The 518476-nt window shown below is 41.8% G+C and overlaps 37 protein-coding genes and 4 long non-coding RNA genes across 110 annotated transcripts; 21 read left to right on the top strand and 20 right to left on the bottom strand.

Moving 5' to 3' along the window:
* Window positions 1–64894: 64894 nt before the first annotated feature.
* Window positions 64895–149927, top strand: LOC120835070 (receptor-type tyrosine-protein phosphatase gamma). Of its 2 annotated transcripts, XM_040203599.2 has the most exons (30): window positions 64895–65630; window positions 84525–84629; window positions 109814–109993; window positions 114842–114990; window positions 120212–120307; window positions 122165–122231; window positions 124403–124560; window positions 125758–125950; window positions 129832–130016; window positions 133041–133149; window positions 133229–133278; window positions 133379–134123; window positions 134831–134969; window positions 136500–136538; window positions 137491–137582; window positions 139052–139143; window positions 140470–140566; window positions 140683–140765; window positions 141084–141218; window positions 141323–141457; window positions 141954–142126; window positions 142273–142408; window positions 143438–143584; window positions 143997–144090; window positions 144571–144647; window positions 144853–144981; window positions 145129–145275; window positions 145392–145534; window positions 146291–146426; window positions 147089–149927. In XM_040203599.2, exons 1-30 carry the CDS (start codon window positions 65546–65548, stop codon window positions 147233–147235), a joined length of 4263 nt encoding a protein of 1420 aa, XP_040059533.2. In that variant the 5' UTR covers window positions 64895–65545; the 3' UTR covers window positions 147236–149927. The 2 variants fall into 2 exon arrangements, with proteins under 2 accessions (XP_040059533.2, XP_040059534.2); XM_040203600.2 differs by lacking the exon at window positions 136500–136538.
* A 1389-nt stretch (window positions 149928–151316) lies between these two features.
* On the bottom strand, window positions 151317–203440 carry cadpsb (Ca2+-dependent activator protein for secretion b). Of its 27 annotated transcripts, none has more exons than XM_078091993.1 (32): window positions 202784–203427; window positions 190988–191101; window positions 189363–189695; window positions 182494–182574; window positions 182000–182233; window positions 180697–180818; window positions 177915–178026; window positions 177086–177225; window positions 176665–176731; window positions 176341–176449; window positions 176028–176240; window positions 173053–173064; window positions 170018–170154; window positions 169730–169917; window positions 169144–169302; window positions 168817–168918; window positions 168639–168702; window positions 168373–168496; window positions 167045–167113; window positions 163803–163909; window positions 162616–162645; window positions 160315–160471; window positions 160069–160210; window positions 159174–159335; window positions 157829–157984; window positions 157601–157748; window positions 157406–157480; window positions 157215–157298; window positions 156790–156822; window positions 156531–156638; window positions 152701–152805; window positions 151317–152613 (listed from the first exon to the last, which is right to left on the bottom strand). In XM_078091993.1, the coding sequence occupies exons 1-32, from the start codon at window positions 203120–203122 to the stop codon at window positions 152437–152439; spliced, it is 4203 nt and encodes a 1400-aa protein (XP_077948119.1). In that variant the 5' UTR covers window positions 203123–203427; the 3' UTR covers window positions 151317–152436. The 27 variants fall into 27 exon arrangements, with proteins under 27 accessions (XP_077948119.1, XP_077948122.1, XP_077948127.1 ...); XM_078091996.1 differs by lacking the exon at window positions 167045–167113 and adding an exon at window positions 166203–166235; XM_078092001.1 differs by lacking the exon at window positions 159174–159335.
* A 7051-nt stretch (window positions 203441–210491) lies between these two features.
* Window positions 210492–214436, top strand: synprb (synaptoporin b). The gene is made up of 5 exons (XM_040203619.2): window positions 210492–210608; window positions 211112–211236; window positions 212560–212758; window positions 212869–213060; window positions 213145–214436. The coding sequence occupies exons 1-5, from the start codon at window positions 210585–210587 to the stop codon at window positions 213499–213501; spliced, it is 897 nt and encodes a 298-aa protein (XP_040059553.2). The 5' UTR covers window positions 210492–210584; the 3' UTR covers window positions 213502–214436.
* Window positions 214437–216806: 2370 nt separating this feature from the next.
* On the bottom strand, window positions 216807–219081 carry LOC120835073 (green-sensitive opsin). The gene is made up of 5 exons (XM_040203617.2): window positions 218508–219081; window positions 218238–218406; window positions 217854–218019; window positions 217514–217753; window positions 216807–217408 (listed from the first exon to the last, which is right to left on the bottom strand). The coding sequence occupies exons 1-5, from the start codon at window positions 218890–218892 to the stop codon at window positions 217310–217312; spliced, it is 1059 nt and encodes a 352-aa protein (XP_040059551.2). The 5' UTR covers window positions 218893–219081; the 3' UTR covers window positions 216807–217309.
* Window positions 219082–223759: 4678 nt separating this feature from the next.
* LOC120835729 (green-sensitive opsin-like) lies at window positions 223760–225975 on the top strand. The gene is made up of 5 exons (XM_078091992.1): window positions 223760–224220; window positions 224322–224490; window positions 224743–224908; window positions 225009–225248; window positions 225356–225975. The coding sequence occupies exons 1-5, from the start codon at window positions 223836–223838 to the stop codon at window positions 225452–225454; spliced, it is 1059 nt and encodes a 352-aa protein (XP_077948118.1). The 5' UTR covers window positions 223760–223835; the 3' UTR covers window positions 225455–225975.
* A 14520-nt stretch (window positions 225976–240495) lies between these two features.
* On the top strand, window positions 240496–252352 carry LOC120834905 (sodium- and chloride-dependent GABA transporter 2). The gene is made up of 15 exons (XM_040203283.2): window positions 240496–240677; window positions 243554–243753; window positions 244917–245051; window positions 245853–245993; window positions 246561–246648; window positions 246737–246869; window positions 247502–247636; window positions 248046–248149; window positions 248420–248544; window positions 248681–248793; window positions 249121–249258; window positions 249337–249439; window positions 249527–249627; window positions 250577–250747; window positions 250840–252352. The coding sequence occupies exons 2-15, from the start codon at window positions 243558–243560 to the stop codon at window positions 250948–250950; spliced, it is 1794 nt and encodes a 597-aa protein (XP_040059217.2). The 5' UTR covers window positions 240496–240677; window positions 243554–243557; the 3' UTR covers window positions 250951–252352.
* A 684-nt stretch (window positions 252353–253036) lies between these two features.
* On the bottom strand, window positions 253037–263404 carry fkbp5 (FKBP prolyl isomerase 5). 2 transcript variants are annotated; one of them, XM_040203284.2, is made up of 11 exons: window positions 262790–263404; window positions 259379–259511; window positions 259110–259254; window positions 258587–258729; window positions 258111–258225; window positions 257839–257995; window positions 257476–257566; window positions 257207–257290; window positions 256927–257112; window positions 256605–256844; window positions 253037–255647 (listed from the first exon to the last, which is right to left on the bottom strand). In XM_040203284.2, the coding sequence occupies exons 2-11, from the start codon at window positions 259481–259483 to the stop codon at window positions 255546–255548; spliced, it is 1368 nt and encodes a 455-aa protein (XP_040059218.2). In that variant the 5' UTR covers window positions 259484–259511; window positions 262790–263404; the 3' UTR covers window positions 253037–255545. The 2 variants fall into 2 exon arrangements, with proteins under 2 accessions (XP_040059218.2, XP_040059219.2); XM_040203285.2 differs by having other exon boundaries at window positions 255540–255647; window positions 256565–256844; window positions 262790–263342.
* Window positions 263405–270713: 7309 nt separating this feature from the next.
* srsf3a (serine and arginine rich splicing factor 3a) lies at window positions 270714–276241 on the top strand. Of its 5 annotated transcripts, none has more exons than XM_040203282.2 (8): window positions 270714–270853; window positions 271112–271250; window positions 271976–272026; window positions 273014–273218; window positions 273311–273448; window positions 275368–275391; window positions 275474–275554; window positions 275647–276241. In XM_040203282.2, exons 3-8 carry the CDS (start codon window positions 272023–272025, stop codon window positions 275672–275674), a joined length of 480 nt encoding a protein of 159 aa, XP_040059216.1. In that variant the 5' UTR covers window positions 270714–270853; window positions 271112–271250; window positions 271976–272022; the 3' UTR covers window positions 275675–276241. The 5 variants fall into 5 exon arrangements, with proteins under 5 accessions (XP_040059216.1, XP_040059214.1, XP_077948117.1 ...); XM_040203280.2 differs by having other exon boundaries at window positions 270719–270853; window positions 275471–275554; XM_078091991.1 differs by lacking the exons at window positions 270714–270853; window positions 271112–271250 and having other exon boundaries at window positions 271972–272026; window positions 275471–275554.
* A 180-nt stretch (window positions 276242–276421) lies between these two features.
* Window positions 276422–290933, top strand: rab44 (RAB44, member RAS oncogene family). The gene is made up of 10 exons (XM_040203277.2): window positions 276422–276489; window positions 276690–285981; window positions 286557–286630; window positions 287149–287219; window positions 287315–287443; window positions 287530–287611; window positions 288365–288479; window positions 289055–289153; window positions 289257–289333; window positions 289447–290933. Exons 2-10 carry the CDS (start codon window positions 276712–276714, stop codon window positions 289532–289534), a joined length of 10005 nt encoding a protein of 3334 aa, XP_040059211.2. The 5' UTR covers window positions 276422–276489; window positions 276690–276711; the 3' UTR covers window positions 289535–290933.
* A 444-nt stretch (window positions 290934–291377) lies between these two features.
* trub2 (TruB pseudouridine (psi) synthase family member 2) lies at window positions 291378–294325 on the bottom strand. Its single transcript, XM_040203271.2, has 8 exons — window positions 294047–294325; window positions 293738–293872; window positions 293144–293218; window positions 292997–293058; window positions 292832–292913; window positions 292422–292494; window positions 292103–292239; window positions 291378–292008 (listed from the first exon to the last, which is right to left on the bottom strand). The coding sequence occupies exons 1-8, from the start codon at window positions 294162–294164 to the stop codon at window positions 291692–291694; spliced, it is 999 nt and encodes a 332-aa protein (XP_040059205.1). The 5' UTR covers window positions 294165–294325; the 3' UTR covers window positions 291378–291691.
* Window positions 293775–297189, top strand: hdhd3 (haloacid dehalogenase-like hydrolase domain containing 3). 4 transcript variants are annotated; one of them, XM_040203275.2, is made up of 3 exons: window positions 293775–293928; window positions 295644–295978; window positions 296166–297189. In XM_040203275.2, exons 2-3 carry the CDS (start codon window positions 295649–295651, stop codon window positions 296559–296561), a joined length of 726 nt encoding a protein of 241 aa, XP_040059209.1. In that variant the 5' UTR covers window positions 293775–293928; window positions 295644–295648; the 3' UTR covers window positions 296562–297189. The 4 variants fall into 4 exon arrangements, with proteins under 4 accessions (XP_040059209.1, XP_040059210.1, XP_040059207.1 ...); XM_040203276.2 differs by lacking the exon at window positions 293775–293928 and adding an exon at window positions 294258–294376; XM_040203273.2 differs by lacking the exon at window positions 293775–293928 and adding an exon at window positions 294377–294554.
* Window positions 297190–298675: 1486 nt separating this feature from the next.
* tgfa (transforming growth factor, alpha) lies at window positions 298676–304441 on the bottom strand. Of its 7 annotated transcripts, none has more exons than XM_040203268.2 (8): window positions 304088–304428; window positions 303461–303490; window positions 303180–303359; window positions 302775–302918; window positions 301478–301592; window positions 300884–301033; window positions 300603–300697; window positions 298676–300290 (listed from the first exon to the last, which is right to left on the bottom strand). In XM_040203268.2, exons 1-8 carry the CDS (start codon window positions 304128–304130, stop codon window positions 300283–300285), a joined length of 765 nt encoding a protein of 254 aa, XP_040059202.1. In that variant the 5' UTR covers window positions 304131–304428; the 3' UTR covers window positions 298676–300282. The 7 variants fall into 7 exon arrangements, with proteins under 7 accessions (XP_040059202.1, XP_040059204.1, XP_077948115.1 ...); XM_040203270.2 differs by having other exon boundaries at window positions 303201–303359; XM_078091989.1 differs by having other exon boundaries at window positions 300920–301033; window positions 304088–304403.
* Window positions 304442–306079: 1638 nt separating this feature from the next.
* Window positions 306080–313036, top strand: LOC120835760 (solute carrier family 2, facilitated glucose transporter member 11). The gene is made up of 12 exons (XM_040204960.2): window positions 306080–306383; window positions 307265–307363; window positions 307865–308025; window positions 308300–308424; window positions 308534–308663; window positions 308765–308913; window positions 309347–309534; window positions 310028–310138; window positions 310867–310968; window positions 311164–311239; window positions 311385–311512; window positions 312165–313036. The coding sequence occupies exons 1-12, from the start codon at window positions 306360–306362 to the stop codon at window positions 312381–312383; spliced, it is 1512 nt and encodes a 503-aa protein (XP_040060894.2). The 5' UTR covers window positions 306080–306359; the 3' UTR covers window positions 312384–313036.
* Window positions 313037–314127: 1091 nt separating this feature from the next.
* On the top strand, window positions 314128–318757 carry LOC120835761 (solute carrier family 2, facilitated glucose transporter member 11-like). Its single transcript, XM_040204961.2, has 12 exons — window positions 314128–314260; window positions 314697–314795; window positions 315293–315453; window positions 315808–315932; window positions 316028–316157; window positions 316397–316545; window positions 316850–317037; window positions 317174–317284; window positions 317618–317719; window positions 317807–317882; window positions 317981–318108; window positions 318211–318757. Exons 1-12 carry the CDS (start codon window positions 314246–314248, stop codon window positions 318403–318405), a joined length of 1479 nt encoding a protein of 492 aa, XP_040060895.1. The 5' UTR covers window positions 314128–314245; the 3' UTR covers window positions 318406–318757.
* Window positions 318758–319019: 262 nt separating this feature from the next.
* Window positions 319020–329624, bottom strand: patz1 (POZ/BTB and AT hook containing zinc finger 1). 4 transcript variants are annotated; one of them, XM_040204953.2, is made up of 6 exons: window positions 327162–329624; window positions 326488–326551; window positions 326214–326385; window positions 324903–325061; window positions 322565–322768; window positions 319020–322242 (listed from the first exon to the last, which is right to left on the bottom strand). In XM_040204953.2, exons 1-6 carry the CDS (start codon window positions 328403–328405, stop codon window positions 321779–321781), a joined length of 2307 nt encoding a protein of 768 aa, XP_040060887.2. In that variant the 5' UTR covers window positions 328406–329624; the 3' UTR covers window positions 319020–321778. The 4 variants fall into 4 exon arrangements, with proteins under 4 accessions (XP_040060887.2, XP_040060889.2, XP_077948113.1 ...); XM_040204955.2 differs by lacking the exon at window positions 322565–322768; XM_078091987.1 differs by lacking the exon at window positions 324903–325061.
* A 138-nt stretch (window positions 329625–329762) lies between these two features.
* Window positions 329763–341093, bottom strand: eif4enif1 (eukaryotic translation initiation factor 4E nuclear import factor 1). 7 transcript variants are annotated; one of them, XM_040204947.2, is made up of 19 exons: window positions 340570–341093; window positions 339879–340031; window positions 339466–339539; window positions 338653–338780; window positions 338264–338538; window positions 337630–337828; window positions 337308–337471; window positions 336514–336673; window positions 335527–335703; window positions 334633–334904; window positions 333917–333991; window positions 333159–333345; window positions 332637–332725; window positions 332278–332402; window positions 331896–331977; window positions 331641–331761; window positions 331234–331548; window positions 330951–331118; window positions 329763–330758 (listed from the first exon to the last, which is right to left on the bottom strand). In XM_040204947.2, exons 2-19 carry the CDS (start codon window positions 339978–339980, stop codon window positions 330571–330573), a joined length of 2901 nt encoding a protein of 966 aa, XP_040060881.1. In that variant the 5' UTR covers window positions 339981–340031; window positions 340570–341093; the 3' UTR covers window positions 329763–330570. The 7 variants fall into 7 exon arrangements, with proteins under 7 accessions (XP_040060881.1, XP_040060885.1, XP_040060884.1 ...); XM_040204951.2 differs by having other exon boundaries at window positions 336514–336652; XM_040204950.2 differs by having other exon boundaries at window positions 337308–337468.
* A 132-nt stretch (window positions 341094–341225) lies between these two features.
* sfi1 (SFI1 centrin binding protein) lies at window positions 341226–348998 on the top strand. 2 transcript variants are annotated; one of them, XM_040204946.2, is made up of 31 exons: window positions 341226–341872; window positions 341956–342027; window positions 342158–342268; window positions 342339–342433; window positions 342528–342645; window positions 342738–342840; window positions 342957–343113; window positions 343232–343393; window positions 343499–343569; window positions 343654–343746; window positions 343824–343921; window positions 344078–344144; window positions 344263–344393; window positions 344497–344578; window positions 344675–344853; window positions 344943–345018; window positions 345180–345275; window positions 345349–345425; window positions 345501–345603; window positions 345688–345784; window positions 345962–346122; window positions 346199–346273; window positions 346614–346688; window positions 346796–346972; window positions 347055–347260; window positions 347355–347426; window positions 347509–347761; window positions 347844–347928; window positions 348012–348105; window positions 348183–348282; window positions 348745–348998. In XM_040204946.2, the coding sequence occupies exons 1-31, from the start codon at window positions 341709–341711 to the stop codon at window positions 348904–348906; spliced, it is 3612 nt and encodes a 1203-aa protein (XP_040060880.2). In that variant the 5' UTR covers window positions 341226–341708; the 3' UTR covers window positions 348907–348998. The 2 variants fall into 2 exon arrangements, with proteins under 2 accessions (XP_040060880.2, XP_040060879.2); XM_040204945.2 differs by having other exon boundaries at window positions 341260–341872; window positions 343496–343569.
* Window positions 348999–349227: 229 nt separating this feature from the next.
* Window positions 349228–360358, top strand: sxph (saxiphilin). 3 transcript variants are annotated; one of them, XR_005714617.2, is made up of 17 exons: window positions 349228–349436; window positions 354663–354826; window positions 355203–355302; window positions 355394–355570; window positions 355697–355859; window positions 355947–356011; window positions 356557–356714; window positions 356823–357009; window positions 357090–357238; window positions 357337–357427; window positions 358021–358068; window positions 358174–358356; window positions 358732–358879; window positions 359038–359120; window positions 359186–359392; window positions 359709–359882; window positions 359978–360358. XR_005714617.2 is itself a non-coding variant. In XM_040204958.2 (17 exons), exons 1-17 carry the CDS (start codon window positions 349382–349384, stop codon window positions 360019–360021), a joined length of 2187 nt encoding a protein of 728 aa, XP_040060892.2. In that variant the 5' UTR covers window positions 349228–349381; the 3' UTR covers window positions 360022–360358. The 3 variants fall into 3 exon arrangements, 1 of the variants encoding a protein (XP_040060892.2); XR_005714616.2 differs by having other exon boundaries at window positions 359696–359882; XM_040204958.2 differs by having other exon boundaries at window positions 359208–359392; window positions 359696–359882.
* A 1485-nt stretch (window positions 360359–361843) lies between these two features.
* LOC144388924 (uncharacterized) lies at window positions 361844–365230 on the bottom strand. Its single transcript, XR_013453181.1, has 5 exons — window positions 365110–365230; window positions 363870–363901; window positions 363393–363731; window positions 362108–362139; window positions 361844–361993 (listed from the first exon to the last, which is right to left on the bottom strand). It is a non-coding gene; the product is annotated as an uncharacterized LOC144388924 (long non-coding RNA).
* Window positions 365231–372525: 7295 nt separating this feature from the next.
* sirt4 (sirtuin 4) lies at window positions 372526–375310 on the top strand. 2 transcript variants are annotated; one of them, XM_040203458.2, is made up of 4 exons: window positions 372526–372687; window positions 373360–373844; window positions 373941–374235; window positions 374348–375310. In XM_040203458.2, exons 2-4 carry the CDS (start codon window positions 373360–373362, stop codon window positions 374498–374500), a joined length of 933 nt encoding a protein of 310 aa, XP_040059392.1. In that variant the 5' UTR covers window positions 372526–372687; the 3' UTR covers window positions 374501–375310. The 2 variants fall into 2 exon arrangements, with proteins under 2 accessions (XP_040059392.1, XP_040059391.1); XM_040203457.2 differs by having other exon boundaries at window positions 372559–372687; window positions 373917–374235.
* Window positions 375311–376182, bottom strand: c17h1orf74 (chromosome 17 C1orf74 homolog). The gene has a single exon (XM_078091983.1). The coding sequence runs from the start codon at window positions 376180–376182 to the stop codon at window positions 375391–375393; it is 792 nt and encodes a 263-aa protein (XP_077948109.1). The 3' UTR covers window positions 375311–375390.
* Window positions 375311–377519, bottom strand: tomm6 (translocase of outer mitochondrial membrane 6 homolog (yeast)). The gene is made up of 3 exons (XM_040203451.2): window positions 377385–377519; window positions 376581–376715; window positions 375311–376437 (listed from the first exon to the last, which is right to left on the bottom strand). Exons 1-2 carry the CDS (start codon window positions 377480–377482, stop codon window positions 376619–376621), a joined length of 195 nt encoding a protein of 64 aa, XP_040059385.2. The 5' UTR covers window positions 377483–377519; the 3' UTR covers window positions 375311–376437; window positions 376581–376618.
* Window positions 377520–377564: 45 nt separating this feature from the next.
* Window positions 377565–379206, top strand: uqcc2 (ubiquinol-cytochrome c reductase complex assembly factor 2). The gene is made up of 4 exons (XM_040203456.2): window positions 377565–377776; window positions 378373–378447; window positions 378873–378939; window positions 379024–379206. Exons 1-4 carry the CDS (start codon window positions 377639–377641, stop codon window positions 379128–379130), a joined length of 387 nt encoding a protein of 128 aa, XP_040059390.1. The 5' UTR covers window positions 377565–377638; the 3' UTR covers window positions 379131–379206.
* Window positions 379207–379748: 542 nt separating this feature from the next.
* On the bottom strand, window positions 379749–381865 carry tspo (translocator protein). Of its 2 annotated transcripts, none has more exons than XM_040203454.2 (5): window positions 381144–381865; window positions 380973–381019; window positions 380380–380555; window positions 380120–380258; window positions 379749–380006 (listed from the first exon to the last, which is right to left on the bottom strand). In XM_040203454.2, the coding sequence occupies exons 3-5, from the start codon at window positions 380550–380552 to the stop codon at window positions 379833–379835; spliced, it is 486 nt and encodes a 161-aa protein (XP_040059388.1). In that variant the 5' UTR covers window positions 380553–380555; window positions 380973–381019; window positions 381144–381865; the 3' UTR covers window positions 379749–379832. The 2 variants fall into 2 exon arrangements, with proteins under 2 accessions (XP_040059388.1, XP_040059389.1); XM_040203455.2 differs by having other exon boundaries at window positions 380973–381005; window positions 381144–381581.
* A 1419-nt stretch (window positions 381866–383284) lies between these two features.
* On the top strand, window positions 383285–396349 carry frs3 (fibroblast growth factor receptor substrate 3). Of its 3 annotated transcripts, none has more exons than XM_078091978.1 (7): window positions 383285–383695; window positions 385061–385195; window positions 385317–385405; window positions 385528–385714; window positions 387268–387429; window positions 389054–389175; window positions 389259–391955. In XM_078091978.1, exons 3-7 carry the CDS (start codon window positions 385340–385342, stop codon window positions 390585–390587), a joined length of 1866 nt encoding a protein of 621 aa, XP_077948104.1. In that variant the 5' UTR covers window positions 383285–383695; window positions 385061–385195; window positions 385317–385339; the 3' UTR covers window positions 390588–391955. The 3 variants fall into 3 exon arrangements, with proteins under 3 accessions (XP_077948104.1, XP_040059375.1, XP_040059374.1); XM_040203441.2 differs by having other exon boundaries at window positions 383295–383695; window positions 385061–385186; window positions 389259–396349; XM_040203440.2 differs by lacking the exon at window positions 383285–383695 and having other exon boundaries at window positions 385048–385186.
* On the bottom strand, window positions 396346–398137 carry LOC144388922 (uncharacterized). Its single transcript, XR_013453179.1, has 3 exons — window positions 397998–398137; window positions 396992–397159; window positions 396346–396680 (listed from the first exon to the last, which is right to left on the bottom strand). It is a non-coding gene; the product is annotated as an uncharacterized LOC144388922 (long non-coding RNA).
* On the top strand, window positions 398003–411782 carry LOC120834997 (sodium- and chloride-dependent GABA transporter 2). Of its 5 annotated transcripts, none has more exons than XR_013453178.1 (15): window positions 398003–398280; window positions 398556–398740; window positions 399321–399455; window positions 400460–400600; window positions 400932–401013; window positions 401896–402028; window positions 402518–402652; window positions 402786–402889; window positions 403462–403586; window positions 404201–404313; window positions 404425–404562; window positions 404749–404851; window positions 406769–406869; window positions 408842–409035; window positions 410329–411782. XR_013453178.1 is itself a non-coding variant. In XM_040203445.2 (15 exons), exons 1-15 carry the CDS (start codon window positions 398273–398275, stop codon window positions 410485–410487), a joined length of 1833 nt encoding a protein of 610 aa, XP_040059379.1. In that variant the 5' UTR covers window positions 398003–398272; the 3' UTR covers window positions 410488–411782. The 5 variants fall into 5 exon arrangements, 4 of the variants coding, with proteins under 4 accessions (XP_040059379.1, XP_077948105.1, XP_077948106.1 ...); XM_040203445.2 differs by having other exon boundaries at window positions 408865–409035; XM_040203446.2 differs by lacking the exon at window positions 398003–398280 and adding an exon at window positions 398366–398382 and having other exon boundaries at window positions 408865–409035.
* Window positions 411783–412371: 589 nt separating this feature from the next.
* Window positions 412372–425588, top strand: slc6a11a (solute carrier family 6 member 11a). Of its 2 annotated transcripts, XM_078091981.1 has the most exons (15): window positions 412516–412644; window positions 414166–414229; window positions 416553–416687; window positions 416777–416917; window positions 417090–417177; window positions 418449–418581; window positions 421417–421551; window positions 421632–421735; window positions 421868–421992; window positions 422248–422360; window positions 422484–422621; window positions 422885–422987; window positions 423158–423258; window positions 423509–423679; window positions 423843–425588. In XM_078091981.1, exons 3-15 carry the CDS (start codon window positions 416624–416626, stop codon window positions 423957–423959), a joined length of 1533 nt encoding a protein of 510 aa, XP_077948107.1. In that variant the 5' UTR covers window positions 412516–412644; window positions 414166–414229; window positions 416553–416623; the 3' UTR covers window positions 423960–425588. The 2 variants fall into 2 exon arrangements, with proteins under 2 accessions (XP_040059382.2, XP_077948107.1); XM_040203448.2 differs by lacking the exon at window positions 414166–414229 and having other exon boundaries at window positions 412372–412644.
* LOC144388923 (uncharacterized) lies at window positions 418293–418934 on the bottom strand. The gene is made up of 2 exons (XR_013453180.1): window positions 418658–418934; window positions 418293–418553 (listed from the first exon to the last, which is right to left on the bottom strand). It is a non-coding gene; the product is annotated as an uncharacterized LOC144388923 (long non-coding RNA).
* Window positions 425589–425804: 216 nt separating the features above from the next.
* Window positions 425805–428208, bottom strand: ppil1 (peptidylprolyl isomerase (cyclophilin)-like 1). The gene is made up of 4 exons (XM_040203453.2): window positions 427827–428208; window positions 427476–427630; window positions 426630–426698; window positions 425805–426212 (listed from the first exon to the last, which is right to left on the bottom strand). The coding sequence occupies exons 1-4, from the start codon at window positions 427880–427882 to the stop codon at window positions 425992–425994; spliced, it is 501 nt and encodes a 166-aa protein (XP_040059387.1). The 5' UTR covers window positions 427883–428208; the 3' UTR covers window positions 425805–425991.
* Window positions 428209–428234: 26 nt separating this feature from the next.
* Window positions 428235–434046, top strand: eno1b (enolase 1b, (alpha)). The gene is made up of 12 exons (XM_078091982.1): window positions 428235–428416; window positions 429153–429247; window positions 429358–429453; window positions 430001–430059; window positions 430150–430219; window positions 431005–431138; window positions 431255–431477; window positions 432148–432345; window positions 432886–433087; window positions 433171–433279; window positions 433391–433444; window positions 433720–434046. The coding sequence occupies exons 2-12, from the start codon at window positions 429163–429165 to the stop codon at window positions 433792–433794; spliced, it is 1305 nt and encodes a 434-aa protein (XP_077948108.1). The 5' UTR covers window positions 428235–428416; window positions 429153–429162; the 3' UTR covers window positions 433795–434046.
* A 642-nt stretch (window positions 434047–434688) lies between these two features.
* Window positions 434689–443453, top strand: rereb (arginine-glutamic acid dipeptide (RE) repeats b). Of its 5 annotated transcripts, none has more exons than XM_078091977.1 (17): window positions 434689–435068; window positions 435869–435917; window positions 436305–436429; window positions 436738–436837; window positions 436930–437028; window positions 437423–437503; window positions 437628–437778; window positions 437876–437962; window positions 438111–438259; window positions 438747–438902; window positions 439091–439201; window positions 439431–440560; window positions 440737–440941; window positions 441024–441726; window positions 441831–441971; window positions 442054–442228; window positions 442433–443453. In XM_078091977.1, the coding sequence occupies exons 1-17, from the start codon at window positions 435043–435045 to the stop codon at window positions 442464–442466; spliced, it is 3522 nt and encodes a 1173-aa protein (XP_077948103.1). In that variant the 5' UTR covers window positions 434689–435042; the 3' UTR covers window positions 442467–443453. The 5 variants fall into 5 exon arrangements, with proteins under 5 accessions (XP_077948103.1, XP_077948101.1, XP_040059372.2 ...); XM_078091975.1 differs by having other exon boundaries at window positions 438744–438902; XM_040203438.2 differs by having other exon boundaries at window positions 438111–438304.
* A 2165-nt stretch (window positions 443454–445618) lies between these two features.
* perm1b (PPARGC1 and ESRR induced regulator, muscle 1b) lies at window positions 445619–450914 on the bottom strand. The gene is made up of 4 exons (XM_040205048.2): window positions 450720–450914; window positions 447338–450111; window positions 447140–447256; window positions 445619–446751 (listed from the first exon to the last, which is right to left on the bottom strand). The coding sequence occupies exons 2-4, from the start codon at window positions 450099–450101 to the stop codon at window positions 446675–446677; spliced, it is 2958 nt and encodes a 985-aa protein (XP_040060982.2). The 5' UTR covers window positions 450102–450111; window positions 450720–450914; the 3' UTR covers window positions 445619–446674.
* A 309-nt stretch (window positions 450915–451223) lies between these two features.
* c17h1orf159 (chromosome 17 C1orf159 homolog) lies at window positions 451224–455907 on the bottom strand. Its single transcript, XM_040205087.2, has 9 exons — window positions 455638–455907; window positions 454627–454706; window positions 454455–454539; window positions 454170–454265; window positions 454021–454077; window positions 453587–453721; window positions 453357–453382; window positions 453232–453256; window positions 451224–452910 (listed from the first exon to the last, which is right to left on the bottom strand). Exons 2-9 carry the CDS (start codon window positions 454696–454698, stop codon window positions 452828–452830), a joined length of 579 nt encoding a protein of 192 aa, XP_040061021.1. The 5' UTR covers window positions 454699–454706; window positions 455638–455907; the 3' UTR covers window positions 451224–452827.
* A 773-nt stretch (window positions 455908–456680) lies between these two features.
* On the top strand, window positions 456681–459991 carry ccdc36 (coiled-coil domain containing 36). Of its 2 annotated transcripts, none has more exons than XM_040205076.2 (8): window positions 456681–456923; window positions 457150–457205; window positions 457463–457601; window positions 457934–458064; window positions 458175–458223; window positions 458318–458402; window positions 458673–458788; window positions 458892–459991. In XM_040205076.2, exons 2-8 carry the CDS (start codon window positions 457153–457155, stop codon window positions 459630–459632), a joined length of 1314 nt encoding a protein of 437 aa, XP_040061010.2. In that variant the 5' UTR covers window positions 456681–456923; window positions 457150–457152; the 3' UTR covers window positions 459633–459991. The 2 variants fall into 2 exon arrangements, with proteins under 2 accessions (XP_040061010.2, XP_040061009.2); XM_040205075.2 differs by having other exon boundaries at window positions 456684–456923; window positions 457445–457601.
* Window positions 459988–463776, bottom strand: kbtbd12 (kelch repeat and BTB (POZ) domain containing 12). Of its 2 annotated transcripts, none has more exons than XM_040205067.2 (6): window positions 463401–463776; window positions 461973–463142; window positions 461621–461891; window positions 461269–461419; window positions 460916–461113; window positions 459988–460812 (listed from the first exon to the last, which is right to left on the bottom strand). In XM_040205067.2, exons 2-6 carry the CDS (start codon window positions 463043–463045, stop codon window positions 460643–460645), a joined length of 1863 nt encoding a protein of 620 aa, XP_040061001.2. In that variant the 5' UTR covers window positions 463046–463142; window positions 463401–463776; the 3' UTR covers window positions 459988–460642. The 2 variants fall into 2 exon arrangements, with proteins under 2 accessions (XP_040061001.2, XP_040061002.2); XM_040205068.2 differs by having other exon boundaries at window positions 461621–461885; window positions 463401–463768.
* Window positions 463777–464305: 529 nt separating this feature from the next.
* On the top strand, window positions 464306–472870 carry slc26a6l1 (solute carrier family 26 member 6, like 1). The gene is made up of 19 exons (XM_040205093.2): window positions 464306–464580; window positions 464726–464865; window positions 465034–465144; window positions 465234–465409; window positions 465500–465664; window positions 466515–466667; window positions 466964–467046; window positions 467144–467291; window positions 467382–467495; window positions 468205–468282; window positions 468457–468552; window positions 468696–468802; window positions 468991–469060; window positions 469142–469234; window positions 469641–469751; window positions 470011–470439; window positions 470871–470925; window positions 471018–471163; window positions 471256–472870. The coding sequence occupies exons 1-19, from the start codon at window positions 464441–464443 to the stop codon at window positions 471280–471282; spliced, it is 2442 nt and encodes an 813-aa protein (XP_040061027.2). The 5' UTR covers window positions 464306–464440; the 3' UTR covers window positions 471283–472870.
* Window positions 471523–476752, bottom strand: p4htmb (prolyl 4-hydroxylase, transmembrane b). Its single transcript, XM_040205069.2, has 9 exons — window positions 475890–476752; window positions 475741–475822; window positions 474684–474874; window positions 474492–474588; window positions 474083–474245; window positions 473790–473975; window positions 473520–473610; window positions 473086–473209; window positions 471523–472529 (listed from the first exon to the last, which is right to left on the bottom strand). The coding sequence occupies exons 1-9, from the start codon at window positions 476265–476267 to the stop codon at window positions 472312–472314; spliced, it is 1530 nt and encodes a 509-aa protein (XP_040061003.2). The 5' UTR covers window positions 476268–476752; the 3' UTR covers window positions 471523–472311.
* Window positions 476753–478236: 1484 nt separating this feature from the next.
* On the bottom strand, window positions 478237–489554 carry LOC120835801 (myosin heavy chain, fast skeletal muscle). Its single transcript, XM_040205043.2, has 40 exons — window positions 489287–489554; window positions 488842–489052; window positions 488370–488513; window positions 488121–488277; window positions 488013–488040; window positions 487805–487919; window positions 487632–487724; window positions 487469–487532; window positions 487262–487360; window positions 486978–487081; window positions 486668–486806; window positions 486452–486570; window positions 486150–486299; window positions 485896–486066; window positions 485502–485808; window positions 485293–485363; window positions 485062–485149; window positions 484862–484979; window positions 484658–484781; window positions 484430–484566; window positions 484049–484304; window positions 483718–483960; window positions 483453–483629; window positions 483215–483360; window positions 482920–483010; window positions 482408–482797; window positions 482197–482323; window positions 481915–482033; window positions 481633–481829; window positions 481369–481552; window positions 481120–481285; window positions 480828–480952; window positions 480435–480743; window positions 480134–480337; window positions 479917–480042; window positions 479141–479311; window positions 478945–479049; window positions 478727–478822; window positions 478510–478641; window positions 478237–478364 (listed from the first exon to the last, which is right to left on the bottom strand). Exons 2-40 carry the CDS (start codon window positions 489043–489045, stop codon window positions 478347–478349), a joined length of 5814 nt encoding a protein of 1937 aa, XP_040060977.1. The 5' UTR covers window positions 489046–489052; window positions 489287–489554; the 3' UTR covers window positions 478237–478346.
* Window positions 489555–503176: 13622 nt separating this feature from the next.
* LOC144388921 (uncharacterized) lies at window positions 503177–513624 on the bottom strand. Of its 2 annotated transcripts, none has more exons than XR_013453177.1 (2): window positions 513534–513624; window positions 503177–503943 (listed from the first exon to the last, which is right to left on the bottom strand). It is a non-coding gene; the product is annotated as an uncharacterized LOC144388921 (long non-coding RNA). The 2 variants fall into 2 exon arrangements; XR_013453176.1 differs by lacking the exon at window positions 513534–513624 and adding an exon at window positions 512591–512720.
* LOC120835800 (myosin heavy chain, fast skeletal muscle) lies at window positions 503886–514335 on the top strand. Its single transcript, XM_040205042.2, has 39 exons — window positions 503886–504089; window positions 504333–504476; window positions 504557–504713; window positions 504902–504929; window positions 505036–505144; window positions 505253–505345; window positions 505431–505494; window positions 505572–505670; window positions 505765–505868; window positions 505980–506118; window positions 506214–506332; window positions 506418–506567; window positions 506655–506825; window positions 506911–507217; window positions 507318–507391; window positions 507477–507564; window positions 507686–507803; window positions 507884–508007; window positions 508087–508223; window positions 508302–508557; window positions 508654–508896; window positions 508987–509163; window positions 509466–509611; window positions 509709–509799; window positions 509885–510274; window positions 510357–510483; window positions 510822–510940; window positions 511032–511228; window positions 511402–511585; window positions 511669–511834; window positions 511940–512064; window positions 512212–512520; window positions 512613–512816; window positions 512897–513022; window positions 513171–513341; window positions 513432–513536; window positions 513628–513723; window positions 513835–513966; window positions 514206–514335. Exons 1-39 carry the CDS (start codon window positions 503886–503888, stop codon window positions 514224–514226), a joined length of 5814 nt encoding a protein of 1937 aa, XP_040060976.1. The 3' UTR covers window positions 514227–514335.
* Window positions 514336–518476: the final 4141 nt, after the last annotated feature.

Genomic DNA, 518476 nt, shown 5'->3' with positions numbered 1-518476 from the left:
AACTTCTTTTTCTGAGAAGCCATTTCTTAAACATGACAATAGGCCCTATGAACCAATTTGTGAGTAAAGGAACATTTCTGACTATTTCTACTGCCATTTCCTTGACATTATATTATCTAGAAAATGTAAACCAGTCACCAGAAGAGATACATCTTTGATAAATCGCAACTTTGCTTTATGCATGTGTCATTGAAATCAGATAGATACTTTAAATATTCAATAAATAAATCTAATGCCATAAGAAGGCTGCTGTTATAAGAACAATACAAACATCCAGGCTCCCCCACGCGACTCAAAGGTACTGTAGAAGTAAAGTTAAATAAAACACAAAGGGAGAGATGAGACAATTTATATGGCGAACCTAATGTGGGTTCTGACCCAGAGTTTGGGGAAAACAAAACAAAGTACCCAGCTGGAATTAAATGAGCGGTCGGCTGTTTGGCCCGGCGCTAATGGAAAGCTGTGCTACTCATAAATCTTTTGGATTACGCTGGTTGTGTCAGCTTGAGATTTAGAACCCAGTTCAAATGTAGACTCGAGTGTGTGACTGATTTAAATGTGACGGTAAAGGACATGTGTTGATTCACAAGGAGATGCTTCGTGGTACAATTCCTGAACACGTCTCCAGAACATTGACTTTGTTGTTGTATAAAACGAGGGGGAGAGCTGCGAGAACTTCTGGCACGAAAACAAACTGAAAAATCGTTCCATAATCTAAATAATTATCATTGTTCATTAGTCTCGTTTTTAAAGTGCAGATGGGGTCATTCAGTTGAGTGAAACGAAATCAGTCCTCCACGCTGCTCTTTGTGAATTGTTAAAATCCCCCCTGTTCCTAACAAAAGTGAAACTCAGAAAATTTTAATAAACCTTTCAGTATTTGATGAATCCCCTCCAGGTCAAAACACCTATTCAACATTCCCACTGGAGTTTACTTCACAACGAAGGAGGAAACTGACGGTTTTCAAGCCAAGAGGGAACGAGTGTTCCATGCTAAAACATTTTGGTTGGGGGGGTTTACTTTATTTCAGGGTTTTCTTTCTTCAAGCTGTAATCCAACACCGTGGTCCAACAGGAAAAATAACAGACTTGACAGTTATATGCTAGAGAATACGTATCAAATCTTTCTCTTTTCAGCAGCAGACACAGCAACAGTATAGGTGGACACCACAGGCTACTCGAGTCACAGCTCCAGACAGGAACTATTCTGGGGTCCAAAACCATCACGTCTTTGTTTATTATTTCACAGACACCAATTAAATAATTTCTAAATGTAGTATTTGTTATAACATCTCAACAAAAAAAGCAACTGTTTATTTTTAAAACATCACCCGTGTGTCTCTTCCCTCTCACTGTATTGGCCAAGCATTTTTTTTATATGCTGATGGTGGTGCTGTTGCCATATGTAATAATAGGTCATTGTTAAGCACTGCAGCCTATTCGGAAAAAGACATCAATTGGGGGTTTGATCAAGTCAAACGTGAATTGCATCCTCTCTCCCAGAGGAAAACAATTCTGTTCGGTCTAAAGATATACATTTTAATTGGTCCCCACAACAACTGTTTTGAGAAAATGTGAAATTATCATCTCTGCGGCAATAACACTATTCAACGAGTTGCGCTTAAATCTCAGTACATGAATGCATATCTGCAAGCTTAGAAATGGCCCAGCATCTCTAATGATTCTGTCACTGGGGATCCCAGTACGGCCGGGCAGGCCAGTGCTCTCTCTTCACAAGTGCAATGTGCTTATGCTAATGAGCCATACATCTGAATGACCTTCAACAGCCAGGAATTTTATAAAGACGTCTGGGGATCATGTCATATGACCTAAATCATTTTCTTGTCACTGACGGGGGATGTGGATATTATGTGAGTGCGCTTTTAAAAGCTGTAAGAGGCCAATTAACGTGCTTCTATCTCCATAATCTTTTGTAATGCAAAAAAACACGGCCGAGAACGAGGTGCATTAGCTCTTCACGGTGGCATAAGTTGGATGCTTGAAATGGAAATTAACAAGGGTGAGGATCAACCAGGGTCAAAAAAATTATTCCAGACGGGGGATAGAGAGAAGGACAACGCACTAATGATGGTAAATATTAGATGAGCTGCAAACGAGTGTCGCTCGTTAGTGAGGAATCAACAATGGAGGATCAGAAGTAGCAGAGGGCGGCACAGACCCTGGAGATGTGGGTCCAGGTGGAGGCGTCGTGATGCTGACATCGCCGTGGTGGATCTGAGATGCACTGAGGGCCCGAGGCTCCACATTCATATTCCTCCCGCTCGCCCTTTTGGACTCGCCAGCATTCGGAGCTCGCTCTCGTGGTCCGCTGCCCAACGTGCAACTCGCGATCGCCGAAATCAACGGGCTTCAGTTGCTCGTTGTCTTCCGCCTTCAACGCGATTAGCTGAGAATAAAAAATAAAAAAAAGGAACTAGTTAACAGCTACACATACAGACTGGGTAAACAGTGGGGTCCATCCCACTGACACACAGAGAGACTCCTGTCCCGGTGTTTATTCATAATAGACCAGCGTATTTCCATGTAAAAACACAACTATTGTTGTTATCTGTTGAAAGAGTCGCAGGCAGAGCTAAAGCCCGTGCCGGCTGGTCTTAGTTTTGACTGTCTTCAACAGTGGATCTACCGGTTTCGGGAGAAGCAACTATATGCTAACCTGACTTTTTCAAGGCTACCAGGCGGTGCCCCGGTATTGAATCAATGGCGGCAGTCAATAAGCCGGGGCTGCAGGGAGGGAAACAAACTCCATGTCATATTTATCTGAGCTCCTTTCAGTCAAAGCCCTCACTGCACGCTGCCGGCTGGAGTTGGCACAAATCAGCAGTCAAGAGCTGCCGCGATGAAGGATGCTGGGACATGTCTCAGCAGTGAGTTGTGTAAATGCAGAAAGCAACAGCCAAGTGACAGATCTCACTTCAGGCCCCGTGTGATCTTTCCAGTTGACTATCCTGTGATCCCGGATCTTTTCAACTGGTGCGGCGGCCAACCTCGATTTGCAACAGACTTGAATAGTCTGATCCTCCGCAGCGCGGCATCGCGAGCTCTCCCAACAAGTCCTCCCAGACTCTCTGTCTCTCCGTCACCCAAATAAACATATAGAGCCACGGCACTCCGGATTGCGGGGCCGTCACAGACATAAGCTCTACCCTGCGCTGCGTTGCGTCATCCAATTTGACTTCTCCTGAAAGCGATACACTCGCTGCTCACATCCACAACCTGGTTCAACACCTCTGATCTACGGCAGGCAGGCTCGACTTCCTGTCTGCCGGGTGTCACACCGGGTGAGAGGCGGCGCGTGGGTGCGATCCCGCCTGCTTCCGCTCTCGCGCTGGATGAAGACTGCAAACCGGCAGTCGATGGACTTCGAGCTTTACATTTGAAGCTGTGGGAGGAGATCTGGGAGTTGCTGGGTTGAACGTGTTGTAGGCGTTATGCTGAAAGAAAACACAGGGACAAATATGTTCATTGTAAATTATTCGAATGTCATAAGAAGAAAGGGAGAGTTTTTTAATGTTCTGGCCTTTAGCTTGACGTGCGCTGAAAGAAATAAGCTAACGAGATGGCAAACAGTCATTGGGATTGACCAGGTGTTGGTGGTTTAGCTTTAAATTAACCTCACATTTAAAAAGGGTAATGGCTTTCTCTTTAGGTCTGCTAATCTCTCCCATCTTAAGAAGCAAAGTTTACACTCAGCGATGCGGTTCACAATGTGTCGCTTACCAATCGGGTTACGTAACACACTCCAAATGCAGACGCGGCACACGGCTCCTTTCAACATTAAAGGAAAATCAGAGTGTTGAATATCAAACATTCACCCCTAGAAACCCTGAAAGAGACGTGATTCTGAAAAGTTTACTGAGGACGGCAGCTGGATCCACAAAAGTAACAATAGATTCTGTGACCCAGTTTCACAGCAACAAAACGTCCACGGAAACTTTTTTCCAAAGAAGTAAGCACCGAAGTCCCTGTCTGTCACCGAAAACACGTTGACCAAATGTTTCTATGAAGGCCGCAATAAACTAAGTGGAGTCAACGCCTACACCAACACAGACTAGCGGTTTAGAAGCTGGGCAATAAGCCACAGTGGGGAGAATTGTTGTGCAGATACGTTTTGAAACTGGGTCATAGTTGGGATCCATTTGAACTATTCAATCAAAGCTGACTACAGCTGCCATTGTCCACGTGGGAAGCTGCAAACCTTTCCGCTACCGACAAGGAGTGAATGTCTCATGTTCAAAACATAGTTTTTTCATTAACACTAATATTATCCGATTTCCTGCACACCTGCATTCTGTAAATTCATATTATAAGCATGAATTTCTCAACAATTGGACAGTTTGAAGCTTTCCAAAGAACTGCACTCTCAAATCTTTATCATTTTCATTAGTACAAGTGAATTGTCAATTACCTATGTATATTATTGCATTGAGTTTTATCGGTGTGAGCGTGTGGGTTTGCAGTGTTTATGTGTGTGTGGGCGTGTTTGCGGCAGCCTCGTGTTTGGATTGCACGTTGCAATGCTGTATACATTTTAAAATGACGAGACAAGACGTTTCTGCGGGTTCATTGCTTTGTTTTGGCTTTAATATTTCTCTATGATTGAGAACAAACGTTAGCTCAAAAGAATTGCATGAAACTGATGCAACACCTTGAAAGACGATATTGTTTCAAGTTGAGTGATGAGCAGCATTCCCATAAATCAAGAAAAATTAAAATCGGGCCAACTTGTGTCCGATGGTAAAACACAGTGTGATTATTTGCTACAGTCGGGATGTCAGCATACGGTGGCTTAAATATCCTAAAGCGTCCACCTGTCATGTTTTTACATAAGTATGTTTTATTTTGAAGTTGAGTTCTTTGGTTGTTTGACTTTGTCTTGTGATTTTCCTTTCTTTCATTCTGAGGATCATCTGTGTTTTATTAATCTCTTGTGTTTGCTTTCCAGCTGCCCTTCTTCTGCGTCTTGTTGTCTGATGAGTTTCTTGTGGAATAGCGGTCCTGTCTCCTCCTCAAAAGCACCTTTTATATCGGTGTCACTACTCAGCACCGACTGTCGCCCGTCTAGTCGAGGATTCAAGCCCAAACATTCCGATTGGACGGGCTGCCTGCCTCTCTTCCCACCGGCATGTATTCTCCTTGTGCACATTCTTGGGGACAATTGTTCATAATTATATATTACGTTTTTAATGATCATTTTGGGGTGGTGGTTTCGGAGGGACACAAGGACACGGGTGTCACTGTTGCTGATTTCTTACAAGATTTAGCAGCTTTTGGATCCTGTGCTGCCAGCTGCTTTCATTGGAAATCATTGGAAACAATGTCCCAGTATTCTGGAGTCCCCCCCCCCCCCCCCACCGAGAACCCTCGGCATCCCGCTCCACCGCTGGTTTTAAGCCCCCGGCACGCTATGAGAAATATCACACCATCTGGATTTCAGTCTTTTAACTGAACCCTTGTTAGATAATAGCGGCGGTACACCGCTTCTCCCGTCGGCCCCACAAAACTTTGATGAATGTTTCATGACCTGACAGGATAGATGATGCTAAAAAAAAAAAATGTAAAGACTAACTTCAGTGCGAGCCGCTAATCATGTGGTAAATTAGTCTCAGCAACAAGAATCCTACTGTTTATTTATTTAAAGACCAGAGTTTTGATGGATCGTAACTTCAATGAGCTGCTTTCTGACGTCTCAACACATGAATCGATATTAGCGTTCACCTCGACAATCCTTAAGACAAAACTGGCACGTAATTCCTCAGTCCGTCCGAAACGTTTGCAGCACGTGTGAAGGTCCACACAGAGACTCTCTGTGCTTATTAGCACAGTTATTGATATCACGGATATCAACAATTCTCGTGCCTTATTTACTGATGTTGAGAAGTTATAATAATCCCTCAACACAAACAGCCGCCAACTTTCTATTTCTTAGTTATAATACAAAACTTGTTTTCCAGCATTCAATGCCATCAATACGAAACATCTGGAGGACGTAGTGAAGCATCTTAAGTCGTCCACCTGCTGTTTTGACATCCTGTCATTGTAAATGGCTAAATATTTTGATGAGTAGTGTATACTTTTAAAAAGGTTACGGTTATGTGGTAATTATGATCTTTGTGAATACATTTGTGCCCACACACACACACACACACTCTGAAGCACAGTAATTTCCATAATAACTCACTGAAAAGGCACAACCAGAATACAGTAATTTCAAACCCTCTCTATGCATCACATCCTTCATTTTCTAGATTGCCGCACGAAGCCTTTTTTTCATCAGCCAATAGGCAACCTGTTAATAAGCAGTCAGATGATGCTGATCTCCCTGTTTAGAAAGCCCTTAAAAATCTAACTGTTATCATGACTATAACAGTCAAGGATATTTAATATCTTGAAAATCTTTTCAATAACAGCATTGGTGCGACCCACCACAATACATGAACATTACGAATCTAAATATCATCCCTCATTGTTCTCCTGCTCTAACTGGGTGTCAGTCACTGCACAACGCCGTTGATTTTCAGGCTGCGTGCATGTTTCATTCTACCATTCTACTATAACTGCACTGTTATTGTATATCCATTTCTTACTGTTCATATTGCACAACTATTTCTTACTGTACATATCTATTTATTCACTTATTACACTACATATGCACATACTCTGCACTTTTTTGCTACTTTGCACTTCTGGTTGGATGTTAAACTGCATTTTGTTGCCTCAGTACTTGTACCCTGTGCAATGACAATAAAGTTGAATCTAATCTAATCTAATCGTGGCAGACGGAGTAAAGTATAGCAATAAATTAGCGGCGCACCAAGAAGTCTTTGCTTCAAACATACGTAGTGTATAAGCTCTGCGGCAAAACACAGTAAAGACTTACAATGAGCTGAAATTCCCTAAACAAGTTTCTGGTTTTCACGTGCGAAGGTAAAGGGTAATACAATACCAATGGCGAGATCATTATTCTGCTTTAGACAGCACGTAGTCCACATACTATTTTAATGATCAAAGCCCAGGGAATTTTATTCTATGGTGAGTAAGCTTCTTTTAGAAGTTTTTTGATGTTTTTTTGATGGATCATTATTCGCGTAGTGTTAGAAAAGGCAATGTGACAACCCCCCCCCCCCCCCCCCCCCAGAAGCAGCTGAGTGATTTTTGGCGCCGCTGTTTAAAAGCTAATAGCACAGTACTTTTGGCTAAGTAATATCAAACAGGGGATAGAAAAATTACTTGTGCATGTTGAACAGAGGTGAATATAAAAGTAATTCAAAATCTAACAGAGAATATCCACTCTGGGTAAGCTTTGTTTAATACAAACAAACTGGATGTGTAGTCCCTATAGTTTACAAAACCATAAAATAAAAATGTAATTTTATCCAAACAGACTCTCTTACGTAGTGTGTTTCCTACCAGGTCACCATGTGAATGGGAAACGTGCAGTAAAGAACATTTACTGTTAACATTTCCCCCGTTGACTCTTAGAAACATAATGAATTAGTTGCATGTTGTTAATTTGTTTCCATATCCACATTATACTGGAATGCAGTCTCTTAATGTTATTAGGGAATAACATCAAACAGATTTGAGACACCTGCATCTATATCCACTTTCTTCAGTTTTTGTGTTTTTTAGGGTGGATTTCTTCAAGTTGATGCCTGTGATACATTTATTTCATACTATAGAAATTGTATTAAATATAAACTAATCAGCTGCGCAAAAATAATTAGCTCCTTAAGTTTGAACTTAGACTTATTACAATTTGTTAAATAAGTAAAAGTAATTACCATTTCTTTGAAGTGATCTTTATATTTTTAGCAAACGGTTCAATTTCCCTGCTCAGCATAAAGAAAACTAATACTCATAATTACAAGTCTCAGAGCCATCAATGAATGATCTGATGACAAATAACCCCCTCGACCCTTTTAAGTCAGTCAAAGTAATCTGCACCTCAAATACACTGCAACTTATCCAAAGTGAAATCAAACTGTGACAGATATTGTAATGAACCAACTCTTTTCTCATGAATTGACATCAAATTAGATCAGAATTGAGTCCTAAATTTAACAATGTCTGCATGTGTGTCTTTACTGTTGGTGTATTTAAGGCAAACGGTCATTCATGTCAGAGCAACACACACAAAAGTGTAGACTTTCATTGTGCAGCTTGCGTGACTCTCAGACGTACCTCATCTCTTTCACTGCCGATAAAGTCATCCTCAAGCTGCGCCTCACACCGCCTCCCATTGCTGTTCTGGACCTGATCATCTCCGATCTCCATCTTCTCCTGCTCACCCCGGCCGTGCCCTCGTCTGGGTGAGTGTGGCTGGGATGAGAAAGCGAACGCCTCCCCTTGCAGTGTGAGCGGGGGTCTCGGGCCCCTCATTACTCTCCCAGCTGCTGCAGTGCCGCAGGTCACTGGAGAAACCTGGACGGATCGAGCAGGGGGGAGAGACTCCGCTGCTGTGGGAGCAGCTCAACTGAACTTTCCCCGGCAAGAGCGCAGCTTTACAAATCTACAATTTTTAAACGGAACAATGGACCAAAAAAACAGGAGTAAAACTCTCTATGTGAAACGTACATTGCAAAATAAAGAGGCTTTGAATGTACAAATGGTGTAATATATCAATAAGCCTTTCCCAATACACACGAATGTCTTAATAATGATATAATATACTAACAGGGCGCAATGATTATTCTTCTAATATTTTAGATGATGATTATATGCGAACACAAATTCATAACAATTTAACAAAATGCTAAATTGTGATGAATTCCATTGCTCGCGAAAAGAACATTTTCCCACTTTTTTAGCCCAGCTATGCTGACACCTTAATGATAATATAACAATGCAAACAGCATAATCTGAGGAAGTCATGAGATTTTGAAAGCAAAATCTCTACCTGACATATTTACCAAGAAAAATACTGCTTTAATTTTGCTCTTTTCTTCTGGTTTTTAACTTTTGTTAACTCAGAAGAAAAAAAAAACGTCCCAGAGGAGTGTTATAACATTGGCCAATCTGGTCTTGAATATGTCGATAAATATTCTTAAGCCTTAATTGAAAGATGCTTCCATTCATGTGTACGGGCAAGACAAACTGGATCCTGAACTTTCACGATAGGCCCGAGATCAAAGAACCAAAGAGGCACCTCTCTCTGAATGAGTGAGCAGATCTGAACCTCTCAACTGGATAATCACTTTCTCTAATTGCCCAGCGTGGGGCAAATCCTGAGCTCAGGAGACGTCCCTCTGACTTTTATTTAATGTGCCACATTACTGTTAATGAACTAACTAGGTTGTGTCCGTGGGTACGGCCGCAGCAAAGGAGCTTGTTGCTGTGGAGAAACGTCGATAAATGAGCTTTCAGAGCACGTGCACTAATTTTGTGAAGACGATGCTGGTGTGCGTGTGTGTGTGTGTGTGTGTGTGTGCGAGTGTTTTTTTTCTGGTGGTGGTGCTGGTGGGATTTCATGGGTAGGAGCAGGAGAACAGACTCCAGCAAAAAATGCTACAAATAGCCTTGACGTGGGCTATGCAAAATTAAAAAAGGGGAACAAAAGCGATGGTGTACGCAGCCTAGAGGCTCACTGAAATGCATGCAATATGTTGAACGTAATCTATAAAGTAGGGATGTATTTTTCTCAAGCATAAAGGAACTTCCTGGAAAAAATCCAAACATGCAAAGCAGACAATCAAATATACATATTATTCTCTTTTCCTCCGTCCTTCGCTGTCTCTCTGGACCGTTTGTAGCCACCACGCAGCCTGACGGTGCACGCGTCTTCCTGCTGCTGCTTCCTGCTGTCACGCTCGCCGTCTATTCGGGCAGGTTCTGTTGGGGTCAGAGGTTGGTCAGAGGCTCTTTTCTTTGGGCCACCAGAGCACAGCATCTGTAGTGGCATTTCAACAGAATTAAACCCCTTTACAAAAGCTAACCATTGGTGTGTTGACCAAAAACAATATTCTGTATTCCAGCACGGAAAAATAACCAAATACATAATTCAGTGCCCACTTTTACCTGACAATACTGGACTCCCTCTTCCAGCGCTGGAGACCCGCAGCTTCTCAGATCCCTGCTTATCAAACACTGTGTCCTATGGGGGGAGGATGGGGCTGTAGAGAGCGAAGGCTTCCTGCGTGCAGTCCTTTCAACATTGAAAAGAAAAAAGATTTATAACACAAAACAGTCAAACAACAATGTTATTATGGTTTGCCAGAAGCATATCTGTGAACTGATTATGCACTGTGAAAATCCCTATTAATGAAGGCATTTCAGTAACTGAGCTTCTTACATTCATTCGGTGCAGGAAGAATACATTATCCTCAGCTGAATTAAGGAATTTTAATCAGCGTTTTTTGCATTCAGTCATGCTCAAAGGATGTTGTATTACCAACTCTAAAATATGTTATTAGATGCTGAGCAGAACATGCTTTGGCAGATATGGGCTCTTGTTTTGTTAGTTCATTTGAAATGCTTTTACCAATTTACAAGAATACTAATAAAGAACAGCTGTTTTTTTCTGGCTCCAAGTTCTCTTAACAAAATCGGTACATTGGGGAAATATATCGATATCAATATAATAGTGTTACTGTGATATGAGACTAGATGGTTTTGGGATTTGAACCTGGTAATATGGCATCACGGTAAAGCTATTTACCAGCCTGTTTCATTATTTGCATTCACCTAAATTACATCCACAATAGTAACTATAGTTTGACAAAAGTGGTATTGTGTAAAGGTCAAACAACTTCACGAACCAAAATATTGAAATTGTCGATTTTCTTTGTTGGCAGTTGAGAAAAAGTGGTGTTCAACTCAAAACAATACACAGGGACATTATGAAGGAACAATTGTTTCTGTAAGGGGGATAATAGTATATCAATGATTGCGAGCATAGAAACGTATTATTATGTTCTAAACTGTGATATTTGTTCCCTGCTATCAGTCAATAAGTATATACACTGGTTCACCAACTCACTCCCTGTGCGTCTTATGAGCATTACACAAGCCAGCCTGTCATCTCCCTTATCTGTGCATTTGCTGGTTATTTACCTATGATCAGCCGTGCTTTTGAACAGAAAAGAAGTAACCCTCTGCCTTATTAGATACCTGATTTAGCTCTGCAGCGTGCTTCTGGACCCACATTACAACTGAAGATTTAACCATTTATTCTGTTCTTTCTTCCTTTCCGTTATCTGCTTTGGAAAACCAAGGGCAGCAACTGATTGCTGTATTGAGATTGAAATGAAAATGGCAGCTGTGGGTTTTAACGTCCAATCAGAGAAAGAATCAGTTGTGTATGGGCTTTATGAAGAAACGTTCACTGACTCACCATTAAGCTCTGTGGGTCATTAATACGCAAAGATCAAGACAAGATCCAACGATATAATTGAACATCCAATGATCTCCGGTGTTTTTAAACACAGGGCGGCTAAAGACAAGGGAAGGAAAGCAGTTCACTTAAAGACCTGCCCTACGCTTAATTCACCGGATGTCTGATTCATATTTTCTTGGCAACTATTATTTTGTAAATTACCTCTTAAATATTTTTTTGGGCGTGTTTGGTATCTTCCTAAGTTTTAGTACGCAGATTTGCGTGTCATAAAGGTATGAGGCTCAATTTGCATCGAATGCTATTATTTCTTCCAATTTAGTATTAATGTATATTACATACATAGTAATGTATAATACAATTAATGCACTGGTAAAATGTGATTTAATCTTCTAATAATCAAAGAGGACATGAATAGGTGGAGGAAGCATGCAGACTAGATAAAACAATATTATGAAGACAGATTCAACTGTACCCTGAATAGGAATGTAGGAAGGTTCTTCTTCTCGTGATACATTCTCACTCATCTCGACGATGCTCTTTCTTCCTGCAGCACCTTTTTGGTTCATTCTTTTGGACGGGGATTTCTGTGAGGAACAGCACAAGAAGCAGAAAAATAAGTTCTATTTCATACTTATGGTAATGTACGACATATAAAGGATGTACAGTAGGTTTTTGTGAGATTCAAGAGATTTGAATCCACATTTGGGAAATATCCACCCTGTCTGAGGCTGAGCCGCTTCTTCTCCCGGTTTGAGTGGTAGGCCCTGAAAGCGTGCAGCCTGAAGCTGTGTGTCAAACCTCAAGGGAGCCCAGAACGTGGATACGACGTTGATGAGGCAGCGGCAGAGTGATCAGGAACTGCAAAGAATATCCAGTTACTGACCGTTGTTGTTTATCAGTCCATTTTCTTACATCTTGCGTATTCTGAGTAAACAACCATTCTGAGACCTTAAATTAGACCGACGCTCCCTGGCAAGTAGTAGGGCTGCAGATTTTAAGCAAATTCTGGTATCAAGTAATGTAAACGATGAAGAAGCCAAAGCAACTTCCAGACGATACGTTTCACATTTACGAAAGCCACATGTAGCTGAAAAATACACATTTAAAACCGGTTCAATGTGAAGGAACGTGAACAGCAGTTTAAAGCTCTTTAAGAAGCTGCTTCCACAGTAGCTACAAAGCCCTCTCAGCTTTTTCTCTTTGCTTTTTTTTACTGTGAATAGAACATTGAAAAAAACGTGCCTTTTAGATTTTATGTTAGAACAGTTAACAGTTGAGGTTTATTGGCTTTCTATAAATCACACTGACTGAGTTTTCCTCAACCATTAACAACCGCAGCGTCTGATAACGTGCTGCGGAGGGGCTCATGACGAAGGGGCCGACACCTGTTTAGGACTACCTCAGCTGACTCACACTTTTCCGTGTCATTCTGTGTCATCAGAGCCGAGAGCAGGCGCTTTCGTGCCACAGAACACACGCTCGTCCGGATGATGAAGACACAGCTGAGTTGCAGGTACTGAAGAATGGAGAGAATGAAGTCACGCTGCTCCGACGCAGCAGACTCGACACGGAGGCGCAGGAGTGAGTAGAGTTCATCTGCAGCCGCCCATGTAAAGAATGTTGTAAGAATAAGGAATAAAATGACATCTAACAGCTGATCGACCAGCAAACATTTTAAGCAGTGATTTTGATCACAACGAAATGAATTGACCTTGAAAGTGAGTGTCTTTGGTGTTTGTTGCTGCATTACTGCATCGGCTGTGGCTTACCTTTAATAGTTTCTGACAGATTGGGTACTAAAGCAACAATATTCACCAAGCAACTTCGTCACAGTTAAATGGGATGCCTACTTTAATAGCAATCGTTCTAATTATGATTAAGAATGTTATGCTAATAATGCAGATGCTAATTATGAAAAGCTATTGCTTGTGTGTGGTTACAGCTCACTTCTGTGGGCATTGCCGGTTGATTCAACATGACTTAGACAGCTGTCAGAACAAATAAATAAGCGCTGATAAAAAAGGCCACCGAGGCGGCGGAACAGGATTACTGGTGCATGTCGTCTCATATGAGGAGATAATTGCAGCTCTCCGACTACAGGTGAGGTGCAAATTAACACAAAAATGAGGACCACAGGAATTTCATGCTAGGGACACAAATGGATTATTATCACAATCTCTTAGTGGAAAACAATTTCCCTATGTGCAACGATTTCTGCAGCATGATGCTTCTCTACGTAGAGTAACCGTTTCACTGGTGGATATTAGCATGGAAAAAATCCTCCAAAATGTAGTGGAGAAGCATAAAATGGAAATCCTAATACTGTGTGATTTGCTATTACCCACCACAGTCAGAGCTCAACAGTCCAGGCATCGTGTTTGCTTTCAGCGGATTCTCCGTGTTGAACACCTGAGTGACATGCTTTACATGTTGGGGAGGATGGCAACTGCGAGGTGTCAAGTCCATAATAACTATTCCACTGAGAAACATCTCTAGATAGAAAGAGAAACATCTCATATTTAGCCCGTGGAACAAAAAGAAACACATCAGCATGACATATCACCCAGCAACGTTAACACTTTGATCGACAGAAAAATACAAGTGACGGGCCGCCTCGCAGTGTAGGTGTGCATCGACTAGCAAGCGCCAAGCGCAGCAATCGGCTCCACTGATCCGTTTCAGGAGTTAAACAGAAACCACCACTGATCTCTCAGCCAACCGCCACAGAAAAGAGCCAACGGGTTCTCACTCTACACACACACACACACACACACACACACACACACACACACACACACACATTATTATTAAGACAGAACAAATACACTTCAACGGAAGGCCGCTGTCTGATGATACTTCCGTGTTTAGTTACTATACCTTTTGATTGACCCCCCTTGCAGAGGGGACTTGAACTCAGTTTTGACTTGAATGATTACCGTCGTTTGACACTCCTCTGGCCTCCGTGTTCATGGTGAAGATTCTGCGACCACTTTACAGGTGGAAGAAAATGCGATGGCATCCAGTGTCAAGGAACTCTTGAAGAGTTCACCGCTGAAGGACTCAAGGTGGATGCAGAAATTGGACCACTGAGACCACAGAAACAGTTAAGGGGGTCTCCTAGTGATGCAGTTCAATACCTTTTAGCCCACAGCAGATGGTAAGGGTAAAAGTACCGAAGGGGTATGTCATGGATGAGTTGGAAACTCACAACACTGCGTTTTAATCCTACAAAAGGAATCCTTGCATGCAAAAGTGTGGCGGACAACTCTTTACGCACCGCTGATAAGTGAAGTCTTCTCTTCAGGTGCTCTAAATCGGTTATGCTGCAAACAACAAAACAACAGGACATAAATTATTACCAGCGTCAATAGCGTCGTGAAGGCGTTGTGAGCAGAGCGAGCCACAAGCTTTATTACTCTGTGAGATAAGCTTTTAACGGGCCTTTCACTTTTGGTGGTGCTGGGAAGTCTGCTGTCATGACACTCTAATGGAAAAAAGCAACCCCAGCAATATTTATTTTAAAGTGAATTAGTGTGTGAGTAAAAAAGTAGGTGACTTCAAAGTGGGAATGTGTTGTTTTATTAATTCTCAAAGTGTGATTCTTCTGTCCATAAATAACATCTGCACATTACAGGCTACAATGTATTATTCCTTTCAATATAGATTGTAGATTTCATTGCAGCTGGTGGGATAAAAGCCATCTTTTTATCAAGTAGTTTTGTGTCTAGCAGTATTTTATTATTACAGGAGAAATAACTATAAATAAGAGTGATAATCTTTTCAGGCGCAGGGGTGTTAACATACTATTTTTTTGTGGTGTGAAGAAAATTCACCAATTGCATTACGTTACACTACCTTTATGTTATGTTATAATTATAATGTAAGAACGTGTTAACTCCATTAAAGGTAACTGTGGTTACCATATTGAGCCAGAATAACTGTAATAAAAGTCCTTTATTAACAACATCATTCACGATTAATTCAGACACTTCTAAAAAGTATATTAAAGATTGCTCTTGCTCTACTTGCACAAGCTCAACGGAAAAATCCTTGAACTGGGGAATATTTACTTGACGGACCAGAAAACGTTGAAGAAGTCCGACTACAAAAGAAAAAGATGTGAATTTATATATATATTGAAATGTTAATTGAAACACAAGCTAAGCTCCAACATAAAACTAAGCTATACGATGGTACCGTAACTTTCATGGGACTATTTATTGGTCAAATTGTTTCATATGCTTTATGGTCCAACGTGTTCAATACAAAAGAAATGTGTGAATTAGATACTGGAATGAATAAATGCTGGCAAAATGTATGATTTGACTATGGAATTCAAACCTGACCAGCTTGACATTATCAAACTTTATTTCATCGCATATCCTTTCGCAGAATTGTGTTTATTCTATTAAGTTCCAGCTGTTTTGCCGATGTAGCAAGCATTTCCTCTCGTAACTCCGCTCTCTCCAATCTCATCACCGGACTCCTCAAGGGAAGAAGCAATAGACTCTCATGCCAGACAAGAGCTTGATAGGGTTTGTTTTGTTAAAAATGTTGCTAAAAAGAATATAAAATGAACAGTAAAAAATAAACCTGGTATACAGATTGTCTACAGAATGCAAAACCCCATTATTGTGTCATTGTCGCCTGCTTTGTTTACCCGGGCAGCAGGGCTATTATGAGATCAAAAAGATGTATTTTTAATTAGCTACAGAGGGAGACCACATCCGTAAGTACGACGGTATGGCTTTCCATTTATTAACAATTTCTGCATGTATCTGACTTCAAACACGTGGCGTTCTCGGTTATTTATGGATATAAAACAAAAGACACCACATTAAAAAAAGGATCTGTCCTGTCACACCTTTGAATACTGTGAGTCTTATTGTTCTTGAACAAGCGGCACTGCAACGTTTAGTATCACTGTCACCATTTGCATTTTTTTGTCTGCGTTCAGGCTTATTGTGGGGATACTAAAAAAGCTGAGCCTTTCTGTCCCTAAAAAATGTTCACAATAAATTATAGGAATGCTGTATAGAAGAAAAGAAGCAGGGTGACACATCTTCAATCGCATCCACGAATTGTCCATCCTTGTCTTAAACCTTAGCAAGTTGTGACATTCAATAGATCTTTAAGAAACGTTCAGAACTGTTGAACTAAAAGAATATTTTCTTTACGATATCACCGTGTCCAGATGGGGTTTATCTCCATCTACCATGGATGTGTTGGTTGGTCCGTCTCTCCTTGCACAGGTTTCACATTCCCCGGGTTGTAAATCCAGGAGCTACTTTGTAAGATCTTGCCTTGTGAATGTTCTCTAGGTTCATTCTTTCCTCACATTGATAAACATGTCATTTTTGACACGGGGAATTGTATTTCAGGACAATCAACTCACTCGTATGAACCTCTGCGTAGAACTAAACCTATGTCGCAAGTATCTTGGCCATGATTAATAAGCACTCGGTGAACTTTAGAGCATTTCTTTCAAACTAATAATCACTGCAGAGTTTCCCCCCAGTTTTACTGCTTTATTATGACACTTAATACATAATTATGCAATATAGAAACAGCATCCACTGAGCATGATACAGGGAAAGTTTCATAATTAACTTTTTTTTTCTCTGCAGGAATGGCTTGACACTGATTGGGACAGACAGCATCATTAAAATAAAGCCTGCCATGCAGTGAACACTGACAAACCCAGTATGGAGAAATCAGTTAATAAATCTGAGCCTGTTAGCGTACCTAATCATGACTAATTATTTACTTATTATTTTGAAAAGGATCTATTAATTTTAATCAGTCAAAACACATCAATTAGTGTCGACAATGTTAGTGTTGATGTACCATAGAGTTACAGCAACACAAGCTGTTTCGGTCATTGTTATTGACCAAATTTATGTACCTGACAATGCCAAAACATATTTTTCACAATAAAACTATGAATTAAATTACGGGGTTCAGATTGAAAATCAGTGTTACCTTGACCGATCATACTTACAAAGTTTTTGATTACATCTTTCCTCAAGAGCTTGTTTTGTGGAAATGGGGAAGCAGGGAGTAACCCTCACAGATTAGTAAATGCAGCTCAGAGCATGTACAGCTGCTGACTAAACACATTTTTATTGATCCAACCTGTGTTTCCCTCCCTAATTCTCATGATCACTGAAGCATAAGCTGAATTATTTCAAAGTAAAACATTGATTCACAAAGTGAGGAGGACTTGTTTTCATCATGGATGTACATGCGGACATAATAGGTTTAACCTGCACTTTTTAATCCCCTTATGGCTTCAAATTGAAATGCAGACTGTGTGCATCTATCCTGATGTCAGGTATGGTGAGCTTGTGTTGCTTAATGTTTTTGTACCTTTGTGTGGTGGCAGAACACAATGAAGGAAAAGAAAATGTGTGCTTCTCTTGAGTAGGATAAAAATGCTGGTCTTAATTGTCAGTGACTTATTGCCAATACTTGATTAAGTTATATCATTTTGCACAAACTGCATCAATAGGAGCTGAATGGAGAACTCATCTTCTGGCCCAATAAACTGTATCACCATAAAGGCCTATTATTGTTTTATTTTCTGAAGAAATATTCACTCCAGTCTTTGTTTTTTTCAACGAGGTTGTATGAAACCCGTCCACTGTGGTAAGTAGTGGTTCAATATGTCCATCTAGCAACTCCTTTGCAAAATCATCACATTTGGGACACATTTTACAGCCATAGTGTAAATTGATATGATTTGACATCAACATTGCATCTCGTATTAAACAAGATTGTGGAATGTGCTGCGTAATAGGTACATAGTGACTACAAGGTCTGTTTTGTGACTATGATGTGTTTGTGTTTGCTGTGAAAAAGTTCTTAACATTTATTCACAGAAGCTGAATTGTAACAGATAAACTGATATTGTACTTCCTCACTTTTTCTTTTATCAGTAAAATGCATTCCAAAGAATTTTAAAATGAATTTTCAATTTCACTATAAGAGACATTCCTCTGCAGGTGATGAATGTTCTGAAGTAACCCATCCAATGGATACTCCAAAGGGATTCAATTAATACATCAGTCCCACTTTAAGATTATGGAATCATATATCAATATAGAGGCTTCAACTCACAACACAGAATCAGTCTTACGTCAAATTCCTTCAAATGGTTCATATTTTATCTTTTTTCATTTCTTAGGATAAAAATGTACTCTGATATTATCAAGGATCACCCTTGAAGAGGGCACCGGCACCCGAGAGTGAGGTGGAAACTGATGATGAGCAAGGCAATGTCATTCAGTGAAATTAGCTTGAGGCAAACGGCAAAGTCAGTAAAGTATCTGACACAGGGGAGTGTGTTGATTAATTTCTCAAAGTATGGGGTTTACCAATTTCATTCCTTTTCAGCTCTGAAAGAATGGGTCACCTCTATGACAAGCACACATGGCTACGGACGGAAGGGCTGCTTTCTGTGTTGAGGGTGCTGAATTTGGATGATCGCACCTTGTCGTGAGAGAGCTTTATTTGCTCTAACTGCAGGGTAGCAGATAAAGAGAATACACATTGGAGTAGCTCTAAAGTACAACCCTTTCTGTGTTTCATCTTCACCACAACTGTGCCCTGAGACAAGGCTTTTGGAGCAGCAGTGCTTGATGAGTGTGTCTGTGAAATGTCGACACTAAGCTGGTGATCTTTGAATTGGATTGGACCACGAGGCAGTGATGAAAATACATTGCTTTTGTCACTGTGAAGATAACTGGATAGCTCCACACCACGTTAGCTCCAAAAAGGAAATGATGAAATATGAACTGTGTGCCGCATTAAGTCACCCATGCTCAACTAACCCCCCTGTCTAATATTATTTCTTACCTAGGAGGATGAAAAGATTGAAGCACAAGCTGCACGGTTACACACGCGCAAGACCTCAATTTCGACAGGGGCCAGGCCTGCAGTCTGTTGTTGTACTACATTGTAGCTGGCTAATTTGCTTTTCTAAAGTCCTGCAAGCACAAAATCTCCATCACAGGTATATTTTGCTACTTTGCCACTCACATCAGAAATAGGAAGAAGTATTAATACTACTTTCTCTAGCGTTGATTCCAACGCAAGATGTCACGGGTGAGTTTGTAGGACCTGGATTGGATTCACTTCCTGCCCTGTTGTGTTATCCCCTGTGAGTGTTTCCACCTGTGTCCAATCGCCTGCACCTTCCCAGTGTATTTAAACCATGTGTGTCGCTTGTCTCTTATCGGTTCAGTCACGGCGAGGGGAGGGGGGGGCAGATGGGTGACGGAAGCAATATGCAGACTTGAGCACAAAAATGACTTTACCAGTTACCCAAAATCAAACAAAAATGCCTAGGGGCAAAACAGGGATCAGTAACAAGTGCAAACAAAACCTCACCGACACATACAGACTACTCATGAAACACATTCAATGAGCCGACAAGAGCCAAGAGACACACGTGGTTTATATGCACTGGGAAGGTGATTAACAGTCAGTGCCACATAGAAGTGCTGTACGTATTCTAGAATCTGGAAACCTGAAAGAATGTTATAAACGTATCAACAAATCTAACCCTTTAAGAACGTTCAGAAATACCTACAAAACAGCACATTAAGGCCACAAGACCCATTGTTCAAGAGACACCATTGAAAAAAGCCATGCTCTGATTTGGTATTTAAAATTTCTGACATTTGGAGATTTTTGCAGAAATGGTATTTTCCCCATTTGGGTATCCATTTGCTCGCCATCCAAATGGGTCTGCAGTTTGTTGTCGTGTTCTTCCAACAGGTTTTTATTAGACTTTTCGCCTTGTAAAAATCTAGTATAGCTTTGCAGCGTTATACTCGATGACAAACTAGTATGATATAGTCCCAATGGATGCCGTTTGCTGTCTAGTTTGACTTTCGCACTATGGTTGTAAAAATGATCCCGTGGATCTCATTAATGTGTTGTCAATGATAGTCGGTGCTTTTTCAGTGAATAAAGTGCTCCACGGAAACCCATCCAAGCAGGGAACACAGAGTTGGACTGAAAAGGATGTAGCGTGTCTTAGATCATTTAGGTGTCCAAAAAACGGGGAGAGCGCTGGATGATTTTTATGGCAATTACAGCAACATCCCCCCTCACATGACCAGAGCTGGCATGACCGAACTTGTTCTTTGGCAAAGCCACTGGCGCCTTCTCATTCAGGTTCTATTAATGCTTTGGCAAGGCGTGTGAATAGTGAGTCAGATAAAAGGGAGGTTTACAGGCTTTTTTAATTCTCACTCATCATGGTTTCCTCTTTGAACACAGTAAATTAATGTTAGAGGTCCGGCTCCAGTGAGCTGTGCGAGAGGAATACCACTGAGCTACTACACAGTGGCCAATGGTTGAAGGCAGAGGGGCGAAAGCTCCCAGATGCAAACATGTGTTAATTGTGCACAGTTTGAACACGATTCAAATGCAGCGCGTAACACGTACGTCTGTATGATTGATAGCACTTTTAAACACAATTTTCTTCTGAATTCTCAGTACAGCGCACAACTTATTTTGATTTAATGCTTATTGTTTCTGATATTTACGTGTCGCATGACGACAAGCGCGCTGGCTTCACAACTCCAGTGGTGGAGTTGATCATTAAAAATGATTTGTCTCTTTCCCAGTTTGTGTTGTTCTTGTGTCCACCGTAACACATCGTCTCTGTTCTCCAGCACTTACTTCCAGCTCCCAAAGCCAGATACACTTTAGGTACACTTGACCGACAGGAACTAATTGGCGAATGACAAATTGAAGAGGCAACTTCACGTCTAGGTGCTGTGGTCTGTGAGTGATTTGAAAAAATAAAACGATGAGCTGTTTACCTTAATGATGTCATTGATATGAATGCAGTCAAGTCTGTAAGAAAGCCGTAACTGCACGGAGGCTCTGTGCTCATTTAATGGGAGATAATCTGCTGCTGCACAGTCAAGACTATTCAAACCTCTTTTGAAAAAGTCACAACTTTGTAAATGCGTGTGTATTCATTTGTGTATAATGTGTGTGTGAGTTGGAGAGAGAGGGAGACAGACCAACCGAATTGGCTTTTTTTCTGTGGTACTTGGCACAGCTTGGGTGTGAGCTCAGTGGTGTGTTTGTTTAACCCTGCTATGGGACAGCTGCACATCTCTGGCCATGACCAGAAAACACCCACACTACCTGCCAGTGAATACTCATTTTGAACGGATCGCAACGTTCCCTTCGCCGTGTCCTTGTATTTAGTTTCAATTTGTGTGTGGAAAAAAGGTCTCCTTTTCATTGAGACCCAGCGGTGTTGGTCTTGTGTACTTGATCGCTCACATATGCCAGCTTGTGCACGCGTGTGTTTACGCCGCCCTTAAGGTAGGCTTGGCAGTGTGACAATTTTGTGGTTGTTAGTGGCTTTCTGCAGGTTGAGATAGCTCATCAGTGAGGGGTGGGGGATGGGGAGGGATTATTAATTTTCATTGCAACCAATTTGGTTCTTGGTTTTCTTTGTTGTTATTGTATAAAAACAATGACAATATTAAAGCTGCAAGCAGCGATGAATGGGCCTCCGTCTCCTCTTGCATGTCGGAGGGCAGCAGTCAGCCGGACACGCCATCAAAAAGACCAATAAAAAAGTCCAAAATATAGAATGGTGGGTTTCAAACACGAGTCGTGACTTTGTAAACGGAACACCTTACCACTAAGCTACTAGCCTTGCCATGTTAAATCTGACAAAACCTCACTAAAATATGTAGAATCACCTCCATTCAGTCAAGAACGAGAGCTAATCTCATAGTATCACTTGTGAATTACACGCCTTTCTAATTGACTAGAGGTCTGGCAGATATATTTTGCAAACTGAACACACTGAATGTGTCTCTGCAGGACAAAGTTACAAAAACGTGTTTTTCACAAAATTGAAAATGGCGTAAAATCTAGGTAGGGCGTATTTGCACACCATGATTGACTTTTTTGTACAGTATAGGAGCGCCTGTGTGCAAAATTTCAAGAACGTTGAAACTAGGCAAACATCTCCACAGAGGGAGCACTTCCAGGGGGCGCTAGAGAGCCATTTCTTCATACCCAAATGCACGACCTCATAAACATTTAAAAAAATGTCGTACGTTCCGTCGGCTCGGGCCCTAATAAATACTTTTTCTGAAAATGTAACATTTGAGGTTAAGTCATTTTATGCACAGGTGTATCCTTTTAGGAGAATATCCTGTCTACAGAAAAAGCACACGTAGAATAATATTAGAATAACAATAATGCCGTGATATGTAGCTCCAACATTGTTAAAGATTTAGCGGATTCAGAATTAATCTTGCAACCTGCATGCGTGCAGGTTTCAAGCAATGTTTCATGCCAGATTTTGCCCCTTGTCCTTTTTGTCCTCTTGTCTGCAATTGTAATGCAGCAGATACGGTGAGCTTGAACAAAAAGAAAGGCTTGCAGAGTCCTCTTGAACCATTTGTGCTGCATAATTTACCTCTCTGCTGCCCATTCTTAATATATGTTGCAAATATTGCTAGTTTCTCCAGAATATAAATGGCTTCCTCCTTGTTTCATTGGTCTCTTCACAAAAGGAGTCCTTCTCACTTTTAAGGAAATCAAATTACGTTTGATTGAAATAATGTCCACAGCTGTATTTAGGAAGGTTACGGTTTTGCGGTTTATTTATGGCACTGATTTGTTGTTTTGTCAGTTTATTGAAAACAATACAGCACAACATGAAAGTATTGATGAAGTAAATAACTTAAAGAGGAAGGAAATCAGGGACTTGTGCCTGCAATAAGATGAAAGGAAATGATCCCTGTCAAGTGGAGCGTGGCTGCTTCTTCACTTTTAATGAGTAACTGCCAAAATGCTCAAAGAACCTTTGATTTTAACCCTTTAACAAGAATGATGTGTTCATGACCCTCTGAGTCAGCAGATGTAAATGACATGTTAATCAAAATGAACGTATTCTCATTAGTGGTGTAAACTAAAACATGTTTAATTTGGCTCACGTTATTCTGTAACCCCCATTGGTCATCTTAATTGAATTTGCTGCGGAGTATGAGGCATTTGCTAAAGTAAGCTATATCTTGAACACATGCCTGCACATAATAATGTCCGGTTCACTGGGGATTTTATTCACCTTTAATGTTTATATCGCCAGAAGCTGAGACTGTGTAATGTGATATAGATATTCCTAAGTGGTATGAATATGTGTAAGTAAAGAATAATCAATGAAGCACAGCGCAGTGAGGTGTGCTGGTTGTTTCACACAATATCAACACAGAGAATTTTTGGCCGTGACAAATGTGCGAGAAAAGTGTAAATACTCATTTCTGTAGAACAACTTGAACTGATGAAACGTGCGTCTGCATGTGTCACTGGTTATGAATCTAAGTTGGTCAACCACTCCATTTTTCACTAGTGGGTAGAAACGCTTCAAACCAGACTAACCCACGGCAAGCAATTCTTTTTTTTTCACTGTTCTGTTTTCAATTGTTTATGCATGAATACAAAAAAATGTCTTAACATTTTTGCCAACAACTGCTAGACTTTGGAATTTCTTGAACCGTATCATTTCATTTTCTTGGTTGATAAGTGTTAGATTAGTGGTGTATATTTTCATTGGAGACACGAGAATCTCCAAATCCCGCCCCGGGACATTGCTACCGTTGTGTGATTGACAGCGCAGTTTAATGTTTAATGTGGTTTTTTTTTTTCAGTAATCCGTTTGTTAGACTTGAGAGAATTGCATCTTGCCGACCTTCCCAGACCATCTGGCTGGAAAATAAGACTTACAAGCCAGGTATTCTGAGTGAAAGGAGAGGAGATATTTATATGCAGAGTGCATTTCACCAAGGACTCGATATAAATATATATGTAAAGAAAAGTGGGCTTTGTTAACGAGAGTTAGTTCAGGATACAATGGTTCTATTGTCTTAATGTTGTGGAGCTCAGCGCGAGGTGTAATATGTAATATTAAAGGGCTGGTTGGCATAACTAAATTAACACGTTTTGTTCCCTACCTCAAACACACACACACACACACACACACACGGAGTGAAATACAGACGTTTGTGTCATTTATTGGGTTTTTGTATTGAAACGTTTCGATGAATTACATTCTGTTGGTCTAATTTCTTTGCTTTGATACTCTTTTTGATACTCTGATGTTCAGCACAACGAAACGTTTCCTTCTTTTGAATCTCTGGTTAAATGTGCTGTGTTGCTCTGTAGAACTTTCAGTTCATGGTATTTTCATTTTGGCTTTCTCAGTCAAACGCTGAGTCAGTATGTTGCCATACCAATCTCCGCCCCTTGATTTGGTGGACTAGAGGTCAACTTGCTGGCATTATCTTTATAGCTTCCATCCATCCATCCATCCATCCATCCATCCATCCATCTTCAACCGCTTATCCGGGGTCGGGTCGCGGGGGCAACAGCTCCAGCAGGGGACCCCAAACTTCCCTTTCCCGGGCCACATCTACCAGCTCTGACTGGGGGATCCCAAGGCGTTCCCAGGCCAGTGCAGAGATATAATCTCTCCACCTAGTCCTGGGTCTTCCCCGGGGCCTCTTCCCAGCTGGCCGTGCCTGAAACACCTACCTAGGGAGGCGCCCAGGGGGCATCCTCACCAGATGCCCAAACCATCTCAACTGGCTCCTTTTGACGCAAAGGAGCAGCGGCTCTACTCCGAGCTCCTCGCGAATGGCTGAGCTTCTCACCCTATCCCTAAGGGAGACGCCAGCCACTCTCCTGAGGAAACCCATTTCGGCCGCTTGTACCCGTGACCTAGTTCTTTCGGTCATGACCCATCCTTCATGACCATAGGTGAGGGTAGGAACGAAGATTGACCGGTAGATCGAGAGCTTTGCCTTCCGGCTCAGCTCTCTTTTCGTCACAACGGTGCGGTAAAGCGAGTGCAATACCGCCCCCGCTGCTCCGATTCTCCGGCCAAACTCACACTCCATCTTCCCCTCACTCGTGAACAAGACCCCGAGGTACTTGAACTCCTTCACTTGGGGTAAGGACACATTCCCTACCTGGAGTAGGCAATCCATCGGTTTCCTGCTGAGAACCATGGCCTCAGATTTAGAGGTGCTAATCCTCATCCCGACCGCTTCACACTCGACTGCGAAACGCTCCAGTGAGAGTTGGAGGTCACAGACGGAAGATGCCATCAGGACCACATCATCTGCAAAAAGAAGCGATGAGATCCGCAGCCCCCCGAACTGTAGACCCTCCTCCCCCCGACTACGCCTCGATATCCTGTCCATGAAGACCACAAACAAGATTGGTGACAAGGCGCAGCCCTGGCGAAGGCCAACCCCCACCGGAAACGCCTTCGACTTACTGCCGAGCACCCGAACACAGCTCTCGCTTTGGGCGTACAAGGATTGGATGGCCCCAAGCAAGGACCCCCTCACCCCGTACTCCCGCAGCACCTCCCACAGTATCTCTCGGGGGACCCGGTCATACGCCTTCTCCAAGTCCACAAAACACATGTAGACTGGTTGAGCATACTCCCAAGCCCCCTCTATGATCCTGGAAAGAGTGAAGAGCTGGTCCGTTGTTCCACGACCAGGACGAAAACCGCATTGTTCCTCTTCAATCCTTGGTTCGAATATCGGCCGAACCCTCCTTTCCAGCACCTTAGAGTAGACTTTACCCGGGAGGCTGAGTAGTGTGATACCCCTGTAATTGGCACACACTCTCTGGTCCCCCTTTTTAAAGAGGGGTACCACCACCCCGATCTGCCACTCTTTTGGCACTGTCCCAGACTTCCACGCAATGTTGAAGAGGCGTGTCATCCAAGACAACCCCCCAACACCCATTGCTTTTAGCATCTCTGGACGGATCTCATCAATCCCCGGGGCTTTGCCACTGTGGAGTTGTTTGACTACCTCAGTGACTTCCACCAGGCTAATTGACGATGATCCCTCCTCCGCCTCCAGCTCCGCCTCCACCAAAGAGGGCGTAGTAGTTGGATTCAGGAGTTCCTCAAAGTGTTCCTTCCACCGCCCGATAACCTCCTCAGTCGCGGTCAACAGGGTCCCATCCTTACTGTACACAGCTTGGATGGTTCCCCGTTTCCCCCTCCTGAGGTGCCGGATGGTCTTCCAAAAACACTTTGGTGCCGACCGAAAGTCCTTCTCCATAGTTACCCCGAACTCCTCCCATACTCGCTGCTTTGCCTCCATCACGGCAGAGGCTGCTGCCCTTCGAGCCTGTCGGTACACTGCAACTGCCTCTGGAGTCCCACCGGATATCATAACCCGGAAGGCCTCCTTCTTCAGTCGGACGGCTTCCCTGACCACCGGTGTCCACCACGGAGTTCGAGGGTTACCGCCCCTTGATGCACCTAAGACCTTGAGGCCACAACTCACCGCCGCGGCTTCAGCAATGGAGGTTTTGAACATAGACCACTCTGGTTCAATGTCCCCTACCTCCACAGGAATGTGAGAGAAGCTCCGCCGGAGGTGTGAGTTGAAAATCTTTTGGACCGGGGCCTCCTCCAGACGTTCCCAGTTCACCCTCACTACACGCTTGGGTTTACCGGGTCTGTCCCGAGTCTTCCCCCATCCTCTGACCCAGCTCACAACCAGATGGTGATCAGTTGACAGCTCTGCCCCTCTCTTTACCCGAGTGTCCAGAACATGCGGCCTCAGATCAGACGATACGATTACAAAATCGATCATTGATCTTTGGCCTAGGGTGCTCTGGTACCACGTACACTTATGAACATCCTTATGTTCGAACATGGTGTTTGTTTTGGACAATCCGTGACTAGCACAGAAGTCCAGTAACAAACACCCGCTCGGGTTCAGATCAGGGAGGCCATTCCTCCCAATCACGCCTCTCCAGTTATCTCCATCGTCGCCCACGTGCGCATTGAAGTCTCCCAGTAGGACTATGGAGTCCCCTACAGGAGCCCCATGCAGGACTCCATTCAGGGTCTCCAAAAAGGCCGAATACTCTGAGCTGCTGTTTGGTGCATATGCACAGACAACAGTCAGAGTTTTCCCCCCCACCACCCGAAGGCGTAGGGAGGCGACCCTTTTGTCCACTGGGGTAAACTCCAATGTAGCAGCACTCAGCCGGGGACTTATGAGTATCCCCACACCCGCCTGGCGCCTCACACAATGGGCCACTCCGGAGTAGAATAGAGTCCACCCCCTATCCAGGAGTTTGGTTCCAGAGCCGAGGCTGTGCGTAGAGGTAAGCCCCACCAGATCCAACTGATAACGCTCCACCTCCCGCACAAGCTCCGGCTCCTTCCCCCCCAGAGAGGTTACGTTCCACGTCCCCAGAGCCAGCATCTGCCGCCCAGGTCTGTTCCGTCTAGACCCCCCACTGTCACTGCCACCCTTGTAGCAGCGCACCCGACCCCATCGGTTTCCTCCACAGGTGGTGAGCCCATGGGGAGTAGAGTGTTGGGCTGCCGCGTCACTCCTTCGGGCTGTGCCCGGCCGGGCTCCGCGGTAAACCCGGCCACCAGACGCTCGCTGTCGGGCCCTCCATCTGGGCCTGGCTCCAAATGGGGGCCCCGGGCTTCCTCCGGGCCGGGTAACTCCTTCCCTCTTCCGTTTTTTCATGGGGGTTTTGAACCATTCTTAGTCTGGCCCCTCGCCCCTCTAGCTTCCATTTTATTATTATAACATACAAACACATCATGAATACCCAGATATATGATAAATATGATAGACCACTTTACTGCTTTAAATCAAGATGATACAGAGGAACAGATTTCAGTTTTAAAACCAAATTCCTGCATTGGGATTATTTCCTAAACTGGAACTGTCAACAAGCAGCATCTCAAAAGACTTGACCTCAAACTGAGGTTGTTTCAGACACTTTCCTCGCTGAAAAAACTGAAAATCTAACGAGAGTCTCTGGTGTCAAGAAGCACCAGTAGAGGGGAGTTGTTGGTGTAGAAAATACAGAGCTGCACAGGAGGAACAAAAAACAATCCAACAATCCAAAGACACACGCCAGGCCCGTTATATTCCTCTGCCAAGCACCTCGATCAACATGCTAATGGTTCAATGGGTTTCTGTAGGTCAGCTAGTCATCCCAAATTGTATATTAATCAGGAGGGAAATGTAGTAAAATATACATTTTATTTTTATCATGACGGATAATACATGATAAAAAAGACAACAGGGACTTTTTGTGTTAGACGGGCGTCGGTTCGGAGCAGCAGCAGTATAAATTGGTTTGGCAAACACATTACAAACATGTGCCTGTTTCCTGGCACAAAAAATGCTTTGTTTTACTTCCAATTCCTTAACGTAACCTCCTCCCTATGTAGACATCGGCTGACTTATTTAAAACGTATTTAATACAGCAACAGGCAAATATAATCAATGAAAAATCTGCAAAATTGAAGACTTCTCAATAACTGAAAGTATTTTGGCATAATCAGAGACAGACACCATGCAATGGAGCAAACCCCCTTGAAACCTTGATGTTGTTTACATCTCAAAATCCCCCCAATAAAACAGGGCTCAGCAATGATACCACGTGGTTTTCATTATAACTGGATGCACACAGGACCAAGTAAAACTGACCGCACGCCCAATGCAAATATCTACCTAGCAAGACAGATAACAAGCTAGGGGGGGGGCTGAATTCAACTAAGTCACACTAAAATGAAACAAAAAAAATGCAATATATTTGATTAGCACATCAATGAAAACCTTGATGTGTGAGTCATTCCCGTAAAGCATTTGTGACTAATCCTTTGTCTGCCTGCGTGGCACCTTTGGCCCGAGACAGCGACCCTCCTTTCATCATTAACCTTTACCTCACTTTCAAATTACTGTATAATAGAGTACGGTAATCTTTTGCTCTGCTTAGGGGACACCTTATGCACTGCATTTAGTTCCTACAGTCTTCTGAAGATAAAAAAGTAATTTCTAATACACAGTCAGATAAGAGCCCGGAATTATTTCATTTTCTGCAGCATGGCATTTTGAACTTAAGGCTAAATCTTTACTTTACTATCTGTGTGTCTAGAGACTATTATTCCCTGCGCGGTTGCCGTTGGCCCTGTTCTTTTTGCCTTAGAAACACACCTTTGTGTTTGCCGTGGAAAACGTTTCTGAGCATCCACCTCTGCCTCGTGCAAGCATGGCTAAAATAACAAAACAACTTGCATGGTGAATAAACGCAAACTAAAAATGATTCATTCATTGTTCTTTGATATCATCGAGAAAGCGAGGGGGAGACTTCTTGCTTCATCCTCAGGTTCAAGACCGTGTGGTTGACAGTTCTCCAGCCCCTGCAGCCATAGCGGTTTTCTCAGATCTGCCTCAAAGTGACTGATCAGGCCGCAGGGCCCTCCGACGCTCCTCTTCCCGGAGCAGGTCTGCCTCTGCCGACGTCTCTTCTGGGCATGTAGAGTCCTCCTGAGCCCCAGAGCATCATCGGGTTTTTTTTACTGTATGGATGTTTTTCTTTAAGGAAAGGTAAGGTCATTCCTTTGCCTGCTGTAGACAAACAACACACTTACTGCTCATGCTCTTAAGTGATCCCGCGGGCAATTCTTCGGTGTTTAACACGGGTTTGCGAGCGTTTTAAGTGCTGGCTAAAAATCTGAGACAGCGCTAGAAATGTCTGATTGGGTGTGAATTGAAGTCCAAACGAGAAAACACTGAATCATTGACTTGGACGGACGGATATTAAACTCACCATTACAGTGGTGAGATAGAGATCTGGCTTTTCCCTTCATCCAACCTGTCAATCATGAATTACGATCTTTGGGCTCATCTGAGAATAATTGATCATTGAGATTTCATCTATGCATGAGCACCACAGAAAGAGCATCTGAATCAAATCCAGGCCGTTGATTGGTCGTTTTATTGTTTAGTTTCCTGCCTCTCGTGTCCCCGGTTTAACTTCATGTCCTGCCCTGGTGTTTCCTCCTGTGGGCGATTGTGTGTCTTTGTCCCCGATTGTTTCCTCTTCAGTCAAATCACCTGCACCGTCCCAGCGTATTTAAACCGCGCGCGTCTCTTGTCGCTTCATTGAGTTGTGGCGTTAGTTTGCGTTACAGTTGTTCCTGATAAACTATTTGTCTCCGTGTCGTCTGCTATTGGGTCCTACTTCTGCCCCTACGTCACAGGCACCGCTGCTTGCATGGATAATTTCAGTCTCCATAACCAGATCAGCAACGCAATAACAAAAAATACCAGATAATGTGCTTTTGTTATATTTTGGGCTGAAATGCAGTCGCTTCGATCAAGAGAAAGAATATCAGATGGAAGACAATGAAGCCCGCTCTTCTTTCCACTATATTCCGTTGATATTTGAGTTTGGAAAGCAATAAAACAACCATTTAAAATGAAATTGTGGACTGTATTTTGAGGTGCATTGAAATCTAACGGACAAAAAAGATAAAACATTCAAAACCGAAAACAAACCTCTTCTCCCGAGTTCCACATAAAAGGTGCAATCATCATCTTTTCCCCTGAGCTCTTTTCATCATGAAACAGTCGACAGATAAGCCGAAAATAACAATCACAAAAAAGAAATGGTAAACAACCAGAATTAAGTCTTCATTATTGATCCGATGTGAATCTACATCTACTAATGGGGAATAATAGTTAATAACAGCAGGCTATTATAATATATAATAATTATAATTATAATGACGGGACTGGATTAAAGACTATTCAACCCTTATCTTGAACTCATTCAACTCCATTGCTCTGTTATTTTTCTGCCATTTTAAAGAAAAACATTCAACAAGCCATTTACGTTCTGCATTTGATCTATTGGTAAATTTTCCGTTTTAAAAGAGATCCTCTTGATTAATTTCGACCGCTAATCCTGTTTGCGTTGCATTGGTGGATGATTGTTCCACTGAAAACCTTGATAGCACTCTCCATATGTTCAGTTAAATGATTTCCAGCATTGTGCAGTCATTTGAGTGATGGACGACCCCATATTGAATGTTGTCAATGCCTCATTACAACAAAGACACAGGCGTGCAGGGCTGTCAGTGCGGGTTGTTGGGACATGGAATCTTCCTTGAGATGTGGAGTAGAGGTCGAGACCTCTACATACATATATACATACATCATTTTATATGCTCCTACATACTTTTTAAATTGGTTTCAAGAATACTATAAAATCTGTGAGGAAACTGTGCCAGCGTCTGTTTGTTTGAATAATGACTGTGACCTGATAAGATTGAAAAATGTGCTTCTCTCCCTTTAATTTATGAAGCTTCACCCTCGGGGTAACAAATGTATTTCTCAAATGATTTGCTGAAAAAAAAACTTGTATAGTCGAACAAAAGGTAATGCATGTGCGTTTGTTTGCTACCCAACGCCACATAAATACATATACATGCATATATATATATACAGTGTGGATGCATTTGTATAGAAGTGGTTTTTCCATTTCGTAATACAATGTTTTATTGAAATAAGTCTGCATCTACTGTGGTTATTGAAGGAGATGAAGTAAGATCACCACACATCACACCGAGATCTCTCTGGAAGAAATCAAACAACTGTGTGTGCACAGTTGTTTGTGGACCCAGACTCACAGTAAGAAATGGAGATTATGAATGCTATGTAAGCACTGTTTACTCAGCTGTTAACTCACCTACTTAAAGCTGTGCGATCTGCTCATTTGAGTCACTAATCACTCCCCGGTCACACGCGATGCCTGAAACAGCTCCCTGCTGCCACATAACCCCGCTAAACAACATGCCGGGGACTCGTGCAGCCAGTGGCCGACTCCCCTACGTCCCAAATGAGCTGCAGGAGAAATCTGCCACCGCCATGTGCCCTCCCTGCAAGGCAAAGCCTGCCGGTGCGAGACGACAGTTGGTGGCGGCTAAAAAGTATTATGACTTCATTTACCTTATTTCCCGTCATGAAGGATGTATCTCGTGAATTAGGTGTGTAAAAGTTAAATCCATCTCCTAATAAATAAGCTATCGGTCTGCTGAGTGTTTCTTAGGGTTGCGTCGTAGACATCCAGGCACAGGCCGGCTTTTCTATTGTTTGCTTAGACGTTGGCAATTTGAGAGTGGTAATTTGAATTTGAGTTGAGAAACAACGTTAGAATACCACCCGGGTTACAAACAGACGCCAAAACGCTTCCAACACCACAATCTGCATATAAATGCAAAAAGAATAGCCCAGCCAGAGACGTGTGATGAAAGCGGTTTCGCCCTCAGGGCTCTGGAGACGGCGGAATCCACTAAATAAGATCAGTCAGAGATGCTGGACATCGAGGAATCTACCGTTTATAGCAACTGGTTCAACTGTTACACTTAGCAAAGAAAAGCTTTTCTCTGTTGGAGAAGATCTCACAGAACGTGACCAGCGTCAAACTCTCCGAGAGGCCCGAGTTTGTGTTTCAGTTATGAGCGTGATACGTCTCAGGTCGAAATATCACGTAGTCAAACAACCGCTGAGGAAGAGTATTGAAAACGGTAAATTTCAATCAGCCGACGTGAGTCCCGGCAACGCCAGATACGAGGGGCTGACAGATCAAGATGGTGAATCCTTTGCATGATCGGCCCGAGTTTATCTTTTTCCGGCAGCCATTGTTAGACGTCGTCGAGGTGAAAGGAGACCATATTCTGTTGTTTTGTCTCTTACGTGCCGTTTCGTCTCTAGCTGTGAAATACTTTGTGACATCTTTCGAAGTGCTAAATATAAAGACGTGTTAGATTATTATCATCCGCTAACCGCCACCTGTTGTTGCGTGTCCTGTGTACAGTAATGAGCAATTTATCAATTTCTCGTGTTATGAGCATCTGCTCCAAGGTTCAGGACGTATTGAATTCCAGCAGTAGAGGGCACAATGGTACTTTCACAGTGACAAAAGATTGACTGGTTTAATTCATTTAAAATAATTAGTGAATGCCTTTTGAGTGCGACTTCAAAACGCACAACGAAAACGATTTGATAAACTACATTTCAAAATAAAGGGCAAAGTAAATGCAGCAGTTTTTATTGAGACTTGTATTTAAAAGCTTCATTGGTGTATTTTGTCTTAATTGAATGTTGCAATCAAATTACAGAATGGATTTTTGATGGATTTTTTCCAAAACCTTGATACAAAAATAAAATGTAACATACAACAAAAGCATCCTATTAAATTATGATAAAGGCCAATAAATAGGCTTTTGATTATTTAAAGCTAACTAAAAACACCAGTGTTTTGATATATTTGGGAGCAGTTGAAATGAAATGTTTTCTTCGTCTACACAATTTAAGGAATTAATCATCATAATTGTTAGAAACTTGGCAATCACTTTGTATATGTAACAGGCGTATGTGTTATTGTCGTATTCTCGTCTGCACTGGTACAATTTAGGATTGTGTGTAACATGTTCATCTCGACCAAGATAGCAGTAGATATATTCACTGAATACTTAGTATGTCCAATGTTCATGTTGATATATAAAACATAATTGGGTTGGTGGCTTGATTTGCTTGAAAAGAAAATGAAAGAAAATGTCATTTCATTTCAGAATTCCTCAATTAACTTAATTTTTTTGTTGTTGCCATTTCAGCACAAAGGGATTTTTTCCTAAAAGTATATTGCTGAATTGATTCAATTAAAGTATTCAAACTCAATATCTCTTTCCAGTCACGTATTTAAATGACAGTGGATGAATTTTAATCAAGGATTGAGAGAATCAATCACACAAGAAAGTATTTTTCTCCCTTTCTCTTGCTTTTTCTGTGAGGCCCTTCTGCACGATCCCTGTGGACCGTCCCTGTCTAAATGTGGACCCTCTCCCTTGATTAAATGTGTCAGGTATTACTTGGTCTTCAAATCATGCCAGCTGCCTGGGGGCTTCCGGTGGGTGTAGTTTCCTGACAGCGTCTGGATTTGATCTCTGATCCCTTTTTCTTTTTTCTTTTTTTACAGACAGACATGAGTACAACATTAGCACTTATACCTTATGATTAACGCTATTACTACCCCCGCCTCACTCAACAGGCCCAAGTGTTTTATTCAGACAGTGGATGGGTGTCCCTGCTAAACATTCAGACTGAGGTTTTCCAACCAATCTAACACCTGTCACTAGGGGAGGGCAGTCTTGGACTTTGGTAAATTGGTTTGCATTTAAAAAGCCCTTTTTCAGTCTTCTCCACTCAAAGCGCCGTAAACTACACGTCCACATACATCCACTCACACATATTCATATGCCGATTGTTGGGAGCTATTTGGGGTTTGAAGACAAAAGGGACACATCAAATGCAAATTGGAGGAGTCAGATGTCACGCCGCTGGTTCTCCTCGCAGCGGCGGACCGGGCCTACCTGCTGAGCCTCGGACACCCGTGATTCCGGAATCGCATATTGGAAAACCACGGGCAACGCTCAGTCCCTTTGCCTAACCGCAGCCACGCCACGCGTACCACGCGCAGTGGTGGAGGTGAGAATTGGCATATCGATGCTCGTCAGTGAATGTCATGCGGGGTTTTGCAGAATCCTCCAATATTGATGTTTTTGTCTGGCGATAAGGTTGAGGAAAAACTGTAAACATTGCAGAGACAGCGGGAGGCCCGACAGCGCTCACTTCTGCTCCTTGCATCTTAATCAGGCCATAGATTGTCTAGTCGGAGCGTAAAAATCAAAGCGAGCACACCTGCTATTTTGGTATTAATTCTTCAGTGTGCAGGTCTGTGTTCACAAAAATCTTCATGAGTGGACGTGATCAACATTGTACCAGGAGGTCACACTGTAAACTGAGGTGGATATTTGCAGCAGGCTGTGTGTGTTATGATTTTACAGCTCATCTATTCATTAAATTAATCAGTTCTATTATCTGTATGATTGTCTAACTGTGTTTGTTGCCCCTTCTGACTTCTCTTTAGTGCTGTTGCTACAATATTATTGCTGATGAAATATAATTAATTGCAACAGCCAGTATTGTCCTTTGGCATCTTTTTGTGTATGCACAGTTTGTCTACAGCGTAGTAATAAGATTCAATTTACAAGTCCTCCGGATTCATCCAAAGACTCTTAATTAACACGAAGGTGCTTGAAAGCTTTGATGTTGAAGAGTCTTAGGATATTAAAATGTTTGCAACTAAACACGCTCCACTGGCCACAGCCAGGTAAACAGATATGACGCCTACGTTTGGTCCAATACTCTCTCAAGGAGCACAAGAGCACTGTTTGTAATCGGTAAAAAACAAGGGCAGATTAGTGTATATTCATAACTGTGGTCGCTGTCCCCAGGTGGAACCAGTCGATGGGAACTGTCACAGGCTGATTTAATTTCCATAGGCTCGTTCAAAGCCCGCACCCAGCTCTCTCTCTCTCTCTCTTCATTACATTCCCTGTGCGCATTCCCTCCATTTATAAAGACAATCCATCTGCCGCTCTAAACCGTGTTTTGTCAAGAGTTGTTAGCCACTTGGCCCGAGGGATGAGCACCGCCACCGGCTATTATTAATCTTGTTTGTTTCATGTTTCTCTACCTCTGTGCAAGAGCGGGAATGAATGCCCACTGGACCTTCTCTTCCAGACACAATCAGTGATGTAAGTAAGTGCAGATTATCATTGAGACTTGTGAAGGAGGGCCGCCTCTGAGGTCCACATGTGTCAACTTGTGAATGATTAGATATTTGAATAACTTTTGCTCTTTTAGCTTTAAATTTCTTTAAATTCTTAAAGGGTGAAAATAAAAAATCAATTCTAGCAATATAGGCTATATAGATTTTTGTGCTGTATGCCACTAGTTAATCATTTAATTACTTTTTAGGTAAGAAACAAAAAAAAAATGTCAACTGCAATTGCGTTAAAGTGTCATAGTTCGGCTTTGCAAATGTAATACCGGGGGAATGCTCCTGTAAATGGAATTGGTAGCTATTAATTAAACACCCTCAGCCAGTGGGATTTCCAGTAATGTAATGCTGACCAGTTAATAATGCCATGAAGCCAACGGCGAGGGCAGCTGACAGAGTCAGATCGCAGATAATCAAGATGTTGTCAGAGGAGGGCGCGGCGAGAGGAGAAGGACAACTGCTGATTCTGGCTCCAGCATCTTTAATCCAGCCGCAGGCACTGAGGATTTCTGAGCACTCATAATCAATACGTTCACGAACATGTTTCTCATGTAAGTGAGATCTGATCTGCAATCGATCCCACTTTGGTGACTCCGATGCCTCGCTGACCTCATATTTCTTCCATCACATTACGATCGAAACAAATGGAGCTGTATCCCCTCATGCTGCTCACAGTCCCACGGACGTCTTAGTGATCGGACTGCAAAGGAACACGATAGAAGCTGCACTGAGGAGGGAATTTCTTTCACTTTAACCACTTTGTCTTTCCCTGAACTCTGTTCCTGAAAAGACAGTACACTGAATAATACAAGAGAAATCTCTTTTAAGAATTAAGTTTGAGTGCAAATAACTCACAGCGCATTTTACTGAAGCCAGAGGGAGGAACACAATACCAAAGTTTACAAAGTGATTTAAATTTCAATGGCGCTGTGGATAGAAATTTCTTGACATACTGATTCCTATTTTATTTCAATGCGACATTTGTCAGCATAATGTCACACAGTTCAACAGCATCACAAACTAGAGCTTGTTTAAACCTTCAACCTTCAACTTTCAACAAACATTGACCATTTTAACCTTCATGAAAGTAGGATTTTATTATTGGTGGCGACATGCACAAATTATAATTATTTTATTGTCATTGTACAAAGTTGCAAAGTTGACCGTGCACTGCTTTGCCATGGACAGCAAAATGTCTTTAAGCCTCCAAAAAGAAAGGTCACTCTGAGAAAAAAGCAATTTTACATTGCAGAACACATTTATGTCTCCCTGAGGATGACAAAAAAAACGTTTGTGATCTTATGAGTTTTTATTTAACGCCGTCCCTACATTTAACATTTCGCTTTATTTTGTTCTGGTAAACATGAGGATGCTAACACATCAAGCAAAGAGGTTGGGCGAGATCAATACATATGCAAAACATTACTACGACACCACCATTGTCATTGTGAGCATGCTTAGAACGGGGATGTCAGCATCTACCTCAAAGCCTAGCCTGATAGTTCGGTCCGAAAGGTTTCCCTGCCGTTGTCCCCCTGGACTCACGTCTACACATCATCAGCCTGGAAGGTTTTATCTAGACAAATTCATGTCAGTAACTGGTCTTGTTGTCTTATTTTAGCAATGTTTATTGATATCAGGTGCTTGTGGGTGAACGGCCACAGAGCAACGGGTTCTGGCAGCTGTTTGAAGTTGCTCATTTGATTAAAAACACCTGCCAATGGGAAGTTAACTATGTTCCGTTTTTCTGATTATATTAATTAAATACATCCTCATGAATAGCCAATGACAAATGAGTTATCAACTGTGTCGGATGGGAAGTGAGTCAAACCAAATACAAGACCGTAAATCAGGTCAATTCAAGGGGCTTTGTGGCCTTATTCCAACCCAACTACACCAGTATTTACTCTGTGCTGTATGTTCATTGGGTGCCGTGTAAACCAAATGAAATCCAGTGTGAACCACACATATGCATTTAATTCTATTCTGTTTTCAACTGCTAATTGGCAAACCTTTAACTCAATATGCATGTGTATGTTTGTGTTAGAGGGAAATGGAGAGTATGCATAACATCCGGAAGTTATTCGGTTTGTTGCACAGTCTTCTGGTTCGCCAATAAAATGTAATGCTCATTTACAAACATAATTCGGTGCGAAATAAAGTTACAGACTTTACAGAAGTTATGTGAATCTTAAGTGAATAATCCTGTGTGGATAAGCAGGATTCTCCGGGACAAATCCCCTTTTCACCAAATCCTCCCATACACGGCTTTTGACTGACGTTCTTTATGGCGATTATATGAGAAAATACCAACTTGCCACCAATGTGTTTCACCCTTGGCTGCATAATCAATCCTATTTGCGGGAGGTGAGATTTGGCTTTCTGTCAAGGTGCATTCATAGCAGCAGCAGCACAGTGACAGGCAGAGAACGTCTCCTCCCCGAGCAGATAACAATCATCAGCTATCACAGCCCCTGCACCAATGTCGGAGGCAGCCTTTTTTTTTTTCAAGATGTTAGCGATTAGCATGGGCCGGCCTTGTCGCTAATGACATTTCCGTGCGCGCTCCAATGACAATGCTGCTGGGGTGCATTTGCATTCTGGCCGCAGCCGGCCGGGTCAGAGGTGGCAGGCGGCAAAGCGGCCGTGCGAGCAGTGAGTCTGACAGAAAGCCATAGGCGGCAGAACCCGTCCACTTTGCTGTAAACCACAAATGCCCCCCTCCCCGGAGTCATGGCGCAGACTCAAACGTAAGATGTGCAGGTTGCTGCTGACTCACCCGCTGCATACGGTGGACAAAGACTGACTGTGATGAATGATGAGCGAGTCAGCTGGCAGGTGCCTTCTTCCATTTGAGTTATTTCTTGTGCGGAGAGAGAAGCAGAAGAGGCCAACGTGACGGGAGAAAAGAAGAGACATAAGTGGAAGGTTTGCTACAGCAGGAGAAAAGCAGTATTATGTAGCTCGTAAAATGTACTTTTTCATGCTGTAAGTTCTCTGTAAAAAAAAAAACCAAAAAACAAGACATGAATGCGGCATGAGAGAGTCCAGCTCCGTCCAAGAGAAATAGAGCATTCCCTTTGATGTAACAACGCAATTGGAGTAAAGACAGGACAATAGACGAGGAATGACACATTTAAAGAATTCTAGCCAGCCTGTTTCTCTTGATCCTTCTGTCATATTGTGTCATAAATGTTTTCTTTAAAATACAGTTTCACTTGTCTGGAAAAAAAATGCCACTATTATAATTGCTGCACGGTCACAGTAACAGATGCTGACAGGTGAGTTGACAGATGGCTTTTTAAAGTCCGTGGAGCTCAATAAATAATGAATAATAAATAAATGATAGTAAATACTGCATCATATCAGAGATTCGATTTGACTGTTTCATCACCGCCACCGTAAGCAGAACCATTAGCACTTATTTTCAGCAACATTGAGATGGAAATGCATGCTGGCTTGGTGCCCGTCGGTCTGGCATCTAACCCCAAACAGGTGCTGTGATTCTGCCTTTTGATGTTGAATACTGAGTCAGGAAGATGATCTCTGTGGTAAAACACAGAAACTGGGAGGCTTTACTCACTCGTGTTTTAGGAATTAAAACAGAAAATCCTTTTTTCTTTTAAAACTGACCTTCAATGTGCATCTGTCTTTGTGTGTAGGTGAAAAAGTGTGTGTCTGTGTTCGTGCATGCGTGCATGTGTGTGTGTGAGAGAGAGAGTGGGTGGGGTGGGTGGGCGGATGATTGAAGGGGGGTCTGGTACTCAAAATGGTAATCACATATCTCATTGCATGTATAATGAATCACTGAGAGAGAAATGGACAATTTAAACAGCAAGTCACATTTTAGTTTTTACAGCCTATGTAGGAATACAACACGATGGCTCTTCAAACTACGTATGCTTACGTACTGTTCAGTTTTTATTTATTTGAATGAACTAAGACTATGTGCGGATAGTTATCATTTAACATCTATCATAAAGGATAATCAAAATTTGATGAAAAGACCCGGTTGAATTTGACCATTTAGATAATTCTGCAAATGACAAATCCAACCAGGAAATAATTAGTACTTTCGACATTGATCAATTCTTTGGCTAATCACACCGTCCAAGAGCTCACAAAATCCTGGTATATTATCCTCAGTGATGAAGCATCAAACAACACATTTGAGAAAAGAAAGATGAAAAGAAAGATGGAAAAGACAAATCAATTATTAAAGTAGTACCTGATCAACCGTCTCCATCTGCTGATCATTTTCTTGAAGAATCCCAACAAAACCGCTTTCTCGATCTTAGCCGACAAACAGCCAATTTGCATTCACCCACTCCTATTATATATCGCCATCTTAAAGGTCACACAGTCATACATACGGAGGGCGCCCTCGGGTCACCCCTCCAGGTTAACGCCCTGTCCGCGCCGCGGCCGTTGTTGGCGCCGTGTGTGCTGTGAAAACCGTTAGCTGCTTGGCACGAGCGCAGCGGTAGTTGCATGAAGGCGATCCATAAATCACACAGTATATTATGTAGTGTGAGTCAAATCTATGCGCATGGCCTCACTTTGTGAAGCTCAGGGTGCAGAAGAGAAGTGCTGGTGGTAAAAGGGAGTGCGGAGAAAACCCCTTTAAGATATCAGTTGCACTCAAAACCCTTTTTTGTAAATATTCTTTTTTTTGCCGAAGGCATCCCTGAGGGTAGGAATTCAAACAAGGCACGGGGATGGAGAGAGTGGTCCTATCAAACACTGTGGGCTTTGCTTTCACTTCAAAAAGTCAACAAATCCCCAGCTGATTGTGGTTACCGGGTGATTTCACTCACTGCGTAACCACTCTAGTTAAAGTGTTTTCTTCTGTTCAAACCAAAGTAGCCGTATATGTTGGATTGTGGAAGGTATCCAAAATGAAGTCCACGCATGAAGGCAATTATCATTAGAATTCATCATCCCTTCAGTGCTATCACTGGGATTTGTTCACAGGCTTTTTCTTCTTTTCTTCATTTTTGTTTGGCCTTGTCTTATCAGATATATTTAAATATTTTCTATTGTCACTTCCTATCCAATCTATTTATATTCTATTCTATCTACTCCTTCATTAAGCAGCACATGCTGTTTTACACTAAAATGTGAAAAAAACAGCTTGGTGATAAACCTGAACCAAAGATCATTATTTTGCCTCCTGTTGATAAAAGTAGCATCTAAAGCCAATAAACCCTAAAGCCAGAAAGCAAACATAAAACCCCACTGCTGTACGAGTTTGGCTGTCAGACAAACCCGCTGGTCAAATACCCTGACAATCTGCAGCTGGACTTTGTTTGGAATCAACAGGCCGCCCCACTGGTAGAGCGACCTACGCAAGCTCCAGCTCAGATCGCTCCCACAAACAGGGAACATCTCTCGCCGCCATCTCAGTTTTGCTGCCGTCTCGCCAACCAACAGAGACTCTGAGACCCTGAATAATTGGGTTGATGCCCGGTCAGTGGTCTCCACACCAAATCAAGCAACACTAAACCTCGGCAGGAATTTTCTATGGTGGACTGGGCAATAAAAACGAATTGTTTAAACGGTTGCTAATCGGTTAATGCGAGTTTTGCATGGAATACAGATCACACACAGGGACGTCCGTAAGATAACCAGAAGTCACGAAAAGCTTTCTACGGACAGTGTTTTGGGGATTTTAGCAATCTTTAATTCATTTTGATGTTAGCAGCACACAAAAATGATTTTCCAGTGTTGTGTCTAAGCAAGACGTGACTTCATCACTTCAATCTGCTGGTCAACAATGTGGTAGATTTTTGAAACTCAAATTGATTGGGCAAAAAAGTCTGGAGTCTGGAAAGAGCAACGACCAAGATAGTCAAATTATGTTCCTGCTGTTGCTCCATCAGTCCCATTGTTTATTTGTTTTCTTTTCAGATGTGGTATCCATTTGTTTCTCCTTTTTATTTCAAAGGCCTTGGGGGTTGAAAAAATGATTAAGGGACACAAATAAATAAGACTTGATGCAATAGCCTTCACACTCTACAATGTGTTTTGAAAAGGTCACTTCTCTTAAGTTTGTTTTGCAAAATATGTTTTTCTCTAGTGTTCAAAGTATTTTCCATGCTGTTTGATATTTACGCATATTTTGTATCATTCCCTTGTTACTTAACACAGTGCTCATTATTGTGAGCTGTACTCCATCAAATGGAAGGGATTCCTGCTTCATTTTTAGCGCCTGTAGCCCTCAGGCCATGCGATTGCTATAAGCCGAAGGTTTTTAATAAGTCATTTTCACAGTGAATACGTGGTTAACATATAGGCAGGATAAAGTTGTGGGTGTCAAACTTGTGGGATTTTCCTCACTGCCATTATTTTTTGTCTTAACTGTCACATATTTGTAGACATTTCAAAAGAATGAGATTAATTAATTTCTTGAGGGACATTATCTATCCATTTGATATGCAATGCTTTCTCTGTTTTCTAAATTCTCATTAAAACCTCACCAGAGGTTATAAATACAGGTACATGGTCTACAGATGGGGCTCATCACATGACATGTGCTTTAAGCCAAAAAAACAACATTTCCATTTCCACTTCCAACATAAAGATCTTTAACGTGAGAATGCACATAGCTATGAGAGTATCAAGAGGATGAAGATAGTTGGTGTGCCAAACAAGGTGCAGTAGAAAAGGACTAAATCTGAGAAGGTGAGGGAAATGTGTTTGCATCTGCAGAAAATTTAAATAATTAATTACAACAATTAAGCTACAATTAGATCGAGCAATATGATTCAAATGGAAAGTGCATTTCAGTTTGCCTTTCCTACATTTGTACAGTCTTTGTCGAGGTATTAATGCCGTTTGCACAAGAAGAAAAAAATACTTTTTGCTTTGCCTTTGTGATGTCGAAGTACTCACTTTGAGGTTTGCATGAATATGGTTTAAGGTTGATATCAAAAGCTTTAAACTCCATCTAAAGGTCATTAATGAAACTGTAAATTACCAAATGGCGTCACAATTCAAAGTACATACAAGTCAAGAGACGTATAGAAAGACATAGAATTCAAATAAAAATAAAAATGTAATCCATGTCCAAATGTATTACCCTGCTGCTCTCTTCAACTGAAAGACAAAATTATCATTTTTGCTTTGAGATGTCAACCTTTTGTTCAAATTCTCTCTTTCATCACCTCCGATGCATAAAGTTGAAAATTGTTCCATCGACAATCACGGCAAAACATGTTTTAATGAGGTATTCTGCATGGAGCTCCACAGGGGCCGCAAAAGTGATGTCGCATTTACTGTAAATGAGACTGGAAACAATTACAACCGCGACAAGTGACACTAATCCCGAGTCTCTGTCCTTTCAGATGCTCCCGACTGACCCGCAGTAACTCCTGCGTGTCATTCTCTGTCTCCTGACCGCCGCCACGTGCACACCCCCACGTGCACACCTCTTCCTACCTCCCCACCAGCCCAGTACCACATACACTGGCCCATTTCCATTCATTCCCCACTGGATTGCTTTTTGTTTATTCCAGCCGTTGTCTCTGGCTGCCTGAGGTCTGCCCGTCTGGACGCTCGCTGCCTGCTGGCCTGCTGAGGTTTGCCTCACCTTCCCTGGTTTTCCATCTTGAATTCACTTGAACTTTTTATTTTGCCGGTCTGTTCATGCTTTTAGTTCAAGTATGTATTCACAGAGCCTTCTCAAAAAGGTTAGAGGATTCAGGAAACCAAACCGCCAGATGCTAAGTGAAAATATAATGGATTAAAAACAAGCTTCAGACTAAAAGCTACTGAGTAATTTTGCCACACTTATCCTGAAAAGATGTGCCGAGTTCAATTTGTTCATGTAGTAGGCCTGTATGTACAGAGCCAATATTCATCGCTACTCATCCCACTCATGCAAGCATATGCCGACTCAACACTGCATTGATTGGTGGCTCATGGTATAACCCCTTATTAAATTTAAAAATACATTGACTGAAACGTTATATGAGCAGTAGCAGTAGCTATAGCAGTAAATGTTTGCAGCAGTGTAACAGCAGCCGTGGCTTTACCTCAGACTTGGGATAATATTTATATATTATAATTATCTAAAGAAATATGAAAAGAATCCATAATCCAAGAATAAATGCCACAGTAGGCTGCATTTGGGGATTTGGAGGTCGAGAGACATCAATAGAGAGCTATATTTGATTGTAAAGAGAGGGTTTATTGGCGTCTTTTTTTATACTTGGTAGCAAAAGACAGACACGTTGATCCACATGCAAGTCAAGCGTCATGGCTACTCAAAGTCTTCATCTTCTTGGTGGGACTATACAGTTTGAAGATAAACATTAGACAAACAGGGGGCGGGGGGGACGGGGCTCAGGGCAAATAATGCTGCAAGATTCTAAACATTAACGCATAAACATCTTGATTATCAGATGACCCGTAACACAATGTATGAAAGAGCACAAACTGTCTGTTGTCTGAGGAATACTGAGATGAAACGTTACTGCAGTTTCTCCTACGAAATCTTACATGATTCTCATGCCATTTGTTATTGAAAAGTTCTCACAACAAAAGGGTGGAGCTATGAAAACAGGGCAAATCATAAAGCATCTTTGAGTGAGGGAAGATGGGTTGATTTTAAAAATTGATTTCACTGAACGAACATTCAAGTCTTATGAAGATGGTTTGATGGCAATGAAATTAATAAATACAATAAATACAAGCGGGTCATCCTGGACTGTATTCAGGAGAAAGTCAACATATTGATCATAAGAATCCCACCAAACAAGACACCAGGAAAAAGTCCTGCTCTTCTGCTTAAACCCCTAACAGGGACTACAAAGATGAGGTCTACCGGCAATTAAGTGACAAACAAGTAAAGCTTATACATCCAGAGGAAAAATGTCAGATGTCACAGGCTTCAGTTGTAAGAATAAACATCTTGTTACTGATCTTGTTATAAAATATAAAAAGGATAAAATCCTTAAAGGTAACAATACCTACTATAGCTAATTATCATCCTCTACCAGAGCCATTATCAAACTATGTTGAACAAACTATGTATTTTTCTAAACCAATTGTATCCAGCATATATTAGGTTTTAATAAACAAGATATCACCATTAAAAGAGTTACCTAACGATTCATTCTGGTCAGATGTAATGTGGAAAGCCTCTATGCTAATATCTCTCACCAAGCAGCACCTGAGGCCATCGAGTATTACTTGATATACCGACGCACTGAGGAAATACCCAGTGAATTTGTCTGTGTTTCTGCTGCTTTAGTCCTTGAAGTGAATTACTTCTCCTTTATTGGATATTCGTCCTTCAACGGGAAGGAACATTGATGGGCTCTGCTTTTGCTCCTAAATATGCTCATTTATTTTTAACACAGTTATCTTTTTAATACTAACAGAAACCACTTTGATTCATGGAATCCGTCAATATATTTTCATACCTAGATTACATATTTGCCATTTTTCAAGAGACTTGCAATGAGCTTTGTCAATCTCCTCAATTGTATGAATCCTGACCATAAGTTCTCGGTGGAATTCGATCATAGGTGTCTATTTTCTGATACGTGGAGTGAATTATGCAACAACAGTCTCCTCACTACCTCACATCAAAAAGAAACTGACAGGAACACATTCTTCCCAGCCAGCGGGGCTCACCCCAAAGCTCGGAAATAAGGTTTACCCATGATCCGGTTTTTAATCAGCTCAGCAGCATTTCTTTCTAATGATGAATTTGTTGACAAAGCTGCGCCTTTTTGGACCGAGGCAACATTGAACAGTGTAATGACAAAGCCTACCATGTTGCTTTTTCTAAATCCCACTCTGATCGCTATCTGCTGCATCACCACCTAAACCCCTCAGGCACCTTTTCTCAAGAACACATTTCTAAAACATTGGTCTGTTTTGAACTCTATACCAGCATGAACCCTGAGGCTCAACGAACTCTTTATGTATAGAAGATGTCGTACTTTATAAGCTGGTTTGAGCCACAGACACGGCAGGCGCTAAACCGATTCCTCCGACTCCCCTGAAAAATGTGAATTATCCATACGGCAATGGGAGACTGTGCCACGATCCATGGAAAACTCCTGTTTTCTAGACATCCAAGATTTGGCAAGAGTATCCTGTTCCCGGCAGCGCAGAACATGTTCTGTATTTTATTAAAATGACGAGATGTACTGTATATAGGTCTATCGTTGGCATCTTCTTTGCGACTGTTGGCATGTGGACTGTTCTCCCCCCATAGGCACTCAGCGCTGGAAACGTTGATGTTTCTATGCTTTGAGGACACGTACTGCCGGCTGCAGCACAGGTGTGGAGGAGTAAACATAGTGTACTTAAACAACTCACTAGTGAAGGTCAAAGTCATTACTTTAGCCAACAATTAATGCTAAGGGGAAGAAAAGGATACTGGCAGGCCCACATCTTATTTCATGCATACCAATCAGACACTAATGGGAGGCCTTAAGTGCCCTTTCACTCAAGCAGAACATTACTTGTAGTGTTAAATTATTTCTCATACAGGTTGTGTTGATGCTCATATAAATTGACTGTCGGGCTCTTTAATTGAGACAAGTAGTGTCTACTATTTTTATCCGGATTGGACTTGGTTTGAAAACAGCGACCGGTCCTATTAAATTCAAAACATGCAATCAAACATAGCTCCTGGAAGTATGTACCTGCATGGAAGCCATCGCCAGGCATGTTTTCTAAGCTCCTTAAAATCATCAAACCCAAACCCCCTTATCTTGTTTGAAATGTCAATATTTAACTAAAGTAATCATTTTACTGTTTTATTTTGTATTTATCAACCATTAGAGAGAAAAAATCATCCGAAGTACTAAATGAAACGTTCTTTCTTGTAGTGCATTTTTTTTGTCAGACAGCTATAATTATCAACGTCCAAATTTACATTGATGGCCCATTATACTGCAATTACCACAACAGCATCATGCCGTAACTTAAAGTAATGATCTAAATCTGCCAGCTGCACTTACAGCTTCTCCTCTCTGACTCATTTTATCTGTGACCAGATTTTAATGCTGAAACTAACCGATAAATACTGACGTGTTTGTATGAAATGGGTTTTAAATAGGTTCCACGGATCCTTGGCATTCTTGCTGATGTCACTGTGATTATACTTGCATATGACCAGGCCCAATCTGAGAAAACCAGTCTCCTTCTGCTGCTTTAGGAAATGAACACAAGCTGTTTTCAGCTCAACACGTCTAACTCAGACACCTCGTACTGTTAGAGACTTTTGCTCCTCTCGGCAGCTTGCACAGTTTCATGAATTAGTTTCCTGCTGCCTCCACTGAATATAATTATCTACATCAAGTGTACCAAGGAAGATAGTTCTACTCCTTCATGTTACTGATTCTAAGCACCTTTACAGAAAATAATTAGTCATTTAGAGCTCGATAGGTTTTGTTAGCAACCAACTTTCCTCCATTTCCTGCTGCTGTGTTCCCAGTTGAACTCAAATAAATTGTAGCGTTGCCCTATTAGCACCCAGTGAGCCAAAGTTTCCTTTCTATCAAGGATATGTAAATACGATGTGTGTGAGACTACATACGGGACAAGTTGTGAACATATCAAGATACGTTTTTAAACAATGAAGTTTCCACAATTATTAAAGAGTCACAGAAATTCCAAAAGCAACTGTTTTTATGTGTGTGATCCCAATGTAAAGCTGTCATCTGTGGGATGATTGGCAGTGTAGAGCGGTCTAACTATCTCGGTGGATGAAAAATGCATGTTAATGCAAGGGTGCACTGGACTTTGAATGCACACAGAAAGCATCATGATTGGAAAACAACCATAGAGCGTCACGTTTGGAAGGTCAGGCTTGCATTCATTAGCTCTCAGGCACGTCTAAATGTAATCCGTACACAGTGACCATGTGCTTGTAAGGTCAATCCAACCAGCAATTCAAAAGGTCACCTAAATCCACCTTCTGGATGCTCTTTTTTTCATAAAAGTCAGTTTCTCTTTAGAATAGCATTTCCCATCCCCTTTGAGGAGTGTGTCCCATACCACTGAACTCTGTGATTGGAGTTAAGGTTTAGTAAGGTTAGGGTTAGGCAACGTAGAGTTTAATGGTTTCTGTCCGTATGCGGTTGGTTTGACGTTGACTATCGCAGAAAACAACTTCGGAGGTTAATGTTTGGGCGTGAGGGGAAACCCAAATATTGTGGGGAAACAGACTTTGACACAACACACTGCTAGCTATGGAGTGTAGCGGCCTGGACTGGATGAAAAACAGAAGAAAGCTGTGTATTTATGACTAAAACTAAGCCTCACCGACAAGAAATTTATTCAAATCTTGTCTATTAATGTTTTTTCCTGTAGACTGAACATTTCCCAGTTGGCTCCAGAGAACTATGTGTATGTCTGGACTGAAGCATGCGGGAGGTAAATGACGTGTGGGTTTCTTTCTGTATTTTTTGGGCCCAAGTGGACTGCGTATGAGGTCATTAAAGTATCCGGCTGGTCTATCTGGTGGATGCCAGTGACTGTTTAGACCGCACATCAAAAGCCATGCGTGTTGCGTATTTCGTTGGCCAAGACCTTTCATTTTAAATCCATGTATGGACCCTGAGGCTCCCAAAATTAAAATATACCAGATACCAGAAGTAGGCATAAACTAGCATTGTGAAGAGAGCATGTGCCTGTTGACCTGTAGACCTTGTCTGTCTACCCGAGGATCTGTAAGAGCCAAATAAACAAAACGAAAATGTTCAAATAAAACATAGACACAACTGCTGCATGTTTCCATGTTAAATAGGTGTGTGCATTGATTGCATTTTTTGCAAACAACAATATCAACAAAAGCAAATATGGATAAACTGTTAACAATGAGGAAAATTCTTTATTGGGATTTAGATTTAGATTATTAATTACCATTTTACTTGTAAGACTTTGGTGTGCAAATGAAAAATTGAAGTTAAAGCGTCAGAACGATTGTCACTTGGGTCGTGGAATAAGTTAGACAAAACATTATGATAAAACAGTTATTTAGAGTTTCAGCAGCAGCAGCAGATATGCACTCCTCCCCCTCCCCCGTTCCCGCAGTGCACTGCACGGCGTGGCACTAACGGCACATGGACGGCCTCGGCAGGTGTTGGTTAGACGGCGTTGCAGAATGGAGATACAGACAGCCGGGCCTGTAGTGATGCTTCAAGATTGAACCGACTAAATTATAGAGAACTGTGTCTGCAGTGAACACATTAGAGATGCAGATGATGCTGACAAAGCTAGTTAGGCTATGGTGTGTGGCGCTAAATGTGCACACTGAAGGGTCTAAATATAAGGTTACAGTTAAGTTTGTTTTTCCTCATAGCGCTCAGTATGTGATTACATTTTATATAAGCGAGTGTGAGCATCTGTGTCGGTCATTGAAACGCTTGCACAGCGATGAACTGCTGGACCGCTTGTGACAGAAATCTTTCTCAGGTGATGTATGTCGTGCCTTCCCTCCCAAAACTGGGGCCAATTAGAGGTCTCTTTCATCACATAGTTGGCATATTTAAAAATAAGTTCGTATTTGCAATTTGGAGACTTTTTCAACAATGACACAAAATATTGTGTAGTAAGTCAGTTTCAATTCAAAGCACATGTCTGCGTAGTGTATATGTATTTTTTTCTGTTCCGTTAAAGAAAATCAACAACAAAAGCTGAAACCGCATACAAACTGAATGCAAAGACTTTAATGATAATTTACACAATAGTGAATGGAGATTTGGTGTCCAATACAAAGCTGGAGAAGAACAAGGAGTGGGATTTTTAACAATAAAAGTCAACGGCCAAAATGACGCTTCATGTTGTGTACTGTTTCTTTGCCGGGACTTCAAGTAGTTTTTACTAGTTGCCTGGCAACTGGAGCTTTAAACGAAACAAAAGTTGTATGCAATTATTTCTCTTGCAATGATAGCAAATTAACGTTTACTCAAGACATCCAATATGCTATATATTGTTAATGAAAGCATTTATTCGTTCATTATTTAAAAGGCTTTATAAAGTACAAGTTTCAATTGAATACAAAACTATTCTTAACTCCAACCAAAGAGACCACAGAGTTTAGTTTGGAATAATTCTAGCGGATGTAACAATAAAAAGAATTTCTGTAGTTCATGTCATTTCTCACAATCTTAAGCATTTTCTTCATGCATGGTTCAAGTGCATGGATTATATTTCCCTAATTTTGTGTCTCATCCATAAGTGTCAAGAAACCTTTATGAAACGGTACAACCTAAATTTTTTTACTCAAACTCACATATCATGCTGAAGATATTTTTGATTTTAATGACAAGCAGCTTTTCTTACCTTCAAAGATCTTTTGAGCAAACATTTGTTGTATCCAGTTCATGGACGATAACCTTACCCCCATCTCTGTTGTTGGCTTGAACTATAAACACTGTTTACTGTTTAATGATCATGTTTCATTTTCCAGAGAGACAGCTATCTTTTTAAAAGTCCATAGAATAAGTTTCCTCGGAGGAACCTTTTATCATCAGGCCAATTCCTCGGCTCTGATGTGAGATAAAGCAATTGAGAATCACATTAATACCAAAACATGGTCGGGACGATTTATCTCAAGCAGCTAATGAGCCTGGGAATGTTTCCAGTGTGCATAACGAAATGTGGAGTGAAATACAATGCATGATTAGCATATAATAAATAAATACTCAAACAAATCCACCAGTGCTGGGATAAAGGAACAGGTAGACCGTGGCGGATCTGGAAAGATTACGGAGGATTTAGCGGGACACAACAGCACTTATGATACAAATAGGTGTCTATCGTCTATGTTAATCATCCTTTTCTTATTAAAAACACAATAAAACAGTTTATACACTAAGAATAGCTCGGAATTCACTTTAGTGGGTATTTCAAATCAAAATGTGTTCCCTGCTTCACACGCGGCCCAGTTGACGAGGTTCACGGGGAGAGCGAATGAGAAAAACAAATGAGTCATTGTACTGTATATGGGGGGTTAAAAGGTTGATAACAACTTGGGTTTTCTTTTCCTGGCTGTAATTAAGAACATCTGAATGTGTTTACGCGCTTTTACATCTCTGAAACAAACTGTGGTGGAGTATCAGCTGCAGCTCTTCACATGCTAGCTTACAGCTGTAGATGATGAGAGCAGAAGAGAAAACTCGGCCGGATGGGTGACATTTGCTCATTAAGCTGAAGCAGATCAGCTTTTGAGGTTTTAAGGAGATCAATGTGTTGATTATCCTAATAAGGATGAACTTGGTATGCTTGGGTTCTGAAACAATTTCCCAAGGATCATACTAAAATACAGAAAAAAAGGATGTCCTTGCTCATTAATCATCATCATAATTAGTGCCTCGCATCACACACTTTGAGTTGTGCAGTCACAGCATACGCTTTCATGTAGGCCTCAAATCAGCTAAATGCCCAGTAAAGTGAGAAAACACTCCCAAGATGTAATAAGATTTAGATCGGTAGCCGACTAAATTAAAGAGGAAATGGGTCTTTCAGCCGAGCATCAAAAAGATGCTGTGAAAACATCCAGAATTGCAAATGATAGTGACAGAGATAATTAAGCTGTGGGTGTTGTGTGGCTATAAAGCAGCTGGCTTAAGGGTCAAAATGTAAAGCTGCAGTTTTGCTTCTGTGGTCTTTGTACATTGTGTGATCATTTAAAGCACAGAATAACAAATTAGAGGGTTTGTGTGGTTTGGATGAACCTGCCACAGACTTTCGCAGCATAGTTCATCCTGAGCCAAAGCACGAGCAGGATTGATTCGTGGTTAATTTCTCTGCTTCACTTGTTGATTAAAAAATTGGATGTGTGATAAATTGAAAAATATTACCTTTGTGATTTATATCTCCTTGTTCCTGTTCCTCTACCTTATCGATGCGCTATTTGTATATGAAAAAGGGAGCAAGATTAACGACGCATGACAGCGATATATTAAATGATCCGAATGCAAATACACAGAATGTCTATGGCCGCTTTTTTGTAATTCAATTCAAGGGCAGAAATTAGACTTGCAAAACGTCACCCAAACACTGGGAAATTACTCCGAGATGTAGCCTTGCTGTTAGTGGCAAACAACAGAGAAATGAAACATGAACCTAAAAGATGGGACCGTCAATCTAATGGGATTCTATTGCAAATTCTGAGCATTTTAGCATTGCCAGCTCTCACCGGGAGGATAGTCAACAGTGCAATAGCTTTCAGACCCTTCAGCGCAAGCTCTCCAGATCCCACGCAAAAAGCATTATTGAATGTGAACTTTTTTTTTTACTCTTCTACAGAACAAATGACAGCTTGAAATAGAACATTGTGGATCCAGTAAAAGCTAAATAAGCCTAATGTCTCACCTAGTGATTGCTGCCACAACGGCAGAGGCAAGCATGAACCCTGCTCAATGAGGAGCGTTGAGTCTCAATGTGATCTATACATAAAGAAACAGTGACCTGTTAATGTCCATTTAACATTTCTTTACTTAACCGCATTTTTCTACATCATTCTTGGCCTTAACATTTCCTTCATCGTGTTGTGTCTTAGACAAATCATTTGGATTTTTTTTTTTTTCGCCAAATTAGTGGTGTCGATATGAGTAATATGAGGCAGAAAAATTGAGCTTGAGAAGCCAAACTCTTCCCTGGGTACATTCATTTATGCTGGGAAAGAAAGAACATGAGGGTTTGGATGACAAATTTGGCAGAGGGGGCGTTATTAGCGAGCCACTGCCAGCATTGGTTGTCACTTCTGTAAAGCCTTTTTTCAGACCCCCAAACTCACTGCAACTAGTGCAAGAAAGGGAGGAAAGGGTTAGACTTGCTTACACAATATGATTATCGTAATGGATGACGATATCATATGAACGTCTTACAACATCAGTGGACGGCTCATCGCTCTTATGTCGCATCGCACAAGAGGAAAATCCAACAAGCGTTGCATCATTGGTGCTCTCAGCTACAGCGAGGCATCCAGGGATGAGACATCTGGGGAAAAGTGTGGGCCGATAACTGAAGAAATAGACCACAAGTTGTACAGTTGTACAGTGTGAAGCATTAGGGCTGCTGACCTGCACAGCCTGCATCTTTATCTGCTTATAGACGTTTTAATTAGCCCAAATACCCTGTCAGTTGTCACTGCTGGTTATTTCTGGAGGTAATAAGATCATATTGTACGGTTCACATTGACACAAGTGTTTACGCATGGCAATGTTGGTGGCTCAAACAATTCAGTTGGTTTTGCTGAAGGCTTCCAGATTTTGTAACAAATCCTCTGTTCCAAATACAGAATACAATGACCGGTGTCCCTGAGCCTCAAAATATGAGGCTCTGGCTGCTTTTCTAGTGCCAGTTTTGAACGTAACAGGGGCGGCATGTCAGTGTTTACTAGATTGTGTGAATAAAAACTAGCAGTACATTAAAGTTACTTAAATCAGACGTCGACAGACATGGACCAACGGTCGGTATTTGACAGGTTGGTGGAACTTGTCAGGTGGTATGTGGAAGTGTTCTCTCCTCCTTTACAGACTTTAATATGTTTCCAAACACAGTTTGTTGTTGTTTTTCGCAAAGCCTTAACCAGCATTGCCCTTAACCTCCTAGTGCCACATGAGCACAAAACCATAGAGCCACGCTCGCCATGTTCATGGGAGGTTTCCCAGGTCGAAATGTATAAGCAGAAATGTATTTTAAATACCAATAGTGACACATAGGTTCAGGGATCAGCCAGACGACCATTAAGCTGTGGGATAAACACAAAATCCTCTTCTTCTCCATCCTACTTCCAGCAATGCAGTAATACTTTTCAGCTCCAATTATAGCCCACGGCATCACTGAAAGGAGCGTCGGCGCTACTTCAAAATGGATATTACAACGCATGGCTGCAGTGCGATTGCCATGACGATTCTTAGCAGGGTGTGAAATAACAAATGAAATGTAAGGCTTTTTAACGTTGACAATTTGAAGTTTTTTAGTTTCATTCTTTTCAAAAAAACCTGTCTGCCGTATTTACCACTATCTAAAACAAACCAATCCAAGGGTTTTCCTTTTTTTTGGGCTCCTTTCAGGAGTTCCTCCATTACTACGACTTTCTGTCAGCGTCGAGAGTCGAGTTTTGAATTCACTGTAAATGGTTTAAATGACGCCCCCATCCACAGATTTCACTGGGCTCATTTGACTGCAAGGAATGGAGGAAATAAAATCTCAAACGCGGTGAAGACATCAATGCCCACGATTACAAGCTTCTGCTGTACTTTAAAGCCATTTTCCATGGATTTAACGCTGGAGAAAAAGAAAGGGAGATTTCATTTAACATGCACAAAGGAAGTGTTCTCTGTCAGCTGGGATTTTACTCAACATAAGGTCAAACTACCGTACTCAAAATAATCTTATATTAAAGATATTTTGAATTGTTGCTGAATGTCATTCCAAAAGTTTGGAGTGTTTATCATTTTTTGATCTCATTTGTAAATGAAAAAGCTTTGTTCTCTCTTTGAAGAAGTAACTGATCTTGTAAGAGCTAAAGGTCCTTTTAACATTCTGAACAACGAAATAACAAGCTGATAATTCACCATTGTCTATAAAATAAGAATTATTTCCACTGAAAAGCATTAGGAATAACTCCACTTGATTCCAACTGTACAAAATTGAAATCGTTGACCGAAGCACTAAGCGGAATAACAAATGATGTTAAATTCAACCTCTCTGCTTCAGTGTTTACACAACTCTCTTAAACATCATATGAAAAGAAGAAATGAGAAAAAACAAATGGGACAATAATGTTTGTAGAATGTTGCATTTTCATTTTGCAACTCCCAGATTAAGGTGCAAATTGTTGTTACATATGCATTGGGTTTGGGGGAGGTATAGGCAGCCACTAGGGATTGCATTCATAATTTGTTATATTAGCTATAAACTTTGATCAGAGAGAATGAAGAAACACCCACGTTAAAATGGCTGAATAACAGCTTATGTGTTTGAGGATAATCGTTTCCTCAATTTGCAGTTAAGAAATACTTCAATCATATATATTCAGACTCCGGGTCTTAGGCTGTTGATTTGCATTTACTTGTTGTGTTTCTGAGAATTTTCTTCTCTAGTACGATAACATCCCTTGAGAAATTCACTGTGACAAGCTGTATGCAGAACTGTAAGTAACCCGTGGGGCAAAATGGTTCAACTTAATCTGGAAATTCTTTCTTTTAACCCATCATTCATGAACAGTGAGGGGGATTATAATGAAAGTGTAAGCAGATGTGCAGCTGGTCGGACCGAGACAGAACCTAAATTTCAGCTCTCATTGTGAATGCTTCGATTTATTAGAGTCCTGAGTACAATAAGCAGCAAACCACTTAAACATACCCCAAACCCAACTTTAACTATGGTAATATCAGTAAAATGAAAATACTATGCAAATTGTGCATATGATGGTGTACAACCTTTTCAGTCTGTCGAAAATAAATTCTATAAAGGAAAACAACACAGCGAATACCATCAGCAGATCGCCCTGATTCTAGAGGTACAAGTTATAGCGAAATAATCAACAAACCATCGCAGTAAAAAAAAGTATATAAATTTCTCCACGCAGACATAGAAATCGAAGCACAGCCGGTTGAATCGTGCTCATAGCTTGGTAAGCCTTCTTTTCAACATCAGAGCCCTGGCTACAATAAGCCCTAAACTACTAGAATACTCAAAACACAACTTTAGTGGGTGAGGTAAGAATAAGAACATATTCCATACAGATCCGTCCAGAAATGTTGGTCTTGACTAAACAAAAGTGCCATTATGATGCCTTATGCTACATTAGCACACGAGCAGAACACGCTGATTACGGTGATATACGTATCATTTCGCTCAGACGAAAACCATGGCGAACGTCCCATACAAGACCCATCTGGCCATGTAAGCGAAGGAATCATAGATGTGTCTTACCTTTGTTGTTTTTCAAAGAAATTATGGATTTAATCTGTGCTCCGTAAAAGTAAAAGCCTGTGGAAGCACAGGATCACTTGCACACCTCTTTAGGCGTATTCAAGCTATTTCCAGAGTTCTTACACTTTTCATCATGTGTTTGCCATTTTCGGGGCAGAGGCCATAAAAGAGGCGAGTGCTTAAAGGGTTAATGCGTTTTGAACCCAGTTATGGATGCTTTGAGGGGAAGTTGTGGACTAATAAATGAACAAAAACTTCACCATATGACCATGTATCTGCTGACCACCACATTAATGTGAATTCTAAATCATTTATTGAGGCTATATATAGGCCTTTGTTGGGTAAACTGGGGTCTCAAATGCCACACAAAGTTAAATGCAATGCTTGCAGGGCTGGATGGACTGTTGTTGCCAACGTCACCTGAAAATATACAATCCCTGCCATCTGAGTCACATCCCTCCGTTCATTTGTCAATATCACTTCCCAGTTTTGCTTTCAAGGGCACGCAGGCGAAAGGTTGAGTGCAGACATTGAACCTAATTATGCGAATGGTTGCGGGACACTAAAAGCTGTGGGTCATTAGCTATCATAAAGGTCTACATGCTGCTCCCTGAGTGACTCTGCGCTGAGGACAGGGAGACGTATGCGATGCATTTTTATTTCAGACTCCACAATGACTACGGAGGGAATTTGGTCGATAAAACAAAGGCTAAGGGAGCCACGGGAGAGTATTGTTTTTTCAACTGGCCTTCTATCACACGTTTGTATTGAACCTATGCTCTGTATTTAGACCTGCATCATATATTTGCAAAGCCAAAGTTCATCTCTCGACCTTATGAAAATGATTCATACTTCAGGAGAGTATTTTTCCTGAGAGCTAAGTTTACCCATGAAGTCCAAGAAAGCTGGACAAGAACATTTAAGAGAAACATGCTTCATTTATTGCGACTGAAAACTGAAGCGCTTGTGTACTGCCTTTAATCTTAAATTCTTTTGCATGTATTCAACTGGCTGATTCATATCCCCCCGGGGCGCGTTTCCTTCTCCCCCACACAATAAAACCTGATTTATTTTCGGTCTTCTCCGCGTGTTCGATAACGTAGTTTAATCTGATTCAGGCAGAATCCTGGCATCCAGGTAGCGAAAGCTTATATTTGTCTGCTCTTGTATTTGGGCCCATCTTTTTCCCCCGGACCAAAAAAAACAAAGCAAGTGCTGGATGTGAGCCACGACACAGACGAGATGCCCAGAAAATGATCTTCAGTGTGCATCGATCCTGAAGTGCTTTAGGTGGGGAGAGTGAATGTAGATTGCATGTAAACAAACACTTTAACGGCATCTGGATAGGATACGTATACGTACGGATGCGTGGCCCTGAAAGGATACCCGCTCACGGGGAAAGAAGCAAAACGATCAAATGTATCATCTGTTTAAATATCCAACTTATTTCAATTATAACCAATAGTGACCCAGCATCTATGCAGGCACTATCCAACCTGTGCACGCTACTCGCAAAGTGAACAATTTTGCGCAAAGGTCACACATATAGATTTCATTATTACAACCAGACCACCCTAGAAATGCAACAGTATGTGTGACCTTTCAAGAGACATAAAGAAGGCTTGTGAGGGTGCATTGATGGTAAAATTGATTTCTGTCCTTCCATCTCCCTGTGATATCACATCTCCTATATATAGAAATACCACAATATGCTGTAATCTCACTTGACTGCATAGTGTTATTATGTTTTTTTCACCTCTGCACAGTAGATGCCTGCAGGGTGCCTTGAATCCAGGGGACATATTGTATGGTGAGAACATTAAAATGGCTTCACAGGTGATCCTGTCACAAGCATAATCATCACGTCAAAAAAAAATCCTTTTTCACAGGCCAAAGAAATTGGGATTCAACTCAAGCGCTTAAGCCAACACAGGTGGGTTTCTGTGCTTCTTCTAATCGGTGACATACACACAGTGTGTCCTCACTGTGGGTTCAATTTTCAAATGAAAGTGTACGTTAGGGAAGAACTGTTCAGACATTTAACATTTTAGTTTCATTGAAATCAACAGGAGGAGATTTTTAAGCTGTTCCTTTGTTAGAGTGAAGAAACCTTATTAAGAGTAATATCGCTGTGTAAGCAGTTTGACCTTGGTGCTGGCTCGTGTGTGTAGAGCTAACTACTGCCAAGCACGGCTTACCGCCTGGAATATATTTGTATTTTCTCTTCTACTGGATCGGGTCAATAAATCCATGGACACATAAGAGACAAGTCCAAGGCTGTTCCATAAAGACACACAGTTGCAACGAATCCATTCTGCTATATTTCTTCTTCTGTTTTATTTGGCATGCTAAGAATAGAAGACAGCGGCACATTTCCCCATAGCAATCCTTTTCTTCATCTGCATGACTTCGATTTTGATAATTACATTGCTCAAATGGAACTCCAGGCACCTACCCAGAAGCACCATTACGGCTGCTGGTGCTTGGCGCTCTCGTGCTGCATTGAGAGTTGGGCGAGTCATTTTTCACACACAGAAAAGCAGGCTAGTAAAATATTCATTCCTCACTTTTGCATAAATTACATCTCATTATCAGCCACGCATTGAGTTGCATACTTTTACAGATATTATTAATTTTATAGCACTTTCATCTGTTTCTGTGTAATTGGCTTCAACCCCTGCACAGTTTGTCGTCTCTCGTGGGTGAGATGTCTCTAATTTGATTCGGTTTTGTGTAAAAAAAAAATGAAACATTGTAGAGATCCTAGAGATTAAACTTGTGTGTGTTGCTTAGGTCAGAATACATGTTTACTCAAATAACAACATTTTTTATTTAGTTCTTCTTCCATTTGAAACCTTTCTTATTTTTAGAGGAACATGTGACACAATTTCTCTGAATACATACACCCCCCTACAAATGTATGTCTTTACATCACATCATACAGTCTCAATTTAGAACTTCTCATAATCGAAAGTCCGCCGATTATTATTTTTTTAATATCGTGGTACTCCTGAAGGACAAGAAAAACTACAGAGAATACATTAATGAAAATAACAGCAATGAATCAGAACCTTCTGTCGTTATCAAACTGTACATGAAGACATCTTGTCAGAGGAAAAAGCCCATTAAAAAGTAAAAGCACCTGCTTTGAGATTGTTTCATTCAACCAAGGACGAAAAGGACAAAATAAAAATGATTGAGAAATGAAATATGCATCCCTGCAATGACTACTTGAAAGGTTAAAAATGTGTCCTTGTTTATCATAATACAATTCTGCATCAGGCCAACACTCGCCACCTCAGCAGGTGTATTAAGTCTTTGAATAAATTGTCTATAAGACATACAATGTAAGGCTTGTATCTGCTGTTTTATATTGGTAATTATGCAAGCTAGTGGAGACTCATTTAAATAACAGTTGTGGCAGGAACCCTGATGTTTGAGGGTGGCAGTAATGAACTGAAGTTAAAACAATCAAGCTCCAGAGAGCTTCGGGCTTACTGTGTGCGGTCATTAAGTAACACAATCGATTTTCAAAATGAAGCTGAAACACAAACGTGTGATATCACGCTCGACTCATATCACAGAATTGTTTGTACAACACAGGGGGATGTAGCTCTCTGCCACGATGCTGACAAGTTGATTCCTTTTATGGGGACGCGTTACTCTGACAGCTTATTTCGTGCAGCACTGAGTATCCATGTGTCCAAACATCTGCCACCTCCAGCAGTCTCGCTGTGCCTAAGAAGAAGTGTGCAGACGCCGGGAGGGAAATACACGCCGCAATTTCTGAATTATTGAGGAAAGTCGGAGGTATCTTGATTGTAATGACTTTGGACATATGGGGAATGTGAGGGTTGTCATTGCTCTTTTCGGTCAGAGCAAGGACATAAAAGAATCCTCCAATTTAACAAGGAGACAACCTCTAATCTATTTTGGAAACAGCAGCGATCGCAAATCAACTGAAACGAGGCTTAACGATGACACACAAACCTTTGCTAATTTGGAGGACGACCAAGACGCAGCAGCTAGAACATATTACTGTTACTGCCACCATTTGGGAAGCGCGAGAAATGGCATCTTATAAAGGCAAATTGTTTGTATTTTTAAAACACATCTGCATGTTTTCCCTCTTTGTGTCAAGAGCCAATCTGTATCTTCTTCCATTCTAGTTAGCATTCTAATTAATTAATCTGACGTCGATCCACATGCATAACTTCAAAGCTCCTTGAGCAATTCAAGAAAGGTTCAGTTATTCTCTCTTTTCTCCATCAGCTCTGCGTCGAATGATTAACGCTGATAACTTTCAAAAACCCACAGTGACTTGCAAATTAGCGGAAATGGTTGGAAGTGAAATAAAAGTTGATCCCCGAGTTGAGACTGGTGCAAATGATCTGTTGAATTAAAAAAAAGAAACATTGATGGTTAACAAGGCTTCTTACAGACGAGTTTTCCTTCACGTTGGAAGCCACACTGGGGTTGCCATGTGCAGAACAATGGTTGCTATGTGTCAACACACACTAACAAAAGTGATCTGGTGTTTCACTGCTCAATATTGTAGCTCCCCATAGAAAGGTAATACCATCGTGTTTACCTGTTACAGTGTAAGTACATAAGGACCATCTTTTTTTTGCAAGGCGATTGCTATCGGTTACCGGTGAACACAAACAGACACTATGCGAGGCCTCCATCAGTGACATCAAGTCAATTATTAAGGCCTGAATAAACTAGATTAAACGCGTTGACACTCTGACTCTATATTCTGGATTTCTCGGCTATTAAATCATCCATCCAAGTCCTTCGCTGGGATTTGTTGCCCTTCTGTGATAAATTAATCTATTATATTCTTCCGGAGCGTCGCTGACGGTCCTTGGTGGTTTGAACAACTGCGGTGATTAATCGTAACACCTCCACGAACAATTCAAGTAATAACTCTCTTCTTATCTCTCCGCGAAGGTCAGTTGTTTTTTTCCCTTTTGCTCACGTCTCCTTTATCCAAATACTGACCACCCAAATGTAAAGCTCTGTAAGTTTCTCTCATTATCTTCACATTACAGAACACGATTCTTCATCCTTCAGAATTAGGTCAACCCCAACAACATATTACAACATGGCAAAGCCGCTCGTCGTTTGCGAGTACAGTATTACTTTGACGAATGAAGGGATTTTTCACATTTAAAAGAAACAACTTGTTTTGTAATGATTGAAAAACAAATGACCAAAATGGTAAACTTGGGACTTATGAGGGTGTTATTTATCTTAACACTCATTGCCAGTGTAAGTCTTCGGATGGATGACAAGTGCAATATAATTAATAATCAATACAGGGGATAGTAGTTGTTTCTCAGGAGCTGTGTACTCTCCCTCCCACAGGAACAGCAGAGCTTCCCATCTGCTAGGAGGGACTTGTGTTGAGTATTACTGGTATTGACAACCTTCTGTTCTCGGGGGCAACTTTGTTTTGATGCACAATTTTGAAAGTTAAATTCAGACCTTGAATCCGTGAAAGGAATTGGATGAGAACATTCAATATCCGAGAACAGCAGGCTGCGACAAAAATCACATTTTACTTGGCAGCATCTGCCTATTTGCTTATTGATTGTCTTCACACCTTTCCATCAGCATAAATCATGAATACGATCCTTTTTGGCAGCTGACTTCCCACAGAACATGAATGCATTACACAGGCAGGGAGACTTTTCAAATCAATCGCTGCATTAATATTCAAAAATAAGAACTCCAACAGAAATAAAATCAGCCGCTATAGTGCTTTAATGTTTGAAACAGAATTCGTGATTTGCCATTGGTTTCACAGTTTGACTTTGACTTCACAGCCAAAGTGCCCTTTCAGACTCACCAGCCGCTTATAAACTCCTGAAAAATGCCTTCAAAAAGAAATCAGCCTCAAAAAGGACAAGCATTATTTTAATAATGTACTTCTGGTTCAAATATTACATAACCTGCATTTGTCAAATGATTTAAGTCGGCATTTGTTCACCAGTGGAGTAGAAGATCCCATTGTATAACGGTGCATCCCACTTATTTATCATTTTAGTTTCTAAGGCTTATTTTTTTATAAAACAAAAACCGGTTTAGAGTTGCAGAGGATCACTTCTGAATCCCCCTTTGCCGTTTTAGAGTGCTACCTTTTTAAGTTTTTGTCCTGCACCTGACTGACAAACACGTAACATTTAATGCAGAGTAGATTCAGTGAAGAAACACGACACATTGATGTGGGGAACTAGAAGACCGACCAACAAAGGATAAAATTAGATGTGTAGAGTAATAATGGCAAAAATAGCTTTTGATTAAATAATGTAAGAGATTGAGAATGAGATAAATTATATATGGTCATAGCCTGAATTGCATTACATAATTGATGCATGGTCTTACATTATGTACCAACTGTCAACATGTGAGATGTGTTTAAAAAAATAATACAAGTGTGATTCTCAAACCACTTAAGGGCAAACAGAAAGGAGTGCTCCATGGGGACAATGCTGGTTTCATGGCTGGATTCGCATAAATCATGCATATCGCATTTCTCGACTTTTTTAATGTGAGGCACAGTATTTTTGTTGGAGGAAGTGTTCAAAATGCCTTGAAGTGATAAATTATCGGATTGTCAGATGTCACAGCAGACGTTACATGGGCCTCATACACACAGGGTTATTTTCTGACTTTTATTTTTATTTTTCAAGGTCAAGGCAAGAAGCTCTGCTTTTAAGGTTGATGGTAAATAATGTCCGTGACTCATTTAACACCATGTTGGCTGTGGCTGTTATTGATGTACTTGCAACAGAGACAGTAAAAGCAGGACTTAATAATTGTAGTATTTTCGCTATGCATTTGACTTCCAGGTTAGATGCCATTAGTACAACTTAGTTCTGTATTAAAAATTTAACTGCTTTTTACTTCACATTTAGCTGTAACTTTTCCTCTGCGGTGCAGGTGTGAAGCCTGGGGGGGGATTGGAATGAACCAACGGGGGACCATTGGTGAGACATCCCTTAAAAATACAGTGTCAAAAATTGGGAAATGTGAACAGGCCTCGAAAATGTTTGGTGATGATTATTAAAGAAATGAATGCAAAAAGATAAATGAACCACCCACTCCATGCATGGAGGCTGTTAAGTGTTACTGTTCGGGAGAAAATTGAGTTTCAACAGCGGCTGAGATGGAGCCACAAAATTAGTTTACAAGGACAAACACTCATCTGGTGAAGAACTCCTCAAAAGCATTTGGTTTTTAATACTCTCGTGTTACGATTTGTCATGAAGAGCACGTCACTCATCTGTTTTGTTGCGTTGTTATTCGAACACCATTTATTGATTATGAAAAAGTATACATTGTGGAACATTTACATGCGCTTTATAAAAACTATACACCTTGATCATCTTGTGGCTGTTTTTCCAAACAGCTGCAAGAAAAAAGTGTCACAAAAGATCTAGTGTGCATCAGAGAGCCTTGGGAATATTAAAATATTGAATATTTCTTACATTGTGACCACAAAAGTTATCGTCTTTTTCACGAAAAAGCAGTTTTCTTAAATAGTAAACTGCTGTTTTTTTCTGTTGCAAAACAGCTGACACCTAAACCGAAGCAATTAAATGATCGTTAAAAGAGATTGAGATTGAATCTCTAATGGATTTGTTTGTTCTATCAGCTATATATCACATAGGGAACTGAGCAAAGTCGAGTCAATAATAAGACATGGTCCAATGATCTGACCCCAAAAAGTCAGGATTATTATGTAAAAATGAAAACATTAGCACATTGCACCATACTGATAAATTACATTGCGATAGATAAGAGCCATTATAATGACAATTAAAGAAAAATAAAATGTGTCCTTTATTAATCCCAATGGAAATGATTCTGTGCTTTTAACCCAGCAAAGTGCTGCTGTGAAGGCTCCCCGGAAGCAGCGATGGGTTGGGTGTCTCGCTAAGGGGCACTTCTACACTGGACATGAAGCATCCGGGATTCTGACCATCAACCGTGGGGCTTACAAGCGCATCCTCTACTCAATGCGCTTTAGTCGCCCCCCAAAAGAAAATCCTTTGAGTCTATGTGTAAAAAAACATCTCTGGAGTCTACGCCACTAATCAAAAGACTGTCCTGTCACAACGCCTGAACCAGACCAAGCCTGAAAACAAAACTGAGGAGAATTCACTAACTACTGTTTCGGGTTAATTGCACTTGATCAGTCAGAATACGGTGAGGAGCGGAGTGTCGTCAACCACACTAATGTTTTGCAGTGTGCACCGAGGAGGTAGTGCAGCCCGGAGGATCGTGCAAAGGATGCCCACGAGGCTGTGGGAGCTTTGAAAAGGTAGGCATTTTGGAGAGGAAGCAGATGGCCCACATTAAAAGCAAAGGGCCCTTGTGACTGTCGTCGATGGCCCTGCAGAGAACTGGGTAATTAAATGAGAAATTTAATCAGATTCCACAAATTAAATGTCCAGCTGGATGGCTCTGCAAAAAGACCACCGACTACACATTTACCTAAGGGAGTGTCATCGGTGGATGCATAATTCTCCAATCAGCACACACTCATACATGATGATATTCCAGGTGATGATTACTGCTAAAGTATTCCATTCACAGCTCTGCCAGCAGGAGGCAAAGGGACATCAGTGTGTGGCCGCTGGAGGGTCGTTTTAATAACGAGGCTTGGGAGGAAGCGACAAAACGCAGAGATAACAGGACGGGGGTTGGAATCAGGGGGTTTAGCCGGAGAATACCCCCCTCCACCCCCCCTGTTGAGCTAAGGTCCGTAGCGGTGTTTCGTGAAATGGCCTCGGCCGTTTTTCTGTTTGTTTTTTTCGGTCCGTCATGTTTGATGCAACGTTGAGAGAAGGAACAGCAGCGCAGCCACGTGCGGGCTTCAGTGGTTTCGAACGGTCTGACACGAGCGACCCTGCATATCTGGAGTCTGCCCACATCCGCAGCAGCATAAAACCCGAAACCAGACTCCGGGTCCATTTCGACCGCTTTTGCACTCAGTAAAAAAAAAAAAAAAATCCAAGACCCGCCTCCCCTCCCTCTCTCTCTCCCCCTCTCTCTCTCTCTCTCTCTCTCTCTCTCTCAGCCCGTCCTGTAGACGGGACCAGCAGGCTGATATCCATGCGTGCCTGACCGCTAGTCCACTTCCTGGGTGGAGGAATGGGACGTTTCCAGCGCAGCTTTTCTTCTTCTTCCTCGCATTGTGCGGTGCCCTTCGTCACGCCGACAACGCGGATAAGCCCCCAATAATGACCGCGTGTAATCGATATTATTCAACCACTTTCTTTCTTTTTTTTCTTTTCTTTCTTTCTCCGATGTAGTTAAAAAGACAGCGATTGATCGCCGATTGACCCTCCGTCACTACGGGAATGTCGCTATCTGGAAGCCCGCTACAGGCACGCCGGAGTCCAGCACATTTTCAACAGTTTTTTGCACGGCGGCAGCGTACGTATCGCGTCGTTCCTCGGGAGCTAAAAGCAGCCTCTGCTCGGACCGGAGGCCAATAAATTCGTCGTTTTAGAGAAACCAACAACCACAACAACAAAAAACAGCGACTGTGGCGAACCGCTAAGCGTTACTTTGATGCTCTGCCTCCGCGGCCGCGGTGCCAACTTCGTTTCTGGCTCGTCCGTGTGTATGTGATTGCTTTTTTTTTTTTTTTGAGAGAGAGAGAAGATTAAAATACTCCTTAACTTTGTCACCCGTTGCCCTCTCGTCGCTCTCCATGAGTAGTCTGACATGCGGAGAATACGGGAACCGAGTTACTGGTGGATTTTATCCTTGATGTTTTTAACCTTGCCCAAACACAAAGACTGTCATCCCGGTAAGTAACTCGCATCGCGGCTTAGCTTCCACTCCTGTAGCCCAACTCCACTGTGTTGACTTGTGTTGTGTCATATTTTGTTGTCAAAGCGACTTTTTAAAATAATTTAAATGTCGAATCCAGCCATTTTTTGTCTTCTTCCAGAGGCACCGTAGAGCCACTAACGGTTAACAGGGCCGAGCCGGCTCCCAACGGCCAACGGTTCCGTTTGACGCCGATGCGTTCAGGCTCCGTGACTTTGCGTGCATGGCATTGATTATCCCCCGCCTCTTAACGCCTAATTCCGGGCTTTAACAACTAACGTTTTATCCTCAAAAAACTAGCACGCCGGTGACTCATCAATCCACCCGTTCCAGGAAACTATCAATCCCGTGGGCACTTAGCACGTGTTGTGGAATTGCCTTCGAGATACTTCGACTTGTGTGCAATTAGGCGGCAATGTCTCGGAACTGTTGAACCCGCCAGTTGTGTTGCGGTTTTCGCAAAGGAGTCCTGAAGTTTTTTTTCCCCTCTCCTTGGCTTTACTGTGGCTAATGAGGAGGTTTTAGTCCACGTATCGGCGCGCTGTCATGTGCGTAGGTAGGAAATGAGGATGGATAGTTAGCGCTGTTGGCCCTCGGTAGGACGCGCATGTATGAGGGGCAATTAATGCCGCGCAGTCCTCGGACAATCGCCTTCGGTTAGTCCACCAGTTGGGGGGGGGGTGGGGGGGGGGGGGGTGAATAGTGTTCAACCGTAGTTTGTGACCCGTGCGATTCTGCGCCACGGCAGATGGAAGCGTTAGTGGTGAATGGGTGGTTGCATGTTAACAGGTGAGGGTTATCATTTGGGTGGAGGGGTAAGTAATGCACGCGCTGTGACGCACCGACGCACCTTCCACGAGGTTTTGCCAATGGCTCCAACATATGTTTTGGGTTGGGTTACCTATATTGATATTTTGAGTCTGCATCAAATAATCATTTATAATAAATTGAATAGTATGACATAATACAATACATGTATAATCCATATTATTTGTTGTTTAATGAAATATTTGTGGAAAGGTCCGTTATTTGCTAAGCAACACATTTTCCACTTCTAAAATGAATGTAGTGCACTCTTGTGGTCAAACTATGTGATGTTACTCAAATTTGGATTGCATCTCTACCCGGCAAATTTCTTACTTGTTAGCATGCAGACTAAAAGATATCTGATAAACTACTGTGGTCCGGCAATAATCCCCCGTGTAGTTTATCAGTCTGGTTGTATCATCACGCCTTTAAAAGAGCAACAAAACGGTGATAACACCTTTCTTAGTTCTTATGTTAAATTTAACCCGAACAAGGAAGGACTTGGAAGTTCATTGGATGTTTTTTATTCTAGGGCCCGAGTCGTCCCCTTACAGTAAAGTCGTGGTGATGTAACACAGGAGAATGGTTCCTCTCAGTCACACCCTCGACCCCTGACCCCATTCCCCAAGACCCCCCAAGATTTCTTCGTTTGCAGCTCTATTGGGTAGGATACTGCCTTGCAGGGCCCCAACACGTGTCATATGGCGTGTCTCCACCCGACGCGCAGCAAACCACCGGCAGGATGGTGGTGGAGGATAAATCCAATGTTACTACTTGTACACTGTCTCGTAATGCAGGCGTCTACCGGCTAGGCCGGTTGACCTAAATCTCAATCATGTGAATTTAGAGTTTACATCATAGAGAGTCTTACCAAACCCGGTGCTTGATCACATGAAAAGAGAAGATTTGTAAGGGACGGGGATTATTTTCGTCTTCCTAAATCAACGCACACGGGATTTACGGACATAGCCGTCTATAAATCTGGCATGATTTTTTTTTTTTACGACATCTGAGAGAATTCTGTGTGCAGCGTATGTGTAGAGGCAATGAATTCTAAAAAAAAAATGGTCACCCCTGTTTGTAAAAAGCAGTCTTCCATGTCTTTTTTCTCTCTCGCACAAATGTGTCTCATGTGTTCATCTCTCCGATATTTCACTCCCTACAATAAGAAAGAGCTAAACAAATCTGTAAGTGGAATATGTCACGTTTCAGTCGGTAAGGATTGTACTTGTCTGTTTGAAAGTTGTGTGGGTGGAATTGCAGCTCGGTAGTCTTTGTAAGAAGCGGAGCTGGTCATTAATTATAGACATTCCCGTGATTGCATCACTTAAGTAATGCGAAAATGATTGCATGTTCTGTGAATACGGCCATACAAAAATGGAGAAAGGCGTAAAGCCTCGTGGTACAACTCTGGAATAATTTACTGCGAGGAAGAGGACCTAAATGATCAGCATTTTTGCTGAATTGAATAAGAAAAGCAATTACTACCTTCTGACAGGCATAATGACCTGTCAAAAAGTGCGCTCTATTTTAAGAATGTCCTTTTAAGAAATAACCAAAAAAAAAAAGCCACTGTCACTGTCCACTGCGAGTACAATGTTGGTGAGCAAACACGCTGTTAATGTTATTAATGAGGTCCCGATGTGCCGCTGTGCCAGCAGGACGCCAGCTGTCCGGACAGCCCTGATGTTGGCGACGCTGCCATCATCAGCACCGCGGTCCTCCTCCTGTACATTCTCTGGATAATTGGCTGGATGAACAGTACTGAAGAAACGCCTCAAAAGCGACGGTCTCCTTGTTTGCAAAAAAACGGCGTCAGTAAAATAGGCCCCGCCTCGGTGGCGCCGGCGCGCTCTTATCTGCCGTCTCTCCACCAGCTGCGCGTGCCACCGTCTAAATGCTCCGATGGGGAAACACTGCAACTGTAATCGCTCTTCACTTGTGCAGATTATTTGCCGTTTATCCTATTTCGCTAGTGATACTCCGCTTTTTGCATTTTGCTTTCAAGTTTAATGAGCGGCTTATCAATGTGTAATTAGCCTGGATACACTTTCGGGGGGGATAAAAATGTATTTACTGTTACTAAGGAAAGCGGTAACTTGGGGGGTTGGTAATTGTGGTCCAGCTGTGTCCAGCAGCGGGTCAGCAGCTGGATTCATTTCTCTTTCCCAACGACAGCCTGGGACACGAGCTACACTTTATCCTTCAGTGTCCTCCACAAAATGATGCTCACTGGTGGGATGAAGTCGGTTTTGTTGATGCTATAACACGCTTCTTTGAGGAAAAAAAATAGGATACAAATATTAATTGAATGACATTTAAGATACCCTGGAGCTAAATTGAAACCATTTTTTTGGGAGACGGCTAAGACGGTTGAAAAAGCGAGACAAACTTTCCCCGAATAATTCAAAGTTCAAATGGATTTCCTGTGTGAATGATTTCTTTCGGGTTGAATGTTAATGTTGCAGAGTGTCCCGACTGACTTTCTGAAATATTGGTCATCATTTCTCTGGATGTAGCAGGCCGAGCGTAAGTAAACATTCTCAACCCTGTATTAGTTTCAGAATTTACCGTTCTTTCGGTCGCTTTTTCATCAGCTTTTTGCCGTTGAGGCTGCTCATTCAAAATACTTGGTCATGTATTGAGCTTTTTAAAACGAAAATACTCGCTCGGAAATTCCCACGCTAGATGTAACATTGCTGTGTCCTCTGACAACAAAGAGACATCTTAAGCACTAAGAAATCAAATCAATAGCCGTGTTTATTTTTATAGACCATATTTCCGCGACATAAAATGCTACTATAAAATGATGAAAGTGCAGAATGCCGGCAGTTAGAGGCTGTGCGGCTCCTTAAAGGTGCCCTCTACAGTTCCCCCGTAAACAAATGTGTCATATTTGCATTTAGCGTTATTTATCAAAAAGGATTATTCTAAAGGTCTAGCAGATTGTCTGAATGTGTTGACTTGATCATGACATATTCTGTCGAGCAGATAAAAAAAAAACCCAAATAGGATTCATCTGGATTCTAGCTATGATATTTTCGTCTTCCACGTGTCGGCGCTTCATCAGCACGAGGATGCGCTCAGATTGGGGAAACCGCTCGTAAACCCACGGGCTGGTGGCGCTACGAGCAGTTAGGAACTCAACAGGTTACATTGTCACCAAAGTCATTTTCAGTGATTTCCCCCTGCAAGGTGCGTGTAGAATACACACCTGCTTTCAATCCTCACCGCTCTTTAGTTGGATGTTGTTGTAATTGAATTAGAAGAGGATCAATACCTGGCGTATTGTTTCCAGGAGCCCGGAACGTAACCCGAGCAACCGCCGGAGATTAATGGCGAGGTCGTCCTGTCTGGAAACGCTGGCATTGATACCGAAGTGGAATGTTTCAGTTGATATGAGCCCAACATCACGAGAACAATGCTTTTATTTAAAGGGTAATTATAATCATTTGACATTAATTGTGATGAAGCTGTTTATTTGTATAACTTATGTTAATCAAGGCAATCAGTCATCACTTCATTACTTGGTGTGCGCGGTTGAGTTCACTCGGTCTTCAGCCAAGATACTCCGAGCTGGTCACAGTAGCATTTTAATCATTTAGAATGACTCACAGCCACTTCACACCGAATCATTTCATCTGTCCTAGCAACACGCCACAAAAAAGGCTCACGCACACACACACACACACACACAAACCAGATTAGACCGAGCTGGTTGAAACAAGGGAGGATAAATGCTTTTGGGAAAACGAGTGTACTTATATCCGGGGCTTCATGACAATAGTGATTAATGTCCAGGCAATAAGGCACAGTCGCTGAAGGATGTACTCTGCTGCACTCAAGGACTTTGCCATATCAATAAACGTCCCGTGTCCTTCGGTCGCCACGTCCTCTTTCCCCTTTAACGGCCTTGCCCGAGACGTAAAAATGGCGTCGGCTTTACTTACAGCTTGGACTGTCAGTCAACTCTGCCCCTGTGGATGCTGGACACAATGGGACCCCTCAGGCTACAACCCCCCCCTTCCCCACAGCCCCCACCCAACACCTTCCCTCCCCTTTCCTGCTCTGTGCTATTGTGGGTCACATGAGCATGTGTTCAGCTTTGTGCTCCCGAGATTGTCTTTTTTCGGAGGCGAGGAAAAGCAAATTCAAAAGTAGGCTTTCCCATCGGCGAGGCTCCTTTTCTCCGCCGTGAATTACGGCGCCGATCGCTGAAGATATGGAATTATCTCTGTGCCTGTTTTATCAAAGTCAAGGTGCTCTGCAGAACGCAAAAGCAGCCCATTGATTGAGAGTGAATTTCATTATTTAGTTATTTTGCGGAACTGTAGGAGATGGCAAAAACACATTGGTCTAACTGTTATGTACATTTAGGTCACTTTTAGTTCAAAATGTACAAGGATCAGAATTCACCAAAGTCTTTATATAAAAAAGTAGTCTTCAGAACTCTGCAAAACAAGTGTTTTGTTTAAATGCAAAACCGCAGCATGATGCTGAAGATTGAAATGACGGTTTGCTAATAAAACATTGTTGCGTAAGATCTTTAGATTTGAAGGTTTCCATTTGCAAAAGAAACCGCTGTGTTGTACATTTCCAGTGAGCAGTTCTTCACCAACATAGAGGTTTTGCATTTTTATTGTGTAAAATGTCTATTTTGACACACGTTGCTATGGTTTTATGCCTAATATCCACACGAGAGTATCAAAGTACAATCCCAAAAGGTCTCCTGATGGTGGATTTTTAAAAATCTAAATGCCAAACACAAGAGACCTTTTTAGATGTTTGTGATTCGGATCCATTCAAAGTTAATAAATATTTACTATGTTCCTTATTCTCTGAGTGTACATCTCACTCTTTGGCGGCGAAGGATCGTGATTTAAAACATCTGCTCATAAGAGTTTATCAGCAGCTCCATAAACTCCAGTTTGGCATTTCCACGTATCCATCCAAAGCATTTCTTTGACTCCTCTTTCAGATCACATGCAGCTTGTTGGGCGAGCGGACACAATATCCCATCTCACTGTTGGTTGAACCACCGTTTGAAGGCTTCGACTGTAGGAAGTGGGTAAAGGTCCACGGCTAACTGGAGGAAAGCGCTGTCGCTGCCGGCCCCCCTAATGAACTACCATTCCTACGGCTTGTTTGCCTGAGCAATGACTAAGAGGCGTCCAATCACAATAATTAGAGACGCAGTAGTAAATAAGCCATCGACTGAGGCATTGAAAAACGTCTGCTTGGGGGAATTGAAATTCCTCCTTTTTGTGGGAGCGATAATCGCGTTGCTTTGACACATCACGGTGATTCATCATGGTTTGTAGGACATATTGTTTATTTTGGGGTGGGGGGGCAGACACAAGGCGTCTCTGAACGTACGGCCGTTCACCGCCTGTCGCTCTTGATGAGGATATGATGGCTTATGAAGGGTCATCCACCGTGAGCATTTGACATAAGTGGTAAATAAAGAGGAATAGTTGCGTTTCACGCTGAGTGGATATCCACTCTCCCTCTCCAGTGCTACACCAACCTCATTAATTCCTCTTCGAAAAAGCTCCCCCCCCTCCCCCCCATCCCCCCTCCTAAGTTAACACCCCGAGAGATCCGTCCCCAGGCTCTTTTCCTTTGGGTTTTTCGATTCAGATTGATGTTCTGTTTGTTTCCCCTCACACACTGTTGTCTCCATGGGAGCTTTCTCTTATTTAGTGAGAAAGCTCTAAAACAATAACACAGGGGGGGGGTCATCGGTATTTAACAACGTTATTAAAAACGGAAGCCTTTCAGGTGCTGTTGGGCCTTTTGCGAAAGTGGTGCGCGGCGTCGTAGCGATGACGGAGGGAGCCAGTGGGGAGATTCTGGTGTTGGTTCATTTCCGAGGCTTCCACGGTGAAGATGTGCTGAGCTGGAAAGTTTTTGGAGGCAGAACAGCAGATTAGAGAGCACCCTATCGATCCTCTTGACACGCGCCCCTTTGGGGAAATGCAAATGTTTCCGTTTCTATCCAACGGGAACATCCAAACCATACCGGTAGTGGAACCCTAATTAACTAGGGATTGGAACACCGTGGCCTTTTGCATCTGACATTTTCATCTATCAAAAAAAAAAAAAAAAAAAAGACATTGTTTATTTCCTTTCCTCAAAAAAGACACCCGTCGTGTTCATTACACGGGGAGAAGACGCCGCGGTTAGCGGTTGAATTTGTCGACCGTCTGTAGAAACTAGAATTAAAACACCTTCCGGTTGATCCTGTGTAATTTTAGCCGTCGTACAAATCCCCTTTTTAGCCTTTTTTCCTTTTATCTGTCACAATCTGGTGTAAGCCGGAGGGGTGAACGCTGCTGTGTATTGTGCTGGTATCACTGCATTATATTCTCAGCGCTAAAACCGCACAGCCAAAGTGTTTACCACAGCAGAGGAGACCTGTCCCCTGGCCCCCCACTCGTCCCCGGCGGGCTCCCGGGAGCGTCTGTACGCGCTGGGAAGGTGAGACCTAGCAACCACTCCGCCTCGACAGCCTCTCTCTCTCTCTCGCTCTCTCTCGGGTCGTTGTGATGTTTAGTGTTTAGTGTAAAAGGATCACGGCACAAGTGGCATTTCAGAATGTTTAATAAAAAAAAAACCAGGACAAAACGAAAGGAGCATCGAGGACATTCAACTTAGCTCTGGCAGCACTGAGCTCTACCTTCACGTTTCTGCACACAGAGCAGCAAAAATGTGTTAAATATTCAATTTCAGTGTTATTTTAATCTTTACTAATGCATATTTATATTACTTGTTTTGTTCTTGGTTTTTTTAATATGGCTCTAGTTTGCACTTTGACCTCCGCTGCTGTAGATCCTGTGAACTTTCCCCTCCGTAGGACTAGTAAAGCATTATCTTCTCTCATCTCATCTTAAAGCCTTTGCTACCTGCTGCCCCGGTTCTGTTCGGCTCAAATGACGACGATGATGTTTAGTGGTTCCTTCCGGCCATGAACGCTATCGGTTTGGACGAACAAATAAAGAATTTGAAGGCATCAGCCTTAAACAGCCGTTTCCTGCCATGTTCCAATATTTTATAGACAAAGCAATTTATCAAGAATCTTAATTAGCTGAAATTGCTGCTCTATATTTGTCATTATAGGAGAGTTGGAAATATAAAATAAATGTCCTGTTTTAAAGGTCAAGATTCAAAGATTTACTCCAGTGAGTGCCATTTAAAGAGTGTCATTATAGCTTCATGGTCAATGTGTCATGATCACTTAAATTGCTCTCAGGTCCGACGGGCCCACCTGAACTAAAGCATAAAAATAAGAGCGGTGCAACTGGAAACATTTAGGGTCTTTGAATGCAAGCGTTTCTATAAATGTCATTGAGATGGCTTGTTGTGATAGTAAAACTAATGTAGATGGACAAATAGTAATACATTCCTTAATGTTGCCACAAGCTGTTAGGCATATCCTTGTTTTCTAGAATATAACAATCAACAACTTTATAATGAATAAATATACAATGATATTGACTAAATGTCTGACAGGGGAGGGAAGCTCAACAATGACAGCATGCTGCGTGATTAACAGACAATGCGCAGTCCGATCAATGTAATTAACTTATTGACAACAGCAAACTGACAAGAAGCAGTCACGTTTGTTTACAACAAAGGGTCCATCAGAACCGCAGCACTAAATCAGGGCACACTCGAGAGCACAGACCATTCAAACACTATTCACATCAGATTGAAAACAACATAATAGACAAATCAACCCGCTTCACCTGAAGCTCACTCTGATCGTGCTAACTCACTTAATGATGTTCCCTTAATTAATACATATATATTTAAATCCCACCAGAAGTGAATCTTTCTTTCTTTCTTTTCTTTTTTATTTCTGAAAAATACTCTACCTCACTCAACAGTTACTCATTTTGAAGTACTTTCCTCTGAATGGCACGTCGCTGTACTGCCTTTGACGAGCATGTTTTCGGGCCGTATGAATTGCCACTAAATGCTCTCCCACATTGATTTCACCACTCGGCTGTGGTGTTCCTGGCCGATTAGAATCATTACCTTAAATTGTGGCCAAGCACTGCTCAATTGAATGTTTTTTTTGTTAGCCTCCGTTGGCTCATGTGTTCATTCTGTCTCATTAGCGTTGGGTTCGTTTGGATGTAAGTTTGTAGGAGGAAATTGGGGCCACGTTGGCTGCAAATAAGCGGGATCGAGAACATTTTGTAGTCGTCTTTTGATACTCCGTCTACTGTTGATTAAATCCCACTGGGATTAAATATCACATCTTAACAGACAACCACCAAGTGTGTGGATGGGGAGGAGCACTGGGCTGAGCAGATGTTCTCATTAGTGGCCGTCTTATTGTGACGTGCCCGTAGATTTATTCCATCACAATACCTCTAAAGTCAGCCAGATGCCTATTGTGTGGAGATCAGCTATAATCTCTTGAGAGTGAAGGAAATGCCACTCAAGATCACCAATTTGGGTCCTATTTTTGAGGAAACTGCATATGAGATCAAAAAATTGCACCATTGGTAATTGGGATGGCCGTCTTTTTATTCTCTTTGATTCTGATATAGTAAGATTAATTAGTTTTAACAGTTGGAAACATAATTTATTAATAATTAATTCATTAATTTTAGTCACAAACGGTGGGAATGAGTGGAGGCCGTGAATATCTTCTGAAAAATGTTTTTTTTATTTAGTTTAACTCTAGTGTGCTATTCTTTTGGCAGTATAATTGAATTAAAACATAAAATTGGATAATAAATACATTATGGGAGTACTTTGGCTTGAGCCTCAGTGTGCAAAACATCCACTGCAAAATGAAATTTGCTTTGGCTTAAGTATTGTCAGGTGAGAAAAAGACAAAGATATTATTTATTCTCTTAATGCATGCATGGAACCAGCATGCAGAGGAAGCACTGCTGACATCCTGTTGCAACCTTAATTTAATGTCTAGGGGATCACAGGAAGTGACATAACCGTTTACTCAACCTGAAAAAACATTAAAAAAATGGGACCACAACATGAAAAGGCAAAGCCACATTAAAACATTTCAGTCTTCCATTCGTTGCATTATGCCCCAAACAGCAAAAATAGTACTATTATTTTTGTGTTGTGTTGTGCAGAATAACATGAATGTTGGACCTCACTGAGTCCAGTGTCAGCATCTCTCTTTTGCTCCCTGCTGGTTGGGAAATAAACATCTGCATGGAGTAAACACCAGTGAGGCTGCTAAAGAGGAAGCAAGTGCAGCCGTTCTCCTCGTTTTATTTATCGTTTCTAAATCCAACCTTTACGTATTGATTACAGTTCAACATCAAAAAGCATTCTGAGGGGAAGGCGGTGCGTTTGACCGCTTGTATGGCCCCGGGCACACACAAGACAGCCCGCTTGGAATAGATGCACGTAGTCATGCGGTGGTATTACGTATGGCCAACACTGAGTCATTTGGCCAGTGAGCCTTTTCCACCGGCACCAGGCGAGTGATTTTTTTATTCATTTTTTTCCCCAACTAAAGCGCACCATTACGATTCCTGGTAGATTCCTGAATGTGCGGCTTTGCTATTGTAGTATTTGAACCCCGGAAGCAACAGCAACTCTTAATTATCACGGGCGGATATCAGATCGCCGGCTCAGCGGTGCCAGTGGTCGCGCTCCACCTGTAATCGCCCGTTATCAAGCATCACTATTCATGAACACGGGTAATGCGCGAGGAGTGTAATGTATCCACCAGAGGCAGCTGATTTCATTGCAGAATCAATCGCGAGAAAGTGCATGCGGGGGCTGCACGCGCCGCGTCCTCCGGAATGACCTCATAAGCTCTTCGCACTCGAGCGATCCAATTGCCACATATTGGAAATTTAAAACCTCACTTTGCGCAATAAATTTTCTTGACGTTGTCAGAGCAGCACTGTGCGTGGCGAAAACGTCTGACTATTGTTTATCGTAGTCTGGGAAGGGAAGGAGCGGTTGCAGGTCTGGTAAAGAGGTCAGGAGCCCTGAATTTGTTTAATCTTGTTAATGCTTTTCATCAGAGCCCCTGATGCACTCAATCAGCCTGCAGCTGTTTAATGCACTTACTCTACAAGCACAATTCAGATTTACAATATCATTTGACCCTTTTTGAGGTGTAGCCATCCATTGTGGAGGTCCTACGTTAAACATACACTTCTCCACAGGAAGTCATGCAGTTTTTAATTGATAAAAGAGTCAGTCAGTTTTGGTCAAACAATAGAACAATCGTTCCGTCTTTTGAGTAGATGGAATAAACACCAGGATGCGATATATTTCTTTCTTTTTTTTTATTTCAAGGAAAAGGTTGAATACACTGGAGACTTTCATCCATGTACGTGCATGAAGTATAGTTCATTTGCCATTGTTTCTCCCGTTGCATGATGGGCAATGTCAGTTTAGGGCTGTCGCCTGAGCTCGCTGGTTCTACAAATGCACTCTGCCACGCGTGAGTATGTTTACTGTCGCCTTTTAAAAAGGGGGTGCATTGCGATTCCACTCACCAAAACATCATTGTTCCATTAATGAACTTGAAAAATGTATATTGACACAAGTAGGTCAAGAGCTGGAGACGGAGACGGCTCGCCTTGAAAGTTAAAGGTTCCACATTTTCAAACGCGTTTGCGTCAGAGATCCGTTTATGGAAAGCACAATTAAAGAAACAAACATTCTTAATCAGGAGCGTAATATACAGCAGTCAAAAAGGCTAAAGGACTCGACGTATGCATGAATGTTAAAGGAACTGATTCAACTTCAACATTGACTTCACTGCTTCCTCTGTTGTCATGACAATGATGCATTTCCTCGTAAAAGCCCGTCAAGTTTATTTATTGTATGCACTTGTTATTCAACATAAAATACATATGAATAAATCTCATATATAAATCAAGTTCAAGGGGAATCAATTGATTTTACAGTCAGACTCGTCATAAGTGTCAGCGCTGGAGCCTGTTTGATCCACCTGAATAGTCTAAGAAGGCTTTGGTTAGATGCATCAATCGGGCTGTGTCCATGTCGATGTTGTTGCACAATGTTGTTGCTCCATGGTACGAACATTAGAGCGCAGTGTCGGGCAGGTGGCACTTTGCACGTGAGCCCCGGGCATCGGCGTATGGACGAGTGTGAATGGGTGAATGACGACCTGCAGCGCTAAAGCGTTTTGAATGGTGGAAAAAGCTCCTGAAATTGATCGCGAAATTGATTTTTTTTAATTTTTTTTTCCCCAGCTCTCAACTTTCTTTGAGTTCATTAATGGAGCAAGCTGTCGTTTCGCTTTCGCCCGCGTTTGCGTCTGTAAAAAGAAGCAGAAGAAGCCATTTTTGTTGCCAAATTGTCCTCTGCATTCAACCCTTCCCCCACAGCGGGCAGCCGTCAAGGCGCCCGGAGAGCAGTTAGGGCTCGGGCGTCTTGCTCGGGGACACTTTGACGTGGGGACATGAAGCAGCCGGGGTTCGAACCGCCAACCCTGTGGTTCCCAGGTGCACACGCTCTACTCCAATGCGCCACGGTCGCCCGCAACAAAGGCAGAGTGTTAACCACGTTTCAACTCACACGTAGCAGAAGGCCTTTGTATTTGCGCGAGTCGACCAATGAGATTAACACCCCGACACTGACATTGTTCATAATACAATGTGAACATTAGCGAATAAATTGTACTTATTGCACGGACCTAGATCAAGGTCTCCAGTTTTATTCGGCCTTCCTTTTTAAAGAAAAATGAAAAACATCCTGTCATTTATTCTCTCTATGAATAAACAACATATTCTCTCTTCAAAAGAAGAACTTCTTGCCCACACGCTCCGTGTTTCTTACCTATTCTTTCTTGTAAAAGGTCTGTTTTCTCTAACATCTGTATTATTAAAGATCAGATCATATGAATACTCAACAATGAAAAAAGTCACTCAAGGGAGAGTTGGAACGCTCTTTCAGCATAATGAAAGCGTCGGCCTTCCTCCGATTCGGCTCACTCTGTCGTTAAAGTTCCGTCATCTAAAAGAAAAATGTTTTCTCACAGGGAGGAAATCCAAGGCTGTAATGCACACAATACTTGTGTGCGTTTAGTTATCTTATTTAAAAGCCGGGTGTGCGTTTCCCTTCACCATTTCTGCTCGTCTCGATATCTCACCATGAGGTTGTATTTCAAGGGTTTGGAGCACGGACCAAAAGAAACGTCCACGCTCGGCTCTGCTGAATGTGCGGTTGGCCGGTTGCAGGACCTGTCAATTAACAAATAGTCCAGACAGGCAGGCCGTGCACACTGACACACCGACCAAATGTCTATGCAAAGGCAAAAAAAAAAAAAGCTACGTCATGGAGGAAAATAGAAATTTTCATTTAAGTGTCGTTCTTCATTGAGTCACTGTAGGATCAATTTGAACTCTTCGACTAATGGGCTTAATTTCACTTAACATGGCTGCGTTCCTTTTGGCCCAAGGGCGCCGATGTCCGCTTTGCTGAAACGGCTGGTTTTGCTTTTAGCCGTGTAGGCCTAAATATCTGCATTGGGATTTGAGGTGTTGAGCATTATTTCCGAGCTTGATGTTTTCGCCCAAAGGCTCGGCTCGCTCTTGTTCCGTATCTTTGGCTGATCTTGGCAGTTCCAGTACGCGGCGACTGCGTGTGACTCAAAAGACTTCCGGGACTATCGAGCCACATCGCCCACTTCCCGAGGAACGAGACACACACGCACTCTGAAGATCACGCCCCCAACTTACCCCCTTTCTAATGTCCCCCCCCCCCCCCCCCCCCCCCCCCTGCCATTTGGAAATAGGAGAGGGCACATTTGAAATGTAGGTGTGTTTGTACACGCGTGTGAGTTCTTGACGAAAAACGGGAAGCCGAGCAGATGTTCTGGCATGGGACAGACGGTGTCCCTCAGTGTGGACGTTTGTCCTTCATATACACATGGCAGTGTGTGCGTTGGGAGTCAGCCCTCGTCTACGCTCGTGATGCCTCTGGGGGGGAAAAAGTGGGTTCACTTCCGTTTCCTTCTCATTCTGACGGATTGAAGTAAAAGTTGTTAAGACTCGCAGTTTGTCTAATTAAGCCAATTTAATGATATACGTTCTCTCTCCTGCTAATTGAAGGACAAGTTGAGAAAACGAAGGTGGCTGACGTGCCGGGTTATGCGTTCTTCTCCCTCAGTACCTTGAAGTGTGTGCGTGGCTCTATGGATGTGAAGCAGGGAATGCTGGAGGAAAATGTCAGCAATAAGACATTTTGGTGAAACATCAAGTGCAGCCTCTACAGGGGAGTTGGTTGTGTTTCTCACCTGGTGAGACAGTGAAATGTTCATCATTAAGCTTAATTAAACTGAAGCTTTCTCAGTGATGGGGACACAATAAAGTATGTAGTTGACTAGATAGAATCTATGTTCTATGTACTGCGATTTAAAAGATGAATAACAATTCATTTTCATTTTATTAAGTGATTATATATATATATATATATATATATATATATATATATATGTTATTATCCATTTATTTAATGTCGTTTTGCGTCACAATATACTCTTTTTATTCCATCACAATTTTATTCCATTGAAAGGTGATATACTCCAACATTGAACTACATCCCTGACTGACTGACTACTGCCCTTGAATGTTATTTCTGTTCATATTCTATTCAACATCACAACACCAAATTCGACACCGATCGCTCCCGCTAGGAAGACGTCAGAATCTATTGTTCCTGCGAGGCATGTTCCTTCATTACAATTAACCCCGGGGCTGTAGTTTATTTTTAGTCAATCCGAAATACACCATTCTGCTTCGGTAAATCCTACTTCAGTAAATACTCGCTCACACGCGTGCAGCTGAAAATGGTCCCCATCAAATACACTATTAACTGCTGTAAAGTATTGAGGGACGGACTAATGCCTTATTGGTTTTGGCGTTTTTATGGGGCTGTTTGACAGCTTTAGCCGTTGCACTGTGGATGGGGAAAGCTAATGGGTTCATTTGTGACTCACGCGGGCCTAATTAGTGTTCATTTGTTCTTACTGGGCCGATCAAAACACGCCTGCTCCGAACAGGAGCGCCGGGCCCGTGTGTCTCTGCTCGCCGCCTTCCTTGCCGATACATAGTGGTGTCACACACAGAGTTTCACCTTCTCACAATGACGAACTACAGTGACGCCGTCTGTTAAACAGGACTAACACCAATGGCAGGCTTCATCTGGGTGTATTGTGATACGATAAGCAGTCATTGTAAAGCCTAGTTTATGCTTCTGCTTTTTTCCGAGAGACTCAAGGACACGCAGACGCAAGAGCCCCTTGCGTGCCTTTTCACACCTCCTTGCGTGCGTCGACCCATTTTTTTCTAGGCTTGCGTCAAAAGCGACGCAAGCCTCCTGCAGCCCGCAAGGCTGCGATTGGTCTGCTAACTGCATCCTTTACGCAGCCTCACATTTCTGCTTTCGCAGCACAATACCGCCATTATTAAAACGAGGTGTGTTTACGAGAGAGCGGATCAGATTGAAGAGCTTTTGTCAGAAGAAATGCGTAATATTTTCACGTGAGAAAAATCACAGTTTAGTTTCCCCCAAAAATGTTTATTTCTATTTAAATAACACCTGACTGGAAAAACACAGCCAAGTGTAAAATAGATCCGATGAGCAATTATTGGGACGTCCAAAGGAAAGGGCAACCACATATCCTGAAACAAAAAGGCCTGGTTTTTATTTTTTCGACCTAATATCTGCTTCTATTTTAAGCTTTCATAAACCATTAGCTACCATATCACACGCTTTTACCGTGCAGGTAGTTCTCATTGTCACATGAGTCTGGAACCGAATGTTTGTCACATCTGACTCTGACACTATTTAACTGTAACTGGCTGAAGTTTGTCTTGTTCTACACAAGCAGCATAAAATATACTTCTGTAACGAATTTGGAGTTCACCGTGTTAAGCAAACATGCAAATCTCCCCAAATCACAGCGGAGACAGCAATATTCACTCATCCATAAATATTGGGAGCGTTTAGCTGCACGAGGCTTGACGAAAGTGTTTAAAACCCCTTAACAGCAGCACTTGATGTGTAAACGACATCCTAAATTCAGGATGCATTTGATAGATTTCCCCCCTCCCCAAACAATCCTCTTCGCTGTCCTTCACATAACTAATGTTAGCGTTTGTGATAAGATTGATATTTTAACTCCGGCCCCCCAATGACTAATGGAAGTTAAACGTTCCTGTGGTTGTTGTTAGGCTGCTGTTTTTCAAGGGCTCTCAGGGGTTCTTGGCTTGTTGTCGAGTGTGATATTATGGAACAAATAGCTTTTCTTCATGGTGGTGCAGATGATTTAACTGCCCTCAGGGCGATGAATAAAGGGAAATGATTTTGTATGCCTAGGCTATGTACAAGCTGTTGTTTCCCCCCATAACAGGGGGCCCGCCCCGCCCACCCTGAAATACCCCCCACCCTGATCGGCCGAACCGTTTCCCCGACTACTACACCCCCCCCCCCCCCCTGTTGAAGTTTCATAATTAGGGGAAACGCTGCAAGCTGTTGTTTTGTAGGTGTTATTGAAGCCTTTCAATGGAACGTACCTGTGGCCCGGTTTCACAAGGTCCAACATTCAAAACTCCTTTTTGGGCCACGTTCTCCGAATAGAGAATCCCATCGCCACCCCGACATAATTGCCATTCACTGGTGTTTAATGGATCTAAGCTCTGCGCGTGTTGTTTGATGCCGTGCAGCCCTCCTCCGGCTCCTTCAGGCCCAGCGCCGCCTGCGCTGCCTCTCTGGGCTCGGCTCTATCGGAGATGCTGTGGCTTTAATCCTCTGCCCACGGGGGACAGCTGACATGGATGAGAGTAAACTGTTGACACGGCGCTGTCTCCTATGCGCTCTGATCAAAGACGGCGCAGGCCTCCTGTTTCACAACCTGCCTTCAAATATGTCCGCAAGTGTCTGCCACAGAGACACCCCGCGTCTCTGTTTCACACTCTGCGCTCACCCCGGTGTTCGCTGCGCTGAATTGATGCCGTCGGATGATAAGGAAGCAGCCATTTTTTGACTTCACCCATTTTGCCTCTTTGGCCTCCCGCAAAACAATGAATTTGGAAAACGCAGTGCGAGTTGCTGACTGCGCAGTGGGGACCAGTTCTGGAGAGCGTAACGCATTGGCTCGCAAGTACAGTGAAAGGCCTGATTTAGTGTTGCATTTAATTAATGATGCAACTATTAGTAAGAGCCGAGCTCATCTGAAGTGGCTGAAGGTGTGTGTGTGTGCGTGTGTGTGTGTATTTGATGTGTGCAGATGCTCATGAACCTCAACCGACTGCCTTCAGGAGGTTGAGCTCCACGAGTCCAGGGAGTTCTGCTGTTTGTAAAGTTACTTTTAACCCCACCAGACTGCTGACAAGTGTGATGTATATATATTATTAGTTTCCATGGTTACAGTGCATAGCGTGTTCTTAATGCAGTAGGAGAAGGTCACATGTGTTGTGTAAACGGAGGGTTTAAACTGTTATGGAGAGAACCCTTAAAGGATGCACAGTCTGGATGTGTGTTGGTAGATATCGCTGTGAGTATATTATTTGTATCATGGTGCACAAATACTTCTGGTCGGTCTTTCAATTCGTGACGTACAGGAATTAACTGTTTTGTTAGTTTTATTGTTTTTTTTTTGGCTCAGGCAAATGTGTGAACCCATTTTTTTTTTATATACAACACAGTTTATCTAAATGGATTGAAAAACTGCATTGCAGCTGGTGGGAATGATTTCTGCCTCATTTTGATACTAGTCATGTCTCCTTTTGTTTTTCCGTCCGTTCCCTGTTACACAGAAACAATCTGCCGACCCAATTGTTTGCATACTTCTAGCAAAATGCCACCAATATTAGCCAATACACGTCGGTGGGTTTTCCCATGTGACAGTGGGCTTTGACCGCTCCGAGCAACACAAAAACGCTGTTGTTTTTGCGTTGAGCACATGATTGACAATGAGTTCTGCTTTAGAAATGCGTCCTCCCCTACTGGCACAGGCTGCACCCATTGTGGAGCACACTTTCCCCCGATGCGTTTGATTATTGCAAGTCTGGGACTAGCGAGTGTGTGTGTGCTCCAGGACACGTCGTGCCTGTAGCGTTCGCTGTAATTCTGTTGACGATGTTTGATTTCGTGTGGACATTTGTGCCCTGAAGACACAGGGTTTTGTCGACACTCCTGATAACTTACATTGTCTGCATTTTGCGGAATAAGAACTTAGCAGGCAAGCCATTGTGACATTATGTGAATGCTATTCCATTATTTATTCTACGGATTATCACATGTATACATCAAGTAATCAGAGTATTTTGATTTTAAAAAAAAATGCCAAAATGTACAAAAAGAGGATTTCATGGAACAACCAATTGATTTTCTTCTGGAACATCTACATTAGTATAGCTTGAATGGCATACAAATGCTCTTCTTTTGTTAAATGAACTAAGTGTGACTCGAGTTCTAAATGGTTGCTTTCTGTAGATCCCAGTTGGTTTGGAACATTACAGCCCATTATGTGTCAACTTATGTCATCTGGGTTGAAAGCAGATGATTTCTTCCTGCACATTGTCACCACTCCTTCTTCGGGTGTACACTGGTTCAGCTTGTGAGACTAGGATGTTCAGGAAACATACCTTTGGTATAATATCCAGGCCGAGATGGATCTCTAGTCAAAAGTTTTTCTTGAAGTATTCTTCAGTCACTGCAGCCACTTGGGACTGCAGACTCTCCTGGGAGGAGCTCAACAGCTGCAATTTTGGAGGCTCTTTGACTGAAAGTTTTGTCAAAGTGATGTTTAGATGTTCTTTAACTGTAATCTACAAGTTTGAGCATATAATATATATAATTCTTTCCTAATCTGTTCTATGTAAGTGTATTTACTTTCCACGTTAATATTATTGAATTTTGTTCCATAACATCATGTTTATATGTTCAATTAATCTTAATGTTTCCTTTTCTGTCACATCACGTACACTTTAAATCTGTCAAGTAAGCCGTCAGAGTATTTCTCCAGACTTAGTCGAAACTTTTCTGTGCCTGCGGAGATTCTCACATCTGTGTCTGCCTCCCACAGTTGCATCAGGTGGCCAACCTCACCATGCGGAAGAGAGGCACCACGGGACCTCGGGCGTAATGAGGGAGAGGAGGGCAGCCGGTGACCCCTATTGGTCCTATTCAGGTGAGCTCCCATTTGTGTGGTGACCAGAGACCTCAGTTGGAGGGAAAATGCATTCTTTGACTTGTTCACCTCGGCTGTGTCTCGCACATAGTTCTTCTATTTTTAAGACACGGCTTCCTTCTTTTCTTCTATTCTACTTTTCTGGGTTCCTTCTTACGGCGGGAGCCAGAAGTACTCAATTGGGATTTGTATAGTTGTGTACCTGAACCGTTTTTTTTTCAGTTCCATTAGCATCTCTATTAAACCAAATTCACCAGGGAGAGAAACACCTGACACGACATACAATAAAACAGATTCATTTTTTCTTTATCATAGCTACATTTATTATTGTATGCTGGCATACATAGTGAGTAGATTAAAATGCTTTTAAATCAATAAAACACCTTGCAATTAATTGTGAACCCACTCCTCTTCAACAACTGATGTTTGAAAATACAAACAAATCAAACAAGTTGCTTAAATCGCAATTGTGAACGACATTGATTTGTGACACTTAACCCCCAACTGCTCCCCGGCAGCCCAGTGCTCCCAATTCTGTGGGTCTATTGGTAAAAATACTAATAAAGGAATAATGATTATCAGTAATCTCATGTCATGGTTTGTGTTCTCCGGACCACCATTTATATTAAAGGAACCATATTATGCCCTTTTACCTACAAGTTTATATGGTGCTTTGTGGTCTGAATGAAATGTCTTAAATATAATTTGGTCAAAATACCACAAGGATCATTTTTAACGGCATCCTTTTCAGCTCTGCTCAAAACGTAATGCTAATGAGCAGCCAACCCCCCTCCCCCCTGTCTCCTCCACCAGCCACACTCCTCCGTGGTTCCAGCCTTGCATGGCACGCCTCCCCTGTGTCATCATGAAATGTAAAAACACAAATGATTAAAAATAAATAAATAAATTCGTCCACTGATCTTTGATAGAAATGCAATTATTGTATGATTCCAATCATCCCACTGAATTAGTCTATTTTCCTGTTCCGACACGGGGGAAAAGATGCAAAGGTAATAAAAGTCTCTGCACGTCCCCTCGGCGGCCGTCACTGTCTATCTGTCGGTTACACCTACAACCACATGGCTTTGAACCAGTCCGACCCTGAACAACAAGTTCAGCCTCTCCAACAAGATCCAGGATTTAGGGTTCAACAGGCCATTTCTGAATAATTTGCAGAAACACACAGCTTATTCCCAATTCTAGCTGGGACATTGTCTTCATATAGGAAACTAAACCAGCGACATGCCAGATACCCAAATTAACGTGTAGTATCACAATTTGTTTGTCGTATTAGGTCCCCTTTAAAGCGTATAGTTTATCCTGTTATTGCCAAAGGAATTCCATCCATCCATCTTCCAATCTCTCTGCCCTCTGCTTTATATTAGGTGGGGCGCAGCCCAATGTAAGGTAGCACACTGAGATGGTTGGAATAATACTATAATAATATTTTGTCAATGGAGTAGTTTTGTTTTCAACTGTAAAAGGCATTATTACACGAGGATGACACGTCAACTATCATTTTTTAAATTTACACTTTACCAAGATGCAATGTTTTGTAGTAAACTACTTTTGTATCCACTGACTTATATATTTAATATGCCGATACCATAGAGGACAAGAAAAGCAATAAGAAAAATGCTTCGTCTGCATTATAAATCCCTTTTTGTTTAATAGAAGTTTTTTTTTATAGGGTCCTGATTTGATTGCCAAAGCATTGCAGTGGTGGTAAAATGTGGTACATTCCGTTGGGATGGGGGAGCTGAATGCCTGATTGTACTTAGCTTTGCTTGGTTTCTCCCATAAATCATGATATATAGCCTAATTGGTATAATTGGCAGGCTATTCATAATATTAATAGTGCCCCATGCACACACACACACACACACACACACACACACACACACACACACACACACACACACACACACACACACACACAACTGTGTGTTCCGAAACACCCAACTAACTAATAGTTGCGTACATGTTTTTCTTTTTTCACTATTTAGATAAATAGATTTAGCTTAAATGTTGTTTAGATGGTATCTTTTGCCTCCACATGGAGGGACGGCTGATCCGCGGGCTCGTCCCGCAGACGCAGTGGACCCGCGTCAGGACTCTGCAAACAAAAGCCCCGAGAAGCTTCGGTTACAACGCGCACTGAGCGAGAGTGGCTTCATTCTCTCCTCAGGTAAACGTCCCAGACCGCGTCTTTACATAGCCAATGATAGTTTGCCGATACACGAATACTGAAGCTGCAAACAGAAGGAGGTCAATGAGCAAAGAATAAAACCAAAACCCGATTCGACAACTTGACCGAATGACCATTTTCGATTGTTACTCGAGGACACTGCTGACTTTTCTCACCGGAGCAGGCGGAACCGGAACTGTGCTTTTGTGGCGGGCAGCAGTTCCATGGAGCAGACATCAATGTTGTGTAGGGGTGCTACTTCACATTCTGTAATACACATTAACACAGTACAAACACAGCCCTCTGTTGGCCATTGAACAACTCCGATGGGAAGTAGAGGTTATGTGCTTTGATGGAGGCGACCTCACTGGAAGAGCTCAGCGAGGCAGGAGCTGTGAGTTCAATTATATTTACGGGATTCTAGGTCCAAAAACAGCCCGTAGCCCAGCGCTTGTTCCCTCTGCTGTCACAGTGAATTACAGCTCTGAAAATGATTATTCTGATGGAATATTTTGGCTTTTCCCTTGGTTCAAGGCAAACAAAAAATATGCAAATACTGAAAGAGAGCAAAGAGTTTATGTTTATGTTTGTTTTTTCTATAAAAGAGCATAATGACAGGGGTTGGTGTTCCGCTACTGCTGTAAAACCCTTTGGGAAACCACAGCTGGATTATATTCCATCCATTTTCATTGTACCCTTTTGTCATTGTGTATGTGCAGATTACAGCGTCACCACATTTTATTTGGGAATTTCTTTACTTTGTTATAGGATCTTTTCATTTGACAGAAAGGTATTTTTATTATGACGTAAATAGTCGGAACGGCGGGCTGATATAATACTTACATTTCATAACCCCTTTTTGGGAATATCCAGCTTTGCTTTTGTGTACATTTGTATGATTTCTCCTCAACATGCAGGTTCTGGTCATTTGGAGAAGATGGGATCTCTGAATGTATAAGATTTTAATCCAGGGGGGCTGGACAAAAACTGAACAAACATCGGTCTGGTGTGCGGGCCGACGTTATTTCAGGCCTGTGCAGAGAGCTAATTCCTACCAGGAAAGGCAGCTGGCTGATTGTACTGAGAAAAGGGGAAGCATTGAGGGAACACAGAAATGTCCATTGCTTTTGAAAGATAATTAGCGGCTAAGGCTGTGACTGGGGGGGGCGGCGAGCGTGCCGCAGCAGCTAAATGGTTATTAAGGGCATTGGCTCCTCGCTAGTGAGTGTAGCAGAGAAGCACACAGTGGGGTTGGTTTGAAGCTAGAAGGTACTGGTGCAAGCCAGTCTTCATCTCTATGAGGTAGACACACACACACACACACACACACACATAGTCTACAAATCCTATACGGTAGAATATAAGCCATTGTCGCACATACCGCCCACATCCATAGCTGTTTATCTTACAGTTTACAAACTTGTCCAGGGAAAAGCCGCTTGAAGAATGTGGAACAGGTCTTCAAGCGGCAAATCCAGTGGAGTAAAAGTTTAGAAAGTTTCTTGAATCCGTTGTTTTGTTCTATAGAAATGAGTTTGAAAAGTTTAGTTATCACATTTTCTTTTTTTTTTACAATGTAATGATATTTTAAATCTTTATGGTGAGAAAGGTTTCCCGGGTATTTTACCCATCAGCCCCATGCAACGAGGAATAAGCCTCACACGGGAGCTAGTGTCATTCCATGGTTTCGTTGCCTTCCTGTGTGCTTTGGTTATGAACTCCATCATAAGTAGCCTCAAAACCTGCACTCTAAAATTTGATTAAAAGTTATTTAAGGCGTGTGTGTGTGCATGTGCGTGAGAGCGAGAGAGGGAGAGGGAGAGAGTGAGGAATGATATCATACTCGCCACAAGACTCCCCCAGGAACAAGGCTATGCATCATTTCCCCCTTTTTATATCTCTGCAGGTTTTCACATCTTCTCCAATAGTTCCTTAGACTTTCATTATCGGTTGTTTCACGGTTTGGCCCAATATAGGCTGTAGTTTGCTTTTGAGTGCACTCCTGTTGATTTATTGTTCTAGTTTAATTACTGCACAACAGTTGGAGCACCGTAATGTGCATTTGCAGAAGCATTAGGCTTGATCCCCTTTAACCGTGTGTAGAATAAAAAAGAAAAAAGAAAAAGCAAAGCCAATAAGTAACGGCATTAGAGATGGAAAAATATAGATTAACGCCCTGAAGAGAATCTAAACTCACATTTTTTCACTGTCTTATGAAATTTCATAAAGGTCCTGAGTTAACTTGCATGTCATTCCAGACTGATATGAAGCATTCATTGCCACTAAAATATTTATGTCCTTGCTGTGCTCAGGGGGGGAGAGGAGGGTGCGGAATTATTGATGTTGGTTAGAAAAATGCTAACTGCGCTTAATTGGGGAATTAAAAATACAGTAAAGAGCACATGCCACTGCAGCTCAAATCCCTTAGATGTCATGGTAGTCTACTAGTCTACTTCCACCAATAAATAATATAGCTAACAGGCAATACACCCTCCAGTGATTTGTGTTTTCTTTATATCTGTGTATTTTTTTTACCCCGAGCTCTGTGCTTCACAGCGATAGAGCTCCTACTGCAGCAGCCATGGATGTTTGGATGGAAGCCATCCTGACAAGCTGTTGTAGCCACTGAAAGAGCCTGCGATTGTCTGATACGTGTGGATTATATTTCCCCCTCAGCCTGACTGTTTGATTCCAACTCGCTGAGGTTCCCTAAGATCATTAGCAATCTTTCCACTCATATCTCACATAATGAAGTGAATGAAGTGTCATTTTCAATCAATTGCTGTGTTGATCCAACTTAATTAGTACATTAGAGAATAGAAAACCGGATTAGGTAACTCGCTGCTCTTGCTTGCCAGGGCCATTTGTTTAGACATTTAAATAACCCTCAATTCTAAAGCCTCTAAAGTGTCTGTGACTCTTTTGGTAGAAATACGTCACTAAAATTGCACTGATGAGGTATTCCCAGTGAGATAAACTCATCCATTATTCTCCAATTTGAGTTTTTGTGTCAAAAATAAAATGCCACCACGCCTCTCAAAATTGGTTCCTTTGTTTCTACATGTTAAAAACCTACAATTCGTACAACCCAAAATTGGCTGGATCCTTGTGAAGGCAGTGCACTTTGTCTCTAGCGGCACGACACCCCCTTACAAAGACTGGAGGGAAAAGAGCAATGCCATGTTGTCATGGTGCCCGACAGAAGGAGCTCTGCCTCCTGGAGTTAATGAATCGAGAGGAGGATTGCTCCCAGTAGACATCCATGTATGAGAAGCACTTGACTTTAAAGCAAAGCTCCCTGACTATGAGGCTGTGATGGGGGGGTATGCATGGAGGATAGAGTAAGGGGCATATTTTACAGGGATACAAGGACATACTCCGCAGGGAAAAGACGATGAAAACACCAGCCGTAACTGAGGGTTTTCCTGGATGAAAAGATGGAGGTGATTTGAACAAGTGTGCCAGAGATCTTACTAAACTCTCATTAAAGACATTTGATTGATTTTTAAATTATGATCTTTCACTCCTCATTGTTTCGAAGCAATCAAATATTATACATTTACGTTTTTGCAAAATCAATCACGATGGGCAATTTTGTAAATACTTCTAATGACAGCGGAAAATTAGAGTGTGATTTAATTTACAATAGTCATTCGGTCCAATGACGACAACGTGTCCTCTGATTCTCCAAAGTGGCTCGAAGTAACACAAATTCAGAGGCGGTTGTTTCGGCAATATTTTTAGCATTACCCATTTAGAAATATACAGAAATAGGTCCTTTTGGTGAACATATTCCATCCCTCCATCACTATGCACCCCAGCCACCAGCTGTTCACATAATAATTCTGTATATCTTTGCATGGATAAGTGGTGCACCCAGTCTTGGTTGGTAAAGCCTTGGGTCGCTCACCACGTCCACTCGCTAAAATGTAGTTAAGCTTCACAGCGTCAGGTTTTCCTTTTGTGATTTGTTACTCAGTCTGTGCTTCTCGCCCAATGGACTGCAGCTCGGAGAGTTTCTGATGTGCTATTCCCTACAACATCAATAGTAAATGCTTAACAACCTAGAAGGAGACGCTCAGTAGAATTCAGATCTCGGCCAGATGTGTCTGCAAACCCCCCACCCCCCCTGCTGCATTGTGTGTTTGAATGAACCCAACCCACAATTGGCAAACCTGCGGTCTAAGCCGCAATCGCATAGGGAATGTTTTTAACTCGCACGTCTCGCACATCGGATGCGCTCTCATTTTGATCTACACAGATATCTGGAACAGCTCTGCTCCGTCTCACAGGCGCAAATGTGACTTGAAAGGTTTATTTAGGCTTCACCCGCATTCTTCCGACAAAATGCACGTCTACGTGACGTTGATTCCTTTACATAAAGGCACAGAACAGCGGTGTCTCTGGCTGCTGTGCCACGCTGATGCAGTCAGGCCGTCGGTAGTTCCGTCAGCTGGCTGACTGTTAAATGGGCAAACTGTTTATAGACATGGTTTATCCTCACTGTATCCCTGTAAACGGTAAATTGTTTCAATTCTTCAATCTAAATTATTATTTTTAATCCTTTGCCCAATTGATGAAATAATACATGGAATTATCTTAATGTTCTAACAATTTTTCAACAATTTATGAGTCAGGTAATGGAGTGAAAAGACAACTGGCTATTACGTCATACAGTGATTCAAAGAAAGAATATGTCACAGCAATCCTTTCAAATACAACGCCAGGTATTTTTTTAAGAGAAGATAATTCATTAAAATATGAGTCCGATTTTGTTTGAGTTATATCGGGATTAAAAAAAACATACCTTAAATGAATCGTCACAAAAGATAACCCACAACACGTTATGAATTATGAACCATATGAGCAATGTATGATTTGAAGGCAAACACTGACATTGTAACTCAAGTGTCAAAACACCTTTTAACTATTTAAAAACATTTTTTTATGTAAGCCTTCACACCGGTGGCGGCGGCGGCGTAGCAAACATCACTGCCACTTGAAACGTGTCGGGTGTTCAGGAAAGCAGTAACTTTATCACTTTTAATCCCTGGATTGGCACCGCCTGCTTGCTGCAAGTCCCTAGAGGCAAATGTGTGATATTAAGGTGTATAAATAAAATATACAAGTCTTGACTTCCAACCCTGACGGTATATGTTTGTGTTGCCCTTTTCCCTTCATTTGGGGAATAGAAGCTCTATTCATTTACCGTAGAATCCATCTAAACTGCTGAACTTTGTTGTGCTCATCCTGCAACAATCCTCTTCTCCGTCACGTAGCCACAGCGCTTTCTGGACTTGATTAATTTTTCCTCCACTTGGGAGAACACAAAGATTAATCTGTTTTACAAGCCTTCATTTATAGTCACAACCACTCTCTGTCATGACGGAAGCTTAACACAACATCATCTATATTCCTCCAGTCTTGTGATGCGTTGTATCAACCTGTAGTTGTACCTGGCCTCATTTTCTGAGAAAATAAGGAGGTGTAGGAACACTAATTACTAAAAATGAGTTTTGCCTGGGCCCAAGCGGACTCATTTCTCATCTTGGTTATTGCTAGCAGTTTGGATCAGCTTTTGTGTGCCAGAATTAGTCCATTTGTCTCCGTCAGGGGTGGGCCAAAGACAGATGTGCCAATATGGCTGCCGAAAGTTCTGTGATGGGGGGAAAAGGCATCTTAATTCTCCATGATGTATCATGCTGGCAGCAACCAATTTAGCCCAATTGAGCTCCAAATCGTCTTACTTCCCACTGTTTCTGCCAATCTGCTTTCTTTCTCTAGATGAGGTAAATATATTAAGGAGGGAGATACATTAGGGTTTCCTGTGCCCTGCGCTAAAACTGTATCCGTAAGGTTTTGATTGCGAGTTGATCGTAGGCCAAGAGTTCAGGATGCATAACGCCACGGCCCAAATACTCTGCAACAACAATGACTACTGCCAATTGCTGCAGTCCCCCCGTTATGGGCAGATTGATGTATTGGACCGACAAGTCTGTTGTGTAAATCTAATTAATTTAATTTCAGGTGTCACATGGCGTTGGCGTGCCTGGTGGCGGCATATTAGGGCCTAGTTGGTGGCTCAGGTCCAACATAATGGATGTGGACATGCTTGGCCTGCTGGGATTTCAATATTGAGGAAGTGTGAGATTGCCAGCCCACAGGTTTCCTCTCTAATGTGGTTATGCTGATGAGCTGGAATGAGCTAGCTAGCAGCTCAGCACATTTTTTAAACTCATAATCATGATGACTTACTTTGTAATGAGTATATACCCACCTCTCCCCGAGAGGTGAGGAGTTAACTGCAGGGGGGCCACGGCTCTTATAGTTGCATAATGGCACAAAGTTGGAGAATGTGCAGAGGTTTGCTTGATTTCTAAAAGCTGCCGGACTGACGGTCGTATATTAAAATGCTGAGAGGTGTGTTAGCATGAAATAGCATCCGCAAGACACTGAGAAATGAGTCGATAGAAGCAATTGAGGGGATTTAGTACTCCGTTGCTTCTAATTCACTGACTTTCCCAGGCCTGTTAGATTGTTTATCCTGTGCTACCATCACTGCTTTACTGAATTACACTCTTAACAATCGACTCCTGTCTGGATTCTAAATTATAAGGACACTTGCTGTGTAAACATCTAGCCATTGTTGTCCTTGCTTGGTTTGCAGAACAACTGCAACGTAGAAGAGTAATGACTGCGGAGGGGGTGAGCTGAGCTCAGAGAGGCCAATGGCTCAGTGATTCAAGCCTGATTTTCATACTGTGTTGTTTTGTTGGCTAATGGTGCCTGGGGACCGGTTGCTATTTTGTTTGTGTGTGGGTTGGGGTGGGAAACCTAATATTCTCTAAATATTAGGTCTGTAATTTGATTTATTAATCTCACTTCTTATTGAAGTAAGTTTAAAAACTCTGAAGCCAGCACGCGCATCAACAACAATCACCCGAAGCGACCTGCATCATTACTTTTCTGCAATCTCAAAGACGTTCATGTTAATCTAGAGGCAGCAGCCAGGAGGAAGAGAACTCTGGCCTGTCATTCTGTCTCTTGTAGAGTCTCATGACTCATTTAAGTGGGAACTCGTATACCTGCAAGGGGTTATAAATAATATAGATGTATCAAGAAATTATTGGGGTAGAAGCTACTCTTTGCATATTGCAAGGCAAAGGTTTAAGCTATCACACAGTTCAGAACACCATTAGTAGGTTACTGTTTCTGAAGATGAGCGGTGCGACTAGCAACTGTCGCTATGCAACAACGCAGGGTTTATAAATGGCCTGTGGTTAAACAAGGCAAGAAGTAATCCTAATGTTGGAAATATTTTGAGCGTGCTAATAGTTTTTGTGATATTCAGAAAGGGATTGACCTCCTTAACAAATAAATTCAAGACCATGTAGTCCGTTAGCCGTGCGCACGCCACAACCTCTGCTGCGTCGGCCAATGGCCGCCGTGCTAACAAGCCGCTCGTAGCTACGTCTCATTTAGGTGGAAGTCGAGGACTTTTGTTTCGTGGCGCGTGATGCGTCAGCAGGCGAAAAGCATTGTGAAGCTGCCACAATGGGCATCACCGAAGGGGAATGAAGAATAGAAATGACTTTTTTGACTTTTATTTAGTGTTTGATGTCCTTACCTAGCAGAGAGACCTCCCCAGAGGAACTTTAATTATGAAATGAATTAAACCAATCTTCCCCAGCGCTCGCCTCTCCTCTGGAGTCAATTCTCTGTTCCTCTAAGTGAGCCTCCTCCTCCCTTCTGTCCTTTTAATTTCCCCCCTCATCTATCTCTCCTAATGCTAGCCGCATCTCAATTCTGAGCAGGGGTTTTGCACGTGGATGCTCTGGGGGTAGCGGGGAGGGTGAGGCACAGCGTGGATTAAGGCTGGATTTAAAATGGCTGCTTAGCTCAACGCTCATCTCGGGATGTGGCTGTGTGCTATCTTGTGATTGGTGGCTTTATTTGCATTTTTTGGGGAGCACAAGGCAAAAAAAAAAGTTTTTCTTTCTACCGCACTAATTTCCTCCACTTTTTTTTTTGCCTGCGGGTGTCTACTGACTGACACATGTCCCCATATGGACACGCTCTCCCACTCTCAAGCTGTAGAAACACAAGCCAAGGCTGACGTGAGAAACGGCACAAATAAGCAGCAGATTTAGCTCATGGAGGCTTTTCTGTACAGCCAATTTATCAAACATACACAACGTGTTTGGTTCAGTTCAAAGCACACACCGGTGGAAAGGTAATTTGGCCCAAGTGGGTGCTTACCAATGCAAAGACGATTATGTTAAGATGGCCCTTGGCTGTCTTTTTTTCTGGGTCTCACACTCTGCCTGAAGGGGACCGCATGCGACAAAGCGGAGGACACCTATAAAATGTAATCACCAAATTCCACAGGTTGGATAACCTGTAAATCGGGAGATTATTATGATTTTCCACTTTGTTAAGTGGGTCTCCATATGCTCTTTGCTGTTTTGCTTGTCAATCTACGGTTGTTAGATTAAAAACACAATATTAGATACTAGTATTGTGTTTTAAATCCAACAAGCCTTTTAAGTACTTCTGGGGGAAAGATGTAGTAACAGCTTTAATTGTTGTCTCCCTGTCATTTAATTGTTAATTTCATATCTTTCAGTGAATCTGTGTGTGTAAGCCTGTGATTGTGCGCGTTGCTGTAATTCTGTTTGAACTAATGGAGAAAAAGAATAGCTCATAAGCCTTTGGAAGACGATAACACTGTCAGAGCCGTGCATGGGTCTCTGTATCAGTCCCAGACTGATTGTGTACATGCGATTTCCAGAGCTGATCTCCTGTTTGTGGCGAAAGAGGGAAAGTTGAGTTTGCATCCCTCCGCTATGTGATTGGCAATCTGTATCAAACTGTAACTAATATTAACAACAAAATGAGGAGCATTGCACTGTATATCTTACACTTTTATAACATGTGCAATCTAGGGGTGGTTATTGAGACATTTGCCGTATTCTCTCTCATGATACCATGCACTAGCAGGTGGGAAAAAAAATGCGGGAAAACATGTCGCCTGAGGGTGCACGCCGTGCCAGGAGATCTTTCACCTCGACCTGCTGACTAATGGCCTGCTTACTGGTGACCTCATGCTCTGGGGCATCCTGACGCCACGCCAGGCGTGAGTGAGAGGTCCCTGTGTGGCCCACAACCTCTGTCCCCCGGGAGACAGCAGCCTGCCTGTCTCCTCACGCCAGTCCTGGTTTATCTTTCGGCAGCGACCCGCGCTTCATCCATCCTCGTCCTGCCGCTGCGTAGTCCCTCAGTCAAGAAGACAAGAGCACTTTGACAGCCGGGTGCAGCTGCTCTTGCGCCACTCCCTGTCTGATGTTCAGCTGTTTTCTGCTAGAATCGTGACCCAACTGCTTTTGTAATGTTCGGGATGTGGGTTTTTTCCCCCCGATTGTTTCGCCGTGCTAGTTGCACGGCTGCAGAGACGACGTTGCCTGACTGCCTGCTGTTTGGTCTCTTTGGATCCAGTGAAATACGCGGTGCACACGTACGTGATGAATGGGCAGAGTATCCGTTTTTCTCCGAGTGCTTTTCCTAATCACTTTTTATCTGAAGCAGCAGGATCACATTTGCGGTTTTGGATGTAATGTCTCAACCTCTCATGTACGGTTTGCCGTTCAATTTGTTATACACATTCACATGCGCCTCAAGATGAATTGCACTCATTGTGGGGGTCTTTTCACTTTTCCTTCAGCCGCACAGTCATTTATGACCACGTGCAAAACTAGTGACGTTCGTGTCAGATGGAGTTGTACTTTGTGCAAAGTGGTAATCAGTAAATATTGTTATGCTAACACGCTAGACTCAGAAGAAGAATGTGGTAATCGTTATAGCTGCCTAGTATTATCTTGTTAGCATTGTCATTTGGAGCATGTTGTTGTGCTGATGCTCCGCTTCAAGTGTCAATGTGGTTAATTACAGCTTCAGGACTTTTTTGCTTTTTTTGCATCAACGTTTAGACGTGTAAAAAAAGGGCACTGTACCGAAAGACAAGAATCCGAATAAATGATTTATGAACCCCGAGAAAAAGATGAGGAGGGGCGAAAAAAGGGGTCTTAGCTATACATCCATCCTAATGAACATAACGTGAATTTTACTCCACTGTTACCAAACGTGTGCTTAAACAGACAATGAGACTATTGTCTAGAGTTTACAATTGCCGCCTACACCCAGACCGATATGATTTAATGACTCCGGCTAGTGATTTGACTAAGTGGTTGGATCGAGCCTTCTTTAATAGTCACACGTTAAAGTTCACAGCTTAGTTGAAGTTCCTAGAGCCAAAAAAAGAGTTGATTAAACTAATAGATGAGGCTGCTCAAATGGACTGCGAGGGTATTCAGCTTAGGAAGAGCTCATGGCTCAGAATGAGATGAGGTGCTCACTGAAGAGGAGCGGAACAATAGGACTAGATGGAAAGGGCGATGTGACAAATTAAAGATGGATTGTGTTGTGTTTTGGCAGTGTGTATGTGGGCGCGTGTGTGTGTGTGTTGGTGGTGCAGGTGCACACTTTGCAGCACACGGACGTGGACATTTACATATTGCGCTGTTATTCTCACACAGTACAGTACATCATCCGCTTCAGCCTCAGTGCTTCATCTCTTGTCTTGAACAACCACCGAAATACTCGCCGTTCAACTGTTCCGTCGCACAATATGGAGGGTGATTTCCATGCGATTGTTATTGCTTACGTTAAAGCGTCCATCAAGCGAGCAGCTGCAAGGCACCTCTGAGTGCCGAGGTTAGCGCCTGCGCTTCCGACAGTTAGCGGATATGAAACAGTTGCCCTTGGACATCGAGGAGTAATGTAGCGTCACTAATCAGTGTTTCACTTTGCGGCTCGACAGAGGAGAGATCTGTGTTCTGCTCGACGGAGTGCTCCCCTTTCCCTCCTGTTTACAATTAGCAAGAGGTTTCCTTGCACTGTTGCGGATTTAGATTGGTGTCAACGTGCACCGGGAGTGGCGGACCCCCGAGAGAAACGGTTACTCTTTTATGCACTGGAAAAAAAACAGCTTTTAAATTAGTGCAGTAGCAGCCATGGACTTCCAACAGTAATAGCCGTGGTTTGTTTGCTTTATTTACTCTCGTAACGCAATACCCAGTGTCCTCAAACAGACTCAAAACTTCCTAACCTAAACTAAATATACATCTTTCACCTGAAATGCAATTATAGCCGTTGAGTTCAAAAGGGATACGAGTCTCCCTAGACCTTAGAAGCTTTGCTGATGAATCGACTGCTACAGGGAAGCTAGAAATAATAAACAAAGACCATCAATATATCAGCGTTTTTATTGGGCATTATGTTTTTATGTATTTAATTAGTCCTTACCGTTGCTGGCCTTTTCAAACATCAGGAATCAGACAGTTATCCTATTGAATTTATTGTGAGGCCTTTATATTTCTTGGGATACTGATGTGACAGTTGCTGGGATGAACAACTGTAATGTCCAGACTAAAATGTAATGATTTCATAAAGAAAGGGGCACTCAGTCGAGTGCATGCAACCACTGCTGTATTGTATGGTTGAATGAATAACATCCCGTAATTGGCCGACTCCCCGTGCAGACACTAATAGCGTGTAAGGTGTCGCAAAACACACAATATTCAGACTCAAAATCAAGAGGCAATGAAATCATCGTTCAAGACATTTCGTCTTCATCATCTTCCCTCAATGAGATGTGGAACTCACTAAAGACTAGTGCATGAGGATACATCTCACGCAGCATTAAGACGTGTTAACAAAGTGTGAGTCACCTGAAAGAGGAGACGTCCTTGAGCATGCCGCGTCGACACTCGGACCTAAACGCGACAATTTGACCATTTGATTTTTGTTGCAAACATCTGCTGCCTATGTGCCCCGTGGCATTGTGACAATGCCTTGATGCACACATATGAATAGATGTTGGAACTTACCCAACAGCTAAAGAATGAGTCACCAGCTATATTCCACTTTAGTTGTAGTTCAGTGTATTTGGCCCAAATGCAATAAACTGGTTAATTTATTACAGCTATAGTTATGCGATTCAAAAAATTTGAATGAATGAATTTATGTTCCAGGCTTTGAATGCCATTTTATATGTTGAGCTTGTTTGCGGTGATGTCATCGTCATACAAATGCAAAATAATAAATGAATAATGAAGTCTAGCTGCTTAGAAAAACAAAGGTTTTTCACCAACTTTTTGGGGTCTGAATTCAGAGTTAACTATTTGATCGGATTCAATCCACCACTAAGGATCCTAGTCACGGATGTCTTAATGTTAACTCATGTCAAAGTTGCATAGTTTGCACACTTTTGCATAAACGTTGATAATTGAATCTGCTTGCATTGGCCAAAACACCGTTTAAGTGTCAAGTGAATTATTTAAATGCACACTGTAACAAGTCCAATTTATTATCAAACAGAAAATAAACATTTGAACGTAATAATTCTGCACTCACTGACAGAAAATAAAATGTGGGGCACTTAAAAGCCAGACGCATTCTTGTGTCTGTAGCCTTAAAATGTTTTTTAGCGTGCAGCAAAGGCAAACGGACAGAACTCTGTTGTACTCGTTTTTATTTGGAGAAAATGAAACTGGGAAACTACATAATCGGCGGTTTACTGTAACTGCTTGATTAATGAATAAGAAAGATAGCAGGGGACTGGGAGGAATAGTTCAACAGGGGGCAGTCACAGCAAACTGGTAGTTACCACAGTAATAGTTCCTAAACAGTCTCTTTTATTTTGTCTTTCAATGTTTTTTTGTTTTTGTATCTTCAACATTATGTAAAAACTGGCTAAAGGAAAATGGGAAAATACGCAGAATGTGCCCCATCTTTTATTTGCGCGTTTGAGCTTTTTGTTGTTTTTAAAAGGGAGTTATATACTGGTAACCAGATGACTGACATAACCTTTTTTTTTTTAGTTTTGCTAATTGTGTAGTGTGTAGTTTAGGGGATTTAGCACTGCAAAGTGTAGTCCAAAAAAATGAAACAACAAAACGAGGATTTAAACTCCCGCAGTGGGCAGTAAGCACTCGGGTCACGCCCTCTTCTGTTTCCTTCCCCGTGTGGATGTGGGACTCAACCCGATTACTCGGTGGACATTTTGTGTCTACAGCTGTTTGATCTGACAGAGCGATCCGTCCGCCTGCCGCCTCTTCTCCAATCGCCTGCCTCGCCTGTCGCCGAGCAGCAGCTGTGCGATGAGGCAGAACAGACAAACAAGAGTGATGGAGCACAAACTGCGCCCGCCTCGCCTTCCTGCAGCATGCCAAATGAGTTAGTTAGGTGTAACGTCCACTGTACTCCGGAGTGGAGGTGTTGGACTCGAGCCGGAGTCTTCGCTGCGCCTGGGGGGGGGGGGGGGGGGGGGAGTTCTCATACTGGCCGTGGGCTGCGCCTCTTTTCACACACAAGCCGAGGGGGTCAAGTCCGGTTTGGCCGTCAAATCGGGTGAAGTAGCATGTAACAACAAGCCGAGATGCATTGTTATTAAATGTACGCCGATGATTCCTGGCATGAAACAAGCCACTGGGAATAGACGTTGATAGTGTGGTGATGATTCTGAGATCCGTGCAGAAGGAACGGTTCTGTGACATGTCGGGGCGCGTTGGCTCTCGGCCACATCGAAAGGGAAACTGTTGGCGTTTTTTTTTTTTTTTTTTTTGAAACGGAGGGGAAGCTCTCCCTCATTGGGACGGAAAGTATTTCTGTCCTCCTTATTCTCCACACAAGGTCCTGGAGATTATTTTTACAGACTATGGGATGTTGTACTTACGCAGCGGCCAACACCCAAGAACAGGAAGCCACCATTTCTATGAAAGTCCACGAGATGGAAGCAGATAGCGCCGGGGGAAAACAATATTTTGGCTGGAGCTCATTCTCGTGGCCAATTAGACCACCGATGCCTGTATGATTTACCACTTCCTCCAACTGCTTCTATGTGTTTGGTGCTGCTGTGTGGAACACAATGACCCCTGATGAAAGATTCAGCTCTGGCGCCATCCTTATCAGATGCCTTCTTCTCAGAACTCAGCGAGACCACCTGAAATCAATGCTCGTATAGTTAGCCACACCAACATGAGCAGAGAGCCTGTTTATTCCTTATTTTTAGAGTTGAGGTCTTTGTTTAAAAAAAAAAAAAACCTCTGTTGATGCCGATGATTCTGGGGCTTTGATAGAACGCACTCCCCCAAAAGTCTCATAGGAGCAGCGAATATACAACTCAATATTTGTATAATATAAAATGTATCTGTGTTCACGACTGATTTGTGAGGGGCCATCCTGAATAATCAATTTAAAAATGTACAGTGTAGGACTTTAAGTCAGCGGCTATTAAGGGCCCTTTTGTCTTTAAAGCATCTACTGAGGCACATTGTGTTTGCCAAGGGATTGTTTGTCTTTTGCTCCACCCTCTCCTCTAGACACAAGCTTGAGGGGAAGCCGGTGTCTTGAATGGCCGGTGGGAAGTTATGGGTATGAGGTCACACTGTTAATTGCATAATGCAACATGGCCGGGTTTAAAAAACGCCTCAAATACCGCTATGCAAGCTTAAATCGGAACTGGCTGCGACTTCATGAAAATGTGCTCTCAGGCAGCATTATGTCGGTTTCCACTGTTTTGACTTCTCTGGCACATTGTGTTTGAAATCCAACAGCTTACTATCAGCTTTAAGTTCAGACTTTTCAGCTTGAAGGATGATTTTAGGGCTTCTGTTGTGGATGAACAGCGTCGGCTTTCTAGCTGTTTGTGTAAATAATCCATCAATTTGAGCACAGCGGCTTAGAGAATTGGTCCAAAATAAACTGACCGAAAAGTTTTTTTTTTAATGCAAAGTGCTCTTGACTGGCCAAGCCGCTTGACCTTAGACCAAATGAATTTGCATGTGACTTTGTGAGCCGACTGAAGCTGAAAACCAAATCGGAAGGAGCGAAGATTGTTGTAGTGTCATATTTTACTTCCTATCCCCTGAAATCTTTCATTTCATGTCCACTGGGTCGAGTGCAGAATGCATACCAAGTACGTGCAGCTTCCTGCTACTTTCTTTGGATGGATGTCTCCCTTTAGAGTTTCATAGTTACTGGAATTATGCTAATATATGCACTTATTAAAGGAGTTCTTTCCAAGTAGTGGAAACCATTTACCATCCTAAAAACATTCTCATTTTTCTTGACTAAATTGGGTTCCATTTTTATTAAACACTTTTTTGTTTGTTTTTTAAGCCGAAGAGAAGCCAAGCATTCTTCTTTACAACACCCAGAATGCCATGTTTTTAAAAATATATTTATCTTTTTATTCCATTTTCTGTCCTTTCTCTGTAAACTCGAAAGCTGCTCAAGCTACTCACTTCATAGTTAAAAAAAAGGCTGGGGGTTTGTCCTTGCCCCTCAGTTTGTCTCCCATCAGGGGAAGATGACGGTACTCTACAAGAACGGGGAATTAAAAGCGTAAGGCATTAAAATTGCATTAACTGTGTTGCTGTTTTTCTGTTGATTAACACACCAAACATGGTGATGTTTGTCGGGGTAATAAGGGTCAAACCCGTCCCTCTCGAGGCTAGATTCAGTTTTTTCCCGTAGAGCGGCTTGTGATCTCAGCTTTCACTGAGCCTCTTCCCACCATGAGTCCGTGTTACGGCCTCATCACACTCTAGGTTGTGATTATTACTTCTCTGGAGATTAGACATTTAACCTCCACTTCTTTTTCTCAAACATTTGGCTGCAGTCTTGCTAATTGGCCATTAGATTGCTGTGAAAGACGGAAGAAGTAGGGAAGATTTTTCATGCCAATGGTTTTTCTTTATTGCCTTTATTGCGATGAGCACTTCTTCTGGTCATTTGTGGTTAAACTGTGGATGCTTGTACCCATTTCTGATGAAATATAGATCTTCCAGACTAGTGAAGCAGATAGGCATCTATAGGCCGGTATCTATATCCACATGTCCCCTACTGACTACCGCAGGAACCAGTTGGAAGCATCATAATGTGGATTTAAATCATTTAAAATGCAAAGAACGGATCAGTAAACAAAACGTGTGTCTTATTGTGTCGGTGACCAACAACGACATCAAAACTAACCGACTCCTTGTTATATAAAAAGCAATTTGAACTTAAGTAAAAGAGGTCAGTTAGTGACCCGCAGCCTCAGCAAAAGGGGAGTGCAACTTCCAAACGGCTCCTGTGGACTTGTTTCGTTTTGATGGTTTGAGATAGCAGGGGGTTATTGGCAATCATTGATGATTCATAGCATCTTGTCTGCTATTTGTTTCGGCGTCCGCATTACACTTTGGGGGAAAGTAGTTACCTTATCTGAAGCTGCTGTCGGCTATCTCCCACAGCAGCCAGTTTTTTAATCACCTGTCACAGTAGGTGTCTGCGGTAACTCGGGGGAAGCTGATACTGTAATGGTTCTGGATACAATAATAGACATTTATAACTACTTTATTGGACTAGTATTTTTCATATTTATCAGATAGTATAGTGTGGTGAAAGGTCTACCAGTATGATGGATGCAATCTGTATTTAATTTGTTCACTGGGCAATTGTATTCGTTTTTTTAATACATAAACAATTGAGTATTTTCAGCACAATGTAAAAAGAAGTGCAGTAAGCGCAGTAGATTTGGGAGCAGCTCTGCTGTAACACTCTATTGTGTTGCACCTTTGACTGAATCAATGAGTCATACGAACAGCCCCGTTTTATTTATTTCATAGATTTACGTATTTTTCGTGTCTAATTTGAATGAATGAATCATGAGTTTTATTGTTTATGGGTGAATACATAGAATTTCAACAACTCTTATGTCAATAGTAACGGATGAATATCAATGAAAAGAAAACACACAATGCATTTCAACACAATCCTAGAACAACTTTTTCCGTCCTTTTTTAAAATAAAGTATCAAACGTACTTTTTTACCTCGTTTTATGGATTTTCATATCAGCCGCTTTCCCTATTGTTGTGACAGTACGTCTGCACTAAAGTGCACGAACACAACGGGAATGGCTCTGCCGTGCTCGCTGTTGATGGCAGAACAGACAAGGTCAAACAAATGCACCTTTAATTTGGTGTAACAGAAAACGCACTCATGCGTCACTTCGTGCCCCCGTAGTGACCACAGATGCCTTTTTTCATCCTTGCAAACTACGCTCATGCAGTACCTGTTCCATGTTGAGAAAAGGCCCAGGAAAAGAAAGCAAATGTTTTCCCGTTCCATAATATCTGTGTAAAAAAAATATGTTGTTGTTATTTTACCTTCACGGTCCACTGATAAATCTTCTTAAGCATATGGACCAGTATAGAAATGCAGTTTGCTACGATTACAAAGTTGTTCCAAAGGCACGATTGACTTTTTATAAATCTTTAATTCATCTGAAAGATTCCTCTGTTTTTGCAGTAAGACTTTGTGAGCCTCGTTCGTCTTCCTTAATAAAAATACACATTTCGGAAGTTGAACAGTAAGGTAAAGACAGCAATAAAAAAATGTAAAAAACTGTCTTTGTTTGTGCTGATTTTCAGTGACACTGTCGTAACGGGGTGTAGTTTCTGCAGCATGGCCGTCATTTACCGTCGGAAACAGGAAATGGCCCAATTTGGCGAGGGTGATTTTCCTCACTTTGATCGTAGTGGCACGCAGTCTTTTATTCTGAAAGTCCCGCATGGCACAAAAAAATTAGAGTTGGACTGAACCCCATTCAAAGTGACAGAGAATCCATGGATTTGCAAACTGTATCCATCCCCTGGTTGCTCGTTATGCTGTCTGCTTGGGAGTTTGAATGTTTATTGTGAAACGGCATCGTTCATCAGACGGGAGTCTGCTCTTTTCTTTCTTCACACAGTCCATTCAGCTTTCAGCCGAGCCGCCCCCCCCCACGGCTCCCTCATCCCTTCCCGGCCATTAGGTCACAGAGCTGCCAGGAAGCATGTAAAGAGATCTGTGGGACTCTGAGACAGCGGAACGAAGTGGTGTCGGACGACGGGACGGAGTCTGTTGGTTTGTTCAGTGCAAAAAGGAGCTCTGTTATCGGAGTTTACAGTAGACGGGTCGGCCGCCTGCCCGTGTTAGCGGCACGCCGCCGAGTTCATTCTGAATGCCCTCCACGTATCCATTTAAGGCCCCCACGCCTTGTAAAAAAAAAAAACTTTTAAATTAGTCTACACCTCCGTGGATAGATGTAGGAATATGTATCGGTGATATCCGAGTAATGGAAAAGGGTATCTTTGAGGCTCAATGCTTATGAATGACTTGCTTATCTAAGAAAAAGAGACAAAGACCTGCCGAGCCAGCGTCACGACTATAAGGAAAGCAATTTCCGTTTGGCCCAACACTTTGGTCCGGACAGAAATATCTCGGTGTCAATCAGACAAAATTGAGATAAAAAATGTATTGAAATATACGCAGCAGCAAAACGTCCATGTTTGCCATATATACTGTTAGGAGTGTTCCCCGCTCGACAGAATGGATTCAAATTCATAGGTTTCTTTTTCATACCATCAGCCATCGGGATCAGGAAACATAATTCCGCCACGGAAACAAATGTGAGCAGTCAAATGATCATGCAGGTTGTAAATAAGCGTCACCATATTGATATGACTTTATTGGCCAAATTGAGCACACGATGACGATGTTGCAATGTTGAACCGGCGAGTTGGGCTGTGCTAGTATCTTAGGACATAATGTTTAGTTCATCTTTTAGTTTCTGCTTCAAGATAAATTTAGGTGTGATCACCTGACCTCGTATTCTTCTGATTCGATGTTGCAGCGCTCCAAATTCCCAGCATTTCCTTTTTAAGTGTGGTGATTTCATTAAAAAGTAAATCTGTCGTTATCTGGCCGTCAGTTGAGTTGATTACGGACTCTGCGTGAGTTCTCCTGGCCTTTTTCCCCCCACACGCTACAAGCCCTCAGCTCATCAGCCTCCTAACCTGGACCCTTGATACCGCGGCAACGAGGCCTGTGTCTCCACCATCTGGAGCGTTAGCAGCGCGTTGAACCTAACAGCAGGTATGTTGTTGTACAACGCCGCTCCGATGCTCCTGCGAAGGGGATTTCTTAAGCCTACTCAAGGTTTTGAACTCGCGTCGCAGCGCCTGCAGCAGCGACAACTATCTGGAACCCCATTTTTCCCTGCTGCCCACGCTGTGTTTTCATACGCTGTTTTATACGGCGTTATGTCATCGGTGCCACTCACACATATGGAGTGATCGACGTGGATTTCTGCAAGTGCCACTGTGCCAATTGTGGAAGGTCTGCCAGGCGGCACGCAGCCTGGATGCTTTCTCTCAGAGGGACAAAACGGAAATGACAAGGCAATTGCCATTCTGTCAGCATTGCCATGGTAGCGCAGGCACGGCTGTTTATCCCAAGGTTAATGGGATGACGCCTGTAACTGAATGTGCCAGATTGAGAGAAACATGTGCCTGTTTTACTTAAAACAAGAGTGGCATCCCCGTCACACACGAGCGAGCGCACAAACCGGCCCCTGTTCAGACATCGCCTTTCTTAGTGCTGGCGTATTTCCGAAATGTACCTGTTGAATCATTGACAATTTTGATGTTTTGCTGTTGAGTGTTCCTGTGCTGGAAGGGATCCCAACGCATGAAAGGTCAAAGGTTTTGTTGTGTTTCAGCGGGCCGTATGCTTGCCGTGCAGCGGCTGCCGCCACATTTTTCCGCATTTCCTTCAGGTCATTTTAAGCCTATAACATTGTTCGGCGCGGTAAACGTTTTGTCTGTACGTAACGCAACACTGTGCGACTCTTTCAAGGACGCCGCGTAATGCAGAGTGAGGCCCCTTGTCCTTAATCTATATTCCCACAAGGTGAGCTGTAACATCAGTGGAACACCCTGGTCTTTGTCCATCATGAGTATATAAAACACTCAGCGTACAGCATGAACTACCTGATGGCCCATTTAAAGATTTCCATTAGAATAAGTGTGTCGCGCAGCCCAGCTTGTGTGCGAGCGCTTCACTCGCAGTCGCGTGCCGAATGTAGTCGCAAATGTGGCCCCCGATGTTTTAGATAAAATATTCTACAGTGTTATTAAACATGTACCTTTTTGAGATGTGCTCACCTCGGCCAGACGCAGTTGGAAAGGCCTAACTACGGGGATTATAGCCTGTCTGATGGTCGGCAATGAGACCGATTGATCGACTGCTGTGCAACCCGCACTTATCTGATTCTAACACTGCTCCTCCCTTTTTGCTCTTGAAAAGGCAGAATTATCTCGCTGGCTGTAAATGGGATGTAATGTGTTTTTTAATGGAAAATTAGCAAAAAGATTACACTTTTCTCGAGTTACACTTTGAATAAAAGTGGCCTGTGAAACATTTTAGTGGGTTCAGTACACTTAACTTATTACGACCCACGGTTCTGATGTAATACAATATTGACACGTTAAAGACCTTTATTCCTATCTTACCCTTGTGTTTGGGTACCAAATCTTTTCTTATAACGTCCTTTTAATGTTCTCAGTCAACACCAAACCCGTTCGAACACTACTGACCGGTGCAATTTAATGTTATTTTAAGGCACGTCAGTCACAGTTTATGAGCTCTATGTCTCTGAAAATGTTATTTTGTAACTTGTAATATTTGGAGGAGAAAGGAGGAATCCAAGACTTGTGCGTTGATATTGAACCTGAATAGTTCTGTGTTTTTTGTATTGCTGGTAGCCCACATAACGTACTTTGTCTGTGATGGGAATGGTAAATATTCAAAGCAACAGAGAGCATGGTGCTTCAAACAGCTCTGCCAAGGAGGATACATATTTTCTGAGAACACAAATGGGATGGAAGTAAGTCAGTCATAACCAATTGCATAACCTTCTCAAGTGTGTACTACATGAATATACAACCATCCCTACGCTGTCTGAGCTCAATTTTTTTTGTCCTAGAAAAATTTAGACACACACTGAAAACTAGTTCAACTGGTTGTGTTTACAAGTGAACTAATGCAGCCATCATTGATCAAAACATTTTACAGTCTGACAGATGCTGCATTTTTTATACCAATATGGAACTTTAGCAGTTTAAAAATATTGTCGGTTTGGACAATCAGGATAACTCCAACCTACTTTCACATTTCTGTCTTTCAGTTCCCTGTCACTCTTTGGCAAACACGTATACATTGATACCAATATATTGGCAAACTTCAAATCTGCCATAGATCAGCCTTGATTTGGTGCTGTAGCTTCAGACACAGACCTTCATTCCACTGCACTTCTGTGGATTAGTGCCAGAGTGAATGAATGCGTATCGATACGTTGTGGAATAGAACATGAGGAATGAAATGTATTTATTATTGAATGTTTCACATTCAACAGACACTGCAGCATGAGAACCCCACTGATGTCCTATTCCCGACCCCTTTGTTTGGGTTTTACTGATTTTGCTATCAATTTAAGGCTTTTTAGCCGTCTAGATGTCCAACTTTTTTCTCCATCTCTGCCTGTATCGATCGTGTGGTCGATTCTCAGTCAGATTGGCCTTGTCGGTTTTTGAATTACAGGGAGTCATTTGCTTTAGTGGTGATATACAAATATATTGCTTCACAAAGCTTTAACCTTTAATCAATGTATTGTTTTGTGCACTTAATTTGAGTTTAATCGAGCTTCTGACAACTTTAGGTTAGGACACTACATTCATATAGCATCTTCTTTGTATGATCGGCAAGCAGTTTTTATCTTGCCTTTTAATAATACCATTGCATTCCTAATGGGCTCTTTTAAGGATGTCAAATATTAAGAGTAGCACTGGAACAGACATATTGGTAAGACGGAAGCCAAGACTGACAACTCTAATCCTCCCGGCTTATGCAGCCATTGGTTGGAAACGCAGCTCATTCCAACATTCAATTGCAATCCAGACTTTGCGAGCCAACAATCTTGTGGGCGGCGTTCAGATGACAATTGATGTTGATTTCACTGTCACTGGACAAATCTCAGACATTTCCCAGCGCTTAACAGTGTTTAGTGCAGCCTTTGCCTAATGTAGTGACACGTTCATTGGAGAGACTAATGAAATGTTTCCTGTTTATGTGTCTTCACTGCCAGCGACGCATGTTTTAATGTTCGCTCACAGACTCACGTCCTAAAATGTTCTATTACATATATTTTCAAAATAATCCTGATTGGTGCCGATCTTTTTCCAGGGTCTCCAGCAAAGTGTCTTGAGCTGCGAGGTGTTTATACATTACAAGACGTAAAGCCGGCCTTTATCTGCTGTGTTTAAGTCAAGAGGGGTTCTCATATCTTTTGAAATGAGCCAGGAACAAAGTTGCCATGTATCTGTAAAGAAAGGGATCCTGAATATTGCGTTAACCCAGAAAAGTTCAAATCCACGCATGCTTCCTTGTTCCCCTGATCCCTCAGCTTTTGTTGTTGCGTTGGCCCATTGTACCCGAGAAGAGATCAAGGGGACCCCTGTCGGCTGTGGATTATTCCTTTGTAGAAGCCCCACTGTGGGAGATAGAGGATTAAAAGAGCAGACAGTGGATGGGGATTCTACAGGAAGTCCGTTTGCAGCTCACACTGCACATTCATTGTTAAATTGGAGTGTTTTCAATTGAATAGCCTATTTGGTGTTTTTATTTTTATATATATACATCCGAACAATAGACCCACATTAACTCTGCTCGGGTTTAGTCTGTGTATCACTGAAAAATCTGCCTCATTTTTATATCATATTATGGACAATTAACGCTGGAATTGCCTGTAGCCACACAATGAATCTTCATTGTGTTTACACGTTTTGCCGGCTGTTGGGGGGGTTTAGAGGTCATTGCAGCTGAATTAATATAAAACAATCATTGTCGTCTCTTTCTTTCAATTTCCGTTACGGGCGTATTGAAACCTTGCCGCTGCTGTAGCAGTAATCATGTCCCAGTGGTTCTAATTTTGTGTGTTTATAAGCTTGAATCTTTAGACAAAGGGGAATTCTGATGTGCATTTTTCATAAGCGTTTGCTTCTTTTATTTCTGCAGGAAGCCATGGACCTCAGAGCTGGGCTGCCTCCTACCCAGAATGCGCTGCGAGGAACCAATCACCTGTGGACATCTCCGATGAACAAGCTCCGGTTTCGGAGGAGTACCAGCAGCTTGTGCTCGACAAGTTCAACGCTGAGTCCTCCAACCAGACCACCATGAAAAACACTGGGAAGACAGGTGGGCACCACGCGAAACTCATGAAACCAGCATCGAGTGGGGAGATATCCCTGCAGTAGACGGTGGGATAAAACAAAGTCATGTCCGAGTAGTTTGCTATTCCACAATATACAAGATTACAATGGAATCAAGTCCTTTGATTTTGGACTATACAAAATTAATTGAATTCAATAAATATATATACATTTCAAAAGACGCTGTCCATCCATCACACGTTTCAATGAAGCAAACTACAGTCACACACACACACACACACACACACACACACACACACAATCGTATCATTTTGCGAGGACTCTTGTAAATCCATCAGTGTTTTATTACTGCCTGTATTGTTCTGCTCCCGCCCTCCTTTTCTCTTCCTGTCCTCTTTGTGTCAGCCTGCGTGCCTCGTTTACAGGAGCACGTTGAAGCTCACTTGATGAACTGCTCCTTCAGACCGTTGCCATTATTTATTTTTCAATCGGCTAATCCGTGGACCATTGGCGTGAAAATGGTGACCTCAATTGATCTCTTCTGCTTCTGGCGTCGTGTCTCTCTGAGGGTAGTTTCATCTTTTGCGTTTGAGCATAATGAGAGTTGTTAGCCTCCATGACAACCAAGACCACTGGGACAGCCGGGTAATGCTGCTGGGCTGCTTATTTACAAAGATGGAAATAACATGGATCGCTGTCGTTTTAGGCACACACAGTACAGAGGGAATTTTAGATGGCTAAGCGCTGTGAAAATCAGGAAAATGTAACAATATTACTACAAAATATTATTATGCATTCACTGTTTTAGAAGAGGTCAACTTGCTACTAGATTGCCTTAACTACTGTGGAAATACCATGGAATGACCGGTAGCCTTAAATGCATATTGAAAAAATACCTCTTTATTAAGTGGTAAAGAAACTATTACATTACCCAGATGAATTCAATTCAATTCCAATATTTTTTGCAAAGCCCAAACTTGCCTCAGAGGTTTTTACAATCTGCGTCAAGGCACTTCAGAATATATTCTATAGTGTTATATTTAACAACTTTAAATAGCCTTTAAAGATTAACAGTGGGATAATTCAATGATGGCTGGATGGATGGACGGATCAATGACATCACAGCTTCTTGGCTCTGTTCTATAATTAGTCAGCTGATGCTCTTCTCCACCAAAGCCCATAAACCACAGTTCAAAAATTGGATTCAGGATTTCTTTTCAGGGCTACATTTGATCGTCTTCGACACTTGAAATGTGTTCATGAACCAGCCGACATTTTCTAGTGTTAGTTATTGATCTTTGTAGCTGTCCGTCCGTCATGTCCTCGGAAGACAGTTGGAAGTTGTTAATGTGACACGTTCCCCTCAAATAGATCTCCGGCTTTTGCAGCGGTTTTTGCATCATTGCTCTACCGTTTACGCCCAGTCTTTCATTTTTGCGCTGTCCTTGATAATCTTTTGTCATTGTATTGTAGTAAAGTTGTTGACTATGGGCATTTGCAAGTGCATCCAAGCCCATTGTCGTCCCTGCGTGATTGTCACAGCGCTGCGTTCCATAGGAGGCGAGCGGAGGCTCCTTAGTGACACACTGCATCATGGCTTTTAGCATTTTCTATCATGAAAATTCAGCCGTGAAGTACGATCTCTCCTTTCAGCTGCAGTGTTTCACACATCATACACCTCTGTCCATCCATATACAGAATATTGTCATGAGACTAGCACTTCCCCAGTCATTTGTTTGCATGCATAGCTACCGCAGAGTGATTAAAGGGGACGCTTCTAGTCCCAAATGTTAGGTCTCATACGTGAAACCTTCAGTCAGATGTGCATAAGAGTATGACCATTCCAGATGTATATGTGAGCTGTAAACAACGCCCATCCCAGTGGGAACTAGCGGGCGTTTTCAACATTTCATTTCGGTTTGGATTTTGTCTGTCATAGCTGTCTTTTCCTCTTATTTTCTTTCTCTTAAAGCTTTATTTCTTTTTATTTTACGCAATTTTTCCGTCCATATTTCCATCCTTTGACCAAGTATGCATACTGTCTCGCTTCATGCTTAAGCCAATTCAAATTAGGAAGAAAACCCTGACAGTGTTTTGTGTTTTTATCCCAATGCACCAACCAGGGCCTGTTGGGGTCCAAAAGTTCACATCGTGCGCAAAGGGGCTTTAACATTCTTCATTCTATTTAAAAGTCAATGTCGTAATTAAGGACTTGAGCAAATAGATCTCAGAAGTTCATGGAGATTGATTTCGGAAGGTTCCCTTGTGCCTTGACCCGCTTTCAGTTTGAGCTGACTTGCTGCCATTCAAGCAGTATTCCTCAACAAAACATTTCTCAGTAAAATTTCAAACAACTCTCCACCAAATTCATGGAATCGTAAGGGCCCCAGAGACATTTGCATTGATCAAGGATTTACTTTCACACACACTCCCCTTCTCTCACTGGATGTGGTTCAAGGTCTTTTTGGCTTAGTTTCTAATTCCTGCTCTGCTGTTGGAGGGTTCACACAACCAGGCCAGCATTTTTAATGAAACTCCCATGATCAGCCAGCATCGCCTCGACTTTTCCTTGTGATGCACACGGGATTACACTAGTTCAACAACAGGAAAAACACTGCTGTACTAGCATTCTCGTGAAGCTGTAGGTTCAATCGTAATGATGTGATGGTCGTTCTCTGGTCCCCACTGCGTTTAGTCTCATGAAGCCCCTCCATCTAAAACGTTACCCTTCGTACCGTGGGCCGTCGGCTTAAGCAGCACCGGCATATTAATACTCCCGGCAGATTTTTTCGCGCCCCGCGAGGGGGGGGGCTCGGCTCGGCTCATCTTTCATCACACACGACTCCAGATCCCCGTTTCTCTCTCTTCCTCCCCAACCGGATCCCACACAGGATTCCTCCCGCCAGCGATCACGCTCGCCGATGGCTTTCACTCACCTCGATGTTGTCCGTTTCCCAGCGCGCCGCTCGTTCATTCGTGTCATCCGTGTGCCGACTGTCTTGTTTGCTTGTGCAGATGCGCGTCCTCGCCGTTTGCTCGGTGTGACATGATTAAAAGGGCTGTCCTTTGTTTGCAAGAGGCTGACTTTTGGTTTCAGCGGGTGGGAGGATGGTAATTCGCCTTGTCATGGGTCGTGTTTGGGATGTCACGAATAACTGAACGGCTAAAGAAGCTTCAACTCGCCTTTTCATGACACCGCTGAGTACATTCACAAATGGGAAAGCAGTCCAAATTGTTTTTGTCATGTAAAGATCTCACGCGAGAAATTTCTGTTTTAATCTCAGCCGGCGATTATGTGGCCCACTATCAATTTTGAAAATGTCGTAAAAAAATCTGATTTTGTAGTTAATTAACCTTTTTCTTTTTCAGATGGAAAACAACATTTAAATATGTTGTGTCATTCCCTCTGTGATTATGCTGATTGAAACGCACGGCTGTCATTAAATAAACAACAATTCACAGCAAAAGTTGTCATTTTTGTTGGTACTGAGGTTACTGGAGACTGAAGTATTCATCATATGTTTAAAAGGTTTTTATTTTTTATTTCTCTTCCTGGATCGTAGGCTTTTGATAAGTAGGGGAAAACTGGAATACTCACCTAATAACAATAGTGAGCCAAAAGGAAAGAGGTATATTTACACTTACACAAAATGATTTAGCTGCTAACTGTAAAAAACAATCCCTGATGAATTAAATGTCATAGAATATTGTAAGTGCCTTTGTTCATAAGCTCTTGCAGTGCATTTTTAAAGTCATATTCTGATGTGTACATTAATGGTACTCACTGTAAATACTTTTATAATGCGTTCATGGGACATTAATTGCAATAGCGAATAGTGTCACAGCATGAAAGAAATGCTGCAATAAACGCCTAATTACACCATGTCCTGTAACAAAATGTCAAACCTTTTTCAAAAAGGGGTGGTAACCTTGCACGAGAGACAATTCTAACTGCTCGCTATTCTACAGCTGAAGGAACGGCAGTACAGCCGTGCAGAACGCTAGCCGGTGGGTGGAGAAGATAACAAAGCCAGGGAATTCCATTATGTCTTCCTAGTGAACCATGCAGCAAGTTTTAGAGAAAGTGGCTTTGCCTGTAGCTGTTCACCACAGCTCCCCACGGTCAACCAATGGGACTCCGAGGCCGCTGGAAGAGGCTGATGTGCGCAATGGCATCATTGTGAATGTGCCCCCCAATGACTTTGTATCTAGCAATGATGATTCCCCCCATAAAGCATCCTACAGAAACAAATCACGTCAGCCTGTGGGTTGCCAGGTAGCTAGTTTCCCTCTCGCTGTTCTTGTATCCCTCTGAGCCAAGATCATTTGCGTAATAGTTTGAAAACAAAACCTTGTCTGTGTACAAGGCAGCTTGTGGAACATGAAGAAAGTTTGGAGTGGCAAAGGAAGCGGGGAGTCTGTTAGCATATGCATTAACCACTAGCATAAATCAGAGCGAGTCTGCCATCCATGCCAGGTTTTCAGTCCATAGCAACAATGTCGCAGGGAGAGATTATATCCGATAAACAAATTATTCACTGGCTGAAGCAGGTAGAAATTGCATTGTGTCGCAATGTTATAGAAAACCTCAAATGTTTGAGATTTATAGATAACAAAGTTCATCGTCTCTGGATATAAAGCTTCTACATTAGATATGAACGCCACCCAATGGAAATGTGTTGTTTTGAGATGTGGGAGAAAAGAACAGATGAGTTTAGATAATGAGATTGCAGTTTTGATCTTATAGATACGTAGTTATGTAGATAACGGATAAGAACGAAAACGAGCAGCCGCCGCCTCTCTGAGCTTCTGCATGACTGTACTTTGTTTGATTGGATCTTCTCCTTTTTGCTCTGCCCCTGTCTGTCTCCAGTTGCTGTCCTCCTGAAGGATGACTACTTTGTAAGAGGTGCTGGTCTGCCGGGGCGTTTTAAGGCTGAGAAGATGGAGTTCCACTGGGGCCATAGTAATGGGTCAGCAGGCTCGGAACACAGTATTAATGGCAGAAGGTTTCCCGTAGAGGTAAAGTATCATGTCACCACAAAATATTTTGACAGATGTGCTATGTGAGTCCATAATGGTTCATATTGAAGCCAAATGCAGAATTGATGCCATACATTGATGCTTTTAAAATTCATAAAGCTCATCTCCAAGAAGCACCACTGGGTTGAATCTCGTTGTTAAAGACGACACAATTCAATGCAGTCTTCCTAAATAATACTGAAAGGGGACGATTTTAAAAGTACGATAGCTAGCAGACTTTGACCATGACCTTTTTTATTGTTTTTTCCCTTAACTATGTGCAAGTACAATAGAGAATTAAATTACAGGAGAAATTCTTTAAAAAAAAACAAAAAACTAAGGAATTAAAAATTGTACAAACAATAAACTGGCTTCTATTTTTCAAAATATGCTGTTAATTTGTCAGTTGTTGATCAAAATACAATAATAACATATTTGGATTTTCTTTTACAGCATTTATAATAAAAAATAGGAAAAATGTCATCAAAGAAAGCCAAGTGAAAAGGCATTGAATAAAAGTTTGGTAGACTAGAGTTTAATTAAGATAAAGCACAAAGCAGAAGTTTGGAGGTTTCCTGCTCTAAAAGGGCTTTTTGCACAAGGTCACAACCCATTTCTCACTGTAATGTAAATGAAGGAAAGCAGAAAATAAATTAGCGACCACTCTTTGTAGCACAGATATAAAGGGTATTAAATCCAAAACCTTTCAGCATTATTTATTCTGGCTTTTGGATTAAAGCAGAAATCCTGCTATTTCTGTGTGGTGCAGATAATGAATTATTAGTGCCTTTTACAATGTCATTATCTGAAATGAATTGGCGAATGTGTGTTACTCTTACTTTCTGTGGGATTATACCATTTCTTTTTGTATCCCCCCTAGTGTCAAACGCTAATAATTAGTGTAAATATAACAGTGTGTGAAAACAGGCTGTTAGTGAGTCCTATCTCCAAACACGCAGCTAACGTCCTCCTGTGTTGGTTTCTTGGCCCTGTTGTTTGGGGCAAAGCTTTTGATGCTGAATGGCTGAGTAATTAGATTCATTTCTGCCACATCACTGTGTTCAATGTAGTGTTAAAGGGCACTGACTTGTACACAGCCGTTATGAAGCTGTTGTGCGTACGGCTCCTGTAATGGCCTGTACATGAGACAATGGGAATCTCTTTGACGACCAATTTAGGGAGCCTTTAGAAGAAAAGCTGAGCAAGAAGGAAAAGACTGGACTTCTGCCCTTTTAGATTCTTCATTCAGAAATGGACAATGTAGCTTTGTACGTTTTTGTGTGTAGGTTTTTGCCTCAGCCTCGGTGTCACGGATGGATTCCTACTCGTGTGCATAAACTATCCAGGTTAAATGATCATCGGTTAAAACCCATTGGAAATGGAGACAGAAAATATAACGTGACTGTTGGTCGCGAAGGGGCTACATCCGTTTGCTTTAGAGTGTTTTTGCTCATGCATCCGTGTATTTCCTGCTTAGGTTTAGGCAGATGAATTGACCAAAAGCTCTTCCATTTGGATGCAAATCTTCTCGTAGCATTTAATCTGTCGACACGGACCTCATACGAGTTACACACAGCACGACGGCGTTGAGGCTTTTGTAAAGGACACCATGGCAAAATGGTCAAAGGAACATCTTTAAGTGAAAACAAGCCTAATAACGTACAGCGACTCCTGGCAACATATTAGTCATATCCTCATGAGAAATGCATAGTCTTTGCTACAGGAAGTACAAAAAGTAATATTCCATCCGCAAAGACGTTTCCTGTTAACTACATGCTGAACATGTGCACCATGTATGCAGAAATAGGACTGCTAACACTTAGATTATTCTCTTTATCATTAGTTTCGACTGCATATATCAAACATGATGTATTATTTCACTCTTGAAGGGGGGAAATCAAATGATGTATGGTTGAAAGGGAACGTGGTTATGCGCGATCGAGCCTTTGGCCATTATACTCCGTCCTCTAAGATGTGCCATATTCATATGTATGCCTTGACACAGTTGGATTTATTTTGTAATATTGCGTTACATCTGACACAGCATGCGCAGGGAAATGCTGTGTTCATAAATGTTTGTGTTTAACATGTGCAGTGATCTTTCACCGCAGATGTTGGCTATTGTTTTGTTTTGTGTGTCTTTTGTTCTCCGCGAGTCGAGCAGCATGACCTTGGAGGTTGACCTCGGGGGCTTTATTTGTCTCTGCTAAACAGAGAACGTTTTCCAATCTGCTGTCTAATTATCTCTCCACTTCAAATGATTCACATTCCGCCCGGAGTTACTCGTAGCGCGGCGCATGAAGCATTTATTCTTATGGTCTCAGAATAAAACCCCACAAAAATGTTTTTACACCTCCTTAGAAGCTTGAAAAACACATATAGTTCACACACACACACACACACACACACACACACACACACACACACTCTATAGAGCGCCTCTGCCTTTTATAACATGGTCATGTAAAAAGAAAAAAAAAGAAACCGCACAGCCTTTGGCTCTCGAGCTTGACATTAATCTAACCGCCGTCTCCTCCATGAGAGTGAAGCAGAGAAATCGTTAGGTGGACCACCTGTTTCGCTCAAACAGCACGATGAAAAATGAAACAGCGGATTTCTTTTTCGGCCTCGGGACACAATAAGGAGATATTTTCTAATAATATATTAGGGTGTCGCCAAGGTCCGATTAATTATACATGGGTTACAAATCACACCTCGGGAAGGGTACACAAAGTACTGCGGCCGTATGAACTGAACGAGTGTACAGCGAGAAGAGCTCCTGGAAGCAGCGCTGCAGTTAGGAGTAATGGAGGCGGATGCGGCCACCCTGAGTGCTCAACACACATGCTAAAAGTAGAGAGCACAGAAAGGACCATAAATACAGAAAAACAATTACGGAATCGCCATCAGTGGGGTTTCGCCTTAACGCTAGGGGCCGAGGATACACTCTCTGAGAGACGGTTTTCTTCCATCTTCTTGTGTTTTGTGTACTTGCACGTGTTAATTTGCAGTGAATTAAGCTCTCAGGGTCACCGCGGCAATAAAAGGACAAAGGATTAATGTATCTTTATACCATCTGAAAGAAACAAATCCTCCACATAACACGTGGTCGTATTTCCATATGAGGGGAGACTACAATCACTCAAGGCTCTCTGCTTTGATGTTGGTTGTTCCACTGGGACCAGTTGTTTGTTTACTGGGTAGTTGTTTGCCACCATTAGTTTAAGGAAAACAGGAAAACGTGCAGTTGTGTAAACCTTATAGTGAATCATTGTGCGCTTTTTTTGCGCTGTATGTTGTTGTTTTAAATTGACACCAGGATTCTGATTATATTTCATATAATGCATAATCCACTCCCATCCTTTTCGCTTGCTCTCCTTTTCCATTTTCCGTTGCAAGTTTCCTGTCAGTATGTGAAAACATTAACATGCACTCTACAAATGTTGTGATCCGCCGTAGCGCTTAAAGTTAAAGGACACGGTTAAAAAAACAACCACATAACAGCAAACAACAGAATGCTGCTCTCTTGTAAAGTGAGAAAAGAAGAATACATTTGTGCTGCTGAGCCAAATCCAAGATCTCTCTGCACACAATCTTATTTCTTGTAGTTTGCTCTTATGTCGCTGGCTTGGGAAATCAGGTCAAACATGTCTTTGATTTTTCACCTGTTTGTGCTTAAATGGAACTTGGGAATGCAGAGCAGCTTTCCGAGCGTGTGTTTGCACTCACTTTGTGAAAGGTCTGCTCCACAGACAAAACTGGAGGGGAGTTATAAAGCTTGAATGATGTTTTTATTTGTTTTTCTGGGCTTAAGACAGCCGTCATTGTTTTTTTGTTTTTTTGTTGGTACCGACCATTTTGAGATTTTCTTTAGATATTTCTCTGTACAACAGTGTGGTGCTTTAGCGCTGACAAAACAAACATGTATGAATTATTTAGAGAGCTTTAAAAATTAGTCAGACCACCTGTTCGTCCTGCTCGAAATCCCCAAATTCTGGAGATATCTCAGGATGTGACAGAAGTTTACTCGGGGCCTCGTGCCAGAGCTCGTAAACATCCAAGGGAACAAACTGAGCGACTGATCCAGTCGCTCTAAGTGATTTCACCAACGTTTGTCTTTTCATTGGCTCCGATGAAAGCGTTCGACAGTTGAATATCGCGATTTCCACTGGGCCGTTAATAAGAGCAGGTCATGTGGTCGTGTGGTCACTGAGAAAATGAAGCCTACACAGTGGGGGGCGGGAGGGGGGGGGGCGGCTTAATTGGGTAATGTAGTTAATAACATCTGAAGGGTGATGAATAGCTGCAGCTCTTTCTTGCACAACAAATTAATTCCGTTCAAGGCTGCAGTTAAAGGAAATCTAAGCAAGCTAATTAACTTAAATGATCTGGATTGAGTCATTTTGGACCTATTTCAGGCCTTTAGTACACAATTATGGATTTATCAATATTTATACGCTTATTTATTTAGGCTTTCTGCTTTTGTTTTCTTTACAGCCAATTGTGGCAGGATTTTTCTTTTCTTTCCCTCTCGTAATTTTTTCTTTTGAAAAAATGCAAGCATACCCTTTAATTAAATCAACATGGAGGACCTTTTTTTATTGGCAATTAACTTGGTTCAGTGACATGAAAGGGTTTTTCATTTTAAAGAGGCTGGAGTCAGCGAGATGATGGACAGCTCCAATTGCTACTTTTAGAATCATTCGCTGATTTTGATCAGCACTCCCATAATATGTCTGCTTTGAAAAGAAAAGGAATGGAAATGTATTTCTTATCGGCGTATGATGGTTTTTCACTTCATATACACGCGCCGGCAAAGCTTTTTTTAGTCTTGAGGCAGACGTAATGTTGTCTGTGATTCAAGGTAATTGGAAGCAATGATTACAAGCATGCAATTCTCTTAGATCTCTCCACGGGAGAAGGGCAGATTCCTCCAGTTGCCTGTAACTTATCTATGTGAGGACATTCGCCCTGGGGAAAAAGGACACTGTATCTCTCCCAACGTCCCCCCAAGAGTGGCAGAACACAAAAAGGAATGACACAGATGATGGTAGATTTACCGGAGTAATAAATACACCCCCCTCTTTTTTTTATTTTTTTTTATCCCCCTCAACACAGCTTTTCATCAGCTCGTCAGCAGCGTGTCGGAGTGATTGATGACGGGACCGTTGGTTCTCCTGGTCCACTCCTTAAGCTGTTTATGCTCTGTTTCCCACCCCAGATGCAGATCTACCTCTACAATGCAGATGACTTTGACAGCCTCGGTGCTGCCATCAAGGAAAGACGCATCATTGCTGCCATCGCAGTTTTCTTTGAGGTAAGTGTCTCCTGTTTTTTTTTTTTTTTTTCAAGATTACACAGTCTTGACCTTCAGACCTGGTGACGAGTGCACTTGACATGTTTCATCCGTAATAGCAGCATGGCTCGAGTGCAGTGATATTGACTTAAACCCCCCCCCCCCCCCCCAATCCCCTAAGGGGGCCAGGTGGTCCACCGACCATTCTGCAATTCAATATAAAAAAGATTAATTGATTCTCAATGGGATTTATTTTTCTACTTTAAAGCCCCCGGATCCCCTGTAGGTTTACAACGCACTGCTGTACAGCCTCATTATGTCGTCTGGTTGTAAGGCTGGTTAGAGCGTACAACTTGGTTAGGTCACAAGGTACTAGTTGCATTAGTTCTAAGGAAAACTTTAGTTGTCCTGTTGAGGAAATGGCCTTTGTGTTATATATCCTTTCTCACAGGCTTATTGAATGATTTTATTTACACAAACTATCCTTACCGCCAGCAAACCCAACGAGATGGATGATTACATGTAATAAGAGCAGATGACAACAAGAAGAAAATAGGAAATCATACCAAGGAAATTAGACCCTCCTGGGGAATTATAAGGAAAATGGTTTTAATTGTATGAGGCCAATTATGAAAGGCATGAAGATGTAAATATGATTTTTGAGGCTGATAAATAGTTATTGGAATTGGTCTTTAGCACCTGTGTTGTGAGTTTACATAGTTACTTTTTTGGTTTTCCGCGGCACATTGCCGACTTCTCATTGAAATGCAAACACACTCTTGCCTGAACGTCTGCGCACATAAACTTAACGGACATGAATGGTCCCTAATTTCAGTTAACAGTAAAAACACCTCAGAGATTTATGAACCGTGAAAAAGCATTCAGCCCAGCACACGTTGCACTCCAAATTGGTACTAGCAATCTCCTTGCAATTGATGGCAGGCAATCAATGTGGGCTAAGTTTCAGCTTAAAAGCATACAGGCAAGGGTCAGCTCCCAGGAAGAGGGCGGCAGGAATGGGGACACAGGTGTTTGTAATGTAGGCTTACTCCTAGACACTGATAAACCACGCGTGTTGGTGGACCTAAATGCCTCCGCTGGATCCTGACAGACCAATTGCTTACTGCAATTAGGGCCCCGGCATATGCACAAGCCGCTGAATAGCAGTTTACAGCGGAAGACGTTTTTAAGCGGGCACGCGCACATTGGCTCAGATTTAGCAGTTCTAATCGATGAGGAGAGTTCTTGTTTTGCTCCCCAGAGGCCTATTAATGGCTTCTAAGGTGTGCATATTATCCACATTCAGCATTCACTTCCACACAATTATTCTCCTCTGAATGACCTGAATTAATGTTCAGCAAGGAAGTACTGGTCCCTGCAGCCCAATACTGTTTTGTCCATTCCTGTCTCTTAAGTAGGACATTGGAGATATTGAAGATGGCTAAACAATAATTGCTTGTCTTCACTCAGTTAAAGGAACTAGAACGAGGCCTTTATAGCGAAAGAGGGAATCACCTCTGGCGTTAGTCCTCCCCCAAGATCTGAGGTGAAAATGTAAACATCATTTCCCTCAAAGAAGTATTACATACTGATAAGCAAGGTATTTAATGATGAATGTCATGGTACTTCAATTTGGCACAACACCAAGAACAACTGTGCTTCAAAAAAAACAGACAGACAGACTTCACAATTACAAATAATTGATTTATTGCCAGAATTGACGCTAGATTTGTATTGTATCATAGAGATGTTGTCCTCATTGTGTCCACCTGATGATTTATTGTGTTGATATTGATTGTCCTTAGTTGCTACGTTGGATTATTGCTTGAGTCTCGTAATCCCTTTTGTAATCCTTTTGTCTCTGGACATTTCCTGCAGCTGGGTCAAAAAGACAATCCAGCTGTAGAGCCCATCATCCAGGGCTTGAAAGGAGTTGTGCATCATGGTAAGTAATCCATATGTATGTATGTATGTATATATGCTGTCTATTTATTTAGGTACCCACTGATATATTTTTTCTGTCAAACCCAAATCCCTTTGACATGAGAGAATACAATGAGAATCCAGTTCATGTGGGACATTTAATCCGCTTTTAATCTTTTGAAAATCAAAATGAACAATCAACTTGGTCGTGACATCGCAGATATTGTGTTCCTCGCTTGCTGTTTCTCCCTACAAACAAAGATGAATGCTTTCGCCTTCTGCTGCGTAACCATTGGTCTGAATTATTTTCAAACCCCCAAATTAGAGACTAAACACAAAAAATGAGCAGAGTTTAACTTCAAAAGGATGCCAAATTTGCAAGGTACCGCCTCTCCTTTGCTTATGCAACTGCACAATGGGAGACCTCTGAGGAGCCTCACTTACCGGGGAAGAGCTATTAATTACATCGGGGCCTCAATTAGACAGCACTCTTGTTTAATTCTGCTCAGACATGCACGTGTAGATTGTGGCCCTTAACTCCTGCAGGGGCTCGTATTCAAACGTCAAATGTTTAGGTCTTGTTTTTGCGTCCGTGACAAATGATGTAAACTTTCTGCCGCGGCGCTGCACACGTTGTCATTCATCAGCAGATGATATAACATGGCTTTATAATCCTCTACTGCATCTGGGGACTCTGTTTACCCCTGACTCGCATGGCGCGTTTTACAAGCAGGTGCTGACGGTCATAACTGTATGCGAGCGTGATCCTACACTGACAAGGACAAGTAAATAAATGGGAATGTATATAGAAGCAGGGCGTAAATGTTCACGCCGGTTTCACGGGGCTGCCGCCGGGGCTTCATTGGGCCATTTCACAATCCGATTTCCCTACTTCCTGGAGATGACTGTATGGTGTTGTGCGCTCGTTACGTTTTATGACTTCTGAGTTGAGCATTGCAGGCGGACAAAGACACACATGTGAGTATAGAACAGCTTACTCTGTAGAACCAGTAGAGAATCTTAAAAAGCGCGTGAATAGGCTCGAGATTCAGTAAATGGGTCGCTTTGTTCAATTCAATTTGTACACTCAAAATTCCATTGCGGTAATTGCAGTGAAGAAATTGGCCCATTTTCTGATTGGCATATTATCGGCTGGGAGGCCATTTCACCTGGGGTTTTAATTTCACAGAGGTATTTCAGCTCAACCGTTCTTTTGTTATAACCTTGATAAAGGCGGGTTGCCAAAACATGCCGGGTTTTACTAGGTTCTTTTGTGAATCTCCGTCAGCCTCGAACAGCGTCTGAGCCCTTCACAGATGTTCGTGCTACCACCACAGTATCCCTCATCTCCCAGATGAGAGAGGGCTCGGTGTGGGTGGGTGTGTGTGTGTGTGTGGGGGGGGGGTTTGGACTCACTTCCTGCTGGCTGCTAAATGCTCCTCGCCTCCTCTCCCGTTAGGGTGGTTGGTTTTCCGCTAGCTCGTTATCCCACAGTCATCCATCCATCAGCATCTCGGCGGCCCACGAGCGATAGGGCACGTACGCTGTCTGAAGACGGGGAGAAGAAAGGCTGTGAATACTGAATTTGACTTTGAGTACGGATGAGGCACGGGGCGAGGCATCCAGTGCCTCAGTAGTCCTATCAGTCGTATCGCCCCAAAGCCTCTGCTTTTTTTAGATAAGTTAATAAGCTGTGAGATATTGGATTTTACCTAAACGTGGCTTTATTGGGGGGTAGGAGGGGGGGGTTCAGCCAACAAGCCCACTTGCAAAACGGCCGTGCCTTGGTTCTGATCACAAAGGATAGAACAGATCCGGTAATCGTCTGGATCTGTCTTAATCCCCGTGGCCCATGCGACAGTTGTTACACGCAACAGAGCAGGAAACCACCCAGCCGGAGATCAGCTGTCAGAGCTGGCCATTTCATCTGACTCTCCTCCCTTTGCTCCTTTCTAGAGAGGACCAAAGGGAGATCTCTTGAGTAAAGAGATCTGGCCAGGGGGATAACAAGTTGTGAGGCTTTTAACTGCTGTCACCATCATTCCACTTGCAGAGGCTTCACGAAAGCGGTTAAAATGCCACGGGGACAATGAAACCACCGTTTGAAAAGCCGCTGACGAGGGTCAGGATTCTTAGCAAAGCTTTTAAGGGTGGTGAAAACGTGGTGTTTTTGATCCTACCCTCTCGACCCAGAAAAGGAGACCAACCTGCGGCCGTTCATCCTGAGGGATCTGCTGCCATCGTCACTGGGCAGTTATTACCGATACACCGGCTCTCTGACCACACCGCCCTGCATCAAGGTGGTGGAGTGGATCGTCTTCTCCAGGCCAGTGTATCTATCCCACTCACAGGTGTGTTAAGTTCACACACACACACACACACACACACACACACACACACACACACACACACACACACACACACACACACACACACACACACACACACATGCTTAGATAGTTGTATTTTCCATTTGCACACATTTCGTGGATCACTTAACTGTTCAACAGTATCGGTGCACAAACGTCTGATCTCCCTCTCCCCATCTTCTCTTATTCCTTGGTTCCTCCCCAGCGCTTCTACATATAAAACCATAACGGCTTATATAGTGGATGAGTAAGCAGGAAGCGGCTGCCAATTACTGGCATTTAAATAAAAATGAGATAACCTTCATATATATATCATGTTTTTGAGTCTGACACAGCAAGAATAAGGTCTTGAATAGGACTGCTGCCCACGGAGGCTGGTTATCACACAATTCCAGTTGTTAAAATGCAGAAATGTTCAATAATTTAAATGTCAATTCATTTAAACTATGGCAGTAAAGGTTTAACACATGGTAGCTGCAAAATCTGGTATTTTACAGGCTTCACTTATCTGCTTAAGAGCATTTTTTTAGATTTGTAACTTTGATAGTGCTATAGTAGTAGTAATATATGCCAAATCATATCCCATGCTTTTAGCTGATCCCATACACTACTGCTGCCTCCTTTATCCATACAATTCTCGGGTTGCTCCGCTGCATATCTTCCAAAGCGCTCCGTCCCGTAGAAATTTGCAGGCCTCGGTGGAATTTCTATTAACTCGCAGGAGGACAAATCTTTTGTTCAGAAATGACTTCTGCGGCAAGCGCATTGACCACCGGCACTATGTCTGTGACGCTCCATAGATAGTTTGTTATGAACCTGTAATTTATTTCTTCAAGTACGCATAGGACACATTGATTCCACGGTATCTGTAATGTGGAGTCATTACAGCACTCGGCAGGAGATCATTCCTGGCAATCAATGGCCACAAATTTGCCCCATCGGGAAGTTACAGCCCGCTAGGTAGCCAGGATGATGATTGAGGTTTGTGCCTGCTGGTGCCTGTGGTGCAAGTGTTTCTTACAAATCCTCTGCTCCAGTTGTGAACAGTCAGCTGCATTCAAGTGGCTACAAATGCAGACCTGCGTGATATATTATATTTTACACGGGGACACAATCACACACACCCATAGTAAAAAATAACTTATTCAGAGGCTATTTTCTCTGTTTCTTTCCATCTAGCTGGAGGCCTTTTACTCCATCTTTACTACAGAGCAACAGGACCACGTCAAGTCTGTCGAGTACCTGAGGAACAACTTCCGGCCGCTGCAGGACCTTAACAGCAGGAAGGTCTTTAAGTCGGCTGTAAAAGATGCTTGGCAAAAGGATTTAACTGAAGTCCTGGGAAGCCCTCACAGCACTGAGGCGTCACGAGGTAAGGCTTTGTTTCCTGCGCCGCGGTCGAACCCAAAGGTCTCCTGTAATTACAGTCGTGACTTGCTGTTGTATCATTTCTTGTAGTTTTAGAGCGGCTGAAAAACCCCACAACCTCTTAGTTAGGTTCCATATAGGCCCTCGTGTTGAGACTGTCGAACTGTTCATTTAAATAGTGTCCAACTACGTCTCCATGCTAATGCAGAAGGCTTTTAAAAATAATAAAATAGCAGCTTTTGTATTGATATGTCATTAGTTATTATCACCTTTGAGTGTTCTAAAATGCAGTCTGAGCTGCACCGAGCTGGCACTGCACATGTAAGGCTGAATCTGAGATGTCCATATGGCTGAGTTAGAATTCAATATAATAATGTATCGTCGATGGATTGGATTCGAAAACAATATACAGTATATAATTCATTTTATTGTGACATATCCTCAAGCCATTCAGGTCCATAATGCGTAAATGAAGGTTTTCACACTTCTTCCATTCTTTTCCACGATGACGGCTCGATTTAGCACCTCTGCTATTTCTCAGGTCAAAAATCTAAGGTTGGAGCCAAAGTTCAAGTTTGGAATTTCAGTAACACGGTCAGATTAAAAGATTGTCGCATCAGGATGAGGCGCCGCTCATTCTTTCTTTGTTACAACTCATCTTTATAATATAGAACACATTTATACGAAAAGCACTGACCCCATGCAGGGAATCGAGGTATTCGTTCATTGTTATTATATTGTTCCGTCTTTCTTTTGTCTGAGCATCTTGCAGCACTTACTTTAAAAGAGCAGTACAGGAACTATGCTGACACTAATGAGAAAGGCTGCAGCGCTGTAAAGCGGCGTTGTTGGTGTCTGGCTGGGGGAATTGATTGGGGAAGCTTGTGATGAAGTTTGAGCGCTCTCACAAGGCCGATCAGCAATCATCATTAATGTGTGGCACAGCAAAAATGGACCTATACAAATTAAGTTGTGAAATTGCTTTTTGTGGCATTATGTCAGCAGGCAGAATAAATGTAGGACCCGTGTCTCTGCATTTGTGTTTCTCCATTGCTTGTTTTCGTCTTTGCGGCTTGCTTGCATTTCTATTCTCGCGGTCGGTATACAGTGCCAGCTTTATGTCTAGGGGTGACTTCTGGCGACCGTGGGTGTGCGGAGAGCCCGGTCTTCCTCCAATCAGTAGATTGGCGGTTGGATTCCAGGCCCCGCCGACCCGCATGTCGACGTGTCCTTGGGCAAGACACTTGACCCCGGCATTGCTCCTGTCGCTGGCACCACGGTGTGCGAATGGTGTGAATGCTAGTTACTGATGGGCAGGTGGCACTGTGTCACGTAGCTCCTGTCATCAGTGTGGGAATGGGTGTGAATGGGTGAATGATGACATGTAATGTTAAAGCACTTTGAGTGGTCGGAAGACAATAGAAGCACAGTCCATTTACCATTTACTGCTGCCAAGGTCGTATGGGGGGGTTATTTCTCTGTGCACAGTAAAAGATGGTTATGCTTGTATATGTTGTAAGAACCAAGGCCATACCTTAACTGCATGTCCCATCACCACGGCTTTTACGTGTAGCTTCTGATGCAACACACAGGTTCGGACGATAAAAAAAAAAGAAATAATGCAAAGATATATAGGCCACTGCGTGTAAAGCTCAAAATAAGACCGATTTAGCAAAGGGTTTTAATCTACACTATTAATTACCCTGCTATCGTTTAGCTGATGAATTGTTTGGTCTATTGAATCTCCGTCGAAGTGGAAAAATGCACTGAACTTGCTGGTTTTGTTCTACTTAGTTTACAAAATCAGTGGGTGCACAATTTTAAAAGACAAAGAAAAGTGGCAAATCCTCAAATCGTGCCTGGAACGAAATGTTTGACCGGATGGCAATGACTCAAGTGTATTATGTCTCAATATTAAGATGTCCTATGTGGTAATGTTGTTATTCTGTGTTAAGATTGACATTAGCTGTAGCAACAGTCACGTATAACAAAATAAGTGCTGTAGTTGCGATGTTGCATTTAGGCCCTCAGATGACATGCATACCTCCACTTTCCTGTGAAAATCAGCGCTCCCTGTGTTCTCCATGAAATTGTTGTTTTTCCAATACACAGGCTCCTTAAAACAAATTGAACAGCTTTCTGAGGAGAGAACGTGTGGGACTGCTGTTTGTTTACAACCGTTTATTCGTCCCCTTTATGGATGAATCTGCCAGGAGAAACAATCATGCTCGGCTCTTGAGTGGTGGTGTGGACTGAGGCGAAGCCACAATGAGGCCGATTTTTGGGATGTTAGAATAAGTGTATTCACAGAAAATGAATAAGATGTTTTACTAGAGAGGCTATAGCACGATAATTACATGTGCAAGTGATGAAACATTAGGACATTTTCATTTAATCCATACTTTGTCTCGAGATTTTTAGGTGATTCTGATTACAGTGAAAGTGGCACAATTCCATTTGCATGCAAATTTTGATTCAGATTCAGATGAGCACTTGTTAATTCAGCCGGCAATCTGCCAGTTTATTAAAAGGTTTCATGGAATTAACAACTAGCTTCAATGAAGTTTATAATTAATACGGAGACACAATGATTGCTCATCAGTAAACCACATTTAAGAAAAGTTGCCCCAATTACATTAAACAAATTGGTGATTTGGCGGGTTTTTTGGCACACGTACTGTATATATTGCCAAATTTCATTTCCGTGATCGTCAAAAATATGCCTTACATCACTTTACCTTACATCTTGAGGGGACAGATGGGTATTTACAGGATGGTTAATAAAATGTTCATAATCCCCATAATGGAAACAATTAGTTGTTTTTATCGCCATCAGCAAAAAGAGTCCTATATTGCCAACAAACGTAACATTTCTAACCCAATGGAAATAACAATGGACGATGCCGACGTGGCGGTAATGATCCGGGCAGTAAAACCACCACGATGTCTTCAGCTATTATTAAACAGGCTGTTTTTCAGCTACTGTAGTTGACAGCGAACATCTGACGTGTTATAATGCATTTCACACCTGTCACACCTCATCAACACCCCGAGATATTCTTGCTTTTGTGTATTTTCTTTTGCCCTGTGTTCCTCTGTCTGATTTCCTCCCACCCTGTCACACATCATGGAGCATAATTTGCACCGTAGTGTCACTTTGTAAATGGAGAACTGTGGTGACAATTTGAATATGACAGAACCCCTTCCCGCACTTAATCAGCTGACACTGGTCCCTGATTGCTGTTGCCCTGATGTGCTGACAAGCTTGTCCAGAGTGTCCTTTACCCACACGGAAGGGTCTCCGCTGCAGATATCCAATGCCGCAGCCTACAGTGCCACCTAGAGGCTGACTTGCGTGTTCTCCTTCTCGTTATTTCACTTCTCCGCTCGATGTTGCACGGGCAGGAAGGTACAAAATGACGCATGGGCAGGAAGCTTCGGTGCGGTCTGCAGCACACGTTTGCCACTACTCCCGGCCGTTTGGTATTCCACCTGGAATCTCTCGCAGTCGTGCAGCGTGAAAATGAGACAAAGTGTCCAGCGTCCACGATCAGCCCTGACAGCACACCTGACCCCAGTCAAGCCTCCAGGAGTGTTTTTTTTTCTTTTGTGATTGAGTTACTATATTATTTTGCACCTTGTGGCTCCTCAAGTACAAATGGCTTCGAGTCCAGTGCCGACAGTAAAGATGGGCTCGATAAAAGGCAACGCGCGTTCTGTCGGCACACATCAACAAACACATGCGGTCAAGCAGTCCTCCCTACACAGCCCCTCATTTTCCCTGCATTCACGCCGTGTGAAAAAGTGCCCTTTTTATTAGTATTTTTTTTCTTTTCATGCTGCTTTTATAACATCTTACTCCCCTTCTACTTTGTGGTCTCTCAGTGTGCAGCAGCGCCCCAGTGAGCATGAAGATCAAGCCGCTGAACCAGACGGCATTGATGGTGAGCTGGGAGCGCCCTCTGGCTGTTTACCACCCACCAATCACCAGCTACATGGTCTCCTACAGCTGGGTGAGGCGTGACGTTGCCGACGAAAGGACCTTCACCAAGACCGGGGACCAAAGCATGGTGTGTATAATTGTTTCATCGGGCCGCCACTGGCAACGGGCTCCGTCGGCACGGAAGCCGCTTTTTTTTTTCGGGACTCGTCTGTCCAGATGTGGGTTTCAACCGCTCCCATTGGTTTGCAGAGCGGGTGATGTATCCGGCCAGATCACAGGGCGGCTTGATCGCTGACAGCATGTATAGGAGGTGACAGATTGTGATGAACTCTGGGCTCTGCTGTTGCTTAATATGAGGAGCCAGACAATCCCCTGTCACTCACCTGTCTGGAAATAGACGCGCAGGGCTGTCGCACACATTGACAAGTTTAACTGATATATATGTAATGGCTTGTCAAATGTGCCTGTGGGCTCGTCTCAGTTTAAGCATTTTCTGATTTCTTTTTATTTTCTTCAGTCTCTGACGTGGATCAGTATGTGCTTATAGATCATTTATATATCAGTGTATATATACGGCCTAACGTTTGTTTGCACTTCACTGGAAAATACAGAGAAAAAAACGAGCAATCTTCCTCAAGAGCCAAAGGTGTTGTCACGGCCGTGGATGATTCTATAGCACATAGAAATTCAAAAGAAAGAAAAAAATAGGTGATGAAACAGATCTAACAATTGTTTTTGTTGCATAATAAATAGTGATGGCAGTTCGGTTCGGTTAGGTCAGAGCTCTGGAATACTAAATAACTGATCTTTTCTCATTTCTTGCCCTCCAGTGTGCGTCAACTAGACGGTTTCGCTGGTGAGAAGTGGGTAATTAATGCTAATGACTCCATATTGCGCATCCCGAAAGTCTTTCATTCAATTTTTTGATTTCTCTGTGAAAATATTTGAACATTTTGAATCGCTCCATTCTGTTTGTAAGTATTGGAAGCATCTTTCTGGAGACAACCTGTCGTCTTTTAGCAACCAAAACAGGCAACTGTGCCGGCGCAGTCTTTCAGATCTCAGTTATGTTTTTGACACCAGTGATCACACAATTCTGCTTGTGTACCTTAAACATGGAGTTTAACACATCGTTCTCTCCCGTATCTCTCAAACTGAAAATGCACTGTCTCCACAGAAAATACATCCTTCCCCCAACAGGATGTCACACCTACAGGGCTTTTTCTTCTCCACACTACATATTTTCTCCCTGGTCACATATCCTTCCATTTGAGGGAATCCAACACCCAGCTGTGCATCTCTTTTAAGGCCCAGTGACCCCCAGCGGTCTTGACAGTCTGCATGACTAACTCTTTAGATATAAACAGTGCAGGGGCGAAACCCTCACCCACTGGTTGGGAGACCTAGTATCAGTTCCCTTGTGCCAGTACTACCTCCAGAATGCCTTTCAGTAAACACGGCTGGCATTGTCATGCGTGGGAACCCGGTGTGGGATCGTGCAATATTGCATCACCAGCGAATAATACTGGCTGATTGGAGGAACCAACACAAAGCAAGGGGGATGTGAAGGGATTGCTGTAAACTGTTGTACATGTTTTATCCTCCCTTCCCTCTGATGCTTAGAAACTAGCTATTACTTTAGGTCTTAACCCCTTCAACCTGAGAATTGTTTTTGCTTACCTCACTTTGAATTTTTAACCTTTACTGCGCAGGTTTGTGTATTACATTTTGATGGAAAAAAGCTGTTTAACGCGAGAGGATGCAGACACATGGAAGATGGGCCTCGGTATTATACATATATATTTGACGTTATATTTTTAAGGTGTTGAACATTTTCCTTTCACAGCCTTTCCACATTCATAGAATCTGAGCCAGAGGAGGAGCGGATTTCATTTCGTAGAAATGTTTTATCGGACACCCACATTAGTCCATGCAGTTTATATGCATCTCTTAAAGGACAATATGTTAATTTGAAAACCTCAACAGCAGGGTCTCTTTCCAGATACCGTGACCCAGTTACTCAAGCTGATCCAAAGAATTTGCTGTGAGCAGTTTCATGTCGGAACTATTTCCTCTCAACCATCGCAGAGTAGTTACCGAGGCTTTCTGAAACTATGCGCAATTAATATGCAATCAGACTTGCTGCAGACAAGAACAGCCCCACAACATTCAACCGACGCTATTCTCAGCTAGAGGTAAATCAACATGCTTTTCATTCCTTTTACTCATGCGCCCCTCTGAAGCACACGTCTCACCTGCAGCTCGTTCTGAAACCACGCTGCCACAACAACTCTTTCTGATGTTAAACATAGAAACAGATTCACTGCAATTTCAACCCGCTTCTCTCAGCGTCCTCCTTTCGCTACTGACCTTTTAACTCCATCAGCCGCGCTCCTCCTAGAGGACCTCTGGCAGAGGCGTCGTATCTCTACAGCCCGAGTATTCATTTTCTATATCCCGCGGGCTCGACGTGAGGCTCCACCGTCTCCATTATTATCCCCCGTGCTGTAGTGTATCTGTGCTGAGGAACGCAAGTCTCCAAATAGGAATATGGGACGTCTGAAGGCCTACATTTGAGCACATAAGTTCACTGGTAAAACGTGTTTGGCTACTTGACGACTTTAACAATTATTAAGTTATTTTGTTGTTTTTATGGGATATATTCATGTTCTGTTTCTGTCATTATTCTGCGCTTCGTACGTTTATGTTGCTGTACATTTATACTAGACGGCTGAGTGAAATAATGATTAGTGTCCACGAGGTGCTCAATGTGATTACGCGCCATTAATACACTCGGCCGGTTGCAGTGACGGCCTTTCTTATTTTTTCCCTATCTCTGGAAACCAATGTACTTTAAATGTTTTCAAGATATACTAGCTAGTGGCAAGAGGCAACCCTCCAACCAACCTGGGACTATATGACTAAAGCCATCTGCCAAGTGCACATCACAATTAAATTAGACAGCAAATTAGGTTTCAAACTGCATTGAAGTCGTTGGTTATTCACTGTTGACAGAACACAGTATTTTTTCATCTCGGACAATATAAATGAACAGCATCCAGAGTTGAAAATGTATTCCCATCTACCCATTTTATTGTTCTGTCTGCCGGTGGTCTTAAATTTATCCATTTGTGTATCTTTTCATTTGCAGAAGGCCGTCATCACTAACGTGTCCCCTGACGTCCTGTATCTGTTCAGAGTGCAGGCAGTGTGCCAGCATGACCTGCGCAGTGATTTCAGTCAAACTCTGCTCTTCAGAGGTACCTGCTCAAAACCCTCCAGCCACTGAGTCATTATTTATTCCCGAAGAAGAACTTATTTTATACCTTTTTTTTACAGCTAATACAACCAGAATATTTGAAGGGTCTCGTATTGTGAAGACTGGGATGGTGAGTCGACGAGAAGATGCCAGTGAAAATGTATTTTGGTATGTTAATAAGATTCACGGTTCTGTTGGATAACCACTTTCTCTCCGCCGGTCCGTGTCAGCCCACCATGTCTCCGGCGTCCTCGGCCGACATGGCTCCCATCAGCTCCGGCTCCTCCACTTGGACGTCCTCTGGCATCCACTTCTCCATTGTCTCCATGGCAACGGGAATGGGCCCCTCCTCTAGTGGCAGCCAGGCCACCGTGGCATCAGTGGTGACGAGCACCTTGCTGGCAGGCTTGGGCGTGGGCGGAGGGGTCATCTCTTCTTTGCCCAGCTCCGTTTGGCCAACGAAAGCCCCCCGAGCCACGCAGAATCCCACCCGTCCGTCCGTCACGCCCGCAAAGTCCAGCACCGAGCAGACGGCGCCGCAGGGCTCCGACACAGACACGCCGGCTGAGAACAAGCAGGCCGCAGATGAGGACGAGGAGGCGGAGAAGGAGGGGGAGCGAGAAGGAGAGCAGGAGGAGGGAGAGGATGAGAAGAAGAGAAAGAACAAGACTTCACCTGGTAATGAGGAGAAGCAGGCCAACAGCACTGTGGTCAAAGAGCCTTTAATCCCCACGCCCGCGTCCACCGCCAAAGAGAAAGGAAGAGGGAGGCCTACAGTGACAAGCACCACGGTGCCCTCGAGCACCGGTGACGATCAGTCGGTCGATGCCGAGGAGGATGCCGCTGATGTGACCGCATTCGCCACCGCGGAGCCTCGGAATAACACTGCCGAGATGCAGATTCCACAGAGCTCCACACTGTCCCCAAAGATCAGCAGCGACGGCAAGAGTGTCTGGCCTTTCTCTGTCCACACCGGTGAGCACTCCTCTCTCTCTCCCACGCAGAAATGACACAGTGTTGCCTGATGTTGCGTCCCAGACTGACGCACCTGTTTTGAATTGGCTGCACGTCTCTCTTCCTTGTAGTCAGCCTCTCTCCAAAGCAGACTCTGTAATTACTACCAAAGGTTATTGAGCCCAATGTAGCATAACAAATACATTGATTTAAGACTAAACTGGTTACCATTTCAGTCAAAGATAAAGCTCCAGGCCTCTGTGTCACTACAACACAGAGGCCTAAAGGCAGAAATAAGCCATCTGCCAAAGGGATTCTGCCTCAAGGAATCCCTCTGAGCAGCAAAGAGTTTGCTTCAGAGTATTTTGAAGATTTATTGCCAGATGTTTCATCCTTTTCTTTATCCAACGTTGGATGTTAGGAAAAATGTTTGTGTCATTTCCCATGATAGAGCAATGGGTTTGTTATCCATTGTAGGCTTATTTTTTATAAATATTAGGCTCAGAACATACTCACGTTCACATTATTATACATATACACAGATATAAGTCATAGCTTAGCAAAAAAAACATTTGACGTGGAGACAAAAAAGTAAAAAGTAACGTAAAAACATTCGCCGTCAGACTACATTCAAACGTTACAATTTAATAAAGATCCTACACATGAGGTGGTGCAATTTAGTAGAGTCCCTTTTAAACATGTATTCATGATGGATTGTTACCTTCCAGACGGGACCATCTTGTCCAACGTAACGCGAACCCCTCAGGCGGGGATGAGTCGGATGGTGTGGGTCGTCCCCTTGGTCGTGGTGTCTGCTCTCACTCTGCTCTGCCTCATAATGCTGCTGATAGTGATGGTCTACTGGAGGTGAGTTCAGCGTACCACAACTCATTCCGGACGGGACGTTGTAGGTCTTGAAGTTTGGTACAACAGTACAATCAATAAAATGCTCATGCATACAGAAATGTATGCATCTTGATGAGGCGGTTGCTGATGGCTCCCTCCGCGTGGCATGACAAACTAGCTGTCCCTAAGCCACACTGACCCCCTCGCATAAATCTTCCATTTGTGGTTAAGTGACAAGCATGCATACATTTCAGGATTTTCCAGTCGGGCTGCTCGGCATTCAGACGCCGTCTAGTTTGGATTAGTCGGTTCTATGCACATATATGCATGGGTGTGCATCAATGTCAAACAGTCTGGTAGCAAGACTGCTTTAAGGCCGTGTCGTCGTACATCAACCCCCATCACCCAACCGGGTGTCAGGAGACCTGGAGGCCCCGGCAGAGCCAGCAGGGGTCCCAGCTGGGTCATCATCTGCTGGGATGATTTCTAGGCATGCTATTGGAGCCCCAGTAATTACACAACCAGGCCATTGGCACAATGGGATTGTTAATGAGTTATAAATGTCACTATGGACCATATCCTCAGCTGGTCACATGCATATTTACTGTCTCCGGTTGGTCTGTTTCTAGTTGGCTGGCAATTATCTTTATTTACAACCTGAGATTTATTGATACTTGAAATGTGCATTTTTTTTTTCAAGTGATTCAGTCAGCGGACGCTTACTGACTGTTTTGGTATTTGAGTAGAAGAGCAGGGGCAGCTTTGAGATTAGAATTAGCCATGACAGCTGTTATTGTGACAACTGCACACTGACAGACAACGGCCGCTTCCTCTGGGGGGAAAAGACCCTGATGGAAGATGAAATCAAGCCCATTCTCACTCTCTTCACTCTTCACGCTCTGCATAGTCTCTCTTAGTGTGTTTTTCTTCTGTGTTTGGCTCACATACGTTTCGGTGATTAACAACTTAATATCACAATCCATTCCATCATAAAATGTTGTTTAAAATGTGATCAGTTCCCCATCTTTCGAATATGAATTGCCTTGTTTCATTTTTAGCTTGTGCATTTTCTAGTGGTGTGTTATGTCCACAATGGAATTAATTGCCGGGCTTACAGGGCACATCTGGAAGCCTCAAGGTGTTTGTTGAAAACCTGCAGATGTTCAACTGAGAAATGAGAAATCCCATTTCACGTTAGTGCTTCAGTGCTGATGACACCGGTGTTGAATGGGATGCATCTCTCCACTGACATTCATTCAGAAAGCCTATTCCATCCCAGCCCCCCCCCCCCCCCCCCCCCCTCCCCAAAGCGAACTGAGAGAACCAGAAAGGGGGTGTCGACTATGCTGTTTAGTTGGCCGCACCACATCTGCACCCTCCCAACTGGGAGACTGTGACGCATGCCAGAGGGGGGACTCTCCTCCCTTTTTGTTTTTCACCCTCCCCTCTTAGTCCTTCTCTCTTTCCCTCTTTATTTCCCTGTATCTTTTTAAATACACTTCAACCATTTTTCCGTTTTTCTCTCCATCTTTTGCTCTATCACTCTTGAAGAATGACAAGCATCTGCTCCCTCCTCTGCATCAAATACAGGTAGGACTTCAACTTGGAAATGGTGGCACTGGGAGGAAATGCTTTCATTAGTAGAACTCACATTGTGTGTGAATAAGGAGGGGCTGTGCAAACTCCAAACCTTAAAAATCGTTTTCGCACAATCTCACTTTTTGGGGAGCTTTCTAGAAAGTGAGGAACTAGATTTTTTTAAAATGATTATTTCTTCTATATAGATAACATCTCACTAGTCATTAAATAATTTAGTGATTTTCTTAGCTGGGTTCAAATGAGGAGGGATGTCTTCAACATGCTTTAAGGTTTTAACATAAACAATGTGCAATCATCTTTTAACTAAACTGTTAATATCCACTGTCTGTTTTAAGTTATTCTCTAAAAAGCACGTTTGTCTTCACCCTATCTGCACGTTTTTTTACAGTTTTCCGGTCTGGGAACTCTTGTTACTGTGTGAAATTGGAAAGGCAACGTGCAAGCATTTTATGTAGAAACAAGAAGAATGTCAGAAATTCCACCTGGCCTCGGTAATGAAATGTGTCAATACAGGTTTTTAATTTGATCACTGGTGCATTGCGTAGCATCTGCTGGCTTGACTTGAGTTGATTTGACTGTCCTCGAGGGGAGTGGGGGTTCTTGAATGAGGTGTGTGGTGACCTGCAGAGAATATCTGTGTTTGGATAAGGTCAGTCTAAGTAAAGAGCTGAATTTGCCGTCGCTCTGTGTGCCGCCGTGCGCTGTTTACCTTTCCCCAGTAGTTCCCTCCGACTGTTTTCACGAGCTGCTCCGCGTGCGGCCAGCTGTGTTCTGCTCACTCTGGGGTTTTCATTAGCTGATTCCCGCCGTTCCCCCGACCGTCATTCTGCAGGATCCGACTGGTAGAGGATGCTGTTGACAGACGGGCTCTGAGAACAATGTGCTAACGACTCCCTAATAGACTTGACTGAGACAGTTGTGTTCTTCTCTCTCTTCCCTGTAGGAGATTTTTCCAGACAGCTCACTTCTACGTGGAGGAAAGCAGCTCTCCACGGGTGGTGCCCAATGAGAATATACCAATCATCCCCATACCAGGTAAACCCCCATTTCTTTTCTTTTATTCACTTGACTTCGCCATCGTTATCCTCAACATATGGTGCCTGTATCATTTGCTGCCCGTGTGGCACTTGTATACTTCAGGGGTGTACTGCAGTTTCTTAGCTGGAAAAAATGGCTTAGATAGAACACATCGATAAACAGTATGTAAAAGGGAACAAGCCAGTAAGGAAGTTCAAATATACAAAAGGTGGTTTGAAAGAAACGGGTAGATCTTTAAATGAACTCTATTCTTATTAGTAGTTGTTTAATCTGAATAAAAGTTTCCAAGAGAGTCCAAAAATGTAAAAGTGGTGGTAAGTATTGAGTACAAGTACAAGTGGTATATGCTTTTTTATGAAGGGCACATCAACAAACAATAGTCTGTGTTTGCCCAGTTTCTGTCCCTTTGTGTGTGAAATGACTGTGAGCACCTCAGCAGGAATTGTGTAGCTGTCTTTTTGTTGCCTTTAATATCCCATGTGCAGCGCAGTGGCAGCTTGTCGATATCAGACTTTACGACTTTACAGCTCAGGGACATTTCAAGGCTGGGATATCACAGTTAAAGAGCTCAGTTGATGCCAGTATTGACTCCACATTCATTAGCCTTTTATTGCCCGTCTTTTTCATTCTTTCTGCCTTTCTTTAGTTTTCCCCTTTTCTTTCTGTCCGCTCTCCTCCACAGCAGCTACGGCAATTTCCTTACAGCACATATTATCTGCATGACTGACCATGACCTTGATGAAGTAAAAGATTTGAATCTGCATAGAATAATGGCTTTAAAGACTGATGACTTATCTTTATATATTTGTAGTGCAAAATGACAGAATGATTTTGCAGTTAATATCATTTATACTGCGAGAAATGTGAACATACCTCAGTCTAATGTTATAATAAATTGAGCCTAATCAGCCTTTCTATATATCTAAAGCCACTCTTCACCCCGAGACAATTAGAATGAACTGATTAGATTGATGAGTAACTCTTGACACCAATAGAGAGGAGGACATTTTGATGAATGAACACATTACTAATCCAGAATTCACCTTTCCACTGTAGCCACTGAGGCAAGTTAACAGTCCTAGCAGCCCCAGCTGCGAGGGTGTACTAGTTAAAACATTTGCCAGCACCAGCAGCAATGACAGCTGGGTCCCCTGACCTATTGACCCGTCGAGATGGTCACCAGCCTCATCAAAGATCCCTCGTGTGTGATTTGGGGCTGATTTGACTCCGATGAGACAGACGCTCCCGTCTAAAACCGCTCCGGCCACCAAATCTAGATTTGTGATTTGTATCCGTAAAAACAGCACGCCTAAGAACGAAAACGAATCACATTGGTTACTATGTATTGCAAACACATTCACGCATGTACACCCATTTTCAGAATAGATGGTGGTGGGTAACAAACCAGTGTATTACAAACCACACACACAATAATGGGCACTTTGCTCACTGTGTTTGTCCTGCAGACGACATGGACGCCATCCCCGTCAAGCAGTTCATCAAACACATCATGGAGCTGTACAAGAACAACCTGCAAGGTTTTTCTGAGGACTTTGAGGTACAATTTCAACTACTGCAATAATGATTTGTTTTGATGCATTGTTAACCTTCGTCATACAACAAATGTTGGTTTTACTTCAGAGTTTGGTTCAGCTGGCCCGTAAAAAGGGAAAGAAATGGGTGTGTTAGGGGTTTATTTCTGTTCTATAGTGTCTCAAGGAGCCGTGTCAAAATTATAATGACGCTGGTTTCATGCATTTCACCCATTATTAGCGGCGGATTGCTTTCTTGACAGTTCCCACTCTGCAGATGAATTAATAAATGAACTGTTCAATTTGCTTTCACACAAGCAAATGTCACCGCAGCCTCTGCTTGGAGGTAAACTACAAAATTAGGTGGTTTTGGTCTGGTTGTTTGTGTTCTAAAGTTCCAAATACAGCTTTCCACGCCATCATTGCTTTTAGTACCGCTGAGTGGTGAGGTTGGACGTAAGAACCAAATGGTGGTCTGCAGGTAACGTGGAAAAAAGAACCAGTGAATGTTTGGTTGGTCTGTTCTTGGCTACTGTAGAAACATGGTGATGCAACAAAAACCACAATTCTTTGTCTCTGCTACTTTAGTCATTGCTACCAGATGCCCCTAAATCCTACACGCTGGACCTGTAACAAACCCGGCCAAACAGGCAAAGTGCACATTTTAGTTTGAACTGAATCAAACAATACGTACTGATTGACTCATTTCTTTTCATCTCCCCCTCTGCTGTGAGCACTTTGTCTGTAACTGGGCCTTGTTCTGCAGAGGGGTTGAGAGGTTATTTTATGCATGTGTTATTGTGCAGGGTTACTTGCTTTTGGCCAGATGGATGTGAAAGAGACGGACAGAAAGATCAAGAGAGAGAGAGAGGTTAATTAGAGAGGCTCTATCTGCTGGTTGCTTGGATGGAAACGCATTCTCTGTATAACCAGGTTGAGAAAAAGTGAAAGGAATTTGCCCCTAGAGGATTCCATCTAATTGGGGTCATTTGATGTGAAGCCCGCGTGCATAATTTTTTCGAAATGGCTCGCAATGAAGTTGTGTTGGAAAAATGATTGTTGGATTGTACGGGTCGATGGGTGCAGTGTGGTAGTGAAGAAGAGGAGATGAAGGGCTGGACTACTCAAGGCTAGAGTTCAAGGCCCTTTGGCGGAAAGCATCTGCTCCTCTGAAGTGTCCTTGACCTGCTCGACAGTTCATCCCGAGCTCCTTCTAGAGAAATGCGATTTTTAAAAGAAGAAAAATGTCGCATTTTTTTTAGAGAACATTTGATACATATAAATCTGACATGTTTAGGGTTATTCCATTACATCTATTATCCTTGTTTGATCAAACCCATCCCTCTCCTCAGGAGGTTCAACGCTCCACAGCAGACCTGAAAATCACTGCAGAGCACTCCAATCACCCTGACAACAAGCACAAAAACAGATACATCAACATCGTGGCCTGTGAGTCAGCTATAACAACCGATTATGATGTTTATTGCTACACAATCCAATAATCTGTTCATAACATGTTTCTGTCTATTTAGTAATCCACAAAAATATATCCATTCTCTCCCTAGACGACCACAGCAGGGTGAAATTACGAGCTCTTGCGGGCAAAGATGCCAAACATTCGGATTACATCAATGCCAACTACGTGGATGTGAGTGACTGGTTTGACGCTTCGAACTTATTTTGTATTTGCATGTTCCTTTCCTGTAGCGTGTGCTAAGTGGCGATACATTTTGGCTCTTTCATTTCAAATAATTTGGGTACGAAGATCAGTCTGAGCGAACACAAATCTTGTATCTTTTTTTTAAGAATATCGATTCATGTATGAATATTTAGAGTTTCTGTCGGCTGAAGGAGAAGATGTCGTGACCTACCTGGCTCAGTAAACCAGTCCTCATAGCTATGTGAGTGGTTCTGTCATTGGTAGACTATTGATTGCATCTTAACAATGTGAAATCTCCTGTTTCAGGGCTACAACCGGCCCAGAGCGTACATAGCGGCTCAGGGCCCCCTCAAGTCCACATTCGAGGACTTCTGGAGGATGGTGTGGGAGCAGAACACAAGCATCATTGTCATGATCACAAACCTGGTGGAGAAAGGGAGAGTAGGTTCACTTCAATAACAATATTAACTGAATAAAGAATAAGAAAAACAAATCCCTTCATGTATTTGGTATCTAATGGATTGTGGTTGTTTTGTATCCTTCAGAGGAAATGTGACCAGTATTGGCCAACAGAGAACAGCGAGCAGTATGGAAACATCGTGGTGACGCCAAAAAGCACCAAAGTGCACGCCTGCTACACACTGCGGCGTTTCCTTATAAGAAACACGAAGGTTAAAAAGGTAACTCAAAGTCGCACTCTTGTTTTGTTTGAACTGGATTAGGTTGCATTAGCTGTTCATTACGTAGCAAGTTCATGTTAAAAGTCAAACTTTTAATTGACTGACTTGTGCTGGATCTCCTAGCTAGTAAATACCAAATGCTAACAATAAATAAATTGATTTCTAAATTGTTTCCTGGAAACATTAGTGATACTATCTAGTCAAAGGCAATCTTGTAAACAATGTTGCGTCACTTCCAAAAATAACATTTGTCAGGCCCAAGCACTACATAAACCTTATGCTCTACCGAAAGACATGCAGAAACATGTGTCCAGGCGTAGTTGTGAAACAACACTTTGTGTAATTAAATGTATATTGTCGGGGTTTGTAAACGCAGCTCTAACTAAGCTAAGTCAGCGTACAGAACTTATGCTGGTGCCGTGATCTTCCACGTACCTCCTGCGGTAAATGAAGAGTCTGCATTGGACACTCACACAGCTGCTCTCTCATGTTCCAGGGTCAGAAGGGGAACCCGAAGGGGAAGCTGAATGAGCGCATCGTTGTCCAGTATCACTACACGCAGTGGCCTGACATGGGAGTACCAGAGTACACCCTCCCCGTCCTCACGTTCATCAACCGCTCATCGGCGGCCCGCGCTGCGGACACGGGCCCGGTGCTGGTGCACTGCAGGTACGCCGCTTACCGCGTTACCGAGCCCCCGTGCTACGTGCGCGTTAGTTCTGAGTGCTTGGACCTCACGTGTGCTGACTTTGTACAGAGCTCCCTCTACAGGGCCCGCCATTGTGCTCATATTGCTTTGTGCTCTGCTCCCCCAGTGCAGGCGTCGGGCGCACGGGAACGTACATTGTTATTGACAGCATGCTGCAGCAGATCAAGGACAAAAGCACAGTCAGCGTTCTGGATTTTCTCAAACATATCCGCACACAACGCAACTACCTAGTTCAAACTGAGGTAAGGACCCTTAAACTACCCGTAAGGAAGCCTTCTTTTGCATTAGAAAAGTAACCTGTGAAAGGGCTTCAAGGTTCGAATAGCCATCCAACATCCAAACAATTGTTCATTGTAATCCCATAATTTAGTTTTAGAGTGTTTGTACTTCTGCAGGTTCAATTCATTAATACAACATTTGATTAACAACTGAGTGGTAATTATAGATTAAACACCATTAAAGTGTCCAAAATAATATACATTTTTGCCAATGCGTTTTACCAGCCTTAACATTGACAGCGTTTTACCAGCCTTAACATTGAAGTACACATGAAATTATCCTCAAATGATCCCTTACTTTTGGTACTTCAAGTATTGTCATCTATTGTGTATTTTGATACTTTTGATACTTTTATTTGAGTAGAACTTTAGAGTAGTTCTATACTGTGCTATTATTACATTTACTTATGTGTTTCAGTTTTTTCCACTTAACATTTTATGTCCTAATGTTACTGCTCATCACAGTTGTTGTCCAACAATCAAAAACAAACAGGCATGTTACCCACAAATTACAACATATGTTTTCTGTTTGTTTTCAGGGTGAGTTTTAATTTACATAAATAACATGTATGTACCTCTGGTTTAGAGTGCATGGATAAATTAAAACTCAAGACAAGAATTCTATTATTCACATTTGAGTGTAATGATGCATTTTAGTATTACAGCAACAAACACATTTGACCTTCTCCGTGATTTCTGTTTCACGGAAGGAACTTAGAAAACTTACCAACAGAACCTTTTATTCCCATGTAATGGGATTCACTGGACCAGACAAAATGTTTTTTATCTCCGATCGGGGTGACAACTTGCTGGAAAGGTAGAAATGACCTGCAATAAGAATCTGGATGAAATCAGATTATATCATCATCATTTTGAAAAACCTTCTTTTGCTCATCTTTCTTTTTTTTTTCTTTTTTTTATTATTTTTTTGTCATATACAGACATTATGCGCTTCGAACACCTTTAGCCTCAATGTCCTCCGTGTCCCCTCAGGAACAGTATGTCTTCATCCACGATGCTCTAATGGAGACCATCATGAGCAGAGAGACGGAGGTGCCCGCCTGGCAGCTGCATAGTTATGTCAACAGCATCCTCACGCCCAACTCGACAGGCCGCACGCTGCTGGAGAAGCAATTCAGGGTGAGTAAATCTCCTGGGAGTCTCACCGGTCGGGTTAGACGAGCTGTCACCTTCTGCACGCGGCCGCACCGCCGGCTGAAATCAAGGCTGACTTTGGATCGGGAGCTTGTTAGCGGCGTGCGCCGTGGCTTTGGGAACAGATTGAAAGCGTCTCTGATGTTGGCCGTATTAAGTCATGTTTGTCCCCCCCTGCCGTCTCATGCAAAGCTTGCTGAATGATCAGAAGAGGGATAACTAATTGCCTGCACATAATGTCACTTCCTGTCGATCCTCCCCCCGCTCATTATTAATGTGAAATACTTGATCCTGGCTGTCAAACAACATTGCATCTTGTGATTTTAAGGCACGGTGACTCTCGGGACATAAACATTCCCTTCTGTGACGGTCTGCTTTTTGCTTTCTGTCTCACCAGCTGTTGACTCAGTGCAACGCACGCTTTGTGGAGTGCTTCAGCGCCCACAAAGACTGCAACAAGGAGAAGAACCGCAATTCCTCAGTGGTTCCTTGTGAGTATCTTATCTTTTACCACAGCACAGCGGCAGTGCAGCTGAGGTTTCTGAGAACCAAGGTCGTGTTAAACATGTAAATCTGCTGGAGTCTGTGTAAACGTGTGTGAGGAGGGCTGGTGGTTACTAGTTTACAGAGAAGGTCACTGGAAAGAGTCATACAGCAACAAATTCCTTTTAAATGCATTTGCCTTCATTTTTAGAAATGTAAGAAAATAAGACACTACAGGAAAATAATACTTTTTCAGTCTGTAAATTATTAAGACAATTCCTGTTCCAAAATTAGAATCTATTTCCATAATCCTATAAGTTAATCTTTCCATGCGTTTTCTGCGCCCTGACAGGGAAAAGGACTTACTTGTTGCTATAGCAACAGCTAGGACTGGTAATGAATGTCTGCATTATCAGCCGGTGCAGCACCACAGAGGCCTGGGTTGGTGGTTTTAAGTGTTTGTTTTTCTATTTCTCTGCTCTCATCAGCGGAGCGAGCAAGGGTCGGACTCACCACTCTGCCTGGAATGAAAGGAACCGATTACATTAATGCGTCTTACGTAATGGTACAGTATTTCATCCGTGCTCCCCTTTTCTTCTTTTCTAGAACTATCTAGAATTGTTGGTATGTATAAATATAATAACATAACATTCTTCGATTAGTTTAGTCGGTCAGCTTTGACGTTCATCCATCAGTATTTTTGTTTATTAGCACGTAATATTTATGCTCCAATCTTGAAAAATATTAACCGCCCACATCCGTCACCTCAGGGTTACTTCAGGAGTAATGAGTTCATCGTGACTCAGCATCCGTTACCCCACACCACCACAGACTTCTGGAGGATGATCTGGGACCATAACGCTCAAATTATTGTCATGTTGCCCGACAACCAGGGCCTGGTAAGTTACCCTGAAAAGTAGAAAAAATAATTTGCCTATTAAATTCTAGGATGTCATGTTCAGGGAAAACTGCATAATGACAAGTGCAACAAATAATTAACCGCAGAGTCTGGTTGAAGGTACTTACTTGTCTCTTTCTCTCTGTAGGCTGAGGATGAATTTGTCTACTGGCCGAGTCGGGAGGAGTCCATGAACTGCATTGCCTTTACTGTCACCCTCATCAGTAAGGACAGGTTGTGCCTCTCCAATGAGGAGCAGATCATCATCCACGACTTCATCCTGGAGGCCACACAGGTACCTTCGATAGCGGATGCACAAAGCACAACAAGTCCGGTGCTCTTTGACGTTTCCGGTGTTGCATCGACGTGTCGTGAGTAAACGAGTGACACTTTGACTTCTCTGCGTCACAGGACGACTACGTTCTGGAGGTGAGACACTTCCAGTGTCCTAAATGGCCCAACCCCGACGCTCCTCTCAGCAGCACCTTTGAGCTCATCAGTGTCATCAAAGAGGAGGCCATGACTCGAGATGGCCCCACCATCGTGCACGATGAGTACGTTTGGGTTTGTCTTTGCCCTCTGTGACCGCAGGGAAAGTCTGCTTGTCCCAGAGACCCAGTCATTAACTAGTCCGGGACTCTGTCTGTTAGTACACATTTGATTTTTACACACACTGTGACTTGACCGTAACACTTTGCTAGTGTGTTCTAGTGTGTTCTAGGTGCTCGCTAGCTTTCACTATTGAATCTGGTAACCGAACCCTAAGACCTTTAATTACCTCAGATTTATGCACGTTTCACTGTACTTTTGCACAATTTGATGCTCAATGTGGAGTGCTCTCTATTGCATGAGGTTTGGAAGTCCTCTGGTTTATGGCGGCGCTGAGAATCTCCAGGCATCTGGCAAGATAAACTAAAGTACCAATCCAACGTCTGTTAGAAACCAGGCAGCCGTAACAATTGCAACAACTGTTCCCAGCTGATGTTTTTCCTTCAGCATGCTGTTAGTGAAAACATCACGACATACAAGGCCCTGATCATCAATCAACCTACCTACTTACTGCTGATGCTAATGCAATGGGAAGCTAATTACTAACAATCTGTGTGGAAATAGCTGCTCGCCCCACACATTTACCTTATCACACTGTGCCTCTAGTTCATCACGATAGGATACAAACACAAACTATGCACAATAAAACAGTCATTTTGGATGGGTAGACTAAGGATTTAATAGGGCTAACACTGTTTAAGAACACCCGAACAGGAATACCGTTCAGATACACACAGCTGATTTTGAACATTTCCACACAGGTACGGAGCCGTGTCAGCGGGCATGCTTTGCGCCCTCACCACACTGTCCCAGCAGCTGGAGAACGAAGGCGTTGTCGACATCTATCAGGTGGCTAAGATGATCAATCTCATGAGGCCTGGAGTCTTCACTGATATTGTAAGTTCAAGTTCATCAGATGTGAATATGTCAATTTTGTGTTTCCATCTAACAAACGGGACTTATGCCGCTTTAGGCAACACGTAAGGCTGCGTTGGTTCACTTCTCGTCACTAGAAAACCACCATCGCCAGCTTCTGTTTTTAATGGCTGACATATTAGCAAACCAGCCCGTTTTTCATCCAGGAGAAACAGAGCAATGTTACTTTTTTGAAAGTTAGTCCGATATTCTGCTCAGTTTCTCCTTTCCATCAACCTGTGATTAAAATATCTGTGCTTTAGTTTGCAAATGTTCCACTGTGTTCCCGGGCCACTAGATATCATCCTTCATGGAAAGGAGGTCGGAAAGTTTTGTTCACACCAAAACATACTGTAATGTGTATGTGAAACCACAAAAACTGAGCTAAAATAGATCCAAAATGTCTGGATCGGTTCCCCCGCAACCCCGTATGAAGGGTTTGGAGATGGATGGATGGATGGTCCAGAGAGATGCGGAGTTGGGTCCATGTTCACTGTGGCACCTTCCACATCGATCATTTCATGTTTGCTTGGAAGATGTTGATGAACGCCGATTTGAAAGAAATGTCGCCATCTGTGAGCGTTGCCCCACAGGAAGTGGTCGCCGATGTTCTCCCATCGTGTGTTCTGTGTTCTCCTGCACAGGAGCAGTACCAGTACCTTTACAAAGCCATGCTCAGCCTGGTCGGCAACAGAGAGTTCTGCCTGAGCCCCGTGCACATGGACACTAACGGGGTGGTGGTGATGGCGGACGAGTCGGACCCGGCCGAGAGCATGGAGTCGCTCGTCTGAGGAAGTTCACAGGCACTTCGTTTGTATAAAAAAAAAAAAAAAAACAGAGGCCTTTTTTGCCAGACAATTGATTCAACGAATAACCTTATTACTTTTTATACCGATAAAAGTTTTTGATATTTATGTTTTTGTCCTTTATTCCTCGTTTTTAAATGTTATCCTGCTGAGCGTTTGCACCCGTTTTAAGTTGTCGTGAGGAGGAAGCAGCTTCGTCCAGTTTGCACTATACTATCAGTGTTACTGCCTGTATCCGGTGAAGGAGACGCTTCCGTTGGACGGCGGCGTCTCGACTCAACCGAGATCTCTGGACCGCATTGAGACAAACCTGAAGCATGAAGACCAGGATGAGTTAAAGCAATCCGGCTCATTCCTCAAAGCGAAAACATCACATTCCAACGCAGCCGCCGGCACGCATCTCGTCACTTTGTCACCTCAATAAAACACAGCGTTTTGAGGCTCCGCCCCACCTGGTTGAAGCTCTTTATCACATGCTAAGATACTTTTTCCTGCTTAATATTCATGTATTGTCCAAATATTTCACTGCTGTCTTGTAAAATGTACTTTTCTTTTTTTAAACATCTAAATAATGTGAACATGAGTTATTTTTTTTTAAACAGGATTTGTATTGTTATGTTGTTTTGTTTATATATTTCTTTTTTTAGCGCTCTTGCTTTTTTGTCCAATAGCAGGGCGTATATTCATGTTCTATGAGGTCGTCATGACTCTTTCCAGCTTTTTAAACTTCAACTGTCAAAGCTCAACTGTTAACATGTGTAGTGGGTAAACGTATCGAAACTATACAATGTCTACAAAGAGTATTCACCCAACACTAAAGCGCAGTGGATGAAATTAGGATTTATTCTTCATTGCGAATCAAAACAGTAAATGACTCCAACTCAGTTTATTAAGGTGAACAGCAAAGTTTTCTCTCCTGTCACTTATTCTGGACTCAACTGAGGCCCCAGACGGCGTCTCGCCATGACGTGAATCATTATCTTTTCTACAGACATTCCTGTGTGGCTTCATATTTGGGGTCATTGGTTTGATGAAATATTATGTTTTGCAGTTTTCTCACATTACACTTTAATGTGAGAAAACCTCATGATGACAACGGTGTTTTTCACTGGTCGGACGTCTTCGTGGTCGTCACGGTCTCACTTTGCCCTTCTTCTCAAAACGCTGAGAATGTTGAGGTACATTTTTATAATTGTATTATGGATATCCAGTGCCTTGGAAGCGTTCTTATGTCCTTTCTCTGTTTAGTGCTCTTCAGTAACTCAGATTTGTTTGATTTCATGGTGCTGCTTTAGCTTGTAAATTCACTTAACTGTTTGTTCCAGATATAATTTACATGAAATCGCTTACTTAAAATTCATGACACACCGGTGATCTCCATTCAAGGAAAGGACTGAATATTTGTCCCATCGATAGTTTTTATGTTTTACTTAGTTTGAATATTTTTCTGTTGATCAGAAAATAATCCTAATTACATCCACTGTCAATCAAAGTTTGAAATCTATAGAATATTACAAAAAAATCCATGGTGGGTGAATACTTTCCATTGGGCACTGTAGTTTCTTGTTGTTGAGGGGGGCAATGGAGATGATGATGCTTTATTTGTAACCAAAGATGTGGTTGTAGTTTGCGACATGTAAGTGGTTTTGTCTTGAGATCTATTTAATCAACTAGAATTTAAAATCAAAATGGTTAACTCTTTCAGTGCTGATTCCTGGTGTCAGAGGTGTGAACTGAAGAAGAGTTTAGCATGCTTCTGTTCCTGCCTCAAGAACTCTCCTCACAGTAAATAACCAGAGTACCGGTTTCTGGATTCAGGCTGTAAAATATATATACATATATATATATATATATATATATATATTTTGGGATGTTATTCTGTCAGCACCATTTTGTGACTATTAATTACAAGCCCTTTTCAACCCCACCGAACACCCATTTCTCTTAATTGATTTATGTGTATCCTTATATTCTGTGATATAATCTCTGGTAGAAAAAGAAAAAGTAAAAAAAAAAAAAAAAAAACTTTGAACACCCACTTCTCTGACAACGGGGAGTTTGCTAAATTCAGTGAAACCCCTCCAACATTTGGAGACAAAAGTCCAGATTGCTGATCACAGCTCTGCAACAAAAAAGGGTTTTCTTTTGTATGGATTCCAACGTCTCTTCTGTTTGATATTTCTATGCTTGTGGAGTACCGTGGTTGCACAAGATTGCTTCAAAAGAATAATGATCTTCAACTTTAATGTAATCTTTGTGATCATAGAGGTTTATATTTTCATACAAAGATTTGGTTTGTATAGTGGCCCCATAAAAGATTGTACTTTTTGGGAAATTTACTATCCAAATCTTCACAGCAGAATTCCCACAGTTAAACCTGCCCCTCTGAGGTCCATACTGATATTTAATTAAGATATTTCCTGATATTTACTCATCGGTCCAGAGAACCAGTTTGTTTAGCCTCACTGCATTTCTGCCCGGTTGGTAAGTGAAGTCTATTTTGTAACTTAAATAAAAAATTAAATGGTTTTGTCCATCGTATCAAATGTTTATATGAGACTATCATAGCCGTATATTTCTATGATGTTGTCATATACCATATTATAGTGTAATAGTGTTATTTAACAGTTCAATTGTATTGCTATTCATGAAATAAAGTTTGGGTTTGGGTGCACAACATAACGTGTTTTACGTGGAACTACTATTGGACAAGATGAAAAACAAATATATTTTATTGCCCCTGTCAGTCTGTCACCAAACAAAAGTATTGCATCAATGTGAAAATGTGCGGATATCTCGTGCATACAAAATTACAGCTGCGTGGGTAGAAGTACTGCATCAGCAACAACATGCACTTAAAACACTTTTGAAGTGGTTGTTTGTATAATTTAGGGACTGAATTCAGGGAGTAATGAAATTTACCCCATAGATGAAATGGTGCAGAATGAAAGAAGGACGATGCCTTTTTTAGAAGAAACCCACTTTATGAGGTCATGTAAGTTGGAGAAGTCACTGCAAGCCAGATGATTTAAAAAATAAAGGTGGTGCAGTAAAACAACATGTTCCAACTAAGGGGTAACAAGCATTTTTATTTCAATATATAACAATTGTGAAAAAATATTCTTGTATTTCTTGTAATTTCTCAAAGAAATAGTTTTCACCTCATTAACATAATGGAATTATAGTAAAGAGCTCAACGTCTTCTAATCTATTTTTTCAATATGAAAAACTAAGCTCCACTATAACAAATGCTGTTACCATTTGTAAATAACGAATAAAGATTTACACATTGATACTTTGACATTTAATACGGCATCTTTTAATGACATTTCATTACATCAAATGGAAAATGGACATTTTTATTACATTCTGCATTCATTTTATGAATATAATATACTTTGCCTTCCTTTAAATGATGTTTTTCGTATGACTTTTAGATGAGGTTTCATATATTTCAGGTCAACACAGCTGAGTGTTGAGTTTTAATTCAGTTTTTTTGAAAATCTGTTTAATGATTTATTTTAGATAGACCACGACTTTCTTTTTACTTTTTTTCTGGCTTTCTTTTAACATACTATGATTTTTTTATAGTATGGCTTTTCATTACATTTTCTAACAACTACGTTGACACTTTTTGGGATATTCTATATCACAACTTTAAAATGGTGGGCCTGCCGAGGATGTTATGGCTAAAAATGTCACCTCACTAAAAGATCTGACCAGGTTTGATCCTACATAGTTGGGATTACATATCGTTTATGAATAAAACGACATGGTTCCTTTGAAAAACCCAAAATAGCAATTCAATGACACTATTTTTGCCGGTTAAATAAGCAAGCGATTGTTCTCGATGGAACGAAATCCTCCAAATGAGATTGTCACAGAGAATCTAAAAAAGTTTGTGTGTTCATACTTGACAAAATTGTCTGCAGGAAGACGGAATCTGAGTAGAGTAAAAGTACCCAGTGATTTTACCCCACTACCAAAAAAACACTTAAAGTAGTGTCCAGTGTGTTTCTAATTGTGTCACGAGGAGACACGCAGTTGACACAAACATGACAGCAAATGCACATGTACAGTAATTTTTATTTAGAGGCAACAGCTCTTGCATATTACAACTGTTGGCTTTCATAAGGCAAAAGCAAGAATGAATCCACCAGCTAATTCACACAGAAAACAGGAAGCGTTTAGGGAGGGTGAGAACCCACAGGCATGCAGCGATGGCTCAGAATGCAATGTACAGCATTTTATATTTATATATATATTTATATAATATATACAAAACAACAGTGAGACCCAAACAAATGCCAGACATCTCATTCTACACAGTTACAGAACAAAGACGGACCAACCTTCTTTTTTTTTTCAATAAAAAAAATAATATTTTTGCTCTTCACTCTGTAAAAGTGCAACACAAATAAAATAAAACCTGTTTCAAGGCCTTTTAATGTTGAAAAAAAAAATAGAATATCCCAAGTTATCAAAATGGACCAACGAGAATATTGCATCTCTGGAATACCAACTCGTTAAAGTTCATGAGTCCTGTCGAGCCGTGTCTAATTAGTAATTGAGATAAAGTCACGTAAGCGTTGACACATGATAAAAATGCACGTCTGAACTTACTGTTGATCTTAATAACAGTGAGAAGACAACATCAGTGACAGCCCTAAACAAATACAGAGGTTTTTTTTTTCTCAGTTTGAAGCAGTTGGCATTCACTTAAAAACAGACGAGACAAAGAAAAGGGTCCACACACGCATCATCACAACAATGTACCATTAATGAATGTAGAATACGACAAAGAAGCGCCATATAGGTTTGCATTGGACAGGGACACACCTACTAATCTCACTCAACATTGTCAAACAAATGGTTCTCCATATTGCTTAGTAACACATAGAAATGAATTTAGAAATGGATGAATCAAAGATAGTTGCTATCTTTATCATGACAGCTAAACCGCCAATCGTGGATATTTTTTAACATTTTTATTTTCGATTTTTCCTCAGTATAAGTACTATTTTAGTTTTAGTTAATATTCCCTCGATAGGCATTTCGAGCTGACAAAGAGGTCCTAGAGTGGCTATCTGAGTTGGTACATGCATCGGTAACCAGGCTAAAGTCAAAAGTGTGAAAGGAGGGTGGGGGTGAAGGGGTTGGAGTCGGACTGTCGGTGTATACGAGCTCTAGTCGTCGTCTTCGTCCTCCTCGTCGCTGTCCTTCATGGAGATGCCCTGCATGCCTCCTTCCCTCACCGAAGCAGTGGCCTCCTCGATGGTCAGCCTGTTGCGCACCGTGTCGTACATCTTGCTGTTCAGGGTGGAGTCCAGGACGCCCTGCAGGCGGAAGTCCCGGTACTTTTTCTAGAGGCGGGACGAGAGGCGCATCATTGAAACGGGGGAATTGTGGGCGTCTCCTCATCTGGACGGCTGTTGTCCTCCGGCCTTTACCTTTGTGATCCTGATGAGGATCTTCAGCTGGTAGACGTGGAGCTGCTGCTCCATGCGCTCGGTCAGCCAGGTCCCCAACAGGTTCATGGTGGCGGTGTACCATTGCTGAAACACATAAACACAACACTCTCCAGCAAAACACACACTCGCACACATACTCAAGGCACCGGAACGTAACACTAACCTTTAGGACGCTCATTAAAGGACTGCAACTAAACACATACGCTGTATGACAATGACAGTCAAGCAGACTCCAGTCATGGGTTCCTTAAATAAAACCCGCCAGCAGCTTTAACACACGCGTGAGGCCTGACGTCGTTTGTCACGTAACAAACACAACACCTGTTTGCGTGATGCCTCCATTCTCCAGGGAAGAAACTGCATGAAGTTGCTGCTCGGCCCCCCGACCTCTAGAATGTTGAATTATTGTTTTCCCGCTACTTTTGTTTTGTCAGTGAACTTAACAGGCGCTGTGGAGTTTGTGATACCGTTGGACGCGCTCGCTGTTTGTCTCAGTGTTTTTCCCAAAAGGTCAAACTATTTCTTTCTCGCTCATAGATGGAAGGAGATGGAGAAAAGATGATTTGAGGGCCTTATAAGAAATGAATGCAGACCTAGCTATACTTTTCTTTTTTCTTTTCAGAGATGTTTAAGAATTAAAATGAACAATTGGCCTAATTACAATTTGAGTGTAATAAGAAACTGTATCTAATTAGATATAATAAGTTACTGTTTAAGTAACACCGTCTACAGACACACACAAGCACACCATCAGTGTGACATCCACACACACACACACACTGTATATACAATATATATACACTCTGAACCCTCTGAATGGTTAAATCAATACTACTCACAGTACTGATACTATTGCTACTTGAAGAATATTATAAAATCAAACAAAGTCATAAAGCAATGACAGATTTATCTGCCCGAGACTCTAATTGTCCTTTAAAAATGCAAAACTAATTTTCCACAAGTCAATGTTTTATAAACACTGCAGGGCCCATCAATTATTGAAGGAAATAACTTTATAATTTATTCAAGTAGAAACAATAAGCTAAAGTTAGACACCCGACACTAATGAAAAAACTACTACTGTATCGGGAATTAAAAGTATAGTTTTGGTACGAGTTCCTTGGCAAAAGAAAGATAGAATGAGAGTGAGTAAATGGTCAGCAGGCAGCGAGCAGCGGTGCTATTTTCTTGTTCCTTTTCTCTGCATGACTTTGGCCGTCGGTTTTTCCAGACTGTTTAAGGTTTGAAGTCACAAGAGAACAGCACCCACGTCTAATAGAGACAGTTGTTACACCTCCAACCTCGAGATAAAGACGTCAACTTTAAACATGTGAGTAGGCAGGAACGCAGGAAAAAGGTTTTCTTTGGTCCGTATTAGCCGTGGCAGGTTTTTCACTGGTTTGGTTGCTGAGGTTTAGTTTGAAGTCTAGTTTTTCTTTGTTTTGTTTTTTTAGATGAAGTTCAGGTGAATGGTTGATAGGTTTGAACTTGAGGCCAGATATGCAGATGCCTGTCCACTTCACAGTCGAGTTGAGCGTGCAGTGCATGCAGACCTGGCAGGTGGTGGGTGGCAGAGTGCGTGCTAAGGGAGCCTGCTCTATGTGCAAATGAGGCAGAACTCTGAAGAAGAGGGTCATGCTAGAAGATGTACACAGGAAGATTATTTGACTCTAAAATCATGCCAACCAACATAATGTGATAAAACAACGCAATGCAACACTAGAGATAAGTGCCACTTTTTTTTTTTTTTTTTTTAAATACAGGAGGCAGCAGGAATGGTGTTAATCAGAAAAGAGGAGATTAAAAAGGATTGAAATTAATTAGTGAAAGAAAGAGAGATAAAGTAGAGCCTGTGCACCATCGAGGAGCTGGTTTCCACGTGCATGCAAATGGATGGATGGCTGGAAATGCGTTCAAATGAAAGAGAAAAACACACATCTTTGAACTGAAGGGTGGTTTAAAATATTAAAACTGAAACATTCACAGCTTGAGTAGCGAGTAGGATTTCGGTGCGCTTTGGGGCCACACGGAGGACACGAGGGGAAGAATTTCACACAAGAAAAAACTGACACACAGACGGAGACAGGGGAGCTAGTGTGGACCTCAAAGACAAAAGCAGACCCTCACTCCAAAACAGACAGAAAAAAAAAATACATATATATTTATATATATCGATCCGGCACAAGACTCGTGCTTCTGCAGCTGAACACAAAAATATAAAAACCAAAGGACAACTTCTGAGTGTCCCTCAGACATAAAGACTTCACGTCATAAAGCCGTCACCACCTGCAAAGACACGGGTCTGTACAAATAGTTTCTGAATGACATGAAACACACACATCACAGCATTATGTGTCATTTGAACCACACATGGAGGAGACATTACTGTCAATGTGTCCTGTTAGGATTATGTTTTTTGTAAGACAGTGCTCTCTTCACCCTCACAGCACACTGGTTCCCAGCCTTCCACAGCCGAATCACGCCAACCGGTGCGCCCCGTCACACGGGAGGAACGCTCCCGTTCTACTGCGAGCCGCTGCACCCGAAAAGGGTAAAACTTGGTAATATCAGCTATTTCTTTTTAACAAGATTCGTTTTCACGCAAGAGAGTGTTTATCAAATTAGCTGCCAATTATTTTTCTGTCAATCAAATATGTTTAACAGCTCTGCAGATGAAGGTTACACCTCTCCTGCCAGTTGCTCCTCAACTACAGACAGTAATGATGCAATGACATTTTTTCATTTTCTTTTGTTCATGTGGTTTTGAGTTATGACCCGTTGCTATTTATGTGTCATACAGACTTGCTCTTACTTAGATCATTTTTGTATTAATAATGAGAACAAATATGTGCTGTTTCATGTAGTATGTTACTTCAGACATAATAACATAGAATCTTTTTCTCCTCACTTCTTAGTAGTGACTTTCTTTCACATTTAATCAGAATAATTAACTAGGTATCACGCTCTGCTGCTATGTTTTCATTGCTGTTGTGCTCCTGTAAATTCAGAAGCTAAAGTTAGAAACGAGTTAGTACCAAACAAACCAGGTACAGTCAGTTTCTTGTTAAAGCGAATAGTGTGTTGACTCTATACTCAAGCCGGTGCAACAAGCTCAGATTTACATTATTTTGTGCAGCAGAATTTGTTCTATTCTTGTTTTCCTATCATTTCAATCCTCCCATGACCTTTCAGATGTATCTTAAGACCACACAGTGGGGCCTCGACCCCTAAGCTGGGAACCACTGCTGTAACAGACCAAGGGCAAATGGCATGTCAGCCTCGGAGTTTGGCACCATCACGTCACTCTGGCATCCTTCACCCAGCATGTTTAAGGTGACATTTGCATTGGGCGCTCCACTGTGGACTGAAGCCAAGAGGGCGGACTGCGTTAACTTCGGGGGCTGACATGCTTTGAGTGGAAAGTATCTGAAAGCGGAAAAATATAGAAGTTGATGTGTGTTGGTATGTGATCGCCATCAGATAGTTCTGTCCTTTCCAGAGAGCACTGCTTCATATAATCCTATTTCCAGGATGCTTTTATGGACTCTTTGTAAATAAAAGTTTTTAATAGACAAAAGCCCAAAAGCAGTGTGGCAATGCACACCAGAATGCAGAGGGCAGCCGCTAAGGTCAAGAGGGACAGAAAGTCAGAATGAAAAGAGAAAGGTCAAGAGGAGAAGAAGAGAAAAGAAAAGCCTGAAATATATTTCCTGCCCTCAAAATGGGACTCATCCCTCTCTGCACTGTTGTTTTGCCACATTTTGGAAGGCTCCTCCCTTTTCATGAGGAGGAGACGGCATCTTACTTACATCAAATAACCTTTCTATATACACCTCCTCATTGACCTTATCACGAAGTATATCCTGAGAGTGGCGCACAAAGGTCACGTAGCCATCGGCCACGTCCATCCCAGGTTTCTGTAAAACAGAAACAGAACAGCGTCGGGCCTCAGCAGAGGAATAAGCAAAATGACATTAAAAAAGAGACAGCAAAAGGAAAAGTAGGTTCTTTCAACTGTATCGAGTAAACACAACGTATCACGTGGAGGTGGGCTGTGATTGGACTTACAGGTACATCCACATATTTAGAAGCAGCTTTCACCTGAAAACAGAACAAAATTGTCAACATTAGTGCAGATACAATGTATGAGTTTCAGAAGTACTTTAACAACAGCTTACCTGGAAAGATAATTCAATTCAATTCATTTTGTAAAGCCCAAAATAATAAATTACAAATTTACCTTTACAAATCCTGTGACCCCCCCCCCCATGGAAGTCAACTACAGACTATAATTAAAAAAGATTAAAGACAGAAACCGTCTGATCTGAACCTCTGAGTGATCTTTTAATGACCGCTTTAGAACCAACAACACTCGCGTAGCGCATTTTGGTTGATATCCAAAAAGTACTGATGTTCAATAAGTAGCAGTGAATGTGACTGAATGAGCCCATTAAGGTCTAAAGAGGCAACGGGGGACCGAAGCTTCATCTCACCGTGAATGAAAGGAACGAAGAGAAGAGGGTTCCTTCGTCATATCTAGAAATCTTTGCCAACACGCTCTCCAGAATGACGACGAACTGAGAAACACGAGAAATGAAAAGCGGTATTCAGCTGCAGAACGAGGCATCCAACAAATAGTGTAATAAACAATCAATTGTTACATATAGTTGGTAAACAGTCGCACCTTTGCCACCAGGAACTGGATCATGTCTTTCACACTTTCCTCAATCAGTTCATCTATTTGGGTGTGGTACTGTTTCTGCAAAGTGAAGTTTTAACAAATATCCGTGGGACAGTGGGACTCATCATCTTTTACCTTCATATGTCAAAAGAAGGAAATGTTTTCACACTAAAGATGTTTTTTGTTGTATTTTTTCACCTCTTGGCCCATCTCCATTGCGCACAATTTAGCCGATTGGTCCTTGGCGTCAACCATCACGTTGAACATGGTGCACAATGTCGGAGAGATGCGGAAATCTGTGGACTTGCTGCTTTTTGTCAGCTTGGACTCAAATGCTATCCTGGTGCTGCAATGCAAGCACAATGTTAACACCCACTACAACATCAAATACCCACTAAATAACTCGTTCTTAACACGCAAACCCACCGCTTGACGCAGTTCTCGATCATGTTGCTGGACATGAGCTGGATGCGACTCTCGAGGTGTTTGGCGAACTCCTCCTCGGGCCAATGTAGGTCCCTGATGAACGTCTGGAGGGCTTCCAGCTTCCAGAAGAGGTCCTCTGACGTGCCGGAGCCATTACTGCCATCAACCCAAACACACACACACACACACACATGCATGTCAGAGGACAAAGGTCACCCGGTCGGAAAGAGGGGGGTGTGGGTGCAGAGGAGGATGCTGTTCCTCCGCACCTCAACAGTGTCAAACAATACTCCGACCATATACTGACTGGTTTGTCAAAAAGTATCTGCCCCAACGCAGGTGTTTGTGAACAGTCAGTGTATGGCTGAGAAGCATCGGGCCGGGTTGACTATTACAACTGGGTAACCATGCTGTAGAGTGTGATTATTGACCGGGACGTGGAGTTGACACATGCAGGTAAAGTCACTGCAGATAAAGCTGCTGATCACACCGTGTCAAGACAAAGGAGATGGCAATAGAAGAGTGAGGGAGGGCGTGTAAAAATGGTATTTATAGGCCAGGTTCTTTAACCACGAAAATAGTTCTCCAAAATGATTGTCCTTCATTCACAGGCCCTCTCTCAATATCCACGTCCCCAGGCTGGTGGGTCTCCCGGGAGAATTACTAAGCAAACCATGCAGACCTTCCACGGCGTCCCGAGTAGAGCCGGTTGGGAAATTGCTACAGGGAAGATGTGGAGTAGAGAGGCGGAGGTGATAAGGCAGAGAGAGAGAGGTCCAAACACGAGGCGCCAAGTCTCTCCTCATTATCGTCTCCAATCCGACTCATTATCTCCCCCCCCCCAAATCAGACTACTCGCAGGTGGTCAAGGTCAGGGATGAATCTACGGCCATTTACGATCTACAGTGCGCTAAGAATTACCAAAGCAAATGTCTGTAGACAACAAGTCTGGGGAGATACATATATATATATAATATATCATATATATATATCAACATTTGTGTTTGTTTGTTTTGGTCTGTATCTCCACAGCAGCAGCACATGCATGTTGAGACAAACTACAGGTGTCTTTCGTTTTAGAAAGCAGAACGCCATCTACTCTAACACTCCTCAGAGTGCCCTCGGCATGAACATGGACGTAATCATTGATTATTATCATTAGAGACAACATACAGGAATTGATTGCTTGATATCCGGTAAGATTTGTGCAGAATAAATGTGGCTGAATTTAAAAAATAAAAAAAAGGTTATGATATTTTTGAAGTATCTTTTGATTACTGAGGGCATCTTCATACCAAGGCAGTCTCTGCTTAATATTTCTAAAGCAAACTAGTTGAATACACACTCGGAGTCATATATAGCGGCCATCCATGACGGGGTTGAAAAGCTAGGCATTTGTGGAAGGTTAACTGATAGTCCTGCTACTGGCACTGGCAGATTTGGTACTTTGGGAATTTGAAGGTTGACATTTGGTAGATTCACATTGGGCAGATTACTTGTTAAACTCCTGCAGAAAAGACAGACAAAAAGAAAAAAAAAGAATCCATAACAGTGGTGTGGGAGCTGCAGAAAGCCATGTAACACTGATCATAAAAGTAACGTGAAATCTGAAATTAGGCAAAGACATACAGTTGCACATGTAAACAGGACCGACATTAATTATCAAAGACGAACGTTACACAGAAACCTTCAGTGTTAAAGAAGAGTCAGGATGAACACAGATACTGTGTTAAATGCAGCGAGAAGGAGAAGCAACTTAATAATGAAAAGAATAAATAAATGCAAACCAGGGAAAGTAATTATCTTATAAAATCTTAAATATATTATTTTCAATACAAAATGCAAAAGAAAAAACATTAATTAAATTAGAACAGCGGCATAACAGACCGAAGGCCTTTTGTTTCAGGCAACACGTCAAAGCACACATTATGAATGTTAGTTCACAAAACATAACAACAGAGACATTAGGTGTTGCCCTTTTCCCAAATGTGGCGCAAAGAAATTGGTGAGATGCATGCATTAGACGAGGACTATTTTCAGAACAAATAACCCGATACTTTCAGAGGGAAAATAGGTTATCAGCCCACTCATGGCTCATTCTTTACAAGTGAGCCTGGGTGAACATCGTAGCTGCTCTCCCAGATTACTCAGCCTCCACACAGTAAGTCTCGCGTCTGATTATAAAAGCCCTGCATCTCCAACCGTCCTACAGACTGGCTATGAAGACGGCCGCTCCTTACTTCACGGGCTCCCAGGACTCTCGCTCAAAGCCCTTGTGAATTGACTGTGCTATGGAGGACTCCATCAGATCCACATATCTAACCACCAGAGGAGCATACAGATCCTGGAGGTGTTTGTGGAACTTTCCATTGCACAGGTGATCTGCGTGGAGGAAAAAAAAAAGAGGCAGTGACAGAAGAACATCAGTTTCTTTGTTCCACAAAAAAAAAAAAAAAGAAAGTGTCTGAACGAATGTGGGAGCTTACAGTCGTTGCGGAGGAAGTCGTTGAGAAGCTGGAAGAGGGGGAAGCTGTCCCAGCTCTCGGGGGACTGGATCTCGAGGGCGGCATCCATGTCGACGGCGTAGAGGGCCAGGAAGTTCTCTGCATGCTCCACCATGAGGTCTGTCCACCATGCAAAGGCCTGGACAGAGCAGGAGGGAGGGGGAGGGAAAACAGGTGAACAAGGGGCTCCAGCTGAGAGAAGGTGTGACGCAATAAACGAGGGAAGGAGGGAACAACACACGCAACTGGAGCTCGTTGGTTCTTAAAAGCAGGTTCCTCTTGAGACATGTATTCTCTATTTAACATATACGTCAAAAACAGAAGCGCGGGAAACGCGCTTATATCTGTTCAAGCGTTACACAGGAAGAGTGAGTGCTCTCGTGTCTGTCCGTGTAACCTTCAGCAGGAAACAAGGGGAAAGAACTCCGTCAACTGCAGCTCGTTAATTAATTGCATCTTTTCTCTGCAGATTAATTACGTAGTCACCACGGTCCTCAGAGCGGTCTAACGCATAGCGGGAAATAAAATGAAACAAACAAAATATCACTTCCTAATGTGTGAGCTGGTAGGTGGAGTTTGTTTCCATTTGCTGCCAGACTTTCTCTTCTGACCCCAAAGCAAGAAAACAAAAGTGTGCGTTGCCCCAAAGTAGCAGTATTATTTTAAATATTCATTATATGACTTCATGTTGATGAATATTGAGTGGCTGTCTGCCGCCATATATACCCTCAATTTAAATCAAGCGTCCACAGGAGGGGAAGGTTACACCGGTCTGTGTAATGTGTGTGTGTTTCCAAACTGTGAGATGAACTGTTCTTATTGATTAGGATATAAAAGGTAGGATTAATCATAAGTCAGGCCGTTTATACCGTAGCAGAAGTCACAGTCGGCGTGTCCGGGCCTTGTTATATTCACGACAGCATTTATAGATATTAGGGAAGGTGCTTTTCTCATGCAAATGTGGCGCTCCATGCATTCTCTTGTTTCCACATTCACATCACTAACCCTCTGGATGTGAATGTGACTCATGCACATCTTCCAGGAGGCGCACCAAAGACTGCAGCACGCAGCCTCTCTTGAGCAGGAGTGCATCCGTTCCAATTAGTTAAGTGAGTCTGAGCTTCCTCTGACCATTTCCCAGCAGTCAGGATTCGCTCACCCTTTGACAGCAGCTGAGTACGGCAGCTGCTTTGCTGGCAGTCTTGGCTTATTTGCTTATAATTCAGACTAGCATGTTACCCAGTTCAATAAATTAAGCGTAATCTTGCTACATGCATGCATTTTTTTATTTTTTTTTACAATTTCTCTGTTATTTTCCTAGTGTTGGCTTCCCTATCACAATTGTGTGTCGAAACCTGACTTACCTACCTACTTACCTGCCCACTCCAAACATTAAAAAACAAAAAACGCTGGACAATTTTAGAACTCGAGAGACGGGCAGCAAACAGAGCTCTTCTCCATCACATTCAAGGAGAGATACTCTCATTGCGGACCGAGGGGCGATTAAGTGGGAGGGCTGTAAAATGCTCAAAGGTCACCAAGCGCAGTGGCGTCCAACCTTTGATCAAGGTTGAGGGACACGAAGGCCCCTGAAAGCTTTAGGACGGACCCGGTGTTCAGCCAGCAAGACCTTTAGTGCTGTAACAATGCAACGTGTCGAGGGAGCGATCCCGAGGGAGCGCGCTGAGACCGAGCGGGTAACGGGACGTAGCATCATCTACCGGACATGCACAAAGCATTATGGGAATTTGTCATTCAGCTTTGCTACATACCTCTTTTCCCTGCTTGGACAGTCACCAATCATATGACAGTGAGAACACAGGGAAGATGTACAGAACAATAAAGTATTTAAAGTATTGAGGCATTTCTCTTAAAAAAAGGTTTTAAACAGCAAATAGGGATGGAGGAGGAGAAGCCGGGGGGAAGTAATGCTTGAACAAGTGCGGACTGTGAAATTAATCGTTGGATGGAAGGGAAACAAATGTTCATGGTGGATCAAACTTTAAAAAGTTCACATGGAGCATACTTTGGGAAATTTACTGGTTTAGCATGCTTTGAGATAAAGGAAACCTCTTTATGGCCCGGTGAACATGCTTTATGATAACAATTATGTTGTGCAAGATACAATTGCCTTTTCATTTTTATGCCTAAAAACCCATCCATTGGTTATCTTTCTGATATAATTCTGTGTCTAGAGAGGTGCCTCCTGCCACAATGGCGCACATGCCATAAAGGGGGGTTGTGATGGGGACTGAAGAGGAAAAAAAAATTAAAATACTGTACCGATTGATCTCCAGAACTTGTGACTGCCGCCTGTCAAGCATATTCAGAGAGATACAATAAATCTGCTTTATCTGGATATTCTATGATCACATTGGATCACCTTCAGATCTGCACAACTTACACATGTTCATCATGCTTTCCCACCAGCTTATAGAAGCAAACAGAATGCGATAACTAATCTATTGTCATTAGTGGCAATTCAACTTGTACCTGAACTTTATTTTTTGCTCCGTAACATTCATTTAACTGCTTTAATTAGCGAGTTACTTTTCAATGTAAAAGTGAACAAAAATAAAACAAATGATGAACCTATAGAACATGATGCACTGGTATGGATTAAACAAGTCCTTTTCAATATGTTTTGGTTGTAAAAAAAAGATGTGATTGAACGTCCCCTCTGAACTTCTCAGGTGGTGTGAAAACATAACATTTAGTTCACAAAAGAATCTGAAGAAGTAAAAACGTGAGTTGCTTATCAACTCATTTTATTATTTACTACCTCATATCATGTTACCATATCTTTGATTTATACGTCAATAATAACAATCTAAGAACGTCATCTAGATTTACTATCCTTCATTTTCTATAAGCTTAGCTATTCCCCCTTTGATGTGTTCAACCTTTAATACTTCTGTACTACAATTGAAGTAGAATTGTTAATGCAGGACTTCTAAAGGTAAAGTGCTACATCATGAATACATAATTTAACTCTCTTTAACTTTGAGCACTTCTTCTGCCACTGGCTTCTTTGTCTTCCGATAGATCCAAAAGGAGTTTCTATTTTGAATTATTAAGGGAATGCAGAGGTTGTGACTAATGTGCATCGTTGTGTATTTCTGTGTATTCTGGACTACTTATATATAATATATTACCGTAAATGGTTGAGCAACACTGAAACATGGTTATGATCCGCAATCAGAGGAAAGACTTGAACACATGATATTATTTTCATACATAACGCTTTGATTTCACGTGGCCATGGTCTGTTGAACACCAATTAGAGCTCTCCTAAATTAAATTCATCTTTGAAAGGTTGTTTATTTCCTCTTCTTAGTTACCCATAGATGAAAGCAGCTGTATTTATAGCAGGCTGATAATAAGACTAACTCCCTTGCTGAGGGGCGCAGAGAGATAAGAGTGAGAGTATAGAGGGAAAGTGTTTTTTGAGGAGGAGGGTTCTCACTCACCTCCGCGTGGTGTTCCTGGTTCTGCTGGAGGACCTCTATGACTAACTCCGCCAGGCGAATTGTTTCCTCCAGCTTTTTGGCAGGCGTGACTAAGCGGCCTACGTTCTCTGAGACAAAAGGATGAGGATGAGGGATGAGTGGTTAGTTAAGCACATAGGAGGATTCCAGCGGGATCTTTACGACTGCTGAGAAGATTTTTTTTCCGTTTATATTTTTAACTTTAAAAGTATAAACACAGTGCTTACACTGTTATGTTTATCAACCATGCCCATGTAAAATGTGTTCTAGTTTTTGGATGCATGAAATAGATGAAACGCTATGTCTGTGAAGGATAATCAGACTTATTTTAGACGAGAATCAGGCAATAGGATAGTGGGATTGAGATGAAGGTGCAATGTGGCTTCAAAAAAACATGCATATTGTGAAGCGGTTCTGAATAAACCATCTGCATAAGGAGCTGTCGAATGGTAACAGCTAATAAATGCACACTGTAAAAAGTATTCTGTATAAAGTATTAAAAAACGGTCTAATAGCGTATAACTTTAGTCAAGCTTTATACTTCATACTATTTTATTATTATTTACAAAAAATGTAGGCCAATTGTAGGTAATTTAGAGACTTTAAGGACAATTACATAGATGTTTAAATACATTTCCAAATTTGATTGAATTTCATATTTTTTTTTATCTGCAAAATATTATACAATTACTTTGAATGATGGAAACTAAGTTGTATCTAAATACATTTTTTACAGTGTGATGGGTTTGTTATCAAGTTTGGCGCACTAAAATGACTTAAGTCACTCTTTCACTCGTCAACGCTGGTCTACAACTTGCAAAAGCTAAAAATCCCTTGCTTATCTCTTTGCTGACAGAATGCACTGAAAACAGTTGACAGTTACACGTCATGAAATGGGATTTTTCAAACATCAGAACTCTGTGGAATGATATGTGTAGAATTATAACATGGAACTGAATGGCTACGCAAATCAAAAGCACATATAAACATCGTTCTACATACAACAGTTGTGGTCTTTACGCTGCAGTTCTCACTGGGGGTCTTTTGGTGCTTTCACTATGATTTTAGTAAGAAGTATCATTTGATCAAATATTCTACTCATATGGAAAACAGGTTTTTATTTTGGGGTCCTGGCTGTAAAATCGATTTAAACAACTCAAGTTTATCATCATGGGAAATCTGAGATGTCAGGAGAGCAAAGTTAATACTCAAGGACGTTTAGTCCTCACTAATGCATGGATCCCGTGGATTTTTATTAGGGTAACCATATATTCTGTGGTCTTAATGCTTTGTGAAGGCAGCGGGGGGGGGAGTAGAAATTAAACATGTGCGTTTTGTATTGTTTTAGAAACACACGGTGGACCACTCATCATCACCGTGAACACAATGTAGCAATGTAGTACGTCTATTATGGCACTACTCAAACACCAATATACAATATGTCTCGCTATTGCTAGATATTAAAGGGCCGATTAACCAGAATTGCCAATCAACAAATTACTTTTTAACAAATCCTTGGTGGCATTTAGTCACGCAAATCTTTGTTCGATAGATTGTCTGTTGAATGAAGATGGCTGGATACACTACGGATTTAATCTGAATTGTTTTGAAAAGGGTTCATGTGAAATAATAAAGTTAAAAGGTAGTTTTAGTGTAGTTTACAATAAAAAGATAAATATTTGTAGGATTATAGACCCTGAGAGAAAGACATTTTCCCGTAAGCCTTTTTGAATATAGTTAAATTTACCCTTTAGGTATCTAAAAGGACACTTCTTTGATTCCTAAATTTGATTCAAATGTATATATATGAAGTCATTATTTATTTTTAAATGTTTATATACATAATCCCATTCAAAAAATGTGCTAATATGTGTTTCATTTATGTTAATAACACAAAAATGTAATACTTCAACATGTGGGAGGATAGTGACTTATTCTTTTCTGTAAGAGATTGTATTACTCTATAATTCAACGTAAACACATATTTTTCCCAGTAGGCTACAAACCACAAACTGTTCTGTGAACACAACATTTCGCTAAGCTGAGCTAAATGGAAAGAAAGACACACAAACTAGTCTTGAGCCACATCTGAGCTTATATAAAGTAATACAATCTCTGCGTATTTACTTTATAAAAAGATGCTTTAAACATGCCAAGACCTTTGAGAACTTAAATGAGGGTGTATATTTTAAGGGTGTTTAACATACTACATGGAGATGTGCTATGTTGGGTGCATACATGCATATGCTCTGTGACTATTGACAACACATGTGTGTGTGTGTGTGTGTGTGTGTGTGTGTGTGTGTGTGGAGGGGTGGGGTCCGTGTGCGTGTACATGTATGTGTGCACTGTGGTTAAACCACAAGCTAAACATGGGTTCACCTGGATCCTTTTGATCCTTTTGACCTTTCTCAACTTCAGGGAGAAAAAGAGAGAGAAGAGATAAAGAGGAGATGTTTAGAATGAGCACGGTTTTGGGTTATTTCCACATTACTGGGAGGGGAGGGAGCGGGGGGGGGGGGGGGGGGGGCTGTTATTCGTCACCATGTGACCCTTTCAAAGAATCTGCTGGGACGATTTCAGCTCCAGGGAGTGAGGTTTCAAGGCAACGGACGAACGTCACAAACACACAATAAAAACAGACACACTGAAATATTAGCCTGTGGAAAATTGGAAATCAAGAAAAAGTGATAAGATGTTTGTTAACAGACACACGGAGCTCAGACTGTTGTCAACAGGTACGACAAACAAACAGCTGCCGGGGTTCGTGGACGGGACACACTAAGCGGTTACATCGTCGCACTGGCCTCCCTGTCGGTAGATGCCGCTTCGCTATCTGTGGTGTCGCGGGTGAAAGAAGAGCCTACCTGTTTGGCACAGCACACCACTGACACAGACCAAATGACTGCAGGAGATCACAATGTAAGCAATGTAAAAATGCATTCAAGTCGAAGGAATCGGCATCCAACCAAAAGAAAGAAGCTTACAGACCAGACTGCTCATTCATGTCCATCACAAACAGATGGCGCTAACTGCGAAAAAAGGTCCCAGCGCGGCACCGCTCAGATCTCCTAACCGGCGCTCTCCCCACTCACTCTCACAGACAAAAAGGCACAGATAAGAAACAAGCATGGCGAGAGCAACGACTCTCCGGGAAGTGAGAGAGGCGGGGGGGGCGATGAGGTGATGGGAGAGAGTTGGGAGAGGGTGATCAAGGTACTCACGGATGGTTAAATCCATCACTTGAGACGCCAAGCAGAAGACAGGGTGCTCAAACATTTCCCTCTTTTTTCCTATAAAAAAAAAGGATCGGGGCATGCAAGAGGCTGGGGTCAGATGTGGGAAGGCATGAGGTCGGAGGCTGATGGGAGGAAGGCTGTCCAGGTGAAAACCATGTTCTGTTGGCCAGGAGGCAAAGTCAAATTTTGGTTCATTTTGAGACCCGCGCCTCACGAGGACAGCGCAGAGTAAACTCACACAGAAATGGCAAGATAGTAAGGGTTGAGTCCTTAGTATCTTTAGCAGCCTGGGGGATTTTTCTTTCAAGGCATAAACAACATCAGGTGTTCCCAGTGTAAATATGCGAAATGCACGTCGATGCATTTAACGCGCATACCGGAAGCAAAAGACACTGCGAAATGTCTCGTCAATGATGTCGTTTTAGATGCGTAATCCATGCCAGTGAAGAAAGGCCGCGTTGTTATGTCTCAAAGCACATGCAGGTGGCCGATGCTGGTTTGTTGGCGTTCAATCCCAGCATTCCTTCGGTTAGAGCCACTTATCACACAGTTCGGGAGGTCAAATAAAGGGACAACTGCGGCGACGGGCCTCCCCCCAACTGTTGGGGGAGGAGAAAAAAAAGCAGAGGGGAGAGGAGCGAGGGAGAGGAACTTGAGATAGAGGAGGAAGGAGAGCTGCTGGTATTTCAATGTGAGGCGAGTCAAATCAGAGAAGTAAGAGCAGGATGGTCGGAGAGGGCGTAGTGTGCGTCAGTTAGGTCCAACCATCGAATGTCAGAGGAAACTACACAGCTGGAGTTGCCGAGGCACACCGAGAGGTCAGCATATCAACAGATTTCAGGGCTTTGGATTTGAATGCATTTTTACTCACACACCTCTACACAAAAGGCAACTTGACCTACAGAACAGCACAGAGCTAAAGCAGGCCTGAAACAAAGGAGAGAGTTATTGGACTGTGGGACAGAAGGCCACCGACAAACTGTCACAAATCATTTGGGGATGCCGACAAATCATTTGGGATATGGACACAGAAATACCGTATTCACCATGTGTAGATACATGAGTAACAGAGACAGGTAAAGAACTCAAAGAATACACGCATGGTTCATCGGTTAATGTAATTACGATATATATTATTCTATATTCTTTTCTGTATGTTACTCACACACACTGGCTGATCATTTCATCATCTGAAAACGTAAAATGACTTGCATACCATACACTTACATTTCTAGACTTATAGCAACATCGTAGCAGTAACCCATTTACTCCAGCAGACACGTTGCGATGTCGGGTTCTGTGTTTCTGGTTACCTTCAATCGCAGCGTATTCTTTAATCCGCTCGTAGTTCAGCTGAGCAGCCTGCTCCAAACATTTGCGGATAACTCCTTTAACTTCTTCTGGTGGAACCGGGGTCGCGATGTCCTTCATCAGGACCTGCGGGCCACATCAAAGAGGAGTCATATGACCTGTTTTCGTTAAATCACAATTGTTGTTACATGTATAGGTATATATATATATATATAGGAAAAAATAATTATTTATTAATATATATATATATACATATATAATTATTTACCCTCTCCAGCAAAGATAAAGTTGCCTTCAGTGCTCCCTCTGGACGACCAAATGGGAAACAATATCTACAAAAGAAGACGTAGACAGAAAAATAGGTATAGAAATAGTTATGGAAACCGATAGGAATTACGTTTTGTGACGTTTTGGTCTTTACGTGCTTTCGCAGAGTCGGAAGTCACCTGAAATTTACTATCTGGTTTTCCAATATCACACGCAACCTCTCCTTGATGTCCTCAAAGCGCTCCTTCTCGTCCACCTTCACTGTGCTCAGCCCGTCTGGCCTATAAAATCACACCCACACACTTTAAACCACCTGTAAACCCCCGGAGAGGTTCAAGTCATGCAACCTTTCATCTGAGTCCAACAACAGACAGAACACAAAAAAAAAGAACTAAAAACCATCGGTGCAAAGCTTTGTTCTCCCAAAGAACGGTCTACAAATTGTGTGAGGTACATTTTTTTAGTTCCCTTTGTGTTACGTGTACAAACAGATGACAATGTCTCACCTTTTATCCCCTTGAAAGAGAGGTATTTTGGAATCCTTTCTCTTTCTAAACTTGAACATGCGTGCTTGTTTAGAGGCAGTGCGAGGATCTGGGCTTTGGGAGGTCTTTGGGGACAACAGAGCCTCATAGCCCAGCGGACCCCAGTAATTGCTGCCCTCTCTGACTTTAACGGACGCATGGGAGGATGAATAATATGGACAGTAAGAGACTATGGCAACAAAGGACAGAGAGACAAGAAAACAAAGAAAAATGGTAGAAAACAAGGAAATATGTAGATATATATATATATAATTGGTTATCAACTAAACATGTAACACAAAAAGCTGCAAAACGTTAACATGAAAACTAACATGCATAAAAATGGCAAAATAATATAGACGAAAGATGAAAAAAAAAGAGTTCCTCTGCTGCGGCTGACTTTTCTATTCTGCTCTGGTCCAGTCGGAAATAGCGTATCCGCCTACGCTGTATGAGCAATCAGTTTGCCTGGAGGAATATTATCTATATCATCATCTAAATGTGCTTTTCAATCCTGTTAAGCAAAGTATTACACAGAGCGTGAAAAAAAGAAGGGAGCGGCGCACACCTGTTCCCGTGGACATGGGATGCACAAAAAGCAAAGCTGTAGTGAAGAAGAGTGGGGTCAATAATAGCCCCACTTTCCGCCCGTTCCAGCAGATCACGCAGGTAACACAGATGTCTGTGACAACCTCGAACTCCGTTCCTGGCACAGTACTCATCCAAGACAAACACCTGGCCCGGGCTAAACCATCCCTACACGACACAAACACAAGGCGGGGGGGGGAGGGGAGGGATCACATTGCTGCGTGTCACCTAACAAACACTCAAACATTTGGGGATTCTTCTCACTCACCAAGCAGCAGAAGGTGTCATTGAGCCTGTGGTCCAACGTGAGCCGCTGCACCATCTCAAAAAGCGAAGCGTGGTCAAAGCTACAGGGGTTAGCGGAGATAAACTCATCCATGCCGTGTTTCTGAGCTCTGTCAGCATCTATCCAGCCAACAGAACAGGGGAAAGAACACGGTTCAGAGGAAGAGAGGATCAGTGAGGCACGTGCAAACGGCAGGTCTTTGTAACAGCACAAAAACACAACAGGGATTTTTTTTTACTAGTTCTAAGGGCAAATTATAAACACTCACAGCTTACATTGTCAACTTGCATTGGGTCAGACAGCGTAAAGAGATTTAGAGTATTGGTAGATGAGATACTATCCATCTGAAGCTACCTACAAAAGCACATGTGCTTTATATTGTATGTGCATGCATGGCGACTTAATACAGTATGTCACATTCCCTGATATTTTGCACGGGAAATAAACTTTTAAAGATCCAAAACATGTTTAAAAAGGGCCGGTTAGATAGATTTAGGTGTGTTTTTGTATTCAATAGATTCTGCCATTCGTGATTGTTGAAAGCGACTCAGGTCCTGAGAAATATTGAGATGTGTGCCAATAAAAAAAGAGTATAATACTCATAAGAGTATTACGTGCAAAAAAAAGTAGTGGGGTAAAAAATGTATTGACTTGAAATTTGCAAATTTTTCTTAAGTTATGGATCCTTGGAAGTCATAGTCTTTCAGATTTATATTGTCGTTTTCTTGCTCCACAATTTTTGCCATCAGACTTAAAAAATAAAATAAAAACCTGCTCTGTAAAATTAAATGACAAAAGAACATTAGTAGCATCAAATTATGTACAAAATGGAATGAAACTTAAAACTCATAAAACTAAGTGAAGATAAACATGATGGAATAATCTGTTCTTTATTTCTCCAAACCAGCAAAGATAAAAGCTACTAACTATACTGACCATGATTTCTTAAGCTCTGTAAATAATACCACTGTCAGACACAAAATGATATAAGTCGTGTCGTCGGAATGAGAGACGGTGTCTTGTCAATGAGCGATGGTGATTTGGGGGAAGAAGAGGCCTGATCTTGGCCGGGGAAACGTATTGAACAAAACCGTCACCCTCTAGTTCACTGAGGGGGACGAGGGTGGAATACGGCTAAACACTTTATTTTCTAAAGGAACCTAAAGAGGGTTATATCTCTGTAAATGATCTCGTTTTTTTTTACTTCAGCCTGAGAATAAAAAACCTGTGAGACGACAGTGAAATGTGGACTATGGAAAGTGATTGTTTTGAGTGAGACAGAGAAAATATAAGTCATGATGAAAATAAATAAACAGTTAACACTAGAAACACAGGGGGAAGAGACTAAATGGCAATATAGGTGAGCTCAGTGCTGGATGAGGAAACGGGTAAGACCACCTTTTGAATGGGACAATTAGACAGTGGTCGGACAATTACTGGACCGGAGTGATGAGCACAAGAGGACGATTCAGTCGGGGACCAAGTCACAAAGACAGTGAATTCATGGATCCCTGTGAAGACAGTGAGTTACATCCAACGGGTGAACAGAAGGTGCTCGGGGTTGGGCTATGACAGACGGTGAGTGGGCTTTATCACCTTTTGGTTGAATTAGATGAGAAAATGAAGTTTTAAACCCAGAGTACACTCGATGCTTCCGTAACATTACCAAAACTCACAATTATGATCACGACTTTAACCATAAATTCAATTACAAAATTTCTAAATAAATAGTTGAGTACTTTTGCATACACATGTAAATTATCACATGCTGGGCGACATTGGGAATTCCATTTAGATGTCATGCACATCTGCAGACCCGTTTTCAAATTTGAATTTTCATCCTTTTTTTTGGCATTCCTTGTTATTTCTCTACGCATTTGCAAGTTGACAATACTTGAATATGATAGAGTGTAATTATGATCTCTACAGAGGACACTACCAGGCATACCACTACCGGAGAGCTCTTATAGGGTAGCAATACATTTTAGTGCAAGTACATGGGTAAATAGCATGAAGCCGACAGAGGCAAAACTGTATCATTCTCTGGTAGATGGGGTTAAATGAATGAAAACTACGCTATTTGTACAACGGTATGGACACATGACACATGTGTTCTCCTAATCAGGCAAACAAAGGGCAGTCAAAAGAAATCAAAATGAGTTCTGTCCTACCACCGATCTAGCTTCTATTCTACAGGCCGATCTACTGTGGAAGATGGGCAAGAGAAGGGGGGGGGGGGGGGTCCGGAGTATTTAATCGTGAGAAGAGGCGGCGTTTAGCTACTCCTTGTCTTTGGCATTCAGAATACTCCGCATACATATTTGCCAACTCTCATCGAGGAAAGCACGGAGAAAAATAATGAAAGCACTTGAGCCCTCTGAAGTAAAGCGTAATCAACGCTTAAGTGTAAAATAAATTCACTCATGCAGGAATAATATTTAAAAAAATAACTGCATCACCGACTGCCATCATCATTCACACGTTATCCACACTTCTATTTTTGAATAAATATATAATCTGATATCTTCTAGGTTTGATCCAAGTGCAATCAAAGAATCACCGACTTGTTTTCAACAAATTTACATTATTGATCAAACACGTAAGCATTAAATCTTTCTCGTGACATACAAATTTTGAGCGGGCTCCTCTAAAGGTATGTCACATTTTATCGTCATATTGCTTTACTCTGAGGGATCGAGTCACCAATATGAATAAAGAGAGAAGGCAATTATGCAGTAACAACTATATTTTCAACTTTAACTAATTACTGAGTCAAATAATATGTTTTAGAATAAAATACATGCATCCTATACTGGCACGAATGGATGCTTAAACTTTGATCCTCAAGTTGAGGTCTTTAAAAACCAAAACAAAAAAGAGTCATCAACTAATATCTAAGACATGAGGCGAGACGTGAAATAAAAGGAGAAGAGGGAAAGAAGAGAGAAAGAACGTTGCATTTGTCAGATAATCGGCGGGGATTATCTGAGCTGTAACGGCTACAGGGAAGCACTTACCCTTGAGTCCAGCTAGAAGACAGCAGGGTAAGAAGGGACAAACCAGAATAACATAAAGACTAGCAACAAGGCTGGAGGAGAGCAATCACGAGAGACCCTGGCCTAGCAGCTGCATTACTCAAGAAGGGTACAGGCAAAGCATGAAGAAGAAAACACAACTCAAAGACAACAACCTATACCAACATGAGAGTTTGTGGGCGGTGGTGTGTGAGCACATGTGAGGGTATGTGAACTTGACAACAGATGTTGAGGCATATTAGAAAGAGAAAGAGGGAGACAGGCCGAGGCAGAGAGAGAGAGAGAGAGAGAGAGAATTTACATCCTCATTACTCTACTGCAGTTGTTTGTTTTCTGGATTCTGCACTTAAGGAGTGTACTTTCAGTACTTTCACTCTGTATGACAGCAGATCAAACAGAAGACTTGGTTTTAAAAAGGAACGTAGGCAAACACATACACCTGCCAAGATGCAGAAAACCCGTCGGTTTCATGTGTAAAAGATGCCGTGTCCTTTTTAAAAGAAAATAGACTATGAAGGTCCTGGAGAGGTTAAAATACTTGTTGGTATGTGTATGTTTGTTGGTTACGGCGAGATAACATATCACAATTTTAGCAGTAAATTTAAACATGCGTGCCAATGGCATCAGTCAAAGATCAGTCTAGTCGTGGTTCGTGCTCCTGGATGTCTAAAGGCCTACAGTATTTCGGTACAATAATTTAACCGGAAGGATTTGATATTAAAGCAAACTGAAGAAAAAATGTTGAAATTAACTTATTTAGCAAAATGCATAATGTTTATTGTCTGTGTGGTTAAGATTTGAAAGAGTTAGGACTCTGACAAGGAGAATTATTTTGGCTAAAAAATCTGCACTACCTACTACTGCGTTGAACTTCCTCTTATATGCTCAATGTCTATTACTCTCCTCTGGAACGATGAGTCTATCATCACGCAGCTCAGTGCATCATTTATCCACCAAGTGCTGCTCTTGTTAATCCTGACTGAGCGGGATCGTAGAAAATAACTGATGACGTCACCTTGACGTCTTCAACGTGAACCTGGAAAGGCTTGAACACTGCACGTGTACGACAGAATGTCTGCTGAACTAACTGCAGGTGTGTAGATTCAAATATCTACACACCTCCTCCACATGCCCTGAGGGTTGAACAAAAAGACGCTATCGAGTTGTGGGAAATGTAGGACCCGGTGTTGTTTTGGTCTGGGCCCCATTCTAGAGAATAGAATTACATCTCACCCTTTTTAATGTTGACCATTCTTTTTTATACTAGTGTTGGATTACCCCCTCAAGCCGTCTACGATATCATCACATGTTATTTTCATTTGTTGTTTTTTCTGTGCAATGTATCATAATGAATTAACCAACATCAAGCTCGCCCGCATTTATTCCAACACTTGCGTATGTGATGTGCGCTTTACCATTTTTCCACATGAAACTAGTTGTTTGGGAACGAAACAAACTAATCATGATTTGTGCAGATTGCTCAGAACCTTCATAGGACTCTTGTTTATCAGTCCACTGCAGCAGAGTCGAGAGGCCTCTGTCATGTCATGGTCCCAGCGCCATTCAAGACCACCGGGGGGGTGAAACATGTACGCGTGGTGTGCCACAATGTTTCAGGGGAGGGATAGGAGGTCTGTGCCATTGTGAGGAGGCTTTCAATGGCAACAGCTGGCATCAGAGGAGTCAACTAACCACAAGAACGACCACATACTGGACAAAGAAACCGATGGAGAAACAACATAGATTATGTGAAAGGATTCTGAGTAACTGGTCCAATTCATGTTTATATAGTTTTACTCCAATGATATGATGTACAGAGATTAAAATACATTTTGGGCTTTTCTTAAATAATGTATTAGTATCACTGTTATTATATTTTTCTTTGTTATAACCCTGTAGTCTGATTGTTTTAAATATTAATAAATAATGCCAATTCGTTTTTTTTTTTTAAATGAATCTGAAAAAAGTACAAATCTTGTTCTCTGCAATGAAAAACAAATAGTTATTAAACTATGGAGTCAAAAGATGCACACAAAAAGTCATGTTTTTTTCTGAATAGCAGGATCTATTATTGTGGATCGGTAAAAGTCTGTCATCGTTGCGTTTAGTGGGGTCTAAATTAGTGTCGTTATGGGTGACGATATGCTCACTTTTTGATAAGAAAATGACGGCCAACAAAGTTCAAAACCAACTAGGATATACGCAGATCGTGTGAAGAAAAACGTTGCTGACACTTAACAAAGAATACATATTTTTCCCTTCTCTGGTGAGGGGGGGGGGAGACACAAGAGACAGTTACAACAGAAGTCGGTACAGATGCCACACTACTGTAGACACTCTTACCTTCACTTTGCTACCTGACCTGGGAGCTGCTTAGAGGTGCAGTACAAGTACAGAAGTACAGTGACAGATTGGTTAAAACTTCAGACATGTTGTCTGGCTTGGCCGTCGTTCTGTGACACAGAACCATCTGAAGAAACTGTCTCGGAACCAAGACTGCCTTCGAGCCGCCGTCCGGACTGATCAGAACGCGCCTACGCTGAGGCCAGGCGGGACACTCCCTGGTTACGGCCAGTCTGAATTCAACCCCAGCAGGCTTGAATGTTTAAATCGTACGTATTAGTGACCTATTTTGGATTTTAAACACAGTTTGCGCGATAACGTATTGCTCAGGTTGGTTGTTGCTGGAGATGGAATAGCATGGAATTGCACCTTTAGCTAAACGACAGTGGTGGTAGAGGTGACAATGAGTGAAAGTCCATCAGATGCTGGAGGGATCTGTGAGAGACGGAGGCATGTGTGTGCGTGCTTGTGTGTTAGTTCTACCACCACGTTCGTGACTGCAGTGTGGAGCGCGTGGAGTGAGACATTTATGGGGTTAGACCTCTCGCCGCATTGTGGATGAAAGCCGCTCTCTCTGCTTTTTAAGTGACCGCGTTCATTTCGGTTCTACTTACAGAACTGAGAAATGGGTGCATCCATTTGGGCCGAGGCCCCCCCTTTGGAGTTGAGCTTCTGGACCTGAGTGGGCGGGACAGGTTTGTGGGACTGGCCGGTGGCCCGGTACATGGCCTGGACCCACAGGATCCGGTCCTGCTCGTCATCGCTGGCAAAGATCACAGTGTCTCCTTCCTTCACGGCGTTGAAGAAAGCCCGGCCACCGTCCAGGCCTGCGACGCCCGCGGGTAAAAGAGAACAGGTGGGTTGGCGTTAGACAGCGCGCGCTTACGTGAGCGTGCGCTGACACCGCGTGGAGGCGTGCTGTCTGACCTGGCTGGGGGTCGCTGTAGTCCACGGTGTAGCCGTCCAACTGGAGAAGCTCTTGCGGCTCTGACTTTTTCTCTCTGTAGCTGCACATGGCGAATGTGTACTGACTCACCTGCAACGCGTAGAATCAGCGATTAGTTCAACAAGCAAGAAAAGCAAACCCATTGAATGCTTCCTGGGTAATTCAAATAATAGTCTCTTTTGAGAAGGACATCTCATTAAATATACTGCCTGCATCAGAACATGATCATGTTGTGACACGGTTGTTGAAAGGTGATCTTTAAAAGCGTGAACGGAAACGACCTCGACCCTTTTACGATAACTCACCTGCACAAGCACAAAGAAACGCTTCTTCCAGCGCTTCCAAACATTCTTCCCAAAAGCCCACAGATACCTGTCAAAACACACAGTGTCGTAGAGACAAGAAATCAATGATTGATACCTGGAGTAGAAAAGGTTCATTATATATGCAATAAAAAACACATTTGGAACAGAAACGAATCATGAAGTTGGATCAAATTATTTAGACAAAAAAAATGAAATATAATTAAAATTGCCTTTGTGTTTGACATATATTTCGATAGCTCCTGATGAATATAGATCTAAACCAAACACTTGCATCCACCAGGGGGAGTAGTGCACTTCACAGTATTTTTCCATGGTACGTGACTAGAAATGAGGCCATGGAGCTGAGAGGGCTGGAGTTCTACAAGAAAAACAAGGACAACAAAAGACGCGGCTCGCTTACCCGCAGTGTTTCATATTCTGTGGTTTGTCCATGCGTATGGCCAGTTTGATCCTCAGGTCTTGGTCTGGGCAAGCCTTGGTCACGGTCATCTTGTGCAGCTCTGATTGCTTGGGGCTGTTAGGAGTTGGGTGGAGGACAACCTGCACTCGAGTGAAAACGGAAAAGCAAAGAAGTGAGACGGCATCAGTGTGAGGTGGATCTTTGATCAGTGTGTTTTGCACATACTGTCTATATGAAAGAGGTGAAAGAACAAAGCGAGTCACGGGTGGAGGAACACTCTCCCTCTCCCCCCCCCGGAGAGGACGCCTAATCTCTCTTTGCCGAGAGCTTTGAGGAAGACTTCCTTCCTGCCACGGCTGCTGCAGCGGGAGATCAAAGGGCCTCGTCGCAGCCAAGGTCACTTCCTCTGCGGGGACGTCTGAGGTGTTAACGCCCCCCAACGCAAACGCCGCCACCCGTAACCATTCATCACAGTCACCTTAAAGCATTCACGCCTCGGGGGGGGGACCGATAAAATGTTCCTGCTCTTCATTTGAGGTTCAGAGGAGCTCAGTAATTTAAATCAAACCCAAGGATTGGAAATGGGACGTTAAAAAGCGCTCAGACGCAGGCGTAACGTCAAAGAATCAAAGCGGGAAATGTTTCGCTGGCAACATAAGCAGTGGAGCTGCAAAAAAAAAATGGTAACGTAATCAATAGGTTGCGTGTGAATCACGTCCAAGTGGCAGTTTACTGACGGCTCAGTTGAACTTGTTCAGATCAGACGGTTACAAAAAACACAAATGTGTTTATTTCTGTTTGTTTTACAAGGCAGAGATGGAAAGGTTACCCTGCCCAGTTCTTTGTCCTCCAGTGCCAGCACCCCTGTGCTCTCCGTAAACAGCTTCACCTTGACGCCGGGCAGAGGGTGGGTGGTGGTGAAGTCCCCTTGGGTGCCCCACCTTAAAGACACAACAAACGACACTCCAGAGGTTGGCTTCCATGACAGCGCGGCGACACACAGCGATCCCAGACAAAGGCTTCACCTGCAGCAGCCCTCAAATAGCCTGTACTTGGCAATAAACGTGTGGAAGAGAGACTTGACTAATGAAATGCCACAATGCGGTAAACAAAAAAAAGACAAATGATTTAAATCAAAGAAATATGATCTTGGATTTCCGCAGAATGTCAAAGTCAGGGAAAAACCACAGGTGCAAGCACACCTTGCTCCTCTGTTTCACTCTCTAAACGTATTCCCGCTATTTTTATACCAGACATTTTCTGAGCTGCTCTTTTTGTATTTTTATATAACAAAACAACCTGTCTTATGAGCCAACTTTATTTCGTGGGTCTGTAACGGAGAGATGAAAAGAGACGCCACAGACGGGCTAAAATTAACTCCCGCTGTCGGGTGTGTTATATTTATTTAACTCCTTATCAGTGACGTGTCTCAGAAGCAAGAGCGTTTATTTGTAGAGCATGTTTGAAACACGGATGTGAGTTAGGTAACGAAACAGCAAACGTCGTAACAGAAGATTAGAGAGTAAAACACAAACATAATGGCTGCAATTCAATTTCACATACAACACTACATAGGAAGCGCTCATATTATCTACAGTTTAAAGGGCACGTTTACATGTATTCAAGTCTGCTTCATCTTACTTGCAAAGCAATTTCAATGTGAGTTATCGGGTAGGAAACCCACCGTCCTCAGCCAACGCTAGTGTGTGTTTACAGTCAGTACAATCATTGTTTTAAACAAGATATCTGCTGGATGTGTCCAACTAGCCTGCAGGAGCCTTACGTATGCTTTCATTTTTACACTTACGACCATACAAAAATGAAATACTGTGTGGGCAGCGTGAATGATTAAAGCAATCACGAAGGCTTTCAATGTAAATGAGCAAGTGAATATTCTTTTTAGATGCCCTCAGAAAAATGTGAACCTTGCCTTTAAGAGAAAAGCGCTAATAGTGACTAAACCTCGTCATAATCAGCTTCGCCTCCACGAGCCCGGAAGGATTACGTAGGGAAAAGGCACTTTATTGTTTGCATGTTACACAACATATAGGGGCTTTTGTTACTCCGCGCTGCCATCTGGGCTGCCAACATAATATAAATGCTTGAATGCTCTGTCTGCAGCGAGGTATCGGGGACATTGTGTCAGTTTTCCTTCCAGCCGTTTCTAACCCTTCATAATTATTACCACTTAACGTGCACAAAGACACCGTCGCTCGCCACATTTGCAGAAGAGCTGCTGTGGGGAGGTCGTTGCGAGCGGTGTTGATTCGGGATGGAAGCGTTGCGCTGCCGTGAAGGTGACCTTGTGGATCAATCAGAGGTTTATTAATAGGTGTGACAGTGCTGTGCTCTTCTCACAGCTCTCGCGCTGTATGAAACTGTTGGTGAGAAATAAAAAGGACGGACGTGCAAAACAATAACGGAATAGGGTTTTTTTGTCCAAACGTCAAGAATTAGACGTTTAATCAAATTAAAGTGTCGAATCCCAAGAGTACGTGTAAGCAAACCCTTACTGAACACTAACAATGAGTCTATGCAAACAGCCTGCAGTGGTACTTGCATTAATACATGTATGTCACACGCGCATTTCTCTGCCCTTGTTCTCCTCTAATCCCCTCTCTCATTCATGTCCCTCCATCTCTCTTGTGCTCGCTTCATAAAATGGCTCTTGAATTAGCGAGATCAGAGGAAGAATTTCTGCCGAAAATAACTCGCATTTGCATGGATGTTTCATGGACGTTTGCTCTTGCATCTTGTGCTGTGCAATGCTAGTTAATTAATGAGAAGGGGTGGATATATTTACCAACGGATGTACTTTATTTGCCTTTAGGAAACCTCGTGTTGTGACTGTGTATAAACCCGATCTACAAAAACAGAGGATAAGGTCAGAAATAATTTGGGATACATCCAAACCGCTGGGACTCCGAAACAAAAGGTAGTGAATTTACAAACTGTGCCATTTCATTTCATACTTGACATTCTGCAGGATTACACAAAACATTTTCACAACTTGGTCGGCTGAGTCAGAAATCACCCAGTCAAATGGGTTTTTGGGTTCAGCTGTGAATCACCAATGACTCAAACAGCTTTAATAAAGCAGAGACAGGAAAGCTTTTTTTCTTTCCTGTAGGTTTAGAGGGTTTGCTGCTATGGCCCACCGAGGTGCAAAATAAAATTTCAATTAAATCTATAAATCATTTGTATGCCTGAAAAGTATCTGTGTGTATTTCATTTTGATACAGATAAAAATGAATACATCTTTACAAACAGCAAGAACTCCGGACAAAATCATTTATATATTCAAAGAAATAGAGCTGCAACCAAAACCCCCCTGGGATGCTTTGGCAACGTAGGTTTGCTCTATTTTCTTCCAAGAGGTTTTCACTCAGGGCATCTGAAGCAATTCAGATCAGAGCAGCAAAAGAATGGAGCAGTGTCAACAGTGCAACATCCAGGATGTCATTGAAAAACTTGCCTGAGCTTTTATTTGGTTTTCCCACGTGCAATTAAATAACTCTAAATGTGCATACTGTGCATTCGATTTTGGAAATTGTATAGATGAAGTGGACGTGGACGTGTATGAGTGCACATGCACCCTCGGGGGTCCTTACGTTGGCTTGGATGCTTCTGCTTGGTCGGTCTGGAGTTTCTCCCCTCCCTCCACCTCCATGGTGCAGTAGACAATCCTGTTGGGAGCCAGAGACTTCAGCCCCACCACTTCCATGATCACCACCTGGGAAGCACAGACCCCTCAGTGAAGGTTGTAGACGAGCGATTCATCCCTTTGACATCTTTTTTTGACAGATATTTTAGAAGTAATAACCCTGGCACAATCACTGCTAACGCTAATAACCGGAGCACTCACTTGAATTTATACTAAAACAGCCAAAAATTACAGCCATCCTTCCTGTGCAGTTCCACACTCTTGTACTTGTACAGCTGCTTGTAAGCCAAATCTTACAATCGGTCCTTGATCAGTCAATAAATATAATACTGTGCGAAGGGTAACTTTTATATTGTATTGTCACATTAATAGTGTGACTGAAATATGAGCTGCTGTCAGAATAATGCATCCGCTTTGAATGAAAGTGTCCCCCGCATGTCTTCATGAGGCCGATATTTTATTTGACTGTGGCTTTATCAGTCCAGCAAGCTTGGTTGGTATTGTAAAAGAAGATTACTACATAACATCTGTACATTATCACAATGGTAATTCCATGGTGTTATCAAACATCCATTAGCACTGTATTACAGCTGATTCAATCGAGATTATTTACAGATTTTCCAGTTTGTTAATGACAATTTCTGGCAGGTACGGCCGACAAACACTGATACTTATTCAGACTTTTATCAAAGCACTATGGAATTAACTCACACAATAGCTAATTGCCCCAAATTGTTTTTGCATTTGAATACCGTAAAGGTCGTGCCCACTGTGAAGGAACAAATCACTGTCGCATTTTCTGCACATTATGTTCTTCCTGATTGTGAAATAGCACGTCATAATAAATTAGGTGTGATTGCGCACTCTGTGGTGACAGCTCGTCTCGGACAAGGTGACGACAAGATGAGTCACATTCTCCAGTAAGGAGCAGGTAAAGGTTTGTTCTGTGTATCTGTCAGTCTGTTCTTCACGTACCATCTGTTCAACCCCCTAAACAGGCCTGCTGCCTGTTTCTATACTTAGTCCTGAGCAGACAAGTAGTCGACGACAGCTCTGATTTATGGGATGGGGTTTAGGCGCAGCCAGCTGTAGGATTTTATTGACTTTTATTGGTATTTTAATGAAATAATGCTCTATTTAGTTTTTGTTAGGAATCCAGAAATGTAAAAGTGATTTTTAAAAAAACGAGCAAGTTTTGAAATATATCTGATTATACATTTATATCTATCCTCATTACTTATGCAGTGTACCTCCAGAGTGAAGGATAGAACCACATCAGACTTGGACAGCGTGTTCTCATCCTCCTGACCCATGTCGATGATGGAGGTATTGTGTCCCCGTTTGAGCTTCTGGAGTTTGAACTCCCCTCCCTTGGACACAGGCATGCTCTCCAGATTGGCCATCAGCTGATTCACTGAGGACTTGAGCTCCTCGATGAACATGGCCTCCATCTCTTTAGACACAAATTTGGGGAACTTACCACCCTGTTGAAGGCAGAGAAGGTTCAGCAAAACAATCACACGCGCAGCCACGTAATAAGCATTGGGAGTTTGCAAAAAGCTGAAACTATGAAGGCAAGAAAATCGTAGGTGTCAGATGATCTAATTATGAATTGTAAATTTATTGAAATCGTAAAATCGTTTACCTGTGGGTGGAAGCTCCCACTGTGGTGTTGTACCACACTAGTGACATATTAACTCTCTAACAGAGCATATTAAGGAGTCCCTTGCTGATTCTGACTCACCCTGGCTATCTGGTCTGCCATCTGAAGACGGCCATCCAGCTCCCTTCGGATCTGCGCGGCCTGCTCATCCAGATTGTCCAACTATTGATAAAATACAGCGGAGCATATCAATGAGGTCACATTACCAGCAATACAGCCAGCGGTCGGTATCAAAGGTCACCTACAACCCGACGATTGAAAGATGAGAAATCCCCAAATATGAAATGGCAAATATGTTACTCACATATATTGTTGTAAACCTGCAATAATACATGATTCACATTGAATATTGCAATTCAAATAGTGAATGAAAAGATTTCCGCTGGTCATAATGACAAATGGTATCTAGCAGGATATAAAAAGGCTAATTTGAGTTCTAGTTTGTCCTAACGGCTGCAATCACAGGAGCAAAGCAATAGAAAATCACACAAGAAATCTCTCATAGGAACCGTGCTGCCGTCACCATAGAGACCTTGAATAGTTTGTGCAGAGGTCTTTCTGAAAGTGTTTGCAATTTCTCCTTTTTTCATTTCAATCAGCACGATGAAAATCCAACTCTTTGAAACGGTAGAGCAGAGAGAAAGAAGTCGGTTGTCTTAGTTAGTAAAGGAAAGCAGTGACATTCATGTCATTCTCACATCAATAATAAGGAATCTGAGTTGTTTATTAGCTGACACAAGGAAATAGAAGAGAGCGCTGATGTATCTCTCCTGCTTTCTGCTTCAGTGTGCTTCACTTCTTCAGTTATCGTTTCAGGCAAAACGTCTCATTCTTGTCAAATGCGATAATGTGACTCACCAGTCACCATTTCCTCAACTAATTGAGGATTAGTATTTGCAGCATAGTTGTACCTGAAATGTCACAAACCTTTCCACACAGCGATGTTGTTCAAGTTTTCAGTCAAAAAATAAACTACCCCATGTGATGTTATGTTGAGGTTTACACAAAGGAGTCGTTCCAACTGTGGGAAACACGATGCAATCGTTTTCATGGAGGAATATGAAATAATATATTCAAACTAAAGCTTGTAACTTGTTTGTGACGAGACTGGCTGTACAAGTTTTACTTGACGATTTCATATCTTAAAACCAATCACTTTATATAACTGAAGATAGTTTTGTGTTGGGACTTACACACACACAGGAAGGTGAACAAGGCAAACAAAATACTAAATCTTATCAAAATGTTAAATCTTAATTTTTGTTGTTAAAACGAGGAATATTTGACAATAAGAAATCATCCTAAAGAAAGTCACCTGCCCACAAAATGTTTGGTGAATGAAGCGCAATGGATCATCAGCATCTTCTCTATAGTTCTCTACAGGTCTCCACCTGATCACCTGATCTAAACTCCTCTGGCCCCCTGCTGCTTGGGCGTGTGCCACAGCTGACCTTTTCTGTGCCTTGTGGTATTTCACCCACTCCTATTACATTAACAGGCCTCGTCTTTCAGGCTTTGCTGTATTGATTCTCTGCCCCTTGCAGCAATCCTTTTTAAGAGAGCGTGAGCTGAAGTCACAGAGCAGCCGTTAACTGGGGGACGGGGGGGGGGGGGGGGGTTGACGAAGTGAAGTAACACACAAAGCACGAATGAGAAATACAAATAACGCAGAATAACACACTAAAAAACAGTACTCATATAAAAGTGATGGGCATCATAATCCCATAACGACTACTTTTGGCTGTTAAAATTGTTGCGCTCTTAGATATTTTGATGATATGGATCCGTTTCATTCCGTAATTGATTCCGTTCACTGATGCCAACGTGATGAAACGATGTCAGCCAGACGGCATCTTGAATGCAGGACAGTCGGTGTGAACCATCGAGCCTGGTGTGTTACCAGCGCCGGCCACTGAACAGCCACCCTGCTACACAACCCAGAGTTCCTGTTTAGTAGAGCGCATAATCAGACATTGCCACCAGCTGCAGCAGAATGTCTGCACTTGCAGCGCAGTATTACTAAGTACCGCTCTGCCACACAGTGACACTTTAACGCTGGTGAGCATCCTGTGGCATGCTGAGTCTCACACGCCAGTTTATTTTTTTTCTTTTTATTGTCCTATTGAACCAGAACTGTGACTGTGATACTGATTGCATTCCGGCCCCAGCCGTGCCTGGATGTCTCCTTTAGCCCTGCCGCTGGTGATCCGTGCTGCCTGTCAAAACACTCCGGCTCTGGGCACTTCTGGACCGCGGTGCCAGCAGCATCTGACTCGCGCAATCCTGAAAGAACTGTCACTGCCATGCCTGGAAATCCGCTGTCTGACGCTGCATTTTTACGGTCTCGTCCCAAAAAAACCCCACAGGAGACGCAAATTCTCATGACTGCTGCACCTCAGCAAAACTGAATACTGCAGCGGCAGATAATCTCGGTCATTGTGACTATGTGCCGATTGCAGCTCGTCTGCAAAATGGCTAACATGAGAGGAGTGACTCTGAAGCATGTAATGTGAGGGGGAAGGGTGAGGGGCAAGTTTCTTCCATTATTCCCGTCTCTCGCCTGACAAGAGTGAAAAGCAGAGTACAGTCGTGGCTGTGGGAGGAAGTAGAGCTGGAGGTCGGTGTCTGCGTGAACCACCGTAATAGTCGTCACCCCATACTGAGCCCCGCAGCAACCCAGCCTTATCCAGCCTGCGGCTACTGAAAGGTCACTGTTGTCAATGGCCCACGGGCATGATATAAGTGAACAGGCCATCTAGCATGAAAGAAAAGCTGGCCAAAATGCACGTTTTTGCTCCGCGTTGCAGAAGCTGACGGCGACGCTGCAGCTAAACAAAGGTGACGCTGCCTCACCGTTTGCCGAGCTGACAGCAGGTTAAAGGTGATGGAGCAGAAGCAGGCGGGTAGTTAACAGCACAGCTGAAAACAGATATCCAGGTGGATGCTGAGACATTAGCAGCAGATAACGCAGCCGCCCTCGGGCGGTTTCTTGAAGAGAACAAAGGCCGGGCAGACAGAACGGAGCAGGACGGGACCTGGAGGAATTGAAGCAGCTGCTCTATATTCAGACTGCCTCTCTGTATACGTACCGCGTGATTTAAAAAACAGTGTGTACTGAGAAAGAAGTCTTGTGAGGGTGCAGCAACATACTAATTAGGAAATGTATTAGAGTCCATGCTCTGAATAATTCTCTTTCTCAACCTCTAACTTCTTAATCAACTCTGGAGAAACCTCTGCAGTCCAGTGCAGAGCTTTGGTATATTCTGTCTTTTGAACTCATTGAAAGATAAATCCACAGTTAATTTAACATTAGATTACAGTTTGCAATGTACAGGGAGTCACTTATATGGGGAAATAATATCAACAGACTCATTTCCCTTCAGTTCAACATAATATTTTTTCTGATTTTACAGCCCACAACTTCTTTTAGCCGTTTTTATTCGCACTCATCGGCTAACTTTCCAGATGATATTTGCATAAGGTATCATCTGAAAATGATTGCGGGGTACGAAAGGGCATCCTCTCTTCTTTTTTTTTCCCCATTAGAATTAACATTTTCCAGATTCCAAACCTCAGGGGTGCAGGTAAGCCTCACTCTGCTTTTCAGCACCACTGCTTTTGGGAAAGGCGGAGAGGCCAAACTAGGAAATGCTTTCATCCTCTCCCAATCCTGTGCGCAGTGAAGAGGCTCCATTACGCAATTATATCAGCTACAGGCCAAACCAGGAAGAGCTCAGGGCTCATTTCCCAACTAACAGTTGCTGACAAGATAAATTAAATTAGCGGAAAGGGAGGGGCCTGCTTCAAAGCCTGTGTGAGGGAAAGCAGGTTTGAGTGTGGTCTGTCAGTCGGGGGGGAAGCGGCACAGGACCTGATTCATAGTCCAGCGTGTGTGTGTGTGTGTGTGTGTGTGTGTGTGTGTGTGTGTGTGTGTGTGTTTTTAGGGTTAGGGTAGTGGGGGGAAGATGGGGGGTCCTCATTCTCATCTCATGTGTGTGCATAGCTTACTTTCACTACCAGGCTTCAGGAATTTAATCAGCCATTTGAAATTAGGGAATAATTTGAGTCCCCTGGTGTGAATAAACATCAATGATTAAAACATTTATCGGCTTCGGACCTGTAATAAATGCTAACGGCTGGCAGCTGCTGACAAAGTCTGAGGTCAACACAGAAAATGGTTTCTGAACATTTTCAAGCTAAATCCCGAGCATTTGCTGGTCCTCAAATTGTGAATAGATATTAAACTGCTTTTTGAAGATAAATAATCTATATATGTTATTTATTATGATACAACTATTTGTGGACATCATAGAGAAAGTTAATAAGTAATTCATAGTAATTTATAGAAAAACATCACAGTAACATAGATACTATTAAATGTCATACAACAGGAGAGAATTATTCCGTTTTCGTCAGGTAATTGCATTTAATCCTTGCAATGATTAATCAATATGTTTGCTATGAACGGGCAGCAAATGACAGTGTGAACTGAAAGTCTAGCTCTAATATGCAAAAATAACAAAATATCAAGTTCTTTGTTGCTTTTTAACTTAGTTTCATCATCCAAACCAGCAACCAAGCTGACGACAGCAGGAACAAACCAGCTAGCTGGTGAGTAAATCCACAACCGAAGCAGAAACTTCAGCATCCTGACGTTTAAAATAAAACGTTACATTGGTTAGGTGCGCTCACCAGTAGCAAACTCAAAATATTCTATCCAGCCATTCTGATGTACAGACCGAGTTACTACCACAGAGCCTCTGAGCGCCGCCTGTTGTTACGCTGCAGGATGGTTCAGCTCAAGGCCGTACCAAGTATGGCAGAAAAAAACATTATAAATGATTTATCAAAAGCATATAACTTTTGTCACATCAAGGATCACAAATCCTTGAACATAGTTCAAAAAGAACCAGTTAAAATTGTTTAAAAAGTGTTGCGGTGTTGGATGCACACTGTTCAGAGCGTGCTGTACTTTCATTAAAATGTTTCTATACCAAAGTCACTTTTTCTTAAAGGATTTGAAAGAAGCAGAATATCTTTTCATACGCTGGTTAAATGTCTTGACACTTTGTACCGAGCACATTTCTTTGACGGTTTAGTCATGCTTGGTTTCACCAAAGCTAAATAACTGCAGCCATCATGTAGTCGAATTAGACTCTGGCTCTAATCGGTCCGTCGGTCATTTCCAGGGGATGCATTTGCTTCGGCATGAGAACGGAATAGAGCAGCGATTCCTTTCTACGATTTGGATGTAACCACAAAAAAATGCAAGAAAAACGTGATTCTGATTCCCAGCCAATCCATGGAAACCTTTTTTTATCAAATCCCAGCGGCCCTGAGCCCATGCTGACTGTGCGAGGACGTCATTGTCTGCCATGCTGCTGCTGGCCCGCTAATGAGATACATTGGTCAACATCTGTACCGTCTATTCAGAACAACAGCAACCAAGAACAAGCAAGAGATGGAGAAAGAACTGAAAGAACAGCAGGAGAAGCAGCTGATGTCAAAATAGAAATGTGTATTCTCCTCTTGTTCAAGTAATATAATATGTGTTCACATGTAGGTATTTGAATTTTAAACAGACATGTTCCCCTTTCACAACTATAACCTAAATCTGTCCTATATGTCCCATTCTCACCTACTTATTTGCCCAAAATATGTATTGCAGCACAATATTAAGCTGTACTGTCACATTTCTGCAGCATACGTGTCTTTTTGATGCTGTATTGTTGAATTCTCTTTAGTAGCTCTGTGAGATCTGTTCAGCGTTACTTTATTATGTTCCGCATGCAGATTTCTGACAGGATACTAACAACTCTGCTGCCAGCACATTAGGAAAAAACTAGGTTAAGCATCTTCAAAGCCTTGGGAAGAGAACTGCAGCGTGGATTCGGAGGCCATGGTGATGTATTGCAGCCCGGCAATAAAAGCATCTAACGAATGAAAACTCTGCAGAACTCTGCCCTTATTAAACTTTGCCAACAGAGACATTTGACAAATCTAATTTATTTAACAGCACCTCACGCCGTCTGCCCAGATTTATACAGCACATTAGCAACTGTTGGAAGAAGGATGGCGCCCGGTCCAAAGAAATTCAGCATTTTAAAGCACACTGGCTTCCAAGAGGTGGGTCCTTTGGATCTAAACGAAGAGGCAGGTTTTCTTCTGCATTAAATGATGAGCGGATGTAAATATGTCAAGCCCTCCCCCAAATCCTCTCACGGCGAGAATTCTAATCAACCTCCTGTAGAAAGAATACGTTAGTGTGGCTTTTAGCGTTCCCACAGAGAGCCGTAAAGCACTAAAGACAGCGAGGGAAGGAGAGTTATGTCTGACACGAGCCCCCTGTGTCCACTATTATCCATCTGCAATCTAAAGATATCTCCCTCACAGTGAAGCACTGCTGGCCTGGAATCGGGAGATATATCTGGTGACATTTACTTTTAAAATATGTCCATTCAACTCAACAATACACTAATAACAAAGATAAACCATAGGTCATTAAATCATTAACTTGGGTCAGTTATCATTAATTTAGTCATCAAACCAAATGATACAATAAAAGGGTGATCGTTGTTGAATATTTCATATATATATTTATAAAGACAGTATATCCAAAGTATAATGATCTATATAAATGCAGCGAATGCAGACTTTAAAGTAGCTGGAGCCAACAAATCATTATTTAGTTTGATTAAACCTCATGAATAACTAATTCACAATTGAAACAGTTGAAATTGAATTTTCTATTGAACAAGTAAGTCATTAAACAAGCCATTTTCACATCTCTTAACCCATTCACTCCAGATCAAAAATATCATTAACTAGGGAAAAGATGATTTTATTGTGTTAAGAGTGAAAAGAAAGTCAACGTTACTATATCATAATATCCGCCAACCGACACATTGAAACCCTGAACCGAGACGTCTCACATGGACTCGAGATCTTACCTGACAGGCTTGATAAAGCAGCTGGTGCTCAAACTTTTTGATGCCGAGAATGTTCTGGAACATCTCGTACAGCTGGTCCTTGCTGAGGATCAGCTCGGAGGCCGCGCTGGCCGTCATGCGTTGCTGTGCCTTGCGCGGATCCTCGTCGCCGCGGTAGATGGTGTCGAACTTGGCCATCCAGGAGCTGAGCACCGTCTCTTTGCTCAGGCCGTCGATCTCCGGAAGGCTGCGGACGCGCTTCTCGATGTGCCTCTTGAACACTTCCCGGAAATCGTTGGCCGAGAAGCCTCCACTCTGGACCATCTTAGCCACGCGGTCGCTCTTCAGGAACACCTACAGGGTCAAGGGTTGCAGGTGTAAAAGCGCTACATTAAAAGAAGCACTTTTATAAAAAAAAAGAATGATTTTGTAGACCTAGAATTTCACATTCATAAAAGTTCTTCTGCTATTCTGTACCGTTCTGTCTCCCACACTGAATGTCGGTCTTTGTCAGCAAAATAAACTGTTCTTGTCAATTGGGAATAGAAAAACCAGTGGCATGTATGTAAAGCCGTGACTCAAAGCTGCATTCTGTCTCTCGCTAGCGACAGCCTAACAGGGACAGAGACAGGCGAGGCTACATTGTCACAGCATCAAGTGGAGTAAAAATCAGTGCTGATTGCTTCGTCGCTCTGACAGTCACACTTAGTTCTTCGCGTCCGTTATGGCTAAAAAGCAGTGACCACAGATCGGAAACATTTCAGTGCAGTGGCACACGACCGATACACCGGCACAGTGTGTCTCAGAGGAGACAACAGATTAATCCAATGGTTTCACATTCTCCCACCACAACATTTAGTACAACCTTTTGATAAGTATGTTAGAATACAAAGCATTGTTAAGGACTTCGTAGTGACAAACAAGACCAACGATAAATATCATTACCGTAAAACAATTGTCGCATTCAAAAATAAAATTCACAGCATTCAAAGGTATAGACTAATTGTCAGGTAAGTATTATGTTTTAAATCATATATATACTGTGTATTAAATAAATAAATCACAAAATAAACCAAATCTCTACTAACTGTCACATGCAGGTCATCCTGTAATTAACTTCCACACAGTCTATATGTGTTTTTCCTGATGGTTCATGGTCCAGATATTCATAGTGGCTGCCCTTCTTTTTTCAATCGTGGATTTGGCTTTTAACGTATTCCGCTATGGCGTTCCTACTGTATGCATGGTATTAACGACTCTTTCATTTGCAGATTGAATAGTGAGCTTGGTGAAGATAGCTGTGTCAGCCACATGCTCTGACTCATAGTCCGTGCAGTGAAAAGCTTCAGCCACCATTTTACCACTCAGGCATCTGAACGGAAGGATTTTCACATTGAATAGCACGACAACCAATAAGGGCTTTAAAAAAAGATTTTTTTAGACTGAAAGCTGGTTGTTTCTGGTTTGAAATCTGTCCAGAGGATATTGTGCACTTACGACAACATTTCTTTTAGCTCCCCCTAAAAAGCACACACAAAAGAAATGATGTGTTTTATGTCCAGCAGTTAATTTGAAAGCATCAAGTCCCTGCTTTTGGATAACAACATTTCTGTAAATGTGCTGCTGTGGTTGTGGTTTGTCGGCACCTCGTTGAAGCTCTGCACGGCGTTGATGAATGCCTCATCTGCCACAATCTGCGTATCTCCATTGAGGAAGGCCTGGAAACGATCCTTGGTCTGCTGGAGCTGCTGCTTGGTAATCTGTGGAAGCAAAGGCAAAGAGAGGTCAACTAAGCACTAGGGCCAGGGAACACAAGAAGACGTTAGTTCAAATAACCCCTTTCTGGGCGAGCGGAGCTGCCAAAAAATCCTTTTTCTCAAGAAGCGTCTTGAAGCTCCTGCTTGGGAAATTCTCCCTGGCCAAGTGTGACGCGTGATCCCACGTAGTGTTTCCTGAAACTACTTTTGCATTTACAATGTTTTTATCTGAAGGTACGCAGGTGGCAGGGAAGTGCCAAAACCAATTCATCTGTGTGCTAATGCGAAGGACCAACAGCTCCAATTCTCTAAGCTCCTCATAATAATCAAATGAGTGTGATACAGAGCATGCATTGCTGCCGCCTAAACAGAAAAACGTTCAATCTAGCGCCATATTCAGATAAAATATATTAAATTGTATCATACTTTAGTTTATACCCACAGCGCTCTCAACAATAAGGAATACCCAAGTGCCCAGGTACTCATCCGGCTGGGTAAGTGGTAAAATACGATTAAGCAGTGATTATGTTTTTTAGCAGATAATATAAGCAGCCATGGAGCTTCCCTCTGATCGCTGTTGAGAGTTGCAGTGTAGCGATACAAGCTGCTATAGCCAGAACTCACCAGCTTTAAATTCAAACAAAATGTATTGGTCAAGGTCAAAGTAGACTTTTTCGTGTTAGCAGACTAACGTGCTAAGCTAAGTTTCCCACATAAATCACTGACCTAACCATGAATAGATGATTAACAAACTCCCTCTTCGCTGTAGACTTTAAGTTGTTTGGTGCATCGAACGAGCACAAGAACCGGCCGGTAAAGTGCGTGTCTGCGTGTGTGTTCAGCCGATCGCTGCAGGCGACAGACTTTGGTGTAGGAGTGCAATGGAAAAGTAGCACTAACATGTGCGTTTGATGCAATCTCAACACCATCTGTGCATCCATCATATTATTCCATCATCAGAAATGTTCAGAAAATCTGGAGTTTATTGAAGGTGATATTTCTCTGTCAGAGTTTAAAAGGCGCACATGAATACAGAGGTAAAAACTAGACAAACATACTGGAGGTTGACAACAATGACCTTTCTTTATCTCTTTTACACTGAATATTCAATAGGAAGCCTCACAAATCACCGGAAAGTCCTACCTTTCCCGATTCACGATGAGTGGGAATGAGTGACTCTCAGGATGACACACCACTTCATGTCCAAACATAAAAGATGCACTTAACGGCACATCAACAACATCAGAGATCAATACGTGTGCTTCTGTTTCATGGTTTCAGGTTTATTCGCATTCGCAATAGCCACTGTGGATGTGCGATAGAGAAGGTGTGGACCATCGCTGCCATTTGTACACAGCACTGTGCTCAAAGAACATCCTTTAGCAAACATGTGAATATTAAAAACAGTATGCAAATAAATCAGGTCAACAGAGACTCTGAGAGCAGGAAGTCGATAAGCTCGTCCTTGGTTTCTTGTCCATTTCTAACACTGAGGGTCAAAGGATAAACACAGCACCCAGTTTTCACTTTGCATTGCCTTTAATAATGTGCAACTGGACGAATATGAGACACAGCTGAGAGTAACATTCACCTATTAGACATTCCTTGCATTTAATGATGAGAATGTGTTTCCTATTCAATTGCCGATCGAAGGGCGGTCAATTTTTTTTCTGAACGGGATTCACAGTCTGTACGGTGTACAACATCCTCTGTCCATGGACCTGCTATTCGGATAGGAAAAAACTTTAAAGTTCAAAGGGAAGAATATTCGAGAGCTCAGGAGAGAAACTGAGGATGAATTCCTCTCCCCGGCCTTCTGATTCTTTAGTAGAATGAACAATTTAAATAAAAGGAAAGAAATGGGAGAAAAATGTCTGCAAACATGCTCCGGCTTAAAGAGCCTGCATGCTGCGTGACGAGCTACAGGCACCAACAGGGAGAACGAAATGTGTAATAAAGAGACTGAGATGGTTTTTGCAGCTGCTGGGCTTTTGAAAAAAGGCACAAAAGCAGACTTGAACCAAGGTGAGCGAAATGTTTTCGGGCAAAGCGAACACTTCCACCAATAGACCAGAGGTCATTGTAGCTTTCTTCAATACAAACTCTGGTAAATAGCCACTGCATCTCAGTTTACAACGTACGACAGCAACTAGACTGTACGGCGATGACTAGATCACTGATCACTGATCTGTTTTAATGTAATTTGTTGAGGATCTGTAGTTAGAGAATAATTACTCAATACTAAATAAGCAACTATGATAATATATCAATTTATTTTGTTAATTTTTCAAGCAAAAGCGTCCAGCCTCTAAAAAATAATGATTTGATGGAATTCAATATCTTTTGGGTTTAGAGAAATAAACAAGGAATCCTTTTAAGACAGGCTGTGGGATCTATAAACTCATGCTTGGAATTCTTCCCTGGTTTCTGTGTAACAAATAAAGGGTTTTATTTTTTTGCACTCCACTTTTTGCAGTGGAAAGAATTAAAAAGATAAAATAATCACAAAATATTAAAATAAACTTCAGGATATTGGCAGTCATCCAACTCTGGCAAAACACATTTATGTTTTAACTGAAGATTTTACCAAGAGAGATCAATGCTAATAATAGTTTTGGTTCTGTTGACTCTCAGCCGATGGGACTTTGTGAGACGTCACAGCACGCGTCTGTCTCTGAGTGTGTTTCTTTGTGTGTGTGTGTGTGTGTCGCCGTGTCTTAAAGACTCGCCTTTATTTAGGGACAGAACGGGAACACTTGCGTGTCTGCATAATGTAACGGGGGGGGGACTTGGTTTCAGGTTGGGGTATGGTTACATTTAGGATGAGGATGCTGCCAGAAAATGAATGTAAGTCAATGTAATATCCCGAGAAGTCATGAAAAAGCGAAAATGTGTGTACGCGTGTTTGTGTGTGAGTGTGTGAGCGAGCTGACACTGAAGTACACAGCAGAGTTGAAATGTCACCAAAGTAAACCTCAGCCGCATAATATATTCATGAATTTCAGCTCTGCGTGCTCTTTGTTTCACTACTGATTGGAGAACTGTGTTGATTAGTAACCAAGTTGATGAATGAGAGAAAATGCCGTGTTCATCAGTATTGTCAGACTTTGCTCTTATTGATTTTTGGCTCTTATCAAGATTGCAGAGTTACATTGTGATTCATTGGCTGGCAATAAGGTGGGCAGTGACATTAATCACCTACACATATCAATAGGCATTGAATTGGCTTGATGTACAGTAACTTTATTACAGTTCAGAATGAATATTGATAAATTGATATGGCGGTGACTGATCCAACAATCAAGACAATGTTGAACAATCAACGATTTTTAGATAAAAACTATTTTAATGAGTAATTATATATTGTTCATATATATTTAAAAACAATTATAATTCCCCACATATCACTATTTAATAGACAGTGTGGAGTAAATAGATGGTACAACATAAAAGAGAAGCTTAAACTAATTATAATATTTTAAACAACTAAGGTATATTTAGCATCTTTGTGTTTATTCAGCCCATTATTAGCGTGTATCTTGTCTTTAGTAATTATTACTTATTATTAATTAATTACTAATTAATTATTACCTTAATCCAAATATTATATTTCCACTTAATTCTTTATATATCTGTACTTAAGGTTGAAATGATCCTTTTATAGAATATATATGAATAAAACAACTTTTTAACTGTTTAGTTCATTAGAAATAGACAACAACGATGCTAGTTAGCACGAGGACTATGGAAACAACTAAATCTAAAATATAATTTGTGTATGTAAAATTAGGCTTTAACATGCAACATGCGATGCATACAATGAAGACCATCAAAATGTTTAAGATACACCTGTATCTCAATCTAAAAAGGCGGGTTCACTTTACCTCCATGAGATCAAATCTACAAAGCAATGATGGAAGAATAGCATGCAAACTAAATGTCTAAGTCTGTCAGCAGAGAGCAGGCTACCAATGCTGCTGCTGTTGTTCAGCATTGTATTGTCGAATCCTCTCGGCTGGACAAAGCATATTTCAGTCATGTTGCAGATGACACCACCGGCCCATATCTGAGCAAACAGGAATACGAGAGCGAGGGATGCATGACAGCTGCACGAAATCTACCAGCAACATCAAACACACGACACCAGCATTGTGTACTAACGAGGTCCAAAAACTACAATTATACAAAGACAGATGCACAAACTATTATCTTCACCCAGACACGCTCACATAGATTTGTTCAGAAGGCAGACTCACACAGCAAATACCACTCCAACGGGCGAGTAAACAGCCAGGTGTGTGTGCGGACAGAGCCTGACACACAGCAGAGAGGCGCAACACGGGGAGCTGTGGCTCCGTACATCCAGTCTTCACACCGTTTTCGGGAAGCTGTGGCAATGCAGATACATGCAGCAGAACGTCGTGTTCACGGCCCGCTATAAGCCCCTTCTGTGACAGTCATGCAGTATCACGCCACCAACTCACAGCCACACAGCTCAGCTGGTTCGGCATTCAGTTATGGCGCCTTTAGCGTCATTTAACCGAAATGGTACCTACGACGTGTTCATTTCCATACAGACAGAATGTGATCAATGGGACCAGTTTCAGCAAGAAATTTAAAAACAATCAAATGAAACTATTATTAACTATAACTTACAGTATATACGTACGTATACACTTACTGAAATATTAATGTGGGAGTATTTTGTTTGGGATGTCTGCTTTTAGTTAGTACTTTTTTGCCATTGTAAGGTTCTTTGGGATAGAGTTTCACTCATCAGTGAAGAAGATTTTGGTATGTTGCTTTTGGTAAAATATGCATATGTGGCTCTGAAATAAGTAATACATCAATGGTTTACTTGATCGATAGAAAATGAATCTGCCACGTCTTGTTGAGCTGCTGCTTCCCTGCATAACGTGTCATTTTAAATTAAATATCTTGGAATCGTCGGACACACATTTTTATATTCTAAAATGTTCTATTTTGCGTTCATCTATTGTGTCTTTGTGTGACGGTGTTTCTGAGAAATGGTTGACAATACTGCAGAGCAGTACAAGAGTACACAAGGCATAATGTGGGTTAGTATCTCTGTGTGATGCTGGTTCATTACTCTCATCAAGATCCATTCCTTCCACCATCCCATCACAAATCACTTACTGTCTTCCTCCCTCCATCTAGTAAATCTCTCTCACTCACTCTGCTTTAAATGGATTATCTTTGTCTTTAATTATGAGTATTTTTCAACAGCAAACTGTTTAAGAAGTAGTGGAAATAGACCAAGATCATACAGCAAGGAGAGGAACAAGCGTATGTACTCAAAATATTTCAGCATTCTCACGATGCAACTCCGGTGACCGTTCCATCAGTGTGTTAAGGTGGTAGCAGCTAATTGGCTCTGCGAGCCTTAAGCGGTCTGGTCAGCTTTGTAACTCCACACCAACAGATTTATTTCATACTCAATATTTTATTCTTCAGAACTAAACAACACTAAAGTGTAATCACTTTATATTTCATCAAATTTCTCCTTCTGGAGCGAAAAAGGCATTATGCCACTTTTTTATAAGCAATAAAACTGTTGCCAGACCTTGATGTGTAATGACAAAATTATTATATTAGAATTAATAGTATTAATTAATAGAAGTATGACCTCTGTATATATTGTAAAGGAAGAGCAGAAAAAGGTATGAATGTGTTTGTTGGTTTCAGTTGTTATCTGCTCATTTACACATTATGTTTTCCTTACAGCATATGGATGATAATGCTTTTTCTTTCATTGTCAATGAGAAGAATACAGATGCCCTCCGAAACAGATAGAGGTGTTGATTACTTTTCAACAGAGAAACCTGTGACAACCCCGGATAACACAGGATAGACACTTTGAGCGAGTGTGTACGCGACACACAACCATACGCATTTAAACAAAGACACTTGACCAAAGCCGCCCGCCTTCATTCAACTTTCAAAACGAAAGAGAATATTTCTAAAAGTGTAATTATGCACATCCCCACATTGTGTTCACTGAAGAAAGAAACGGTTTCATGTGCACGGACCCTAACTCCCATGTAACAGAATCATAATAGCAATAAAAGAGAACTACCTCATTATGAGGGGGAAAAATGTCCCAAAATGTCCCAAGTGCAGCAAAAAAATATGTGATTTTAACAGAACAGGACTTTGAAAACACAGTGGACACACTGATCCACTTGAGGTTGCTCTCGCAGCCCACCGATCTCAGCACCTACTGACGCTGAGATACACATTTGTTAATGCTCCTATGTTATCATCTGGCAAGAAGTAAACCCAGCAGTTTTATTCCAACATGTCTGTAAATATCAACAGCAAGTTGAGCAACGGTTAGAACCATTAGCTGATTGATCAATTAATTGGTTGAAATGAAATTGTACTGTAACTATAAGACAATCAATTGAAGTTTTTTACGTTTTTGAAAATACAATAAAGGGGAAAATAATTGTAATGTAAAGTTTGTTTACAAAAATGAATGTTGTTAACGCCTAATTGTTTTCCAGTTGTATGGATGCTAATGTCAAATCTCCATTTTCCATGTACTGGCTCTGGATTTCTACTTTTTTTCTAAGTATGATTAATGTTAAGTATTGGGAGCATGAAGGGATTATATAGCAACAATACAAAAAGGATGACAGGAGCCCTGCAGATTAATCTGTCTCAACCCATGCATGCAGCATTAGGACATATTAATAGTCCACAACCAGACAATTCTGCTTCATGTCCACAGAGTGTGACCTTCAGGAAGCTTGGGGCTCTTTTGTATTGTACCACCAGGATTAAAGTTGAGCAAATGATAACTGTTGATGGTTATTAACATTTGCCTACCCAAGTTACGCTGCCTCTTTGGACAGCAAACAAGCTGAAATAGTCTAAAAAGACAAAGGTCGTACGATAATGAACAAGTAAAAACTGTATTCAGAGAGAGGAGAAAAAACACTTTGTGAGATGTGCTTTGAAGCTAGAACAAAAAATATATCTTTGCCCTCACATGATGCCACCATGAAACGTAGCATATTACACGTTCCTCTGGAAGCATACTGCAGTGTAAGATTTGCATTTCTGCAGCTATTTTTCTTAGTAAATGATGCCCTGTGTGCAAATATCAGGTCACGTGACTTGATTATTCAAATGCACATGGCAAATATAAGTCAAGTTTTATTTGAAATGTGATTGGTGCCTGAAAAGATTTTGGTATTGTTATAGATAAGATACTAGCCTCCCCTCTTGGTCGAATGCAGACCGAGGAGACTTTTAATTTGTGGAGCTGTGATTCGTTCCACTTGGCTGCACTGATTGTAGGTGAGGGGGTATTCTGCCCGCTGCTTTTCAGCTGTCTCCATTTTGGAATCCACTTTCATACCATTGGTGAACACTTTTAAGCTTCAATAATGGTGAACACGGTTATACAGCAGCTGCTTAATATCTGGGACTTGTATTCTTCCGTGGCAGCCATTCGCTTGTTAAATGATATAAACTCCCTTGTTGTTTCAGGCAGAACACTATTTTAAGATGTTACATAAGAAGGAAAATTAGTTTAATATCATTCATAAACTTCATACATGAACGTTTACTTCTGCTCTCTTGTTTTTTCTACATTACTGTGGGTTTCGTGGGCATAATGAGTTCAAGTAGTTTCACCTTAATTATCTGTATGTTTCCATTTCCGTTGTCCGCCTATAATCTTTCGCAAACGTCTTCTGGCTTAGTTCAAGGCCGACAGGACAAATCTGGGGCATAGACATAAGTGACATATACATTCATTTTAAAACCATACAGTACATGAGCGGGTAATTAAAACGCCTTAATGCACATATTCTAGATGGAAGATATTCTTATGTTTTTTTTTTTTATAATACTAGTTTTACTTATGCCTCTTTAAAAGATGTTGGTTTAAACTGCTTATCTCTTCCTCAGCTCTCTCTTACAGTTTCGATTCCTCATTTGTTCACATCATGAATGATATCACCATCTTCATCTGCTGAATAAATGCATGACGTTTAAATGAATATATCCATATGTGCATTTTGACACTATACTGTGATTGACTATTATCTTGTACAGTATTTCTAATCTCTGTTGTCTAAATCGATGCACTACACACCTCCACGGCCTTAAGATAACTTTGCCATTGACTCTTTTTCATATATATTCATTTTGTATATACAGTATTCTGATGTGGCACCATTTGTCCTGGTAAGACATTGTCAGTTATTCTTGCCAAATCACCAGCGTTAAATCACTGTGTCACAAGTATCACCGATTTCCACTCACTGTACTTCACATTCACATCACACAACCTGCAGCCCAATTCACCGCTCCTCTCCCTCAGGGCATCAACAGGCGCACCGTACAGTATTAAAAGGCCGAGCCAAGAGGCAAGAGTCTATTAAGGAGGCCTGCTGGCAAATGAGTTGATTGGGTCAGAACATCTTCTGAGCATCGCTCTTTCTAATTGAAAAAAATGCTGAACTAGAGGTTATTCAATTGAGAAATACTCATTCGATGTGATCTATAAAAGCACATGGCCTTGTATATATCGGAGTGAATTCTCAGCACTTTGAGTGCTGATGTTTGCTTCTGTTTAAAAGATATTAGAGCTTCCATTTATAATTCAAAACTGTATTACACAATTCCAGAGATGTTCAGTGATTATTACCAAACGTTTTGAGAGGGCAGCCGTGTACATTATGCGCACCAGTGCTAGCAAATGTTTACTTCAGCACGCTTACAGGCTAACAGTGGCATCCATGACATGTTGATGTTTAACAGGCGTGATGCTCACCATCTTAGATTAGCGCATGAGCATTCTAACATTAACAATAATTACGTACTTGTTCAGAAACCAAATTACTGGACAAACTATATTTTGGACTTCAGGATGGCCACAAAGTGATTGTATATTCATCCTGACGGGTACATGAATATCTGAATCAAATGTTCCTGCAAAAGTTGCTATGACATTTTACTCAAAATCCCAAATGTCAACCTCATGGTAGTACTAAAGGAAAAGTCACAAGAAACAGAGCTATTAGGATTCATCATCCTGGAGCGTTACAGTTGGTGCCGATCCACATAACAGATGTTTGAGACATTTCAATGGATAAGTACCTACCAACTACCGGTGGTGTCAGGTGAAGTCGGGAGTTCACCAGAAATGTATTGCAACCTATGAAATTGTTCTTGAGATACCACAGTGACAAAACGAGCAAAAGGCCGACATTGGCATCATGCCCTTGCCTTATAAATTGTGCTATATTTTCATTCCTCTGCGTACACAGTTTAGGTGGCTTATTGCCACTAAATGAAGAAGGGGTTTGCAGTCAGGACAATCAACTGTGATACTATATTTCCATGAATTAGACCAATACAAGTGCCTCAATTACCTCAATAATATATTTATAGCATGTTAAGTGAGGGGGCCCCTGATCAGTGCAGGTTTGTAGCAGGACACTTAGGCTTTCATGTCAACACTGAACAGTCAAATATATGCAAATACCTTCAACCAGCAGTTGGACAGCAATGTCAGACTGATGCATGTTGTTGTTGTTGTTGTACTGCCCTATTGTGTTACCCTTTCACAAGGTTATACCAATACGTTTTAAGGAGCAGCAGCAGTGGAGCTTGCATGCTCTGCTGCCTGGCCTGTTTGCCATCACTGCAGTTTGTGTGCCAGAACTTCCAATAGCGGATTATCATGGAGCTACTCCACATGTCTCGCTGAGGCCTTTAAGTCTTTATATTACAGGAATTGGTTGATCATATTTCTGTGGTGACTTATCTATAAAAAATGTAAATAGGCTACATATTAAATTGTGCAGGGGAACCTACAGAGAAAATATTGGACCATGTTGAGAGTATATCTTAAGTAATATTAATTAATATTATCATAAGTTTATTTTATTAAAAATATCCTCCTTACAAACAAATGATGACAATTGTACGATGTTACGACGCTGTAAATGCACACACCTGTCAGACTGTGTTCTGTGTTGTATAACATGAGTGTAATCAATGAATGTTCTTCTTCCATTGACGTTCAAATCAATCAAATAAATATATGTCACAAGAAAGTCTGTAGCCTACACTTGTTTTAATTTAATTCTGCACAAGGTGTATATATTTTCTGATGGGATTGTTTTAAACCAAAGCTAATTTTGTCCAAATCAGACTGTGACGGACCTACTTTGAGTTCCTGGTCTGACAGCAGGCATTGGATCGCTTTTCCGGATATTCCCTCACCAGCAGCCAAAGGCCTGTGGCCGCTCAGGCTACCAGGCGTGAACGCGCATTACTAAGTAATCCTAAAGATGAAATTGTACTACGAACAAACCGATGACGACTTATGCCTCCCACATGCACTTGTATGAGTCGGCAGAAAACAATTCAGACCATCTGGCTTAACTGCACGAGAAAGAGGAATTGCCAGCAGGTTAAGCAGAAGCGACAGTTTCCTTGCAAAAAACAATACATGATCAGTGATTTTAACTGAGCTAAATGAATCATGTGCAGGCCCATGCTGAATGCAACTTCTGCCCAGTGGGGAGAGCTGCATGAAACTATCACTGCGGTCTCGTTGAGCCACGTGTTTGAGCAATATAAAGGCAGGCAAGTGTTGATCTTGTGCATCTATAAAGGCATTTGTTGCCGTTATACGGCAATTGATGAAAATTACAGCTTTGGAATACAAACTGCAGATGGACCATGTTGGTGTACAAATGCACATATCAAGGAGAAGGAACTGAGGCCAATCATTTCGCCCTTCCTTTAGTAGAGTGGAGCCTTCCCATGGTGACTTTGAAAGTAAGGACATCATGACCCAAAATTGGCGTCAACGTCACTAGAGCCTCACAGCAGCAACATGAAACATGGATATAGGCCTTGTCACTTACAAGACCAAGACGTGCAGAAGAAAATAGTTTAAATATATATATATATATATATATATATATATATATATATATATATATATATATATATATATATATATATATATATATATTGTATATATAATTAACCTGTCGTGAGGTCCTCTGCAGAGGAGAAGGCCATTAAGCAAGCCTCCTCGAGAGGACCATGCCTAAAAGTCACCTTGGGAGGCCGAATTGACGGATAAGTGTTGGCGCAAACGGGTCGGAATTGGGTACCCGCCAGGAAGGCAGGTTTTTAGCCACATCACAGCTGCATACCCAGAGGAAAGAATCCGGTGTGATTGGCTAACAAGGACAATGCCATTTTATACAGCCGTCCACAATAAACACCCCTTTCAATTCATGGGCTCTGAGATTAATCTCACTTATGTGATAGTTTCTGCATGGAGCAACATGCACTGCACTCGGTCTGCAGCCCCGCTGCAGCCCGCCATGTGTGCTTTCACTATCCGGAGCTCGGAGCTCGCTTTTTATGTGTTGCTGTCGTGCACCGAGGATTTCAACATTTTGCGTCAAAAATCAAATAGTTGTTTCAACGGGACTGTGATGGATCCGTGCGCTACCGGATAGGCCGAACCCCCCCACACACACACACTTTCCCCCATATCCACCGTATCCACCGTATGTAGGTCATCAATGACAGCATCTGCGATATGCAAGGAGGCATTTCGTCACCATGTGGTTATTACACATGGTGGTTATCATTGCTTTTTGCACCGAGGAGCCTTACCTTCTGCTGTCGCCTCGCCATATCCGTGGGCTGCTTTGCGTTGAACGGGTAAGCGACGCATCGCATCACAAAAACATACAACTGCAGCTTCTTCTTACGGTCTTCCTCCTCCCTGTGCATCTTCTCCAGGTCCTCTTTCTCCTCGCTGGCGGCCGACGGGCTCGGGCTGGTCGGACGGGCGCTGCCGCGGCTGCCGCCGCTGCCGGGCGCAAGTCCCCCCGAGCTCTCGCTGGTCCTGGTCGGAGAGATGCGGGATCCGGCCTGCGGTGCCATCGCTTCTTTGCTTTCCTCCTCCACTATCCCATCCGATTCCTCCTCGCTGGACGACGGATCTAACATCCTGCTCTAGAGGGCGACGCGTCCCCGCAGATATCCCAACTTACAATGTTGGTTGGTTTTTGTTGTAAATGTATAACCACCACCCCCCCTCCCCCCAGATGATGGCTGTCTTACCCGTGCCTAGATGTCATTAAGAAGATGTGCCCAAAGTCAAGACAGGGTTGGGGCCCTGGTTGAAGGCTGCTCGCTCGCTGGGACGGGGTGTGTGAGAGGGGGGGGACGTCGGCAGCAAAAGTGGCGCTGGAAGAGGTTGGTTCTGCTTCACACTGAGCTTCCTCCGCCTGCGCCGAGCACTCGTCGACGAGTTTTATTGGCCAGTCACCGCTGCGGATGTGAGAGGGGGGAGGTGGGAGGAGGGCGGAGAGGGAGGGGCCGGGGGAGAGTAGTGTGGCCTACAGCTGAGGGGAAGGAGAGTGTCTCTCTCTCTCTCTCTCTCTCTCTCTCTCTCTCTCTCTCTCTCTCTCTCTCTCTCTCTCTCTCTCTCTCTCTCTGCCTGGCAGGCGGGGAGCTGGCCGCGGTGCTGAACGCAGAATAAGAACAGAGGGTGAAGGATGCGCGACGCGTCCTTAATCTCACGCGCTCTCTCTCTCTCTCTCTCTCTCTCTCTCTCTCTCTCTCTCTCTCTCTCTCTCTCTCTCTCTCTCTCTCTCTCTCTGCAGTGCTACACCTAAGATGGCTGCCACTGGATTTCTCCGATATTGACACTGAAATGGGGCGCATCATTTCAGTCCACGGGCGGCATTCAGATTAGTCGGTGTAAAAATGTGGCTTTTGCGCCTCCTCCCCCCCTCTCACCCCCGTGCTGCATGCATGGTGGAGGGTGGAGGAGCAAATCAACACCCTCCTCTCTGTCGAGGGCTGCTGCTCATGAAATTGATTGTTGCAGCATGTGCTGGTATCTGCAGCCACAGTATTGGCGTCTACTTAAGAGAGATTTAGGAGTCAAATAGTGTCTGGCCAAATGCAAATGTTCAGCATTTGATCTTTTAGAGCAAAAAAAAAAGCATCAAGTAAAGCCGGGAACTTGGTTGAATTATGTTATATTATACCTAAATAAGATTTAAGAAAGTGGAAGTTTAGTTTCCTGCTAACGGACCACATTTTGAAATACTAACGATTTCTCTTTCGTCCCCGTAGATTTGATAAAATTGCTCTGTTGTCACTTTACCCACCAACCTGCATTTCCCATATAGGAGAGATTCATTTGTCTCTGACTGGCAGCATGGTGACACAATCAATTTTCAGATGGAAAAGCAGAGGTGTATATAATTGATTTAATAATGTTTCAGTTTTCAGTTTCAGGTTTGCAGGGCCAAATCATCCTCCCGGGTCTCTATTGGTACATTTCACATCCCACCTTTCACCTTCGAAATGGAAATGCGTTCTTTCTCCTAGAAGTTCCCATTGAGCCCAAACACACAGCAGACTACAAAGGCAGCTTTACGTGAGCTCAGATGCGGAAATGCCATTAACTGCCACATGTTTTGTAATTTAATAAAACACAATCTAATGCCGAGGTACGCTTCAGTGCAAATAAATCCTCAACAATGAAAGTTTGAATGGTCGATTCTGACTCAGGGCTCTTCAGTGGTTACATCCAATCTCCAAGAAGACGTCGTGAACAACAAACTGTCTGGTCAAAACCATCTAAGATTTTTTGATTGAGGTCACAGGTTATTTTCCCTCCAAACTCCTCTTTTCTTACCACCAATGTCACCTCAACGACCCTCCATTGTGTTCACCTCCTCCACCACCATAGTACTTACAGTGCCGGCCCACCGATGACGACTTCACTCTGTGAACTCAGCACGAACAGAGAATGAGCCGGTCAACTTCCTCTCTGAGATTTGATTGAATCTGACAGGTAGGCTGACTAGCTGCTTAATCCAGATGTTCCTTCCGCGTCTGAGCGGCAAATTCTCTGCAAGTAAGCATGCTTTTCAAGAGCTCCTTTCCTCCAGTTTGACTCCGGGGGCTCTATTGTTTCCCTGACTTGACAGTTATTAGTCCTTCTTTAGTTTGTACTGACCCTTGTGGGTTCTCAGCATGAGGCTTACCTTTCATTACCATAGTTCTCTGCTCGTTATGTTTTTTTCAGAGGTTTCAAAGGTTCCTTATGGGTGAGACCCGTTGTCTGCGAATGCACACAATTGAGATCCCTCGAGAGGTCAAGCACCAACCTCAGCAACGCAGCTCTCCAAACCTTTTAAACATCAATAATTGACTGATTTTCTCTGCCCCGCGCAGCTACTTCAACCAGAGTGTGTAGACATCAAATGTTGATGCTCTTCAGTAGTTAAATACAATGGCAAGTGTGGAAGAAGTGCACACATTTTGGCATTCAAAAAAAGCATGTTTGTTTTAATGAGAGTAGTTCTATATGATTTTTGTACCCTCTACTAGAAACACTGTTAGGAGATTGTTTTCTCAACTGCTGACCTATTAAAGCAACATGAGAGCTGGCCCTTTAACATAAAACAACATTTTTGTTAGCAAATTAAGGGCAGTATGAAGAAGCTGTGAAAGCAACAACTGCATATTAACACATTTTAAAAGGGTAATAGATTAATCCAGCGCCAATAGTCCCAGAGAAATAGCTCTTCATCTGCTAAAGGCACAAGTATATTCTCCATCTAGAAGATATCGCTGATGAGAGTTAAACAACAAGTAAAGTCACAGAAACAATGAGATTGTGAGTCCAGTGAGAGGACAGAAGTCCACGGTATGAGTGACACCTCCAAAATAGGAATGGGCTCTGATGGTCATGAGCTGTACCATCCACTTCACTAGATATTTGACTGTGATCTGCAAATGAATCATTTGAACTTACATTCACTCTGTACAATAAATACATTATGGATTGAAGTCAAACTCTATGGAAACCCGCCTAACCTTATCATCAGTATTGTTATTTTAAAAAATACTGTTTCTAAGAAACGGAAACCACAGTACACAAAATAGAAGAAATAAATCAAACTTGACTCATTGGTTTGTGAGGCAGGTGTCGTTTGCACACTCTCATTTGGGTAATACCTGACACAGACATGCTGTCTGTATCACACAGTAACAAACCAAAGTATATTACAGCATTATGATATATTTATGACTTCATTCCCTCTGGAATTGAGGTTTATGAATCCTATCTGCCATTCTATACTATAGACTATATGTACATGTTTATTGTATTCCTTATACCTTTGTAATGAGTATGGGAGTGTTAGAGAGAATGTTTTTGCAGAAAGAGATTTATCATATGCACTTGAGCTTGTATCATTCACATCTCTATTCCTCTTCTCAGACTTAGCTTAGTGTGTGCTTTGTGTTGTCTCAACAACCCATAGGTTCAATTGCATTTTAAAAACAGTGTAGCCCACTATCACACACGCACACACACACACACACACACACACACACACACACACACACACACACACACACACACACTCACAGGCAGAAGTACAAACAGCGGCTCAGAGCTTCGCTGGAGTTAGCTGAGGAGATCTTTAAAATATTTAAATGCTGTGAGCGTTTTTTAATGTGAGATTGATGGAATAGGGTCAGCTTTTCAGCTTCAAAAGGCTTCACACCCACGAAATATATATTTGTATAGGTTTTGTATATTGATGCTCAACATCAAGTAAGGACAAGTCCATCTTTTTATAAATTATCAGTGCATACAAATCCTTTTAAATAATCAATTATTATTTCATGTTTGTTTGTTTCCAAATGCAAAAATAGATTAGATAAGTGGATCGTGGAATTTTCCATGATCCCTCTTTGTCATTAATCACAATGAATTTGAGGTGGCAATCCAAGCGGGTCCAGAAGAAAATATTGTGTCATCTTAATGTAGAAATGCATTGTGTTTTAAAGTAAACAATTTTTTTTTTGCCACGCAATATTCTTACGTTTCTTTGTCCAACAGCAACCAAACACAGATGAAAATATGGAAGATGAAACAAACTCTATGTGTTCTCTTTCACAGGTTATGTTTACACTTTAAGGTTCTTTTTTACAATTCGAGGGCACGCTTGAATGAGGACTTTGTTAAACAAACATGAATTGCATAAATTCCGGGTTAATTAGGATATAATTGGGCTCGAATCTTCGGGTGTTGTAGATTACAGCTGGACCAAAGGTGTTTCTCTGCAAGAAAATCAATCAAAAACACAAAATCAATTCAGGGAACAGCACTTTTCCAGGTGTAAGCCTCATGAAAACCACCACTTCCTCCCACAGTTTCCAGGCTGGAGAGAAGGAACGATGCCAGAAAAAGATTCATTAATAATTCAGTGAGAGGCTGAAGCCTCACCACTTTAAGATTACCGAAAGAAAAACCTAGAGCTGTTGTTGGACCAGCAAAATCTTCACATCAAGTGGGATATAAGATTTCTCCAATCATTGCATACACCATTAGAAGAGTTCATATGAATATAGATTATACATATAGGAGACACCACCGTCAATTGGATTTTGGATGCAAGAGGAAGATCAAATGCAACAAGAAAGTAAGAGGAGCTCAATACTGCAGCTGTAGAGATTTGTCTCTCAATCAACACGGCTAAGTACCGCCCTCTGTTGGCTGAATGATCAAAAAGCAGTTAAAGTCACTGGTTTTGTTCTGTTAAAATAACCAAATAATGTGAATATTGTGATATTGTGAGTCTCAAAACCAGAAACTCTACTTTCTTTCTTCTTCAAGGAGTTACTTATTACACAACAAATAACTTATTTTTTTCTCAATCACAATAAATTACTCATACTCAATATTGATGTGAGTGATTTTGAAAAAAGTTACAAGAAAAAAGTACTTATTTTGAATTGAAAAATGAATAAACTGATTGTCCTTGCCCTGCTGCTTTAAAAGAATGTAATTCAGGTGTGAAGATATCCATGTGATGCTTGTATTCTCTGTTTCCAGGGAGTTCACCTGTGGTCGTTTACAACACTCGTTCGCTCGTTACCCTTCTCTGTTGAACGTCATTCGTTGGTCATTGAATTATCGTATTTGAATATGAAACATATTGGGCTCAAAAGTTAATTGTAAGTATTGTAAGTATATCCATCCATCTTCTACACCTTGTATCTTGTACACCGTGTGTCCTTACAGGGTCACCTGGGGTCAGGGAGTCAATCCCAGCCAACCCATCAGACGGCGAGACAGGGTGCCAGTTAATCTGACGTGGAGACAGACAACCACACACTAGAATAATCATACACCTTTCAGAGACACCAATTAACCTCTCCTGCATGCTATTGCACTGTGGGAGGAGGAGAGAAGCCTCGATGGCACGGCGAGAACATGCAACCTCCAGCCAGAGAGGTGCCGATGAGAGTACTTCTACGGTACCACTCTCTCCAACCCACCACCGTCTATGCATGCAATGCGTATTTACTTGTCAAAAATTTATTCTGTGCAGTCCATTATAACAAGGAATACGATGCAATTATAGTTTGTTTTGTATGCACAATATCAAGTCATTGACAAATGGTCCCTGTACAAATCATGGCCACAACTATTTAATTTCATGCCATTTTTTCCACAGCTCCACTTGCCGCATTCCTAAAATATACATTTGTTTGGTTGTACGTGCAAAAAGGAGCAAATGTAATCCATTTCTTTCATATGAGAACTATAAAAATCAAACAATTTATGCTTTCTTTTACCAATTAGACGAAGGGGGTTTAATGACTTAATCGGTTTCCTGCCTCAACCGTATTTTCTATCTCACTTTAATGTTCTTGTCAGCCACCAGCCTGAACAAAATTGGTTTGAAAATACTCCTCATGACTTCAGTCTGTACTCCCCAGCATTAGGTATTTATCACCTTCAGAATTTATTACAATGCGCAGAGTTGAGTCTGGCATCTTGCTGGCATCCTTTCAAATGAATATAAACCAAGAAGCAGCCCCCCTTTGGCACAAACGTCATCTGGCTGTTTTTCAGAAGACTGAACACATCATCAGTCATTTTTCCATTAACATCAAAAGCCTTGCGGAGTGGATTAGTCAATCAAAGTCCCTTTTCTAAATCTTGTTTTTTAGATAATTTCTCAAGACACCCTTCTAATGACTTTTGGAAGTCATTGTTGTTTTGTTCCTGATCTAAATACCTGTTGCTATAGTAACAGTTAAAATTATTCTAACACATTTAACTCATCAAAACTGAATTACTATTATGTCTTTGTGTTTGTGTTGCATACAATATCTACTGCTTCAAGTACCGTAATCTGTGGTCTGATGAAGGAGTGATAACTGTTGGAATAGTAGGGGCAGTACGTAAGAATAGTGTGAGCAAATGGAAACAAAATGCCATCATATTACCTTTTGTCCTCCAAGGTAACGAGTGGACAAAAAAAAAAAAACGCAACACAATCATCCTTGATGCTTTCACATGATGTAGTAGAAGAAATTAAATTGACATTTGGCATAAAAGAGCTGTAGAGGAGATTTGTTTCAACAACAATTCTTAAATCAATCAATAAAATTAAATATGTAAAACATACTTGCTACCAAAAGAGGTCAGCAGAATCCTTCGTATGGCTCAAGCAGCAAAGGATCATTAGAAAAGGCAACGTAATTAACTTATCCACAATGATTCCGATTGGGAAATCTACTGTACAGTTGTTATTCTATTTATTCACATTGGGCTGCGGAGCATTACTTACTCTCTTTAAAGGTGGCGAGAAAGGTTGTTATGATAATGAGGAACATAGATGTATAGTTTGAAACCCACTCCAGTTACCATAGCAACACAGGTTTGGGGGTGGCATTAGCTTAGTGTGACCTACATCCCAAAAAATCACCTCACATTATTGTAGCTCACTTCAATAATGATATCATAGCTATAATAATATTAATATATATTATCAATCATTTTTTCCTATTGACTTTCACCCTGTTACCATTTTTAAACAAAAAAAAAAGTAAAAGAAATTGTATTTCAATATACATTTCAGATACATTGAGTTACAGGAAAAGTTACAGGGAAATAGTTAAAAAATCCTTGTTTTTCAGACCATGATTTCTTTAGATAATCAAACAGGCTTAGAAATTGTTTTATAATATTAGGAGAATGTGGATTCTAAAAGTTGATAAAGAGGCCCTCAATCCCTCTGTTTATATGAAAATGAGATAACATTTTCATTGCAGCAACAAAATGCGGCTGATGGCTGTATTATATGTACATTAGGAAAAAGACTAATGTCCTTATGGTCTTATTATTAAAAACCCCACCAAGAACCTGTTCAGACACACTCATAATTGTATTTACAGTTTATTGCAGTGTTTATGAACAAATAAAAGAGGTACAGTAAAACCTCAGACTCCTCCCTTGGGAAGAGGTCTCCAGTCGGCCCTCCCTCCTGCTGGAATAGTCACTTTCTATTTCCTCGTCAACATCAGTAGCGCTTCAACCTTGATGCCATTGTGAGGATTAGGAGATTAAATCTGTTATTTATAAATGTGTATGGTTATATTTGCTCCGGTAAGTTTCATTTCTCTATTTTGCTTATTGTGAGTTCTGCTTCTATAAACTGCATCCTACATTCGATGAATTACATTATCAAGTTTTGATGTTTTGACTTGCTGATCGGTGAATGTATGTCAGGTTAAGTGCAGCTTGTTGATGCAACATGTTTCAAACACTTACAGCTAAAGAAAGATTTACAATGGAGAACGCAGGCTAAATCCTCCATTCTTAATATGAATATTCTGCATTAGAACTATATACATAACGACTCACATCTTCCGATTTAATCAGCACTATACTGCTGTGGCCACCCTCCAGCGCACAGTAAGCAGCTCCGTTAGTTGTCTACCAACCTTTTAATTATTCAGGTTTTGTTTTCAAACTAATTTTAGATGTTAACTAACGGTCCAGTCATTTATTGATGAGTATACATTATGCATACATGTTACTGGATCAATCAAATGTATGAATTATGAACAGATCCTCATCATTTTCTCTGACCTGTTTTCTTTTCATAGATTTTTGCCATCTGCGCTTTTGCAACATGTGGAGGATACCATGGTCACCTCCAGGTTAAAGTGGACTGTGCCGACAGGAGCCAGAGTAACATGAGCATCGACATTGATTTTGGCTATCCTTTCAGGTAGTTGTGCATTCCATGTTGTATATGCTTTGGTTTCATCAGGTGCTAAAGCCTTGAATATACTAAGAAAAAAAAATGAAATGGAATATAGTCTAATATTTTATTGATATATTTAGAATTATGTAATTTCAAAATGCCAATTGACCAAGAGTGAAGATCTTACTGGACACCCATCATGATGATTTCCAACTAACCAGACCAAACCATCATCATCTTGTCAAATTCATCACTGTTAAGGCTCATCTGTTAAGGCTCCCACCAATTTAAAAACCGGAAGACAGACATCAGAGCAGAAAGCCGGCCCAATTAGGACAAAATGTTTCACTGAATAATGCAACTAAATTCTAGCTGGAGTCCTGGCCGTTGAGACTCAACTCGGGATTTTGTAACGAGGCATTGGTTCAGCACTGGCCTCTTTTTATTCGTCCCAGTTAAATTTGGACTCCTGCTGACCTGCATGTACTTGGTTTGACAAAAGTAAAGCCACAATAAGATGGTAGGAATTTAACAACAAATGTGAAGACACATTGTTTAACTGAATGTCTTTAATTAATTAATATCCTAAAGTGCGTCTGGCTATAATTACATATGGATAATGAATGAGCTCTTTGGAGTTGTGGTGCAGCGGTGCAGTTGTGTGGTCGACCAAAACCAAACTCTGGGCCTCACAGCCAATGACGACCAAGCTGAACTATTAATGAATCGTCCAATTGGAGGAAGGAGACTTATCTGACTTGACACTGGTGTCAGTGTGTTTCTTCAGTGGTAACTACTCTTATGTAAAGCAAGTCTGCCTGTAATCAAGTTAACACAGTGATTGATCCCATGTAGGTTTCATGCAGTACGACACAGTGATTGATCTCATATAGGTCACATGCAGTATGTATATGCCCCAGGCAGCATATGGCCAAGGAATTTATAATTAATTTAAACAAATTGAGATCAAACCATATTTACTGTTGCAGCAGTTCCAGCACAAACACTAAACCAAAAATGAAGAATGTGTCTGTGTGTATACATAGCCGTGGTGTATGGTAAAATGGTTAGCAAAACCCCTCCATTCAATTTTAATCAGATAACCCAATTACACAAAAGGTAAGTTGAAAATCTACTTTTTCACTGGCAGAATTAAGGTTTCTCAGATGTTCATCTATATTTTATGAGCGACAACCGTTCGTTTTTAGCAACGAAGTTTGACAGTAAAAGGAATCTCATAGTAATCAGCAGCTCAAGTGACGTTTTCCCTCCAGGCTGAAGCACCTCACAAACTAGCTTTAAAAGCAACTTGTTTTTAATCCACCAACTTTTCTTTGTGCCTTGTAGGTTGCATGAAGTGCATTTCAAGGCTCCCATGTGCGAAGCAAAAAGGGAAGAGGTCATTTTCCTGGACGGCAATTTTTCCTCATCTGCTCAGTTTTTCCTGACTGTTGGTGTTTTTGCTTTTCTGTACTCTCTGCTGGCCACCATTGTCTATGTGTTCTACCAGAAAAAGTATCTGAGGAACAACAGGGGCCCACTTGTGGTCAGTGAGTCCAACCTTCTCCAAAACATTCCCTTAATGTCCACGCCTGAATCACTGTTTGCGTTTGTATGAAACGTAACGATGATCGGTTTTCTTTGTTTCCTGAGCAGGATTTTGTAGTTTCAGTCATCTTCTCCTCTTTGTGGCTGGTGAGCAGCTGCTGTTGGGCCAAAACTCTTTCCGATATCAAGACAGCCACAAACCCAACACAGGTGCTACTTCTCATCTCGGCATGCAGAACCCAGGAGAACAAATGTACGGCCACCCAGGAGCCCCTCTGGTCACAACTTAATACATCTGCGGTAGGTTTTTACGTCAGCAAATGACACATTGAAACACGGATAAACTGGATAAAATAAGCCATTCACTCGTTGTCCCTTCTCCAGGTTTTTGGCTTCGTAAATGTCGTCCTCTGGACTGGAAATATTTGGTTTGTCTTCAAAGAGACAGGCTGGTACAAGACAGGTCAGAGATATCCAACAAGGAGTGCTTCTGGGAAACGCAGCAGTGAGATGCGACATCGGCTCTACAGCGAGAGCAGCTTTGAACAGCCGGTCGAGGGCTTTGCTCCACAACTCTACAGACAGGAAAGTTTCAATCAGCAGGTCAGCAGACAAGGTAGCTTCAACCAGGCTCAAGTAAACCTGAGCTTACCACACGCATATCTTGGCAAACCGATAATTTATGAAGGGGGGAATAAAGTGGCTTCTCAAGGCCCGATGATATTCGTCAACGAGATGTGATTTAGCCGTTAGTATCGTGCTGTAACTAGTGGTCAAGATGGGAAAATGATTTTCGTATGACCTTTATATTAAATGAAAAACACTGGTGGTGAATATTGCGAGTTTACAATGTGATGTAATATTTATATTCTAACTTTTGAAATTAAAACATTATTTTACGTTATTAAATGTTATTACACGTCATTACTTAGTGCTTTGTTTGCATTTCAAACACAGCTGTAGGCTCAAACTGCTTCACAGTCAAACTGAGTGGTCAATGTAATTATAATACAAATATATTGTTATGGTATTACTATCAAACATTAGGTCCCAGTCATTAATAGGACACAGATAATTTAACTATTTCACTTGTTTCATTACTTGCCTTTATTTTTTACCTGAATTTCAAAAACCTTTGTCTTATTTCCATTTTTTCCAATTGTATGTCTAAACCATGTGCTTGAGTTATCTATATATATATAACTCATGTTCGATTGTAACATATTATCACTTTGTCATTACTGATGGATACTGATGTGGCACTCCAGTGTATTTGTCATTGGTTTTCTTTTTTATAATACATATGTTGCATAATAAACTAAGATGCATAATGTGGTTGTGGAATATGTTGAAGTGCTTGTGTTACGCTAAGTGTCCTCTGCCTTTACTAATTCAAACTATAATGTCATACAGGAAGATTTTTCAAATGTGAACAGCATTAAGCATTTCATTTCATATTAGGTATTATATTTGGTTTGTTATTTTAATTGAAGTATGTCTGAAGTGTTGCTCTGCATGCTTTCTAGGGATTCTCAGTAACTGATATAAGTGTATCCACTGTGAAGCTGAAGCATGGTTTTTCCAACCAGGTGTCAGCCTCTTCATTCCTAGGGGAAAAGAAAGGCTGCATTAGTGACTGAAATTTAGGAAGTAATAAAAAATAAATGTGGTTAACCAAATCCAATAATGATTATTGACTTTTCTAGAGACACTGGCAAAGACGCTAGAGCATATTTCACATTGTATCAGGATTATCTCAACGGCAATGGCTAAATGGAAGAATCACTGCAGGTGTCTGCTGTATTCTTTCAAAGACAGTAACATAATACTGACTAAAGGTTGCTGCAACTATCTTACAGCCTGTAGTTTGCAACTTGGTGATGACGAAGAGTTTGGCTTGCTTACAGTACGTGCATGAATTATTCTCATCAGTAAAGTAGAGCAGTAATGCTCTTTCAATTCATGCAAAATGAGTTAAATGTTATCTATATGTAATTCCAAGCATATATATGAATATATGTATTCAATGTAGACAGATATAGATAGTATATTATATATATATATATATATATATATATATATATATATATATATATATATATTGTCTCTATACGGCTCTTAGCATGGAGACAACAAATGTAAATTACTTTAGGGAGGTTATTCAGATTTTTTTATTTTGAATGAAAAAAGAGAAGTTCTAAAGTCGGTAGGTTAACTACAAATACTTTTAATTGAATGAAACATTTTGTGGAAAATAAATTCTCAACATCAGCTTTTGTAGAAGCTGCAGTTGCTGTTTAGTAGCTTACACTGAATTTGTAAAGCAAGATGATTTCAGAAATTTGTGTCTGTAACAATCAGGTTGAATTTATTATTTTCATTCATTTTTTCAAAAAAGCTTGGACTCAATGCCTGCAGATTTAAGTCAGTATAATAAACTTAGATTTGAAAAAGGAGAAGTTCATTACATTTCACACATCCAACCGAACCTCAAGTAAACTGATACTTACTTCCATTGTGAACTATTTTATTGAAAGTTTACATTCGCAATTCCACAAAACTGATAATTGTACCTCCTTCCTCCTACGTGATTCGAAAATAGATCAATAATCAATAAAGCTTCTTAAAGGAGTTTGTCCGTTGAACAAACCAGCAGAGCTTGTGTCTTCTCTCAAGCCCCTCACAGTGAATATAAGCCGGGAAAAATATTCAGTGCATCCCCACGTTTATTATTTAAACCTCTGCAGGCAACTTCTCTTATCTGGTCTGAGCAGTTAGAACAAAGAACGATGCTTGGCTCTGTCCGCCACTGACAGCGACACTAAGCACATGCAGGTGTCCAGAGGAGGCTCTTTAAAGAAAATTACAGTGTAAGTGGCCACAGCATGACAATTAGGGTCAGGTTATCAGCAGGAAATTGAGGGCTGCACCAAGAGATAAATGGCCTATCTGAGATGGAACAAGGGTATATTTATATGTAATGAATCCCATGGGAGCTTCATTATGTTACACACTGGTGTAACATTTAACCTAGGTCATAGCAGCAGAGGATAAGGCAGCCATGGCTTTTAATTGTTTAACGAATAGAGCCCAATGTGAAGCATACTGAGGAGAAGTATCCTTCACTTCTTTGCAGAAACCTAAAGGGGGCATCATCTGCCAGTCCTATCATCTCAAAGCGTTCCAATTGAGGTTTTGGCTTGTTTAAAAGGATTTTTTTAAAACAATAAACTATTTGTCCGCTTTACGTAACACATACACCATATTTAAAAAACTTTATTTAATTTTTCACCTTCAAAATGTACGCTTACATGGTACTTGAAAGACATGCATTCTATGCATGCTAAACTGCAGAAGTGCTGCTGATGTAATATTGGTGGCCTCAACGGAATGTTCTTGTGCAGGAGTTGGCGACCTGTGGCAATAATAACATTGAAGTAAATAACAGTTATTAGTGTTGTGTGTGTTTCGAAAGATTATTATTATTCTTTCATCACTTCAATCACACCTTTGAGGCCTTTATCATATTCAAAAACATCAGAAGGGCAAAAAATTTCGATATTTTTGGGGCCGCCCCTTGAAGTGCTCCCTCTTGGGATATTTTTGCCTAGTTTCACCAATTGACTTGCTCTTGGATATGCTATACAAAAAAGTCTATCATGATATGCAAATGCGCCTAACTAGATTTTCCACCATTTTGAATTTTTCTCACGGAAGCTGGATGATATCTCCTTATTTAGCAAAGGGCTAATGGAGAAATGAAATTTGTAAGGGGTGTGTCCTATTAGTTAAATACTTATATCATCAAATGTATTTGGCCTGCCCTTCCCAAATCTCTACGATATGTTCACATTCTTGAGTTCTTGAACACACCCTGATTTTCTCAGAATATTTGAACATTAGGGGGCGCTGCAGTCATTCGCTTTTCCTTTTTTCCAATTTTGTTAATTCACACACATTTGATTCAGTGTGTGTCACAGCCACTTCAAAGTTTGACAAAACAATCCAAAAACCTTGGATGGATGGTTAAAATGAATACAAGAGTATTTTTCTTTTCATGCATGCATTTATTATCTAGTTAATTTTGTGTATTTTTTTCTTTTTATGTTATACGCAAATATGTTGCTACTGGTAGCCCAGTAAAACAATTAATTGAAATAAAATAAATAACATAAAATGTCACATTTCGGCAGGTTTAGATTGACTTGACAGTTGAGGTCTTTTGAGCGTCATCATGTCCTGCACGGTGAGTCACATTTCATTCTCTCACTGAATCACTCACTGACTCACTCAATCACTCAATCTTACGCGAACATGGACACATAAATGCTGCGCAAGAAAACCTCCACAGCAAATATATTTCATTACATTTGTTTAGTTTGTACATATTAACAAATTTAATTCCTCATTGTGTTTGGTCCAGAGTCTCTTCATCAAATCCATAACTCTATTTGGCAAAAGTTTAAGACTTTTTTCCCACTGGATGGTTTTGAAAATCTGGAAAGGATAAGTGAGAAAAATGTCCACAGATTTGAGGATGTCGTCATGATTAAGACACAGAGGACACTTCTGTCTTGCTGGCAGAGACTGAGGTCTCGTCCTCCACCATGCCGCCCATTCCAATAGTGGTCAGCATGCAGTTACGGAACTGAAAGTAAGAGCAAACAAGGCCACGTCAGAAACAACTTAGTTGTTTCAAGATTGAAAAGTTTAAAAAGCCAATACTAAAAACAAAACCATATGTTGAACCAACCTGTTTGTTCAACAGTACGTAGATAACAGGGTTATACAGAGCTGAGCTCTTTGCAAAGAAGGCGGGGATGGCTGCTGTCAGGGCTGAGAAGGGAGCTCCTTTGTTCAAGAAGATCCAACCGGCAAAACTGGCATATGGCACCCAAGCTACTAGGAAGCCAAAGACCATCAAGACGCACATGCGTGTCACTTCCCTCTCAGCTTTCTGGGTAGACTCTGATTCTTGCTGCTGGGCTGCGGCCTAAAGTGTTTAATGAAATGAATGATGAGTTCATTAGATTGGTTTGGCTACATATAGGAGTGTTTATCTGAATGTCAACAATAACATACTTTTTACTTACAGCTTTGACTGTCAGCACAAGGCTTCCATAAGTAAAGAAAATGATGAAGACGGGAGTAAAGAAGTGGACCACAAACATGTAGATGACGTATGATTCGTTGTTGAAGCCTGGAGCCAGAGTGTAGTAGTCAGGTCCACACGAGCACTGCATGCCCTCAGGAATGTACCTGTGTGAAGTTAAAGTAAAATGTGTATGCACGCATCCATGCTCTTATATTAACAGGTATTTACCCAGTGCATCTACAGGATCAAGAAAAACAGTTTGTTTTATACATATATATATATATATATATATATATATATATATATCATCTTTTGCAGGGAACTTTAAAATAGAAATTCACACTGAACTAAAACATGAGATCTAAAAGAATGTGCTTGTTACCTGGACCAGCCAAAAAGAGGGGGAGCAGCACATGCCATAGCCATGATCCAGGTGAAAAGGACTCCAGCTCCTGCATGAGTACCAGAGAACTTGAAGCTTCCCATGGGTTTGCAGACTACGATGTATCTTTCAACAGCAAGAACCACCAGGGACCAGAGAGCAACTTCACCTGTAGACAGAAAAGTCAAATGAATTCATGTGAAGCAACATGCTTTTTCAAATGCATTGAAGACACACTGAAGAATAAACTTCTTGATTCGCCTTTCTTACCTCCTAATGTGGCCATGAATCCCTCAAGAGCACACGCAAAGGCTCCGAGAATGAAGTAGCCATTGACAGCCGACGTGATGGTGATGGTGAATCCAAAGGCGCACATAATGAGCCCCGCCACAGCCAGGTTGACCAGGATGTAGTTGAGAGGTTGCCGGAGCTTCTTGTTCTGGGCTGTGACCAACAATGTCAGACCATTGATGGGAGTTCCGGTGCAGATCAGGAAGAACATGTAGAGAGCTAGAATCTTAAACATAATGGGATCGGCCAAATAATACTGCTGGTATTCAAAGGGACTTCTAACAACCCCGGTCCTGTTGGACATGGGGATGTAGAAGTTCTTGCCCTCTGTGCCATTGGGCTCGAGTCCTCCTTCCCAGGCCATCTTCTGCTAGAGCTTCAGTCAAAAGATAGTGGTGAAGTGTCCAAGGTCACTGTTGCCACGGCTTATGCGGTACTGGGTGTGGTTTTATACTTGCCCACGGTTATCCTTAAATTGGCAAAATTAGATTACAGGAGGATTGCAAGGAAATGTACAGCTCAAGCCTGATAGATAATAGACTTAAGGAAGTGCTAATTGAAGTGACGTTTCCACAATAAATATCAACTTGAGAACATAACCGGAAAATAATTACGATTTTAAAGTTAATAAATGAATACACTACGGGGATTTCCTTTTCATAACATACTGATGACAAATGAATAAACTGAAAATGTATTTATCCACCACGCAAGCTACATTGACATTCATGCAGAGAAACTTACGACAGTAAATATATCAATCATAATGCGTGTTGTGTTCAGACTTCTTTTCCTCAAATGAGTCCACCGCATGCGTTTCTCCCATCCACCAATAGGTTGTGATAAAACCTCCCTCCGTGGCAGTCCTGCAGTCACTATTGCAGGATTTATTTTTTTCAACAGAGCATGCTCAGTTGGTTGACCCCCACCTGTATTATAAGGCCTGAAGATGTCCTGTGCATCAAATTTGTTTTCAAATACCCCTCTGTATTTGTTGCAGAGGAAGGAGGGGCTCCGCTGTCTTCAGCTTGACATAAAACCCCAGAGCTGTAATGTATTTGTGTCTAAATGATTCATGTTGAATTTTTTCTTTACTGTTCTACTAGTCCAACCTTATAGTCAGATGCAAGTTTTGTCAAGGGTAACTAGTGGTGAGTTGGTCTTGTATTTTTGTAAGCACTGTTACCATTTTTCGCTCCAACAGTATTGCTGATGTTGTATGACATTGCATAATCCAATGTTATTCATACCCGCCAGAATAACCTGTTTTTGACCTACTCTGACTTAATTCTGACTTGTTTGACGTACCGTACTGTATTATGGCTATTTATTATTTATAAATAGGTTTCTTGTGTTTGACCCTCTGTAATAATTTGTGTTTTTTCTTTATTTTTACATTCTGATAACATGTTGTGGGAAACACAGTAGCACTCAAACGTTTAGACACAACAAGGATCAATGTGCGTACCTTCATACTTTCGATGTCTTCACAGTTGATCTGCAACGTATAAAAAAATAAACAAAATGAATGAGGAGGTGTGTCCAAAGTTTTGACTGATACTGTATGTGAGAACGAATGAATGAACGTTTTCTGTGTTCTCTTTTTTGCTGGCTTTAGAGTGGATTATGCCAGTCCTAGTTCTAATTTCCTGATCACAAAGCCGTCTATCCCACCTGTCTTCAGTCAGGTCTGGAGCCAATGACTCAAACATCCGCTTTGTCGAGGCCAATTACAGGTAAGAGATGGTATACTTCAGTGTAGCAAATAATCCTCAGGTATATATAGGACAGAGCTTTTTTAATTGTATTTTCTCTTATTTGTAATGTAAATGTGTTTGTGTGGTATTTCAAAAATATAAGAATTGAAAATGTGCCAATTCCCTCTTTGTCACGGTTTGGGTTAATGTCTGGTTTTATTTTGTAGTTTCTTGCCTCTGTTCTCCCCGGGTCATGTCACTTCCTGCCTTGTCCTGTCCTCCTCTGTGATTGTCTGTCATGTCATGATTGTTTCCACCTGTGTCCAATCACCGGCACCTCCCTAGTGTATTTAAGCCATGTGTGTCTGTTGTCACTTGTCGCGTCATTGACTTTTGTCACGCATGTCCCTGCCTCTCGTTCCGCCTGCCTCTCGTTCCGCCTGCCTCTCGTTCCGCCTGCCTCTCGTTCCTGCCTGCCTTTTTTCCCCCAGTTCCTGTGTGTGTTTTTTCCCATTGGCCTTTGCTTTGTTTTGCCTTTTGACTATTAAAGTCTTTTTGTGTTTGAACTCTGCATTTGAGTCCTGCCTTCCCACGCACCTCTTACACTCTTATTTTCTATTAATTATAAATGTGACGTACACAATTACATTCCACAGGCTGGTTTCTTCAAGGTCATTAAACTAAAGGAAATCAATGTTTATCTATGTAGACATCATGCTGCATCAATCTAACTTTCCCTTTCCCTGTCTGTTTTTTGGGCTGCAGAGAATCCTTCCAGTCCACATTGAACACCTGATGGTAAACACACAAGTCCTCAAGCCGAACTGGTGAAAATACACGTTTTTGATCCTGATCTTCACGGAGACTTCACTGGGTTAAGTTTCCCTTTTTAGTCAAATCTGGACTCGCAGACTCATTACTCTTGATCAACTCAGGGCAAGCAGCTAATCATGTTTATTTGTGGGTTATCCGTATGGACTCATGCTGTTTCTTCAAAATCTCAACATTGCTTTGTGAGTATACTGTAAAGGTTATTATATCAGTTCAAGCTCTGTTTTACTCAATGTTAGTTTCTAACAATAAAGAGTGTAAACCGTACAGTAGTGAGAAGGACTGTAACTACAAAATGCATTTCCGGCTGAAAATGCGTCGGAAGGGTAAAAGCTGAAATGAATTTCAGAAACTGCTCAAAATACAGAAATGAAAAAAGCTGAAATAAATTCCAAACATTGCTGAAAATATAGACATGACAAAAGCTGAACAGAATTTTAAAAAATTGCTGAAATGGTAGAAGCTGAAAGGAATTTGAAAAAAAAAATACAGAAATAACAAAAGAAGAATTTTAAAAATGTATTGTTTGTAGTAATATTAGTAGTAGTATTAGTTATAGTTGTAATTATGGTCCTAGTTGTACTAGCGGTAGAAGAAGTAATAGTAGTTTTAGTACCCAAGTAAGTGGCTTTCTGTCATCTTCATGTAATAACATTGTTAACATTGGTGTGACTGAATTAATATAAATAACTTTCAAGTACCATCTGCTCAGACTGAAATATACAACTGTACAATTGTATTTTGACTCAACAGAAAATTAGCTAATTAACACATCTTATTATGATTCATTATTTTGTCTAAATGCAACGGGTGGATAACTGGACAGACCCTCTGGACAAATATCTAGGGGCCCCTCTTGCCTTCACCTACAAAATGTCAAAAAGACAGGTTCCAACCGGAAAGAGAACCAAAAAGAAAAAACAATAAAACGATTACAAAATGTAAAAATATACTCAACAACATTAAAATATGAAACAAATAAAAGCTAACAAAGAGAACTTAAAGATGGATACATTGTTACTTTTACTTTTACTAACTACAAACATACCCAACATGACTTCAAGGAGATAGAAAATGACTACTAAGACAGTCACAATATCTACAAAATTATATAAACCATCAAAATGAACCACTTTTAGACACAACATGACTACAACGAGTTATAAACTGACCACAGAAAGATAAAACCAAAGAGATGCAAGACTACAGGTTGAACTTCCTAAGCCAATTAGTCCCCATCTCTTGCACTTTACCTCAAGATGTGGATCTGAATCCGTGGACAGTCATTTTTTGGATTTGATAGAAATGACAACCCCAAAGCAGCTCATCTTCAGTATCGCCCAGCTGAGCTGACCACGATTTAGATGAGAGGTTGTTTGAGCTTGGTTCAGTAACAATGGAAGTCCAAGTTCAGCAAACTCATAACTAAGCAGAAATGTATGATGATCTACCAGATAAAACTGGGGTAGTCAAAAAGACTTCTCACACTTGCTGTTGGAAACAAGGCTGTAGAAGTTCTGATCCTTGATACCTTTAACATCTTCAATGTGTGGATGGTCATAATTACCTTGTTTGTGGATGTGCGCAATCTCCCGCCACTTAATTAAATTAGTTATACTTACTTAATTCTTATTAACGGCAGCAAACATTTAAGCGTCCTTCAATTAATCCTGGACCCATGCCATTCGAGGCACAAGCTAAGAGCTACAGCCCACAAGCAGAAACTACATTAAACCAGCGTTGACTATATCAAATGAACAAAGGAAACTGCAGGAACAAGCAAAAATCTAAAACATTAAACTGCCCTAAACTGGATGTATGCAATGAGCAGCTCATGATAGCAGGGAATTCAAAATGTTGGATCATCAGTAACATTGACATCCGTTATGGTGAACACATAAGGTTTTTGAGTGTCGATTTTTAGGAATAGGCTCCCCAATTGTATGTTCTGGTTCATGGATAATGATGCCGTGGCTTACTGAAAATAACAAATTAGAGAAATCAGTAACTGACATTTTCTTTCCAAACTGTGACAGAAAGCTTTTGCTGCATCACAGCCAGGTCACCTGAGGTGAGAAAATTAGGTCAACCCAATTGTGAGAACGACACAAACTTTACCTCCACATGAGGACAGCCAGTTAGAATGGTGTACTACTAGCTGAACAAATACACATGTAGGCATTAAACATAAAAAATTAAAGGACTTAATAAAATGCAAAATATTCAATAGTGAGCATCTTAAAAACAGTTTAGAAAGAAAAGGCTTATTAGGCTATTAGTTGACTATTAAGGACTTTTCCCCTGGTTCAGCACGTGCAAAGATCAAGTCCATTGCCATTGCATTGTCACATCAGGATGTTTAAGATAGGATCTAATGCTTTACCTAATCATAAAAGTATATAGACATTCAATTCCAGTTTTAATTAGCTTGTTCACATCAGGTTCACGGGATGGGGATGCAAGGCTGATACGTCAAACAATGGGGGGAATTTAACTGATTTCAATTCCTATTCCTAAATAGGTATTAGAAGAATTCTCTGGGTCATCTAAGGTGCAGCATATTACTTTGTGCCAGACTTCTATCCGGTGTTAAGATTAATTACTGTCCTCTTTCAATTTGTATCCTTTAATCCCATGTTGGCAACTTAATGATAGGGTTAGTAGTGAGGTATAAAAATCAGACTCTGCTGATCTGATCGTCTACTCTGACTGTCGAGTCCACTGCCACTCTTTGGTTCTCTTGGCGAATAAGCTGAAAAGGAAGACGGACTAGCAGAAGATGGCCTGGGAAGGAGGACTCGAGCCCAATGGCACAGAGGGCAACAACTTCTACATCCCCATGTCCAACAGGACCGGGGTTGTTAGAAGTCCCTATGAATACCAGCAGTATTATTTGGCCGATCCCATTATGTTTAAGATTCTAGCTCTCTACATGTTCTTCCTGGTCTGCACCGGAACTCCCATCAATGGTCTGACATTGTTGGTCACAGCCCAGAACAAGAAGCTCCGGCAACCTCTCAACTACATCCTGGTCAACCTGGCTGTGGCGGGGCTCATTATGTGCGCCTTTGGATTCACCATCACCATCACGTCGGCTGTCAATGGCTACTTCATTCTCGGAGCCTTTGCGTGTGCTCTTGAGGGATTCATGGCCACATTAGGAGGTAAGAAAGGCGAATCAAGAAGTTTATTCTTCAGTGTGTCTTCAATGCATTTGAAAAAGCATGTTGCTTCACATGAATTCATTTGACTTTTCTGTCTACAGGTGAAGTTGCTCTCTGGTCCCTGGTGGTTCTTGCTGTTGAAAGATACATCGTAGTCTGCAAACCCATGGGAAGCTTCAAGTTCTCTGGTACTCATGCAGGAGCTGGAGTCCTTTTCACCTGGATCATGGCTATGGCATGTGCTGCTCCCCCTCTTTTTGGCTGGTCCAGGTAACAAGCACATTCTTTTAAATCTCATATTTTAGTTCATTGTAAATTTCTATTTTAAGGTTCCCTGCAAAAGATGATATATATGATGATATATATATATATATATATATATATATATATCTCTATATCTATATATATAGATATATATATAAAACAAACTGTTTTTCTTGATCCTGTAGATGCACTGGGTAAATACCTGTTAATATAAGAGCATGGATGCGTGCATACACATTTTACTTTAACTTCACACAGGTACATTCCTGAGGGCATGCAGTGCTCGTGTGGACCTGACTACTACACTCTGGCTCCAGGCTTCAACAACGAATCATTCGTCATCTACATGTTTGTGGTCCACTTCTTTACTCCCGTCTTCATCATTTTCTTTACTTATGGAAGCCTTGTGCTGACAGTCAAAGCTGTAAGTAAAATGTATGTTATTGTTGACATTCAGATAAACACTCCTATATGTAGCCAAACCAATTTATTGAACTCATCATTGATTACATTAAACACTTTAGGCCGCAGCCCAGCAGCAAGAATCAGAGTCTACCCAGAAAGCTGAGAAGGAGGTGACACGCATGTGCATCTTGATGGTCTTTGGCTTCCTAGTAGCTTGGGTGCCATATGCCAGTTTTGCCGGTTGGATCTTCTTGAACAAAGGAGCTCCCTTCTCAGCCCTGACAGCAGCCATCCCCGCCTTCTTTGCAAAGAGCTCAGCTCTGTACAACCCTGTTATCTACGTACTGTTAAACAAACAGGTTGGTTCATAATAAAATTATCTTAAATTTTTCAGTGTTTTCCTTTAAACTCATCTTATTGCAAATGCATGCTTTTTTTATTCAAACCGTTGTTGTGTCCTTTTCAGTTCCGTAACTGCATGCTGAGCACTATTGGAATGGGCGGCATGGTGGAGGACGAGACCTCAGTCTCTGCCAGCAAGACAGAAGTGTCATCTGTGTCTTAAATATAGAGACATTTTTCATACACCTGGACATTTACTTTTTCTATTGTCTCTTTGGCATGGAATAATCCTGGCGGTGGACGGAGTGCAGTTCAGAGATGTCTGGACTATTTGACCAGTGATGAACGATTCCAGCAAAAAAAAAATCTCATATTTTATTTGAAGGATGAGGAAACCTGTCGATGTGATTACAAAGTCGTGAAAAAAATGGGAAGATCTATGAACAGATGTATATGGATCCTCACTTTGACTCCCTCTGTGGTTAGAGGCATAGCTTCCTCTGATATGTTTTAGTTATTGGGCACCACTGAATCTGCATTATGATATTCTTAAAGAACAATTGGTTTGATCAACAAATTAAAATATATTTCTTACATTAGGGGGAGCACTGTATTTTAAAAATGAGCAACTGTATGAAATTCTGATACTCGAAATTTTTGTCACTTGCTGAGGATGTCATCATGAACTGGAAACATTGTAAATATATACATGTAAATTAATATAGATAAATAAATGCATGCATCAATAAGTGTTGTCATATTGAGTTAATTTCACACAACAGGCCATACAAAGTGGCTGCCAATACTGTGTTGTTGTTTTTTCATGAGACAAATAACAAAACTATTGTGTTTATTAGGATTTAGATGGGTTTCACAAAACTAAAACTCAAACTAAACTGAAAAGTGTCTTGTTAACATCACATTGAGGTGACGGGATCACGGCGGTGTGGTAAATCTAGGTAGGGTTAATCCAATTAATGAATTAATTAAATACAAAATCAAGATTTGAACACGGGATGGGTTGCAGTAGACAACAGGTGAATTTCATATTTTATGTTAAATGCAAGAAATTGAATTATCCTAAAACAGATAAAGGAACAATTGAGATTAAATGATGGTGGTCAGATTAGATTTTGGTAACAATATGGGAATTAATATAAAAAACAAAATGTGACAAGGAGCTGACAAAGTCCAATCAAGTAAAAAAAGAAATAAAAGAAAACCCAAGTGCTCAGATTTTTTTTTAAATCCATCCATCTGCAAACCGCTTATCCTGCACTGAGGGTTGCGGGGGTTTGGAGTCTATCCCAGCCAACTTCAGGCAATAGACAGGGTACAGTGTGGATTGGTCAGCAGCCAATCACAGGGCTGACACAGAGACATACAACCATTCACACACACCTACAGGCATTTTAGAGTCCACAATGAACCTCATCCCCAGAGCATGTCTTTGGACTGTGGGAGGAAGCCGGAGAACCCAGAGAGAACCCACGCAGACACGGGGAGAACATGCAGACTCCAGAAAGGCCACTGGGCGGCATTGAACCCAGGACCTTCGTGCTGTGAGGCGACAGTGCTAACCACCGTGCCGCCTATTAGCTTAATGTTGAATACTGGGTTATCGTAGTAAATTAAAATGGTAGTAATATTGCAGCTCATTCAGTGATTTGATGACAATATGGAAATTCTAACTTTAATGGCGCAAATTAAAGAATAACATCATCGCTCAGACATTGGGGGTGATAGATATTATACTATTGCTACTATAAAAAATATAAGGGTATTAATAAATAGCCTTTCTTATCAGAAAATATTATGATGCATCGTTAAATTTAATTTCGGTTTCACTGAGATCGTAGCGTAAATACAAATTAAATAGGATAACAAAAGCAGTAGAACAGATGTGAGTATGAAAATTTAACAACTATACAATCTTTGTATATATATATTCATGCAGGGTGCACCTGTACTACAGAGGTAAACTGAAATGGTTTGTTAGTGGTCTTGATTTTCTCTCGCCTGTTTCCCGACTCAGACTGGAGCTTTAAAGAAGAGCATGTGGAAGGATCAAATGCAAGAAAAACACTGCACCTCCGTATGTGACCCGAATATTATTTTTTGACAGTATATTTTATAATAAGGTGATTCTACATAAATATTTGAAAAATGTAGGAAATCTTCAATTGTCTGGTATTGTGATAATATAGTTGTATTTACATTTTAAGTATTCAAATTATGGATGGCTTTAACTAACATGTATCATTCTTGTCTTGGAGTTTAAGATGATACTGTACTGTAAATAAATAAATAAAAGTGTTATAAAATATTTTGTCAACTAAAATGTGCGTCATGTCACATTACGCTGCTGTCAAGCACCATTCTTTGCCGGTGGCTGCTCATGTCTTGCATCAATAGATATGAATTAGAACATGAGAACATGATTTTTCCATTAATTAGTATTTCTTTGATTTCTCAGATATGTAATTCACTAGATTTGTGTAATTATTGTCTGGTTATTTAAAGCCTTCACAATTTTTCAAATGATTTTCCAAAAAGTGGAATCACAACACATATGACCTTAGCTTGGATCCATTTATTAATTAATTGATGCATTTGAAGGGGTTACTTCCACGAACCAAGTTACAAGTTATTTCTGTCTGCACACACTTTAGAGATGTTTCAAGAAACATCCATGGTAATAATTGTCCCCGCTCTGATGTTTGTGACTTTGGTTCGTGGAAGTTACCTCTTCAAATGTGCATCAATTAATTAACAATGGATCCAAGCTAAGCTCACCTCTACTTGTTCACTGCCAACTTGGTTGGATTTAACTATCCTTTAATAGGATTTCTATAGATAAATAGTATACATTTAAATACAAAACAAGATCAAGAACATCCTTCAGAATTAGGAAGGCAATGTTTCTAAATGTTGAGTACAGTGTTGTATAATAGAGATATTAGGTTTTAGATAACTCACATAACATGTAATGTCTCCTTACATGTAATGACTTGACAGATGACTGATACATTACACTGTAATCTCTAAGACCTTGAGGATGGAACTGTTTGACCTGGTTTACCTAACACATGAAGGTGTTCATTTGTTTTCTCCTCTGGACCCCTTGACTCAACTTGTCTTATTCTATTTCAGGGGTCTGCAACCTTTACTATCCAACTTCACACCTAATTAAATGTGTCTGGAACCACAAAAAAAATAAATATATATATATATAAACTATTGTTACATTTATGAGATTACATCACTAGAAGAGACAAATCTTATATGTTTTGTTGCTATTTTACCTCTTATTACAATATCTAACTCTTGATGTGTGATGTATAGTCCTTCATTGAGGTCAATTAATCACAGAAGTAAGTAGGCCTCGAGTCCTCCCAATACTTCTGGGAAATACATTAAATAACTGAGATAAATTCTACATATAGCTGCATCCTAATAGCTTGAAAAGTATAGATATGTGTAGAATATTCTATGATGTGTGTATGATTATTCTGTAAGTTTGAGTGTATTAAAGAGCGTTCAGCAGTGTTAACTGTAGTTTGCTGCAGGCTACTGTTTCCTTTTCATCTGTAAGAGTACAACAAGCAAGTTGATGTCCGGTAGCATTTCTTATTAAGAATCGCTACGGTGTATTTACTTTGTTCGGTTTATTACAGCATCTGAGAAATTACTCTTTTTTTTCATCTCCAGCTAGATACTTTTTAACGAAAGCCGTGAGCTTCTTCTGGAAGTATCTTCCTGCTAATTTTTCGCAACACATTAAGCATACAGGTAAGCCAGCATCGTTGGCAGCGAAAGCAAATGAATATTGTGTTTTATGTTGATGCTGAAGACACAAAAGCCAAAATAAAAATGTGAATCTTAACATGTTAAATCATCCCGGATGATCAGGCCACACCAGCATTTGCATTGAAGAGAGATACTACGGGCAATGAGTGCTGCTAAAAACAGTTATCGTCAGCTAAAGCCACTGACAAAACCCTGTTCATTTCACAATACACCGTTAATGTAATCAACTCTTAAATAACCAGAAGCACATCCTTCTTCAGCCCCGTATTAAATTACATAAAAGTGTAGATATCATGCATCATTGTGTACATTGAGTGTTGTTAACTCAGTATGAAATAACATTTAATTACTAGTATCACAATATGGACTAACTTTTCTACAGCACTTGGCTGCTCGACATGTCTTAATTAAAATGATCCTCCGATCTGACAGGTGCTGTTTAATAAAGTTAATCAATTTAAAAGGCTTAAACACACTCAGACTACCTCATCTTGTTTGCGGGCTTGCTCAGTTATGCTGACAGTTAATCCATTTAATGAAAAGGCAAAGGGAGAGTTATCAGATAATTAGGAATAGAGCTCCTAATTGATGAAGCAAATGAGGACCAATTACCTCATTATTAGCAACGCTGTAAATGAATCAAAGACCTATTCTGAAAAGTAACTCTGGCAGTCAGTATCCATAGAAACCAAGATTCGTTTGATCGTGCGTTGGTTGGATGTTGTTTGAGCTCATAAGTCATGCTTTATATTGGACAAAAATTGTAAGGTCAAGACTTTTTTTATAATCAAGGCTTATAAAGTCTTTTACATCTGACAGGCGTTTTTGCTGTTTGATAATGGTTTAGGCTTTGAAAGGAATTCTTGTAAATAAAAGTGAGTCTCATTTAATTACATTTTTGATAATTGTTTTGGGAGAATTTGTTGATATTATTCATATTTTAGAAACAGCCACGGAGGAGGTGCATCAGTGAACATGGCCCCATTTATAAAATAGTTTAACAATTAAACTTTCTATGCAGATTTATGATACTGAAAATTACAACAAACCGGTATTTTAAGGATCAACCCGTGTCCAAAGGGACGGGAACTTTTATCAAGCAGAAATGTTCTGAATGGAAGTTGAAATAGCAGCTGTAATGTGGTAACGGTGTTATACCAAAGATATTAGCAATACTAGGTACATACATAACAAGCTTCCATTTGATCAATCTAAAATAATTATATTTTAACTGCTCATACACATATACATATATATATATATACACATATACATATATATACACACACACACATATATACATGTACACATACAATCAATCTTTTTCAGGGCAAATAGTTTTTAAACTTCAATTTGTCAGGGATGCGTGGGAAGGCAGGACTAAAACGCAGACTTTAACGCAAAACAACTTTAATAGTCAAAAAACTCGGTAAAACAAAGTAAAAGGCCAACGGGCAAAAACACACACACGAACCGGGGGGGAAAAAAGGCAGGCAGGAACGAGGAACATCCATACGGTAGACAGGGACATCCGTGACAAAAGACAATGACATGAAGTGACACAACAGACACACGGCTTAAATACACAAGGGAGGTGCAGGTGATTGGACACAGGTGGAAACTATCAGACGATCACAGGGGATGACAGAACAAGGCAGGAAGTGAAGTTACCCAGGGACACGAGTGGCAGAAACCTACAAAATAAGACAGGAAGTGAACCACACAGTGACATAATTGGCAATTTGGCATCTGTAAGTGTCCCATTAAGATATTCCTCTGAAGGCTAAATGGAATGCAGTTGTCATTAATATTTTATGTTGAACAGCGTAGCACAAGAATGATTCTTGATCATAATTAATCAGCACTCTTTTCTTTCTTACTCCCTCATTGTGTAGATTCTGAATTGTGCGGCGGTGGTTTAGTCGCGTTTTTGGCCTTACATTAGCTTTTTGTACTGCTAAATGCATTCACCATAAAAATATCTTAAAATTAAAGGATTGTCTTGCTGGTCCAAATGTGAAAGTACAAAACTGTTCATGCCACAGAACTTGTTTCCGGCAACAATTCAAAATTCAATGGAAACATTAGCTCGCTTACGGGTACCAGTGAGATGTTGTCTCCTGAATGGCCACTAAAAGATGTCAGCCCTGCAGTACTACACACCTGTGATTTTCCTATTACAGTTTCCTCTTTTAGACTGAAGACAGACTGTATGGTCGGCAGATTAGTAAATTCGACAGACGCTTCTTATCGCCAACAGATTATTGTCCAATTAAACATCAGAGGGTTTAAGACGCTAAAGCAAATGTTTCAATTTCATACATTGAAATGTTACAATCAATAAGAGCAACAGTTTGACAAGGTCAGGAAAAATATCTTTTTCAAAATCATGTAGTGATTTGAACTGGAGTTTTTAATTTGCAAATAAATCAAACTATTAGGATATTTTAACTAAATGTATCATCGTACTAACATTTGTAAATACACACCTATATGATGCACTATGACTAATTACTATACTTATTGAATTGATCAGTGAATTAAATTATCCTTCTCTACAAGGTATGGCAGCGTAAATGTATATAATATGCCGTTCAGATCCCTCTTATGTCATTTTTATATTTAGATATCTAGAGATTTAGATAAAGTTATCTTTGATACTAAGACTGAATTGTTCAATAAATATATTTATGGTTTGTTGTTTCATTTTTTTAAGTGCTGCTGGTTCGGGTTGGTTCAAAGTCATTGAAATAAATAATTTGAATCAAACATTCGTGCTGTTGACCTTTACCGTAGAAAATGTTAATAGAACCATAGTATTGCCCTGGATTGCCCTGTCACACAGCTTTCATAAGTATGTCAATAGCGGGATTTCCAGACCAAGGAGCTTGTGTTTATCTGCTTAGCATCCAAAAATTGTCACTTGCAAGCTGTTAAACCTTCGGGGTTTGGCCCTTTCTAATCTTCAATCCCAACAAATTGGATTCACACCTTGAACGTAATTCGGGAGCGTTAAGGAGGTTGTCTGAGAGTCAGGGCACACGTTAGAGGTCAATTCACTTAGCCTTCAAATGTGATTACAGCCGCCACATACCGGCTGCAGAGTTCAAGGACCTCAAACTAACCTGTAAGGTAATGACTGAAAGTGGACTGTATTCTATCATGCTCTTCTGATGACAATGAGAGTTACTTTGTTTAGAGGACTCTAAAAAGGTCCAATATTGCCCCTAACAAATGTAAGTATAATACAATGCCATCCTGGCTGCTCTGTTTTTTCAGATTTACAGTATAATTCTAAAGTTACATAGATGCAATGGTAAATATGGAGAACAACATAGATTGTGTGTCCTTGTCAGTGTCAGGCGACGTTCTCGAGGCTTTGGTAAAAGTAGCAGGTTAAAATGCTTGTTAGCCAATTACATACTACATAATATTATATTACGGAAATGGAATGATCTATTACTGGTTATTGGTTATGTGTACATAACAGCTGAACGTGACTTTATATACAGCTATATATAGATACTATATGCATATATATCTGCATGTGTATATTGAAATAGGCCTCCTGTACATTATGAATGCATATTTATTTCTCATATTAAAGTGTGAACATGTTCAGCCTTAATATTAAGTGGAATCTACTGAAAACATTTTATAACCACTGATGAAATTCATTAAAAAAAATTGAAGTAAAGGTTCATTCTTGAATTCCCTCTCTATCGAGAATCCAACAAAGCATGTGAAGAACATAATAATAAAATTCTACTACAATTATTCATACCAAGGTGTATTAAAACCTGTTTGAGCGTGGGTTAAAGGGATCAGAGCGCTGGTTCGCTTACGTGGTGCATCTGGAGCAATGGGAGCTTAGCTCTAAATGAGATTGATATAGATGCTGGAAGATACGCTGAAGCCCGAGGCAGGTGAGAAGTCTAAAGCTTAGATCAAAAGGGTGCCTGCTCGTGCGTAAACTCACAAGTGAACAACACAACAGTTAATCGGGATTAGTGCTCTGCTTTACAGCTATCCAAATACTTAGCACACTCCTGTGCAGGTTAAGTGCTAAAACCGTAACAGGAAGTGCTGCACATGACCTGACACTAAACAGGAAACTAGCTAATCCGATCCGGTGTGAAGTCAAGAAGAGGAGATGTGTGACGGATCTGCAGCGCATTGTGCAATATTAGAGGCAAACAAATAACACACAAGCAAGGAGAACATGAATTTCAACCCGGTCATGAGATTTGCCTGCAAACATTGTTTCTAAGATCTTTTTTGTGTGCAGATTCATCGGGTGTTGAAGGCTATTCTGGGGAAAAGGAAATATAAAGTGAATGCTCACCTTGTGTCCTTTTAGAGTACAGCTGAAACATTTAGTTTCAGCTTAGCATCTATTAGTCAACCTTCAGGAAACTAATAGCCAACTGTTTTGACAGCGGTTTTCATTAATCTTTAAGTAGAATATTGGTTTGGTTTGTTTGGCTTTTCTTCTTCACATACCAGTAAGTATTGAATCCTCTCTGAAAATGTGTCTTTTTCAGAATTATAAACAGCTTTATTTGCTCTCCGGTTACAAGCAAAATCCTGATAATAAGAAGGAGATAAACTTCAACAGGTGAAGTTTCATCGTGACTATAATTTTGGAACACATTTGTGCGTAAAGTTTAACATGAAGTGTCCAACTGTGTGACTGTGTTGCACTCTCTGCCACAGTCAGACTCCAGATAATCGCTGCTCTCCTAAGCGGCCTAAACACTTGCGTAGGACAAAGGACTAATGACCTCATCCACTCTTCCCTTCACATCCACAGAATTATGACCCATCAATGTGAGTCCTGTGATATCATGGTGACGCAGTCACAACACAATGATCACGATCGCAAATTAGTTTTGGAGGGCGGAGCAATCTGACTGGTCTGTTCTGCGCTGTGAGCAGATCGAAAACGGTGCAGAGGGAAAAAAAAAGAGAATATTTTTGTACAGGATTCGAATGGCTGAGGTTCTTAGCCTGTCTCGGGAGACGCCAGCCACTCTCCAGAGGAAACCCATTTCGGGCCGCTTGGTCTCGTGACCTAGTTCTTTCGGTCATGACCCCATGTGAGGGTAGGATTGGAGATTGACCAGCTCAGCTCTCTTTTCGTCACAACGGTGCGGTAAACACCGCCCCCCGCTGCTCCGATTCTCCGGCGGAACAGCACTTATAAACTAAGGCGAGGGGAAATATTTGCCAGAGCTAAAAAAAAGGTGTATTATCTTCATACTTTTTAATTTCTGATCATACTTCACGAGGATTTCACGAGGGTCACGAGGGATGATCTCAAACAGTCACCCAGTGACGCAACGGGGCCAACCACCACAGCACTGTGCCGGCCCCATGTGGGTTAATGTAAAACGACGGCCTAAAACCGTACACAGCTATTGCGGCTGATGCAAATAGAGAATTCAGACTTAAGCCTGATTTATGCTTCTGCGTTTTCAGAGCGACGCAGACGCAAGATCCCCTTGCGTGTCCCTTGCGTCGCTTTTCACACCTCCTTGCGTCCTTGCGTGTGTCAAGACATTTTTCTAGGCTTGCGTCGTAAGCGAATGAATGGAAACGAGTGCGTCGGCGCAACGACGCCGACGCAAACGCAGAAGCATGCGCCGGCCTTTAGGTGTGAGGGAAAAAAATGACTGAATCCTAGTGTGTTCATTGGCATAGCACCTCCTGGTGGTTTCTTATTTAGTGCTCAGAAACAATAATCAATAATTAAAAACGAAGGCTGTCCGTACTTTGATGATCTTGTATGTTGGATTAACAGCATTAAGAACATTTTATTTAGGAACATCATTTAAAAAAAAAAGTTATTCTTAATCCAAACCACCTTTAATTATCTAACAATGATGCTTCAGAGGACTTTATGTAATATCTGCTAATTTCTTTTGACACTCGTTTCCATTGATATATAAATTGCTGCCACAATTATAAATTGTTTTGGTTTGTAGGTGATTTATTTTAATTTGCATTTAACTAATATTTAAACGTATTTCTATCTTTTGGGTTTTATAAAGAGAGTTACAGTGATTCCTGGGAAGGAAGAAAATATCACAGTGATACATTGCGCATGTACATGAACACACTCTTACAGAAAAGGACCAGAGGTTGGATGTTATTGAAGCGGGTTGTTTTCAACAAAGACCTGCAGCGCCACCTTCAGGACCATGTACCCACTGCAGTTCACCCCTGCCAATGTGTTAAAACACATGCTGGCCAAAAACGAATATGAATATAAAATATGAATATATATATATGTACGGTATAAAGACCATAGTCTTTAACCAAATACCAAAACGGTGTCTCAGGAAGAAGGAGACCCAGCGAGCACAACTCAGCAGTTTTAAAAGATGCTTAAAATGTTTGTAATCATACAAAAATTACATTTATAGCACAGATTAGTAAATATTGTTGTATATTGAAATATGTTGTTGTCCAAAGCGTTTTCATTTTTTGTGTGAAATTGTATGACAAAAGGTTGCAAAATCGGGTAATCTGAGGACTAAATCTTTTACCTCATTTCTCTTTCAGAAAATCCCCAAACCAGTTATTTTAATTTGGGATTTTTGGTCTGAGGCTTTGATGCTTTCAGTATGCACATTGGACACCAAAGGGACTGAAGAGCCCTTATCGTCAACCTTTTGAGGATGGTGTGCAGACACTGAGCAACCCTGTGGAGACTCAATCGTATACCTACTTTGTGCGAGTCTATTAGTGATTAATTATATTAAATAGAAAAGCAGAAGTTGTCTGGAGTATTTATTCTCTGCAGGGCCAGGGATAATAAACAGCATTTGGCGGCTACATCGTGAAGCACATTTGGATTTGACAAAGGAAGAACAAGATGTTCAGGAAGCGCGTGCTCTTTATGCAGAAAGAGCACAAGGCTGAGGGCCAATGGCTGTTACAAACATTAGTTATCTAACTGCTGGAAACACACAAACACAACAAACGACCTTCGACGTTGGAACATTCATACAGACCAGTTACATTTATCTATGCTTGCAGATATGGGTGAATTTGTCTTTTGCAACAACAGAAAGATACATACAGACTTGGCCAGTGAGGCCAAACAGATTTCACAGCAAAAACACAAGCACTTAAGCATTTACGCAATATACTGAGTGGAAATGTACCATTACGCGTGTCAGTTGGCTTTGAACTGAGAAGACTGGTGAGACTGTTCAACGCGTTAATTTGATCTTCTTTTAGAGCCTTACATTGCAGTAAGTCTGACAACAAACCAATTATTTTTTAAAACGTTGAAAAACGTTTTATTACACTATGATAAGAAACCGATAGGTGTTGTGGTCTGTGGCTTCAACAGGTGCATCATTTAAGCGTAAAATTGCACATTACAATAATTCTTGTCATGTAAACTTACAGTATGAAAGTAATACATCTACAGCATCTGACGCACCATTTTAAATCTCATCCAGACGGCGCAGTCGATAGAACAGAGGTTATTTGGAAAGATCGCTGCAGTGTGCACTACAATGTGGAAAAATCTTTTCTACATAATATATTAAATGCTAAAATGCACATGTGTATTAAATGTAATGTGCGTTATGAAATACGTGATAATATATACTAAAATACTGCAGTCAATTCCCTCCATTCCTAACTGCATGTTTAAATGCAGACTCTATGTTGACACTAGATGGAGTCAATGATCTTGAAGCTTCTCTTGTGCAATCACAACCATGCATACGGAAATATTATAGTTTTAGGCGGCTTTATCATTTGCATTTATGTTATTTTTTGTTGACATTTTAGTTTAACATTTATTCAAAGCAAACATGTTTAATAATTTACAATGTTTATTGAGACATATGCAATCAACACAATGTATCATGTTTATTTCACAGATGGACAGACATACATCATCCATGTTACGTGCAGTGTTTTGTTTTGCTGTGTTGTCTGCCTGTGTGTGTGTGTGTGTGTGTGTGTGTGTGTGTGTGTGTGTGTGTGTGTGTGATTCTCTTCAGGTGTGCTGCAGCTGACCAGCTCATCAGAAAGGGGTTAAATGTTTGTGCCAAGCCAGAGAGTGACCAGAGACGTGTTGGCTGCTGTCGTGAGGAATTTGGAGACCAGAATTGTGCCAGTGACAAAGGAGCCATAATCGTCTTCCTTTTGGAGATTGTTTTCAGTTGCTTTGTGTTGAGAGTATTTCATCCATAATTAAATAACCTTTTTTGCCGTTTGTCCAGATCTCCCGGGCTTATTATTTGACATTGTTTGTGTCCTCCACCCCTAGACAATTTAGGGACGTAACAATCCAATCATTTACAACACAGCATATTGTCAGTTTATTGGTGCATATTGAAATGTTTAAGGTAAATACCAACAAAAATATAGAAAAGTCATTGCTAATCCAGTCATATTCAATCAAGGTCAAACTTTGACTGGCTCACTGTTTCTTTGTAGGAAATACATGACTATAGAGCTTAACCGTTAACACGTACGATACACAGTGTACCGTTAGCTCTAAGCTTGTGTCTTCACACACATGATATAGATATAACTTATTGAGTTAAGAGGATGTTAAAATGACTGGAACAACGATATTGAACAGAACCCTACTGAATCTTCCCACTTTTTTGTAATTGTGTCAGAGATTGAAGGTATTTAGGAACATTAAGTGTACAAAACTGTGAAATCTTCACAAAAATACAAACCATTCTTCTTCATGGTTAATTTATTGAAAGTAGGGTATGTACTTAAACAGTTATTGGGAAAACAAAGCTACACTTTAAGATTACGAGTATGTGTGAGTGTGACAAAGAATTAAGACTGGCGTTGTTGCCTCAGGTGGCAGCTGTGTTTCCTTGAACTCGAGTAACCTATTCACAGTCTCTTTGACGCAGTTTGCATAAGCTTTTTAACTTATAACCGGTACAATAATTTCTTTCACGTATCTTTTACCTACTATGCCCTGCACACTTGCAAGCTTCTCTGTCAGACATACGCAGACAGATTAAACTAAACAAGTACTTTGAGATGTAAAAACCTGCAAGGATGTCAATCTGCTTTAGACAACAGCAAATGGGAAGTAGACTTATGATCTGACTTTCCTTTTTATCGATAAGCGACTTGAAGTGGGAGGACTCCGCGACCTCGCTCAGGAGTATTTGGCCGGAGGTGTTCTGAAAAGCTGAACCTGGTGCAGAAGGTAGAGGTGGATAAAGCTCAGGCAGAGGAACCCATCGGGGGAAACAGTCTGAGAAGGATGTGGTGTGGTAGAAAGAAGGGCGCGGCTCCGGCCTTGGAGATGGTGGAGACCGGTAAGTTGGCGGAGGAACCGGTTGAAGTATAATTTTCTGAGTTTGTATTAGAGCTCCACATTGAATTGAGTTTTGAGTGACTTTCATTTCAATAAATACCATCATCATATCACACATTACATTACAGGTCATTTAGCTGACGCTTTTATCCAAAGCGACATTGCATTTATAACCCATGGCTTTGTACATTTTTGCCCGAGGAGCAATTAGGGGTTAGGTGCATGCTCAGGGACACTTCGACTTGGGACATGGAGCAGCCGGGACTCTAACCACCAACCTTGCGGTTCCCATCACACCCGCTCTACCCCTGCGTCACGATGGCCCCTAACGCACACATCTCTCCGTCTCCGAGGGGGCCAGTTACCGCGTGTGTGGTTCAGTCACATCTCTCCTCGAGATCTTTAAAAGCCAACAGACAGTGACAATCTGCTGAACATAGTGGAGCAACTATCAGCTAACGAGGCAAATATTTCCCCGCTGGTGGAGACCAGAGAGGAGGCTTCACATACTACACGCATTTGTGGTATTTCGCACAGCTATTTCTGAACTTTTTTCTGTGGTGAATGTATGATTACACTGTGCTGGAGGCCTGTGGATGTTGGCCCAAAGTGATGTGTGGGACAGAGGCTGGCACAGAGGGAGGGGGGGGTCTTCTCGGGTCACCAGCTGTGTCTTTGTGTCAATACAAAGGCGCTGTGAGAAAGTTTTTATGATCATTGTCTTATCATACTGGATGTGTTCATCTTCAAGAATTCATTTTTTGCTGCTGTTTTGCTACACTTATTTTTGTTGTGGCACCTGATTTTAATTGGCAGGGATTTCATCTGTTGTGTCATTAGATCATTTGTTTATTAGTGTGTATACCTGATGTATCTTTGGAAGAAACATCTGTTGCAGTACAGTTTTAGGCTAAATGAAGTGATTTAAGAATGGTTGAAAAAATAAGTTACAACTGTGCGAACTTTTCACTCCACCTACGAGTAACAACTCTTTTATCGAACAGAACGATACTAACGGGTACTACAAGTGAATAAATTCCACATTGTTACCAGTTCTGTTCTGTTCACAATCCTTCTCAGCAGGTTACAGGTCACAATCTCCTTTCTTAAGAACACTCATGCTAATCTCGCTGTGATTTGCCGCTGACTTTAAATTCCACATCACCCGGAATTCAATGCATTGCTCAGAAAATGGCAAACTTCCATTTAAAATTGATGTGGGGAACCTTGTTATACTGCTTGCCATCTTTACCCTTTTGGTTTTAAAGCCCTTGACATTTTTATGACCTGATTGGTTATTGTTAAGCAAAGTCATTCGTTTTCACCCTCTCTGAACCATTCGTTTCATTAAGACATTTCCCTAAAATTTTAAATGTCAGGTTAAGTTCACATTAGTGTTTCTATTTTAAAGCAGAAGTCTTTTGCTATGTTTACACTGACCAGCCACGTTAGCTGTTTTAAAGGAAATTTGAGCAAAGCGGATGTTTGAAGTCACGGTTTGCGGCTTTGGACACAAAAACATTATTAATACTTGTTTTGTTCTGCACAACTACTATGAAGTCCCCACCGACACTGTAAAAGTGCCAACGCATGAATTGAAAAGCAATTACATGGACTTCAGCCACCAAAAACCAACCACAACGGAAACAGAGTGAGACAAGTGTGACCAAATGCATTGACCTATATAAATACAAACTTTGTGTTCATTTGTGGGAGACCTAAATGTATCAAGCACTGCCTTAATCAGGACATATTCTGTAACCAAGGAACTGATCCACATTCTATTTACACTCGCACCCGGGTGCTCAGTGCACTTTAATAGTCATGTAGTATTAATGTTCAGGCGAGCAAGTATGGACGGAAATAATTCTGCAACCGATGCTGAAGTGCCGGTATGTGTGTGTGTGTGTGTCTCTGTGAGTCTGTGGTTTTTAAAACCTGCTTTTAGAATGTATTTTGGATCTGTGGATAACGTTTATTTAGATTTTTCTATCTGGAGCGTAGGTGTGGAGCATGATGACTACACATCAATGCCCACAGGGCCGCGCAGCCAGCCTGCCACCGTGCAAATCTCCTCCCCGCCTCAACTTGCTCATTCAGAAACGTGGCCCCGCCTCTCCCTCCGCCCCTCTGACGCGCTCTCTCGCCCTTGTTGTCATACAAATACAGAGCTCCCACACCGACACTCATGGGCTCCCTCATGGTCAGAGCTGAGAACAGCGCTTCTCCTCGAGAGACGGGGGGACCTTTCTTCAAAAGACAACGGATGATTCCCACCTAGGGATAACCAAAGACGAGGAGCAACTTTTCTCAGGTACTATTAACCAATCGCCTTTAACCGGCAGGTCAGAAGCAGGTTTTTCTGTCTTTATTACATTTACCCTTGTTCATACAGTCAGTGTAAACTACTTTGGAATGGTTTTTCGAACAGGAAACCAATGGAATCCTTCCAGTTCAGAGACAGCTGGGCTTTTGTGGTTGCACTTGTGCTTGCTGCCTGTAGCTGTATTATGTAGGCCAAAGGTTACCAGCTATGCTGCACACATAGCAGCTATTTCCCTTGTTTAGTGTGACACATTGCTCACAGGTTTCTCTCTGATCGTTGCCGAAAGCTCACGAGTGAAATAGAAATAGCCAGCGTTTGTCTTTTTTAAGTAGTTTGACAGCATTACACTTACAGTTAAAGTGATATTAAATCATTGAATTCCTTGCTATGATTGTGTTAAAAAGATGATATGCGCATGCATCAATAGCAATGATATATTTTTAAATAAAGTCCTAAGCGATATTGATATTAATAAAAAGCATGGAGGGTTTTTCTTTCTGGTCTTGGATGGTCAAATAATCAAAACAAATGATTTAGCACTGAGCCACTGCCTCCCTGTTGATGGTGGACTGGGATGAAAGAAGAAACGGGTCGGTCAGAAGTGACTAACAACTATTCCTCACACTGCTGCGGTTTGCTCACATGTAAAGCAGATATTATGTGAGCGGTTTTTTGAGAAGGAAAAAAAGCCTAAATTGTTGACAGCAGGGTGTCTTGGCCCACGAGTGGTTTGTTCCTTTTTCACATGGTGGTTATTAACTTTTCAGTATGGATCAGGCCTGTTCAAATCTCAGCATGCCTCTTGCCTCTCAAAGGTTTTTTGATGAACATTAGCGGTTCAATTCCGATGGGAATTTCCTACAGTCAGTCTGGTGCAATTAACCGTTATTATTATGTAACACTGTTTTGGAGCCTTGTTAGAGGTGTGGCCGAAGTGTGGTGTGCCACTTTGTTCCTGCCTGGAATGCGCCAACAACTGTTAGATTGGGGTGAAATGCTGAATCTTGTCTCCTTTCCAATATGTGAACTCTGTGTCTGACTTTTCATCTTTCTGCCAACCGCAGGCCCACATTTCAACACAAGACAAATGTCATGACAAAATACCTGCATGCAAAACGAAGATGGTGAACATTTTTCGACATTGCACGTGTTAAGAATCATGTTTACATTCCTAAAGTTGTGCGTCCTTTAACCCTTATAATTCTGAGCAGGTTTTAGTTTCCAGTGTTCCTTGTAGCACATTCAGTGGGGTTCTGACAGAGAGACAGCACTACAAACGTATACGCACAAAGTTGCCTGTGGCTTCAGTAATGAAACCCAGTGTAAGGTGGGCATCGTGTGTGTGTGTGTGTTTGCCAATGACACGTTTGATGGTTTGTAGAGATTAATCAACGACCAACGATTCCTAGAACCCAGAGATCTCTCTCCTGCACATTACAGCCCAGAACACAAAATACAAAATATATTCTTCCAAAGCATGTCAGATTTATTGAGGATTGTGGTCTTGTTTTCTGAAAAAGGCCAAAGAATAATGTATTAATGCCGTTTAAAACTACATAATCTACATAAACAACTAAATTGTTTGTTAACCAGTGTAGTTCTTGAAATTTGCACAATTTTCTAACCAAATATTAATGAAAGAGAGCCATTGTGAGCAAACGTGCTCTTGTGTGTTAAGCAGTTCTGTTCAAATAGGGTGTTGTCCTGAAGGAAAACAATGACGCCATTTATGACATGAGCTGAAAACATGACAGCTATGCATTATGCTGTCGCTCGATTGATTTCTGGGCCAGTGGCACTGTATTTTGCCGGGTTAAGACTTCATACAAAGGGGATGAATCCCTCCAGTAGGCGCATCATCATTCAGAGGGGAGTGGGGGTTAAACCCCACTAAAATGTCTTTACAAATGTGGTCATTCTTCTATTTTGTACTCTGTATTTTGAATATATCTATCCTAATTATTGAGCTGAACATTCTCATCCCAAGTCTTCACATACTGATGTTTCCTCAAAGTAAACATGTGCTTAACTGTTTGAATTTGAATAAAAACATTTTCAGGTTTACGAAATACATGACCTCGCAAACTAAATAAAACATTAACAACTTATAACTTCTGAATAACTGACATGAAATGTTTTGTTAGTTTTGCCTATCCGTCCCCTTTCTCGTACACTTACTGTCTTTTTGGTTTGCCATCACAGAATGTTTGGCGTGACAAAGCACAGCTAATTGAAGCCTTCCCAAACAGGAATGGGCATGAAGGACATTAAACCGTCCAAAAAGCACAAACACATTCCTTTTAAACATGTTGAAACCAAGCTTTTAAGGATGTAATGTAGTTTATTTTCCATACTACCAGTACTATATATATATATATATATATATATATATATATATATATATATATATATATATATTTCTTTTTTAATTGTATTTTAGTGTTTCATTTTTTCTTTTTTATTCATACAATATTTATTGTCCAGCTTGTCTTTGTCCCTATCCGCTATTCCTATTTCTGTATTAGTCATTTTAGAGGGATGAAAAGGAAATTCCTTGTATGGACTTTGACACTTTTCATTTCACATGTTTTCCAGTTCCACATCGAATCCAAGGCAGCAACACAAAAGCAACATTGATAGAAAAATTGCAAACGCATGTGATACACCAAGACTACTGGCACTGTGTAGATTACGAACATTAAAAAACAGCCATTAAATCATACCCGCGGTCATGCTCTTGTGCATATTGACATCTACACGGGGGTCTTTAGTTGATTCAGCAAAAAAAAAATGCACAAGTAATATGAATTATTTTGGAAATGTAGTTTTTCATCCTGTGAACATGTTTAATCCTCTTGTTTCAGTGTGATGCAGAAGCCTTTCGGTCCAGAGGTCAAGTTCATGCTGAATCCAGACACAACCCATCCTGCCCCTGCTGCACCCAGCACCGTGGCCAGAGGACAATGGTCCAGCAAAGTCGAGTTCCTCTTGGCTGTTGCAGGACAAATCATAGGCCTTGGAAATGTGTGGAGGTTCCCTTACCTGTGCTACAAAAACGGAGGAGGTTAGTTTCATAATGGTCAAAGAAATTAGGAACAACACTGCCACAAAAATGTTCAAAAGACAACTGCACCTGGGTCACTACTTGATTGCATCAAGAAACAACTGAACTGTTAAAAGCTGAAATTTAGGTTTTTCTAAAAAGCATGTTTGTATATATAGTATATTAAAGAGTAACAACACACCGGCTTGAGCTGCCATCGATTAGTTTCTAAATTTAACTCTAATTTTCTTTTTTAACTCTAATAGTCTAATTACACTAACCGCACTCCACCGAGACATTAAAACAACCGACTCAACTATCAGTTTGTTTAACAGAAGTCAAAAGAGCTCCTGTCGCTGCAACTTCAGACACAACAAGCGCATGACAAAAACATTTCTATCACTTTGATAACAAGTATTAAAAAAAAAGAACCGCTGCAAGTGGCTAAACCCACTTTTGTTTTGACAACACATGTCTGAGGAAACGCTCTGCAAGTAGTGAGCCTGTTAAGAAATGTCCTAACCCCAGACAACACAGGGACATTCAGCAAAATGAACTCAAAACGGGCGGCTCTGCCCAGAATGTTGAAGAAATGTAACATCCAGAAATAGAACATCAGTTCCAGAAATGTAATATCCGTTTATAAAGCTAACTCAAGAAGAGGACGTATTATGAACATTCCACTTATCTACACGATTATGTGGCTTCAACTTCATCAGGAATCATTAACAACTTCTCAATGATTCCTGTATTGAATAATTACTGATAAAAAGATCAGCATACCAATATCAACTTGTATTAGAAGTAATATGGCTCCTATACAAATAAAAAACTCATGTTGTGTAACATGTTGTGATCAGCACTGTTGCCTCACAGCAAGAAGGTCCCGGGCTCGACTCAGTGGCCTTTCTGTGTGGAGTCTGCATGTTCTCTCCCACAGTCCAAAGACATGCTCTGAGGATCAGGTTAATTGGTGACTCTAAATTGCCTGTGTGAATGTGGAATGTACAATGTGAGTTGTGTGTCTCTGTGTTGCCCCGGGATTGGCTGGCGACCAGTCCAAGGTGTACCCTGTCTATTGCCTGAAGTTGGCTGGGATAGACTCCAGCCCCCCTGTGACCCTGTGTGCAGGATAAGCGGGTTATGGATGGATGGATGTTGTGTAACTTTCTCCTTTTTTTAAGGGGTGTTCTTCATTCCTTATATCCTCTTCCTCTTTACCTGCGGCATCCCCCTGTTTCTCCTGGAGACGTCACTCGGCCAGTTCACCCAACAGGGGAGTATTACCTGCTGGAGGAAAATTTGTCCCCTTTTTGAAGGTAAAGGTGTAGAATCACTATTCTATACACTATATATTAACTTTTTCCTTTCCACATTATGAATATTAAAAAAAACATTATTCTGTATGTATAAATACTATAAAAGGTTGCTTAAGTAATGTGATATACACCCAACATGTTTATCTCCCCTGATTTGGAAATATATTCAGCTCTGTTATATTTTTCTCAAATTCTCACAAAAACATTTTTCTTAATAAGAAAGTTGTGGGATATACAACTGTACGGGTCAAGCAATGTACAGAAATTCTGCATGGTGATTGAGCAAGGTTTTTTTTTGTGCGCTCACTTTTGCCAAAACAAACTTGTGGTCTGAGAAAACTTGGGTGACACTTTGACATAATATTTTAGAAGAAAGCAGGTTTGGTGAACCTGTAAAACCCGTAAAAAACAGAAAAAAACATTGTCTACACTCTATTGGCCTGCAAGAACAGCCTTGCCAGCATCAACATTGCTGTTGGGCAGCAGTAAATCAGTGGCTAAAGCGGGTCGGTCTTTAACGACAAGACAGATGCTTGATCCCCAGGGGACAGAACGCCGAGCATCTCCACTGCTAAATACTTGAAATAAGTACCGTAGTACGACTTTATGTATCCACCTGTGAATAAAGGACACTGACATTCTTTAGACTACATTACTATAACATTTCATTAATAATTCAATGTCAATCCCCTTGTATTAGTTTCATTATTCAGCTATTTTACATTTATAACCAGATGTGATCTTAAGATTGTTATTACTTTTTCAATTAACTGCTTTTTGTCTCTATCTGATTTTTTTCAGGGATGGGTTATGGCACTATAGTGGTTGTTTTATACTCCAGCATCTACTACATCATAATACTGGCCTGGGCTTTCCTGTATCTCTTCTCCTCTTTCAACTCCGAACTTCCTTGGGCGAGTTGCAGAAACAACTGGAACACAGGTTTGTCCCAGTATGCAAGATCCCCTCCAGCAAATATAGCAAATTCCAAACATTTAACTGCTGAACATCGTTCTGCAGCGAGTGTGTGCTGAAGCTTTCTAGTCTCCATCCCAACTCGATTTAATGAAGCTTTTAGGTGAATGGAGATGAACGTCAGAATCTACAAACTAGCATAAAATTGTATTTACTGTTCTCATTTAACGTATTCCAACATACCGCCCTCGACCCCACGTACCCGGCAAGACTTACTACAAGGATGCTCCAAAAGATTCAAGATTCGTGGTGTCTAGCAATTCACGCGGACATCTTCAATTCCCCTACTTACCAACTACAATTACAGAAAAAACACTGTTTTATTCACCCTAAACGGCAGACCAAGATGCATCCGTGCGGCTCAATTGCTTTTCATTTGAGCAGTAATTGATATTGCATATCTGGAAAGGTCCCCCATTCAGTTTTCCACGTTAAATAAGTATAGAAAATAAAATTGCCAAAGGCAGAATGATATAATGTGTGAAGTTGCCCTTCAATGCGTTGTTTAGAGCATCGTGTATTCCTTTTCAACAGACACCTGTGTGGAGTTTGATCGCAGAGCTGATTATGTGAACTGGACTGCTGCTGAAAATGCAACGTCACCAGTGAGAGAGTTTTGGGAGTGAGTTTGAATAATAAATCAAAATATGACACAAGTTCTCAAAGGGTTTTCAACATGTATAAATAATGGCAAAGTAACTGATTTTCAGGAGAAGAGTTCTTAATCTCACGGGAAGCGTTCATGAGTTGGGCAGCGTTCGATGGGAGCTGGCTCTGTGTCTTCTGCTGTCCTGGATCATCTGTTACTTTTGTGTCTGGAAAGGCGTGAAGTCCACTGGGAAGGTAAGACTTCAGAAGTTCTTTATGTTGTATTCAAGCAACTCTTAAACTGTTAAATGAAATTATCCTCAACTCTATTGTGTCTGTTAATCGCTTTGCCGGAACCCATTTCCTGAAACCATGTTGTACTTGTGCAAAGTTCATGTTTGAGTCTAGATGTATGGATGTAAGCTTACATTACACTCATCTCAAACTGAATTCTTTACAATTTTCATGGATTATTTTCAGTCACGAAGGCTTTTCCTTGGATGTTGGTCCGACAGCTGATACCCCGCTTTGATCCAGATTAAAATACCTTAACCTCTACTGTCAAATTTGCGAAGATACTGATGACTTTGATGATCCTTCGACTTCTAGGATCCCCGTCTGGTTCACATTTGGGGCTTCCTATGAAATTTGGGGCACAAGTTGATGTCCCCTTCAAGATTAACTTTAATCACGTTGTTGATTCCTTAATTATTCATCTTTAATAAAAGCTCTGGGTATTTGGCTAGCAAACAGGCTCAAAATTAATATTCAAGGACATTTCTTTATATCTTATCTGGAGCTCCACAAGATGGTAAACATATCCATCCAGTCAACATAGCTATCAAAGTCCACAATTTTGCCATTAATTAACCCTCATTCTTCAAAAGGTAGTTTACTTCACTGCCACATTTCCATACCTGATGTTGGTGGTGCTGCTGGTTCGGGGAGTCACGTTGCCCGGGGCCATAAATGGGATCAAATTCTACCTCTACCCAGATCCATCCCGCCTGTCTGATCCACAGGTATGAGCACTTTTCACTACTTTTTTAAGCCGTAACAGAAATCTGTATTTGTGTGTTTGGTTTCATTGTATGAGAGCATTCAATTAAAACGTATATATGAAATACCTCAAATGACGTGCTAGAACAAACAACAGGACATATCTAAAAATAAGCTACACTTTAGTGGAAAGTTGAAGGGATGCCGGAATTGAGGAGATGAATTGGTCACCGTACAAGGGTATCAATCGCAAAGAAGACCCAAATATAAAACTCTGACTAAGTTGAGGGCCAAACAGGGTCAACAAAACCTACTCACGTGGTCTACATTCTCGAGCCTTGCAGAGTAAACCATTTTAAGAAATAAGGTGGTTCCGTCCGGATTTACTTCAGGGTTGCAACACACAGTAAATGTTTATTTAATGTCTTTCAGGTGTGGATGGACGCTGGCACACAAATATTCTATTCCTATGCTATTTGTATTGGGTGTCTTACTGCACTTGGCAGTTATAACAAGTATAACAACAACTGTTACAAGTAAGTTTGATTTGATATGTATAATGTTTGGGTTACGTAATTGAACTTAAAAAAAAAAAAAAGCCAGAACATCTTAGAATTCCCATTTTAGGCCAAAACTATTAAGTGAAGCTTATACCAAAAATAGCATATTGATTTTCAGTATGTTTCATTCACAAAGTATTTCCATTAAGTCTTACCATCAACATATAAAGCTTTCTTTGGGCATGTAAAAGTTGTATAGATCTATTTAACAAAACAGTATAAAATGTTTTTTGTTTTTGTTTTTAGGGACTGTGTGTACTTGTGCCTTCTGAACAGTGGAACCAGTTTTGTTGCAGGCTTTGCCATCTTCTCTGCACTTGGCTTTATGGCGTATGAGCAGAACACAGACATATCGAAAGTGGCAGAGTCGGGTAAGAGTATAGAAAATGTTATTGGTAAATATATCATGGAATTGATGAGCATTTTACTATTTTTAGGAGGTCAGCAACAGCACAAAGTGCATTTAACTCCATGCAATTCTGATATTTGGTATATGTGTGACTGCAGGTCCCGGCTTGGCGTTTATTGCCTATCCTCGAGCGGTCGCCATGATGCCTTTTCCGCAGGTCTGGGCAGTATTCTTCTTTGTTATGATCATCCTGCTGGGACTGGACAGTGAGGTAAGCTCTTCTGGCTCAGCCAGAAACCGAGATTCATGTCTTACTTCTTTATGCATTTTGGTCATATCTATTTGTCTGTTTGCAAATAGCCAACAAATGCTACACTCTGAGAACATTTATCACATGTGATGTGAGAAAAACATCTTGCTCATGAATCCTGTGATTTTCTTTGTCACTGTGTCTGGATTCAGATACTGGTAATAAAAGTATTGATCCAGGTATTCACTCTCTGGGTACTTACCAAATTATGATGAAAAGATCTCTGTAAAGTTGTCAGTTTGTGTGCAGCACATGTAAAGTTGTGTAACCGGGAACCCTGTGTTTCAGTTTGTAGGTCTGGAAGCCCTCGTAACATCAATTTCTGACACAAATCCTTCCTTCTTCCACGTTGGCCATCGACGTAAACTTCTTCTACTTGGTGTTGCTGTTGTCAGCTTCTTCATTGGACTTGTGATGGTTACAGATGTAAGATCATGATAAAATCTCACGTCACTTCCTTGTTCAATAACCTTGTTTGCAAGCTGACCGATGTCTCGCACGCAGGGCGGACTGTACATCTTCCAGGTGTTTGACTACTATGCCTGCAGTGGGATGACTCTCCTTCTCTTTGCCATACTGCAGTCTGTTTGTGTTGGATGGATCTACGGTGGGTTAATAAACAAAAGGAATGAGTGCGTGGTTCCTTCACTGTCGTAGCGAAATCACTCACCACAGCTTTTCCATCTACTTACAGGTGCAGACCGGTTTTATGATAACATAGAAGACATGATTGGATACAAGCCGCTACCTCTGATTAAGTATTGTATAAAATACGTCACTCCAGTAATATGCATGGTGAGTTGCAGAAAAAGTTCACTCGCTCAGTTATTATATTCCTTCCTTAGGCCCGGTGCTCAAACGCATGCTGGCCAAATCAGCTCCTTTTTGTTAAGACTCTATAATAACAGCAAATGAAGTGGAGGACTGTGTACCTGAGCTGTGCCGTCCTTTGTGACATAGAAAAGGCTTTTCAGTGCATGTTGCTGCATGTTAGTACACAGATCTCTCTGCCATCATACAGCGGTTGCAGCTGGCCGTACTGAACAAGGGGGTTGTTAAGGGAGCGTAACACCCACCGTACGGTTTCCCCTTAGGTTAACACTGTAGTGGCTATTTATCCTTCAGACTACGAGACAAACAGGAATCAAAGGGCCACGGATGCACCACATCACGTTTGGCTTTGACGCAGGCAAGAGAGAAGATTATCCGTCTGTTAACATTTATTGGCCAGAAAAACAAATTCCTGCTCTGGTAAAAAAAAAAAAACTATTGGCCCACCGCGGTGCTCCGTGGTCCTACACTTCTATAAATATATAGAAGTGTGTGTGTGTGTGTGTGTGTGTGTGTGTACGTATAGAAATATAACTGCTAGAAATAACATCCAGGTGCCCACAGCAAACTAACTAACCAAATCTACGTCTAGCTAAATAACCACAGAAAATAATATATTTAAACAGAAATGATGATGTATTTCATACAATGTAATTAAACAATACTACTAATGAATAAATAACTAAATCCTAACAGCAAACAAATAGCTGCAACAAACAATATTAACAGTGCCGACATTAAAAGAAGTTTCATTCCCAATTGACTCATATGTATTACATGGTTGATTTATTTATTGTAGCTATTAAACCCACAATTAAAACCACAATTATTGTAGCTAAGGTCGAGTATTTCTGACTCTTCATACATTGTCTCTAACCAACACTTCAACTGCTTTCTCTTTCACTATTCTCAGGGGACATTTGTTTTCTCCTTGGTCAAATTCACTCCTCTGAAGTTCAACAACACAGTGGAGTACCCGTGGTGGGGTTACGCTCTCGGCTGGTGGTTCACTCTCTCCTCTACACTCATGGTTCCTCTAGTTATGTTATACAAAGTGAGCACCACTCCCGGTACACTGCGACAGGTAAGCTGTTTGTGTCTAAATGGCTCCACACGTCTCCAACAAGCTGGGTTTTTTTTTCTTTTTTTATTAAAACCTATGTTCTCCTTTGTTAGAGGATCTCCATCTTATGCACTCCACATGAAGACCTTTCTTTGGACAAATCAGACAAGAAAGGATTGGTTTTGCTTGACATGACCTCATCTCCTGACCACATGGTGTCGTAGTGAAGACAACCAACCTTTGTGGGCACACCGATGGGCACGAGGGAAAGCCTGCCCTCAATCCAGTCCTCTTACTCAAGAAAAGGTTTTCAATCTTTTTTGGCATCTTAAAAAAAGCCAAGTCTATTCATTGCTGTCGTCCACAATCTTCATTCCTAAAATAAATGTAGCTGTCACATTTATCACAAATCATATCATACATCACAATCAAGAAAAATAATTTAAATTTAATGTTTGTACAATTCATAACAAACTGTGAATCCTCACATTGGTTACAGATAAGTAATCTTTTGATCAAGTGATTCATCTTAGTTTTTTCAGCTGTGAAACTAACACTAACCTTTATGTTTTTTAAAGAAATGGTTTTGCAAATGTTTTGTTTAACCAGGTTGGGTCACTATCTGGAGTAAAGTCAAGCTGATAAGAACACGTAGGTCAATATAATTAAAACAGGGACGTGAGAGAGTAAAGGTTCCCCAGCAACAAGGGCGGGATTCAAACCTTGGACACTGCCTGCACCTGAGCCATGTGAGCCGCCCAACTGTGCCGAGTGTTTTTTTACCTGTGCCAAGTACTGCTAAAAAACACAACCTAAACTGGGCGCTCTGCCCCCATGGATATAGGAAACAGTTCGGCATACAAGGTGGTGGTGGTGGTGGTGGTGGTGGTGGCGGGTGTTAAAAGCAAACGTTGTGGAGTTGGATTTTGGTGATGGAAGTGATGTGAGTGAGACACACGGAGCAACAAATCACAAAGGGTATATTTCCAGCAGAGTTATATTTTTTACTGTAGTCTCCACTCTAAGCTTTATTCTAGTTTTTATACAAAACGTGAAGGTTGATATTCATGTAATTTTGTATTGGTTATTGTGGCATTAGTCCTTTTTGTAGCACATAAATGCTGTAGTATGACATTTTGATAATAATTAAACAAATATATGAATGTTTATATGATTGAAAGAATGCTACAACTGGTGTACAACACGTTAAACTTCATGGTTTGAATCTTATTAATCAATGTGGCATTTTTAGATATTCACAAATGACGCCACCTGGTATTCATTTGATAAAGTATTATGTCTAACATATTTTGGTAATAAATGTTCCTGATTCCTGATTGACAGGCCTCCGTAAGGTGGAGGCTCATCAGTATTGAACATTTCTTTAACTTGATTTTATTATTCCGGCTAACAGACTGACACCTTGTACGGTGAAAAATAATCCGATAATACATCAGATTTAATCTAATAAAGATGTTGGTTTGTCATTTAGAAAGAGACTGTAATGATTAGTTACCAACAATGTGTCAATAAAGCAGTTCATATTAATTGAAATACTGTTTTATGAGTAGACTATAAAAAATGGAGGGAAATTTGGATTTCAATAAAGGAATCATAATGCATAAACTATTGTGTCTTGTACCGTCATAAACTAATGGACATTTGAATATCTACAATTATATGACTATCGAGCAAACTCCATCACCTTGAATGCTCAAGACCTTATGCCAGAATGTTTTTCAAACTGCTGTTTCCAAAGAAGAACTAAAGTCAAGAATGGTCTCATGTCAGCGCGTTATTTTCTGCCTCAATATTCTCAGAAAAAGCTCTAAACCCTCACTGTACCTGCTTAGCGGACAAACATCATGGAGCATTTAACTGTTGAATCCCCAGATACCTCCCTCAGGTATTGGTGGAGATGAAATACAGGGTTAAAACAATGGGGAAACTTTATATTAAAGATGATGTTCACCATCTTTAAAGTTGAAGGTGTGTAATCTGTTCACAACTTGTTTCTTATGCCCTCATGTGGCCAGAAAATTCACAACTGCAGGTTTGAGAAAATGAGGTAAACCAATGTTATGGATGGTCACCATGCACGATGGGCTTAACTGGAGTCTGAACATAAATTCAAACATGTTGGTTATGATGGTGCTGAAGGGTGGAGCTATCCTGATACTGACGCTTTTTACGTTGGTTTACCATAAGTATTTTTATAATGATACAGGTAGTGTCAAAAGCAAACATTAAAGATAACCAACCCCACACTGTACAAATAGTGACCAATAACTCAAGAATCAAGAATAACAATTTTCTATGCAACTCTGGATTTATTTTATGCTTTTAAAGTGCAAAAGAAATACAAAAAATATATATAAAGAAGACATGAACAAAAGTACCTTTTGTAATATTTTGTCAGAAAATATTAGTTTGGCATAAGTGCAGGTTAAATATGCTAATCAAATTTTGTTTCATAGGGTGAAGATCAATTGAATACATGTAAACATTTTATACGACAGTTTTAATTCAATCTCACATTGGCAGTGCTGCAGTTCGACCAGCTGCATTTTCCCCTGCTTCTGTGGTAGTTTTTCCCAGTTTATTCCTGTCAAGTTATCAAAAATGAATGTAGCACTATGGAAATCTTTTTGTGGTTGACAAAAAGGGATATATACCTTGTATATGCTTAAATGCAATTCATAATTGCTAGAAAAAATTACTTCATGCTCATTTCCACTGTACAAAATGTTTGAATGTTTAGCAGTACACAACATAAAGCAATCGGCCGTTTAACAACCTCGCTAATATACAACAATATATATTAACACACATATACACTGTGGATTTTTTTTTACACAAAATATTTAAGACAGCTAAGGTTTTCATTCTGAACCAACCGATGTTTATAAAACATCTTAAGATTATTGTCAAGAACGTATCGAGACATTCGATGAATAGATAACAGTGTTGGTTTGACAGTCACCAATGTGAAAAACTGTTCACACATTGAAAATACAAAAAATTAAAAATGAAATTGATGCACTGAAATAAAGAGACACCAGTCTCGGAACAGAGGCAAAAAGACCTACACAGATGTAAAATGTTGTAGGTAATCACATCATCAGAGTTGAGATCTTATGACATTTCGGAGAGATCAGACCGGCGGTTTTAAAGCTTATTGTGGATTCTGTGTCCCTCTCCCACTTGCACTCACAGGGCGCATCTGTTCTGCCAAACACAGGTGTGAATGGAGGGGATGTTATGATCAAATGCCTCCTTTTAGGAGGAGTTATCATCTTAATTATGAGGATTATTGATGATCTGTTAGTTGAAGATGTTACGTGTGTGGAGGACTGTGCCATGCTTGTTTACGCAATGAGCTGATATAGAAACAAACAATGAGTAAAATGAGAAAGTCATCAATCTCTTAAATCCACCAAAGCTCGGGAGCAGAGATATTACATTATATATATATATATATATATATATATAATATTATATATATAATAATATAAATATATATATATGCTTTTGTAGTATATATTTTATTTTGTATTTTTATTTCATTTAGGTTTTTGCAGCTGCCACTTGTAAGTTACTAGTCGATTAAATGGATGTTGGCATAACAAATGCCAACCGAGAGATTCCATGATTCCAACCAATTTAAAATGAGCTATCATGCATGTATTCATGAATAAATGGACGGTCGAAGGTCTTATCTATTATGAAACAATCCTTCATTTCTGCTCAAAACAAGGGGCTTAATTTTAAGTATTATTTTGGAAAGAAATTCTGTAAAGTAATATGCATTTAGCTGTGATTAACAATAACCAAGTAAAGTGTGATTTTGCCTGAATGCCAGAATAAAACCGTTATGATTTGGTATAATTTAGTATCTGTAGTTTGTGCTTGTTTCAAATTCTACGCTCTAATCATCAGAAACTTGATGTTTATACTGGTGATTAAAGCAATATTAGAGTTTCATGCTTGGAGGAAAAACTGATTTTAAGTTCTGGATTTGTAACAAATTTCTTTGTATGAATTCAGGCAATATATATATATATATATAATATATATATATAATATATATATATATATATAATATATAATATATATAATATATATATATATAATATATAATATATATATTATATATATATATAATATATATCTATATAAATATATATATAGATATAGATATATATATACTATATATATATAGTTATTAAATTAAAGTTTGCCTTACTTTTGTAGGAAAAGCTTAAAATACCACTGAGCTTCTGGTACTCAAAATGCCCTTCATCCAAAGTACATACCATATTGCAAAAATTCAAGTCTGATTCCCAAACACCTCGTGATGCATGCATGCAGCTGCCCGAGAAGAGGCTTAATACTAAATATAAGCCAGAGGTATGAAAACCAGCACATACAGTTTGGGAATATGAACCACACTGTGGAGGCAAATCTGAACTCTACAGTGTCGCCTAATGACAAATTAAATAGAATTGCTCTGTATTTTTAAAGAAATAAACGATTGAGGCCAGAAGAGTGCAACAATCTTAACTGAGTGATTCCGCAGTGGTAATTCCGTCCGGAGGTTTGTACTGGCAGTTACACAGACCATGTGACCAAGAGGAAATGTGGTTTGGATTGCAAACGTCCCCGCTTACTCTACTGCTTTATATGCAGGAAGGGTAACAGTGGATTTGGGGATGAAGAGGTTTGGATTAGAGGCTTTTCATACACCTTCCTTTCTGCCCCTGTTTCCTGGACTTGGAAAGGACTTGTCTTTTTTTTTCTCCCCGTTTCAATGTTTCTTTTATGACGGACAGTCCTGACTCCTCCGCCGCCGCTTGTTACCCAATTCACCGTTCATGCCGCTTCTCGCGCTCTCGTCCCGCCTCCTCTTCGTCTTTCCAATCTGTTGAGAGAAGATCAAACACACATCACAACAGCTGTTTAAAAAAAAGCCTTGTTGATAAGGAAAGATGTGAAAGTCAAACATCAAAGACTCGCCGTGTCCTACATGACAAATCAAAACTGTAAAAACTAACAAGTTGGAAGTTGGTTTAACAAAGATGTGTGTCTTTTTTACTCTTTGCAGATTATATTTCCTTTTTTAAGGAGGCGAGAAAATCCACAAATCCATAAATGAACACTAGAGGTCAGCGTAATACTGACAAAAGCACAATAATGCACAGAACGCAGATACAGTAAGTTGTCACACTTTCCTAAAGTAATTCAAACCTTCGAAACCTTCTAAAACATTAATGACCTCTATTGTTGTTATTTGGGATCCTGTTATGAATTTACATTTTTAACCTTACAGGACATCAGGCTGGTATTGGCAAATGAACCTCCATTAATTGTATTAATAACTCTTGCTCATAATGCTCAAAATGGCTGACCAACAGTTGAAAAAAATGTCAAAACTAATTACCTATTCTAGGGCAGTCACATTTTTCCAATGTAAATTTCAAGGCTCATAGTTCCTAAAAATCACACATACAACATATCTAACCTAATCTAAGTCTAAACTACTCATTGTTCTGTACTTTAAAAATAATGAATGCAGTGGGCCTTAATCTTAATATTATACCTCATTTGTTTTAATTTTGTTTTTTATTTGCAAAGCATTTGTAACATCATATTAAAAAACGGAGAAAAAAAATGATATATATATATAATTAATATTTTCCCAATTACATACTCCTGCATAAATCAACAAAAGAACTGGATTGGTAAATTAATAGAACTTGCTCTCCAAAATAAGAAGATGAATGTTGAGGTGTAACTACTTCCTTGATTTAGATAATTGCCAATCTTAAATGATCTTACGTCAAACTGCCTACTGCATTTAGCCAGTGAGCGCACGGACCTTTGTGTCCCGTTCCGCAAACTTCTGGAACATGTTGGCGTAGGTTTTCTTGTCCCGTTCATGATGTTCCTTAATCTTGGTCTGGCAGATCAAAAGCTGCCCGTGTGCCGCTCGGTTCGCGGGGTTGACTCGCAGCACTTGCTGAAAGTCTTCCATGGCCATGGGGAACTCGTTACGAAGCAGGCGGGCCTCCCCGCGGCGGTACAGGGCCTTCTCGTTGCTCTTGTCGAGCTCAATCACCTTAAACACACAAGGAGTTTTTAAACCGCGTTCACACACTAATATCAAACACAAATATCAGCAGGGCCTCGCGGCGGCTCACCTTGTTGCAGTTGTCCACGGCTTGTGAGAAGTCTTTTATCCGCAGGAAACACAGTGCTAAATTGAGGTGTGCCGTCAACAGGAATGACTGTATCCTCTTCTGCTGCTCTATCCCGAAACCACACTCCATTTCCAGCCAGGAAATGATCCGCTGGTACTGGATGACTGCCTGGTAGTACAGACCTCCCTGATACAGCAGGATGATGGCATTTCATGAACATGTTAACAGAGAAACCATCAGTTAATCTGTATGGACAAAAAGATTAGCATGAGGAGTGTACCTTAAAATACTGATTCCCTTTATGCTTAACTCCAGCAGCCAAATCTAGCTTTTCAGGCAAGTCCATTTCCCAGGTTTCTTTAGCCTTGTGGAAACAAAGTTAACGACAAGGTTGAAATAAAAGGGAGAAAATCTTTGTTTTCACTGTCTTGGTGGCAGCTGAAATTATCTTTAGAACTATGCAGCAGGACTTATTGAACTCTACTCAAAGTGTGCGTGTTTATGCTAAAAAACACACATGGTCACGGTTTATTAAAAAGCAGAACTTACCCTTTCAAAACTTTTGAGTGTTACTTCATATATAATGTCTGAGTCTGGTCCAATTTTGTACTCAGGTTTACCTTCCCTTCCAAACCCATACCTGTATAGAAAAAAAAGAAACTTAGTACAAAGATTGCACCGTCAACAGTCGACTCAAGCCATTTGACATTTACACTGTAGTGTGGGAAATCCCACTTGTGATTAAATTGAATACATGCTACTGGTGAAATGTAATACTGTAATAGTCATATAATAATCCAGACAATCACTTAAATTGCAATTATGTAAAAGGGAAACACCTTTCCACTGCTCACGTTCAGTGCTTAAAACACGTCATTTACATGTGCATATTTGAAACAATGCAGCACTTACTTTGGTTTTAAGTAAAGTGAACAGCACTCTCCTTTCTGCATCTTGTCCATGGCCCGGTCCACTCCGAGAGGAACGCCTTTATCCTCGGCCTCACCGACAATAAAGCTGACGTCCCTGCAGTCAAAGAGTCGACCACCACACCTTCCCTCCAGGTGCACTGTTGGTCCAACCACACAAATCATGACACAATTTAACCTCTGAGGCAGTACTATAAAGTGCTGGTCATTTGGTGCAATATCAGTAATTATCCGTAAAGAAAGGAATGTCTTTACCTTCAACGCGTGAGCCATCGTTGGGGTTAGTGTAACCGTCACCTTTGACCTTTATTCTTCTCACGATGCCGGAATCGTCGGTGAGAATCTCTCCTTCGAACATGAGTAGCTCCATCTGTTCAATTTTAAACGTTAATTCAATTGTTGAACGATTGCTCTGCACAAATAGAAATATAAAGTCATGGAAATTTTAAAAAAAAAGAAGAGAAGAGACATAATAATATAATGCTCTAATGTGTATATACTGTTTATAAATGCTAGGTAGGGTGAGTTACTGGAATATTGTTAAAAACTAGTGAATAATAATCCGAATACTGAGCAATTGCTTTGAAGACTTAATTTTTCCCAGAGCCGAATTATAATTGTAATTGATGTAACCGACACAGAGGAATTGTTGAGGAAGTGAATTGCATCACTCAGTGTGAAGCAAGAAACAATGCGTGGCACAAAAGGCGGCACTGACAGGTCACACCCACCTCGAACACAACTAACGAGTTGGGAGGAATTTTTTCAGGATTTCCATTAAATCCGTAGGCGTACTCTGGTTTGCACAGGAAGGAGCACACCTCGCCCATCTGCATGGACAGCACACCAATGTCCCAGGCCTTAAGCACTTGTCCTGTGAGAGGATAAAGACACATAATAACAAGGATGAGCAATAGTTTGACATTCGGCGTATTGCGGCTATTCCCTTACTTGATGAGATTTTTAAAAGAAGACTGATACAACTGTCGATGAACATGAAGCTAAAGCCAAGAGAGAGTTTGACGCACGAGGCCTCTGTTTAACTACATCTTGTTGTTTTTACTCATTTTATTTTATGGCTTCAACAAACAAGGTATAAGGTGTTAATTGGGCGGCTTTAGCGGTGCTGGTAAGTGGATGCAGGTGTTAATAACCGCACAGCAAGTAAGTGCACCTTCACAAATACAAATCTATTCCTTTAGGCAATATACAACACTAAGGAACTATATGACATTAACGCACTAAGTCGCCTACCTTTGCCCACATTGAAGCACAAGGCTTCCTTCCGATCTCGACTGCAGTCAAACTTCTCCCCGGTGAGCAGCTTTCCAGTGTAGTGGACAGTGACTCTGTCCCCAATCATCGGCCTCTCTCCGTTGAGCCCCTGATGCTTCACGACCTGCAAGCACAACGAAAGGCTTCCGGTTCATCTTTTCAACGGAGAACACGGAGATTCTCATAAAAAAGGTATGACCGTGCCCGGGGTACAAAACGTTCAAATCTACAGCAATGGCAATAAATACCTTGATAACTCCTCTGTCTTTGGTGGTTGTCACATCAATGCCCTTTGCAGCAAACACGGCCGCGGCCGACTGGCCATCCATAGTCAGATCCTGATCAGTGGTCATTTCTGCGTGTGGGCATCACACGGTCACGCTGTAAACATTATGAACACAGGCCATACGCGTTAACAACCCCGGCGCCATAAACACCGTGTCCTTATGTCTCGTGTTTTCGCCTTGGGACAAACTCGCTCGTGAAATGAGTCTCATTTGTTGACATAAAAAGTCTTAGGCTCTGACAAAAAAAAACAAGGAATCCACAATATAGGTACTGCTTGTGGAAATTTAAGGAAACGTGTACGAGGAACACGTATTATACGGACAATATGTTGACCGTTTCATTGCAAAGGCCACAGTAAGACTGATCGCAGCTGTATAGTGGACATGACTTTGCATCTCAGTTGTGATATCACTTGTCTGTACGGCACCTTGTATGATCCCCACAGATGAAGTAATGACATAAATATAAAACTGAAGGCAGCAGCGTGGTGCTCTCCTCCGTCAATGTATTTTAAGACATTTTGTGCTCTGTGTCAACCTAGAGATTACATTATATTCTACGGACACCTAAATAAAATCTGCAGCCCGGCCCTTTGTTTCAATATTTTTACTTAATTTTGCATTTAAGATTTGAACATTAATCTTCTTGTTTGAAAGTCTCATATGCGTAAACGTGGACTCGAGCATGCTTACACATTTTTCCGGCTGTCCTGGTGGAATTATCTTGACTGAGTGTCCTCAAACACTACTTGGTGATTATTATAACATAATTATTATAACATAATTATTATTATCATACGTATTAATATTATTATAACACTTCTTAGTCCGATTGACATCGGGCTAAGAAGTGTTTTTTGGATTCTCGGGACACGGAGTTCCCATTAATTTCCTTTTCTAACTTTATTATATCAAAAGTGAAACATTTCAAACCTAAATCAGCTTGAGAGGAATAAAGACAATACGGGCCTCAAATGTTTCTAAACCGATTTTTTTTTCAAAAGAGTGTACATACAAGAAAAATGTGCGTGGGTTTTCCACACTGACCAACAAGTATAAATAAAGACAGATAAAGTATACATACAAATTTCTAGCACAAAGGGATTTAGGTTGAATTGTTGGTTTTATGCTGGTGAAACCCCAGGGAAAATATATGTTAGTGAAGAACTATATAAATAAAGATATCTCTTTTACCACATCTTATTTGACTTTAACTCTAACTTTCAAGCTTCCTGCACTGGGTATCATGTAACAATCGGACCGGTTTAGGTAGTGTTATTTTTCTCTTGGCTGCTTGGGCAAGAAAATGTGTCTGAATGTAATCCGATTATAGCATAAAGACAGAAGTATGAGTTGTATGTTCGGCATGGCGTCGATCAGAAGGCCGTCTTGTGGACGTTTCCCCAGAGATGTTTTCAGATTAAAGAGGAACAGCAGTTCTCTGCATCAATCCTAGATTTTTCCGCCAGTTGTTCCTGTACTCTAATAACATCCCGGAGGCCGTCGATGAGCATGTATAAATATTAGGATATTGTGCCGTGTTGACTACGTTCTGAGCAGTTTTGATCCTGCACGTTTGAAAATGAAGCAACCATGATCTGCATTTGAAAATAAACTCATTGATAGATTTGAGCTGATTTGTCCCTTGCGAGAACTAACACATAGCAACGGTAACAGCCCAAGCCAGTGGGCACCCGTGTTATTCGACCTACTGGGTAAAACCATAAACATCTGTCTCAACGGCATCTGCTCAATTTATTCTGCTCCTTCAATTGATCGAGTGACATCGAACTCTTCAACAAAATCTCCATCTCTTATGCGGCAACACCTCATCCTATTTATTTTACATTTCATATGAGATGTAACTCGTTTCACGTGCATGTGTGTGTGTGTGTGGAGGGGGGTGGGGGGAACTGGGGGGCTGCGTGTGCGTCTGAACACAATGTTCCTTCTATTCACGGGTCCCCGCTGGCAAAGCCGGACGGTGTTCACCAATCTGAGAGCCCCTCACGTACGACCTAACTTAGGTAAAATAGGCTGATTGTAAATCATTCAAATTGATAATTCACATTAATACACAATTTAAACGTAAATAAAGCCAGCTGGGTTGTGGTGTGACGATTAAAATTATTATTAAATTCCCATAATTAACACATATTCATTTCACAGATTTCAAGATACAACTTTTTGCTTTACCTGAATAAAAGAATGTATTATGTAACATCCAACGGTCCAACCAACAGCAAATAGTTATGACACAGATAAAATGGCATGTAGGCTACATGTACCTAAACTCACTTGCGGAGGAATGCAGGAACAGAACGCATAGGGGCAGAGAGCACAGACGCACACGGCGTATCTGTACATTCTGTCTCACGCCCGTACTCTCTGCTGCTGATTCATACATACGTAAACATGCGAGCACACCCTGTGCACAACGCGGAGCCACATCCCATAGAGCCACATCCTGGGCACCACATTGTATGGCAATGGGAGATCATTTATAAACCTGACACGGAGTTATAAAAATGGAGATGACTTTTCAAGAATGCTGCTGTACAGTTGCATATTTACTTATTGTGAAATGAGATGAAATGTTTTCAGGAGGCAAAGCTAAAGAACATAATCACCCCGTGCTTAAGTGTCTTAAAGTGTATTTGTACAACAAGTGATTTATAGATCTGCCTCAAGCAGTGTGATTCATCACTGGGAAGCTGTCTCAACCCGTGTCCGTGTCAGCAGGCCAACTCTTCCTCACCCCGCCATATGCAAATCTGAAACACGTCATGTACGTTATCCAGATATTTAAAGCAGGTTATTGAGATGGCACCATTGTGTCCTGTAACGTACAATTTTGTCCCGAAGCAGAAAGGGATCAGCACTGAATGAACTACGCCTGATGTCACCCATTCTCAGGAGTGTTACAACCCTTCACTTTACGACAAGATGCCAAAAAGGGATTCTGGATGTAAACTGTCGGCACCTCCATTGGAAACCACAGCCAAGTGCCACATTACACCCCCAACACACACACACATAGACTCCTCTTATCAGCCCTTAGTTTCCAGTGTACAGTGGGATACAGCTGCAATCTCAAATGCTCCCGAATGTGTGACAAATTCAACATACACCCTAGAACAGTTTATAGTCAGACAACCTTAATTGTTTATTATTATTTTTATATGATTATTTTATTGTTTCATCAAAAGCATTTTTATGAGACCGGTTTTGATGTTTTATGCATAACAAGTGTCTCCTTCTACTCAGCCACCAGAAAACACCAGGACGCCGGTAACTTGAATGCATCAACAAATCAATGAAATCCTTGAAGCAGCAGAATAAACGGAATAATAATAACAATAAAATACTCACATTTCTTTTTTTGTGCGCTCCTGTATGTAGTTCTGTCGCAGACAGTCGATGTGTTTCTTTTCTTCTTCTTCTCGCCGCGTTCTTTACCTCCCGGTCTCAAGCCCGCCCCTCGCGTCTCACATCCAGGGTACTAAATGTCCCGTCCATGTGGTCATTATGTCACGCTGTTTATGTCCCGTGTTCCCTTCAGCCCTGTCCTCTCTCTCTCTAGTGAAGCAGCCACATGGATCCTAGACCTCAAAATGACACTGGAGAGGGAGAGAGAGGTTAAGAGACACACGAGAGAGAGAGAGAGAGAGAGAGAGGGGGGGGGGGGGGGTAGTTGTGGGAGGGCGTTTTAGTGTAAAGCGGAGGGGGGCAGGTCTTGGAAAGCAGCCACAAAGTAACACAATGTTCCGGCTTGTACTGTAGATGTATCTCCGCTGACGAGAACACCGTGTTCCAATACGCGTTGACCCTGTAACCCGTTCCGTGCCGAGCCAGGCCGAGAACAGCGTGTACCGCAGCAGACTGTCCTCTCCGCTCGGCTGACGACACTTATCGTCAACACGCTGCCGCGTAATAGCCGAGCCGCGTCAATCACCGCCGGCGAGATGTGCGGAAATACAAAATAAACGCACACACGCGCGCGCCGAGACACGTTACCGGGTCCGTAGAAAGAGACGCCTGAACCCCGCCTTGTTATTTTAGTCCACCGGGGGTGGGTGGGGGGGGGATTTTCACACCATAATACGACTTTGCTGTTTCGTTTTGTTTTACTTATTTGAAGGTAGGGATTTCGACAAATACGGGTATTTGTTGCGGTTTGTTTTTCGCCGCCCGGTGCTAATTTTGTGTCTGTTGTGATGATTTGTCAATAACCGGGGTTTGCATTAATGCGATGTTTACAGTCGTGGAACAAGTAAAATAGTTATTTGTGCAAAAGTAGCAACGGCATGACGATAAACCCGAGGGTGAATTTTAATACCAAATTAAATAAGCTAAATAAATGTAGTAGGAAACTATATTAATGATTGCAATTAAAAGTAAGGTAATCATTTTAATTTGGGGGAGAAGATGGAAAGCCAAACATTTTATAAGATAAACCTATGACCGTTCTCTAGTGTGGGGAAGATTATAATTTTTTTGCATGCTCTAATGCCGCATGTACAATCTTATTCTGCAAAGAAAAAAGCCCTACGGCTGTTTAGAAGTAGGAGGCTGTGTCCTAACTGTAACTAGCCCCGTGTTATTAATACCGCTCTCTCCTGGCTCGTGCACCTGGCCACACACAAATGAAAGCACGCACATCTCCGCGTATCTTAATCAGCTTTGCACTTTTCCATTCATTCATCGACGATCCGTTGCGGTGGCAACGAGGCCATCTGACCGCGAGTCTCTCTGGACGTGCGTGGGAGCGAGCAGCGTTTGGGAACAAGCAGGCTTACAATGTCAAATAATCACGCACCATATCACTATCGTGCCGGTAAGAGCTATTGATCGGGCAAACAGAAGGCCCTCCACAACTCTATTGAGCACTTCAACGTTTTCTAGGCGAATGATAACATTGAGAATTAGATGCCGTATTTGAAAAGCAATCTGAGTAGCTTTTTTTTAAATTTTATTCTCGTTAAAGCCAGCCGTAATAATTTGATTAATGAGTGATTTATGTGTTTATTTAGTCCCCAACGCTTACAGCTAAGGAGACCCTTCTGGGGAAGTTCCAGGAAGTTTCCTGTTAGCTGGGAAGTCCCTCTTAGTGCATGAAATCGTCATTTAAAGTGTTATGCAACGTCATTTATTGTGATGTGTAATGCTTTGTTTGAGCGAGTCAGATATTCATCTACAAAGACAATAGTACAGCTGTTTTGTAGGATGTTTTTCTCTGAAATGTATAAAGCAGCAGATCAATAGGTCTTTGTAGACGCTGTAACACATTCATTTCCCTTGCTTACTTTATTTTCAACCAAGGCGTACAATCATTAGACTTAACAGGGGAATACAATTCAAAGTAAAGCTCTCTTCTTGTAAAGGATATCAGCCCCAAGTTAAAGTATTAAGCCTGGTCCAGGTGTTTTCGCTTATGAGTATTTTTACTCACATGATCCGAGGGTCATTGACTCCAGCAGGTAAATTATCTGATCAAAACACCTTCGACCAGAGTGTTGTCCATACATCCCAGTGTAGTTAACCGTGGATATTTCTAAAAGACTAGATGTGGGTTTTGAAAAAACCTGTTCAGAGGCACAAGTTCTCAGATTTAGTATAATGCGAAACTAAATTAAATTAGATTTTGTGTTTGAATAAAGGGCATCACTTCAAAATCAGGTTGAGAAGCTCTCTGGCTTTCACTGACGCAAGACAAAGACATGGGGGGGGGGGGGGGGGGGGGTAAGGGGGCTTCCATAAAAGTCATAAAAGCAGACTTTATGACTGTGCCTGTGTGGGTTGAAGGAACTGGTATATATATGATTATGTCCGATGTTTGCCATGTACATCATGTTTTATAGCTAATACTTCTATTTTATGTTAAGCAGTTGTTTGTCTATCTTCCTTACAACTTGAATCAAGGTGCTCAGATGGTTAAACTCTACTGCAGTCAGAGGTGGTGAGGACACTGTCTGACCACGCGGCTGGCACACAGCCAGGCGGCTTTTGAAGGGAACACAGTGATCCTGTTAATAATAAAGGTGACATAACCTGAGTGTGCAAACCCAGGGGGGGGGGTGTTATCAACCGGCTGAGTAATCTTCTCAGCGATCATTTTTCGTAGATGTTATAGGTTTTCCTCATGCTAGAACATATCTTCTACATTAAAAAGATAAAAACACGACCACCCAAGCTATTAACAATAAGTAATAAAGGCCTCAGCTCAGGCGGAGGCTTGTTTGTCTTGCCAAACCCTCGACTGTCCCGTGGTCTCCTGGTTGCTTTCTTGGCACTTCATTCAGTCTCCTATGCGTAAATGGAGGTCAAAGATGAAGTCAGCTGACCTGAGCTGAACCGAACTGAATGAATAAATAGCTATTTTGATACACAACCTGAGATGTTGTCCTCCTTACTGAAAGATCATCCACCTTGTGTTTCTGTTGTGGTGAAAGCAGCAACGGGGTAGAAAACAGGACAATTAGATACGTGTATGTCTAAAGCAGCAGTTTGGAAATGTTTAGTATAAATATTAACAACACATTTACGTACTTATTGACAGTGTTCTGAGTTCAAGGGCCTGTTTGCTCTTAGAAATAGCTTAATAACCAATAAAAAGTTGCTATTTTTTTATTAAACCACTAAACATGATATTTTCTCAATGCTTGGCTTTTTACTAAGTATTGAAGTATTAAAATCTGCCTGATCAGTGTCAACAATACGTTTTTCCGAGTGTCTTGTGTAACCGGCAGCATGCGGGTGAGTTCATTCAGGGATACAGGCTGCACAGTCATCAGGAAGTGAAACAGAACAGAATGTGCTGCACTAATCTGATTGAAAAACACTGCCCTGACTACAGGCATGAAAAAACGAAAGGATGTTTCACACAAACAGCTAAAAGGAGAATCATTTGGCAGCAGGGAGATATGTACAAAGACAACTAACTGAGCTTAACTTCACTTGGTGTTTTAAAAGACAACGGGTGAGGATAAGATCAGCAAAGCAGTCGCTCTCACACAAACACGCTAAAATAAAGCTGAGCAACATAATGCTCTTTGTGTTCTGGGCATCCGTGTTATGAACATGGGAGTAATCTCCTGAGTGATCCCCTTTATCCCTGAACTTTTGCTCCCTGAAGCAGAAGTTCTTTGCTGTGTCTGCCAAGGACCTTAAATAAATTGTTCCTCGCTGCCGCTGATCAAGAAAAACAAAGTGGACTAGTGATTGTTTCAACTTGAAACTTAAATAAGTGGTTTCTTGACGGGATCTGGTCCTCACTTTAATTGCTTAGATGATCATGTTGGTGAATTTGCTGAATAGATAAAGCCGTCAGTGTTGACACAAGTTGAAGTTGCAAAACAACAGCGTCAAAATACTGTATTACGAGTAATGCTACTGTCAAATGTACCTGAAGTAAAGTATGTATGATTCAAACAGAACGGACCCGGTGGGAACATTATGATGGAGTAAGCATTGTACACTATTAAGTATTAGAAGCATTGTAACGAGGCAGAAGAAACATTGGAGAATGTAAGTAAAGTACAGGTAGACCTATCGTAAAAATATATTTGAGGGAATTCACTTCAGCAACATGGATCAGCTGGAACCGTCACAGGTGAGGAGGAATATAAACACACATTGACCTGTATTCATTTATAGATTTAATTTCTCCTTTATTTTATACCCATCACTATTGTGGAAGTTTACTATTTAGAAGCATCTGTGCTGAATATGGGGACAGCAAGATATATGGCTCCTTTTGTCAAGTTATTGTGAGGTCAAAAATAAATAGTATTATTCAGAAACTTAACCCTAATGTTTTGTTTGGAGATCTCTTTGAACAAATCAGAAAGCGTTCTCATGTTCTATCATCTCGACACATCCTGATAAGATAAGATACATTTCCAGGATTTACAGCAGCGTGGGGTGCTGACAAGAAACGTAATAAAACACAAGATCAAAACAAGTATTATAAATACGCAATTTTTACAGAGCATTGAGGTTTGTGGACCGTATTACATTACATGTCATTTAGCTGACACTTTTATCCAAAGCGACTTACAGTAAGTGCATTAGGGGTACATACTCAGAAGAATGAGGAAGTAAAGCCACTTGCCCTCGCAGCAAAACTGTGCCACAATGTTTTTATTCCTCATCAAATGATCAGTGACAAGGACGTAGTCATTTCATAGTTATCTGTCATGTCTGACATCCTCAGACAAAGAGCAATGGCTTAATTAGTCACAATTGAATTTGTAGCCCTATCAAAACACAAATAACAACATCTTATTATTACCTTGAATAAAGAGCACCTGCAGGTTAGCGGTTTTAGCAAATACCATTGAACCACAACAGAGGTTGCGCTGTTTGATTCTGGCGTTGGGTCAACTTATCGCATGTCGTTCATGCACACTCTTTCTCCCCAATTTTGACACTGACTGTCATGTACTGATGTGTATGAAATTTATATGTTCTGTCTACACAGTGGGATCAACTGAGTGGCACCGTGGCTGATTTTAAAATGTCAGGCAAGTGCAGTGACATAATGATAATCGACTGAATGAAATCAAACACACAATTGAAGTGGACATCCACTACAACAGTATGTGGATGTCCACTTCAGGCATGGATTAAAGAACGATGTCCTCCGTTGATTTATGTTCCAGTTACGTGAGAGAGATGTGAGGACTGAGCGGTTCCGGTTAAAGAAAGACCACTTCCCTTACTTAAATGTGTCTCTATACAGGAAACGTACATATAGTATTTCACCACCCAGCTGAACACACACACAAGGGGGCCTTCTGTTGAGCTTTCTCACGTTGCGCAATAACCGTCGTGTGGATTTACTCTTGTTCCCCGCGTAGTAATCACAAGATGGCGAGCAGTAACTGCATGAATACAGTTTGTTTCCTGTCAACAAGAGACATCGCCACCAAACAGTGTACTGTCCTCTTCTGACTTTTGATGGAACGAGAATTGAAATCTCAAGCAATTTAACATCCAAGCAAATTAAATAAGGACAGAAAACCAGCCCCTTGATTGTTAATAAAAAAAAGACTTTTTTAGCTGAGGGAGGAACTAGTTTTAAATACTTCTTATCAGGTAGTTTGATCTCGTGGTAACCAAAGGCCCTCACAAAGGGGCACAAGATGCATCAGGGGGCTGGTGAGATGCTTTATGTGGCGGGGAAGAAGCACGAGACTAGGATTTGCTCTAAATAAATTTGGATTGGAAATGTTTGGTTTGAAAGGTATGTTACCTTTTTGTAATAACAGTGTTTGAATTAAAAGTGTGAAGTCGATATTGAAAATCTCTTTTTGGGTTAAACTAACATCTTAAACATGACAAAGGACCCCAAGATATTTTTCTTCTTTTTCTTGTGTTTATCAATGTTCGGTGTGCATTTAATACACTTACAGTATCTCGCTATAGCTTCCAGACAAAATGACTCAAACTTTCTTTCTCTGACTGATTTATAGACTCCCGGCTGCGCGATATACCACATAATTCTATCACTTCAATAGTGGGTTGCTTATTCCACATTTTAGTCAGAACATTTTGCTATGTTGTCCCTTGAAAAAAATACTGTTTTAAATAGTTTTAGTGGAGATGATCCAGAAGTATTTTTCAGGTGATGTTGTGAACACATTACAAAGAAGACACAGTTGTGGAAATACTTTAGTTAAAAGCTAATGGGTTGGGGCTGGAACACTTTAGTGTAATAAGTGTGTCCGCTCCACTCCAGTAGGTGGCGGCATTTGCATTGACAATTGGTTTGTAATAATAGAACATCGACAGAAGAAAAAAGTCTCCACCAAACGATCAAACGCTTGAGCCTCACCACTGCAATCCGCAACGAGTATTAGCCAATCAGAGGCCGTGGAGGGCGGGCCCTGCCTTAACCGCCTCAGTAATAGTACAGCAGTTTAAATATACATCAGCACAGGAAGTATGGGGGGAAAAATGACTTAATATTAACTAATCAAGCGCAAAACTAGTGCCATTACAAGGACCCCACATTATTATGGAGATTTGAAACCAGATGTTGGTAAAAACAAGTTAAGATAAAATACTCAACCATCATTTTTTCAATGTCAGCAGACCGGCTCTGCAACTGTGTGCAGATAAGCATCGACCAAATGGTCTTGGTTTGCACACACAGCTGCTCTGCAATCATCAGGGTAAAAATGCTTCCTGTAAAAAAACATCTTGTGATGTCCAAGTAATATTTATGTATGATTTAAACAAGAACATACATGGAAAGATACAGAGTAAAGAAATTGGAACAGGCAGATAACTATCAAGTTATCTAAGCAGACAACTAAGCAATTGAGGTCTGAGTACCAAAAGAACACAGTGTACTTTTCTCTTCTTCATAAACTGGACATCAAATGTGTGAGCCCACGAGCAACTCAGTGGGAGAACATATATAGTGCAATAATGTACTGATGATAAACATTTATATACCATCAGTGCAACGCTGAAGTTTGCACTACAGCGTGCAAAACTGTACAACAACCGGACAGGATTTTTGCACAGTTTTTGAGGCTGTGATGTCACACCTACATTCCACATTTGTGGAACTGATGGAGGTGTGGAGTTAAAACCCTTCCAGAACAAAGGCTCAGCATCCCTCCCTTTCACCGCAGCCGATGGTGCAAAGCGCTTGAATTCCTAACAGAAGCCATTTCATTATTGGAGACCGACTCCAGAGGAACCCAATCCGGATTTGCTGTCAAGAACTGAAATAACAAGTTTTGCTTGTTGTGTTGTTGGACATGCTTTTGACGGGCTGAAACGGAAGTGGAAGTGTTTTTGTAAAGTCATGTATATACATATATACAATCCTGCATGCTTTTCTTGATTAAATGATCGCACATTGCATTTACATTACCACCGTGAAGTTGTTGTGCACTAATCATTTACGACTGTTTATCTGTTGGCCTGTGCAGTTTATTTTAATTACAATTGGACATTCTTCTATATTTCATTCTTTATTTAATTGTAAATTGAATGTTATATTTCCTGCACTGCTTATTTGTCTTGTTGTCCTATTGTCCAATACGCACCACCAGCCGTGTCAAGTCCAACATACTTTGTAAATAAATGTTCCTGATTCCTGTTGACACACACAGAGCTGCTCGTCCTGCTGTGTACACCAGGGATTATCTTAGTTAGCCACGTTTTCCTCACCAGCACATCCGACGGTAGCACAGAAAACCATTTTTTATTCGCTCCGTCCCCGGAACCGGAACTCGTCCCTCTTATACGGACATTTCCGGCCGATGACGTAGTCTGAGTTTCGTTAGTGCCCCGACTGCTGGTGACAACCAACCACTGTCGTCCTACTCTATTAAAGTCGACCGCTTCCCATGTATGAAATCAGCATGTGCAGTGTTGTCTCGTTTTCTTAGCGACAATTCACATTTCATATTCAAGGTATTGATGATTCCTTGCGAATAACATCCTATGCAGTCATTACATATCTGTATTTTACTTTTCGTCACGTCACTCTTCCACCCTTGAATTAGCTGACGTCCTCCTGCTTAACACAAATCTCACTAACGTACCACGTTGCCTCTGCTAAAGGCTCATCGGAACCTTCTGTACAAAGCTATTCCCAATCATTGCGTTTTCTATAGCTATAACAGTAATATGCATAAACTAGATTTGATATATTTTATCACCATTTCTCAGTTTCTCCCAAACCGGATGTGGCGTGTCGGTCTATATCTACGTGTGGGTGGTGCCTTGGACACAATGAGTTAAGCTAGCAGTTTGAAACGCACGGCGTGTCTGCTGCCAACGGTTTTATCGAGCTGCGAATATAAAAGGGGTGAGTTACGTGTCATAAATATATCGACCGACTTGAATATCTCAGCGCGGTGTCACGCATGGCTGGTTAATGTGCTAATGGCCTCAGGTGCACATAATATTGGTTTCTGTCGTGTTGGTTATGCTAAATACGCTTGCTAATGCTAACGCCTTCTGCTAACAAAGCTAGCGCTAATGTACGCGGGGGTTGGGAATCTTGGCAACATATAAATGTGGTAACTGTTTGCGTTAACAAAGTTGGATGTGAACGTATCGGGTGTGTGTGCGTTTAGTGAACGTGTTGTTTAGACAAAACATGTGTGTTGTTATCTGATTTAGTGCATGAAACGGTACTTAACAGCGGTACCTGGTGCGTTGTGACGCACAAGCTAACACATTCCAGATACTTTTTGGTTGCTAGCTAGCGTTAGCATTTGAGTAAAACGATAGAACCAATAACCAACCAATTTATTCAGCTCTTGACATCAGCTAGAGCTTTTTTTAGTATTTCTTTGCCAGGGTACAGTTCAGGTTTCAGTTGCATGTAGAACAAGTGTTTGGGTTACACGAACAGCTCATAGATACCACTTTTTATTAAACTATGTTGAGCTATCGATGTAAGGTTGGTAATTAGTCAAACACAGAGACCCAGATCAATGCACGTTCAATTCAGTTGACATTCATTTTACAAAGTTCAGCTCTGTGTTGCTCTAATTTGACATTATTTCCGATTGTCTCTCCTTTCAGACTCCTCTGCTCGTAGGACTCCCAAGAAGATATTTTAATCTGGTAAAATGAGTAAGTTCCCATTGTTACAAAAGTTCTTGGTCCAGCTCAAACTACTACAAGGTTATTTCCTCCAGGAGATTCTTTAGCTGAGGTGTAACGCCAACGTACTGGTTATAATCAATTATTTAACTCAATTGGACTGAATCAAATCTAGTAGGTGTACATTGGTATATAATTACTGCAGAATTAATAATTTACCAATCACAGATTAATGATCGGTCAAAACAGCCATCTACTCAATCGTAAATCATTTTGTCGGAAATCTAGTTTCTCCCCAACAGTATCCGACATTTCCCCTCCCCTGTAGTGTCTCACTCGAAACAAATGTAGATGTATAAGAATTTGCCGCTATCTTTACAGATCGTCCAAGATCTTACTAATGTCATGCAACTCTTCGCCGCTGTTAAATAATCCCTTAAATTTATTACATTGAATTTATATAATGCTGACGGCAATGATTTTGATCAAGGTTTGGGTTCAATAAAGGCAGCAGCAAACCGAACTCCATCTTGATTTGGGGTGGCTGAGTCTCAACAGACGGGTTTCTGTGAATTTGTTCCAGAAAAGATGAATGCTGCTCCTCCATGTTTAGTTCCGTGCCCACTAAAAAAATACTGCATTAAGTGCTGTGTCGGATCAGATTGGCCTTCTTCAATGAATTGCATTAATTCCAGTTATTTTTGAATTATTATGGTTACTATCTCTTGTGACGAATGTACTTAATTCCAAAATATGCCAAAAATCAGTCCTAATGAAAAGCATTAAAATCCCCTCAATGTTTTAGCCTAGTTAAAAAAACTAACTAAATGGAAAGACGTTATTTATATGACTCATTTGAATAAGGTAAATGTTGGCCTTGCAGATTGTTGAAGTTTTGAATTTCAATATTGTATATTATTCATCTTGCTGTTTTGAAACTGAATGCTGCAAAGTGAGTTATCGTGATGTTCGTTTTAACATGCCCCTCTTTTTTTCTTTTTCTTCCTGTTCTTTTAGGTCAAACTGACCAATTCCCCCTTGACTGCAAGGTTTATGTTGGGAATCTAGGAAACAATGGAAACAAGACGGAGTTGGAAAGTGCTTTTGGGTACTATGGTCCTTTAAGGAGCGTTTGGGTTGCCAGGAACCCTCCAGGCTTTGCTTTTGTAGAGTTTGAAGATCCCAGAGATGCCAACGATGCTGTGAAAGAACTGGATGGAAGGTAATTGTCTGCACATTTTTGTTATAGTAATCTATTAGAAGTGCATGTTTTGTTTTCCGCTCATGTGGTTACTTTTAAAAATGTATTTTTAGACACATGTGTGGCTGTCGGGTGCGTGTTGAGCTGTCCAATGGGGAGAAGCGCTCAAGGAGCCGCGGTCATCCTCCATCCTGGGGTAGACGGCCTCGCGATGACGTAAGGCGACGTAGTAGTCCTCCCGTCAGGCGCAGGTATGTCTGCCTAACCATTCTCTATTTTGACTTATTTGTTAACGGTCTTGTTTGCACAGTTTTTGTTTTCAAAGCACAAATGACAAATCCTATTTAAACTCAACACACAAAGTATTTATTTTCCTCCCATCAAAATCTTAATTGTTTTGGCAAAGCTGTTTTTATCTAACAGCCTCCCACAGTGACAAATATTGTAGCTTTAAATCTGAGACATATTAAAGCTAAGTCAACCTTTTCAGCCAAAATGAAGTAAGCGGGATTTAAAAAAGACAAACAATAAAATTAATTTATATCGTGAATAGTCTGTGGATCTGGCTGCTGATGGATTAATATCACTCTTGTGTGTTTAAAAGAATCAACCATATAATTAACCACAGTGACACTTTTTTTTTTTTAAACCCTTGTTGAATTCGACCCCTTAAATCAGCAGATGACTATTTATGATCTGCTAGAGGGATATTTTTTTCCTAGTCATTTTAAGAGGCAAAGTTTGCACTTAATATCATCCAACATTTTATAGGTAATTTGTAGAATTACATTCTGCAGCTGTACATTTTGTTTTTCTTTCTGAGTTCAGTTGCCATCTATTAATAAAACTGAACCCCGTTGCAGAGTCACCACCACGCTTCTCACCATCTGAGTCAGTCAACTAGTCTTCTTTCAGCATCATGTGACTGCTGACCAGGGAGCCACAATCAGCTTGGCTGGTGTTGTCAAATGACCAAGGCGCACCGCCAGTCGTCAGGTTCCACCAACCTTTTGGTTCCTGAGCATGCAGTTCGCGACATCCTCCTCCTCTACCTCCAACCTTAATCCAATCGACAGCGGCCCACTTCACATTATCAACCGTCAGCGTCTTTACTCCCTCTATTCTCCACACAACTACTGTACCAACGGGAACAGCCCTTGGCTTACATGCCTACCCATCCTCCCCCCCCAAAAGGCAGGGAATATCTACAACTACCCGTTCCCACCAGCCACCAAGCAGCTTCATATCGCCAACATTTGCATCATGTGGCAAATCCTCTCTGCAATTCGACTTACCTCACCATCAGTCTGGCTTCCTTGCGTCATATCTATCTTGTCCAAATGCCCCAAAATAGTAAGTTGCATTTATACTGCTCTTTGTAGTTTTTATGCTTAATCTAGCTTTCAAAGGTGCTTGACGGTTTTCGCTCAGCAGTTGAGTATTTCCGAGCAAGTTCAGTGCGAAGCTGCAAAAGTCTAAAGGTCAAAGTTGTGGTGTTCTATCTTTATTTGCAAAATGAACCACATCTGATGTTCACTATGTAATTGGGCGATAGACTGCACTTTCATGGTTCGACATTAAGCCGTCTTAGGTGACTGATTGCTTGATTTTTAATGTTTTGAAGCAATCTTTTTTTAATCTTTTTATTTTTTATTTTATTTAAATCCTCATAACTAATTTGTTCATTGTGCTTTCTTTGAACTGAAAGTAAGCACAACGTCTCTGGTCAGGTTCACTGTGTAGAGCAATTTACTTTAACCATAGCGCCTGTGTAAATAACTAACACATTATTGGATGAAGACCTCCAGTGGTTTTATAGCATCTTTGCAGGAGGCAGATTATCTAAGAACATGTTATTCCAGTTTCTTATTTAATTTGTAAAATAAAAGTAGCTGTGTCTAAGGCGAGCCTTAATGTCGACCCCTGATTTTGTTCTATATTCTGTAATCTGGCTCCACAAATGGTGCGCATTGGACAAAGTTTAATTTTAAAATGAATTGATGCAGTTCATGGATGCAGATGGTCCTTTAGCACTACGTGTGCCAGGTTTCCGCGTGTAATCCATGTCTAAGGGTCAAGAATACCAACGGTTTCATTAATACAAGGAGGGCAAAAATCATTGCTAATTTTTATTTTTGCTTCGTTTTTTTTTTTTACCAACGTACACTAGGAGGAGGAGCCGCAGTCGCAGCAGGTAAGCTTGTAACGGTTTTTATTAAAACCATGTGTTTGATGATAAATATTTCTGAAGTTATTGTTTTTGTTTTGTTCAGCAGGTCTCTCTCAAGAGACCGAGGGAGACAACGTTCTCTCTCCAGAGACAAGAAGTGCCCACGATCAATCTCAAGGTCCAGGAGGCAAGTTTGAGTATTATCATACTGCACCTGAGATGTCGGTTTTTTTTATTTTTATAAATCAGTTTTTCACTTACCAACTTTTTGTTTTACAGTCGCTCCCGGTCCAACGACAGAAAATGAAGACCTCAAACGATCATCTGTGGATCTCGCTACGTTTGGGGAAATTCTAATTTTTATAGTCCTGTTTTTCTTTTTCTTCCTGGGTTCGTCAAGTTACATATTGTGTATTGCCAGTCTGTTGGATTAACAACAAAGGACTCTAGTCTTTCTCTGCTAAAGCAAATTATATTTCCTCCTGCATGTTTTGAGATGGGATACTGGATTTAGTTTAACATTACCTTGTTTTTTTAAACTGTTGAATTAAAGCTCATGTAATGTTTTTATTTTATTTTTGTTTGCTTTTTTAAAATTCTTGATTGAGTCTCATATTACCGGTAATGGGATTCATGGTGATCCACTTGTAGAACATACGTTCTACCAGTGATATAAATCAGACTGGCAGCAAATGTTGGTAAATATTGGCACTGTAATTTGCAGACTATTCTTTAAGCCCAAAAGCTAATCCTGTGTTTTACCCATGTCACTTTTGCAAAAAAAGCATCTACTCTATTCAACTTTGCTTGACTCTCAGCTGACAATTTGTGCTGCAGATGAACAACTTGTTCAATAAATGGTTTTCCAAGGTGACTATTTTTTTTTTTTTTTAAGAATCTCATGAACCAATACAATTGCTTGAAATGTAAATGTGTAAGTTTATTTATTTTTCAGCTCAGAGTTGTGAGTGTTTTCTCCCGGTTGATAGAGCCAGTGTAACCGACACAGGAAGTTCTGTCATAGTTGCAGTAGAACACTTCCTCCCTTGTGAACTTATTTCCTAGTTGCTATTCTAACATTACGAAGCAGAGTCTTGATGTGCGAGGACGGAGGCTTGGGTGGTAAGTGCATGTGGGGTTACAGCAGTTATGTAGTGGGTGGAAAAACTTGTCTAAATGTATCTAGTAATAAACCTGAACATAAGTCGTTAGAGGTATGGTAGTAATGTTAAAAGTGAGTTTGCATGTTTTGTTAGTTTGAAGTAATATGGTGTCCATGAACTGTTATCTGATGCTGATTGGTAATAAACATGATTTCTCAGGTGTTAAAATAGACGATAAGACATGTCGTCGAAGAAAAAAAGGCTTGGTTCACGCCGCCGTGCGCCAAATCAAAATGAAACGTTTAATACCGACGTTACCGACAGTACCTCTGTAGCTCAATGCCACATTCCTGAAGAAACTGAATCATTAAATGAAACGGCTAATTCACACAAAGCACAACGTGAAACCCAACGGTCGCCTTCTCCTGATCCTTTGGGGAACACAAGGAAATTGGGCTCTAGTCAAAGGCACAGAGTGAAAAATGTTCAGGAGTCTGTGACTGATTCACACCAGAACTCTGAATCCACAGAGGAAGTAGAGCATTCAAGCAGGGGGGCCGCTCTACAGCCTGAGAGGCAGGCAGACGTGTTACTGGATTCTGCTTCTGGGGCTCAGCATGCTATTGTAACAAACCGCCCGGAGGTGGACCTGGAAAGTTTCATTTCCATAGGTGAAAACGAAACGCAAAAATCAGACATCAGTCACTCTGAGGAAGTCAAAGAAAATGTAGGTGTTGGCGTCTCTGAGTTGGCGAGTGATGTGACGTGTCAAACAGATCAGCAACTGATTGACTCATCAAGTGGCAAGAAAATACCAGAAGAAAAACTTCCCAATGTGTGTTCTGTAACAGAAGAGCAAAGAGATGACAACACAGAGATGTTCATTTCTAGCACAACGGAGATCACCACAGAAAGCATCCATACAGCAGAAAACACTGCAAATGAATGCAGTCTTCAAGGAACAATTTCATCACCTAAAGTGGAAATGCCTGCAGAGGTGGAACAAAATGAGTATTTACATTTATCTGAAGTTGCACAGGCTCATTTAGAAGACGCTGTAAACAAAGGGCATGAAAATGAGATTAAGCTAATGGGTATGCATGAGATCGCTTACTCGTCTGAAAGTGTGGTCCATGATGGCAAAAGTGACAATGATCATGTTTATGATACCCGCAAACCTCAGAGCAGCGACATAGAGAGAGATGACCCTGCGCTCAGACAGGTACTTGAGGTTGAAGGCACAGTGGAGGAACAGGATGTTGAGCCAAATGAGGGACAAGACAACTTACCTAAAGTCACAGCTGGTGATCATTCAGAGGCTGCTGTAAACAAACTGCAGCCAACAGAAAATCAAGAAAAGCCTCAAATTGATTTCTCGCCTGAGAATGTGACTCATGATGCCACAGACAAGTCTGAAATTATTTCCGGAAAGACGATGGACCAAACTGAAGTCAGTGACACATACCAATATGAGATGAAAGTGACAAATGCTCTTGATTCTCCAATCAACAGGGACAATTCAAACTCAGACAACACACAGGAAGAACATCCAAAAAAGGAAAATATTTTTGAGACGTCAGATCAGAGAAATGAGGATTATGATGTTTGTGATATCAAGAAAACACAAATCAGCGACACAGACAGAGTGGACACTTTTCACGTATTTGAGGGTGATACAAACCCCAGTGATGAGCAAACAGGTTATCAGGAGAACGAAGAACTCCTGGAGGAGAGAATATCTTCTCTACAAACCCTGCAATCAGAAATCAACGTTCCTTTTTACCCCCAACTTCAGCAAAACGCCAACAGCTTCCAATCCACTGGACACCGAAGAAAAATGGGGTTTAGCCGTAAAAGCAAACGAAGACCTCATGTCAAAGACTCTGGTGCTGAATCAGACCAGGAACCTACAGTGGATGTTGTTGGAAATACCAGAGATAATGAAACCCAAGAAGGAACAGAAATGGCTTTAGAAATAAAGACTGATGTGCAGGAAAAATCTATGGAGACGTTGCTTAAAGAAACGGACACATTTGACCTGACTCAGACTGAAGGTGTTAGTGAAGAAGTTAAAGGAAATGCACAAGATGACACACTTGTTGGCATCGCGGATCTCAATAGTTTGGGTTTACAGTCAAGTTTGACAACAGCTCATCTGGAGATTGACCAATCAAATGTCAGGGATGACCCAGATGAAGAACCTCCCAATCTGTGTTCTGTAACAGAAAAAGAAAACGAGGAAGGAGCCGAGGACACAGAACCGTTCAGGCCAGATGGAAGTTTACCAGACAAATATTTGCTGCGTGAAGATATGAAGTCTTCTTTCCCACCGGAGAAAACCACAGAAGAACTCAGCAGCAGAGAGCCTACAGAACCTGAATGTAGTGTACAACAAGACAGTTTGTCACCACAGAAAGAGGAGGTGCACACAAATGAGGGACAAGACGACAACTCTAACTTACCTAAAGTCACAGGTGATGTTAATTCCAAATTGATGGACCAAACTGAAGTCAGTGACACATACCTGTATAAGTTGGCAGTGACAAATACTGATGGTTCTCCAATCTCTCTGGAGGAGAGTGGATCGTCTTTACAAACCCTGCAATCAGAAATCAACGTTCCTTCAGACCCCCAACTTCTGCAAAAAGACTCCAGCTTCCACTCCATTGGACACCGAAGAAAAATGGGGTCTAGCCGTAAAAGCAAAGGAAGACCTCATGTCAAAGACTCTGGTGCTGAATCAGACCAGGAACCTACAGTGGATGTTGTTGGAAATACCAGAGATAATGAAACCCAAGAAGGAACAGAAATGGCTTTAGAAATAAAGACTGAAGTGCAGGAAAAATCTATGGAGACGTTGCTTAAAGAAACGGACACATTTGACCTGACTCAGACTGAAGGTGTTAGTGAAGAAGTTAAAGGAAATGCACAAGATGACACACTTGTTGGCATCGCGGATCTCAATAGTTTGGGTTTACAGTCAAGTTTGACAACAGCTCATCTGGAGATTGACCAATCAAATGTCAGGGATGACCCAGATGAAGAACCTCCCAATCTGTGTTCTGTAACAGAAAAAGAAAACGAGGAAGGAGCCGAGGACACAGAACGGTTCAGGCCAGATGGAAGTTTACCAGACAAATATTTGCTGCGTGAAGATATGGAGTCTTCTTTCTCACCGGAGAAAACCACAGAAGAACTCAGCAGCAGAGAGCCTACAGAACCTGAATGTAGTGTACAACAAGACAGTTTGTCACCACAGAAAGAGGAGGTGCACACAAATGAGGGACAAGACGACAACTCTAACTTACCTAAAGTCACAGGTGATGTTAATTCCAAATTGATGGACCAAACTGAAGTCAGTGACACATACCTGTATAAGTTGGCAGTGACAAATACTGATGGTTCTCCAATCTCTCTGGAGGAGAGTGGATCGTCTTTACAAACCCTGCAATCAGAAATCAACGTTCCTTCAGACCCCCAACTTCTGCAAAAAGACTCCAGCTTCCACTCCATTGGACACCGAAGAAAAATGGGGTCTAGCCGTAAAAGCAAAGGAAGACCTCATGTCAAAGACTCTGGTGCTGAATCAGACCAGGAACCTACAGTGGATGTTGTTGGAAATACCAGAGATAATGAAACCCAAGAAGGAACAGAAATGGCTTTAGAAATAAAGACTGAAGTGCAGGAAAAATCTATGGAGACGTTGCTTAAAGAAACGGACACATTTGACCTGACTCAGACTGAAGGTGTTAGTGAAGAAGTTAAAGGAAATGCACAAGATGACACACTTGTTGGCATCGCGGATCTCAATAGTTTGGGTTTACAGTCAAGTTTGACAACAGCTCATCTGGAGATTGACCAATCAAATGTCAGGGATGACCCAGATGAAGAACCTCCCAATCTGTGTTCTGTAACAGAAAAAGAAAACGAGGAAGGAGCCGAGGACACAGAACGGTTCAGGCCAGATGGAAGTTTATCAGACAAATATTTGCTGCGTGAAGATATGGAGTCTTCTTTCCCACCGGAGAAAACCACAGAAGAACTCAGCAGCAGAGAGCCTACAGAACCTGAATGTAGTGTACAACAAGACAGTTTGTCACCACAGAAAGAGGAGGTGCACACAAATGAGGGACAAGACGACAACTCTAACTTACCTAAAGTCACAGGTGATGTTAATTCCAAATTGATGGACCAAACTGAAGTCAGTGACACATACCTGTATAAGTTGGCAGTGACAAATACTGATGGTTCTCCAATCTCTCTGGAGGAGAGTGGATCGTCTTTACAAACCCTGCAATCAGAAATCAACGTTCCTTCAGACCCCCAACTTCTGCAAAAAGACTCCAGCTTCCACTCCATTGGACACCGAAGAAAAATGGGGTCTAGCCGTAAAAGCAAAGGAAGACCTCATGTCAAAGACTCTGGTGCTGAATCAGACCAGGAACCTACAGTGGATGTTGTTGGAAATACCAGAGATAATGAAACCCAAGAAGGAACAGAAATGGCTTTAGAAATAAAGACTGAAGTGCAGGAAAAATCTATGGAGACGTTGCTTAAAGAAACGGACACATTTGACCTGACTCAGACTGAAGGTGTTAGTGAAGAAGTTAAAGGAAATGCACAAGATGACACACTTGTTGGCATCGCGGATCTCAATAGTTTGGGTTTACAGTCAAGTTTGACAACAGCTCATCTGGAGATTGACCAATCAAATGTCAGGGATGACCCAGATGAAGAACCTCCCAATCTGTGTTCTGTAACAGAAAAAGAAAACGAGGAAGGAGCCGAGGACACAGAACGGTTCAGGCCAGATGGAAGTTTACCAGACAAATATTTGCTGCGTGAAGATATGGAGTCTTCTTTCCCACCGGAGAAAACCACAGAAGAACTCAGCAGCAGAGAGCCTACAGAACCTGAATGTAGTGTACAACAAGACAGTTTGTCACCACAGAAAGAGGAGGTGCACACAAATGAGGGACAAGACGACAACTCTAACTTACCTAAAGTCACAGGTGATGTTAATTCCAAATTGATGGACCAAACTGAAGTCAGTGACACATACCTGTATAAGTTGGCAGTGACAAATACTGATGGTTCTCCAATCTCTCTGGAGGAGAGTGGATCGTCTTTACAAACCCTGCAATCAGAAATCAACGTTCCTTCAGACCCCCAACTTCTGCAAAAAGACTCCAGCTTCCACTCCATTGGACACCGAAGAAAAATGGGGTCTAGCCGTAAAAGCAAAGGAAGACCTCATGTCAAAGACTCTGGTGCTGAATCAGACCAGGAACCTACAGTGGATGTTGTTGGAAATACCAGAGATAATGAAACCCAAGAAGGAACAGAAATGGCTTTAGAAATAAAGACTGAAGTGCAGGAAAAATCTATGGAGACGTTGCTTAAAGAAACGGACACATTTGACCTGACTCAGACTGAAGGTGTTAGTGAAGAAGTTAAAGGAAATGCACAAGATGACACACTTGTTGGCATCGCGGATCTCAATAGTTTGGGTTTACAGTCAAGTTTGACAACAGCTCATCTGGAGATTGACCAATCAAATGTCAGGGATGACCCAGATGAAGAACCTCCCAATCTGTGTTCTGTAACAGAAAAAGAAAACGAGGAAGGAGCCGAGGACACAGAACGGTTCAGGCCAGATGGAAGTTTACCAGACAAATATTTGCTGCGTGAAGATATGGAGTCTTCTTTCCCACCGGAGAAAACCACAGAAGAACTCAGCAGCAGAGAGCCTACAGAACCTGAATGTAGTGTACAACAAGACAGTTTGTCACCACAGAAAGAGGAGGTGCACACAAATGAGGGACAAGACGACAACTCTAACTTACCTAAAGTCACAGGTGATGTTAATTCCAAATTGATGGACCAAACTGAAGTCAGTGACACATACCTGTATAAGTTGGCAGTGACAAATACTGATGGTTCTCCAATCTCTCTGGAGGAGAGTGGATCGTCTTTACAAACCCTGCAATCAGAAATCAACGTTCCTTCAGACCCCCAACTTCTGCAAAAAGACTCCAGCTTCCACTCCATTGGACACCGAAGAAAAATGGGGTCTAGCCGTAAAAGCAAAGGAAGACCTCATGTCAAAGACTCTGGTGCTGAATCAGACCAGGAACCTACAGTGGATGTTGTTGGAAATACCAGAGATAATGAAACCCAAGAAGGAACAGAAATGGCTTTAGAAATAAAGACTGAAGTGCAGGAAAAATCTATGGAGACGTTGCTTAAAGAAACGGACACATTTGACCTGACTCAGACTGAAGGTGTTAGTGAAGAAGTTAAAGGAAATGCACAAGATGACACACTTGTTGGCATCGCGGATCTCAATAGTTTGGGTTTACAGTCAAGTTTGACAACAGCTCATCTGGAGATTGACCAATCAAATGTCAGGGATGACCCAGATGAAGAACCTCCCAATCTGTGTTCTGTAACAGAAAAAGAAAACGAGGAAGGAGCCGAGGACACAGAACGGTTCAGGCCAGATGGAAGTTTACCAGACAAATATTTGCTGCGTGAAGATATGGAGTCTTCTTTCCCACCGGAGAAAACCACAGAAGAACTCAGCAGCAGAGAGCCTACAGAACCTGAATGTAGTGTACAACAAGACAGTTTGTCACCACAGAAAGAGGAGGTGCACACAAATGAGGGACAAGACGACAACTCTAACTTACCTAAAGTCACAGGTGATGTTAATTCCAAATTGATGGACCAAACTGAAGTCAGTGACACATACCTGTATAAGTTGGCAGTGACAAATACTGATGGTTCTCCAATCTCTCTGGAGGAGAGTGGATCGTCTTTACAAACCCTGCAATCAGAAATCAACGTTCCTTCAGACCCCCAACTTCTGCAAAAAGACTCCAGCTTCCACTCCATTGGACACCGAAGAAAAATGGGGTCTAGCCGTAAAAGCAAAGGAAGACCTTATGTCAAAGACTCTGGTGCTGAATCAGACCAGGAACCTACAGTGGATGTTGTTGGAAATACCAGAGATAATGAAACCCAAGAAGGAACAGAAATGGCTATAGAAATAAAGACTGAAGTGCAGGAAAAATCTATGGAGACGTTGCTTAAAGAAACGGACACATTTGACCTGACTCAGACTGAAGGTGTTAGTGAAGAAGTTAAAGGAAATGCACAAGATGACGCACTTGTTGGCATCCCGGATCTCAATAGTTTGGGATTACAGTCAAGTTTGACAACAGCTCATCTGGAGATTGACCAATCAAATGTCAGGGATGACCCAGTATACCTGTATAAGTTGGCAGTGACAAATACTGATGGTTCTCCAATCTCTGTGGAGGAGAGTGGATTGTCTTTACAAACCCTGCAATCAGAAATCAACGTTCCTTCAGACCCCCAACATCTGCAAAAAGCCTCCAGCTTCCACTCCATTGGACACCGAAGAAAAATGGGGTCTAGCCGTAGAAACAAAGTAAGACCTCATGTCAAAGACTCTGGTGCTGAATCAGACCAGGAACCTACAGTGGATGTTGTTGGAAATACCAGAGATTATGAAACCCATGAAGAAACAGAAATGGCTTTAAAAAAAGATTTGGAAGTTCAAGAAAGGTCAATGGAGACGTTCCTTAAAGAAACAGATACATTTGACATGACTCAGACTGAAGGTGTAAGTGATCAAGTTAAAGGAAATGCACAAGATGACAATCGAGTTAGCATTGACTTAACTAGTTCTAGTTCAGCAGTAGATCGCCAGATAGTTGAACATTCAAATTTCAGACAGACGTCCGACAAAGAACTTCCTAAAGTGTGTTGTGTGACCGAAAAAGACAACAGAGAGTCTTCTGTTGCACTGGAGATAAGCACAGAAAGACGCCCTGAGGAACACAATGAAACTGAATGCACTGTTGAGCAAGCAGAATTTTCACCTTTAGAAGACAAGTTGTCTATAAACGAGGGACAAAAACAACCCGTCACAGGAACTTGGCATTCACACAAATCGATAAATCAGACAAAGAAAGAACACGAATCCCAAGAAACTAATGTTTCAAAGGAGATCCCTAAAGTTGAACTGTTTTCTGCTCCACCCACTTTGGACCCATGTGACTTTGGCCTCAAGCAAGCCGAGACAACTGTAGATGTGTCTGAGCAAAGTGGCACTTCCAGCCTGCAAGGGATGCAAGAACCTAATAATTCAGATGACATTGTAATTTTGCATGGAAGATCCACACAGAAGAGGAGAAAGATGGGCTCCACTCGCCAGACACAGTTCAGTGGGAAACGTCGGGAGAAGAGAGCACAAACCCAAGAAAGTGACCCAGAAGCCGACACTGGGAATCTTGACAGAATGGAAAAAGTGGAGGAGTTAACAACGATTTCAACTGCGGAGGTGTCGCAGAGTGAAAATGCCAAACTGCCACCGAGTGTCGTCTATAAAGAGCAGCAGGAAACCAATGAAGCTCGCGCGGAGGAGAAAAAGCTAATAGGCTTATTCAAAGATACTTCAAAGGCTCTCCCTCCCGAGCAATCGGCCTCTCTCAGTGAAGAAGTTGTTGATCCTGTTGAGTTTGTTGCAGCTGATGCGAAGCACCATAAGGGAAACGCAGCTGTCAGTGGGGAGCCGTCCCATTATACATCACCCACTGAGGTGCTAAACACGACAAATCCAAGGCTGTCAAGTAGTAAAGACACACCAAACTATAGTATGACAGGGGCGGCCTCTGTGACTGCGTGCGAGCCCACAAAGAGTACCCGAAATGATGAGGAAAGAGTAGAGAATGTAGACATAACGAAGGACATTGCTTTGATTTCAACAGAAGCTTGTGTTGTGGCAGATTTGGAAACAGTGAAGTCCGGGACCGAACGAGGAGCTGCAGAAGAGCACATCACTACTCAAGCAATGGAGCTGGAGCCAGACAACGCGGAGGAAGCAGCTCCCAGTAGGGATCCGGACATGGAGAACGCGGGTCCATGTTTGGATCCAAAAAACAGGAGAAGAAAAATGGGCTCCACTCGCAGGAATCTCAGAACAGGAAGCAAACAAGAAGACTCGCATCAAACGCAGGACGTGAGTGACAGAGTAACGGAGACTGTGACTAATGTTGCAGATGTAAGGATTGAAAGTTCCTCAAGCAAAAAAGATGAGCTACAAGTTGACGGAGCAGACAAAGACGGTGGCACTGAAACAACAGAGTCCAGCCACACTAGTGAGTCTCACAAACCTCCGCCCCACCGGACATTTGAAGAAAATCCTGTTTCTCAAGGCCGGATGTTGGAAACAGAGCATCAAGCTGCTCCCAGTTATCTCTCAGCAGAACCATCCACTCCTCCTAAAGATGGTTTAATAGCAGAATCAGCATTTGGTGGAAGAAGAAGGAAAATGGGATCTAACCGAAAGTCACACCAAAGCCATGAAACCCAAACTGCAAGAGTAGACAAAATGAAAGATACACAAAATGAGAGAGATGTCAGAAGTATCAGAGAAGAAAATCCCATCGAGACTGAAGAGCTGAGAGAAGAAAGTTCAAAGGTAAACAGCTACGGGCACTTTTTCTTTTGCAATCCAATCATTTTCATATATTTATGTTGTATTTTTAAGCCTTTGGGCTCAGGTGATGAAGTGAGCGATTATCAACGGACATTTTGGTTTCTTTTGTACAGTAAGTAAGTGTTGCGTTGTACTTCCCATTCACATTCATTTTCTTGCACACTGAAGTGCATGTTGCAATAAAAACAAAATGACCCAATGAACCAAAATGAGGAACATGCGGTCCTTACAAACAGTTGTACATGATGAAAAGTAGAACACAAACTCACACATCTTACTTCTTGATCTGATACAGGGTGTGTCTGAGTATTCTGCTTGCTTTTATTACCTTAACGAAAGAGAAAGGACAAATGTTTCACTAGTTGCTTTTTCAGAAATACCTTTCTTAGGTTGTATTCAGTATGAAAGTAAATGCATTTGACTTTTCTTTTCTATGAAATTGTAAACCTGTCAAATCCACATATGCTTATAATCTAAACCCCATTGATTGAAATCTGCAAAGATCAAAGCGGACTCTCCCCTTCCCTCGCCTCATTAACGAGATGTTGTCTGTTCAGGTTGACCAAAGTCACAAGAAGCAATTAGCCAACCTCAGCAGCTCAAAGGAAGGAGATGACGCGACGCCTGTCAGGTACGTTTGAGAGACGTAAACGAGTCTTGTCCGGCTCGCTGTCTGTTGGGTTACTGCAGGAGAAGCTGCTTTATTCACACCAACCAGGGCCAAATGTTAAAATGCTCACAGTATAATTCATTTGATCAGGTTTCATCTGTGAATCTGAGAGAGAGACGAATGTGATATGATTAATCTGATGGTCAATGGAACCAGCTTTAAAAATGAGATCACCATTTTGGCAAATTTCCCTCCATTAGTTGAACTTTTAACACACAGACCAATGGATAGAGCAAGATAACGTTAAACTGCTTTTTATCATTGTTTGCACAGTTGTTGGCATGTGAAGTGGAATGTGTGTTCGCAGGCTTTTGAATTAGTAAGTTAATAAGTGTGCATTTCCTAGGGTGAGAAGTGTGCTTAAAAACAAAATGTGTGGTCTGCTAGAGAATCGAACTCTTTGGAGACTCAAAACTGGGCTCAATTTGACATATTTTGTGCTGTTTAATTTGAACCACGTTTGGTTGTCTGTTCCAAAGTGAGAAGACGCCTGAACCAGTGACTGCAGCTCAACAGTATGCCGGGTTCCAAAGTCAAATGTTTTCTCTGGGTAAAGAGGATGTTCATACTTGCACATAACAGCCAGAGATAATGAGAGGGGAAGTTGAAATGAAGAAGCTGTGACCAGAGTGATCTTGTTTGCAGAAGAACGATCAGATCTGCGATCAAAGGCTTACAACGTGATGATGGTTGGAGACAGCAGTGTGGGAAAATCCTCATTCATGAAAAGAGCGCAAAGTGGAAAGTTTTCTTTAGATTTACCCGCCTCCGTTGGTAAGAGCCCAATCTTCATCCTTTCATCATATTCACCCAAATATATGCAAATATACAGAATAATGTTTCACTGGGGCCTTTTGTAGGACTGGATTACTGTATGTGGACCGTGCTCGTGGAAGGAAAACCTGTGGTGCTGCAGCTGTGGGATACAGCGGGTCAAGAGAGGTGAGTATCCTCATTCCTTTTACAGTGCATTAATTGGGCATTTTTTTTACCAATCATTGATGGTGTAATTAAAAATCACTATTAGAAAAAGCACTTGGTTCTGCAGTGAATGCATTTTCATGCTTATTGAGAGATATTTGCAATGGAACATAACAACTGGTCGAACCACATCCAGCGTGGTGTTTCGGGGTCCCTCGTTCTGTCCCTGCTGAGGTACATTCAAGTCCATCTAGCTGTCTTTACGGAAGAAAATATGAATTTGCTGGTTCCATGTGCTTCACAACTAACTAATGAAGGTGTTATCGTGACAGGCCGGTTTTCACGTGTTTAGCATTTACATAGAGGCACTTTGCCTGTCTGGTGGTTTTCTTTTTGTTACCCCATGTGAGCGCAGCATCCGAGGCTCTAAGCAGTGAGCTGGGAACAGTCACAGATGCTTTGAATATGAGATATCACCGGCAGCAATTGTCCTGAACATGTGCTGACAATGAGCTCCAAACACCGGAGAAGTCTCCCTCAGGCCAGTCTGTAATCAGCTGGTAGTATCATTTGTTATGTAAACTAATGTTAACCTACAGTCAAGAACAGGCTCCCATTCATGGACAGATGTTAGTCAGTAAAATGAAAATAAAAGGACATCTCATAAAAATGTAATGATGTGAGTACATTTAGAGGATACAGGATAAAAGTTGTCAAATCACTGGGCAGCCTGTAATCTGATGACATTTGTTTGTTGTTGTTTATCCTTCAAAGGTTTCACAGCATCACAAAACAGACCTTCCACAAGGCCCACGCATTTCTCCTGATGTACGACATCACTTGCTCTCAGAGTTTTTTTGCAGTCAGCTACTGGGAAAGATGTATTCGGGTATGTTGTCACTGTCACTTTTTTCATATTTCAAATTCAAGAATAGGTTTCCCAAAGTTCTCAAAGAGACTAGAGGTATATGCCCAAACACAAAGCAGTATTCGAAACAGTAGCACACATTTATAGTAACCAAAAGCAATATATATATACATATATATATATATATATATATATATATATATATATATATATATATATACACACACACATTTATAGTAACCAAATGCAATATATATATATATATATATATATATATATATATATATATATATATACACATTTATCGTAAGCAAAAGCAATGTATATAAATGTGTGTGTGTGTGTGTGTGTGTGTGTGTGCTACTGTTTTGAATGCAATGCAATTGACATCACACACACATCAATATTGCAATACTGCAATATTGATGTGTGTGATGTATATTGCATTCAGTCTTACCTTACAGTATGTTTTTGAAGATAAAATCAAATTAAAGCTTAAGAACGGGACTTAACGCTCTGAAACATGTCAATCTAGACTACAGAGTCCAATTGGTCTGTAGAGAGTTGTTTGAATTATTGTCCAAACAATTTTGCAGGAAGCGGCTGCAGAAGGTGTGACCATTATACTTGTTGGCAATAAAAGTGATGGTGCAGAGCGGCAGGTGAAAAGTCAAGAGGCGGATATTCTTGCTGCGGTATGGATCTGGGATATTACTTCCTTGCGCACTCATTGCTCAGAATTTGAGGCCATAATTCACTTTTACAGTCACACTAAGGAAAGCTGCTTTACTTCCACAGGAATACAAATTTGAGTTCATGGAGTGTAGCGCTGCCACAGGTGAAAATGTGGTTCAGTGTTTGGAAACCGTGGCCAGGTAATACATGATCTTTGTCTCGCGCCATATATCACACCCTTAACCTTAAGAACATTCGTTAATATTCTGCGTCGCTAATGCAACCGATTGTGCTGTTGTTTGGTTATTGGCAGGATGTTGAGTCAAAAAGATGAAACAAGAGAAGATAACATGGTCTTACGTAAAGAGCCTCAACAAAAGACAAAGTCAAGATGTTGCTGAACAAGATGGAAAGTGGAAGAAACCTGCACAGCGAACACACCGCACCGGCATTCCAGAGAACGTGCATGACAGCTAAATCTGCTACTCTAACCACTCAGTTTATTACCAGTTTTATTTTTAAATTCTCTCTCTCTCACATATATATATATAGACATTCCTCAGATATTGATTATATAATGAGTTGAATAATAATGTAAATATAAGTTCAATAAACCAAATTCAATATTCAAATTAAAACTGCTGTAAACTCTCAAATGCTGCAACAAGTGCTTTTTCGCCCCTTGTTTCCCCCCTAATAAATTCAGGGTCAGGGGGTACTCGAATGAAAGAAATATTGCAAATAAATTATTGGAAGTTCAGGAACCACAGAATAATATTCAAATGTAAGAGTAAGACATTACTGCCACAAAATATACTGAAAATTAAGCATTTACAGATGGGCTCCTCATGTTTTAATGTACTTACTGTATACCTTTGTCTGTATTTATTATACTTTATATATTAGTATTTCTTTTATTATGTCTTCTAAAAAGGGCGGCACGGTGGCGTGGTGGTTAGCACTGTTGCCTCACAGCAAGAAGGTCCTGGGTTCGATTCCGCCCAGTGGCCTTTCTGTGTGGAGTCTGCATGTTCTCCCCGTGTCTGCGTGGGTTCTCTCCGGGTTCTCCGGCTTCCTCCCACAGTCCAAAGACATGCTCTGGGGATCAGGTTAATTGGGGACTTTAAATTGCCCGTAGTTGTGTGAGTGTGAGTGTGAATGGTTGTGTGTCTCTGTGTAGCCCTGCGATTGGCTGGCGACCAATCCAGGGTGTACCCTGTCTATTGCCCGAAGTTGGCTGGGATGGACTCCAGCCCCCCTGTGTGCAGGATAAGCGGTCTGACAATGGATGGATGGATGGATGTCTTCTAAAAATTCTTGGTGTTACTTTCGTAAAACAAATATATATTATAAGTGTGTAGGTATTATGTATGTTCCTTAATATTTTGCAGTTGCTGAAGCGTAACACGCATATTTAATATAGAAAGTACAGAGCATGGCACCACATTAATATTATCAACAATCTGCCAACATGTTTTTTCAGTGTTTCCAAGTAAGTTGTGCAATAATCCTGTGAACAAAAGCATGTTTTTATCGTTAAAGCTCTTTATTGCAGTGACAATAATTACATTTTCTTTTGATATTGTATGTTTGCCATCTGTTCTTAATGAATTCCATTAGCATCACAGCAGTTATCACAGCAACCAGACAATCGTAAATAGAAATCATGCATCTATAATGAAAGACAAATGTATTAAAATAACTACCAGGCTTTAAATCTACAAGTTATTTTTTATGTTTATTTGTATTTCCTTCTAAAGTGTGTGATTTAATGCCTTCTATTAAATTGTCCTAATGCCATTCCTCATGCTCAAACCTTCAGAATGACGCCTGCATGCTCAGATAGTTTGTTTGTGTCCCGTGAAAGTGTTCCCATGGTAACAGGTCCTTCAGTGGTATGAAGAGCACGACAACAATGGTAAAACTGCAATAACTTCATAACATTCAAAAGAAGCTGTTGTGGGAAAAAAACACTAGAGCAGCACCATCAAGACACGGACCATTAGACCAAATCCCCCTTTCACCCACAGGAAGAATTGTGTGGTTAGTCATTCAAATAGTTCAGTTTTAGACTGCAACATGTAAACATTGTCACTTTGTTCACCATGAACATGTGTCGACAAGTGTCCATCTGTTTTCCAAAGAAAGTCCCATTTTCCCCATAATTTGTATCACAGGAAACCACGAACACTTCTGGGGTGATTACAGACATATCCTCAAATGACCAAACAGAACACACAAAAATGTTTGTCAAATTATTTCTTTATTTAGTAAAGAACAAACTAGATGTCATTTTAGGAATATGTTTTTTTATTGCATGCACAACATCGGGACATTGTACCTGTAACTCAGTTGAAAGTCACTTATGAGATGCAGGAAGTGTCTTTGTGCATCCAGCGGATAAAACAAAAAAAATGTAATATTGAGTTCTGTGCAATTTTATAACAGTCTCCTCTAGAAGGCAGGGTTGGCGTTCCTCCCGCCTCTCTTCCACATGACGTTCAGGCGCAGAGCACGTCTGTGACTTGCATTAACTGATCCTCACAGCGACGAGTCATTCACTGCACCTTCTCCTGCTTTGTCGCCAGTTCCATTTCATTGGCTGTTGTCGTACTCTCTTCTGGGGGTCGACATGCTGGCGTCTGGATCGGTTTATGAGAATACCTGGTATTTTTTTTTGAGGAGTGGTATTGTCTCACGGCCTGTGTGACATCAGAAGCAGTCCACTGGTGATGGATCAGAGCATCCCGCAGGGTGAAGGGTCCGTCTCTCGTCCGTCTAACTCCTTTACACACTGCAGTGCTGCGCAGCTCGAGTCCTATTTCATGCACGACTTTGCACAAATATCGCTGAGTTTCATTCAAGCACTGCACCTCTGTAACAACAGAGACGTAAATATCAGTCAGTATCCCTAAATGTTTCAAATTATTGAATGGGGTTTCCTGTGTGCTCAATTCAAGGTTATTTACCTAAAGTAAAGTTGGGGGGCTGGAAGTGAACGCAACGCAAGCCGGTCAAAATAGGCTGTGATTTCCCCTCCGGGCCCAGTAACCCGTGCACAGCCATCTCATAGGCCTCCTGTGAGCGCATGTCCACTTTGGAATACCTTTATACGAAAAGAGTCAAAGTCATCTCATATACAAATAACAACTTTTCTGAAAATAGCTTTGTGGACTGATCATGTGTGCATGCAGAAGTACAGCACAGTGCAAAACAATCAATGAAAAGGAACTTAAGTATATATACATTTTATGTTTATAGAAATGTAAAAAGATGAGGTTTATTTACATCAACAATGCCTTTTGATTGGCTCCCTCCAGCATCGCTAACACTTTGTCCAGCTTGTCCTGTGTGATGTGACCTATTGAACACAACAATATTTAAGGGTGAGAAACTGACTGAAGTAAGGTTACATTTAGTTCATCCAGTGATGAATAAATAGTGTCCTCCATTTGAAAGCTGTAAATGTAGCAAAGGCAACTATTGTATGCAACTATTAGAATGCTAGATTTAATAATGCAATCATTTAAAAAGGTGCAATAAAACGGAGCGAATGGCATCGAGACATTATTGAATATCAGTAGTGATCTAACTGAAACAATTATTTCTGATAAAGGCGTTGCTTTAGATACAATTCCGTTTGAATTTGTAACAGACTCAGCTCTTGAAACGGGTAAAAAAAAAGTAAGCTGTCATACCGTAAGTGGACCTTTCCACAACGCTGCCTTTGTGAGAGAAATCATCTGTTGCCGTCCCAAATTCGCCCTCCAATGTGTAATCCTGTAAATCTCAAATGGCATTTAACCTGTGAATATTGTGTCCTCATTGCATCCGATGTAAAACCAGCAGAAATGTTAAATTACCCTTGTGACTCGTGTTCCGTAGAGATCATTCAGAGCCTTGTTCCCATTCCCGACACCGAGAACTAAAAAAAAACATTGTGAATATTGAAAGACTTGGTTATGTAAACAAAACAGGGTCTGAAACAAAGTTAAGGTTTAAAATCATACCCAGAACACCCGAAGAGAACGCGTCCAGGCGATGTCCTACTCCAACTCGCACACGCTGGAATTCAGGTCCAGACACTAAAACATACAGAGGAAATACATTTGAATGCCTTGTATACATTCAATTCACAAAGACAGAACACGGTTTATTATAACATCTACAACAACAACAAAAAAAAATTCCAAATGTTAAACCTGAAAAACAAGAGTACTTTGAAAACACTTAGAACTACATTCAAGTTTTTTATTTATTTGAACTGATCAGGATTATTTGTGAGAAGAAGCAAACCGTTGATTCCCTTTAAAAATATTTGTATTGTAAGTAAAATTTGACTTGGCCCCTCATACTAATCCCTCAACAAGCATTCGTTATGAGCATGTGGTGTTAATAGCGTAGGCTACTTGGTGACCTTGCAGTCAATGTAACTTATTTAATAAAATAAACTACACATGAAAGTCTTTTTTTTAGTACTGCATTAACAAATATCCATCATGAGTCGTGAGAGCAGAGGGCATTACATGAGAGGCCCTGGTGTGGTGACGCGTCTGCACAACAAGCTGGTGAGCAGGTCGAACCATGTTGCAGAGAACACATACCCAGAGGGTGCTGGGCCAAGGCTGGCACAGTCGCCGCAGACAGAGTGAGTCCCTTGGGTGCTTCGGTCTCACTGACAGGGTGCGCCAAGAAGCGCACCTCCTGCGGAAGTGGGGGGCGCGGTGCGGCGTTTAAACCTACACGGAGCACGCAGAGGTGACAATAGGACACAGTGATGCACAGGGAATCCAAGGTGAGAGATCGAGGAGTCTCGTTATTAAATGTTATGCATGCAACAGTTAATGGGCAGCTAAAGGGCAGGACAATAACGCCCCAGGGGGTACAATGTTAAAGATACGCTGTGTGTTCACCTTTAAGAAGATTGGTCTCGATGCTGTCCCGAACCAGTTTCCAGTGGACTCCAGACGGTTTGTACACACAAAACAGACCCTCTAACCTCCGAAACATCCGGTTAGCCGGAGTAGCCATTACGTTAGCAATCAGGACGTTCCTTTTTCTTTAGCAACTTTAATGATAGAAGGTCAGCTCCCTTACATCTATTAAAACTATTTGACAGGAAGAGTCTGTTTTCAGCAGCTTTCGCTCCACATGCGCGGTGTCCTTTGCGCATGCGTACATCGCTGAGAGACGTCATTTATGGCAGCTCCCTTTTGAACATACCGCCGCCAGCTGCACCGGAGGTATAAACGCAATGCGGCTTCTGCTACTGCACAGCTAGCTATATTTAAAGCCACCACGGGGGAAACTGTTAGCGGACATTCGTTTTGTTGGAAAAATCGGTGTGGAATAAGCTAATTTGACTGATTTGGGGGAGGGTTGAAAAGGTAAATCAAACAAGGGGAATGGACTTCGAAAGAGGTAAACGACGACGGTGACAGCTGCCGTAAAAAGGACCAGCGAAGAAGACAGCTTAGCTAGCTGCTAAGCTAACTGTTACTATGCCCTGTGCAAAAGCTGGCAAGCAGCTAAATATCTAAACACGTAACGAATGTAAACGCAGCTAATAACATAAAATATCGTATCATGATGGTACAAAGCACACGAAGATTTTACGTAACGTAAACCAGATATATTTTTTATTCTGCTCAGAACTTGTAACCAAGACGACCGTGGCGATAGCCAGTCGGTAACGTCAAGTGTCGTAACGTTGCTTGTGTGTAATGATGAGGGTTGGCAGGGATTTGAAATGAACCTTGTTTGATCATCTGTAACGTTTAGCAGAGCACAGCGTTGTCCGCTTCACTGGGGCTTAAGTCACGAAAGCAATTATATGTAGTAGCTAGTTGCTCCTGTGTCTTGGTGGTGTTTTAGTGAATGCTCGTCTACTGTCAGACTGCTATTACTGGGACGGTGAAACAACTTAAAGGGGTTGTTCAATGACGTCTCCAGACATTTAGAGGATGTTAACACAATTTTCTCTTTTCATTTGCAAAGTCCAAATTGGCATTGGAGGATTCTGATTTTAAACAGCAGATGGCGTGTTGAGCTATTTTCAATGCATGTAATGCAGATGCATCCTATTCATTGGGTTAGAAGTGTCAATAGTGACACCAGCATTGAAGTTTCATCACGGTACCGTCCTATTATTGAGCTTACAGTTGTAATATTGTGTCTTCAATATCTCTTAAGAAAACTTTATTACACATCACCTTTTGCAGAATGGAATGCATTTGAACCTTTATCATTTTTATTGGTACTTGATATATCAAAACCAGGGCTTTTCCTATGACATAATTATAACTTTACTATGTAGAATTAATTTTTTTAACTAGGCACTATATTGTAACAGGACAATTATAGTGCAATACACTATATAGTGACTACTCAACCATTTTAGACGCATGCTGTCATCTAGGTCATATCCAAAAGAAACATCCTGTTCACTCATTTCATATCTTCTCTCAAGTTTTGCTTTGACACTAATCGGTCTCATGTCTGTGCGTCTAGGTGCGATGCGAGCTACTCTGCGCTGGGTGTTATGGGATGTGAAAGACACCCTGCTGAAGGTGCGTGCGTCTGTAGGGGAGCAGTATTGCAAGGAGGCAGAACGAGTGGGCCTGAACATCAGTCCTGTGGAGGTTGAAGCTGCTTTCCGCCAGGCATACCGACACCATTCCAGCAGATACCCAAACTACGGCGTCTCTCAGGGCCTGGATGGACGGTCTTGGTGGGTGGCCGTGGTGCGGGACACTTTCTCCCAGTGCACGGTTCAGGACCCAGCCCTGCTAAATGCGATGGCTCACAACCTTTATCAGAACTTCTGCAAGGCAGAGAACTGGGAGGTGAATTACTGACGACACGTGGCATACACATCAAATAAATGCTTATTTTTAATAGGTTAGTCATCGTGTTAAATTGTCTTTTTGCAAAGCATTTTGTTGTGCATTACTGTCTGCTCTTCATATTAATGTTTATAGTCGTGAATGAAGAAGCACAGAAAATCCCCTCATTAATGTTTCATGATTTTAGGTATTTCCAGACTCAAAGAAGACCCTGGAGACATGTTCTTCTCTAGGACTGGAGCTGGGGGTGGTATCAAACTTTGACAGCCGTCTAGAAGAGATCCTTCACGTTTGCGGCCTGCGTTCTCACTTCAAGTTTTTGATTACTTCAGAGGAAGCAGGCATAGCGAAGCCCAATCCAGCCATCTTTAAACAGGCACTGCAGAAATGCGGAGTGCTAGCTGCTAATGTAGCTCATGTTGGGGACCACTATGTGAATGATTACCTCGCCTCTAAGTCTGTGGGCATTCACGGGCTCCTTTTAGACCGATGCAACCAGCACAACACAGCGTCTGTTCCTGCAGAGCATCGGCTCCGCTCCCTGGAAGAGCTGCCGTCGCTGCTTCAGCAGCAAATGCTGTAATGCCGAAAAGTCATGGACCCTAAAAGCTACCTGAGAGGGCTGTAAACCACTTAGGATCTCTCTTTAAATACCCCTGGCTATTTTGGTCAAGAATTTTGATTTAGCACTGCATATTAAATATTCAAATATAAAATAGATTCTATACTTTTTTTTTTAAATTCACGCACACACACACACACACTGCTGCAGTATACACTCTACTGTTCTCTGCCAAAGAGGGAATAGAGGAGGGGCCTCAGCACACAGCCCTGTGGGACACCGGTGTGGAGGATGAGGGTTGAGTGGGCAGCTGCCTGAGCCAGTGACAGGTTAAAGATGTCAGTCGGGACCGCAGTCAGCTGCACAGCACAGTTCTTGAGCAGGCGTCCGGGGAAGCCATCCGGGCCAGCAGCCTTACGTGCGTTGATCCGGCTCAGTGCAGCGCACACGTCGTGGGGGAGTGTGAGAGGCTGGTGGTCTGCGGTGAGCTGAGCCTAGATGTCCACCTCCTGGTTGTCCTCGTCGAAGCGAGCGTAGAAGCTGTTCAGCTCGTCAGGGAAGGAGATTGTTACCGCTTTGTCAATAAAGTAGAAGCAATAAATATTAGAACTATTTATCTATCCTTGGTATAATAAACAATACCTGGAGCATTACGGTCTTTACCTGTCCTCTTTTCTAGTAAAAGATCTCCACAAATTATTTGTTTGGCCTCGGTCATTTGTGAGAGAGTGAGAATATGTTTAAAATCCCAGGACAAGGAAAGGTACGGTTGTCATAATTTGAGGTTTAAATTGAACAATTATTTGTTTCCAATCTGTGTTGATGTATAACACAAACATATATACATTGAAGGTTATTGGCTAATGTAAATGTTCATCCTTACTGGACTCCCAATGCGATTCCACTGTAAACAATGTTTAGTCCTCATTCTTGGTACAAAGTAAAAGAATAAAGGTCAGCTCTACCTATACAAGGCTTTAGCCACATGAGGTAGTTTATCTAAAAAAACTTTAGTCATCTGTTCAAATAAGGATAATTGAAACATGTATGAAATTAAGTCATTTCAGATGCCCTAGATGCTCAGCCTGCAGTGTAATAGCAGCTTTTCATGTGATTTGGGTGGACTGACCCTTTAAATAAAGCTCTGAGCTTTCGTCTTGATTTGTTTCAGTGCTTAGCAGCAAAGAGAACAAGGCAGGGTTGCTTAGCCCTAATGCTTTTGTAAATACTCTTATTTCAAACCATCTGGTCAGAGGCAGATACTGTGAATGTTGGGCTGAGGATCAGAAGGGACAGAACAAGAGGCAAGCAGAGGGAGAAGAACCCAAATGTTATTGCAATTCAAAGCAGAGCTGCTCCACTTATGGGAAATAAGGATTGACACGGGTCCAACTCACATGTAAAGAGAATTTCCTGACGTTAAAAACACATCCACCTAGTGTCACAAAATGTAAAGCTACTCCGTCTTTAACAAGTTCTGATTTGACGACATTCATTTTTCTTTGAATCAACTGGGAGGAAAAAGGCTATTTGTTTCCCCTTGCTCTCCTTTGTATGTTAAAGGCTATTGTGTGTCTTTAGGAAAGCGCCCAGCAGAGCTGCTTATTTCAAAGCTGGTTTAGTAGCTCAGCCGACGGCTCTAAAGAGCTCCACAGAAATCCTATTGCAGACATAATGGGATCGTAAATCAAAACGAAGCTCCTCATAAGAAGAGCGAGAGGGAAGGAGCATCATGTCATGAGGGAATATCTCATCCCAACGGCACGCAATGGGCATTTTAAACAAGATGAACAGACGCAGTCCTGCACATCCAACAAAGGCTTGAACATGAATAGGTGTAGATTCCGTTGACTCTGAAAGACAAATAAACTGAATGGCAATATGGAAGAGGGCTAAAACATTTCCTTCAGCTATAAAAGCACTCTGGAGGGATGGGGTCTTTGTTGCAGTTGTGTCCCCCGGGTTCAGAGTTGCCATTTTTGTGTCTTGAGATATTCAGTGGAAGAGAAAAATAGGAGCAGAGAGACAGAAAATCAGGGTATTTAAAGAGCGAGGAAGAGCACCAGATGTGAAAAGAAGGTCACACGATGAATCGGGAGACGGAGCAGCAGTTAATAAGCATATGAATAGAAAAGTAGGCGCACATGCACGGTCATTTTTAATTTCTTATTGGAAAACAATCACAAATAGTAAATACTTTCCAACTGTGAAAACATAAATTCTGGCAAAGTAATCGGTTAATGCATGAAAAGATCACCTTTTTGTATTGACACATATATACACATTTAACATTTCAGTGTCTTTTTTCTTTTTCTTATTTACACATAAGTGCAAAACAATAACATTTCCTGAATGTAAAAATATTCACATTCTGTAAACAAAGACAAGTATAACACCCCCTCAGAGTATTTTGGGCATATACCATCACATTCATTCTTTATTCTTTTTTGTTCCGTCTTATCTCACAAAGCGCACACACACTTTATATACCAGTCAATTTGCATTCACCTTTTTGTATTCCCTTCCCGATTATTACTACTAAGATTATTAAATATTACGCTTTAAATGAACCCTCGAAGGCGCTTTCTCTCTTTAAGGTGTATGACTTCAAAAGCTGAGGCAATGCTATAACACACCACTTGAAATTAAACGTGTTTAGTGTTCTTTAAAAGTAGAAACTGTGATATTAGGGCGTGATTCGGTGGACGTGAACAAACTGCGTGCCCCTTTCATTCAGTGCTCATTCAGGCATACTTAGAAAGTGTATTTGGCATCTCTCATTAAGTGGACACTTTTCAATTGACTACATTATACAATAAGTGCAGTTTTTTTGTATGAGCAGCTAGCAAAGCTTGCAGAGAAGTGAAACAATACAATAGGACTGTGGAATAATGTGACAGCCAGCGTGTGCGTGTGTCCAGAGAGTTATAGCTTGCAAAAGAAAACACCTCGTATGCATGGACGCGTTCAAATACAGCTCAGGAATAAAAAGTAAAAACTGACAAATATTTCAGCTTCAGTAGCAACGCTGGAGTTATCAAACCGTCAAAAATCATATTGGAACAATTATACGTTTTGTGTGTTTAACTATTGTTCGAATCCTTGGATTTTTATCCATTAGCGGTTGTCAGTCCATCTCACAATTCCTACTTCTGTTGTGTGAAGTGAGTTCCCTCAGTTTTCCCTCCCACCATCATTTCCAATAAATGTCATGTGTGATTGTAGAATTCTCATTAAAAGTGGTCAAAGTTAGTAAAAGACAAAAGATAGGAATTGGCGTCTTACGACTTAAATGAACTATTGTCCCGCAGATCAAAATAAACACTTTTCCATCCACGCAGGATGATTAATGGCCTCGGATATATTTCCTTGCACCTCCATGAACAAAGTTCGGCACGCGGAGCTCCTCCTGTGGAGGACGTGGAGGCGGCTTCCACCTCAGAGCTTCAAACTGTTGCAGTTCTGCGTGTTTCCACAGAGCGGAAGTGAACACGTCCCTACGGGGCTTTCGGTCCACAGTGCCGGTTGGTGGGGGAAAAAAAAAAGAAAAGAAAAGAAAACTGCCATCGAGCATCTAACCAGCAGGCCTACCTCTACCACAATGACGGCAATGCTTCTTCGCCGCTTGCCAGGTGCGCTTGATCTGAACGCCAGTTTACCCCTCTGGATGATTTGTAGGCCGGATGAGTAAAACTAAAACGCGCCGTGATGCAAGCGGCGCCGGTTCCGCCAATCTGTCTTCTCAAACCACTGAAAGGAAAACAACAAACAGGTTGGTTTGTTGAGGATCAAAGAGTGTTAAATAAAAGGGCTGAAATTATTGTAGATCTCCATTGTTGTCAACAAATCCCATCCGTCTTGGAGTTTCCAACATCTGATTGACAGTTGATTCCTCGAAGCTCCATTTCTTCTCCAAATTAATATAGTTAATATCTAAATTTTATAGTCAAACAATGTATTTTTGACCTGTGGTTAAGGTTCAAATGGGCTCGGCACTGAGAGAAAGAGCATGGAAGTTGCAAAGTAAATGAGAAATACGGTGAACTTTCATAAATAAAGTACCACTCTCAGAAGGATGGCCGGATGCTCCGTGCTTCTCGGCGATGTAGTAGTGATGCGCGCGGCTCCGCCTGCGGCATTCATGCGTCCACCAGCAACTGCACAAGGGAAAACTCAAAATCATAAAAACCCTGAAAGTCCTCGACATGGTCATCGCGTCGCCCCTTAGAGACACAAGTCTCACATTGCTGCATAACGCAAACAGTTTATTAGCCACAGTCCCAGAAAACATGAATTATATAATTTGTTAAAAAAATAAAGATATGCCACAAAATGCTACTCACTGTAAAAGAGTACACAACACCATGATGAAAACACACCCGATCACACACAACACCAGCACAGTGGCCACCGTCTGTTTTCTGTGATTAGTTGCTACCACAGCGAGCAGGTCTGCATGCTCACACCTCATCCCGACAAAGCCCGGGTGACACCTGCAACAATATAAAATCAGGTTATCAAAGTATTAGCAGCTAATTAGTAGAGATCCAATAACAGGCAGAATTGTTGAGGAATCCCAACACTTGTAGTTTGTTTGTAAAAATCCAATTTAATTCAATTTCACTATGTTGATGTCATGTACCTGAGAAAGAAAACCGCTTAAGTATTCTTTTTCAGATGATTGAAAATGACTAATAAAAGATCCACACATAAGCAGGGAAAATCCAAGGGGGGCAGCTTCACGTGAACTTTAATTAATGTCTAGATATGTATTATGTTTTTATCAAGTTACTATATAAAGACTTAATTCATTGCAATCATTTAAAGGTACCGAGTGGTGCCCACTGCTTATCCGCGTGTTCGCAGTATTCCCAGTTCCGACATTCTAAAGTGAACAACAACACTTGGCATTTTCATGGTAGACAGCGAGGACTCACACGCATGCAGGCGCCTCCTCTAATATCAGGAAGCGACATGTGCCGTGGAAGCAGAAGTGTCTGTGGGAGTCCGGACAGTCGTCAAAATGAGACCGAACAGCCGCCGCCACAAACTCTGTGAGGATGCAAGACGAGATGTTGCTGACATTTCAGAGATTTACAGAAGACTTTTGAATGATCATCGCTGATGTTCCCCACTGAAAGCATCTATTGATGTTTAGGTGGGTCACATGAAGGACGAATTTGTCCAAAAACAAAACATGAGACAGGTGAATATCATAATTGGTTTTATAAAAGAAAAAACATACATAAGCCCGCGGAGACCTTATACAATGGCGTGCACTAAATCCTAAAGCTGACGCCCACGCCACCAGCGTCAGGCTGAAGCCTTTTGTCATCAGCTGCATGTGGATTTCTGGTGGCTTATTTCTCTCACTGTACCTGGGAGGGACAATTAAGAGTCAAGAAAAGTCCCGGCGGGACGTTACAAAACATGTCCACCAACCCATATTATTAAGCAGATCCATCTAGCAGAAATGAAACCGGACTTTCTTTCTTTCTTTTTTAGAGCAACCATCTCAGTTTTCACTCTGACAAAACAACCAAACAAGAGTATCCGATTAAAGGGAACACCCAGAAAAAGAAAACAACCCAAAAAAACAGGACATTTCTTCCACGCAAGCTGTACAGTCAGAAAAATTCCTAAATAACGGACTCAAACAGAAGGCAGTGTTCCCCCAAGCAGTAGAAACAGATGCACAGTGTTGCAGGGTGGGGAGGAGGACAAACACGCAGACAGATAGCTGCATTACAGTCACACACACTCCATTCCAACGGTAAAGAGGCTTTTTGGATTCCAGCCTATTGTCTCCTTCTTTCAGACTCTGTGAAAGCCCTCTGTTGTCCCTGAGGCATCTGCCTACCAACCCCGATCTCTTTTCCATAGGATTTCATCCAGTGGAACGAGAGGAGCATCAAAACAGAACTCAGCTTTTAGGGCGCGTAAATGAAGGCCTTTTCAGACCAGAATTCAAGGCGCGCCGCTTATCTGACATCGCCGTGTGCCGCTCATGATCTTGAATTTAGCTCAATTCACGCCCTCACTCACGCCAAGCGAATCGATTATCGGCGAGTGCCGGGCCGGCCTCATGAGTCGGTGCACGGCAGGGCGACGGGAACCTCGACGGGGGGGGGGGCTTTGAGGACTGCGGCTGTGGAGCCGACGCTGAAGTGAGAACGGATGAGGGGCGACAGTGATTGGCGAGGGCAAACTCTCTCCTCTGTCGCTGAGACTTACTCTTGACAGGATGGACGGTGGTTGTGACTCCGCCGCCGTTTGCTGCGGAGCGGTTGGCGTTCGGAGCACCGGTGGAGTTTGCATCAATGGAAATACTGGCTTCAGTCGTTTTCAAGCTGCTCGGTCCAAATGTAAAGAGGGAACCTGTAGAGAAGGAGGGAGGGGGGACAGCTGTTAACATATGACATGGTCCTAATTTGAAAAATATAGAAATAAACAAGTCGCCGGAGGAATACAACATCAGAGTAAGCCCACCGGCCGTGGAAGCAACACTGCAGCGAGAGTGGATAAAGCTCCTCAGGGGATTTGGGAGGAGGAAATACAGGCTTATTTTTGTGCGAGACGGTTTGACAACGAGCTTGAACCATCCAGTTGCTTTTTGACACAAACTGGGCCGAGACTTACTTTTAACCGCGGGGACGTTACTTGTTTTAGTGGGCGCAACGGTTGTGGTGGTCGCGCTTCTGCTGCCGGTTGTTGCCGAGCTGCTTGCGTTTGTTGCACCAGTGGAGTTCGTATCGATGGAAACGCCGGCTTCAATAATTGTTGAATTGCTCGGCCCTGCTCCGAATGTAAAGAGGGTACCTGCAGAGTGGGAAATAAACTGCTGGTTATATATAGAAATAACAACATATCCCTGTTGGAATATCATAACAATAGTACAAAAGAGTTCACTGTAAACTCACCATCGAGTACCATAGACATACTAAAAGTACCTATAGGAATATAAAAAATAAATATTATTGTAATTGTCTTTCAAGGGGACCCAGCTATTACATACCGTGCTGGATGAACAACCTGAGGGTTACTGCCACTAGTCTGCCCCTGTGCAGCTATGATCATGCGTGATATCGATGCTTCATTGAGCAACTACACAACAATAGTAACAGGGTCAAGCATTCACTAAAAGGATGAGTCCAAAGCACTATAAATACACACAGCAGGTCCTGTGAAGACATGCAATCACAACTAGTTAGAATCCTTACAGCGCACACAGAAGACGTGTTTATTAAAAAAAACAAAAAGAAAGAAATTATGATTTCAGACAATAACAATTTATAATAAAGAAACCGATTAAAATTACACTTTAGTTTGATTAAGTGAAGAACACCACCAACCACAGTGAGGTTCACATGGAGGAGCAGTGATTGAAGAAACACATTCAGGAGTGTTATACTTGCAAATCATGGAATGATCCAGCGAATTAACAAACAAAAGATCCAAACAGGGGACAACACCGGGGAACTTTATGTTTTCAGAGCAAGACAACGCAAAATGCAAATCTGTTTTTTCCTGCAAAGTGTCCTACTCACCGCTTATGAGAAAAATTGTATCCCAGAAAATCCGAGTCATCATGACGACTTGACGCTCTGAACTAATCAGCGTTGACGTGCAGCTTCTCCGAAATGCGGCCGAGTGTTAAGAAACCACATTGCGACCATGAGCCCGGCGATCACACAGCAGACCCGGCGGCTCCGCGCGCTCACACGCATCCGATGGGCCGGCGGACAGAAGTGATTGTTGTCCAGTGTTTTTGTTGTTGTTGTTTTCGCTTTGCTTTTCTTTTCTTTGCTTTTTTGGGAGGGCCAAAAGCAAGGGAGTCTTCAGCTGGATGTCCGATGTCTGTTCAATTGAGGAAACCTGTGTAATCCTGTCAAACGCGAACCAATTATAAACAGAGAGGGGAGGGGTGAGCGGAGGGGGCGTCATCTCATTGTGACCTAAACGCGACACTTTTTATTCAATATATAAGGTGATTTATTCAGGTAGTGTGTCTTCTTGCTCCATAACTAAAAGCAAAAAATATTATAATGTACCCATAAACCTATAACTATATCAACACTTAAATTGTAACATAACAAAGTAACATAAAGTATATGATTATTGATGATTATGATTTATCTTTGTGATTGTTTTATTGTAAAGATTTCATCTTCACCTTTATTGAAACAATTTATGTTATTGTTTTAATTGTTACTATTATAGGCATTGTATGTTTTTTTTAATTAAATATGAAACGTCTTAACATGACGCACTTTGACTGTTATTTTACAGACTGAAACAGACTCGGACCCTTAATCATAAAGAGAACATGTAATATTTTTTTCTGCCCTTTTTTTTTTCAGCCTGCGTCTTACTGGCGTGTTGCTTGTGAACACTGTGGGAAGGTTGGATAGAAAAGCTGTTCACATACACGGATGCTACAGCCGCCAGGTGATTTGCAAAAGCCCCTCTTGACCTTCGAATTGACCTTTTGCAAAGCCGCGCCTCTTTCCCACCGCTACTCCTTGGAGTCACCATGGAGCGCACACCGTTACTCACTGCACTCTGTGATATACTGTCTATTTGCTGGAAACATAAATAAAAGGGATTCCAGTGTCAAACTGATTGAGCCGCGTTACAAATATAAAGATCAAGTAGAACATCATCTGTTGACTGAAACAGAAGACAATTAAAAAAATGATGGAACATAAGTGTTCCTGTAAGAACGGATTATAAACCTTAGATCGTAAGGAGATAAAATGTCTTGTCTTGAGAAGTGTTAAGAATAGTATACAATGGGCTAACATTGATTTCTACATTAAATCCATCCCTGTTGTTTCCATTAAATCGCCGGTCAGCAGCCCTATTCTACTGTTACTCATCGGCTTTAAACCAAGAAGGAACAATCTTCAAAGTATTTGGAACCAACAAGCTAACGCAGACAGAATGGGGCTTAACAAACATATTGTCATTGTATATCATATCAGAAATTGTGCCCAACAGTTCATATAATAATACACGGTGAAACTTAAAAAGTGACAGTATTGAATGCCGTAAAGATATTCCCAAATTGTCATGGTGAAGAAATAAAGATTTAAATGGAATGGTCCTCCCTCAAAGCCGGCTGGTTTGGTTGTTTAGAAACTAACGCATGAGCACCACCTGGCGAAGACATCCTCAACTCTCACGCTCAGTTACTTTTGTATTATTTGTGCACCCTGCAGAACAATAGGAGGTGCCAATGAACCATCAGGGTCCAGTGAGGGGTTTGGATTCAAATTGGAATATATGGCCTCTTGCTTCATATTGTTTGCTCTCTCTCTCTCTCTCTCTCTTTATCTAGTTTTTGTTGAAAAGCACATAATACGTCTTAAGAAAGGTGCTTCATTAATAATGTGCCAAACTGTTATTACTTCGACCTGACCTTCCGATGGACATCTTCAATTAATTGTAATTATGGAATTCAAGGATTATTTCCGTCATTGTGCACCACGTGGATGCGTAACGAAGTTCTTTTGTAAATACGTCACGAGGATGCAAATGATTGATTTCATTTGCGTCCATTTCGTCACGCAGAGTGAGTAAATCTTTGTTGGAGTCTTTGTATGAAACGTGTCAGACGTCGCCTCACACGACCGCTGATTCCGCAACTGCAGCCAATCAAAAAGCCGGCCACGCGCACGCGTGTGCCCGCGCGTGCTCGTCCCGGTGTGGAAGGAGGTCGCTAGTTAAGTGGACGGGTCGAGCTGTGTGGGTTTGCGGTCTGATATCATGTAGTCACTTTCTTTTAATTTTTTTTAAAACGACCTCCTTAAAATAACAATGTCGGCTGCCGGTGCGAATAAGGTAAATAAGCACATTCTGGAGTTTAATCAACAAGGCGTGTTTGCTGTGTAGACTAGTGGCATTATAGGGAATTCTTGTTGAAATGCTGGATTACTTGGTGCCTGTATAATTCCTAAGAAATCCTTTGTTTTTTAATTTGACAGTATTTTTCAAACGACGTTGCATTTTCAGATCAAAACAGCGTCCACCTCAGTGGTGGGTTGTTAATGAGTAAAGTTCCTCAAGTACTGTGCCTACCTTACTATACTTTTAATATATATAATAATAATAATAATATACTAATATTTTCACTCAACACTGTTTTATTCTTCCTCTGCGCCACAATTCACACACAAATGTACTCTGCACTCCCTTTTATTTATTATTGTATGTTAATACATAAAGTAATAATAGTGTGCACTGTCATAGCAATAAAGAACACATTAATGCTAACAGTAATGTCATATATAGATTTATGTATTATTTAGAAATGATTCATTCTGTATTATGAATACTTTTTGGTACTTTTAATTGAGTTCTTGATTTTAGTGCAGGACTGTTACTTGTTACTGAGTCATTTTAGATCATAATATTGGTTACTTGTATGAGTAGATCTGCTTGTTTTACCAGCGATGACCCTTAGAAAACTGTGTGCCCAATAACAGAAGACTAATTCTGCAAATTATTTGTAAGTGAAAGAATATCAGGCAATCTTTGCAGATGTCACATCATCATATGTTGCAAGTGTAATTGTTACCATGTCTCTCCTTCATCTTGCCTTATATGTTACAGGAAATCCAGATATCAAATAGAGGAAATGCTGTGATTTTAGAAAATTGATGGGCAACTTGACAAGTCAAATGTGTGCAATCTAATATGTGTCTATCTGTTTGTATAAACAGAGAATTTCTTTGAAATTGGTGCTAATGGTTGCTTCTGCAGCCTTTGGAGGAACTCTTCAATATGGCTACAACCTCGCAATAATGAATGCTCCTGCAACTGTACGTTTTGTCTCATTTCTAATATATTGTGTGTGTGTGTGTATTTTTCAAAGAAATATCACGTAGTGGTTGTATAACAATAAACACAGGTCTATAGTGTAAGATACAGTTAAAAAATAAATGTATGAAAATATTGAAAGCGTAAAATAAAATCCTCCGTTGGCACAAGCAAGAATTAACATCCTTGTGTCTATGAGTCAATCTCATTGTAACACGTACAAATTTTAGTATTCATTGAATCTAATTCTGAATGCAGCATCCTCATTGACAAGCAGCTGCACTCACAAGTAAAGAGCACAAACCTCCATCGTCAACTTACATCTTTTTCAACGGTCTTCTTCTGATCATTTGGAATATTCAGATTGAGCCTGAAAGCTTTTACACAGTCAAAGTGCAAAACACAGACAAGGGAACTGAGGTAATAAGTGCCAGCTTTGACCGTTGAGCGGTTCTCGATCTCAGTGAAACCGCAATGGTTGACCGTCTTGTCTTTTCACACAGTTTATTCAGACCTTTGTCAATGAGACATTCTTGGAGCGGTGGGACATCCAGTTGAAGGACTACCAGGTGACACTGATCTGGTCAATTATCGTCTCCATCTTCTCGTTGGGGGGCTTTGCGGGGTCCCTCATAGCGGGACCAATGACCATACGCTACGGGAGGTATTATACGACGCTGCATCATGCTGCTGTGTGCTAATGTTTTAACACATTGAAATGTTCCCACTCAGAGTGTATCATTGACCTGTTGAAATGGACGCACATATAAATAGATGCAGAGAGCGGCCATTTATTTTTCCTCTGCTACGGCTGCACATGCATGTGACCCTCGAATGAATTTTAAACCTCAAAGAAACACATATTCATTCATATTCTACATATCCTGCTTGCAAACTACATTTACTACATTTACTTGTCCTCTCATCCAAACCCAAAGGAAGAACTGCCTGTTGTTGAACAACGTTTTCCTAATGACTGGAGCACTCTTAGCTGTGACAAGTAGAGCTGCCAAGTCTTTTGAGATGATCATCATCGCACGTGTCCTGGTGGGAATAAATGCCGGTATGTCATTTGTGTCACTAAACGTTCGACGTGTTTTCACTCACATATAAGAAAAATGTTCAACAGAAAGAAAAACTTCACAGAATGCCAATGTGTGTGTTTTTTCCAGGGATCAGCATGAATGTGCAACCCATGTATTTTGGAGAAAGTGCACCAAAGGACTTACGAGGGGCCATCTCCTTGTCTTCAGCTGTTTTCACAGCATTTGGTGTTGTGTTAGGACAGGTGGTCGGACTCAGGTGTGGACACTGTCGGCCTTTTTTCATTTGTCGTACCATACATTTCTGCTGTAGACTCAATTTACATCCACAGTATAACAGCCTGGATTATTTATTTACAGAGAGATTCTGGGCAGCGAGTCGTGTTGGCAGTATCTTCTTGCTAGTAATGCCATTCCTGGCCTGGTCCAGCTCCTGACCCTGCCGTGGTTCCCCGAGAGCCCCAGATACCTGCTGATCGACAGGGGGGACAAGGAGGCTTGTATTGATGGTGGATACTGTAATATGTCGCGCCAGTGGTGGAAAGTAACTTCTGTAGGCACACTTTAAAGTAGAAAAAAGTACGATTTGTGTAGCAAAATCAGTTCTTTTACATTTCCTCCAACAAATTTCTTTGTAACCCTTTGTAACTACCATAAGTAAGTGTGTATGAAGTAATAGAAAATAGCTCCAACCTTAAAATGCTTCAAACACATTGTTGTATCTGCACTTCTAATTTGAAGAATGAGACATTTATTTAGGGCTTTTACATGTTATGTAAAGTATTTTTACATTGTCGTATGCACTTTTACTTCAGTATCTCCCCACATCTACTAAATGTTCTTTCTTTTAAATGAAATAAAACTAAAGAACAATACATCGTAGCCAGTGAGCTGGAGAGCTCAGGGCATTTAATTAAAAACAAACATTTCTTTCTTTGTCAGCTCTGCGACGGCTGCGAGGCTGTGAGGTCCAGAGCAGTGAGCTGGACGAGATGCTGCAGGAACAGGCTGAGACCAAAGGCATGAGGGCCCGTCGACCCTGGGAGCTTTTCACTGATCGCTCAGTGCGCTGGCAGCTCATCTCCGTCATGGTCATCAGCAGTGCCATGCAGCTCTGTGGTAATGACTCGGTAGGGAAAAACAATACGAATTAATACATAATCCACGAGGATCAGTGTCACGGATGCCGAGCTGCAGGATCCGATGCTCTTTCGGCCTCTGAGACGACAGAGGGTTGATTAGAAATTTGAGACGATCCATCAGTGGCTTGTGTCGTGTGTAGCTTTCTTTATATGCATGCAAATCGTATTAATAATGTAGATCGGTGATGAAGCACTTTGCTGAAATGTGCTTAGAATACTGTAACATATTGTTTTTCTTTGTATGTGAGAGTAATGGGTCTGTACTTATTTTTAGAGCTGCAACATTTTGCCTTCTCATTAAAACATTGTGACTAAATAAATAAGTTTCAAGGCTTTTACCACATGCTTGGCAGGTTGGAAGGAATGGGGCAGGGTATTAACATAGTTGATTAGATGCTGGTTCAATCCTCTTATTAACAATTCAAGCACTTTTAATGATGCTCTGCAGCAGTAATATTTTCTTTTTTACTTTTTCTTTCAGATTTACTTCTATGCATCATACATTTTCAAAGAGGCAGGAGTAGCTGATGATAGAGTCCAATACATCACAATTGGCACTGGTACATGTGAATTATCAGCGTGTATATTGTGTGTAAGTATCCATTATCAGAGGACATGTTACGTAAGCGGCTGATGTCAAAGAGACTGTTGTTTACATTCCTCTCAAGGCTTTAACAGAGACTTAGTACTAACAACAGTTCAATGTACTAGTTTATCTACAACAGATCTTATATTTGATGTAACAGTTGACATGTGATGTTACTCAAACACAACATGAACGATGTACAATAGGATGCGAGTATTCCTGAGTAGCTATAACGTAATGCTAATGCAAACTGTCTACTAAACTAGCAATAAGTATTTATTACCAGCCGACTGTTCGTACAGGCGAATTCTTAAGCGAGGCCACCATGCGACATCACTTAACTGTGTTCCAGACAGCACATTAAAACTTCACCAAGTGACACATCATCAGCTTTCAGCTCGGTTCATAATCTCTGACGTTGCACATCATTGCTCGTCCTGGCGTTTGGAGAACACCTCATACTCAATTTGACATCGTGCTTAGAATGAATAGTATGCCATTGATACTGTAAACAGCCTAAAGGATTAGTTACACGCTTTTTTTATTACAGAAACAGAATTCTGAGAAAGGGCAGTCTCCAGAGGTTACTTGGCAACCAGGACTTTAAGAGGTTCCAAGGAAGTTCCTGATTTGTATTTGTTCGGCGGCGGCTGCCGGGGCTTTGTGCACCTCGGGTGTAATGTGATCCTGTTATAGAAGAACAGAGCCTGACGTCTATAGTTTATGTATTTCAGAACCTGCTGGTGGAGCGCAAAGGTCGGCGGTTCATGCTGATGGGAGGCTACATCCTCATGACCGTCTGGGCGGTTGTCTTCACAATTGCTCTGTTGTATGAGGTATCATGAATTAATTCACTTACACAATAACCAAAATACTTAACTTTTCTGAAGATAAATCCTTCATTTATCATTGCAAGGTAACAAAGACAAATAAACTAATAATTCTGATTATTTTGTGAGATTTCTACAGTGAAGTCGAGTCTATAAAACCATGAAAGTGATCTGGTTTGTTTTCTTCTTTTCTGCAAACAGCACTATACACCCTGGATGCCGTACATAAGTATGACCTGCATCTTCACCTACATTATCAGCTTTGGTTTGGGACCAGGTAAGTTTTATTTAGGTAAAAAAAAGTCTTAAACAAAACAACATGACAAAGCATGATGCAATGATAAAAAATCAGTTCCATTTTGTTTTGAAGGACGTGACGATGAAGCCTCATCAATAGGATGTTTTTTACTGTATTTTCTCAGCTGGGGTGACTGGTGTTTTGCCGACAGAGATCTTCAATCAGACTGCTCGGCCAGCAGCCTACATGATCGCCGGCTCAATGATGTGGCTCAACCTTTTCATCATTGGGATGATCTTTCCATTTCTAGTGGTCAGTCTAACACTTCAACGTGCAACGACAATGAGCCAGCATGAATGTGCTTAAACCATTTAAAGACGAAGAGTACATTCAACTACCACGTTGATAATACAATTAGTCAAAAAACGAAAATTAGATTCAAAACATACTGGTTTGCTCCACTTGCAGGGGATTACTGGTGCATACTGCTCCAGTTGTCGTCTTGTCATGCCAGCTAATAAACAGCAAACCATGCAAAGATATCACATTTTAATGGTGCATTTATTTTACATAAAACATCTTTCAACAACTTAGCATGAGAAGGGGTCAACCAGCTAACAGGTATGTTAGAATGGAATATGAAGGACCCCTTTGAATATGAAAAGTCACCCTGCAGCACCTCCCAGAGTTCACAGTTTGAAACTGAGGAAATAAGAGACTTTTTGGCCCGATGGTCACGGCTTTATCTCTGACCCCACTGAACTGTCCTGGATATGGAATTTGAGGACTATGCTTTCAGTTCATTCATTCCAATTCTGTAAATCTGCGTATTTAAGAAAAATAGAAAACACATATGCGGGCCTGGAGTCGGTTGATATTAAAGCAAACAATCAGACATTTTGTGCAGTGATTTAAATAACTTCATACATGGGCCTCAGAGCTTTCTGTTTCCTTTCCTCTACAGAGCGAGGTGAGAGAGTACTGCTTTGTGCCTTTCGGAGCAGTCTGCCTGCTGTCGGCGTTGTTTGTCGGCTTCTTTCTGCCAGAGACCAAGGGGAAGTCGTTGTCAGCCATCACAAGTGAATTCAACAAGCTCAACTTCAAAGGCCAGGAGGAAAAGTGTGTGTCGCCAGATAAACCTCTGTATCAGCTGGGTGAAGTCAGTCTTTCCACGGCCTTGTAGACAGACTCTTCCTGTCGAAAGACACAAGGAGACACTTTCACTAAAGGCCTCAACGTGACCAGATCTGCTTGAGCGGGAAGACGTGGTGAACGGAGGTTTCACATCACAGAAAGTGGCTTGACTCTATTTTCACCCCTTTGATTTTTTTTTTCTTCGAGAGAATCGAGAGAATTTTGTCATGCACTTATTGCACTTATGTTTTGCTGCTTTTTGTCACTGATAGACATGAGACCAAATTAACTAAAACTACTGTATAATGGCAGAAGATCAGTGATATACTCCTTCTGAAAACACATCAGCAGGTCCTTGCTTTTCCCACTCATTTTGGGGTCAACGGTCAGAGGAAACGGAACAGCAGACCTTACAGTTCAATGACTTACAGAGTACTGACGTCTTTGCTGAGAGGCAGGTGGTGAACCAAATCATAGATCATGGAAAGTAATATAAATGAGCACCTTACCGAATATAAACCGCATGCATTAGTGGGAAACCCTCAATCATAAGAAAAGGTTTCATGTTGAGTATTTGTATGTTTGGCAATGCCTGAAATCTATAGTTTTTTATTGCTGGAATGAGTGCAATTTTTTGTGTTGAATACTGATGTTTTTGTTTTAATGATCTAACTCTCGGCCAATAAATGCCTTGTATGAAAACCCCCCTTCGTGTTGGATTTTTTTATGTGACCATCAAAAGGTGCCTTCTACACACTAATAATAAGTCAATAAAATTTGTCAATAGTCAATAGTGTGAAAGAAATGTATTTGTCCTTACTGTTGGTTTTGGTGAGACCACATGCTCCTCTTCCCCATCACACATCGAAATATTATATAGTCTTACATTAGGGAAAGTAATCTGACAGGGCTGCGCTAACTATGATGATGTCATAATGACTTAATAAGGGTTGTTTTCCGGCCCACAGCAGTGAAAAGATTGTCACAAATGCTCGACATCTGCTCAAGCTGCTCCAAGACCTCTCAGAGGTTAATGTAGAGAGGGATGATGCTTTGGCCATTCGAGCTCCAAACTCCTCAGTATCAGATCAGCCGAATCAGTGTCACATTTTAAAAAGTGTTTAAAAAACGTTCTGTTCAGTTGGCCATTGTAATGTATATATATATTTAAAAAAAAAAAAAAAATATATATATATATATATATATTGTTTTTTCTATCTTTATGTTTGACCACTATTGAAAATCAATGCATATTTAAGGACTTTTTCTGATGTTTAATGTATATTTTTGGTTTTATAATGCACCTTCATTGTGTGGTGAAGCACCCTTGAAAGGTGTTATAAAATAAAATGTTCATTATTTTCCCATGTTTGTCAAAGCTCCTCCAGAGCAAGGGGGGACATTATGCAACTTTCTCAACAGGATGATTTATACTTCCCTCAATGAATACGTTGATCTTCATATCTAAAATCACTGGATGTGTTTTTTCTATATATGACTGTTCTATATTTAAATATGTAATAAAGTATAAAGCAAGGTTGTATGAACTGAACACACTTTTTATTATGCTGCGAGTAATCCTCTTATCCACACAGGTGATCTGCATGTAACTGCCTTTTCCTCTCATAATCTCACATACTTATAGTCCAAAACGAATGTTTGGGGGGGGTTCAAGACTTCCTCCCAGCAATGTTTAACTTTCCTGCCCCCCTTTCTCATAATAATCACAAGACAAAACCAGACAGACCAGGTTGAATCTAGTGTAGAGTTTAGTCATCCCTTTTAAACGCGTCATGAACATTATGATTTCCCAACAACACAAATGGACAACCCTGCTGTGTAACTTCGGCACCCTTTAAATAAAGTTGTCCAGTCCTGCTTCCTCAGCATCCGAAGAGCAAGCACAAAAAAATGGAATCAAGAAAGGTAGGAAAACTTTGTTACAAGAAAAAAGGTTGTCATTACTTGTGATTCACAGTATTTTTTAAATACTAGAAAGTCAATTAGTAAGAAACACATTTCAGTAAGGTAATATATGCAGTGCTAGATGTATTATTTTTAACTTAAAAATAAAACTACAACTACACTACAAGTAAATGTCCTGCTGTAAACATTTCACTTAAGTCAAAGTACCTGTAAAAGAGATTTAAAAAATATATATTCTGATGCTGTGTTTGTTTATTTTGATTCAATTGTCATCTTACCTTATAATTCTATATAATTCTAGAGCTGTGTTTATGTCTCTGGTGGGCAGGGAAATAAAACTCATCAGAGCCACAGAATTCGACCTGAGAGGAAACATGTTTGGTTTGAAAAAGAAAAAGGTTTCTGCTGTTTATACAATGTCCACTTAACATTTCAGCTGCAGCACTGGAGGCTTTATCTGCTGTCGCTGGTGTTGGGAATTGGAGGGTCCTTCCAGTATGGGATTCAAGTTTCTGTCATCGCTTCTCCGGCAGTGGTGAGATTTCTATTAGTTGAAAGCAAAGGATGCATGTAGATATAAGTTTTGCTGTGTGAACCGAAATGCAAGCCTCTCCCTTTACACACTTTGTTTCTCTTCTTCATTATTTTTAGTGGTGTCTGCACACAGTCAGTGTAGATAAAAGTATCAGATCCTGTTTTCTTCCCCTCCAGAATGAGCCATCTGCTGAGTAGATCGTTTAACATGGTCAATATTACGTTCTATTGGGATCCTGTCAAATTGCTATTTTATTGTAACCACATAGTGCCTGAAGTGTGTTGTTTTGTTTCGCTGATAAGTGATTGTAATTTAGAAATGAGACTGTTTTGAGAACGGGGTCACAAGGCTGCAGGACAATGATGAGTTGTAAAACATTGTGTAACAGTCTTGAAGGAACAAAAGTCAGAGAGTCAGAGAACTTCCTGAAAAATGATCCATGCATGCATTTTGCACCGTGATAGATAATTTATCTGACCTCTGTGACCTTTGCGCAGCATATTCAGAGTTTTGTGAACCAGACGTGGCTGTTGAGGTACGGAAGCCCGGTGGATGACTCTACAAACCAGCTCATTTGGTCCTTCATGGTGGCTGTGCTGAGTCTTGGAGCTTGGGCCGGGGCCATTCACAGCGGCAGCCTTCCTGTCACCTACGGCAGGTGAGACACCTCACCCTATAACCCAAAAAGGCCTTTCTGGCCAAGAAACAGCCTGGCACACGACCCTCGTGGAAGTAGTTTGCTTTTAGCTCCAGAGGGGGAGGCAGGGTGTGGGAGGGTCACCTTTGGGACGGAGCCAGGTTGGCAGTTTACCTCCATTTCCAGCGTTTGTGCTACGCTAAGCTAACTTGTGGCTAGTGGCGGGGAGCGAGCGTTGTCAATCTTCTTATCTGAAGCATGGCTGGAAAGTACAAACTTGTGCATTTCCTGAATGACAGTTTCACTAGAAAGCAGATGTTGCATCAACAAGTGGTACAGAAGTGCAAATATTTGGTGTTTCTTTTCCTTTTGCAGGAAAAAAGCCCTCTTGTTCAACAATGTTGTGGCTGTCGTCGCTGCTCTCCTCATGCTCTTCAGTCGCATGGCCCAATCTTTTGAGATGATCTTGCTGGGGAGATTTCTGTATGGATACAATGTTGGTATGTTCTACAATGTGAAGTGAAAATATGTTATTTTTAAATAGTTTTTCTCAAGTTCTTATTCTAAATGGTCTTCATCTGTTTTTTCCCCACAGGTCTGGGCTTGAGTGTGCACCTCATGTACCTCGGGGAGTGCTCTCCAAAGAAACTCAGAGGTGTCATGACTCTCACAGGCTCCATCTTTGTTGGATTTGGAAAAGTCATGGGTCAAATAATTGGCATCAAGTAAGACTTGACTTTTTCTAGTATGAACTTTAGTAATTATAACAAGAAAAAGCCAAGACAAACTCATCAGAAAAATACCCCATCAAATACCTTTGTCATTTCCAACTTAAGTTCAATAACATGTCATATTTGATCTCACTAATTAGGCAGGTTGGCAGGTTGGCAGGTAACTTAGTTACTGTATAATAAGTGCAAATTTGCTCCTATATCAGATTCAATTTGTTTTCCACTCTGTTTAGGGAGCTGATGGGAACAGAAGACATGTGGCCATACCTCTTAGCAATCAGTGGTATTCCTGCAATACTGCAGTTTGTGGCTCTGCTTTTCTTCCCCGAGACACCTCGATACCTTTACATCGACAAAGGAGACTCTGAAGGTAGCAAAAAAGGTGAGAGGACACAGCAGACCTTGTATCTCCTCATCCACCCTATCATGCCATTTGAAAAGTCATTATTGCAAGTTTAGACACAATGTGTCCTTAACTTACCTTACTGTGAAAAAAAAAACCTCCGGTCTCTAATAATGGTTTCTTCTTCCGGCACTTTGTATCATAAATCTCATCAAGCTACAAATGATTTGCCCCATTCTGTTTTACGCTTCATAATTGTGTTAAGTAGCGCTTCAGGTTAAGCACAGAGGTTAAAGAACCATGAACCTTGTGTATGATACGTGTGCATTTTGCATGTAAAAAGCCTTGCAGTGGCTGTGGCAGGAGGATAACCTCAAGTTGGAGCTGGATGACATGCAGAAAGAGAGAGACAGCACACTGGGAGAGAAGGCAAAGACTGTGAGGGATGTTCTGAGCTCTCGTTGTGTGAGATGGCAGCTACTGACTCTCGTCATACCCTGTGCTGGAGTTCAACTCTGTGGCATCAACGCGGTACGTTCATCTCAGCTTTCCCCCTAATAAATTATTACTAACGTAAAATAGCAACTGAGTAATTTTTAAACACAACATATTTAATTTTCGGCGTCATATAGTTCAATGGATTAAAATATTTAACTCTGTCATCCAGCTTTATTTTTACGCCTTCGACATCTTCCGTGAGTCTGGAGTGCCGGAAGATCAGATGCATTACTTGTCCATTGGTCTCGGTGCCACAGAGCTCATCACTGTAACACTGTGTGTAAGTATCGGTTCATAGTAGCATGGAGCTGTATGATGAACTGACACGCCAGAAAGAAGAAACCAAAGCAGCGCAAAACACGAGCTAATGAGAACTGTTGTAGCCTGATCTGATTGGTGGATTTCTGGGATTTGGGGAATTTTTTCTGTGCTTTTTATTTATTTTTTATTTATTATGATTTCTTTCCAGTACTCTGGCGTACTTTTTTGGTACATAGGCTGGAAAAATTTAATTAACATTTTTAAACAATAAAACACATATAGTTAGTTATGTGTAGTCCTGCATGATAACAAATATATAATATAAATATTTTATTTGACATCTCTGTTTCAGTCCTTCCTGATAGATCGTGCTGGCAGAAAGAAGCTGATGGGCTATGGCTATTTACTGATGGGTGTCACCATGTGTGCACTTACTGTCACGCTATCCATCAAGGTATATGCACTCAAATACACCACCCTACTAAGCCCTGGAAGACAACACCACAGATATACGATTGTACATTCTTCTCTTCTCATTCAGCATCTAAATTCATGGCTCCCTTATGTGAACATCGGCCTGATCTTTTGCGTCATCTGCATTTATGGACTTGGACCTTGTGAGTTTTTGTTTGCTTGTGCCCCAAAAGGAAATTATTTCATATCCACAAATACATATATCATAATTATTATTCATATTCCTGTTTCCTTATTAAAGCTGGAGTGTCTATGGCTCTTCCTGCCGACCTCTTCCTACAAGCCTGGCGTCCTTCTGCTTACGTGATCAGTGGGACTGTCAACTGGCTTTGCATGTTCCTCGTGGCGATGTTGTTCGGCTATATTGTGGTGAGAAAAGTTGCTCTGTATCATCTTATTTAAAATATTCCATTGGTTTTGTTTCTCTTTAACCTTTGATCTAACCCTCGGTTGTTACGTGTCTCTTTGCAGAATGGACTCGGTCAGTTCTGCTTCCTGATTTTTGTGGCGTACACGTTTTTGAGTGCAGCATTTCTGATAACTTTTGTCCCTGAGACCAAAGGAAAGACCATGATCGAGATCACGGAGGACTTCAACAAACTGAATTTCAAGAACCGGGCCGTTGAGTTAGAAAGGACTGATGTTGATCTTGCAACCACATTTTAACATGTTTTTTTTATAGTTTATTTATCATTTTCCTACTGTATCTGGAAACTGTCAATTTTTTTATCTTCTTAAAACGTGGTAGAAACAGTTCTCTAGTTGTTTGCTTTAACAACTTGTGACCCGATCGAAGTTGAATGAATGAATGAATGGTAGCTTTAATACACTCCCCTGCTTTCTTAGGTGGACAATTAAACTTCAAAAAAATCCCTCTGACCAAACGTGAAACAAACCTGATCAAAAACAAGAAGGATGTAATTAGATTTATTTTGGACGGTGATAAAAAAAACAACCTGTCTTTGCACTGTGTTAGCATTTGTGTATTTCCAAATAAACGTCCCGTAAGGGAAGAGAAGCTTCTGAGGTCCTTAAGATTCTTTTCTTTAATAGAAAAAAAAGACAAAAGTAAACATTCTCTCCTCCCCGGCTCATACTTTACATCTCGTACACTTCAGATGACACTTAATCAGTCAGTTTCACTGCACACTATTGTTAGTCATTTAAACCGTACACAATACAATCACGAGCTGGGAGCTTTTTTAATTGCAATTTATTTGATTCTCATCTCTGTACAAACAACAATGGTGAGACTCAATGACAGAGTACAAAAACAAATATCTATAGAAAAGTATGCTTATATTGAAATATGTCCAAAGACGTTATAACAAAACATGTAGCTCATCAGCAATTTTGTTGAGTATGATGAGAAAATACCAAGGTAACATATTGTACATTTTCTGTGTGTTTTTTTTTTTATACAAAAGTGTCAATGCAAGTCACTCTGTACAATTCTAACCCTTTAGAAAAGAGGACCTTTTTTAATCCACTGCTGTGCACAATCAGTATTTGGAAGGCACTTTGCAACGGACCAAAAGCAGAAAGAAAACACATTGGGGCCTAAATACTCAACAAAAACAACTTTTACACTTGAGTACCAACACGAGTGAAACAAAACCAAACAAAGGAACATTACTTCCTTACGGCATCTTCCACTTGTTTTGAAATAAACAATAACAAAAATAAGCCTTATCACTTTTAAGGAGTAAATACTAGTGCAGAGTGGATCAAAAAAAGGGAATGAAAAAAAAAAAGGGAACTTGGTCAAGATGTGAGTTTTGCAGCTGGCAGTGAGAGCGCTGCCAGAGCAGAGCGACAGTGGAACCATTATTGCCCCCAACCAGTGAGGGACATTCGGCCCCCGGCTCAGCTCGCAGGCCAGAACGCCCCGTTTACACTTTCATTCAAACGGCCATAACTTAACATCCCTCGACAAAAGCAATGTATATATGTACAGGACCACCCATGACACACACTGATCATATTGGTTGGTTCATATATATATATATATATATATATATATATGTATGTATATATATTTATAGACTGCAAATGGTATGTACACTCGTTACAATCACAACATAATCATAAATAAAGGAATGTACTGAATTGAACCGCCTAAATTAAACACAAATAAACAGAGCAGGAAACACACTCACACGGTTTGATCATTGATGAGGGGAAGGAAAAAAACGATGGAGAAGATGGTAATCAAAATATGTGTGAGGTCAATAAGATACAAGATGATTACATTTTAATTTTGGAATTATTTTAGTTTGTTATAACTTTGTATTTGGGTATATACAAGACTACGGGGATGTTTGTTATCTATATTGTATTTTTTTAAATCTTTTTAACCAAAACCAAATGAATTCTAGCAGCTGGGGATTTGATCTTCACACGTTTCCTAATAAGTAACATCCTGTCCACTCATTGAAGATGCAAGAATTGTTTTGCCGTGTAAAATGTTTTCATTACGATGTGAAAAATGGAGCTGAATATCAAAGGAAGCAAATGCAGAAAAGTGGATGAGCCCCCCCGGATTGATTTGAGGAGCCACCTGATGTATTCGGTCATCCTCACAGGAATGCCTTGGTTCAACATTTTGGACAAACACATTTTATGGGATGGATAGCGATTAGTGCAAACATAAGACACGTCGTCTACCAGCACAAGCGAATCGGACAGGAGGTTTGTGAGCAATACAAGAAGTGCGGTGGATGAAGAGGAAACAACACCAGGGAAATAAATTGAGCTGCATTATTTGAGTCTTTAAAAGAAGCATTAGTAGGTCCAGAGGCTGGTGGGTCAGGGTTTGACCCCTTCATTTACCCCCCCCCCGCCCAAACCTTTGCACAACACACACAGAGGAACATATCAATTCATCATAATTTAGTAAAAAAAAGATCCAAACAAGAAAAATCACAAGTTTTTTGTTTGACAATCCTTTTTTTTTTTTTTAAGTACACAAAACTGAGGGCATGAATAAGTTAATAAAATATATAATCTACATTTTTTAAAATATATACCTTACCTTGGTCCCTGTTGAATGTACAGTTTATTTAGAACCAAACAAACAAGGCTTGCAAACATTGTCATGGGGGGGATTCTCATTCCTAACAAGCTCAAGGCAGGTTTCATCTTAGTGATAACGGTTCTTCTCTGCATAGTTCTTTTTTTGTACAGATAATCAAATCAAACAACGATTGAGAACTTTTCCCATGCAAATGAATCTAAATAAACCCCTCCAGCTTATACATCAGTTCACAACCGCTAAGCTAGATGGTGATAAAATAATAAATCATTACAAACAATGATAATAAATATCTAATGAACTTGGGGTAATTTAGTTAATCCACCAAGCACTATACCGTTATTTTCTTCACAATATAATAAAATTGTCTTTTACGGCTTTCAAGGTGCCAGATGAGTCATGAATGATGCCGTGGGCCTGTTAGGAATGCGTCTCAAAAAACCTGCTATTAAAACTGTGGACAAAACAAAATCCATCTTAAAAGAAAGCAGAGAACAACACGAGTACAGAATTCAACCCTCTTGCTGCTCTGAGTTAAAGACAGTTTCCAGCTTAAGCGAAGGATTGTGGCGCATTAAGTTCATTGAAACAGCCGAAGAAAAGAGCCGATTCACCGGGTACATCAAATACAGCGGGCGAACAGACAAGTGAATTTCTTTAAAAAAAGATGCTGTCAAGAAACATTTATGCAGCTAAGAAAGCTCAAAAGAACACACAAGCCAAAAACAAATGAAAGAATATCAAACATAACTTCAACAGATCCACAGATAAAGAGAAATTAAACCTTCATGTCGTTTCTTTAGAAAGAACATTTAAACACTGTGCACTCACTTTTGATGCTCTGAAAAAGTAGAAAAGGTAGGAATCGTCTGGCAGTCTGCGGCCAAAACATTGGAAACACATTGAGTCACGTAACAAACAGAAAAAGTCCCAAATACAGAGCGTCCTCTGTGGACGACCCAGCTTTGTCCTACAAATAAGGGGAGAGGAACTTTAGCAAGCATGTCACTTCCCTCCAAAGTCTATTCCACTTTGACCGGCCTCAGCATCCACCAGTGAAGACGCAAACGCCGACTGGACTATCTGAAAGCCAAAAGACTCGAGAAGGGACATGTTCTGTTGCGGGGAGAACGGAGACAGCTCATTTGAGCCCGACGCTGACCCCCCCTGGGCCTTCTGGGCTTTGTGGACTCTGTGCTGGTGCTTGTTGAGGTAGGACTTGGTGCGAAAGGCCTGACCGCAGGTGCCACAGGTAAACTTCTTCTCGGGATCCGCCCTGGCTTTAGATCGCTCCGGGGAGCCCAAGGCCTCAGCGGAGGCTCCGTTGCAGGCCAAGGAGGGCATCTCCAGCTCCGGCTCGTCGGGTTTCTGCGGAGACTTAAGCTCGTCCCCGTTGGACAGTTCCCCAAATGAAGGATCCGATTCGTCTGATTCCAGATGAGGACATTTCTCGCTGTTTTCCTGCCCGTCTGTGGGAAGCACCGCATGGATAGGAGAGAAGAGGGGGAGACAGGGGGCGAAACAAAGGGGGAGGTGGGAGGAAGGGTAAGCATGGATTAGGAAAAATGACTTATAAAAAAGGTTTTAAAAGTTGGTTTAAAAAAATAAAACACTCTTTAGTGAAATGTCACCAAACTACAAAAGTAGAACAAATCGTGGCAATTAATAAAAGTAAAAAGAGAAGATTTGCTAGAGCATCACACTAAACACTCATCCATCTCAGTCCCAGTGTCCACTGACCGTTCTGCGGCAATTCATGCCCCCCCCCCCCTGCTGCTGGACTATACTGACCTGCGGCAGGCCCATGGACGGGGAAGCCAGGCGCCCCGCCAGAGCGACAATCCCAGAAATACGGAGCCCCACCTGCCTTCCCCACGAGCAGCTCGGGCTGGCGGCCCGAGGCTGGAGGGCCAGGCTGGGTAAGAACTGGGTGTCCATGAAAGCGACCCCCTCCCTCAGACGAGGTGAGGCGCAGCTGGCGACTGGCGCACAGGTCTACACGACACCCGGCCAGGGAGAAAGGAAGGGGGGGGGGGGCAGACACAACAGGCCGGCGGAAACGATACGGATAGAATTACCTACATTTCATCAACAGAACTTGAAGTGCTTTTTGTAAAACAAAAGCAAAATAGAGTTCAGCCCGTTTAAATGGATCCACGCTGAGTGAGCGCCGTCGCTAAAGCTGTCAGCGAGTCAATCATCAATCAGTTAACCTCTTTTGCCTTCCGGTAAACACAGAATCCCTGAACAGACACTGAACAGTGACGCGCAACATAAATGGTTACTGAAATAATGGAGTACAACAAGTGATATTTGTCAAAATACATTCATCTTCAATATTATCAACAATCTACATACAAAATCATCCATCTCAGTGTACACCTTTCTCACAGCGGATCTCGTGACGTGTGGTGTTTAAATGTCTGTTGTGACATTAAGACAGAATATTCCGGTGAGAAAAGCCCGTACTGTGTATAATCACATATGATGTTGAAATGACACTTAATGAAGACTTGATAATAATAGTGACAGTACACACTTCAGGACGTGGCCATTTTCAAAGATGAATCAGGGGTTCAGCTTCTAAATTTATCTGATGGGTTTCATCCCTCAACAGGATCGTTAAAATTGATGATTGCAAACTCTAGTTCCAAGTTCTCAGCTCAACTAATATCAAGCAGAGTTTAGTCCACTTGTATTTACATTCCGTAAACCTTTAGCTTTACTGGACCTTGTTGTCCTGAGCAGCACATGGTCACCTGACAGATATCAGCTAGTCAGTTAGCACAGTGAAGGAAACCCTTTTAAACTACTGCAACAGGGGTCTGTTTATGTAGTGACACTCATGGGAGGATCACTAGAGAATGGCTCAACAATCAATCATAAAGGTCCACTAGTTCTCTCACAACTTCAACAATGCTATTCTGCAAAATGAACCATCTGAGGAAGATGACAATTCTTGCCAAGCAAAATAACCTGAGCTAGCAGAAGAAATGATGCTTCCCAAAAGGAGCCACATGAACAATATAACGAATATTCTGACATCTAATGAAGGAAAATCGATTGGTGGCGTCTCTCGTCTCAAACCTGCTGATAAAACACTACGGTAGCCAACATTAATTTTAACGTCCTGGATTAAAACGGAAACTGCCAACTCCTAATTCGCTCCTCAAGGCACAACTTGCCTTTTTGCCTGCCGGGCCAGAAGGTAAATATATTACCAACAAACTTTTTGATTGAAACATTATACCACAGTAGCTAATGGTTTCAATCAGCTCTCATGATAATCAATAACTTTGACACCACCACATTTTTCAAATGTTCCACATTCAGCCGTAATTTACATAATTACGGCTCCCCCCTAACGTGAATTGTGGCTCACAGTTTGATGTGCACTGTCTCTATGCAACTGGTTCTACCACATTTGCAGTAATCCTGGGCGAAGGGAGCACACGTCGGGACACTCATGCAACGCGGTGCATTGATGGAGCGGCCAAGCAGAGACGTACACCATACGATGCCATGGCCATGCTGGACAGACACACACATCAAAAAGTGACGTAGCAGCACTCCGCGTATCATACGTGGTAATGTGGAAGAGAATCGCCCACCATGCGGTCCAGGCAACTTCTTCATCTTCAATTATGTGAATGTGACGATAGGTACTTGAAATGTTCGTACCAATTTCCAGTCTCGTAATGGGCCACGTTTTGTGCAATGTAGTGTTTTAGTGACAGAGGTGCAGATAGTAGCGGTATTCTGATTCTAAAATACATAACTATCAAGGTGACTTTCTATGGTAAGATAGGCCCTGCTTGTTATATACAGCCAATTAGCAACTCTAACCTTTGACACGAGTTGAGCGACCCAAACCCTTATAGGGGGTGTGGGAAACTTCAAACTGTGGTTCTGTACCCCCCCCCCCCCGGATGAAAAGACATGGTAACGAGGAGAAAGACAACCGGCACATGAAATTGCACAGACTGTTTGAGCGCAAAGCTCGGCAGCAGCGGTGAACGCGTGCTTGCGTTTTGAACACAAACGATGCAGCAGCATGTTTCTGCAAATAGCAGCAGAGCAAACGAAAGCCAGAAACATGAGTTTGGGGTGGGGGCGGGCGGCTGCTTGCCTTCCACTGAGCACTGGCGTCCCATGTGGTAAGAGGCGCCGTTGTGCATCTGCAGCTCCCCCCTCGGCTCGGGGAAGCTGTGCATTGTGGCAGAGGGGGGGAGCGGGGAGCCGTGGTGCGTCTTTATGTGCACCTTAAGGTAGGACGCAGTGGAGAAACCTGGGACCAGAAGGACAAGACAAGAACAAGGCAGTTGTTTGACAGACTCGAGGCCTTGACTATGAGAGAGGAGAGGTCGGGGGCTTGATGATCAGTCAGTAGCCAGTTGGACGATGATGATAACTTTAGGGGGGAGTTTAATTCTCTCAGTATTGAGATATTCTTAAAATTATCACAACACTTTTATTCTTGTTCGACTCCTTGATGGTTTACTGGTGCATCAGCAGCTAAATAAGCACGCTATATTTCACCAGCCACTGATCGATTTATTTTTACCTCACCTTTTCTCCCGTCTTGAATTTAATTGACTTCTGATGTTTTTTTTAATCCACTTTCATCCATTATTATTACAAAGGTTTTGTTAATTTTTGGAGTAGTGGCCACAAGCAAAGGGTATTGCACTCTAGTGTGCATGATCTACGAGCACAAAAAGAAGAAGCCTGAAAAAGCCTTTTCAGCATGTAGCACCCAGACTCAATGTACAAAGTAGGTGCCGACCGTCACACAAATGTTTCCACATTTGGTATGTTCATGTCAGCTTGTCTACAGACACAGACTGGAAACAAATTGATAATTAAAAATATTGTGTTGCGACGTATGCAACGTATCCTCAAAGAACAGACTTTCATAGACACCATTAAAGTGTAAGGCCGTCTAAAGGTGCAACAGAAACCCCGGACAACACTTTTGGAACGGCCAGGGGTCTTTATGCTTCCTCCGGTGGCAAAAAAGAAATACTACTTTCCATTTCAGGTTCTGTCTTTCGTGCTAGGATGTATTTTATATCCTATGTATACATATTTGAATAGACAAATCGATCACGGATAAACTTAACTAGAGCTTATGGTTCGGCTTTTACTGTCATGGCACACTTATGACAGACTTCCTTCAGAGCAGTACAGAACTATGTGGAGTAAAAGCGTATTAATTGCAATAGCATGACTCCAGACAGACATGCTTTATTTCTATTGGAACACAACATCGTCAGCCCGATACAAAAAGCGGATTAGGGCTGTTATTTTTCTCCGAATGTTGACGACTTCCAGTCCAACGGAATATTAGGACAAGAGATGGCGGCGTTTCAGGCGCAGTACGAATTAGCAGGCGAACCTGTAAGAGAGTAGTGCATGCTGATGTATTTTAAATAACTACCTTTGTTACAAATGCCACAGTAGTTGTGCGTCCCTTCGCTGTGCTTCTTGAGGTGGTCCGTCATGTAGGCGGCCCGCAGAAACTTGCCACAGACCTTGCAGGGGATTTTGTCTTCATGGCATGCAAGATGTGAACGGAGGCGATCTCTTGTAGCAAACGAGGCATTGCAAATCTGAAATACAGAAACAAACCGTCTTTAAACTTTTCTCACATGTCACGAAGACGCCCTGAGATGCTGATGTATGTATGTACATATGCATGTATTTAGAGTTACCTGGCACTTGTGGGGTCTCTCTGTTGTGTGAACCTGTTTGATATGTCCATTCAGGTGGTCGGGTCTGTTGAGAAAAATAAATAAATAACCATTTGTCCTCTTAATTTGTGCAGTACGAATCTCGTCACCATAAAGGTTGCAAAAAAACGTTCACAATCTCCCGTAGCATTTAAAAATATATATTTTTTAGCAATTCCCCTGTAAGTACCTGTGACATATTTACATGCATGTATTTTACCCTCCAGAGCAGTAGATGGCGACAGTGAGTCTGCAGCCTGACAGCACGCAGCCTGGGAAACTGGTGTGAGGGGCTGAAGTCAACGGGCTCAGATGACAAGTCACTTAAGTAACAGTTCAGCAGTTTTTTTTTTCTCCATAGGTTTGTGCAGGACAACGCTTCTCTCTCTCCCACACTCTTGGCTCACAGTAGATAAAGCCTGACTAATGTACTACTTTCGGGTGCTTCGTGTGTCCGTGCATCTCAAACACTGACTGACAGCTTTCTGCACAAAAGAGCTGAACCAAACCCGCTCCCTTGTGTCGCTGTCTGTAGCTAAACGACTCCCTCTACCTGCGTCTCAGGTACACAAGTAGCTGCGCCTGTTAGAAGCAGCAGCAGCAGCAGCAGCGCCCCCCCCCCCCCCCCCCTTTTCCAAAAATACATCTCAACTCACCGCGAAAAGCCTTTCCCGCAGCTTTGGCACACGTACGGTTTGCCGACCGAGCCGTCGTGGGAGCGCACGTGGTACGACATCCTGTCCTTGCGCTTGAACCGGAGCCCGCACACGTGACACGCGTACGGCTTCTCCCCGGAGTGGGAGAGCTTGTGTCGGTTCAGGTGGTACACGTCGCGGAAAACTTTACCGCAAATGTCACAGCCGACGTGCCGCCTGGTCCTCTCCCGTTTGCGCACGTTGTCCAGCGTCAGCCCGCCGTGGAGCAGCAGCCCGTTCTCCATCAGACCGGAGTGCGCCATCAGGGAAATGCCCGCGGCCGACAGGCTGTCCGCCACGCTGTTTACGTTGTGGCTGTCGCCGCCGCCGTGGGCGCCGTGCTGCGCCTCGTGGTTCTTCAACCGCGACGCCTCCGTGAAAGCTTTACCGCAAGTCCCGCAAGGAAACAGCACGATGTCCTTCGGCACGCTGTTGTGCAAGTGCACGACCTCCGAAACGCCGCCGGCTTTCTTGGGTCTCCCCCGGTTGCGTTTGCTGGCGTCGTGCTGGAACGTGTCCGTGGACGGGACGGCGCACAGTCCATCGACGGGCTCCAGAACGGGCATCGACGAGTCCCCGCCGCCGCCGCCCTCCAACAACACGACCCCGGCGGCGGGGTTTCCGCTGCCGTCCAAGTGCGTCTGTGCGCCGTTGGCGAAGCTCTGCCCGTTCACCAGCATCCCCGTTCCGTTCACGGCGTCCTGCTGCGCCACCGGGAAACCCAGCTCCGTGGTCCCCGCGGCCTGGAAAAGGCTGGCGTCTCCACCGCGCAGCGTCGGGACGAGTATCTGCACGTTGGACTGCTTGATGACCTCCTGGCAGATCTCGATGACCGAGCGCATCAGCAGAAACTTGGCAGCTGTCATCAACTCGGGGAAGCACTCCAGCCGCACCACGATCCTGGAGGTGTAGGCGAAGTCCAAGACGTCTTTAAAAACTTTGGGGCTGATGGTGTGCATCTCCAGCTCCCTGCTGTCCCCGTCGACCTCCGCCTGTCGGCTGAAGACCGACTCGAAATACTCGCTGCAGGCGGCCAGCACGGCTTTGTGCGCGGGGAAGCTCTCCTCGCCGACGCGCAAGATCACATCGCAGAACCTGCCTCCATCTTTCCTCTGAATGTTCAGGTTGTGTAGCATCTCCGCACTGTGCTTGCTCACCTGGTAGGTGTACGAAGAAGTCCAAGACGGCTCCGCTACCTTCTCCATGCCGAATGCATCCAACAACAACGGTTGTTAGCGACGACAGGTCGGAGAAACGACGCCTTTTTTCGACCCGTTGGTGGCAGCTAGCTAGAAAAAAATCCCAAAACCAACCGCCCCTCCCCGTCGCTTTAGCATCTACCGTTAAACGTTAGCAGTAGCAGGGAAAAAAATGGCAGCCCCCCAGCTTCCTGTGAACTTTGACCCTGGTTTTCTTGAGGGGGGGGGGGCGTTTGTTTTGTTGAAAAATGTTTTCTCCAAGGGGGTTTATTCGACCTGCGTCTTGTCTGAAACGAGGGTCTCGTGGTAATGGCTGTCGGAGCGGTAAGTTAAGAGTCCCGGCATCGGGGGGACATGTAACGTGCAGGTCTCTTCCTGCCTGGTCGGTTTGGGAAACCCCTCCCCCACCCGACCACAAATAAAGACACCCCCACCCCCTGTGCGCGTGTAGAGGGTTCTCATACTGTACGAGCCACTGGGGGGGGTGTTACACTCCGGATCGTCTACAAGAACAAAGGTGTCCGTGAGACGTGAAGACCCGCACGCGGGGACACAAGCGTTACTGCACATACGCAACTTTGACATTTGTGAAAATTATTAAACCGTGGGGAACTATAACGTGCGATAACACCCATTGCACCAGCACGGGCTGAAGCACCCATTGCACCAGCGATAACACCCATTGCACCAGCACGGGCTGAAGAAAAAAAAACAGCACACCACTCAAGTCAACAAAAAGCCGTTACTGGGCCTTGGAAATGTATTTAATTAAAAAATAAGTTACATGAACAATAAAGGTAAATTTGGGCCCAAGAAGTTCTAAATGATCATTCTGTGAACAAGTGGTCTTGTGAAACTTGCACCTAATTATCAATTAACCCACATACTGTAATATCTGGGCTTTGCTCATTAGCCTGGAAGTTAAATCTTAGTTTAGCTCTACTTTCACCAAATAAGCAGGTAACTCAAGTAGCACAAGAATAATTACCGAATATCCCGACATGCCATACGCGATAAGTGGTTTACTCACATTCTACAAGCACATTTACTAGTAAGTAAAGTCAGTAGAAAAAAAGGAGGCCGTCATTGGTTGTGTGTTTGAGTTCACATCTACACAGTGGTCACTTAACAAGGTACACATTTAAAGCACAATCTAATGTCTAGAACTGCCATGAACTTAAATGTTTAATATTGAGGTGGGAGCTCTATATAGTTTTGGTTAGCATTTCTCTTCTAAAGCAAAACGGGACTACGTCTTCATTTGCAGATTTATGGCAGAGCTGTTTGTTTTTGATTCCACATATCTAATAAAGAGGCCACTATTAATACATGAAAAAATAAAAATGTAAAACAATTCAGCAAATTGTGTTTAACAATTTTATTTATCAATTCTATTTGTGCTTTTTATAACTTAATAGCACATAAACCAACTCGATCCCAACCACCCTAACAAAAAACAAACAAAAAAAATTGACATTGTGAGCCGTGTTGCCCCCCCATCCCCCAGTGACAGGTTGGATAGGAGGATACAGTTTAAGGAAGGAAAAATAAACCACAAAGAAAGGCACAACCAACGTCCACTGCATCCCCCGAAGTTGTCTTGAAATGTTCCAGCCAATCACATCTACAGAAAAGGGCCACTAGCCACAAAAGCGGATAGTACACAATGAAGCTACTCATCAATTCCGTATTTCTCACTAGCAGTAGCGTTTTTTTTTTTAGCAGTTTAGTGAGTGAAATTAAATTTAGACTAGACAAAGGAATGCTACCAGCTCTTGGGGACTTTGTCTCGAAATTTTCAGTTGAACTGCGGAATAGTTTCAACTTCCCCTTTCCAACAAAAAGAAAAAAGGATAGCTATATACATGGAGAATACAATTCTTTCCCACGGTCTGTACAATTGGGGCTATACATTTTACTGCGCAGAGCTTAATACAAAAAACAAAAAAAAACATTTCCCACTCAGTCACAAAACATATCGCAATTATTCATCTTCCCTTTTCTGCTGATACGCTTCTTCAAAAAACAGTGACTTCAAGGTTGAAGACATAGCATGGCAAGGTTACAATGTCCAAGTCCGTGCACTGTCTATCAAATCAAACTTCACATTTCTATGGTAACGAGGAGGTGGAGATGGGCAAAGAAAAAAGAAAAAAATTATCTTGATTTTCTTATGGTCGGAACTCCAATTCATCAACACTTATGACCTTGGCCGGCATGGAGGGTAGTGGCTGTTCTAGCACGTCCGAGCCAAACCACTTGGCAAGGCCTGGGGGGTTGGGGCCCCCGTGTTGCTGGGAGCCATTTGTCCGGTGTGGGCCGTGGCTCTGTGACTGCGGGCCAGAGATGCCTGGATGCACTGGAGACGAAAAAGGACCATTTAATCAAAGAAGTGAAGGGGAAAAAAAAACAAATGTGTACTGATCTAAAGATATAAATGTAAAATCCATTCATGTCAAAACGATATGCAGCAGCAATCAAAACCTGAGACAATGAAATGGTTCCTATAGCACATGCACATTCCGAATGGTAATATTTGACTTCCACTCACTTGGTCTTTGTTGAAGTTGCTGCTGCATTACTGCCAACTGCATTTGAGTATTTGCTCTAGGAGGTAGAAGTGTATGTCCTGTTGCACTCATAGGGTACAGCTGTTGTCCAAGCAGGGCAGGAGGCAAGCCTTGAAGTTGGGCGAGGTCAACATGGGTTGGAAATATACCTGGTGTGTAGAATTAAGACTTCCATCAGGCTCATCAAGGTCAAAGTTTTAACATCAGGTCAATTCACAATGAAACAAAACCCTGTGTGGATAAATCAAACAAACCAGCACTAACCTGCCTGCACAAGAGCAGGTCCCAGCTGCTGGGGCTGGATTCCCTGCGCCAGCATTCGTTGAACCACAGTGGGGTGCAGCTGGGGAGGAGGGCGCACCATAGGTACATGAGATAGCAGTGGTACGGGATAGATGGGACGCGGGAAAGACGAGGAGGATCCCGGAGGTACCATGGTGGGCACATGTTGTCCAGCAGAGACAGGCCTGAGGCGCTCATGGTCCCTGCTTTGTAAGGTCTGTGAACCAGCCTTTACGCCACCAGACTGGGCGGCATTACCATCCACCCCGTCCAGGTATAGATTTGGGGAGCTGCAGTCTGTAATCCCATACCCCAAATTGCAATATTACGGTGTTGAAACACATTTACTAATCAGGAAGTGGTGGGTAAAGGTCAACGCTTTGTACTACCTCGAGTGTATCCTGCTGCCTCTTCCTTAATCTCCAAACGACTTGAGGGTTCATCTCTGCCTTTCTCTTTTGTTGCATACATTTTGCGGATCACAGATGTAGGTGTGAATGACGGGGACAACTGTAGGGAACAAAAGACAAATTAAGAACATTTATTCTAGTAATACCAATATGTGTTGAGAGTACAGACTCAAGTCCAACTTCACGAGACACGTCTGTGTCAGTGACAGCTGGGTGGATAAAGTCTTCGCTCACCATGCTGGTGACAGCATTGCCTGGGGAGTGTCTTTCAGCCGGCGGGGGGCCGGGACCAGGGGAGTGATTCACACGCTGCAGTCTGTGGATCACAAGCCTATCAGCCTTACGCAACGAGAAAACGCTAAATAAGGCACGTCATCGGGTTATGGGGCCTACTTTCAAGACAACACATAGAATAATAAGTAGAGCAAACAAGAAAAAAAATTGGAATCAGTGCTTTTATAAACTTTGATTACACTAAATTGTAATTTGTTATTCCGATTACTTAGATTAACAAACCCGTGGCCCAATTGTTTCTTGACACAAATAAAAATCTTTTTGATAAAACTCATTTATCATTAGATACTATTAAGCATCTGGTTACCTCTAAGAAACTAACCTATTTCGAAAGGATTTGTCCTGTGGAGGCTTGTAGCCCGACTGGAATGAAGGGTGGGCATGTAAAGCGAGGTCTTGTTGAAATGCCAGAGCTTCCAGGTCTGCATGATTCACAGGCATCCTTATCTGGTCAAACAAAATACACATTTTCATAACGCGGCTTGGCATTTAGGTAGTCATTGTGACTTTTGTTTCACTGTAAATATAAAACAAAATCGTAAAGTGAGCGCTTGTATGCATTTTACACTACAAAAAAGTATTAAATATTAATACAACAGCAACTGTGTGTGAAATATATTTTCATTCAATAAACAATAAAGCTAATAATCCAAGTTCACTGTGTCCAGACATTTAGGTCACCTGTTGCGGTGCTGCAGATCCAGGGCTCATAGACCTGTGGACCTCAGCATAGTGCGGCGGCAGCATGGCCTGATGACCAACGGTGAAACCTCGAGGGAAGAGAGAGATAAATATATGATCCAGCTCAACCAACAGCAGAAAAGACATTAAACTTGAGATTTGATGTGTAAATGACGATAGACCCAGCAAAGCCATCTTAGTTGCTCAGAAAAAAATAAAATAAAACTACATAGAGCCCTTACTACTTTCGTCACTCCAGCGAAACAGCCTCTGAGATTTGTGTCAATTAAAATTTCTGTTACATCTCACAAATCGGGTAAATCTCGTATGATCAATAAAGTTCAGGTTGCATCATTGTTTGAGGCAGTACCTAGGTTCCCACAAAAGTCCAAATACTTAAGGGTTCATTTCTTCTTCGTATTTGTTGAGAGAAAGTCAATGCATAAAGTGTACATTGTTTCCCATTCTAAGCTATTGTGTAGATGTCTTTACTGCAACACATCACTTTTCTGAATAAATTACCTGCTGGAGGATGCATCCGACTGTTGAAGTAGTCAGGTGAGGGGGCCCTTTGTGGAAAGAGGGGGGGTGACGGGCCCTTGTGTAGTAGTCCATGTAGCGGGGCAGTGCTCGTTGGTCCCTCAGAGTTGGCCAACAGATTACTGAGGAGTGTAGGAGAGCGACTACGAGCGGAACCTCCTAAGAGTGCCTATAATACAAACATACATACACTCATTTCCTCCATAAAATATGGGCTAGAGAATTTGTTTCGCTCCCTTAAACTTCCTCCAATAATTGGCACACACGTCCACAGTCCATCTTCATGTTCTGGTCTGTGTTTCAAAACCCCAGCTGCCCCTAAAACTCAATCTCTTCTGAGGCATCGACTATACATTTCTCCTGGAGGCCTCTAGTATTCACAGAATACGTTTGATGGAGATGAAACAGAATAGTTAAATTCCAAGTCATTCAACGTACACTCCTTAATTACAGTTCGCATTAGGGTTGCCGGACTCAAGTTATTTTTAGTCAGAAAGTATTGTTTCCTGTGGTGTGGATATTTTCTGACATCCTACAGTTATACGTCAGAGGAAAAAAAGTTTAAAATGATGTAATTCCCTTCGCCGGCATTTCAGTTGATGCCCTCTGTATGACACCGCACACTCAGAGCCAGAGGCCTGTAGTAAAACAGCCAGACTCTTAAAACTTTTCCACTGTAAATTGAAACACCTTTAGCCTGTACCTTTAACAGCATTAGCCTGAGAGGATAGTCAACATACCTGAAATATATTTTTCTGCTGCTGAGGGGGCCCGTGGCCTTCAGACATAGTCACAACCGCCGGATCTGAAGGTTGCTGCATTGAACACGGAGAAAATGTGACGGGTGCAATGCAGTCAAAAACACCATCTCCCTCTACGAACCCATCTCAGTAAGTCATGTAGTCAAAGCAGGCATAGAAACTGGTATTAAGAATCAGTGAACCCCATGAATATATGGACATGTTACAGAATTTGGTGGAACTACTTTAAACTGCGCCACTGAATGCCAACGGAGATGGATTTGTACAAGTCAGAATCCAAATGTCCTTCATGCAAGTCAGGTATGATTTTGGATACAGACACATTTTTACACTTGTGTTCCTTAATGAGAATTAGTACAATAACTTGACATTTTTGCCTCAGTATATAAAAAGAAAAGCACTATCAAATTCAGAAACTGACCTACTTGCATAAAAAGACACTTGCAGCATTCGAACACCAAAAAAAAAAAAAAGAAAAAGAATAACCTCCAAAACATTTAAACAAATTTATGCCCATCATTGTCTCGTTTGTCAATGACATTTTCAAACTGTGCTTGATTGTTACATAGAAAACGCTTGAATGCAGCATCACAATGAGGTGCATTTGTATGAATGGCCGCACTAAAAACATGCATCTCGTCTCCGTATCCAGTAATTGCCCACGTCACAAAATAGATTAAAAACCAAATACTTACGCTGTTTGTGCTTGTTTTGGGGTGAGTTGGCAGAGTTCCACTTGCCTTCATGCTGCTGACGAGTTTGTTAAAGGCAGACATATCTGTGTCACGCGAGTGTGGACGGGCGCTGGGGCCCCCAGTTAAGGCTTCCTCCAAATGTTGCGCCATAAAGGGCGTGCCATTGCCTCTTTGAGGAGGCGCCACTTTCCGGACCTGTGGTTCTGGGCAGAGCTTCATTCCCTTCATTTCTCCCTCCACTTCCTCCAGCGAGAGCACCGCTCCACAGTTAGCTGAGGACAGAGGTTAAAACAAGGCACAGATTAAAGCAAATACAAGTTTGTGCAATAGAAGCACATATAAATACCAATTAGGAGAATACCATAGAATGTATTTTTGATGAGATTTAAAAGGACACAGTATATTTTTAGATTATCGTTCAGCAAACATCTGGTCACCCGTAACTGGTTTGCAATGAATCCATTGGTTTGGTATCACTGGTATTGGGAGAGACTACGGAAAGCAAATCAGAAAGATCAGTTCCATAAGCTATCAAATATATGGATCAGTCTAAAAACCCGAACGCTGATTTCATACAATTTACAACTGTGCATAAAAGGACAAATATTTAATTTTGGTCATAAAGTTGGCAGAGATTCTGCATTCATACTAAGTACCAAGAACGTGGACTGACAATTAACTTTCATGGCCAGATAATATTGCACAGGGCGGTTTTATTTTTAAACGTAGAGCTATGGTTGGTGCAATCATCAAGTTTCATTGTGTACTACAGTCAACACGTAATCTCGCAATCATTCCTAATATTCAATCAATCATGCTCAAAATTGAGCCATATTGCCCAATAGTAATTGTACAAGCATATTTACAGATAGTGTCACGGTATATTTTACTCACTGCTTTCCCGTAGCCGAGCTTTGTTGACAGACAGGGTGGAAAGAAGAGGCTTCAAGTCTATTTTGGCCTTGTGAAGCAGGTCCAGGATGTCCACCTTCTCCTTGCACTCCGATGGCTGAATAGGTGTGAAGTAGGAGGCCGGGCCTTGGCTGGAGGACGAGCCGCGTTGCTCAAATCCTTCAGAGGAGCAAAAAGAGCCAAGACTAGTCTTAGAACATCCGACACAGAAAGAGTGCTTTGGGGCATAACAATTACAAAGCAAGAATTGAACAGATTAGTAATCAAATAGCAGAGGAGTTATCTTGTAAAGAAGCAGTTTGGTTCTGACAAAGTTTAAAGTCTCTTTTTAAACAAGATGCATCCAATGGATTAGATTTGAAGGCCATATCCCAGATCACGATTCAGTAAAGACTGGCTAGATAATATCCCTTAAATGTCATGTTTTCTTTTGAGATAAGCTCCAACAAGAGAACAACAATTGTTCAGTGAAGCATATTATCTTAATCATCTGTAGGGATGGGGGAAGTAAAATATCAATAAAAAAAATAATTAAAAAAAAGATTTAAATGCACGATTTAAGATTTATCATAGTCAGACTTTTTACCTTGTGACTTAATTCAATATGAAATTTACCATTAGATCAAGCTAAATGAGGAATAATTAAACTAGCAGAGAGAAACTGAACTGACGGCAAGGAATACGTTCCATAATGTAAACAAACCAAGTACCGTCTACTGCAGATCAGACTTGAGACATACCCCCTCAAAATATAGAAGAGTTGTACTCTGCAAATTCCTATGTCTTACCAGATTCATTCTGAATACAAAAACCTCCTGAAACAAACCATGGAAGTTATCGTACTACTCCATACATTTGTAAAAAAGGCCACTGATCTGCACCGTTTCATGTGAACACTTGCTAAAAACCGCTTCAAAGACTGTTTTTAGATTACATAGTTGCATGAAACTGAGGAAATCAAATTACTACCTGCAAGTTTCTCCAGCTCCTCATGCGGAGTGGATCTCAGACTGCTGGAACGGCTGCCTGACGGGCTCATGTTATTGGAGAACCACTGACTGAAGCGACTAGCTGATACAGGCCCCTCCCCCAAAACGTCCTCTATCATCTGCAAGACAGAGAAGGGAGCCTGAGAAACAGTGAGAAACAAAAATAACAGCAGGACGAAAAGAGATCCAAGGAAAAAAGGTAGAACTTACATTTAGGCCGCCCCCCCCCACATCGATTAGGGGGCTGTGTCATTAAATGCACTGCTCTTTGTTGATTCTCATTGTTTACACTGTAGTCTACTTCTCGCAAATGAGAAGGTCTAGTATTGCTGTAATGATGGGCATAAATTATTTGTGCGGATACCTTTTTAACCCAAGATCAACCCCATGCAGTGGTTTGTTATCATAACATATAGGAAAGTGCAACATTCGGAGATAATCCCCAGCACCCGCAGAGGTAATCTTGTGCTGAGAAAGCATCTGCCAATTTAGCACAATAATACTTTTTACATGACTTCTCATGAGCAGATAATAAAATCTTACGGGTAACAATTGTGCCACAACTGCCAAATTGTTCCTAATTATTGTAAAAATAAAGTAAGAAAATGTCCAGCAAGTTTGTTTGAGGGAGTGGGACAAACACTTGAAAACCTCTACTGTTAAAAGTTTATACTGATTAGAAGTAATTTTCAGGCAACGGGACATTTGGATGCCATCCAATTTGTGACATTAAAACATAAAAAATAAAACCACCAAGTGCACCCCAAAACTTACAGAGGCCAGTCCTGGCATGGTCTTCTCCAGATTGAAGAATTCATTGAAGTCAAAGTCTCCAGTCGTCTGCTCGGGCAGGACATCCGGGTGAGGAACCTCTTGATCAGCAGTTGACTGCACACCTGCATCTCGTGCATCTGCCTGTCCACCATTGCATTCGACTGCTGCACAACAACAACAAAATTAATCTAAAAGAAAAAATGATCTTCCTGATTCCGGTATTCCTGATGTTGCAGCAGAAAGTCAAATATATCAAAATACCAAAGTTATCAGATTATACAAAATGCATAAAGAACAAAAAAACAACAACACTTTGACATGCCTTCTCTTATCGACTCGCCCCGCTTCTTTGACCGCTTGGACCGGCGCTTATCATCCTCCAGGATTTTGTCATCAAATCCAATGAGCTCAATTGTCTCGGACTGGCTGGTGGGCCCCCCCGAGAACCACTCTGGCTCCTCTTCTGCATAAGAGTCATTCCTTCTTCTTTCACTGAACACCCGTTTGTCACCAAAATCCCTCTGCAGATGACGAGAATACGTACATTTACCACGTAAAATTGATAATGCTTCACATGCAAATAATTGATTGATGATAAATGAATGGGACCATTCAAATTAACTTTGTACAGAGAATGCACAGCAATATGCTAACTAAGCTTCCAAGCAGCATGTTCTAAATCAAAGGAAAGTTCTTTTTGACATAATTTTCTAAACACTAGAGTAGTGCCCCACAACTAATGTAATTTCCACATGGCTTTTCATTAAATTCATTCACCGGTGGTTTGTTAGATGAACTAGAAACGTACGAGTTTGGTGATTTTGCAAAACACTTTCTTGGCATTACTATTCACATTAACATTTAAAGAAACTTGAATCTCAATGTACTGAATGCCTCTGTCCAATCACTACAGGGAATACGACATTATGGATGGACTAAAAGCAATGAATACCAACCCTGAATCTTTTATCCTTAAAGTCTCGCTCACGTTCCCGCTCTTTCTCCACACGGGGTTCTCTCTCAAAGGCTCGGGCAGCAATTATGCGGCCACTGCCGATTCTGCGTGCCCCTCCGAGACGAAGACTCTCGTTTTCCTTATTTTCCAGGGGGCTAATTGGGCGACGGGCGTGGGGTGCAAGTGCAGCGTTGCCTTGACATCCACCTCCAAAGCTGCGTCGCTGAGGGCTAAGTATGACATCCAGATCATCCTCCTTTAACCGCTCTCGAGGATCTGAATAGAATGGAGAAAATTAATTTGGCTTTAGATGTTTGACACAAACGGTCACATCATAACTAAAAGAATAACACCCATGTTCTGGTTCAAATCTGACTTTGGGTCATTTACCTGGAATCCTCCGTTTCAAAGGAACTCTGTCGTCCACATATTCCTTTTTAAAACCTTCCACTGGAGAGTTACGCTCTGAAGTGGGATACAGAGAGGCGTGCCACTTCTCAGGGTCCCAGATACCATCACTGTAACACCATTCAACACAATTACAAACACACTGAAACCAGCTGACTAAAGACAATTGACAAAGAATTCAAATATAATATAGGTTCTTTCTGGGCATTAGAAAACCTGAGAACACACCAACAACTGCAGTTAGTAAAACATGTTCTATCATCTAAAACTAATTATGACTGAATTTGAACCTTTGTTTTAACCAAGAAGAGTAATGCAATTTACTGTAATACCAGCATTTTTTCATGATATTCATTAATGTCTTGAATAATCAAAGCAAGCAAAACAACTAACGGACATAGCTTCTGAAGCAATGGCATTTTTGGTTCAGACAAAAATAAATGCAAGTGATCTGCAAACGATAAAAAAAGGTGACTAAACCAAACATTTTCATTCTAAGATTCTAAGATTTTACACCAGAGACCGTCTTTGAATGGTCACTTTAATAGTCAGTCAATACTTTTAGGAACTATCCATATCCTATAAAGGAATCTTGAAATGTTAGAATATCTTGGCCCAAATGAAAATGCTAAAAAAACAATTAATGCTCCGCAAAAACATCTTCCAGCATATGAATATGGGTTTTCCGAAAAATAAAAGCCCATATTCATCAGCTCATGATTTGCACACAAAACTTTGCCCAGAGCAGACAGTTAATTAGTTTTTTGTTTGGGGAAATTGTTAATTCATTCTTACCTGTCATATTTCTCAGAAAGACATTCTGGCCTTTCATTTGAGACTGGCAGTTCTTTTATTTCAAGAAGCTCCTCCTGTAAAATAATTGAGAAGACGTTTTTAATTGCCAGGTGTGAAGCACATACCAGAAACTTTACATAGGGCGCAACATTCTCTCTCACACTTGGTAAAGTGCACAAAATAAATCACACACAATATTACAGTGGTGCAACAGTACAGTGTCAATATGCTTGAGTTAGTAAATGCTGACTAATATAACCGGTTGCTTTATATACAGAATGCTGTAGGGTGATATGTAGAGTATATGCATGTATATCTTTCAAGACAGCATATTCAGTAAAACTAATGGTTTGTGTGGCGTTAAAAAGTACGCTTCATGGCTACTATATTTCATCAATGATATTTCTCATCACCTTGGTGTATCTGTAAGGAGCTGTGGCTGCTGGCTGTTTATCTGGGTCCACAGTAGCATCTCCATCACTATTCTTCTGCTCGACACAAGCATTGTTCTCCATGACCGATTTCAGACCGAACAAACCACTTCCAGCCCAACAAATAATTGGTTCCTGATGTAAACAAATTGAAGAAAACGTCAAGCAGCAGATTAATGATACACTTAATACTTACACGAGAAAAGGAACCTGTCCTCATACATGAGCATGGAACAAAAAATGAACTTGACCTAACGTAAGGCCAACTTACATGTGGACTGTTTCAGCAAACGCTGCTGGGCAATTAGCAAGTTAATTGACAACAGCCCCAGACCGGTGACGTGACACGTCAATTACCATTATTTACCTAGCCTTAGCACAATTGAACAATTGCCGGTAAAGTTACTATCTGAACACTGACAGAAGCCGTCAAGAAATACATCTCCAACGTTACAGACCACTGCGACAATCAGCTACTAATGTTTCATTAATCATCAGTTTCAGGAAATTATAACGTTACGCTAACAATTACCCCGGATTTTGGTCAGCCAAGGTAGCCTCCAACACAATTGGGGAGTTCAATCGGAATATTGTCCAGGTTATCATGCATAAAATGTGTACAAACGGCTGGCTAAGAAAGTGGGTTTAGTGAAAACACAAACAGCCAACTTACTCAATTTAAATGTTGCGTGGAACACCGGTCGCTAACAACCAAGCAGCGGCAGTTAACGATAGTTAGTTAGCTAGCTAGCTAACCTAGCCCTTTTAGCTAGCTAGCTAACTAGCTGGGGAAATGGGGATAAAGCCCACCCAGCGACTACTAAAATCGTAAACCGGTTGAGATGTTGCAGTAATATCAGCAAAAGCACACGATACTGGGGTAACTAAACAAAATAACGAGTCGAGGCAACAAATTAATTCACACAGTGACTGTGTAATCTCAAATTATTGTCTGCTCTTTCTCTGTTTTCTAAGTCGTAGCAGCAATTTTCCTCTGATCACCGCTTTAAGAAGGTCCTCGGAAAGATTACATTGTGCCCATCGCGCCTTTGTAGAATTGCATATAGTCCGGCGTGGGTTGGCCGTGTTGTATCCTCATATTTAATTAATAATATGGTAATCACGCGTTGGCAGTGAGTTGTTTTTCTACAACCTTAAGAACTGTGGTAGAAAATCTAATTTGATTTATAGGAGTTTAAATTACACTTAATTTAGACAATTTAAAAGGCACTTTTTAGAACAGCTACCCATCATCTTGGGGTTTGCCTGATTTGTGCCTCAGACATAGCCGCCTCCCATTGCTTCTTTGTGAAAATGTAAGGCTCCGCCCTCACGGGCTGTCAAGGACTGACATTGTGCATCGCCGTAACTCAAAGGACCTCGGGCTCGTTCCAGACCGCTTTTCAGGAGTTGCGGTTGCTCTAGCACAGCGATAACCAATGTGTCACACTTAATACTCTTACAGTCAAAATGAGGCATTATACTATTCCCACCAGCTACAGCTTTGAATGATTATTTAACAGTACAAACATGCCAGATATACACATATAACGCCGACTACCTGAACTCAGCGCAGCATTTAAAAACCTTGTTTTAACTCCCTCAGCCGTTGACTGCTGTGTCTGGAACAAACCCTAAATTCACACTCGCAGTCACGTGACCCGGAAAAACAAACGCGCGGCACTTAATCACATCGATGAGGGATGTTGTTTTTGTTTTATACTTCTTACCGTTGTGAATTTGCTTCATGTTTATGTTTGGCGTAATTTTGTGGCTTAACCGTTCTTTGCTTAAGCGGTCTGGTGTGATATAATGCAAAGTAACACCAGAAAGCCAGAACCAGTGAGACCTCGACCAAGCAGCGTCAGGTTTGGTGGTGAAAGAAAACAAGTCCGCAAAGTTCATACAAGAAAGCTCCCTTACAGAGTTGGATACTGCTGGAACAAAGGCGGAAGACTCAAGGAGCTGAGAATAAGGTGCTTGTGGCACTTGAATTACTGCACCGCCACCCGTATGTTACCATTGATCACTTAAACAAACCTTTTTTCAACTACTTAAGGCACCTGGCGAGAAAGTTCCTGAAGATATGGATGCAGAACACTTTTGGACGACTCCTTCCCCATAAAGCCAAGTAACGTGTTCGACCTTTTAAGTCATCCAAAAAGAAAAACGATTTCTCTTTAAATGTCCGTTTGCCACTTTCAAATGCGCTACCTGACCCTAAGTGATCTTAATCCAAGGGGATATATTACATGTCGCAGGTCTCACTACGACACCGTGGTCCTGAGACGAGTCTTTGCAGAATGGAGAGACGAGTGGTGGACGTCCAGGAGGGAGTGGAGTCTCACACTGCGGGCAGAGTGTCACCGCAGGTACAACGAAACACGGCCAGCTGCTCACAGAGCCTGCTGGTGTCTGCTGACGCTGCATTGTGTGTTTCAGGTATTATCTGTACAACTTGGTATTCCAAAACTGGCAAACTTTTACGTCATTGCAAAGAGGAAAAAGGAGCAAAGTCCAAGCTGCTCAGTCATTCGGTATGTTTGTTGCACACACAAAAGTCTATCTACCCCAGCTTCAGGGAAGGGTCGTGTCACAAACGGCTCTTTTGTATGATTATATCCTCAACAGCTGACAGGCAACAGATGCGTCTGGTTTTGGAACGATGGAAGGTTTTCACCGAAACGAGGAGAATAAATAATAGAATGCTTGAATCTACCTTGGAGCACAGCAGACGTGCAACCCTACAGTAAGATCACTCACCGTATATACAAATAACAGTTATAATTCTCACGTGCATTGTCAATTTTCAGTGCCGTTGTCTTTATTTCACCCGTGCAGTTCAGCGTGGAGATTATGGCGAGCTCGGCTGCAGCGCCATCGGGACCTTCAAGCTTTAGAGGATCAAGCACTGAAACAGAGGGCGCTCACTTTACAGAGACGGGTAAAGACCTAATCAACACTGTGCTGTCAACACTATGTGTGATGACTGCGGATCTCCTTCCTGCGTTTTGTGTGGCGTTTTCTGACAATCTGTTTATTTATTTTTTTCTGTCAAAGATTTTGCTTCATTGGAAAGAAATGCACACAGCTGCCTGTTGCCAGAAAGAGAAAGAATCCAAAGCTGCACTTCACTTCATCCTCTTGCTAAAAAGAAAAACATTGAATCGTTGGAAATGTTATGTCTCTACCCTGCAAACAAAGAAAAAGTCACAAGGTTATTATAAATCATATTTCTTTCCTTTCATTTGATGTAAACCCCAAGCTCATCCATACTATACCACTTATATACCTCTGTTCTCATTTGAATCTTGCTTACTAATCCTAATTTGTAGCTGTGGCACAGCGTGCACGCCATCTCCGTCTGTTGGCGATGTGCTGGAGGAAGTGGAGCAGTGCGCTGCATCGTAAACGGAGCGGGGAAGACCGCTTGCAAGCTGCAGGGCTTTTGGCCGTAAGGGTTACCCAGCGCAGAGCACTGGAGCGCTGGAAAGCTTGTATCCTTGGCACACTTTTCATTTTCGACCAAACTCAGTTCATTGAGGGATAGTTTCAGCTTATAATGATCACAACAGTGGTGTGATTCTTGAACTTGTCAGTAGATGTTACGTTGTGCAGAGAAGAAGCTGAAAGAAACAGGATTGTAAGTCACGCTCATCGTCATCAGCTGCTGGTAAGCGGAAGAGCAAATTAAGTATTCTGCACATTAGTAGAGATCCTAATCCTTCAATGTATCGATCGTTGTTTGTTCTTGCAGCACGTGGGACTGCAGGGGCTTCTTCTTCACGTCAACAGGAACAAAGCGCACCGACTGAACAGCAACATGGCTGTCCAACATTATCATCAATCCGTAATTGGAGTGCTCCATCATGCTAATGCTACAGTGTCAGCTAACGTTTCTAAAAATGTACCTTCTATTTTTCATAGATGACACGTAACTATTGGAGGCTGTGGCAGGACCGTTTGGAGGAGGCTGAAGACGAGAGCTTTCGACCCTTATATGAAATGGCAATGACTAACCACAGGTGCTTTTATTTACATTTCTTTCCCCTAGTTGGAAAAATATTCGCTTCGCTTTATGCTTTAGCGTCCGGACTACAAACATGTGGTAGATTCCATGTAAAGTTTTAATTTGTTTGCGTGATTTGGATATAAATTTAGACTTGTTGTTTCTTTAACAGCACGTCTCTGTTGAGGAGATGTTTTCACCACTGGAGAAAGAATCTGAGAAAACAGAGACACATGAAGGTATCTTTTAGAAATATTTATAGGGCAGTGATATGAACACGGAATATGAGGGATGACATATGATAACTCGTACATATAGTTTAATGTACAAACCTAAAAATATGACCTTTTCCCGCAGGAATTGGAGCACCGTGCAGACGTTTGGTTCGCTGAAGGCGCGTTGCCTAAGTGCTTCACCTTGTGGGCTGAGATTACTTCACAGCAAAGGCGCTTTAAACAGATGAAACACAAAGCAGAAGTCTTCAACCGGTGAGTAAACCCTGCGATTTGTACTTTGAGTGTGACATATTTTCCGTCCGTTGCCTCCACGCAAATCGTTTGATCCCCCCCCCCCCCCCCCCCGTGTCTTCAGGCAGCGCAGGTACACCTCTGTGTTTTACACCTGGCGGGGACGAGCAGAGGAGCACAGGGAGCGGACGCTCTGCGAGCGGATGGTACGTCCGGCCGTGAAAGGAAACACAGGCCGCTGCGCCGTGTCTATTAAGAGCTCAGGTGCGAGTCAGACACTGACCGGTAACTCGCCCCACCAGGCGATTCTGCATGAGGAGCGCTGCCGCTTGCATAGAGCCTGGACCAGCTGGAGGCGACGGACGGAGCGGAACATCAATGACCGTGAGAAACAAGAAGCCTCAGACCGCCTGTACCTTCACAGGCTTCTCCACAAGACGATGACTCGGTGGAAGGACAGCAGCTCCGAGATGAGAGACAGGTGAAGTGTGTTTGAACCTCGTGGTGTGAAACCTGCTGGTTTGTTTAATTACTAACACGTATTTCTGAATCCTCTTGTCTGCGTGTCAGGAGAAACCGAGAGCTGCAGGCCTGTCGTCAGGGTGACCTGCGCTGCGTGAGGTTGGCTGTTGAAAAATGGAAAAAGGTAACGCCGTAGTACTTGTTCGGCCAGTTTGCACAACACATCTTCACTGATTACCTGCTACGCATCTGTACTTTTGGTTCAATGTTTAAAAGTGTGATCTGTGTGTGTGTGTGTGTGTGTGTGTGTGTGTGTGTGTTAATGGCTCTTGTCTGTCCGGTCAGTTTGTTCAGTGCCAGAGAATGAAGACCGCCAAGCTGAAACGGATGCAGCGTTACCGTGAAGTTAAACTCCTCATGCACACGTTCGTGGCCTGGAAGGTACGTGGGCATCTGAAATCCCATGATTTCTTGAGGTCGGCATGTTAAAGATACCCTGCTGCTGCATTCACAGGAACACCTCCTGGAGAGGGGTCAGATCTACGGCCACGTAGAGGAGCTTTACTGGCAACATAAACGGACATTTCTCAGGTATTTAACACAGCCTGCTCCCATTTGTCTCTCTCAATGATTTACGTCAGCTGTGCCTGAATGACGTCTCTTCAGGAAGGTCCTGTGTGTTTGGAGGGAGAACGCTGCGCTGCAGACAGAAGTCCGGCTCAAAGAGCAGCGAGCACAGAGTCACTTTCAGCACTCCCTTCGCCTTAAGGTTCTGAAGCACGTGACAACCGTTCTTAGCTATTCAGTTGTGGGAACCTTTGCTTATTGCTGTATTTGCACTAAATCTGTCAAGGTGTTTCTAGCTTGGAGAGAAGCAACAGCATGTGCAGCTTCTAAGCGACACCAGCAGAGGGAGGCAGTCAACAAGGCACAGAGGTCCATGAATCAAGGTAACAACACAAGCAGTATATTTTCAAGACCAAATTGATATGTTCTGTTTCAGATCAAATTTATGTGAACGTCATATATATATATATATATATATATATATATACACACACCCAGAAAAATGTATATACATTTGCATATGTGTGTATCCAAGGTTTTTAGATGTTTTCTGTGTTTAGTTCGGCTGCTGCAGTCGTTCAGACGGTGGAAGACGCAGAGCAGGAAGGCTCGGGGAGAGAGGATGTGCATGGAGAAGGCGAGGCGGCACCATGGCTCCAAACTCCTTTCAAAAGCAGTGAAAGCTTGGAAAGAGCATCACAACCACATTCTAAAAAGCAAGGTTGTGACTTTATCAAAGTAAAGTTAGTAAAGCCACACTGTATACTTTGAGTTTTAAATATTTTAATTTTTCACAGGTAATGAAGCGACAGGGGATCCTTTTGCTGAGATTAAAGATGTACCAGATGTACTTTGACCAGTGGAAAATTAAGGTTTGTTTACCCCCCCCCCCCCCTTAAAAAATTGTATTGTATTCTGTAACTTGACCAATACCAATGACCACACGCCCGGTGATCTCGGCCATTACCCTTTATTTTTTCTTCCTAGTTATTATTCATCCAATATTATCTCCCATTTCCGCTAACTTTATTGAAGTATACAAGCTTGTTTAACCCTTTTTGAAATAAACAATCTCAGCCAACGGTAGTTTCATCTGTATGATGTTGTTTCTGTTGATGTTGTTTTTTTATGGTTGTGCAGGAACAAGTTAATATTGTCAGATCGATGCATGTGATTTGATGTCTTGGATTTGGGTTCCCTTCCTGCAAACAGCTGCAGCACAGACGGAGAGAAGCTAATCAGACGGAGCGAGCGCTCTGGCACTGGTCCCTCACTCTTCAGGCCAAGGTAACACTTCCCTGCACAAATGTCTCACACGGCCATCTTGACCACTTTGAGTTGTCAAATTGGTGCTCGCAGCCTCAACTGTTTTTTTTTTTTTTACTTGCCTGCAGGTGTTGCATGGATGGAGGCTGCAAGTCACAGAGCAGCGGAGGAAACAAGAGCAGGCGGCCCGAGCGGCTCAGGTCTACAGAGACCAGCTGCTGAGGGAGGGCGTGACGTGCATCCTCACGTATGCCGCTCACATGAGTGACCTCACGACGAGCCTGACGCAGCACAGCCAAGAGCAGGTTTGTTCACTTTGCGTCCCTTCAGACGTCAAACGTGAGTCCCGTTTTTTTTTTGTAATCAAGTCTGCCTATGTTTCCGCAGAGGTCTCGACATCTCCACAGGGTGGTGAAACGTTGCGCCATGCGGTGGAAAAGGCGAGCACTGTGTAAACCAAAAACAGAGCTGGAAGTCAAAGTGCAATCCCCCCAAAAGAGCGTAACCTTTTGTTTGGCCTCATGTGGATCGAAGGGCGAACCCCCTTCTGCCCCCAAGGAGCAGGAAGCTGAAGACGGAGGCCAGAGCAAGCTGTGAGTAGGAGCCCCTCAAAAATGTGAATCCGTGCTCTGCACTCTGAATCAATCTCAAAGTAAACCTCGTTTGTCTTTTTTTTATTTCTCACAGACTACTCGGCCGTGCGCCTCGACGTCAGCCCAGACGCTGCGAGGACCTTTTTGAGTCACTAGTGAAAATAAAGTAAAAAGAAAAGTTTAGAAATTAGCTTTTATTAAGATCATCATATTTCTCACTCAACGTAAGTTTCCTTCGTGTTTCTCAGCACCCAAAGTCAGTCGACCCGCTGTGGCGCTGAAGCGCCTCCGAAAGCCTCGCTGGTCCATTGTCCTGCCGAGGGAGACCGCCGTACAGCGACGGCCTGCCTCCGTCCTCCCTCCACGCGTCAGAGCGGCGTCCCGTCCAACCCGTCGCCCTCTGGGCCAAACATGTCCGCCGTGGGCTTTCCTCGGGAACGCCAGAGCCAAGACGCTCTTTTACCGCCTTCCGCTTTCATGACCTCTGTGACCAGAGATCTGGTAAAAGTCTCCTGTTGGAACGTGTTCAAAGAAAAATGAAGTGACTCGCCTGGTTATAACGTCTGCTTTTTTTTTTCACAAGATGGGGAAGACGTACAGCTCGTGTTTTGGAGAAGCTCCTCATCAGTTCGTTCCTCTGTTTGAACAACATCCTTCAGCTGATTCAGGCACGATACCTGCAGGTTTATATTTGTATTCACTATATTAAATCACAAATACCAATCAAGTTTTGTTTTTGGGCTTCTTCAAGGTGTTCGTCAGCGAGCAACTTCAGCGCTGACCGGAGAACTGCTCAGAATTCAGCTGGACATGGTGACATACCAACAAGACAGGAAGCAGCTCCGGTAGGAAATCTGTGACAAACGTTTCTTCTGCGTGACAGTTCACGCTGTGTGATGTTTGATTGTGTGTGTTGACTCAGGGCATGGCAGAGACTAAAAGAGGTTTTAAAAAGCTGGCTGCACACCAGTGGAAAGGAAGAAGAAATGGAAAAAAATGCTGTGTGTCAAGAGTTGAAAGAGGTAAGAAGATGAGATCATTCTGTTGCTGTTTTTATTAGATTGGGAGCAATTCTTATAAATGCTGCAAACAGAACGACAGCCCAATTTAGCACATCTTCATCTGTAGGTACTTAACCAATTCTCGCTACAACCAAATCAAAACTAAAAAGATGAAATGTCTTGGTCAGATGGAAAGTGAGGGGACTGTGAATGTAGCTGACCGAGTTTACAGTATTTCATCATGGAGAGTGTCAGGCTTGTGAGGTGCTGGTCATGAGGAAAGTCATTTCAAGGCGACATCCCAAATCACTGATCACTCATCGCTTCAATGATTCATCCGTTGGTGTTCGTATGAACAATGAATCATCATCATTATCTGTAAAAAGCCCACATCGGAGGTCCCTCGAGGGGAAGCAAACATGACGTCACGGACGCTCAAAATGATTTTGCTGGTGACACAGTTGATGTTTTCGATGTTGACAGCTGGAGGAGCGCATCGACGGCCTGTCCGCTGAACTGGCTGAACGGAAACCAACAATGTTGCTTCATGCAAAGAGGATCCAGCTGATACAGAAAACGTTGTTTCACCAGAAAACAGAAGAGATGGAAACGGATTGTTCTGTGTTTACTACATTATCTGCTTAGATCACATTTCTTAAGTTAAAATGAAGCCTGAAAAAATAATTGAACTGCTTTTTCAGATTTCAGAATAAACATTCATACTATATAAAAAAAAATCTTGACGTCTACATGTTTCTTTTTATTTCTGTTGAATGCCATATAAATTGTATTGAATGAGCAAATCCAAAAACATTACGGCAAAGGGCCTTTAAGCGGCTTTCACCGTGACGGTTACACCTAAAACCTGTGCAACCATTGGATAGAGGCCGTTCTGTTGACAGATGGTGCTAAATATTTCCATATGTGTGGAAAAAATCACTTAACTGTTTTCAGAGGAGCCCTTGCACAATAGGTTTCATTGTCATCCGTTAAACACTTCTGAAAAGCTACGCAGGAGTTTCAGGGATTTTTCGACTGACCGAAAGGACAGCTGTCTGTTGAGCTCTGCAGACAACAGACGAACCGATTTGAAGGAATCTTTGATTTACGCCCGGGCAGAATGCGAGGACTACATGCTGTTTTACTCTTTTTCATCTTTTTCTGCTGCATCCGGGGTGAGTTATGTAACTGAACTTGTTTGTTACCTTTATAGTTACGTCATGTATTGTTTGTATTCATGTTTATATTGAGTCACATTGTGAAACGTCCAGAATATTTCTATTCTTTTGTAGATGTTGACTTGATGTCGAGGGCAAGATTGCTGCCTTCTTTGTGGAGATTTTTGTGGCAATTATTCAAGTTGATTCGGACACTTTAGATGTAGAAATAATTTAACGGTTCAACAAAATTCCGTTTGTTTGGGATTTTCTGAATGAATTCCTAGATAAATAAAAGATCTGCTACTCTTACCAAATAATGCACAGTTGACAAATAACCATGTGGTGGCGGGCGTGGTTTTGGCTCAGCTGCAGGGGGGGACTGAGAAGGGAGTGGTTCAGGGAACGGTGCCGGGGGAGGCAATTGGCCTCAGCTGATGTGAATCAGTAATCAATATACTTCTCTTAAGTAGGAGAGATCCGGCGACAGCAGGGGAGCGAGGCGAGGAGGCTGGAGCCGGTGTTGTTGTTGTGTGTGTTTGTATGGAAATACGAATAAAAAACCATTTACAATGGACCTGACTGCCTCGTGCCCGTCATTCCAAGACCCCCCCAGAGGACCAACCTGTTACAGTGGCGCCCAACTTGGCTGGGGGGAGGAAATGACGGCTGACGGACACCGGCAGGGGATGCCGACCCAACCGCTTGTGGCGCTCGGCCAGATGATCGGAGAGCTGGCGGCCGTCCAGAAGGAGCAGGCAGAGGCTAACCGGCAATTCCTGGCGGCGCTCCAAGCCCAGGTGGAGAGACAGGCCCGGGCGCTGGAACAGCTGGTGCCGCAGCCCGCGGCCGCGCCGCTGACGCAGAGATCCGCTGCGTTCGCCGGGCTCACGCTGCAGCGAATGACTGGGGACGACGACGTCCAGTCATTCTTGGAGACCTTCGAGGCGGCGGCGGAGGCGTGCGGCTGGCCAGGGGGGGAGTGGCCGGTCCGGCTTTTACCTCTCCTGACCGGGGAGGCGCAGATCGCGGCCATGGGGCTGCCACCGGCGGCGCGGCGTGACTACGCCACCGTTAAAAAGGCTGTGGTGGACAGACTGGGGCTGTCGCCGGAAGACCACCGCCGGCGATTCCGCGAAGCCAGGCTGGGGCCCGGGGACCGCCCGTTCGCGTTCGGCCAGCGGCTGAGAGATGCCGCCACGAGGTGGCTGCAGCCAGACAGCGCTGGAGGCGTCCAAGGGGTGTTGACGCGAGTGGTGCTGGAGCAGTTCGGGGAGGGGCTCCCGGCCAGGACAGCGGCGTGGGTCCGGTGCCACCGTCCGACGACCCTGGAGGCAGCCATCACCCTGGCGGAGGACCATCTGGCGGTGCATCCCAACGGGCAGAGTGACTGGGAGAATTCGCCAGCGTTGGCCGGACCAGGAGCTGCGCCGCGACCCAGGCCGGCTCCGCGGCTGGTGCCTTTTTCCCCTGCCCACGACCCACCGACCTCGGGGAACTCGAGCACCCTTCCCGACCCCCAGAGAGGTTCTCAAGCGCCGGGGCAGGAGTGTTGGAGGTGCGGGCGGCTCGGTCACCTCCGGAGAGAGTGCCCGCTGAGGGAGGTGGGACAGGTGATCCGAGTTGCCGGCGTTCCGGCACCCTCCCCCGGTCCGGGAGCGACGTACCGCGTTCCGGTAAGAATCCAGGGGGGTACACGCCAGGCGATGGTGGATTCGGGCTGCACGCAGTCTATGATTCATCAGAGCCTGGTTCGTCCGGGGGCATTGGTGGAGGCAGACCGGGTGAGAATAAGGTGTGTGCATGGGGATGTTCACGAGTATCCTGTGGTATCGGTGGAAATTAGATATGCGGGGAAAAAGCATAGAATGAAGGTCGCGGTTAGCTCCCACCTGACGCACCCCGTCATTTTAGGTACAGATTGGCCGGGGTTTGGTAAGTTAATGGGCGGGGCTACGGGGGTGCGTTCACGACCGACAGGGTTATGCGAGATGTGTGCTGTGCTCAGCGGTGACGCGGGGTCGTCCGACGCTGCAGACGGGGAGGGGGAGCCAGCGGAGCCTCCTGTAGAGACTCCGCCGGCTCCAGAGTTTCGCTCCATGGAAGATTTTCCACTCGAACAGTCTCGTGACGATACCCTACGCTCAGCCTACGACCAAGTGATACGTATTGATGGTCACCTGGTGCGCCCTGACGCAGCGCAGTCATTTCCGCACTTTTCATTGATTAGGGACAGACTGTATAGAGTGAGTCGTGACACTCAGACGGGGCAGGAAAACACACAGTTGCTGGTGCCAAAAAGCCGCCGGGAAATTATCTTCCAGGCGGCTCACTATAACCCGATGGCTGGTCACATGGGATACGAGAAAACGCTAGACCGGATAATGACCCGATTTTATTGGCCAGGCATCCGGGGGGACGTGCGCCGCCGGTGCGCGTCCTGCCCGGAGTGTCAGTTAGTGAACGCTCCGGCCATTCCGAGGGCGCCGTTGCGTCCTCTGCCGTTGGTGGAGGTCCCGTTCGAGCGGATCGGCATGGACCTCATCGGGCCGTTTCACCGGAGCGCACGCGGATATCGCTTTGTGTTGGTTCTCGTGGATTACGCAACGCGGTATCCGGAGGCAGTGCCGTTGCGCAATATCTCTGCAAAGAGCGTCGCGCAGGCTCTGTTTCAGGTCATCTCCCGAGTTGGAATCCCTAAGGAGATTCTGACTGACCAGGGCACCTCGTTCATGTCGCGCACACTGAGAGAACTTTACGGGTTACTGGGCATTAAGTCCATTCGTACGAGCGTGTACCACCCGCAGACAGATGGGCTGGTGGAACGCATGAATAAGACTCTGAAGTCCATGATCCGTAAATTTATTAGCGACGATGAACGTAATTGGCACCACTGGCTTGACCCTCTGTTGTTTGCAGTGCGGGAGGTCCCCCAGGCCTCCACGGGATTTTCTCCCTTTGAACTTTTGTTTGGCAGGACGCCGCGGGGGGTGCTGGACCTGATTAAAGAAAACTGGGAGGAAGGTCCGAGCCCCTGCAAAAATGAGATCCAGTACGTCCTGGACCTGCGAGCAAAACTCCACACACTGGGCCAGATGTCACGAGAGAATTTGCTGCAGGCCCAGGAGCGACAACAACGGCTGTACGACAGAGGGGCCAGGCTGCGACGATTCACACCGGGAGAAAAGGTACTTGTATTGCTTCCTACTTCCAACTCTAAACTCCTAGCCAAGTGGCAAGGGCCCTTCGAGGTCACACGGCAGGTGGGGGACGTCGACTACGAGGTGGTGCGGTCTGACAGGGGCGGGGGTACACAGATATACCACCTGAACCTCCTGAAAGCCTGGAGGGGGGTGGAGTCCGTCTCTCTGGTCTCTGCGGTATCTGAAGGGGAGGAGCTGGGGCCGGAGGTTCCAAAAGCAGGTAATCATACCTCGCTCCCTCGAGACGCTCATCTCTCCGAGAGCCAGAGGGCGGACGTTGCCAGGTTGCAGGAGCGGTTTGCTAATGTGTTCTCTCCCTTGCCAGGCCGGACCGACCTCATAGTTCACAGTATCGAGACGCCCCCGGGCGTGACAGTGAGGTCCCGACCCTACAGGTTGCCCGAACACAAGAAAGAAGTGGTTCGGAGGGAATTGGCGAGTATGTTGGAGTTGGGGGTAATAGAAGAGTCCAACAGTGCCTGGTGCAGCCCCATCGTCCTTGTGGCTAAGAAGGATGGATCTGTACGGTTCTGCGTGGACTATCGCAGGGTGAATGACGTGTCACGGTTCGATGCCTACCCAATGCCCCGGGTCGACGAACTCCTGGACCGGCTAGGCACTGCACGTTTCTTCACGACACTGGATTTAACCAAGGGCTACTGGCAGATTCCTCTGTCGCCAGAGTCCAAGGAGAAAACGGCATTCTCCACCCCGTACGGTTTGTACCAATTTACCACACTTCCCTTTGGGCTGTTTGGGGCCCCGGCCACGTTTCAGCGTCTCATGGATCGGGTGCTGCGTCCGCACGCGGCATATGCTGCCGCTTACCTGGACGACGTGATTATCCACAGCACCACCTGGGCGGAGCATGTGCGGCAGGTGGGCGCGGTGCTGGAGGCGCTGGGACGGGCGGGGCTCACCGCCAACCCGGGGAAGTGTGCGGTTGGACGGGTGGAGGTACGGTATTTGGGGTACCACTTGGGGGGCGGGCAGGTGCGCCCTCAGGTGGACAAGACGACTGCTATCGCGGCCTGCCCGCGGCCCAAGACCAAAAAAGAGGTGAGGCGGTTCTTGGGGCTGGCGGGGTATTACAGGCGGTTCATCCCCGGCTTCGCGGACCTCACCAGCCCCTTGACCGACCTGACCCGGAAAGGTGCGTCAGATCCGGTCCAGTGGTCGGAGCAGTGCCAGCAGGTGTTTGAGAAGGTAAAACAGGCTCTCTGTGGGGAACCACTCCTTCATACTCCTAACTTCTCTCTCCCCTTTATTCTGCAGACCGATGCGTCGAACAGGGGGCTGGGGGCCGTTTTGTCCCAGGAGGTGGGGGGGGTGGACCGCCCCGTGGTGTACATCAGTAGGAAGCTGGCCGAGAGGGAGGCCAGGTACAGCACAGTAGAGAAGGAGTGCCTGGCCATCCGGTGGGCGGTCGACTCCCTACGCTACTACCTCCTGGGACGCTCATTCACCCTCTGTTCGGACCACGCCCCGCTCCAATGGCTCCACCGCATGAAAGATGCTAACGCCCGGATCACTCGGTGGTATCTGGCTCTACAGCCTTTTAATTTCAAGGTGGTCCATAGGCCGGGGGCGCAGATGGTCGTGGCGGACTTCCTCTCCCGCCCTCTCGAGGGCGAGGGGGGGGAGTAGGTTCGGCCGGATGGCTCCCCGGCCTAAGTCGGGCGGTGGGGGTATGTGGTGGCGGGCGTGGTTTTGGCTCAGCTGCAGGGGGGGACTGAGAAGGGAGTGGTTCAGGGAACGGTGCCGGGGGAGGCAATTGGCCTCAGCTGATGTGAATCAGTAATCAATATACTTCTCTTAAGTAGGAGAGATCCGGCGACAGCAGGGGAGCGAGGCGAGGAGGCTGGAGCCGGTGTTGTTGTTGTGTGTGTTTGTATGGAAATACGAATAAAAAACCATTTACAATGGACCTGACTGCCTCGTGCCCGTCATTCCAAGACCCCCCCAGAGGACCAACCTGTTACAAACCAATTCTGTCATCTTCTGATTAATGAACTTGTGTGGGCTATTTGTGTCGTGTCAGCTAAGAAGATGCGGTGGTGCACAGTGTCAGATCCCGAACAGAAGAAGTGTGCAGAACTAGCCAAGGCTCTGGTGGCGGCGCTGCCGCCAGCCGCAGTGGCTGCGTTCGCCCGACTCTCGTGCATACGAGCGTCCAGCACCACCGACTGCATCGACAGGATCAGGGTGAGCCACCTCTCACCTTAAAGGCCGTGTCATCGTTTGAATCCCTAGTGGCAACCGAACAGAAAGGTGTAACACTTAATGAGGCCAAAAAGGCTCAGCGCTTGAGTGGTACTGGATTTATGAGGCCAATACCGACATTTGAGTTTGCAAATCCCAATAAAAAAATATTTTTTTTTAAAAAAGTGAATGGGCTTAGCTAATGCTGCCTGATGGACGTTTGATGTGATGGAGACTTAAACGTGGCTTTTGGTATATGCTGATACCCAAAAGAAGGTATCAGTTTGTTGATGCCAACCTGTTTACTTTAGTTAGTTTGTGAGCTTTTCCTGAAGTCCTCTTTTCACTAAAAGTCTTTGTGTTTATTTTTTTATTGAAGGCAAACCGTGCCGATATGGTGACGTTAGACGCAGGAGAAGTTTATTCGGCTGTGAAGCAGTTTGGCCTTGTCACCATCGCCAAAGAGATTTACAGCGACGGTGGGTTTACATCAGATTCCTGAGGCGCTCTCGGCTCTCGCACCAGTGTCCAAAACCGGTAAAACCAGTGTGTGTACGGCGGGTCCCACAGGAGGCTGCATCCTGTCTGTGGCTGTGGTGAGAAACAGCAGTTTGGACATACGCTCCCTGAGGGGCCTGAGGAGCTGTCACAGTGGGGTCCGGTGGACGGCTGGATGGAGTCTTCCCCTCGGCTTCCTGCTGTCCCGCAACTACCTGAGCTGGTCGAAGGAGCAGCCGCTCAGTCAGGGTGATGCGATTATAATGAGCCGCCAGTGAGGAGCAATGTGGAAGTTTCTTCTTCTTTGTGTTTTTTATTCTGGCAGTTTCTGGGTTTCCACCCTCCCCTGACTTGTCTCTCTGCGCCTTCGACCAGATGTCAGTTCCTTTTTCAGTGCCAGCTGTGTTCCCGGAGCTGCTGCCGTCGCACCGGCCCTGTGCTCCCTGTGTCAGGGCCAGAAGTCTTACATTCGGCAGAAGAATTACCACTGCGAGACGTCCCACAGTGAGCCCTTCTACAACAGCCAAGGGGCCCTCAGGTCGCGCTCAACTTCCATGCCAGCGTTGCCGTGTTTTAAACATGTCCAGCATTTACACAGAGTTCTTCTGATGCTTTTCTTCTGCAGATGTCTCAGGAGCGGGGCGGGAGATGTTGCCTTCGTGGACCATTTAGCTCTTGAAAGTATTGAAGGTAGATAGTGAAACGTTTGATAGTGAAACGGTAGGAGTCTAAATGGGAACTTAAATATTACAATTTGAGGATCACTATGTCTTGGTTGTAAAAGATATTTCAACGTCAACTGTCATTGATAGATTCAAATAATATGCAGTCAGTTCGGTAGAAAACCTTTGGAAGGAAACAGCTGCTTGATCAGGAATCAGGAAACATTTAATGCCCAAATATGTCAAACATACAAGGAATTTGACTTGGCGGTTGGTGCATGACAGTAGACAGTGTAACAATGGACAACAAGACAGCAGTGCACAAGTAATAAAATAAAATGAAATGCTAATGCAATGGGTTAGTAGAATAAGGCTATGGGTTAGTATAAAATAAGAGAATAAAGTTAAAATTAAAAATATTTAAAAAGTTAAAAAATATTAAAAGATAAAGTGCCCTAGCGAACAAGTGACAAAGTGTTCGCTAGTGCACTTTATCTTTTAATATTTTTTAACTTTTATGATAATAACTACACAACATCCTGATGACTTTTCATATTCCGTTTGCTCTCTCAGGCAGTGATGGAGATGAGTTCAGGCTGCTATGCACAGATGGCACACAGGCTCCCCTCAGTCAATACAGAAACTGTAATCTGGGACGGGGTCCCGGAGGCGGCACGGTCACCAGATTTAACTTTCGCAAGATTGCCCGCAAATTTCTGGTAACGGTACAGGTAATTATTTTTGTTTCATCAGGTTTCCCCGCCCACCTTTGCCAAGGAAATATCAACGGCTTTGCTTTCAGATAGAATATTCTTAAAGGGTTCTTTGTTGTTGCTTAGATGTTGTTTGGCCAACAAGGGAGAGAGAGACGGCGCTTCCAACTCTTCAACTCCTCTTCTTTTGGAGAAAACGACCTTCTCTTTAGAGATGTGACGGATAAACTCGCCGTCGTGCCGGACGACATGGATGTCAGTCAGGTGCTTGGGCTGGATTATGTGGCACTCCTCAAAGGTCTTGGACATGAAGGTGATTATATCCACATTTGTTCTTTGTTAACAACTGACTTCTCTTGTGAGCTCATCGAGCCGGTGTGTGTGTGTGAGCAGGGAGCTCGCTGGAGGACAGTGTTGTACGGTGGTGCTGTATCAGCCATGCAGAGCAGAAGAAATGTGAGCAGTGGGCCCTCAGTATTAAGTCAGACCCGCTGGTGTGCGTGAGCGCCGCCTCTATGCGTGACTGTATCGAGAAAATTAAGGCAAGTCATTTGAGTAGCGCAAATTGCGCGAACCTGGGATGTTACGATTCAAGAAGACCTGAAAAAAAAAAAAAGTTGTTGCAACTACCTTTCTACAGAGGGACGAGGTGGACGCCGTCTCGCTGGATGCAACTCACTCTTTCATCGCGGGAAAATGTGGTCTTGTCCCAGTAGTAACAGAATATTACGGTGAGGCTGCTTAGACTCTCCAAACACACTCACTCACAACACGCAGGCATCTCCACAATCACATAGTGACACGTCGGTTGTTTACTCTAACTATATTTTGAACTAATGGTCGTCATTATCCCTGAATATCATATTGTTGATGAGTTATTTGTCTTTTAAGACATTCGCGAGAAAAAAAATATTTGCTGGTTTCAGCTGCTCAGTCATTAAGATGTTTTACTATATTACTTCTGTGAATTTTCTTTAGCCATTTGAAGACCTGGGGAAATGTTGTGGTTCTTTTCCTGTTTCATTGTGCTCCCAAAATGTTATTTCTGCATTATTCTTTTTTATTTTGATTTGTGGAAATAGTAATGTAATATTAGGAATAATAAGGCAATTTTCACAACAGAACTTTGAACGGAGAAGCCGTGGCTGACTAGGATGGTAAAATGTATAACGGATGATGACAATAACCAACAAAATAGAAATCGTGATGTATGCTTACTACACATACATGGAATCTTGCCTAATTATCATTACATTGTCTGCACTCCTATTCTTCATTGAGTCAGACATTGATCTGTTTGCACTGTGTTCTCTCTGCCCTTCAGGAGGGAAATGTGTCCCTGCTGAGGGATCAACTCCCCGAGAGACAGGCGGTACGACCGCACAGTGAACAAACAACCGGCAACAATCATAAAACATTTGATTCACACGGCACCTTTCACACAATAACCTTGGCATCTGGTGACGTCTCTCTTCAGCGTTGCCCTCGGTGGTGGGCGTTGCGGTGGCAAAGCGCTCCAATAGAAACGTATTCATGGGGAACCTTGGAGGCCGCCGCTGCTGTCTGGGCCACATGTACAGCCCCGCAGGCTGGCTGCTGCCCCACAGACACACACTAAGCCCGGAGCACAACAGCAGCACCCCCTGTGATCCAAACCAAGGTACTGTTTCAGTGGCTTACGTGCAACGTGTCAATCAAAGAGATGCGTACCGACGAGGTGGGAACTCCAGACTAAAGAAAGAGAACCAAAATAATCATAAAGAAACTATCCGAGTTCAACAAGAAATGAGTGGAAGGCGATGGAATTAGTTGCAAAGAGACTCACAAGGACTATAAAAAGGTCCAAAACAATTACAAAGGACACAAAATAACCACAAAATGACCAAAGAGAAATCAATAGTTTTGTTTTATCTCTTCTCTGGGTGCTGTGACCTCTTGACCTCTTTACACATTCTGCTGTTGGTATTTTTAAATCTCATATGACACACAAACAGACACAGTGGAGCTGCAGTTTGTCACCTCGTATTTTCCTCAGTGTACAACGACGTGTTTTGGAAAGGCTGCCTCCCTGGCTCTCTGGGGAATCTGTGTAAAGTGTGTCTGGGAGGCACCGGGGAGGCTGCCACCAAACGCTGCGCTGACAACCACAATGAGCGTTACTACGGCAACATGGGGGCATTAAGGTAGGTGCTTACCTGAACAAAAGCTTTCTGCTGGTGACCAATTGATGGTGTGGAGCGTCCACAGTTTTTTATAAAGGTTACATATCTTTTGTGTGACAGTTTGGGATTTATTTATCCCGATAACTCCTGACCCTTAACCCTTGGCTCATTGTTCCTAGGTGTCTGGTTGGAGATCCCAGTGGTAAAAGCTATGGCGACGTGGCGTTCCTCGAGCAACACAACCTCCTTGCAAACATCCTGAGTGAGATGATCCTGGATTACATTGTGACGTGACCTAACGCACACCGACGTCATCGTGTTCATTAGGTGCCGGTATGTCTGGTTGCAGGTTTGAGTTCCACTGGTTGGGCAGACGGGTGGACGGCATCGGACTACGAGCTGCTTTGTGCCGATGGTCGTCGGGCTCCGCTGTCGGAGTGGGAAAGCTGTAACCTCGGGGTGATCCCACCAAACACCGTCATGACACGACCGGTGCTCACGGCACGAGTGTACGACTTCCTCATGAAGTCACAGGTCAGCTTATGTGAACAGGTTTTTTTTATTAAAGGGACGAGTTTCCGATCAGGTTGTCTGTTTACACCGTATGCAAACCACCAATCCTTAAAGTTGCATTTTGGACAGGTTTATTTGTCACAGTTTGATGATTTACTTTGAGAAATATACAAATAAACAAAAAAGAAAGACGGGTATCCTAGAATATCACATTATCTAAACACAAGCGGCCCTACAAGATATTTTCATTAGTTATAATAAGATTGACATGATTGATTTGAATCTGAAATGAATAGTGGAGTGTGATCATGTTGAACCTTATAGGAAACCTTTGCAGCCAACCCAAACACCGAGTTCAAGCTCTTTGAGTCTCATCAATATGGAGAAAGTGATCTGCTGTTCAAAGATGCCACTCAGTGTTTTGTACACACGAGCCACATGGACTACCGCTCCATCCTCGGAGAGGAGTTTTACAGTCAAGCAGAAACGGCCTTCAACTGCACACACTCTGGTACGACTGCAATCACATAGAGCTGCTTGATTGACCAAACTACTGCGCACAGATGTTGAAAATTCTAATGTCTACCTGTATTTTTCTTGTAACAGATATCTTGGAGTTTTGTAATCAGGACGTGTGCAGCATGTTTTAATGGACAGTTGCTTTTGAATTTGCTACTTCAGTGGTTCAACCCTTTGTCCACGATCTTCTCCGATGTCTGCAAACCGTCAACTGCATTCTTCAGCCTTTATTCCTATTAATACAGATGTCAACGGATGGAGAAAATCAACTTTCAGATGCCATGTAACTTGTTGTGAGGTGTGATGGCAAAAATATGGGTGTAAAATAGATGTGTGTGGAATATGTAACCATGTGGTCACATTTTTTACATCCACCAATTGCATTGCATTTGTTAATACATATAAACAAAAGTGTGAGATTGGGAACACAAGATGTATGGTGATGCCAAATAAATGTTTATAAATGTGCATTAGTCTTGAAGGAGCTCTAAAACATGTGTACAGAATCTTCGGTTTGATGGGATAAATCTCAAACTCTACAGGAAATAAATACACTAGGAATAGTACATTATGTATTTGTACAATATAACACCATGTCTTAAATCAAAAGAAATTGGTGCAGTACAATACAGGTTTAGGAGGATTTTGATAGCCTCTCAAAATCTTGACCGAGAGATTACAGCTCCCAACTAATGGTGCTAACAATCATTGTTTACCTGAGGTGGGGGGGCACTAACGTGGGTGATCCTCTTGGTTTGCGTCATGTGAGTGCATTGACCAGGGAGCACACTGACATGCACAAACATGCATTGACTGCACTGCCCTGTGTTCACTCTCTGGGTCGGGTAGAAATCACTCCTGCACCTCACTTCATAGAAAATTGTTGTTTGGTACCATAATTGTTAAGAATATTAAATACAATTAATTTTAATGTTGCACCAAAATTTATCATCAAGAATGAAATGGATTTAGTGTAGCTTCAAAGGATAGATTAATATATATATATATGTCATACACAGTAAAATCGCCAGTGTTAATACAACACTTAAAGAGTCAATTTTAACACTACCTCAGTGAACATATGGTCCCTATCTACAGAGTGTTAAATGTACACTGAACACAGAGTTAAATTTCCAGAGTCAATTTTACTCTGGTAAGAGTTAAAATTTTACACTAGGTGCAGTGTAGTGTAATAATATTAACTCTAAGAAGTGTCAATCAAGTTTTACACTATGTAAGAAGTAACACCCATAGTGTTATTCACATGTAACACTAAAGAGTTATAAAAGAAATAACCTTTCCAGTGTTAAACCTACTTTACACTACGTTGATTATGAAATCACTCCAAAGAGTGTTGATTTTTAAACAACTCCTACCAGTGTTGCATATCTATGCAGGGGGAAAAACACACAGACAATTGTATCCATACTGTAATACATATTTATTCCAAGTAAACATGAAATATTGGCATCAAAAGTAAACCTAAAACATGTAAAGCTCACATCTTATCACAGTGGCAAAGATCTTGGTTGGTGCTGGATGACACACAGTAAAATCGCCAGTGTTAATACAACACTTAAAGAGTCAATTTTAACACTACCTCAGTGAACATATGGTCCCTATCTACAGAGTGTTAAATGTACACTGAACACAGAGTTAAATTTCCAGAGTCAATTTTACTCTGGTAAGAGTTAAAATTTTACACTAGGTGCAGTGTAGTGTAATAATATTAACTCTAAGAAGTGTCAATCAAGTTTTACACTATGTAAGAAGTAACACCCATAGTGTTATTCACATGTAACACTAAAGAGTTATAAAAGAAATAACCTTTCCAGTGTTAAACCTACTTTACACTATGTTGATTATGAAATCACTCCAAAGAGTGTTGATTTTTAACCAACTCCTACCAGTGTTGCATATCTACGCAGGGGGAAAAACACACAGACAATTGTATCCATACTGTAATACATATTTATTCCAAGTAAACATGAAATATTGGCATCAAAAGTAAACCTAAAACATGTAAAGCTCACATCTTATCACAGTGGCAAAGATCTTGGTTGGTGCTGGATGACAGGAATGTTTTGATCAACATGATGGTATCTGCAAAGACAGCAAACTGAAATCAACATTATGATCTACAACCCCATACAAGCTGACAACCTGAAAATACCCTATTTCAGCTTTAAAAATCAAGTACATCAACTTATTACTTACCACCAGAGCACCACAGTACATTAAAGAACAATCTGAAAGAAAAAAGGAAAATATACATATTAAGTAACTACGTAGACCCCTCCGCCGTAGCCTGACGTGCACCTCCGAAAAAATCTAACTGCGAGTCGAGTTGACGTGGACCGCAAGTGCTGTGATTGGTCCGCTCAGAACCTAATTTGCGGCAGTTGCTGACATTTGAAAGTATCGAAAGTGCACTTGCTCATCCAGGTCCCTCAGTGGGTGAACCAGTGTTGTACATTCACGTCTTCTCCATAGCCTGCGCTTCAATATGAGATTCGGCTCACCAAGGATTCGGCACCCGCAGAAACACACAGCCACACCCGCCTAGCGGCATGGGGGGGAACTGCAGAGCAACGGAGAACTTGCTCAATGACGGGGTTACGCCGCCGCCGTAACGTGGAAGCATAAATTAAGCAGCAGCTACAGCCATAGACATAAAGAATAGACATCGACCGCTGCTGCCTAGTGGTGCTGACGGGCCGCGGGGCCGCCGACTTGGACCGGTCACCCGCTCCTCTCAGTGCCAGCTGGCGCAACGAAGTGTCAGCGCATCACTCGCTGAATACAAAAGCGGATGTTCACAGGATTTTGTAGGCATGACACCGAAAACATGATTCGGCGTATTTTAATATTCATAGTAGGCGTAACAGTAATAATATTCTGGTATATAATATAATAAAAAATATTTGTTTGCGCCTCAGCAGCCAATGCAGCGTCTACTCTTTTTATGTCTATGGCTACAGCAGCAGCTAACGGGAACCGAGCCTCTCGGAGCCGCGGCTCCGTTCACGTTAACTGGGTCGACTTCCGCCGTCTGCCGGTGAACTAGCGGGTCCTATGAGCACGTCCGCATGTCCGCGACATGTCCCGCTATGCTCGACCAAATTGTGACGTGACGCTAAAGCGATTTGCTCCGGCTCAAATAGAAATAATAAATATGACTGCTTCAACGAATTTTTGTCGTCATTTTACTGAAATAAATGTGCAAGCATGACACATAACACACCAGGACAGCTCGTCCTCGCTGACATTAACGTTACCTCGTGTCGTTTTTGTTCAGTTTGGTGTTGCGAGTTCAGACATGTGGCTGCTACATTTAAGCTAACCGCCGACCCGATATCACGTTAGCCATTTGAAATTCGGTATTTGAAGACACGTACCCAACATTGACTAGTGTGGTGAATGAATACGTCCCTTTATTCTTATACAGATTCTACTGGAATGAAGAAAAACAACGGGAATAGTTTATAGTAGAAAGACTTACCACAGTATTTCGATGCGAGGAAGATGGCGATGCCAGAATCCACATTCTCAGTTTGACCGGGAAAGTTGGTGGGCGGGGCTTTCCAGAGTATTTTTTGTGATACTCTGGAAGGTATCTTGCTCTAATCAGTGTTGAATCAGGGCCTGAGAGAGTCAATAACACTGACAGAGTAAAACCTCTGTTAACTCCGATTATTTTCACCAACACTGGAAGTTTTCTGGTTCAATTTTACTCTGTCCATTGTTGGAAGAACTCCGGAAGAATTAAAATAGTTTGACACTGCCTTTTTGACACTGGCAAATTTACTGTGCAGGAATGTTTTGATCAACATGATGGTATCTGCAAAGACAGCAAACTGAAATCAACATTATGGTCTACAACCCCATACAAGCTGACAACCTGAAAATACCCTATTTCAGCTTTAAAAATAACAAACACAACTACATTTTCGGTCAAGTACATAAACTTATTACTTACCACCAGAGCACCACAGTACATTAAAGAACAATCTGAAAGAAAAAAGGAAAATATACATATTAAGTAACTACGTAACTACGTAGACCCCTCCGCCGTAGCCTGACGTGCACCTCCGAAAAAATCTAACTGCGAGTCGAGTTGACGTGGGCCGCAAGTGCTGTGATTGGTCCGCTCAGAACGTAATTTGCGGCAGTTGCTGACATTTGAAAGTATCGAAAGTGCATTTGCTCGTCCAGGTCCCTCAGTGGGTGAACCAGTGTTGTAAATTCACGTCTTCTCCGTAGCCTGCGCTTCAATATGAGCTTCGGCTCACTAAGGATTCGGCACCCGCAGAAACACACAGCCACACCCGCCGCCGCCGTAACGTGGAAGCATAAATTAAGCTTACAGCAGCTACAGCCATAGACATAAAGAATAGACATCGACCGCTGCTGCCTAGTGGTGCTGACGAGCCGCGGGGCCGCCAGCTTGGACCGGTCACCCGCTCCACTCAGTGCCAGCTGGCGCAACGAAGTGTCAGCGCATCACTCGCTGAATACAAAAGCGGATGTTCACGGGATTTTGTAGGCATGACACCGAAAACATGATTCGGCGTATTTTAATATTCATAGTAGGCGTAACAGTAATAATATTCTGGTATATAATATAATAAAAACTATTTGTTTGCGCCTCAGCAGCCAATGCAGCGTCTACTCTTTATATGTCTATGGCTACAGCAGCAGCTAACGGGAACCGAGCCTCTCGGAGCCGCGGCTCGGTTCACGTTAACTGGGTCGACTCGGTGCATTCCGCCGTCTGCCGGTGAACTAGCGGGTCCTATGAGCCCGTCCGCACGTCCGCGACATGTCCCGCTATGCTCGACCAAAATTGTGACGCTAAAGCGATTTGCTCCGGCTCAAATAGAAATAATAAATAGGACTGCTTCAACAAATTTTTGTCGTCATTTTACTGAAATAAATGTGCAAGCATGACACATAACACACCACGACAGCTCGTCCTCGCTGACATTAACGTTACCTCGTGTCGTTTTTGTTCAGTTTGGTGTTGGTGGTCAGACATGTGGCTGCTACATTTAAGCTAACCGCCGACCCGATATCACGTTAGCCATTTGAAATTCGGTATTTGAAGACACGTACCCAACATTGACTAGTGTGGTGAATGAATACGTCCCTTTATTCTTATACAGATTCTACTGGAATGAAGAAAAACAACGGGAATAGTTTATAGTAGAAAGACTTACCACAGTATTTCGATGCGAGGAAGATGGCGATGCCAGAATCCACATTCTCAGTTTGACCGGGAAAGTTGGTGGGCGGGGCTCTCCAGAGTATTTTTTGTGATACTCTGGAAGGTATCTTGCTCTAATCAGTGTTGAATCAGGGCCTGAGAGAGTCAATAACACTGACAGAGTAAAACCTCTGTTAACTCCGATTATTTTCACCAACACTGGAAGTTTTCTGGTTCAATTTTACTCTGTCCATTGTTGGAAGAACTCCGGAAGAATTAAAATAGTTTGACACTGCCTTTTTGACACTGGCAAATTTACTGTGTACATATATATATATATATGTAAGTAACTCTGCAGATCTTCTGGTAAAAGGGAATTGTACCTTTATTTTGAAAGGGTAAAAAGAGGATGTTTCTGCGTTTTGAATGTGAGCTTAACGGAACTTGTTACTGACAAATGTGAATTTTATTTAAAACTATTCGTTTAATGGACCCGTAACAATAATGGCAAAAAGCTCTTACGGTGGTGTTTTTACGCTGACGTTCAAGGATGGTATTGCATGGAAAGGAAGAAAATAAAGGAGTAATTTCACCAGCAGTAAGTGCCATGTCTCTTTATATGCGGGATCCGTTACAGTAAGAGCTTTACCTCGCCAGCTAACCTGCTGCATCAACGGACTATAACGGACTTTAAGGACATTTTTCACGGATATAAAAGAACGCTCGTACGGAAGAATGGAGAAGGGCAGCGGTGAAAAGAAGACGGCGACGTGGTAGGAAAGAGCAAGAAGAGGAGTAAGGCTAGCAAAATGGAGGGAAACGAGACTACTCGGCGCAGCAAGGATAAAGAGCAACAGATCGAAATCCTTCAAAAGGTAATTCAGGAATACAAGGAAATGATAGAAAAGGAAACCGAACAAGGTGCTGTTAGACAAGAACTAAAAGAGTCTTTGCTTAACAAAAAGGAAATGCTTGCTGAACTGTTGAACGATGACGATGAAAATGCTACAGATTTAGCTAACGTTAGACGTTCGGAACGCGCGCGAGCTCCCACGGAAAAGATGCTAGCTTATCGTAAACAAGAGCAGAGCAAACGTGCTAAAAGACTTGATAGCCTTTATGAACAGTGGAAAGCCCAAGCTCGACAAACACGGCAAGAACTAAAATCTGAACTAACAGAAAGTCGATTGGCATGTCTCGCAGACAATCTGGAAATAAGGAAAATCGAAATCATGAAAGTGTATGAAGAATTGAGAGGGTGCGGCCCGCCCGACACTGAGCTAAGGCGCAAAGTTGATGCTTGTGCTGCAGTAACAGGTGACATTATTAAAATCCTGAACGAGAGGCTAACTGGCGTAAATGGAGAATATGATGCAGAATATGAAGGACAGCGCTTGCACGAGCTACTCGAGCCTGACTATGCCCGGTCCATTTACGGCTCCTCTGCCTCAGCGCTGACTGGCAGTCATCGCTCCACACGTTCAAGTGTAGCAGCCAAGCGAGCAGAAGCAGCGGCGGAATTAGCTGCTAAGGAGGCTGAATATAAAATGCTAACGGAGGAAGAGAGTCAACGGGAAAAGATCCGAGTTTTAGAGGAAGAGCACAGGAGGGAATTAGAAAAACACAAAGCAGAATTAGAACGGTTACAAGCTGAAAAAGACTTAAAGGCTGCCCAAGCCAGACTTGAAGTATATGACAGAGAAGTGAAAGAGGAATCTGATGCTCAGTCCTTTCAGTCATTTCAGAACCCTATTCGGAACATTCTGCCTGTCGCAATAAATTGTCCTCCTCCTACAATTGTCACTCCATCTGCTCCCATTGATGTATCCGGCCTAGCACAAGCTGTTCAGGACAGCATCGCTATTAACAGACTTCCAATGCCAGAGCCCCCAGTGTTTAATGGCAATCCCATTGACTTTGTTGAGTGGAAGGCTTCTTTTATTTCACTTATAGATAGAATGAACATTCCCACTACCGACAAGCTGCACTACCTAAGGAGATATGTAGGTGGCTCAGCTCACAAATGCCTAGAAGGGACATTCTATCGTAGTGACAGTGAAGCTTACAGCGACGCTTGGAAAAAGCTCAATCAGAGGTACGGCCAGCCATTTATCATTCAAAAGGCTTTTAGAGAAAAGTTATCCAACTGGTCAAAAATACAGTCAAAGGATGCTGAAGGATTGAGAGACTTCTCAGATTTCTTAAATGCCTGTCTGCAGGCCATGCCCCATGTAAAAGGTTTAAACATCCTAAACGATTGTGAGGAAAATCAGAAGTTGGTGCGGAAACTGCCAGAGTGGCTAGCCTCACGATGGAACCGGCAAGTAACATTGCGTCTCACGGAGGGAAAGGATTTCCCTAGCTTCAAGGACTTTGCCAAGTTTATGTCTGTGGAGGCCGAAACCGCCTGCAATCCAGTCACCTCTTTCCTCGCTCTCCATCCACCTGATGGTTCTGGTCAAGAAAAGTGGAGCACAAGGGTAAGCAAAAGAAACAAAGCCAGCACCTTTAACACACAAATTGTGGTTGAAAACAGTAAGCAGACCACAACAAAGGAAAAGGTCAAGGCCCCTTGTATGCTTTGTAAGGATATCAGTCATCAGCTTTGCAAATGTCCAGACTTCATGCAAAGAAAACTGGAATACAGAAGGGCATATGTCAAAGATAACAGACTGTGTTATGGATGTCTAAAACACGGTCACAGCGCGAAGGAATGCCGACATCGGCACACATGTGACTCATGCAGAGGACGGCATCCTACATGTCTCCACGATGATGGCTACGGAAAAGTTGAAATCAAAGAATGGACAAATAGGGAAATGTCAGCGCAACACAGGGAAACGGAACCAACGTCTGCCGTTTCTCTCAATGTCACCAGTCAAGGTCAGTCAGAAAACACCTCAATGATAGTGCCAGTGTGGGTGTCAAGCGACAATAATCCATCCAGAGAAAAACTTGTGTATGCCCTGCTGGATACACAAAGTGACACAACATTCATTGAAAATGATGTAAGTAATGAACTTCAGCTGACTACTTTCCCTGTTAAACTGAAACTCACTACGATGATGGGTGAAAATATGGTCTTTAAAAGTGAACGGACATCTGGTCTGCGTGTGAGAGGTTTCAATTCTACTGTGCACATCAAACTGCCTCCTGCATACACCAAGGACTGCATTCCTGTAAACAGACAACACATACCAACGCACGAAACGGCAAAAGGATGGCAGCATCTCCAAGCAATTGCAGATCAAATGCCGCCTCTTCTTAACTGTGAAGTGGGGTTACTCATAGGATACAATTGTCCAGGAGCTCTCATACCCAGGCGTGTCATAACAGGAAAGGATAACGAACCCTTTGCTATTCTCACAGACTTAGGGTGGAGTATTGTCGGCTGTTCAGCAACTCACTCTGATGCACAATTGTCAAACGGTCACTGTCACAGAGTAACTGTGAAGGAGCTGCCCGCAGTGACTCCATTGGATGCAATAAGAATGCTCGAGACTGATTTCAGAGACACTCAAGGAGATGACAAAACAGTCAGTCAAGAAGATTTGATTTTTCTTGACAAATTAAAGGAAAGCATAAAAACAAACAAGCAGGGACATTACGAAATGCCCCTCCCTTTCAGAGAGAGGCCCTTCCTTCCTGATAACAAGCAACTTGCTGCTGTAAGATTAAGCCACCTGAAAAGGAAGTTCATTTTAAATGAAAGCTACAAGAATGACTACATGAACTACATGAAGGACATCATTGAGAGAGGTGATGTCGAGGAGGTATGCGATGTGGGCACTTATGGAGAAAAATGGTACATACCTCACCATGGTGTTTATCACCCCAAAAAACCTGAAAAGCTGAGAGTGGTTTTTGACTGTTCTGCAAAGTACAAGGGAAGTAGCCTCAATGAACATCTTCTCCCTGGCCCAGATATGATAAACAGTCTGACAGGTGTTCTCATTCGCTTCCGACAGCATCGCATTGCTCTGATGTGTGACATAGAAAAGATGTTTCATCAGTTCCATGTCTCAGAAAACGACCGTGATTATCTACGCTTCTTATGGTGGAAAAACAGAGACCTAAGCACACCTCCCCAGGAATTCAGGATGAAGGTCCATCTTTTTGGAGCTGTATCTTCACCGGGGTGTGCAAATTATGGATTGAAGCAGCTCGCCAAAGAACACAGTCACACACACCCATTAGGGTCACAGTTCATTGCCAGAGACTTTTATGTGGACGACGGCATCATTAGTGTAGAGTCTGCTGAAAAAGCCATTCAAATAGCAAAGGAGGCACGCGAAATGTGTGCAAATAGAGGTTTACGCCTTCACAAATTTGTGTCCAACAACATTGCCGTTTTGCAAAGCATCCCCGCAACAGAACACGCCATGGACATCAAAACAAAAGATCTCAGATTCAATGATCCAGCTTTAGAGAGAGCATTGGGGATATATTGGAACATCGAGAGCGATTGTTTCACTTTCAAAGTCTCTCCAAAGAACCAGCCCGCAACACGTCGCGGCATCCTGTCATCTGTCGCCTCCATATACGACCCGCTGGGCTTCGTAGCTCCCTTCCTCCTCAAGGGAAAGAAAATTCTCCAAGAAATGTGTCATCAAGGAACAGGATGGGATGATCCAATTCCAGAGCGGTTGAAGCCACGGTGGGAGAAATGGGAAGATGATCTTGTTAAGATGGAAGGAATACAGGTAGCTCGCTGCTATCAGCCTCCTGGCTTTGGAAAGGTGATGAAAACTGAATTACATCACTTTTCAGATGCCAGCACCACGGGCTACGGCCAATGCACATACCTGAGACTGAAGAATGAAAGAGGAGACATTCACTGTGTTCTTCTAATGGGAAAAGCGCGAGTCTCGCCGCTAAAGGTCACAACTATTCCAAGGTTAGAACTTGCCGCAGCAGTTGTCTCAGTCACAGTGAGCAATATGCTCAAAGAAGAATTAGGCTACTGTAATGTAGAAGAGTTCTTTTGGACAGACTCAAAGGTTGTATTAGGCTACATTAATAATGATGCTCGCCGTTTCCACACCTTTGTAGCAAATCGAGTGCAGAAAATCCGTCGTGGCTCAGACCCGAAGCAATGGTTCTATGTACCAACTGATGAAAACCCAGCAGACTATGCATCAAGAGGGAAAACAGTAGATGAGTTGCTCTCTTCTGATTGGTTCACCGGCCCTAGCTTTCTGTGGAAAGGAGAAATAGAAGTGCCAACAGAGGTGCTTTTGGAGCTACCTGTTGGTGACCCAGAAGTTAAAAGGGCTCAGACATTCCAGACAAAGACCTCAGAGCAAGTTGATCTTGTAGGAAGATTAAAGAAGTTTTCATGCTGGTCTCGGGCCGTCGGGGCAGTGGCGCGTCTCTTGCGGCGTGCTAGAAAGGTCAAATCGTGTGACCTTTCAACAGTCAGCGAAAGACAAAGTGCAGAACGACTTATCATCAAGGACATACAAAGCCAAGCGTACGGAGAAGAGATTAAACTATTAAAAAAGAGACATCAGCTTCCAAGACACAGCAAGCTGTATCACCTCGATGCTTTCCTGGATGCAGAGGGTGTGCTCAAGGTGGGAGGTAGGCTCAGTCGCTCACCTTTTCCTAACTCTTTTAAACATCCAACAGTCATTCCTCCAGGACATCACATGACTAATCTGATCATCGCCCACCATCATGAAACAGTAAAACATCAGGGCAAAGGCTTCACCATGAATGAAATTAGGTCCAATGGCTATTGGATCTGTGGACTCAGCAGAGCAGTCGCAACACACATCCGCCACTGTGTGACATGTCGAAGGTTGAGAAGACCAGCTGAAAGCCAAAGGATGAGTGACCTGCCTGTTGAAAGAACAGAACCCACCCCACCCTTCACTTATTGTGGGATGGACTGTTTCGGCCCCTTTTGGACAAAACAAGGGAGAAAACAAGAAAAAAGGTATGGATTGCTCCTTACCTGCTTCTGCTCTAGAGCCATTCATATTGAAATGTTGGAGGACTTGTCCACAGACACATTCATTAATGGATTGAGATGCTTTATTGCTTTAAGAGGTGCTGTACGACAAATTCAATGTGATCAAGGCACCAACTTCATGGGTGCAAAAAATGAGCTGAGTGCTACATTAAAGGAGTTGGACACGAATAGATTGAACGTATTCCTCACAGAAAAGCAGTGTGACTTTGTAATGAATGCACCTCATGCCAGCCATGCAGGTGGTGTGTGGGAAAGGCAAATCAGAACTGTCAGAAGTGTTCTTAATGCCACTCTGTTACTTGCCTCTGGTAGGCTAAATGATGCATCATTGCGCACCTTCTTTTATGAAACCATGGCTATAGTGAACAGTCGTCCGCTCACAGCTGATACCTTGGACAGCCACAACAGTTTGGAGCCACTCACTCCTAACCACTTGATCACGATGAAATCCACCACAGCCTTGCCTCCACCTGGCAAGTTTGAAAGAGAGGATCTCTATGGACGAAAGAGATGGCGTCAGGTGCAGTACCTGACAGAGCAGTTTTGGAGTAGATGGAAAAGGGAATATCTACACAATATCACAACAAGACAATGCTGGCATAGCACTAAAAGGAACCTGCAGGTTGGTGACATTGTACTGGATGCTGAGGACACTTTACCACGAAGCAAATGGAAACTCGGGACAGTCTCAGACGTCATTAAAGGCAAAGATGGACTTGTGAGACGGGCCAAAATCTTGTTTGGAGAGAAGGAGCTGAATCACAAAGGAGAGCGCACCAACAGGCCTGTTTTGGAGCGCCCTGTCCAGAAATTAGTTCTATTGTTAGAGGCTGTTTAAGCACTATTGCAGTTAAGAAATGCTATATTGTTTTCTGTGTAGTTTTAGCCCATACCTTTGAAAGGTTATTCTGTAATTTGAAATTGAGTGTTTTAAGGTTTCTATTTTGTAAAAACACTAATTTGGTGGGAGTGTAAGTAACTCTGCAGATCTTCTGGTAAAAGGGAATTGTACCTTTATTTTGAAAGGGTAAAAAGAGGATGTTTCTGCGTTTTGAATGTGAGCTTAACGGAACTTGTTACTGACAAATGTGAATTTTATTTAAAACTATTCGTTTAATGGACCCGTAACAATAATGGCAAAAAGCTCTTACGGTGGTGTTTTTACGCTGACGTTCAAGGATGGTATTGCATGGAAAGGAAGAAAATAAAGGAGTAATTTCACCAGCAGTAAGTGCCATGTCTCTTTATATGCGGGATCCGTTACAATATATATATATATATATATGTATATATATATAAAAATATATATATATATAAATATATATATATATATATATATATATATATATAATTTATTAATTTCTTGAGAAAGAAAATAAATTAAACTGGAAGCTCTGGAAACCTGGAGGAGCTTAAAATCATCAACTCCAACTCCCACACTGGCCTGTGTTTGGTGTTACATAAAACGTTGTATTTCCGGTTTCTGCCACTGTGACCAAAGTTCCCATCTTGTATTAGCCTGTCGGTGTTTGTCACGTTATTCAACCAACGCGTTGAAGCTGCACACACTTTTAACGTGACAGTTAAACACGTTAAACCACAGACACGGAGAAGGTAAGGTTAAAGTAAACTAACGCCAACTGACTTGTGTGGTAATTCGAGTTGTTCTTGGCTGTGAGTCGCGCGGCTTCTTAGCACTCTCTTTAAATTATACAGAGTGAAGGTTGTCACCAACAACAATGCAGTGAGTTTGCTATGACCGCTTAAGCGTTGGCGGCTATCAAGACTATGTCTTGATAATTCTTAATACATCTTCATTTACACCGGGGTGTTGGTGATCATTCCACCGGGCCGCTTCAGCCTCTTTCAGACCCTATAACTTGAAATTTTAAAGTTATAAAACGGTGTCTGGGACTACAGAACGATTTGGCTACCCAGCCTTACCACGCACGCGCACTTTAGACGCGGGTCCGTAGACGCTGGTTCGGTTCCCGATAAAGACACACCCAACACATTGACTACGGAATGTGTAGATAGAACAAATAGTCCGCCCTGTGCTCCTGTTGTTGAGTACTAGTCTCCGTGTGAAAGGATTCTCCTTTCTCACCCTTTTTGTGTACAGTTCAACTGTGCAGTACAATTTGTATAATGAACTCATCGGAGTTGACCTTGACTTGAACAGTGGAACATTTAGCTAAGTTACAATTATTGCAGCTATCCAGCCACCTGTACCATAGAACACAAATATGCAGTTTTATTTATGTTCATCAATTTGTCTTGCCATAGATGAGATTACCACGGCGGCTCCTCACACCGCCTCCAGCCGCTGTACGGAGGGCATCCTCGGGCTCCGCGGGCGCGGTGAGCTTCGTCCCGGCATGCAGCACCACGGACAGACGCTCCGTGGAGCGGCTGCAGGACTTTGTGTCCCGAGCGAGTCGCCTGTTCGTCATCAGCGGAGCTGGACTCTCCACCGAGTCCGGGATCCCCGACTATCGTTCGGAGGGTGTCGGGCTATACGCCCGCACGGACAGGCGACCCATGCAGCACGCAGAGTTTGTGCGCAGCGCAAAGTCCCGTCAGCGCTACTGGGCCCGGAACTTCGTCGGGTGGCCGCAGTTCTCCTCCCGTCAGCCGAACTCCGCGCACGAGGCCCTGCGGAAGTGGGAGCAGAGAGGCAAGCTGCACTGGCTGGTGACACAGAATGTGGATGCTCTGCATTCAAAGACGGGACACGAAAGGCTGACTGAGCTCCACGGCTGCGCCCACAGGTGAGAAAACACCTGATACATTAATCCAAAAAATTAACTGTTCGGGTGAACTGACCCTTTAAGTCATGAAAGGTGTGTTGATATATGTGTCCTCAGGGTGCTGTGTCTCGGCTGTGGGGACATCTCGCCAAGGACGGAGCTGCAGACGCGATTTGTCGCACTAAACCCGGACTGGAGAGCACAGACAGGTGAGGTGGCGCCTGATGGGGATGTCTTCATAGAGGACGAGCTGGTCCTCAATTTCAGAGTTCCCTCGTGCGAGAACTGTGGAGGGGTACTGAAGCCTGAGGTCACGTTTTTTGGAGACACCGTGAACAAAGGGACGGTTCAGTTTGTGCACGACCGACTGGGGGAGTCCGATGCGGTGCTGGTGGTGGGGTCATCGTTACAGGTAAGTTAAACAAAATGCATGCATCACTTTAGTCAAGAAAAACTCTACATAATTCACAACATGCATCTTCCGACCTTTCACCTGTGCTTTTCTCCCTTCTGTTATTCACAAGGTGTATTCGGGATACAGGTTCTTACTAGCAGCTGGTGATCGGAAAATGCCAGTCGCCATTGTGAACATTGGGTCCACGAGGGCCGACCACCTGGCTGAGCTGAAAGTGATCGGACGCTGTGCTGAAGTGCTGTCAGTCATGCGACCTCTCTGACCGACATGGAGGCAAAATTACCTCAGGTTCAAACTGGTGAATCAACCTAATGAACTTCCGGATGAATGTCTGGACCGGGCAGTTTTTTTTAAGCAACATAGAAGTAGCCAGGAGTATTTAAACTTCTCTGACGAAAAAAATTGATCATCTGGTCCAACACACAGCCACACATCTGCTCAATGACTAACGCTGTGCTGCATTGAGCCCCGGTGCTTTGGGTTTTGGCATTATAGAACATGTGCAGTACATCGTGCAGCATGTATGGTCCACTGTGTGAAGGCCCAGAGTTAAAAGCTTATGGCTGCGAAAATGACACTTGGCAGGACGAAGCCAAGTGGTTTGTCTTCTCGGGCTATTGTGTAGAAATGAGTCTTTTATTTAAAGGACCTATAGGCAACAATGTACTGTAAATGTCGCTTATGCAGTGTTTGTAAAACAAAACTACAAGAAGGTTGTCTAAGTGCAACAGTTATTGCACAAGGCTAAACATCTTTTTGCCGGTAAGACAGGGAGGGTCATTTTACGGTTTGACACAAATGTGAGTGAACATAATTTTAAATACACTGTAATCAACTGGTTTTAAAGGGTGTGATTTGATTTGTGCTATCCTGGGATTTAGTTTTGTTTTCTATAACTGTGCTGATATGTGAACATTTTAAATGCTAACAGTCAGTATAACACTTTAAAATACAACCCACTCCCTGTCAGGCAGTACATCATGTTTTACCTGAAACTAATGCAAATATGTATTATCAATTCTACGACAAACACAAATGTCTGTTTTATGAATAAAGTCAAAGAATCACAGCATTCATTCAAATAATAGCTCTTTAATGGTGAAAGTGTAAAACATTCAACAGTTTATTTTAAAAACAAATGTAATGTCAGCATCACAAACAGACTGAGGGCAGAGTTACTGTTGATTGACTAAATTTAAGATCCTTTAGGACATTTTGCTGATTAAATCTTTCTTGTAAACAAAGCCGCCAGTGTTTCAGATTGGACTGCAGCGCTTTAAACAGAACAGCCGGGAAGCTGAAGGAGTACAGACAACATTGGTGACCCCCGGAGTCTGACTGCCATGTTGCTGAAGCTGTAGTTACTACCAGGGGAGTCATTGACAGACAGTTTTCAAAGCTCTTTGTCTGATCAAACCAGTAAGTGACAGGAAAACCCAACAAAACACCAAACAAGGTGCAGAGGTTCCACCCATCGGACTTCTCTCCGACATAATGAGGTTTCTCAGCCGCCGTCAGTTGTTCAAACCCGCTGAGGAGAAGCAGTAAATCTTCTGTCATGTTCTTTGTCTCTCCTCCCAGCGCGTCAGCGATGGCGGGTGTCTCCAGCGTGTGGCAGACATCAATAACAGCCACGTCGTTAAAATGAAACTGGCGTTCCGCATTCGATCGGACTGCAAGCGTATTAACAATAAGACTGTTTCCATTCAAATCCAACGTGAGAAGTGATTTAGACACGAGCTGGGAAGACTGCAAAGAGCTCAAATACTGCTGCACCTCATCTGCTCCGGCTCCGTTGCTATCGTACAATAAAGCCGGTTTCAGTCCCAAATCAACAGCTGAGACCTGGGCGGCCAAATCCAGACTCTGGGAGACGGAGAGAGATTTTCTACCAGCAGACAAACATTTACGAGCTGCAGCTACAAAGAGCTCCTGAGTAGACATAGCTGTAGAAAAAAAAAAAAAAAAAGAATCGCTACCATACAATTTAGATTTTTTTTATAAATACGAGGAACAAAACAATAATGGAGACACTGATTTAATTTGTTTCTTTTGAGGCCAACAACAATGACATAACAAAACAAAAAAAATCTTCTACAGAAAGAGGAGATGAATTCTGCTCAACAAGACCTTTTGTTTTTGAAAGTAAATCGACTTAAAGAATTCATTCATAACCCTTCTTTTGTTGGTCCAAGACACCTGAAGAGGACACAAAGATACAATTACAAACATGTACCGCTTATTTTATAGATAATTCAGTTGCTACAATAACAAGCATTTGCTTGATCAACGGTAAACTGAACCACGCTGCCCTCTGACCCTACTGGAGGAGATGATCTCACCATTATCCTGGGTCTAGCAGCGATGCATTTTCAATCCGTTAGGTGACTGGCTGAGGAGACATCAGATCAAAATCGGAGAGATTTCGTGCAACCCAAACACCGGCTGCAAACAAGCCCAGGTTGACCATTAGATTCCTGGAAAATAACAAAACACATACATGTCAGCTGAAAATAGTGTATAGCAACATGAAGTAAACAGCAATAACAGTTGGTAATGTGTGTGATAATTTGATTAAACACATAATCGCCTTACCAGTATTGGATTTTGGTGGCACAATTAAAATCAATGAATAATTAAACCAGATGACGGTGAATATTTGTACAAAACCACATGAGACATTCGCATCTCCTAGACAGTAACTGCAAAGGAAGAGAGGAATGGGATGCGACCCCCTCCCCTCACAAAGTATGTAACGTAGAAAAGTATTAGGGTTGCCTCTACGTGAGCATTTAAAGAAGGATCCCTTAAACGTCGCATATGTGACCAATCAACTCCGGCGTGTGACCGTTACAATAGTCTTCGGAAATGACCTTACACATTTAAGCAACTCCGTACACCATTTACTTGCTAATTAACGACATGCAATATATTCACTGGTGGCTTCACATATGCAATAAGGGAGTTATTTTTAATATGAGCCCTGCTTATTTACTATTCTAACGCCACATTTTCACAAAACTGAAAATGGACGAGGCAAGGACAAATCCCTGTGACGTTAGTGTGTGTGCTAACGTTAGCCCCCGCGGCGAACAACCACACCGTTCAAACACCACGCATACATACATTCATCCACATTTACTCACCTTCTAAAGTCGTTTCTGTCCGTTACAAATCGACAAGCTGTGCCGATCCACTCCGTCACAGTGGCGGAAGGACCCTTTTTAACGTTTGCTCCACTCATGTTGCTATCGTGCACACAACCGACAGAACAAGTAAGCCACAACGAGGGCAATGGACAGGAGGAGGAGTTAAGGTGTAACACCGCTACGGAGAGCGATAAAGCTCAATCTTCACGCCCACTCAACTCTACTCAATTTCCATCATTATAAGTCCAAAGATGTCTGCCACCAGGTACCGTCGGTTCCTGAAGCTGTGCGAGGAATGGCCCCGAGACGAGGCCAAGAAAGCACGGGATTTGGGAACATTTCTGCGCCAGAGGGTCGCCTCAGCCTTCCGCGAGGGTGAAAACACACAGGTAACGTTACTTACTCAACGTTAGCACGGCGAGCTAACGTTGAGTGGTTAAGCGCTAACTGCGTCGACCTTGCCTGTGTGTTGACTGATAAATTACTTGTGAAGCCTCTTTGTGATCAACAGTGTCGACAGTTTTTACCTTTTCAAATAATTTAGAAAGGCTTTCATAACGTTGACAGTGTTTTGCTATTGTTTGTGTAAAAGTAGCATACAGGTTTTTTTGGAGTTCTAAGTTCTACCCCTGTATAGTTTTATAGTAAACTAAACAAAATCATACAGCTGTCTGATGTTTAAGCCAGACGTACATTTTTTTAGTGTTTTGTATATTTAGTTTATATTTATATTTTCTCACATTCACTCTTTCATCATTAGCAACAACAATACTGCTTATGTTTTGTCATCAAACCAGAATAAGTATCTTCAACGTCAGTACATTCACATTATAAAACAGTTAACAAAACAAACACATTTAATCTTCTTGCACTTAGGTAATGTTGTTCTTTTAGCGAATGGTACGATGGTGGTACCACCGTGCTCAATATTTTCATTAGTCTGCCTATTCTCGCTTTCATATTGTTATAATATGTTTCCCATTAGATCTCCGATCCAGAGAAGTGTGACCTCATGTATGAAAGTTTGGCTCGTATTAATGGTAATTTCTACAGACAACGAGTAAGTACAGAATATTGTTTACTTATCTCATGTGCTTCTGTATCTGCTACATCTAAACATTGGAGCTAATTTAATGAATTCTCTTGTTTAAAAAAAATAATCACATTATGTGGTGTCGCCCATTTTACTTTAAAAAAAAAAAATCATTCTTAAATGCAAGATACATTTTAACTTCTGTCATGTTCAACATTGTAAATCAAACCCTGTGACAATGTTTAGCATTCACGATGACAACAATGAAATACTTTTACGGTTTGTAAAAAGTCTAAATACTTTGTTGTTAAAACACCTAAGTTTACTGTTAACCATCAGAAAGAGAATCCGTAGCAAGTAATCCTCAAAACAAGGTATTCACTCAACGGTTAGGAGTGTAAATGTATTACTGACTGTATTTAATGCAAACATGTCTCTCTACCTGCTAACAGTTCCCCCGTGTAAGAGACACAAGCTTTACTGGAGTCACAGCGGAAGAGTGTAAATTGCTTCTAACAGGTATGAACCCGCATTATCTCAATTATGTTTGTGATTACTTATTATATTCACTTCTACTACAGTTAACTTGGTTTCATTGTGCAGGAAATGTGCAGCAGATGGACGAGGACAAAAAGGGTTTGTGGAAGACGTTAATGGAGAGGTTCTCCAAATCACCAGAAGATGTTCCAGAAAAAGCTCCTGAAAAATAACTTTCTCTCTCGCTCTTTTCATTTCTCTCATTTCTCTTTACACACATGGAAATAAAGTTTATAGTTGTTGACTCTACGGACTGTTAATTTATTGTTATGACATATTGCGTTGGTGTTTTAAAACTATTTTACCGCTGCATGTCTTAAGGGATCAAAGCACAATAAAATATAAAGAATGGTGATTTGAAAAGAATTCCCAACCCAAATTTAAATGAGACTAAAAGACTTTATAGATTTTAATTTTAAGATGAAATCTATCTACACCAAGAAGGGTTTGTTTCTGTGCTCATTCGTTCTGTTTATTCTGTAAGAATGTGTGACGCATTTTACTGAGGTTTGGTGAAACTTAGTTGTGAGTCAAGGAAAATATTTTAGTTTTTAGCTTTTTTTGACGAATTGAATGTAATTCATAAAGATGATTTCACACATTGCAGAGTTCACTAAAAGCAAAAACAACTGGCATAGTTCATGTCTGTTGACTTATCTTTTTCTATTGAGCTAGTTACCTGCTCTGACAAAGAATGGATTCAATGGTGATAAATTGGATATACATATTAAAACAAATACATGTATGAAAGCACTTCCAATTTCAGTTACAAAACAATGGCAGATCAGATGCAGGTTTTTCCATTCTTTAATATGCTGCAGATTATTATAAACAAACATGTTCGCTAGACATACAATGGAATTGCTCTCTGGTTCCTACTCCTTTTTCTCCTCCCTGTTGTCTCTCCATATGCAGTAGTTGAGAGAAGTAGCGAGGCACAGCCAGGCCAGGTAAGGTGCCATCAGCAGGGAGGCGGTGCGGCTGATGGGATACCAGGACACCATGGTGGCTCCAACAGTCCCAGTCAGGAGCACAATTTCCATGAGTGCCTGAATTGGACAACGAAAGGGCTTTAGATGGACATATGGATGTGGGATATTAAGACGGTCTCCCTCATATTGTTATGTGGTAAGAAATAATACAGTTTATGTGTGGAACTTACCAATTTCAGCTTGTGCGCGCGAAAGAAAATCGGAGTCCAGGCCCAGTTCAGAGCTAGCTGCATCCCATAAAGTCCCAGTGGAACCAGTGCGTCCTCAGTAAAACCTCCCAGCTCTTTCCACACAAGGTAGGAACCATATCTGCATAACAAAATAAATACATATACAATATAATTTAGATAAATAGGTGGCATCACTGAATAAAACAATACAGCAGTTGTCGACCGGAGTGTCTGCATGAGCCAGTCACCGTGACGCTTACCCCATTCCCGTATACAGACAGGTCCACACTACAGGGAATGCTGCGTTTGGTGGACGCCACGATGGTTTCTGCAGGGTCGTGTACCAGGTCTTCACCTCTTTGCGTGTGATGTAACCGCCGTAGAGCCCTCCCAGGTGTGGAAGGGCCGTCATCCCCAGCATGGGCAGCCACATATTCTGCGATTACAGCACGACACATTAAAGCGGTGGGCCGGGTATCAGAACTCAATACTAGTAATGGGGTTGGAAATGTTGCCAATATTTATTTTTTTAAAAAGGACATTGAGGAAATTAATGCACACATGTTTAAACGGGAGAAAGAAATAGCTGAAATGGAATATGTAAAATGTATACAACTGAATAATAATTTCGAAAAATCAGCATTTAAACATAACAGACACATAGTGTGAAAAGGATCACTACCAAAGGTATAAAATAATAAAGACATGAACCTATGAACTTGAGACAATAGATACCAAGATACGATTGTTTTGCCTTAACTTCAAAAAGTCACATGCTTGTCGGTCTATATACTGAGAAATGACCTTATTCGTTTTATAACCACAGCAAAACACAGTAGTTAGTTTAACTTACGTGAATGCGTATTTTCTTCGCTTGGAGACAGCGCTGAACGACACCAACTAAGATAACAGTGAAGTCAATGTTCCGGTAGATGAAAGTTACAGGAACAGCTCAAATGTACTGTTACGATGACAGTCACGCTAAGTGTCGCTTCATGAGTCAACACGTGTAAACGTCACGTACCCCTGAGTCCGTTGTCAGCTCCCCCGCACAGCGATGGCGTGTAACGTTATGAGGTTGTGCAAGTGACAATGGTTTCCTGATAGATATTAGTCTGCTGAGCGGGCAGGGCCGCCTTATCGCGACGGTCAGCGTCCAACACTCCCCAACAGACGCACACGCGCACCAACGCAGACAAGCGTCGTGACGTCATGGCTCGGGTGCGAAACTGATTGGTCGCGAGGACCAACTTAAGGGACAACTGGCGGTTGGAGGCTTTTTGGCAGTTAGCCAAATACCTACGTTTTATAACTCTGCTTTACCGCGGTCCATTACTAAACGTCCGGAAAAGAACTGCCTTATTTCCTGGGCGGCGTGTTTTTACATACGTCTTTGTTGCTTACTCCAAAACACGCACAACTGGACGCGTGACTGTAAGAGGCAGCAGCAAAGATGAAAAGGAACGTCAAGATAGTTGCCTGTCGTACCTCTTATATTTAGCTTGTGTTCCGTGGTTCAGGTCGTAGGCAAAGCTAACTTATACTGTTCCGCATGGTAAAACTTGACAAAACACGCTAAAATGACATCTTATATCAATATTATATACATATGGAGTCTTGGAAAAAATCTTACACCATTGAATAATTTAACAAGCGGTCAATACTGAAATCCTTTGAGGACATGTCAACATCCGAAAAAATAAATTAGTAGACATACTACCTGCAAAATGTACAAATGCTGACTGCAGATTGGCTATTTTGACTTATTATGTTATTGATATAGCATATTATTCTGTTTTATTACCAACAAATAGAAAAGCACTATGTTTTTGTCGTTAGTTAATGTGGAATACACTTTGTGCACTTTATGCTTAATTTTTTTAAAACTTTTTTAATATTTACATTTTTTTACTTTATTCCCTTGTTTTATACTAACCCATAGCCTTATTCTACTAACCCATTGCATTAGCATTTCATTTTACTTCATTTTATTACTTGTGCACTGCTGTCTATTATCACATTGTCTACTGTTGCACACCAACCGCCAAGACAAATTCCTTGTATGTTTGGCATATTTTGGCTAACTAGCTACTAAAGTATAATGTAGTGGGTGGCCTAAAAAAAGTTAAGAATTTCCTCTGGACTGCAGGGAAGTAGAAGTGGACTTATACGGTAGTTTTCAATGGAAATAGTTGTTGTCAAAATTGTCCTTGTAGTAAAGTAGCGAATGATTAAAAGAGGAAGTTAATGTAGACATAGATGAAAACTTCAAGCTACGTTCCCCTCTGGTTTCCCAGGAACTTGTCCAACACACAACCATATTTAAACACGTTAAATTGTTGTTTTGACATTTTGGCGAGGTATAATGTGTTAGTTGGGGGGCTTCAGAAGTATTCCAAGGTGAATTTAGTTACCTTTGGACATTGATGGACATTTTACCTAAAAGTAGTAATACTAGAAATATATAAGAAGGGGAATTTACAAAATAGCATTGAAATATGTTTCTATTAGACTACCAAAGGTACACTCACAATGTGGAATGGCTTTTTCTCGTAATAATGTCTTTTATTGTATTGACAGGAATTTGATGCATATATGTGCATCTCTTTAATGTTTCAGCTTGATATTCATGTACATAATGCAAAGTAGACCTTTTTTTTATTTCAATTAAGTCTTATCTTCATCAAATTGAATATGCCACAACGATTTGTTGATAGTAATTGTGTTTCATTAGTCTGAATCTAAAAAGTAACAAGTAACTAAAGGCACAAAACGAATGGTTGAGCGGAAGTATAACAGACAATGGAAATACTCATCTAAAGTACCACTAGGGCTAAACCTAAGAAAATGTTAACAGCTGTTATACTAACTCACTCCAAACACCTGCTGGCTGATGCTCCATGTTATACGACAATCGTCTCATCTAACTGAAGACTGAATAAGCACCATCAAACTATTCCCTTCAGTGATCAAATCCTGGTGAAAGTCAACGAGAACTGTGCTGATAATAAGCTGGAGGATGACTTTAAACAAAACGCTTAATAATCAAATAAAACAACACAAAGTAATGAACGCGCTCATGAAAGGTTGAGACGCTCCTTCTTCCCGGCCGACTTGTTATTCCTCGTCCCCCCGCCCCCTTTCCTCCCTTCCGCCCTCCGGCCAGACACACCTTTCCCTGCGTGGTCCTCCAGCGTGTCTTACCTTCTTGTCGGTCCTCTCGGCCTCGTTGTCTGGCGGTGAACTCTCACCCCAGCTGCTCGGGAAATGTCACACAGGCAGAGAGGCCCGTGCTGCAGTAGGGGGGCGTATAAGGAGGAAAAAAAATAACAACATTTTTTTTTTTCCATTCCTACAGCTCTGACTGCATTTTTATCCGCGTCTCTTCCGCGCGACATCCACATGCCGCCACCAGCACCACCAGCACCAGCACCACCAGCAGCAGCAGCAGCAGCAGCAGCAGCAGCAGCACCACCACCACCAGCTGACAACTAAGTCTCAATGCTCATTTCGCATTGGAGCTAATATATATATATAAAGGAGGGTAAACGGGGGGGAAAAACCCGTAGCAGACATGTGAGTAGCAGCGCGTCGTCCCGGTTGTGTTTCACGCAGTGGTCTCTCCTCTCTCCCGGGAGAACGGGCTGTCATTGAGCCGTGTCGTCGTGCGCGTACAGCCGCCTGGTGGGTTTTCACCGGGGGCTGAGAGCTGGAAGCCTCCGCGGCACACGGAGCCTCGGCTCCGGGTTTTTTTTTTTTGGAGGAGGGGGGGGGGCGGGGGCGTTTCTGCGTTGGCTAATTGAGCAAAAAAATTAAACCCCCCCCCCCCCCCCTCCTCCCCCCCCCTCCTCCCCGAACCGCCCCCCCGATGTGAAAAAGCCCAGATGGAGGGGAAAGCCCGTTCGACCAGTGAGATGTACGCCTGCTGGATGCGGAGTAACCCGGTGCTTCCCTTTGCTTCTCGCTGAACGATCGACCCGAGGTAGCGGAGGAGAATCGGGGGTGTTTGTGGAGTCCAGCCTGGCATCTCCAGCCAGATGTGGAGGCCCGGGTTTAGAGTACACACTCAATGCGGCGGCGTGTGAGTGAGGCTGAGCAATCACACGAGCAGATGTGAGCACAGGGAAAAAAGAACGAGGGAGAGATGTTGGTCTGTGTGTGTGTGTGTGTGTGTGTGTGTGTGTGTGTGTGTTATGCTGGAAGAAGCACAGTTATGCTTAAGAAGCACAGATGTGTACTGCTAGATAACCCAGTGTTGTTGTTGTTGTTGTTTTTTCATTCATGGTTTGAAGACCCACATGCATAATGTGTCATTTCCAGTGATAGCTTTGCTCCGTCCTGTAAGAAAAAAAGGAATATTATTCTTTTAATCATTTGTAAAACTTATATCTGTTTTTGTTTGGAACTGTACGTAGGAGATGTGTGACAATAATCTCAATTGTCTTTAACTAGAGATGCACCGGTCAGCTTTTTCTCCCCCAAACCTGAAATACATCGTGTTATTAGTGCAAATAAGTGCTCTGTTTAAAATCCACATACCACATATTTTATTCATATCAACACGTTGTGGGACGTGTTGATATGAATAAGCAGCTGACTGGGATTGTAAAAATGAAATTATTCATTTCAGAATACAGTTTACAAGGAAACTGAATTTGGGCCACGGCAGATGGTTCTAGTACTGATTTAGTGCTGTAACTTTGTCTCTAAAAAGTGATATTGTTGAATTATTTTATGTGTGAGGCCTTTTTGGACATCTGATATTGTCATTGAATAATAGCGGGGTGACAGGAAATGAAGGAAGAAAGCGAGCGGTTCAGGCCACCGGCATACCCTGAGTGCACGTATACTTCTTCTACAAAAGTCGTATTTTGATGTTTGCTTGTAGGGGAGTTGCATGTACACCTGCGATCTAAACCTGAATGTCGTCGATGGTTTCAGGAGGGAGGACATGAGGCTTCTCTTCAGGACGTCGGTACAACAAACTAACTGGCTTGTGACGACGATGCCCAGTCGAAGATCCTGGGATTGATCCGTGAATCCCTTTACGCTGATGGCCTGGACTGAGTAGGACAGGTTCTTGTTGTTGTGTGCCTGTACCTTGAAGTTGATGGTTGTGCTGTCTGAGTTGGATAACGTGCGCACAATCGCTGATGTTGTTACCGGCAGTGGGTGATGATGTCTGCTTCGCTGACAGGTTTCAGCTGGCCTGCTGAAGCTATGGGGAGCTGTTGGAGCTGTCTGTACAGAGACCCCATTAGAGACAACCACCTCACCAAATTTAAGGTAAATAATCCGAAACGTGACCTTAAATTCTTTTGGATCTTTCGGCTGGTACTCACCTGTGTATCGCAGCTAACGTGTATTGTAGTAGGCTGCACATATATATACTTCCATCTGTGTCCCAGGTCACAAATGTGGACGATGAGGGCAACGAGCTGGGCTCCGGCATCATGGAGCTCACCCAGACCGAGCTCATTCTTCACACGCGTAAGAGGGACGCCATCCGATGGCCGTATCTCTGCCTGCGCCGCTACGGCTACGACTCCAACCTGTTCTCTTTTGAGAGCGGTCGCCGCTGTCAGACGGGGCAGGGTAAGCGAGCGCTTCTCTGCTTCAGTAGATGAATGTGTAATAAATAGATAACACTTAAGTACATGAGATGACAACATATATTTGCTGTAATGCAGCCTTTAAAACTAGGAAAAGCAACGATTAGCACATTAAAATATATAGAATCTAGCATCATATCTAGTCCCACAATCCCATTATTCCCATATTCCAGAATATATTGCCCAGCCCTTGACCCGATGATGATGGTTTTTCTAGTTTGTAGTTTAATTTACTATTTGACAAAAGTCCAATAGAGGAGAAAAAAATCATGGGATACATTTGGCAGTATTGCAGAAAAAAGCATTATAAGATCCTTAGCTTGTGTTCAACACAGACCTAATTTTAGGCGTTTAACCAAGAACCCAGAAGTTTGGTCATCTTTATCTTCTTAAATATAAAGTGCATTACAAATTAAATGTATTATTATTATTATTCATAATGTTGCACTCGCCGGTTTGCTTAGTTTGAAAGTAAAACTTGTGCGTAAATTTAGGAGGAGACCTTTACGACAAAAGTTAAAACCCTGCTTCTTTTCTCATCTGTGCACATCTGCATGAAGCGGCTGAACGTCAGATTTTTATCTTTAACTGACTGACTGATGACTTTCTCACACATCCTCCCCTGACACACTCTTATTGAGTTCATCAATGTGGTGTTTATCTACAGGACTTTAAGAGTGAAGTTATGTGTTGATGTCCTGTACATGACTGTACCTACACTGTAAACCCTGTATTGATCATTTATTTCTGATTATTGTGCTCTTGGCTTTAAGTATTCCTGCATTGGGGAATTTAGGTGACAATCAATAAGATGTTAAACCTTTTTTTGAGCTGGAAGGACAAAATATTATTTTGTTAACAAAGTGAGAAATTCCATAGACCAGCGGTTCCCAAACTCAAGAATGCCGCGGCCCTGCCGCGGAAATCTTTTGTTGAATAACGACGGCGGACAAGAGCAGCCGTTTCGAGCGAGAGCCTTATTGTTTTATTAATCTGTTAGTTTAAATTGTTTGTGCTTTATCAATTAATGTTTCACTTAACTAATGTGCCGCTAGTATTGTTCAAATAATACTTAAACTGAGAAAAAGATGTGCGTTTTGTATCTTATCAATTATCAATCGTTTTAAGTAAAATACAGAAATTTGCAACCCTAATGTTACGACCAGGTCTTAGATGCAATGGATACGGATCAAAAATAGGTCAGATAAAAGAATAACATGTAATTTAAATCATAAATATGTTTATATTCATTTCAAACTTTTCAAAATTGAAAATTAAAAACATTTTATTTATTTATTGTAAATGACCTCTCGCGGCCCACCTGCAGTACCTTCGTGGCCCACCAGTGGGCCGCGGCCCACACTTTAGGAATCGCTGCCGTAGACTATTAAATGGTATCGAGTGTTTTCAGCATTTACGCAACAATTTTTTTGAACTATGATATAACCTCTTTCCTCTTGCCAAGGTGTAATATGTCTCTTCATAGCCGCTGGCTAATTGTAACTAACAATGTTGCTAATTTGTCGGTTTGATTAGGAATCTTTGCATTCAAGTGTTCCCGGGCAGAAGAGATCTTCAATCTGCTTCAGGAGCTGATGCAATGTAACAGCATCAACGTGGTGGAAGAATCCATGATGATGAGTCGCAGTGGGCACACCCCAGAGATGGAAATGTCGCGCACACCACAGACTCCCAACAGTGAGTCACACGCACACACACACACACACGAGTGAAGCTAATTATACAGTGCATATTTATTGTAGAACTTGCATTCAGCAATAGAGCAGTACTTTTGGGACATTTTTTTTCAAAGTAAAGATGTGACTGCAGCCATAGACCCTTCATATTGCTAGTTAGGTCTAGATGCGAAGATGATAGACGTTTGTTCAAAGCTTACATAAAGAATTAGGTTAAATCGTACCCAGTACAGTATAAAATACAGATTTTGTTTAAATTATTTAGATTGCAATAAGTCTAAAAACCGTAGCCAACAAGCTATACTGATGTGATCTATCATGTTTAGAGTATCTAAATAGTCTTAAGACAAAAAAGGCGACACTAATTTCCCACAGATAGATATGCATGTTTAGCCATAAATGTAGTAAAGCAGGTGAACGGTTGGGTTACAATTATTAGACTGATGCTGTCAGAATTAGGCACAACGGCTGGAAAAAAAATATATATATATTTTCTGTAGCCACAATGAATCATTTTTTCAGTCTCAGCACAACAATTCATGACATTACGTTTTCAAATATGAAAACAAAAGAACTGGATTTAATGAAAAATATATTTATTTACCTCACTTTAGATACTATTGACTAGGGGTGTAACGATTCATTTTAACAACAATTCGATTCGAATCGTGATTCATGGTTGCCGATTCGATTCATGGACGATTTGGGTTAATTTAGAACGATTCGATTCGATTCAGTGACTTGAAAACGATTCAGTAACTTTACTGGACAGTGCAGGCAAAGTTTCTGAGATCCCTGTTGTTTCTTGTAAGGAAATCAGGTTTAAATGAATTATGGATATTATAAACAAGCAAACAACAATTAATGGCAAATGTATTAACCTTTAATTTGAATCAAGTGCCATTTTCAACATTTTTGTAGGGTCGCATGTCTGTCCGCTTGTTACTCTGATGTTGAGTTTGGTGCTGGCGAGGCCTGAGGTGTCTGCAGAGCTGGAGTTACCTTCTGCTGCTGCAGCGGTAACGCTGCCTGAGGTGCCTGACTGTCGGCGTTGTTTAATCCCACGGCGCCTTAGTAGATGGCCAGAAAGATTCGTCGTGTTTCCGTGGTTTTTTATTTGGCTTCTACATATTCTACAAACAGCGGCCGACTTATTTAGAACACCTCCGTGTTTGCAAAAGCCAAAAAGTTTCCACACGCTGGATCGATAAGTTGGTTTGTAAATGTCTTGCTCGCAGTCGTCTCCTCCACGCTGTGTTTTGTTGTTGTTCCGAGTTTCGCGCGGCTGCCGCTGCGTACTGATGACGTCACAGACAGGCAGACTGAATCGAGTAACGTTTAACGTGTCTAAAGTGCTAAAAAAAGTATCGATACAATCGATTATGTACCATTTCAATCGATTTGTAATCGATATATGTCGTCCAGAATGCCGATTTGCGCAGCACAGATCGATTCAGTTGGATCGCAGGAATATAAATTGATTATTCGATTCAGTGAATGAATCGTTACACCCCTACTATTGACGCATTATTTTCTCTGGGTTCTCTTAGCATGTTTTGTTGAGCCACCAGATTAAAAAAAAGCTGTCCTTGTGTTTTCATATTGTCATAAAAATGTGTGTGCAGCTCCAGCGTTCCCTGTTCAGGCATTTCCCAACGGATACCCCGGTTACCCAATCAGAGGAGATTCCTCCCAGCCCTCTCTTGCTGACGATCATGGACATACCCTCATGGCTTTGGAGGACCAGGTAAGACTGACTGCTATGCTACTGACAGTTCACTGTATCTGTGCTAGTTCACAATGAAACTGTATTCCTCGTGTCCCCAACAGACCCACACCTATGTAAACACTGTTAGTATGGAGGGGGACCTCTCTATGCGTCACTGTGTGCACTCCCTGCCCGAGGTGCGGCCCGGCTCTTTCCCTGAAACAACACGAGGGGCCATGCCTGTCGGCGGTCAAGGAAATCCCCCGTCCAACCTGCGGTGCTGTCCCCTGGAGGAGCGTAACGATCCTCAGGTGTTCCTGCAGCCGTCCTCGCAGGAGGTCAAATTCATGCTTGGCCCCACTCCGGCACAGCGCCATCTGCTGGAGAGAGAGCGGGACAGAGAGCGGGAGAGGCACGGGCGAAATCCTCACAACCTTCCGCCAGCAGACGGTGCAACAGGCTCAGAGACGGAGGGCGACGAGCAGCCTCCAATGCACCTCTGCAACTCTCACTCCTACCACCATTTCCACCACCACGCGCATCGGCACCCGGGCCTCGAGCACTCGGACAGCTGCCAGAGCGGCGAACTCACCTACGAGAACATCAACGGGCTGAGGAGCGGCCGCAAGCAGCGGCTGAGTCCGAGCAGCGTGTCGCAGTCTCTGGGTTCAAGCAGCAGCAGCAGCACCGGGGACAGTCACACGCACTCCCTCCTGCACCCGCACGCCCTCGGCCCGTCGTCTCTACCCCCGCAGGGTTACGCCTGCGAGAGGGGCATGGGCGGGGGTCATCGGCGGACAGCTCTGCTCAACTACGAGAACCTGCCCTCCCTTCCGCCGGTGTGGGAGTACAGCGCTCTGCAGCGGGACGACGAGCAGGAAGAGGAAGACGACGAGCAGGATGAGGAGGACTACGAGGAGGAGGAGGAGGAGGACTTTGATGAGTATGAGTTCTCAGAGGGACCGGGGACACCCAATGGGTATCACCAGGATGGTCGGGGCATCCACAGAGATGCCCTGCAGAACTACGTGAACACGGAGCAGGTGCAGCCGCCGCGGCTCCGACACGCCTGCCCCCCGCATCCACGGCCCTGTCAGCCGGACAGAGGCGGGGGGGTATTTAGCTTTGATTTCCGCAGGCGATCGAGGTCGGGGGTCGGAGGCTGCGAGCACGGCCACATGCCTCCATCCCGGCAACTGAATTACATCCAGGTGGACCTAGAGGGAGAACCTCCCTGCCAAGGCCTCAACAGCGGGGGTGCCCAGACCCAGCCACAGCACCAGCGCCTACCACCCAAAAAATGTGGCCCACAGGCACCCCGGCGCAGTGAATGCTACGCAGTCATTGACCTAAAGAAGACCGCCGCCATGTCCAACCTGCAGAAAGCTCTGCCCAGAGATGATGGGACTTCCAGAAAGACTCGCCACAACAGCACAGACCTGCCTCTGTAAACGGTGTTCAAAGTGAGGAGGATCGATGAAGACGGACGAAGGCTTATCCTCATCCTAGCACACTGGACCCTTCACTGTCATCCATCCAATCAACTGTCGGGCTGACTAATACAGTACAGGTACCTAATTAGAAACTTCTGTGTGTATAAAAAGGAAATGAGAAATCTCTGAGGAGAATTTGCCATTTTATTCTGTGTTATTTATTAGACATGTGTGTTTGCAGTGTTTTACTGCAAATATGTTTGCTGGATATATGGATATTTACATATATACATATGTATATATGATTTTATGCTTTGCTATGACTTAGAGGAGAGACCTCTGGGGAAGCTGTCATTGTCATAATGTATCAGCAAATTTGAATTCATAAACCCATCTCCACTCATACAAATTGATCCTGTAATTTAGTTACTCTACATCAATGTGGCTTTTTACTTAAATGCCATGGGAGTCAAACATGGTACCCTCACTACAGAAGAAGTACAGTAAATGTTGAGATGAAGAAAGGTCAATGATCCAAGATACCGGCCAATATCATCACAAGCATTTTGATCCTGATATTGTTGAAGATACCATTATTTGTTACTGATGCCTATAGAGCATTTTGCACACAATCCTATGGAATTGTATTTTATCATATTTTAGGGAATGGTTTAGTCCTTTCCAGCATTGAAATGAACAGAAGCGGATGGTGATATCAGCAGAAGTATACTCAACTGAATGATGGTAAAAGTAGCACACATGGAATTAAACGGGCTTTGCTCTCTCCTGTCCACATGCAGCAAATGAAAAAGTAGCATATCATCTCCGATCACACCTCCTGCACATCACCCCAGACCTGCAGGAGGTCCACGCAGTTTACGCTTGTCACGTTGCACTTTTGACCATGGGCCACTGAAACGCTCTCCGTCTCTACTCCCACTCCACTGGAGCCACAGGTTGGACCGCGTCCTTTTTACCAAAAGCAGGGGGCCAAAATATTTCACGGACACTCGTAGATATGATTTATTTACATGTTTTGATGGAGAGGACATCAACCTCAATTAGTGGCATTAATCTATAACCTCACATAATAAAGTGCTGAATCTGTCATTTTTCGGTTATTAGGAGTGAATGGTTTGTTTTTACAAGATAATCAAGTCATGCAGTGGCAATTTTTTGAGGCATTTATCAATCGTAGTTGGATGTTTATCTATTTATTTATTTATTAATTAATTATTTTATTTTGTAATTATTTTGTTTTCCTTTTGATGACCAGCGTTTTGTAATCCAGTTGGTAATGTGGAGACCAAAGTTTCACCTCAAATTATCGCTGGTGTATTACTGTTATAATTGTGCTTAATTATATTTTGAAAAAAAACAAAGAAAGACGGTATTTATATTTGAAGTGCCAAAACCTATTTCCAAACTGTGTGATGAATCAAATCAAACGTGCCATTAGGTTTTATAGAAACCAATATGACGGATCATCGGCATGAGGTGATAACGTTTAGGACACCACGTTTTTAGAAAAGTCCAACTTTTTAAGGATAGATTAATAGCACATTCCACCTCATCCATATTGACGGGCGTTTGGGAGCGAGATATATATATACGAACGATAACCTTGTGGTCTGATAATCACAGCCAGGGTGGTTTTATGCTGCTACATGTACATACTAACAGTGTAAGCTACAGGTACTTGTCAAGATGAAAACATTACATATTTGAACCTATGCGATGTCAGATCCTTCACCATATGTTTAACTGCTAATAGAAGTAGCATTGTTGTTTTTTTTCCATAGATTATTTCTGAGCAGTAGAAATATTTAATGTGCCATTTCAAGGGATGTGTCATTTGGCCAATACTTCATTTCACTGATTGATTTCTCGCCAAACTAGCTGTTTGATAGGAGAGGGAACGGAAGCACAGGCCCACCAATGCTTTCATCTTTTCATCGTTGAGTGCTCACGTCGAGGTGATGTTTTCATCTGAAGTAGGGTGGTCAAATGTTTGAGAGTTCTAGATGGCAGTGGTATTTAGCTTTCGATCAATAAGGGAGGCAATTAAAAATTCTCAAATTCTGATTAGGTTTTTTTGGTCTTCTGTGGGACATGTTATGAAAATGTATTACTGAGTCTAGCTGTCGTTTGCCAGGTTAATTGGTGAACTTTAAACGTTATGTCTTCAAATTGCTTGTTTTCTCTCGCCAATAATCCAAGATCTTGGAAGTATTCCATCTAAAAATATTTGAAACAGAAAAGCGAAATATATTGTTACTTTTAATTCATCAGTTAAATATTTTAGTGCTACTGCTAAAATGGTAAAAAATAATGTGAGAGTTTTCGTTTCTGGTGAACATTCCCAACACAGAAGCTTTAAATAACCTTCAATCAAAAGCTGATGGTTTGTGTTTTTGCTTGATTGTCATACTTTAATATGGCGCTTAAAAAAGATAACAGGCCAACTTTTAGAGGAGATTTCTGACTGTATTTGCAAAGATATTGTCATGATACATTGAAATGATGTTTACATTTTTGCAATAATAGGTAAATTATTTTTTGTCAATCTAATTCAGACCAATGTATGAAGTGTGAAATTGAAATATTAGTCTATAGAGTTGTGGGCTTACTGTATTTAATCGCCTGTTCTTCTGTAAATCAGCAGTCTTATTTTTTTATTTCAGGTACGATGTTTACTTTTCGATCTTCATAGTACAATATCAGCTATGACAGTAAAAAAAAAAGCCTGTTTTCTTGATGGTCAAACACTGTTTTCTTGAACTTACATTAACAGTAACATTCAGTAGGCGGCCATTGCCAGTACTTGAATTACATTTTCTTGTATTAATCTTTTTTAAAAAGTGGCGATGTTTCATCCAGGAATCAGAAAGGGTTTCTTCTAATTTCTCATAATATGGTTACATGTGGTTTTATGATCATTTAAAAAAGTCCGATCCATGTTGAAACGTGCTAACTATCTTTGTTATAACGCAGTAACCTCACCACCACCCAAACCAGTTAGCCGTGATTATGGCATCGTTAACACGTACTGATTCACTGATTTAAGAATCAAAATCAATAGATGTTTAATGATTGCTTTTCCAAAAAGCGCTCATGTGATCTTATGGTTCGAATGAAGTGCAGCTCCAACCCCATAACTCATTGGTTTACGATTGGTTTCGGGTCGATGCTATCTCGAACGTTTAGTTTTCATCACCTGTGTTTACGCTCAAAGCGTATTTCACACAGGTGTCTGTGGAACACGCACGGCTCACAGGTGGGATTTGTTCTGCAGGGCAAAGGAACAAGCGTTGAGGGTAACACCTGGTATCGTTGAGATCCCAAAACTGAATTTTTTGAATGGGTTGTTTTAACAAAAGGGCTTGCTCTGTGATTCATGTAAAAACATGAACGCCATTTAGTCCGTTAAAAAAGAAGAACAAAATTCTCACCGTGCCTTTCATTTTCAAGGTTGAGTAATATTTCCTTTGCTGTCAGAGAGGGAGGCCTGTTGTGAAAAAATAAACAAGTATAAGTACTTTCGCCCGTAGAAAGTTTGAAGTGTGACAAAACTGAAAGGGGCTTTAGTCAAAGTTGTAGTTGAAAAAAAGGGCCAACTCTTAAATGTTTTAAACCATACTTTATTTTTATTATGAAGGTTTTGAACTTTTAGAAAAATGCATCAGGGGCAAACGACTAGTCTGACTCAAAATATGTCCACCAGCTACTAGGTCTCCTTTAAGATCTTAAACAAAATGTAAAAACGATAAATTGTGATTTTATTTTTTTCTGTAAATGGGGACAACAGCAAAATGAAGCTCCAATTGATATTAAGTGGTATCAACCTCATCTCATTGAACTCTTTGGCATGAAAGTATCTGAAGCGTTTCCTTAAGCGTTGTTATTTTTAAAAAGTCGTAATTTCTGTAGGTCACATGCTTCATGGTTTCGATTATCTGTTTAATGGTTCAAGAGATGCAGTGAAAATAGCCAAACTCAGTGTGACTGACATGGTGTTAAATCATTGTACGTTTGGTAGCATAAAAAGTCCTGTGTCCTCGGTGCACTCGGTGATTCCTCGTCACTTTTTAAATTTCTAACCACTGAAAATGTGAAACGTCAGATTGAATGCATATGATAAGAGCTGAAAGAAAAAAAGGCCAGCAACACGGTGTGCACCTTGATGCTACACATCTTCATCGGTGATTTTTGTCGGCATCAGCATCTCTTACGTGATTCTGTATCATCTTCAAAATGACAGAACATCACACATGTTGTAAAACTTCTACTTCCTGTCCATGCTATGAGACCGATCTCCGTCAAAATACTGAAAGTATCAGTAAACTGTAATATCTCTGTAATATTATTATTTTTATCTGGTGGTTTTTTGTCTGGCGCAAGGGTGGGATCACCGCCAGAGGGTGATGTACATTTTTGTGTATTTGCATACAGGTTGCATTGGCTAAACATTGTGACCATTATATCAATTTACAAATCGACTGAGTGCCAAATGTACTTGAGCATGAAAAAAATCCAGGACCTGTGAGGGACAGCAGGTACTCTCTGACTCGAGGGACCCGCTGCTGTCGTAGACAGTGATACGAATGCACAGCTGAAGGTTTTACCATGCTAAATATTTTTGCTGAAAGAAAGGTACATTTCTTTATGTTTGTGTCTCAGTTTCTTCATATATTTGTTGTATGTTTCTGTGTTTCTATCCATGGCTTATAAATGAGTGTGCTGTGATGGTCTAATCATCTTGATTCATTAGAAGTGAATACAAAAGGTGATGTGCTTCATTTGTTGAACTGTCAAAAATAAATAATTGGGTCATTTTCATTCTTGAATCATTTCAGACAACAGATGTATGTTATCTGACCTCCTTTCATCCCACCCTGTGCCCGTAAAGATTTGCCTGACATTTGGTAAATTTCACCCTGAATTATAATGTGGATTTGTCCAAAATGTAAAAGTAAATGTAATTCTAATATTAAAATGAAGCTATGAAAATATATTACTGCCACTGAACAGTGTCTATTTTCTTTCTGTACCTCGAACCTTCAAACAATAAAGGTTTTGGAGTAATACGAGGCATTTTTCCTCCCAGATCAAGTACTACATGTACAAATTACATTTATAAGATATTTTTTCATGGTTTCCTGAGTAAACAGTCTGCTCAACAACCAGGAACCTGCCAAACTTATAAAATGAACAGAAAAAGTCAACAGAACTTGTGTGAACCTTTGTGGGCTGATAAAACCTGGTTAGTGTTGTGAAAGGCTTTGTTTGCTCTGGGCTACTTATAACTTTCAGAAGAAACACTTAAGGCCGACATGAAATGTTTAAAACGTGCGCAATACAATACTCAAACCATTGTGTGGATAATCCTTCTGATCCTCCGGTCTGACAGCGGTGAGATGGATGTCTGTGCTATTAGGGGATAAATCACGTGAACACCATTCAGTAAAAAAAACCCCTTTTGTTAAGAATATGTACAGCTTTCCAACTCCACAATCCGCGCAGTATTTATTACTTTTTATCAAAGCTTTATTTTTTCCCTTTTAAACATTATTTTCAGCATGTAATTAGTTTCTGCCTTGTGTAAATAATTTTAATAATTTGATATACAGAGAGCATGGTCCATGTTAGCTCTAGCGATTTACAGCAAACTGTAACATATATGCCATAAATAGTAGCTGTCTTGTCTCGTGTTTGTATGTCTGTCTTGTTTTATGGTTATTGAATTATTGTAAAATAAAAAGAGGAGCCTCACAAATAAAGCAGAGCTTTTATTGTTTCTACTCTACTTGCCGTCAATATTGTCAAGTCTTAGCACGCTCAATGATTCATTTTATTATAATCAATCACAGGCAAATAGACTTGTCTCCACCTACACTTGGTGTCACAAGACTCCATGAGAACACTTCATTTTGACATTTGAGTGTCAGATACCTTTCTAACCACTGAATGTAAATGGGCTACATGAAACATGATCGTCTGGAATTTCTATTTTCCTCGGGGGTTTTGTCACTACAAAGACACATTCAAGCCTCTCCGCTGTGTAATAAGCAGTGGCAGGGGGTCACATGGTTGCATGAAATTGGGGCTGGGCTGCACAAAGCAAAGGAAAAAAGAGATTTAAGATACAAACAAGTTTTGTTAACTGCAGATAAGCAGATTAAATAGCTGCAATCAAGTCGAGCGTAACTTCACTGATTGCCTTTATCCACCCATTTTGTAAATGATGCTCGTTGTGATTTGTGGTTAAAGTCCCCGTGATTATTAAAACATTTATGAAGACAACACAATGTTGTTTTTCAAGTAAGCAAGTACAGGCATTTATAAAATAATAAAATATATGAATATAAACTGTACAACAAAGGCAACAGCTGAGGTGCAGTGAGGTGCTCTGTGGCGCCTACCAGAGGTAAGGGGTCGTCCACGGTGGGAAGGTCTGCAGGGATCTCTCCTGCTCGTTTCCTGACTCTGGGGGTTGTACTATTGCTGGATGGAGGGCACGATGGATGATCCTCTCTGCAGACCTGATGGTCCGTTGTAGTCCGCCTGCGGCTGAGCATCAACCAGACCCACTGCCACAAGTGGGAATAGAAAAAAAATAGCAATTAGAAAGTCTGTTTGGAGAATGGATTTTGGAAAGACGGGTGGGAAACGTACCCGTTTCCCCACTGAAAGTTATGACTCAGCCTTGATGAGACCTCAGAGTGAATCAAGCCTCAACAACCACGACGAGTACTGGAAAATGCTCAACCCTTATTTATCAAAGAAACAAGAAACAATGGGCTGCTTCTTTCACCGAAGAGAGAGCTTTACTAATTAGGCTTGAGCTGGGTTTCGGTCTAATATAGAAGCTGTTTGTTTCACCTATTCACAAAGATCCAGTATTGAATGTAAGTAAGTATTGAATGAGTTACATGATAGTTTTAAACGATAAACAGTATATATTTAATGTAGTTTAAATGCATCATAGTAACGACCCACCGCAGCCAGCCTCTGAAAAAGTGTGTAACTATATAAACAGCACATTCCAGGCTCATTGAGACATTCATAACACTGACGTGAGATAAGATAAACTTTATTGACGTAGTACAATGACGACTGTAAACACTTAAGAAGGAAGTTAGTGAATAAACAGAAGGATTAATGTAGTAAATTGACACTAGATAAAACATGTCTATTTAAGGCAGAGATCTAGCAGATATAAAAGTAGTATCAACATTATAAATGGGGGGAAAAAACGGATGTAAAGCCACACTTTTCATAGTGTTAGTTAGTATTTAAATGATGTTTGCCCCCATGAACAAATCCCCTGTTTCCAGATAACTTCAGCCTGAACGGGCACGCTGTAATAGAGATGGCTCAGCTGATTTGGTTTAGTTGTAAGCGACTGTGTTAATCTCAATGACTCACGCAGCTCTGTCTCAGTGGAAAAGTACAGCAGGGAAGTGGTAGAACTGGAACTCTGTCAGAGAAAAACCACATTAAGTGAGACGACATGGTGTTCAGACCAGTGCGACAGATAATTAGGTCATAGAGGAGCCAAAGGAAACCTGCTTTCCTTGTTTCTCGCTTTGGCTGTGCTCATGACGTTGTTTGTGTAGAGATCCTGTGGTGCACCCAGCTGAGAGGAATACTGATCAGTTTGCTGTAGCTGCAAGAAACTCTTGGGGGAGGGTGCTTTTGCGATGGAGGGGTAAGTTCACTCTTGTTTTACACTTGGCTGCTAAATGCGTCACTTTAACTCTAAAACGTGTTTCAACAAGTGCAGCTTTCTGGGGAAAACTTTCCATTGCTGGTAATCCAACAAGCCCAAGTTCATAAAAAAACAAAGCTTATGAGCAGTGCCAAACAATCAGCTGAGTAGTTGTGTCTCTCCATACAGCCCACAGCGTCAGAGGTTTGGCAGTGCTTTTACCACAAACGTGGAAGAGTCTCATTTAATCTCCTGCTATTTTTGCACATGTCTAGAAAATTTCTAAAAGGAAACAGCCGTGAGATGCTTGGTCAGGATGGCAGTCTGGTGAAGAAGACACAACTGCTAGATCGAGGCCAATGGGGGAACAAGTTGGAATTTCTGTTGGCTGTAGCAGGAACCCTGGTTGGGCTAGGAAACCTCTGGAGGTTTCCCTATTTGTGCTACAAAAATGGGGGAGGTAAGCAGGAATCCCATGCAAGTAAAAAAGAAATACAATGCTTTTGTTCTTCTGCACGCAGTCAAGCAGCTGCAGTTAATAAAAATGTAAAGTCAACAATGAGGGAAAAGTACTGTGATGCATAATTAGATTTAAGCAATAAGTAAGTTGCTTTGGCGTTCCTCTGGGCTGCTGTTTGTTGTTAAAGGAAGCTTTTGTCTGGGTTTGATCAAATCTCAGCTCAGGGTACAAAGAAGTTTTGGAAATCATCCATCCGAAAGTTATCAGAAAGTTATTAAATATCAGAAAGTTATTAAATATCTGGCTAAACTTGCCGAAGATACAGATTGATGTATTGGTGTTTTCTCTTTAACCGCTTCTTTACAATTCACAGGATACATTCTTTAAGAGGAACCATATGGGTTTTTACGAAATCCAGATGTTCCATGGGAAAAGACCAAAACAATAAAAAGCCCTGAGGAACATCTTCAACATCTTGTATAATCTCTCTGAAAACAGGACTAATGATGTTAGATGTGGGTCATTATCGGATTTGCCAAAAAAAAGCAGTGTTTTGATATGTTTCTCGTGTTTCTCTCAGGTGCATTTCTGGTTCCTTACGTCTTGTTTCTGCTCTCTTGTGGCATACCAATGTTTCTCCTGGAGACGGCCATGGGACAGTTCACATCTCAAGGATGCATTACCTGCTGGAGGCACTTCTGCCCTTTGTTTGAAGGTCTGTGTATTAAAAAGTCATGTGTGATCCAACTAGTTTGGATAGTTATCTAGAATAGTGGATAGATAATAAAGACAGCGGATTTTCTATTTGGAAGGTCAGTGTGTTTCTTCTTCTTTCATCACTTCTTGGATATTTATAGTAGCCAAATTCTTAAACGGGATAATCTCATATTGGGCTGCCTGGATCATCCTCTCATGAAGGAGTTTTAGCTTTTGCCTCAAGAACATTGTTTCAGGGCAGCGTATGTTCTCTTTCATCCCTATGTGAAGCCTGGCTACAAAACAAATGTCTCTCCTTCCTTAAACCCTGGAATATCCTGAACATTCCCCAACTTGTATTACGTTTAGTTAGATCAGGATCTAGCTCATATTCATATGCTCTTGTAATTTATTTTTCTATTCTATGGAGCTAGTGCAGATTTTTCATGCAATGTTGAGACAGACATCAAACACAATGTACCTCAACTTAATGATTTTTCTCTTCTGTTCTAAGTGACGCACATCCAACTTGTCTATAGTACAGAGCCAACTGAATCACTGTGTGTTAAAAAACCTATTACACAAACCGAATGACACACTCTTTGCACACATGGGTGTGTCTGCTGCTGCTTGGAACTCCCTGCTTGGCAAAATACCAGGCCTAATGTGAACCAGAGATTATTGCGGAGTCTGAGGCCGCACCCAAAAATCTTTAATACAAAGATGAATTGAAGGGTTCAATCTTGATTCCCCAGATGCGACCCAAGTGACAAAGTAAAGTATTCAGTACTTTTAGAGTTAAAAGAACATTGAAACCTCGCTAAATAACAGGAATATTAACTGGCAGGTGCAGGGAACGAGTTATTTTGGCCTGTTGATGAGACTTATTGTGAGTGTACCAATTGGTTACTGTATGCAAATAGTGTACTGATACTTCACCCCTGTTAACAACCTACATGCTTTATCATTTTGCAGATTCTTACCAATAATGTACATTTTTTTCCACCTTGTATGCCTCCTCAGGGATTGGCTACGCTACCCAGCTTGTGATTGCATATGCTGCGGTGTCGTACATTGTCATCCAGGCGTGGGCCTTCTTCTACCTCTTCTCATCCTTCAGCGCTGAGATCCCATGGGCCAGCTGCAGAAACACCTGGAACACAGGTAGACGGGGTCCTCATCATTTAAAATAAAGTCTCCACATTTGTATAACAGCGGCAATATATAAACTGCTTGGATACAGAAATAGCTGAATCTCTTGAAAATTGCTTGCATTCTTGATAGCTTCATTTATTGATGAAGCTATTGGTTTCGCAGCAGCGCCGCGTTTAACAATGTGTACAACCAGCTGCTATAGAGTTGGGTTCTTTCCAGCAGGACTTAAACATATGAGGATTGTTTTGTATTTGTTTAATAGAACTGTATCTGTCTTTTTGTTCAAAAATACTTATCTGCTGTTTGATAGATAAAACCATGTCCTGTTTTCTTTTCTTAGAGTTTTGTGTTGAATTTGATAAAAGTAATGCGTCACACAACTGGATTGCAAACGCAACAACGCCTGCAACAGAATTCTGGGAGTAAGTATGATTTACATTTGTATTTCTGTTTGCCAATGTCACATTTTTTTAGAAGCTCTCTAAATGTGCATTAGCACACTGTAAACTGCAGTCTATGACGGCTAGGGAGCAAACATAACTAGTGATATAAACATCTCACGCCACAAAATGTCAACATTTACTCTCGTGGATAAAAGTGATGTGTTTGTTAGATCCATCCAATCCCACCTGCTCTATGAGGACTGTATCTTTCTTTTAAAAGTATGAAATGATTGAATAACAGTATATATCTGCATATATATATATATATATATATATATATATATATATATATATATATATATATATATACATATACTTACCAATTTTATTTATCAGCTAATACATAAAAACGGGGTGTGAAAACATTTATTTTGCTATGTCATGGTCAGCCTTTCTCAGTAGATAACACGTAGAACACTCAGTACTCCGCCAATAAAAACTTTTACACTTTTAGTACCACATGAACAACTTTGTCCCATCAGAAGGTTTTCCTTTCCCCAAACTATGTATGAGGTTGACTTAAGTTAGGTGATAATGTTTGAGAAACAGACTCTACACAGACACAAAAGTACTAATCCATCTTTTCTCCATCTCGCATGCTGTGCTGAAAATGAAAGATAGCTTTACTATTTTGTTGATGCCAGAAAACCGTGACTATTCATTTCCACCTTAAATTGAAAGTTCACTTATGCAATCGAAATATTATTTGCTTATTTTCAAGATGGACGTGGTGCAATTCCACAATAACATGATGCGATCACACACATTGATTCTTCTCCATCATAAAAACCTCAGGAACGTTCCCAAAGTTGTTGTCTACAGACTGACCCTGTTTCCACAACATAATGTGTTTGTTTTTAGGAGGCGGGTGTTGGGCATATCTCAAGGGATTGATGAGATTGGGAGCCTGAGGTGGGAGTTGGCCTTGTGTCTCTTACTGGCGTGGGTCCTTTGCTACTTCTGTGTTTGGAAAGGAGTGAGATCCACTGGGAAGGTGCAAACTATAGGAGACACGTCGATAAATGAAAATATTAACAATGCCGATGCCTCCAGAAATGGCCGGCTGTACATTGCAAAGTCTATTTATCCTTCACACTGATCCGTTTCACATTTCTAAGACAATTATTGCACATTTCTGCCCAAACCTGTCACTCTTCAAAACGGCACAGAACTTTATTTGATTGTAATGTAACTTTATTTAAGATTTTATGTATATTATTATTGTATGTTTTGTGATGTGTCTTTTATATTTGTTTCTTGATCTTCTTTTTTTTAATTCAATTTTATTTTATCAAGTTTATGTTATGCACAGACAGACACAGTTCTCTGTTGTAAAAAAACAAACTATTTGAAAGATCCGATACATTATCATTTTTATTTAATAATTATATTCTGTATGACTAAACGGCTTCTTGTCAGATTCCAATATTCAATTGTGATTTCAAAACAACATTTTAAAACTGCCCTTGTCTCGTTTTGACAGGTGGTTTACTTTACAGCCACGTTCCCTTACGTGATGCTGGTGGTTCTGCTGGTGCGTGGACTCACTTTACCAGGAGCTATGAATGGCATCGCTTTCTATCTGTATCCTGACCCAACAAGGTTGGTGGACCCTCAAGTAAGTAATAAAGTCAAACTTTTAAGTTGCTGCTGAACGCCCAATCACCTCTTACTGGAATCCCAGATGTATATAAATAAATACTGCGTCCGCTCTTATAGGCGGTGAAGGTTTATGTTTTGTGTCTGCCTAGGTTTGGATGGATGCAGGTGCACAAGTTCTTTTCTCGTTTGGGATTTGTCAGGGCAGTTTGACAGCTCTGGGCAGTTACAATCAATACAACAATGATTGCTACAAGTAAGTAGCCTCTGCCTTTTTTCTGCTTCGTTATCGAAATGTATCAGTAAAACATAGTTAACCTGAGATTCTAACAAAACCAATTCCTCTTGCCTTCCCTGCATGGTATTATGACTAAGATGATTGAAAATGACTGGAAGAAGGAGATCTCAAATTAAATCATTTGCTTTCATTCACTTGCAGCAGCCTGGGTCTTGCTTTCGGCATTTTTTTTTTTGCTGTCTACCAGAGTGTCTTTTGTGACGCTCCCACTGAAGTTAGAAATGTTGAGAGGGGAGGAGGTACAGTAAAGTAAACAGCCTTTATTCAGCCGGGCATGATAATCAAGCTGCATGCTCTCCAACATGGCAGAGTTAATGAATGAGGCCGATAATAACGGCGCGTTTCATATAATAAACGCTTTTACCTCAATCATCATCCTTGTGTATATAAATAAATGTAAATATATCATTACGATAATTGTGGTTTGAGCAGCCTTTTACCGTTATCTCCATCAGGCTCCAGGCTTGGGTTTCGTCTCACTGCCAGAGTTGTTTGTTAGCTACAGGTTTTTCTTTGCTTTGTCTCCTCAGGGACACGTTTGTTCTGTGTTTAGTGAATGGCGGGTCAAGCTTTGTGGCAGGTTTTGCCATCTTTTCAGTCCTGGGCTTCATGTCCTACGAACAAGGTGTGCCAATATCTGAAGTGGCTGCTACGGGTAAGACCGGCACCTCACCACTTAGTTACAGTACACACGTTTCATGATCACCGCAACTGTTTGAGTAAAGAACTCCCACTAGGAACAGTGATGTTGATAGTTGATAAGGGTTGATAGTTTAGCTGTTGCTTGAATACATTGCAAAAAAATTTTTTAGTGTTTTTTTCCTAGGTCTCAACCATTTAACTTAATAAATAAAAAATCACAACACGACAATACAGTTAAGCCCCTTTCAGCTTCAATAACCAGAAGAAATGTTGACCCTCAGTGAGGAAGGAGAAGGGTTTTTTGTATTGTTTGTAACTGCCTCCAGTCAAACACTGTTTTTGTGCGTCAGAGCTAGATAACACTGACAAAATGTCTCTCCATGATGATGCAAGTGATTGGTGAGGTGATATTCATAGACATTAAGCATATTATTTTGATGTTTTTTATCGTGTGAATTCATTACCATATTTAGACACTGAATTAATTATATTTGTAAATAATAATAACACATTTAAAGTCCAAGAGAGTCTTTGTTGTGGTTGTAATACAATAGCAACTGAACACAGTGAGATGAATAATCTAAATTATATTGTGAAATCAAAACCTTTGCGTGTGCTCTAATACAGGCCCCGGCTTGGCATTTATTGCCTATCCACGTGCAGTAGCCATGATGCCTTTTCCGCAGATATGGTCTGTGTGTTTCTTCATCATGGTCATACTGTTGGGGGCAGATACACAGGTGAGGCAAAAAAACAACAAAAAAATTGCATTTTTCAAAAATGAGTTTAACCTTTAACCTTTTGGTCTCTAAAGTGCTTCAGTTAACACCTCGTTCTGTGTCCCCTGGCAGTTTGTTAGTCTGGAATGCCTGATGACCTCCGTGACAGACATGTTCCCCAACGTGTTTCGGAGAGCTTACCGTCGGGAATTGCTGCTGCTCTGTCTCTGCATTATCTGCTTCTTCCTCGGCCTCCTCCTCGTCACCGAGGTGAGACCGCGTGGTTGTGGTGTGTTCACGACGAATGAAAGCATGAGGCCCACAAACAGGCCACATGCTGAATTTAGTCAACTCATTTCAGCAGAGCAGAAATGTGAATTATGTGAACATTGAGCTCAATTGTTGTGTTGTTTATATTTGATATGCGATAAAAACGGACCCTGTATCTTCCTGCAGGGAGGCTTGTATTTCCTACAACTCTTTGACCACTATGTCTGCAGCGGCAACAATCTGCTGCTTCTTTCAGCGTGTCAGTCGATAGCAATGGGATGGGTGTATGGTGAGTCATTAGCGCAATTCTGCATTGATCAAACTATTTTATTGTTACAACGTTTTGGTCACGCATTTTGAAAATGATCTTCGAAAAAAGTATTTTCATATCGTGTTAGTTTTTACCTTGAGGGAAATGACTTAAAGGCCTCAGTGGTTGGTCGCGTTTTTCAAACCAGTCAAATAAAACATGTGGAGATCACATAAATAGTCAGGTGATTGACTATTGAAGTTTTTAGTTTTTGTTCGCATGAAAATAATAAGAAACTGCAAATAAAAAGATTAGTTTATGGTCATTTAGAAACATTGTCTCCATTGCAGATCATGTCCACAAGAGAGCACTGTCAACTGATCAATATAACGTTCTGTACACACTGTACATTGGTCACGACTCTTTCAAACTAATTTGAAGGATTTTTATTTAAAAGAATAACGTCTCATCTTCATCTAAAATACTTTAGCAGACTCAAAAATGCGAATTTATATGAAAATATGTTGCCTTTGTGGTTAAAAGTACATTAAACCCATTCAATCAGGTATAAATCCACCATGCAGCAGAGTGATCAATGTCTTCACACGAAATTATAGCAAAAAGTTAAACAATTGGTCACTTAAATTCCAGTGAAAACAGCATTCGACTGTTAATGTCCTGTGGGATTTAAAGCTACCGGTTGTTTGTTCATTACTAACTGAGGTAAGTCTTTGCATAACTTACATTCCTTTGGCACATTTGTGGCTTTACAGCGTGGACTGCCCTCCTACCTCATGCCTCACTCCTGTGGTACTTTCTGTCAGTTGATTTATGAGATATTTTGTCCACACTTAAATTCCTTGGCTCTCCTTTACCTTCAGCTTTCACTCCTGTTTAAGCTTGTTTAAGCCTGATAGACATGTGATCCTCTCGAGGAAGGGCATTTAATCTCTTTAGCACCTTTTCTTTGACTTTAAATGACAAAACATCGAAGAGAGCTCAATACACGGACTCTATAAAACAAGCCCTTCGTATTGACTCCTTGTAATTGGGACTTAAATGATCACTGAGGAGTTTGGGGTTAATGTGAGATATTACGTGGAATTTTAAAGTGGCATTGTCGTATGCAGCAGGTCAAATATTTAATACAAGAAAAAGATCATATTGTTTAAATACTAACTATTGTACCAATTGTGGAGTCTCTACCCTAGGCTGCCCCCGATCAGGTGAGAGTCTCTATTGCAGCACTGGTGTACGCAGAGGGGGCCGGGTGCAGCTCTTGGGGCGGGTCATCGATGGGAGGTATGTCCCCAGATCCATCCTTGATCAGGGTGATATGCTCCCAGCCCCGCCTGCAGGAGCACGGCTGTGCTGAATTGCCAATCAGGGTGTCGGCATAACAGGAGCTGCACCCTGGCCTCTCTGTGTGTGCCTGGCTCGTATCCAGAGCAGAGCTCTCACCATCGGGCGGTAAGTTGAGACTCCACGTTGTTCGACCCTGTTAGTCATGTTGTGATCACCCCCTGACTAACGACCACCCTTTTTGTCCCAGGCAACGACGGGAAACCGAGGACGTTTTAAGTTGGTCTTTGATACGTGTTTGAGCCGGTGGGACCGGCAGCACGCGGACGGCGTCCTCATCCTATTGTTTTTTTTGTTTTGTTGGAAATAAAGCCACGCTGACGGCGTGTTCACCCTTCCCCTCCTAAACTTTGTGGTTGTTTTGGACCCAGACGCATCACACAATATTTAATATTGTTAAATACTGTACCAGCACCCACAATAGTTTCTCTGAAACACAACATTGTTCATTTAAATACATGTATTATGTGGACGTCCGTCAATAATCAATATATTACATCTTATACATACAATATATTGTATTTGTTTGCGTTGTAGCTTGTGTTTTGGGTGACTACGCAGAATATTTGTTCTTATCGACCTTTCTATTACCAGGTGCAAATCGTCTCTATGACAACATTGAAGACATGGTAGGCTATCGTCCATCCTCCGTAATGAAGTACTGCTGGCTTTACATTACCCCCACTGTTTGTCTGGTGAGTAAAACCGTTTCTTTGATCTACCAAAATAGTGAAAAGACGTGTAGTTTGAGGCATTCATGGATAATATCGAAATGTCAATGGATCAATGAAGTGTGAGCACACATTGGTACTAAACTGTCCCTCCTCTTACTCGTCTCGACTGTAAGTCGCACGTTCAAAATGTGGATTGTAGAGAGTTTCCAGAGAACTTCATTCGGACAAACAGGCGACAGCAGAGATGTGTGGTGGGAGGGACGGGGACACTGTTTTCTTTGTTCGTAAGGGTCATGAAAAAAAGTACTGCCTGCTGTGAGGTGACGCAGAGAGGAAAGAGGGAAGGGAATGATATTGCCACCTTGGTTTCAGGAATTCAGGAAAACCTCAGTCTCGTTTGTTTCGACTTTCAAATCACTCCTTTTCCGGTTTAACTGCCTCAGAGTAAAAAGAAAAGGGAAGGAGATTGTGACTAAACTATAGAATACAAGAGCGAATAGAACTGGCCCTCCCAGAGTGAAACTAATTATTATCATTATATCAAATGTTCAAAGTGTTTTTCGATAAAGCCAAAGAGCAATAACATACATGGTCAAACGTACATGTGAACCTAGACAAACAATACAGACTTTAAAAAAGAAAAAATACTATGTGGACAATGAACACTAGCAGTGTGTGGGATTTTTCCCAGAGGTGTGTGGGGGGTTCAGGTCCGGTTACACAAAGATGTTTTTCGTGTTTTGCTCCTACTCCAGTGCAAGAATGTTTCACCCAACTAAAAAGTAAGCCGATTTTAAGCCCTAAAAGGTTAGCCAACCCAACCCCAGGTTGACTGTGAACTAAGAGCCAATAACAGGAACACCTGCTGGCCTGTGTGACAAAGAAAAACCATGACAACCATGTCAAGTTGGCTGCACTGACCTCTGCCACAGAACAAGGCCACAGTATCTCAGCTTTACTCCAAGGATGCTTTGCACCAGAAGAGTCTTGTCTTGTGAAATTGACTCTTCCAGTATCATTCTGAAGAAAAAAGGCTGCTGGAGTAAAGGGAGCTTACTCAGATTGTATGTCAAATGAAGCCTCTTTAAGATTGTCAGGAAGCAGACCGTGTTCACTGTGCAACAGAGCAAGGCCTTTTTTTTTTTTACCTCTGCGTCAGTGCTGAACAAGGATCTGTAGAATGCAGCTGAACAGTCCATTTGGAGACCGTCACCTGGCTACAGCAAATCCCCCTAAATACACCCCCTTTTGCTTCTGTTGGCTAATCCGATGCCAGAGGCCAATGTGACCTGAGATCTGGGCGATGCTTAACTCAGGATGCAGCAGAACCCATGGAAAATAATGCAGATAGCTAAAGGGGAGAAGAGCACCACGGGAGCCGTACTTAATGGCAGGCTTATTCCCACTGTTGACTTCTGGGGTTGATTTCTTGAGGGACTTTGTTTTTCTTCAAGGCTATGCATGTTGAAACAGGTACAACCCTTCTCCAAACCTTTGCCATAATGTTAGAAACACACTACTGTGTCTCCCCAAGGTTTACAACTTTGGTGGGCCGGACCGGCCGACAAAGAGGGGGGGGGTGGGGTTGGTGGGGGGGTATTAGTCATACATACATGTACACATATGTGGCCACTTGTCGGGGTGGAAAAAATGAAAATGAAAAAAATATGGGGGGTGGGCGCCACCCCTTAATATAATGGGTTAGGGGGGAAACACTGCAGTACAGTGTAGGATATCATCATATGAAAACTAACATTTCAGAACGTAGCTCAAACTGTGTAAAACCTGCTCAGGCCAGAAGTATACTACTGTATGAGATGCAAGGAATCTGGATAGGGGGTCCAAATAGTTCTGCTCATATAGTGTAAATAAAAAGACGCCATGATAAAGCTAAATGATGAGAACATTCTTCAAGGAGAACATTTTTGATAAACTGGAATTGGAAAGGCTGGTGATCTGACCTTATTGCACTGCAACTGGATGAACAGAATAGTTTTTCTTTTTCTTTCCTGTCAGGGTACCTTTGTGTTTTCATTGGTGAAATACAAGCCCCTAAAGTTCAACAAAACCTATGTCTATCCGCCCTGGGCCTACGCTTTGGGCTGGTGCCTGGGATTGTTCTGCGTTCTCCTGGTTCCTCTGTGGATCGTCTTTAAACTCATGCAGATGAAAGGGACAGTGGGGCAGGTAGGTACTCAGATGAAATATATGAAAAGAATAAAATGCTTGTCATTTTAAAAAACATGTGATATTATTATTTATGTAATTTGCAATTTGTTGATAGAAAATAGTTTGGATATATTTAAGGTTTACTTTTCTGATGGTTTTATTTTATTCTTTACTCTTCAAAGTTAATTTGTTTAATAAAATGTAAAATTTGTTGTACTACTTTTGCTAAACTGCCAAATAACATTTTACCGTCCTGTAATAACATTTAGCACCATTTACCCCCATATTTCATGGTTGATTTGAGGCAGTGAAGAACATTGTGTTTTCCTTCATAAATCTGAGTCGTAGTGAGGTAACAGTTCATATAAAGTACAAGGTCTTCTACTCAATTAAGAGATGTTCCAACATTGTCAAGTATGTACTGCAAGAATCACAGTGCAAGTACTGTTGTACAACAACCATAGTGCAATTACTGACATACAGGAGCTTTAAAAATGTTCAAAAGGAACAGCAGTGTATTATCAAGATGCTCCAGGCAGTTGCCTGTCGAGGACATGCAGCTGCACATTCCTACAAAAACACTCAACCTGGCACTAATGAAACTTAGAAGTGTGACAAATTAGAGGTCAACGGCATGTTTCTACAGTGTTACATACAGACTCGAATTTTCTTTCTCACCATTTCATTTGTGCTAAAGGAATTCCAAACCGACAGTAGACACCCTGACAACTGATAATTCTGACAATCCCATAGTTTTGTACACTTAAAGGATTCAAAAGCCTCACCCTCGCCATGCTTTCAACGTGAAACCCAGATTAGCGCGTCAACGGTGTAAAGTTGAACCCGGCGCAACTTTTGCCAGAAAAGTATCATTATTCAGCAACGCCCTGATTAAACCTCAGCAGGCCGATGGCGCCCAAACAGGCCGGCGACCGCTACAAACCCACCATTAGACTTGTCGACAGACAGGTCGGTCATTCAGAGGGTCGCGAAAGTCATCGGGATTCATCCTCAGCATGAATTGCCGGATTAGATAACAATCACATAACACAAAAGTCGATTCCATGGGGGCCCCAGAGGAAAACCCATGGGATCGAGTACAAGACAGCAGCATTTCACCCTTAGTGCTCCACCCTTTTTGTTGCTACATCTTTTACATTGGTACAGTTTGTATGGAAGGAGCACAGATGAGGCTTTGTTGCGGTTTGTGTGAATTCTCTCGTTCTCTGCACATGCTTCCGTGTTGGGGAAACCGTTGTACCGTGAGTCAACAACGCTGCTAACGTGAACTGACTGATTTTGTTTCCACAGAACTTCAGGCAGCTTTGTCGTCCTGAAATCCAGACGCACGACGCAGCGAAGCAGCCCGAGCAATGCCCCCTGGACCCCGACAACACGCTGACTCCTGCTGCCAACGAATACAAAGCAAGTGGTGGAGCTGAGATGGAGATGCAAATGTGGAAAAAATGAACATTTCTGACAAGGTTTCAAATGGGATGATTTTAAACTCAAGTGAAGCCTTTGTAAAGAAATTATGGTGAGCAATTAATTCGGACCTCCAGCTCCGTTGGGTGACCAAACCAGGTCTGCAACATGCTCAATGAGCAGTGAGTCTTGTGTCACTGTGAAATGTCTCTGCTGTGGACTAACAATATGTTGATTTGAAACAGTTTTGAAACGTTCTTTTTTTCAGTTAAAAAAAACCTTTGTTGTGTCAGATCAATTCATAATTTTCCTGTTTCAGTGTGTCAGAGGATCAAGAAATGCCCTTATTGAACATTCATAACATGTACTGTTCGCAACATTTTGTGGAGGTATTTTTACATATATATATATATATATATATATATACATATAGAAACAAATAGAAATGGTTTGCTTTATACGTGATATTATTATATTGTCCTTGATTTGCTTTGTTCCATATCATATATTTGCTGTTACATGTATTTACTTGAATCTGTTACTTATTATACTATAATTAAATGTAGGGTCATTTACAGAGTCTGCTACTGAGAGATAAAACTCTTACTTATTTTCTACACATAAAATGTTAGTTGACTGTGAACATGCTCCCTGGCACTCTAAAGCCATTCCTAAATAATACCATACAATCAATACATTTTCAGATTAAGATTTTGAGATTTTGTATTAATTCAACATAAACACTGCAGTAGTTGATATTTGATCATTCAGAACTTGTACCAGTTCTGATTCAAGCCTCCGTGTGGATTCTTCTCCATAGCAACGGCTGCTGAGGGTCATGGGAACTGTAGTTCTTGGAACAATTGGCCATTCCAAACCAATTGTATACATTAAGTGGAAATGTTTTTTTAATTCCCACAATGCAAGTCATGATCAAAATAACCTTCAAATATGATTGAAAACGCGTATTTACTAATATTTTTGGAACCTGCAGCTTTTCCCAAAGGAAATGCCTCCCTTGAAAGGCATGTTTTGCACAAACACGATTTTCAGATCTATTATTATTATTATTACTGTTATTATAGCACATGTGCACCTGTATGTTAGTCGATTGAGACTTTTTTACCCCGCTGTAGTTGTTTTGTTACTGTAGTGGAGATCCATAACAGTTCATTCCTGGAAAACTGACCATGAATTTACCATCACATCAAACAAGGCGTGATGATGGTTCATCAAAGCCGTCAGGCTCCTTAATGTTGACTATGTGTGAGCAATGTAGAACATATTTTTTCAAATCATATCCATGTTGTGAGAACTCAATACATATCATATTGTGCAGATTTGCATTTTCCTGCGTTTTTTTTTCCAATATATTTATATTCACATTATTTTCTATCGATTGTTGTCATGGACTGGACATTAGTTTTAACAAGGCACCACCAAAAGTCGTTTTCTTTTGTTTTTCTCTCCACTACAAGAGATACCTGAAGAAGTCTGAAACCGGTCTTGTCATCTGATACTTTTTCAAAGAAAAGATATTTCTGAATCACAAATTGAAAGGGAATTAAAATGATAACACAATTGACGTTAGTAAAAAGCAAATACATTCGCTCAGGTAGGATTTCAATGCACATATATTTTACAAGAGGAATCAGATTTTATGTTAATGTCCATACTTACTGCTTTTATTAAAATGACTACACTGTATATATTTTTTAAGAAAATAGTTGGGTAAAACAATTCTACCTTTTCACATATGTGTGAGGCCTGCTGTAAAGCCGTCAATACTGTGTCGAAACGGTAATTGGTCACACCAAATAAATCACTCCACTGTTTGTCGCTGGAGGAACATTTTGTTTTTGGGTGGAAACTTTCGGTGCACAGCTAGAGGTCCCCCTTGTGGCTAAATACCTTGCAGTGTGTCAATTAGGTAACCCCACATATATTTACATCACACAATCCCCAGCTAGTCCGGCACTCAGAGATCAATCTCAGTCACGCCATAAGAGCCTTTCCCTCTCAGAAGAATGGCAGACTCTCTGTGTCGATTGTGTCCTCCGCCTCCTAAGGCTTCTTCACAAGCAGTCAACGAGCGTGGCAAATGGGGAAGCAAGAAGGAGTTCATCCTGTCTGCAGCCGGTGCTATTATAGGACTTGGAAATGTTTGGAGATTTCCCTATCTGTGCTACAAGAACGGCGGTGGTAAGTATCTTTGTTTCTATTCTTTTAGTTTGGCATGTAAAAGTGCAAAGACACCAGACAGATCAAAAAAAGAAATGCATGGGCAGCAGTTCACCAAGACCAAGATTGTCTCACTTCTTGAGTCGGAAATTGTTGCAATAAAACAGTGAACTACCGGAGGACTAACGAGGAATGAGAGAAACAACACTTCTTAAGCTTGTAAAACACACAGTATTTAACAAGAGATAAGTTGCCAGATGCATCATTGTGAATTTTTTTAATGACTGAAGTTTTTAATGACTATTTACATGGAGAAACCCTGATGGCTGCAAACCTACTTTCTCACCCCACTGTTGACTAACAATGACAGGTTGTTGAAAGCTTATAAAAATATATGCCTGTGACTGTAAGGAGCAAAGTAGCATTCTTCGCTAAGACCCTTTGATGGTTATCTGATTTGGAAATCGAGTGCTTTAAACCGGATAGTAAAGTGATTCTTTTGGCAGTTTGGTGGTATCGGTTACAGTGAACCTGCTCTTACAGGACTATTTTAGAGTACACGGGAAGCCAAAGGGAGACATTAGGCGTTAAAGGCTATTTATTTATCCCAGATGTTCAAATGATCTCTTTCCAAAGATGACATGTCAAATGTGTCTGCTGGTTTAGGAAAAACTGATGAACTGTTAAGGTCAGAAATCTTCATCAGCACTTTTTTGGCAACAACATGGGTTTCATAGAGTTATATTGAGAAATCTTTAGTAAAATGCCACAGTTCAATAAATACATCTGAAAGAGTAAACTATTACTACGATCAACAGCTTAGATTACAGGTCATTAAGCTGACGTTTTCATCCAAAGCAATTTACATTGCATTTTTAATCCATGCCTTTTTTTACATTTTTGCCCAAGGAGAAATTAGGGGTTAGGTGTCTTGCTCAGGGACACTTCAACCTGGGACATGGAGCAGTTATTATATGTTGTTAATCCATTGAGCCATCATGCAGATCTGAGGCTCAAACATACATTTTGCAAACTCAGCAACGGTCGAGACCGGATGGCAACTGGCCTGCAGACACTAAAACGCATTATAATATATAATGCCAGCCGCAGTCAATGTGTACCACAGATGCCCACACATCCAAGCTAAACAAAACAAATAAGATTGAGAGTGGCGATAAATTGGAAAACTGGCAATCTGATCCAGGTAATAAAGACACAGCAATGTGGATGTCCTCCGATGGCAAAAAGATTTCCGACTGAAACTACAACTATGAGACATGTTACTGCTTAGATCAATCATGTTACTGCTTAGATCAATCAATAGCTCAGGCGGCAGATGATAAACTGGTATTGTTATTATTAATATTCCATTCCATTCCTTCTTCTACATTTTTTTGTTGTATTAGTGACTTTAATTTATTGGGGTTGTTGGTCTAATAAACCAACCAATTACACATCACATTGGGCTACAGGAAATTCTTTTGCAGCCTACTTCAATTGACTGAAAAAAAATCAATTCATTATTTGTATTATGTTTCCAAGGTTATACAGTAGACACAAAACTGTACTTCTGTGCTGAACCAACTGCCTGTCTTGTGGCAATTAGGTGAGTAATCATTTATTGGAGTTAAAGAAGAATAAAACTGAAATCCAAACATTTGGCCCAAATACTAAAAGGCAAATGCTGTTGAATGAAATAAAATGAGGATTATACCTCGCGGATTGGGTTACATGTATTTGTGTTACTGTAATTAAGATGCAGACCGTAGCTTCGAGTCCAACATTAAGGCCATATTAAGGTCATATTCTCACGTTCAATGTATAAACATTTATTGATCCAATCTTGAAAACTGATTAATGCCTTATTTTAAACCAACTCTAATATTATAAATCATTTTCCATGACCTCCTGCAACAAAACAAAAAAGGCAGGCAAACCTCAGCTCGTGTGAAACACAGACGAAGACAACCCATCAAACCTGTTTTAATTGCTCTGCAATGTCTTCCTCTAACATTTAATGGATTATGAGGTCACATACAAAGCACGGGTAAATGAATACTTCCCTCATAAATCCATTGAATTACTCAGAGGGAGTTACTTTGAATTGTTGCCAAGATATTTGGGTTATATGACAGCCATGGTTTCATAAATCAAGTTTTCATAACCTTAAGAATTGACTATCCAATCGTTGAGTCTGGATTCCTGCATTATTGGCTCCAGTGACCCTCCTCTCGCTACCTGGCCCCTCCTCTCGCTACCTGACCCCTCCTCTCGCTACCTGGCCCCTCCTCTCCCTACCTGGTCCCTCTTCTCACTACATGGTCCCCCCCCTCTCACTACCTGGTCCCCCCCTCTCTCTACCTGGCCCCTCCTCTCACTACCTGGTCCCCCCCTCTCACTACCTGGCCCCTCCTCTCAATACCGGGCCCCTCCTCTCGCTACCAGGTCCCCCGCTCTCACTACCTGGTCCCCCCCTCTCTCTACCTAGTCCCCCCCTCTCACTACATGGTCCCTCTTCTCACTACCTGGCCCCTCCTCTCACTACCTGGCTCCTCCTCTCACTACCTGGTCCCTCTTCTCACTACCTGGCCCCTCCTCTCACTACCTGGTCCCTCTTCTCACTACCTGGCCCCTCCTCTCACTACCTGGCTCCTCCTCTCACTACCTGGTCCCTCTTCTCACTACCTGGCCCCTCCTCTCACTACCTGGTCCCTCCTCTCTCTACCTGGCCCCTCCTCTCACCACCTGGCCCCTCCCCTCGCTACCTGGCCCCTCTTCTTTCTCTTTCTCTGTTTAGAAAGTCAGTCGTGTTCCTCACCTGAAGCGTTGAGCAGGTTCTGAACAATATTGAAGGCAATCGGCATATAAGCGCGACATCCACCTAAAGAATGTGACTTCAATCAGCAGTATGGGCGCAGTTTGAACGTAGAGAGAGAAAAACTGGGCTTGTGAACTGCTGATTATTAACAATTTTTGTGTGAAAAAGTTATGGGCCTGTATTTGTTCTTGCTTTGCGTTCTGGAGAAAGGTACGAATGCTTCCTGGTCACCAACACCACAACATGTCTCACTGTGTATAATAAATCTGTGATGACGGGGGCAGGAGAAGAGTTATTGCAAAATGTTGGCAGAAACATCTATCAGAGGATCTTATTACGGGCGGTGGTCTTAAGTTTAAATTTTGTTACATCATGGGGCTTTCAAGCCAAATTCAGTAAAAAATTACTTTTCATGAAGGAAAATAATGTTATCAAGATGTGTTAAAATATAATCTTGCAACATTCAGAAATTTGAATGATACAGGAGGTGTTTTTGTAGCATTATTTTGTTCTGTAATCATTTGGCCCATACCTTTTTTATGCAATTGAAACACCACAGATGGCTTTCATAATAAAAACGATATATATAGTTAATGATTCTAAATATTTAATTAATTATGTATAGGCCTATTAAAATATTCTGTTAAAGAAATGTGAGAACGTTGAAACTGTGATATTTTTCAAAAGAAAGCGAAACGCATCTCTTCACTCTTTAACAATATATTTCCTTTGTACTTCCGTCCCAGAATGTTCCTGTCAATCCTCTTTAGTCCTCATCTTGCATCTACAATAAATTCCAAAGATACACGCGCCACATGGTATTCAATGTTATCCCTTTAGAAAAAGAGCAACGTGTCTAAGTCCAGGTTTGGAGCTCTTATGGGAATTTATCTACTGTCAAGTATGATAAAGGTGCAATTTGTGTGAGTCAATTAGTCTGTATGCGCATGAAAATCCCTATCTCAGAAAATGTAAGTGTCATGTTTCAACACATTTGGAATGTCCAAATGTCCAAGTAGTTTGGGAATCAGAAAGCATTAATGCCATTATGGTGCTCTTTGTATGTGTGACCTACCATGCATGTTTACGATGCTTTTATTCACACTTGCAGGTGCTTTCTTTATTCCTTACATCCTGTTCCTTGCGGTTTGTGGTATCCCTCTGTTCATACTGGAGACAGCGATGGGCCAGTACACCAGTCAGGGAGGAATCATGTGCTGGAGGAAGATCTGCCCCTTATTTGAAGGTAAAGTACAAGTACCTGTCAGGATTTAAGGTTAAGTTAAGACTGAAAAAACACAGCAATACAATGGCAAGATGTTCTGTTGTTTCCAGGGATGGGATACGCAGGCCAAATGATTGTTTTCTATGGATGCATCAGCTATGTTGTGATCTTGGCTTGGGCCTTTTTTTACCTGTTCTCTTCGTTTTCTGGTGAGCTACCGTGGGGCACCTGTAATAACACATGGAATACAGGTAAATTACATATTGTTCTTGAAGCATTGTAACTTTAAGCACTTTTTTTAAGGTGTAAAGCATTTGTAAGAAGAATTAACTTCTATCATTAACACAATGGATTTCAATGGCAATTGCAGAATCATGTATTTCCAGCTTGAACTATGTTTAACAATTCTTTGATATTTTTTAGATAATTGTTTGGTATTAAACAACTTTAATACCACTGTTAACCGGACCGTGCCGGTGAATGCATCAACATCTGTATCAGAGTTCTGGCAGTAAGTTTCTTTTTCTAAATTAAACTGAATTGAGTAGAAATGTGTTATATAGTATCAAAGGAGCACGGGGTGAATGCATTTAGTAAAATAAATTTGTGCTTTGATATGTGCTTTGCAATGTCCCTTTTCAGACAAACGGAGGTGTTGTCTGACACTAGCAAATTGTTAAAGTACTCAGACGGCACTGCTTCCCTTTTATTAAGCGGAATAGACCTGCTGGCAAGGCACTTTCCACCTATTACAGTTTTATTATGTAAGTCCTTGGCCTTGTGTCATTCTTGGGATAGCTCCGTCTGATTCAACCCAGAGCAGAGTACCAATAAACCAGATTAATGTGGGTACGCTGGACATAACAACTTGCAAACAACTCTTTCAAAATATCTATTATATCTGTTGATTAATTGAGGTTACCTTATGTGGAAATGACAAAGCTAACCATTTAACTAAATATCACTCATGCTTCAATTTGCTGCAATTTCCTCTCATTCCCTGAGTTTGTGTGTTACAAATACTAACAGCTATATTTACAAACGCAGTGTTTTTTAATCATTATTGATTAATTATCTAGCAAATCAAAGTCAACTCCATTAAGTTGAGACATTCAAGTTTGTAATTATTCAATTATTGTTTGGTTGCAAAAGTGATGTTGTGAGGATTTAAATACAGTATGTTGGCAGTAACACCATGAAATGGTTGATGTGATGCGTCCATATTTGTATGGTATACATATATATATATATATATTACTTGTAAATGCACATTTTCACCAGAAAGATCCCATATGATACAGAATTCCAGAATACATTGAATGAATTACTACAGTGTAACGCACCTTGGTTTTAAACTTCTCCCAGGTGCAGGCATATGACCTTTTAATGTGTGGTAAATGCAACGTCAGTATTGAACTGGCTTGTTACAACAAAAGCTGACAGGCGCAGACATTTTCATTGATCTTGAGTGATCAGACTACTTGTCAAGACTGTGTTGACGCGTACAAACTGTAATTGCTTACTATATCCATCACTCTTTCTGTATTTTTTCGAGCACCTGTTAGGGCGTAACACATATTCTCCCTAATTCACCTTGAAAAGCGATCAAATCAGCCAGAATAATGTAAAGGAAGGTGTGAAGTTTCTTTAATTGCACATTCATGGGTGTATTATGTACAGTTGGCAGAGCTTGAACATCAATATACCTTTCAAGATCGACTTTTTCACTTGTCAATCAAAGTTGCCTTATAGACACGCTAAGATGTTCCTTGATCCTCACAGGCGACGGGTGCTCAATTTATCCACTGGCATAGAGGATCTGGGAAACGTACAGTGGGAGCTGTCCTTGTGTCTTCTCCTGGCCTGGATCCTCTGCTACTTCTGTGTCTGGAAGGGAGTCAGATCCACAGGAAAAGTAAGACAGAAACCATAAACCCTGACTCACAAATGATGTCACAAATTGTTTAGTATTATTCATTTCCTAAACTCACTTTTAACGAATTTGCTGGTCCTCGTGGGTAAAGAGCAGTCATGTGGCTCAGTACCAGAGTCCCTTTAGCCACATTCTGACTGCAACAGAGTCTGACGTTCCACCCTGTGATGTTGTTCTGGTTCTCCGATGTTTCCTTTCGCTAGACCCAGGAATAATGCCTGGGACCTGCAGCTGTGTGTTGTTGTTGTCAGCTCTGCTCCTGGCCAAAGGAGAAGCAGCTGCAGCTGCCCGGGAGCGGAGCGCTCCCATTACTGCCGCAGCTCTGATTGCAGTCTGCGACCATAAACTATTTTGGCTGATTTAGCTTTGAATCGGACCCAATGGCGGGCTTAAGAATAACCACACAGTATTTTTGCTGATGGTCAAATGTATTTGAGATTCGTTAGTATTAAAATGATTCATAACCAGTTAAATATTCCTTAGTAGCTTTCAAATCTTTATTTTAATTTGATGACTGTGAGCCTTTTTAGCTCTCCACTAACATTAGAGACTGAAGCATCATTCAATTATGTGGTATTACAATCTACCCGTCTGTGTTTGGTCCATTTAAGTTCAACAGCACACAATAAATATGCTCACAAGCACTCGGCTTTGCAGCAATTATGGAACACTGTGGAGCTGTTGATGGCCGAGGTCTTCATCTGTGGTTTGCCCAGACAGGCAAATAGCATGCAGCTCTTTTCACTTGCAACTATTTGTCAAACATTGAATGGCAGCCTTAGGACAGATGGCTTTCATTATGGTGTGAAAAGTGGCTACAGGCCAAAACTCTCAATTTGAGTGACTCAGTGTAAAGGTTTGAAATCCTCCTGAGGCAACTTTGTGTTCGTCAAACTTTATCTAATTCGGTGAAGCAAGGAATGCTTTGTCCGGCTGTCAGTCTGACTGCACGTCCATTGCATATCATAAATTCACCGTTCGTTTGATCTACTTCAAACTTGGCGGGTGTACAACTGGGGGCCTAAGGAAGTGCTTCTTAAATCGAAAAAGCTTGTATTTCAATGGTATCTCGGCACTGAGTTAGTTGTCAGTTTAGTATGTTATTGACCTGTGAGTGAGAATGTCTCAATACCAACTTTTACCACTGAAACAGCAGCTATGCTTAATATCTGCGAATGTCGAAACAAACCAATGAGCCACTGTTTCTGACTACCGGCAACACCAACTTGGGTTGCAAGCGCTGATTTATTGATTTTTAGTCCCCATGAGGCCCCCCATGCTCTCATTGGGAATGCTTGCCATACTGGATGAATTAGGAATGCTCAAAACATCAAAACCCATCTAGAGCTTTTTGGGGCCTATTTTGTTGCCCCCCCCCAAGCTTGCCTACTTTGACTGCAGTAAAAACATCCCCATGTGTTTTTTTCCTGGTACCACAGGATGTTTTACTGTAAGTAGCTGCGACCTTGGTATGTGGTGCAACTATGTCAGGGGTCTGCAACCTTTACTATACAAATAGCCATTTTACCCAATATGCCACTAGAAAAAACTTTGACAAAAAAGCTCTGGAGCCGCATTCTAAATTGGAAATCACCAATTATAAAGTATCACATCCATATCTATATATACTGTATATATATATATACATATATATATATATATATATATAGTTATCTGATATATATATATATAGAAACCTATTCGTCCATGTATTCTCCATCTGTGTGTGGCTTTAGTCCGGAGACTTGATCCACTTTGTAAGTAATGCACTGAGTGATACATCATGTCAATTTGTTATAAAGTGTTCAAGACAAGAATAATCTTTATCACATTTCCTGAAGTCAGGAGGTCAGTGAAGGTCTCATAAAGTGAAGCGGTTCATACGGTCAACCATCCTTCGCTACGTAGATTATTCTATGACCGAGGAGCTGATGTTTGAGTATATTAGCGCGTGTTTAGCATTGTTGACTTTTGCTTTGCGCAGGATAATGTTTCCTTTGACAATGGCAATTTGATCTCGGGTAGCATTTCTTATCCCGAGTTGCTACAGTATATTTACTTTGCTCAGTTTAGGAATCACTCTTTTTCAGTGATCTTCATCTCCAACTTGATACTTTTCAGCAAATGCTGTGTGCTTGTTCTGGAAGTGTCTTTCAAAATTGCATTTTTTTTGTTGAATTTGCTGAATTCTGGCCATAGAGCGAGCATATCGGTGAGCGAGCATCGCCGGCAGTGAAAAGGCCCCAGACAGCGGCCTGATATGACGTGCCGCACATTTCAGGTGACAAAATGTTACAGAGTATTTCCAGTGACACATCATCACCTCAAACTCCAGAATAGGAAGTGTTCCCTTTTATAAGATCGTCCACTGCGCCAAAAGTTCATTAAAAATAGTAGCCGAGTTGCTCGGGAGTCAGGATACTGTCAGTGACTGGACTGCTGACTGGCAAACTGCTCTGTGAGAGAGATGTTTGCAATAGATCCCGCAAAGTTAAATACCACGAGTCCGTCTACTAAGCCCATTATTTTCCCCCAGTGCCTCAAATTCAAATAATGTGAGTAGATCCTCTCTGGTGTGTATTTAATGGGCACGGTTGGCTCACCTCAATTTTTGAGGTTGAATGAGTTTTCCACTTTTTAACTCACTATTTAACGCATTGTCAGCTTCACACACGCCCTGGAAATCCAGGTCAAAGTGGGTCAACTGGACATTTCCCCACTCACATAAAGAAGCAAAAGCCTGTGATTTATGCAGCTGCAATGTATTGCACAGCTGGTAAAAATAATGAGCAACTCAAAATCAATGCTTAACTTAAGGCACCCTACGTGACGGCGACGTTCCCCTTCATCATGTTGGCCGTGCTGTTTGTCAGAGGAATGACTCTTCCTGGAGCCCTTCACGGGATCAAGTACTACCTGTACCCCAATCCTGCACGACTCGCTGACCCACAGGTATCACAGAGCCCATATTCCAGCTTTCAGGGGATTATTCTACAGCAGAAATAGTATAATCATTTGTCCCTGGCTTATAGGTTTGGATGGACGCTGGGACGCAAATATTTTATTCCTATGCTCTATGTCTGGGATGCCTGACTACACTTGGAAGCTACAACAAGTACAACAACAACTGTTACAGGTGAGTGCTGATCTAGTGGCTACAGTTACATTTAGCGCCTATAAGCCTGCTCTGTTTATCATCACTTTGTTATAGTTTTAAAGGGCCTGTGTTACCAAGAGAGCAATAAAGACATGTTTTTCTGATTTGCAGGGACTCCTTCTATCTTTGCTTGATGAATAGTGGGACCAGCTTTATATCTGGCTTTGCCATTTTCTCAGTTCTGGGCTACATGTCCCAAAAACAGGATGTGGACATTTCTCTGGTTGCGGAGTCAGGTACGAATGTGAATCTCACTGTTGCTATTATTAATATCTCAAACTGTCCGACTACACAAAACTGTTTTGTTATTTAAGTTTTCAGTTTGGGCTTTGGGGATTTCTCGGCCTATAATCCTCTACTTAATAAGAAGATGTGTGATAGATCAAATATAAGCTTTGATACTGATGCCAATAATTGCTGCACCAAAATGGAAGAAATAAAGAGACTGCAGAGAGAACAGGTTGTAACTTGTTGCTGCTCTGCCTTTGCAGGCCCTGGGCTTGTGTTCATAATCTACCCACAAGCTGTGACCCTTCTGCCGTGGCCCCAGGTCTGGTCGGTGTGCTTCTTCACCATGATCATCTTGTTAGGAATAGATGGACAGGTCAGCCGCAGCCTTCCTGGTCCCGCCACCCCACCACCCCCTCCCTCCCAAAAGAAATGTCCTCTGATATTTCTTCTTTGGTTCAGAGTTTTTAAGCTGTCTTGTCTTTCGGTTCTTCTACAGTTCATTGGGCTTGAGAGCCTCATGACTTCTCTGTCAGATGTCTACCCTTCCCAGATCCGAAAAGGATATCGCAGAGAGCTTCTTCTCGTGATAATTTGTGCTGTGGGCTTTGGATTTAGCCTCTTGTTGGTGTCCGAGGTGAGAAGCACAGCAATCATTGGTTACGCAAGCAATTCATCATGAGGGAATAATTGGCCCAACATGTCAACTATGTGTTTTACATTTTTTTATTGTATTATTACCAGCAGCAGGAATTCTTTGTCAAGCCGCTGGAACAATTTTACATGGTGCCTGGTGTGATGCCTCTGAAAGGATGTTCTCTGGTTTAGGACTGGCATCGGTGGGAGCTAAATAAAAAAGCATTGGTATCCAGACCAATTTATTGCCTGCTTTAATTCCAGGGTGGTGCATACATTCTGCAGATCTTTGATCACTATGTCTGCAGTGGTCCCACTCTACTTCTGATGGCTATCTTCCAGTCAGTGGTTATTGGATGGATTTATGGTAAGGAGCAGTTTTCCCTGGAGCAGCTACATCACACTAGTGCTAGTACAAGTGCATCGTCTTTGAATATATTATGCATTCCCTTTGAAAACAGCTAAATTAAGTATAAAGTAAAATGATATATACTTTATACTACTTAACATGTGTGATGCGTTTTTTCACTGTCCAAGGTGCTGATCGCTTCTGTGACAACATTAAGGACATGATCGGGTACAAACCGCTGACAATGATCAAGTACTCCTGGTTGTATGGAACCCCCCTCGTTTGCAGTGTAGGTCTTTTAAGAAGGCCAGAATTATATATATTTTAGATTGTGTAAAGAGCGTTTCTTAGCTATTGCCCAGCAACTGCCCTACTAGGCAACAGTTTTGGGTTCATGTTTGTTTCCTGTTGCTGTGCATGTGGATGACATCAGCTGACATATTTGGCACCTTGAAGTTTACTTCTATGGGACTTTTTTTTATGGAAGAGAGCTTTCCGATTGATCCAACGACTAATTGTGAGTTGCTTCCCTTTTTTAGGGCACGCTTGTGTTCCTGCTCCTGAGATACACACCGCTGAGGTTCAACAACTCCTACGTGTATCCTTGGTGGGCGTACTGCTTCGGCTGGTTTCTGGCCATGTCATCTCTGGCGATGATTCCAGTCACCATGGTCTGGAAACTCGCCAACGTAAAAGGGACTCTGTGGGAGGTCAGTGGTGGTTGTCTCCAGATTTAAAGCAATTAAATGCCCTCTAGCGTACACTGTGTTTTACATTTAGGTTTTTCGTTGGAAGCTACTCGCTGGTTGGTTGTGCACAGTGCAAGTTCTGCTGCAACTGCTCTTCTTTGACAATGTCAACACTTTCCTGTAGCGTCTCCAGAAGAGCTCCCAGCCTGCGGGTGAGCTTCCGGGGATGACAAAGCAAATGGAAAGCATCCGCGCCTCACACAAAACCCTTGATGGTGGACAGGACGGCATTGTGTACTGAATGCCGAGCCTTACAGAAGATCACTCTTTGGTAAGATCAGGTTATGGTGGTTATTATTCATTTACCTATTTCGGGTTTTACGGTGTGGTTAAGGTTTACAGTATATTAAATATCTAATGTAACTGGAGGTGAACTTGTTTAGTCGACTCCAAAATTTTAATCCCAAACTTCCGGTGACTGGAAAATGTGACTTTGAAACAAAGGATCATTCCTAAATGAAAACATGGGTGTTTCATGTCTAAGCCAGCATGCAAGGTGTAAACAGGGAAACAGCTCACCTGGCTCTCAGCGAACAAAGTCACGTATGTTTGTTTAATCTACACCAAAAGAGAAGTGGTTTATTTATCGGTCACGTGCAGTGTTTTCCTATTGTTAGAATATTAAGATTTTTTAATTCAGTGTTAATAGCACAATGTGAAGAGACTCTTTGGGAACCTTCCTTAAGCAACAGTGTTTAAGGGTCATCTAAATCAAAGTCAACAAAAGTACTTATTGTGCGGGAAAATGTCAGTGTTTCACTTTCATGTTTTTGGATTAATTTAGCTGCTGCAGTATGTTTTACTGCTCTGGACGTGATGTTCTACATTCAAAGAGAGTCTAGCACTGCTTCTTGGAATCACATTAAAAAATAAATAACATGTAAATTAGTTGTTCAAGAGGATTATTTGTCTTTTTTATGTATTCAAGAATAACTTGACAGAGCCAGGACAGCTATTCCCTCTTGCTTCTATTCTTAGTTAAACTAAGCTAAGAGAGCGGTTTCAACAATGGAACTAGGTACTAAATAAGCATATATTTTAGAATTAAACTATTTGACCTGAAACAGAAAAGCATCTTTCCGGGTTATGATTTCCTTAATGTTTTTGTTTTAGCAACATAGCATTTATTTTCTTCAGGATCAGTATGTGTGGCAAAATAAACTCTAATAAAAAAGATCCAATAATTACATTGACGCAATAAGCAAAGTCCTTGGACTCAGTTCAGTTACACAGACACGTTCGGTTTAATCTATAGAATCACGTCTCGTTCACACAACTATGCTGTTCTCCGGTTTTTCTCTCGGTCAGACCCGTCTTTTCTGAGGATCTCTCGTAAGGTCCTGAAACTATGGCACAACTATTCTCAGTAGTGTTAACAGAGATTTCTCAGACAGATGTCTGTTTTCTGAACTTTCTGATTAAAACCAACTGGAACAAGCAAACACACTGGATAATGACTTTTAAATACCTTCCTCCATCAAATGTCATTTCCCACATTTTCTGTGTCTGATATTCATTTGAGATGTATTGGTGGTTTTAGTTTGTCTAATTGTTTTTACATGCAACGTTTCTTTTACAACATATATTGTTATAAGCCAAATAAATATACCTCAAAATAGGTGTTAAACTACATTCTGTCTGAATTTATAATGCGAATCCTATAGTGCCTCAACACAATTTGTAGTTTAACTATTTCCTTAATGGCCATATTGATGGGGCATTTTATTTTCATACATGTTTCTTTATACATTATATTTATCTAATACATTACTTTCTGGGGGAATATAGTTTGTAAATTTCCATTCTTTTTACATGTCGATGAGCTGTACGAACTAAAATAAAGTTAGATTTTTTTATTCTTTGATGAAAATGTTGTTGACTTAATTTTCTGACTGATGGCCTTTCACACAAAACACGAAACAGTAAAGGTGACGATTCTTTCTTGATAATCGTTTGGTCTATAAAACATTAGAAAACTGAGGAGTACTCCCAGTATGCAAAGTAACATCTTTAAATATTTGTTTTTTTTCATCCAATAAAAAAATATATATTTTACTGTAAGTACAACAAGAATCAACAAATTATATTTATTAAAGTGGACCCATTTATTCTTTGTGATTTTTGCAAAAAGTTGCCCTATACTTGACATTGACATCTGGTCTTTTTTTCCATGTTTTATTTGGTAGAAATGAAGCACTGTCATCCATTCCTTATACAATTGAAAAAACAATATGTGAAACATTTATTGAATAAAAAAAAAAGAAATCAGTTGTTTAATTGCATACATTAGTTCGGATGATTTTTATATCGTCAACTGGTCGATCTTGACCGTTTGTTTCTACCATACCGATTCGGTTCAGCACTCCCATTCCCTGGCACACTCTTCCAAAAATAGTGTGCTTTCCATCCAACCACTGAGTGGGACCGAGAGTTAAGAAGAACTGGCTTCCATTTGTGTCTGGTCCTGCATTGGCCATCGCCAAAATACCAGCACCTAATAGACACACAAATTAAATTAAAGAAATTACCACATTGGGACCTTTTGCTCTTAAATGTATCACATAACAAATATAAGGAATCTGAAACAAGAAGTGGTCCATTTACTCAGATTTAAATAATTTCTTACAGAAAAAACACATTAAAAACACAATTTTATACTATGCATTATTATTATCATCATTAAGTATTATTTCCATGGATATGCACCGTAAACTAACAGTTTATTAAAACAGTCTTGCAAAAATGCAAACATTCATTTCTTGTTTTTAATGAATAACAGAGGACTCAGTACTGACACAGATATTCATTAATTATAATAGGTGCAGAAGTCTTTTCTTTATTTACTGACCTATATTCACCTCCTCCACATCTACCACTTTGTATTTAAGTAAGATTTTTCCGCTGCGATTACCTGTGAATTTCAGTTCTGTGCTCAGCTCGTCTTCAAACTGCTTCCCAAATATGGAGGCACCACCGCGACCTGATCAGTAAAACACAGATTTAATATCAAGTGAGGTAAAGTAACGAGGAAATATGAACATTTAATTCTGAGTTTCTAATTGGCTTTTGTATAGTCCACACTCAATATTTGAGTAATTGAAGAGACGAAGTTTGACCTATTAATGATTTTTTTGGTGCCCGCTTTACAAAATAAAGTGAATATGTTAAACATAAATGACCACAGGTTACGATCGATGGTGTAAAACAGGTCTTTTTGCAGACCAGTTTAGATCTTTCAAACTTGTAACACAATTAAAAATGTAATTTACATTATTTGGATTATTATTTTATTTTTTTTAAATTCGAAATGAGAAAGGACTTTTTCAAAACTGCTGCTATAAAGTTCCGTACTATTATAAACAAATTGTGTAATGTAGAACAACATTTTCCAGTAATGCTATAGTTTATTGCGCACATTATTATTATTTATTACAAATTAACAAAAAAATAGAGAGACTATGTTTTTGAGTTCAGTGGATGAACAGTAGTTGATTCCCAGAGAAATGTCCTTGGCAGAAATGCTCCAGATACCCAAATTAACATTAATTCTTTTTCAGAAATTCCAAATGAATTGAACGTTCGATTGTATTTTCGTTATCACATTTCAGAATAGTAAATCAACACTTCAACCAATGACCCCAGTACCAGTTTGTAGTTTTTCATAGAGGAAACAATCGCTGGCCCAAACCAGTTCAAGAGAACCAGAAGGGAAGTGGCCATCCCACTGTATGGATGAGAGTGCATGTGTTTAACCCACCTGTTCCTGTAGGGTCTCCTCCTTGCACCATGAAATCTTTGATTATTCGGTGAAACTTTGTGTTGATGAAGTAGCCCCTTCTGGAAAGCTCTGCGAAGTTCTTGCAGGTTTTTGGTGCATGTCTCCAGTACAGCTCCACTACAACAGTACCCATCCTGCAATGCACGTTCATGTTTAACGATGGATGTTAACGTTATGTATTTACCTTCTTTCAACGGCCCGGGCAGCACTTCGGCAGTGTGTTAAAAATGACCCAGAGCCCTTTTAGTGATTAACAAACGCTAGTTTAACATCGAGTTACTGGCAGCTAGCTTAGCTTAGTTAGCATTTAGCGGTTTAAAAAAATCTTACGTCGTATCCAGAGCCACTGTTGGCGGCTGCCATGTGTCTGCGGGTATCCCTGACATTATGAATCCAAACAGAACACTTTAATGGACTTCAAACAAACTTGTTTTCTATAAAAACTAGGTGATTTTACAGGGTAGCGCGTTTTTTCAATTCATTCCAGCGGGGAGGTTCTTCTTCTGTGGTAGCCGCGCTCGTTCCGGTCACAGTGGACCGCCCTCTAGTGAAGGAGACGCGGTAGTTCGCCTCTTTGACTTTGCGTGCACCTTATTATACAATTACTACAGTAATAATGTGGATTGGGTTTAGTAATTCGGTTTGTGCCATCCCATAATCTCATCAAACTACCCAACCTTAAAGTTCCTTCACTCAGGTTAATTTCCCCTATGTTTTGTTCACCTGATGTAGTTCGCATTAAGACCTGCGGGGGCAGCAGCTTGCCATAACACTGCCAAGGGCGCCCCAATACTGCAGCGAAGAAGACTGGCTTCTTTAAATTCAGTAGTAAATCACCTGTACGCTTGTACATCGTTCGGAGGGCCGTTATTTCCACCTTTCAGCCGTGGTTCCCCTATTCGATTGCTGTTTCTATCAAGGTACAGTCACCTACTTGCGTTTTCTGCACCTATGTTATCAGTGCTGCGTAATAGTTTTGTTATTTTTACTGCGCAGTGTGTCAACAGGCTTTTGGTCTTCTTTCAGGTTTAACTGCAAACGTAAACTAATGTGTTCCGCACTCGACCAAATCAGTTAACGCGATTCACTTCCCAGATTTTAAAACTGAGACTTGTAAACAATGACCGTGTTCGGGTCTGATTGCATATCTTGACATTCTGTTATAAGGATCAACCGAATGAACAATTCTACTTATTATTATTATTATTATTATTATTATTATTATTATTATTATGGTTGTTGTTTCAATTTAATTTGCAATTCGATTTACTGGAAAAGTCAGCGTTGTTTAGCAGGCCAGCGTGTCTATCTGGCCCACACAGGTGAGGGATTATTGTGGATATCGGTCAGGAATGGCATTCTGTTTTTATATACATCTTACTGAAGCGACAGAAATTAAAGAAGTTTCTACTAATTAAAGAAATTAGTAGAGGCTGCCATCTTAACCTAGACAGATGCAGCCATTTCTACACTGTGTGATTAATCAGATGAGAGGATCTAATCCAATTAGGACGGTAGGAGGCCTGTTGGCAGTCCTGAGCTTGCAGTTGGGTCAGGATATTTTTGAGAATAAGCCACAAGGTCAAAGGGGGGGCGGTATGCCAATAGTGATAGGATTGTCAGATCAGATAGTAACATCTTCTGTCTCATCTCTAGTTCCTACATCATGTCCATTGTCAAGATCCACGCCCGAGAGATCTTTGACTCTCGTGGAAACCCCACCGTAGAGGTCGACCTTCACACTGACAAAGGTAGGAATCAATATAACATTATAAAATATATTGCCACTGTGCTTTGTCATATTTCCGGATGGCCCTATCACCACTCGTATGTCCTCTCTGCTCCTGTGGACATTTCACAGGCTTGTTCAGGGCAGCTGTACCCAGCGGAGCATCTACCGGAATCTACGAGGCCTTGGAGCTCAGGGACAATGACAAGTCCCGCTACCTTGGAAAAGGTGTGTATGCCAGTGTAGAGTTTGCCTTTTTAATCAGATGGAATTCATCAAATGACCAATGTGGTTTTGATATTCCCCACCAAATAAACACTTTTTATTGCCTTTGCTGTTCGCAAATCTAAAGGAAAAATACTACATTTTTGTCTATCTTTTTCTGTGTTTGTTCGTCCTTGCCAGATATCAAAAACTTAGTGAGTTTCCATTGCCTGTCTCTCTATCAAAAGCTAGGATCTGTTCATTTCTCGGTAGAAAATGTATGACAGTCCTCAACGAATCAACTCATTGAATGCTTTTGGCAAACAACTAGATGTGAGATGCATGGTGAATTGGCACAAAGCATGCTCTCCCTTTAAAGTTATACTTGCCTGTTGATTCTATGCACTACAAAATCAGAGTAATTGTCTATCTGAAACAAATTTATAAAATACTGTTGCATGTGTCTAATATAGAAAACAAATTGCATGAGTTTCTAAATTATGCTTAATTGTTTTACAAGATTTGCCCATTACGTTGCAAAAGCGCAATCCCACTAATGTTTCTGTTGCAGGAGTCTCCCAGGCTGTAGAACACATCAATTCAACTATTGCACCCGCACTCGTTGGCCAAGTAAGATAATTTCCACTCTGGCTGTGTTCACGATGCATTGTTGTTTTACTCATTTCAATTGTTCCCAATTTGTTCTTTTGGTTTCCTCAGGATGTATCTGTGGTTGAGCAAGAGAGAATTGACCAGATGATGATTGACTTGGACGGCACAGAAAACAAATGTAAGCGACAAAGATCAAACCATTGTTTATCCTAAAACACTATCCAGATGGTGCCTAGTTCGGGTTGTGCTTTTCGCCACTCCAACATGTTACCTGCCATAAATCAACGTATTTAATTCAAAACTATTCCATGCATGGTATATTCCAGTGTAGAACTTGCCCGGTGGCTTTTAGAGAAATAAAAAAATAACTTATTTTGGGGTCAATAGGTACAATAGACATGCATACGACACAAAAATTAAGTCCCTGCCTCTACAAAAACATAACATGAATTTCAGTTCATAGAGCGAATATTAAGCAAGACACAGGAACTTTACTGCAGCGTTTATGTGAACAAATACACCTACAGTTCCACTTGACATTCGTACTTTGCTTTTTCTGTCGATTGCCAAAGGCTATTTTTCAGACAAAATTGATGGCGATGTTGACACAGTAACGAGTGAGTGTTTGGATAATTCAGTTTATTTTTCAACTATCAATTTTTAACATCAAATTGCTTTTATGTAGAAAGTTGCGAGCAACGCAAGTGTCTCTCTATCCTATTAAACCATATCCTCCCTGAGTGTTTGTCAGTTGTGCGTTTTCCCTGTTCATCAAAGTGGCAGATCCGCCACTGCTCAAAATGGACTGACAATTGGTGGTTGTATTAACAAAAAAGTCTTTCTTTGATGAATTGAATTTAAAAGATCCCCTTTACCACTAGAGATGTGTTTTACGGTTTGGCTGTATAATCGGGATTATGACTCCTCTCTTCATGAGGAGTGAAACTGATTTCTCTCAAACAGCCAAATTTGGGGCCAACGCCATCCTGGGCGTCTCCCTAGCTGTTTGCAAAGCTGGTGCAGCAGAGAAAGGTGTCCCCCTGTATCGTCACATTGCTGACCTAGCCGGAAACCAGGAGGTCATCTTGCCTGTGCCGGTAAGGTTCTGTTTGCCAAATTACATCCATCAATAATCTGTCACCCCTCCACATTATTGAATTTACCTTCCAGTTCATTGTGAAGTCGCAGCTCCAGTTTCTCTCCCCTCCACCAGGCCTTCAACGTGATCAACGGTGGCTCGCATGCAGGCAACAAACTTGCCATGCAGGAGTTCATGATCCTGCCCATTGGCGCGAGCACCTTCAAAGAAGCCATGCGCATCGGAGCAGAGGTCTACCACAATCTCAAAAACGTCATCAAGAAGAAATACGGCCAGGATGCCACTAATGTGGGTGATGAAGGTGGCTTTGCTCCAAACATCCTTGAGAACAAGGAAGGTATGTAACAGGGATGATAAATCAAAGTCTCTCACAAGTTGCTTTCCAAAAATAATTTGTCCCAGTATGACGTCTATTTACTTTTATCAGACTGTTGTTAACCAAATATGCAACCAATAAAGAACTGCAAATGGTTAAACTGAAAACGATGCACACTGCTTTACTTTACAGCTGTAAGAGGAACCTTTTAATGTCTGTTGCATTTGAAGCAAAAATATTACACCTTTTTTTTTTTTTTTTTTAAATGTACAAAACTTGTAAGAAATATTTGAAAGAGTTAAAAGTATTCTGACACAAAATCAACACTTATGTTAAAGGACTTTATTTTTTATTTTTTTTAATTGGCCTGCACTTCAGTTTTAAGGGGTTTCTAGTCTGGAATCTGGATCAGGAAACATTTATTGCCAAAATATGTCAAACATACAAGGAATTTGTCTTGGCGGTTGGTGCTTTACCGTAGACAGTGTAACAATAGACCACAAGACCGCAGTGCACAAGTAATAAAATAACGTAAAATGCTAATGCAATGGGTTGGTATAAAACAAGAGAAAAGTTAAATTTAAACTCTTAATCTTCCTTATTCATTGTTTTTGGTGGTGCTTGAAGCTAATGTCATTAAAAGTAATACTCTGCAACCAAGGCTTTTCACATTGTGTCACTCCGCACGCAGCACTGGAGTTGATCAAGGAGGCAATCGCCAAAGCAGGATACGCCGATGAGGTCGTGATCGGCATGGATGTGGCTGCATCCGAATTCTACAGGGAGGGAAAGTACGACCTGGACTTCAAGTCTCCTGACGACGCGAGCCGTTACATCACTCCCGACGAGCTGTCCGAGCTCTACAAGAGCTTTGTGAAGGATTATCCAGGTAAACTCTAAATATATTCTCATTTTGCAGATTATTGAGCATGTGGAGAGCAGAACACTCAATAAAATGTTGAATCCAACATTGAGCCATGACTGGAGCGGACCTGGCTGCCTGAGGCTTTTTATCTTTAATCTGCTTTTCTTAGACAGCCAAACCAATTTATTGAGTCCCGTTACACTAAGATTTCCAACATCATTTGTAGATAATCATCATCATAAATTTCTTATTTTGGCTCTTGCATCCGGTACTTGGCATAGTTGTACTGTGTGTTTTTTTTTTTTTTTTTTTTTTTTTTTTTTCTCTGTGTGCTCACTTCAGGTTTTACCCTAAAACAAATCAAATGCTTTACTGTAGATATTCTGCTTCAACCCTTGACTTTTTTGACCCTGACTAATGTTCATGTCTCTTGTCTTCATAATGGACGTTTGTGATTTTTATTTTATTTTTATAAGCTTTAATTCTAATCTGTCTTGGTTTTTGAAGGATCTTTTTAACATCCGTTCGCTTTCCAATAAAGACAGTCTGCATATTCATTCTCAGTGGTTTCCATCGAGGATCCCTTTGACCAGGACGACTGGACGGCCTGGACCAACTTCACAGGAAGCACCGACATCCAGGTGGTTGGAGACGACCTCACGGTGACCAACCCTAATCGCATCAGCAAGGCCGTGGAGGAGAAGGCCTGCAACTGCCTGCTGCTTAAAGTCAATCAGATTGGCACGGTCACAGAGTCCATGCGAGCGTAAGTAAACAACCCTTCGTTTTAAATTTAGATTTGACACTGACTTTCGGTTGTTTAATGCACTCCCTTTGTCTTCCACACAGGTGTAAGATGGCTCAGGAGAGCGGTTGGGGTGTGATGGTCAGCCATCGCTCGGGTGAAACTGAGGACACCTTCATAGCTGATTTGGTGGTCGGCCTGTGCACTGGACAGGTAAAATCATAAAACGGTTTATTGTGTGTCTTTTGGAAAAAAAGACAAATACTGATTGGGGACATAAAATATCTTTGGTTGAAATCCATGAACACATTTTGTAACTTTCAGATCAAGACTGGGGCCCCCTGTCGCTCTGAGCGTTTGGCCAAATACAACCAGATTCTGAGGCAAGTCTCGTTCTTTAAATTTAAGGAATTTGTTTTCCTATCTGCAATTTTTTTTAAAGTGTAAAATGTGACGTACCCCCAATGCCTTTACGCTTAACTCCAACTAATTACTTCAGGTGTGTTAATTGAAAACTACATTAGACTTTTGTTGCTTAATCTGTTTCATTTCTGATCCGTTAAACTGCTTTACATCTATATCTAGGTTAAATCTTTTTGTTAAGATAAATGCATTCATTAAAAAGAGGGAATTAACTTTAACCTTTTCTTTACCGTAGAATCGAGGAGGAGCTGGGAGAAAAGGCTGTTTTTGCTGGAAAAAACTTCAGAAAACCATTGTCTGCATAAATGATCAAGCATTTACTTCAACTGGAAATGGGATTCATGCTCTCAAAATCCATAAGAATACATTGGACAGCTTATCAAAACAATGACTGATAATGCTGAGCTACTTGGTGTGGTGTAATTTTATAGAACAAACTTACTGTAGTTGCTTAATTTGTAACACTACTATAAAGTATTCTAACATGTGGAGTAAAATGGATCTAATCATCACAGCAGCACTTTAATATGGTTAATAAAAAGCTTTTCTCAATGGCAGAATGTATTGTGGTTATTTATCCCATGTTTGGTTTAATTTTGCTTTGGTAGTTTTTGTTTAAAGGAGATTGCTGTCCCAAATCTTTTGCTTGCAAGTTTGACTATTTATAATAAAGCGATGGGAAGACATTAACTATCCTCAACGGACAAATTACTTGCAGTGTTTTTGCTTCTGTGTCAACTGAATATTCTATATTACTATATAATTAAGTCTTGGTAAATCAAACTAGCTATTTGGTTGCTTTCTTTTTTTTCTTCCATATACATCTGGAAAGTTATTACTCGGCTTCACTTTTTCCACGTTTTGTTACTTTATTCAAATTATTTTTTTCCTTACAATTTGACCCACACGTGTGTGTGTGTGGTCATGATTTAGAAAACACACAATCAACTGAAAATAAGGACTCAGTTGTACAAACATCTCTAGGCTGAGATTTAAACCGTATTCACCAACTTTGAGTGTGATGGTAAAGGATATGAATACTTACATTTTTGTTCAATTAATACATTTGGAAGAAAAATGTGTCCTTTAGGGGGGTATAATTTTGATATGTATACGTAGATATTATTGATTTAAGCACACTTAGACACACATATAAATATGTGTTCATATACATGTGTGTGCGTGTCTATAAATACACACACACACACAGTCGGGTTGCACAAAATTGAAGCTATATTAGTCTGCGGTTTTCTACACAGTCCGACATCGTCCACAGGACCGTTTCTGTCATCGCCTCTATAATGTTCCTTGTGTCGGATCCGCGGCACACGCTCAGTAATGTTACACGCAGGCAACTTTGAAGGCTCCGGCTGAGGTCATCGCACCGGGAGGAAGAAAAAATAGACCGACTCGCTCCACTACGCCGCCTCCATTTTGAATAGCCATGTAATAGGGGATTCGCATAGTTTGTGTGCGTGCGTGCGTGCGTGCGCGCGCGTATCGCCCACTGCGCTACGTAGTGTCAACAAGCCACATCCAAACATCCTTTCGACATGGACGACCTGTTCAGTCCGCGCAGGTAACTCTGCTTTAACTCGCCGTTCGAATGCACGTTTCGCCCCGTCGTTTTATTTCCACGCGCCTCCCGGTTGCTCCGCGGCGTGACTTTTGAGGAGCCGTTGGGCGTGAAAACAGTCCCCGGGTGTCAGTGGTCACGAAGTTGGTGCCGGGCTAACGAGCTAGCCGGATCCCAGCCTAGCAGCTAGCAGCGCCCGTTTAATGCAACAAAAATGGATTTCCGTGCGCTTTTTTTTTTAGACGTAGCGTCGGTGAAGCGGGTTAGAGTTGTGCGTCGTGTCATAAATCTGGACGTGTATTTGACGTCGGTCGTTTGTCGCCGTTCGCCTGGATGTCAACGACGACACGTCGCGGGCGCTAACGTTGATTTTTTTTTTTTTTTTAGTTACGAATCGATTGCGTACTTTCGTTACTGTTCCCGTCAACCTGCGGGGTTCTCCAAAAGTAGCACACGCTGTTCCCGTAATGGTGCCCGCGATAATTGGCAGCTCGTGTGTGATTGATTGACAGTCTTTCGCGTCGGGCTTCATTCATGTAATAAAAAGGGAAACGTCGCAGGTCACAGCTGAGATTGGCTCGCGGTGTCGGGGGGGCGGGACCTTATTGTGAGGCTGAAATCAGTGTAGCGCAGAGGGATGGAAACTGCTCTGACTGCTAAGTTATCCACGTTTTGATCACCCTGTGAAGCGTCCAATCACCTGCTAATTGACGCCTCGTATGTGGCACGCTGACTAACTCCTTTCTGGTTCTCGCAGCGTTGCCCCAAAACTGTAATGATGCATTTCCTTCTCACCGTTGCAGGAGCCTGAACAGCACGCAGGGCGAGATAAGAGTTGGGCCGAGTCATCAGGTATACCTTGCTGCAAACGATTCACGTCAAACTTGATTAAATTCAGTATTGCAATATTTGATACAGTCAAATGTATTATTTGTCACTTTTTGGGAGGCTGTGTCCCCAGTTAGGCTCATTATAGCCCTGGTCAGACCAACATGTTCAGTGTAAAACAGAGTCTAGGTATTCGATTAAAATACAGTATTTCATGTTTATTACATATTTCAATAGTGCACATTATTGACTGTTAAAAGGTAAAGGACTTTTTCCCAAAACATAGCCTTGAAAATCATGCGAATATTTGAGATTTAGCCCTGTAATTCTCCATTTCTAAACATAAATCTTGGCCGGACATTCAGTTGCAGTTCTTGAGGTGTTCTTGAGTGTTTGCTGGTTTCACTGCAGGCCAAACTTCCAGAGATGCAGCCGCGGTCGGCTCCTAGTTTACAGACTCAGACTCAGAGCGAGGAGCTGATGTGGACGCCCGGGGTCAATGACTGTGACCTTCTCATGTACCTCAGAGCTGCCAGGTCAGTCTACGGCCGTGTACGGAGGCTAGCGGCCGCTCAAAAGAGGGCAAAATAAGTTTGACAATTTGACATATAACTATTAACCTGCAGCCATGTTTTTCCTGACCAAGAGTAAGATTCTATTCAATGCTTTAATAAATTACCCGCAACTTTGTAACTATAAGCAAATATTCCGTAACGATACACCAAACTAGTATGAGTGATCAATTAAGGCGTTGTAGAAATTATGAACTATTTACTCAATCTGGGTTACTGGGTCGAGGTAATTAGAACTGCATCCTCATTTCTTCTGCCTTTTTGCTTTTAAGGAGCATGGCAGCGTTTGCAGGGATGTGCGACGGTGGGTCCACAGAGGATGGATGCTTAGCAGCCTCCCGCGATGATACCACATTAAACGCACTCAACATGGTATGAAGCACGACATGAATTACATCCCTCAGTGTCAAAGAACTAAACTATTGCGTTGCATGTTTACTAACTTTGTTTTTCTTCAATTGTAGCTACATGCAAGTCATTATGATGCGGCAAAGGCTCTGCAGCGTCTGGTCAAGAAGCCTCTGCCGAAGCTTATCGAGAAATGCTGGTCGGAGGATGATGTGGTGAGATGCCTTTAGCTAGAAGTACTGCACTGAAGGTCAGTCACTGTTAGTCCTTAACCGTGTTTCTGCGGGCAGATTAAATCCATCGTCATTAAAAGGATGCAAACTGTTTATGTATTCTAACTATGCTTAGCATATTTAAACGCGCAGTTGGCATGAAATAAAGTTCAGAAATTGGCAGTGTAGTCCTCTTTGTTCACAAAATGTGACAAAAGCCTGCAGTAAATTAGTGTTTTTTTTACCTGCTGCCATCTTTCTAAATGGGAGCTCAGTCTTTTTTGACTAATGCTGCTAACACGTCACAAAATGAACATGATCTACTACTGGACCCGTTTCACTACCTTTTGACCCTCAATTCATTTTATCCACTAACTTCACTTGTTTTCCTCTCCAGAAACGCTTCATCAAAGGTCTGAGACAGTATGGAAAGAATTTCTTTCGGATCCGGAAGGATTTTCTGCCTACCAAAAAAACTGTAAATTAACACGTTTTTGTGAACGGAAACAATTTGCAAAGCATGCTGTCTTTTTGTGAAATTAGAAAAATATTTTTAAATTGTTCTTGAATTGTTTCTAAAAGTTCAGTGTTCTTCTCATCAGGGGGAACTGATCACCTTCTATTACCACTGGAAGAAAACTCCCGAGGCTGCAGGCACGAGAGCTTATCGACAGCAGCGCCGACAACCGTCCTCGCGCAAAGCAAAGACTCGCTCTGCTGCAGCTCCTGTAACCCCGTCGCGAAATTATTCCGGTGAGCACTACACGTTCCTCAGAAATTTGTGTCCATTTTTGGTTTCCTCTATTCGTGCAAATGACGACCTCCTTGAACCTGATCTTTTCCTTTGCAGTGGATGCGAGTTCTGCCAGCGAGGATGACCTCGACAGTGAAGACAGTGAACAGGATGTGAAGAGCTGCAGCCGCTGTGGGACAACAAGTGAGTGCATGTCTTTATTTGTGATTTATCCGATTCGGCTCAGTTTTATTTTATGTTTTTGTGAAAGCCTTTTTCACGTGTTAAAAAATACCTGACGGTGCTTTAAAATGTACAACTTGTGCCGTAAGTGTTTTTTCGTCTCATTCAGGTTCGAAGGATTGGCACCAGGGGCGACGAGACAACGCATTGCTGTGCACAACTTGTCGCACATATGAAAATAAGCACGGATGTCTGCCACCAGCTCCAAAATGCGCAGGCGCCCCATTCATGTTTAAACCTGTTAAAGAAGAAGAAGAGGTGAACAGCAAGCATGGCATGAGGACACGGAGGAGCAGAGCACCTGTAAGCCCGAGGCTAGCAGTCAGTCACGCTGTTATCTTTACTTCTGCTAATGAACACTCAAAAGAAAATGTCCATAAAAATGTCATTTGAAGTTAAGTTCTCATTATGATAAACACCCGATTTCACACCCTTATTGAAGTCTCTCGTACATTATGGTATTCATTCGGGACCCGCGGTCGGTTTCAGGGAATTTTAGATCTTATTACATTTTCAGAAATGAAATTGATCTTTTATATCTGCAGTAAACCTTTGAGCCACATGACTTGAGTCTAGATGTTCACATTCTAAAATTTTGAAAATGGTCAGGAATTATGATTCACACACAAATGTGGTCTTCTCATAATTTATAGATCTGGCCTATTGTGAAATTTAAAAACAAGCTTTCATGTTTTTCTTTAACGTGCTAATAACAATATTAACAACGGATATTATTTTATAGCAGCTGTCTACTTTGAGAAGTGGCCACAGGAGGCTCACAGGTTCCCCCACCAATGAGGATCACCAGTCCAGCCAGCCCTCCCCGAGTGTGACAACCTCTAATTCTTTGAGATCGTCTTCCACTGATATTAAGAATGAATCCAGCAAGAAGACAAACAAGGTAAACAAACATAATCTACACATTGCATAAACACGCGCATGTTTCAATTGTATAAAGTTATTTCACCAGACAAGCAGGGTTGTTTGCACGCTGCTCTGTAAGATATTTCTTTTGTGTCGGTCATCGTCCTTTTTTTTTTTTTGTCATTAACAAATGACCACTGTGTGAATGTCATGCTGTGTCCACAGAAGCTTAAAGAGGAGCTAACGTCACCAAAGACAACAAAGCGTGCACGGGAGAGTCCTGCTCAGGAGCCCGATGAGGCTGAGAAAGCTGCACCTAAAAGGCCGAAGACACGGGTGAGAGGGAACACTTAAACGTATTCTTGCAGTTTGCCTAGTTTGCCACACTGACTTATTTTCCTTTATTGTTGAATGCAATGATTATGCAAAAAGGTTCTCCTCAAATCATAATATACGGTTATCGAAAGGTTATCTTGTATATTTTTCACTAGGTCACAGGTCATAGACGTGATATTGTGTTGCTCGTCGTTAATCATTTCCATCATTTGATTGTTTGTTCCTCCAGGATCCACGGAGCTCACGGTCAGATGGAGAAGCCGAGGTAGAGGAGGAAAGCTCTTCAGAAAGCCGCAGTGCTCAGGACGACGGCAGCAGTGACACCAAAGACATCGATCAGGACAACCGCAGCTCGTCCCCAAGCATTCCCAGCCCTCAACAGGGCAACGAGAGTGATTCCGACTCCTCTGCGCAGCCCAACGGCGTCCAATCAGATCCCGGTGCTGTTGCTGCGGCTGTGTCGGCCGACCCGCCGACCCCTCAGGCCCCCCCCTCTCAGGGCCGCCCCATCACTCCAATGCAAAGCAACCCCCCTGCTGATCCTGCCCAGAGCCCCCCTCCTGCTTCCCCAGACCCCCGTCAGCCAGCTGCTGGTCAGTTAGCTGGCACAGCGGGCGCCAGCGGCCGACCGCAGCTCGCTCCTCACTCTCTTTCTGCTCCACCATGTCTTCCGTCGGCGTCGGGTCAGGACTCTCCTCTTTCTGCAGCGTTTCAGCCGCCGCCGGTTCTCAACTCTACGCACCCTCGTGGCCAGTCGCCTCAGGGCCCCCCGCGACCCGCACCCTTCTTTAGGGAGTCTCAGCTCCCCCAGTCTGCTCTATCCGGCCCGCAAGTCAAGCCTCCTCCCACCACTCCAATTCCACCATCACACAAACAGATGCCCCATCAGTCCGCTACACCTTTCCCCCAGATGCCTGCTAATCTCCCCCCTCCCCCTGCTTTAAAGCCCCTCAATATTCTGCCGAACCAACATCCTCCGGGTGCTCCTCCTCCCCCTCTTCAGCTCATGCCACAGCCCTTGCCAATGCAGCTCCTCCCTACCCAACTGCCAGTGATCTCTCCGGTGCCGAACCACCCTGGAAAGAGCATGACTTCCTCTCATCCACCTGCGTCAGCCTCCCACCCCCTCACTTCTGTTACACCCTCTAACATTGGCCCCGTCCCAAGCCTCCAGCCGTCATTCCCGCCTCTTCCTCTGAGACCCTCGTCGATTACCATGGCGGGAGGATGCCAAATTCAGATAAAAGAAGAGCCGCTGGATGAGATCGAAGAGGCTGAAAGCTCACCGTCTCCACCTCGGAGTCCCTCGCCAGAGCCCACCGTGGTCAGCGTGGCAAGCCACGCCAGCCAGTCTGCTCGGTACGGAGACCAACCGTAGTTGATTTTTGGAGTCACATTTGTAAACTTATCTATTAGTACTATTATAACTGACAGGAATAGTACCCCTAACAATCTTTGAATTAATCTTGTTGCTTTTTATTTGTGAAGGTCTATTAGTTAAACTAAAAGGAGTTGCCATCTTTTATTTCTTTCAGGTTTATCAAACATTTGGATCGCGGTTACAACTCTTGTGCAAGAACAGACCTGTTCTTCACTCCACTCTCGTCCTCCAAGCTGGCCAAGAAAAGGGAGGAGGCGGTTGAAAAGTCCCGGCGGGAGGCGGAGCTCTGTGCTCGACAAGAACGCGAAAGGGAGAAAGACCGAGAGAGAGAAAGAGAAAGGGAGGCAGACAGAAATGCTGTGAGTCCTTTCCTTCCTGTTTCAAACGTCTCCAGTCATATTCCTGTCTTGAGTTGTCTCACACGCTGCCTTTTCCTTACAGAGAGCCTCCAGCTCCTCCCACGACAGTCGTATGAGTGATGTTCAGATGACAGTTCAAGGCCACGGACGGCCGTCCTTCGAGCAGCCGCCCACCACTGTCGCCGCAGTGCCCCCCTACATTGGTCCCGACACGCCGGCTCTGCGCACCCTGAGCGAATACGCCCGACCCCACGTCATGTCGCCCAGCAACCGCAGCCACCCCTTCTACGTGTCACTGAGCCCCGGCGACCCCTTGCTGGCCTACCACATGCCCGGTCTGTACAGCGCCGAGCCCAGCCACAGAGAGCGCGAGCTGAGGAACATGCGGGAGAGGGAGCTCCGGGAGAGGATGAAGCCTGGCTTTGAGGTGAAGCCCCCGGACATGGAAACCTTACACCCCTCGGCCAACCCCATGGAGCACTTTGCCCGGCACGGGGCGATCGGTCTGCCTCACATTCCCGGGCCTCCCCACCACTTTGCATCCTTCCACCCTGGCCTGAACCAGATGGAGCGGGAGAGGATGATGCTGGCGGGACCTCAGCTGCGCCCCGAGCTGAGTTACGCTGAGCGACTGACTGCAGAGCGGCTTCACGCAGAGAGGATGGCGTCTGTGGCCACGGACCCGGCTGTCAGGCTGCAGATGCTCAACGTGACGCCGCACCATCACCAGCACTCTCATATTCACTCCCACCTCCACCTGCACCAACAGGATCCCCTCGGTCAAGGTGAGTTTTGACTTATTGAATTCATAGATTAAATAGTCGCTATTAATATATCTGCTGTTCAGAAGTTGACCTGCATTTACCGTATGATTTATTCCTTTGTCCAGGTTCAGGCCCTCATCCACTAGTGGACCCCCTGGCAACAGGACCACGTTTGGCCCGGTTCCCCTTCCCCGGCGGCCCAATCCATAACCAATTGCTCAGCGATCTTCCTCATGATCACGAGATGCTGCGCCACCCATTGTTTGGTTTGTAATCTCAACTCGCAGCCCACAACTTGAGTGTAATTTTGAGTCTAGCTCTAGTTAGATTTCTTTCTGTTTTCTGTAGGAGGTGCATATCCAAGAGAGCTACAGGGCCCCATTCCTCAGATGTCGGCTGCTCACCAGCTGCAGGCCATGCACGCTCAGTCTGCAGAGCTGCAGAGGATGGCAATGGAGCAGCAGTGGCTGCATGGGCATCACCTGCATGGGGGCCCTCTGCCGAGTCAGGAGGATTATTACAGGTGAGGATCTTCAATATGTAATCTAGTGCACGGACTGGGACAATTACATTGGTGTGTTCCTGTGATTAAAAGCATGAAACGAGAGATTTTTGTATTTGTGAATGCGTTATTTCCATTTATTTTACAATGGAGACAAAATTATAGATTATCCTCATTGATCAGTTTAACACATTTAAAATGTTTCTTTGTTTCTGTTCTCTAAAGCCGTCTGAAGAAAGAAGGCGACAAACCATCTTGAGTGACAGGTGGTGCATGCTCCGAAACCCTACACCCATACCCAATAGAATACTGTGTACTTTTTAAGACTTTAAGAGAATATTTGTGTGTCTTTTCTTTTGTTTTAATATATTTTAGAAAAATCGTTGTGGATCTTTATGTGCATTCCTTGTTCAGCACTTAATGAGACTGTCAAAAGTCTGTCCGAGATTTTCATATCACTTAAGACTTCATTCTAGTTTTATTATTAAAATAACAAACGATCTCACACATTCATGTGAAATTTTAAATGGCAGGTTTTCTCGAACAAACTGTGGAACTGTGATACACAGTGTAATGAATTTGCCCACATATAGCTCTCATAAAGGATATGAAAACAGGCTGACTTTGGTCCTACGTTTAAATATCTATCTATGATTTCCTTGTACAGAATAACATTTAAATCTGTGTGGATGATTGTACCAACCAAGCATGACTCAACCCTAAATTTCTCACCAAACTAGAGTAGAAAGTTGCATTGTGGTGTTTAGACTTTGAAATCATAGTAGTTTGGTTTTACTCTTAAATCTGCTAAATATTTGTCTAAATCCTAAAGTTTTATATATCAAGATATCTTTTCACAGTATAACCGAAGCTTTTATTCGCTCATTTTTGAGATTGTAAATATAACATGTTCACAATATTCTATATGAATTAGTACTATTGATATAGCAGTAGATGTGAACGCTTGACCCTCGATTCAGCACGATAGCAGTAAATCATAAGCTAAAACAGTATATAGTATTATGAGGCGAGATAATTATTAATTGGACCACGATCTGTCGGTTGAGATAAACTTTCATCATTTACATTGTTTTAATCAGAACAAGTTAATTGGAGAGACACTAAATCTTGAGCATTTGAATGGATTTTAAAATAACGGCCTTTACATTCAATATTTATGTGACGTAATATGAAAATGTATCCATTGCATATTTATTTCAATAAATATTTCTCCAATGACACCTTATTCTCTTTGCACTTTGAGTTCCTTTCAAACAGCTTGTGGTATTAGGACCTCATTAAGTACACCGCATAAATGCAGTCAGCCATTATTATACAACTGTATGATCATGTTTAAGGATACAGCTTCTGGTAACTGAATTGCTTTGTACTAAGGCGGCAATTCTGGGTTTTTTAGATTAGATTCAACTTTATTGTCATTGCACAGGGTACAAGTACTGAGGCAACGAAATGCAGTTTAACATCCAACCAGAAATAGCAAAATAGCAAAAAGTGCAGAGTATATGTGCATATGTAAAGTGTAATAAGTGAATAAATAGATATGTACAGTAAGAAATAGTTATGCAATATGAACAGTAAGAAATGGATATGCAATAACAGTGCAAATGTTCAGTGGCTGGAGGAGGGTGTGGCAGTCAAGCCAGGGTGGAGGGGGAAGTACAGTCACTGAGGGAGATGTATGTGGGGGTGGGGGGCAGAGTTCAGTAGAGTGACAGCCGCAGGTATGAAGCTTTTCCTGAACCTGCTGGTCCGGGAACGGAGCACCCTGTAGCGCCTCCCAGAGGGGAGGAAGGCAAACAGTCTGTGGCTGGGGTGAGAGCTGTCCTTTTCGATGCTGCGTGCCCTCCGCAGACATCTCTTGCTCTGGACACCCTCAATGGTGGGGAGTGAGGAACCGGTGATGTGTTGGGCAGTTTTCACCACCCTCTGCAGTGATTTACGGTCTGCGACAGAGCAGCTGAGATGCAGTTTGTAAGGATGCTCTCTATGGTACAGCGGTAGAAATTCTCTAGAATCTGAGGAGACAGATGGGCCTTCTTCAGTCTCCTCAGGAAGAAGAGACGCTGAAGAAGAGATGAGGTGTTGAGGGTCCAAGAGAGGTCCTTAGAGATGTGGACACCCAGAAACCTGAAGCTGGCGACACGCTCAACCTCCGTCCCGTTGATATGGATGGGGATGTGTGTGCCAGTTTTCTTCCGGAAGTCCACAATTAGCTCTTTGGTCTTCTTGGTGTTGAGGGCCAGGTTGTTGTCGGCGCACCACACCGCCAGGTGCTGGACCTCCTCTCTGTAGGCCGACTCAACGTTGTCACTGATGAGGCCAATCACCGTTGTGTCGTCTGCAAACTTGACAATGGTATTAGAACCGTGTACAGGTGTGCAGTCATAGGTGAAGAGGGAGTAGAGGAGAGGACTTAGCACACAGCCCTGTGGGACGCCGGTGTTCAGGATGAGGGTTGAGGAGGTGTGGTTCTCTACCCTAACAGACTGGGGTCTGTTGGATAGGAAGTCCAGTATCCAGTTACAGAGGGAAGTGTTGATACCCAGGTGACTGAGTTTCGTGATTAGTTTGGAGGGGATGACAGTGTTGAAAGCTGAACTGAAGTCTATGAACAGCATCCTCACATAGCTGTTGTTATTGTCCAGGTGAGAAAGGGCGGAGTGTAATGCCGTGGAGATGGCATCCTCCGTACTCCTGTTCTTGCGGTAGGCGAATTGGAAGGGGTCCAGTGTGGGTGGTAAGCAGGTTTTGAGGTGAGCCAGGACCAGCCTCTCGAAGCACTTCATGATGGTTGGAGTGAGTGCAACTGGGCGGAAGTCATTTAGGCTCACTGCGGTGGAGTGCTTTGGCACTGGCACGATAGAGGTGGTTTTAAAGCACGTGGGGACAGTAGCTTGGGCTAGTGACAGGTTGAATATGTCAGTCAGGACCTCAGCTAGCTGCCCAGCACAGGCCCTGAGCACGCGTCCGGGGACGCCATCAGGGCCAGCAGCCTTACGTGCATTAATCCTGCTCAGTGCAGCACACACGTTCATTGTCTAGCGCGTTAATATGGCTACAAATCAGGAACACTCATCGGTATAATAAGCATACTGCATTCATTTGATCTAGTGTGTACTAGATAAGCTGGCAAAAGCATGTGTGAAAATGACAGTATAGGATCATGTTAGCTATGTTTCTTCCTCCACACGTCAACTTGGATAGTGAGACGCAGGATGTATTCATAACTTTATTGCATTAAATCACTTAATTCCCCAAAACATATACATGTAAAGTCATATGTTCCCAGTCTAGTTGGAAAAGAGAGGTCTTCTGACGATCATTTTTTAGAAAATGTGCCACCCACAGCAGCAGATCATTTACATGAAAGCATCTGAGATGGCAACAACCAACGGATATGTAAATTTTATTTTGACGGATATGTATAATGGGCAATTATAGTAGCTTTACATTTTACTTTGACAAATTGACAAAAGACTCAAAGCAAAACCTGTTTGGAACCACAGATGCTAAATAACAGCCCATGTTACCCACCTACTGAGGCCTTTATTAGACACACACGTCAGACCAATATCTTTCAACCTAAACACTTTCTCACTGTTTTGTCCCCTTAATCATGCTGAAGACGCCCCACAAACACACTGTACCTTCTGAAAAGCACCTTCAAGCCTCCATTACAACTGTGATATTCCCAAAGAATACATAATAAAGTGAGTTTTAATTAGTGACTTTCATAATGGTCCACATCAACATCTCTTTACCCTGAACTGATGAATCAAAGTTATTGGATTGAATGTTCCAATAATGCTTAAATTAATTTCTTACGTCAACAAATCCAATGAAAGGACACCAATCCATCTAAATGTTTGTCCATTCCTCAATCATTAACAACTCAACTAGCTTGTCTGTGGCTCTGAACCGAAAGCCAATTTGTTCCTATAAGGTCTCATATAAACAGTATGGTACTGATTCAAATAAATAAGAAATATAAAAATAATCAACTTGGCACTGGAGTGTTTGTGACTATTACAATGATGTGTGTCTCAGGGAGTATATTTAATTATTTTTTATCCGCCAACAAATATGACGTGTACGTTTCATACTTGCATGAAAATATCGGAGTCAAAATTTTAAAACCGAACATACACACATACATCTGTATTTCCCAATGTAGAAATTATTTTTGAGTGATTCCAACTAGAGCACAGGGACTATCCCCCCAATCTCTGAAGAAAAAATAAAATACCTGTAATGCTGAAAAATTCTTGACAGATTATAACTTAAAACATAAGTTTGCAAACCTCTACCTGTAGTACATTTCTGCATTATATTCACACAGTAGATTTTACGGATGGACCCCGGTGAAAACGTTTAGGAAATTCTAAAAATTCTAAAAATTCTTCTCTCTCTCTCTCTCTCTCTTTCTCATACACGTCGGGGATCATCTTAAGAGGGATTCTTCTTCTTCACATACTGCCGCAGGTACTGGATGGCCGACAGCGCGCTCACATTTGCTAACACAGCTAGACAGGAATTCAATAAAAGTCAATATGAAGAATTGGATTTCAATTTGCAATATTATATACAATACTTCCTGTCAAATACCCCAAGCCACCGAGGACATGGCTTCAAACTAAACATATTTATCCAACAATTAATAATCTTAGATATTTTTTTCACGTTTTTAACATTCAAAAACTGAAAACAACAATATTCATCATCGGATTTTAAATCCAGTGTTGCTGAACCGATTGGTGCACAGAAATGTTTGACGTCACATTTCAGCAATAAACTGATTGAGGAAGATGTTTTCAGGGGTCCTTGATGTTTACATTCAAGTCTCCGGGGTTTTAGTTAAATTGGTCCATTTCTGACTGTAGCATCACACTATCACTGCAAGTAGTTTCATACCTGCTTTCCAGGCGTCAGCACCTTCTGGATCAGACGATTTTAACACCCAGGAGGCAAAAGCAATGCAGACCAAACACATATCTGACTGCTTCAGTGTGGAGAAGATGCCTTCTCGTCCTGTAAGAGACAAATTGATACTATTTAATTGTAGTTTTGTTTTTAAGTCTGATTTGATTGTATGAGAGAGCTCAGGCTTACTCGTCGTCCTGAAAGCTTCCCAAACCCTCTGCTGTACGGCCAGTTCTCCAAACAGCTGAGAAGGAGCTGAAGAGGCTCTTCTCTCCGTTAATGGTGGATCCGCGCTCTTCATGGCCATCTTCTCAACCTCGACTGGAAACGCCCAGGAGCCAGATGTCCTGCGCCAGCCGCTACCTTTGTCTGGAAAGCAAGTCTTCCCCATCAAACTTTTCCAAATGTAAAATCCGTGTGGAGCTGCTGCCCCACAATCGCTGCCGTGGATGAAAGAGCGAGACAAGAGTCTCATTGGAGAGAAGTGGTCGTCCTCCTCGCGGTCTGCACTCACGAATACACAGGGAGCATTTGGGAATGCGAGTTCTCTCACGGTGGGATGAGAAGAGGAGAAAATGGGGATGGGTTTTTCATCGCCGCGCTGGAAATCGTGGAGGGAAAAGAACGGCATTTCATCCCTGAATGTCCAAAGAGGAAAGTCAATCACGGGAGGAAGCGAGGCGTCCTCTGGCTCATACACGGTGACACAGCGGAAGTCACTCTCTGTCTCAGCCTCTCTGAAAGAGTCCTGAAACACTTCAGGGGAGACGATTTCATAATGTTCACCCATAAAAGGCGCAGGTATCGGTGCTAATAAGCTGTTGCTTGCTTTTAAAAAACCCTTTTCCCCAGAAAACCGACTGCTCTCGTCATTACCGAGAAGCAGCTGCAAAGATAAATCCTCCGTGTTGAGAGCTTGTACGTTTTGCATGCTTCTGCTTTTTGATATTTGTCTTATTTGGCGTGAGAGCTGGCTTGAGATGAAGGCATTTGAGTCGTGATCCTCTGGACACTTCCTTGCATTGTCTTCTGAAGGCACAATTGACTCTTTTCCCTCAGAGCTTGTGGACTCCTCTTCCTCACACGCGAGGATCGGAGTGTCACCAGTGCTTTGTTGTTTTGGGCTTTTGTGGTCAGGACTGGGGTTCCCGCTCGAGTATTCCTCCTCGGCATCGGAGGTAGAAAAGTCCCAGCTTGAGCGGTCGGCCTTGGGTTCGTCGGGCTGCGTGAAATAGTCTGAGTCGGCGGTGTCGGACGCGTCCGTCAGACCGCCGTCACACAGATTGTGCTCCCCAGCGTCGTCCAGAGGGCTGAGACGCTCCATTTGAGGGCTCCCTCTGCTACCCATCCGGAGCTGCAAAATGTCATTTATCGTCAACTTTTCCATTTCATCCCAAAAGGCAGAAATGGCGTAGACGTGCCCGGGATTGTGGCCCGCGGCCTCGGCCTGCGTCTCAGGGCTGTCGGCCGCAGAGCAAGGCGTGACCGTTACACCGGGAACAGAGAAAAGACAATCTCCCGAAGAGCAACCGGATGGCGAATGACTCGTTGCCTGTTTTGGGGGTGCACGTGCATCCGCGGGCAGCACGCCGGGTGCGCCGTGTTCACCTGGCACTTTGTCAACACTTTGGCCTGCGGACGGGAATGTCGGGGAGGGATCGGCCCTTTGGTGACCTTCGGGGTTGGTACCTGTTAAACTGCTATCACAGGAATGCACTTGGCCGGCCCGCGCGGTGTCTGCGTCGCTATTCTCGGTGAGATTGGACAGATTTTTGTTTTCCGTCAGAGATAAGGAGCCGCGCAAATGCCGTTGATCCGTAACAAGTTCCTCTAGTGATTCAGCAGCGGACAGATAGCTTTCAGAGTCAGAACTGTGCGTGGAGGAGAAGTCAACAACGTCCTCGAACTCGTCAGACTCCACGTCATCCGCGTTGGTCATCGGCTCACTGAGGCTGCGTTCGGGGAAAGGAGGTGGCACCAGTTCTTTGGACAAACTGTCTTCTTCACCAGAGGTCAAAGGCGTTTGTGATGCGTCTGAAAGGATTCCCCTGTGGGTGCTGTGTGGATCATCTTCAGCGATTGGACACCCTCCAGATTTTTTCACCTGTGTTTGGTTTTCTGTTGTGACATCCTGTGGGTCGGCCCCTGCCTCAAACTCATTATTTTCTTTCATTACCTGTAACTTTAACCCGTGTTCAAGTGATCTGTCCTGTCCCGGCCTGCGCATGTTGTTGTCCTTAAGACTTCTTTTTTGTCTTCGTTTTTTTTTTACTGCACGCAGCCGCTGTGGTGCAGGACTGACATTCACGGTCACGAACCAGCGCTCTTTTTCTCCTCTTAAAGCGTCGCCAATCCCATCCTCACCCACGGCTCTGTCTGACGCGTGCGCTTCCTTCACATTCATCGCTGCTCGGTTGCCGGAAAGTGGGTCACGTTTCTTGACTACACAAACGTCGCTCTCCATTTGCACGTCTCCATCTCCTCCTTTCGGCTCCGATGGTTCTTCATCCGAATGCTGAACATTCCCTTGCTCACTTTGCACGGTGGTTGTGATGTTGTCATCTGGGTCTTTGGCCGCGTCGATGGCGGCTCCTACAGACGGATCAAGATACATCTCGGCTTTTGGTGTGAGATCATCTCCTCCTGCTGCTGCTGTACCGCTCTGAACGTGCCTTGACATGTACTTTACACAACCTGAGTAGTTCTTTTCCTCTATGCAGCATCCTGCAGCGCTGCTTCCAACTTCATCCCTGTTTGCAGCAGAGTTCTGCTGGGGCCCCTTTCGGCCGGCGCTGAAGACTGAATCCTCTGAATCACTGAGATTTGAGCTTTCGTGGCAGGCGAGAGATGGTTGAGGCAGACTGCACTCCTCACTCTCCTCGTAGAAGACCGTCCAGTCGCACTCTGCGATGTGCATGCTGTGATCTAAATCGTCCATTTTGACACATCGCATGCTCCTCAATCTGAAAGAAAAAAAAAGTATTTTGTTTGAAAAATAATGAAAGTGCCTTTATTTAATGTGTAGCAGTTCGTCCTTTGTTTCACCTGTGGTTGAAGTTCCATCGACACATTTGAGTTTAATAGACAGTGTTTATCTGCAGCTTAGCATTGCATGTAATCAGCCGTCATTAGGAAAACTGTTCAGAAGGAAGTAAAGCAGCGGTAGAGTATCGGGACCACGCGACCAATAACAAACCTCGGAAAAACTCTGATCATATCACCTGACGTGAGAAATTCAGACGTCCAATGTCAGGAAACAACATACTGGATGATCTTAGCAAACATACTCAGTGACGTTCGTTGATGCAATATCATATAAATATTTAAATATCACCATACTGAAAGTTACAGCAAATCAGTTATTACTGAAATAAGTCTATAGTAGTTTTTAGAAGTGCGGTGTTTTTCTTTATTTTTCAGAGGTGGAGTGTTGCCCCTCAACTGCTCCACTTCAAAGTCAGTAAAGGTCTTGTCTATTCCGTTAGTATTACATTACATATCAGCACAACCAACACGAGCGTAAAGTACAATACATTATTGTTAGCGTTTCTGCAGCAGAAAGATCCCCTACCTTTAGTTTTGAATGACAAAGTGTCCAGTTTGAAGGGGTTTTCTCCCTTATGGGACATTTCGGCTGTGACGTCTGTCTGTCCTTGCATACGTCTCACCGGGGCCTCGCACTCTATAAATAGAGCAGTATGTCCAGTCACATGTAGCTGCAAACGTCTGTCCCTCTATTACCAGAGGTATGACATTTCACCACCTTCAAATACAAGCAACCGTACAGTTAAGATTGAAAACCAATTCCATTGTTTACATGATGAAAGGACACATCGCACATTTTTTATATATAGTGCATTTATTTAAAATGACACAAAAAGGTGCTTTATGATAAAGCAATAAAGCTAAAGAATGAACATAAACAACCTCTATTCAAGGTCATTTGAGACAGCCAGTGTGAACACACACATTAAATTCTTCAGTTTCTTTGAGCAAAATTAAAATTTCAGCTGAGAAGCAGCTAAGTAGCAGTAGCTGGTAGTAGAGGTCATATGACTGCACAAGGAGAAATAAATGGTAATGGAAAGGTGCTTTATTTCTCCAAACATTACATACATCTTCATGGCATTAAAACTAGAATATGTGCATTAGTTACAAAAACAATACATCATTTATAAAAAAAAAAAGAAAAAAGAATATGTACATGTCTTCAGCGTATGGCTGTTTGTACAACAGCAAACACATTATGCAAAAAGGACTTTTTATGGAATGATGGCTGGCTTTTTATCTTGTTCACTTCATGTTGTTTTACACATACAGAATGAGGAAATTACTTTACAGCCTCATTGTTGTCAAAGTATAAAACTACATGAAAATTAAATAGCACGCAACAAATTCAACTTGGACACTTATTTAAAAGTTGTTTACAGTAAATATAAAGGCCACTGGATATAATTCAAATACCCCACTTACTCACCACATCATGACTAAAAGTTTCCTAGCTGCTTTTAAAGCTCAAAATGGCACCGTAATCACAGTAATTGCACGCAGTAAAATATTTCTTCAGACATTTGGCAAAGGTTAATAGTAGTCAAGACAATTTCAGTGCAACAACAATGCCATCTATACAACAACACAAAAATATCAATCACACTTCGTCGTTTGAAAATAAAAACGGGGTCCACCATTAGCTGATGACCTCTGACAAATAAAGTGCACAAGCATTCATTCATTAGAGAAAAATCTATTGGACTTTAAGGAGATAAATTGGTATTTAAAAAAAAGTTTTGTCCAGCCCGAGACCTTCCTATGAAAACAATGATTTTTCTGTTGAGAAGACAGTCACCTCTTTCATGTCTGACTACGTCAGCTGTAGATTCATGATTTATGCAGCTGCGATGCATGATTTGTGTAATACATTTACCTTGGTTAGGCGAGCAAACAATGCAAATGCCACAGTTAAAAACAAAAAGAAATCAAACAATCATACATAAAGCACCCAAAGCACTCTCCCCAAATTATCCCAGCCCATCAGAGCAACTCTACTATACGACACATAATTTATTCTGTTGGTCTGACTGTATTCAGTAAAGCTCAATGCACGGATACAAAATGTAAATAAATATCACGCATCTAAATATCATCCTATTTAGAAAAAACAAGCCTCCATCAAATGTCACAGGGCCGTCACTTTGTCCCCCCCAAACAGATCACCGCTCCCCACCTTGAGCACAGTCACTATTAATGTTTGCATTAAAAGGAATAGTAAGAAATATGCTGCTTTTACATTTTTCTGCAGCAAAATAAATAAGATAATTAGCACTCTCAGATCTGTAAAAAACATGGCTTTAGCTAAGCTTATCATTAAGACTGGAAAGGGGCAGAGGGGGAAGAAGGGAGGTGGGGTGGTGATAGCCTCAGTCCAAAGGCATAAAATTCGGATTCAGTTAATCAGTGAATGTGACGACTGACAGGTGGAAACTACAATATAACACTCGGCTTGTTAATTAGAGAAAAAGAAACAGCCCTCGTGACAACAGTGCAGCCAAAGCAGCTACAGTTAAATATGGCATTCACTGAAACAGACCTTCACGTGACAAATCAAAAACAGCTTTCCTGAGCGTTCTCTCTGCACCGGCCCTCCTCCTCCTCTTCCTCCTCCTCCTACACATTATGGACCTAGGTGGTGGATGTAGTGGGTACGGTGGCACTATTTAGTGTTGCAATGGGCCGCTCCCTTCTGACATATCTAGGCTTCCGCACTTCAAAAAAGGAAGAAAAAAAAGAAAACATATAATCTGCAAAGGAAGATCAAGAAGAGACATGCACTGGAATCGCACTACGTAGCATGTTTGAGCTAACAGTTAGCATGTTTTCTGTTCGTATGCACCTATTTTTGTGAATAGAGGCCGGCCATTTCTACAACAGGCCTCAAATATGTAACACTTCTTACCAATGTTGACCAATTCTTTTATGTGATGTTTTGACTGCTTTGCATTACCAAATCTTACAACCGGTTCAGCAAAGGGAGAGTCACATTTCAAAACAGGTAATCTACGGATAAGATCGAGAAATCGACTTACCTGTCGAGGAGGGGATCATGACAGCCTAGCAGGGAAAACAAAAATATAAATTAGAACCATTCATTTGAGACACACACACAAAGAATGTGTTTGCTGAAGTTTTCTAAAAAGTGCAATTAACTTACAGTCTCACTTGGTTGGAATATGAAGGCTGCAAATGCACAAAATATTATTGTTACATTTGGATTTATTTGACTGAAGATTCGTTATGAATCACTAAGGCAGAGCACTGATATTGTGTTTCCATGCTCTCTTTGTACTCCCAAGCTATATTACAAAAGGATTTGCTGGGTGTGGTCCGTCGATGAAACCCTGCTTGTATAATTATAGTGTGTCACAGCTTTGAAGCGCTCACCCTTGTTGCGGCGGTAAAAAATGCTCGGGAGTCGGTTGGAGCGTTTGATGTAGAAAAAGGAGGCAACAGAGAGGATCAGGAACAGGCTGATCAACAGAGTTCCAAGAAGTAGAGAAGCAGCCACACCTGGCCCGCCTGCTCAGAAACATCGCACAACAGACAGGCAGTGGTGACAAATGTGCCGATTATCTCACCAGCCATCATACAAAGAGTTTTACCCATGGAAAGGGGTAATGCTATATTATTGAACTTTAAATTTCAAACTAATGACTGATTAGCCTTTAAAGTTGTTTGATTGATATTTCATACACATTAGCTCAAAAATAATTTTCTAATAATTGAAACTCATAGAAACATTAAAGCCAAGAGAGAAGAAATTCTATTGGTAATAAAATGTGTAAATCAGTTACAAGCGACTGGATTTGATAGCTTACCAATTTTAGGAGTGACGGTAGTTACGGTTGTGAGGTTTCTCCTCTCCACTGTATAGTCTGGGGTGAACACAAAGGGGGATAATTTAAAAACTAAAAAATAGTAAGATTGAGGTTTTTGTTTAATTAAAACAACAGAGTTCTGTCCTTACTGTAGGTGCAGACTGTTCTGTTCTCCAAATCCACAGCTGTTGCATTACAAAATATGCAAACACTGTTGCTGTTCTCAAGGAAACGCAGAAAGCATCCTTATGGAATCGAATCAAAACAAGAACATATTTCACATTTTTTTCTTCAGACACTCGGATACAAACAAATTATTAAGTGCACACTGTATTTTACATTCTATTCAAGGAAAGAAGTAAACACTGCAATGAATAATCTTTTTACATATTCTTTGAATTCAAATCAGAGCTAATAGGAATCATCCACATTACCTGGTTCACAGTGGCTGTCATTGGAACATGAGCTGTTCGCGCTCGGTTTCTCGCCACAACACTCAAGGGAGTTCTGATGTAAAGCCTACAGACGAAACATCATTCAGCGATAAACAAATGAGAGTATCACAAACAAAGCACACGTTGGCTATTTCGCTCAGTAACATTTTACCTTAGTTACAGGTGTCTCAGGTCTGATAAGAATCACAGTTGCAGCAAAGACAAAAAGGAATGACAGAGCCATATTCAACCCTTCAACAGAAAGAAAGGCTAGAGTTAGATACACGTCGATGACACTGACGAGGCAAATTGTAGGTTAAACATAGGGAGCACATGTGATTTTAACATACAGCATGATCACTTAGCATACTCCTGATACTCAACCAAAACAGGAAAAACATTTAGTGGAAGAATAGAGAAGGTGTAAAACGGTTGCTGTCATTCTTAATGTTTAACGCGGGGGTAAAATAATTCCAGTTCTAGTCTCCTCAAAGTAAAACAGTGGCGGTAATGTCAGTATAACATGATATTACTAAAGACTTTTTATACAGGCTACTCCATTATTAATATGATTGCATACACGTGTTATATAATATCAAGAGATACGTGTTCCACTCAGATTCGTCGTTTTTATTGGACTCGTTTTGAGAAATGTAGGCATTTTTAGCATGAAACGGCTCATGTTCCTCTCAACTCCTTTTCTTAAATCGATTTGCGGCAGCTGAACTGTCGCGACTCGTGGCAACAGCGCTCGCTCGCGCTCCTCGACGGCACCGTGCCGACACCTGCCTGGCGCGCGCCGCACAGCTATAGAGGGGCGACGTCCCCGTGAACAATGAGTCCTTTTCACTCACGTACGAAGCAAACCAGCACTGAGATCCAGAGCGTTGCATGTTTACTGTGTTAATGCGAGGCCTCTTCGATATGGAGGAGCGCTGACGTTGACGTTAGCTCGCCGAACGCCTCTATGCGACCGAGGTGTTCGGCGAGCTAGCACCTGTCACCGGGGGGGGGGGGGGGGGGAAGTCGAGACGCGTTTGTGTCGGCAGTCAAAGCCGTTTAAATAATGATGTAAGCGTTATAGAGGCAGGTGTGCTCTGTTCTTTAAACCCGTTTAACAATATTGGGTACATTAACAATCGCAGACTTGAGCAGCTGCTCGTCACAAAAAAAGTTAACTCACCCGCCGGGGCACCAGGCTTTGGCCAGACCAAACTCCGCGGTTAAACCCACGTCGGGTCGGGTTCCGCTGCGGAGGTTTTAACAGGAAAGTCACCTATAATTTTGGCCTATTTGTTATCAACACGCCTCCGTAGTTCAGCCACAGAATGCGATACGGTGCGTGGCTCATAGCTACCTGCATTCAAATCATTTAGCGTGGACACTTCCGGGTACAACTTTTCAAAAGAAAAGCCTCGGATGTGTTCCTGTTTCATCAATTTTGGCCTACTTTCTGCTTAGTAACACATATTAAATATATACAAAGATAAAATAGTATTTAAATATACGATAATAACTACTGCTGCTATTATAACTTAAGAAAAATTCCCTGTATGTTTGACATATTTTGGTAATAAATGTTTCCTGATTCCTGATAAATATATTTATTATTGTCATTATCAAACATATTTCAAGAAAGGTTCACTACAGTAACAAAGTAGGAAACCTCTTATATGATAAATAATAAAACATTAAAACATTAAAAGCAAGAAAAGATGCCGTTGGAATTTATAATAATTATGAATCCATTGTGTGGGCAGTTCGTCTATGTGGTTATTGTCACTGCACCTCAATGGAATTCAGCAAACCTTTAATTATATTGGCCGTTACAATGCCCAAGGAAAAATGTGTTGTAGCTATTGGGCCCCCCTGACACCCTCCCTGAAACATATGTGCATTGTGTATTTAACCTTTTGTCAAGCTGCCAGTCAAATCGAATTGCAGCCAGCATTACTATGCATGATGCTACATGTGTTTTAATTGTATTATAATATAATCAAAAACAACTATGGGTCCTGGCTTAGTTGATGTCCAATACACACAGTTAACCAGAGTAAAGAGTGTCATGCTTTTAAGGGGCATATAGTCTTCTGTAGTACCAGATGAATTATCCAGCATTAAAACCTACACTTAATGAATAATCCTCCTTTTTATTATTGTTCTATTTCATCAGTGATCCTGTATTGTTTTTACCACAATGTAATAAACCAAAGGACAATTTTCTACGATGTGAACAATACTGTTACAAAACTGTTACTGGGTAACTAGCTAATCAACTAAACGATTGACTGACTGACTAAATAACTAAATGACTTTAGACCTCAAGTGAAGCCGGCGGGCCTCGCGTGGAACTGGACGGTCACACGGCGGGAGATTCAAATCCTCGCGAGGTTTCTGCCTGTTTAGTCCACGCCGTGCAACGCTATTGAATCAAAGACCCCCATCAACGCAAGACTTCCGACGAATACGGTATATGGATATGTTCTAGCTCAGCAGTTTATCGTAGCTTTTAATTGACTCCATGTTATTTTAAGTCAGCGAGAGAAGTGATTAGCTACAATCTAATGTTAAGTAACGCTAACGCTAGTTTAACGTTGGCTCCAACGACGCTGACATTTCTGCCCGTTGGTGAATGAACGATGCCCGACGGTATTGCCTGCTACAATTACTACTAACTCGTTGTTTTTACGAACAGGCGATGAATCATTCGAGGAACATTAAGGAGATGCTGGGCATCCCAACCGGAAGCAGGTAAACTACCGTTAGCGTTCGTTAGCTTGAATGTGCTACTTTGCAATGACACTTAGCATTAGCTAACGTCATTAATTTAACTTTTAAAGTGCATCATTTTTAAATTGAGCTGCGATCCACAGCGCTCTGAAAATCGCCCCACATATGTAGTACAACGTTTTACGTCCGAATCGATGTGTTTACCAGATTTCCACACACACCTGTTATGTTTTGCCTCGCTTACTCTTCACACCTTGCAGCGATAAAACTCTCCACAGAAACGTGGCAAACAGCGGCCACTCCAGCTTCACAGACTCCCAGTTTCTCTTCGGATCCCAGTTTTGGCCGGAAAACTCTCAAGGCCTGTCTCAAGATATGAGTTTGTCATCCAGGACCTCCCAACAAAGTTCACAAGAGGTGAGCTTTATCAACTTTATTTTACCATTTGATGCAACGTCTGTGAGTGCATCCATGGATTATCTATGGTGCATATCTATGGAAAGCGTGTTATTTTTAGGCACGTCATACATAGTGACATTCAAGTGTATTCCACATTATTGTGAGACTTTAGTCCACATCAAAGGGCCTGATGATTGATTGCAGTGGATTTGGTTCTGTGCCTACATGTTTTGGGGGATAACACTAACCATAATATGAAAAACTGATTGTCGTTTTGTTTATCTCTCAGATTATGTGAATACTGGTTCTGTCTAATCAACAACTCCGTACAATATTATTTTTTAATTTAGGGAAGTGACTCAAAGTTTTCCAGCAATTATCCCACTAAACCTCTCCTGTTTGGAGAATTTAAGTCCAAAGCTTTTGGAATACTGGATCAATTTGAAGACGAGAAGAGACGGGCGAAAGAAAAAACGGATGGGTTCGGCTTAAATATTCTCCTGACTTTGAATTTATACGTGTGCATTACTTAAAAGAAAAAGTAGGGCTAATCACTCTGACGTTTTTATATCTGTCCTTTGCTTTTAACAGGGAAGTGTTTGCCAAAGAGCGTAATAATTTTCGAGAAACACTCAACAATGTAAGTGATAAGCATCCATTCTGTTGCTTTTTGGATTACAAATGATTGATAATGATTTATTGTAGTTTCATGAAAATACTGCTGTGTTTTCCAGATCCAACAGCTACTTGTTAGCACAGAGAGAAACACTGCTGTGTGTCAACCGGTGCTTACAAAATTTGACAACTTCGTCTCAACATGTAAGTCTTTTAATCTGGTCAAATGTGTTTTTAGTTTGAATGATTGAACTTTACCCTCTGAAGATCTAGATAATTAAGGAACAAATTGCCATGAGCAAACATTTATTATTGCCTGTAGAGGATGCTGTTGTCACAATTATTGAGCATTGCATACCCATCATTTCCTTTTAATTTGGACATTTTACACAGTTCCATACTTTAAAAAAAAAATGTTAACCATGACTCTATATTTGTTATATAAGCACTTTTCTACTTTTTCATCCATCCCAGTGCAAAATCATTTGAGCAGTCTTCAGGGTGATATTTCCCTGCAGTTTGAGACTTTATTGACTACGGTGAACTCTCAAAAAGAGAGGATAACTGGAGTGGAGGAGACTACGCAAAAGGTGAATAGTATGTATCAATTGGAAAGGATTGCTTTAGTTCCAGTCGATTTTGGTGGTTTGATTAGTTACATGCAAAACTTGTATATTTTTTTGATCATTTTAGAGTTCGGAGACCACAGCAGAACTTGGTTCCAATTTGCAAAGCTTGAAGAATAGTCTTGAGACTCTGAGAGATGAGCACGAGAGAGAACGAAACATGCTTGAACAGGCTCTGAAGCTGCTCAGCACATTAGTCTCAGAGCACTCAGCAAAATGCGGCCCCAAGAGAGTGACGGACAATGCCATCCAGACGTCACCAGAGCTGCTGCAGCAGCAGTTCTCCACCATCCTGCAAGACAACAAGCTTCAAGGAACGCACTTTAGACAAAAGTCACACAACACAGAACACAATACGGCAGAAGTTCCCCCTCAGCCTCCCAGATGCACAGCCAAAAGGAAATCCTCTCTTCGGAGCCATAACAAACGCAAAAAGACGCCGTTGGTGCCCTCACAAAGGAGTAGGTGCACTGATACGAAGGAAAACCGCAACCCTCTCAAGAGCTGCGACCGACAACAAAATGTTTCAACAATTCTCGATGAGTGTCAGCATCCGAACGCGGTAACCAGCGCAGAGAGTGACAACCCAGACTGTCTCCAAATGCCAAACGCGGAGATGGAATCCATAGCGACGGGGTGTTTCATAACCCCGCTCAGCTGCTGGTCTCAGGAAAGCAACAGCCCCGAGTGCACCGCAGGTTTCGAACCAATTTTGGAGAAGCTCTCATCGGAGTCCAAGAGAAGGATCCCAGAGACGCCGGAAGGCCTCTGGCAGTTGTTCGATTTTGATTTTGATTTAGGCCTTTAGAGTAAAGGAATCAACAGTGACCCATCTGTAAGTTTGGAGTAAAAGCCAGAAAGCTTTTATTTTTATTTTGGTTCTTGCGTTACTCCGCTCTTTGATGAATAACATTAATATATTTATATTCAAGTTATTGAGGTATTTGTGATTTTTAACGATGGCTTATGGCCTATTTTGGTTGTAGTGTTCAGTTCATTGACTAACGTTGACCTTCGCATACAATAATATATTTATACACAAGTTATTGAGGTAATGTAAAAAGAAAAACATTGTTTACTGTTTAGATTTTATATATTTATTCTGTACTCCTACAATTTAATTTTTTTGTTTTGCTTGTTTTCAAATAAACACCCATGCTCCATAAATATTAAGGTGCATTTTTATTGGCAGAAAACATTTTATATTCCACAAAAACAGCATTTGACTTATAAAATGTTTTATTCATTGTAACGATTTTTAAGTTTTTACCCTATAGTAGATTAATCATACTTTGCCAGCATATACTGTCCACATAATTGAGGTTTTTTAGTAAAAGAAATGTCAACAAATCCCTCTCATTTTTGTTTGACCACTGTAAAGTTTTCAGTGTGTTTGTTTTGAAGAGCTCAACACATTGTTTGCTCGACGTAAACATTGATGCCAATTCTTTTAAGCAATCAACAAATTGTAGCTCTATTTCTAACTGGTCTAATGTCTAGTTAATGTCAAAAGAAATTTAATTTTGTGGCCGATAATGCTTCGTGCCACACGGTCACAGAATTCCCACAATCAATCACCGCAGATATTTAAGATTAAAAATAGCAAATGCTGTGATTCCTAATGATCTTTCTCTTCTCACTCGCATCAGAATCACCCATAGCGACGTGCAAATTGCTATCCACGCATCCTCTTTAACGGAGGGCCGTGAAAACGTTTGCTCAAAGAAAAAAAGTGCCTTTGAGCCAGCCAACTTCATTGATAATTAATTTCCTTTGCTAATTATCTTGCACGCACTTTGACTTGATCTGACAGGGGTGTCACTGTTTAACCAGATCTGCACTTGGGGACAGAAGTCCCCTTGGGTTCAGACTTGCCACTAAACAGACGTCATAGTTGTCATGCATCAGAGCGTGTCGAGCCACCACAGTCCACCGGTTCTCCAATGGATCCAGCTCCAAAATCTCCTTCGTTATGTCATCGTGACGATCTGAAGATAGGTGGAAAAAAATAAAATAACAGAATGGGCCATTTTAGTCCCTTGGACTCATCGTTTAGTCTCATTTGATTGGAGACAACCCTTCATTCATTACCTGCTCCTTTGTAGTATCCGCACACGTAGATCTTGCCTCCCACCACTCCGGCATTTGAGGCGTTGGTGCGGAGTGAGAGCTGTGCAGATGGCAGAGGAGGTCCGTCCCTCCAATTATCTCCATCTGGGTTGTAGATCTCTACAGCATCGAGGCAGCGGCGTGATTGTCCGCAATCCACACCCTCGCACCCAATACCCCCTGCAAAGTGTATATATACACATGTATATAAAATATACAATACTTAACGTATTAATACATATGAATTCCTTTTTAAAACAACTAGTGACAGGAATCAACATGGCTCAATTCAGCAGCAGGATCATCAAAATGAATGCATAAAAAAATAATATTACCCATCACAAAAATTTCGCCATTGAGTACGACAGCACTGCAGCGGTACTTTGAGTACTTCATTGGGCTCAGCTCTTTCCACTTATTTGTGTTGGGGTCATACTCCAGGAGGCGGTTACTGAGGCGGTCGGGCTCATCATCCATCCGGTAAGACTGGATGGTTGAAGGGGGGAGACGGTGTCACAAAGCGGCGCATACACACACTGACCACTGCAATTATGTGTAAAAAAAGTAATTTCTTAAGTTAACACATATAAATACATTACCGGTCAAACGTTTGCCTACATTTTCTCGTTCAATTCAAGGAGAAAGTGTGTCCAAACCCTTGACTGGTAGCGTACGTTTTGACATCACCTGTGGGGTTCTACCACCCATAACATAAAGGCAATCTTTCATCTTGACCACGCTGTGATAGGCCAAAGGTATCGGCAGCGGTGCCGCACTCCGCCAGGGTCCTCCTTGCAGAGACCACCGCTCCACACAGTTAGTGATGAGAAACTGGTTCTTCAGCTTCATCTGCCCGCCCAGCAGGTACAAAGTATCCCCAAGTGACCCCAGAGCGTATGAATCACGATATTCAGCCGACGTCAGGCACTCCCAGCTTCCTTGGGCCTCTACTCTGTACCTGGCAACCCAAGATACCAATGAGTGCCATCGCTGTGCGGACAAATACATAGTTTATCAAGTGTGCCACCTTATATCTTACCTGTAGATCTCAACGTTCGCGTCCTTCGGTCGGGCCATTCTTCGTTGCCCCACCTCTCCTGCCACTATAATGTCATTTCTTTCTGTTACAACTCCAGCGCACACATACCCCAGAGCCTCTGCGTAGCGAGGTGAGGTGATGTAGTAGATCCGGCCCGTGAACGGGGCGTAGCAAAAGCTGCGCTCGGTGTAGTTGCCGTATCTTGACCTGATCCCGCCGCCGTCGTTTCCAACACAGAGCAGCAGATCCGTGGTCTCCATGCCGTACCGCAGCTTTAGTCTGCGCGGTGCGGCGGAGGGATGCATCGCTGTGGCCTCCAAGGCTTGGTTGAGAATCTCTAGACATTCCGCATCTGCCAGCAGGGCTGTGTTTCTCTTCATTGCCTCTCTCAAAACGTCAGCCTTTATCAGCGGCAGACGGACCTTCCTCAGCAGCTCTGGAAGGTGCAGAAAACGGACCTCTCCGTCCATCAGAGGACTGTGCTTGACCCAGCGTAGGACAACATCCAGGATTGTTTCTTCTTGTGAAACATTAAGGTCATCAGAGGCCAGGAGCTTTCCCAGCTGATGGGCCTCCAACTCCAGGACCTCCTCATTTTGGCAGACCTGAACAAAGTTCTGCCGCAGGAAGCGCTGGGCATGGTCCGCCAATTCCTCCGAGCCGAGGTCGCGTGCAAAGTAATACACGCCAAGGCAGTTGGAGGCGTCCATGTTGTCAGTCATGTGCAGCTGGCAGCGAGTGAAGACGTCGTCCATCTGCAGGAGAAACGCTGCAATGGAGATGCCCTGTACATTGGCGTTAGTGAGAGGAAGATCAGAGCAGTACATGTAGTTCAAGAGGAGGGCCAGGCTGTCTGCAGGGGTGTCATGCAGGATTATCTCTCTGTTGTTGCACTCACGCAGGCCGCATGTAAACATCACACGGAAGTACGGGCTGAAAGAGGACAGAACCACCCGATGACATGGAAAGCTGATGCCCTCAGCAACAAGCACCACATCTGTCAGATGCTCACCGTCCCTCATCTTCCTCAGCTGGTCGAGCAGCACCAGCCCATGTTTGGTCTTAAGATCCATTTTGCCTCAACTGTTTGTTTTTTTTTGGAAACAATGATTTTTATGAAGATACTCAGGAAGTTTTATGCACTCTGAAAAACTGGGGAAGATGGTGTTTCTGTAAAAACAAATAAATCACAAACAGAGCAACTCTTTATTAATGCTAATTTGGTAATCTTGGTATACTGAAGATGATTTTTCAAAGATTTTAACCAGACAATAATAATGAAGTGTTAAAAAAACAAACATAAATAGCTTTGGTAAAAACCTGGAAGCACATTTCTATGAACCTCACATCCAAGCAGAATATCTAATTAGCTTTGGCTATTACACTGGAATAAGTTTGGCATACAGCATTCACTTGTAAAATCCTCACCATAGTCCCCAGCTTCTCTCTCCTGGTCTGAAAAGAAAGGTGAATATCCAGGTTTTCATGAGTTGTTGATGTTACCGAATGTGTCAGCCCGGGGAGTTAGAGAGGGTCTCAGCTCTTGCAAAAGACAAAGATATGCAACCCCCCTCCCCCCCACTGCTGTGGCCCTCTGAGCTGCCACCCCAAAATAGACAGTGTTACGGCATACGACAAGTAGGTCAGAAGGGTTTGAGTTATCAGGAGAGACTGTTTTTAAGCCCTGATAGAGACAAATATCGTGAATCGTTTTGAGATTCCTTTTTGGGCTCATTAGCTTTACGTTGCACTGTGCGATTAAAGTAATAATCTGGTCCACTTTGTTTGCCTCGGTCACGTGCGTGCGGCTCTGGAATGACTGAAATGAAACATTACGTCTAGCTCGGATTCAGATTTCATTACAGCACCCTCTTAAAGGCCCAGCACCAGTCATCACGTTTGAAGCTTATTCAAGAAGAATAAGCCAAATCCCTGAGACTGCTGAACCCAAAAAATATAAAGGTTGTATGCTAAATGTAATTATATATTTTACTTTCTGGCTTCCGACCATTGTGTTAGATATTAACTGACCGCTAGTAGGTTAATTTTTAAAAATGTTATCTCGTTCAGAAGTAGCTGTCATAAGTGACTCACTTGTCCAATGTATGTTGAGCTTAAGGGGACATTTCATGGTCCATTAGTTTTTCTTTTGCAAGTGAATGGGAAAAAAAGACCCGTAAGAAGAGGAAAATACTTGTCAAACATCCACTAAAAAAAGAGTTAATATTTTTCCACTTTAAGAATATAATTACATCCTTTCACTTATCTGGTCAGCCATCGTTGTCATGAAGATGCCCCGCCCACGTCCTGACTATAATAAACTATTAGGCCCTATGATGGACAGATACAGTTTTCCCTCTTGACAGTTCGGTGAACCGTTTGTAGTGACACAATTGGAATACATCACCTTTACTGCATATTAAAAGTAAAATTCTTCAAGTTGCACAGATATTGCCGGATTCAGCTCAATGGATTCCACACGCAGACTTGGGAAATACAGAGTGGAGCGGGAAGTGCTTGATGAGCAGAGACTGGAGGAGGTAACGCAGAGAAAAACACACTCTGATACGCATCCTTCTCTCACCGAAACCCTTAAAGACTCCTTAAGGTAAGATAGATTGTAGGACTCAATCTTGTAACTTTGATGTAAATATGGTTCAGGTCTGATCTTTTAGTCAAAGTCAACCAATTAAGTCAACTTGTGCTAAAGCACAACAACAAAAATAAAAGTGTATCCTTCAAATCTCTTCCAGATGTACAGCACCCAAACTGAAACGGAGTGTGTTGAGCTGCCTGCCAGTGTTGTACTGGCTGCCCAAGTACTCGATCTGGGACTACGGCATGCCAGACCTCATCTCTGGCATCAGTGTGGGCATAATGCACCTGCCACAAGGTACAAAAACACTCATGTCACACTCATATCCACAATACAAAAACAAAAGTCAGATTTTATCACAGTCCTTTTTGATACGTGAATTCCATAACACGAGGGTGAGAAAGTTACAACAGCATCCCTAAGTATCATTTGGACCTACAGGCAACATTCTTCTGTTTTTCACAGGTTTGGCATATGCACTATTGGCGTCTGTACCTCCTGTGTTTGGCCTCTACACGTCCCTCTATCCAGCATTAATCTACTTCTTTTTTGGAACATCACGTCACATCTCCATTGGCAAGTAGAAGGAGAGAGAAGGTGTAACTGTACCCGTGTGACCATTACGTCCTCTGTAATGATGTGCTGCTATCTTTCACCCTGTTCAGGTACATTTACCGTGCTCAGCATCATGGTGGGTGGTGTGACGGAGAGACTTGCCCCAGACACAGATTTCCTCATAACAAATGGGACCAATAACACGGCCGAAGTGGACATAACTGCCAGGGACTTGTACAGGGTGCAGGTGGCGGCTGCTACCACTGTCTTAGGAGGACTTATTCAGGTCTGCAAACAGCATCTCGCAGAACTCATAATGTTTTATTCTGTTGTTACAGCTGCCAAAACTCACCCCCATACATCTTTATTTGCACAGGTGGTTCTGGGTTTGGTAAAGTTTGGATTTGTGGGCACATACTTGTCTGAACCTATGGTGAGGGCTTACACAACAGCAGCTGCAGCCCATGCTGTTGTGGCACAACTCAAACACATCTTTGGAGTTTCTCCAGGTCGGTCAAGCGGGGCCTTTTCACTGGTGTATGTGAGTACTTTCAAGCATTTGGTTCCGACTGCTGCATTTTTGTTGAAACATCAGCACTGATGATGTCAGCATGTCAAGAAGTAACATTCACAAGATAGTTCCACAGGGTTCATTTTCATTTAACCTTATATTAGTATAAGCTCTTGAGATACATTATCTGTATTAGAAGATTATATAAAGAACGATAATTGCGTTACTACAAAACAGAACCATGGAGAAACTAGATTGATGGAACATGAATTCTTAAAACTAAATATAATGCTCATGAAACATTATTTAATATGGTGCGTTGGTGCCTGATACCAGTTAATTTGACAAATTATAAACCAGCCTAATCTGGCTTCAATTAAATCATTATGTAGGACCCTTACATTAAACACACATGTACACACATATACTCAACACTTGGAGGACAGTTGAGATTCTCTTAATGCAAGGCAACGTTATTTATATTTTTGCAACAAGGCAATTCAAAGTGCTTTACACAAATCAGCAAAAGCATCAATACAAAGTGCAAAAGAAAAAAAAGATTAAAAGAAGTTAATTCAAGACCCAAATAGGAAAAGTCAATAAAGTATGAATAGATTAGAAATGTACAACCTGAAAAGTTAAATATAAGAATACAAGTTACAGCACAGTGCAATAGATGAATACCGGACGCAAAGAAAGGATTCTAAATAACTGAGATCTAAATTGTGTGATTATTTTAATTTAAGTGAACATTATAAATTGTGAAGAAGTTAACAATGTTGGATACGTAATCTGATGACCTGAACTCTGTCCGGAAATGACAAAACAATAGTTTTGGTGCAGCTTTCACATCTCCAGCTTTTCCTTCCCTCATCTTCAGACCCTGAGGGACGTGTGCCTGTTGCTGCCTCACACTCATCTCCCCACACTGTGTGTCAGTGCTGTGTCCATGGTGTTTCTAATCTCCGCCAAGGAGCTCAACTCTTTCCTCAGCCCGAGGTTGCCAGTGCCCATCCCCATGGAGCTCATCACAGTCAGTTGATAGAAGGACACACTCTCTGGCCTCTCTTCAGGTCACCTCTGTGTTCTGTGCTGCTGCTGATGTTGCAACATCGGAAAAAAAGCAGACATGTGGAGCCAAGCAGCTGAATCAGCAGTCGTGCCCCGGCCTCTGCATTTGTGCAATTCACAGCAAAAAGGAGCTGCTCTTGGCTAATAATTAGGTTCAATCTAGCATATGATTCACCGGATGTGTAATTATTGAAGGTCTGCCATGTCATGTCAAAATTTACTTTGTTTGTGTCTGTGTTTATAATCTGTACGCTTTAGATTGTGGCAGGGACATTAATATCAACCTACACCTACTTGAACCGTAACTTCACTATTTCAGTTGTTGGAGAAATTCCTAATGGGTAAGAATTGGGGCTCAATTTATACTGCAATCATTATTTGTTGAGTCCCAGATGATTTATACCTAACTCATTTCCTTCTCCTCTACCTTTGCACCAGTCTAAGTTATCCCAGTGTACCGGATACAAGTATTTTTAAAAAAGTTATTGGTGATGCTTTTGCATTGGCAATGGTTGGATACGCCATTTCTATTTCACTGGGAAAAACATTTGCACTGAAACACGGATACAATGTGGACAGTAACCAGGTAAACCACGACTCTCATTGAAGACCCTTTTTAACTCTGTCGATTCAGTGCCTTTGTCACACTTCTGCATTCCTCTTCTCTCTCCTGCAGGAGCTGGTGGCGCTGGGTCTCAGTAACGCAGTGGGAGGTTTCTTCCAGTGCTTCTCTGTCTGCTCCTCCATGTCTAGAAGTCTCATCCAAGAGACCACCGGAGGAAAAACACAAGTGAGCGAGCAGCAGAAGCAATAGCATTACATCAGCATGGCCGCACACGTTCAGTGAACATGCAGCAGTTATACTCAAAATATGTAATGCATATGATCGACTTAGGGTAACAAAGAAATGACGCAGAAGAAAACGTAATCACAGAATGTTTTTAAGAATCATGTGGGATTTCCTGATTTAACAATACTAGAACATGTATTTATGTTAGTGTGTCGTGACATGAACACAATAATATATACATTTTAAAACAAACAACTGCTCACATGAATCCGCCACACATATTGTGGGTGCATCATGGCCATATCATGGCCATCAAATGTGGGACGGTGGCTCGGAAGGCACACCGGGTCGTCAAACAGATGCTTCGGATTAAAAGCCTCGGGGCTCCTCTAGTCCACGTGGCAATATTTATCTATGTGTGCGTGGGTGTGAAGGGAGACCAGTAAATCAGTGTGATTCTAGCTATCGATACTCTACCCGAACATTGAGATATTTTCCCATTTACCTGAACACTATACATCAAACGTATGAATTATTGAAAAGCAAACTTCAAAGTTGTTGGATTAGTACTAAATATTGATTCCATGTACAAACATATTTGTTTGTTCATCAGAAATGTATTACGTCCGTCATTAGAGAATACGTTAACACGGCTGTTTAGCATAAATATTTGAATAGAACCAGAAGAACCTTTGTGTTGTTCCTGCAGATGGCTGGAGTGGCCTCCGCTCTCATTGTGTTGGTGACCATACTGAAACTTGGACCTCTGTTCCAGGAGCTGCCAACGGTTCAGTTCCTCTTCTACTCTTCTAATGTTTTCTGTAGATTTGCAGTAGATATTCATGATGAATGACATGTTTTTGTGTAATGCAATGGATTTTTTTATTTTTTTATTGGCCTCATTCACACTTCTGTGTGCACATCTGATTCATACGTACAAACGTGGGTGTGCTTGCTTCAGGCTGTCCTCGCAGTGATCGTCTTGGTAAATCTCAAGGGGATGTTCAAGCAGTACTCTGACATTGTCACACTGTGGAAGCGCAGCAAGATCGATCTGGTGAGAAATCGAATACGAAATTTAAAAAACAACTTCAAATCACCGACTGCGACAGAATTTGCTTTGGTGTGAATCTGTAAAATGGCATCAATATCTTTTATAATTACACTAAAGAATGTGCGGTGTCATGCTGCATCCCCCAGGTAGTGTGGTTGGTCACTTGGGTGTCAACCATGCTCCTCAATCTGGATCTGGGTCTGGCAGCATCAATCATCTTTGCTCTGATGACTGTCATCTTCCGAACGCAGATGTAAGACTTGTTGCTCTGCAACACAACATTGTATATTTCATTATCGGGGTCACTGTGTTTGGGCGTGCGTGTGTGTGATGGAGAGCAAATATAAGTAAGTGATTTTGGGCTGCAAAAACACCCAGATTAGACAACACGCTGTATAAAACCATCTTTCACACATAATAATGTCGACTTGTTCCATTCAGGCCAACATACTCTGTTCTGGGAAATGTTCCAGGTACAGAACTATACGTAGATATGGAGACCCACAGAGAGGTGAGACCGAAATAAAGGGAAACCCTACATTACAGCTTCCCACTTTGCAAAAAAAGCTAATGTATTTTTGTTATTCGGCAGGCAAGAGAGATTCCAGGTGTTACTATATTTCGCTCCTCAGCCACGGTATATTTTGCCAACGCTGATCTCTACCTCGAAGCTCTGAAAGAAAAGGTTTGTTCTCCCTCGCAGTAACACCTTCTGCTCTAGAGAAACCAATGCGTGTTTTTTTCATTAATAATGAAAACATGCCACATTATGTTAAGCATTTTTTGGTGAAAACTGACTAAAACATTTAAGGAAAAATTGTGCGTTTGTCTACTTTGTCAATTGAAGCAATAACTTTCTCACAGAAAGAGAGAATCACAGACATTGTTTTACTCAACTGTCAACATTGACAGGGCATTAACAAAAAAGGTGACACATGAAAAAGGATTTGCCAATTGATCAATCAGTTAATTGACATGGATTTTTCCATCAATAACCTCTTCTAATTCCTTCTTTACGAAAGCAATGATTGCTTCCTGTTGTATTTGCATACGATGCAGACGTTTTACTGTTCTCCTCCATCTGCTTTTAGAGCGGGCTCGATATCAGTAAAATGATTATCTATAAGAAGAGGCAGGAAGCCAAACAGAGACGTAGAGAAAAGAGGGCTGAGCGGCGGGAAAAAAGGCAAGCCAAGAAAGAGGTGTGTATCCTATGAACAATCCATGGTTTATTGAAAATGTACAAAACATTTTAAGGAACATATCATTTCTTCTGGGGTTTGGCCTATTGGTCACCAGATCCTCTATTTGGTGGAGTCATAGTGAGTTGTAGCCTGAAGACGGCCTGCTGGGAGCCTGCATAGAACTACAGAAGACGACCATTGGCCAGGCCACCAACCCTCAGCGTACCGTAGTACTTAACTTCAATTAAATCATTTCTTTCTCCTCACCACTCTGGAGAGACGGGCGCTCAGAGCCAGTGAGCCGCCGTCCGGAGCGCAGGTGTTCTCTGTGGAGGAGGAGGCCGCCCGCTGGAGGGACACATGCGTGGACGGGATTGTGACCGATGAGGGGGAGCAGGGCCGGGCCGAGCGGGAGAACGGCACGGTGTTTGTCGTCCCGGTTAGCCCTCAAACGCCAGACGGCCCCTGCAGATGGGAGTACCTGAAGGGAGGAGAGCCAGACAGCACCAGCCTGGGGTGGATGTCTGAGCTGCAGGACGGAGACACCACCACTCTGGGCTCCAGCAGCGAGGACACGCTGAGTCGCGACCTGGAGCGCGTCTCTCTCGGGTCACTGGGCAAGTGGACCTGGGACATTCACTCCATCATTATTGACCTCTCCACGGCTAACTTCATCGATACGGTGGCTATCAAGACCATGAAAAATGTGAGTACAACAGGGATAAATATCGCATCGACGAAATGCAAAACGTGACTGAAAATAACCTCAGTGAAAAAAGAAGCTTTTCAGCACTTTTTCCTTTTTATTAAAAGGAACTCCCTTTTTCTTCGTCGTCCAAGTGTCAAAATTTGAGAAGCTTAAAAGTGAATTTGGGAGAAATTGTGTTTATTTGGATTGATATACAGTATTTAACATAAGAAACACAATGAAGTAAACTATTCCTATTTTTCTCATGAGAAAGGCAGAGATGACTCATCTTCATCACAGAGAGTACTTTTTAGTTTAATTTATTCTTGGCAAGTTCTGATGCCACTGAAATGGTAATTTATTACCTTTTAGTTGCACATGACGGATAGTTTTGCCATTGAAGTCACTTATTTATGAGGATGGATAATCTGTAATCACATTATTGACAGATTTTCCAGGACTTCAGCGAAATTGACGTGGATGTTTACTTGGCTGGTTGTCAATGTGAGTGAATCCTTTATCTCTTCCTTGACTTCGTTCAAAGGCTGATTGCGGTGGTCGTCTCTTTTGCCTTTAAACACATTTTCTCTCTGAAGCCTGCGTGGTGGAACAGTTAGAGCTTGGTGACTTCTTCTCCGAGTCGGTTACCAAGAGGCATCTTTTTGCCTCCGTTCACGACGCTGCGCTCTACTGTCTGGATCACCGTGGAGCAGCATCCCTTCCCCGACACGAGACTTCAGTGGTGAGTGTTTTGGACGGTCCGATGCTAAAACTCAAACGTTTCTTTTAATTATTTCAGTTTAACCGAATCTAAAAACGTTTTTTGTATTTCAGGACACATACGACGGCACAAAGCTTTAAAGACTTTGACCAAAGCACTAATGGTGGAAAGACTCTCTCAATCTCAGCGTTGACTGGGCAAATATTAGAAAGCTTTCTAATATTTCATTTGTAAATAATAGATGTTAATAATAAGAGCTGTTTCGATCACAATACCTGCAATTTTGGACTTTAGACTGTAGCGAAGGCACATCCAACTCTACAAGACGATTGATGACTTTTATTTATAATTAGAAATCTTATCTTTAAAAAAGGAAGACATAAGTTTAATGTATCTTTATTCAAAGTGGGAGGACAATAAAGGGCCTTTTTAGTGAAAATTACAGGTAATAAAATGAAACCTCTCAACAATAGCTTTCAAGAAGAATCTGTTAGAAAATAATTCAAGGAACAAATACGAGACAACATGCATCACACAGACAGTGTGAGCCTTTTTTGGTAGTGGCAGCATTAACAAGGTAGGACATTAAAATGTTTGCAGTAGCCATTTCAATTTTTAAGTGCAATTTCTGCTTATAGCAACAACAAAAAGACAATCTGTGAAGCTAATGCATGCAAAGGGATATTTTTTGTCTCAACTGTTCTAGTGCAACATTACTAAAGTCTCTAGTGCAACGTTACTAAAATGGGAAATTCAAAAATAACATACGGATACCAGTGTTTTAGTCAATAAGTTGTATGCCTCACTGTGCGATCAGTCTTGTGTAATGTGTAAAGCAACATCCGACCTGCCCCAAACATTGCTTTCTTAACTTTGATAAAAAAAATGTAACAAATAAATACATATATGTATATTAAGGTACTAAAATGATGATGATCCAGGAATTTGAGTCAGTACCAGACAGATATTTGTATTGTTGCATCTCTAGATTACAATATCTAAGTAATATTTAACAAAATCATCTCTTTACAGTTGCATAAACTCAATCTGACCTCATTCCCTGAATAAATCTTGTCTTGACGCAGAGGATCTTGCACTATGAAGTTGTACAACTGAGGAAGACTAGGTAGATTTTAAAGTTGTTTTTGTGTATACATTTGGTTTCTGAACTACAATTCTTGATGGGTGTCAGAACTACGTTGGTCCGGGTTCAAAGGAAAACCTTCATCATCTTCATCCTCTGGTTGCTGTGAAACCAGCTGCTGATAGCGAGCCTGCCGCTGGTAATCTGGATCAATGTTTATCCATTTATTTGCGACCCACTTAGTGCCACGGGTGACCACGCAGCCTCCATGCAGTGCATATTCATCCTGCTCTCCCACCCAACCTAGTAGGGCAAAAACAATTATGTTTGTTAGCAACATCCTGCACATCATGGCACCATGTGCTTTGACTATAGACCACACTCAAATCAATGGGAAAACTGTAATATGTTAGTTAGTTATTCTCCCAAATACCATTTAACTGTATTTCTTTGTTTAAATGAGCCAGAAATAAACTTTGAGTTCCTTGTCGTATACAGTAGATGTTCTGTATTCCTACAGTGGCAGCTATCTTTCTGGATTACCTTCAAATCATTATTGCTATCATTACATTGCAACACATGTAAATGGCATTCTAATTATTAAAATGAATTTCGTTTGAATAAAATATTATAATAAACTGCTATTTCAGATGTTTGTTTTCCGTCAAGCCAGCTGGCTGGTTTATGGAACGTCAGAATCGGCCTACCACTGCGATCCAGACTCATCTCTCCATTTTAATGAATTGGGATTAAAATGTGAAGTCAGAGCTCTCACTGGAAACGTCTCTGTACTGGATTGATTTTATACAAATAGTCATGGAAAGATAGTTGATGTCATGCATCTTAATAGTAATCCTACCTTTTCCATCAGACAGGTAGTTGTACCAGAACACAGCTGTGCCTTTGGTAGGCTTCACCTTCAGGTTGCTCTTGTCACAATTCCTTCTGGTGTCCAAAAGATCAACGTTATTCTGTATGAGAGACTAACACACAAAACACTCAAACTTACAATCTGCTCAACATCAGGGTCAGAACCTCACGGACAATTAAGTGATTTAATACAGGCATGAACACTGCTGCTGTAGATGATTGGTTTTTGGTCAAAGTAGCTGGTTAGGTGAAGAGACGGCAATACCGGCCGACCACTGTGATGCAGGCTGATCTCGAGACATTTAATCTACTGACATCTACTGACAAGCTCTAACCGTAAACGTCTCACCACAGATATGAAAAACACGTTACTTTTGCAGGCCTCTACTACCACATTTAAAAGACCCACACCCAATTACGCACCACTTCATCATAGGTCCTGTTGTCTGCCACAGGGAACGCGGTCTCCCCGCCCCCCTCGACAGAGTTCAGGTAGAAGAGAACTGTAATGTACCTAGGTGTACAACACAGATTTAAATGAACATGCTGTGCATGTATGGTGCAAACACACACGCACACAACAATTAGCAAACAAGAGGTAAGCACACACATTTTTACAGCTTGACAATTTTGAGTCACACAAACTGTGTGCTGAATGCTGCTTGCTGCCACCGTGCGTCTCAGGGATCTCACCTGCAAGACGTCTCAAAAGGAGTGGAGGTGTTGGCCGCGGAGCGCGTGTGCGTGCATGCGGTTTCGGGATACACAGGGCCGCTGTCGTGGTGGCCGTGGTAGTGTCCTCCCTCCTCATAGCGAACCACCTGGAGGGGCTCACTGAGGTCCACCAATGCGGGCGGGAGCCGAGTGAGACGAGTCACTCTTTGTTGGAGAAAGGTGACAAAAAAAAAGTAGAATAAATAAAGAAAGGAAAGATTAAAAGCGTCCTTTCGACTTGTATTTCACTATGAGGAGATGGTGTGTCTTGCCTCGCCTTGATGTCTCGGAGGACCCGATGTGCTCCTTTGCCCTGATACAGCCAGGTGTGTCTGCTGTTCCTCACCAGCTGACTCCTCTTCACGCCTCGCTGCAGCAGGAAGCGCTGGAAGGCATCATTGCTCAGAAGCTTAAACTCGTCTAGGCTCAGCAAATCTGTCCAAAATACGAGACGGACAGATTCTGACGCCTTGTGTAAGCTTTAATTCATGTTTACCCTAACCCATTGTATTAAGGGCCCCCGCCCCCAAGCGGCACCGCTGCTCACCCATTTTTGTCAAAACCTACTCACAAACTTTACTAGAAGTTTAACAACTACTTTAATTGAAACAGCAATTGGTTTCAAAATAATAGTTTTGTAAATAGATGTATTGAGTCAAAGGGACAACGTTGATTCCTTACCATTACCATCCTTGTCAGCTTTGAGCCCAGCATAGATTTCTCTTAGATTCTCCGGTGTGAGCCAGATCCCGTCCCTCACTCGAGAATGAGTCAGTATCTATTGGGGACACGATAGTCAAGACAGGATGAGTTAATCAACTCATCCTGTAGTAAAGTAAAAAAAAGGCTCATGATCCTCTAACTGACATACACCTCATGGAGCTGTAATTGTCCATCCTGGTTGATATCCAGAAGGTTGAAGATCTCCTCTGGGCTGAGGTTGAGCTCCTTGGCCAGCTCCTCCTGGCCGTCTTGCACCATCAGCTGACTCTCCATTAGGCCCTTTAGCTGCGCAAGCTGCATTACCACACGGCACTCATCCTCGGACAAAAACCCTGGGATCTCTGCAGGAAAACACGTATGGACAGTGAGTCTAATGTCTTTCTCTGCTGCGGGCTTCCCATGTTCTGATGTGCAACCGTGTCATATTGTATTTTAGTTTTATCAAGAAGACCAGTGAATTTTATATATACAACCCAACATCATACATTTGCCTCAAGGGGCTTTACGGGCTGCATAACATGCAGCCTCATCCTTCCTCGCTTCCTTTAGGAAAGCAAAGTGATGAGTCAATTAATCAATTAGTCAATCAACAGAAAATTGTTCAATTATTTTGATATTTGATTGATGATATATGATTAATGTTTTCACCCCAAAGCTTGAATACAAGCTTTTTCAGCCACTAAGTTATGCGCTGCTTTGCTTTACATGAAAGTACATGTTAAGCCTTTGGGTTACTATATGAACATTGAACCAGTCACTCATAAACATTGCTTCTTACAAAGACAAAAAACAAAAAATATTGTGAGCTTTATATTAAGTACATGGTTGTAATATCTTTATTGAAGCACATCTAATGACTGCATGTACGTTTTGAATTGTGTCCTGACCTATTTCTCAGAGCCCTTAATGGTGCAGTGGCCTTAGGACTTATTGACCCTTTCCCCTGTAGACTCCATTGACCTGAGCATGCGCATGATGTTTAAACTAGGTCATGTGTTTGGGGGAGACAGTTGTGGTGATCAAAACAAGGACGAGTGTGTGTTGAATGCTTCCATCATCAGAAGAAGACAAAGTCTCTCTGGCCTCTCAGGCCTCGTGTGTGTGTGTGTGTGTGTGTGTGTGTGTGTGTGTGTGTGTGTGTGTGTGTGTGTGTGTGTGTGTGTGTGTGTGTGCGCGCTTCAACGCAATGGTGTGTTCAGGCTCTCACCAAACAGCAGCGGTTTCAGACTCAGAGTCCTCATTTCATGCACTTTGCTTGGCACCAGTGACACCTTCTGGACGTGTCCCACCTAGAGAGACACCGGGTGTAAGTCAAACAAAAAAAACATGGAGTGATGCAATCATCACGTTACTCACCCGTATCCCCTCGATTCGCGTTAGGGAAACGTCGCGCAGAGGCGCAGACTTCGATGGCGGAGGTCTGGACTCGGCGTGCGGGTGGTTTCTGCTCGGAGCATCGAGACCCTGGTTGGCATCTTCCTGCCCGTTGATATAGTGGACGTAAAACAGCAGCGCTATGACGTTAATGATGTACACGTGAAAAAACACCATCACCACCACGAAGTAGGAGCGGGAGCACACGCCGGTCTTGTTGCAGGGCACGCGGTCGCTCGGTGGTCGGAGCGGCGGGGTCGCGCGCCCGGACGCAGCGGTGTCGTCAGATGCGTCCCGGTTACTCATGCCGTTAGACCGATTCAAAAGGAGAGTCGATACTTCCCCCACGGCAAAGTCCATCTGGTGTAATCCGGCGATGCGTTTGGCGGTGTGGTGACTGGTTGATGTCCAGTTTCATTCAAAAAAAGAAGGCAGAAAAAAAGGCAGATTCTCCGCTGCAGAAATGAAGTCGTTGCGCAGTGGAAGCAGCTCCCCGCCGAGAAGCCCACGCAGGGGTCATCATCGCGCTCATTTAAGGTCAGAAGTAAAATACCTTTGACACGGCGCTGCGGGCTCGTCTTGTTTACGCTGCAGCGTCCTCAGTCAGCTGCGGAGCGCACTGCGCATCCCGAACCACGGGGGCGCTCCGCTCACACACCGCCGCTCCACGCACCCGATCCGGCCTCAGCTGAGAATAATAATAGTCACAATCCAATTCAAATCGATTCACAGCAACCTTCTGCCTACCGCGCAATGGTGACCTCTGGTGACCTGAACGAATAACACCCTGCGGTCTACACACATCTCTCTACACTGACAACGCTGGTGCGAAACATAAACACTCCGTCCGATCAGTTAATATCATATCAGTTAATACACACACACACGCATTATATATGTGGATTAAATATATATATATATATATATATATATATATATATATATATATATATATATATATATATATATATATATTATATACATGCAGGCATACATAAAAGCTGGCCATCTTCAGCCACAAGAAAGAAAATTAATAATGATACAAAATTTGACTGTCAATATTTATATAGAATAATAAAAGCAGGATATATATATATATATATCGAGTTGATAAAATAAATATATAATATAGTATAATTTTATACTATATTTATATTATACTGAATAGTAGCAGTAATATGTTTTTTAAATAGGCCAAAAAAATGATCATGGGGTGCTGGTCTTAAATATATAATGTCCGCTGTTGTCACGAATGGGAGACAGGAGACAGCCGTGAGGTGAGTTCAATAGTTTATTGACACGATAATGGAAGCAGACGGATTTATGAGGAACAGGCAGGCAGATGATCAGGTTGGAACGTTAACAGGAGGGTAGTCCGAGTTCCAGGTTACGGACTGGAGGAGAGTCCCTTGGATCAGCCGGTAGGGATTCAGGTACGTAGCTTGGAGTCTGTGGCGTCCTGTAGAGACGAGACCAGACACTGAGTGTGTGAAGAGGAGACAAATATAAAGGGAGGTGAACTGATGAGGTGCAGGTGACGATGATTAGAATTCAGGGGACTGTGAACGAGTGGGAGGAGTGAGTGAAGCTGGTGGGATCCTGGCAAAGCTGTAAAGCTGTTCTTTACTGAATTTTTTTTTTTATTTCAGTTGTCAATAAACAACGTTTGGCTTTATGTTAAACTCGCTAAGCTGTAGTTGCTCAGAATCTGCATTTAGTTAACGTTACACAAGTACACATTGTTGGTTATCGTCAATCCAAAATAAAACATTACAGTCTCAGCTATGATTGCTCGGTCAGAATACCGTTTAACTGCCACTTTTTGAGCATCGTGGTTTCCAAAGCTGTAAGTAAAACACCTTTCGTCTGATGTTGGTTAATTAATAAAAGTGATAATATTGTTTGGAAAGAAAATGTTTAATTGGGTTTACAAAATATACGTTTTGGAATAATACAAAAAATATTTTCACGCACCAACCGCCAAGACAAATTCCTTGTATGTTTGACATATTTTGGCAATAAATGTTTCCTGATTCCTGAGTCTGAGCACATTAATGAGAATGAAGTTTTATATTGAAATATTTATTTTCATCTTAACTCACTCACTCATTGCAATAAATCAATGGACTTGGACCAAAGGGAGATACTGCAAATGTGATTTACTGTACAAAACAAAACATTGTGTCATATCTTATATATGACCATATTTGATTTATGCATTTCATTTAATCATTTACGTGTCACTACATAGTGAATCAAAATGTAAAACCCTGAAGGTTTAAACATATCAATGTCTTGTAGTAAAAAGAAAGGAAGCGCACACAAAAGATCCACCAAAGCACTTTTTATTGACATGTATGCTTAGCATACTAGAATGAACAAGTAACAAGAGACTCATATTATATGGCTTCCTGTTACTGTATAATCTTCATTTCATTCTCACTCTTCATCTTTTGTCTGAAATGACAGTAGAAAAGAATATAAAACGTACAAATATTTTACGTTTTTTAAGGTTCACATTGACCATTTATAAAACAAATTGCAAAGTTGCAAACTCTATATAAAATGTAGTTATACAATCGTTATTCAACTTATTTTTTACCTTAACAATTTCCCGACTCTTTGCTCTCAGCTTGTTGACCTGAGACTCGGCGATGTCGGCCCGCTCCTCCGCCTCCTCCATCTCGTGCTGCACCTTCCTGTACCTGGACAGGTGACTGTTGGCCTGCTCCTCCTGCGCGACAAGCCACACCGAAGTCAAAACCTGCGGACTGCGTGACATTATCTGTGTGATTTCATCAACTATGCTGAGCACTCACAGCTTCCTCGGACTGCCTCTTGTAGGCCTTCACTTTCAGCTGCAGCTTGTCCACCAGATCCTGAAGTCTGACGATATTCTTCTTGTCCTCTTCAAACTGTTGTAAATCAGGAATCATATAGCATTGTAATGCAGGCTCAATAGTAAATTAAGCCGACTGTCTTGGGTTACCATTTTTACCATTATGATTTGCAGTAAGATTATTAAACAGCAATTTACCTGATAGGTGAGCTCCTTCACTCTTCTCTCATACTTTCGCACTCCCTTGATCGCCTCAGCCCCCCGCCTCTGCTCAGCATCAACTTCAGACTCCAATTCTCGGACCTTGAACGAGGAAGAATTCAGTGATTCACAAAGCAAAAAACGTCGTTGTGACCTTTAGTAGAAATTAACAGGTTTGTCTTATAGCACTTACCCTGGCCTCCAGTTTCTGGAGCTGCTTCTTGCCGCCCTTCATGGCCAGATTCTCAGCCTCATCCAGGCGGTTCTGCAGGTCCTTTACTGTCACCTCCAGGTTCTTCTTCATCCTCTCCAAGTGGGAGCTGGTGTCCTGCTCCTTTTTCAGCTCTTCTGCCATCATGGCAGCCTGAAATGTGTTTCATTTTCATATTATTGGATATGTTTGGATGTTTCAAGTCCTAGACTAGAGCATCATAAATTGAGTAGAAATAGACCAAAAAATATAACATGTACTAATACATCTCAAATCTTACACACAGCATCTCCATTCTCCGTATGACTGCTTACCGCAACCTTCCTCTGCGCTGAATGAGACTAAGAGTAGTTAACGTTGAGGCTGTTGCAGTTGGTTTACATTGAAAGCTTTGATTGATGTGTGTGTGTGTGTTTGATGGATAGAGTAAGGAGAGTTTCTTTAAGTTATTCATAACAATAACATTGAGAAAATATCAAAATGATAAATTAGTTTTGAAAATACTCTTTATGGAGGAGTGATATTATATATATTGATGTAATATGGATTGTAATATTAATAATAAAATCGAAAGAGCCCAATGTTAAACAGAACCTGATGCTGAGCCAATGTCGCACAAATTACTGACTCATGGACTTTAAAAGGTTTGCCTTTGTTTGACAAGAGGAGACGTTGCTGTTAAATAGAACAGCAGCAATTGCATGATCTGAACATAAAAACAATTGCCAACCCACAGCCTGCTGGTAGTAATGACTCACATCAGTGATTGCCTTCTTGGCCTTTTCTTCAGCATTTCTCGCTTCATGGACAGAATCCTCCACTTCACCCTGGACCTGGATGAGGTCGGCCTCCAACTTCTTCTTGGTGTGGATGAGGCTGGTATTCTAAGCCAACAATAGTTTGAGTTGGATTACGCGGCGTCATCACTTTCAGCTGTTGGTTGTTTCACGTGTGATTGTGTGAGTCTTTACTCACCTGCGAGTGCAGCAGTCCCACGCGCTCGCTGGCGTCGACCAGCTCCTGTTCAGCCACTTTGCGGCTCCTGTCCGTCTGCTCCAGTGCCGCCCTCAGCTCCTCGATCTCGGCCAGCATCAGGTTGTTCCTGCGCTCCACCATGGCGACCTGCTCCTTCATTTCTTCCTGGCCTCTCACAGCGTCGTCAAGGTGCAGTATCACATCCTTTACGAAGGGTTCATTGGAAACTCAATTATAATTGCAATGAAGTCTTGTAAAAGGTCAACATTCTTTTCAAATGTTTTCAGCGTGGCTCCTATACCTTAAGCTGTCCCTGCACGTTCCTCAGCTGTTTCTGGGCTTCGGCGGCCTGGCGGTTGGCGTGGCTCAGCTGGATCTCCATCTCGTTGAGGTCTCCCTCCATCTTCTTCTTGATTCTCAGGGCATCGTTCCTGCTCCTGATCTCGGAATCCAAAGTGCTCTGCATGGACTCAATCACTCTCTGGCTGTTCCTCTTGATCTGCTCGATCTCCTCGTCTTTCTCCGCAAGTTTTCTATCGATTTCACTCTTGACTTGGGTGAGTTCAAGCTGAATGCGGAGAATCTTGGATTCTTCATGCTCCAGGGTAGCCTTAAAATTAAAAGTAAATGTTGTTTAGCCCCAAGCCACGGCATCATTGCAATTAGTTAGAGAGATTTCTTTGTTACAAAGTACCTCTGCCTCTTCAAGTGAAGTCTGGAGTTCACACTTCTCTGTCTCTACTATTTTCTTCCCTTTCTCTAGTTCATGAATGGTTTTTCCATTCTCACCAATATTTTCAGTTAGGTCAGAGATCTCCTCTGTAAGAAACAAAGTTTGAAATTGTGATCCTTGAACATTATCCGGTTTGCCTACTAGGGGACAAACTCCTCCTTATTTGCTTCATGTAAATAGTCTGAAAAAACAGATTTTTTGTCAATTGTGAATCAACTATTTGAGTATCCTCTTTTTTTGTAAGTTTGCTTACGTTGCAAATTTTTGTTCTCTCTCTTCAAGGTCTCCAGGTGGTCCAAAGCTTCTTCGTACGAATTCTTCAGCTTGAACATCTCAGTGCTGAGGGAACGAGTGTCCTTCAAAGCTCCCTCCAGCTCTGCCTGGCTTTCTTCATACTTCTGCTTCCACTCGGCAAGAACCTGAAAACATAAAACATCCATATCAGTAATTCACAATGCTAGGTCCTTCATTGAAGAGGACAAAGCATGAATGAAAATGCCACCTTGTCAAAGTTCCTTTGCTTCTTGTCAAGGTTAGCAGCCAGAGCGTTAGCTCTCTCCACATCAATCATCAGGTCCTCCACTTCACCCTGCAGCCTCTGTTTCGTCTTTTCCAGAGAGGAACATTTTGCATTCACAGCCTCGATGGATTCCTCTGCATCCTGGAGACGCTGGGCGAGCTTTTTCCTGTCAAATCACAAGTCCTGTGATGAATTACCACGTCAGTTTTATGAGGAAAACAGTGTGATTTTAGGACTGTTCATTACTTGGCCTCCTCCAGCTCCTCGGTGCGCTGAATGGCATCGGTCTCGTATTTGGCTCTCCACTGAGCCACCTCGCTGTTGGCCTTTGACATCGCCCGCTGCAGCTCGGCCTTGGCCTCCTGCTCCTCCTCATACTGCTCCCTGAGCAGGTCGCAGTCATGGCGAGCCGACTGAACAGCATGAGCCAGGGCGTTCTTGGCCTAACAAATAATCGTGTTAACTGAAATGTTGGGAGCTTAAAATTACAGGTCTGTAATGGTGATGCTGATTTTAATGAGCAAATACCTTGACCTCCTCCTCAAGGTGCCTCTTAAGTTCCTCAATTTGCTGAGTGTAGGCCTGCTTGCCCCTTGTGAGCTGAGAGATCAAGGATTCTTTCTCCTCCAGCTGGCGACTGAACTCACCTGTGGAGAGAGAGAGAGAGAGAGAGAGAGAGAGAGAGATTTAAAACTAATCAAAGGCAAAAACGGGCAATGTACTGGAAATGTAGGATCAGGATTAGTTTAAAATAATAGTTCATAAGCTGGATCTATATATACCCCTGTATATGAATGCAGTACATCTCACCATTCTCTGTTAGCAGTCTGGCCCTTTGCAACCCGATGTCATTCAGCTGTCGCACATATTCTTCATTTTTGGTCTTAATCTCACTCATTTGATCCTCAAGGGTACGACATATTTTTTCGAGATTGCCCTGAAATTAAAAGTTATGTTCAATGTAAGCTGAACAAAGGCCAAGTAAGTTTGGTTGACGCTGTCGCAGATTTAGTTTCTTTACCTTTGATTTGGCTACAGACTCCATATTGCTGCTGAGGTCGTCGATCTCCATCTTGTATTCACTCTTCTCTTTCTCCAGCTTCTGTTTGACCCTCTGCAGGTTGTCGATCTGCTCTCCCAGCTCGGCCACACTGTCGGCCTGCTTCTTGCGGAGAGCTGCGGCGGTGGCCTCGTGCTGCAGGGTGGACTCTTCCAGATCGCGACGCAGCTTCTGGAACTCGGCCTCGCGCTTCTTGTTCATCTCGATCTGAACGGATGTCGCTCCGCCAGCTTCTTCCAGCCTCTCGCTGATCTCCTCGAGTTCCCTGGAAAGATCGGACCTCTGCTTCTCCACCTTGGCCCGAGCGGCCCGATCAGCCTCGATCTCCTCCTCCAGCTCCTCAATACGAGCCTGTTGTTAAAAAAAAAACCGTTGCCACAATATATACATCTGTCTACAAGTTGTACACATACAGGTCATCCAACATCAGCCGTTACAGTCATTGTTGCATACATTTGGGATGCTGTACCAACCTGAAGCTCTTTGATTTTTTTCTGAAGCTGAATAGAGAGTGATTGCTCATCCTCAATCCTGCTTAGAAGTTGACTTGTTTCAAAGTCCTTTCTGCAAAGGGACAAATATCCATAAAGGTTAAATCCAGGGTTCATTTCTATACTGTTGTCTCACTGGAGGTGAGAACCATTTTTCACTGTAGGTCTGTGCTTTTTGGCTACAGAGGGATTTATTTCTGGCTACTGTATGCTGGAAAAATACACCTACGTGACACATGAATACTTTGTGTTTATTGATGAGGGAGATTGCACTCACTTCTTTATCTTCTCATCTGACTGCTGCTTGTCGTTCTCCAGATCCATGATGGTTTCATGGGCCAGCTTTAGATCTCCTTCAAGCTTTCTCTTTGATCGCTCTAGGTCCATACGTAGCTTCTTTTCTTGCTCCAGGGAACCTTCAAGCTGTGCGAGAGATGACATTTGTTTTTGTCTTTCATTTCATTTTCATTGTCATTTCATTTCAATGCAATAAAATCGCATTACTATATACTCACATCGTCCACTTGCTGCTCCAGCTTGGTCTTGGCCTTTGTCAGAGTGTTGACTTTGTCTTCCTCTGCCTGCAGGTCATCGAGGGTCTGCTGATGGGCCTCTTGGAGGGCTTTCTTCTCTTTGGTCAACTTGGCAATGGTCTCATCTTGAGATGCCATTTCCTCAACCAGGTTTTTAACCTTTATTCAAAATATTGTGAAAACTGTTTTAAAAAATGGAAGTGCTTTAAGGGAGCTGACTTTAAGGTCTAACGGAAGATCTACCGACCTTATTCTCAGTGGCGTGCTTCTCCTTCTCCACTTTGGCCAGAGTGAGCTCCAAGTCATCGATGTCTTTCTTCAACTCGGAGCACTCGTCCTCCAGCTTCCTCTTCTTTGCAGTCAGCTCAGCATTCATTTCCTCCTCATCCTCCAGTCTCTCCGACGTCTCCTTAAGTTTGGCCTCAAGTTGAATTTTTGATTTAATGAGCCCTTCGCACCTTTCCTCTGCATCACTGAGGGTTTCACCTTCCTAGATTTGATATGAAATACAATTCAAATATTTAGCTATGAAAACATGCACCGTGAAATAAGAAAGGATCCTGCTTTATGTAACGTACAGATTGAATTTGTAACTGCAAGTCATTTTTCTCCTGAAGGAGAGAAACCATCTTCTCCTCCAGTTCTTTCTTCTTAGCCAGAGCCTTTGCTAGATCCTCTTTCATCTTTCCAAAGTTCTCTTTCATTTGGGCCATTTCTTTCTCCGTCTCTGCACTCTTCAGTAGAGGCTTGATCTTGAAGTACAGCTTCATCCATGGCCAGGTTTTGACGTTCATGAATGAGCGAATGTTGTACTGGATGGAGTAAACTGCCTCCCTGTGTGAAACAGGGTTTGAAGTAAACAAACAAATTATTTTAGATTTGTAAAGCTGTATTCTTAAGGAGCTTTTCAAATAAATAGTTTGGCTTGAAAATAACAACTGTCAAACTGTCTATTGTACCTTCTCTCCATCATCTTGGCAAACTCTCTCCTCATGAGGAAACCTCTGCAGAGCCCCTGAGTCATTGTGACCAGGATCGCGAGTTTGTCATCTCTCATTTCCTCCAGAGTTCCCAGCAGACCGGCTTTGAAGAACACCTAAAACAAAGAGTTACTTGGTGGTTATGCTTAATTACAGTATCAGGCTATGCAGTTAAAAAACAAAAAAACAAAATAACAAATAATTTACCTTTGTGTGTCCAAATTTGTATTGAGACTTGTCAACATCAATAGAGCCCAAGAGCTTCTCTGAGGCCTTTTTGTTGTCGATGAAATGTCCTTCAGGAATGACACTGGCATTTAAAACTTTGTATCTGTTTGGAGGGAACATTGAACATTGAATAATTGATCATATCATAACACGAATAAAGATGTCCAGAATCTTAGTAAATACCTCTGCTTGAAGTCACCATAGAGGATTCTACTGGGGAAACCTTTCCTGCAGATCCTGATACCTTCCAGCACACCGTTACACCTCAGCTGGTGGATGACCAGGAAGTTCTCCATGAGGCCTTGGAGACATGTCAAATTCAGTCTTGTGTGTCATAATTACAGTAGTGTTTAAGTATATGAATGAATGCTTGTTAGGCTTACCGGGTGTCTTTGATTCATTTGGAATCAAACACCGCACAAAATGAGGATGAGTGCACCTTAAGTTGGTCATCAACTTGCCCAAATTCTCCTGGAATACAAAAAAAAGAAAATTGTTACACAATAAAATAACTTCATGGCCTATTTCTTAGATGCTTTGACAGGATTTGAGATTTCTTTTGTGTACATATTGTATTGTAATTGTGTATTGAGTAAGACGTTTGTGATACTTACCCTGAACAGAGCAGACACTGTCTGAAAGGATCCACCCTTCTTCTTGCCGGCTTTTTTCCCACTTGCCTCAGCTGGACCATAAAGATTTCACTTATTATTATTGAACTTATTATTAAACTTATTATTGTGATATATTTGTATTTATACGGTATTTTTAGTCAGTCCTGTAGCTACAAATAAATGAATGTGAATGCTCCAGCGTGTGTTACCTTCTGATCCGGCATGTGATGCGTAGAGGTGAGCCAGCAGCTTGGCTGAAGACTTCTGGTAGAGCTGAACCACTGAGTCGTTCAGGGGGTCTTTGTTCTTATCCAGCCAGCCAGTGACATTGTAGTCAACGGTGCCGGCGTAGTGCACCAAGGAGAAATGCGCTTCAGCTTTGCCTTTGGCAGGTTTGGGTTTTTGGAAGGGAGGACTTTTACCAAGATGCTGGTCGTACAGTTTGTTCTTGAAGGTGACGTCTGACGCCTTGGGGAACATGCACTCCTCTTCAAGGATGGAGAAGATGCCCATTGGCTGTCAGGAGGAAATTATTATTATAACAAAATACTTCAAGTCACCGGATAGCTTTCTGTGTTTGTGATTATTCAGCGTGCGTCTCACCTTCTCAATCAGCTCAATGCAGGCAGCCAAGTCCATACCAAAGTCAATGAACTCCCATTCAATTCCCTCTTTCTTGTACTCTTCTTGCTCCAGCACAAACATGTGGTGGTTGAAAAACTGTTGCAGTTTTTCGTTGGTGAAGTTGATACACAGCTGCTCCAAGCTGTTGTACTGCAAAAATGAAGGCAAAGGCCTTAAGTGACAGCTTTAAATGAAGATGGGTAAGATAGGATCAATCTGCCAATCATACTCACGTCAAAAATTTCAAACCCGGCAATATCCAGGACGCCGATGAAGAACTGTCTCGGCTGCCTGGTGTCCAGCATCTCGTTGATTCTGACGACCATCCACAAGAACATCTTCTCATAGACAGACTTGCAGAGAGCCGAGACGGAGTTGTTGACCTGAATGCACAAATCCGTGATACTTTATTAATGACGAAAAAAAGCGATGTTAAAAAGCATGCAAAATTATAACACTCTGAAAATAGAAGACAGTCATCCTGTGTAAACATTTTTTTTTGATTGTGTGTGTGTGTTTTGTTGACTTCCCATACCTGAGGGACAGTTTGACCTTTGGTCACAAACTCATTTCCAACCTTCACTCTGGGGTAGCATAGTCCTTTTAGCAAATCAGCAGAGTTCAGACCCATGAGGTACGCAATTTTATCTGCCACTGAAAGAAGAAAATGGATAAAAGTACATTTAAATCATGTTCTCTTTTTATGGCCAATAGACGACTACATTGAAGCCCGTGTGTTTGGGTTTCATACCCTCAGTGCCATCGGGCTCAGCCTGCTCTTCACGCTGCTTCTGCTTGAACTTCATGTTTCCATGATGCATCACACTTCCAGTCAGCTTGTAGATGTTTGCCTTCTCTTCTGCAGTGAAGCCCAGGATGTCAATGGCAGTCTGTGAAATAAAGAGTCAGTTTAAAATACACACCTACGACAGTATTGTAGGGTAAAAATGCAGCAATACATATTACTTTAACATTAACTTTACAAATTAGTAACTCAGTCTACGCTATTTGAAATCAGTGATCATAAAAGTGGACAGAAGAATGAATGATGTTGTCATTACATCGGTGGCGATGAATTCTTCAGTGTCATCAATACTCTTGACGGTGATTTCCCCCTGACTGATCATGTGATAGTCATAGGGATTTTTGGTGATCAGGAGAGCCTCTAAAGAAAAGGAGGGGTGGGGGAGGGGTTTGTTATAAGCACATGATATTGCGACAAACCATTATTGTTATATTTCTGTAGAATTAGTGATGATATAATGCTTTATTCATGATTAATCTGCAGCATGTTCACACTGTACAGCAGTTAATCAATGATCTTTGCAAACCAAACAAGTCCCACCGATCAGCTCGGGCTTGTGGCCTGTCATCAGCTGGTAGAAGATGTGGTAGCTCCTCTCAGCAGACAGCTGGAACGTCACGCGAGACTTCTCCAGCAGATCTGATTTCAATTATGAAAAAGATAAAGATGAATCCCCAGTGAAGCAGAGTTGAAGGACTTTGCTATGTTATATATTAGAATATATTGTATATTAAAAATACATCTTACATGTTTCAATATCAGCTGATGCCAGCTTTCCAGTTGTCCCAAAGTGAATTCGGATGAACTTTCCCTACACAAAAATAGATTAACAATTAAATCTCACAGTTAGGAAATTGTTTCCACAATATAACACAAAATTTCAAGGAGAGAAATCCCCCAATTAACTTACAAAACGTGATGAGTTGTCATTCCTCACAGTCTTGGCATTACCATAAGCCTCCAACAGAGGGTTTGCTGCAATGATTTGGTCTTCCAGTGACCCCTAGAAATGACATTGATTGTGTTAGTGTAGCAAGACTTTGTTTTTCTTTACCTCTAATAATGTCGTGCAGCATCTTTTACCTTGATCTTGCCAGCAGTTTGCTCACTTTGCTTCTTCCCTCCAGCCACTGCGATTGTCGCAAAGTACTGGATGACACGTTTGGTGTTGACTGTCTTTCCTGCACCAGATTCTCCACTAGTTTGAGGAGTGTGTTATTAGATGTGATTAGATTTGACTAATGTCTACAATGCTTGAATGTAGATAAAATGTTAAAGAATTGTCACTTACGTGATCAGGATTGACTGGTTTTCTCTATCTGCAAGACGTGGAAATTGTTAGTTTTCCTAACGTGCACTTTGTTTCTGGACACAACATGGCTTGCATACTGAGTGGTACCTTGGAGCATGAACTGATAGGCATTGTCAGAGATGGAGAAGATGTGGGGAGGAGCCTCAATCCTCTTTTTGCCTCTGTATGCTTCCACGACCCCTTGATCGTACACTGGGAGCCACTTGTAGGGGTTCACAGTCACGCAGAACAGTCCCGAGTAGGTCTATAACAGTATGAGACGTAAAACAATTATGCTATTTTCTGCAAATACATTCACGCCCAATTACAGCTGCATCTCTCCTCCACAAAGCTCACGTAGATCATCCATGCTGCGTAGCGCTCTTTGAGGTTGTACAGCACAGAAGGCTCGCTGAGGTGGGTCATCATGGCCATGTCCTCAATCTTGTCGTACTTTGGTGGGTTCATGGGAAAGATTTCAGTGTCTTTCACAGTGATCGTCTGTTACAAGGACAGAAGAGCCGCAAAAATAATATTAGTTACTGTCCAGCACTCATGTGTTGTCTATTATCAGATTTAACATCTTTTTTTAAAATCACTTATTACAAATTATTCGTGTCCGTAAGCAAAACAATTGAGGTGGTTATATACTTCTGATTTTACATTACATTTCATTCAGCAAGAATACATAATTTCTTCAATAAAGCCAAGTTTCAAAGTGCTACCAGTAAGTGCCACTTTAAGCGCTACTAATAGTTAACATGTTAAACAGTGTCACCGCGCTTCAGATTCTACATCCAAACTTTAATTATAGTGCATTAATTCTCACCTTTCCACTGAGAGTGTCCACGGTGGCTTTGCCGCCTTCTCTCTTGGTAAGTTTCCCCTTGAGGTACATCTCTGCCGGCTCGCTCACAAAGAACGCAGTTTTAGCATCAAAGGGAGTGTTTTGAGCTTCTATTCTCTCTCGTTCTGGCTTCCGGAGGTAAATGGCCGCCGGGCCAAAACACTGCATTTCAGCGTCGGTACTCATGATGACCCTTAATCGCACAGGAGAAAAGACAATAGTTGAGTTGAGTTCCAGGGAAGACAGATGGCAGCCCAACGGTGACATCTATAACGTCCTCTAGTACTCAGGTCAAATTAATGCTGGATCAGGAAGACTTATTAAATAGAGACCTATTAAGTCGTGATATATACCATAGTACTAGTGATATTGAGATACGTATTGAGGATCAGATGTGATCCCAAAATAATTCAGCCCTTTGAGTTACCTTGAATGACACCAGTTGAGCTGAGGGTTTTCAGACGGACTTCAATGTAGACTTCTGCAAAAAAAAGAACAAACGTGGAAGGTTCAGAGAGGCAAATTTATCATATCGTATTTTAAAATAAATGTAGACATGTCTAAAAAGCCTAATTTAAACAGTTAAGTTACTGTTTTTGATAAAAAAGATTATCATGTCTTTTAGTCCAATAGCTTAATGACTCAACTACATCACAGAGACATAAAGAAACGTGCCTTTGCTGGTTCCCTGTCCTTCCTGGAGTTCGCTGTGGCTTTTTATACAGCGGGATGGGAGCCCACCGCTCGTGTGTCTCTGTATTTGGTCATGTCACATGACATAATGGTTATCCGGTAGTTCTTACCTCTAGCTGTCATATTACACAGTTTATGGTATGAATACCTTGCTGGATCATTTTCAGACTTTGAATGTGCTGTAAATAGATTTTTCTTTTAAATAATAACCATATTCCTGTGTTTTTTGGTGAAAACGGGCAGTGGTGCTTTTAACAATACATGCTGTAAGCTATTTTTTCAGACGTAAATCTGCATTTATTTATTTTTTGTACTTATATATATTAATGGTGCGAGCCGATCCGAGACGTTTTTCTACTTCCGAATTTTACTCTGTATGCAAATAAAGTGGGAGAAGTTAGATCAGTTTTTTTTAGTTACAGACAGTCCAAAAGTGTGACTAATGGGATTTTTTTAACCTCCTGACACAACAGTGGTTCCCTTGCCATGCTGTGGAGAAGCCTCGGAAAGTCAACGATATACGGTTTCAGAATCCTTACGAGTCAGAAAGTTTTAGAAAATGAAATGAGTGCCAATGGGATTTAAAGAAAAGGAAATAATTGCCAAGGGATTGTCTTACACAATAGTCCCAGCAGCTGTTCTCATTCTTGATCTTACTGGATAAACAAGGGGGACTGAGACAGTCCTGAAATGTAGAGCAGCTGAGTGATGGATTCCAGCTTTACTTCCTTTATGTTTCGCAAGTCACTCCACCGTGATTGTCTTGGTGATATCATTCTCACAATGTTGTTAAGGGAACTCAAACCTAAATTGATGTTTGTTTATTAAATGCAGTATTTGGGAAAGAGATGTTTTGGTTGATGGCGAAACATGGTTGAAGTGTACTCGCCAAATATTTTGGCCCAGAATGTGTCACAGAGACGTGTGGATAGCTATTGGGCACCATTTCCAAGGACAAAAGAATCTACATTTGGTAGTGATCAAGAAGAAGAAATTCTGAAGTGGTTACCAACAAGATATAATGAGCCTCTGTCTTCAATAAACATGTGATACACGATACTTTGCTCTGAAATCTTCTGTCTTATTAGGGCAAAACTCAAATATAGCTCCAGGCTTGTGTTGTTGCTCAAGCCAAAGGCTCAAGAGGCTTATTGTGTTTTTACGGTCTTTGATCTCCGACTGTCAGTTTCTTTATTTGTCAAACAGCAACAACTGGACTTGGGATAACAAACCAAGGTGAGTGCTGAGCAACATTCCAGTCTGCAAGTCGGTCACAGAGCATGGATATGCATTCACAGTAACACTAGCATCCATATTTAACAATGTAAGTACAAACATTTGTATTACTATTGTCAATTCTAATTGCAAATCTGCATTTATATATTTTAATTTCAATGTTATAGATGAAAGCTACTCTGCCTGTATTTTAAGCTTCATTATTTGATTGACTTTAAAACCTTTTTTTGAGTTTGACTGTTCTAACTTTCAGTGCCCACTGGTTTGAACTTTACTAAGGTACAAAGGTACAAGACAATTGTTGATGTGTAAACAGTTTTTAGCCTATTTGTGTGTACCAGAATGTGTTTTTTTTAAAGAATGACTTGCTTTGGTGTAATTTATGCATCAGGACATACTTTGTTAATTGCAATATTTCAATAAAGTGCTCAATAAGCTGTACTAAAATAACGCCCCGAGAAGAACTGGCGGCAGTTTGAAGAATGTCCTAACATTTTGTTTGTGACAACGTTGAGGGTTTGTTGGTTAAAATTAGGTCTGAGTGTTGGATTCTGACGCCAGATACTTATCCATCTCGCAGCAGAGCCCCTGGGATTAGAGTGTGAAAATGTGGGGGACGACCACGGACTCAAACAACCTCTCAGTCATACAAACTCTTCTGACTTCTCTGAGTCTTCTGACTTCAAGTACATTGATGAAATGTAGCATCTTCGTGACCCAAACGATGGTTAAAGTGTTCTACTGGCACTGCTGCGTCGTCTGCATGATGGAAATGAGTTGCTCTGATGAAACCTTTGTGCAGTAACAGTAACTTTGTGCTGTTGCTAATGATCACATTGAGAGTTACTGCTCGGGGTGCCGTCAGTTCCTTGGCTTGGATGTGTGTGTATTCATACACAGTCGGGGTCACTGACATCGTATAAACACCAGAGGGAGCCTCAAGTTGCAAAGGTGCAAACATGCTGCTTAAGACATCAGCTTCTCGGACATCGGCCACTGGTGTCTTGGCATTACACCACGTCACCAACTCAAGTAATGAGTTAAGTCACTATTGATGCAAAGTTGGGAATTCACTTCACTTGTTACTTGTTCAGGATCATAAAGTATGTTGGAAACTGCCCCAGCACACATTGGACAGAAGGCAGAGAAAATCCCTTGACACTCAATCATGACCCTTTTAAAATATAGTGCGGCACATTGAGACTCAGATGTCACAAACTGTCAGCCACTTCTTCATCACTTCAACACATTTATTTCACTCAGAGTTCATGATAAATCCAAATGATATCTGTGTGGTTTCAACTGCTAACTCGTTACTTCACTCGTATCTGATTTAAAATGTGGTGAAGTACTGTAGTTATTCATTTAAAAGAATGTTTGGCAGCTCTTGTACTTCCTTTTTTTAAAGTATGACTTTAAATGTGCAACAAAAATGAAACCAGTGTACCCAGTGGCAGAGTTCTGTTACCAGAAGGTTGTGTGTCACCAGCTGTATGCAGCTGATACAATGCACCCAGAATAGAAACTTAAATCTTCATGAACTAATTCCCTCATGTATTAGCCTTAATCTTTCCCAAGACAGTGAGTGTGGCAATTATGTTTTTTTTTTTCCAAACAAGTTCTCCAGCTATTTAATAATGCACTTATTTATAAATTGGGATGCTCACAAGAGACAGATTAATGTTTAGGTTTCACAGTTTTTGCTCAGATTCCCAAACTGAAACAGCTACTGCTTGCAGTGATAATTCCTTCTGGTTATACAAGTCATTAAGGGATCCCTTTCCCTTAATGACTTGAGTTTCCAAAATGAAAGTGTCGGGGGACAAAATCTGCAACACTCGTTCTGTTCTAGAATGCATTTCTACGGTGATATTTAAGTAATATGGGACCTTAAACAGCGTGACAAATAACAAATTACAGTATTATTTGTAAAAACAATTATTTACTTTTCCCTACAACAATGTGAAACATTTTAAGATGGATAAAGAAGAAGACAATGAAGGGCCACTTCTAAAATAACGAATAGTTTACCACTAATACACAGTAAGTCATTGTGTTTTTTACAAAACGTGTTTGTTTAATTTGATAAAGCCCAAAGTAAAATGAATATAATGGTAATACAAACAACCTTTCATCAGCAGCAACAGCAACTGCTTTAATGTAATAAATATTACACATCAGATAATACCACAATGTTAACACAACAAAACAATACAACCCACTTGTAAAGTATTGAAGTTACTCAAGTTACTGGAACTTGCTGCTCTCACTATTTTAAAAGTAATTCAGAGCGTTAACTCGAAAAAAAACGCAAAGAAAAGCATCATTCTCAACCCGTCTTTCCTTGTCTGCCTTTCTACATTTAGTGAAAGGGAATTCTCTCTCACACGGGAGCAAATTGTAACAGATAAACACAACCCGACCAACTTCTCAGTAACGCAGCACCTGCACAGAGACGTCCTATTTATCACACACAAGGGAACATTAGCTGCTTTCGGTTTTAAAAAACCCGTCTCGGCCTCCCTGAAGACTGGATTATGCTTCCCTCAAACCAACAGGTGGTCTAGTATCTAGACAAGCTGTTAATCTGTTTCCATTCAGGCAAATATTTGCAGTTGCTTATTGGTTCTTTTGGGTTTCTTTCATGAATTGTCAGAGTGGATGCACCTGAAGTATATTGATCAACCTACAAAATAGGCCAGATACATGTATCCCTTTTACCAGCAATCTGGATACAACAGTAGTGGCGTAACAAGACAACAAAGACCACCACATACCGAAGAACTAAAATAACAAGGAGAAAATGAACTCTCTGTGTGTCATATCACATAATTTAATCTCTGTAAGTACCACACATCCCTCATTTACACAGCTCATTTGTGAATACTTATTGTCTTGGCGTCGGCCATCAAAATCTTCAAACTACAGCAGCAAATAAACAACAACATTTTTATCACGATGCAGAACAAAACTGAAGTTATTTCGCATGACTTGGTCACAATACTGTTAGTCTGAAGCAAGAATGAGGAGCTTCAGAGCCCGGATCGTTTTCTGAGGTAACATAACAGTAACAGGATGCTTAAATATATCTGACACGTAATTAACAGAAGCATTCAATGTATTTCTCAACCATTTCAATAGTAAGACCATGGGAATTCATGAGCTGCAGGCTATATTTGATTTAAGTCCTAATAAGTAGAAAAGAAAGGCCAGAGATATTGAATGTCACAACAGCACAACAGTATAATGGACCATAATGGGATCTTAAATTAGCCTCAGCTGAACACTTGGTCCTAAGCTCAAGAGATTGTTTTAGAATTTCAGTGCTAAATTTTCTTTTACATAAATAAACCTGTTATTATTTCGGAAGAAGAACATCGTTCAAGACGGTTTGGCCCACGTTCACAAAGAAGCGTGATACATCTTAATTCCTAATAACATATATTAGCTTAAAATAACTGTATATATTATGTATTGTTTGTATTTAAACAGCTTTGTAGCATTTTAAAGACAGACTGCATTTTCATCATTAGCTGGATTTTGGACAGAAGTGTATTGTTTTAATCTGGGGTGTTATTCAATGTGTATGCTGCTTTTGTGATTGGGTGGCAGCAGTTGGGCTGGACACGGCCATCGGATTTCATTTTCTAGACAAGCTCACTAAACAAGAGAGCCCTTCCTGTGTGGTGTCCTGAGATTTCACTATTAAAGATAACTCCCTTTCAGAAGCCTGACTGACAAGGGGAGAAATATCTATCGTGGCCTTTACTTGTTGTCACAGTGGCCTGCAATACAACAGACTGCACGGGATGGATTATGTAGTCAAGAAAATACTGTTGATTTTCATACAGTTGGAAATCACGTTTGTAAACATTATTGAGTGAAAAGATCAAATCCCCAACTTCCTGAGCCGTCACTCTATTGATACGCCACTTTGAAATGACCAGAACTCCATCTGTTTATGTTCAGAATTGTCACGACCGGACAACGGCCCTGAACCCAAATGCACGACTCCTCAGACGATGTTAAAAAAACAAAGTTTATTAACAAAAGGCAAATCCCGCTGAAATGAAAATCACTCGTGGTCAAGGAAAAAACCCTATACTTAATCTAAGAACAAAAAAAGGGATCTAGAACATAAACACAAGGCTGAGAAAAGAAATCAAACAGAAGGCGAGCCTGAACAAGACAAAACAAATACGTGCTAAAGCTATGCCGATGGATGCCGGCTTACTTGAATTGGGACAAGACGAACTGGCGCAGGACAAAGGGAGACGCAGACAATACACACACACACACACACACACACACACACACACACACACACACACACACACAGGTGGAAACAATCTGGGGCAGGGCAGATAATCAGACCGGCACACAGGAGGAAGGAGCAAGCTGAAACGAGAGGAAGGTCATTTTTCAAAATAAAACAGGAAATCACGAGACAACTTGATTAACATCGCTTGCTGGACATGACAATAACGTCAGTGATGGTGCATAATTTGGAATCTTTGATGTGAGTATAAAACGTGTGGCAATACATTTTACAGAATGAGTTTGATAGTGTTAGTAAGTACAAGTACAGCAGCTCGAAGCAGTGACTTCACCAATGAAAAACTGCACAGTTTTCATTTCAGAATAATTGTAAAACATTTATTAGTGAAAACCATCTGCGGTAATTATAAAAAACATATGTCTACATTTTTGTTTACTTTATTTCCATTCATTTGTGTTGTGTTGTTATCTAAGCCAAGATAAGATCTTGTGGAGAATATATACAATACATCATTTATCCATTCACAGGAAATTTGATGCCCAAATTCAAGACCACCAACCCAGACTTAATGCACTGATTGATTACCGATTAATCAAAGACACCAGTTTAATTCCAAAAAAACAATGTCTTTAATTGACAGAAATCTCAAATTTGCCACAGTAATTAGAATGTGGGAAGTCAAAGCCCAAACCCCAAACTCACACGTGTTCCTCTCAGCCTCTCAGTCCATAGTTGCTGCATGAAAACAGCGGAATCTCTGCAAATGACACACCCTCTCTGGAACCTCTGATCTGTGCGAGGCCCTAATCAGCTCACACGCTGGTAAGCTTGGTACGGTTTGTCTCATGGGGAACTTCCTCCTCCAGAAGCAACGGTGTGCCAGAAGGGATCAGGTTCTGCAGGAAAGGTTCCCCGAGTGGAATCCTGCAGGGCTTTAAGCAGAAGTAGCAGAAGCTATTTCTGGACCTCGCAGTCCACATTTGAAGATCACGTTTGGTGGATGATCTGATTTAAACCAATTTTTTTCCTTACAAAGTACTGAATGGCAGTGTTAAACACCGAGGGACAGTTAGACAGCAATAAGGCCTCAGAGAAACTGCTTCAATCTATCGGTGTGTAAGAAGCACATTATCGATTTGGCCACACCAAGTTAAATGGACACATTTCATTTCAAACATCACTTAATTGAATAACTGTGGAGCTTGAAACCAACACCTTTTGGTTAAATAAGTAAAAAAATAAAAGTAAGTTATGTAATGATAATTACAATACAATTTATTTATTTATATACAATTTATTCAATACAATTTATTTATCCAATTCCCAACAGCATTTTTCAGCCTCAGAGTGTTTGGCAGAAGAATTGTGCCCAGTATGCGATGTCTAAATAACTGTGAAATTTTTAAAAAACTGCATATATATTGCACCCCAAATTGTTTCATTGTCTATTATGGTAATATTTTGGGGGACTGTGATCTTGCAATTTAGTCGTGAAATGAAACCACAATGGAGGTTAAATTTTCAAACTTTTAAAAATGCAATTTTAGTGTTTTTTACTCACCGGGTTACGGGTTATTCAATTGGAAATGTGCTTAATATCATATTTTTCTGCGGAAACTGCATAATTAGTGCAGCTGATGTCAAACATGATGTAGAATATGTTTCGATCCCCTAGGTGGCATTAATTGCCATTATATGTCTGAAGAGTGGCTCACGGCTAAAAATAAGCATTCTGCCATTGCAGCAATAAACACACGTGGTTATGTGCATGGATTAGTACGACCAACAGTGGGATATTCATAGACATCTTTACAGATTTACACTCTGAAAATGGTAAAAAGAAGGAACGGTCCAACGTGAACTCAGTTCTCACAGTCAACTTGACAGGACTCGCACATTGTGTGAATGTCCCATGTTGTTGATCTTTAATTTAAATTGTCACAGTTTTTCTAAAGCGACTGTACCGCCTGATCTCGAGGGTATTTAAATATAGTGCTTAAACACGTTGTCTTTAGTTTTCCTCTGACAAACTGTGCCGTCTCGCTTTTAGACTGAGGAGAAACTTGAAGAATATTGCCAGACTTCAGTGTCCAGTAGACAAGCAGAAGCTGAAGGTCTGAGGAGGCTGTGAGTGTGAAATATTTGACACATGCAACACAACGAGGCATCACACCGGTAACACCTTTCCTAACACCAGAAGACTGGCAGCTTAATGCAACACTTATTGATTATTTATATCATATGACTGGAAAGATTTTTCAAGGCGCCATCTCTTTAACTTTATGCTTTCCAGGAGGAGCTGGCCAACGCTCCCCTCTCCAGGTACACGAAGGTGCAACATGAGACAGCTGACATCGCTGAGTCTCAGTTGAAAAAGCTGTGAGAGTGTCAGGATATTTTCGCCTGTACAGCAAGGAACTTCTGTATCTTTACATCTTAATAAAGTGTGTAACCGGTCTCTGTCCCCCTTGTGTTGATTTAAAGGGACATGAAGTATGAGCATCGATGGCACAGTACAAGAAATTATAAAATACAATTTTTTTGACGTGTAACAAAAAATGAATTTGCAAGCAGTTGAATTACCTTCTACTTCACACTTAATTCAAGGCAGGAATGGAGTTAATTATGCATGAACGTTACAGCAGACTATTCAAATGTAAGTTGTTTTCTTTTCAAGTAAATAGAGAAAACTTTTAAACAAATGAGTCAATTATCTCACCTTAAAACAGTTTCTTAACAAAAAACAATTTCATTCCATTAATTCAAAGAGCTACAGCTGAAGACAATTACTGACAATCTTTATACAGTACATTTAAAAAAACTTAATAAAAAGAAGTGAGAAGAATTCTCAAACTTGTATCGGGATAAGATGAATGTAAAATTAGAAGGGATACCGGAGATGATCTGGTCATTCTGAGTAGTGTGTTTGTTGTTCTGATAGCTCAACCGGGGCGTCATCTGTCGCCTGTTATCAAGTAAAAGTTCTGCAGGTTACGATAACTGCAAATCTTTACCTCGGGGTGATAATGTTACTGACACACCAGTGACCTCACAGTTTTTACAGCCTTCAAAACACATGTTGCACCGTGTCAAGTTGTGATGGAAATAGACCTATTAGTGAACCACAACACTCAGTGATGCCTTTGTGACTATAGCGTAAGTGAAGATATATTAAAGGCAAGTGTGCACAGGCCATTTCAAACAAAAAAAACCATTTAGTGCGTCACATAAAACCATTAAAAGCAAAAATAAAAGGACATTTAAATACAATTAAGAACATTGACACAGACATGTTTGATGTAATAACATATATTGTAGGAACTAACGAATTTGTCACTTAATTGCCAATGAGGGAATTACAAGCATCCTTGATGCTTAAAACCTCGGTGTGTATCCAAATAAAAATACTTTACGAATACTTATCAAGGAATATTCTCGTACTAGTTATTCTTTAAAGGTGGACTGAAAATAGCTAATAAGTTCAATTAAATCTGGTATGTTTTTCTCAAATCCTATTGTTGAAACATTTCTCTACTTGGAAGAGGATTTTTCACTACTTAATATGATATAAATCGTACATTACATTTATTGAAGACGATAAACCTTTAAGTCATAGAACTTTGACAAAAATGGTTGTTTGTTCCATATCATCAGTAATCCTTTACAATTGTGTTTCTTTATCTGGTGTCAGTTGCTTCTGCAGAACGCAAAGGAAGACTGGAGACACAGTGAATAAATACGGTATGATTTTAAGATATTGATGTGGGCATCAGTATGTTTGTCATATTAGAAACTATGACCACTGAGGAAGTGGGTGTTTTATATCAAAGGTTGTTCCACAATAAGAATTGAAGCAGGGACAAATGGTTGAGCTCTTAGAGCATTGCTGAGGAGACAGCTATATTTGTATGTCTTCCTAATAAGCACACTCGGGAGCATAAGAGATCCGGTTTCACATTTTTATTGAATATATGGGGCTCTTTGGTGGGGCTGTGAAGTCCTCAGCATTTAGCTCCTAATGCCCTCTCACCTTCTTTGCCAATTCAGTGTAATGTTTCAACGGGGAAAGAATGCAAACTACTACACATCATATAACATGATCCCCCTCATGATGCGTATGGGGAACAAGCACTTGCCTTAAGGGAAGGTCAAGCCACCAGTTTGGCCTTGTCTTCAGTTCATCTGTCAGGACACACGGGACAACAAGACCATTTAAAGAAAGGGTTTATTTATACATGCGCGCCCTTGAGACCACACAAGTGCCCGTCTCAAAAAACCCAGAGACACAAGACTAATCACCTGTTCCTCGACAATTTTTACCTTGCACAATAGAGATGTGAGTTTACTGCCAAATACACGAGGCGAGTTCACAAAGGACCACATGAAGGATTTCTGAGGCACCAGCCAAGTCACAAGAGGCCCCGGGTTATGTGGCCGTTCCTCAGGTCCGGTACTGACAGTTGTCGACAGCAAACCTTTAAACCTTTGACTTTTCGGCAGCACGCGGAGCGGACGAGCGGGTCCTCGAGTCAACACCCTCCTGACGCGATCGCAGTCACTCAAACGCACACAAAGTGGTTATACTGCCAGAAATGCAGACGTGTAAGCTGATATGCTCCGGAATGTAGCAAGTAAAAGTGACAAGAAAAATACTGTTTAATTGTGTCGGGAGGATTTCAGTAAGAGTAAATTTATAATGTGTTGAGGTGAGGTTCCTTATTTGAGTTTTTCATCGTACATTCAAAGTGTCATTGTTTATATGAGCAAACGGATGCTTCAAAGGTCAAACAGGAAGCGTGACTAAAATGTATTATTGAAAGAATAATAAACTCAGGTGACTCAAACGTGATTGTCAGTTGTACTTAATGTAATTATAATATGGTTCTTATCTGAAATAATCAACCTTCGTGGTTCAATTAATACTTAATGAGAGAAAAAAGTTTGATTCAAATACTGTTTAAATTGTCATGCTTTGTTGTCCTTTTTAATTAATTTCCAGTTTTTCAGCCATTTCAAAAAAGGCTTGGTGGGCATTTAATTACCGTTATTGAATATAAAGCTAAACAGAGAAGGGGGTGGGCGACACGCAGCAAAGGGCTGTGGGTCGGATTTTAACTGTGGCAGCTTGGGCATTAGCAATGGATATAATAACATAGACTAAAAGTCACGTGGAGTAATTTATTTGTCTCTCAAGCAAGAATTCCCCAGCAACACAAATAGACATTCAAGTTATTTCACACAATATAAATATACAAATATGACAATGATGCAAAGGGTTGAAAGACACAATGATTGATCGGGGCAATGTTGAACAAATCAAACAATCTTTAACATTAAAAAGATTCAGAAGCTGTTGTACAGCCGTCTGTTTACACCATTAGTGTTTCTAAAAAGTATTGTATTTTGAATCATATCAGTTGAGAAAGATTGTTATTTAAAGTCAAACTCACTCTAAATTAATACATTTAGTAAAAAAGAAACAGATCTTTTTACGATATCCCAATACTTCCCTGTGTGAGGTGGCAGAGTGCGAATCTGTTCGTAATATTATATTTCAAAGACAGTCCCTAGAAAGCCGGGGCCCTTTGACACAGCTCGACGACCCCATTTAAGACGGACATGTCTGTCATCTGTCTGGGATCAGCGCACCTTCATGAACCGACAGGAAAGTCAGACATATGAGCAGGCCGACCACTAAATATTTCTCATTCTGTAGATTCACAAGCTTAGGATTTTTGGGCCAATTGTGGGTAAAAAAAAAAGCAAAAAAGAAGACTCAGACTGTGTTAAGACAATGTCAGTCGAGGATTGATGGAAAGCTGATACTCTGTCCCCTGCAGACGGCTCCCTTGAAGTTATGAATACAAATGTCAGAGGCCACAGCGAGTAAACATTGACATTGTTTTACTTAAATGTTGGATATCCTGATCATCCACAATCCTCTATTACTTCCTCTTTAAATTCTCCACTTCCATAATGTGTCTGCAGCCGCATTGAAAAGTATGTTCGTTTGGATTTATTGAAAATGTCCGTGTTCATGCCTCAACACACTTGTAAAATTACCAAATTAGATCGTTTGTAGATCTTCTTTTCATGACCCATATCTACACAAACTCCCTTCACTTTCCAGACATTAGAAACCCAAGTTCAGGTTTATTTGCGTTTCACATTTTCATACAAATTACAAGACTCAGACTACAGACTTTAGTAAAAAATAAGTACAACAAAACGATGTGGACCCCTGCAATCATCGCCTGTCTATAACCAGGCCAATATACAGCTGTGGGCCTAAAATATCCTTCTGTAATTGCAAAAGTTCTTTGGGATTATATGTCAGAGTCTATAAACAGAACTGCTTTTGTTAGACCAGATTATAATATGTCTAGTAAATTAGATTGGTTCACACTTGGAAAAAAAAATGTATGGGAGAAAACAAAAAAAGGTCCACATTTTAATGCATCTCTCTGTCTGTTACATAATCAATGATGTGGTTCAAAAATACATGTTTACATTATTTAGCATTGACTAGAATTATAGAACCTTATAATAAATTAGTTATAACACCCACACACAAATCTAGTTGTAAGAAAATATTTATGTATGTTTGTTGTTTATCTAGTATTGTCAACAACAAAAAGCATATTTTTCTTCATAAACTGTTGTACTTGTACTTTAGTTATTGACAAATAAAATCAACCCTGTACAGTATTACTACACTGTGGGGTAGAATGTAATAAACCATCTGTTGAATGTATGAACACAAAATATTAAAAGTAAAGTTTGCCAACATTTGTAACAATACAAACCTTTTATTTGACCACTAATATATTTCTCAGTCGGAGAGTGTGATGCAATGATGTGACGTTTGTAATCTTGTCCCGTTAGCTCAAACATTGGCCCTGTGCTATCTTTGGTTGCGTTAGTGAGATAATTCAACACTCTGGCAGACCTTTCAGTTTCAGAAATGTTATGCAGAATTAAATATTCCACATTGTAAAATAGTAACATGTTCATTTTCAGCTTTAATAAGATGTGATGACAGTGACATAACAGCAACAACAACAAGTGAGATTTGTAGTGGACTTTTGTATGAAGGGAACTTCAAAGTTATTTTCACGTGATCTCTTGGATGCATTCATTAATTAAACAACAAAGGGAATTAAATAGCTATAAATATGAGTATTGTTCTTCTTGCCATTGTCCTTGATCCCTGAAGAACAAATCAAATTAAGTTTGGAATTTTATAAAAAGCACACGTCATTCAGTGTTTCTGCCTTCATGAGGTATCATCATTTTCACAGGTGCTCAGATTAGCAACTGTTGGGCCCAATTCTGCCCCTTTGTCACAGGAAAGACTTGCAAGGCTTCTGCAACGTAATACCAGTGACACATGACAGCTTCTCCGCAGCTAAAGTCGGCTCCTCGGCAGTGCCAAGGTGCATTAGGAAGATTATCCTAAAGACCAAAACAATGTCTGAACGTCAGTAACCTATATGACTGCCCAAACTATATTTTCACATGGTTCAAGAAATGCAGATATGTACGTGTGTTGATTTATTTATACGTCTTTGAATTCAGTTTGGTGGTTAACTGTGATTTTGGTGTGGCACAATGCTGTAAAACAGTTTACTATGAGTCAAATGTTTTATGTGTGTAAACCCTGAGGACATTTTGGTTTTAATTTATCACAAATCATTTATATCAATATTCATTTAAAGAAAGAGCATCACATCAACATCTGTCCAAGGAAATGTTGAGTTGATAAAGTTTCATTGGTCCATTGGTGATGAAACCAATGAAAAACTGTTTGAAGTGTATCCACCGAGTAACCATCATCATTAGAAAGAATAGGTTGTTTACATGTTTCTCATTTAAATTAAAATAACTGAAAAACAGGGACTCTGAAAGTTTCAGTGACATGGCTTCAATCTGTGTTGTTCAGTGACAATAGAAACCGAAGGTCAGATTAGATGCAAAAAATACACATGCATGTGAGCATAAAAGTGCATGACCAAATTAAGCAGGTCATATCTGCTGACTGGGCACTGATCTCTCTATATAAGAAGGGAGGCTGGACGAACCCAAGGACCGACAGACGCCAAGTCAAGGTGAGTGTTGCAGTCTTTTATTAGCAGGAGGAAAAACCAGCAGCTTAATGAACAATGCAGGACATGATCACAGATTTTCCAAACGGAATGGTCTTGTTTGTGTCAGGACTTCAGTGTAAAGTAAGTTCATTAGTTTACTTATTACTGATATTAATACAAATAATTTGTGTCTTTCTTCAGAATCATCCTTAGTCCATCAATACCTGTTCACCTGAGAGGAGGGCAGAAGGTAATTCATTCATTTTACTACTCTTATACTTTGTTATATCAAATGTATAATCAGTACATATTTGATGAGTCAGATTTTGTTACATATTCATTGAACCTTTAGCAAATCATTTAACGAATAATTTTGAGTGGATAATGACTGCTTTATTAGAGGGTAGAAAGAAATGGTCATTGATACCTTCATCGGAGTGTCTGATACTTTTACACAAGCAATTAATGGAGCATGAAACGAGTTGTACAGCTGATGGGAAATTTAACTGGATGTCACCTTGCAGCCACAAACCATGGACTGCTTTTTTTTTTAATGTTATAGTAAGTCAAGTTTTTGCATTGTCCACTTCCTTCTGTTCATCATTTGTGTATAACATTCAGAAACATGAGCAGCTTTGTTCAGTAGTCGAGTATCATCTTAAGTAATATCAATCATCACCGAAATAAATCACTGCTGTCCTGTTTTTATTTACTTGCAGTGAGCGGTCACGATGAGTACGGACGGTGAAATGCAGTGTTTTGGGCCGGCAGCCCTTTACCTCCGGAAACCTGAAAGGGAGAGAATAGAAGCTCAGAACACTCCCTTTGATGCCAAAACTGCGTACTTTGTGACCGAGCCGGCAGAGATGTACCTCAAGGGGAAACTCACAAAGAAAGAGGGCGGCAAAGCCACCGTGGAGACTCTCTGTGGAAAGGTGAGTGTGATGAAACACTTCAAGAATTTTAATTACACAGTAAACTGTCAAGAGTGACAAGTACACGTGCTGTAAGAGAACAAAATATTAGCGCCATAAGAAATCTGTAACAAACCCCAAAACAGAAGGTAAGAATGTGTTAAACTGATTTAGTCTTTTGGTTTTATAAAACCTCTGACTGTAACACATGTGGTAATAAATACTGACCAGCTCGCTTCTTTTTTCTTTCTGTCCTTGTAACAGACGATCACTGTGAAAGACACTGAAATCTTTCCCATGAACCCGCCAAAGTACGACAAGATTGAGGACATGGCCATGATGACCCACCTCAGCGAGCCTTCTGTGCTGTACAACCTCAAAGAGCGCTACGCAGCATGGATGATCTACGTGAGCACTCACCCAATCGTCACATCCGCAAGACGAGGACAAAAGAAAGACCCCAGTAAAATCCCTTTCTCTCTTCACAGACCTACTCGGGGCTGTTCTGCGTGACTGTGAACCCGTACAAGTGGCTCCCGGTGTACGATGCAGTGGTTGTGGCCGGGTACAGAGGCAAAAAGAGGATTGAGGCTCCTCCCCACATCTTCTCCATCTCTGATAACGCCTATCAGTTCATGCTCACTGGTGTGTGAAATCACGAGAGAAGAGAGCAACTGTTACAGTGTTTTGTGCTTTTAGATGCCTATAAAGCAAGTAGCAGCTTCCACAAGCAGATTTTTTCCATTTCATTTTTTTGTATTTTTATTAATCCACATCATTGGTGTATAGTTCTAGCAAATCACGTAATAAAAACGAAATGTTTTTTTTTACAGACCGTGATAATCAGTCAATCCTCATCACGTGAGTTTGCATAAATCCTGAAATTAATGTAACTCAATGTCAAAGATATTACGTTGACCTGCATTGAAGGTGTATCATCTGCTAATTTTGTTTTTGTTTATCCAAGCGGGGAATCTGGTGCAGGAAAGACTGTCAACACCAAAAGAGTCATCCAGTACTTTGCGACAATCGCAGTGGCTGGAGGGAAGAAGGTTGAGACCTCTGGAAAAATCCAGGTAAATGAACAAATGTATTTCAGAAAGAGGTGTTCAAAATGTCGACATTAAATGTGCATTCTCAGATATGAAGCATCATTTTTTCCATGAAATGTTTTCTGAATGAAGGGGTCGCTGGAGGATCAAATCATTGCAGCCAATCCCCTGCTGGAGGCTTATGGTAACGCCAAGACTGTGAGGAATGACAACTCATCCCGCTTTGTAAGTGTTTCTTGACCCGATTCTTCTAAAACAATATGAGAATTCTATTAGTTACAATACTAATCTACGGTCCTTATTTCAATAGGGTAAATTCATCAGAATCCACTTTGGAACAACTGGGAAGCTGGCCTCAGCAGACATTGAAACATGTGAGTGTATAAACAAAGGTTTGTTTTTGATCAACTCATTGAACAGAACATGACTGGTGTTTAACTGTGATCAATAGATCTGCTGGAGAAGTCTCGCGTGACGTTCCAGCTGTCTGCTGAGAGGAGCTACCACATCTTCTACCAGCTGATGACAGGCCACAAGCCCGAGCTGATCGGTGGGACTTGTTTGGTTTGCAAAGCTCATTGATTAACTGCTGTTCGGTGTGAACATGCTGACAAGGATCAATCGCACTGGCTTTCCTTTTTCAGAGGGTCTTCTAATCACCACCAATCCATACGACTATCCCATGATCAGTCAAGGGGAAATCACTGTCAAGAGTATTGACGATGTGGAAGAGTTCATCGCCACTGATGTAAGAAAATGATCAAGTCCACAACCTCAAGAAACGTACAACTGTAGAACATGTTTTGTATATAGAGCAGCATTATAGAGCAGAACTGATGTCACTACTCTAAACACTCAGACTGCCATTGACATCCTGGGCTTCACTGGAGATGAGAAGGGGAGCATCTACAAGCTGACCGGTGCGGTGATGCATCACGGAGCCATGAGGTTCAAGCAGAAGCAGCGTGAAGAGCAGGCTGAGCCCGATGGCACTGAGGGTACGATGCGCTTTTGAAATCAAGTGGGAAAAGTCATGAATTGGAAATATTTCTCTGTGAAATGAACTTATATCACAGTGTTTGCTTCTTTTCAGTCGCTGATAAAATCGCCTACCTCATGGGCTTGAACTCAGCCGATGTCCTGAAGGCACTGTGCTACCCAAGGGTGAAAGTCGGGAATGAGTTTGTGACTAAAGGCCAGACTGTGCCTCAGGTGGAGTAAAGTAAAGTCTCAAACACTGTCTGCCTGACCCCTGAAAACTTGAATTAATGATATTGTTTCATCACTGTTGTATCAGGTCAACAACTCCGTCTCGGCTCTCTGCAAGTCTGTCTATGAGAAGATGTTCTTGTGGATGGTCGTCAGAATCAACGAGATGCTGGACACCAGGCAGCCGAGACAGTTCTTCATCGGCGTCCTGGATATTGCCGGGTTTGAAATTTTTGATGTGAGTTCCGTGACGCAATTTCTCCTTTTTAGATGATGATGATTTTGTCGGTTTGGCAATAACTTTGTCTTGTTGTGAATTAATCAGTTCAACAGCTTGGAGCAGCTGTGCATCAACTTCACCAACGAAAAACTGCAACAGTTTTTCAACCACCACATGTTTGTGCTGGAGCAAGAAGAGTACAAGAAAGAGGGAATTGAATGGGAGTTCATTGACTTTGGTATGGACTTGGCTGCCTGCATTGAGCTGATTGAGAAGGTGGGACACGCTGAATAATCACAAACACAGAAAGCTATCCGGTGACTTGAAGTATTTTGTTATAATAGTAATTTCCTCCTGACAGCCAATGGGCATCTTCTCCATCCTTGAAGAGGAGTGCATGTTCCCCAAGGCGTCAGACGTCACCTTCAAGAACAAACTGTACGACCAGCATCTTGGTAAAACCAAGGCTTTTGAGAAGCCGAAACCTGCCAAAGGCAAAGCTGAAGCTCACTTTTCTCTGGTGCACTACGCCGGCACCGTTGATTACAACATCAACGGGTGGCTGGATAAGAACAAAGACCCCCTGAACGACTCAGTGGTTCAGCTTTACCAGAAGTCTTCAGTTAAACTGTTGGCTCACCTCTACGCATCGCATGCCGGATCAGAAGGTACATGCAGTCATCTCTACACTATGAAATATAAAATAATGCAGAATCAGGTTTTTTTTCAATTTCATGATTTCAATGTAAACTGTCATTCCACTGACAGCTGATGCCGGTGGCTCAAAGAAGGGAGGCAAGAAGAAGGGCGGTTCCTTTCAGACTGTGTCTGCATTGTTCAGGGTACGATATATAAAATAAGTCCTTACGTAATTAATTGCACTAATTTTGTTCCTTTTGCCAATAAAATATACTTTTAATTCTTCAGGAGAATTTGGGCAAGCTGATGACAAATTTGAGGAGCACACATCCTCATTTTGTGCGTTGCCTGATTCCCAATGAATCAAAGACACCAGGTAGGTGCTCTTTGTGTTGATTTTATTAATATAGCTATAGAAATTGGCAACTCAAAGAAAATGTCTGATGGGATTTGACCATTTCTTGTACTAATCAAAAACACGTAATGAATGATCGTAGGCCTCATGGAGAACTTCCTGGTCATCCACCAGCTGAGGTGTAACGGTGTGCTGGAAGGTATCAGGATCTGCAGGAAAGGTTTCCCCAGTAGGATCCTCTATGGTGACTTCAAGCAGAGGTAGTAGAAATGTGAAATTGACATGAGTCGTGAGTATTATTATTTTTAAGCGTTAAACCGGAAGGAATCTCTACTTTTAGATACAAAGTATTGAATGCTAGCGTCATCCCCGAGGGACAGTTCATTGACAACAAGAAAGCCTCAGAGAAACTGCTGGGATCCATCAACGTGGACCAAACTCAGTACAAGTTTGGCCACACCAAGGTAGAGGACAAGACGTTTTACAAAAAACGGTATACGATCAACTATGATGAATATTTAATTTTACGAATTTACCCCCCAGGTGTTCTTCAAAGCCGGTCTTCTGGGAGTTCTGGAGGAGATGCGAGATGAGAAACTGGCTGAACTGGTCACAATGACTCAAGCTCTCTGCAGAGGTTTCCTCATGAGGACCGAGTTTGTCAAAATGATGGAGAGAAGGTAATCGTGTCTGTTATTGGTGTGGTCTCAAATTTAAAAGAAAAGTCAGCAACTCAAATTGTTCTTGGTTGTTTTCAGGGAGGCAGTTTACTCCATCCAGTACAACATTCGCTCATTCATGAACGTCAAAACCTGGCCATGGATGAAGCTGTACTTCAAGATCAAGCCTCTACTAAAGAGTGCAGAGACGGAGAAAGAAATGGCCCAAATGAAAGAAACCTTTGAAAAGACCAAAGAGGATCTAGCAAAGGCTCTGGCTAAGAAGAAAGAACTGGAGGAGAAGATGGTTTCTCTCCTGCAAGAGAAAAATGACTTGTTGATGCAAGTGCAATCTGTAAGTTAGATCATCACTGATGTGTATTATACAAGACACCCTCGATCAAATTACTGAATTGGCCATGACGTACGCCTGTTTGCATTTTACTTTAAGGAAGGTGAAAACCTCAGTGATGCAGAGGAAAGGTGCGAAGGGCTCATTAAGGCAAAAATCCAACTTGAGGCCAAACTTAAGGAGACGTCGGAGAGACTGGAGGATGAGGAGGAAATGAATGCTGAGCTGACTGCAAAGAAGAGGAAGCTGGAGGACGAGTGCTCCGAGTTGAAGAAAGACATCGATGACTTGGAGCTCACTCTGGCCAAAGTGGAGAAGGAGAAGCACGCCACTGAGAATAAGGTCGGTCATTATCTTCCGTTACACCTTAAAGTCAGCTCTTGTAAAGCACTTCCATTTTTTAAAACAGTTCCCACAATATTTTGAATAAAGGTTAAAAACCTGGTTGAGGAAATGGCATCTCAAGATGAGACCATTGCCAAGTTGACCAAAGAGAAGAAAGCCCTCCAAGAGGCCCATCAGCAGACCCTCGATGACCTGCAGGCAGAGGAAGACAAAGTCAACACTCTGACAAAGGCCAAGACCAAGCTGGAGCAGCAAGTGGACGATGTGAGTAATACCTGGACCCATGATTACAGATTTAACAGTACTGACCAAATGACAGGATTGCTTCATGTTGCTTCAGAGAGACATTTTGATTATCCACCACAATTAACACTAACTTAATACAGCCTTGAAACTGTGTTAAAAGAGTGAAGAAAAAAGCGCTATAGCTGTTACCAACTAGACATAATTATGCTGGATTACAGACAACCTCAAACCATACATATAACGAGTATAAACGAGTTAGATTTGTTCAATAATCTGACAATAACAACCTAAATTCTATAAAACATATATTTTGTGGACAGCTTGAAGGTTCTCTGGAGCAAGAAAAGAAACTCCGTATGGACCTTGAGCGAGCAAAAAGGAAGCTCGAAGGAGATCTAAAGCTGGCCCAGGAATCCATAATGGACCTGGAGAACGACAAGCAGCAGTCAGATGAGAAAATAAAGAAGTAAGAATAAACAAACCACCACCTTCTACCTACTTACCCTACTAAACGCCCTACTTACAAGAAGGTCAAATTCAACGATGTTTTCTGTCCCCTGCAGGAAGGACTTTGAGACAAGCCAGCTACTGAGTAAGATCGAGGATGAGCAGACCCTGGGAATCCAGCTACAGAAAAAGATTAAGGAGCTGCAGGTACACCTTTTAGTACCGGTCAAAAGGAACAGGAACATTAAAAGGTTATCTTGAAAGATCTTCATTTCGACCCTGTGTGATTCAGGCTCGTATTGAGGAGCTGGAAGAGGAGATCGAGGCTGAACGAGCCGCTCGGGCCAAAGTGGAGAAGCAGAGGTCCGATCTTTCCAGGGAACTTGAGGAGATCAGCGAGAGGCTGGAAGAAGCTGGCGGAGCAACATCCGCTCAGATCGAGATGAACAAGAAGCGCGAGGCCGAGTTCCAGAAGCTGCGTCGCGATCTGGAAGAGTCCACCCTGCAGCACGAGGCCACCGCCGCAGCTCTCCGCAAGAAGCAGGCCGACAGTGTGGCCGAGCTGGGAGAGCAGATCGACAACCTGCAGAGGGTCAAACAGAAGCTGGAGAAAGAGAAGAGTGAATACAAGATGGAGATCGACGACCTCAGCAGCAATATGGAGTCTGTAGCCAAATCAAAGGTGAGAGAGTTGTAAGAATTACTTACGAGGGGAAACAGTTAAAGGTGGTATTAGTATAATTATTCCCATTTTCTTTTACCAGGGGAACCTTGAGAAGTTGTGCAGGACACTGGAAGATCAGCTGAGTGAGCTCAAATCGAAGAACGACGAAAATGTTCGTCACCTGAATGACCTGAGTGTACAGAAAGCGAGACTTCAAACTGAAAATGGTACGAATATCATTGTTTAGAGTGTTCAAAAACTAGGCACACATTTTTATTTTAAACAGTTATCATTGGTTTATGCATATTTATGATAACTCCTATTAATTCTACCCAACCTTTTAATACCCTACCCTTCACTCCCTTTTACCTAACTTTAATATTTGGTGCACATTGCAAATATCAGAATAAGTAACTGCATCCAAACTTTCAAAATGTATCTCCTTTCAACACGATAGCCCACGAGGAAAACCTTTCCTGATAGATAATGTGAATGATATCTATTACAAATGATACAGCAATTTTGTTGTTATGTCCATTAAGTTCACTAATATATTTAATTATAGGTGAATCTTCGCGTCAGCTGGAAGAGAAAGAAGCTCTTGTCTCTCAGCTGACGAGAGGCAAGCAGGCTTACACTCAACAGATTGAGGAGCTGAAGAGGCACATCGAGGAGGAAGTCAAGGTAGCAGTCTATGAAATCAGCAGGATTATTCCAGAGAAAAAGGCCATCAGACACTGTGTCAATATTAATGACGCGCTCATTTCTTTGATAGGCCAAGAACGCCCTGGCTCATGCTGTTCAGTCGGCTCGCCATGACTGCGACCTGCTCAGGGAGCAGTATGAGGAGGAGCAGGAGGCCAAGGCCGAGCTGCAGCGGGCGATGTCAAAGGCCAACAGCGAGGTGGCTCAGTGGAGAGCCAAATACGAGACCGATGCCATTCAGCGCACCGAGGAGCTGGAGGAGGCCAAGTTAGTCATTATAATTCAAACTCTGTGTGAAGATTATCAATGAAACATTCGAGCTCTTCCGCTGCAGCACTGAAAGCACTTTCAGTTGGTTGTTGGGGATGGATTCACCTACATAGGGGTTTGAGTTTGTTTTCAGATCTATTCATTTTCTAAATCATCGTATGTTTTAACAGGAAAAAGCTCGCCCAGCGTCTCCAGGATGCAGAGGAATCCATCGAGGCTGTGAATGCAAAATGTGCCTCTCTGGAAAAGACGAAACAGAGGCTGCAGGGTGAAGTGGAGGACCTGATGATTGATGTGGAGAGAGCTAACGCTCTGGCTGCTAACCTTGACAAGAAGCAAAGGAACTTTGACAAGGTGGCATTTTCATTCATGCTTTGTTTGCTTAAATGAAGAACCTAGCATTGTGAATTACTGAAATGGATGTTTTATGTTTTCAGGTTCTTGCCGAGTGGAAGCAGAAGTATGAAGAAAGCCAGGCAGAGCTGGAGGGAGCTCAAAAGGAGGCTCGGTCCTTAAGCACTGAGATGTTCAAGCTGAAAAACTCATATGAGGAATCTCTGGACCACCTGGAGACCTTAAAGAGAGAGAACAAGAACCTGCAACGTAAGACAGTTATTCTGTTCTCAGCATCAAAAATGCACAATGCATTGTTCTGAACTATTTCCATTACTGTACTATTTATACTGAAATGTGTATCTGCTCCAATAGAGGAGATTTCTGACTTAAGTGAACAACTTGGTGACACTGGAAAAACGATTCATGAGCTTGAGAAGGGAAAGAAAACAGTGGAAGGCGAGAAGACGGAGATCCAGACTGCTCTAGAGGAGGCAGAGGTAAATATCAGCAGAACTTTGGAAGAGGCTGAGACTGATCTTGTGGTCATAGCAGGACTTGACACAGTACTATGCTCCCTATTTGTTACTCAGCCTCTGTTTCTGTATTTTGAACAAAGGACCTTTTGTGTGCACACTTGTTCGCAGGCTACCCTGGAGCATGAAGAATCCAAGATAATGCGCATTCAGCTTGAACTCACCCAAGTCAAGAGTGAAATTGATAGGAAACTTGCGGAGAAAGACGAGGAGATCGAGCAGATCAAGAGGAACAGCCAGAGAGTGATTGAGTCCATGCAGAGCACTTTGGATTCCGAGGTCAGGAGCAGGAACGATGCCCTGAGAATCAAGAAGAAGATGGAGGGAGACCTCAACGAGATGGAGATCCAGCTGAGCCACGCCAACCGCCAGGCCGCCGAAGCCCAGAAACAGCTGAGGAACGTGCAGGGACAGCTTAAGGTCCGTCCAATAGATGATTTGTGGCTGAGAATTTTGCCTGGAAACCAGCGGAAAGTGTTTGCTGACGTACCTTTCGATGTTTTACAATTCAGGATGCCCAACTTCATCTGGACGATGCCATTCGAGGCCAGGAAGACATGAAGGAGCAGGTCGCCATGGTGGAGCGCAGGAACAACCTGATGCTGGCCGAGATCGAGGAGCTGAGGGCGGCACTGGAGCAGACGGAAAGGAGCCGCAAAGTGGCTGAACAGGAGCTGGTCGACGCCAGCGAGCGCGTGGGACTGCTGCACTCGCAGGTATGCTCAAAGGTGGACGAGCAAGAACATTCTTCAACGGGTCAATACATGAAAGCTCTTTTCTGCTTCATTAATCATAGAATACCAGCCTCATCAACACAAAGAAGAAGATGGAAGCTGACCTTGTCCAGGTCCAGGGTGAAGTGGAGGATTCTGTCCAGGAGGCAAGAAATGCTGAAGAAAAGGCCAAGAAGGCAATCACTGATGTGAGTCATTCTTACGCATTTCTATGCAATGGAACACAACGTACGGTGCATAATATGCCGGTTCATAAAGTAAGAATAGAGGCTATTTCTCCTCATCTTTAACTTGAAACCCTGCAATTGGTTAATATAAAAATCAACCATATTTCAGGCTGCCATGATGGCAGAAGAGCTGAAAAAGGAGCAGGACACCAGCTCCCACTTGGAGAGGATGAAGAAGAACCTGGAGGTGACAGTAAAGGACCTGCAGCATCGCCTGGATGAGGCTGAGAATCTGGCCATGAAGGGCGGCAAGAAGCAGCTCCAGAAACTGGAGGCCAGGGTAAAGACAAACGGGATCTGAAAGCTAACTGTGCTTTTTTAATATTAAAACCTTTCCCTCCAAGTAAAACATGCATTGTTCATATTTCAGGTGCGTGAGCTGGAATCTGAAGTTGAAGCCGAGCAGAGACGAGGAGCCGATGCTGTCAAAGGTGTTCGCAAATACGAGAGAAGAGTGAAGGAGCTCACCTACCAGGTAGACCGGCGGTTCCCTTCAGACTGTATCTATTGGTAGAGTGGAGACAATGGGATGAAAATGAATTCATTTCAATCATGGATTCCTGCAGACAGAGGAGGACAAGAAGAATATCACCAGACTTCAGGATCTGGTGGACAAGCTGCAGCTGAAAGTGAAGGCCTACAAGAGGCAGTCGGAGGAAGCTGTGAGTGCAAAACGTGTTGTCATTTCTCACTGTAATGTCTCACTGTAAAGCGTCAGACCCGGAGACAGAAACTGTCTCTGTAACGAGGATGGCCGTTGAATTTCCTCACAGGAGGAGCAGGCCAACACTCACCTGTCCAGGTACAGGAAGGTGCAGCACGAGATGGAGGAGGCGCAGGAGAGAGCCGACATCGCTGAGTCTCAGGTCAACAAACTGAGAGCGAAGAGTCGGGAAATTGGAAAAGTAAGTCATACGTATCAGTTCAAACGGTTATTTCTATTCTTATAGAAAGGCAGGAGGAAAGATTGTTTTCCTGAGCTTATGACAGTTACCATGCAAAACCATGCGGCTGTGTTTTAATTAATAATTCATTCAATTTAGATTTGAAATGGATCATGTTAAAGCTACAGACACGTCCCATGGCAATATTTTCCTCCCATAGCGATTCATTACTTCATCTCTCCGTTTTCCATCTATTTCAGGCGAAGGACGCTGAGGAATAAACTGCAAACTACTTGAGAGACACAAATGAAAATCATATAATATGCTTTTTCATTTAACTGCTCTCACCTATTGTTGTAGACCTATATTGAATAAATTACATTGAAAGTCTGCTGTCATTAAACCTTTCTTTGCACAACACAAATATATTTGGTTCGTGGAAACTCCAATTACAACAACTAAGTTATCTGAGTTTGCAACACGCTGCACAGCAGAAAACGCAGACAAATTCACTTAACTATTTCACTTAAATAGGCTTTACCCAAATTCCATTCCGTCTGTAGTCAATGAGATCATAACGCAATGGTTTGACATTTGGGGAAATGAGCTTAGTCGTGCTGAGAGTTCACGCTGGAGGAGAAGCCCCCACCACTCCCAAAATAATCCTGCAGCAAAAACCTGGAATTGGGTTTGAACTTTGGCCAAAAGACATTTTAAGGTGTGTTTCCATGATCCAAAATGTATGAGTAAATACTACTTTACAGAATTGACGCCTAGTAACTAAATCCACATTCCAGCAACTATCATGCTCACTAAATAACGTGTGATGTCAAGTGATACACTTGACATCACACGTCAGTTGACACACTGTAGAAAGGTCACATTATGCGTTGATTGGGTTCAATTCATTTCTTGGCAGGGTGCAGAGTCCTGTCGCTCCAATGTGATATATTAAATACTACTTCTTTACGCACGATTTAAACTCAATATTCCGGCTGTTATGTTGTCTCTCACCTCAACACACTCTTTAACAGCACAATGAATTATCACCTGAACTATCCCATATAAAGTTGCTAGATTGAATGTTTAAAAAAAAAAAGTCAAGTGTGAGGGAAGATGAAGTGTGTTTTATTGAGCGCAACACTGCTCTTCCTCAAAGCAGAGTAGGAGTTAAAGTACACAGATCTTCTGGGATGAAAGCCACCATCCAGTACTGTGTGGCTCCGTTTCATTGACATTGTGACCAACGACAGCTGGCCACCACTAATCTTACCGCACCTGTTTGCTCCTGAATCTGTAACAGCAGACACGTATTGATGTCAGAGGTCTTTCTCTACTGCACACACAAGGAACAAGCATTTGTACATATACAAATATAAGGAATGGCCCTTTTTGGTTCATATGTATAAATATCTACACGCAGCTTGGTATAGTTTACAGTGGTACTGACAACTTTAGATTCTGTTTAGAATGCATCACAAGTAACTGCAAACATCAAATTCTCCAAAAAAGAAACCTGCTTTAAAATGCAGTCCTGTTAACCTGTCAGCCCATTTCACATCCATGTCGCTCAACATTTATTCCTAAAGACTTACTAAAAAGGTCAGAGCTGTCAATTTCCCCAAGTGACAAACAGTTATTAATAATGTAGTGGAACTTATTAGCTTCTGAATATTGTTTTAACAATCTTGAAAAAATAAAATGCTATCTTAAGGCATAATACAGAAACATTTCATCACAGGTATAAGCTGTTCAACTACAGAATAAAAAGACAAGTTTACGCAACAAATTATGCTACAACAGATTCTAGTAATGAAAAACAGTTTTACCCAACCGGGAGTTATGTTCTGCAGCAGACCTCGTCTCTCCTGAAAGCTTCTGCTCAGTATCTCTGATGTTGAGCTTGTGAGAGACGAGCCTCTGAGGTCTGCTGGTTATACTTCATATGATGCATTAAAATGAAATGAGCCAAACTGCTTTGCCAAACACTGAGGGTCTGATATCATGGCTATATCAGACGACGCATTTCTCTTAAAGCCCCACAACGAGGCACAATGCCTGCTGGACGGAGCGTATAACTAAGCCAAACAAAACCATAGAAACCAGCTGGCCTGCAGGACTGTTTGTTCGATAAATCAGAGGAGTCAAAACAAAAGTCCCACATAGAGCTTTTAATGTCCGCCAGCGACCTATCATCTTTCCCCTGACGACCTCCGCTGAGCGTTTGATATCTTTACTGACTGACATTATGAGCAAATGTCCATGACATTCACACAAGCTGCCTGACTCTCGGATTTCTTTTCTGGTCCTCGCCAAGCCTCCCAATACTCTCTATGTTATAATCTCTGACAGCTGACACCGAATATCTCTGAATTAGATGGTGGAAGAGATGTTCTTTTCAAGTGACATTTATTGACATATTATAGTTTGACTTTTACATGACATTATTTTGACATAATATAAAAGACCATTGTATGTCCTTTTATTTGTCATACTATATTATAACAAATATTTATGATGTTTTTGTTGAAAAAACGTATTTGGAAATTTTGGATCTTTTTTTTAAGATTTTTTTTTTTACATGAAATGTTTTTAAAATACTATATTATGACTTTTTTTATGACATACTGTACTATGACTATTTACATGACATTTTGAATATAAAATGTTTTTGTATTTCAATGTCCTAGTAGGACGTCATTAACGACTTCTTTATCATATACTATTAGTCTTATACGTTCCTACATAGGATTTTTTATGATACTGACACTTTTCCTGAAACATTTGTGCTTACTAGTATTTCATCTGACGTTGGCGGCCGCCACTAATGTGTCCAAGGGCCGAACCTCGAGACACTGTCTTGAAATAAATCAGTTAAGAACAATAAGGAATCATAGCTGAAGTGAAAAATATCAACAGCATTTAATGAACAAAGATATAAACATTTAAATATCCATTTTTGTAGTGTGACAGACAAAATCTCTACAAATTTAACCTTCATCTTCTGCCTTTGCATTTTCTGTACAAAAATGAGGTGGCGTTGGAGACTGGCACAAAGAGGAAACTTTCCAGAGTAAACGACGTCAGCTAAGAAAAGCAAAATTACAGCAAAAACATTAACATTCTTCTGATGTTATACTCAGTAAATGAAAAGTAAATGAACACATTGTATAAATGTATATATATATATATATATATATATATATATATATATATAAATTAATTAAATAAGCAACATTGATTTCATGAACAAATTGATTTACTAAAGGTTGCCCCCACACATGCCACTGCCTTATTTCTATGCTTTAACAGCCTCTATGTGCATGAATCAATTGTTTTATGTCCTTTTCCTAAATAAATGACAAAAGTTTAACCAGGCAGTAAGTTGCTCATAACTTCACTGTGCTTTTACTTGCTGCAAAAACCTAAATTTCAAACACTGACAATTAGTTTAGGCTTCACTGAAGTCAATCTTTCAGCTTCATTCAGTCACACACAGCTAAGCGCTTTGAGGCCTCCATGTCGCCCCAAATACACGTAGAGGGCGTCCTCACATCTCCCTCCAGTGATGGAGGGCTGAATGTGGACAGGAATGTAAAATACCATCGACTATGTACACAAATTTGTAAATTGTTCAAAATATCATGCAAATTAATACCAGTAATTCAAAACGAAACTACAACACCGACCTCAACAGTAGTAATATATAGTAGGCTATAAAGAGTCCCATCAAATGTATTTCCTTCAGTTTACAACCGTGTTGTTTGAATAATGCACTACGACCTTATTAATACTTAATACTCTCTTGAAAGCAGTGTTTTTGTTGAGGTCTCCAAACAGTGTTGAGCTCAAATCTGCTTCTCCTGGTTCCCACCATGCTCGGGTACAGCAGAGAAGCAACACAGTAGGTACAACTATACATAAACATTCATTCCTTTCAGTCAGTACTAATGGAAAATTACATGTTTCCAACAAGCTTCAAATATATAGAATATACACTGTGCATATGGGACAACGTTAATCTATGAAAATGGACAGTGTCTGTGCTTTGATTCGAGGACGGAACCACAGCTTTAGAGATACACGACACAGAGTAGACGGGCAGCAGGGTTTTGCTCTCGTTGCCATGACAAACATCTGCTCACAAAAAGGCAGGAGGGGAGGCCAGTTGCTGGACAGACTTCTGTTGTGCTCTTTCACAACCGTGCTGAGCTTCATAAGTTCATGAAGAGCATTCTCTTTTGTTCCGGGACGGAGAAGTCCATTTAGGGCTGAACCGTCACGCCGCTCCAACTTCAGGCGTGTCTTTCGTCAACGCGTCTAAGAGCCAAAAGGTTCCTGCTATCCAAAATGAGTGCAGCAAGGCACTGCAGGGTGCAACACCGGGCAGACGTAGACTTTACAAATATGTTGACAAAAAAGCTTTAGAAATATCCCCATTAACTCTTTAACCAGATCAAATAATCCAAAACACAAAAAGACACCGTGTTATTGATGAATCACTGTGGGGAAATGTTTTGAGGATTTTATC

This window comes from Gasterosteus aculeatus, chromosome 17, assembly GCF_964276395.1.
Source record: "Gasterosteus aculeatus chromosome 17, fGasAcu3.hap1.1, whole genome shotgun sequence".
Classification (NCBI taxonomy): Eukaryota; Metazoa; Chordata; class Actinopteri; order Perciformes; family Gasterosteidae; genus Gasterosteus; species Gasterosteus aculeatus.
Note: the sequence above shows the minus strand (reverse complement) of the source record. Positions and strands in the feature narration are given on the sequence as shown.

What these genes read in the sequence shown, in the direction of transcription:
- LOC120835070 (XM_040203599.2), top strand. Translation starts at nt 65,546, where the DNA reads ATGCGGAGAATACGGGAACCGAGTTACTGGTGGATTTTATCCTTGATG. An exon ending in GAAAGGAGTTGTGCATCATG is followed by an intron (nt 122,232 to 124,402) that starts GTAAGTAATCCA and finishes CTCTCGACCCAG; the next exon opens with AAAAGGAGACCAACCTGCGG. An exon ending in AGACCGGGGACCAAAGCATG is followed by an intron (nt 130,017 to 133,040) that starts GTGTGTATAATT and finishes TTTCATTTGCAG; the next exon opens with AAGGCCGTCATCACTAACGT.
- cadpsb (XM_078091993.1), bottom strand. Translation starts at nt 203,122, where the DNA reads ATGTTAGATCCGTCGTCCAGCGAGGAGGAATCGGATGGGATAGTGGAG. An exon ending in CTCTTTCAAGGGGATAAAAG is followed by an intron (nt 168,919 to 169,143) that starts GTGAGACATTGT and finishes GTGATTTTATAG; the next exon opens with GCCAGACGGGCTGAGCACAG. An exon ending in TCCAGTTCCTGGTGGCAAAG is followed by an intron (nt 157,299 to 157,405) that starts GTGCGACTGTTT and finishes CGTGTTTCTCAG; the next exon opens with TTCGTCGTCATTCTGGAGAG.
- synprb (XM_040203619.2), top strand. Translation starts at nt 210,585, where the DNA reads ATGTGTATGGTTATATTTGCTCCG. An exon ending in GTATGGTTATATTTGCTCCG is followed by an intron (nt 210,609 to 211,111) that starts GTAAGTTTCATT and finishes TTCTTTTCATAG; the next exon opens with ATTTTTGCCATCTGCGCTTT. An exon ending in ACAACAGGGGCCCACTTGTG is followed by an intron (nt 212,759 to 212,868) that starts GTCAGTGAGTCC and finishes TTTCCTGAGCAG; the next exon opens with GATTTTGTAGTTTCAGTCAT.
- LOC120835073 (XM_040203617.2), bottom strand. Translation starts at nt 218,892, where the DNA reads ATGGCCTGGGAAGGAGGACTCGAGCCCAATGGCACAGAGGGCAAGAAC. An exon ending in ATTCATGGCCACATTAGGAG is followed by an intron (nt 218,407 to 218,507) that starts GTAAGAAAGGCG and finishes TTCTGTCTACAG; the next exon opens with GTGAAGTTGCTCTCTGGTCC. An exon ending in TTGTGCTGACAGTCAAAGCT is followed by an intron (nt 217,754 to 217,853) that starts GTAAGTAAAAAG and finishes TAAACACTTTAG; the next exon opens with GCCGCAGCCCAGCAGCAAGA.
- LOC120835729 (XM_078091992.1), top strand. Translation starts at nt 223,836, where the DNA reads ATGGCCTGGGAAGGAGGACTCGAGCCCAATGGCACAGAGGGCAACAAC. An exon ending in ATTCATGGCCACATTAGGAG is followed by an intron (nt 224,221 to 224,321) that starts GTAAGAAAGGCG and finishes TTCTGTCTACAG; the next exon opens with GTGAAGTTGCTCTCTGGTCC. An exon ending in TTGTGCTGACAGTCAAAGCT is followed by an intron (nt 224,909 to 225,008) that starts GTAAGTAAAATG and finishes TAAACACTTTAG; the next exon opens with GCCGCAGCCCAGCAGCAAGA.
- LOC120834905 (XM_040203283.2), top strand. Translation starts at nt 243,558, where the DNA reads ATGCAGAAGCCTTTCGGTCCAGAGGTCAAGTTCATGCTGAATCCAGAC. An exon ending in GTGCTACAAAAACGGAGGAG is followed by an intron (nt 243,754 to 244,916) that starts GTTAGTTTCATA and finishes CCTTTTTTTAAG; the next exon opens with GGGTGTTCTTCATTCCTTAT. An exon ending in GCGTGAAGTCCACTGGGAAG is followed by an intron (nt 246,870 to 247,501) that starts GTAAGACTTCAG and finishes ATTCTTCAAAAG; the next exon opens with GTAGTTTACTTCACTGCCAC.
- fkbp5 (XM_040203284.2), bottom strand. Translation starts at nt 259,483, where the DNA reads ATGACCACTGATCAGGATCTGACTATGGATGGCCAGTCGGCCGCGGCC. An exon ending in CGATGGCTCACGCGTTGAAG is followed by an intron (nt 257,996 to 258,110) that starts GTAAAGACATTC and finishes TTGGACCAACAG; the next exon opens with TGCACCTGGAGGGAAGGTGT. An exon ending in CCGTGGACAACTGCAACAAG is followed by an intron (nt 256,845 to 256,926) that starts GTGAGCCGCCGC and finishes TGTGTGTTTAAG; the next exon opens with GTGATTGAGCTCGACAAGAG.
- srsf3a (XM_040203279.2), top strand. Translation starts at nt 274,221, where the DNA reads ATGCAGTTCGCGACATCCTCCTCCTCTACCTCCAACCTTAATCCAATC. An exon ending in TGTCCAAATGCCCCAAAATA is followed by an intron (nt 274,551 to 275,367) that starts GTAAGTTGCATT and finishes AACGTACACTAG; the next exon opens with GAGGAGGAGCCGCAGTCGCA. An exon ending in TCAATCTCAAGGTCCAGGAG is followed by an intron (nt 275,555 to 275,646) that starts GCAAGTTTGAGT and finishes TTTGTTTTACAG; the next exon opens with TCGCTCCCGGTCCAACGACA.
- rab44 (XM_040203277.2), top strand. Translation starts at nt 276,712, where the DNA reads ATGTCGTCGAAGAAAAAAAGGCTTGGTTCACGCCGCCGTGCGCCAAAT. An exon ending in AGATTTACCCGCCTCCGTTG is followed by an intron (nt 287,444 to 287,529) that starts GTAAGAGCCCAA and finishes GGCCTTTTGTAG; the next exon opens with GACTGGATTACTGTATGTGG. An exon ending in TGTTTGGAAACCGTGGCCAG is followed by an intron (nt 289,334 to 289,446) that starts GTAATACATGAT and finishes GGTTATTGGCAG; the next exon opens with GATGTTGAGTCAAAAAGATG.
- trub2 (XM_040203271.2), bottom strand. Translation starts at nt 294,164, where the DNA reads ATGGCTACTCCGGCTAACCGGATGTTTCGGAGGTTAGAGGGTCTGTTT. An exon ending in CGAGACCAATCTTCTTAAAG is followed by an intron (nt 293,873 to 294,046) that starts GTGAACACACAG and finishes TGCTCCGTGTAG; the next exon opens with GTTTAAACGCCGCACCGCGC. An exon ending in CTTGGCCCAGCACCCTCTGG is followed by an intron (nt 293,219 to 293,737) that starts GTATGTGTTCTC and finishes TGTATGTTTTAG; the next exon opens with TGTCTGGACCTGAATTCCAG.
- hdhd3 (XM_040203273.2), top strand. An exon ending in GCAAGGCAGAGAACTGGGAG is followed by an intron (nt 295,979 to 296,165) that starts GTGAATTACTGA and finishes TCATGATTTTAG; the next exon opens with GTATTTCCAGACTCAAAGAA.
- tgfa (XM_040203265.2), bottom strand. Translation starts at nt 304,130, where the DNA reads ATGATGACTCGGATTTTCTGGGATACAATTTTTCTCATAAGCG. An exon ending in TATGTCTATGGTACTCGATG is followed by an intron (nt 303,360 to 303,460) that starts GTGAGTTTACAG and finishes CCCACTCTGCAG; the next exon opens with GTACCCTCTTTACATTCGGA. An exon ending in GTGTTGTGTACTCTTTTACA is followed by an intron (nt 300,698 to 300,883) that starts GTGAGTAGCATT and finishes TCCCTTGTGCAG; the next exon opens with TTGCTGGTGGACGCATGAAT.
- LOC120835760 (XM_040204960.2), top strand. Translation starts at nt 306,360, where the DNA reads ATGTCGGCTGCCGGTGCGAATAAG. An exon ending in TAATGAATGCTCCTGCAACT is followed by an intron (nt 307,364 to 307,864) that starts GTACGTTTTGTC and finishes CTTTTCACACAG; the next exon opens with TTTATTCAGACCTTTGTCAA. An exon ending in AGCTCTGTGGTAATGACTCG is followed by an intron (nt 309,535 to 310,027) that starts GTAGGGAAAAAC and finishes TTTTTCTTTCAG; the next exon opens with ATTTACTTCTATGCATCATA.
- LOC120835761 (XM_040204961.2), top strand. An exon ending in TCATCGCTTCTCCGGCAGTG is followed by an intron (nt 314,796 to 315,292) that starts GTGAGATTTCTA and finishes ACCTTTGCGCAG; the next exon opens with CATATTCAGAGTTTTGTGAA. An exon ending in AACTCTGTGGCATCAACGCG is followed by an intron (nt 317,038 to 317,173) that starts GTACGTTCATCT and finishes TCTGTCATCCAG; the next exon opens with CTTTATTTTTACGCCTTCGA.
- patz1 (XM_040204953.2), bottom strand. Translation starts at nt 328,405, where the DNA reads ATGGAGAAGGTAGCGGAGCCGTCTTGGACTTCTTCGTACACCTACCAG. An exon ending in CTGTGGCATTTGTAACAAAG is followed by an intron (nt 325,062 to 326,213) that starts GTAGTTATTTAA and finishes TTCTGGTCCCAG; the next exon opens with GTTTCTCCACTGCGTCCTAC. An exon ending in CGTCCATGGGCCTGCCGCAG is followed by an intron (nt 322,243 to 322,564) that starts GTCAGTATAGTC and finishes TGCTTCCCACAG; the next exon opens with ACGGGCAGGAAAACAGCGAG.
- eif4enif1 (XM_040204947.2), bottom strand. Translation starts at nt 339,980, where the DNA reads ATGGAGAACAATGCTTGTGTCGAGCAGAAGAATAGTGATGGAGATGCT. An exon ending in GGGCGAGTCGATAAGAGAAG is followed by an intron (nt 337,472 to 337,629) that starts GCATGTCAAAGT and finishes GTTGTTGTGCAG; the next exon opens with CAGTCGAATGCAATGGTGGA. An exon ending in GATCTGCAGCACCGCAACAG is followed by an intron (nt 332,403 to 332,636) that starts GTGACCTAAATG and finishes TTGTTTGACCAG; the next exon opens with ATAAGGATGCCTGTGAATCA.
- sfi1 (XM_040204945.2), top strand. Translation starts at nt 341,709, where the DNA reads ATGCAAAGTAACACCAGAAAGCCAGAACCAGTGAGACCTCGACCAAGC. An exon ending in ATGGCAATGACTAACCACAG is followed by an intron (nt 343,922 to 344,077) that starts GTGCTTTTATTT and finishes TTTCTTTAACAG; the next exon opens with CACGTCTCTGTTGAGGAGAT. An exon ending in GAGTCACTAGTGAAAATAAA is followed by an intron (nt 347,427 to 347,508) that starts GTAAAAAGAAAA and finishes CGTGTTTCTCAG; the next exon opens with CACCCAAAGTCAGTCGACCC.
- sxph (XM_040204958.2), top strand. Translation starts at nt 349,382, where the DNA reads ATGCGAGGACTACATGCTGTTTTACTCTTTTTCATCTTTTTCTGCTGC. An exon ending in ACTGTATCGAGAAAATTAAG is followed by an intron (nt 357,239 to 357,336) that starts GCAAGTCATTTG and finishes ACCTTTCTACAG; the next exon opens with AGGGACGAGGTGGACGCCGT. An exon ending in GGCAACATGGGGGCATTAAG is followed by an intron (nt 358,880 to 359,037) that starts GTAGGTGCTTAC and finishes CATTGTTCCTAG; the next exon opens with GTGTCTGGTTGGAGATCCCA.
- sirt4 (XM_040203457.2), top strand. Translation starts at nt 373,360, where the DNA reads ATGAGATTACCACGGCGGCTCCTCACACCGCCTCCAGCCGCTGTACGG. An exon ending in CTCCACGGCTGCGCCCACAG is followed by an intron (nt 373,845 to 373,916) that starts GTGAGAAAACAC and finishes AAGTCATGAAAG; the next exon opens with GTGTGTTGATATATGTGTCC. An exon ending in TGGTGGGGTCATCGTTACAG is followed by an intron (nt 374,236 to 374,347) that starts GTAAGTTAAACA and finishes GTTATTCACAAG; the next exon opens with GTGTATTCGGGATACAGGTT.
- c17h1orf74 (XM_078091983.1), bottom strand. Translation starts at nt 376,182, where the DNA reads ATGTCTACTCAGGAGCTCTTTGTAGCTGCAGCTCGTAAATGTTTGTCT.
- tomm6 (XM_040203451.2), bottom strand. Translation starts at nt 377,482, where the DNA reads ATGAGTGGAGCAAACGTTAAAAAGGGTCCTTCCGCCACTGTGACGGAG. An exon ending in GACAGAAACGACTTTAGAAG is followed by an intron (nt 376,716 to 377,384) that starts GTGAGTAAATGT and finishes GTTATTTTCCAG; the next exon opens with GAATCTAATGGTCAACCTGG.
- uqcc2 (XM_040203456.2), top strand. Translation starts at nt 377,639, where the DNA reads ATGTCTGCCACCAGGTACCGTCGGTTCCTGAAGCTGTGCGAGGAATGG. An exon ending in GTAATTTCTACAGACAACGA is followed by an intron (nt 378,448 to 378,872) that starts GTAAGTACAGAA and finishes ACCTGCTAACAG; the next exon opens with TTCCCCCGTGTAAGAGACAC. An exon ending in GTGTAAATTGCTTCTAACAG is followed by an intron (nt 378,940 to 379,023) that starts GTATGAACCCGC and finishes TTCATTGTGCAG; the next exon opens with GAAATGTGCAGCAGATGGAC.
- tspo (XM_040203454.2), bottom strand. Translation starts at nt 380,552, where the DNA reads ATGTGGCTGCCCATGCTGGGGATGACGGCCCTTCCACACCTGGGAGGG. An exon ending in TGTCTGTATACGGGAATGGG is followed by an intron (nt 380,259 to 380,379) that starts GTAAGCGTCACG and finishes TTTGTTATGCAG; the next exon opens with ATATGGTTCCTACCTTGTGT. An exon ending in GCGCGCACAAGCTGAAATTG is followed by an intron (nt 380,007 to 380,119) that starts GTAAGTTCCACA and finishes TGTCCAATTCAG; the next exon opens with GCACTCATGGAAATTGTGCT.
- frs3 (XM_040203441.2), top strand. Translation starts at nt 385,340, where the DNA reads ATGGGGAGCTGTTGGAGCTGTCTGTACAGAGACCCCATTAGAGACAAC. An exon ending in CCGCTGTCAGACGGGGCAGG is followed by an intron (nt 385,715 to 387,267) that starts GTAAGCGAGCGC and finishes CGGTTTGATTAG; the next exon opens with GAATCTTTGCATTCAAGTGT. An exon ending in CACACCACAGACTCCCAACA is followed by an intron (nt 387,430 to 389,053) that starts GTGAGTCACACG and finishes ATGTGTGTGCAG; the next exon opens with CTCCAGCGTTCCCTGTTCAG.
- LOC120834997 (XM_040203445.2), top strand. An exon ending in CAAGGTTGGTGGACCCTCAA is followed by an intron (nt 402,653 to 402,785) that starts GTAAGTAATAAA and finishes GTGTCTGCCTAG; the next exon opens with GTTTGGATGGATGCAGGTGC. An exon ending in TACAACAATGATTGCTACAA is followed by an intron (nt 402,890 to 403,461) that starts GTAAGTAGCCTC and finishes TTGTCTCCTCAG; the next exon opens with GGACACGTTTGTTCTGTGTT.
- slc6a11a (XM_040203448.2), top strand. Translation starts at nt 412,470, where the DNA reads ATGGCAGACTCTCTGTGTCGATTGTGTCCTCCGCCTCCTAAGGCTTCT. An exon ending in TCTGTATCAGAGTTCTGGCA is followed by an intron (nt 417,178 to 418,448) that starts GTAAGTTTCTTT and finishes TGATCCTCACAG; the next exon opens with GCGACGGGTGCTCAATTTAT. An exon ending in GCCTCTTGTTGGTGTCCGAG is followed by an intron (nt 422,622 to 422,884) that starts GTGAGAAGCACA and finishes CTTTAATTCCAG; the next exon opens with GGTGGTGCATACATTCTGCA.
- ppil1 (XM_040203453.2), bottom strand. Translation starts at nt 427,882, where the DNA reads ATGTCAGGGATACCCGCAGACACATGGCAGCCGCCAACAGTGGCTCTG. An exon ending in ACAGTGGCTCTGGATACGAC is followed by an intron (nt 427,631 to 427,826) that starts GTAAGATTTTTT and finishes CGTGCATTGCAG; the next exon opens with GATGGGTACTGTTGTAGTGG. An exon ending in CACAGAACTGAAATTCACAG is followed by an intron (nt 426,213 to 426,629) that starts GTAATCGCAGCG and finishes TGTGTCTATTAG; the next exon opens with GTGCTGGTATTTTGGCGATG.
- eno1b (XM_078091982.1), top strand. Translation starts at nt 429,163, where the DNA reads ATGTCCATTGTCAAGATCCACGCCCGAGAGATCTTTGACTCTCGTGGA. An exon ending in GTCCCGCTACCTTGGAAAAG is followed by an intron (nt 429,454 to 430,000) that starts GTGTGTATGCCA and finishes TTTCTGTTGCAG; the next exon opens with GAGTCTCCCAGGCTGTAGAA. An exon ending in GTCACAGAGTCCATGCGAGC is followed by an intron (nt 433,088 to 433,170) that starts GTAAGTAAACAA and finishes TCTTCCACACAG; the next exon opens with GTGTAAGATGGCTCAGGAGA.
- rereb (XM_040203435.2), top strand. Translation starts at nt 435,043, where the DNA reads ATGGACGACCTGTTCAGTCCGCGCAG. An exon ending in CAGCCGCTGTGGGACAACAA is followed by an intron (nt 437,963 to 438,110) that starts GTGAGTGCATGT and finishes CGTCTCATTCAG; the next exon opens with GTTCGAAGGATTGGCACCAG. An exon ending in GGGAGGCAGACAGAAATGCT is followed by an intron (nt 440,942 to 441,023) that starts GTGAGTCCTTTC and finishes TTTTCCTTACAG; the next exon opens with AGAGCCTCCAGCTCCTCCCA.
- perm1b (XM_040205048.2), bottom strand. Translation starts at nt 450,101, where the DNA reads ATGCGATGTGTCAAAATGGACGATTTAGATCACAGCATGCACATCGCA. An exon ending in GGAAGCTTTCAGGACGACGA is followed by an intron (nt 447,257 to 447,337) that starts GTAAGCCTGAGC and finishes TGTCTCTTACAG; the next exon opens with GACGAGAAGGCATCTTCTCC. An exon ending in TGCTGACGCCTGGAAAGCAG is followed by an intron (nt 446,752 to 447,139) that starts GTATGAAACTAC and finishes ATTCCTGTCTAG; the next exon opens with CTGTGTTAGCAAATGTGAGC.
- c17h1orf159 (XM_040205087.2), bottom strand. Translation starts at nt 454,698, where the DNA reads ATGGCTCTGTCATTCCTTTTTGTCTTTGCTGCAACTGTGATTCTTATC. An exon ending in CTGAGACACCTGTAACTAAG is followed by an intron (nt 454,540 to 454,626) that starts GTAAAATGTTAC and finishes TTTCGTCTGTAG; the next exon opens with GCTTTACATCAGAACTCCCT. An exon ending in TATTCCAACCAAGTGAGACT is followed by an intron (nt 453,257 to 453,356) that starts GTAAGTTAATTG and finishes TTTCCCTGCTAG; the next exon opens with GCTGTCATGATCCCCTCCTC.
- ccdc36 (XM_040205075.2), top strand. Translation starts at nt 457,153, where the DNA reads ATGAATCATTCGAGGAACATTAAGGAGATGCTGGGCATCCCAACCGGA. An exon ending in GGCATCCCAACCGGAAGCAG is followed by an intron (nt 457,206 to 457,444) that starts GTAAACTACCGT and finishes CACACCTTGCAG; the next exon opens with CGATAAAACTCTCCACAGAA. An exon ending in TGGAGGAGACTACGCAAAAG is followed by an intron (nt 458,789 to 458,891) that starts GTGAATAGTATG and finishes TGATCATTTTAG; the next exon opens with AGTTCGGAGACCACAGCAGA.
- kbtbd12 (XM_040205067.2), bottom strand. Translation starts at nt 463,045, where the DNA reads ATGGATCTTAAGACCAAACATGGGCTGGTGCTGCTCGACCAGCTGAGG. An exon ending in TGGCGAAATTTTTGTGATGG is followed by an intron (nt 461,114 to 461,268) that starts GTAATATTATTT and finishes TACACTTTGCAG; the next exon opens with GGGGTATTGGGTGCGAGGGT. An exon ending in CGGATACTACAAAGGAGCAG is followed by an intron (nt 460,813 to 460,915) that starts GTAATGAATGAA and finishes ACCTATCTTCAG; the next exon opens with ATCGTCACGATGACATAACG.
- slc26a6l1 (XM_040205093.2), top strand. Translation starts at nt 464,441, where the DNA reads ATGGATTCCACACGCAGACTTGGGAAATACAGAGTGGAGCGGGAAGTG. An exon ending in CATAATGCACCTGCCACAAG is followed by an intron (nt 464,866 to 465,033) that starts GTACAAAAACAC and finishes TGTTTTTCACAG; the next exon opens with GTTTGGCATATGCACTATTG. An exon ending in ACAATGTGGACAGTAACCAG is followed by an intron (nt 467,292 to 467,381) that starts GTAAACCACGAC and finishes TCTCTCCTGCAG; the next exon opens with GAGCTGGTGGCGCTGGGTCT.
- p4htmb (XM_040205069.2), bottom strand. Translation starts at nt 476,267, where the DNA reads ATGGACTTTGCCGTGGGGGAAGTATCGACTCTCCTTTTGAATCGGTCT. An exon ending in GACAATTACAGCTCCATGAG is followed by an intron (nt 474,589 to 474,683) that starts GTGTATGTCAGT and finishes TGTCCCCAATAG; the next exon opens with ATACTGACTCATTCTCGAGT. An exon ending in CTACCTGTCTGATGGAAAAG is followed by an intron (nt 472,530 to 473,085) that starts GTAGGATTACTA and finishes TTGCCCTACTAG; the next exon opens with GTTGGGTGGGAGAGCAGGAT.
- LOC120835801 (XM_040205043.2), bottom strand. Translation starts at nt 489,045, where the DNA reads ATGAGTACCGACGCTGAAATGCAGTGTTTTGGCCCGGCGGCCATTTAC. An exon ending in CTATCAGTTCATGCTCCAAG is followed by an intron (nt 488,041 to 488,120) that starts GTACCACTCAGT and finishes CACGTCTTGCAG; the next exon opens with ATAGAGAAAACCAGTCAATC. An exon ending in CCAAGAAGGCAATCACTGAT is followed by an intron (nt 479,312 to 479,916) that starts GTGAGTCATTAC and finishes AACACATTTCAG; the next exon opens with GCTGCCATGATGGCAGAAGA.
- LOC120835800 (XM_040205042.2), top strand. Translation starts at nt 503,886, where the DNA reads ATGAGTACGGACGGTGAAATGCAGTGTTTTGGGCCGGCAGCCCTTTAC. An exon ending in AGACCTCTGGAAAAATCCAG is followed by an intron (nt 505,145 to 505,252) that starts GTAAATGAACAA and finishes TTCTGAATGAAG; the next exon opens with GGGTCGCTGGAGGATCAAAT. An exon ending in TGGAGCAGCAAGTGGACGAT is followed by an intron (nt 509,164 to 509,465) that starts GTGAGTAATACC and finishes TTTTGTGGACAG; the next exon opens with CTTGAAGGTTCTCTGGAGCA.